General features: G+C 48.3%; 16 protein-coding genes, 2 long non-coding RNA genes and 1 pseudogene across 49 annotated transcripts in view; 3 read left to right on the top strand and 16 right to left on the bottom strand.

Moving 5' to 3' along the window:
* The window catches only part of LOC149873984 (uncharacterized), a 38,865-nt gene extending 36,413 nt beyond the window's left edge, over nucleotides 1–2,452 (bottom strand). Inside the window, exon 1 of the long non-coding RNA XR_016443194.1 lies at nucleotides 2,416–2,452. This is a non-coding gene — a long non-coding RNA (uncharacterized LOC149873984). The remainder of the gene's footprint in view (nucleotides 1–2,415) is intronic.
* LOC149873982 (phosphofurin acidic cluster sorting protein 2-like) overlaps nucleotides 1–55,772 on the bottom strand; it is a 205,894-nt gene extending 150,122 nt beyond the window's left edge. For all 14 annotated transcript variants that reach the window (XR_016443193.1, XM_090054132.1, XM_090054125.1 and 11 more), the window contains exon 1: nucleotides 55,571–55,772. Coding sequence is in view for 13 of the 14 variants with exons in the window: in XM_090054132.1 (XP_089910258.1) it covers nucleotides 55,571–55,722 (152 nt within the window). In the remaining variant the exon portion in view is untranslated. The remainder of the gene's footprint in view (nucleotides 1–55,570) is intronic.
* Nucleotides 55,773–99,278: 43,506 nt separating this feature from the next.
* On the bottom strand, nucleotides 99,279–115,093 carry LOC149873985 (uncharacterized). The gene is made up of 3 exons (XR_016443208.1): nucleotides 114,970–115,093; nucleotides 111,962–113,644; nucleotides 99,279–106,918 (listed from the first exon to the last, which is right to left on the bottom strand). It is a non-coding gene; the product is annotated as an uncharacterized LOC149873985 (long non-coding RNA).
* LOC149873986 (transmembrane protein 121-like) lies at nucleotides 114,970–129,416 on the top strand. 3 transcript variants are annotated; one of them, XM_090054296.1, is made up of 3 exons: nucleotides 114,970–115,170; nucleotides 127,273–127,398; nucleotides 127,830–129,416. In XM_090054296.1, exons 1-3 carry the CDS (start codon nucleotides 115,085–115,087, stop codon nucleotides 128,773–128,775), a joined length of 1,158 nt encoding a protein of 385 aa, XP_089910422.1. In that variant the 5' UTR covers nucleotides 114,970–115,084; the 3' UTR covers nucleotides 128,776–129,416. The 3 variants fall into 3 exon arrangements, with proteins under 3 accessions (XP_089910422.1, XP_089910406.1, XP_089910412.1); XM_090054280.1 differs by lacking the exon at nucleotides 114,970–115,170 and adding an exon at nucleotides 115,238–115,725 and having other exon boundaries at nucleotides 127,275–127,398; XM_090054286.1 differs by lacking the exon at nucleotides 114,970–115,170 and adding an exon at nucleotides 115,710–115,725 and having other exon boundaries at nucleotides 127,275–127,387.
* Nucleotides 129,417–146,067: 16,651 nt separating this feature from the next.
* On the bottom strand, nucleotides 146,068–165,192 carry RRP36 (ribosomal RNA processing 36). Its single transcript, XM_090054310.1, has 7 exons — nucleotides 164,969–165,192; nucleotides 156,977–157,115; nucleotides 149,232–149,298; nucleotides 148,259–148,363; nucleotides 148,055–148,129; nucleotides 147,755–147,872; nucleotides 146,068–146,937 (listed from the first exon to the last, which is right to left on the bottom strand). The coding sequence occupies exons 1-7, from the start codon at nucleotides 165,027–165,029 to the stop codon at nucleotides 146,798–146,800; spliced, it is 705 nt and encodes a 234-aa protein (XP_089910436.1). The 5' UTR covers nucleotides 165,030–165,192; the 3' UTR covers nucleotides 146,068–146,797.
* Nucleotides 165,193–165,362: 170 nt separating this feature from the next.
* On the bottom strand, nucleotides 165,363–174,678 carry LOC149873988 (neuronal PAS domain-containing protein 4-like). The gene is made up of 8 exons (XM_090054203.1): nucleotides 174,578–174,678; nucleotides 172,070–172,236; nucleotides 170,612–170,766; nucleotides 169,469–169,574; nucleotides 168,100–168,346; nucleotides 167,514–167,623; nucleotides 166,502–166,637; nucleotides 165,363–165,883 (listed from the first exon to the last, which is right to left on the bottom strand). The coding sequence occupies exons 1-8, from the start codon at nucleotides 174,676–174,678 to the stop codon at nucleotides 165,382–165,384; spliced, it is 1,524 nt and encodes a 507-aa protein (XP_089910329.1). The 3' UTR covers nucleotides 165,363–165,381.
* A 6,641-nt stretch (nucleotides 174,679–181,319) lies between these two features.
* Nucleotides 181,320–235,028, bottom strand: KLHDC3 (kelch domain containing 3). Of its 7 annotated transcripts, none has more exons than XM_090054222.1 (11): nucleotides 234,918–235,028; nucleotides 219,905–220,151; nucleotides 210,974–211,150; nucleotides 208,225–208,340; nucleotides 206,097–206,168; nucleotides 205,641–205,854; nucleotides 205,221–205,307; nucleotides 203,534–203,642; nucleotides 183,367–183,440; nucleotides 182,825–182,903; nucleotides 181,320–182,224 (listed from the first exon to the last, which is right to left on the bottom strand). In XM_090054222.1, exons 2-11 carry the CDS (start codon nucleotides 220,056–220,058, stop codon nucleotides 182,158–182,160), a joined length of 1,149 nt encoding a protein of 382 aa, XP_089910348.1. In that variant the 5' UTR covers nucleotides 220,059–220,151; nucleotides 234,918–235,028; the 3' UTR covers nucleotides 181,320–182,157. The 7 variants fall into 7 exon arrangements, with proteins under 7 accessions (XP_089910348.1, XP_089910357.1, XP_089910376.1 ...); XM_090054231.1 differs by having other exon boundaries at nucleotides 234,876–235,009; XM_090054250.1 differs by lacking the exon at nucleotides 234,918–235,028 and adding an exon at nucleotides 233,526–233,600.
* A 29-nt stretch (nucleotides 235,029–235,057) lies between these two features.
* On the top strand, nucleotides 235,058–238,893 carry MEA1 (male-enhanced antigen 1). Its single transcript, XM_090054322.1, has 3 exons — nucleotides 235,058–235,476; nucleotides 237,802–237,910; nucleotides 238,112–238,893. Exons 1-3 carry the CDS (start codon nucleotides 235,183–235,185, stop codon nucleotides 238,273–238,275), a joined length of 567 nt encoding a protein of 188 aa, XP_089910448.1. The 5' UTR covers nucleotides 235,058–235,182; the 3' UTR covers nucleotides 238,276–238,893.
* PPP2R5D (protein phosphatase 2 regulatory subunit B'delta) lies at nucleotides 238,770–304,087 on the bottom strand. 6 transcript variants are annotated; one of them, XM_090054149.1, is made up of 16 exons: nucleotides 303,945–304,087; nucleotides 303,201–303,284; nucleotides 294,791–294,986; nucleotides 288,040–288,239; nucleotides 287,485–287,595; nucleotides 285,659–285,751; nucleotides 284,966–285,096; nucleotides 284,512–284,571; nucleotides 283,143–283,251; nucleotides 282,127–282,180; nucleotides 274,308–274,478; nucleotides 269,547–269,674; nucleotides 266,905–267,006; nucleotides 243,457–243,529; nucleotides 242,760–242,876; nucleotides 238,770–242,116 (listed from the first exon to the last, which is right to left on the bottom strand). In XM_090054149.1, exons 1-16 carry the CDS (start codon nucleotides 303,969–303,971, stop codon nucleotides 241,979–241,981), a joined length of 1,794 nt encoding a protein of 597 aa, XP_089910275.1. In that variant the 5' UTR covers nucleotides 303,972–304,087; the 3' UTR covers nucleotides 238,770–241,978. The 6 variants fall into 6 exon arrangements, with proteins under 6 accessions (XP_089910275.1, XP_089910291.1, XP_089910298.1 ...); XM_090054172.1 differs by lacking the exons at nucleotides 238,770–242,116; nucleotides 242,760–242,876; nucleotides 243,457–243,529 and adding exons at nucleotides 252,309–252,325; nucleotides 253,673–253,752; XM_090054165.1 differs by lacking the exons at nucleotides 238,770–242,116; nucleotides 242,760–242,876; nucleotides 243,457–243,529 and adding an exon at nucleotides 243,537–252,325.
* Nucleotides 304,088–321,715: 17,628 nt separating this feature from the next.
* On the bottom strand, nucleotides 321,716–328,532 carry LOC149873992 (endogenous retrovirus group FC1 Env polyprotein-like). The gene is given in 2 exon segments (XM_090054384.1): nucleotides 321,716–322,605; nucleotides 322,607–328,532. Coding segments are annotated over 2 exon segments (1,224 nt in total). The 5' UTR covers nucleotides 323,500–328,532; the 3' UTR covers nucleotides 321,716–322,274.
* LOC149873993 (uncharacterized) lies at nucleotides 326,988–327,939 on the bottom strand (annotated as a pseudogene).
* A 22-nt stretch (nucleotides 328,533–328,554) lies between the features above and the next one.
* On the bottom strand, nucleotides 328,555–346,089 carry LOC149873994 (uncharacterized). 2 transcript variants are annotated; one of them, XM_090054424.1, is made up of 3 exons: nucleotides 346,013–346,089; nucleotides 342,919–343,036; nucleotides 328,555–329,449 (listed from the first exon to the last, which is right to left on the bottom strand). In XM_090054424.1, the coding sequence occupies exon 3, from the start codon at nucleotides 329,313–329,315 to the stop codon at nucleotides 328,572–328,574; it is 744 nt and encodes a 247-aa protein (XP_089910550.1). In that variant the 5' UTR covers nucleotides 329,316–329,449; nucleotides 342,919–343,036; nucleotides 346,013–346,089; the 3' UTR covers nucleotides 328,555–328,571. The 2 variants fall into 2 exon arrangements, with proteins under 2 accessions (XP_089910550.1, XP_089910557.1); XM_090054431.1 differs by lacking the exon at nucleotides 346,013–346,089 and having other exon boundaries at nucleotides 342,919–343,105.
* A 28-nt stretch (nucleotides 346,090–346,117) lies between these two features.
* Nucleotides 346,118–377,049, top strand: PEX6 (peroxisomal biogenesis factor 6). 3 transcript variants are annotated; one of them, XM_090054358.1, is made up of 17 exons: nucleotides 346,121–347,088; nucleotides 347,984–348,147; nucleotides 351,016–351,099; nucleotides 354,552–354,654; nucleotides 354,856–354,992; nucleotides 355,309–355,420; nucleotides 359,073–359,281; nucleotides 360,040–360,232; nucleotides 361,466–361,542; nucleotides 361,969–362,101; nucleotides 366,972–367,177; nucleotides 367,345–367,406; nucleotides 368,360–368,468; nucleotides 369,945–370,061; nucleotides 371,915–371,992; nucleotides 374,512–374,651; nucleotides 376,012–377,049. In XM_090054358.1, the coding sequence occupies exons 1-17, from the start codon at nucleotides 346,225–346,227 to the stop codon at nucleotides 376,146–376,148; spliced, it is 2,925 nt and encodes a 974-aa protein (XP_089910484.1). In that variant the 5' UTR covers nucleotides 346,121–346,224; the 3' UTR covers nucleotides 376,149–377,049. The 3 variants fall into 3 exon arrangements, with proteins under 3 accessions (XP_089910492.1, XP_089910501.1, XP_089910484.1); XM_090054375.1 differs by lacking the exons at nucleotides 374,512–374,651; nucleotides 376,012–377,049 and adding an exon at nucleotides 374,245–374,464 and having other exon boundaries at nucleotides 346,119–347,088; XM_090054366.1 differs by lacking the exons at nucleotides 374,512–374,651; nucleotides 376,012–377,049 and having other exon boundaries at nucleotides 346,118–347,088; nucleotides 369,945–370,147; nucleotides 371,915–371,978.
* Nucleotides 377,050–378,687: 1,638 nt separating this feature from the next.
* GNMT (glycine N-methyltransferase) lies at nucleotides 378,688–382,963 on the bottom strand. The gene is made up of 6 exons (XM_090054398.1): nucleotides 382,719–382,963; nucleotides 382,468–382,595; nucleotides 381,045–381,158; nucleotides 380,382–380,524; nucleotides 379,460–379,581; nucleotides 378,688–379,185 (listed from the first exon to the last, which is right to left on the bottom strand). Exons 1-6 carry the CDS (start codon nucleotides 382,922–382,924, stop codon nucleotides 379,014–379,016), a joined length of 885 nt encoding a protein of 294 aa, XP_089910524.1. The 5' UTR covers nucleotides 382,925–382,963; the 3' UTR covers nucleotides 378,688–379,013.
* A 4,771-nt stretch (nucleotides 382,964–387,734) lies between these two features.
* CNPY3 (canopy FGF signaling regulator 3) lies at nucleotides 387,735–402,370 on the bottom strand. The gene is made up of 6 exons (XM_090054410.1): nucleotides 402,194–402,370; nucleotides 393,071–393,194; nucleotides 391,093–391,189; nucleotides 389,956–390,078; nucleotides 389,553–389,670; nucleotides 387,735–389,314 (listed from the first exon to the last, which is right to left on the bottom strand). The coding sequence occupies exons 1-6, from the start codon at nucleotides 402,306–402,308 to the stop codon at nucleotides 389,079–389,081; spliced, it is 813 nt and encodes a 270-aa protein (XP_089910536.1). The 5' UTR covers nucleotides 402,309–402,370; the 3' UTR covers nucleotides 387,735–389,078.
* A 2,395-nt stretch (nucleotides 402,371–404,765) lies between these two features.
* Nucleotides 404,766–412,454, bottom strand: PTCRA (pre T cell antigen receptor alpha). 3 transcript variants are annotated; one of them, XM_090054444.1, is made up of 5 exons: nucleotides 412,239–412,454; nucleotides 410,029–410,349; nucleotides 408,359–408,400; nucleotides 407,738–407,843; nucleotides 404,766–406,411 (listed from the first exon to the last, which is right to left on the bottom strand). In XM_090054444.1, exons 1-5 carry the CDS (start codon nucleotides 412,306–412,308, stop codon nucleotides 406,363–406,365), a joined length of 588 nt encoding a protein of 195 aa, XP_089910570.1. In that variant the 5' UTR covers nucleotides 412,309–412,454; the 3' UTR covers nucleotides 404,766–406,362. The 3 variants fall into 3 exon arrangements, with proteins under 3 accessions (XP_089910570.1, XP_089910588.1, XP_089910578.1); XM_090054462.1 differs by lacking the exon at nucleotides 412,239–412,454 and adding an exon at nucleotides 411,777–411,997 and having other exon boundaries at nucleotides 410,029–410,346; XM_090054452.1 differs by lacking the exon at nucleotides 412,239–412,454 and adding an exon at nucleotides 411,777–411,996.
* Nucleotides 412,455–421,756: 9,302 nt separating this feature from the next.
* On the bottom strand, nucleotides 421,757–457,476 carry POLR1B (RNA polymerase I subunit B). The gene is made up of 15 exons (XM_090054345.1): nucleotides 457,249–457,476; nucleotides 456,985–457,152; nucleotides 453,927–454,073; nucleotides 451,399–451,531; nucleotides 449,653–449,789; nucleotides 443,858–444,081; nucleotides 441,528–441,699; nucleotides 437,949–438,120; nucleotides 436,301–436,582; nucleotides 431,829–431,962; nucleotides 430,901–431,071; nucleotides 428,580–428,736; nucleotides 427,804–428,000; nucleotides 426,567–426,820; nucleotides 421,757–424,946 (listed from the first exon to the last, which is right to left on the bottom strand). Exons 1-15 carry the CDS (start codon nucleotides 457,423–457,425, stop codon nucleotides 424,064–424,066), a joined length of 3,408 nt encoding a protein of 1,135 aa, XP_089910471.1. The 5' UTR covers nucleotides 457,426–457,476; the 3' UTR covers nucleotides 421,757–424,063.
* An 18,075-nt stretch (nucleotides 457,477–475,551) lies between these two features.
* BLOC1S3 (biogenesis of lysosomal organelles complex 1 subunit 3) lies at nucleotides 475,552–478,787 on the bottom strand. Its single transcript, XM_090054476.1, has one exon. It carries the CDS (start codon nucleotides 478,681–478,683, stop codon nucleotides 478,105–478,107), a length of 579 nt encoding a protein of 192 aa, XP_089910602.1. The 5' UTR covers nucleotides 478,684–478,787; the 3' UTR covers nucleotides 475,552–478,104.
* Nucleotides 478,788–499,914: 21,127 nt separating this feature from the next.
* TTL (tubulin tyrosine ligase) lies at nucleotides 499,915–537,878 on the bottom strand. Its single transcript, XM_090054488.1, has 7 exons — nucleotides 537,439–537,878; nucleotides 526,975–527,053; nucleotides 525,069–525,301; nucleotides 523,103–523,238; nucleotides 522,660–522,929; nucleotides 512,181–512,324; nucleotides 499,915–503,020 (listed from the first exon to the last, which is right to left on the bottom strand). The coding sequence occupies exons 1-7, from the start codon at nucleotides 537,593–537,595 to the stop codon at nucleotides 502,906–502,908; spliced, it is 1,134 nt and encodes a 377-aa protein (XP_089910614.1). The 5' UTR covers nucleotides 537,596–537,878; the 3' UTR covers nucleotides 499,915–502,905.
* Nucleotides 537,879–550,929: the final 13,051 nt, after the last annotated feature.

The raw sequence follows: 550,929 nt of genomic DNA on the forward strand, positions 1-550,929 counted from the left end.
CTGTAATTAGCCGGATCCACTCTCCTCCCTTTCTTGAAGATGGGCACCACATTGGCCTTCTTCCAGTCTTCGGGCACTACACCAGAGCGCCAGGAGTTTTCAAAGATCCGTGCCAGGGGCTGGGCTATGACGCTCGCCAGCTCCTTGAGTACCCTGGGGTGCAGATTGTCAGGGCCGGCTGACTTGAAGGTGTCCAGCTTCTCAAGGTGTTCCTTCACGAGGTCAGCATTTATGGAGGGTAGGGGATCCCCATCACCCGGATCTCCCTGTCCCATAGCAGGCATGGGCGTCCCACGCCAATAGGATAACAAATGACACGTGCAATGCACAGCCGCACACATGTGCAAATAATGACTGTGTGTAGGGTTGCTAGATGGGGTGAAATATGCTTATATTCCTTTTCCTTCTCAGCTACCCATACAGCAGAAGACAAGAGGGAGAGCTGTGCTAACCACGTGCACCCCTCGAGTCAATATGGCCAGATCCAGAGTGCTGACAAGAACGCAATTCTAAGAAGGAGCAGTGAAGCGGAGTTGTAATGCACACACAGAATACTCCTGTATTCACACTGCCAGTGACCATCTTTCATGGGGCAGAGTGAATACCTGAACACTGGCAGGGGCATGAAGAGAAAACTCACTTGCACTCATTTTTCAGATGTTTAAGGTTAGCTACATTCTGAAGGGGCCTGAGGCAGCATTAGGCCAGAGTTAAAGAGCTAATGTGCTATTGTGGGCTCAGTCCGTCCCACACTGCTACATCTACAACAGGTACAGAGATGGGAGGGAATCACGGAAAAAAAGACAGCACGGTTCAGTTCTCAGACTGAGAAAGAGAAGGGGGCCCCAGTTCTCACTCCAACAGAGAAGCTCGCTTGTGGGATCAGGAAGTCACTGGAGTTTGCTGCCTATAAGAGCCTCCATGAAGAAAAACAGGCCTGGCACAGGCTATGGTGGCTGGCCAGTTGTTGCTCAACTAGAATGCTGCAGGTGGTTCCCAGCCTAGAGGACAGCAACCAAAGGAAAACTACTCGTCTTCCCCATTCAAGCTGTGGCTCAGCAGTGGTCTGTCATAAAAAGAAATCCTGGTTTTCCCTATTTAAAAATCCCAAAATGTCAGATTAAAAAAAAAAAAAATTATCCCAAGTCCCCCATCCATGTTTTTCTGCAATTAATACGAAATGTCACTATATATAGGTACCAGTTGAACACAGTGTTTTATTGATATATTTACAATTTTAAAGCAATTTGGAAGCCTACCAGTACCTAAATCAATGTAATAAAATAAATTCTAAATTCCTATATATTTTGGCATTTGATTTTGGTTTTATCATGGAAAATCAGAGCTCCCCCTGCCCCCTTCACTCATCAGGATGCAGGCCTAGCTACAGTTGCAACCCTGCTCCCCTGCTGCTGCTCTGTCACTGAGCAGCCCTGGTATTTTGCTGGGGTATTTTGACCGCAGCTGACTTCCTGCCCCTTAGGCAGGGGGCTGAACCCGATGATCTTGTGAGGTCCCTTCTAGCTCTAACGTCTAAGAAATCTATGAATCTATGATATGCCTGTGCCCTGCTGGTGCCCATGCTATTGTCCCTCACTCTTAAGTCACAGCTCCCCAAGCCCTGCCAGTGGCCCCTCACTCCAGACCCACGGCCCCCTAGCCCTGCTAGTTCCCCTCCCTTCAGACTCATAGTCCCTTGCCCCTAGTGTGTGCAGAATAGGGTATGTGTGTGGACATAGGTGATGGGGTGGGGGGCACATGCCCCCCCCAATTTCTGTGACCACAGCAGGGCACAGGGCTGTGCAACCAGGCCAAACCAGCTCTAAGCAGGGCCCAGCTCTATGGCCCAGAGGGCAGGACCCAGTAGGGGAGGGAGCGCCACGCTGCCAAGGTGATACACCCCCTGTGGCAGGCCGGTAGGGGGCACTCCTGCCCTGAGCCACCCGCCTCACTGTGCCTGACCAAAAACCAAGCCTCGAGTGCTTCCCCTGGGGCGCCTACATCTGGTGGATCCCCTTCCTGCAGCACACCCACAAGCCTGGGGTAACCGCTATCATCACCTGGGGACTTGTGTTTGTCTGGACTCTGTGCCCCCCAGGGTACACAGGCCTTGAGGGTGTTTAACTCACTGTGAGATCCTGGGGTGAAGCATAGAAAGTAGCCTCCCTTAGTCAGCCGAACAAAGGGAGCAAAAAGGCCTACCCAATCCCTCCCAAGCATTTTCTGCCAGCCCTGCTATGATAGATAGTTTTATTGACTGGAGAAGGAGTACATAGGGAAGGAATACAAACCGAAAGGAATTCTGAAAGAAAACAGCCTTAAGCAAAAGAGTATAAGGGGCTCGTTGGCCCTTTCAATATGGATCTAGAACACTTAGGTCTAAGTTACTGGCTACCATTCAGATAAGTTACTCACAGCAATGTCCAGAGGATTCTGGAAGTACACAGCTTGATTCAGTGATCAGAAGATGTCTCTCTGTCCCAAGATGGAAGGATCCTTTCTGACCTCACCACCTGGAACCAGCCAACATCAGGTATTTTCTGAGCATCACTGATGCTGACCAGTGAGTCTGAGTAATGTCAGCCCTCACCTTGACGATGGACCTTTGGACTGCCCTCCCAGGCCAAAGCAGGAAGTTTAACAATAGCCTGGCCACAGGGAGAGGGAATCTCTCCCTCCCAAGGTGATGCCCTTGGCAACCAGATAGTTGCTTAGCAACCAGGTTGATAGACTCATGGGCAGAGAGAGTGAGAGAAGGGGAAAACAGACAATCCAAAAAGAGGGGGGTTAGGATGGAGGTTTTTTTCATACCCCCTGCCCACCTGGCAACAGCAGGGGGCACAAGTCTGTGCCACTGCCATTGCCACTCCTCACCTTGGCAGTCATAACAGTGCAGCGCTTCTTCCCACGCCAGATCCTGCCCACTGGTTGGCAGAAGTAGCTCCTGCTCAGAGCTGGTCCAGGCCGGCTGCAGCCCTGTGCCCCATATCCCACTGTAAGTGCAGAAATCTCAGGGAGCACATGCCCCCCACCTCATGGTCTGTACCATCCTCCTGCTCCCAGATTTACCTGGATGGAGCTGCAGAAGCTACTCTCCACCATGCTGCCTGGCTGCCACGTGCATGTTTATGTGTGCACACATACATGTGGCGTCCCCCCAGCCCAAGGAGTCCCTGGAACTCTGTCAACCTGCAAGGGGAAACCTGTGGTTTCCTGCATTTTTCTCCTTTAAAGGAGAAAATCCACATTTTTCCACAGCAAATGGAAATCAGCAAACAGATCCCTGGTCATAAGTCAAGAGTAGTGGCATCACAGCCAAACTGAATACCAAAAACAGCTTCTCTCAGAATTTCAACTGAACAGAACAGTTAATTACATGCAACAGGCTTTTAAAAAATGCTCCCAAACTGTTCTGAATGCCCCTCTAGTCAAGGAGATGTGGAGGAAAATGACAAAGCAGTCAGTTTGTGTGTCAAGTCTCTGTGCTACTGGCTGACCCAAACAAAACACTCATCAGATTTACACAGAAGAAGAGGAACACTCTTTATAGTAGTGTTAAAGGGGGTATTGAAGACAGAGGCTAGAGAATGCCAAGGATACTCTAAGGCTAAGGGCTATCTCTTAGGAGAACATGGATTGTGGTTTCAAGATTTTTATTTAATTCATTCTTAGACTGTCTAATGAAGCGATACTTGAGGTCAAAATGAAATGCAGGATGACAGCAAAATTCCTTCTATAGGAGGCCACTGCAGTGCAGCTACTCTCCCTTCTCCCCATGGAACACTTAGTAGTGGGGCACATGGTTAGCACCAAGACCATGGTTAGCAAACATCACTGCTATAGTTTTCTGACATCTGTCACCACTCCTCTTCCTGGACACACCTACTCGCATTAGAGTTAGGCTAAGAACTGCTGTCATACTGCTGAATCCTGCTAAAGATATGCAGGCACTGTTTCCAGTATTCAGCTTCCTGAACCATACTGAAATGCCTGTTGTTCTTTCTGAGCTTGGACTTTATCTTTTTCAATCCAGGTAGTTCTTTTGTTCTATTGACAATCAGCCTGTGCTGGGAGGATGCAAGAACAGAACAAAATCACGATAAACAGCAAAGCTGAGGAACGCCTGCTGTGAACGTTTCACTCACACCCTGCTTGCTTGCCCCCAACTCCCTTCCAATATGCAGCTCCAGGGCTGAGGACCCAACTGTGCTACTTCAAATAGAAGAAAATCTAAGAGGAACCTGGATTATAGATAAGGAGGCCTATTAAGTCACTAGTCCACCCCCTGCCAATGAGGGCTGCTTCTCATTCATGGAGCATCCCGGGCATTTACTGCAACTTAAGTGCTAAGGCAAGTGGAACGCCTTATTAAAGGCAACTGAAAGTAGTTTGGCTCTCCTGTTCTAGGCAGGCCGAACAGGGGCAGGTCGTCTATTCCAAAGAAATGCTTTTTGGCAAACTTTCATAAACACTGTCCCTGCTCCAAGGAGCTTCCAGTCTACCAGGAGGAAATAGTAACATGAGCCAAGCCCATAGGGTTGGCCAAGACATTACGGTATTTCTTGCGAGGCACCTATAAGGGTCCTGTATTGAAAAAGAAAGAGAGAGAGAGAGAGACTACAGCAGCTAAGCCTCCTTTAAGTGAGGCTTGGGAAGGTAAGGAGAAAAGTTATGAGTGCAAAGGGCTGCATAGAAAAGGACACAGGGTTGTTGTGGGGCAACAGGTGACCTGGCTGGGCTCTGTTATAGGGGTGGCTTGTTGTTTTGGTGGGGGCACCAAATGATAAGCTGTCTTGTCTCTGAGAGGACTGCTCAGGATAACCATAGGTGTCTGTGACTGTGCCTGGATACTGTAGTAATGTGTCCTTGCAGTACAAAATAGAGGGGTTTGTGGGCTACGCTGCTGCATCTGGAATGCCCACCTCACCTTCTTTTGTTTCCCTGAGGTTAATGAAAGTATATATTGTTGCTGATTCTTTTGTTTTCCTTTTTACATCCAGGATCTGTTTTCTCTAACCCTCCAGAATGTAGCCCTGGGTCTCCTGGGGTTCAAGGATTTGTGGTGTGACAGCAATAGCCTTTCATATTGCCTAACCATTTGCACCACAGAGAGTAGATTTGGTTCATCTAACTAGGAAGGGTTCCAGCATCCCAGGGACAGAAGAAAGCAGTAGCTGCTCTGTAGTGCTGACGGAAGTAGCAGATTTACCTGAATCCAAGATAACTGCAAATTTAAAGATGATCCCTCCTCCAATAATTAGATTCCATACATGGAAAATTATATTTTTGTATAATTACCCATGTCCAGAATCTAATTAATGGAAGGTTATCTTAAATCTGTCCTCCCCACTACTATAGTGGAAAAAGTGGCAGCATGGGGTGAAGGGACCCCGACCCTTGTCACCCTGTGTCTGCCCTCTCTGCTGTCTGCCCCCTGCTATGCATCCCCCTGCCAAGTGCTCCCCCGCCCCTTCCCCCATGCCTTGCTTGCCCCTCTACCTCCTGCCTCCCCCATACCCTGCCACCTGCCCCCCCATTCCTACTTCCCTTTACCTTCTTCTGAAGCTTCCATCACCCTGATCCCATGGTCTCCCCCATGCTCCTCCAAGGTGCATGCTGTCTCCCCAACCCAACAAGCCTTCATGGCACAGGGCAGGCAATGGCCCAGCTCCAGCTTCAGGCCTGAACCTACAGTCAAAGTCAGAACTGAGCCACTGCCTGCCCATGGCCAGTAATTGAGTCCAAGATGAGGCTTCCTCCCCATATTGACTGGGGAAAAGAACCTCATCTTGGATTTGAGTAAATATAGTATGTTCTTTTATATTAATGGCACCCAAAATGTTAATGCCACTGCACAGACAGAAACAGTGCCTGAAACAGCTTTCATCTTACAGAGACAAAGGGTCAGGAAAAGGAATACAGAGTATGAGCAAAGCAGTCAGAAACCTGCCAGATACAGGGCTTGTTAATTCAAAGTTGGCAGGACCTTTTCAGAGCAGACAGACAGGAGAGGGAAGAAATGTGCTTGATAGAGCAGAGGAAAGGAGGTAGTAACTGAACAAGACTGTGTGAAACAAGAGCTTCCAGGGTAAAAGCCTTTTCAAAATATATCATGGAAGCACCCCTCAGAAGGCAGAAGACCCCAACATACAAAATATAATAGGCAGTCTCCCCCTTACAAGAACATCAGTATAACAATTTTCCATCAAGATGTGCAAGAAGAGAGTGGGACACAAGAAACCTTAAAGGGGACTCCAAGGGCACCCTACGTAGAACACGGATAACAGGGAAGATGGCACTGGGGAAGGCAGCTTGTTACAGGGTGCTTAGACTCCTGCTGCACCCAGCGGGGGGAAAAAAGGGATGAAGCAATGGTTTCGACAGTCACTGAAAGCTATAAGTTACCCTACAAATATGCCCTCTGGGGGTTCTGCTGAGACAGTAAGCACAAGATCAGGGCATGTGCCAGTCCCCAGATGGCCTGCCTTAGGTCACACTATGGATTCAATTCTAGCCAGACACCAGCACAGATTGCCATACTCTGCAAAGCCACCGGGTGGGGAAAGGGGAGGAAGTCCAGGAGCACATGGACATCTCACTTGTACTCGCAAGCCAGTCCAGACTAATTTATCTGTAATTTTCTTGAGGAAAAGACAAACAAGTGAAGTAAGTGGCCTGGGAGGTAATGTCAGTTTGGCTCCTCAAAATACTGATTAGTTGGAAGGATGGGGAGGAAAAGATTGTTCCCCCCCACCTCCCTCAGTTCAAACTTCACATAAAATCTGTTTCAGAAAAAGTTCAGTAAGTTGTTTTTTTGGGGGATTTTTTTTGTGTTTTACTGTTATCCATACTTTTGCCTTTAAGTTTAGTTGCCCTGGTTACCAAGTTCATCGTATCCAAGGCAATCTTTTTTCTCAAGCAAAGGACAAGACAGTAAATTTAAAGCCAAACACTTCTAAAAGGCTTTCAGATACAGAGAGACAGAAATAGGAGACAGCATGCAGCTACTTCTCTCTCATATATCAGCACCTTTAGCTCAGAACTGTACATACTCTGTACCATTCTTTTGGCTATTTACCACAGAAAACACAAATCTTCACATGTCCCCAAGGGAATCGAAAAGAGGTACACACGTCATACACCTGACTCTGAGACCCAACAGTCTGGTTAAACACATGGCCTAGACAGACCCCATCTGGTCACACACACACAAACGCACACATATGCACGCTGTCTGTAGGAAAATGAGGTATGCACAGCAGGATTTTTCAAAGTTAGAAACATGCATTTAATCAAGAGATGTTCTGTCAACCTACGGTAATTTGCAATGTCTACCTCCCAAAACTATAACATGTCTCTAAAGATCTCTCACGATGCATCAGACAAATGAGCCCACCTGTCAAATCAACACAAATCTCTACTACTGTGGTTTCCAGGGGCGATGTGTAGGGGGCGATGTGTAGGGAGTGCATGTGCACCCCGAGAGCACTGGTACACCCCCTTTCAGGCCATGCTCCCTGTGTAGCCAGCAGGCAGGGGGGCAAGTGGGAGCACCAGTGCCCCCCCACGAGTGCTGGCCGGGGAGTGGGGTCACTAGGAAAAGTGGCCGCAGAGCTCCAGAAGCAGCACAGCTGCTTTTACTGCGAGTGAGATTGGCAACCCTGCAGCCAGCAGGATCCACCGCCAGGGGGACTCCCTCCCCAACAACTTCCCTGGCCAGCAGGGTCGGCTACCAGGGGGCCCCCCCTGACTCAAGAGGCACCAGACACCCATGGTGGTTTCTGAAATCATGAGAAGCTCTGAAGGAATCCTTGCCCTGACTTGCATATTTGCTTCACTGTTATTTTTATTATATACATAAAATGCCCCATTGTTTAAGGCTTCAAGCCAGAAACAGTTCTAAGTCAAATAACTTGTACTATCAAAGTGATCAGTGGTGGGGAAACTGCTGTGGCCAACTGCTGGAATCATACTCCAAAAAGGGGGTCATGGCAGCTTGCCTAGTCTCAAAGAACGAGCTCTAGGAGAAGAGGCTTTTCTTCCCCAAGTATCAAGCTAACAGACCTAGAGAGATCATTTGGATACACTCATTAACTTCATTTCTAAATTTGGTAAAAGTATAAAATAGCTAAAGACCTGCCATGTACTGGTGTTGCTACTGGTACTAAAGCAGGGGAGGGCAATTATTTTGGGTGGAGGGCTGCTTACCAAGTTTTGGCCCCACCCCTCAGAAGTGGTTGCATAATAGCTCAAAATGCAGTCTTACTTATATGGTGTGCAGAGGTGTCAGTGGGGTGTGTGTGCATGCACGCACGCCACATGGTGCAGAGTGGCTGGAGGGTAGGCAGGGAAGTGGGGAAAGCGGTGGCGGGGAGCACAGGAAAGTGAGAGTGAGTGGCATGTGGGAGTGCAGGGCCTGTGCCAGTGTCCTAGGGCCAGCGCCCACAGGACCCAGAGCGGGGTGGCAGGAGTGAGTGGTGCAGACTGGCAGGGGTCTGTGGAACCAGACTGGGCTGTGCCAGCAGGGAGAGAGGGAAGCTGGCCCGATTCCACAGAGCCTCTACTGGCCTGGACCCTGCACTCCTGCTGCCCTGCTCTAGGCCCAGGACACCAGCATGGACTTTGTGCTCCTGCTCGGCTGTCGCTGGTTCCTGCTCAGTCCCAGTCCCACGGTAAAGGTGGGGACAAGCACGCACAGCCCCAACCCTGTGCTCACCCATCTCAGCAAAGGAAAGCAGTCACCAGACAGCATTTGCTGTGGCCACTGGGAGCCCAAACCATCCTAGGCTGGGGTGTGGCTCCTTCACTGCCACTTCTGTGCTGCTCAGCGTGCCAGCAAGCTGCAATTAAGAAGCTGCACCCCAGCCTAGGGGTGCAGCGCAGGTTCACAGCAGCTACAGCAAACACTGCCTGGGGGCTGGGAGTAAGCAGGCACATGGAAGCCAGCAACAGTTGGGTGGGAGTGCGGGATCCACATCGGTGTCCTGGGTTCAGTGCCAGTGGGGCATGGGCTGGCAGGACCCCGCACTCCTGCTGCCCTGCTCTGGGCACTGCCAGCACTCGCCCCAGGGCACCAGAGTGGGCCCTGCGCTCCCACCCAGCTGATGCTGGCTCCTGTGTGCCTGCTCACTCCCAGTCCCCCCCACCCCAGCCCTACAGTACAGGCAGGGACAAGTGCACACAGCCCCAACCCTGCGCTCGCCCATATGGGGGAAAAGCCCCCCCCGGGACTCCGTGCTGCAACCCAGATGCGGCAGAGACACAGGCAGCCCCACACGGGCTGTGAGCTGCTAGAGCACTGAGCCCTGGCAGTGAAATGGGGAGGGGCTGCTTTTCTCCAGCCTGGGGTCTTGGGCAACAGGGGCTCTATGGAGCCGGGCCAGGTTCCTTCTTTCCCTGCTGACACAGCCCAGCCTGGCTCTACAGACCCCTGCCAGCCTGTGCCCCACACTCCTGCCACCCTGCTATAAGCCCCGTGGGCCCTGGCCCTGGGACACCACCACAGACCCCATGCTCCCACATGCCACTTGCTTCCACTGTTCCCTACCCCACCGCCACTGCTTTCACAACTTCCCTGCCCACCTGCCAGCCACTCTGTACCATGTGGCTCCTGGCTGCATGGCCAGATCACAGGATTCAGTCGTAGCTGGCCTGGCCCCAAGGATTGGGGCAATCATTGGTGCCTCTCTGCAGCCCTCCCCTGCCTCCCCACTCCCCTTCTTATCTGAATTTCCTGCTCCAGGGAAGCCAGGAACAGCCCCAGGGTTCCAAGTCTGGCTGTGGGGGGGCAGGGCCAGGGGGGGCCTTGCTGTTGCAGGAGCCTGCCATGGCTTCCCCCAGGTCCTACTGCCTCTGGCTCCAGTGACCTTTTACAAGCAGATGGGCCTATAAATATTAATTTTCTAAATTTAAAAAAAAAAGAGGCCCTTCAGGTTGGGTAGAATGGCTGTATCTTGCCCACCCCTGCACTGAAGGATGTAATCAGCTACACATTTGACCTTGGGCTGCAGAACACCAAAAAACACAGCAGCTTTCTGGTGGGCTGTCAAGAAAAGAAAGTGCAATTCAATAGTTGGATGGTCAATAAGTTCCTGGGAAGCCTCTGACTTACTGAGAAAAGCAACCCCTACTTCAGGCTGCAAGAAACCATTTAGCAACAATTCACAGACCTTTCATCCAAGCAGCCAGAATCTCTTGAAAAACAGCATTATTCAGGGATCTTGCTTTTCCATTTGCTGTGGAAAAACCTGGTAAAATGCAGATTTGCTCCTTTTAAAGAAGAAGAACCTGGGAAACTACAGACTTCCCCTTACAGGCTGCCAAAGTTACAGCCTGCAAGGGGCTGCTTGGGACTGGGGAGAGTAGGACGCAGGGGGCACCATGTGCATGTGCCTGTGCACACATGCACGTGGCAGCCAGGCAGTGTGGTGGAGAACAGCTTCCTCCAGGTAAGTCTATGGGGTTGGGGATGGGCAAGGCACAGGCAACATGTTCGGGGGACACGGGCAATGTGTCAGGGGTCCGCAGGCAATTCATCAAGGGGGCAGTTGGGCATGTGTCCACCCCAGACTTCTGCACCCATAGCAAGGCACGGGGCTGCAGCCTGGCCAGGCCAGCTCTGGGCAGGAGCTGCCTCTGCAAGTCAGTGGGCAGGACCTGGCAAGGGAGAGATCACCACGCTGCCAAAGCCAAGGCAAGTCATCTCCTGCCCACCTTGGGCACAACGGGGGACACAATTCTGCACTGCCACCACTGCAATTCACCTTGGTAGTCATAGTGGCATGGAGCTCCCTACTGTACTGGAACCCATTATTCCCATTTTACAACTGAGACACAGCTGGGTTAAATGCACAATGAAACAGTACCTCAGGGAGACAGAGGAATTAAACCCCAGCTTCCTAACCACCAATCCAGACCCCTTACCACTAGAGATGCACCAATATATTGGTCCATATCAGATCGGCACTGATAAAAGGAAAATTGACATTGCTGGCAATCAGCTTTTTTTGGCCAGTGTAGTCAATAATGTCATTGATAAATGCCACGTGCATACGCACAGCCACAGCAAACATGCCACCAGGAATGCAGCCCGGCAGCTTGGAGAGTAGTCTCTGCCTAATAAGTCTGTGGGGGGGGGGGCGGGAAGGGGAGTGAGGGGGAAGAGGAATAGGGAAGGACAGAACAAGGTCCCCACAGTGAGGGATGGTGTGGGGCAGGTGCTGCCCAGCTGGGGTAGAGCAGGGAGGAGCTGCAGGCAGCTCATCTGGAGGCCGCAGGGAGAGGGGGCAGCTCCCCACCCTGTACACACCCCTGGGGGAAGCATGGGGGGCATGTGACACCCCCACCAGATTTGTTTGTGGGGTGAGGGTGGGCCGCTTGTTGTGGCTGCGTCAGCCTCTTCCAGCAGGGGCCTGGGCTGGGGCTGCACTCAGGGCAGGTGGGAACAGGGCGAGGTGGTGGTGCTGGGAGGGCTACAGCCACCCCAAAATTCACCGTAGCTACCTGCTCAGCCCCTCAACTGAGGAGAGGCTGGCGCAACCCCTGGCCCTGAGCTTCAAGTAGGCAGCCTGCCCTTTCCCCATGGACCAACCCAGGGGGCACATGCCCTCTGGGGGTGCATGCAGCAGTGGGGAGCTGCCCCCCTCCCTGCCCCCCACACCTCCTAGACAAGCCACCTGCAGCTCCTTCCCACACCCTACCCCGCTCTAGCAGCACCTGCCCCTGGCTCAGGCCCCTCCCGCTCCCTCTCTCACCATGGAGGCCTCAATATGCTCCCCCCATGCCCTTCCCCCCCCACCTCAGACTTACCAGCTCCCCAAGCTGCTGGGCTGCATATTGGCCATCAGATCGGTATTTGCCAAAATGGCTGGTTAATAATTGGCCATCAGTATTAGGCAAAAAAATTGTTATCGGTGCCTCTCTGCTTACCACTGTACTGTCGTCTCTCCTTCATCCATTAGTGGCTCACTCTTACTTGCAAGGATAGAACAATTAGGAACAACTTCACCAGCTTACTCTCTGTGAATAAGGATGCTGAGAAGGAGGAAGAACAATTTCAAAGCTAAAGAAACAACTTGCTGGTAACACCCAAGACTCCAAAAGAGAGACCTCACAAAGGCCACATTCAATAAGGATGACTGAAACACCACAGGCATATAAAGAGATAAAGTGATCCACATCCTCGTGATTGACACTACGTAGTACTCCTGTTCACCAAGAAAAGGGCATTGAGACAAAGCATTATTCACGCCTCAAAGCCTAACTGACAAATGTCCAGTATGAGCCCCTAAATAATGTTTCAGGATTTAAAAAAGTCTGGCGATTCAACTAAGAACAGATGCACCTGGGACTTCTCCACTGACAGGCACGAAAGTAGGGGGGAGGGGACAGCCAGGATGAGGAGGAGCCAATACATCTCTCTGCACTTGACAGATTGCATCCATCAGCTTTAAATGAGTGAAAGCATGACCCCATCAGCATATTTAACACGAGGCCTCTTAATAGGTACACAAATCTAGACAACATGACATGGGACTCTGTGTGGCACTCTCTTGATGCATTACAATAAAGCATAAGAAACCCTGCAGCTGCTGCCCTGCCGAAGTACACAACACAAAGGATCCATTTTCCCCCACTCCCCAAAGTACCAATGTAAGATGAACAGAATACAGAGTCCCTTTAAGGATGAATAATAAAATGGGAAAGCAACTTTTCATGGTCATTACACATTCAGTTTGCTGTAAAAGTTAAGTACATACAAGTACTAGGCATCTCATAAAGGGACTACAAAAACAAAAATACTGTATGTGAAGAGTGACTGCCCTAATAGTTCAGCCAGCGAACTCAGAACTTGGGAAGGTAAAAATCACACAAGAATTAAGCAAAAACCCATGGTGAATACAAAAGGACTTTTATCTAGGAACTTTTCATAGACTCATAAAATCACAGAGAATGAGGGTTGGAAGGGACCTCAGAAGGTCATTTAGTCCAACCCCCTGGCTCCAAGCAGGGCCATCCCCCAACTACATCATCCCAGCCAAGGTTTCATTTAGCTAGGTCTTAAAAACCTCCAAGAATTGTAAACTCCATAACCACTGGGAACACAGTCCTGCTTCGTCCTCCTTGGACCCACCCCTCAGGTAGTTGAAGGCTGCTATTAAATCCCCTCAGTTTTCTCTTCTCCAGACTAATTTTTATTTATAAAATTTTATGAGTTCTTTACACTGCCAGTTCTTTACTCCTTTACATTCCATACTCAAATTTCTGAGTGGAGGTTTTACTCTGATTTCCCATTTGTTGAGATTTCACTCCCTTCTTCATCAAGGTTTCACACTTTAAGTGATCATCTCTACTGAAAGGTAAGCCTACAGCCTCATTAGCATTTTTACTGTGAAAACACTGTTTTCACAGTAAAACAACTCAAACAAACTGATAAGAAAATAGCCTACGTTATATTTACAAACACCACCATCTTGTCATATACTGAACCTGCATCAGGTAAGAAAACCAGAGTGCTTTCCTGGGCTATATTCTTCCATCAGGGACTGCAGGTTTGAATTCACTCGCACTCAGTCATCACCAAGTTGCTTTTCAAAAGTCCATCTCTGGAGGCCTAGATTTAGGCTCTTATTGTTTAAAAATCTGCCATGTACCTACAAAAAGTTATCAATAACTTTGGGGCTGAATCAAAATTCTGAACAACTGCTTACTGCCACCCACAAATCAAAAGTCTAGAAGTGATAAAGATTTAGCCCCTTAGATAAAAGTTTGATAAAAATTCAAATTATAGTTTCAAATGTCACAATCATTCACATACACATATTTCACTTTAGGACTATTCATATAAATTACATACCGACTTTTGTGCTGGCATAATCATTTTCAACGTTTTCCTTTTGGCCTACAGGTTTCGTAAAACTTCTAATGAGAGCCCTTACCCATAGTGCCATTTTAAAAAAAAAGTATTTACAGTCTAATTATAAAATTTAATCTAAATTTAAATAGCACACATTTTTCAAATTAGCTTTCCAAAGTGTGACCTGATCTAAATTATGATGATTTAGTTCACTTTCCCCTAAGTCCCAGCATCCTGTGAAATTATGAAAACTCAAACACAGTAACATCAGAGAAATGAGTCAGCAGGTACTGTGCAGGGCTGTGGCTGTGGCTAACCTGCAGGTTCTAAGCAAGATGGGCAAAAGGCAATGGAATCCTTCTTACAGGTGAGGCACACTCTGCCCATCCTTAGCAGTGCCAGCAAATCATTCCAGCAAGGCTGGAAATATGCCTTACCATTAGTCCACTTCCCCTGCCCCCATCATATTATCCCTGTGATAAATGGTAAAGCTGATAGGATATTCAGTAACAGGGATAAGGTGCCTGAGGGAAAGTATTCTGGTTGCCACAGCAACTCAGCAAATCCATGTCACCAGAGACCACCATATTCTGTAAAAAGAACCGTCTGACAGCAAAGGCCTTTCTAGCAGCACCTGGATGGCAGCTGGTTACCCTGTCTGCCTGAAGTGGGTTCACACAAAGCAAAACAAAATTGAGGCAAGTTAATAGATGGATACGAAACTGCCAAGGAACAGCAAAACAGCTGCAGAAAAATAGTTCATTTGGTGACTTTCTGCTCCAGACAAATACAGAGCCAAATGCTTCAGCAAGGTGAGAAGTAGAACTCATTGCCCAAGGAGCTGGGGTGGAGAAGTCTATAACTCTTGTCTTTAAGAACCCTCGCTATTTATCACAACTCACAGAGAAGATGGAAACTTGCTTCTGTGTCATGAATAAGTTCACTTCAGAGCAGCATGTATGCAGTCAAACACAAAGTACATTTTACCAAAGAATCACCTGTGCTTTTTGATGCGGGGAGTATACTTCTGATCAATACATAAAGTGCTTTGGGACCTTTCAGGTAGAAAAGTGCTATTAAAAGGTAAACGGCTAGCTAGGCTCTGGTTTCAGGCAGTGCACACTGCCACCATGTACACCATCCTACTTTTTTCCATTGGGTTTTCTTGACACCAGGATCTCTCAGTGTCAAAACCCCCACCATGCATAGCATGGGAAATGCCTGCATGTACGGCACCACATACCACATATGTGTACTCGTCTGGACACGCCACTTGAGGCCTAGCTCATCCTGAAGCCCTCACATCCTGAAGTTGCAGCTAATGCTAGCACGTATCAGCTACATTTAGGTTAATGACTCCCACTGAATTCTCACACTTCTTGTAGCCAGCACACAGAACCTGCTAATTATTGCAGCAATACTAAGTAAACCTCACAACCTGGACCTTTCCAACATGCTTGTGTTTATGCTAGAAGAGCTTCAGCCATCCTATAATGTCCCAAGCTGTTTTAGTACCAGCTCCAGCTCTGTCTGTCCTCTTGTACTGCAGTGTCAGGAAAGCAGGAATCTTGCACCTGAGAGCCTGCAAAAAACACATCTTGATGGACAGAACACAAAATACTTGCCTTGCAAGAAGGCAAGGTTTGAAACTGAAACATCTCTTCAATATCAAACGTTAGCAAAAGGCAAACTCAAAAATGTGCAGATAATTCACCACATGACTGCCATCACTAGGGGCTGGGAAACTGGACACTTCTATGTTTTGTGAAGTAGCACACTTGGGGGACAGATAGACATAGCACTAGAACTGTTCCAAGAACATCACTGATTGGGAACTGTTTCACACATACTGTGCTAAGGTTTCTAAGTACAACCCTCACCTTTTAGGGAGTGCATTACTGCCAAAATGCCACCAGGAAGCGCCCCCCAGTTGTGTGGCCTCCAGTTGGGGTTCCCAGGAGGCTGGGTGCTCTGGGCACCCCCACTCCTACCAAGAACTCCCCAGCTTTTCCAATCACAAGTACTTTGCATTGCTAGCAACTACAGAGATGTGTGTGCAGGGTGGAACCTGTACAGTAGGGCTGACTACAAGAGTGAGGAATAGTTAGCAGTTAATGGGCTAAATCACTTCACATTGGGCACAGAATTGAGAGTTATTCTGTTCTACTAAATCAATGGCTCTGTTTCCCCACCACTACCACTCAGCAATTGACAGGGGTTTACTGTTACAGGTACAACCCCACCCTGTGCGCACGCACATGTGCGCGCACACACACACCAGCTCCCTTCCAGAACCTGGCTACCCCCCTACCTCAACCCCAATAAGTCAGGGATCCCTGCCCAAGGTCCCTAATATGGAAGTGAAACAGACACAGAGGTTTTCTGCTTCCCCACCCCTACAGACCATCTCTGTAGGCCATAGATTTAGGGACAGTAGAGTCCTAATTGCATCCCAGAGCAGTCCCATTGCCCTGCATGGGTTTGGGAAAATGAAGAAGGAGCTGTGCAGTTTGGGATACCTGGAGAACTGAACAGACACTAGGCATAGAATGCTCTATACAGTAAACTGGTTCAAGGAGAACCAGCACAAAATAGTACTTAACACTAAAATAAGACAATCACCTGGAATCAAATTTGAGGGTTTTCTCTCAAAGCAAGACCTTTCAGATGGACAAACCCACTGTCCCACATTAAGTACTGGTGAAGTATATGAATTAACACTTTGCCTCTGAATAATCACAGTTACTTTTAAGTAGTTGCCATTTAAGCCTTTGCCACTCAGGCTTGTGACTTTTCAAGTGTGAAACTCACTTGATGGAGACAAGCTACTGGAGGAAGAGGGGACAGAGGAGACGTGTTCATCATAGTGGGCAACTCTCTACTGAGAGGAGCAGAGGGAAACATCTGCTGCCCAGATCCCATGGTGCATGAGGTGTGTTGCCTGCCAGGGGCCAAGATCCAGGATGTCACGACGAGGATTCCTGACTTGATCTGGCCTTCGAACTACTAGCCCATGGTCCTCATCCATGTGGGAACCAATGACACAGCCAGCAGTAGTCCTGACCATGTCATGGGAGACTACAGGGCTCTGGGGGCCAGGCTTAGGGAGACGGGGGCACAGATGGTCTTCTTGTCCATCCTCCCAGTCAGAGGTCGCAGCAGGCATCACAGCACCTGCATCAGAGAGGTCAATCTGCAGCTCAGGAGTTGGTGCCATCGTGCAGGATTTGGCTTCCTGGACCATGACCCACACTTCCTGGCAAGGGACTTCCTAGGATGCAATGGACTTCACCTTTCAGCAAAAGGTAAAAGTTTTTTTTCCAACAGGTTGGCTGATCTTCTACCCTGGGTTTTAAACTAGCTCAAACGGGGAATGGGGAGGCAGAAGAAAGAGAACATCAGGAACCTGCAATCCAAGGGACATCCAGCAGTACAGCACAGCTAAGCAATAAGCAGGTAAGCAACAAGGGGCCCATTGGGCATCAGAGCCGGGGGGCAACAAAGGTGCCAGTCACAGGGCTCACGTGCCTATACACTAATGCTAGGAGCATGGGGAACAAGCAGTATGAACTAGTACTTACAGAAAACACGTACGACTTAGTGAAGTTAACAGAAACCTGGTGGGACTCTACCCATGACCGGGCACACATTGAGGGCCATAACCTGTACAGAAGGATAGAGTAGGAGGAGAGGGGGAAGGGTTGCGCTCTATGTCAAGGAGCATTATACATCGACCCTTATCAAAATGGAATTGGAGGAGGAGAAAGTAGAAGGAATGTGGGTTAGGCTACATGGAGGTCAAGGGGAAGGGGATTTGGTGGTAGAGATCTGCTACAGACCCCCACACCAAGGCAAAGAACTAGATTTGGAACTCTACCTGACTGACTTCAGCGAGCTCAGGTGTTTAGTCAATGATGCACTGCAGGGTAAGAGATTTGGCAAGATGGGAGCCCAGGAAGGGTGGTTGTGCCTTAAGGAAGCAATCCTTCAGTGACAGAAGGAGACAATTCTGATAAGAGGGGAAAGGGGCCAAGAGGCTTCCTTGGCTGACCAGAGAAATCCAGAGGAACTTAAGGGCAAAAAGGGAGGCATAAGCAATGGAAACAGGGAGAAATTACTAAAGAGGAGTATGCCTCCTCAGCTTGCAGGTGTGGGGAGGCAGTTTGAAAGGCTAAAGCTACCATGGACCCGAGGATGGCATCCCAAGTGAAGGATAACAAAAAATTGTTTTTCAGATATATGGGAAGTAAAAGGAAGGCCCAGGGTGGTATAGGACCACTACTGAAGAAGCAAAAGCAATTGGTGACAGGCAGGGGAGACAAGGCTGAACTCCTCAATGAGTTCTTTGCCTCAGTGTTCCTAAATGAGAGGCAAGACAAATCTCACAATGGGATCGTAGAGAGACAACAGCAGGGCGCCAGACTACCAAGCGCTGACCCTGAGATGGTGCAGAGTCATTTGGAAGGACTGGATGCGTTTAAGTCAGCAGGCCTGGACAAGCTCCATCCAAGGGTACTGAAGACACTGGCTGATGTCACTGCACAGCCACTGGCAAGAATATTTGAGCACTCGTGGCACACTGGACAGGTCCCGGAGGACTGGAAAAGGGCCAGTGTGGTCTCTATTTTCAAGAAGGAGAGGAAGGAGGATCCAAGCAACTACAGACCAGTCAGTCTCACCTCCATCCTTGGTAAAGTCTTTGAAAAGATTATTAAGGCTCATATATATGACAGCCCAGCAGGAAAAATTATGCTGAGGGGAAACTGGCATAGGTTCATAGCAGGTAGATCATACCTGACTAATCTAGTCTCTTTTTATGAACAGGTTACAAAACACCTGGATGCAGGAGTAGGGGTAGATATCGTTTACTTAGACTTCAGGAAGGCCTTCGATATGGTATCCCACCCCATACTGGTGAACAAATTAAGAAGCTGTGGCTTGGATGATTACACAGTCCAGCGGGTGGCAAAGTGACTAGAGGATTGTACCCAGAATGGTGGTGGACGGGTCAGTATCGACATGGAAGGATGTGGGCAGTGGGGTCCCGCAGGGCTTGGTCTTTGGACCGATACTCTTCAGTGTCTTCATCAGTGACTTGGACGAGGGAGTGACACGTACTCGGTCCAAGTTTGCAGATAATACAAAGCTGTGGGGAGAAGTGGACACACCGGAGGGCAGGGAACAACTACAGGCAGACCCAGACAGGTTGGACAAATGGGCAGAAAACAAAAGAATGCGATTTAACAAGGAGAAATGCAAAGTGCTGCACCTAGGGAGGAAATATGTCCAGCACACCTACTGCCTAGGAAATGACCTGCTCGGCAGCACAGAAGCGGAAAGGGATCTCAGAAACCTAGTGGACTCTAAGATGAACATGAGTCGCCAGTGTGACAAAGTCATCAGCAAAGCTAACTGCACTTTATCATGCACCAGCAGATGCATGACAAACAAAACCAAGGAGGTGATACTTCCTCTCTATCGGGTGCTGGTCAGACCGCATCCAGTTTTGGGCGCTGCACTTCAAGATGGATGTGGATAACCTGGAGAGGGTCCAGAGAAGGGCCACTCGTACAGTTAAGGGCTTGCAGGCCAAGCCCTACAAGGAGAGACTAGGACACCTGGACCTCTTCAGCCTCTGCAAGAAAAGGTCGAGAGGTGACTTTGTGGCTGCCTATAAATTCATCATGGGGGCGCAGAAGGGAATTGGTGAGGCTCTACTCATCAAGGCTCCCCTGGGGGTCACAAGAAATAATGGCCATAAGCTAGCAGAGAGCAGATTTAGACTGGACATTAACTGTGAAGAAGTTCCTCCTAGAGTGGCCAAGGGAGGTGGTGCTCTCCCCTACCCTGGGGGTCTTCAAGAGGAGGTTAGATGGGCATCTGGCTGGGGTCATCTGAACCCAGCACTCTTTCCTGCCTATGCAGGGGGTCGGACTCAATGATCTATTGAGGTCCCTTCTGACCCTAACATCTATGAATCTATGAGACTGATGTGAGAGTACTTGTTAAAATGGTACCTCAAACCAAATATATCAAAGACTGTCTCAGGTGTTTTTCATCTGCATAATGCCAAAATGCCAGTGCTAATCATGAACTCACATCACTTTAAACAGTCAGCCTCTCAAATTCGAAACCCACCCAGCTTATCTTAGAGTCACTCTCAACGAGACTAACTCACATCTCCAGAAAACCACTTTAAAAAAAAAAAAAATCAAAACAAGGAATAACCTACTTGCCAAACTTGCAGGCTCCACTTGGGATACCAATGCCTCTACACTACATTCATCTGCTCTCAAACCGTGTTATTCTGTGGCAGAATAGTGTGCCTCTATGGGTTTGTTCATCACACAGCAAAGTAGCAGACACCCAACTATATGCTACAATGCATCTTGTGTCAGGCACACTGCACCCCACTCCACTCCCATGGTTACCAGTCCTCAGTAACATTGCTCCCACTCATCTCCGCCGCACAAAAGGCAAAGCAAACCTACTAGCTAGACTCTGTGATAATCCTATGCTGCCAGCACACTAGGACATATTCCACCCACCAATAGCTCAGTACCCCTCAAGATGCTCCCTGTGGTCCACCCTTTCAAAAATCCTTTGACTTTTCCTTGCTTGCCCAATGGCACAAAGAACCACCAATCAATCACCACATCATCTCTCACCCTACTGTTAGTCAACCAGGATTTAACTGGCCACGCCATTATTGGGCACTTCTCAACCATTTTTGAACTGGACAGGGTCACCACTGTGCCTCAAACATAAACCAATGAGACCTTCACAATGACAACAAATACCCTTGTGGACAAATTCAAACCATGTCCCACCCTGCTGACTCATGTCCATTTACAATGCTACCTGGTAGCCTTTAGGCTCTTCACGCTAATGATGACATTGCCTTAAAATAGCAGAAACAATATGCCAAAACCACATACAATAAATAAACGCATTTAAGCTTCATGTATAAACAACTGTGGCACATCTGTTTTGATGCAAGTCAGATCCCAGACCAATCAGCACCTCACTAAATCGGTTATCTGTTTTCAGTCTGCATTTCCCCTTTGTGCTTTTGAAACATATCAGGAATTTTAAATCGGTCTAAAGTGGCTTGCATATCTAGATTCTTGGGGTTTAAAGTGTATTTAAAACATTCAAAGTTTACATCTGTCCACACCCTCGGGATTCTATAAGCAATACACTACACATTTAGAAGTTCTAGTCAAGAATGCAGCAGTTTACATGCCTAAGAGATTAATGGTGCCTGCAGCTCCACTCAAGGATGACAGACAGTCTCCCACACTAGCACTTACTCATTGCTAACCCTCCCTCCCTGCCTCTCCTCTACTCTTCTACTCTAACTCTTCTGAAACAGCCTTTTATTGGAACAGTCATTCACTGAGCAGTATTTGTACAAATGACCTGTAATAAATGTTATGTTCTTGGAGTCATGACAAATTCCTCTACTTGAAAAAGATGTAAAAGGGAAAGAGGATTCTACAGTCTCAGTGGTGAAGCAAGGAGCTGTTTATTTTAGAAAGGTATACATTTCATACTTCTAATGATTTATTTCTGCTTTTGCAGTGCTTCTGTTTAAATCTGTTATCAATATACTAGTTGACAGCTTTTAAGCTAACATCTCTGATGCTAACTCTATGGTTCAGATGAAGCAAGAACTATCTGAACAATAGGGGTATAGGCTGTAGCTCTGTTGGTCTAAGGACATAGGCAGACAAGGTTCTTTGGGTAAATCTGATATCTTTTATTAGACCAACTCAAATAGTTGGAAAAATTCTTCTTTGCAAGCTTTGGGGCACAAACACACTTCGTCAGGCTGAGGTCTGTGCTCTTTCTGGATGGAATGAATAGTAAAGAAGTCAGAGGCTGGTATCCATGAAAGAAAAGCAGTCAGTGAAGATTTAAATGGAAGAGTCAGTGGGTGAGAGTCAGTTTGGGGGAAGGAGGAAATGAATGTAGCTGGTAAATAGTGGAGAGGTACCTGGGGAGTCCGATGTTAAGCAAGTTGTACTGAGTCATAAATCCAATGTCTATATTTAGTCCATGATTTTTTATATCCAGTAGATTGATGAAGTGAAGTTCAGAGGCTCATCTGTGAAAGGTGTTTTATAAATTCCCTTTGAAGATTAGAACTGAGAGACTGGAGAGAGAGTGGTTTTCTTGTGAGAAATGTGCCTCCATAGGTAACTGGGTATTCTTGTCTTTGACAGCTTTCCGGTGTGCATTCATTCTGGTAAGCAAACTTCCTACAGCCTAAAACATATTGTGGCAGTACACCTTTGGGTGCCTGCCATTTAAGGGAAGTCAGGCAGCTAGCAGGTGCCTGATGGCAGCAGCCATTTTGGAAACCAGATATAAAGAAGCTGCAGTTTGCTACTGCAAGCCTGGGCAGAAACCCTGCTGTAGTGCAGCCAGGCAGTAACATCCAGAAGGTAAGAGCAGGAGGCTCTCAGTCCTGGGCGTGACCTAAAACTGCACCCCTGGGGAAGGGTGCCCTGGTGGGACTCCTAGCGGTGTGGGAGCCCCCAAGAAATGCCAGGCTAGTTACCTCTCTGCTGAAAGGTGAGGAGGGGCATCTTAGCCCCAGCCCCCATCTTTGGGAGGCGGTAGTGGGGCTAGGCATGGCTGCAGCCACCTGACCCCGTGAGGGGGGTGCAAGACCCTGGGGGAGTGAGTGTGGTGGGCCAGGCATGGAAAGTGGAGTGCCACCTGAGCCTACAGGGGTGAATGACCCTAAGGCCCTGAGAGAGGGTGGTGTAGTGAGGCCCTACGGAAGAGAGCAGACTTGTGTTGCCCTGCACGGAGTAAGGCTGAAGGGGAGTAGGCCTGAACAACTGTGCATGAGGGGGGCTGAGTAGGGCCGAACTGGGAGTCAGCCTGAAGGGCAACGCATAGGCCAGCCCCATGAGTAGCTGATCATGAAGATGATGTGAAGACCCCAGGGTGGGGCATGGTATAGAGTCTCTAGAGTGGATATAGTAGAAACCCCATGTGTGGGGAAGAGGCCAAGGTATTTTGTGGATGCTTGAGGCCGTAGTTTGGGCCAGAGGCTGAGTGGGGGGGCTCAGCCAGAAAGTTAGGGTTAAGTCCTGACCCCAGTAAGTCCTCTGCTGCAAGGAGGCCAAGGGTGGGTCAAAAGAAAGACCTAAAGGTTAAGCACAATGACCTGCTACTCTAGGGAGGGAGTCCCTGTGAGACCCTGGAGCATCAGTTGTGGTGTAGGTTATGATTACATCACGTGGATGCCATCTGCAAGACATGGGCTGCAGAGTAGGGAAAGTTCAGAGCCGCAGATAGCACCCCCTGGCATCGGGGCAGGAAATGAGCAGTCTCCTGCATTATACCACCAGTTTATGGGGACAGCAAAGTGGCAGGTGAGACTGGGCAGACTGCCCCATAGAGACAGGTGGGTAGGCCAGCATGAGACCTGGTCCCAAGAGCGCCCCCTGTTACACATGCCAAATGGATCCAGACCACACCATGATAAGTAATATAAAACCTGCCAACATATCTTCACCACCCCCACCATTACTACACCCCATAACAGAACCATTACCATTCCCGGAACCTACACGTGCACCTCCAGAAATGTAATATCTCATCCAGTGCACCAAATGCCCTGATGGAAAATATGTAAGAGAGACCAAACAACAACTGCACACCAGAATGAATGCATATGGAAAATCTAGCAAAGACAAGAATACTGTACCCAATTACCTGTGGGGGCACATTTCTGACAAGAAAACCACTCTCTCCAATCTCTCAGTTTTCACTCTCTAATCTTGCATACATACCAGCCTCTGACTTCTTTACTATTCATTCTACCCAGAAAGAGCACACACCAAACTGCAGTTGCTTCCTCAGCCTGACGAAGGGTGTTTATGTCCAAAAGCCTGTAAAGAAGAATTTTTCCAACTGTATGAGTTGGTCTAATAAAAGATATCATATTTACCCAAAGAACCTTGTCCGTCTCTGAACAATAGGATTATCTTTATCTTGATGCTTTCTACCTCTGAATCTATGGCCTGAATGTACAATTTATTTGCAGGCCCATATGCTTTGCAGCAAGTTGCACTTAAATTCTGCAGCACATGGGGACTTCCACAACAGCTTTTTAGTACACTTAAAAAATGTAGTTTTTCATTGCAGTCTTAATATTCATATTTAATGCAAATAGGAAAGACACTTCTGTAGGCAGTACTTTATAGTGGGTGCAGGCTTGGGTGGGGTGGGGGAAGAGATATAAGAAGCATGTTCCTTAGACAGAAAGAATAAGGAAGGAGATACAAGCCTCTCCTTCTACAGTTAGAAATAGGAGTAGCAAACTACAGTAAGTAATGGACTGCCTCTTGCCTCTATATGGGTGACAATCTGCTCAGATTAGATGTCACCATTCTGTTTGGGCATCCCTCCTGTCACACACCACAATGACCAGCTAATACCTTGCCAGCAGTCCTTTTCATGCCAAGGTGAGTGCTCCAATTATCTCACCTTCTGGATTGGTCCCTGGAGCTTCTGCAGTCTTTGTTTTCTTCTTTATGAAGCTTACAAAGAACAAGACTGAAATAGTAAATGTGTTTTTATAAAGAATGTGACTGGACCCTGTTTAAAACAGCAAGGGAGCACTATACATCCAGGGACTTTTTGTCTAACCAGGGGCTCAAACAGGTGAGGCACTCTGCACTGGGACAAGTCTGCTCTAGAGTTTGCAGTTTCTAGAGTTTCCTATGCAGAGGCTACGGGTTGAATAAAAAGAGAGGCCCACACCTTTAAACCTAGTAGCCAAGTTCAACTTCTGTATAATTAGGCTTAATTAGGCATAATTAGGAACATCCTCTTCCAGCTCCCACTGATTAAGAAGAATTGGCCTCTTGAGTATTTCCTGTTTCCCAGAAACCATTCCCTTTAAAGGGAAATTTTGAGTACAAAAGGTCAGGGCCCAACAGGTTCCTTTCAGGATTCTCTCTGGTCACACCCAAAGCAAAAAGTATCAGACAGCAATAGAGAACTTCATCCTCACACATACTGACTTCAAGCTCGGTGTCTCCTGTTCAGTGACTCTTTAGCCAGGCAGTTACTGGACACAACGTTTACAGAAAGCCACTTAAATCTCAGACTAGCCAGGGACACCTTTGGATTCCCAGATGTTTTAGAATGCAGCACCTGGTCTCTTAAACAGATGCCCTCAGCATGAGACAAGTATACGTGTACATCTGGGTCTGTACTGGCTGCCTCCTGCTTTCTAGGTAGAATTTCTAGTGCTGATTTTAACCAGAAAAAATCCTGAGTGGCTTTAGCCCCACAAAGCTGAATGACCTCCCTCAGTATTTCAGAGGCGATTCATCAAAATAACCTTGTCAGTATGTTTGCTCTGTTCACCTGCACAGATCCTCCAGCATGCCACTCCAACATAACACAGTGAGAGAAGGGGCTTCTTAAGCTGCCACCCACATTAATCCACTCTCCTTTTGACTGGAAAAAGGGTTATTCAAAAGAGTGAAACAATTCCTGTCAATTTAATGAGATTTCCTGCTAGGAGCATCAGTAGCTGGGGCTAGCCTAGGGATTTCTCTCAAACTCACAAATCAGCTGCACCACATGCTGCTTTCAAGCAGGCTTCTCCATCTGCGCTCCCAGGAAATTATACTGGATTTGTTTCTTTCTTAGAATCGCTCACACCCAATGCTGCATTTCCTAAAAGGTCTGTCATACATTGTGCCCCTGGAGCTATGGCACAAGGAACTATCTATATAAAGGAGCAGGATTTTAGATAACATAGTCATTCATGACTCAGAGAAAGATCTTGTTTTAAACTATGACAGGTATCTTACGGTCTTCTCACTGATTTCACCCAGAAGCTCTACTCACTGGGAGATGCACTAATGACCTAAAGGAAATCATAGGCTGCCAGTGCCCTAACATGGATCTTCGCTCAAACCCAGAGGTGCAAAGTGCTGTTAAACCTGTGATTTTACTCCAGATCTCTTCTTAACACCAACCTCTGCTGTTTCTCAGGAACAACCCTGAAGCAGTGCCCCAAGTGCACCTTAAGGCTTTGTCTATTTCTTTTGCTTTGTTTTGGGTTGCCTTCTGAAAGAGCGAGAGAACCTAACATTTTCAACACCAAGATTTTTAAACCAAATTTCAAGATTTTGGAAGGCCTGTCTCCTGGCCTAATGGACTTTCAAACACTTATTTTCCTAGCTAAATAGAAGTTTTCCATAATGAAATAAATACAGCTGGGCAGACTTACCCAAAAGGTCCTTGCTGCAAATACCATATTTACTTGTATCTAAGATGACCTGGAATTCAGGGCAACCCCTCCAGTAATTAGATTCCCTACATGGAAAACTTGTAAATAATTTTCCATGCATCAAATCTATTTATTGGAGGGTCATCTTTAATTCATCCTTCCCACCACTGTGGGGGGGCAGACAGTGGGGAGGTCAAGCACCTTGCCCCCTGCTTATGCCTGGTCCTCTGCTACCTCTGCCCCTGCCAGCTTTGGGTCCCCCTCAGCACCTACTACCCACTTCCCCCAGCCTCTGTTTGTACAAACCCAAGAAAAAGGTTATTTGGCAGAGATGGTTTAAAATTAACAAGAGAAAGGCTGGGAACACCTTGATAAGATAGTAATACCCACTTAAGAACAGCATTGCTAGCAAACAGCTTGTTTCCCGGCTACAAAACCTAGAAACAACTGTCAGAAACCTCCAAAGGGAATCCAAGTGGAGAACCCTGAACCCTCACAATAGGGTGCGATTCAGAAGGAACCTTCACAGAAGTAAACTGTCAAAGAGGTGAAAACTTATACAAAACTTATACTTGAGCCCAAAAAACCCCTAGCTAGTTTGTTTCACTGGTCTAATCACTTCAGTATTACATTCCTAGCAGCTGTTTCAGGAACAGATGGTACAAATACAGACCTCCTACTCAGTAGATAGTTTCTTCAGTAATTATTTATCTCTATGTAAGTACTGTAAGAATCACAGAATCACAAGAGTGGAAGGGACTGTGAGAACCACCTAGTCCAACACCCTGCGCAAACACAGATTGCAATGTTCCTAGATCAATGGTGCTCAACCTTTTGGCCTTGTGGGCCAAATGAATGGCATAGGCAGAATCATAGCCTGAGGTCCAGCACCACCCCCACCTGCCACCCCCACATATTGGGATTGGATCCCAGAGATCCTGCACCCAGGATCCCAGAACTACTCTCACCCATCTCCTGAGCACCAGGATTGGGTCCCAGGGGCCCAGGGCTGACTCATCCCTGCCCTGCACACCAGGTTTGGGCCTGGGGCCCAGGCACTGCACCCACCCAGCCCTGCACACTGGGATCAGGTACTGAATCCAACATCCTAGGGCCTGAGGCTTCCCACACATCTGAACATTTGGCAGCAGGGCATGGTAATGCAGCTTCCCCATCACTGAATTTACAGAGCCTCGGTGTATCCTTCAGGCCAGAAGACATGGGTGCCACAGATGAGATCCGGCTTATGGGGCAGATATTGAACACCCCTCTCCTAAATCATCTGAGGCAACGTATCTCTCCAGCCTCTCTTAGAAAACCTCTAGTGAACAAGATTCCACAACATCGCAGGACAGCTTGCTCCAGTGTCTTACTATTTAGAGTTAGGAAGTTTTTTGTAACATTTAATCTGAATCTGTTTTCCTGCAGATTACATCTATGGTTTACTGGCTTTCTGTCCTGCATTCTCTGGCAGAACTATTATTCTCCCTCATCTTTACAGCAGTCTTTCAAATATTTGAAAATAACTATCATGCCCCCCCTTAATCTCCTTTTCTACAAATTAAGGATATGTCGATCTCTCAATCTTTTCATATACACTTGCATTCCACTCCATTTACCACCTGTCATTCATCTCTGGAATCCCTTAAATTTCTCTACATTGTTCTTAAAGTTCAGAGTACAAAGTGCACACAGTTCTCCAGCTGAAACCTAACCATCATGCCTTGCATTCAATACTCTTGTTAATGCAGGCCAAAACTACATTTGCATTTTTGGCAACTGCCTTACATTGCTGGCTCATGGTAAGTCTATGATCTACCACAATGGGCACATCTACACGTTCATTAATGTGCCATAATTACAGCACATTAAGTTTCGTGCCTGAAATGACAGGTAGTAACTTAATGTGCCATAATCAGCACTACTGCATATTAGCACAGATAAATGCTTTTTAGTGACATTAGTACACATTAGACTAAATCTACTACACATGAGCATGGGTTCTACTTGCTGTGCTAACGCGCAGTAGAATTAGTCTTCTGTACAATAAGCGTCTTGTGTAGACATGTCCGCTGATTCTCAACCAGAATGCCACAGCACCCTAAGATGCCTTGAGATTTTTTAAGGGTGCCACAGGGTGCTACCACTGTTAGTTGTGCAAACATGATTCACAAGATAAATCCATAAATTCCTCAAGAACTGCACCATCAAACCCTTGTTATACTTAAAATATATCGATGACATCTTCATCATTTGGACTGAAAACCTGCAATCTCCGATCGAGTTTCATCAGAAATTCAACAATTACCATCCCTCCAGCCCACTTTCTCTAGAATACTCCAGCACCAACATCTCCTTTTTAGATATGATGATCAGTATCCAGAATGGTAAAATACAGACCACATTATACAAGACACCCACAGACCAACATACATATTTGCATAGAACCAGCAATCACCCTAAACACACCAAAAAAGCCCTCAGATACCACCGAATTTGCACTGAAGAGAACACCCGGGATTGCCACCTCACCAATCTTAAAAAGGCTTTCACCCAGCAAGGACACTTCTCCAGAGAGATAGATCGCACATTTGAAAGAGCCACCCAGATACCATGGGAAGAACTGCTGCAGTACAGAAGAAACCCGCCCCACAAATCGCACACCGCTGGTTATGACATATCACCCCTCCCTCGAACCTGTATGGAAAATCCTCAAATGATTGCAACCCATACTAGAAAGAGACCCTACTCTTAAAAAGATATTCCCAGAGCCACCCATCCTAGCCTTCAAGCAAGCACTGAACCTCGCTAACCTCATCACCAGAAGCAAACTTCTTACAGCCCAGAACACACCAAATGGATCCAGACCATGCCATGATAAGAAATGCAAAACCTGCCAGCACATCTCCACCACCCCCACAATTACTACACCCCACAATAGAGCCATCAGCATTCCTGGATCTTACAGCTGCACCTCCAGAAATGTAATATATCTCATCCAATGCACCAAATGCCCTGATGGAAAATACACAAGTGAGACCAAACACCAACTGCACACCAGAATGAACGCACACTGGAAATCTAGCAAAGACAGGAATACCAAGTTACCTGTGGGGGCACATTTCTCACAAGAAAACCACTCTCTCTCCAGTCTCTCCGTCCTGATCCTCAAAGGGAACTTACAAAACACTTCCCAGAGACGAGCCTATGAACTCCATTTCATCAACCTCCTGGATACTAAAAACCATGGACCAAATATAGACATTGGATTTATGATGCATTATAACCTGCCTGACATCTGACTCCCCAGGTATCTCTCCACTATTCATCCCCCTCCCCCCCCAGCCTGTCTCTCACCCTTTGACTCCTTAATCTACATTTTCACCAACTACCTGTCTTATATGCAGCCCAGCCTCTGGCTTCTTTACTTTTCATTCCATCCAGGAAGAGCACACACCAACTGCTGAAACTTCCTTAGCCTGACAAAGGGTTTTTGAATCCAAAAACTTGCTTAATAATTGTTTTCCAACTATTTAAGTTGGTCTAATAAAAGATATTAGATTCACCCAAAGAACCTTGTCTGCCTAAATTCCAAATAGGAATTCACAGTGTTAAAAACATTCTGATATGGTAGTGTCTTTCCGAGTTCTTTGCAACAGAAGAATTGCTCTAGTATTTTTCTGTAGTCAAAAAACAAGTGATAATTAAGATCTGGCATCTTCTGAGAGGTGTTTCGAGTCTATGAAATTGAGAACCACTGATCTAGTAAGGCTAAGAACTGCAGATCATTCTCAGCAATGGTGCTGCCTAGCCAATTATCTCCCATTCTGTAAATGGGCCCCTATTATTACTGTAAACGTGTGAAAGGTGTCAGGAAAGCCAAGAATGGCTTCTGAGGATGTGATATAAAGTACTGAATTCTGATGCTGTCAGGACCTAGGCTAGGGCTGGGAGCATTCAATATCACATCCAGTGCCAAATGTCAAAGACTAGAGTGTCTTCCAGCCAGTACACTGAACCTCTCCTTGCCAAAACACCAGTTCATTTGGAAGAACTGGCTCACAACAGCACTCCCCTTTTACCTCTCAGAACTTATTTGGGATGCGTAAGCACTGCTCCCAATTGAGTACTGGCTCAAATGATGCACTGTCTGAGAACTGGTATGACACAGTGATAAGAATTGGGACTCCCTCGCATCAAGGTCTATTGTTCCATCTTGAAGTGAAGCCAGATCCTTTTTCTTGTAGACCAAAGGGGCATTCTGGGGGGAATTTATGCTGGATCCTAATATATATATAGGAATCCTGACAGGTTGAAGAACACTTCCTCCAGTAGTGGCCATATTTCGTTTTCTTTTGCGGTAGCGCACTACTTTATGAACTATTTAAGGAAATTAGACAAATCTCATCCTTAAACTGTTACTTGATTTGTGTCAATGTGAAAACATCTAGTTAGGGTTATGGATTTTGCAGTTATAGAAGACTCGTCTGCCCATCTTTCCTCTACCCAGGGGTGGACAATTATTTTGGGCAGAGGGCCGTTTACTGAGTTTTGGCAAGCCATCGAGGGCCACATGACAGACAGCTCAGGGCAGACTAATATTAATTTTTTTAATTTGTTTTTAGGGGCCCCGCGAGCCAGATAGAATGGCCTGGCAGGTTGCATCCAGCCTCCAGGCTGCATTTTTTCCCCACCCCTGCTCTACCCCATTTCCCCCAATGTTAAAAGGGACATTCTAATGTGTCAAAGCAGCATTGGAATGGCGTAATAGCTACAATGATCCAGGAAATGTACAAGGGATGTTTTTTTTGTGATAACTTATTGGATCAATTGGACAGTTGGGGAGGAAATGTTTGACAAGCTTTCAGGCAAAAAGCACCCTCATATACATTTCCACAACACTCTAGTCCAAGGCCGGGCAATTATTTCAATTTGGGGGCTGCTTAACAAATGTTGGTGAGCTGTCAAAGGCCACAAAGACAGCCCCACCCATAACCCCCTGGCAAACCACTAGAAGCCCCTACCCTTGACCCAGAAGTACTCCTTTTGAGATGAGGTTTACTATCTTCAAACTGAAAAAACCTAAATTATATACTAAAAATCACACATCTACAATAACATATTGTATTTTAAAAAATATTTTTGTCCCAAGTTGTGTGCATTTTGTTGTGTATATAGAAGTGACTGCATAATATGTCCAAAAGAAGCCTTGATCATTTACCAATTTTGTGGGGGGTTGGGTAGGTGGGTTGCTGTGAGTGTATGCGTGTGGATGTGTATGTGGGATGTGGGTGGGGCTGTATGTGTGTCTGTGTGTAGATGCAGGGTGTGAGGGGAAGGCACCATGTGGTTCCCAGCTACAGTGTGGGGCTCATGGGACTCTGGCTATGTGACTCCATGTGCGACTCTCAGCTAGAGTGCCAGGAACCCCACAAGTTGGCCCAGCCTGATGGTGTGGGACTCCCCATAGCTCCTGGCACTAGCCTGCTATTGGGCCAGGCTGGCTTCATGCAGGTCCCAGCGTCAGGAAGGCCAAAGCACAATTGAAGTTGCAGCTAGCAAGGGACATGAAGAAGAACAAGAAGGATTTCTACAAGTAAATCAATAACAAGAGGAAGGTCAGGGAAAGTGTGGGTTCTTTACTTAATGGGGGAGGCAACCTAATGACAGAATGCAGATACGGCTGAAATACTCCATGACTTTGTCATCTCAGTCTTCACAAAAGAGGTCAATACCCAGACTACTGCCAGCATTTTGGGAAGGAGGTATGCAGCCAACAGCAGCAAAAGAACAGGGTAGGGACTACTTAGAAAGGCTGGGCATGTACAAGTCCATGTGGTAAGATGCTAGGCATCTGAGGATGCTAAAGGAGTTGGCTGATGTGACTGCAGAGCCGCTTGCCTCACCTTTGAAAACTCATGGCAATCGGAACAGGTCCCAGGTGATTGGAAGACGGCAAGCATACTGCCCATAAGAAACAAAAAAAGGAGGATCGAGGAAACTACAGGCCAGTCAGCCTCACCTCGGTCCCTGGAAAAAAAATCACAGAGCAAGCAGATCCTCAAGGAACCCATTTCTAAGCACTTGGAGGAGAAGAAGGTGATTAAGAACAGTCAGCACAGATCCACTAAGGGCAAGTCATGCCTGACCAACCAGATTGTTTTCTATGACAAAGTAACTGGCTCTGTGGATGCATGGAGACCAGTGGATGTGGTATACCTTGATTTTAGTGGGGCTTTGGACACAGTCTCCGACAACATTCTCACAGGCAAGCTAAGGAAGTATGGGCTAGATGACTGGACTGTAAGCTAGATAGAAAGACTGTCTGGAGCATCGTGGCCAGAGGTTAGTAATCAATGGCTCAATGTCTACTTGGCAGCTGGTATCCAGTGGACTGCCCCAGGGGTTAGTCCTGGGGTGTTTTGTTCAGTATCTTCACCAATGACCTGGAAGAGGTCATAGAGTGCACCCTCAGCAAGTCTGCAAATGACACCAAGCTGGAGGGTAGAGATAGGATTCCGTGACCTAGTCCTAAACAAATTGGAAGACTGGGTTAAAAGAAAACCTCATGAGGTTTAACAAGGACAAGTGCAAAGTCCTGCACTTAGGACAGAACAATACCATGCGCTGGTACAGGCTGGGGACTGACTGGCTAGGCAGCAGCTCTGCAGAAAAGGACCTGGGGGTTACAGTCGACAATAAGCTGAATATGAGCCAGCAGCATGCTCTTGTTGCTAAGAAAGCTAACAGCATATTGGGCTGCATTGGTAGACATGTTGCTAGTAGGTCAAGAGAAGTGATTATTTCCTACTACTCAGCTCCGGTAAGGCCACATCTGGAGTACTATATTCAGTTTTGGGCCCCCCACTACAGAAAGGATTTGGACAAATAGGAGTCCAGTGGAGGCAGCAAAAATGGTGAGGGGTCTAGGGCACATGACTTATAAACAGAGGCTGAAAGAACTGGGCTTGTTTCATCTAGAGAAGAGAAGGCTGAGAAGGCATTTAATAGCAGCCTTCAACAACTTGAAGGGGGGTTCGAAAGAGGATGAATCTAGGCTGTTTTCACTGGTGGCAGATGGCAGAACAAGGAGCAATGGTCTCAAGTTGCAGCAAAGGAAGTTTAGGTTAGATATTAGGAAGGATTTTCTCACTAAGGATGCACTGGAACAGGTTACCCAGAGAGGTTGTGGACTCTCCACCCTTGAAAGATTTTAAGACCCAACTAGACAAAGCCTTGGCTCTGATGATCTAGTTAGGGCTGGTCCTCCTCTGAGCAGGGGGTTGGATTAGATAACCTCCTGAGGTGTCTTCGGACCCTAATTTTCTATGAGTCTATGATTTTCTTCCATGTATTGCACTAATGGATCATGTGTATGTAGTCTTGTTGAAAAATCTGTTATGCTGTGTCCATTTATGTTACTGTTATCACTGTAAAGATTATGTTATGCTGTTTTATGTTTATCTTTAATTTTGAGCATGGAGTTTAGTTCCTAAGGAATGCAGGGATGCATCTTTAAGGAAAAATACCACCCCCAGACACAGGCAGGAGATCTTAAATTGGGCACCCAAGATATTCGTCTGACTGTAATGGGGAAATCAACTCCTCCATAGTGAAAGCATCTGTGAGGAATGGACCATCAGGTCAGAGGAATGCCAGGTGCCAGGTAACCCAGGGAGACCAAATATTTCTGAAGGATTCTGATGACTCATGAAGAAATATAATAATATGGGGGGGCGGGAGGGGGGAAGGTACGCTTGGTGGCTTTTTAGACTCTGGTTAAGATAGAACCTCCAAAGCTGATTCTAGGTCCCCAGCAGCCAGGGCTGGTAAGAATCAGCAAGAAGACTGATGTCTAAAAACATTGGCAGGTCTCTCAGGACAGCAAGAAGGTAGCCAGATGACAACATAAGAAACTCTTGTCTTTTTTTTCCTCTTTCCAACTTTATGGTCAGTTTTGCTTGTATAAAAGTCTTTTCTCCTACATAACCAAAAAATATTACCCAAAGAACCTTGTCTACCTTCTCCTACATAATATATCCTTTTGTTGTTTTGCCTCCTTATTGGTTGCCTGTGGAAAGTGATCTCTAGGCAAATGCTACTTCAGGTTAGCCCTTTCTATGGAGAGGGGTACTTAACATTTATTTCACAACCCAAAAGAGAGGCTACCTGGAGCCGACAGATCCCCTTGCTGCATCTATGAGGTCCAGTATAAGGGAAGTGGAGGTAGGGCTTGTGGGGATAAGGAGTTATCCCAGGGTAAGCCTTAGTCTATTCCTTGGGACAAACAGCTCTGGAAGTCCCCACAGACAAGTTTATTACAGGCGTTTTTTTTCTGAATTGCTGTTGAAAGTCGCTGGGTTTTGAGTTCTTAACTCACAGACATTTGGGAAAATTCTATCCCCAGCTGCCAACCTCAGGACAGTCTGGACAGATGCCCTCAACCAAAGACAATACTGAAATACTTGGACTGCTGGACCTAAAGAACAGTTCACATACCACTTAAAATACAGCAGAATCAGTCTCCCAGCTCAGAAATGATCTTTTTATGCCAATACATAGCTTGCCCAAGTGATATTTAGCTTTGACCTGGCATCCATAAAATAGCTGCAAGCTGGGAAGATGTTGCACAGTGCAGATACATAGTGGGATGAATAGGCACCCAGTGTCCCAGAGGAGATTAAAAAAGAGATACTTCTTACTCCTATATCCACAATGGAGGCCAGACACAAGCAAATCCTCAAAGCTGTCTAAAAGGAGGCTTTCATCTTCCTCATTCTTACACCCCTTAGTGTGTGCTTACTTTTGTGACTGAGCTACACAGTCCTTACCCCAGAAAACCTCTTTTATTTGTTCTCCAAAGCATCTGAGCTTGATGGTAAGTAACTGCCCATGACAAACACTAGCTGGTTTTGCATGGTCCACTGAAGCACTTTGAACTACATGGCCTGGTCTACATCAGCTTTTACTCTTCTTGGAGGCCTCCATCAGGATACAGCCCTTGGTTTTGGAGGCAATGTATCCTTAGAGTAAAAGCCTGAACACCCCTCTGCCAAGGTGTATTTTGCTGGACTGTAACAAGATGTCCAGGGAGGTGATACTTCCCTTGTATGCGGCATTGTTCCGGCCACAGTTGGAGTACTGCATCCAGTTCTGGACGCCGCACTTCAAAAGGGGTGTGGATAACCTTGAGAGGGTCCAAAGGAGGGCCACTGTTATGGTTAGGGGCCTGCAGGTAAGGCCCTACAAGGACAGACTGAAGGACCTGGATCTCTTCAGCCTCCACGAGAGAAGGCTGAGAGGGGATCTTGTGGCTGTTTACAAATTCACTGGGGGGGCGGGGGGGGGGGGGACAGCAAGAAACTGGAGATGCTCTGTTCACCAGGATGCCTCTTGGAATGACCAGAAACAATGGCCACAAACTGACAGAGAGCAGATTTAGTTGGAAATCAGGAAGAACTACTTTACGGTAAGGTTTGCCAGAATCTGGAATGGGCTTCCAAAGAAGGTGGTGCTCTCCCCTACCTTAGGGGTCTTTAAGAGGAAGTTGGACAAGCACCTGGCTGGGGACATCTGATCCCAGAGCTCTTTCCTGCCCAGGGCAGCAGGTTGGACTTGATGATCTATTGAGGTCCCTTCCAACCTCAACAACTATGAAACAAGACACAAATTGATAAAACAGACAGAAGTGGGTGAGAAAGCAACTTGACAGATATGTACAAGTCAATGGCATAACTTGATGGTCAAGATCCATTTCCTCTGAAAAGAAAGGTTCCAAAGTCACAGCAGCCTCTGGGAAGGGGAAGAAAGTTGAAAGACTCAGACCCAATCAAATTTAGCCCATCATGTTCCAGAAGCCCCTTCTACTGTTCCAGAAGCCCCTTGGGCCTGGAGGAGTTGGGAAAATAGCCTGCACTGGAGTTCAGGTTCAGATTCAGGACACAGCCTCTACTTCGCATTCTCTGGATCTAACTAGTATGGCTACACCCCTTTGCTTTCAGGGTTCACAAAGTGACTGATCAAAAAAAGAGGTGGTTAAAGTAGCAGATTAGTTGCTAGCTGTTCTTGGATGGTTATGTGTGATGTGGAGTTTCCAGAGAATGCAGGGGGACTACTCTCTTCTCCTTTCTCTTGTGCCATGGGCTCTTTATACTAACAGAAGCACAGGTCTCCAATATCCTCTTTCAACTTCCTGGCTTGCGGTTGGAGATCTCTTCTACCTCGAGTCCTTTCACAGACCTCTAACTCTTTCTGTAGGATTTTTTTTACAGCACTGGCGTCTTGTGTGGTATTGGCATAGGCAGACTAAGTCGTAGGGATGGAGCTCACTGCACATGCACACCGCACAGCAGAAGGATGGTGCGACTGCACCCACACACTCCCCCTGGCTCAGCCCCAGGATACTGGGGTTGGGTTTAGAGTGCAGTCATATTCTTCACTAAGGTACATGTCTCTCCGCTTTCTATTTTCATTGCTTCCAGTGGCACTGAGAGATTGTGTCCAAGATCACATCCACTGATTTCCTTGCATCCATACTTTGTCCAAGACAGAAGCCTGTATGCTGAGCAAAGAGAGACACTGTCTCTGCTCAAGAAGGGCTTACAGTCCGTTTAGACAAAGGGTCCTTGAAAGGAAGGTTTTTCTCTGTTTTACTTCCCAGTGAGCTCATTCTTTTGAGAATGGACCACTTTAGAATAGCAGGAGGTTTCCAGTCAGGTTCCACAATGGTCTGTTCCGAGTCCTCTGTCATTTGCAGGAAGAAAGACCTTCCATTCCTGTCAGATGCACAAATCATCTTAGGTACCTAGAAATCCTAACTCCTCTCAAACATCACTGGAATCATAATCATAGGGAAGTCAGGCTGGAACAGAACTCCAGAGGTCATCTAGTCCAACCCCCTGCCTGAGACAAGATCATCCCTATCCAAACCATTCTGTACAAACCATAATCTAAACCATGGATCAGCAACTCCCAACTGGCACGTGAGGCCAGTTTGCTCAACACACCACCGCCTGCCCGAGCTCTGGGCAGCTGCTGCCAGCCATGGAGCTCAGGCTGCTTGCAGGAGGGGTTGCAGCCTCCCAGCCACCTGCTGGGAGCAGCCCTGGCTCCATGGCTGGCAGCAGCTACCCAGAGCCTGGGCCAGCCTCAGGGGTGGCACCAGCCTCTACCTGGTGCAGGGGGAGGTAGCTGGGCTGTGGGTAGTAGTAGCCCAGGCAGTGCTGGAGAGATGGCTACAGGAGGGCTAAAGCAAATTTTGGGGTGCTAGTTTCCCCAAGCCTCCCCCTAGTGCCACCCCTCTGTCCTGGGCTCCAGAGCCTCAGTAAGGCTTTGTGCTGTTGGTTGCTGCACACACCCCTCTGGGCAAATGGCAGGGGAGGGGCCCAAGGCAACACAACCCCAGGCTCCTCCCCCACCATCCGCTCTGAAGGGCGTGGCACCAGCTCCATGCTGGTGCCAACTGCATGTGCACTTTGGGGTACAGGGCAAGAGAGGGGCCTGAGGCACCACATGCATGCATGCCTACAAGGGGACGGCGATGGAGGGGTCAAGGTTGTGCTGCCCCTGCCCCTCCCCCGCCATCCACACATAGGGGTGCATGCTGCAACCAGTGGCACAAAGTCCAGCTGGGGCTCTGGAGACCAATGCACAGGGGTGGCTCTGGCAGGATGAGAGGGGGGGCTATAGCCACCCCAAAATTCACCTTGCCCCCCCAGTCACCTCTCCAGCACCACCTGGGCCACTGCCACCCACTCCAAACAACTGACCCCACCCTGCTCCCACCCAAGTGGTTAGTGCTTTTCTCTTCTCTGCTATTTTTTCTGTCTCCTTTTCTTCTGTTTTTTTCTGTCTCCTTTCTCTCCTCTCTCTCTCTCTCATCACAACACACTTAACAAAAAGAAATACACAACAACAAAGGCAATATATGAAATTTTATTTACTGTCACCAGGTTTAGAATTTTTAGAAAATCTAGTATTTACTGTAATAAAGCATCATTTATGATTGACCATGTTAATATGCAGTGCATCCTGCCACGTACCCCCCCACCCCAGTTTTGTTTTTCTGGCATGCCAGCACTCTGGCACCTTACAAGGTAGACTTGGCAGATTTTTCAGCAAACTGGCCAAAACCACTGCCTACCCCGATCTAAACCCTACATAAGCCTACCGTCAACCCTGCCAATGCAAATATAATACCCTCACCTGCTGCAGGTAAACCAGGGGAACCTTCGTAGGCAATGTCCCATTTCTATGAAATGTTGTCAATATATGTTCAAGAGATCCTGGATAGAGGGTCATGCCCCACCACTACAGAGGAAGGCAATACCACAGTCCATACCAATCTGACCAAGGGGTACAATTCCTTTCTGACCCCAAATATATTGATTGGTCTGACCCCAAGTGGAGGGTCAAAAGCCTCTAGCCAGGAACCTCCAGCTTTGGTCCCAACAGGAACACTGGCACACCCCAGTCAAAGTCCCTAGCCTTGCCTGTAGCCAATACACAATACCTCTAGGGAGACTTAAAAACACTCTGACATGTAGTAGCAAACAGGGGCAGGGGTCAACCAGCAAAGCCCAGAATGATGGCAATCACCCATGGTAGAATATGTCTGTAACCAACTCCCTTAAGCACATTTTAAAATCCAAATTTTAGTAGCAGGTGCAGTATAAGCAAAAAAAAAAAAAAGCAAAAAAATCTGTTGAACAATTACAGTGACTGTGTTAGAAGAGACTTGCTTTACAAAATTCAAACAAGTAAAGAGAGTAGGAAACAGAATAATTATAAATCCTACAATTATAACAAAGGAGAAACAGGATGGCCCAGTGCATAAAGTACTGCCCTACAACCTATACAACCTAGATCCTACTCTTGGTTCTATCAGCATATCCTAGGCAAGTTAACTCCTCCATTTTAACTTCTCTGCCTGCATTTGTAAAGAAGCATCTGCATAAGTATTATCCATGGACCCAGGACAAATAACTCTACCCTGCACATCCTCCTTCACAGCCAGGGGGTCACTTCCACATTGCCTTGAAAAGTTCCAAATACAAATACATTAGCATGAAAAGCCTGAGGAAGACACCAAAGGTCAACAGAAGGAGACGCTATGTGGGACAACCAGGAACTGAACCAGATAAACTCCCATTCCTGTATGTAAATAGCACACATCCTAGACAAGTAACTTTTTACTGTCAAATAAGTACAAATTAAAACAGAAAAACATCAACAGAACAAATTAATGATTCCCACATAACAGCATCCCCCAAGTATTTAGGGACCAAAAGCAAGATTGACTAAAAGCTAAAAATTAAAATCTGACAATCTCTGCTGTGTTGTAATGAAATTAGATAGCTGCTAAGAATAATTCATTGCAGACACAATGTCAGTAGAGGTGCACCAATGTATCGGTCTATATAAAAGGAACCGATAAAAAATCTGACAGCTGAAAATTATGTCGGTATAGTAAAGGTTCTTGCTGAACGCTTTGTAAAGGTTAGACTAAGTGTTTTTTGTTATTTGTGTGGGCCAATTTAAAGGAAGCTGTCCACTGCTTGTACCAGTTAGCACCAACCGAAATCATTCGTGCAGCAGTTTAGACTCACAAGCCAAATGCAAAAGTCATTACAGCACCGTTATAAAAGAAGTTTTGCCAGCGAGCACTAACAAAGTGCACCTCAGCCCTGTTGGCCTTAGAGCCAAAAGCAGTAGATCACGCAGTAAGAAATACAATCCAGCAATTAGTGCAGCTTCTACCCATTTTACAGAAGCCAGGGCTTTAAGCCAACAAAAACCACCAAGGCCATGGTGATGGCCTCAATGAAACACAAACCCCCTGGCCCCCACAAATTGTTAAAAAAAGCCAGAGAAAGCCAGCCGAAGACTCCGCAAGCAACAATGTGAAAAGACTTGGTTAAAGACTTGTTAGCTGCCAGTTTCAATGAAGTGCAAATCGACAGACTGCCCAATGTCCTGCGAGGACTGTGGGCTAAACACTGTAGCAAAAGGGCACGCCTGAAAGCTGAGCCTTCTGCACCGCCAGCAGTGTCACCAGAGAGATTCTCTGCCCCAAGGGCAGAACTGTCAACACTTTCCCAAGGACATGCAGGGCTCCCAGCCTTTTCCTCCCCCGATCGTGTGGCCTAAGCAGTCCGGCCAGCCCAACCCTCAAGGAAAGGGGCCATCACCGAGCTCTTGATGGACTCCCCTGATGTAGTGGTAAGCTACTACCAAGTTCCCCCTCAGGCTTCTCTTTTTTAGGCTGACAAACCCCAAGTCCCTCACGTAGCAGGCCAGAGACCAGTATCTAAAGTTAACATTGGCCCCTTAATTCAGATACCTGTAAATATTCAATAAATAAAAGTGAGAAGTCAATCGATATGCTATTAGACACAGGTGCCCAGATTTGCATTTTAGATTCCGCAGATTAGAAAGGGGATAAAAGAACCTCTTATAAAGTAATTAAGGTCAGAGGCACTAGACTACCAAGACATCTAGTCCAAGCGACCTTTGTGCTACCTAATAGCTCTAAAGTAACGGCAGCAGCAGTAATACTTAAAGAAAGACCAAGCTTACCAAGACTTAATGTACTAAAAGGGGGGTGCAGATCAAGACACCCAAGGTGAGGGGCTGGGCCAGGCGCTGTCCAGCTGGGGCAGAGTGGGGCATGGGATGGAGCCACGGGTGGCTCATCCATAGGGCGCAGAGGGGAGAGGGACAGGTCTCCACCATTGCATGCACCCCCAGGGGAGGTATAGGGGGCATGTGCCCCCTGGATATGTGTGTGGGGCGAAGACGGGCTGCCCACTGCAGGCTCGGGGCCAGGGGCTGCACTGGCCTCTTCCCAGCAGGGGGGTTGGGCCAGGGCTGCACTAGGAGCTGGTGCTGGGAGGGGGGCTATGGGAGGGCCACAGTAAATTTTGGGGTGGTTGTAGTCCACCCCATAGCCCCTCCTCCCAACACCACCGCTGCCCACCCTGCCCCTGCACACCCCAGTCACAGTCCCAGCCCAGTCACAGTCTCTGCTGGGAAGAGACTGGTGCAGCCCCTGACCCCAAGCCTGCAGCAGGTAGCCTGCCCTCACCCCATGCACAAATCCAGGGGGCATATGCCTCCATGCCTCTCTGGGAGTACATGCAGCAACAAGGAAATGTCCCCCTCCCCCCGTGCCCCTCCAAATGACCCACCCATGGCTCCATCCCATGCCCCACCACACCCTGGCTGAGCAGCACCTGCCTCTGCCCCAACTCCACTGCCTCCACCACTGTGGGAGCCTCGATCTGCAACCCCCGCCCCACCTCTTCCCCCCTACAGACTTACCAGCCAGATGCTGCTCTCCAAGCTGCTAGGCCACATATTGGCTATCAGATCAGTATCAGCCAATATGGCTGTTTGATAATCAGCCATTGGTATCAGCCAAAAAAATCTATATCAGTGCACCGTAAATGTCAGACTTGTGTCTTTAATTGGTCATCTCTTCGCTAATGTGCTTGGGCTTTGCAGATAAGAATTTACCTGTGAGAACTCTCATAAGGGTACTCAGATTAACATTGATCCAGCCACCTATGGCCAGCAAACAGTGAAGAGCAAACCCAAGGCACAGAGGACGTGTCTAACGATTTGTACCAGTTGAGTTTAGACAAGATAGCAATATCAACTGTTATTATTGTTTTTATAAAAAAAATCAACCCAGCTAAGTCACAGCTTTCTCTGTCTAGGTTTGGGATCTGCAGCAATGTTTCTACCCTGTTTAGTCTCAAGTACGGATAAGGGCTTGTCACTCTTTACTGGCTTTCAAAATAAAGCTGGACTAGAAATGATGAGAAGGCTTCAATTTGTTAATCTTCTCTGTCAAGTTGGAACGGTTTGTAAACTCCATCACCAGAGCTACTTATAAGAAAGGCTTTCTTTTCTACTGAAATAGTCTTACTGGCATATTACACCCCAAAAAGTGGTAAACATTGTGAGTTAAAAATAAAAAGCAGTAGCATTTTATATAGATATGTTATTTCACCCCAGCATGACCCTAGTTAAACTGTTGTACCTGTACCCTCACTAGGGGGTTTGTACTGTTTTAATTGTACCAGTACTGTTAAGTCTACTCAATTCATTTATGTGCACTCTAGTTCTACATTTTCACTTAATTTTTAAAACTTTAAACCTTGCCTCCCTCCCCCAGATCTAGATATGGTCAGCACCTCCACAACTGCCTCCAAATCCATGGCTATTGGCAGGGAATTTAAAATAAGTGACTCGGCAAATGGATTCTACTTTTTCTTATTTGAGATGATAGCAATACTCTGCCTCTGGAGAATTAACATGCTAAGACACTGGGATATGGCACCTGTTATTAAATTACATGGTTACTACAGACTAAAATAAAGTGTGTTAAGGAATTAACATGACAAAACATCACAGATGGTTATAAAACTCTACCACTGGCAATCTACCAGTCTCCATTAAAAAAAGCTGGTTTTGCAACATCAGTTAAAAAAGTAATTGCGAATTGAGTGGCCATTTAGTCCAGTTGGTTACAGCAGTGGTTTCCAAACTTTTTTTGATTGCGCACCCCTTTCAGTAAAAAATTTTGACCATACACCCCCAATATATGTATATTTATAAAAATATAAATAGAAGTGCTAATATTTTCTTCCTGCACCCCAATGGATTGTTTTGCGCACCCCCTGGGGTGCGTGCACCCCACTTTGGAGACCACTGGGTTAGAGTATGGTGTTAATAACCCCAAGGGTGCAGGTTCAATCCCTGGTTGGATTAGATCAGTGGTTTTCAACCTGGGATTTGCAGACTAAGTGGCCCACAAAAGATGACTATGGTCAAAAGTACGTAAACACCCTCGCTTAAGATTCAAGTAGGTCTGCACCTCCATTTGAAACTTCCAAAGGAGTCTGCAAATGAAAAAAGGTTGAAAACCGCTGCACTAGATGATCTCCTGAGGACCTTTCCAGCTTTACTTCTCTATGCTAATTTCTATGATATTCCAAAAGCCACCTTAGCTAGGATAAGTCATATTTAAACAAACTATTCTATACAAACATCAGATTGCATATTATTTTAAAATTCCATGAATGTAGCTATGAGGTTACCAAGTAGTATTGTTAACTGATTGTCCACTAGTTAAAGTGAGTTTGGAGATGCACCTTGAGCTGTTCAATAACTTGCGTCCCTACACACACACACACACGCACTGTGGGGAAAAAAAGTTGCAGTTATCTCAAAGTTAGTTAGCTGACCCTTCCCTAAACTTGATCTATTTTTCTAATGCACATAAGCTCTAAGATTCACAACTGCCTGCAGAGTTAAGGATAATGCCAATGAGCTGTCAAGTGTCCCATCTATTTCATTCTGCTTTGCACGAGCAGCAACTACAAGAAATTTGGCTGCCCACAGACCCAACCAGGTTGTCTGTTCACAGTTTTTTTCTCAGCAACATAGCTGTGCCAGTGCAAACCTGAAATGTAAAAGCATGACACTGGTGTAGAAAATGGCTTTACCTGGTGCAATTTGCCTCAGTTTGGAAGTATAATTTTTGCACCCACAAGAAATAGAAGGGACAGAAGATTTGGGATTCTTTGGGGGGGGGGGGGGTTAATAAAAGCTTAAATTCTGCACAAGCTGATGGGTTAAGACCCTTCTCTCAGCACAGAAAGAATGCTAATTTGCCAGTGGTAAATAGGCAACTAGATATTTCCAAATCTCACTGTAATACACAGTAAGCATAAGAATCATAGTTTCATAGTTTCTAGGGTTGGAAGGGACCCGAGCAGATCATCTAGTCCGTCTAGATCATCTGTAGATCGTCTAGTCTTGCCATGGCAGAAAAGATTACTTGGGTCAAACAACCCCAGCAAGGTGTTCATCTAACCTCCTCTTAAAGACCTCCGTCTTCCTAGGAAGGGACCAGAACAGCCACCTCCCTGCTGGGCCCCCCTCGGGCCCCGGGGGAGGCACACCTGGGCCAAGGGTTAGCAAGGATTTAGTTAGGGAGCTTCTGGAGGGGCTGGACGTATTCAAGTCAGCCGGCCCGGATGATCTCCACCCTAGAGTTCTAAAGGAACCGACCGAGGTCATTGCAAGTCCCCTGGCACGGCGTTACGAGCACTCGTGGTGCTCTGGTGAGGTACTGGAGGACTGGAAGAGGGCCATTGTGGTTCCCATCTTCAAAAAAGGCAGGAGGGAGGACCCGGGAAACTATAGGCCGGTTAGTCTTACCTCGATCCTAGGCAAGCTGTTCGAGAAAATTATGCTGGCACACATCCAGGAGGGGTCAGCAGGGGACTGCATGCTTAGGGGCAACCAACACGGGTTCATCAGTGGCAGGTCCTGTCAGACCAACCTGGTGGCCTTTTACGATCAGATCACCAGATCATTAGATGCAGGGGTAGCAGTGGATATAGTCTTCCTGGACTTCCAGAAGGCTTTTGACACTGTCTCTCACCCTGTTCTCATTAAGAAACTGGGGGGCTGTGGTATAGACACCCACACAGTCAAATGGGTCGTCAACTGGCTGGAGGGCCGCACCCAGAGGGTGGTAGTGGATGGGTCCTTCTCAACCTGGAAGGACGTGGGCAGTGGGGTTGCGCAGGGCTCTGTCCTCGGGCCCGCACTGTTCAACATCTTAATCAGTGATTTGGACAAGGGGGTAAAAAGCACCCTATTCAAATTTGCTAATGACACTAAGATGTGGGGGGACGTGGGCACACTGGAAGGATGCAACAGGCTACTATCAGACCTTGACAGGTTACAAGGGTGGGTGGATGAGAACAGGATGGGTTTCAACACAGACAAGTGCAAGGTGATGCACCTGGGGAGGAACAACCGACACCATACCTACAGGTTGGGGGTGTTTAAGAGGAGGTTAGATGAACATCTTGCTGGGGTCATTTGACCCCAGTATTCTTTCCTGCCATGGCAGGGGGTCGGACTAGATGATCTGCTCAGGTCCCTTCCAACCCTAGAAACTATGAAACCCCCAGGGTAGGAGCCAGCACCACTTCTCTTGGAAGTTGGTTCCAGATCCTAGACACCCTGACCGTGAAGTAGCGCCTCCCGATATCTAGCCTAAATCTACTCTCTGCCACCTTGTGACCATTATTCCTGGTCACTCCTGGTAGTGCTCGGGGCATGTACTTCCAACATCCAAGAACAGGCTAGAACTCAAAATAAAGTTATTCCAAAATAAGCAGTTCAATAGTATTAACTTGTATCTTGGGCATTTACAGCAACATAGAAATGCACAGTACACAAGCAAAAAACATTAGAATAATGAGCAATGGACTTTATTTTTTTTACCTTAAGGCACAAACACAGGTTAGCAGGATGACAACTTTCAAACAGAAAGGTCTGCATGGAAGTGGATGATCCCAGCTTTATAAAATGGGAGAAGGGAAGTGATCACAAAGAAAGTATGTTACAATTTTAAAATAAGTCTGATAGGGAAAATTTATGGAATACCCGAAATAAAACAGAAAATAAAAAATGAACGCAGATATTTGCTGGAATTAAAGCTTCTTGCATCAACTGCTTGAACTACAGAAAGTCTTCCGTGATTATGATCTAAATTAAAAGGAGTTCAACAAGAAAGGTACCAAATTGGGGGATGGCAACATGTTTGGGCAGAGTGCCAAAAACACCCACAACATCAACTTGTTAGATGTTGGTGTGCTGGGGACAGACAGTGGGGGAGCCGTGAGGGGCCCAATTCTTGTCATGGCAGCACGGTTCCTGCCCCTTCCCTGGCATCCGCCCCAAGGGGCGCATGCACCTACTGCCAGCTACAAGCCAGGCTGGGGCTCTGTGGAATCTGGTGCAGCTGCTTGCACCCTCCTGGCTGCCTGCCACAGCCAGCTCAGGCTCTGGGCAGACCCCTGCTGCCTGCCAGGGAGCATAGACTGCTTGCAGCAGGTGTGTATGTGTGTGGGGGGGGGTGGAGGGGGCACGGGCAGGACATGACACTGCAAGCAGCTGCACTGGGGTCCACGGAGCCCTGGCCTGGCTTGATGCCAGCAATGGGTGCATGCACATGTGCCTTGAGGTGGACAGTGGGGAAGAAGCTGGGGCTGCACTACCATAACCAGGACTGGGCGCCTTGCAGCTCCCTGGCTCACCACTCCAAGGTGCAAATGCCAAGCAAAATGTCTTCATATGTCACACTCTGGTGCACATGCCAGGGGTTGCCTACCCCTGCCCTAAATTATAAAAGGGACTCATACATATGTGTTACACTGTGGAATTCTGGGACTTGTGTAGACACTCTGGATCTGCTACTTACAGACAGAGAAAGAACTAAACAAGCATAGGAGTTAAAATAGGAATGCCTGGAATCAGCAATCTGCAGGCGAATGAGGGGGGAGGGTCAAAGCCAAAGAACTGTGCAAGTATCCAGTTCAGGAGAACACAGCTGGGGTAAATCAGAAAGATTGAGTAAAGGGAAACAGGAAAAAAAATATTAAAATTCATGACCGGGGCGGGGAGGGGAGAGACTCCTAAGAAAACTCCTTGAAGTACTGCAGAACACAGATCATCAGAAAAAAAATGCAAGGAACAAAATTTGGCCAATACAGCTTCACAAAGAACTGTCAAACAGACAAAAGCAAACCCGTCTTGGAAATGTAAAAGCAGAGCCACAGGCAAATATGAGGAGTCACTCACTGAAGGCTCAAAGGGAAAGATAAGCTGGAGGGGGAAGGGGGAAGAAGATAATGGTGCCAGAGATAAAAGGAAATATAAAGGTCTTCAAATACAAGGGAAAGTAGCATTAAGAAAGTAAGTACATTAATAAATGAACTGTTCAAATGAGTTACTCAAGAAGTGATGCACTATTTTAAAACCAACAGGAAAATATGGAAAGCAATTAGCAAGAGAAGATCATGTAAGAAGTGTTTAGAGTGCAGTATGCCTATAAAAATGCCAATTTAATTCTGAATTACAGAGAGGTTGAGTCGCATCATGAAGCAGGGAATTAACTGTCTCCATGTACAGCTCTTATGAAACAGACTGTGAAATATTACTAGTATGCCCACCTAAAGCACAAGCGTGCCACAGTGCCAGAGGTATACACATAAATGGTGAGGGGTACACAATTTGCCAGTGCATACCACTGCAGAGGTCTAGTAACAACCAAGAAGGATAAGGTAATAACACAAAGTAGCAAAGTACCTAAAGCAGCAGTGCCAATTGTGGACAACCAGTTAAATATGCAACTTGGTAACCTCATAGCTACATTAAAAATAATAAGCAATCAGACATTTGTATAGAATGTTTTGTTTTGTTCAAGAACTAGAAAGCAGCCAGTATCATAGAATCAATGAGTCGGAAGGGACCTAGACAGATCATCGAGTCCGACCCCCTGCCATGGGCAGGAAGGAGCACTGGGGGGTGGCAGGGGTCATAAGACCCCAGCCAGGTGCCTATCCAGTCTCCTCTCGAAGATCTCCAGGGAAGGTGAAAGCACTATCTCTCTGGGAAGCCTATTCCAGGCTCTGGCCACCCTTACAGTGAAGCAGTTCTTCCTAATCTCTAACCTAAATCTATCCTCCCTCAGCTTGTGGCCATTGTTCCTAGTGACTCCAAGGGGGGCCCTGGTGAAGGTATATTTGAAGACTTTCCCCAAGTCCCTGCTGGTGGCCCCTGATAAGGTTGTAGGCAGCCACAAGATCCCCCCTCAGTCTCCTCTTGCGGAGACTGAAGAGATTCAGGTCCCTCAGCCTCTCCTCATAGGGCTGGCCACGGAGGCCCCCAACCATATGAGTGGCCTCCTCTGGACCCTCTCCAGGTTCTCCACGTCCCTCTTGAAGTGCAGCGCCCAGAACTGGACACAGTACTCCAGCTGCGGCCTGACCAGCACCACATAGAGGGGGGCAGGACCTCTCTGGACCTGTTACTGATGCCCCTGGTGATGTATCACAGGGTGCGGTTGGCTCTGCCTATTGCTTCGTCGCATTGGCGACTCATATTCATCCTGGAGTCAATCATGACTCCAAGATCCCGCTCTGCCTCTGTGTTGCCGAGAGGGTCAGCCCCTAACCTATGACTATAATGCTGGTTCCCTCTCCCCAGGTGCAGCACCCTGCACTTGCCCTTGTTGAAATGCATCCTGTTCAGGTCCACCCACTTCTCTAACCTATCCAGGTCTGCCTGGATGCAGTCCCTGCCTGCTGGTGTATTCACTTTACTCCACAGCTTGGTGTCATCAGCGAACTTGAACAGGGTGCTCTTCACACCCTCGTCCAGGTCACTAATGAAGATGTTGAACAGCACCGGCCCAAGGACCAAGCCCTGGGGCACTCTGTTGACCTGGGAGGGTGTAGGCAGCATCGACCCGTCCACCACCACCACCCTCTGAGTGCACCCCTGGAGCCAGTTTGCCACCCATGTGACCATGCATTCGTCAATGCCGCAGTCCCTCAGCTTGCCCACCAGAATTGGGTGGGACACTGTGTCGAAGGCCTTCTGGAAGTCCAAGAAGGTGACATCGACTTTCTCCTTCACATCTAAGCTCTTTGTTACCTGGTCACAGAAAGAGACCAGGTTAGTCAGGCAGGATCGGCCTTGCACGAACCCGTGTTGGTTACCCCTCAACATCACTTCTTCTGCAGGGCTCTCACAAATGTGGCCCTTGATAATTTTTTTTTCAGAACAAGACAGATGAAATGACTGTTCCTCTGCATGGAACTGCAACCTCTTCCCAGTCTAGAGCGACCTTAATTTGCAATAGCACCAATATGTTCCATAAAGAGAATCTGGAATCAATCAGCACTCCCAGAAGTACAACTCTGACCATCTTACTCATAGAGAGAAGCTTTCACTGATTACAACTATGGTCTGTGACCATGTCTCAGTATTTTCCTACATGTACAGTATTGAGTAACATGCAAGTGGACTTGTAGTAGCAAAGTGGCTGCTAGCAACTGTCCAGGTGAAGACTAATTAGAACAAAATGGCAGGCTGCTGCTGTCCTCTGACTTAAGGGAAGAGCAACTTCAGGCTGCCTGACATTCAGAGCATTAGCCTCTAGATAACCAGCAACGCAGCTGCAACTAAACAGGGTAGACACTGTAGTTATAGTTACAATAGTTTCTCTTCTAACCAGGTTTTGATCAGCCCCTATTTTTACAGCACACACGTTTTAGCAATATAGAACTGAAAAGCATTTCTCTGAAGATGACCCAAGCAATTCCATACCGACCACTCTCAATGGCTCTCATGCCTTTGCTAACGTCAGATATCTTTCTAGCTACCAGCAACAAATTGGAACGTCTGAGCAGAAGGGGACTTTCTAGCTCAATGCATTATCTGTAAGATTTAGTTGTATGAACACTTTCCATCTTAATTTGAACTTGCACAGCATCATTCAAGACAACATGGTTACAAAAATGTAAGTGTAGAATTTGGACCTACAACGAGAAGTCAGAAATTCTGCAAAACCAGAATTGACTCTCTTTTATGTGCAACTAGAGGAGCAATTATTTATTTATCACTACAGCAAGATTAATTATTCTTAACATTAACACAAAATAGATTTCTCAAGAAAGAAGGGGCCATTGTAAGAACAACTTTTCCCTTACCATAATCAAACCATCTTCTGAAGTTTCCTAAGAGCTTCATTTCACAGTACTAGCTTGTTACTGTTTTTTGCCCATTAAGTAGTACAGAGGTGCACCATGGCCACTGAGTTAACTTAAAAACTGGACCGATTTTTAAACTGGGACTCAACCCTCCTTTGTATAAAAGTGCTCTTGTGCATTGTGCCAAAGTCTATGACATGCAATCAGTTGGCAACATCTTGAAATTTCAACTAAATCTCACTTAGAACAAGTTAATTTTGAGTTAACCTTTTAGAAAGCTGAGGAAACTTCTTCTGAATGCCATTAACAAATGGCTCACTTCTTATTAACACTTTCCAGATGGTGAAAATTCTCCCAGCATACTGGGACAAAGCTGGAATGGGACACATCTTAAATGTGAAGATAGCCGCACACAGACGTCCACCAAAATAACTAGGAATATGAATCAATGCTGATAGGAGCCCACTGATGGAGAAATGCAGCTCTGCTCCCCAGGCTGGAGTTCTTTCTGAGCCAAACAGAGCTAGCCTAGCCCATACCAAATCCAGCAGAAGTACATTTAGAGGGTTGAGTGGCAAGTCTCACACAAACAGCCCCTGAAATCAGAAGAATTCATCTTAAGTTAGGAGTGACAGTACTTGTGCTTTGGAAAAAAATTAGCACACTACTGGTCAGTCTCAGATGAAGTCTTTTACAAATAAATTTTAAATCTATTTTAGTTTTTTAGTTGCCAACTTAGCCAATCACTCAGGGGCTTTGCAGGAAGATACCCTGCTGGGCACAGTAGCTTGTTTCCATAACTATTATTCTATGATTCAGCACAGATCTTATAATCATATTAGAAGCCTTGAGACATGGAACATTTAGTTCTATTTTTCATGGTGTCATATTTTTGCTGTTTCAGATTATAGCAATTTTAGGCTTGACGCGCCCAGGCAGGGGGTCGGACTTGAAGATCTACAAGGTCCCTTCCAACCCTACTTCTATGATTCTATGATCCTATGACGTCTTGGGCAGCTATCGGCCAAGAGGCCTTTCATTAGTGTCTCCAACCCTTTCTTGGAAATTCTGAGTTTAATGATGCTCGTTATGGCATTAAAAGCTCATTATGGCAAATACTTACCTGGCAGCTTCTTAGATCTGTGTAGCATTTGGGATATTAAAGCTGCATGTGTATAATACAGAAAAGCCCATTCTAGGATAACCTCAAACAGCAAAATGATATTATTCTTCAGTAACAATAGTGTCCAAGGCACTTTCTGCTGGGCACCCTGCCAACAAAGCAACACAGTCTCTGCCCTGAAGAGCTTACAATCTAATTTACGACATGATACAACAAGAGGATGTGACCAAAGAAAGGGAGCACAAAGGTAAGTAACAATCAAATAGGTAAAGTGGCACACACAAATACCTGCCTGAAGTCAAAGGTCTTGGGTTTTCCCCCCATTAATTTTAGGGTCTAAAAATACCTGTCTGGCCAGGTGAATGGCAAGCCCTGTACTTGGTACTTTTGGACTAGACAAAGCACTTGAAAGTATGCAAAGACCAATCCTGCACTGACCAGGAGAAACCAAGTCAGTGATTTAACATGCCTTTTTTCCTTTAGTTCCTGATTCTGCACAAGTAGGAAAAGACTTGCATCACCTGCATCCTACTTGAACCTGGGACCTGTCCTGCCAACACTTAAGCTTTATGTTAAGGACTTCTTCCTCTCAAGTGCCAGAGTAAATTATCTACTAATTATCTCTGATCTTCCTTTAGTATGTGAACAAGCCAGTGCATTAGAAAAGGAATCTCCATGCTGTGCCAATGCAAAACACCCTTGTGAACAGCCACAGGACTCCCATTCTACTGACAGCTGTGGTTAAACATGCTCTTCAAAGCAGAGGCAGGCCACATATATTCCTCTGAACCTTACAGCACAAGTTCCCCCCTCCCTAGCATTTTCTCTTTCTACATTTAATCTCATTAGAATATTTCTACTTATTCCCCTTTTACCACTCCAAAGCATTTCTTCTCTTCCCTGGCCTTCACATAATGACATACATATACACACCTCTTCACTGTCACTTAGCCTGACTATATATACAGGAGTTAGCACTTTTATTCTCTTTCAGCATAACTCAAATCTATTTGGTCCCCAATTACTCTTTTTCTTCTTTGAACTCTGATTTGTCAATGCCTAGCTGGTAGAACACTCAGAAATTAACACACTATCCCAAACCATGCCAGTCCCCAAGAAATTACCTCCCCCTCCACATGGTGATTCAGCCTCAGAGAATGAGCATTCAACCCCAAACTGAATTGGCTTTTTGTAACAATATCACATTGCAAACATCTGTTCCATCTCCTGTACCCAAAGTTTCTTTTAACATCACTGCTACAGAGGTTTCTCAGGCCGGTTTGGGGATCTACTTCCAAGCATTTTAATAGATATGTTCATTCACTTTTCTCATTGACCATAATATTATTTATTAACACTTACTTCCTTTTTAGCAATAAGCATATGCTCTGAAACCCTTATCTAAAAAATGTCATTCTCCTGACCCCAAAAAGCGGGGAGGGGAGTAGGGGGAGAGACAAACAAAACACTGTTGATCTGGATTTTAATTTGCCATGTTTTTGTGTAACACACATACACTGTTTACAAGCACAACAAAAGACGAGGATGTATGTACCATTTTTAATAGAATCCAAGACCTCTCCCCTTCATAATTAGAGTCTATACATGGGAAGTTTATAAAATTGTTATAATATTCCACTTGTGGAATATAATTATTGGAGGATCGTCTTAAGTCTGTCCCCACCCCCATGGCAGCAGGGAAGGCAGTGGTAGGGACTTCTAGCAGGCTGGGTGGGGTGGGGAAGAGAGACACAGTAAGGTGGGAAGAGCAGTGGGAACAGGCAGTAGAGGCATACAGCTTAGCCCCTGCCCCCTCCACTTACCCCTGCTTGTGCCTGCCCCCACAGCCTTACTCTTACTCCATGCTGGCAGGTTCCATCCACACTGCAGCCTGGGGCGTGAAGCAGGCAGTGCTCTTCAGTTGCAGGAGAGAAGAAGCAGAACAGGAGGGAGGGAGGCTCAAAGCTAGAGCTGAAGTTGGAGCTACAGCAGCTGCCTGCCCCCCCCCCGACTGCCTCTCACTCTATTCCAAGACAAGGGGCTCTTTTTCCTTGCCCACCCTCTCCTCCCATGTCAAGTAGGGAAAAACCCCTTGTCTTGGAATCAAGCAAAAACAGGGTTCAGGATGACTTCTCTAACTAGCTTCTGCACTTAAAATCATATCCTACAAAAAGAGAGCCACATTTTACTGGATTTGTTAATCAGATACATATTAATTAAAATCTCCAATGTCCTCCAACTTGAGGAATCTCATGAACTGACATTTTTTGTCACCCATCATAAAGATTATATATCAATTAGAGATAAGTCATCATCCAGCCCTTCAATAACAAGGTTGGCACCCAACTCCCCTTAACACACAGCCAACATACACATAAAAACCATCACCACCACTAAACAAGCAAACAAACCTTAATCTTAATACTAGTATCCTAGAAGTATTTCTTGTCAGTAACTTATCAGTATTCAAAGGTCTCTAGATGTAAATTAACCTGATATTTAATCCAAAGAGATGTTACATAAAATCCACATTTGAAAAATGAAAATGTTGGACACAGAATGGCCATATTTATCCTGGCACTAACAGGGGAGACCTGGGCCATCAGGGACCAGCAATGCAAACAACATTTCCTAATGCCAAAACTAAGACACTAATGAATTCACTGAGCTCTTTTCAGCAATTCATACTTGGGATATCCAAACTCTTCAAGACACAGTTTAAACAGCAGTTCACTTTCATTCCTTTTCTTGCTAATGACAACCAGGAATACGAAGCAGAAGAACAATAGTTTAAAGCTTCAAAAGATGCTGGTATCAATCACCACAGTAACTTGAGGAGCTCCTTTCCTTCCACAAGGACAGACAAGTATGCATATCCGAAAGCAGTGGGTTTCAACATTTTTTCTTTTGCGGACCCCTAAAAAATGTTGAAGTGTGAGTATTCACATACTTTTGATTGATCATAGTCTCCCTCAGGGGTCTGTGGACCACAAGTTCAAAACCACTGTCCTAAAGTGATATGTAGATCTTGGATAAATTGACAGAACTGAGGAAAACCATTTAAGAGTACAGTTAACAAGGCAGACAGCAGGGTAGCTGCAGTACACTCCTTTAAAGTGGCGGGGGGCACCAATGAGAAGATGAACTCTTGCTTCTAAAAAGCCAACTTTGTGATACCCAATGTTTCCATCGAAAAGCCTTTTGCAAGCATAATCTGGTCCCCAGTGGAAAAGGCTACCCATTTCTGTCAGTTTTTACACTATGGGTGTCAAACATATGGCCTGCAGCCTGGATCCAGCCCATGGATGCTTATCGGGATATTATAAGGAGTTGCTTGCCCTGATGAACATGGCAATTGATGGCAGGAAGGTGAACAGTCAGACACAGCCCTGGTCACCCTCTGACCTGATCACCTGTCACCACTACCGCATCCCTACCTCCGTAGCCACTGGCCCCTGCCATGTACCCCATACTGGAGCTGCTGCTACAACACAGCACACACGATAACAGCAAATCTGGCTCCAGCATGGGGCATGTAGCAGTAGGAGCTCCAGCTTTAACACAGGGCATGAGACAGGGGCTGGAACCACTGCAGCCAGGTATGTGCCCCAAGTTGGAAACAGAGCTGCCGCCACTGCTTTCTCATACCCTGGGTTGGATTCAGCATGCAAGGAGCCCCGTGGATACCCCTGCACTAAACTACTGTTTGTCTAGCAATTCATAATGAAGGCTATTTAAGGAAAAATTAAAGAGATAAAAAATCATGAGCATATGCCGCTTGGAGTCAGCTGTCACTGTCCTGCTGCAAAAACTCAGCTGATCCCTGTAATCCCCTTAACAGCAGCCTCTTGCCTTCCCCTTAATACAGAGCATGCCATCAGTAAGATCATCTCCGTGACCCTCACAGCAATCAGGCCACCCTCTCAATTCCCTGTTCCACCATGTAACATTCAAGCTCCTGTCCACCAGCAGCTGTACACTGCTGTGCTTCATCCACTCTTGTGTCATTCTTGCCACAGACACAGTCCCTGCCCACTGGCTAGATTCTCCCAAGCCTCTCTGTGCATCCTGTTTGACCAGAACCCCCACCCACCACCTTCACAAGGCTGCCAAGCTCTCCAGAGGCAAGTCCTGTTGGGAGCGGATCTCCAGGAGGGGCATCTGCAGGGTGCTCCAGCTGGAGGAGCCATCTGGGAGTCCCCAACAGGTCCTGCACAGAGCTGCTACTTCCGGGCTCGCCCGGGGCTCTAGGGGGCAAGAACCACCCGGCCCCACCACTGGCTGCAAAGGCCCGGGAGCAGCACCCCGGGCTCTCGAGCCTGTGCGGCTCCTGCCCAGCGCCTCCCGCGTGCGCCAGCCCGGCCTCGGACACTCGCACCCTGCTCCCACCGCCTTCTGCGTGGGCCCGAGCTGCTTCTCAGGGTCCAACCATCGCCCGCGGCCCCCCGCACCCCGCCCGCAGCTCCGCCGGGGCAAAGGGAAGGCGCCAGGTGGGGCTGCGCGAGGGCAGCGGGGAGCCGGGCGGAGGCACCTGCTGCAGGCGGGAAGGGCAGGAGGCGGGGCGGACGCTCCGGGCAGGGCGAAGGCCTGGCCGCGGGGCTGGGCGGCAGGTGCTAAGCGGGGCACGGGAGAGCCCCCAGGGACCCGCGCCCAGGGGAAGGCCGGGGGCCGGCCCGCACGCACGGACAGATGGCAGCTCGCGAGGACAGGCCCCCGCCCCCGCCCGCGGCGCTCACCGGGGCACGCAGTTTGGCGCGGAGCGGTCGATCTCCCAGGTGGCGAACAGGTTCATGGGCACCGGCACCGGCCCGGGCACCGCCGCCCCGCACGGCCCCGCCGGGGGCCCCGCCCCGGGGCCCGACCCCAGCGCGCCCGCCGCCGCCGCCATCCCGCCGCCGCCGCCGACACTGGGGAGGGGCGGCGGGACCCTCTGCTCAGCCGCGGCCTCCGCCTGGCACTGGGCGGGACTAGGAGGGGGCTGCCGGGGAGCAGCCAATCAGAGGGTAAAGGGCGGGGGTCGGCGGGACCCCCTGCCCAACTAGGAGGGCGGGGCGGGGCCAGGCTATTCGAGCAGCCAGTCAGAGCACGGAGGGGCCAGTGAGGCCGGACTAGGGGGGAGGGCCTGGGCGTGGTCACGTGAGCGGGGTGGCTGTGGCATCGGCGGGCGGCCGGGCGCTGGCCCTGTCTCGCACGGGGGTGGCCCGCGAGTCTGGCCGCTGCTGCAGCGCCCCCCGCCTGCAAGGAGCGTCAGCCCCTGCCCCTCCCTGTGGCGTCCTACACGAGGGGTGCAGTGCCCGCCCCGTCGGATTGTCCGGGGCCTGGAGGGGCAGCAGCAGGGATGGGTGGCTCTGTGGGCCCTTCCCGCGCCTGCCCCCCATCGCTGGACCGAGCTGAGCTGGCCCCGCAGCAGCCTGCCTAGGACAGAGGGCAGGCAGGCCTGTTTGTTGCATGCAGCAAACCCACCACCAACCAGAAGCCCCCCCCTTAAAAAGGAAGGCCACTGACAGCACAGCAGATTGCTTCGAGTCGAGTGGAGTCGCCCTGAGACTATTGGGGCGCCTGTATCAACTTTCCTCCACTCTGCCCCGTGTTTGGTTAGAGTGGAGGAGCATCTAAGGCTACTGAGACCATAACTGGTTGCTTGGGACAAACCAAAAAGAAACCAAGAATGGGAGTGAGGATTACAGGTGGAGAACAAGGGCTCCAGCTCTAGGTTCTGAAGCTTACCCAGACAGCAGCAGCAAGGGAGGGAAATGCCTTGGAGCAGGAGGAGAAGGGGAAGGGATTCTTATCCCTTCCCCTTAAAGGCTTTGGGGACTTTAAGCTGGCTGTGTGCTGTCTGGCCACGCTGGTTGGTGGTGGGGACCAAACCTAGGAGCAGGGTGCAGTGAGGATTTGCTTTCTGCCCCCGGCTTTGTTGATCTGCCCCTGCCCCTGTAGCATGGAAAGTGTTAGGCATGCAAAACGCTGTTCTTCCCAGACAGCATTCCTGCTAGAATTTGCTTGAGTGCGGGATCCTGCCCATAGGAGCAAACTGTGGCCCTAGCAGTTGCTGCAGATTATGTTGAATTGGACAGGACCCCAGAAGAAAGCCTGCACTTGTACATCTTCAAACAAGTACTCCATTTACACAGGAACTCTCCCAGCAGCAGCTGCAAACAAAGCTAAGAGGGCATTCCTAATCTGTGGGCAGGCAGGCTCCCGGAAGCGTGAGAGATTGTTTTCATTGCAAACTGAAATTTGGCAGACACATACCACACCTAACCTGATGCAAAATCCAGCTTCCCTAAAAAGAGCATTTTCTGAGTGAACTGTCTCTCAGTCTTTGGTCAGGGTGCATGGGAGAGTGGGGAGCATGGTTTTGAAGAGAACAGGTAGCACCTCTCTTGAACTATGGGACACGAATATTGTAATGTTTCACTTCAGAAATGTGTCTGAAGATAATTTGTCAAAGCGTCTCTGAAAAGAAGACTAGGTCTAAATATTTCAAACGTGCTTTATTCCCAATTCCTCAAAAAGATTTAGGTCACTGGATTCATAACACATGACAATTTTGAATCCCTCTGAACTTTATAAAATCTTGCTTTCAAGACCAGGAGCCTTGTGAAATTTAGAAGCAAGCTTACAGTTTCTACATTTTGTGAGACAGAGAAGAGAGTTTCCACAAAAAGCCTGATTTTTATACTTCTTGCCCACACAGAAAAAAATGCATTTGGGTATTTCTTTTATAATGTGATATTGGCTACACAGGGGCTTAGAAATTGTTTTTAAAGCAAATAAGATAAAGCATTTCTAAGATGTGAAGGTTTGGGAGGCAATGGTTTTCTGTGTTTTAGATAGTCAAGCAACAATCTTTGTAATATTGTAACTCAAAGAGAGCACAACATCTTTACAGAGGAATTGTCCAAGTGGATTGCATCATGGTCCAGCTAGGCTACTGTCCCAGCTCTGATGGCAGCCAATACCAGTTGCTTCACAGGAAGGAGGAAGAAGCCTTATAGGGAACATCTTGATGAGTGGGAACATGCACTTTGTGGCTCCTTAAAGGCTTTTGAGCTGCCACAAAACACACACGGCACACGTGAAAAGGTTCTCCCTGTTGCATATTTGCAGCACAGAGCTAAAATTAGATACTGAAAAATCCTGGTATCTAAAAAATCCTAACCAGAAAAAAGCAGGGTGGTACACGTGGTAGCAGTGTACAGTGCCCGAAACCAGAGCCTGGCTGGGCAGAGCCATGCTCCAGCTAAGCTGCCAGCCAGGTTTGGTGTGCTCAGATCAACACTGCTGCAGCCCTGGGAGGCCCCCAGGACCCCAGGTAAGGCTGGTAGGGCCAGCCCAGGTGCCAGCTTCAGCCGGCCCTATCTGACCTGGGGCGATTTGCCATGTGCCAGAATACATGTGCAGGAGTGTTCCCCAGGGACAAACAGCAGCGGCACAACTATGTGCCGCTGCTATTTGTCCCAGGGGGCATACCCATAGTGTAACAAAGTGTCTGTAGTTTGTTTTTTAACCTTATCAGCTAGTGATTGATCAGGATAACATGAGGCATGAGTGTAAATCTACTCTTACAATATCCTATGTATTAAGAATGTAAATGTTCTGAACCTGCCAAGCTGTCAGCCACAATGATCTTGTGACAATGAATTCCACAATTATGCACTGACTTAAAGAGTATTTCCACTGGTCAGTGTCAAATTTGCTGCCTTTCAAGTTGGGGGTCCCCCTTCTGGGTTTGGAGAAAGGAGAAATAAAAGCATCTTGCTTATCTTCCTTTTCTGTTTCATCATGCTGTGTCCCTCCAGCTTTGCAGCCACTGGTTTAGAAATGGGTAGTTTGTATGGACCTGCCTTTTTTTTTGGTTGAAGAGTAGTACCTCCTGCTGATTTAGTAGTAGTGCCAACTGTCGCAAAACTATTGTGAGACTCGGGATTTCTACGTCAAAATAACTCTGACTCACGATCTCCCAACCGAACCCTCAGATCTTTGGATTTTCCCAGCTGGTAACTTACCAGTGGTAAGTCTGTGGAGAGGAAGGGGCAGGGGGGAAATCAAGGCCCCCCACAGCGAGGGAGTGAATAGGGCAGGAGCAGAGGCTGGGGTGAATGGGGTCCCAGGGCTAGAACAGGATGTCCAGAGGTGGGGAGGTGGGGCGCGGGCCCTGCAGCAGCAGACACCTTCAGGGGAGGCATGGGGGGCACGTGCCCCCTGCAAAGCAGGGGCGGTCTGTTCACTGCAGGCTCAGGGCTCTGCGTTCTGTTGCCTTTGCCCCAGGAGCTCAGCCATGCAATGCCAGTGTGCTTCCTGCTGCTGGGGGGGCAGGGGATGCGCCACATGGTCAGTGTGCCCTGCACACCCTGCCTGACCAGCAGGTGGCAATGGTGTCATGCAGTTGAGTTCCTGGGGACTTCAACCCCCCCCACATACCCACAGCCCACCATACCTTCACAAATAACCTGTGCCACACGCACACACTTAAAAAATAGCATCTCATGATTTATGTGCCAATCTCTTGTTTGTTTTACATGTTTGTCTCATAATTTTTGGCACAGTGGGGTTGACCATACTGATTTAACTTAATTGGTACTATTGTCTCATGTAGATAAGGCCCATGTTATGTCCTTTTCTTCTCCTCTGCACTAAATAGTTCTTGGTTTTTCCTTCCCTCCTCACCAGGAAGACTTGCCAAGCACCCAATCATTCTTTTCCCTCCAGAACCATTTCAAACCCTCAGGCTGCTCACACTGAGCTGCATTGCCACACTCAGTGGCATTTAGGAGATTTGCTTCTTTCAGCTTTGGTTCAAGAAAAACTCATCGAATCATAGGGCTGGAAGGGACCTCCATGGTCATTTGGCCCAATTTCCTGCAGGAATGCTATGAATTATGGTTGACAAATGCTTATCCAGTTGCCTCTTGAAACTTCCAGTGAAGGGGATTCTACAACCTTACCCAGCAGTCTATTCCACTACCAAAGGCTAAAAACACATGACATGACAGATTTGATTTAGATTTGAGCATCTTGTTTTGCAGCAAACCCCAAACTTTATGGAGGAACCTGCTCATGGTCCCACATTAAGTACCTGTGAAATATCCAAATAAACACTTTGCTTCTGGCTAAATCCTCCTGTTTTTAAGCAAGTCATATCTGTTTCCTGTGTCCCACTCCCCACTGCCATTTGCCACCTAGGCTGGCCCTTCATTCCCCTTCTCTAATCAACTCCAGATTAAACCCGTTGTCTGTTTCTACCTCACTGTTCAAAATATTTCTTATGACCTCTGCTGTTACTTCTACCCTTGGGGTGTGGGCAGATATAAACAACATATTAACAAGGAGGAGGGATTTATTGTACAACATCTGCTGTGTGATAACTTTGTTGTCTGTCCGCTATACCCTGCAGTAAGTGGAAGCTAAACCATGCCATTTTACACCTGCATGAAATAACTGGTGAATCATCACAGTTTAGCTTCCATTTACTGTGGGATAGAGCAGACATACACAACAGTTACCATAGAGCAGTTTGCAGACTAACGCCTGCCACTTCTAAAATCAATGCAATTGTTTCATCTATCCATGACCTGGATAGCTTGAAAACACTCCTAGAGCACAAAAGGAAAACTGTACTATATTGTCTGTTTCTTGGGTTGTGCTTTGTCCACTGGAAGCTAGCCAGCAAAGGAGCTCAGCAAGGTCCCTGTGGAGTAGCAATGAGTACTCAGCAAGGCTATGCAGCCAATCCATACGGTGGGACGCACTGACTGGTACAAACTAGGGGTCACACACTTTGTAGCTTCTGTAGGCCAAGTACACAGCTTCTGGCATCCCACAGCTGCCCCCACAGGCACTCCCCGTGTACTATGTTCCCCCAGGCCTCTACATCAGGGACGCATGATGATTGCCTGCCCCTTTGTCCTCTTGCCAGGGACTCTTTGCTTCCTGTGTCCCACTCCCCACTACCATTTGCCACCTAGGCTGGACCTTCATTCCCTCTTCCACCCCATGCCAAGGTCTCTGTGGCCCCTATCCCTGCCCTTTGCATATGCCAGAATTTTGCAATGGCCCTGGTCACTGTGCCTATGAGCTCTCCACTCACTTCCCCTCCCTCTAGAACCCACACTGGCAATATTCCCACACTGAGTGGAGCTACTGCCTCTGGAATGTGCACACGGAAGATGCAGTAGTAGAGAGTCTTCCTGCTGGAAGAACCAGATGGTCGCAGGCCCCGATTTCCTTTCATTCAGGCTTTTCTAATGTGTTCAGAGTTGCACTACTTTCCAAAGGGGCTTGTGCCCATCCCTGCCTAGGATATCTCATGAAACTTTAGAATTCAATGGAAGGAGGTCGCTCACAGTAGCATTACAGATAGAGTGGAGCAGTTGACCTTGCTTTGCTCAGGGAGCTCTCTCAACTCCACAGGCTACAACTCATTCCCCAAGTCCTTCCTGGGAGACTTTCTAGGAAACTGTCCTGGAAAGTGTCCTGGCAGGCTGCTAGGTTTTGTAGTTCTCAGGAGTCATGTTTCAAGGCTTCCAGCGCTTGAAAGTTCTGTGTGCAAGGAGAACTCTGAACTCCTGGGATAATCCCCTCCAGATGCACAGGTCCTGTGAACTCCAGATAACACTGCTGGACTCCAGAGTCTCCATGAGACTTTCCTTTCAGGGTAAGCCAATGAAGATGGCCCTTCCATTCAGGGCTCATGCACTTTAAAAGCAGCACACCAATTGGAAGAATTTACCCCAGATTCTCTGTGATCGCTCATCCCCTTTGTGTCTTTTTAACTGTACAGAAAGAGCAACAGTCTGTATTGCTTCTGCTCTGAGGGGATTCCCTTATAAAAAAAGGAGCCCTTGGGAATTGTAGCACCACCCCCTGCTATAGAGTTCCCCCAGTGCAGAAGGCAGGTTAGAAGCAGGAAGGTGTGAGCAGAATGCTATGGTTTCCCCAAAGCCCACAGTGGTAGTGGCTAGTCCCTCGCACATCTTAAAGAAGACCCTAGGCCTGTGGAGAATATAACCCTTTGCATTCTCTGCAAGATCCTCAGATCAAGGCTCACAGATTAGTACAGCACTGGACTGTGGCTTCTCTGTATCCATTTTACTGCTTGTAGGCTCCAACAAGAGCCTGCACTGGTGGGTGTCCTGACACCCCCCAATCCTTGCTCAAAGCAGCATGTTTTATTCTGCACCTGCTCCACGAGTTTCTGTGAAATACTGAATTCATTTTTGCAGAAGTATGCTCTGAACAATGTTTGGAACATTCCAGTCTCCATGGCAACCCTGTTCCGCGCACACAGGTAGCATCTATGTGCCCAAGTTTCAGTCCTTCCCGTCTCAGGATTAGCGTCTGCACTTGTTGCTTAGTTCATCTTTTCATCTTCTGTAGACATACCTGGTTAGGTGCATGGTGTCAGCCTGCAGGCAGGCCATCCCAGCATATACCATTCCCATACTCATTCTCCTCCCAGGGTACTTTGAGCCTGAGGGGACAAACCCTGAGGGCGGGAAGGATCCTATGTATTTGGTAGGTACTCTGGATTCTTGGAGGGATAATGGACCCATAGATCCAGGGTTGGTCTGGACCACAAAGAGGGATGAGAGGTAACGTCTGGATTCCACGGATCCCCTCAACTACAGGGGTGTGAAGGTGGATACCTATGGATTTGAAAGGAAGGTAGATAGGATGCAGAAATGAATCCCATGGCATGAGAAGTCTCCTGAGACAGTCTTGCCCTAAGCTAATCTCTCCTTGTCCACCCAAAGAAATGCAGATGCTGAATCCTTTAAGTGGAGGCACAGTGACACCCAGTGACTGACTTGAGTAATGGGGGAGGTTCCATCCTTGGTGCTTATGGGCTTTTTACCTCTCAGAGTGAGGATGTCAGTCACATGACACTGAGCCCTCTGCTCCCACTAGTCTGTGCAGACCAGGATGGCTTATGACTTGATATGTATGGGGAGAATGGGGCCTGGCAGGACCAGTTGTGAGAAAGTTATGTTACTATGGGTCTCAGTAGTGTAACTGAGAAGGGCAAGTAGGGCATTTGCCCAGAGCCACTGGGAGGAAGGAGTGCTGCAAAAATACCCACGGCCATTATCAGCACGGCAGCATCAAACACTGTTATGCATATTGCAGCTGCCCTGCTACCACTCTGGCAGAGCTCAGCATCTGGCCATTTTTCTTGGAGCAACTTGAGAATCCAAGGAACTGATCAGAAAATGTGCCCAGGAGTTTTTACCTCTTCAGAACTGATTTCACTGCTTTTCTGAAAAGGAAGAAGGTTGCTTCTTTGCAGGATACAAATGCCTCTCCTACTCCTCAACAGTTTGTAGTCCAGGGTGAACTTCACAGATGTAAGGCCAGAAGGGAGCTCTGGAATTATTAAGACTGATAAAACTTACCAAGGGAAACTCACCCTGTGATTCATGCATCAAGCCTCATACTGTGTGGTTATGCTAAAAACCAACCAACCTGAAATTTCAAAAGCATCAAATTATCTTAAGAGTCTATGTGCCATTAGCTTTCAGGGGGATGTAGGCTCCTGAGTCACTTTTGAATATTTTGCTTCTAGTCTTGATTTAAAGACTCCAAAGGATGGAGAATTTATCACATCCCTAAATAAGCTGTTTCCCATACTTAACAAAAATTGTGCTTTATCTCTAGCCTGAATTTGTCTAGCTTCAGTTTCCAGCCACTGGATTTCACTCTGCTTTTGCTGGATTAAAGGCCTCTCTACTCTAGCAAATGTTCTCCCTAAGGAGGTACTTACAAACTACGATCAAATCATTTCAACCATCTCTCTAATTACATACATACCCCAAGCTTCTGTGGTCTCTTCCTATGAGACAAGTTTTCCAGACCAAGGAGCTCTTTTCTGAATCTTCTCCAATTCATTTGCATCCCTTCTGAAATGTGGACACCAATACTGGACATAGTACCCAGGACCACCTGCCTCAAAGGTTTGCATCATCTCTTTGAGTCCTGCTTGCCAAGTTAAAGTCTCCATCCTATAAATATGTTCAACATTCTTGGGTCGTTGGTGTGTGACCTTGCATTTGGCTGTTAGAATTCATGTTGTTCAACTAAGATCAGCTTCCTGTGGAATCCAGATTGCTGATACTCTAATTTTATTCAAGTTCATTAAACACAATATTGAAAAGCACTGGGTCAAGAAAAGATCCTTGTGGGACTCCACCAGAATTACCCCAGAAATGGATAAGTAACCATTTTAAGGTACTTTCTGAAATCTATCCATTAGCAACTTTTTAACCTATTTAATAGTTGCCATATTGATTTAGTGTAATTTTTTTGCTAATTTTTGCTGATGTGGTTAATTATTTAATCATAATGTTGTACAATTCAAAGCCAAGTGGCATAATTTTAAGTATATTATGTCAACACAGGCACTTGTATTAAGCAGATTTGTAATCTCAGCAAAAATTAGATTACATTTATCCTTTTTTTAAATGTTTCTACAGCAGCAGCTTTTCTTCAGTCCTCTGTATTATGAAGTTAGTTCAATATGAACAGCAGTGTTTCCCTGAGCAGATCAGCCAAATCTTTTAAAACTCTTTGATGCAAGGTAGATGGTTCAGCAGATTTTAAAAAGTCTAATTTTAGTTATTGCTGTAACATCCTTAGTAACTGTTGAAATGTTGCCTATTTCATTATCACTGTATCATAGAAAATTAGGATTGGAAGGGACCTCAGGAAGTCATCTAGTCTATCCCCCTGCTCAAAGCAGGACCATCCCCAACTAGATCATACCAGCCAGGACTTTGTCAAGCCAGGACTTAAAAACCTTCGAAGAGGGAGATTCCAAAGCCTCTCTGGGTAACCTGTACTACTGCCTCACCACCCTCCTAGTAAGAAAGTTTTTCCTAATATCCAACCTAATATGCTTCGCTGCAACTTCAGACCATTGCTTCTTGTTCTGTCATCTGTCACCACTGAGAACAGTCTAGCTTCATCTTGCTTGTAGCCATCCTTCAGGGATTTGTAACCCAAATCCCCCCTTGTTCTTCTTTTCTGCAGACTAAATAAGCCCAGTTTCCTCAGCCTCTCCTCATAAGTCATGTGTCCCAATCCTTTCACCATTTTTGTTGCCTTCTGCTGGACTCTCTCCAACTTGTCCACCTTCCTTCTATAGTGGAGGACCCAAAACTGGACTCCAGATGTGGCTTCCCTTGATCTGCTGGCATTCCCAGTCTACTGTTAACTTTTTTGGCAACAACAGCACACAGTTTACTCATATCCAGCTTATTGTCTACTGTAACCCCCAGGTGCTTAGCTAGTTGGTCCCCAGGCTGTAGCAGTGCATAGGATTCTTCTGTCCCAAGTCCAGGACTTTGCACTTGTCCTTGCTGACCCTCATAAGATTTCTTTTGACCCAATTCTTCTGTTTGTCCAGATCACTTGGAATCATAGCCCTTTCCTCTAGTGTATTTACTACACATCCCAATTTAGTGTTGTAGCAAAACCCTCAGTATTTGGTTTTTGTTTTTGTTATTTTTTAATGCATTCACTCCCCTTCCCCAACCATTTCTGACTTTTTCTCTCCCTCTCTATTCCCTATAGATAAATATAAGTAAGCTAAGATGTAGGATAAACTTTAAACATTTTTATTTTGGTAGCAAGTTTTTGGTTTTGTATCCACTGTTTTATATTGTATTATTATTAGGTTTGTATTGATTTTTACAGTTGTATATTGTATTATTACAATTTTTTATTGATTTTTATTGTTTCATATGGATATTGCATGGTTTAGGCCTGTGTTTGTAAGTGAACCAAAGTCATGTCAAGTTTCCATCTTGTGTCCTCTGCCCGGGGAATCCCCTGTGTGTCACGACTGTATGAGTCACATGTCCTTCCCATGTAAATTGGTTCCCCAATGAATGAGTGTGATTGGGAATGACTGAAATACAGTGGTAGCAGGCCTCTGTTGAATGGGCTGTAATGACTGGGCCATCATCTTACAATGATTCACCCAGGAACAGAGACAAGACCAACATTTGAAAGACAAAAGACCCTGCAAAACCAACAACTCTCACCACTACAGACACCCGAAACTGCACATCCCTGCATGGAGCACACATGCTCAGTACGCCAGGGGCTGACCCTTGCCTGGGCATGCCTCCTGTCACTAGGGTCACACAAGGTCTGCCCCTATAAAAAGGGCCAGTGAAGACAGACTCAGTGAGACACCCTCTCCATCTGAACCAGTACCATGCCACACCACCTATCCACCCAGAGGCTGTGCCGGCGACCCCCCTCTGTATAACATCTACTGGACAAGGACCCCTTTCCAGCCTGGATAGATAGATCTTACCTGCACACCTCCTCCTATAATTTGAACTCTCTCTCTCTCCTCCTGGACTTCAGTGGACTTCAGCCCATGCACCAAGCCTCTTTAACCCCTGCTGCCATTGTGTGTGCATGCGTGTGTGTCTGTGTGCATGTGTGGGTGCAAGGGAACCAATTTGGCATTGTGTCACCATCTCCCCTGTTCAATAAAACCACTGTCATTTGCAACCCCAAGTTGGGTCATGTTTTACTGAATCCCAGTCCCTTCCCCATCTCAAATTCCAGCCTCATTCTCTCTCTCTCTCTCAGCTCCAATTCTCACCCTGTCTGCTAGTTTCCCAGTTTCCTCCCAATTCCATCTCCCCTTTTCTGCCACCTCTCAGCCTCTCCTTGCTTTCCTGCTGTCTGCTGCTTTTTCTGTGATTTTCTGCTGCCCATCTCTCTGTTTTCAGGCTCTCTACCCCCAGCTCCTATTAGCTGTCCTGCAGTTCTCTCCAGCTTCCAGCACCTACTGCGGCTCTCTGCAACTTCTCAAGCTGCCCTGGAGCCATCCTCTGGATCCCCATGCCCAGAGCCCCTCTTTAACACCCACACTTTCCCTTAGTCCCATTTTTCCCCTCTCCCTACCTACCTTTTCAGCTCCCCAGTAGCTGTGCTGGCATTGCTTCCCTGTTCTGCAGGCTTTGGGTGTTGTCTTTTAATCAAGTAAGATCAATTAACCTGAAGTTACCCCCAGCCTCAGTTCTTCAGCCCAGGCCCCTATAGTCTATCGGTTCTAATCCCAGTCTTGGTAATTTTAACTCCCTACACTTCTACTTTCTTACCTTAACCTTTCCCCAGGTAGCCCAAGTACACCAAGCACATACATACATACATACATACCACAATACCCAACTTAGAAACTCACTTGTGTGTATGTATAGGTGGGTGGTATGTGTATAAATTAGTGAATACATATATATCTATATATATACACATATATAGATATCAGTGTGTGTGTGGGGGGGGGGGCGTATATGAATTAGTAATCCACGTATGTGTATTGGATGTGCAGGTGGTGGTAACTGGTAACTGATTCTGCATAAATTTCGATGTGTATGTGCCTGAGCTGGTAGTGTGAGTGTGTATGCCTAGTAGGGGTGTATGCACCTAGTGAGTGTATGTGTGCTTAAATGTTTTTTATGTGTGCATGTGCAATTGTACACCACACCCTCCTGTCTAACAGCATAATATTGAGATCCTGAGCACTGGCCTGACCCCTCAGGGCAAGTGTCATCTATGAACTTGCTTAGAGTGCAATCCATCCCATCCTCTAGAACATTCATGAAGATATTGAACAAAACCAGCCTCAGAACTGACCCCTGGGACAGTACACTTAATACCACCTGCCAATTCGACTCAAAGCCATTGAATATTGTCCATTGAGCTCAATGATCCAGCCAACTTTCCATCCACCTTGCAATCCATTCATCCAACCCACACTTCCCCAGCTTGCTTGCAAGAATGCTGTGGAACGTGATATCAAAAGCCTTCATAGAGTCAGTTATTTCATCATAGAAAGCAATCAGGTTGATCAGGCACAACCTGCCTTTCGTGAATCCATATCGACTGTACTGATTACTTCTTTCTCCTCCAGATGCTTAGAAATAGATTATTTGATGACCTCCTGCATGATTTTTCCAGGGACTGAAGTGAGGCTGAGTGATTTGTAGTTCCTTGGATCCTCCTTCTTACTTTTCTTTAACATGGGCACTTTTGCCCTTTTCCAGTCATCTGGGACTTGCCCTGATTGCCACAACTTTTCAAAGATAATGACCAGTGGCTCTGCAATCACATCAGCCAACTCCCTCAGCACCTTGGATGCATTGCATCCAGCCCCATGGACTTGTACATGCCCAGCTGGCAGTGGTTCCAGCCTGCAAGGGAGTGCTAGGAGCAGGACACAGGGGGTGCCATGTGCATATACACACCTGCATACATGCACATGGCTGGGAATACAGCCCGGCAGCCTGGAGAGCAGCTCCCTACAGCTAAGTCTATGAGAAGGAGGAGGGACAGATTGAGACCCCCTTGGTAAGGGAGGGAGTGGGGCAAGGGCTGGGGGTGCTGCTCAGCTAGGGAGGTGCATGGGGCTAGTGCAAGGAGCAGGACAGAGCCACAGGTGGCTTGTCCAGGCTGTGGGGGATGAGGAGGCATGTGTCCTCCACCCCGAGATTTGTGCACAGGGTGGGGGCAAATGTGGGCAGCCCTCTGTGGGCTCAGGGCTCCCTGCCCTGCCCCTGGGAGCCCTGGGCTGGCCACACCACCATGGCAAGGTGTCTCCTGCCCACCCAGCAGGAGTGTGGGAACGCAGCACCATGGAGTTGTGCCCCCTGCTGCTGCTGGGCAGGCAGGGGGTTCACAGCTGGCGCAGGGTTCCTAACAGAAAGGTAGCAGGGCGAGGAGCCCCAAGCCTGCAGCAGGCAGCCCACATCCACCCTGCTTCACTCGGCTCTGGTCCAGCTGTGGCCCCTTTGAAAAAGGTGGTCACTCTACTTGTTGCTCTCCCCTCTGACTCTAACCCAGAGACCTTCAAAAAGCCTATCTTCAGTTTCATACTGGACCTCTAAGCAATTGTGCAGCTTTTACATAAAATGCATCACCTCTTCTCCCCTGCGTGTACTTCCTTAACAGTTTGTGCCCATCCATGATAGTGCTGCAGTCCTGCGAGCTATCCCACCAAGTCTCTGTTATTCCAATTGCATCATAGTTCCTTGACTGTGCAAGGACTTCCAATTCTTCCTGCTTGTTTCCCAGGCACAGTGCATTCATGTACAGACACCTGAGGTAACTAGCCAATTGCCCTACTTTCTCAGGAAGAATGAGAACACCTCTCCCCTGTTGCCTCCTTCTGCTTGTGCTTCTTCCAGGTCACCCACTTCCCCACTAATCTCAGGGCTTTTTCTCCATCCCCTGGTGAACATAGTTTAAAGCTCTCTTCACTAGGTCAAGTGACAGAAATTCACCAGCACAAGATCTGCAGGCCAGTGAAAGGCTGGGGTGCAGATTGGAATGCAAAGTAGTAATTTAAATTCCTCTTCATTAAGTTAGGGAACCTGTCTGCAAGGTTGCTTTTCCTTCTCTTTATCAGGTGATCCCATTTCTTCCTAGCAATTCTTCTTGGAACAATATCCAAGATAACATAAGATGTGGATATATCATCTCTCTTCTTTCCAAATCCAGAATAGAAATATTTATTTAATACTTCATCTTTTTGCACATTCTTGACCGTTTTGCCATTCTTAATTACTAAATTTACTCAAATATAAGATTACCATGATTATAAGACACCCCCTAATAATTAGATCCTATGTATAAAACAATTATAAATTTATTATAATTTTCCAAGTATATAATCTAATTATTGGAGGTTTGTTTTGAATTTGCCTCCTTACTACTAAACCAGGGAAAATAAATCAGGTAGCCCCCTTGCCCTTTGTCTCACCACCAACTTCTTCCCCTGGCAACCCTTTCACCACTCCTACTATCAAACCCTGCTATCCCTGAGCAGATGGAAATACTGGGCAAATTTGAAAACACTGACTTGAAATAAACATACCTATAGTTACGTGCATATATAGTACTTGTAGATTTAGTTCATCCAGAATTGATGCATTTTACCTTTTTTTAAATTGCTGAAAGTTTTAGCACAGGTTCTCCATAATCACTTTGGCACCTACTTCTATATAGTACAAACTTTTATTTTTTTAAATTTGTATGAGGCCAAATTAGCCAAAACTAATTCCAAATCCAAGAGTCCAGAACCATAAGTGGCCCCACTACCAGCAAATATCCTCCACCCACACCTGAGGCTTCAGAGGTTTCCAGGTCCTTTGGCAGGCATCCTACTATGCATGATATTAGTTCAAAACCAAAAGGCTCATGATTAACCATTTAGTTCATTGGGCTGCTCCCCAGCAGAATCAATAGCATTTCAAACCATGATGACCCCACAATTCAGCACTGCTCAGTATGTGTGTGTACTTCAGATACCCTCCACAAAGGCTCCATGTGCTAGTTAGCCCCCCACTCACAACTGGAACTGGGTGTTCTTGTTGTGAGTGCTGGGATCCTCCAAAAATTTCTGTGCAGAGGAGGCATAGGGCAACCTAGTCCAGCCTCGCTTCATGGAAGGCAGGGGCACACTAATCATATGAGACAGGCTGAGAGAGGGGGGCAAAATATGGGGACCTGGTGACTGTCTATAAACTCACTAGGGGGGACCAGAAGGGTTTAGGGGGGACACTGTTTCCCCTAGCGCCCCCGGCATGACAAGGAACAATGGACACAAATTGTTAGAGAGTAGATTTAGATCAGACATCCGCAAGAACTACTTCACAGTTAGGGCAACTTCCTAGGGAAGCGGTGCTGGCTCCTACCCTGGGGATCTTTAAGAAGAGGCTTGATGACTACCTGGCTGGACTCATTTGAGTCCAGTCTTTTCTCCCACCCAGGCGGGGGAGTCAGACTTGAAGATCTACAAGGTCCCTTCCAACCCTACTTCTATGATTCTATATGATTCTGAGTGAATTGTTTGGGGCCCCATCTGGTGATGCTTGTCTGACATGTAAGACTGGTGAAACCCCCCCAGAAATGATCAGAAATGGGAAAGAAAAGCACAGCTCAGCTGTTCAAGTGAAGAGAAAGTTGAAGTGTATGCTATGTAGTGGCTCACTGACTTTAAAAAGTTGGTGCCGAGGAAGACTGTGCTCAGTGGGCACAGTTCTGATTGTTCTGATTGGCTGCACTGCTGACCCCTGGGACACTTCATTTAATACCACCTGCCAATTAGACACAAGCCATTGATTATTGTCGATTGAGCTCAATGATCCAGCCAGCTTTCTATCCACTTTGCAGTCCATTCATCCAACCCATACTTCCCCAGCTTGCTTGCAAGAATGCTGTGGGAAGCAATATCAAAAGCCTTGCTAAAGTCAGGGTATACCACATCCATTCCTTTCCCTGCATCCGCAGAGTCATGAAAGCCTGATCAGTGCCTTAAAAGACAGAGAAAGGGATCAGCAGAGCATCAGGGCAGAAAGAGTGGAGAAGGGAGGAGACCCAAACCTCAAAACCATAGCAGTGATGGCAAGTAAACAAGAGGTGGAAAAAGAGCTGAAGAGCAGAAATGAAGATCTGGAGACAGATGGAGAATGGACAAACATGGGGAAGAAAGGAAGAAAGAAGGTGACAGTGGGACCAATGGCTGAGGCAGCCATGATGAGAGTGACAACACCAGAAGGAAGACAGGAGCAGAAGAGAGCAAGAGCAGCAGGAAAAGGTACATCAGGCAAGAGGCAGAGGATGGTGGGACCATGACAGCAGGACAGACCACCAGGAGTGGCACGGCAGAAAAACATGAAAGACGCACAGAGAGAAGCTGTATAGGAGTGGAGGCTATGGATAAAGGCAAGTTTAACTGGTGACAGGAGGTAGATGGGATTGACGATGAACAAATATGATTTCCTGAAAAGGTACCGTTTGAAATTTTGGAGGTACAGGTTGAGCAGCTCACTAGCCTGATTGCTTTCTCGAACTGAATGACTTCAGAATGGTTTTACTGGGATGGAGAAGAGTATGAGAAATTTTGGAAGAAATATGTGGGAGGGAGAAATTAAGAGGTATGAAGTTCATAGCAGGGGAAAAGTCAAGAGAGAGTGATTATAGTTTGAATCATATACACATTTCCTAGAGGCAGAAGACAGAGAAAGATGGATGGAAAAGTACATTCAAAGGGTAATGTTGGCAGAGAAAGTAAGGGACAAATATTGCATCTGGATGGGGTCTGAGAGGGCATGAGTAGCATTACAAACAGATAAGCAGAGCTAAGGTGGGGTGTTGTACCTCCCATCAATGATCCAGATCGGGGCACACCAGGGTTTTATAATGTACCACAGGCAACCAAAATGGTGCAGCAGATGTGGAAAGGTGGGGCACCTGTCTACATCCTGTCCCCTCACAGTATGCTATAAGCATGAAGGAATGGGACACAGAGCAGCAGAGTGCCAGGAGTCCCTAAAGTACACTATTTGTAAGGGAGAGGAACACTTGTATCATAGGTGTCCAAAGCCTTTGCAAGTGTAGTTAGACCCCTTGAGGAACAGCAAAACCTAGAGGAGAAGAGTAGAGGAGAGGAGGGGTTGGACACTGAGAAGTGGTGGAAGAAACCCCACAGGAGGGTGAAACAGAGAAGGAGGGGGTGCAAAATTTCTGTGATTGAGGCAGCGCAGAAGATAGGAGATGGAATGGAAAGGAAGGTAGGAACAGCAAACAGCACAGACATGGAGGTATGGATGGGGAAGAAAGAAGACACCCTACAGACAGCAGAAGTACTGTAAAGATACAGGAAGAGAAAGAACCAGAGAGACAGGCTTGAAAAAGAAAGAAAATGCAGGAGCTGAAGATCAGGAAGAAGAAACCTAGTAATGGGGGAGATGACTCAGAGTTTCCTGCTGCTAATGCCTCCAGGCTCCAGCCTGAAATAGAGACCAGAAGATGGGATGCAGTTGTTAGAAATGCACAGTAAATGGAGTATTGTTAGAATATTGTTAGAAATGGAGTGTTGTTAGAACTGCACAGTTTGCATCTCGTACCTGATAAGAAAAAAACACTGCCAAGGACTTTTCTTTTTTAGCTAGCCTTGTTACAGTTTTTTCTTATGCTAAATCACTCCCTCCCCCACACTCCTTCAGCCTCCCTGGTTCTTCTCATGCAGATTACAGAAGCTGGAATTCAACTGACTGTGTCCTTGAAAGGGGGGGGCGGGGATTTAAACTCTTGGTGACCTAAAGAACTTTCTGAGCATGCGCAATTAGCTGATGCATATTCACCTCTCCACCCCGCATACTTAAGTAGTTAATTATAATATACATGCGATGGGTGAAGTGACGTGGTCACATACATGTTTGTATGAACTGGAAATGAGTTGTAAGAGTTCCTGTTTCTGCACACTTGCCCAGGAGGGAAGGGATAAAATGCCAGCTGAGAATTTCCTCAGGGGTGCGGAGTAATCTGAGTCCTTTGACTCTGCTCCGACCCTATTTGCAAATACACCTTTTGTGCTGCTAATAAGTGTGTGTCTGAGATTTCTTTGCGTGCGTGCCTCCCGAGAAACGAACCGCAATATTTTGCAACAAATCCTGGCGACCGCGGCAGGACCTTCTCGAGGACTACCCCGAAATTCAGCGACAAAATCATCTCCAGCACCACGGGGAGTGCGCAATGAGCCGACTTTTTGGGCTCGCCCGGGGGTTTGAGGCGTGAGTCGGGATATTCGGGAAGTTAAAGGCTCCTGTGCAAATTTTTAGTTTCTGAAGATGCCAGACACACACTCCGGCATTCTGATCGAGATCTCTGGGGTATCTGAGTGAGTATACGAATTCCCTTGCCCAATTTGGTCTGGATCCAGGAATAAAGATGCGTTCTATTCGGTTTAATACCGGGAAACTTTCGGCCTGGTATATAAGAGCCGTCTGTAACCAGGATCTTTTGGTATTTGGTGTGCGTTGGGCGCATTCTTGTGGGCAATGGGTGCGGGTCGCTCCCATGTAGAAAGCTCGAATACGCCCTTAGGATGTATATTATGGAACTTTAGTAAATTTGCAAAGCAGGCAGATTGTGGAGTGAAAATGAAAAAGGGTGATTTAATTAAGTTTTGTCAACTCGAGTGGCCAACATTTGGGGTCCACTGGACCCCAAAAGCATCCTTTGTAGTAAAAGAAGTGATAGATATCCATGAAATAGTTATGCAGAATGGATATTGGAATCAATTTCCTTATATTGATTGTTGGTTGTGGGTGGTTCAAAATCAGCCACCTTGGATTAAGAAATGCTTAGTAAAGTCTCATGTGATGGTTGTTAAAGGAAAGACTCGAGGAGGACCGCCTGTACTCCCTGAGTCTAATGAGGGGGGGAATTCTGTATTGACTGAGTATCGGACCCGCTCTCCGGTCGCCCTGTCAGGTAGCGAGGATGAATCAGACAGCTCCTCAGGATCCAGTCCCTCTGCACCACTGCTCCCTCCGTCAGGGAGACTACCACCGGCGTATCAAAACATACCTAATGATTCAGAGCGTGAGCCTCAGCCAAGTGCCCCATCTGAATCAGGGAATAAGGGCTATTATTTGCGCAAGACTGTAGAATCACAGCCAGTGCTGAACTGCCCGATGCGAGAGGTTATCGGAGAGGGGGGCAATGCAACTTTTGTCTACACCCCATTTAGTACTTCAGATTTATTTAACTGGAAGAATCAGAGCCCCTCTTTTCGTGAAGACCCTGAAAAGATGAGGGACCTGTTTCGATCTATTGGGCAAACTCATCGACCCACTTGGGCTGATGTCCAGATGATGCTCCAAACCCTCCTGACCCTGGAGAAAAGGAGATTAGTGTTGGGGACGGCAGAGCGCATTGCAGCAGCCAGGGTAGAAGCAGAGGGAGCTGCTGGTCGTACCTTGCGTGATACCTGCCCTGTTGAGGAACCGAGATGGGATAATCATACTGCAGAAGGAAGAGAGCTGAGTGCACGGTATCTGGGGAGTATAGTGGAAGCAATGGGGAAGGCAGTGCCTCGGGTTACTAATCTGTCTAAGTTGTATGAAGTGAGACAGGGAAGAGAAGAGGATCCCTCAGCTTTCCTCAGGAGGCTGTATGAGGCGTTCCGCAGGTTTTCGGACCTAGATCCAGAAGCCCCAGATAATCAATGCATGGTAAATCTTATGTTTATTGGTCAATCCGCTGCTGATATTTGTAAGAAGTTACAGAAAACTGAGGGAGGTGCTGGGAAACCGATTTCAGAGCTGGTGGAAATTGCATATAAGGTATATGGGAATCGTGAGCAAGTGCAGGAGCGCAAGGAGGATAAAAAGGCTCAGCGACAGTTATGGCAGCGCTGGCAGCTGCTATAACTGGAGGGAACCCTGGAAAGGCTGGGATGCAGAAGAGGAAAGGAGAAAGAGTGGGAGCAGACGTTTGTGCTTATTGTAAAGAGAAAGGACACTGGAAGAGGGAATGTCCAAAATTGAAGGAGAAGAGAGAGGGTGAAACGAAAGGTCACCTCATGCGGGCAGAGGAAAAGGGTGAGGACAAAGAATGAAGGGGACGGGGATCTAAGGCCACTACCCTTCGGGTTGGAGCCCGAGAAGATCCCATGGTAACCATTAGGGTTGGTGGCAAAAACTTTGAAGCCTTGGTGGATACTGGGGCTACATTTTCAATGATTCCAGAAACGCCCCCCTGTGCAGGAACTAGTGAACAGCATGTACTTGTGGAAGGGATTGAGGGAACGCAATCCTGACTCCCTGTTTGTAAACCACTCCTCACCAAAGTGGGGGACCATTTGCTTGAGCACTCCTTTGTGTATTCTCCAAGTTGCCCGGTTGCACTCCTTGGGCGGGACCTACTCACAAAATTGCAAGCTGAGATATTTTTCAGAGACGACCAGATGGTGGTCCAGCTACCTGTCAAGCAGAGCTCGAACTATCAGATGGCTCTCCTGGAGGACCGACGCCCTGCAGTAAGTTCTGAAGATCACATGAGTGGAGTAGACCCCTCGGTATGGGCTGATGGAACCCCTGCACGAACTAAGTCCGTCTCCCCGATAAGGATCGTACTCAAGGATGGGAAGGGGCCCGTTCGGGTAAAGCCGTACCCACTCAGCCGAGCAGCCAGAGCTGGACTCAAGCCGTTAATAGAGAAATACAAGAGGTGCGGATGGCTAGTGGAAGGGTCCTCACCCTATAACACCCCCATCCTTGGAGTGCCGAAGGCAGATGGGGTCTCATACAGACTGGTCCAAGACCTACGAGCAGTAAATAAGAAGGTCCTTTCAGACCATCCTGTAGTCCCGAACCCACACACGATTTTGACACAAGTACTGGGGGAAGCTGAAATATTTTCAGTGCTAGATTTGAAAGATGCTTTCTTCTCCATTCCCCTTCACCGAGAGAGTCAAAAATTGTTTGCTTTTGAATGGGAGGATCCAGATACTTTCCATAAAGCCCAACTCATGTGGACAGTTCTTCCACAAGGATTCATAGCAGCCCCCCATATTTTCGGACTTGCCCTTCAGAAGGACTTGGAGGAGTGGAAGGGATCACACCCCGCAGTGACTCTCCTCCAGTATGTGGATGACCTGCTAGTTGCAAGCCCAAACTTGCAACTCTGCGAGAAAGCCACCAGGTCACTGCTAAACACTCTAGGGGAAAAAGGATATAAAGTCTCTAGAGAGAAGGCCCAAATATGTCAGCCTGAAGTCACATTTTTGGGATATAAGCTCTCAAAAGGAGTCAGAGCCCTGAGTGCAGATCGCATACAGGCAATCCAAGGTCTAACCTCACCTAGGTCACCCAAGGAGTTGCGGGCATTCCTAGGGCTAACTGGGTTCTGTCGACTATGGATACCAGATTATGGTGGAAAGGCTAGACCACTGTATGACTCACTGACTAAGGAGAGTCTCACTAAATGGAAATGGAATAAAGAAATGCAGCATGCCTTTGATCTGCTTAAGGCAGCATTAATCCAGCCCCCTGCCCTGGCCATCCCAAATAGTAAAAAGCCATATCGACTGTATGTTCATGAGAATCGAGGGGTCGCATCAGGGGTGCTGACACAGCCATCAGGCCCGACCTGGAGACCCGTGGGATATTACTCAAAGGTTCTAGATCCAGTTGCACTCGGGTGGCCAGCCTGTCTTCGGGCTGTGGCAGCCACAGCAGTGGTTGTTGAAGAAGCCCAGAAGATAGTCATGGGTGCGGACATGGAAATACACACCCCTCATGGAGTTCCCCAGATTCTAGGGACTGAGGGAGGAAAGTTTCTTAACCCCTCCAGACAATCACGGTATGAGATATTTTTGCTCTCTAATCCAGGACTTACTTTCAAACATACTACAGCCGTGAACCCTGCAACCTTGCTGCCGGAGCCAGGGAAACCGACGCATGACTGCCTTGAGGTCCTGAATCAAACCACACAGGTGCGGCCTGATCTTGCTGAGGACCCAATTGAAGACCCAGATGCTGAATACTTCGTAGACGGCTCCAGCTCTGTCATCGATGGAAAAAGACGAACAGGATGTGCAGTGGTAACCTTGGATAAGGTAGTATGGAGGGAGTCATTGCCGAGCTCATGGTCGGCACAAGCCGCAGAACTCACTGCACTCACCCGAGCATTACAGCTGGGGACAGGCCAGCGGGTTAATGTATACACTGACTCTCGCTATGCTTTTTCTACAGTCCATGCGCACGGACTATTGTGGAAAGAAAGGGGTTTCATTACGGCCTCTGGGAATAAAATTGCTAATGGCCCCCAGATTATCAAGCTACTAGAGGCACTCCACCAGCCTAAAGAGGTAGCAGTCATTCATGTGCGGGCCCATGGGAAGGCTGCTGAGGAAAAGCATAAGCTTGGAAATGCAAAGGCTGATGCGGCAGCAAAGGAAGCCACATTTATTGGTGGAGAAGCGGAGGAAGTATCCAAGCAGGCTTTGTCCCATGCCATATGGCCATACGTCCAGGATTTAGTCCCGCAGTATTCCCCTGAAGAGGATAAATTTGCACAGAAAGCTTGTGCAAAAAAGAACTCCCAGGGGTGGTGGATAGTACCGGGAGGAAAGGTCATGATACCCAGGCCATTGCTTCGGGAGGTGCTGCAACAGCTCCATGCAAGAACCCATATGGGAGGCTTGGCTATGGGTGATCTAGTGATCCGTCAAGCAGTAGCCCCAGGGCTATATGTAGAAGCTCAGCGCATTGCTACCAGGTGCACCACATGCCAGAAAGTAAACCCTCGAAGGAAACTCCCTGTGCCAGTGGGAGGTAGACCCTGGGCAGCGTACCCTGGACAAGCATGGCAGATTGATTTTGCCGAGCTCCCACAGTCCGGACATCATGGGTTTTTACTTGTCATGGTAGACCAGCTCTCTGGTTGGGTCAAGGCATGGCCCACCAGGACTGCCACTGCGGCTACAGTAGTCAAGTATTTGTTGCAGGAGATCATTCCCCGGTATTCCCTGCCTGAATCCATCGAGTTGGATCGAGGACAACACTTTGTGGGAAAGGTAGTTCAAGAAGTCGCACAAGCTCTCAAGATCACTTGGAAACTACACACACCATAGATTCATAGATTCATAGATGCTAGAGTCGGAAGGGACCTCAATAGATCATCGAGTCCGACCCCCTGCATAAGCAGGAAAGAGTGCTGGGCCTACAATACCCCAGCTAGATACACATCTAGCCTTCGCTTGAAGACCCCCAGGGTAGGGGAGACCACCACCTCCCTTGGGAGCCCGTTCCAGACCTTGGCCACTCGAACTGTGAAGAAGTTCCTCCTAATATCCAATCTAAATCTGCTCTCTTCTAGCTTGTGGCCATTATTTCTTGTAACCCCCGGGGGGGCCTTGGTGAATAAATACTCACCAATTCCCTTCTGTGCCCCCCTGATGAACTTACAGGCAGCCACCAGGTCGCCTCTCAACCTTCTCTTGCGGAGGCTGAAAAGGTCCAGTTTCTCTAGTCTCTCCTCGTAGGGCTTGGCCTGTAGGCCCTTAACCATACGAGTGGCCCTTCTCTGGACCCTCTCCAGGTTATCCGCATCCTTCGTGAAGTGCGGCGCCCAGAATTGCACGCAGTACTCCAGCTGCAGTCTGACCAGCGCCCGATAGAGGGGAAGTATCACCTCCTTGGACCTATTTGTCATGCATCTGCTGATGCACGATAAAGTGCCATTGGCTTTTCTGATGGTTTCGTCACACTGCCTACTCGTGTTCATCTTGGAGTCCACTAGGACTCCAAGATCCCTTTCCACTTCCGTGCCACCCAGCAGGTCATTTCCTAGGCTGTAGGTGTGCTGGACATTTTTCCTCCCTAGATGCAGCACTTTGCATTTCTCCTTGTTGAACTGCATTCTGTTGTTTCCTGCCCACTTGTCTAACCTGTCCAGGTCTGCTTGCAGCTGCTCCCTGCCCTCCGGCGTGTCCACTTCGCCCCATAGCTTAGTGTCATCTGCAAACTTGGACAGAGTACATTTCACTCCCCCATCCAAGTCGCTGATGAAGACATTAAAGAGTATCGGTCCAAGGACCGAGCCCTGCGGGACCCCACTGCCCACACCCTTCCAGGTCGAAACCGACCCCTCCACCATGACTCTCTGGGTGCGACCCTCCAGCCAATTCTCCACCCACCGGACTGTGCAGTCATCCAAGTCACAGCCCCTTAACTTGTTCACCAGTATGGGGTGGGATACGGTATCAAAGGCCTTCCTGAAGTCCAAGTATACGACATCCACCCCTCCTCCTGCGTCGAGGCGTTTTGTAACCTGGTCATAAAAAGAGACTAGATTGGTCAGGCACGATCTGCCTGCCACGAACCCATGCTGGTTTCCCCTCAGCATAATTTGTCCTGCCGGGCTCTCACAAATGTGAGCCTTGATAATTTTTTCAAAGACTTTGCCAAGGATGGAGGTAAGACTAATTGGCCTATAGTTGCCCGGGTCCTCCTTCCTCCCCTTCTTGAAAATGGGAACCACATTGGCCCTTTTCCAGTCCTCCGGGACTTGACCCGTGCGCCACGAGCATTCAAATATTCCCGCCAGTGGCTCTGCAATGATGTCAGCCAGTGCTTTCAGTACCCTCGGATGGAGCTCATCCGGGCCTGCCGACTTAAAGGCATCCAGTTCTTCCAAGTGACCCTGCACCACCTCAGGGTCCACGCATGGAAGTCTGGTGCCTTGCTGCTGCCTCCCTACACTCCCAGTGAGAGACTTGTCGTGCCTCTTGCTTAGGAACACTGAGGCGAAGAACTCGTCGAGGAGTTCAGCCTTGTCCCCTCTGTCCGTCACCAATTGTTTCTGCCCATTTAGCAGAGGTCCTATTCCTCCCTGGGCCTTCCTTTTACTCCCTATATATCTAAAAAACAATTTCTTATTGTCTTTTACTTGGGTTGCCATCCTCAGCTCCATGGTAGCTTTGGCCTGTCTAACTGCCTCCCTACAAGCACGAGCAGAAGAGGTATATTCCTCTTTGGTGATCTCTCCCTGTTTCCACTTTTTATGTGCTCCCCTTTTGGCCCTTAGCCTGCCCTGGATTTCTCTGGTCAGCCAGGGAAGCCTCCTGGCCCCTTTCCCTCTTTTACCTCACACGGGGATCGTCTCGCTTTGTGCTCGAAGGATAGTTTCCTTAAGGCACAGCCACCCTTCTTGGGCTCCCATAATTTCAAAACTACTACTCTGCAGTGCGTCCTTCACTAATCGCCTGAGTTCACTGAAATCAGCTTTCCTAAAGTCCAGCACGTTCACCCTCGACGCCTTATGTTGAATTGTATTTTTAGGTGATCACTGTCCCCCAGATGGCTACCGATCTGTAGGTCCCCTACTATGTCATCCCCCGTTGCCAATACCAGATCCAGTAAGGCATTCCCCGTAGTGGGACCATGTACCTCCTGCGTCAGGTGGAGGTCCTGTACACAGGTTAGAAACCTGCGTGAGCGGTGGGACTTTGCTGTCTGTGTCTCCCAACAGATGTCCGGGTAGTTTAGGTCCCCCATGACCACCGCCTCTTTAGCTTTTATGGTCTCCGAGAGTTGCCTCAGGAGCCCCAAATCTATTTCTTCCCCTTGATGTGGGGGTCTGTAGCAGACCCCTACCACCAAATCCTTTTCTCCTTGCCCCCCATGTAGCCTAACCCACAGTCCTTCTACTTCCTCATCCTTTGATTCACAGAGTTCAGGACAAGTGGAACGCATGAATAGGACCTTAAAGACTACTCACCAAAATCTGTATTGAAGCACGCCTTAAGTGGCCTCAAGCATTGCCGCTAGCTCTTACTTGCATTCGAAACACTCCCCGACGGGGCATTAAATTAACCCCATATGAAATTATGTTTGGCAAGCCCCCTCGAGTCTTACCCCCTGGGATGCGAGAAAATGTAACTTTTGAATTAGGTAATAGCGAGCTTCATATGTATGTTATTGCTCTGCAGTCTGTCTTGTCTTCTCTTCACAGGTATGCAGCCTCCTTTCAGCGTCTGCCTTTAGACGTACCGGTACATGACTTCTGCCCGGGAGACTGGGTCTTGGTGCAGCAGTGGAAAAAGGAACCTTTGACTGAGAGGTGGAGTGGCCCTTTCCAGGTACTTCTAACAACCCACACGGCTGTAAAGATTGCTGGCTATGACCGTTGGATACACCATACCCGTGTGAAACGACATCCATGAGTGTCAGAGGACATCAACTCCCAAGACGAACTCACTCCGGAAGCTGAGTCGTCTTTGGAACAAGAAGCCAGCAAGTGGAGCTGTGAACCTACTGGTGATCTCCAAGTGTGCCTGAGACGGCTTAATCAAAGTTCAGAAAATTAGACAAGAAAGTAAAAAGGGAAAAGTTTAGGCTGTATTTGATCTCAAGAAAGGGAGAATATGGTGGGAATCTTAATATGCCTTGTTGTTATCTGTATAGTGAGAGAAGCAGGATTGAGCAGCCTTAGCCGCCAGCCTATACCCCCGCTTCCCCCAATTGCTCCCCCAGGGACAAATTTATATGTTGACATGATGGAAAGAATTGCAGGTACTTTCAATCTTACCAACTGCTGGGCCTGTGGGGGCTCCGAGAGGCCGGAGAACAGTGGTCTTGGAGGGCTTTTCCTTTGGCCCCAAAGTGGTTGGTAAGTGATAAGGCGGATGTTAAGAGTACTGGTCAAGAATGGGATGAGAACCGCAGCTGGGATCTTTCCCAAGTGGCATTAGGAGAGTACTGTTTCACTAGATTGATAACCACCACAGTTGAAGGGATGCAAGTTGCAGCAGTCCCCCTTAAAGCACAGACTGCAGCAAAAGTCATGGTCCTCAGAAAAATTCCTCGTAATTATCTTGATCTGCCTAAATGAAAATGGGGAGCAGAAGGCATCTTGAGGGGGGAATATTGTTAGAAATGCACAGTAAATGGAGTATTGTTAGAATATTGTTAGAAATGGAGTGTTGTTAGAACTGCACAGTTTGCATTTCATACCTGATAAGAAAAAAACACTGCCAAGGACTTTTCTTTTTTAGCTAGCCTTGTTACAGTTTTTTCTTATGCTAAATCACTCCCTCCGCCACACTCCTTCAGCCTCCCTGGTTCTTCTCATGCAGATTACAGAAGCTGGAATTCAACTGACTGTGTCCTTGAAAGGGGGCGGGATTTAAACTCTTGTGACCTAAAGAACTTTCTGAGCATGCACAATTAGCTGATGCATATTCACCTCTCCACCCCGCATACTTAAGTAGTTAATTATAATATACATGCGATGGGTGAAGTGACGCGGTCACATACATGTTTGTATGAACCGGAAATGAGTTGTAAGAGTTCCTGTTTCTGCACACTTGCCCAGGAGGGAAGGGATAAAATGCCAGCTGAGAATTTCCTCAGGGGTGCGGAGTAATCTGAGTCCTTTGACTCTGCTCCGACCCTATTTGCAAATACACCTTTTGTGCTGCTAATAAGTGTGTGTCTGAGATTTCTTTGCGTGCGTGCCTCCCGAGAAACGAACCGCAATATTTTGCAACACAGTGGAGAAGCGGGAATATGCAAGCCTTCCTAAATGTAAAAGCAATCCTGCAGCTTGCTAAGGCTACAGGAATGCAAGTGACGGAGAGAGGAGTTGACCACCCCAAGCAGTGGCAGAGATAAACCTTAAAGGGACAGGCAGACTCAGCTCAAAGCAAGCATGAACAATCCTTAAAGGGACAGGTGTACTCATTTTTAAAGTAGCATAAATGGAGTTGAAAATAGTTTTGCTTCACATCAGGAGTATCTTAACAAGGAAAAGATAGGAACCGACTGAATCAGTGTTGAACCAAGTAAGGGCATATATAATCTACCTAGAAGAATACTAGAAGAGAGAAATTATGAATGCTTTGAGAAAAGGTAGAGATGGGGACCATCTTTGTTTTCATTTGTCCCTGACTACCATGTGGCAGGGGTAGCAATATTATTCAGGAACTCAGAGCTGAGAGCAAAGCAGGTAGAAGAAGTCATTGATGGCAGATTGCAATGAATGATACTATCAGCTGGGAGAACACAATTAGAAATTTTCAGTGTTTATGCACCACTGGAGAGGGAGGGAAGGAATGTGCTGCTTAGAAATCTAGCAGTTTACGTGGCTGAAGGGAGACTATGCATAATAGCAAGAGATATCAATTGTATAATCCAAGTGGGCGACAACAGGGGAATGAAGAAATGGAGCTCATCCAGACTGTTAACAAATATAATAAAAGAAGTGTTGCTAAGAGATGTGTGGGCAGGGGAGAAAGTTTTCACTAGAACAGACCCCAGTGTCTTGAAAGAATCAAGAATTGACTTTTTATTTATATCAAAATAGGAATAAGGAAGAATTAAACTGTATATGTGGCTTTTAGTGATCACCAGATGCTGAAGGTGGAAACGAGTCTTGGTAAGAGGCCCATGACAGCGAAGGGACTGTGCAAATTAAATGTATGGCTGGTTACAAGATGAAAAAATGTTAGGCATACCTAAGACAGTATTAGGGATGACAAACACTGAAGAAATGTTTCAGGAGTCCTAGAGAATAGTGGGTGATGGTGAAGAAGAAGACAGGAGAATTCTTCAGGAAGGAATGCCGAAGTTGCATGGGAAAAAGAACGAAAGAGCTAAGAGAGTTAAAGGAATCCGCAGAGGGAAGATGGGTATGAGAAGACCTAGAAGAAACAAAGCAAGAGTTAAAAATCTGGTTTAAAAGAAAGACAAGAGAGAAAATGTTTTTAGCACAAGCACTCTGGGCAGGAGAAAATGAAGAGTGGTCCCAATACTTTTCGGGAAGAGCAAAAGTGGCAAAAGGAGAACTTAAAGCAGCGTGGGAAGAAGATGGTGTGTGGGTAGAAAAGCAGGAAGAGGTGTTGGAGGTGATGAGAATATTTTACAAAGAGCTATACCAGAAGAGCTATACCAGAAGAAGGAAACAGACAGGAAGAAGATAAAGGATTTCTTGGAAGCAAAGAAGATGGAAGAAAAGATAAGCCAAAAGAAAAGTGGAGGTGTGTTTAAAAACTTTAAAAAAGAGGGAGATCACCAGGAACAGATGGACTGCCTATGTGGAATTATGAGAAGTTTGAACTTGGCTAAGGAGGGAATATAATGGAAGTTTTCAAGCAAACAGCAAAACAGGAGAGGTAGAGAATGATTTTACAAGTGACATTGTGATCTTACTCTTCAAGAAAGGGGAGAAAAATCTCCTGAAAACTGGGGATTGATTACACTCCTTAATATGAACTGTAAGTTAATGGCCAACATTCTGGCTTTGAGGATCAGGAAAAACCTCCAGAAGATGATATGAAGACCAAGTATGCACAGTACCAGGTAGAAGGACCTCTGAAGCAATCAGAGTGATCAGAGATGCACTGTCCCACATCCAAGAGAGGGAAACAAACAGTTGTAGCAAACCTAGACTTAGAAAAAGCATATGACAGAGTAGATCATGATTATGTAATCACCGAATCAAGGTGCTAGGAAAATCTGGAGTTCCCACAGAAATGTATAGGTTGGATAAGTTTATTGTATAGAGAAGCAGAGAGTCAAGTCCAAATTAATGGGTACCTAAGAGGGGCTTTTAAAATCCATACACAGTGAGACAAGGGTGCCTCCTGTTGCCACTACTATTGTGTGCAGCATGGCGCAGCTAGCAAAAAAAAAAGAAAGAAGAAAAGACAAGATCATAACCAGAGTAGATATACCAGGAGGGGGAAGAGATAAAATATGTACTATATTTGGATGATATAAATGTAGTAGAGATAGACTGTTGATGGAAGGGTGCTAAGTCGCATAGGCGACTGGGACCGGCTGGAAGCTTCTCTCACTCTGGCTGAGTTTTTGGCCACCCTCCCCGTGATGTCTGGCAATAAGGTACCAGGCATCAACGGGCTGACCGTGGAGTTCTACCAGGCTTTCCAGGATGTCCCCAGCCCAGACCTTGGGATCCCCATGACCTGAGGAACTGGTGTCCCATGTCCCTCCTCTGCATGAACTACTAGGTGGCAATGAAGGCCATCTCACTGCACCTGTGGTCCGTGCTGATGTACATTTCATAGTTGGTAGGGTTGGAAGAGACCCGAGCAGATCAAGTTCGACCCCCTGCCGTGGCAGGAAAGAGTACTGGGGTCAAAGATGTTCATCCAGCCTCCTCTTAAAGACCCCCAGGGTAGGAGCCAGCACCACTTTGCTTGGAAGTTGGTTCCAGATCCTAACCGCCCTGACCGTGAAATAGCACCTCCTGACGTCTAGCCTGAATCTACCCTCTGCCAGCTTGTGACCATTATTTCTAGTCACTCCTGGTAGCGCTCAGGAGATCCATCCTGACCAGACATACACTGTGCCCGGACGTTCCATCTTTGACAACCTCTACCTGGTTTGGGACCTCCTAGAGCTAGTGTGCCGGGAGGGCCTGTCTTTCGCCCTCCTATCCCTGGACCAGGAGAAGCCGTTTGACAGTGGATCCCAGGTACCTCACAGGCATGCTGTGGGCCTTTGGCCTCAGGCCCTGTTTTGTGCAGGCTTTCCAGGTGCTGTACACCTCTGCAGAGTGTTTGGTCAAGCCAGCTGGACCCTGATGGAGCCCATCCTGTTCAGGAGAGGGGTGCGTCAAGGCTGCCCACTGTCAGGCCAGCTATACACCTTGGCCCTGGAGCCCTTCCTCATTCTCCTGCAGAAGCCGGTGACGAGGTTGATACTCCAGGAGCCAGCAATGCAGCTGGTCCTGTCAGCGTATGCTGATGACGTACTCCTCATAGTCCAGGACTCAGTTGACCTGCTGCAGGTGGAGGCCTGCCAGGCACTGTACTTGGCGGCTTCCTCTGCCTGGGTCAACTGGGTCAAGAGCTTTGGCTTGGTGATGGGTGGCAGGTGGGCTCACTCCCACACGCTCCATGGGATCTGCTGGAGCATGGGCTCACTGCTGTACTTAAGGGTCTACCCGTCTCCCAAGGACCCCTTCTTGTCAGAGAACTGGCACCAGCTGGAGGCAAGGATGGTGGAGCAGCTCAGGGCATGGGCAGGGCTCCTGAGATGTCTCTCCCTGTGTGGGAGAGTGCTGGTGCTGAACCAGCTGGTCCTGTCCATGCTCTGGCACCACTTATATACCCTGTTTGTGCCCCTGAGGTCCTGGTGGGACTCCACAGATGGGCGCTGGAGTTTTTCTGGCCAGGACAGCACTGGGTTGCTGCAGAGGTCCTTTTGCAGGAGGGCAGTCAGGGCCTGGCTTTCCTGCACAGCCAGGTCCTGGCATTTTGCCTTCATATAGCAGTCACTGCAGGGCCTGGTGTTGGTAGCCACATGTGGCATGGGGCCACCTGGGGTGTGTGCTTCCCTCCACCACTTCCGGGGGATCCGATATGACTGGCAGTTCCTTATCTTGTGGGGCTTCTCCCTGCAGAACCTGCAAGGGCTGCCAGATTTCTACTGGGATCCCCTCCGGGCCTGGAGGTTGCTCTCTGCCCCCAGGTCCCCCCGCCCAGAGCACCAACCTGCTCAGAGCCCTGTCCCGAACTGTAAGAGGGGCCTTGTGGCACCCTCCGGTTCGTGGCAGATTTGGATTTACAGAATGAGGAAGGCTCAGATGCGTAATGGTTTCAAATAACAACGTTTATTTACTCACGCCCCTATAGCAGTAGTTGGCAGACAATGGAGGCGAGGACACCAGAATTCGCTTGTGTTACGTGTTGTGAATCGAAGACGAGATGGTCTGGAACAAGCGGGGGTACGCCTGAGGGAACGGCGGCAGGAGACAGTTGGGGTGATCAGCCCTAAAGAACCACGAGGCCAGCTCAGGTTGCGGTGGAATGGCGGTTTCTCCGAGCAACTGCCGGGCGGGGCTTAAATACCTCGCCGTTCCGCCAGGATTTCTCTTGAGCCAATTAGAGGCCGTCATTCGAGGAACTTTCCAGGCGATCATGCATCGTTCGCATGACCAGTGCGTGATCTGATTATGTCACAGCGCATGATTGGGGGGGGTGGTCTCAGGCTTGACCATGCTCGTAACAGTGCATGCAGCACAGATGCCAATTTGATCTTTACATGGCCCCTTGCCGCATGCGCACTCAGATTTGTGCGTCTTCGTTATTCGATTCATCATCAGATAAGTCAAGCGGTAAACGAGTATATACAAAAGCAGACAATGTCATCAACCTTTTCTTTAAAAACTGTAATAAACAACAAATTACACTAAACCCTATAATAATAGCTACTAAAACTAATATTAACATTTTAAACACGTTTTTCAGCCCCCCTAGTCTGAACCAATCTAACCAACTCGTGAGCCATGAAAACCATTCTGGACTTTCTGGACCCCTTTTAGAATCATTGACTAAATTACGGGCTTTTTGTATCACCTCATAGACATCGGAGAGGTTAAAGGACCCTGGTTCAAACTCAAGACAGCAGTGCGTCGCCTTGTCGAACATATTACAAACTCCTCCTTTGGCTAATAGTCTAATGCTAGACGATTATAATACACCGCATACGGCAACGTAATTATAGCAGCTTGCATTTTCTCAAAGCCTAACTGGGTAGCGTTCATGAGGGTTTCTACAGCTTCGGTTAAGAGAACAATCTTAATCATAGCATGAGGCATCCCAATGCCGATAGGGAACCACAAAGCCAATTTGTCATACCATGTCATGAGCTTCCATGCTCGATCCCTTGGATCTTCAGTAGGGTTTACACTAAGCTTCTGGTGACTTAAATGAGTCGCTAGAGCAGTGGTTTGCAAGTGGTTATACATTAACACTTGGTTGCTATTTAATAAAGAGGTGACTACAGTGTACGTAACATTGGATTGGAGATTTAGACTGCGACTAGCAAGCGAGGTGTTGAGGTTAAGCCACAGCCAGCCTGGTGGTAAATACGACTTATCTGTCTGGATTTTGTCTATAGCTGCACTACACACATATCCACCAGTGGTACCGTTGAGAAACGGGGTTATGTGGATGGAATTAAGCAGCTGTGAGATAATGAGGTTTAAGGGCAACTTTGTTGTAGGGTTGGATGTGTTGGAATACAGAGCACCAGTGGTCGAAGTTGAGGTTGAGGCATCTGAGCACACCACACGCATGCCGGACAAGAATGAGACTAGAAAACGAATATTTTTTGGCATGCAGCCCATCATTAAAAGTCTCTAATTGTTTAAGTTTCTAAGGACGACCTTTAAGCCTTTTGTCCACCACGTACCATTTACGGTGGAGACGTTTACAGCTACGGCACGCACCAAATCTTCCAATGAGGAAGAACAATTCAGGGTATGGGGTGGACACGCGCTCCCCATACAAACATCAGGCTGGTCTTGGGTAAAATTCATAACTATGGGTAGGGGTTTCATTTTAACCTCGAGGGCAGATGGCCGGGCAACCAGACAAGAGTTTGTGCTCATAACGCCCTAGAGTGTTTCCGAGGGTACCTCAGGGCGACTTCCGGTAAACCATAATTTCAGCTCGGAGGCGTCATCTAGTTGGGGAAAACAGATGCAATAGGTAGTGTCGTTCACATTCGTCTCATTTCCTTCGGCTGTGAGACACTCACTAGTGACAATCTGTAGGAGCTGGATAAGGGTGTTGTTGTCGCCTTGAAGTGATAAAGTGGGGAAACATACCACCAACAGGAGGAAAAGTTCAACAGGAGAGTTCATGGTGGTAGTTGCTGGGTTACCTGTAACAAAACAACAACAGCAAATAACTGAAATCAAGGTAATAACGTTACTACAGCTGTTCGGAGCACCTAGCAAGCCAGTTATGATGTACTAAGCGGGGATTTGGCCGTCCATCTAAATTACAAACCTAGGTGTTAGGATAAGTTCCGGGACAAACAACAAGCCCTGGTACGGACGTCGGGCAAGATTCAGTGTGGGTTGGTATTGTCACCCAAACAAGTGTGTTGGGTTCGTACGCTGGTTTCCATGGCGGCGGCCCACTTGTATTGCGAGGTTCCCACAGCGTTTTGTCAGCGTTTAATGAACTTAACACCTGCAGGCCGTGTATGTCCCAGCCTTTGTAGGTTCCACCTCCACAGAGGCACAATTTTTCTTTTAGCACCCCAATTGCACACTCTATGACCCCATTACTCTGTGGGTGGTATGGCAAATGATGGTGCCAGTCTATGTTATTTTCTGCTGCAAAGTGGGTGACACATCAGCTGCCGAATGGTGGTCCGCCATCTGATCGTATTTGTTGTGGGAGCTTCCACCACTGTCCCACTTGGCGAAGAGTGAAAATAACATCTTGAGCATGGGTTTTTGACAGCGGTACCACGGCTAGGTGGCGTGTGCCTAGGTCAACTACGTCGAGACCCTTAGGTTTGCGGCAGGCCTCTGGGAGTGGGCCAATGAGGTCAATTTGCCACACTTGTCCGGGGGCAAAGTGCGAAGGGTCATAAGCGTGCTTTTTGTACTTGGTGCCGTGTTGTGGCTTGTCTCGGTTGCATGCAAGGCAATGGTGCGTTGCCGCGTCCCAGAATTGGGGTCGGACTTCACTGCTTTGTCCTCCTGCCTGTTTCCAACGGGCGTGTGCTTTGCGTTTTCTGGGGTGGTTCCAAAATTCATGGAGCCACTGGACCAGGTGATTACTGTCAAGTGTTGTTAGGGCGGTGGCAGCCATACAGCGAGGGCTTTGCAGATATTCGTCGATATAGGTGTGAACAGGGTCAGTGTTAGACTGGTGCGACTGAGTGTGTTTGATAAGCAGGAGCTGCCTGAATTCTTCTAATTGGGAAAAGATTACTTCCCATACCTCGGTGTTTTTGGTGGGGTTAGCAACGCCCGTTATGACCCCATATATGTATCTGCTATCAATGACTATTACTGGGCCGGGCTGAACTTCACCATGGCAGGCATAACAATGTTCTATCATGCCTTGGAATCCTAGGAGCTCCAAACATTGCACACTGTCTTCCGTGGATCCCAGCCAGGCTTCTGTCTGGGCACATGGTTGACTGTAAAAGCCGTAACAATGATCGTACTTTGTGGACCCATCTGATGCCATCCACCCGCATTCAGTGGTGCCGTATAAAATGGGTCGCTTTGGCATCGAGGCTGGCAAGGGAGCAGTGTCTTGGTGGTCCCAACCGTGCCAATCGTAGCGATATGGGAGGACCAAGCAAGTCCAGATCTTATCGTTGTCTTGGAAAGTGGGGTTGGGGCGCTCGGGGCTCAGCAGGGGCAACAGCAAGGCTCCGGGACAGCAGATTTTCTCAGTTCCTTCAGAATACATGGAAGCCAGTTGCAGAGCTAACAAGTGTTTGCCATTGACACCATACTGATGTTGGGTCGCCTGCATTGTCCTGTGGGCACCACAACGTGGTGGTACGACGGACTCCGGCTCCATCAACCACAGTTTTGGTGATGATCACCAGCATGGCCACGGGCGGGTCGAGTGGTGGATAGATCTTCTGGGGTTCCCCCTTGGCTTCCGGGTCATACGGCGGTGGCTAAGAGCATCCGGGAATGTCTCCTTGCTAAAAGGGAGGCATATACCCAATGGAGAGATGGGGTCATCGCCAAGAAGGACTATGTTACAGTCGCCCGAGGATGTAGGGGGGCAGTCAGGAGGGCCAAGGCAGAGTTGGAGATAGGACTAGCTTCCCGGATTAAGGACAATAAGAAGTCCTTCTTCAAATACATAGGGGGTAAAAAGAGGGTCCCGGGTAATGTGGGGCCCCTGCAGGACACGATGGGCAACTTAGTCATCACGCCAGATGACAAAGCTAACATATTTAACGATTTCTTTGCCTCTGTCTTCCTAAGTAGGGACCAGTTCAGCCACCTCCCTGCTGGGCCCCCCTCGGGCCCCGAGAGAGACACGCCTGGGCCAAGGGTTAGCGAGGAGTTAGTTAGGGTACTTCTGGAGAGGCTGGACGTGTTCAAGTCCACTGGTCCGGACGATCTTCACCCTAGGGTTCTACAGGAACTGGCCGAGGTCATTGCGGGACCCCTGGCGCGGCTCTATGAGCACTCGTGGTGCTCTGGCGAGGTGCCGGAGGACTGGAAGAGGGCCAATGTGGTCCCTATCTTCAAAAAGGGAAAAAAAGAGGACCCGGGAAATTACAGGCCAGTTAGTCTGACCTCAATCCCGGGTAAGCTCTTTGAAAAAATTATCCTGGCACACATCCAGGAGGGCCTTGCGGGGGAATGCATGCTCAGGGGCAACCAACATGGGTTCATCAGTGGCAGGTCTTGTCAGACCAACCTGGTGGCCTTTTACGATCAGGTCACCAAATCATTAGACGCAGGGGTTGCTGTGGATGTAGTCTTTTTGGACTTCCGGAAGGCTTTCGACACTGTCTCTCACCCTGTCCTCATCAAAAAGCTGGGAGACTGTGGTGTCGATGCCCACACGGTCAAATGGGTCGCCAACTGGTTGGAGGGCTGCACCCAGAGGGTGGTAGTGGATGGGTTCTTCTCGACCTGGAAGGATGTGGGCAGTGGGGTTCCGCAGGGCTCGGTCCTCGGGCCCGCACTGTTCAACATCTTCATCAGTGACTTGGATGAGGGGGTAGAAAGCACCCTGTTCAAGTTTGCTGATGACACTAAGATGTGGGGGGATGTGGGCGCACTAGAAGGGTGCAATAGCTACAAGCTGACCTTGACAGATTGCAACGGTGGGCGGATGAGAATAGGATGGGGTTCAACACTGATAAGTGCAAGGTGTTGCACATGGGGAGGAAGAACCGGCACCACACTTACAGGTTGGGGAACTCCCCTCTTGCCAGCACGGAGACGGAAAAGGATCTTGGAGTCGTCATTGACTCCACGATGAACATGGGCCGGCAGTGTGGGGAGGCAGTCAAGAAGGCCAATCGTACCCTGTCATGCATCCACAGATGCATCTCGAGCAGGTCCAGGGAGGTGATCCTCCCCCTCTATGCGGCACTGGTCAGGCCGCAGCTGGAGTACTGCGTCCAGTTCTGGGCGCCACACTTCAAGAGGGACGTGGACAATATGGAAAGAGTTCAGAGGAGGGCCACTCTTATGATCAGGGGTCAGCAGGGCAGGCCTTATGAGGAGAGGCTACGGGACCTGAACCTGTTTAGCCTCCACAAGAGAAGGTTAAGGGGGGACCTTGTGGCCTGCTACAAACTGGTCAGGGGGGATCAGCAGGTATTGGGAGAGTCCCTGTTCCCCCGTGCACTGCCAGGAGTGACCAGGAATAACGGTCACAAACTGGCGGAGGGTAAGTTTAGATTAGATATTAGGAGGCGCTACTTCACAGTCAGGGCGGCTAGGGCCTGGAACCGGCTTCCAGGGGAAGTGGTGCAGGCTCCTAGCCTGGGGATTTTTAAAAGGAAGTTAGATGAGCACCTTGCCGGGGTCATCTGACCCCGGTGCTCTTTCCTGCTAAGGCAGGGGGTCGGACTAGATGATCTACCTAGGTCCCTTCCGACTCTAGCTACTATGAAACTATGAAACTATGAAACTATGGCGACGGATCGAGCACCTCTGTGAGTGGGTCATCATTTGATTCGGTGGGCAAGGGCATTGCGCCCCCTCTCCTGGGAGACCGTTGTGGCACTGGTGAGCCAGTGTCTCTACTTGTGCTCCCAGGTCCGTGTTTTCACGTAGGAGGCCCACGAACTCACGGAACAGGACGTTTAACATTTTCCCTTTGTCCCACTTCGGTCCGCCCCACTTGGCGGCGGTGCGCCCATCAGACTCAAGACGCTCGCAGCACTGAGTGAGCAGCTCATGTCCACGTGACCCCTCCTTCAGGGCTGGGCAATTAAACTTATGGATGGGGGTGGTCTCCCCTCCTTCTCTTACATGGCGCATGCACTGGGCGAATTCTTGCGCCGGGGTCAGGTTGACTGTACCTGCAGGCTTAACTCTCGCGAGGCTTAGTGCACCACATGCCTCATGGGCCCGGAACATAACGTTTGGGGAGCTCATGACACACCCAAACGCAGCAGGGCTCAAGGTCATGTTCCACTCCTTTCCCCGGTCATGAGTGATAGGTAACCGGAGATTTCTTCCCTTGCTGCGGGGCCGCTGGCTTGATGATATGCTATGTGGGCCCATAAATCATCATGGTTTACTAACAGCCGTGTGCCATTCGACCACGGGCAGCAGTGGACCAGTTCACACTGTATCTTTCTATCATCCCCACCAGATCCTGTTCATGACGCCATGTCCTGCACCGTGAGAGGGGCCTTGTGGCACCCTCCAGTTCGTGGCAGATCTGGATTTACAGGATGAGGAAGGCTCGGATGTGTAATGGTTTCAGATAACAACTTTTATTTACTCACACCCCTATTGCAGTAGTTGGCAGACAACAGCGGCGAGGACACCAGAATTTGCTCGCGTTATGCGTTGTGAATCGAAGACGAGATGGTCTGGAACAAGTGGGGGTACACCTGAAGGAACGGCGGCAGGAGACAGTTGGGGTGATCAGCCCTAAAGAACCACGAGGCCAGCTCAGGTTGCGGTGGAATGGCGGTTTCTCCGAGCAACTGCCGGGCGGGGCTTAAATACCTCGCCGTTCCGCCAGGATTTCTCTTGAGCCAATTAGAGGCCGTCATTCGAGGAACTTTCCAGGCGATCATGCATCGTTCGCATGACCAGCGCATGATCAGCGCGTCTGATTACGTCACAGCGCATGATCGGGGGGGTGGTCTCAGGCTTGACCATGCTTGTAACAGTGTGTGCAGCACAGATGCCAATTTGATCTTTACAAGCCCCTTCTCTGGAGCCCCAGCTGGAGGTGTTGACGGCAGAGGCGACCTGGTTGCAACAGAGGTTGATCCTAGCCAGTGTCACCCATATGGTAGACTTCCTGGACTATAATAGGCAGGAGTGGGTAGACCCTGCTGTGCTGGCCTGGCGCACGGTTCTACCCATGACACATGCAACCTGCCATCTGATCCAGGAGGTGAAATCTGCCCTACCTCCCAATGCTTGGGCATGGGCCCAGCCTGTGACCGTGTGCCTTTGGGCAGCTCTGGGCCACTTGGGCTATCACCCAGGGTCCCGTGCCGCTTGCAGGGGTCCTGCGCTGCTCCTGCCTTCATGGAACTGGCCCAGCCTGATGGCACACAGGGGCTTGTGCATGCAGGACTTGGCCCAGTGCACTGTGCCTGTGCCTACGTGATTTGGCACAGGCTATGCTGGGTCCCAGGCAGCTGGGGCTGAGCCACACTGTGCCAGGAGGGCCCCAAGTGCCCTGATGTCCACTGTTGCTGCAGAGGACCTGTGGGCCATGTGAGGGAAAGCCAGTGCTCCTGCTCCAGTCCCCCCCCCAGTCACTACTTACCTGGGGATGGACCCAGGGTCAATGCAGCCTGTACTGCTCCTTGCTTTGGCACCAGGGCAAGGGGCAGCCATAAAGATGCTCTGGCTGGTTACCAGAGCATCTCTTTGGAGGACCTTAGCCTCCAGTTGCCTCAGGGCATGGTCCTAGACCCATGTCATGCCCTGCCCCACTTTTTTTGGGGGAAAGGGGGGTTTGAAACCTGGATTTCCAGGTATCAAATTTTGAACCCACACTGCAAGTGTGCAGCACGGGGAATGTGTTTTTTTTTGTTCTCAGTGTGCCTCTTGCAGCATCTCAATATTGCAGCTGCATGAAATTGGGTGATACACACTGCTTGCCCCTCTACCTCTGTTACTGCTTTGCATATTTCACATAGACAAACAATGTCAAGTCTGGCAGGCCCCATCCCCCCCAGTCTCTCTTGCTTTGTACAGTTTAGGTCTAGCCAACCTTTCTTTTTTGGCATTCTAGAAGAACATACATTTCCCTCTGTACTTTGCTATCTGCTGCCACACTGGTGGGAATACAATTCCCATGTATAGAATAATCAGCAGTAGCACAGCCTTAAACGCTGCCACTTTTCCAGCTCAGGACAGCGTCCTTCCCAACCCCAACCAGAAGAGGCATTGTTGAACCTAGCTTGCCCAATGTCTGTATAGATTGAGCACTTTAGTGGGATTTTTTTGATGCGTCTATCTAATAGTTGATTGAATCAGCTTTAGAGAAGTGCTAAAAAGCCCTGCTGAAGCTCCAGATCTATATAGACTTTGCACAGACAGGTCAAACTAACATGCTGCTGCTTTTTGTTTGTTTCTTTTGGTTTTTGTTGGGGGGGTTTTTTTTTTAGTATCTATAAGCAGCTTGGATGTTTAAGGGGCTGGCTTTCACTTGAAGAGAGTGCCCGAAGCTGGGGCTGCAGGAACTGAAATACAACATGGACTGGGACAAGATCAGAAAGCAGGAAGAGATTAGAGAGGAGGCAGCGGAGAAGAAGTGGAGGAAAAAGTACTGGATGCTTGATTCACTAAAGCAGAGAGGACCAATGGGAAGAACAGTGTTTCAGGTGATTACTGAGGTAACAGTATTTCATGGGGTTCTGTATGGTTTTTTGTGGCAAGTTGATGCATGTTGTTTAAGGGTTTAGTATACATGATTGTGGGTTTGATACATAGTTGTTTCTGTGACATGAAGTCTTGGTAAAACAAAGATACTCAGTGTGTGTAGCTTTGTAAGTGTAGGGCAATTAAAAATATATATATAGTTACCATCAGCATTTTAAGGTTTTGCAGTACCTCTAAGCCTTATGCCAGTTCCTTGTGGAGGGAATACCCACCTGTTTTAAGGGCCAAAAAAAAGTTTCCCCGTATGCATTTTTGGGACTAGGGGAAGTTGTCATTTCCATGCTAGCCTGGTTCCTGTACCTCCAGGCCCACTGTTCATTCCCTCCTGAGGGGAGAAACTACTTGTTTTTCATAAGGCAACTGGTGGCTTGCTAACCTGGCTGTGCACAGCTTGAAACAGTCCTTCACCCTTTAACCCACTCTGTAGCAGGGCTCCAGCTACCCTGGCTCAAATCAGTCCCTGAACCCTTTAGCCTTCTCCTTTAACCTGGTCCCAGCAGCAATCTTTCGCTGGGCCCAGCAGCACAAGCTTCGAAGCCCTGGGTTAATCTGCACCACAGGGCTCAGTTGCACATATAAAAAAATCCAAAATTAAAACTCACAAGTACGAACAATTCTCATCCTGTTGTCTTCCTTTGAGGAATCCTCCTTCTCTATACAAACATTCCCCACTTCTTCTTCCTGTCCTTTTATTTCCGGTCAGCCAGTCCATTTTCCCTCATTATTGCTAACTGCTGGAACCAGCTGAGGCCTCTCAGCTGGGTGGTTTGTTACTGTCTGGCTAGCTGATCCAGTATTACAAGCCACAAAATAAAATAAAGCCCTGCGTTTGTTCCCTTCTGAGGAGCAACTGCCTGTTTTGCTTTGGTTACACAAAAAAACAAAGATTCCTGTCAGTAGTTGCCCATTATGAGCCTTGTATTTTATATTCATGCTCAGTGTTGACTGCATTTAATTTGCTTCAGAGTTGGTTTCCATTACTAAGTACTTGTTGTTTATTAGGGCTGTGAGAAGCTTTGGTCCCTGATTCAATTCAGTGGAGGTCAGCCCAATTTGGTAGCCAAATCCCTGAATCCAAATCTAATCAGGAGACCCCTTAATCTCTCCAAATTGAATCGGAACTTCCAAATCTATTCGGACATAGACACAGCTTTAAATGTTTTTTCTATATGCCTCAAAGTACCAGGCGGCTTGTCAGTGCTGCGACACTGGGGCACGTGGAGTGTCCCACAGAAGCATGGGGGGTCAGCAGCAGACCCAGAAGTGGACCAGAAGCATTTCCAGGTCCTCAGGGGAGTGTCCCCCCCGTAACCCCCCCAGCTCGGCGACTGGTGCCTCCTGGGTCTGGGGGGGCACCTGGGGCCCCCCTATGGCTGATCGCCAAGCCAGGGGGTAAAGGAGGGCCCCCCCAACGCATTCCTCAGCAGCCCTGGAAGTGGACCAGAAGTATTTCCAGTGCAGGGAGGTCCCCCACAGTCCTGTGGGATACTCCATCCACCCCAGCATTGCATCATTCACAAGCCGTGCCTGGTACCTCAAGTTATGTAGAAAAAACATTTAAAGCTGTGTCTTTGGCCAAATCACTAATTCTCCGAATCAGCATTAAATCTTCAGATTCGGATTCCGCCAAATCGAATCGGGGACAGTGATCTGAATCAACAAATCAAATCACTGTCCCTGATTCAGGCCAAATTTGAATCAAATACAGCCCATTTCACACACCCCTACTGCTTATGGCTGCAGTTTAATGACAGGCAATGTATTTAATGAAGTTTCCTTGAATGCAAATGTAACCCTTCTGCCAGACACTGGTCAACAGCCAGAAGAGCCAGGTTCACATTTTGGGGCATCCAGTTGATTAGACCAGTGAGTCAATTCCCCACCAAGAAATCTGGAAACACTAAATTTGACCAGGGTATTCCACAGAGACAACCCCGTTCTTGCAAAGAGCCAACCAAATTTATTATCAAAACATAATGAAAACAATTAAAAAAAACCCAAACCCTTAATGTAATCTATGTAAACTACTATAGTCTGTAACAGTTCATAGGTTGAACCTCTTTAGATAGACTTTGTGACGGGCCAATAGGGGGCGCTCCTGCATTAAGCCGCCCACCTCCCTGCACCCGCCCACCTTCCAGGCTCAAGTACCTCCCTAGGGGTGCCTCACGTCCGGCTGACCCCCTTCCTGAAGCACACGCACTAGCCTGGGGGTAACGTAGCTGCCACCACCCTGAGAAGGGACTCTCTCTTGGCCCTGTGTCCTCAGGGAAACACAGGCCTAATAGTCCTGTAATACTATTACAGGACTATTAGGCCTGTGTTTCCCTGAGGACACAGGGCTGAGAGAGTCCCTTCTCAGGGTGGTGGCAGCTATGTTACCCCCAGGCTAGCAGGTGTGCTCCAGGAAGGGGGTCAGCCGGACGTGAGGCACGCAGAGCCTGGAAGGTGGGCGGGCGCAGGGAGGTGGGCAGCTCAATGCAGGAGCGCCCCCTACTGGCCCGCCACAGACTTCACTCCAGGCCAGGGCAGTCTGCGACTTGGAGTTCCCCAAAGGGTTAGTTCCTGGGTCCATGCTAGAGCGGTCTTACAATCAGGGTTCAGTGCACACCAGGAAGCTGTTTGTGGTTGGCAGTTTAGTTGGGTGCAAGGGGGCCCTCATCACTCCTAGAGAAGTGGTAGAAAGCCAATCTCTGCTCCCATAGAGAGGCTGCATATGGTGCGGGGGGAGGTGTGACTGCAGTTCCAGTCAGCATGCACACTCCCCAAAACTTCTAGGCTGGATTATACAGCCTGCTGAAATGGAAACTGTAGGACAAACCCAAAAGGGAGCCAGGTTGATTACTAGCTACAGCTGACCCCAACTGCACAGCTTGCCTGAAGCAAAGGACCATCAAAAGAAACAAAGGGGAAAAGCCAGGCTTACCCTCTAGGCCTGGGCTGCAGGTAGTTTGAGTCACACAGCTCCACTGAGAGCAGAAAGTTGTAAACCTCAACCCCAGTTCAAAGATGGCAGGATTAGAAACTCCCAAGTTTCAACCCTGTTTCAAACAATCAGGCCTAATTCCTGGCCAGCCAACCCAAGGAATCAATACCCTCCTCCCCAGTATTAATCCCTTAAAACCTCAGAAGAAGGGGAAGAAAAGGAGGAGAAGAGTTCCCAGACACTGTGACAATTCTCCCTCTCTGTCTTCTACCTGAGAGTCCTTCTCCCTTGGAAAGGACATTGCTTTTCAGCAGCCCTTAGCAACTTCTCTCTCTCAACCAATCTACCTGAAAAAGTCTTTTCTTTGCTTGCCCTGGCCAATCAGGCTAGAGGATTTTACATAGCTTACCCTGAAGACCATGTGGCCAGAACAACGGGGGACCTCTTGCCCAGTAGGCAGTGTATGTTTTCTCCTCAGCAACACGCCAGAGAAAAGGAAAGAAGACAAAAAATATACATAAAGAAAAAAACACAATACACAACAACCAAAGGGACATACTCTGTCATACACAGCACAGGTGTGTGTGGGTGTTACACAAATATAAAATGAGGGGCTTTTCCCCCATGCTGTTTGAATAAATGCAGCAGTGTAATGGACCTATGGCATTTCTAGGACTTCTTTGAATAATATATTTAAAAAAATACTTTATCCCAAACTTAATTTTATAGACTACGGGTTGCTTTAATTGAAACCTTGAGCTTCCCATATCAAGTATTTATATTTCATAAATGGCATACAATACTTTGGTTATTTATAATCATTGCTATAAACTTTCAAAGGCTTAACAACTGATCTCAGAGAGTGCATTGCAGAGACTGCTCATCAAGAAAAGTGTTTTCTGATGGTCCATGTTATTCTTTGAGGATGGATGCTTCATCTGGCTGGCTGTCATCCTCTCTCGTCTCTTGGTTATCCAGTATGTCCAGAAGCAAGGGGTTTTTCAGTATTTTTTACTGGACAAACTGTATCCTTGGGAGAGAGACTGGAAAGCTTCTAGGCACAAAGTGCCCTCCTCCATGTCTATTCAACCACACTCTCAGGCCTGCTGAGGTGTCTTAGCCCTACCTCCCTCAATCAGTTAACTGTCTTGTTATTGTTATTCAAACCACTTTCACCTCCATCCCCCTATCCTTTATATCTAAATTCCCCTCTATTTAGAAATTGTGTTTTCTGCAACTCCATTCATAGCATTTGATAAAGCAGGCTTTCACCTACAAAAACTTAGTATCATAGTACTTAGGGTCAAAAGGGACCTAAACAGATCATCAGGTCTGACCCCCTGCCCATGCAGGAACAGGTGCCAGGATCATATCACCCCAGACAAATATCTGTTCAGCCTCCTCTTGAAGACCCCCAAGGCAGGAGAGAGTACCACCTCACTTGGGAGCCCAGTCCAGAGCCTGGCAGCCCTAACAGTAATGTCTTCTGATGTCCAGCCTGAACCATCTCTCTAACAATTTTTGGCTGTTATTCCTAGTAATCCTGGGTGGTGCCTGGGGGAACAGAGCTTCCCCCAATTCTCACTAGTTCTCCCTTGTGAGTTTGTAAATGGCCATCAGATCCCCTCTTAGCCATCTCTTGTGGAGGGAGAATAGGTTCAGGCGCTTTAGCCTCTCCTCGTAGGGCCTGCCCTGCTGCCCCTTGACCATGCAAATGGCCCTTCTCCGGACCCTCTCAGTGCTAGCCACATCACTCTTGAAGTGCGGCACCCAGAACTGGATGCAGTACTCCAACTGTGGCCTGACCAATGCTGCACAGAGGGGAAGGATCACCTCTCTGGACCTGCTTATGATACTCACATTCATCCTGGAGTCAGCAATGACTCCAAGATCCCTTTCTGCCACCATGTTGACAAGAAGGGTGTTCCCCAGCCTATAGGTGTGTTACTGGTTCCTTCTCCCTAGATGCAGCACCCTGCGCTTGTCCTTGTTGAATTCCATCCTATTGTCATCCACCTACATCTGTAATTTGTCTAGATCCAGCTGGATTCTGTCCCTCCCCTCCAGTGTGCCCACCTTGCCCCAAAACTTGGTGCCGTCTGCAAATTTGGACAGTGTGCATTCCACATCCAGATCACTGATAAAGATGTTGAACAGTACTGGCCCCAAGACCAAGCCCTAGTGGACTCCACTACCCACATCCCTCCAGGTCGAAAACAACCTGTCCACCACCACTCTCTGGGTATGACCATCTAGCCAATTTGCCATCCATCAGACTGTGTAGGCATCAGTGCCAGTCACCAAGTTTTTTTAAGAAAATGTGGTGGGAAATCACGTCAAAGGCCTTCTTAAAGTCCAGGAAGACGGCATCCACCCCTACACTCTTGTCCAGGGACTTTGTGACTGGATCATAAAAAAGAAATCAAGTTAGTCAGGCAGGACCTGCCCTCAATGAACCCATGTTGGTTGGCCCTGAGCATTACCTCCCCTGCTGGCCCTTGTAGATATGCTCCTTGATAATTTTCTCAAAGGTCTTCCCAAGAACCAAGGTAAGACTGACTGGCCTATAATTGCCGGGGTCCTCCTTTCTCCCCTTCTTGTAAATGGGGACCACACTGGCCCTTTTCCAATCCTCTGGTACCAGGCCAGTGCCCCACAAGTGCTCACAGAGCTGTGCCAGGGGCCCCGTTATGACCCCTGCCAATTCCCTCGGCACCCTCAGGTGAAGGGCATCTGGACCTACTGATTTAAACACACCCAGCCCCTCCAAAAGTTCCCTAACTAGGTCATCCCTGACCCTAGGCATGGCGGTGCCTCTCCTGGGTCCGTCCGCAATTCTAGTGGGGGAGATGTCTGGGTCCCCGTTCAGGAATATGGAGGCAAAGAAGTCAGCTTTTTCATTTGCCACAATCACCAGATTGCCATGCCTATCTTGTAGGAGCCCCACATTACCTGGTCTTCCTATGTATTTGAAAAAGGACTTTTTATTATCCTTAATTCTTGTCATTAGCCCTAGCTCCAGCTGAGCTTTGGCCTTCCTAGTAGCCTCCCTGCAGTCCTGAGCAACGGAGGTGTAATCCTCCTTGGTGATAGCCCCTTGCTTCCACTGTTTGTACACCTCCTTTTTTGCCCTCAGGCACCCCTGGATGCCTTTGTCGAGCCACAGGGGCTTCTTAGCACTTCTGCCCCCCTTGGGGTGCATTGGGACTGACTCCCTGTGAGCTCAGAGGATCATCTCCTTGAGGAACAACCACCCGTCTTGGACTCTCATCTCATTGAAGCTCCGAGAGCCCAATGCTTCTCCTACTAACCTTTTTAGCTTACAGAAGTACACCCTCCTGAAGTTAAGGACCTCTGCCTTGCTGCTTTTCACCACCCTGTGCTGGATAGTAAATTTCAGCAGGCAATGATCACTGCTGCCCAGGTGGTCGAGTACCTGCAGACCCCTCACCAGGTCATCGCCTGTGGCAAGGACCAAGTCCAGCAAGACATTTCCCCTGGTGGGACTATGCACTTCCTGGGTTAGGTGGAGGCCCTGTATCCCGGCTAGGAAGCTAGGTGGGACTGTGCACTTCCTGGGTTAGGTGGAGGTCCTGTATCCTGGCTAGGAAGCTACATGAGTAGTAGGACCTGGCGGACTGCTTCTCCCAGCAGATGTCTGGGTACCTTAGGTCACCCTTAACAACCACATCCCTTGCCTATACAGCCTCCATGAGCTGACCTAAGAATTCCAGGTCCGGCTTGTCCCCCTGGTGAGGCAGTCTGTAGTAGACGCCCACTAATAGACTCTGTAGTAGAGATCCTTTCCCCATGCCCTCCCCTTGCATTCTTACCCAGAGCGCCTCATTTTGCCCCTTCTCTGACCCCATTCTGATGGAGGACGTGTATTGCTCTTTGACGTATAGCACTACACCCCCACCTCTTTTCCGCTCTGTCTCACCTGTACAGCCTGTATCCCTCAATGTCCACTGCCCAGTCATGCCTCAACTTATGCTTCTCTGAACCAGTTTGTCTCTAAGGGTAGAAACAGATGTTGTCAAATGAAGTTGATCATCTGTCACAGGATACATCCTGCCATAGCTGATTTCATTTTCTTGGGTGAAATGCATGTTGCCTATCATCCCACATCAAGCAAGGGCCCGATGTGTGACAACAGGCCATGAGTTCATGGGTGGATCTAGAATGTTGAAAAGGGTTGTACAGACAGTATGGTGCCTCAGCACAGATCCTGGGTGTGGAGGCATAGGGTGCTGGGAGTGTCCCAGGTCCTACATTATCCTGTCCTCCTTGTGAGAACTTGTACTGACCTGTGTCTCCATATGAAGCATAGGTCAATGTGGGACCAAGTGTGCATCCCAGCATGGAGGCACAGCCCTAACTTTCCCCACTTACAAAGAGGTGACCTGAGATTTCCTATGGGCACATCTCTGTAAGTGAGGAAAGCCAAACAGCTGTTCAGAGAGCTTGAGGGACCTGTTCATGCATGGGAATTCCCAGGGTGCTGAGGATCAGGCCCCTGGAGCATCTGGGGTGGCCAGAGAATGTGGCCGGATCCAGGTGGCCCACATTCTCTTGCCACAGTGCAAATAGACATATGTGGCAATAAAGTGGCCGTGTTTTACACTAGCTTGTGTTGCAGCCACTGATGCGGTACAACAAAGAGTTAGAGACATCTATTTGCTCATCATTTGGGCCATGGTAATAAATGTTATAACAGCACATATGTGACATTGAGCAACGTTTATTTCTACCCTAAGATTATGGGTTTTGGGTTGTAGCTGTGTTGATCAAAGGACACAGGCAGGCAAGGCTCTTTGGATAGATGTGATCTCTTTTATTAGAACAACTGAGTAGCTGGAAAAAAGTTCTTTGCGAGCTTTCAGGTGCAATCACCCTTCTTCAGGCATAGAAAGTCTCTGCTGTTCTGAGACTCCAAGGAATGAAAGAAGCTAAAAGTGTGACAGGATGTCAATGAAAATGTAAATAGGTAGAAATTAGGAAAACAAAAGGTAGAACAGGAAAGAGGGGAAGGGAGGGGGCGAAATGAGGGGGAGAAAAAGCCAAAGGTGAGTAAAGGAGACTACAGATTTTCAAGGTAAAAAAGAGGCTCTCTGTGAAAAAGTAAATAGCTAGAAATTAAAAAGACAAAAGGCAGAAAAGGAGGGGAGGAAGGGGGGAAACAAAAGTGCAAGAGGTCAAGTCTAGCAGGTATCTTGTGAATCAGATGACAGGCAGTTTGTAATATGTCATAAATCCAATGTCTATATTCATTCCATGATTTTTTGTATCCAGTAGATAGATCTATGAAGTGAAGTTTGTAGGCTTATCTACAAAAGGTGTTTTGTAAGTTCCCTTTGAGGATTATAACTGACAGAATGGAGAGGGAGTGATTGTCTTGTGAGAAGTGGGCCATCCTGGTAGAAAATATGAGACACAGAAACTGATAGACATGGTTATTTAGAACAGAGGCTCAGTGTTTTTGGTGGGCTCCCTGAAAAAAATATTATTGAAAATAAAATCCTGACTCCCTCCCTTGTGGCTGCTGTGGCCTGGCTGTGCAGCCTGCCAGGGAGGAAGGAAGAGGGGAGTGGGGCTGTCCATATGGCAAGATGCGTTGACCCAACTGCCTGACACAAGTACAGTGGAATTATTTACTCCACCACAATGCATGTGTAGACAATGACTAGGGCTGGCTGGGGCATAAGGGTGCTACACTGAGGGGGCTGCCTCCCAGCTGCCTCTACACTGTAGCACTCTCATGACCCAGCCAGCCCCTCTGCAGCATGTTGAGCCAGAGGAGAACAGCTCTGGGCTGGCAGACTGACCCCCTGGGCTCCCTGCCAGCTGGGGCTGTATCACCCTGGTTCAACATACTGTGGTCCTGGGTGCACATGTAAATCCTAAGCCCAGGAGAAATAAACTCCAGTGCAAATTACACTGGAGTGTATTGCATTGCATTAAAATTTTGTGTAGATGCGCCCAGGCACAAATCTCCTGTGGCTAGTCAACAAGTTGGAGAGGAAGGATTTTCCCAAGGTATTGCAGCACTTTTTAAAACTGCTCATGAGATGCTTTTGCTTTGAGTGTGCACATACAGTTGGATAAGATAGGCTGGTTGGAGCATACAGCAGTGGCTCTCATAAAGAACACCAGATTTTCCAGAATGGGATCAAGACAATCCCCCTTTCTGGAATGGAAGGGAGAGAGTTCAATCTGTTTCAGTCCTGCTTACCTCCAAATATTAAAAAACAATGAATTGCATCCCCCCCAGCAAAAAAAAAAAAAAGAGCGAGAGAGATTAACTTAAACTCAGAGAAAAATAGTAATTAACAGAAAAAATATTGAAAATAAAATCCTGACTCCTAAAAATTTCTAAAAATATAAATTAATAGAGAAAAATAGAGATTAACTTAAAGTCTACTCAGCACTGGTAAGATTGCAGCTGGAGTACTAGGTCCAGTTCTGGGCACCCTACTTTAACAAAAACATGAACAAGCTTGAGACAGTCCAAAGAAGAGCCACCCATATGATCAGAGTCTTACATGATAAGCCATGCAAGGAAAGGCTGAGGGATCTGGGACTCTTCAGCCTGAGGAAAAGAAGGCTGAGAGGGGACCTGGTATGAGCTTGCCACTGCCCTAGGGGAATACATCAAGGGTTCAGTGAGGAACTGTTTACCAGGGCACCGGAGGGGAAAACCAGGAGTAATGACCATAAACTCCTGGAAGATCTATTTAGGCTCAACATTAGGAAAAACTTCTTCATAATCAGGGTGTCCAGACTGTAGAATAAGCTCCCTCCAGGGGTGGTGCAATCACCTACCCTGGAAGCCTTCAAGAGAAGACTAGACAGTCACCTTGCTGCGGTCACCTGACCCCCAGTGGGCTGGACCCGATGATCTTCCGAGGCCCTTTCCAGCCTTACAATCTATCAATCTATGAATCTATAAACATTATGAGATTCTTAAGAGATAAAATACTTGATCTTTAGTTATTTTTAAGGCATTGCTTCAAGAAGTAACATGCTTAACCTTAGCTCAAGCTCTGCTTGCTTTTTTCCTCAGACCTGAAGAAGTGCCTTGCACTTGAAAGCTTGTCTGTCCATATCTATCCCAACCCTGCAGCTGAGCCAATAAAAAACATCACCCACCAAATTCCTTGCCTTGTGCATGCTTATTCTTTGCTTTCTGATTTCTGAACCTTTACAGTCAAATTTGCTTCACACTTCCAAGTTCTTCTCTTCTAGTCATGAGGACCGGAAATACATTTGAATAAAATTAAAATGGAAACGTTTCCAGACACTGAGGCTTTGAGACAGACACCAAATATCTCAATATTCACTACAAAAATCACCAGCTAAGCAAAACAGCTATAGCCTGAACAAAAACCCCTGCAACCCCTCCTCTGCTGTGCTTAGGTCCAGGTTTTTATGACTGAGATCAGAGGAACCCATGCTTCTCTGATAGCCATACAGGCAGTCCTCAGACTTACGACACAATTGGTTCCTGAAAACCGTGTCTTAAGTCAAAACGTTGTAACTTGGAACCAATTTTCTTATAAGAAACAATGTTATAAATGGGAGATTGGTTCCTGAACCAAGGCCTGATACCCTGTTTTCACCAAAAATACCCCAGAATTTTGTACTCGATCAATTATAGATGAGTAATATAGCTACATTAATGTATTTATATTGTAAATAGCAATCATATTGATTTGGAAGGATTTCTCTGAGGTGACTTTGCTGGACTTTTTGAAGGGCTCTTGGTTGGACTTTTTGAAGGGCTCTTGGCTGGAGTCTTCTCAGGAGTCTTGGCTGCAGGTTTTTCTGGAGTCTTGTCTGCTTTCTTAAAGAAAGTGTCCAAGGAAGTTTGGACAGATGTTCTCCAGGGAGATGGGTGACACAGCGAACCTGTTTGCTGGCATGGCATCACATTGGATCAAGAGTTGTAAAGGTGAAACTGATGTCACAAAGTTGAAACAGGGTGCCAATTTATAAACCTTGTAAATGCAAATGTTGTAACTCAAAATGTTGTAAGTCGAGGATTGCCTGTACTGTGGGTGGGAGGTAAAGGACCTGTCACCCTTGGGCAAGGGCCTTAGGTATCATTAAACTGGTGCAAAGGGCTGTGCAGACACTGATTTAATTGAAGCAAGTTATATTTTTTTACTTTAAGCTTGCTGGGTGGACCTCAGAGATAGCCACTACTTTTCTTCCCATGTTTCCAAGGATTCATGGGAAAAAGCCCTTCCAGCTGCTCTGGCTCAATGACTACCTTTACTGAAGCAGAGTGTGTGCCTTCTGTCTGGGAGGAACCAAGGCTCCTAGAAGGAGGTGTAGAACCTTTTCCTATGTCTCTGTTTCTGGCTTTGGGAGAGAAGGTGAGTCTTCCCTTGGGAGGAGGGCTTCTTTTCTTGCCTTCTGTTCCTTTAGGTATTACCTACAGATTCAAGTGCTTAAGGTTAATGTCACCATTAGATTATGTAGGCTGACTTCCTGTGTAACACATGGCATTAAATTCTACCCATCTACCCCTACACCATAACCAAAGATTTCTTTGATTGACTCAGGTCTTCCAGAAGGGCATTCAGTTATCATGCAAAGACATCAATAAGTATATACCTCTTTCCTTAAGATTTTGTTCCAGCCACTTGCACTTGTTAAATTTTTGTGCTTTATTTCTAATCCAAGTGTCTCCAGCTTCAGCTTCCACCCACTACTTCTTGTTCTGACTTCCTCTGCCTGATTAGAGAGCACTTTTTGTACCCAGATTGTTTGCTCTGTAAAGAAGCTTTCAATATTTTTGGTATATTTAACACATTAAGCTCTTTCAGTTTCGTACTCCAAGGCACTTTCCCCAACCCTTGAATCTTTTTTTTGTGGCTATTTTCATTCAGTACCCCCCTTCAGTTGTTAACATCTCTTTATAACCTGAACATTATAATCAGACACAGTGCTCCAGTACTGGTCTCATTAATAGCATATACTCCTGCCCTGGTCTGCCCCTTGCAGCACCAAAGGAGAGTTCCAGGTGAGAAGAAAATCCTTTCCCCTCACTCAGGCCCTCACTTTAGTCAAGTGACCCCTCTCCACTCCTCTTGGATCACGCTACTCAATTAGGTGACCTGGCCAGATAAAATTCCTAGGGGGGAGGAGGGAACTCTCTTTTCCTGCCAGTGGGCATCTTGAAATTACAAGCAACATACTCCAGCCAGTAGCCTGGTGATTTCTTTAAGTAGAAACCTGGTAACCTACCAGGAGTTAGGAATTATGTATAGGCAGGTTGCATCTTGAAAGGGCTACCGTATTCAATATCTGTAAAGACTCAAGTTGCTTTTGTTTGCTCAAAGTGTATTTTGACTTCCTCATCCAAACCCCCCGCCCCCAATCAATAAAGGTGTTGGGTTACATCCTGTGTTGTTGGGCACCGAGAGAGAGAGGCCTTCCACCTCGTGCATGGCCTATAAAGTTTGTCTTTTTATTTTCCCTCAGCTCTTCCAGATGCTATCTTGGGATGCTTCATGATGAAAGAAGCACCCAGAAATATAACTGTGGTCAAAGCATGCCCTAGGTTTGTGAGGTATGTGTGCCCCAGTGTGCACAGAGCCCCGCCAGAGACCAGTGCCTGGGTGGTGGCAACATTATCCTAGACTTGCAGGGATTCTCCAGGAACTGGGACAGCCGGCTGTAGGCTCCCCAAGGGAGACCGTCAAAGCGAGGTTTTGGGCCTGGCACAGTGAGGCAGGTGTGTTTGCGTAGTAGTGCCCCCTACTGTGCCACCAGGCTCCAGCTGCAGCTGCCCAGGTGCCAGCCCTGGGCTAGCAGGGGAGTGTTAGAAATATTATTAAAAATGCATTATCAATAGCAGATTTAGGGAAAAAAAAAAAAAACACAGCTGCTACCCCTCCTTGTCTCCTTAATGGGAGAGGGAAGGGGGGGGTTGGAAATTGATGGGAAAAACCACCAAAAGCCCATTGTACTAAGGTATCACTCCCTCTCTGTCCTGCAAATTTACTATCTCTTTGTTACACTAAATCACACTTTCTTTCATGACCCCACATTCCTAAGGCTAAGATAAGAGCAAATGCCATTTTTGCCTTCAGGTTGAACCTTGAGTAACCTTGGGTTCCATCCACGCACGCGTGATAGCCTAATGCATATTAAGCCTACCCGCCCCGCATACTTAAGTAGTTAATTATAATGCACATGGGACGTATGAAGCGACATGTTTACATATATGTTTGTATGAACCGGAAATGAGTTGTAAAAATTCCTCCTTCTACACACGTGGTCAGGAGAGGGGGAATAAAAGCCTGCTAATGATTGTGCTCGGGGGCAGAGTGATTGATCTTTTGTCTCTCTCTCTGACCCTATTTGCAAATATATACCTTTTGTGTTGCTAATAGAGTGTGTCTGTGAAGGTCTTTTTCCACCTCCCGAGAAACGAACCACGATTTTTATATCAGGAGCATGGGGGTCAGCCCTGGGCTCTGGCTGGTGGCAGCACTGTGGCTAGCAGGGGAAATAGGGGTTAGGCCTGGGCAGTGAGTGGCTGCGTTGGGTGGTGGAGAAGCTGGCTAGGCCACAAGGCTCCTGCAACTGCTGAGCTGTGTGGCTAGGCAGAAGGTAGGACTGTGGCCTCCTGCTGGCTGAGGTGACTAGGCACAATTTATGCACAAGTCAATGTTTACATGCATGTTGCTGTGCACTAAATAATTCCAAAGTATTTACAAGTACTAGCCTGTTTGGAGTTTTAGTTTCCTGAGGCCTAATAGCACTGTATGTGTAGATGTGAGATGTGAGATGTTTACTGCAGGTCTTGTCAGACCAACCTGGTGGCCTTTTACGATCAGGTCACCAAATCATTAGACACAGGGGTTGCTGTGGATGTAGTCTTTCTGGACTTCCGGAAGGCTTTCGACACTGTCTCTCACCCTGTCCTCATCAAAAAGCTGGGAGACTGTGGTGTTGATGCCCACACAGTCAAATGGGTCGCTAACTGGTTGGAGGGCCGCACCCAGAGGGTGGTAGTGGATGGGTTCTTCTCGACCTGGAAGGACGTGGGCAGTGGGGTTCCGCAGGGCTCGGTCCTCGGGCCCGCACTGTTCAACATCTTCATCAGTGACTTGGATGAGGGGGTAGAAAGCACCCTGTTCAAGTTTGCTGATGACACTAAGATGTGGGGGGATGTGGGTGCACTAGAAGGGTGCAATAGGCTACAAGCTGACCTTGACAGGTTGCAACGGTGGGCGGATGAGAATAGGATGGGGTTCAACACTGATAAGTGCAAGGTGTTGCACATGGGGAGGAAGAACCGGCACCACACTTACAGGTTGGGGAACTCCCCTCTTGCCAGCACGGAGACGGAAAAGGATCTTGGAGTCGTCATTGACTCCACGATGAACATGGGCCAGCAGTGTGGGGAGGCAGTCAAGAAGGCCAACCGTACCCTGTCATGCATCCACAGATGCATCTCGAGCAGGTCCAGGGAGGTGATCCTCCCCCTCTATGCGGCACTGGTCAGGCCGCAGCTGGAGTACTGCGTCCAGTTCTGGGCGCCACACTTCAAGAGGGATGTGGACGATATGGAAAGAGTCCAGAGGAGGGCCACTCGTATGATCAGGGGTCAGCAGGGCAGGCCTTATGAGGAGAGGCTACGGGACCTGAACGTGTTTAGCCTCCACAAGAGAAGGTTAAGGGGGGACCTTGTGGCCTGCTACAAACTGGTCAGGGGGGATCAGCAGGTATTGGGGGAGTCCCTGTTCCCCCGTGTGCTGCCAGGAGTGACCAGGAATAACGGTCACAAGCTGGCGGAGGGTAGGTTTAGATTAGATATTAGGAGGCGCTACTTCACAGTCAGGGCGGCTAGGGCCTGGAACCGGCTTCCAGGGGAAGTGGTGCAGGCTCCTAGCCTGGGGATTTTTAAAAGGAAGTTAGATGAGCACCTTGCCGGGGTCATCTGACCCCGGTGCTCTTTCCTGCCAAGGCAGGGGGTCGGACTAGATGATCTACCTAGGTCCCTTCCGACTCTAGCTACTATGAAACTACTATGAAACTATGAAACTAATTAGCCTACTCCACAATAAATGTCTTGTCAAGATGCACCCAGTGACTACTTTCTAGGATGTGTGGGTAAGGTCAGCATTTCTTCTTTCTTTATGTATGACCACGCATATTATTACAGTATACCTTTTTTGAATAGGCTCAGATTCCCCAGCTATCCACCATGTCAGCACACAGGAACTGCAGGTACTGCATCCCTTGACAGGATGTGAACAAGACTTCCAGGACAGAGCTGCCTGCCTCCAAAGTCAAGAAGGACCAGGATCAGGAACAGCTGAGGCTTCAGTCACCAGGCAAGTTACACACAGAGGCAGGTAAGGACCACATATGTTATTCTCTGTGATTAAAGCTTTGCCAGGGCAAGAAATGTCTCGTTGGGGCTCCCTGCAACCCCCAGCACCTCCTCCAAAGAGCCTAGGAGTTGGGAGGGTGTCTCTTGATGAAGAACCATCACTGCCTATTGGCCAGGGATGGCTGGCTACTGCTAACCTATGCTGCCTGGCACTGGCTCTGTGCCCAGTCCTAGTGTTTTGTCTATTATACTTAGAACTTTATCATTATCCTTTGCCCTACCAGCCATGCATCTTTCCTTAATGTCTTTATCATGCTTTATATACTTTGTACACTCCATAACTTCTAAACTTCTATTTTTTTATATTTGTTCTAATTGGAAATTAATTTTTTGAAGCATGAAGTGTATATAGATATTATTTGTTTGGCCTGCCCCCTGTAATCAGGTCATGATCACTGGCTTTAGGCAGGAATCAGCTTCCAGTCCAGAGAGTATTTCTTCAGTTTCCACTCTCCCCTGTTCCCATATTACTCATCCTGCTTCATGTGGTGGCTGTGGCAACCATTGCTGAATCTGGTTGTCCAAGTCCTCAGTTACTTAGATGTTAAAAAGTTTAGAAAGCAATGCTTCTGCCTCCAGACTAAAATATCTGTATATTCTCTTCCTGCCTGGCTACCAGTTTGCACTTTGTGCATCAAATTTTTTTCTATCTTTTGGCAGAAAGGATATCATAGCACATCTGAGGGCAGCCACAGTATCCCTCAACATCCATGCTTGCTACATGGCAAAGAGCCAAACTCAAGCAGAAGGAACCGCTGTCCCTCCAGAATCCTGTTTGCTGCCTGTTTGTCTCTTCAAGGTTTCTCTTGGCAACTGACTTATATACTGTATCTCACTGCGACATTTCACCCCTTCTTAGTGAGAAATTAATCACACCAAGAATTCAAAGGCTGGGTCCACAAAAAAAACAAGAACAAAAAAACCCAAAAAACAAAGATCTCTTTCACACAGTCCCCACACAAATGTGAATGGACCTCTCTCACTTGACCTGTTGAGCGGTCCAAAACTCTAGGTACAGGATGTGCCCAGATACAAACAAACAAGAAACAGATTAGAAACTCAACTCACAAAATCCACTCGTTTCCAAGCTGTTCCCTCTCAAATTCTCAGACACAGGCTCTGGGCAGCAGGCACAGGAGTTTTTCTCTTGGATACAAACCAACTTTGTGTTCAGTGTCAACAATTCTATCTGCCAGCTTTTCCTGATGCTTGGAACACCTGGGTAGTGTGTCACTCTTGCAGATACCAGAGGTGGAACCAGCTTGTTTCCAGTGCTCTGACCTTGTCCCCTTCCTTTCTTCCCTATGTTGTTTGCCTTTGGTAGTGCAAACAGATGGAAGTTCAACTTCCCCGGCTAATGCTGTTCAGTTTTTAAAGATCACCTTGGACTGAAGCGTACAGAACTTATCCCTATCATATGGGCATCTTCTCCTTTAGGGGATCCATACTGCCATAGTTTTGCCTCCCAACTACAATGATTTGGTTAGATCCTTCTTGCCCTTTGTTCATGTAAAGCTGAGAAAGCTGAAGCCAAAAGGTGCTCCATCTTCAGACTCACTCAGGAGCTACTGATGGGGTGTCTCACTACAGCATTCTGAACTCCACACTCTTACTCTCCCAGGGAAGAGACTGTACATCCTTCCACATCATCCTCAAATCCTTCAGAGACATCCCTACAAGACTGGGTCAAGTCTAAGCAAACAACAAACTAACCACCCTGCCCCAAGAGGACTCTTCAGAAGTTAAATTCAAACTTCCATCTCCATTGAGTATCACCAGGTTAAATAAAGGCATGATTTTAACTGATTTAGCTAAACAAGAGCAAAAGGCTGTGTGAACTCTCATTGTGTTTAAATAACTTACTTATTAAAGCCTTCTCTAACAGGTATGTTTTACCACTTGTACTGATACAGTTATACAGGTTGTAAGAGACCACATCCTGGGGATGTTGCGCTCATTTGCTTGCTCTCCACTGTGGAATCTCCCTTAGTTACCCACTTGTCATGCCGTTATGTTCAAATAATCAGAAGAGAGAAAAGAAGGGAGATGAGATGTCCATCACAATTAGTGGTAGGGCTCGTAGGCAAGACTTTTCTTCAAAGAGCTTCACCTTCCCTACACCTTACCCTCACCACACTTGCTCACGCCATTGGTCTAGTATTCTGGGACTTGATGAGTAACAATTCCCTGTTCACTCTGTCCACACTCTGCATGATTTTATAGGTGTCTTGTCATATCCCTCCTCAACCTTCTCCTTTCCAAAGTGGATTTTCTCTAGCTGCCAAAAGTATATCCAGGTTCCATACTGGTAAAGTAAAAGTAAGACCAATGACTTTGTAAACCTTAACTCTCATAGAGACCTTGATTCCTTGTTGCTTCCAACATGAGTCAGTTGGTCACTTTGTCAAAGGCTGCAAAAAACAGCTTCCTTGTCGATCTTAATTTGATCTGCCAGCACACTGCACAGGTAGCAGAACTCATGAGTCACAGGAAATTGCTCTCCACTAAAGCACATGCAGTAGGCCAACATTTAACTCTTGCTGGGTACCAAGAGTACCAGCTAATGCATGACCTCAGTCTTCATTAAACTAATTGTGAGCCTAAAGCATTTTGTGGATGCTGCAAAGTGGGCAACCAGGTCCTGTTCAAGATGTATCACTAATACACGGGCACCTGTGTAGGGAAACTCGTAGGGTAGGCAAGTTGTGAGTCTTGATTTCACTTGCAGTCTTGGAGCACTGGTTATTCCATCTGAAAAAGAATATTGTATTCAGAGATTATTGCATTCAAAGCATATTGTAAAGAAGATTGTATTTGTGTTGCAAGGGGCCCCTTGTTCCCTGAGCAGCTGTAGTGCTGATGTCTACTTCCACATGGTGACTTTGAGGGAGTTAACTGCAGTTTTCATCTGCATATCACCCCCCAAAGTTTCTAGTTCTAATCCCAGCTCTGCTGGGGCAGGAAACTGCAAGAGAAGTCAAACAAAAGCCAGCCAAACAGCAAACGAGCCTGTACTGCAACTAGTGCCAACCACACTGCTTGGCTGGGGCATAAACTGCAAAAGGGACAAAAGGAAGGATCCTCCTTTTCCCAGGGAATCCTCATTAATAAATAATCAAAATAATCCATAATCACAATTGTAGCTTTTTGTCTCATGATTCTAACTAATAATCATAATTAATTAGTCATCATACTAGTGTTTTTGTCTAGATCTTTTATCTCCTTTAGAAATGTTCAGCCTATTTCGCTGGACCTGGACTGGGCAGCAGAAAGCTGGCCAGGCCTACATACCACGGAGGCCTGGATAAACAACAAGTGCCAGCCAAACATATGGCTGGGGTTCAGCCCCACACAGGTGGGCTGAAATGCAACGGCTGTGAAACAGAAAAAAGGGCCCAGGCTTTTGGCTGCTCAGCTATACCACCATACTGAGAACTACAATCCCCAACACAGGGGCCAGTGACTCAATCTCACACAATCTCAAGCGTGTGTGTTACACTTGTCACCCTGGAAAGAGTGGGATTGTTACCTAGGACAGGGTGCATGATAAATGGTAATAAAATAACAAATAGCTTAAAGAAAATGCACTGGGGGCTTCTGCTCTCCCAGGATAAGAACAAGGGGCATTCAAGAAAAAGGAAATGTGGAGTGTTCAGAACCAAAAGGAAGTATTTTTTTCATGCAATGTGCAGCTAGAACTGTGGAACCCATTGCCATGAGATAACATAGACACTGCAGACAGCAAGATTAACAAAAAAGGCTGAACATTTCTAAAGGAGATGAAAGATCTAGACAAAAACACTAGTATGATGATTAATTAATTACGATTATTAGTTAGAATCATGAGACAAAAAGCTACAGTTGTGATTATGGATTATTTTGATTATTTATTAATAAAATGAGGATTGTGATCTCTGATTAGATTAACTATGATTATTAATTAGAATCTGAGGCAAAAAAAGTAGAACTCTGAGTGCTAAGAAACACTGTGGAAGTTATTTAGCATCAGTCACACCTGAGGCATTCAAGCAGCCTTCTGAAGTCAGAGAGTAGGTGGAGCCCTAATGGGGGTTTACCTTGAGGCTCTCGCATCTGCCTCGGAGGCCTCCTGGTGCTAGAGACTTTCGTGGCGGGGGGCAAGGCGGGCCTGCATGGGATTGAAGTCGGTTCCTTATTCCTGGGTCCCAGTTCATGATGCTGCCCTGCACTGTTACTACCAACTACACCTTTCTGCCAACTCCGTGGCACGTCTCAGCCACTGCTAACAACCTTTCACTGGGAAAAGATTCGCTTTGCAAAAGGCACCCGGAATAAAGAACCGCCTTCCTCCTCATGTGGACAACAGGGGAGGGGCGGACCGAGCTGGAAACCCAGCGCTCGGCCCAGCTCACGAGGGCCGGGTCGGGACGGAGACGAGCGAGGAGGCGCGGGGCGGCGGCTTCGGGCTGGACGCGGGCCTGGCCGTGCGGAGGCTGAGGCGGGCGGGCGCGCGCCTCCCCGCGGGAGTGGCCAGCCCTGCTGCTGCCCCGCGGTCCCCGGCAGCGCCCAGCCCCGCCGCCTGCCACACTGCGGCGCGGCGCGGCCCCCTCCCCGGGCGCTGCAGCGCGGCCGCCGGCTCGCGTGGGGCGCGGGCCGCGCTGACCTTCGCCTCCCGCCGCCGCGGAGCCGAGAGCCGGGGCGGCGCGGTGCGGCGCGGCGGGGCCCAGCGGCAGCGGGCGGCCGGGCGTCGCTTCAGGCGGAGCACGGGAGCGTGGCGCCGCCCGCCGGGCACATGCCGGAGGAGCCGGGCCGGGGCACGACTGGGCCCCGCGCCCCCGGCCCCGCCGGACACGGTGAGTGACTGCTGTCTGCGGCGGAGGCGGCCGTGCCCGCCGGGGAGGGCGCGCGGAGGCTTGCCCAGCGGACAGGCCTCGGCCTGGGGGCGCGCAGCGCTCCCACTGCCGGGGGCTGGAGGGCACTGAGGTGCTGCAGGCAGGGAGGCGAAGTCGGCGCCCAGGGCTGCTGGCTTGGCGGGTGCCCCTGAGCGCTGGACCCCATCCGTACGTTGGCCCTGGGAAGGAGCAGGGCAGAATGAGGCCCTAGAACCGGTCTCCTGGGAATGGACCAAGCCTGGCGCCTCGTGCCCTGGGGGGACCGTTCCCTGGGACCAAGCTGACCACCAGGAGCTCCAGCCCAAGGTCCTTTTTTGCCCCCCCCCCACTCGCTCACAGCTCCCTGTAGCAAGCTCCCCATCTCCTTCTGCTGTTAGCCTTGTGTCTCTCCCCAGCCACTGCTTAGTCAGGTTGGAGCAGGCGACTTCTAATCCTGTAGTCCCTGCTTATTCCATCACTCTTCTCCTGAATGTATTTCTGGTAAAGTGGGGTCTAGAAAGGAGCAGCCACTCCTGGCCTGGCTACCTGTAGGGTGACTCCTTGCCTGGTGGGGCATGTCTCTGTAGCTGTGCCCCAGAATGATGCCCCCGATGCACTTCAGGATGGCATCTGAGCAGTTGCACCCCTAGAGTTTCTCAGCAGTGCTGCCACTGGTTTGGCTCATCTGTGGCAGTGCTGAGGCAAGCGGTGCTGGCACTTTGGCTATGTGTTGTTTTGTGCTGCTCAAAGCAGACCTGTACTGAGTGGTGTTGCTACTGCTGGTGGAGGTGCACCAGGGCTAGGAATAAAAGGAGAGGCCCCCCTAGGGAAAGGCTCAGGTTTACTCTGTGTTTCAGCTTCTAGGTTCATTCTTCCCATTGAGTTGGGGGAAGGGAGAGGAGCCTTAGATTGACAGGTCTGAGCAGAACAGCTACATTCATCCAATTCTGACCACTTCTGTGTTTTTAATCTTACTGAATGCCTTGGTGTCATTGTTCCGTCCTCCCAGGTCCCCCTTAGCATTACCTGCAAATGCATTTAAATTGCAGGTCACCATTTCCTTCTAGATCACAAATGAAAATATTAAATACATCTGGAACAAGAAAAGATGTTCCTGGCAGAGGACTCCCCGTAGTCTATGCATTGCCCCTTTCTCTTGGGCTTTTAACTGGTTCTCTGTTCATATAACAGTGTTCCTGTCACAACTGATTTGAAGTGAATTTGCAGTTGGGAGTTCATGAGACGCAAGATCAAATGCTTCTGATAAAATCTGCCCTATCCCTGGCATGGCTCAGTGCCTCCCAAGTAAATGAAAGGAAGTAGCAATATATCAGTTTCGCTTTCCTCTACCCGAGGGATTACCCTAAAATTGATTAGTAGATGCTTCAAAAGGCAATATGCTTGTGTGTCCTTCATAAGAGATTACTGGTGGGGAGCTATGTCAAAGATAACAGTGTTGCATTTAATTCTGAAGTGTCAAAACCTAGAGCCTCTTCTCTTGCAGAAAAGAGTTCCATATGAGTCCCCCTTCTCTGACATTGCTGTCTCCAAGCACACAAATCTTCCTGGCTGCTAGTTTTGTGGTCCAGAACTGTAGGAGGCCATGGTCACAGAAGGAGAGGCCAGAGACAGTCCTGGCAAGGGCTTTGAGAATCAAGTCAGAGACCTCAACCAGGCGTGTTTGGGAGGTGATGTGGGGGCTCAGTTAAGAGAGTTAACCCTGCAGTGGTGGGCTGAGGATAACTGATGTTGTTAAGCAGCCTGGCTGCTATGTTCTGATCCAGGTAAAGACTTTGTTCCTAGATCTGCTGTGTGGCATCATGAGTGCTTGGACATTGGATGTTGGGAGGCTGGCTTGGATATTTGGGCATGTAACAGCAGTAGGAAGTCCAACAAGACCTCAAAACTGTATGCTGACTTTACAGTTTATGGGCAGGTATCGCTTGTCATGTGGGGATATTAGAGCTAAAACAAGTAGAGGTGCACCAATATATTGGTCCATAATGTATCAGCACTGATAAAAGGAAAATTGACGTTATCAGCAATTGGCTTTTTTAAGCCAATAATGTCACTGATAAATATTGCGTACATGCACTCAGCCGCAGCACGTATGCAACCAAGAATGCAGCCTGGCAGCTTGGAGAGCAGCGTCTGGCTGGTAAGTCTGTGGGGAAGTATGGTGGGGCAGATCAAGGCCCCCACAGTGAGGAAGAGAGTGGGGCAGGGGCAAGTGCTGCACAGCCAGAGTGGGTTGCCGGATGGAGCTGCGGGTGGTTCGTCCAGGGAGTGGTTCCGGCTGCTGTGTGTACCCGCAGGGGAGGCATGGGGGCATGTGCCTCTGGGCTCTGTGCTCAGGGCGAGGGCGGGCTGTCCACTGCAGGCTGGAGCCAGGGGCTGCACTGGCCTCTTCTTGGCGGAGGAGCTGGGCTAGGGCTGCGCTCAAGGCGGGTGGCAGCAGTGCTGGGGGGGGCCTTTGGGGTGGGCTACAGCCCCCCCAAAATTCACTGTAGCCCCTCCCCCAGTGCAGCTGCTGCCCATCCGGAGCGCAGCCCCAGCCCAGTCCAGCTCCCATGCTGGGAAGAGGATGGTGCAGCCCCCAACCCCAGCCTGCAGTGGGCAGCCCGCCCTCACCCTGCACACAGATCTGGGGGACACATGCCCCCATGCCTCCCCCGGGTGTGCATGGAGCAGTGGAAGCCACCCCAACCTGGCATCCCCTGGATGAGCTGCCTGCTGCTCCATCCCATGCCCCACCCTGGGTGGGCAGCCCCTGTCCACTCCCTCTCTCACCACAGGGCCTTGATCTGCCTCCCCCTACACCCCTTCACTTCCCCCTGCTCCTTCCCCCACTACAGACTTACTGGCTGCTCTCCAAGCTGCTGGGCTGCATATCGGGAATTGGATTCATGTTAGCCAATATGGCTGGTTAATAATCAGCCATCAGTATCAGCCAAAAAAATCTTTATTGGTGCACCCCTAAAAACAAGGTCTTGGAAGAACTTCCCTTATCTAGCCAGCCTCCTAGCTGTCTTGGCCAGCTTGTCTTCCAGGAGCTAGTTTTGGTTTTGCTTTGGGAAACTTGAGTGATGGTGCTGTTTTCATTTGACATATGAGAGATACAGAGTATAGACTCATTGACAAACCACTGTCACTTCACTGTTCATTGTCTCACCAGCTCCCCCAGTGACTTGTTTTCGATGGGGAATAGGATAGTGAAGATTTTTGCAGACTTCAGATATACCACATCTGCCAGTTTCTTCTTGCCTACCTCTTGGGTACATCTGTCAAAACAAAGAATCAAGATTTATGCTTCAAAACTTTCCCCTGGCCCCTCCCTGAGAGTAGCCACCGTACTGCCTAAGCATTGTATGATTTTCTTCTCTTACAGTTTATTACCGTGGAAGAGAAGTTAGAGCTATTGGAATTGTAAGTCTAGGATCCCTTCTCCTTCTCTGAAAAATCAGTACTCCATTTGATGTTCTTCCCTGTTTCAGGGCTGGCCTACATGTCTGATGATTCAGTGAATGAAGCAGTTAAAGCAGCTTCCCTTGTTACACAAGTATACAGGTTCCCCAGACAGGCTGATTCTGAGATGTTCATTCTGGGTAGCTTGTCCTTTTCCTGATCTCTCTAAGTTGTGGTTTTCAGCCTTTTTTCATTTGTGGGCCCCTAAAAAATTTCAAGTGGAGCAGACTCCCTTGGAAATTCCAAATGGAGATGCAGACCCCTTTGAATTGTAAGTGTGGGTATTTGCATACTTTTAAAAATTGATCATAGTCATCTTTTGTGGACCTCTTAGACATAGTCTGTGGACCCTGAGGGATCAGTGGACCACAGGTTGAAAACCACTAGTCTAGAGATTTCTCATTTACTAAGGTTGTTTTCTTCCTTCCTGAAGGGAGATTCTAATACCATTTCAAAGGAATTAATTTTTCTCCTTCCTTTCTGTGGTAAAATTATTCATCTCCTTGATATATTTCCCCTTAGAAGTGCCAAGAGAATGTACATGTGAAAGCAAGGCAGTGAGCATGTGCACATTTGTCTGGAAAAGGCCACTCGAGCCCTTTGTCCCTTTTGGCCCCTTTCTCAGTCTGGTCCCTTTATCTCTGGGTGCCTTGGCTTGGGCCTGCCTAGAACAGGCACCTTGTCCTTTGCACCCACGTTGTTCTTCATTTTCATGAGCTTATGGCCAGGATTGGGCCATTTTATGTAGTTTGTTAGAGGGTTATGAAGACAAACTAGTTTTTTCTTTTCTTTTTTAAATGACGTTTCTGTGGCTTCAGGGTAGGTGGAAGCTGCAGGCTTAGCACCCTAGGGACAAATTCCCCTTGTTCTCCAGGCATCAGTTGAGTGAGGTTCCTATACAGATGAGCTCACTAGCATGCCCTGTGGCAGGGGTGTCAAAATCAAACTAGTTGGCAGACCATATTCCCTGCCTGCAGCTAGGGGGGTGGGTCATATGGCCCACAGAGCCTCTTGCTGGTCAGATGACCCACCTCTGAATCCGGGATGCCTCTGCTGGTGGTGGTGGTGGGGTGTTTAACACAGCAGCTGATTACTGCCTCTAATAGGTATGGAAAACTGGCAATTCAGTGGTAGTTAAGGAGTGGGGCAGGCAGCAACATTAATCCACTAAGGGAATGGGCAGTCTGGCAACACCAGCACAGCTGCTCTGATAGCCACAGCAACAAGCCCCACCAGCTGGGTTTGGAAGTAAGTTGTCCATCCAGTGAAAAGCCCCGCAGACTGGATGACCCACTTCTGTGGGAGTGATCTGGCCTGTGGGCATTAGATGTGGGTTTTAAGTTTGACACCCCTGATCTATGGGGAAGGGGTCCTGTAGGGAGAGCAGGCCACTGTGCCCCATGTAGGTCTTAGCTACTCTGCTCTGTACTAATTAGCAGTCAGGGTGGTGTGTCTGTGTGTCGTCCCAGCCCCAGCTCCTACAGCCTCATCCCAGAGAGAGGCCATGAAAGGTCCACTGGATAGAAACATTTTTAATCCCTCTGGGGCTGTAGTTTATCAATGCAGGCTACCTGCAGTTGGCAAGCTCTGTAGCATATTAGCAATAGGCTGAGGCATCACAAGTCGCAACAAGTGCTAATTTGATAAATGAAAGACTAGTGATAAAAGAACAAGATTAAGGTTGGAAAGAGCCCACACATTTAGGAAGAGCAAGTTGTAAGGTAATCCTGCTCCTCTGGGCACATATAGTTAAAGACTATTGTGATGCAGGATCACATTCTGTTTTCTTCTTTGCTCTGGTGGTCCACACAGTTTAACTGGCATCTGCAGTGACATTTGCCAGGCAGCAGTATGATCCACTGTGCTGTGCCTGTAGCATCCCCAGTTTTACAATGCTCCAGATACCATCCATGTCATTTTGACAGGCGTTAACTGTGCTCCTCTTTCAGTCTCAGTTATGGAGCTGGCTTCTTTGCAGAGCAATGCCTAGAATCCTGTCTTTGCTCCCATTTTTTCCCTAGGCACAAGCAGTAGCAGCAGCTGCACCAGTGTTTTGTTCAAGCTAGAAGAAAGGGACAGGAGAAGTACGGACCTGGTAGGTGGTACTTACATACTGCCAAAAGTCCAGGGTGCAAAGCTAAGGCTCAGGCCACTGACCAGATCACCCTGAGTGCTAGTTTGCATTATGGCTTTTTAGGTGTTTTGCCAGGTTCTTGCACAGAGTGGAAAACTCTGAAAACAGGACACATTTATCCAACCAAAGCACTTGGATGTCACAAAACAAAGTGAAATTAGGAGACATTTTTTCAAATAACTTGAATTCATTGCTTCCAGGTCACTCATGTTAAAGACTAGGGTGTTGTACTGAGACACTTGAGACCTAAGAACAAATCAAGGAGAGACAGGTGAACATCTTTAACGTGGTCAGTAGGGGCATAGGAAACTGGGCCAAAAGAGATGCATCACAGCCAAGGAAGGGGTTAACAGTGCTTCTGTTCAAAACAGGTTTTTGTTTCCTTTCCCAAATCCATGTTAAAGTCTGGCCACCTGGAAGACTAGTTTGCCATTGGGGGTGGGGAGAGGTGGGCACAGGGCTAGAGCATTTGGTATGAAAGTCTGAGAAGATGGTCTGGGTCTCAGTGGTGTCCCAGGATGCACAGTGTCTGGGGTAAGGTGGAAAATCAACTTTTTTCTAACTTTGTTTAAAAAGAAGGAACTTTAAAGATTGAGAAGTGGCTTGATTAGTGATCAGATGCTTTCTCAAGGAGGAAATGCCTAACATAGAAAGTCAGGAGAAAAGATGGAAGTTTGTCAGACAAATTCACATTTGTCTGACAAAGGCACACATTTTTCATTGTGAGAGTGAAAATTGTTCCAATGGTCAGAGTGAGGTGATGGCATTTCTATCTCTAGATGACTTCAAATCAAAGCTGAATGTCTTTCTGGAAGATGTGATTCAACCAGACACAGATTATTGGCATTAGTGCAGGGGTAACCAGGTGGAATTCAGGGGTCTGTTACACAGGAAGTCATCCTGAGTGATCCCTGTCCCAGGGGTTTCTGTCCCAGGGCACCTTTACGGCCACAGCAGGATGCAGCACTCACCCAGCCCTTGGCTTGCAGCATTCAGGCAGCCTGTCCTACACATCAGGTTATGGGAACCTGTTTCCAGCCAAATCCAGGCAAGTCCTCTTCCTCTAGGGTTATCAGTGGTCCAAAAGAGATCAACCCCAAATAAATCTAGGCCATACTAGGAGCCATATCCCACAGTGCAGTTTCTGGAGCCCTGGCCCCAGCAGGTCTCTAGTAAAGAGAGAATCAGAGCCTCAGTTAGATTTTGTCCATTAACTTCTTGTGGGCCAATCAGAGTCTTGTGTAACCCATAAAAAGCTCCTTTTCCCATTAAAATCTGTGAAACAGTTTGACAAGAGCTGGTTTCATGTAGAACTAAGGTCACTGTTGTGCCCCTGCTGAAGTCTAATTCCCAGCACCCACAGGCTCCAAAAGAGAGGGAAGGAATGGAAGAAAAAGCCCCAAAGCTGAGCTACTGTTTGAAGCTTGGTGAAAGTCCTGCCTGGTATGTGCAGACAGCTGCACCTTGATTCCATCTGTGGGGGTGTCCTTAGTGTGACTAGTGTACCAGGGCAAGGCCTGCAGGCAGCTTCTTGCACCCAGAAGGAGTAAAACCCACTTAGTAAAACACAGTGCAACAGGTGCTGGGGGCCTTGCAATGTGGAGTTGAAACTGTGTTTTACCTGGTGTGAAGCATCACTTAAACTTTGCAGTGACTGGTTTCCATGTCTGAGCCTGGGGCTGTGCATTCCTGTGTCTCAGCAGGAGTTACTGCAGCCCCTCTCTAACCCTGTTTTCTGTAGGCCGCTCTCCTTCAAAGCCCAGGCTGTGTAGGTGGGTCAGGAGGGGCACTTGTCCTGCTTCTTTCAGGCTATATTTTCACTGTCAAAAATGAGTCTTACAGCGAGATGAGTGCTCATGCCCTCTGTAAAATCTTAATGGAGACAGGGTGCAGGCAGTCCTTACTGTGTGATGATACTGAGTGAGGTCAAAATCAGGTGCATAGTGTTGTATTCAGCTGGTGGCCTCCTTGCAAAAACTGCTTTTGGCTGGAAAGCAACCTTGCTGTGCTTATTGCATTGTAAACCCCTTGCTTTTGGGGAGAGAATTAATAGCTTCATTGTTTACCTTTAAGTTGGGTCTAAATCTCTGGCCACCTCTAGTCTCTTCCACCTGCTCCTGCTCTATCCCCTGCCTGCCAAGTGTGTGCAGGCTGAATGGATCTGTGCATCTTCTCCTGCTCTTTCTGCTCCTTCTCCCAGCTGACGTATTCCTCCCCTTCCCATGGCCCCTCTGATCTTACAGGACCTCTCTCACATCCCTGACTCAGTTTGCTTGGGGTATGCTAGCTTCTGCAGTTGCTGTTCCAGCCCCTTCTGCTCCATATAACAGCATAAAGGAAAGCAGTTAGCCCTTGGTTTCACACCAAGATGGAGACCTAGGGTTGACAACCCAAGAAATGTTTTTTTACTAACAAGCTGCAAACTTCATACTGACAAACATTTTTACTGACAGTAAAAACGTGTCAATTAAAAGAAAATTTTCCTGGATTGGCAGACCTGTGTAACCGCCACAGGGATTTAACACTTCTGATCTGCAATCACCCTGACATCTGCTGAGAGGGAAATACAACAGTGCACAGATGATCCAGGAAGCTTTTGGAAAGTATTGGGGACAACTTGCTGATGCCAGTGCAGGAGTGGCCAACCAGGGGCCATGCCCTTCTTGACCTGCTGCTCACAAACAAGGAAGAACTGGTGGGGAATATAGTAGTGGATGGCAACTTGGGCAGCAGTGACCATGAGATGGTTGAGCTCAGGATCCTGAGGAAAGGAAGGATGGAGAGCAGCAGAGTAAGGACCCTGGACGTCAGAAAAGCATGCTTCGACTCGCTCAGGAAACTCGTGGTCAGGATCCCCTGGGAAGCCAGTCTGAGGGGGAGAGAAGTCCAGGAGAGCTGGTTGTACTTTCAAGAAGTTGTACTGAGGGTGCAGGAACAAACCATCCTGATGTGCAGGAAGACTAGCAAGTATGCCATGAAGTTCAGCAAGGACAAGAGCAAAGTCCTGCACTTGGGACAGAACAATCCCATACACCAGCACAGGCTGGGCAGCAGCTCAAGACCTGGGGGTGAATATGAGCCAGCAGTGTGCCCTTGTTGCCAAGAAGGCTAATGGCGTACTGAGCTGCATTGTTAGGTGTGTTGCCAGTAGGTCAAGGGAAGTGATTATTTCCCTCTATTCAGCACTGGTGAGGCCACATTTGGAGTACTGTATTCAGTTTTGTGCCCCCCACTACAGAAAGGATGTGGACAAATTGGAGAGTCCAGCAGAGAGCAACAAAAATGGTAAGGGGGCTGAGGAACATGACTTATGAGGAAAGACTGAGGGAGCTGGGTCTAGAGAAAAGGAGACCGCAGGGACTTAATAGCAGTCTTCGGCTATCTGAAGCGGGGTCTGAAAGGATGGGTCTAGACCAGAGGCGGGCAATTAGTTTTGGCAAGCCATCGAGGGCCATGTGACAGGCAGCCAGGGGCAGATAAAAAATTTAGAAATGTAATATTTAGGGGCCCTGTGGGCTTGTTAGAATGGTCTGGTGGGCTGCATTTTGATGGCAGATGACAGAACAAGGAGCATCGGTCTCAAGTTAGAGGAAGGGAAGTTTAGGTTGGATATGAGGAAGAATTTTCTCACTAGGAGGGTAGTAAAACACTGGAACTGGTTACTCAGGTTGGTGGTGGAAGCTCCATCCTTGGACGTTTTCAAAACCTGGCTAGACAGAGCTTTGGCTGGGATCATCTAATTGGGGCTGGTCCTGCTTTGAGTTGGACTAGATGACCTCGTCAGGTTCCTTCCAACCCTCACTTTCTATGATTCTGTGACTTTACCCTCCACCCTCAAAGAAACCTTTCTGTGACCAGCAATATTACAGGATGGGAAGCAGCAGCACATGGCTAGAGGGGAAGGCGTCTACAAAGCCCTGAGAATTCTTGCAGGGTGCTGCACTCCTGCTCGGACACCAGGTGGTACTGTCTAAGTGAAGCTCCATGGGGTGTCACAAGATGCTGAAGCTTGATTGTTTTTATGGGGGGCTCAAATTTATTTACAGACAGGAAGTTTTAGCTTGAACTTTTACTGACTGTCTGTAAACTTACACAGTTGCTGCTGGTCGGCCTCATGTCCTTCCTTGGCTGTTATGTATCCCAGCTACTGCTCTTATTTTGCTGCTTACACTTGGACAGTGAGCTCTGCTCTGGCGTGACTCCCTCTGGAAGTTGCATAGGCTGTATTTCTTACCAAGCTTGTTTTTGAGAACTGTGTTTTATTCAGCTCCTCAGTCCCCCCACGACAACCTTAGCATTCAGCCTCCTCTGCTTAGAGACCTTTTCCTTAGAGCCCAGCAGATCTCTGCCATTTTCTGTGCATGTCCCTTTGCAGATGGGCTGGGGTTCTGAAGTTGAGGAGTGCCTGGGGAGCAGAGTCAACTGAGTCAGATGTGCACACACAGCACATGTGAAAGGCTGTTCCGCTCTGGGGGGTTACTTTATATGTTACTTCCTGGAGCCCAGGCGTATCGATTCCGTGGCTCAGAGCTGATTGGCTCCTTTGCAAGTGAAAATAGGATTTTTTCTGTATTCAGCCCTTCAGTCTCTGCATGACACCTTAGGGGCTGCAGTTCTGCTCTTCTCAGGGTTCAGCAACAGCAACGTCTTTGGTTTGAGGGCAGGCTTAAGTCTAATGTGACAGACTGGAGTTCTGCTCTGGGAGGACAATGTTCAGAAGGGAGAGTCAATCGGGGTGTGGGTACAGAGTGGTACTAGAATTTGGGCCTGGCAAGGGCAGGGAGAGTCTGCAGGTGGATGTTATTAGGAGTTTGGTGGAAGGAGCTTGTTCTATAGGTAGGGCAAGAAGTTACCCTGAATCCTGACATGAGGATTAGGAAGCACCAGTCTGAGTGTTTGTCTCTTATTTCCAGCTGGTCTCTGGAGCTTGTTGGTAAGGGAACTTATTGGTAGAGGAAGCCCAGCCCTACTTGCCATGTTTTAGTCAGTAGCATTAAGCTGATTGAGGCTGAAGTGCTGGGGAACCTCCACCCTCAACAGGGCCAGAACCAGGAGCTTGGAAGGGGCCTTGGCTCAGCTGTCCCAAAATGTGTAAGTACAGCAGTTAAGCAAGGCCACCTTGGTGCCAGTGCCCAGCCAGTATCAGCTCCAGAACCCAGACCCCTCTGGGAGCTCCTGCTTTTAGCTCTGGCAGTTCCAAAATCAATCTGGTAGGGGTCTGCCAGGGCTGCAGGGAGGGGGCAGCTGTAGGTCTGGGTTAGGTCTTGCTAATGGTTTTGCTGCCCAGTGGAACCTCAGTGCCCTCATCTGAGTCCTGGGAAGCTGCCAGCCCTGGCTGGAATTTACCACATGTTGGCTTGATGCTTTTCCCCACCCTCCAGCTAAGGAAACCTCTTCTCAGTGCAGGATCCCAAAGAGGCACCCCTTCTCACAGCAGGGGACTCCCAACAGGGTGGTTCCTCCCTCTATATTCAAAACCCAGATGGGCAGGAAGGGGTATCAGCGTGTAGATAACCCCATGGCCTTGCCACCCTGGTGCTCAAGCCTATGTATATATGTGAAGATGGCCAACACCTCCCAATGGGTTAACAATCTCAGGGCGGCCAGTTCAAGATACTTCACACTTCAGCACTTTGGGCACTGAGGCCTCTTTAACATGTCTCCTGTCAGACCTTGGAGTTGCATATCAGTGCTCTGCCACACCATCACAAAGGAGATGGGAGCACAGTGAGGCCCCTGCTGGCAGCTGGTATCAAGTGGAGTGTTCATCTGTGGCACAGCTAGGAGTGTACCAGGGGTCTCTGAATTGCAGTTCAGGGCTCAAGGCACAAGGCCAGCCCCTTTGCTCCTAGCAGCCCTACTTGTACTCAGAGCAGTTCTCAGCTGTCCAGCACCGTTCAGAAGCCCTGATGTTTTCACTCTTTCTCTTCAGGAATTGGCTTTTCACTGGCTCTGCTCTCTCCTCCTTGGACACAGCAGGAGGCCCAGCACCAGCCCACTGAAGGCAGAAGAAGGCGTGGCATCAACACGCTGGGGAGGCAGAAGGTTTGGCCCAGGTCTGGTGGGGGTGCAACGTGGGGCTGGCTTGGGTGTGCTGGGCGTGGGCAGCATGGGCAAAAGGGTGGGCATATCAGGGGACTGGGTGCAAGTCTGGTGGGGGGGATCTCACACAAGCACAGGTGGAGGGGCTCGTGTCCCTAGACCCCTCATCAGCCCCAATCCCATTGTCAGCCTCTCACTACACAGGAGACACTGCTGCCATGGGCAAAGATGTTGGTGCAGCCAGGGGGTTGGCACAGACCCTGATGCAAATACTGCTTTTGTTGCTGAGGGGAGGGGGATGACCATTGGTGGCTGCAACAAGGAGCTGGCAGCTGCTGTGTAACTGGCCACACCAACATCTCCTCCCCTCCCCCACAGCTTCTCAGGTGTGAAACTTACCAGTTATGCCTCTGTCTCTGACAGATCTTTGTGTCCTTCCTTACAGGATGGTTCCCCCACCCCCCATCAACAAGCCCCACGTCTGCCTCTCCACTGTACTCATCATGAGCAGCATGGTGCTGATGGATGCCTACCTGGTAGAACAGAACCAGGGCTCCAGGAAGCTGGGCATCTGCATCATGGTGTCTGTGGGTGACGTCTGCTTCCTGCTGGTGCTCTGGTATGTGGCTGTCTGGGTTGGAGCAGAGGTGAAGACAGCCAAGAGAGGCTACGCCATGATCCTATGGTTTCTGTACATCTTTGTGTTGGAGATCAAGGTCTACTTCGTCTATCAAAACTACAAGGCTGACCGCAAGAGCATGGACCTCATGGCCCATAAGGCCCTGACCCTATTGTTGTCCATCTGCATCCCAGCCCTCTACATGCTGTTGGTGGCCACAGAGCACATGGAATATGTCAGGACATTCAAAAAGAAGGAGGATCTCCGCAACCGCCTCTTCTGGGTCATTGTCGACATGCTGGATGTGCTGGATATCCAAGCCAACCTGTGGGAGCCTCAGAAGAAAGGGCTGCCACTTTGGGCCGAGGGCCTGATGTTCTTCTACTGCTATATTTTGCTCCTGATTCTCCCGTGTGTGTCCTTGTGCGAGATCAGCATGCAAGGGATCAGCATTGTGCCACACAGGATGATGCTGTACCCCATGATGAGCATGCTCACCATCAACATTGCCACCATTTTCATCAGGGGAAGCAACATGGTCTTCTTCAGAGATGCCCGGGTCTCTGGTATTTTCATGGGCAAGAACATACTGGCCATTGTACTTAAAGTCTGCATGTTTGTGCAGTACAGGAGGCAGTTGCAACACCTGCCAGCGGGACTCAGCACCGAGCCCCAGCACAACTCCATGCCCCATCCCCAGCCAGTTCTGCCTCTTTTGAAGTCCCAGAGCCAGACTCGCTGCCCCAAGGTGGTGGCCCAGGAGAACACGTGACCTGCAGCAGGGGCTGCAGACTGGGCACAGAGCAGCATTTCTGTGTGCGATTATTAGGGTCCAGCGCAAAGCATGAGGGGGTGGCTGAGTCCTGTACCCTCTGGTGGTTCCTTTAGGAAGTCTGTGAGTAACCCCTCCCTCCCTTGCACAGACAAACCAACCACCCACATTCTAGGGACATCCTAGCCCAGAGCTGGGGACAGGTCACTTTTCTGGTGGCACAGAGTAAAACAGGACTGTGGGGCCAGAGCAGAAGCAAGGCAGCTACCAGGGCCAGTAGAGCTGTTAGTGAGGACCACGCTGTGCAAGATGGTGAGGTCCCTCCCTGCTTTCTCCCCTCCATTCGTTCTTCTGTTTGGAGCGGATCTGCTGAGCTGCTGTGGCCACAGTGTGGCTTTATGGTGGGCTGCTGGTCTGATGGGAACATCCCTGGGGCCTCAGTCTGCCCTTGTTGCCCTGTGCAGCCATGCTGTCCAGTCAGAGTTGGAGTTTGGAGAGGATTGGTGGGGGAGAAAGCTAGGGTGGAGATTTTAGCGCCTTGCCCCCCATTCCCAAGGTGCTCGGAGACCCAGTGGAACTCAGTGGGTCACAGTCTTTTTTTCATAAGCATCTTCCTCTTTCCAATAAAAGAAAGCACTAGCCCTGCAGCTTCCTGGTATGTCTGTGCAGCTGCCACCTACGTGCTTGGGACTCACTTTTTTGCTGATGAGTTTGGAGGAGCTGTGTCCACAGGAGTGAGAAGAATTTGGGTGTGATGGAGGCACAGGGGAGATGTGCTGTGTAGACGGAAAGGTTGAGGTGCTGTGAACACTGGATCATTCAGATTGCTTGTCTGAATCTGACTCTTACATCCTTCGTGCAGTCTTACACAGGCCAACTGGCTTGGAAACAGGCAGGTGGATTAAGAGTTTAGCTTAGAGTTTGCAGAGCACGTGTGAGGTCAATGGATCAATGGGTTTCCAAGATGGAGGGATCCAAAATAACCTGCTTGTAAAGCCCTGGTTTCACACAACTCTGTTTTGTATGACTTGTTGGGCCAGGCACCCCATCAAGGTCTTGGTCCAGCTCTTAAAGCAGGCCCTGAACCAAATTAGCACAAAATGCTTAAGTGTAATTTTTGGTTCTGCCTCCTGGCATGAGAAGGCCATGGCCTCTCCAGGCCTCTCCCTCCTGTCCTTAGTTCTCTCCTGTGGCACAATCACAGTTTGCCCTGCTTCTTACCAAATTCTTCTTTCCCAGGTGCCTAACACAGTCACAAAGCCATGCTGCTGTTCACACAGCCCAGCAGAAGCCCCTTCAGGCCTGTGCCTGAGCAATTACTGAGATGAACTTGCTGCTGGCTGTAGCAATCACCCAGGCTCCAACCACTGTCACCATTAGCTGATGGCAGGTGTGCCAGAGAGGCTAGAGTGTGGTGTAGGCTGACAGCTCTCTTGTGGGCAGAGCGAAGGCTGCACAGTTTACGAAGCTACACCTTAACTTCTCTCCCTGGCTTTCATCATGGTGGGGGATGAATAGTCTCCAGCCCATGGAGAGGTCTACTATAGTGAGATGGTCAAGGGACAGCTCTCCCTCATCCTAGTAGAGAAATGTGCTGGTTCCCACTGCCTGGATTTCTGCCTCACATCTGACACATGTGAAACCCAATCCCTTTTTCCCCTTGCCTTGTTTGCTGCCTGCCAGGGCCTCCGGGAGCACGCTGTGCAACAGGAACTGGTCCCTGTGAACACACCCAGCTTTCTTGCTGGCTCTGTTCCTAGAGCTGGGCAGTGGAGCTGCCTGCATGAGCCAGCTGACAGGGAAGTGGATTTATGCAGCATTCTTCCTTGCATGGCTGAGGTTAATACACAGAAGTAAATTATTGCAGACACTTGCAGCTCCCCATTCTCTCCCAGTGCCGCAGCAGTCCCACTGCATTGCCCACCATGCACAGCAGAGCCCCTGGCACCTGCCTGCTCCACTGCCCCTGAGGTAGTGCCCTCTCCCAGAAAAGCCCTCTCTCACCCCTAGCAAAGGGGCCATGAGTCCCACTGCTCCCTGATGCAGCAGCTGGTGGGGTAGAAGACACTAGAGGGGCGCTCCTTTGGTTCAAACAGTACTCCTGCAGCTCTGCTCCTGAGCTAGTAGACCTTAGAGGCAGGTGGTGAGGCATGGGAGCAGCTCTGGCCATGGCAGAGGCTTGGAAACCATGAGTGTGCTCCTTTGGGGGATAAAGCTGAGGATGCTGGCTGAAGGGCAAGGAAGTAGTGGGAGGTGATGGCTGTGGAACGGTGCTGGCTTCTCTGAAGGGGGAAGCTGTAGGGGTAGTGCCCAAGAAGGCACTGCTCACAGAGATTGTGGGCCTGGGACTTGCCCTGTATCAGCTCCATTTCATCCAGCTGCCCCTTGTGGGGGTAGGGGGGTAGCTTTGAGGGGCCGATTTCCTCAAGACATTGGATCATGTACCTTTTACTGTGTCCCTGGTCCCTGGGCTCATGGCAGGTGGGGGATGGGGGACATTGCACATATAGAGCATGCTGGAGGAGAGCACTAGGCACTTCCTCTGCACCTTGGTGCAGCAAACTGCATCTCTCCTGTTGGGGGCCCTGGGCATTCACCTCTAGCCAATTCCCCACTTCCTCACACTCTGCCCTATCCCCCATATCCAGCCCCTGCTTCTTCACTGGGACTACAGTGCCCCCATGACCCTGGGTTGCCTGTTTATATTTTCCATGGAGATACAACCTGATGAATGAGACCCAATTCTCTTTTGTGCATCCATCTGAAGAGGGAGCTGGTGTCACTGGGGCTGTGCTGCAGCAGGACAAAGCCACCCTGGGGAAGAAATGGTGTGGTCCTGGGCTGCCCCTGGTGCCAGGCTGGGGAAGACCCTTCCTCCCACCAGGTGAGAAAGGAGAGGGAGAAGCAGACACTACACTCATCCATCTGCCCAATTAGCCACTTGTGCCAGACTGGAATGCAAAGTGCAGCCACCTGTCACCCCTTCCACCCCCAGTCCCCCACAGTTAGTCAATACAGTATAGGCTGACAGAGCCATGGCAGCACTCAGGAGCAGGAGCCACCCTTCTCACCACACATGCCAAAGGGTCTCACTCTACTCTCACTGCAGGCGCATATCTACTGACAAGCTGCCCTGAGTTTCCTCCCTGTCCGATCCCTCCTCCTCTCTCCTCTATGCCAGTGTGACAGTGATACACATGGTCAAGCAGGCTGAAGTATTGAGTACGGGAAAAATCAGAGTTTTCATTTTTAAAAGGTCAGGTTCTAGCCCCCTGGCTGTGGATACAAACCTTGGAACCAAAACATCCCCTGCCCTGCCACAGGCAGTGAATGAAGAACCCTTGGGTGACACGGTTGTAAATTCACCTGATTTGTAGCAGACTTCCACCTTGTGCTCAGGCACCTGAGCTGGCCCCTGGGCATGGCAGCCCTGTACAGGGATAAAGCAAAACCCAATGGGAAGCAGCAACACCCAAATCCCTGCTGCCACCAGACATCTGCTGGGAAGAGCAGTCAGCCAGGTCTGACCGCTCAAGTAGGTTCCTAGCTCAAATGCAGGACCTCTATCTAACCCAGGAGGTGCACAGCCCCACCAGGGGGGAATGCCTTGTTGGACCTGGTGCTGGCCACGGGTGACAACCTGGTGAGGGGGCTGCGGGTGCTCTACCACCTGGGCGACAGCAATCATCGCCTGCTGGAATTCACCATCCAGCGCAAGGTGGCAAAGGCCTGCAGTAAGGCAGCAGCCCTAGATCTCAGGAGGATGGACTTCAGTGAGCTAAGGAGAATAGTCAGGGAAGCACTGAGGTCCCGGAGGGGAGGGGAGCCAGGTGTCCCAGAAGAGTGGCCGCTCCTTAAGGAGACAATTCTCCAGGCCCAAAGGGAGGCAATCCCAACATGGATCAAAGGGGGCAGGAGGGCACAAAAGCCCCCATGGCTCACCAAAAGCATTTGGGAACATCTCCTAGCTAAAAGGGAGGGGTACACCCAATGGCAGGGAGGGGCCATCTTCAGGGAGGATTATACTGCGGTTGCTCAGGGCTGCAGGGGGAGTCAGGAAGGCCAAGGTGGACATGGAACTGGGACTGGCTTCCCGGATCAAGGACAACAGGAAGTCCTTTTTTAAATACAAAGGGGGCAAAAAGAAGGTACTGGGTAACGTGGGGCCCCTGCAGGACACGCTAGGAAATTTGGTTGTCACAGCAGATGACAAAGCTAACTTATTTAACGACTTCTTTGCCTCCATTTTCCTGAGCAGGCACCGGATCAGCAAGCACCAGATCACCCCCCTCAAGCCCCAGGAGAGGCACACCCAGGCCAAGGGTCAGTGAGGATCTAGTCAGGGAACTTCTGGAGGGACTGGATGTATTTAAATCAGCAGATCCAGATGATTTCCACCCCCAAGTGCTGAGGGAATAGGCTGAGGTCATTGCAGGACTCCTGGCACGGCTTTACAAGCACTCGTGGTGCTCTGGTGTGGTGCCAGAGGACTGGAAGAGGGCCAACGTGGTTCCCATTTTCAAAAAAGGGAAGAATGAGGACTCAGGAAACTATAGGCCAGTTAGTCTTACCTCGATCCTGGGTAAGCTTTTTGAGAGAATTATTCTGGCGCATGTCCACGAGGGGCCAGCAGGGGAGATCATGCTTAGGGGCAACCAACATGGGTTCATTAGTGGCAGGTCTTGTCAGACCAACCTGGTGGCCTTCTATGACCAGGTCACAAAATCCTTAGATGCAGGGGTAGCAATGGACGTAGTCTTCCTGGAGTTTCGGAAGGCCTTTGACACTGTCTCTCACCCTGTTCTCATTAAAAACTGGGGGACTGTGGTGTTGACACCCACACGGTCAAAAGAGTTGCCAACTGGCCGGAGGGCCGCACCCAGAGAGTGGTGTTAGACGTGTCACTTTTGACATGGATGGATGTGGGCAGTGGGGTCCCCCAGGGCTCAGGCCTTGGGCCCACACTGTACATCTTCATCAGTGACTTGCATGCAGGGGTAAAAAGCACCCTGCTCAAATTTGCTGATGACACTAAGATGTAGGGGGATGTGGGCACACTATAAGGAAGGAATAGGCTACAATCGGACCTAGACAGGTTACAGGGGTGGGCGGATGAGAACAGGATGGGTTTCAACACTGACAAGTACAAAGTGATGCACCTGGGAGGAAGAACTAGCACCATACCTACAGGCTGGGAACTCCCTTCTCGTCAGTGCAGAGGCAGAGAAGGATCTTGGAGTCATTACTGATGCCAAGTTGAACATGGGCCGGCAGTGTGGGGAGGCAGTTAGGAAGGCCAACCGCACCTTGTCATGCATCCACAGATGCATCTCAAGCAGGTCCAAAGAGGTGATCCTCCCCCTCTATGCGGCAGTGGTCAGGCCGCAGCTGGAGTACTGCATCCAGTTCTGGGCGCCGCACTTCAGGAGGGATGTGGACAACATGGAGAGGGTCCAGAGGAGGGCCACTTGCATGATCAGGGGGCAGCAGGACAGGCCCTGTGGGGAGAGGCTACAGGACCTGAACCTGTTCAGCCTCCAAAAGAGAAGGCTGAGGGGGGAGCTCATGGCCTGTTACAAACTAGTCAGAAGGGACCAGCAGGCACTGGGGAAGTCCCTGTTCCTCAGAGCGCTACCAGGAGTGACAAGAAATAGTGGTCATAAGCTGGCAGAGGGTAAATTCAGACCAGACATCAGGAGGTGCTACTTCACTGTCAGGGTGGCTAGGATCTGGAACCAACTTCCAAGAGAAGTGGTGCAGGCTCCTACCCTGGGGGTCTTTAAGACAAGGCTAGACAATCACCTTGCTGAGGTCGATTGACCCCAGTACTCTCTCCTGCCATGGCAGGGGGTTGGACTCGATTATCTGCTCAGGTCCCTTCCGACCCTACTTACTGTGAAACTATGAAACCACTGCAGCTCATCCCTGCACTCTTCAGCAGAGAGGCAAGTCCTGCCTGGTCATGAAGGCCTTGTGTGTGGAGGATGGATATCTCAGTGGGAGGGAACAGGCATGCACAAATGGAACTGGTCAGGACTGAAGGACACAATGCAGGGGACAGGGGTTTTCAGGATCTCCCTGAGGAGCTGAGAGGTAGGGCCATGACTAGCCTGCACGGGGACTGATCAGCTGCTTGACAATAACCAGCCTGAGCTGGCTGTGATAAGCGAGGGGCAGTTTGCATTAGTACTGCAGGTGGTGGGTGAGAGCCAGGGTTGCACACAAGCCGAAGAGGAGCAGCAAGTTGTCCAAGCTCATCTCTGGTCCTTGACTGTGTGCATAAAACAAGCTGCTTCTCCTTCCTAGAGCTCTGTTGTGACTCACCACCTTCCCTGGCTCACTCACCAAGGAGACCTCTTTTTCTTCCAGGTTTGTTCCTGGTCTCTTACCAGAGGAATTCATCCATTGCCTCTACTTTGAGAAGTGGACAAGGTCCAGCACCAGAACTGCTGAGCCCTGCCCCTGTCAATGGAATGGTTTGGGAGTGGGGATACCACTTATATTTGCAGCATGGTTGCGTGGGTGGCTCTGGTACAAACCACACTCGGGGAAATCCAGGTCACCAGAGCTTTGGACATCTGGCTTTGTTTTTTGGTTCCAAACTGAAGGAGCTAGGTATGTTCAGCTTGTGGAAAAGGCACTTAAGAGAGGACGTGATAACAGTATTCAAATACTTGAAGGGCTGCCATTAAGAGGGAAAGCACCTTTTCTCTCTTGCTGCAGAGGAGAATGTAGGTTGAGGTTGCAGCAAAATAAATTTAGATTGGATATCCAGAAAAACTTCTTCACTGTGAGAATAGTGAGGCAGTGGAATAGACAACTAGGGCAGTTGTGGACTGTCCATCACTAGAGGTGTTCAGGAAGTTGGACAGCCACTGGTTGGGGATGATCTAAGCATAGGCTATTTTCTACTGTGGGTATTTCCTATGCTTTGAGCTTTGTTGGTTGCTCCCGCCTGCCCCACGACACCCTCCCCTCCTTTTTTCTGCTACACATGTCAGGGTGTTTTTAAGTCTCCCCAGAAGCATTCACTGCTGGCTACAGCTAATGCTGGGAACTTCAACTGAGGTGTGCCAATGCTTCTGCTCAGAGCAAAGCTGGAGATTCCTGGCTAGAGGGTCTTACCCCTCTGGCTCAGGGTTAGGCTGCCGCATTTGGGGTCACGAAGGAATTGTACCCCATGGTCAGACTGGTATGGGCTGTGGGGTTTTTTTTGCCTTTCTCTATAGTTTGGGGGCATGGCCCTCAGTCAAGGATCTCTTGAGCATATATTGAAAACATTTTATAGAAGCAGGACATTAGCTGTTGTGATTTCCCTGCTTCACCTGTGGCAGGTGAGGGTGTTAGGTCTATGTTGCGTCAGGGTTGATGGTAGACTTATGTAGAATTTAGATTTTGGTAGTATGGGTTGGTTTGAATGGGGATGATCCTGCCTCAGGCAGGGGGTTGGATTAGATGACCTCTGGTGGTCCTTTCCAGCCCTACTTCTCTATGACATCTATGACTATGAACAGGAGTGACGCGTACGGGGTGCACATGCACCCTCCGCATGTGGCGGTGCACCCCCTGCAAAAAGCCGCCATTGATACTGTTGGCAGTGCCTACAGGCAGTTGCCACTCACCACCCTGCCACCGGTGGCATGTGCAGGCGGTCCACAATTTCCACTGCTGGCAGTACCTGTGGGTGGTCACCAACCCCTGGTCGGCGCTTGCTACCCCCCAGCAGCTGCCGACACTGCCAGTGACGTCTGCAGGAGCTCCCAGCTTACCACCACCTGGCTCCCACCACCACCAGCACAGCCGTGTCCCCCCAACCACTGGGGGCACGCGCCATTCATGACTATGAAGAAAGAGGCTGAGGCCTGGTGTAGTGGCAACATACTGCACAGGGAGAGAGCAGTCACGGTAGGGGGTGGGGCAGAACTAAGCTTGTCCTTTAAACATTAATCTCCCAACCTTCCGTCCACTGTGATTTAGTCCTAACTTTGCCGTGTTCAACTTTCAATGCTTTGATCATTAATGAAACATTTCAACAATGTTTTAGTTAATATCTGTATATACCCCTTCCTAGCTATTAAATGCCAGCTCCACTCCCAAAACAGACTGCTGTCCCTTCTTACTGATCAACTGGCCATATAAATTCAGAGCCAAGTTTATTCACTATTCAGCAAATCCAGAAAAGCTTTACCTTTCTCCCCATATCCATTGGGCCTGGTTTCAGATATATAGGTACTTAGGACTATTTTTTGGCTTAAGTGTCACATATAGATTTCATAGATTTTTAGGGTGGGACCTCAGCAGATCATCGAATCTGAGCCGCTTCCCTGGGCAGGAAAGAGTGCTGGGGTCAGATGACCCAGCCAGGTGCTTGTTCAATCTCCTTTTAAAGACCTCCAAGGTAGGGAAAGCACCACCTCCTTTGGGAGACCATTCCAGATCCTGGTCACCCTTATCAAAATGCTTTTTAAAAACATTTCCCATTTTCAGGGAATACTACAAACACTAACTATGCTCTGGAGGAGGGTTCCCTTCTCCATTTGGACAATTTGGCAGAGACTGGCTGAAATTTAAGGGACTTCAGGTAAGATCAGGGCATACTTAACTCTCATTCAGATCACTGGACCATTTCCTTTTAGACAGTGTGTGAAGGGTGGAGAACAAGAGTTTCAGTGGTTTTCAAGGGTCAGTGGTTTTTATATAGGTAAAGATGAACTAGGTAGCATTTAAAGGCTTGCTCCTTTAATATTTATTTCAATGGCAAAATTGAACTCTAAATCCTCTGATGAGAGAGGCTGGATTCTTAGGGATGGGAAAAATCTCAAATGTTCCCACAGACAAGGTTCAAACCAAAACCTTGGATCTAAATGAATTTGAGGCCTCTGAAGATCTGAGGTTGGAACTGTGCCATGAAGCTTCAGCTCTTCTCTGTGTGTAACATAATTTGAGCAGAGCAGGAGGGTACAGAGCAATTGGTGCATCTTTACACTGGTAACAACTAATCACCAATAGTCAGGTTTAGTTGTCTCTGCCAAAGATAAACTCCCAATAACTTCAGTGGGGGATGAACCTCATCTTTACAAAGGGAAACATTTTGTCAGCTGTTTCATTTGATTGCATTTATTACACGTTTTAATGATATGGGTTAGCCAGGTGTCATTTTCAGGGTAGGTAGTAAAAAAACAAAACAAAACTCTTTTTCTTATAAAATTAGCAGATTTGATCTAGGGAGAAGTTGAGATACAGCCATGAAAATTATTTTGTGACATTCACAAAATCAGAAGTTGGGTTGGAAGGGACCTCCAGAGGTCACCTGATCCAGCCCCCATCTGAGGATCATACCTATCCAAACCATCCCATACAAATCCATAATCTAACTAACCTCTTAGTAAAACTACTGTCAATCCTGACACAGCACAAGACATAACACTCTGAACTGCCAGAGGTAAAGCAGGAGAACTAGAGCGGTCAATATAGTCAAGATTGTTACTGGGTGCATCTACATATTCATTAATGTGCCATAATTACAGTGCATTAAAGTTTAGTACCTGTAATTACAGGTACTAACAATGCGCTGTAATTAGTGCTACTGCGCATTAGTGTAAATGAATGCTTTTTGTGTGATGCTTAATGCCCATTGGACTAATCTACTGCACACTGGCATTTTGCCAGCCATGCTACTGTGCAGTAGAATTAGTCCAATGGGCATTAAGCATCTCATGTCAACGTGCCTAACACACCCTCAAGAGATCCCAGGAAAAGGACCATGCTCCCTGCAACAGAGGAAGGCAAAAACCCCCACAGTCCACACCAGTCTGATCATGAGGTATAATTCCTTCCTGGCCCCAAATATGGTGATCATCCTCACCCTGAGATGATGAGTAAGATGCTCTAACCAGGAGCCTCCAGTTTTAAGTCCCAGTATTTAAAAAGAGCAGCATGGCACATTTTTCAGGCCTAGAATTTTGCTAGGAAGTAATCCCTGCTCTGTTCAGATATCACAGAATTACAAAACAATAGGGCTGAAAGCACCCTCAGGAGGTCACATCTAGTCCCACGTTGTGCTCAAGGCAGGTTTATCCCTGACTAAACCATACCAGTCAAGGGTTTGTCTCACTTGCTCTTAAAAACCTCCAGAGATGGAGATTCTACAACTTTTGTGGGAAGCTTGTTCCAATCCTGAACCACCTTCACCATGCTGCACATTATTATATTCAGCTTTCAAATGGACTATACTGTTATTTGCAACCACTACAGACATGTCTAACACAAACTAACATCCAAGGCAACCTGAATAGTGTGGTAAGCCCTTGAAGCAGAGCACTCATTCTAATTAGGGCTGTGCTAGTAACTGAGCATTCACTTTGACAGCTGAACTGAAAAAATTTGGGGGCGGGGAAAGGGTGTGGGGGGAAGTAAAAGTGCAGACTGAGCCAAATTTGAAACATCTTGGTTTGGTTGTCAAAATGAAAACTGAACATTGTCAGCTTGTGTCCAATGGAACGTTCCAGGACACCTGAAACCAAGTGCTTCATTTCCATGCCATTGCAAGAGGCGCAAAGGAAATGAAAGGGCTCAATTAGAAAAATCAGTGATGGTGTCAGTAGCCCAGGAGCTGGTGACTGGATTCAGCTCCCTCCTCTACCTGAGAGGATATGCCTCTGCATCTCCTGTCAGAAGACTGCCCGCACCACTAGGCAAAGAGGCACTGTGAGACTGCTCAGTCATTAGCATCCAGCTGGAGTTTATAATGCCATCTGATGCAGAACTAGGTAAACTACATTTGGAGTAAAGAAGAGGAAGGCAGTGATACAACAGCGGGTTAAAAGCTGCCATGGGGAAACAGTGTGCCTCTTGCCTAGGACTCTGACCTCCCAGGGCAGCACACTAGCCACCAATCTATGGGGGACGGGGGTTCTCAACATCTTATTGAAGCTATTCTAATCTGTATAATACTCAGATCATGGCTCTAGAGCCATAAGTGGCTTCTCAGCTCTTTGCTTGCAGCTCCTCAGGGGAAATGTTATTGGTGGTTTTCTTTTTTGGCAGCATGCACTGGGTAGGGGTTTCCTTTCCAGTCACAAATAAACAAACGCACACAGCTTGTGCTGTGCAAGTACTAGCTAATGTACTAGACTATTTTCTTTCAAATTGGAGTGTTTGCCACAAATGTCCTGAAGGGCCGGGAAAGGAGGGAGTACGTGCATTTCTGTGACACTGCTTCCTTCCTTGTTCATGTCCTCGTGGGCCAAAGTATTCAGCAGAATTTGCAGATTTATTGGAATCTGACAGAAGATGGCGAGGCCTCCAACTCTTTTCCTGTCTCTAACAGAGTACAAGGCTGTGCTCTAGGTCCTGTTTTGTTCAGTCCCTCATTTGTTCCTATGTTGATTTAGGTCTTCAGGAAGCGGATAAAGTACATGTATTTTTAAAAATGAATGGTAAATTGTACCTCCCCACCAAAACTGGAAAGCTCTGAAGAACTGATTTAATAGATTTCATAGATGTTAGGGCTGGCAGGAACCTTGGAAGATCATCAAGTACAGTCCCTTGCCCCAGGGGCAGGAAGTCAGTTGGGGTCAAAGGATCCCAGCAAGATAAACGTCCAATTGAATCTTAAAGGAGTCCACAGTAGGTGCTTGCACCACCTCTGCTGACAGTCGGTTCCAGGTCTTGGGGGCTCAGACTGTAAAGAAGTTCTTCCTTATGTCCAGCTTGAAACAGTCTTGCAGGAGTTTGTGACTGTTTGACCTTGTCATCCCATGGGGTACTCTGGTGAACAAATATTCCCCCAGATCCTGATGTACACTCCTTATATACTTATAGGCAGCCACCAGGTCCTCCCTGAGCCTGCGCTTTTCCAGGCTGAAGAGTCCCATGGCTCTCAGCCTCTCATCATAAGGTCTGTTTTCCTGCCCTCTGATCATGTGTGTGGCTCTCCTCTGCACCCTCTCAAGCTTCTCCACATCCTTTTTGAATTGTGAAGCCCAGAATTGGATGCAGTACTTCAGCTGTGGTCTCACCAAGGATGACTACAATGGGAGGATAGATCCAGAGAAGCATCTATGGATGCAAGCCAGAGTTTTGCTTGCTTTGCCAGTTGCAACATCACATTGGTGGCTCATATTCATCTTGTTGTCAATCATGACCCCCAAGTCCCTTTTGGCCGTGGTGCTAGCAAGCGTAGCACTGCTGAGCCTATAAGCATGCGGCACATTTTTCTTCCCAAGGTGAAGCACCTTGCATTTTTTGGAGTTGAAGGCCATCAGGTTTTCATCTGCCCATTTTCCGAGCCTGTCAAGGTCAGCCTGGATCACCACCATGTCCTCAGGTGTGGCTGCTGATTCAGGAGCAAGCACTTGTTCACTGACAATTGTGCTGGTTTTGGCCACATAGAGGAAGATCTCCAAGTCACTGTGGGGCTTGTTAGACTTTTGAGCCTACTATTATTCTCAAGAAGGTGAGTTACGTACCAGCCTGCTCCTTGCAAACCCTGAGTGATACAGCATTACTAATGGTGAGCACTCAATTCATCTACCAAAGTAAGCTCTTTAGACAGTGAAATAAACCAGACTGTTCAAAGTCAACTATGCTTTTGGAAGGCTTCTGGTGAGATATGGGGAGAGAGGCAGGCATTAAATTGTCAACAGAAGTTAAGATCTATAGGCCAACAGTTATACCATCACTACTTCATGCATATGAGGGCTTGACTACTTACAGTTATCCCACTGAAAAACGTAAGTCACTTCAATCTAAACTGCCTCAAAAGCCCATGCAAAAATTACCAGTGGGAGAAGTTACCACATGCCAAAATCTTAAAAAGGAGGAATTATGCTAGACATAGAGCCAATGACAGCAAAGCTGCTGTTAAGGTAGGTTGGCCACATAGTCCAAAGGCCCAGTCCACCCAAGAAAGCAGTCTATGGTGGAACGTTTACCATGTTTCATTTTCCCAGTGATCAGCTTAAAAGGCACCGAGATCTAACCAAAAAAAAAAAATTTAGAATTTCCACTGACACACTGGAGCATGATCCGAGCAACAAAAATAATGGCAAATGCTGATTTACAAGTCTAATTATTCTTGAAACAATTCAGATGTGGCTAGTGGAAGTCAGCTCAAAAGAAACTGAGGGAAGACCCAACTTTAGGGGGCCCTCTAACATTTCTTGCCCTGCATGTGGAAAGCCAGCTCTCGTGAAACCAGACACTATCCTATTTTACAATCCTGAAGACCATTTTTAGCTTTAGCTAAAAACCGTAACTCAGGTGTGTTAATATTAACTCAAGTGTAGAAATGACTGACAGTGAAGTACTGGAAGCACTGTCAAAGCACTCAGGTAGCCTAGATTTTGTTTTACAAATCTGAATAAAAGAGAGGTACATTGACTATAATGACTACAGGATTAATGAAAATTTCTTTTGACTAGTTTTGCATAGTTTGTTGTGTTTTTATGAACAATATATAATCTAGCAAATTAGTGCACATTTCAATAAACTTATGTTTGCTTTCATCTTAAGCTAAATATTATAGAGCTAGCCCCCTAGAATATTAGAGTAAAGCTTCTAGTTTCTGTTTAACTGGAGAAAAAAAGTGTGTGGCCTTATATGTGATAATGTGTCACACCATCTGCACCCCACTCTTCAAAACCCTAGATCTGCCCATGCTGGCTATGGCCTTCCCAGGACAGCAGGCACCAGGAGAACGTGGAAAAAGGGGGCTAAGTGATAGGTTCAGAATGCTGGATGGACATCCCCACCATGAGGCTTCAAGTGTTTCCTGGAAAATGTACCAGCCTCTGCCCCATGGCTCAGCAGGGCACAGCAGCCACTACAAAATCTAGTAGCTTAATGGGCAACATTGTGAATCAGCAGCAGGGACCTACCTTCCCAAGGGGCCCATACTCCAGACAGTCTGCGACCACTGCTTTGACCTGTGGCCTTTTCTTTCAAGGTACTGCCCCAAGGAAGCCTGATTAAGCAGGTGACTCCAGCTGCTAGGGGAAGTTGCTTTAGATTTTCCCAGGAGTGCAGAGAACATGCTACGATGGAAAATATGTAGGAGAATCCAAACAACAATTGTGTACCAGAATGAACACACACTAAAAATCCATCAAAGACCAAAAAAAAATCCAATTACCTGTGGGTGCCCACTTCTCACAAGACAATCAATCCCTCTCTGATCTCCAGGGATCCTGGTTTTCTCCAATTAAAAAAAAAAATAAAAAAAATTCACAAATTCTCTGACAAACCCCCCCAAATTCGTTATTAAAATGAAAATCCCCCTGCAGCACCCGCCAGCCCTGCTGGTGCCCATCACTGCCCCCCAAACAGCCCCCCACCCTACTCATACCCTCCCACCCATAGCCCCTGCCCCCCCCAGTTCAGGGGGCCTCCAGCTGCCAGGCCTATGGGGCCAGGGACTCAAGTCTGCAGCTCCCTGCCCCCAACAGCAGGCAGCTGCAGCAGCAGCATGACAGGGCTCCTCCACTGCTGCTGTCTGCTTGGGTAGAGGTGGGGACAGCTCCTGGCTCCCTCCAGCCCTGTCAGAGGGACCCCCAGCTCCCTACAAGCCCCATTTACCTCAGGCTCCAGAAGCAAAGAGTGAGGTTGACAGAGTCTCAGACTCCACCCTTCTCCTCCCCCTCTTCTCTGGGCAGGGCTGGGAGTTTCCTGCCCTGTTTGCAAACAGCTTTTGCAGACTGGAGTTCAACCAGCCTGCAGAGTTGTTTGCAAAAGCAGGGAATCTGCAGGTTTCTCTGCCAAAAGGAAAAATCCATGGTTTTCTCCCTTTTTCCATGGGAAATGGGAAGCCTGGATCCCTGCTGATCTCTCAGTTCTAACTCTCAAAGGGAATTTACAAAACACCTTTCATAGATGAGCCTACAAACTTTACTTCATAAATCTACTGGATGCAAAAAATCACGGACTTAATATTGACACTGGATTTATGACACATTACAACCTGCCTGACATCTAATACCCCAGGTAACCTGCTGCCAGCTGACCACTTGCATTCCTTCATACATTTCCCTTATTTCGCCCCCATTTCCACCCATTGTCTTACTAACTTCCACTCATTTGCATTTTCACAGACACGCTTGTTGTAAATTAGCTTCTTTTCTACTGTGGAGAACATACAACCCCAGCAGTCTCCCTATGCCTGACAAAGGGTGTTTGTGCACGAAAGCTTGCAAAGAACTTTTTTCCAACTATTTAGTTGGTCTAATAAAAGATATATCATATCTACCCAAAGAACCTTGCCTGCGAACATACTACACACCTTTCAGCCAGCCCATGCATTCATCCTTTCATTCTCTTTTGGGTTAGGAGAGATTGAGCCTGTCAGGAAGAACCTTTCTGACTTCATGGTGCAGCATTCCTTGGATCTCAAAACCTAGGTTTTATCCATTCACCACTTATCACTGCTGCCTTGTCATATGCCAAAAACTCCCATCTCTTATACAGCTGGCTAAGCCTACAGATTTCCTGCCAAAAACTCTAAATGCCCCCTATCAGCACACCATGATGAGAAAGGGAGTCGTCACCCAGCAGTTAGAAACTCCCTTCCCTGTAAGCTGCGTCACAGCCTCCTGCTCTTATGAGGTTTGTTGTTTCCTTGGGAACCACTATAGAAACTGATTCCAAACATAGCATCTTCATTCTTAAAAATCTCCAACTCTCCACTTATGAGCTTTGGTCTGTCTCCACTTAGCTAGCCTTTGAAACAAAGCCTGGATGGTACACACATATGTAACTGTGTATACATGTATACTTGAAGCCATGGGCAATCTTCAGCAAGAGCCAGGAAGTGTTAACTGCCTCCATTCATCTCAGAGAGGAGTCTGGAAGTCTGATGCTTACTTTTCCTGACAGCCGTTAACAATGTCACTGCTGCTGCTAACATCTAAGCCCTGTCACATGCCAAGAACTCCCACACCCCCTGTACAGTTGGCTAAGCCTAGAGCTTCCTGGCCAATAACTTCTCTAACTGAAAATATTTGATACGTTTTACCATGCTCCACACATTAAACATGTAGTTATAGTAAAGAAACTTTAAAAAGGGGAGACCGCTCTCCCCCCAGTTAATAGTAATACAATAAGAAACTCCATTTTTCAACTGCCTTCTGTGTGCGAGGGCTGTGGAATGCAACAGGAGGTTGGCTGCAGGATTTAAGCCAAGCTGGCTGTGGAAAAGAGGGGCTCTGGCCTGCAAATCAGGTAGAGCTAAGCTGACCTCTTTCACCCCCTAAGAGGTGTTACCCTTGGTTTTGCAATGCAATGCTTCTTCCCCTCATGCCAGTGGTTCAAGTTAGATTTTGAGCATGCATTATTACTATTGCAAAACTGAACTCTGACCACAGGAAAGCAGCACCTGTGAGGTGTGCAGGTAGTGTAGAATCAAGCAATCAACACCTTTCCTCCTCCCCATTTCCCTGAAAAGCCCTCAACAAATCTATTGGTTTTGATTGCTAAAAGGACGAGTGGTGTCTACACTGGTGTGAGTCTAAATGTGGCCTTAGAACAGGGGCAGGCAAAATGTTGCCCACAGGCCATTCTACCTGGCCTGTGGGTCCCCTAAGAAATGTAGAAAATTAATATTTATCTGCCCCTGGCTGCCTGTCATGCAGCCCTTGATGGCTTGCCAAAACTCAGTAAGCAGACCTGCACCCAAAATAAGTGTCTGCCCCTGCCTTAGAAGGTCCCTATGGCCATGTCTATGCTACGAGGCAGCTTTCTTTTTAACAATAATGGTAGTGCTGCAGCAGCTGAGCCCATCATGCAAGTATATTTCTGCTGGCAAGAGTTCTACTGCTAGAACTATGCCAGCTACCTTGAACAACAGCAGCTTCTGCCACCAGAACTGCAGTCACCCCATGGGGTTTGCTTACAGAGCTGTCAGCTCCAGGATGAGATCTTTTAACATCCTGTAGCTAACAGTGCAGCCAGCAAGACTTTGTAATGGAGAGAGGGACTAAGACCATCAGCAGAACAATTCTGGCAACCAAAGGCTAAGAGGACCTCTCTGCAGGAAAATGCTGGCTCACAGGCATAAAGGAGAATCCCCTCCCAACATGGACATACTGAATCCCTGCCCGTTCTGAGCGGCAGTGGGGAGTGTGACAGGTGCCAAAGGCCTGAAACAAACATAGAAGAGTGCTACTCAAATGTAGCAAACCTGTTCATTACACGGGAAAAGGCAATTCCTGTGGAGAGGGGAGCTTGTCATGAAAGGAGAAATTAAATCCTCAAGAAGTTAAAACTTTGTACTGAACTGTTGGATTACCAGCACAGAAGTGATGAGAGATTTATCTTTTATTACAACTTTTTTGCACAGCAACCCATGAAAATACGCTCAACATTTTTTGAGAAATAAGCTGTCAGATGGACCCAGAGCTGCCTGATGGGCTACACACGCAGGGTAATACAGAACCACAATATTGGCAAAGGGTGGTGTAGGGTCTGGAAAGGGTCCCAGTTGCATCTGCTCTTAGCTGACATCAGTTCTGAAAAGAGAGAGGACTAAACTCCATGAAGCCTAACCTGAGCCAGCCCAGGAGGTTCAGACTGCTCCTCCTACCTGCGCAAGAGCAAGAGCTCTTGCCAGAGTATGAGCAAGAGAAAACCTCTTACTCATATTCTAATGCAGGAACACAAGCTTGCTGTGCCCTGACAGCAAGTGAATGGACGCTAGGACAAAGGCATTTTGCACAAGGACAGAGATAGCTGTGACCAACCTGCACGACTCTGGACACCACATTCGAGACAATGTCTGAACTAGCCCTCTGTGCAACTTGGACCAGAACTTTATTCTGCTCAACCCCTGGCTGTCTAGGTGGATAGAAAGCCCCAACCCCACTACTGAAAGATAACTGTCATCCAGCAAAAGAGAGCAGTGATACAGAGAAGACAGCACCAAGAGCAGGATGTGGGACAGTTGGGCATGGCCAGTCAGCAGCCAGAGCTAAATCCCAGCGCTTGATATCCAGTCAGCATTGCTGCATGCATGCCCAGCCCACCCCAGCAGTCACATATCTTTACGGAAGGGCAGTCTGCGCCTGTCCTTAATGGCATTCCTCTTCCTCTTCTTACTCAGAAAGCTCTCCAGCTTCCCACTCCTCTTCAGCTCTGCATATTTCTCTGCCAACTCCAATTTCCGTTTCTCAGCTGCAAAAGCAAAGGAACAATTCATGAGGAGTGACAGTTCCTAGCACAAATGTCCAAGGAGCTGCTTCTATCTTGCCCCTCTTATCTTGTACCCTCATGCCAATCCCATTTCTCTTTCCTCTTGGTCTCCAAATCCTTCTGACAGCTCATCTCCCAAGAAGCCCCAGGAACATTCCTCTCCACCTACAGTACTGTTCAGGTCTAGGAACTCACACAAAAGGTGCTGCCTAGTTTTGTACCTCACCCACACTGTAAGGAACAGGTAGTTTTACAGCTATATTCAGATACCCCAGTTGACCTCAGGGCACTAGGTGCTGCATCAGTCACACACAGTCCCTACCCTGATGAGCTAATAATATACAAGCATTAGCCCCAATCTACTGGTAGGGAACTGAGGCATGTCAAGCCTGTCAGACCTTCGGTGTAGGGCCTGATGTCCCTTTCATTACGCTCCCCCATACCCCATGAATTCTCAGTGAGGCTCAGGCTCTCAAGTGTCTGAGTTACTTTGAAAGGTGAGTCACTTTGGCCAACTCCTGTCTAAAGTGCTCAGCATCATGGGGGTGCTGTTGGGTCCAGCTCTCATTCTGCTCTTCTGGACTCGTCTCTGTAATGGATCTGACAGACCGGCCAGCCTTGCATCTCCTGCACTTGCAGTTCCCATGTTCTTGCGTGTGAGAGCTGTTCTTGAAAGCCATTTATTTAACACAATTTTTAGAACCTGTTCATTGATATTCTGGGCATCATCCATTAATAACAAATAGGCAGCAACCATCTATTTCTGGACCCTACAGTTCTGCCCAAACCAGGAACTTACATTTCTTCAAGTAGAAAGGCTTCCTCCCCTGTTGGGCCTGTTCCCTCTGTTGTTTCTTCAGGGCCAGCTCCTTCTCTCTCCGTCTCTGCCGGTCTTTCTGAGCAACTTCCTGCTGCGTCTAGGAAGCAACAGCAGGATATTATAAACTACCAAGGCTGAGCTTGGGCCAAACCTCCTTTCTTCAGTATCACTAGCCACCTCTCAGCCTCACACTTAGGCTGGTCACTCCAGGCACCTGCCTGCTTCAGCATGCTGCCAGAAGCAGTAATTTGATGCTGGTTGCACAAGACACATACTCACCATTCTCTTTAGCAACTGCTTCAGGTTCTCTTGCTGTTCTGCATTTCGGCTTTTCTTCAGCTGCTTCTGAACGATCTATAGGAGACATCAGCAAGCACTGTGAGTCCCAACTCCCCAGGAGGCCCAACTGACAGGACTCTCTAGAAGCTGCAACTTTCAGGCAGGCTTCTTCTACCCACATGTTGGCAAAAGATACAACATCACCTCTTTCTCTCTCTCCTTGATGCTGTTCAAAAAGCTGTACATCTTCTCGAACACTTCTGGGCTGTACTCCCCAGACAGGTCATCAAAGCGTGGATCTCTATGCACCTGCAAGGAATAGCAGAGGTGAGGGCCTCTGAATGCAGCCTACCTCTTCTTCCTAAACTCAGCTTCACCGCATCTCCAGGCTTCTTGGACTCTTAGACCCTGGCTATTTAACATTTCTGCCAATGACCTAGAAGAAACACATCATAAACCACTACCAGAGTCTGAAGATGAGACAGATCAGAGGAGCTGTAAACAATGAAAAGCAATGTCACTAACACCGAGCACTGTAGATTGCCTGGTAAGTTGGATATACACAAAATGGGTTTCAGTATGACCCCATGTAAAGTTGTATACCTAGGAGCAACAGATGCCTGTCATATCTATAAGTCTGTTCTGGAAAATAACAATTTAGACATATGCTTGTGGGTTAAGGCAGACACAGCACTGCTGTGAAAATATGCACAAGAGGGGAGGTTGTGTTATCAGTCTCTAGCTGTGGTACAGCCTTTGGAAGGATACTACAGGCTTCCTGTAACTATCAATTTTTAAATCCAGACTGGAGGCTTTTTGATGGATCTGCTTTAGTTCAACCATGAACTAATTCAGTAAAATACTTTGGCACATGCTGCAGGTGGTCAGACCAGATGATGCCAGTGGACCCACAGGGCCATAAACCTTTGAACTGTAAACAGAGTGGAGCAGTATCACTTCTTCTGCAAGTCCCTTGCAGCACTCAAAGCTCCCAAGCATACATGCCTCTCTGCCTGAACCCCTCTGGATTCCATGAGTTTGTACTCTGACCTCCGTTACCATTCAAGGCTTCATTTCCTTCAATGGCCTCTGTGTTCTGTCCCTGGCAAACACAAGCCACATTTCCTGCACCAGACCCAAAGGCACCAGACCACTAACATTAGAAGAAGGCACTTACCCTTTTTTTAACAGAGACCACCTGTCGCAGAAAGGGAACTGGATTCTTGGCAGAAAACTCCAGTGGTCTGAGAAAGAAAGAAACACAGGTAAACAGGGGAGATAAAAGTGCAAAAAAGGGAGAAAGCAGGATTAACTAGATCAAACAATCATGTCAGGCGATGACCCCACAGCCCATAAATCTCCAGAGGCATCTGATCACAGCCCCTGCACAAATGCAAATCATCCCTATCCAGTGCTTATCCAGTCTCTTCCTGAACACTTCCAAAGAAGGAGATTCCACAACCTCACTGTTTGAACAAGGTAGTTTTCCCCCCAATATCCAATCCAAACCTACACTGTGGTTGTTTCAAGTCACTGTTACATATCCTACTCTCTGCAGCAAGGGAGAATAGTTGTTCTCCTTCTTTCTGGAAGCCTTTCAGATATTTGAAGACTGTATTAAGTTGGTGATGGCCTGCTAGCAGCATCTACATAAAGTCAGGCAGGATAACTGCAACTGAATGGAAGTCTTCAAAATTAAGATTCAACAGGAAGCTAGGAGGCTGTTATTTTAAGAAGAAACAAGAGCAGACTGAACTAATCAGGGAGGGCAGGCAGCCTGGAAGCAAGTTAGCTGCTAACGAACTTGCTGCCAGCAAACAGTAGGACTGGGAAGATAACCCACACACGGAGTGGAGACAGAGCAGCAAACTGCGCTGAGACAGACAGGGAGGCAGCCCACAAGCAGAGCGCTGCACGCTGCTGAGTTCAGGCCTCATAAGGCAGAGCAGAAGGGTCATCAGGAACAGGAGGAGAAAACCTGCAAGGCTGAATGGGACTGCCTGGCTGATTTGAGATGCCCTCAGCTCCACAACCTGCACACAGAAGTGGTACCCACTATGGGGATGGAGCTTGGTGGTTCTTCCAGGGAGCTTCTGTTACGCTGAAAGCCAGTGTGGGGAAGAGTTGTGTTACAGCCAGAGGGCTTTCTGACTGCACTATGGTTTATACTGTTGATGGGTGGCAGAGGTTCCAGTAGTGCTTGAGGGCATGCAGAAGTCCTAAGCCTGCCAGGGGCTAGGGGCCCAGCACACTGAGTGGGCTTTGGCACAAGAACAGGCTCATGGCCTGGCAGAGTCAGGGCCAGGGGCCCAGACAGACAAAACCAGATCAGGCTCATTGCCCAGAGCAGGGCAAGGACAGGGCCAGGAAGCCCAGTGTCTGACAAGGACTGTTACCAGGGCAAAGGGGCTTAGGAATACAATGCCAAAATAGGCTCAGCATCCAGAGCAGGGCAGAGATAGGACCAGTGGGACCCATACAGAGCCAAAGCAGGCTTATCATACTGAACAAGGCAGAGACAGGGCCAGGGGCCCACACAGACAGAGCCCGAGCAGGCTCACTGCCTAGAGCAGGACAAGTACAGGGCCAGAAGGCCCAGTGTCCAAAAAAACCTGACACGAAATTATTGGCCACATCAGGCCGATTTCCAATACAGCCAATTTTCTTTATATTGGTGCTGATCCAATATCGGACTGATGTATTGGTGCACCTCTAATTTACATCAAGGTGTGGCAAACAAGAGCGGAAGGCAGGGTACCTAGAAACAGGGTGAAACAGTAGCTATTTGACTGCTACGGGGCAGCACGGGCACCATGGGGCCCAGTCCTGTTACATTCACCTGATCCCTTCCCTCTAGAGTCATAGAAAATTATGTTTGGAAGGAACCTTAGGTCATCTAGCCCAACCCCCTGCCCAAAGCAGGACCATCTACAACTAGATCACTCCAGCCAAGTCCAGGCCTTAAACACCTCCAAGGATGGAGATTCTACCAGCACTGTAGGTAACTTGTTCCAGTGCTTCACCACCCTTCTAGCGAGCAAGTTTTTCCTAATATCTAACCTTAACCTCCCTTGCCGCAACTTGAGATGATTGTTCCTTGATTTTTCCACGGACTGAGATAGTTTCATCGTTTCTAGGGTCAGAAGGGACCTGAGCAGATAGATCATCTAGTCCGACCCCCTGCATGGCAGGAAGGCTGAGATGAGGCTGACTGATCTGTAGTTCCCTGGATCCTCCTTCTTCCCTTTCTTGAAGATGGGCACTATGTTTGCCCTTTTCCATTTGTCTGGGACCTCCCCCTATTGCCAGGTGGTTTCAAAGATAATGGTCAGTGGCTCTGCAATCACATCAGCCAACTACCTCAGCACCCTTGGATGCACTGCATCTGGCCCCATGGACTCATACATGTGCAGCTTTTCTAAATAGTCCCTAACCTGTTCTTTCACCACTGAGGGCTGCTTACCTTCTCCCTAAACTGTGTGGCCCAGTGCAGTAGTCTGGGAGCTGACTTTGTCTGTAAAGAATAAATACTGATACCCATTTATGCACTGATGTAAATGGGACTGTAAATGTTTTGGGGCAGCGACTGGGCCTAGTTGTGCACTTGTGCAGAGTACTGCATGAGGTCTTTGGGTGCTGCCAGAAAACAAATACCACCTGCAGAGTGATTAGGAACAAATCTCTCAACGTTATGGTAATTCTGACAATATGTAAATCTAGACTGCGTGTTTCCTACAAACATATATTCTACTCCAAAGAGGAATTACAATAGTTCAGGGCACAGCATGAGTCAGACTAAATTATCATGATTGTCCCTTTTGGCCTCATAATCCATGAATGTTTCTCAGGGCATCCTCACATGGTACAGTCAGCCCTGGACTCTTACCAAGGTTTTAGCCTTGAACATTTTTACTGTTCATGCAGACAAATCACCAAGCCAGCTTTCAAAACTGTATGTGGCCTAAGCTAAATAACCTTGTCTTAAGGTTACAACCAGGGTTCCCCATAAATTGGGCCAGATCTACTTTGCACTGAGAATGATTTAGCCTGCAGTCAAGTGCTGACAGTCCTCCAATAGCTTTTCACAGTCCCTCCTGAATGACATACAAGCTTTCTTTGGAAAGAATCCTAGAACACCTCTCCACAAAGAGCCATGAGATGCTTCCCCCCATGGTAGTGCAGAAGTGAAAGAACAGTAACTTGAGTATAACTGCACTAGGGATGCTCCTACCCAGCATCCCTAATCAGCCTTGGTGCTGATCACCTAAGTTAACTGAACAGTGTAGAGATAGCCACACTGTTATCCTGGCTACCATACATTGGGTCTTTGACCTGTGAACAGGAACAGAAGTTGTTAAAACCACCTCCAGGAGTTCTTCTTTCAGGCTAGCTAGAAGGTGCAATTAAGCTCCTTTAGGGAACAAGACAGTGGGAGACCTGAAAAGCTAATTCCCAAGGGCAAATGGCAAACTGAGTAAGACCCAACCATGTTGTTTCAGGGCTCTCCCTGAGACTGATTACAAATGCAGCAACCAAGAGATTACTTGGAAGCTGTGCATGTCAGAGGTGGGAAAGCCCATGAGAAGTGGAAGCAGTCATGAAACATGCTCAGAGGAGCAGAAGCACATAAAGAGCTCCTTGGACACTGAAGTGATTGCATGGCCAGGCCTGGAAATAGCAAGCAAGGAAACTTCCTCCTGCTTGCTCCTACTGCATTCAGAGAAATGGGACTGTGTGCGCATTCAGAGTCAATAAGCCTAATTAGACCACAGAAATGCCTGACTGCTGTCATCAATTTCTCTTCCTATTGGGAACAACCTGGCTAGATCCAAATAACAGGCAATCACTCTGGTAACAGGGGCAACAATATATTTAAAAATTTTAAAAAAGGAAGGCGATTGCAACAGGGCAAGATAACTCCTTCAGGGATGTTCTCTGGGGCTTTGACAAATTTTACAACTAGACAGGACAAAGTCCTGGAGCTCCTATAGCTCTCTTGGATGACTGAGTATTAAGTTATTCCACACTGTTCCAACATATTCCCTTGCTTCACTTCAGCCTATTAGTTAAAACATGCTTTTATGCACCCCATTAAAAAATCCTCCCTCTCCTTGGTGTTTTAATCCATCATGCAATATTCATCTGTTCTCAGTCCAATTATATTCAGTAGCCATAAAATGTGTAGGGAAAAACGCAAATGAGCACAGGTAAAGCTTGGAGAGGAGATACAAACTGTTGGAAAGGCAAATAGTAAGGACAGATCAGATCTACAGATCCATATGGACCAACTGGGGAGTTGGGTAACACATTTAATACAGTCAAGGAAATGTACTAAAATGCAGATCATACAAGAATCGGGTGCCTATTATGGAGAGCAATGACTGCAAAGGACTTGGGGGTCACAAAAGGAACCAACTGCATGCACACTCCCAGTGTAATTTGGCGGCCAAGAGAACTTAGACCCATTGATGGAGGAAAGAAACACAACAGAAACAGGAAAGGGTGGTATGACTACCATATTCAGCACTAGCAAGATTCCTGCCAGATAGCTTGTCCTGTGCTGGGTGTCCACAGCTCAAACAGGAAGGTGACAAAATGAAAAGGGTTCACAAGAGAGTTACCTGGATCATCTGAGGCCTGTAGAACCTGCCTTACAGCAGCTACACTAAACTAAATACATAGAGTTCCTTTACAATCTGCAGACAACCCTGAACATGTCCAATACTGAATATTTAGCAAAAGCTGAACAATGTCCAGTGGTTGGAAGATAAATTTGACTAGAACTAAAGCATCTAAAAAAAAGATGAGGATAATTAAGCACTGTAATAATGTATCTAGGGATGTACATCCTTCACAGGCAGTGTTTAAGTCAACACTGAATCTCTCTCTCAAAATAATGTCTTATCTGAAATCGTAGGCTTATATATGATGCATGAATCACTGGGTGAAGCAGTCTGTGCTATGTTGACAGTGGGATTAGATGGTCATTAGTGGTTCCTTCTGGTCTTACAACTGATAAAAGGCTTTTGGCCCCTTGGCCTTAGTCAATCAGATATTTACTCACAGACGCAGCTATTATGCTCTGTTTATAAACAAGTTCCTCCAGAAGCTCCATTTCTGTCCCAGGAATTCCCATCTTTCTGGTAAGAAGGTGATGCAAGCTGAACCTGTAATTCTGGTCACACCAGAGCTTCAAACAACTTTTGCCTCCCAGAACCTCACTCGCTTTGTGTGCCCAAGTCTGAAAGCCATACAATTTTTGCTGCATTATAGACTCAGGCCTGATAGTCCTCCGCAGATTTTCTGACTGTTACTACTTCCCAGAAATTTGGAATTAATTCCTCCATGATGTTCCTTAGCTGTATTTTCCCAAACTCAATTTCACATTGTTATTTGTTTTTTGATCACACAGCTAATTACTGTTTCTTCATAATTTCTCTCTGTGACAGTATCTACACTTCCCCACCTCCCAGTCAGTATCAGGGGTGAACCCAGGATTTGGCAAAAGGGAGGTGCAGGAGCAGCCACCCATACTGCAGGGGAGGCTGCACCTTACACTTAGCCTCCTTGCCCACAAACCACACTTAAGGAGCCTCTGGGGACTTTTTTTTTTAAACAAAACACAAAGCAGGTAAGAATCCCTTCCCCTTTCCCTCTGTGTTCAAAAGGCACATTTCCTCCCCTTCCCCCTCACTGTTGCTCTCCTTGCTATCTAGATGAAGCTTCAGAGCTGCTCCTACCTGCCCCATACAGGCTGTGTGGGGGACTGAGCTCTGCTAGGAACAGTGATGGGGTAACAGCCACAGGCAGAGGTGTTCCCCTTTCCCATGCCTGCTCCAGGGGAAATAAGCAGGGTGGGGGAGCCCACTACACCACTGATCGCCTGTTCCCAGCTGAGCCCAGCCCACAGTCTGAAAGGGGGGGGGTGTAACTGTAACAGTGCACGTTCTCTGGAACCGCCCCTAGTCCATATTAATTGACAAATGACATAACTATTGTTTACTTTCTTCCCAGATGTTTGTAAATATGACTGGACATAACTCCAGTGCTGCAAGATCCTCCCAAGAAGCCATCCTCAGCTCTATACCACCTTTTGTTTACAGTTCTTCTGCCTGTTTTCTATCCATGAAGGCCACAATTAAGTTTGAGAAATTGCATCCACTGCTTTCCTGAAATTCAAATATAAAATATCTATCCCACTTAACAGTGTAACTAACAAGTCACTTCAATTCCACTTGGCTGTAGTTCACAGGGGAACAAATCAAAGAAAGCAAAAGGCAGGACCCTAGAGCTACTGAAAACACAGGATGCAAACAATAGGGTTGTAGGAAGAACCATACAACCCTATTGTTTGCATCAGCTCCAGAGACAGCTCCAACAGCACCAGCCAGGATGCTTGTAGGTACACAAGCAAGACAGCCAAGGGAGAAAAAATATCTTTTTCCTGTCTGGCATAGAGCACCAGCACTATCCCCATCGGATTGTTACCCCAGCACTTCCTGAAGATCTCCTGCCCTTCTCTCTAATAAGCCTAGCCTCTAGTGAGCCTTTCAAACCCTGCGCAGTGCACTGTTCTTAGTCAGTGCTGAGCAGGTACGCAATGAATAAGTGTGTCAACCTTGGCTTTGTAAAGCATCAGTGACACAGGCATAGTTCTGGGGCACTTCAATTACAGTCCTTTTGAGCAGCTTCTTTTTCAAAACACAAATGTAGGAAAAGGACTTGTTCACATCATGCCTTGCACTTGAAGGTTTGTCTATCATCCCAGAAAAATCCTTGTGCACATTAGGGCTTTTGTAATGAAACTTTTTTTTTGAAATTTTGAGTGGATTTTAAGTGTTAAAAATAACTACAGCTAAAATAACTCATAACAATAGAAGAAGAGATGTCTTGTGAAGCTACTGCCTCCTTTGTAAAGCTTCCAATGAAGAAATCAAACAAAAGGACAGTGTATTGTCCTCATTATCCTTTCAAGGGACAAGAGAAATGCTTTCAGCCTGGGTTTTAGAAAAGATTAGAATGCCAGAGAAACAGAGACAGAGGAAGTCTATTCAAATCACCCTGAATATAGCACTATGTGGACTGAAAACTGGTTTAACTGCCAGGAAAAAAGGGTAATGATGTATATGTCAACATGCCCAATTGGAGGGAGATGGAGAAATGCAGTAGTCTGCAGTAGGCCCTTTTAGGATAACATGTCCATCAATATTCACATCAATGGCACTTCTGGAACACTTGCAATCAAAAGGACTTGTGAACACCAGCAAAAATAAATCAGATAAAAGAGTAATCAGATAAAAGAGCCCACACACTTGTGATAAACAAAGAGTATTACAAAGAAATGCATGGAAAACACAACCAAAGAGAGCTAGCAGGAAAAGATTATTGGAACCTGCATTACATCTACCTGGGCAAGGAGGGACACCCCACTTTGAGTACATCCTTAAGAGATACTGACAAACTGGAGGGAGTTCAGAAAACAAGAAATACAGAGGGCCAACATTTAGACTGAGAGAATGACCTACAATCCAGTTCAGAAGACACACAGGATAATTGTACACAAGCTGATTAAAACACCTTTCACTAGAACAGAAGCAGAGGAGTTGCAACATGAAAGCAAGAAATGAAGAAAGAATAAGCTTCCAAAGGAAGCACCGGCTATGAACTCGATCACTTGACAAACTCCATTGCCTATGGGTAGTTTAGGAACTGAAAGTCATGGATATAGAAAGCTCTAGAGAAGAACTGAATCATTCCCAGAGGTGATGAGATAAAGAATTACTTTTCTATGGCATGTGAGACAGGCCTGAGGCCCTTTTTCTGGCAAAGAAAACTTCAAGTGGCTGTCATTATGGTCTTACTGGATCCCTGACAGTGCACAAACACCCTCCTTGCTGCAAAAGACCTTAAGAATGCCTTTACCCCTGCTTGCTCTGCCGCTGCTTTGTCTTCACTTTGGTATGGTTTGGTGCCTTCTTCCCACAAGTCATCTGTTGATATGCTTTGGTTCCAACCCTGTTCCTCAGCTGCAGCAATTCCTCAAAAGACAGAGAGGAGAGATCTAGAGAAAAAAAGCAAGGACAACTGCATTCAGACTCACCAGCTGGACACATTCACACTGCTACACAAATCCAGCCTGCTGTGCTGGAATTCACTCAGTGTGCCATGAGTGCAGACGTAGTTACAGCATCTCTGATCACAAAAACATTTCCACCCACTACAAGCACAAGGGTAGCCATCACCTCAGCTAGTCCAGGGTTTCTCTTTCATAAACAGCTAATTACCAATGCAGACTCTGCACTGGGAGGGAATGGAAGAGACCCTTGTCTCCGTGTCTCTTTCCTGGATCAAAAGTAGGCAGAGAAAACTGTTCTAAAGTCCTTATTAGGTCACTGAAGCACATGAGAAGTGTTGGGACTTTACCCATGGACTCCTACCTATTGAGGCATAACCACTCAATCCTGACTCCTTCCATGCCCTAGTCCTTCTTGCTCTGGGCTGCTCTCAGTTCATTTCTTATTTTGCTCTGGAGTCTCCTTTATTTTGCTCTGAAGTCTCCTTTACATAAAAAAAAAAATCAAGAGATTGCTCAGAAGGGTGTGCTACTCACTGCCAGAACAGAATAGTCCCCTCCTAACCACTAGGGCTTCTCTTAGTCTGTGTTTAAACATCCCCAGTGATGGAACCTCTGTAATATTCCAGAGGGTAGGCTCCTGCATTAAGAAGTTGTTTACTCCTGAAATTCACCTCTAATTTTTGCTTTCTCAAAAGTAACATAACCTGAAATCTAACATATTTTTAAAAAATCTAGTTTCAGATCATACCCCAGCAGGGTTGATTTGATCAAATTGTCTTAAATCAAAATTTAAATCACAGGTCAGGAGACCTGGATTTAATCACTGTTTTCTACAAAAACCACATTCTTGTTGTCTGATATAAACTTCATTAAACTATTCCCAAATGGGGTCTCTTTTATGGCCTGGCTAGCCTGCTGCCATGATAGGTTTTCCCTCCTACCATACCATTCCTACACTAGATCTCAAATCAATGGAGAAGCTATACTCTGAAACTTATCCCTCAAGGCTTCTGAAATATTCTGCTCAAAATGTTGCTTTTTTGTTTCTACTGCCCATCCCTCCTTGAATTTATTGTTAGACTCCTCTTTCTTGCCCAGATGTACTCCAACCCCAACACTCATTTAACTTCCTGAAACTTTGCACTTTTAGACAGGGGTAAGGGCTTGACTCTGTGTACACATAATTTGCAGAAAGATGATAGGGCTGATCGGTAGGTAATCAGATTTGTTATCTCTCATCTCCATATACTGCTGTTAACAAGGATATTATCTATGGAGATATAAATTCACAGTTTGAGAACTAAAACTAAGCATCACAGAGATGCTCAATGGGATCTTCTAGACTAACCACTAAATCCCACTGGGTAGAGCTGTTTTCTTTAATCTTTACTAATCTATAGAGGAGCCTCTGGGAACCCCATAAGATTGGGCCCCTAATATAGTCCACGGCCTGTTGTGACCTATTTATAAAACTTTTTTAAAGAAGTTACATGAGTAGATTGTCTCAAATAGCATATAAATTAGAAATTATAATCCCTATCCCTATTCCATGATGAAATTATAATTCCTATTCCATCTACCCAAAGAACCTTGCCTGCTTACATCCTTACACGAACACGGCCAGAACCATAACCCAGATAACCCTTTTACTACCTTTATTGTTTACCTTTGGACCATCTCCAGCTTTTCTACCTCATTCTTCTGAAACCACTGCTAAAACCTGGACATTTCAGCTGAGACCTAACCAGTGTCCGATACAGTAGGACTAGGATCTCCTGTGTCTTAAATACAATGCTTATGTTACCCCGATCCAAAACTTAGTTTGGGTTTTCTGCAACAGCATTGTACTGCTGACTCACTGACAGTTTAGGATTCATCATGATTCCTTGGCAGATCCTCCTTTCTAGGCAATTCACCATTCAGCATGTATATTCTCATTCACTCTCACCTTTGAGCCCCTTTTTCAAACTGATACCTAAGTATCCAGATACTACTGGTTTTATCTTACTTTCCAGTGTTGACATGTACTCCCAGGCTGGATACTCCTCTCAACAGTATCTTGGTACAAGTCTCCAAATTCACAAGATTTGCTTGCTACACTCTGACTCCTTTTAATTTGAATTATTAACCTCCACCACTCTCTTCACCCTTCTCCTCTCATACTCTGTGTTTTTCTTATTTAGATTATAATCTTGAAAGCACTACACCGTGTTATGGCACCACAGAAAAATCAATAAATGAGACACCAACATAAGCCTTTTCAAACCTCTTTATGGCCTTTCTATCATTGATGCCCTTCTCAAATGATTTTCATTCTCAGCTAGATATTTAAGATGAGGAAACCAAAACTGAATGTGCTACCGCACATGAGAGTGGCTATAATTCTATATAGTGTCATAAATTTCGTCTTAGCTTCTGTGCACTCAGGCACCACATTGGCTTTCTGCTACCTCATAACTATCCATCATCCAGATCTTCTCTTTCACCAGTAACCTTAGTGCCTTTCAAATCTTAATACACCAGCAGCCTACCCCTCCCCCTCTACCACCAGAGAAAAGTTTCAGTATTTTCTGTACTCAGATTTAGTTTGGGGAAGGCTAGGTGGAAGACTGGGATTTAAGCTGGGATGCAGGAGATTTGCAGCTGTCCTGATCTTTAGAAGCTGTGCCATTAGCTGTTTACCAGCACTGCTAAATCTCTAAGCCTCATGACTTTCCAGGCTTTTTCCTCACAGGAACATCTGTGTTTCAAGCTCTTTTTCCCTAGATATATTAGCTGCCTTCCCCCAACCTGAGTCTCACTGTATTTTGGCCAAACTTCAAACCTCTTTAAAGCTATTTGTACCAGCTGTTGACTCTCGCTATCTTTGCATCAGCTTCTAGTTCAATGCAGTCTGAATTTTGTTAATAGGCTCTCTACTCCCCCATGAAGATGTTTTGTAAGACCCAAAATGAGACCTTGCAGAACTCATTAGACACTTTCCTCAACTCATTATGTTACTATTTACAATTAAGCTTTACTTGAAGTAAATCAGGCAATTTTAAATCCATGTGACAGTGCCATACCCTAGCCAATGTCAATTAGTTTTTCTGCAATTCCATGAGGGCTCATTATTCACACAGGAATCCTGCATCTATGCATTCAAACAGACACTTGGAAACATGACAGTCACCCAGCTGCAAATTTAAGCAGCTGCTTTAGAGAATTTGGTCATGAATCAAATGCTTTGCAAGTCTCAGATATTACATCTGTACCATTTCCGCTACCCAATAACTCAGTTAGCTTAAAAAAAATGAGAGCGCGCACTTTGGCATCATTTGTTCTCTATAAATAAATCTCCATTCAGATTTTTTGCTGACAGCTCTATTATGCACTGGATTAGAGGCTTCAAAGGCATTGCATGGATGAGACCAAATTCCATTTTTAATTGTTGCTTGGGGTACAAATTTAGGACGATGTCACACTCAATTTAGACATAACTCTCACTGATGTTAATGGAAAGCTTGTCCAGACATTAGGAGTAGGATTTGGCCTTTATGACAGAAGTACACCTAATTATCTAGTTATTACTCATTCAGGACTTACTTGCATATCTGTCACCATTCAGTAAAAATACGTTAATCTTGAGCACTGTCATGACTGCTCTGTTCTCTACCATCTGCCCTAATCCCTTTTTTCCTGTCTTTATTTTTCTATGATTTCTATGAAGACATGATGCTGAGAAATAAAGGACATCACAGGCTCATCCAGTCTAACCCTCCGATCAAGGCAGGATCATCTCTCCCCTAACAAATATTAGTCTAATAAAGGGGTGGGCAATTATTTCGGCTGGAGGGCCGCTTAGCAAGTTTTGGTGAGTTGTCAAGGGCCGCAAGGGTAGATATGACCCTTTACAGGTGCCCTGCCCCTGGTTGCCATCTTGGCACCATTAGTGTCAGTGCAGGGGGGTGGTATATGTGTGGATGGGTTATGCAGGGGGGAGGAAGTCCTCAGTCCCTGGAGCTGCACATGGTGCACAACTAGAGCCCCATAGCGTACAGCTCCCTGCACTCTCTGGTCCAGGCCCTGGAGGCCCCACCCGGCCCCACAGTGCTTCCACCCAAATCCCCGGCTGCACGCAGTGGCAGTGTGCAGGGCCAGCCTGACCCAGCCCCATAGTGTGCAGCTCCTGTGCTTCTGCAGCATGCAGGAACAGCTCAGTTTGGCCACCTGGGAGCTGTGTGCTCCCAGACCCCTTTTTCCCAGCAGGAGTCCCTAGCCCCAGCAGGTGGGGTCCTCACCTGAATTCCCAGGCTCGTAGGCAGGGAAGCTGGGAACAGCCTTGGGGTGACCTAGCAGAAGCTCTGCTAGGTAGAAGCTTCTTGTCTCTAAGACCTGCAAGCTTGGAGCTGGCCGTGGGTCAGGCTAGGCTGGGGTGGGAGGGGTTTGCTTAGCAACCAGAGCATACCTCCTGCATGGAGGCCCAGGCTTGCAGAGGGGCAGCCCAGGGCCAGGGCTTACAGAGGGGCCCTGCAAACCAGGTGGAATTGCTTGGTGGGCTGGATCCGGCCTACAAGCCATATTTTCCCTGCCCTGGTCTAATATGCACTTAAAACATCATCTAATTCTGTAACAATATACAACCCCATGTCATGGGCTTTGTACCCATCCGTCTCTCCACCCCACCTTCTATAATAAGTAGTACAACAGTTAATACTGACATTTGTAACCATTTCATTAGGATTAACACCCCAATCAAGTCAACTGAGGAAGGATAGGCCAAACAGCTTGCATGTGTCAGTTATTGTTTCAGGCCACCTCTAATCTCAAGGAGACTGGACTGCATCCATTTATTCTTGATTCCAATTTGGAAAGTGATCTCCACAACAAGCAGGCATTTTTTAACATGAAAATTTGATTTTTTTTCTTTGTTTTTTTTTTATATAAATCAAACATGCCATGCAACCACAACTACATCTTGTGGGCTGCCTGTCTGACTTCATTACATGCACAAGATACTACATGTTGTCCATGAAGTACAGACTACTTTCTCTTATTTATTCTATTTGAAGGCTAGACTGGTTTTACACGTACCAATTCAACCATTTGAGATGTTTCCTGATCATTAACTCAATTCAACTGGATTGTAGAAGTCCCACCCACTGTTCCCTGTTTTTGAAAAACTGACAGCTTCAAGCTTTTTTCATGGGGAAATTAGGGGAAATTTTCTGGGGTCTTCATTCTCTATGTTTCCCTCTACATAAAGAAACACAAAACCACATATCCATCCCAAAATTAACTCATGAGGTGTGGTAACTCTAGTGAAGAAGCATGAGTATAAGGATGCTCACACATTGCACATGACGATTGAGATGTTCATTAGATTAGCTCCAACCCATCTTCTCTGGCCAATGAAGCAAAGTTTTTCCAAAAAGATTCTTCAAGGGTTTGTCAGTGTTGGGTGACTAGTATAACAAGATTTCTCATGCTACCCCTAGGCTCTCAAGTTGTTGCCTAGGCCATTGAGATTTGTTTCCAAAAACAGTCTAAGTGCTTGCTCATTCTACAGATATAATCTAGGTATGTTTAATCTATAATCATATCTATATTTATATATGTACATGTATTTATAATTTATGTAGACGGTATGGCACATTATAACCTGCCTGTTATCTGATAGCCTCAGGTAACCTCTCCATATTACCAACTACATTCTATCACCAGGTCAGGGCAACGTCCCCTCTTTTTTCCCCCCGCCTATCTGTCTCACACCTACTGTCTCCTATCATCTCTGATCTTCCCTGCCTCACATTCAGGGGTTTTCATTATAATTGTGTTTGTCTAAGGTAATTGGGTAAATATGGTATCTTTTATTAGACCAAATAAATAGTTGGGAAAAAAATTTCTTTGCAAGCTTTCAGGTACAAACACCTTTCATCAGGCAGGAGTGCCTGCAGTTGTTTTGTGCTCTTCCTGGATCAGATAGAGCATATTTAATAGATTTCATAGATTTTTAGGGTCAAAAGGGACCTCAGTAGATTGAGTCCAACCCCCTGCCCTGGGCAGGAAAGAGAGATGGGGTCAGATGACCCCAGCTAGGTGTTTGTTGAGTCTCCTCTTAAAGACCTCCAAGGTAGGGGAGAGAACCACCTCCCTTGAAAGCCCATTCCAGACTCTCGTAACTGTTACTGTAAAGAAGTTCTTCCTAATGTTTAGTCTAAATCTGCTCTCTGTCACTTTGTGGCTGTTGTTTCTACTAACCCCAAGGGGTGCCTCAGTAAACAGAGCATCTCCTATACCAGGGGCGGGCAATTATTTTGGGTGGAGGGCCGCTTATTGAGTTTTGGCAAGCCATCGAGGGCCACATGACAGGCGGCTGAGGCAGACAAACATGAATTTTCTAAACTTGTTAGGGGCCCCGCAGGCCAGATAGAATGGCCTGGCAGGCCAAATTTTGCCCACCCCTGTCCTATACCTTGCTGCCCCCCCCAACGAATGTGTAGATGGCCACCAGATCCCCTCTCAGTCTTCTCTTACAGAAGCTGAAGAGATCCAGGTCCTTCAATCTCTTCTCGTAGGACCTTACCTGCAGGCCCCTAACCATGAGTAGCCCTCCTCTGGACCCTCTCAAGATTATCCACATCCCTCTTGAAATGCATCACCCAAAACTGGATGCAGTACTCCTGCTGTGACCTCACCAATGCCATAGAGGAGAAGTATCACCTCCTTAGACCTGTTTGTGATGCACCTGGTTTAATGCATGATAGAGCACGGTTAGCTCTATTGATCACTTTGTCACGTTGTTGACTCATGTTCATCTTTGAGTCAGCTATAATTCCAAGATCCCTTTCTGCTGCCTTGGCCCACATTTTCATTTTCACAGATCTGCATTTTGCATATTAGTGTAAGCTATTTTACCCAGGAGAGTGCACAACCAGCAGATGCTCGCTCTGCCTGAAGAAGGGTGTTTGTGCCTGAAAGCTTGCAAAGAACAGTTTTTCCAAGTATTTAGTTTGTCTAATAAAAGATATCACATTTACCCAAAGAACTCTGTCTGCCTGTGCCCATTCTACAGAGTTTTACCAAGTTTATAATCAGGCTGTCTGGTGGCTGACTCCATGTACAATGCAAACGTGTGGTTCCAAATCTAGTGGACTACAGTGGTTCTAAATCAGATACACTGACCCATTCAGGGAGGAGACCTGTAATTTGCTTGTTAGGACCCCAGCAAGAAGCTTCTCCAGTAGGCGTGATGGATCACCTAACTACTCTTATTTCCAGGTGTCCATGCTAGAGGGGGGCTTAAAGCACAATGCACCATGTGGAAACACTCACATCCTTTATACCTAGCACCATGCATCACAGAGGAGTCATTAGCCATGTTAACTCAGAAGTCAGGCAGAAGGCAGTGTGGAGGCCCACCCAGAGGCTAACTAAAGCAGAGATACAGATACAGAAGCTTTTGTAAGTAGCGGCTCCTAAATTACTGCTCAAGAAAGCTGATGCATCTCCAATTTAGTCAGTCACAAGAATGCAAGTGCCCTAAGGGGTTGCAGCAGCCCGTCTCCCACAAGGCAGCAACAGGCTCCCGACTCACTCCTCGTCCCCACTTGGATCCCTCGTTATTAACCTGCGGCCGTCGCTAACTCCCACCCCGTTTTCTTTTTGCTGGTATGTCTCGAGCAGCCTCAGTTTTCTCTTGGCGGCTTCAACCCACGCCCTTTCCAAGGCACGACCCGGCGGCCCAGCTCCGAGGGCGGACGAGGCAGACACGCACCAGGGCGCTGCAGCCCTCGCCCCCCGGCGCGCAGCCCAGGCTGCCGCTCCAGCCCCTGCTCCCCGGGTTTCCCGCCCTTTACCTCCGCCCGCCTCACTGCTCTCGCCGCCGCCCCGGGCCGCCGCTGCCCGCGGCCGCCCCATTCCGCCGCCGCCTGGAGGCTGAGCGCAGCGGGGCAGACACGAGGCAGCCGCCGCCCGCGCGCACCGCACGACCCCGCGCGCTGAGCAGGCCCCGGCCCGTCTCCCAGCGACCGCCACGCCGACAGGGTCACAGAGGTGGCGAATGTGGGGGAGGGGAGAACAAAGCGACCAGAGACCATGCGCACCCCGGCAACGTCATGCGTAGGTGGGAGGAAGCGCATGCGCAACCTTAAGCACGGGGGAGGAAGGGGTGCGTGCGCAGCTAGGGCTGACGCATGCGCGCTGTGGAGCTAGCGCTGGGGCGCGCGGCACAGACTCAAGCGCATGCGCAGAGCGAGGGGCGCTCTGGGATTTATAGGGGGTGGGTGACAGCAGCGGCCCAGGGCGAGTTAGGCGGTGTGGCCTGCAGGAAAGCGTCGAGTGTGGGCTCGGCGCCGCTGCAGTTCCACCAGGGCTCCGGCTCCGGCGCGGCGCGGGGCTGTAGGAGTTGGCTGTAGCGCGCCAGGCTGTCAGCCAGCGCCTGGATGTGCCCGGCCAATGCACTGAGCGCCCAGGGCGGTGGCAAGGAGCCCGCGGCCAGGCCGGGGACCGGGGCTGGGGCCGCGGCTTCGTAAACGCTCCCGTGGGCGGCGGCAGGGAGGTCGGGGAGGAGTGCGCCCCCCAGCGCAGGAGCCGACCCAGTCTCGGTGGCGGGCGCGGGGCTCGGCGCAGCCGCCCGCGGGGGGAAGGGGCTGAGCGTCCTCGGCAGCGGACCCTGCTCTCGGCGCCTGGCGCTGGGCCTCGGGCACGGCACAGCTGCGGGGCCGGCTCCGTGCCCCGGCTTCTGGCCCTGGAGATGCTGAGCTGCCTCTTCGCTGTGGGGGACACAAAGGGCATGTGTCAGGGACTAAAGTGAGCACCTGCTGCCGCCATGGCCATCCCGAGACTGCCTCAGAGAGGCACCATGCTCCCTGCCAGGGGCAAAAAGGGGAGCTAATGAGCCAGCACCCGTTTTCCCCCTCCAACCTACATGTGCTGCTTGCCCAAAAGGGGAACTCCTGGAGCAGACTAGAGGCCCCTGTCTCGGAATTACTTTCATCTGGCATCTGCCATTTGCAAATAGCCTGATGCAGGTGCTAAAGGGAGGCTGCTGATACATTTTGGCCTTTGGCAGTAACTGTTCCACTTACTCATTCTTGCATCCTCTGTGCTCCCCTGTTCTTTGCTCCATCTGTAATTTCCCTCCATCTGCTGCCTCTTCTGCAGCTGCACCACCCTGCCAGGCTCACCACGTGGAGGTGACACTCTCCTGGTGTTTGGGGGTGATGCCTGTCTTTTGTGATCACCTTATTTCCTCACCTTGCTCCAAGTGGCTGCTTGATCAGGCAGGGCTTAGCTCTGCTTTGTGAAGGGCTGCTGGCACTCTGAACCTTATGTAACGGGGGAGGTGTCAAGGGAGGAACAACTCTGCAGATTAGGACTAGGAGATGTACCTGAGGCTGACATTAGTGCAGGTGATGATCTCCCTTCCATGCCCCCTTGATGCTGTGATTCCCATCCAGGTCCAGCTCAGGTCCTTGCATAGCATGCGAACCATTAAGTGCTGGTGGTAGCTCCCAGGGTCACACACTGAAATCACAAGTACAGAGCAATTGGACTCAGGGCAGCAGTACTTAACAGTAACCTTTCCTGTCCCATGGCAAAAGCAGAGGCTGCACACTGTCCCCCAGTATAGGAGTGCTGTGGATCAAACCCAAGCAGCGTTTCTGATTACCTGAAAGGGAATTTGGCCTGAGCGAAGGGAGGAGCCTGTAGTGGCATACCAGTTAGGTGGCGCTGTGCTCATGGCCAGGGAACATCTGGCTGCTGGTTTGGGTTTTAACTGGAATGTATTGGAGCAGATTCAATTAACTGAGTCTGCTCCATGTTCTAATTTGAACACTCCAGCATAGGCTTACTGTCACATAAGCCCCCACACATTTTGAAATGGCTGCAGGGGCACTTTATCTAAATCTTGTTGAATGAGGTTTACATGAAGCATCCTACAGCTGTTGTTAAATGTGCAGGGGCTTAATACATGTGACAGTGAAATGTTTTAATTCAAGTGGCTTTCCAGGAATTGCTCTAATTAAAATCCACCCCCCTCCCCGATCATGTGCATAGGTAGCTGATATGGTTATGCACATTTTGTGTGAGAGGTGCAAGTGATGAGGCCTCGCTGGTAGCCTTTCCTTCCTCTTTAGGGTCACCAGGTGCTTGTCCCCACGCTGCTTGTGTTCTTGGAGGTGTATCACAGTGCAAGTGAATCTTCAGGAGGGATTTAAGGCCACTGAGCAGCAGCTTTGCTGACTAGCTTAAGGAGAGTATTTCATATGTAACAAGCAGTGTGGAAGATTAGATCAATGTTAGTTATAATGTAAAACTGGGTAAAATTCTGCTGCTGAAAAACAACATCCCTGCTCCCCCTGGACACATGGGCATTCTTGGCCCAGGTCTGGCACTTACCTAGAGTTTCATGTAAGGCTGCTGCTGCACCAATATCTTCTGGGTGTACAAGAGCATACCAAGATTGACCAATCAGCTCCTCCCTCTGATAGCCAAGGTGATAAACAACACTGAGGAGAGCAGAATAGAACATCATCTCAGTAAACATGTTTCTTAGAAATGGTGGCTCGGTACCCTCTGGGGAGGGGAAAGAGCTACACAAGAAATGAAGTGAGATCTATTCACTGGTGTCAGTAGGGGAAAAGACAAGCGCTGGGTGTGAGGATCAGGAGAAACAAGCAAAGCAAACCTTTCCATTCTCAGAAGTGTTGGGATGAAGAGGCAAGATCTGGTCTGGTCTGTGTTGCTGACAGAAGTGGGTAGTAATGGGTTTTCTTCCAGGGTACTGGGGCAGAAAAGGGGCCCTTAGGGATGGGGGAAAGACTCTGTACCTGTAATGTTTATGGGGCTTAAGAGTATGCCTCCCAGTAAGAACCAGCTTCATTATGAATGCTGGCAGTTATTCACTGGAGTGCAGTTGCTCTGTGAGTACTGGCTGCTTTCCGCAGGATGCAGTCAAGGTCATGCCAAAACCAGTTCTCCTTACCTCTCTGTAACATCAGTGACTCTCATGTTCAATGTGTGCTGGCTGTAGAATGGGACATCGTTGGATGCATCATGCCCATCTTCCAAGAATTGTGTGATGGGAGTGCAGAAAGCAATGAAAGTTAAAATGGAGGAGGTGGGCACTCTGTTCAGAGCAAGGAATCGCCCCCTCACGGCCACTGCCCGATTCCCTCCATATTTCATTCGAAAGGACCTGGATGTGCGCATTTCACTGACAAATGCAATTTCTGCAAGGAAAAACATTGTGTAGATTGTTAGCACCTTCCGTCTAGGGTGTGAGCTGTTGCCAAATGCATAGCCCATATTGTCTGATCAGGGGTCTCCCTTTGGTGAAGAAGCTGCTCTTTCCTGGCCCAGGCACAGTTAAGGGACTGACACATGGGTCAGCAATAATTATCAGTGAGGTGCTGTTGGCTGCATGGGCACAGCCTACACAGTGTGGCACACATGCCTGGTAAGGTATTTCCTGCCCTCTTTCCAAGGATGAGTTATGTGGAGCTAAGCATTCTTTCTGGCCTGCTTGTGCTATCAGTTCACAAAGAACACCAGCCTCAGGAATCTTACACCAATCTCTTGGAAATTTTCCAGTGGCAAATTAGAGGTTGACTACTGCTCTCTCCACAGTTTCCCCTGAGTTTCCCACTAAGGATCCCATAAGACCTTTCAAAACTACCAGCAAAGCACTGATACTGAGAGCTATACTTGTACCATAGGATAAGTACCCAGAAGGCAGTGCAGCCGAACTGATTTAACTTTACAGAAGCACAGTGGAAGCACAGGTTCTTTAAAAAATGATTTGCTATGAGTGTACTGAACTGCTGGGATTCGGATTCTAGGATGGACCAGCTCCATCATTCATAGGAAGTAGAATGTACCCAGAGGATTTCAATCTCCACTTGACTCTCCAAACTTGGGTGGCAGTTGCTGCAAGTGGCTTATCATTTTAAAACTTTCCTTCAGAAAGTAATTTTTGCAGATCAGGGCCTAATGCAGTGACCCATTCCTGTCACATAGCTTCATGTACATGCCTACTTTCACCCACATAGGGTGTCATGTATAGCCCTTTACCCAGGACCTCTTGAGCATATATTGACAACATTTTATAGAAGCAAGGCATTGGCTGCTGTGGTTTCCCTCCTTTACCAGTAGCAGGATAGGATATTAGGTCTATGTTGTGTCAGGTTTGATGGTAGTCTTATGTTGAATTTAGATAATGGTTTATATGGGATGGTTTGGGTAGGGATGACCCTGCCTCAGGCAGGTGGTTGGACTAGATGACCTCTGGAGGTCCCTTCCAGCCCTATATATATGGCAATGTATACCCTGTTCTGAGCCCTGTTTGGCCTTACCAGTGCCTGGCTGTTCTCGTGCAGCATGCAGCTTCTTCTGCAAAGTCTCATGTGCTCTGTTGTCTAGGAGGTCAAAGATTGAGTCTCCCTGGGCTAGCAGCTCCACCTGAAGGAGACAACAAAAAGAAGCTTTATTAATGCAGACCCAGCCTGGTTCTACAATGGACCAGAGGACCTAGAATGACTGGTGTCCAGAACAATCAGTGTCTGCAAAAGTTGGTGGGAGCTGTCTGGGAACAGGGAATGCCCACTGACAGTATGGGGCATACACCCTCAGATTCTGGATCACACAGGAATGGATGAATGGGTTCCAGATCCAGACTGGCACAAAAGACACCAGGGACTATGGTCACCAGGGGGGCAAGCACCATTGATAGCTTCAGAAATTGAGCTAGTTGGAAAATACCAACTTGTCAAACTAGTGGTTTCTTTTTGGAGCCAAGGAGACCTAAAACAGTCAGTAGCCCATTGATAAGGGCACTCACCTGGGCCATGGGAGACCTTAGGTCCACACCCTTCCTCTTTCCGATTCAGACCAGAACCTTGAGTTTGGGGCTTCCCCATCCCAGGTTAGTACCCTGAACCACTAGGCTGCTGCTAGGTGTCTCTTTAAACTCAGGATGTTTCATCCTACTATAGCATATGAACAGTCTGGCAGAACAGGGAAACAGTTTATTACCCATTAAAATTGAGCAGACCAGTGAGATGAATGGAAAATCCAGGCAGCAGCTGAGCTAGAGGCAAAGAGCAGTCCTCAGCTATGCAGCAGGTTGAGCTGTCACCTCAACACACATAGCTCATCAGAACACTTATGTGTTGCCAAAGTCAGTAGCTTCAGCTATTGACAATCTGCCTGGCTGATGGGATGGAAGGCAAACAATAGAAGCCAGAGGGAGTGATTCTGAATGTTGCAGTTGCTCCTGGGCACACGTAATCACACAGATCATTAAGACTAGGAGAACTATGCCATTATCTTGGGTCACCACTGTCCTAGGAAATCAGCTGAAGCCAGCATTGAACAAAACTCATGCCAGCTGATGCTTGGTGTAGCACTGCATTGGAAGAAGAACGAGCATTGACTTGCCATAGGGATATAGACAGAGACAGAGCTGGTGCTTTAGTTCTGCAAAAAACTGTGCTTACCACCGAGAAACCCAGGATCTGGGTTATATTTTCAGAGATGTAGGCCAGCTTGCCATCTGCAGAGACAGCAAGGATGAACCCTGGCAGCAGGGACAGCAGATCCAGGTCTGGCATCACAGCATTGGTAACGGCAGGTCCCGCCGGCATATATGGACCTGCAGAATAAAAAGAGGAGGATTGAGTTCTCACTGTATCACCTGGATTACCAAGTTTACCAAGAGCAGGAAGTCGTGTGCTGGGGAGCTTTGCATCCTTCATGCATTCTACACCCTCCAGGGCTTTCACTAGACACGTGTGATCTTTTTTGTTGCAATAGTGCTTGCAGGTGTGTGTGTACATGCATGCACATGTAGAGCTAATCTCTATCCTGTGGTTTACCATCTAGCCATGGCACAGTGAGTGAGTGCAACACAGCCAGAGAAATCAACGAGGGTAAGGGTGTCAGCAGAAATACTGATGGTGTTAATGTCCTTGCAACAGTGATGGCAGATGCAGTAGGAGCGCCACCTGAAGGAGAGGAGGGCACCAGCCCCTGGCACTAACTTAGTGGGGATGTCAAAATAGCAGTTGCCCAGGTAGTTTCTGCCATAGCAACAGCAGCTGGGTTGCATCTGGGTGCAGGGACACTGTGCTACTACTGCAGCAGCAAGAACCAGGATGGACAGAGCATACCTGCTCTGGCACTACCAACTAGGGACTCTAAATCCCCAGAGTAGGTAATACCCCTGTTCTATGCTCTGCACTTGGCACCTCCTTCCTTCCAGTGCTCAGCAGCACCTCCTTGCCTCCCCAGCCCCCCATAGCCATTCTTCAGTATAGCTTTGCTTAGGGCATAACCCCTGCTAGTTAAGCCTCTAAGCAGAAGCAGAGAGCTGTGGAAGGCTGTCCTAATGTTGTATCTGTCTATTCTTTTCCCAGCATTTCCTCCCTTTGCCCCAAGAGCCCACTCTGTCTGTGAGGTTTGTCCCATTAAAATGAGCATTGCTGTTAGGCCACCCAGGACTCACATCTTCCAGCTTGGCAGATGTTGCCTGCTAAACCAGTCCCACTACTGAGCCAGTTGCTTTCTGTTGCACTTATCTAACTCCCCTTGGTGTGCTCATGGAGCTACACAGAGCTAAACATAGTGTCCCTAGAGGAGTCATGCCAGAGACACAGAGGGACAGCAGCCCCCCTTAGCTCTACAATGTGAGGAGAAAAGGAAGAGAGCCAGAGACCTGTTTGTAGGTAAGGAGCGGTGTCTGGTGGTATCTGTCTCCCTGACAGGAGGTATATCTGCAGGGAAGTGTGGAAAGCAGCCCTTGTGCTGAATTGGTTATACCTGTGTGAAGCAGACATGAGGCCTTATGAGGTGGCAGAGGCACTGGGAGCTGGAGATCAGTCTGCAACAGGCTTGGATTATGGAGATCAGACCAGACTGTGCAAGACAGGGACTAACAGCAGCAAGACCAGATTTACCTGGAGGAAAGAGCTGTGACCCTCGGATCTGAAGACAGACCAAAGCCATGGTGTGAAGGTAGGAGAGCCGCTCCTTTTCCTGTGCAGAGAAGGGCAGCAGGGAGCGCAGTGTCTGAAGCTCGGCATTGATTAGATCCCGACGAGCCTTAGAGGCACGCTTCGTTGACCTACACCAAACCAGAGGGTTAGAATTAACAGGGAAAGGCCCCACTCCTGCAATGGGGAGTCCCACAGGGGGAAGGGGGTTGCAATTTCCTATTTGTTTCCCAGTGTAGTTGTTCCTCCTGGTGAAAAGGAAACAGCAGTGGCTTCTACTTCCCTCCTTCCACAGAAAAACTCCCAGTAACGATGAAATCTGCATCCTTGTGAGCATGGACATTTCCATCCCCTGGTCAGACACATGAAGTGCAGCTTTCTGCCTGGGTATTTCATGTAAACCAATCCAGGGAACCTCTGCCATGTTCCTATAATGATCAGTCAGTCACCTAGGGCAGACAGCTTGACAGCAAGCTGCACAAAGGAGCTGCTCCCATGGCAACCAAAGCCTTGAGCTTCCAGCCTCAGGCTTTTACAGTCTCCAGATTTACAGTGTCCTGCATCTTTCTTCCTTTTGTTCAAAGCAGATGAGGAGGAGTGCAGCCTGACAGTCACCACAGCCCTGCCCCCTGCCTGGGACACATCACCTGTAGCTTCTTCATCTCCACCAGTGCTCCCTGGCACCCCCGCCAGACACACCTTACCCAGTCACAGACCTAGAAGAGCAGTACCAGGGCATAGGGTGGCATAGCTCACTACCTCAGCCAACACGAGAGCTCAGAGGCAAGGGGACCACACAGCCTATGCCATGCAAGAAGCATGGTGGCCTGTGTAAGTTGCAGTGGGTGGGAGTGTCTGTGAGGGGTTGGGAACACTTTGCTGCTTGCAGTGCTGGTTCAGTGAATATTTGTGGGCTGAGCAAGTCTCCATGCTCATGAGCTTCTCACTCCAGGCTAGGCTGTAGTCCATATAAAGTCCTGAGCTGGCTCTTGGCAGGCAATGCAGGCATGCATGTAGCTTAGCCTAGGTATGCTCTGCCCCTGAGCATTAGACAACAGTCCTGCCCTGGCAAAGGAAGCAATCTCTTTACTGAGGTATCTGAACAGCTGTCTGACCCCTGTGATACCAATAGCACTCATTGGGCCCATGAGCCTCAGGTACTAATCCTGGTCTGATATGGTGGAGCAGAGCTCAGTACAGGGCACCCTCACAGGTTTCAGATCCCCATGCCAGCCCCTACCTCAGAGTGGTGGGCTATGGCTTAGTCTACAAAAGAAAAGCTTTGCTTATACAGCTACAGCAGCATGGGACATACTGGCTGGAAAGTGCTTTTGCAGTATGTTATGCCTGCAAAAGCACTTGAACTGGAATAACTACATCTGTACCTAGACTTTTGCCAGCACAGAAAAGTCACCAAAAGGACTTCACCCTGTAATTGCCACTGCCACATTGACAGGAGGTTCCAGTGCTGACCTAGCCACACAGCAGGATAGGTCGGAGCAAGCCTATCAAAGGAGGCCCCCAACAGATGCCTGACTGGCTACTGCTGCAGACAGAAGGACAGTACAATCAGCTTAATGTCCTGAAGCAGCAAAGTGGGGATGTGAGGTCAGGGGTGGAGAAGGGAGACACTGCCTGAATTATGGTGAGTGGGCTCTAGTTGGAGAAGCTCAGAAGGTTACTGCTGCAAAAGACTGAAGCTGCTACAAGCCTTTTGTCACTATCCTGGTCTGATGGTAGTTCCGCCTTCTCTAGTTGTTTGTGCCAGAAGAAGATCTCATTGCCATCTCAAGACAGAGGCCAATGCAAGAGACATTCCCTCCAGAAAGGCCTGAGTGATGAAGTCCAGGCACTAGAAAAAGCAACTGTTCCAGAAATGCCATGAGGTGTTTTTTTATCTGGGCAGGCTTTTAGCAAGAGAGGTTAAGTTTGTGGATCTTGGTGTTCATTACATGTTATTTTATTTTAATATTTTATCTGCTTTTTACCATGTATTTTTCTTATTATTGTAAGCCACCCTGAGCCTTTTCTAATAAACAGGAAAATGAATAAAAACATAACAAACATAGCTTAAACCTTAGCTTGCTAAGTCCTCTTTGCTCTATGGACCCAACTTACCACCACATCCACACTCTCCTCATCCCTGCTCACCCTATTCCTGGTGCCCTAGTCCTGGCAAGCTCAGACTGAGTTACAGATTCACTTTGTGGCCCCAAGCCTGTATTCAACAATTCATTGACAGTCTCCTTTCACTCCCCTCCCCACCAAATACAGTACTCCCAGATGTTTCCTTGCTAGCAGATAGCACTAAGGGAGGATAGGCTGGCAGGTTGGCCCCATTGAAAAACTTTAGAAACTCATGCCAGACAATACAGAAAAGTATAGCAGGATCCTACCCCTCAGTGTGCCAGGAAAGGTGTCCCAGTCATTTGGAAGGCAGAAACCAGAGGAGACAGCAGTGTGATCTCTGACCTGAATGGCTTTGAAGTGTTGGACACCAGCCTGGTTCTTCCCCAGGGGCAGTTCATCTCCTTCCTCAATGGCCTACTACAGCAGTCACAGAAGATGGTCATTGTCCTGCATGAAGAAACCAAAGTGTCAGAAGAGCAGGGCAGGGTATGGGTCTATGCCCTGTGGAGAGCAGCAGGTGAGCTGCTGCCAGTCTTCCTACATGGGAATCCATCACTGGCTGCCAAATGGCACAAGGCTTCCACTTAGAGATCAGCAGGAGACAGCATTCACCACCCACCAGGACTCCACCTTGGTCCAGGAGCAGCCTTCAGGGACCAGTGACACACCAGCTTCTCGCTGGGTGGAGCATGTGGTCAAGGCCTTGACAGCACCCAGAGCAGCACCTCTACACCTACACGTGGGTATTAGAGCCCCGTGGCTAGGACATCAGCCTCTGGCAAAATGCCTCTTACCTTCTTCCACTCTGGCTCAGTCTGAACTTGCTGACCCCCTCATCCTCTCTGCTTCCTTTTGTACCCCCCCCTCCTGGAGGTCTGGGGGCCCAAGCCAGGCCAAACAGGGGATACAATTACCTCTTGTGACGCAATTCTAAACAGCTTGGGGCTATTTTTAGAAAGCAGGCTTCTAAAAATAACCCTCTGCAGCCTGGCTGCAATCTGATAGGGGAAGCAATAAAAGGAAGCCTGGTTCTTTAAAACAAACTTGTCAGTTCAGCAAGGGGGCCATGCTGCTGGAGCATGGCATTCAGTTGGTCTCTCTCATACACACCATCCATTCTGGTGGCTTTGGGTGCCATTCTGTCTTGGGTTACCCCCCCCAAGTGACACCACACACGAGGCCCCACCTGGGCCCAGGTCTGCTCAATTAGCTCTTCTCCTTTGGCACCAAAGCAAAAATGCCTGTGAGAGCCAGAGTCTGGGATGTCCAGACAAATGGCACAATTATGTGCTGGGTTTTTAATCTGAGGGATCCTGTGCTGCCTGCTGTCTCCCTGCTAGGTGCCAGCTGCTCAACCCTGTTGGGGCCGTCTCTGCAGTGTCTTCCCCAGGCTGTCAGTTGGATGGATTTCCTTGTACTGCTAGCAATTAGCCACAGTTGCCGCATTACTTGCCAGAGAACTGGCCCCCATATGGACACCTCCTCTTAGCTCTTCACCTAGCTCTCCTGTGGTGAAGGAATCTGTCACTGGCAGTGGCATGGGGAGCGCCTAGTGAACGTTCATGGCACCAGACTCCAAACCAGCTCAGCAGCAGTCCCCAAGCACTGGTTGCCACAATCTATTCTGCTCTGCAGGTTCCTGCTGGGCCCTGCTTAGAGCAGAGTCATCAGGTACAGAGGCTGCCATGCATCGTGGGAACTGCAGCCCAGGCCTGGCATCTTCTGGAATCAGGGCTGATGTAAGGAGGTGACCTCAGCCATGACAAGTCTGACTTTTGGCCCCTAGGTCTGTTCTGGGCAGCCCCGGTTGTCCTACACACTCTTCTAGCTCTGTTCCCACAGCTCACTTCCAGCAGGTACTCATCTAGGTGACAGCTATGGCAGTGGTGTGGGACTTCTCTGCCTTCAGGGGGAATTGTGTAGGCTCCAGTGATAAGAGACTTTCCAAGCAGCTGAAGGGCTATGGCTTCTCATGTGTTAAAGAGCTGGAGCACTAGAACTGGCCCATGAGGAGCCTTCCTCTCCAGCACAAGCTGGGGGGCCAGGGTTGGGCAAAAGGGACTGGCAAGGCAGAGATTATGTTCCACGATGACAACACACCTGCCATTCCTACCTTATTGCTGTCACTTGCAAGGGTAGGATTTTTCCTTGGCCTCCATGTGGCCCGCTCCATTCCTCTTCCTTGGTCTCAAGTTCTGTGCTGCTTACCAGGCACCAGGTGCTGAGCCTCTTTCCCTAGCACACATTCCAGTGAAGGAGGGAGGGAGGCATGGCCATCTCCAATGGCTCACCACTCCAGCTGTGTGCATGTGGGCAGCTGCTGTGCTAGCCTTTCTGTAGGCTGTAGTCCTGGCCAGCCTGAAGTCTGAGCTAAGCTCCTACCTCTCTGACTGCAAGTGAGACCCCAGTTCCCCAACCCTCTTCTTCCTTCAGTCCCATGCTGCTGTATGTAGGGAGTGGGTCTGGAGTCCAATCAGTGCCTTGTTGGGGTGGGACAGGAATTGGGAAATGAGAGGCAGGGTAGTGTGCAGGGCCTGGTAGGACCCAAAAGCAGAATAGTGTTTGTGAGAAGCTATGGGGCTCCCAGTGGGAGATGCCGAATTCTAGGACACTGCAGAAAACCACCACAGTGAGAGAGGGGGCAGGAGGGAGCCCAGCAGCAGTTCACACGCCTTGGAACTGCCGTTGCAGGCTTTCGGCAGGCTCGGGCAGCTGTGCACCTGTAGCACTCAGGTCTGGGCTCTGAGGTTCTCTTCAGAGAGAGGGGCACTGAGCACTCCCAACCTGTCACGGTGTCCCGGCTGTGGAATCGCAGGTGTGGCCATGAGGGACAGACACAGTAGGCCTCTGTGCTCTAGGCTGGGGGATGAGGGACAGGACAGAATTGCTCTCTGGTATCAAGCTAATGCAGAAGGCCCAGGTGACAGAACCTCTCACCTTGCCAGCAGAGTCTATTTTACAGCCCAGCTCAGCTCACTCTCTCCTTCCCTCACTCTCTTCCTTTCTCTCACTGCTAGTCCTTCCTTCACCCATGCCTCTCTCCCTGGCCTTTACCGCATTCAGGTATTTAGGATTATCCCATTCCCCTTCAGTGTCAGAAGGCCCAGACCCAGCTTTCAGGACAGTACAGGCCCAGCTGTTTCCACGGGTTTATGTGGTAGGTGGGGGTGTGGACTCAGGACCCACATGTCCCAGGGACCACAGTCCTGTCTCTCTGGGCTCTGCTTCTAGTCTCTCCAGGTCCCCAAGAAGCTGCTGTTTCTCTGAACTCCTGCTGTGGCCCAGCATTTCCTACTTTCCCCACAGGAGATGTTTCCTATGGCTCTTCCTCCTTCTGTGACACACTTCCCCCACCAAAAAAACCAAGCAACATGGGACCACCAGGAAGAAGCCAGAGCTAAGCTAGTGCCACACCTCTTGCCTCGAGGGAAGGTCTTGGACTGTACTACCCTGAGATAATTAGCATCTCCAAAGCGCCTAGGCCTACGGATACAGTGCAGATCAAACAGACTGAAAGCAATAGAGAACGAGAAGCATGGCTTCCTTGTGCCACCAGCCCTCCAATAGCCTGCTATGCACTTCAGTGCAAACGCAGATGGGGTTGTGGGGACTAGCATCAGTGCCAGGGGCAAGCAAGTGGTGCATGTAGGCAGTGCAAACAGCTGACCTTAAGAAGATTGTACAGCATTCAAAAGCAGAGACCCTGACAGGAAGAAAAGGTTCTAGTAGCCTCCTTTTCTATGCTGTCCTTGCACTTTCTAGGCAGGGGAAGCATTTGATAGCAGGCACAGTCCTAGCAGACCATCCCTGGCCTGTCCCAGGGGCTGGGGGAGTCCTAATCATCTTTCTCCATTATAGAAGTGCTCTTTTGGCTGCAGAACTGTGGTGAAAGTACTCCTGGCTGTGGCAGTGGCTCCAGGCAGCAGCCAGCCAGAGGAAGGCATGAAGCTAAGGCTGGTGAAGTTTGCAGCCAGTGGAAGATGGCGGAGCAAAGCTCACACAGGGAGACAAGGGACAAGGCCTGAGTAGATAACAGGGGAAGGAAAGACAGTCAGATGTGTGGGCTGGAGTGAGGAGCAGGCAGTGGGTGTGTGCAGAAGGGATCATCTCCATTCACCAATCCTTAAGGAGGGACTCCATCAAAAAGACAAGGCAGTGGCGGGCTACTTGTGCGGGGTTAGCGGTTAGAGTAAGTACCAGTAAGGTACTTCCAAGAGTCAAAGCTTCTCTGCCTTTCTCCCACTTGCAAAGAATGCATGTGTCTCTGCCAATGATCCAGCTCTGCATGGGGCCCCTACGGTGAGAGCTCAGGGTGTTCAGCACATTAGTGCTGGCTATTCTCCTCCTGGGGGAAAGGGATGCAACTCCACATCTAATAAAAACCTGCGCCTCACCAAGCCCTGCAGCTCTGACCCCAGACAGCAAGCAGTGCAGCCTTCTTTTTCAGTAGTGACCTGCCTACTCCACAGCATTCTGTCCTGCATAACTCCATGGTTCCCACTTCCCTAGCAAGTTCCTTAGCAAAGTGGATCAAAAATCATTTTAGTAAATTACAAGGCCAGGAGGAACCATTCTGACCATCTAGTCTGCCTACACTGCAGATTCCTACCCAGTGACTCCTGTCCCAGGACCACTGCTTGTGGGTGGTGCCTCTGTGCTCTCTGCTACTCAATGTGCCTGCCCTTTTCCAGCTGTCTGCTGTATAGCGTATTTCCACCAGCTAGACTCCCTATCTCAGTTAAAGGACTGAAAGCAACAGAGAAGCTGGACAAATTACAGGATTGGACCAAAAGAAATCTCACGAGGCTCAATAAGGACACATGCAAAGTCCTGCACTTAGGACATAACAATCCCATGCACTGCTACAGGTTGGGGACTGACTGGCTGGGGAGCAGCTCTACAGAAAAGGACCTGGGAGTTACAGTGGGAAATAAGTTGAAAGGATGTGGACAAGTTGGAGAATGTCCAGTGGAAGGCAACAAAAATGGTTTGGAGTCTGGGGTACATGACTTATGAGAAGAGGCTGAGGAAACTGGGCCTATTTAGTCCAGAGAAGAAAAGACTGAAGGGGATTTAATAATAGCCTTCAACTATCTGAAGGGTGGTTCTAAAGAGAATGGAGCTGGACTGTTCTCAGTGATGGCAGATAACAGAGCAAGGAGCAATAGTCTTAAGTTGCAGCAAAGCAAATTTAGGTTAGATATTAGAAATAACTTTCTCACTAGGAGGGTAGTAAAGCACTGAACAGGTTACCCAGAAAGGTTGTGAAATCTCCATTTTCAGAGGTTTTTAACACCCAGGTAGACAAATCTGGGATGATATATTTGGGAATGGTCCTGCTTTGAACAGGGGGTTGGACTAGATGACCTGCTGAAGTCCCATCCAACCCTAATTTTCTAGGATTCTAAGATATCAAATGCCTTCACAATCTGCCCAAAGACAAATTACCTTCAAGGCCCCCCACTAGCCTTTGTCCCTAAATTCTAATCCCAACAATTACTTACTGGACCAAGTAAGCCTGACCATACAATGTCACCACCTCCTTCCTGGAGACACTTGCCATTGCCTGCATCTTCGTTGAATGTGTTTTGCTTTTCAGGTGTGCCATCCTGGTCCATTGTTCACAGGCCCTTTCTGGGTGCCAAAGGAACAAATCCCACAGAAAGCGCATATAACAGCAGCTCAGACAGATGCATCTTCTCCCTCATGAGGTTGGCACTTCAGTAGAATGCCAGGGCTGCCCTGTTAGCCATACTGTAGTCTAATTCCTCCTCCCACATATCAGCACTGTCCAGCTTCTTGACTACTTCAGTTAGGTCAGTAATGTTCCTCCACCTCTCTGTCCCCTGCACTCAGCATTCCATTCTCATCTTAACAAGACATTCAGCAGCATGCCCTTGGGAAGAAAATTTCAACTACATGACAGGGTGGAGCAGGAAGGAAAGTGCTGCTACTTTTCACCTTCATCCCCAGACAGAGGCTGCTCAGTGGCCTTCATTCCCCTCTGCCTGTGGAGGCCAAATGAGCTTGTCATGTCAGCACCTCCCCTCAGTACCTCCAGGGCTAAGAAACGTCTTCAAGTCCAGCTCCATCTCTCTTCTCTGTTCCTTCACCATCCCCACTTCTCTGGGCCATTCTCCACCCGAATTACCCTTCTCTCACTTCTCCTGGGATTATGACCAGGGAGCCAGCAAACAGGAGCTACAACAGGGTAAGCAGTTTGCATTCAATCCTAATGCAGCCTCCAAATCCCTGCTTTAGCCCACTGTGGCCCACACTCACTTGTCACTCTCTAGTATAGTGGATCCAAAGCCCCAGTGTTCTGCTGCCATCTTGTCTCATATGGCTGTGAAAACACAAACACTCCATTCCCTCTCCCAACCAACATCTTTTCCCCCCAGTCCTTTGTTGGACAATGCAGTACAAGGTCAATGGTTTAAAGTGACACTCTGCCTCATTTGTATTTTTCCCATTGGTCCAGTGCTGATATCTTTGCCTTCTCTCATGTCTTCCCTGGTAGATCAAAAGGCTCTCCCCAACTCCTACTGCCTGGATCAGCCCCTGTGCACCTCTCACTTTGACAGGGACTCATCATGTGCTTGTCCAAATGGCATAACGTTCTTGTCATTGCCGAGCAGCTCCACAAAGACCAGGCTATTATAGACCAGACACCTCTTTGGAGAATCCAGGGGTCACGTCTTCTAGCTCTAGCTTGCCTGGGAGTCCTGGATTTCGGAGGTCGGTCCTGGCTAGTTGGGGAAAATTAAAATGAGAGTTCCAGGCACAGGGTACAGACCAGCAGGGAGGTGGAGCAGCATGATGTGCCAAGCAGCTCTGCCTCCCCACCAGCCTCTGCCTGCTGGCCTCTGCCACTGTATGCAGCAGCACTGCTGACTGGGGGGAAAGAGGTAAGGGGAGGGGGGCAGCGTCCCAGGTGTCCTGGATTTCTTTTTGGTCACCTTACTAGCTCTCATCACAACTTGTCCCCTTCACACAAGAGCTGGCTCCAGCAGGGGCTTTGGTTCCCCCCTCCCCTCAGCAATGGTTCTGTACCTGCACAGACAAGACAATGCAGACTCAGGGGTTTGCTTTAAATATTTATAGAAATTCAAACTGTTGTTTACACATGGAGCTGTACAAAGGCACCTCAGCTCCTGAGCCAGCCCTCTTCCATCAGGTAGAGACGTCCCTGTTGTGTTCTGTATCCTAGACAAATGTTGGATGTAGAAGTCCCCTCTCTGTCTGCCCAGTAGGCAGGACTCTTCATCCTCATCAGGCCCTCCTCTCCAGTGAAGACCCTGGAGCTCAGGGATGCAGATACCTCCCACCATAAAGGTGCCACTCGATTACAAAGTTTTATGTGTTTCTCAGACAGCAGAGGGTAAAACCAGACAGGATCTAAAGTGTGGATGACTAGGTACAGACACCTGTGCCCAGGGAGCAGGGTGCTGTAGAAGGCTGAGCAAGAGAACTTGGCCTAGCAGCAATCTGTTCAGTCACTGGAGTGATGAAAAGGACGCTGGGGAGGCAGGAGCAGAGTTGTTGCTGTGCTGGCCAGTACTCCAGAAGGAGGTGAAGAACAGCATGGTCCTGAAGTCAGCTACCATTGAGGATGGGCTAGTTCAAGTTGGATGCTGCAGTGAGAACAGCAGCAGATGGACATAGGCCACTGCTGTCCACAGCAAGAGTGGTACTGGTTTCTTTTTCCTTACAGCATGCTGTCCCATTCTGCCTTGCAGGAGCATGGATGATAAAACTGTGGCAAGGGTGTGGTGAGGCTGGTGTGGCACAGAACAAGAGCAGAGAGCATGAATGTTTTTTTCCTGAAGGGGCTAAAAGTCTGTGCAGAAACCTAGAACAGGTCAGTCTGCAAGGAGGGGTTGGGGGGAAGGAGAGACAGAGATGGGGAAAAGGATGCAGGATTAACCCTGGGAGGAGACAATTGGACGGCTGATGGTGCTGTTTGTAGTCATTGCTGTCAGCTCCCATCTACAAGAAAAAAGATAGAGAAGAGAACTGAAAAGAGGCTTCCAGTTTTCCCATTCAGGTGCCAAAAACCACCTTGCAGCCAGAGCAGTTCCCACAGGCCTGTCCTGCTCATCACCCAGCCATCGGGCATGGAGTAGCAATAGACATAGACAAAGGCATGTGTCAACCTCATCACCTGCAGTACCTCTTCTCCCAGGCTCTGAGCTGAGGCAGGTTTGGGTGTCAATCTATGGGGACCTGTAAGAGACCCCAGATTACCACAAATGTTTTGGGAGGACAGGATTTGTTAGCAGAGAGATGGGGGCCATCACAGTGAGGTGCATGGATTCTAGAGGTATCCCCAGAAAGTGTCCAGGGGTACAGTCCAGAAGGAAGCACCTGGGGTGCTTGGACTCCCCACTCAGCTGCAGACCCATTGAGAAAGCTTCCTAATTGGGTTTAGCTTACATAGAGCTTGGGTCTGCGATCTGGTGCCCAAGAATGCTAGTACTCCTGGGAAGGCAATTCCTTCTCAAACCTTATCAAAGGCCTCCACCCAGGCTGAAGTCTGAAGGCTGGAACAAAACACTACCTGTCTTGCTATTGGAGTAGAAGTCCTACCTGATATCATGTGGGAGGCATGACTGGTCCAGGCTGTACTGAATCACTGCTAGCTTACACAGAGTCTTCAAGCTGGGGCCTATGGAGAGAAGCATGTGGTGGTTAGAGGCTGATGATAACCATGGAATACATACTAACTTCTTCCCAGGGGCAAGATCAAGCATCAGCTCAACACCCAGTGAACTGCTATGGGAGGGCACCTTGCAGAACAACCTTATGGGTTTGAGCAAGCGCCAGCTTGCTGGGTTGAACCACTTGTAACCAAAAATGCAGTGAGAAGCTGTAAACTTGCTCCACAGGGTCCATAATTTTAAGTGAAAACTCACCTTCCCAGTGTTAACACCCAGGGCAGACTTCTCAGGAACATGAAGTCGGTAGGGACTCTAATGGAACCTATGCAATTTTGGAAGATCAAACTGCTTATTTTGGTGCCAAAATATCTAAGTTGGAAGCTAGCTTTCAGAATCCAAGCTTGAGGATTCTGGTCCAGATGGCCACTATTGGCATGAGGCTGGAGCCACAGTGAAGAAGTGCTTACGTACTGAAGTCCAGGATGTAGAGGTCTGAGTGATCCATCAGGTCAAATTCATCCCCCATTCCCTCCTCTGGAGACGGGCTGCAGGAACCAAGCAAAACTGGTCAGACCGCAGCAATACCTGGTTTTGTGAGTGTAATGCTGCTCTTCCAAATCTAGGACTCCCTATGACCTACCATAAGAAGGAACTGCACAGCAGAAATGGGTTCATTTTCCTATGGACTCTAGCCCAGTGGTTTTCAGGCTTTCTAAAGTCTTGGAACCCTCTCATATAACTTCTTCCACCATGGAACCTGTACCCCTACATGGAGCCAGGTGACCCAGCTCCACAATGGCAATGCACCCCTCCTGGCCCACTCTGTCATCACCCCTCAATCTCTTTGTGGAACCCCATGACTGATTGTAGAGCTCCAGGGTCCCATGGTACACTTTGAAAACCACTGCTCCATCCCCTATGTAGCTTTCATCCTCTCTGTTCTTATGAGGTAAGCCATATCCTGTGGATTGACAAAAGCCATTTCCATGTAGTGATCCCTGGTAACATCTCTGATGGCCAAGAACTCCTAAATCAACAAAAACGCCAAAGTGCACAAAGATGTGGACCCCATTTATGTCATACGGAAGAAGACATACCCTGAGGCCTCCTTCTCAATCTCACCCTCCAGTATTGTTTCATTACTTTCACTACAACCTTTTCCTTTCTAGGCTGTGCCTGGGGTTCAATTGCTTTTCCATTCACTTATCTCAGAGGAGTTGTATTCATTAGCTCTTTCTCCACTCCATCTTGCAAATCAGGGTTCCTGAAGATTTTGGCAATGGCCCTCTTCCTCCACACCCTTCAGGTGACCACGTGGATTTCCAAGTCATTTCTGTGTTACAGTGATGGCCATGATGCCCCCTTGTGGCTGCGTGGCTCCTGCCCTACTCATCTCTAACGCAGCCCTTTCAACTGCTTGCCCACCATGCCTTGTTGTTACTGAGGTTAAATAAGGGAGGCTGCCCATGTGCCTTAGAGTGAGCCGGACCCCAATCAGATCCTCAGCGGGACCCTACTAGTCTCAATCCATCCCTTATGCTAAAGAGGCCCTCTTGGCTTAGCTGTGCCCCTGCAGGTCACCTACAGTCTTATGGGCAAGTTGTGCGGCACTGTTCCTCCTCTACACCATGCCTCACGCCTTGTGGGTGTTAGCACTTCAGACGTTAGTTTCTCTTAGCTCCTCTTGGGACTCTCAGCCTCTTTGGGTCTTTCTGCTCTCTTTCTCTGGGCCCTTAAACCCCTGGCCCCTCACACAGTCCCTCTCAGGGATTGCAGACCCCCTAATCCCCTGCTCTGACTCTCTCTGGCTGGCAGGTCATCTGTTCTGTTAACTGGCTCAGCTCCTTTTCTGGGCTGGATAGCCTCTGTAGGCCTCAAAGCTGTCTCCAGCAGGGCTCAAGGCTTGCAACTCAAACAATAGTATCAACATAAAACAAAGGCTCCTTGCTTGCATAAACCCTTTCTTCTCTGCCCCAGATAATATTCTCTGGCTCCCAGGCCTGCAGTCATTCTGTTTCCCCTGCCATATTGGGCCACTCAAGATTCCTCCTGCCCTGCTGCAGAGAACTCTCCACAGGTTCTCAGGGCTAGACTACCCGACCGGCTCAGGCCCTGGGCTTATCTAGCTCCAACCCAGAAACCTGAGCATGCTGGAGAGGGCACAGAGCTAGGCCCAGAAACATAGTCAATTTTCACAAGCATCTGCCCAAATGCCTCTCAGGCAGCTTCTCCCCTTAAAGTGGCAGATGCACCATAGTGCTCTGCTACACATGGACAAAGGACTGAGCAAAGCGCTCTCCACACTTACATATCTGCAGTCACCTACTTGTATGGCCCGTCACCAACTCTGTTAGCCAATCAAAAGCAAAGCTTGTTTCCTAGGACTCGCATCCTTTCTCATCCCAGTACTCCCTGGAGGGCAAGACTGAAGAGGGGTTTCTGCCTGCACAGGCCCCATCTCATGTCAGTTCTCTCTGGCCTGACTGGTTCCAGCTCAGAAGTCCACCTTCTTCTCCCCTTTCCATGCCCAATCATCTCCTGTAGCTTTCTCTGGCCTTTCAGTTCTCACCTTGCTCCCATTCAAATCCATGACCCAGCCTGCAGCTAAGTCCCTTTCCTCACTAACTATTCCAGCCCTATTATCCTCCAGCACACTGCATCATCCACACTCTAATTCACTTGCCTACATCTCACTAATGGTTGTTCCCTGTGATGCTATTTATGCTCCGCCCTCTGCATGCCCAGTGCTAAGACTTCCCTTCCCTCTTCAGCTTGCGTCTTGAAGGGTTAGCTTGACTCTTAAGAAAAAATTTAAAGCACATGAAAAAGTCTTTTTGGCTTCTCCCATTGGAAACCTCTGTCTCTGAACATCAATAAGGGTGCTAACAAACATGATAAAACCCCCAAACCCCCAGCACTTTACTTTTAGTTTGGAGCACCCCCACATTGAGCACAGCGCACGTCCAGAAGAGGCACTGCATTAGTTTGATGTGAGTCGCCCAAAGTCTGTATACAGATCATGAGCTTCAGCAGGGCTTTTTGGCGTTTTTTATTTAATAGATGATTCAATTAACTTTAAATAAAAGTGCCAAAGAGCCACGCTAAAGGGCCCCATCTATACAGATGCTGCGGAGCCAGGTCAAACTAATGTGCTTTCTCTTCTGGTAAACCACTGGGGCTTTTTCCCCCCAGGTCCATCAGTGCCATGACTAAGAGTAGAGACAAATGACTGAATTATACTGAGTTAAAACCAGGGAGCAGGAGAAGGGGGGAATGACCTACCACACAGTAGTAAGTGTTTTGTGTCTGCTCTCAACCTGTGGTAACTTAGCTGTATTTCATTCAGCATAGTGTTCACTTACCAAAGAACAGAAGCTACTATGGACCAGCTGATGTGCAGCAAGCCACCCCCTTAAGCACAACTTTTGATGTGGTGAATTTTGTCTCTTCATTCATACTCGAAGAGGCACCATCAGGGGCCCCATCTGTGTGGTGTGACAAGCATGTCCAGCCCTACAAATTAGCAACACCTACCTGATAGAGCTCAGAGAGGGAGGAGTTGTTGTACTGAAACAGACAACAACAGGAGCTGCCTGCAAGCTACTGGAGAAGTGACAAGCTCCTGCCGTGGGCAAGAGAAACTTGAGCATGCAGGAGAGGGCACAGAGGCAGGCCCAGAAACAGTTAATTTTCACAAGCATCTGTCCAAATGCCCAACTTCTCCTCCTCCCTGAAAACAAACAACAGTCCCTGGACTCTGACACAGCAGGAAGGGTCGGATGTCCCCATACCAGCTGGAGAACTCATTACCTTGGAAGTTCAGACACAACTAGGTAGGAACAAGGGGGAACATGCGGAGAAGAAGGGAAGTTGGGGTGGCATCAGGTTGTTCAAGGGCAGTGACTTCTCTGGGGCGTCTCTGCAGTTAGGAGGACCTCTCTGCAGGCAAGCAGCAAACAATCACGTCTTTAAAGAGATGCTGCTGTGCAAGGTAAGCTTTTACACACACACACACACACACACACACACACACACACACACACACGCACCCCTCTGCAGTAGGAGTTAAGTAGTTACACAGGCCACTCAGTCCACAGACCAAACCAGTGAACACCAGTCAGAGCTTCATTATGTAGGACAGCCTGGAGCATCTGAGTCAGCACAGGTCAGCCCAGTCAACAGAATATGTCTAGAGCAGAGAGGCAGGAGCAATAGTGGGAAAAAAATGTAATGAGAAATGGGAGAAAGGACAAAAAGTGTTGGTGCCAAAAGGCAAGAAAGAAACACTGCTCTGGGACAGGATCCCATTGCGGATCAAAGGGGGCAAGAGGGTGCAAAAGCCCCCATGGCTCACCAAAAGCATCCAGGAGCGTCTCCCAGCTAAAAAGGAGGGAATGGAAGGGAGGGGCCATCACCAGGAAGGACTATACCTCTTTTGCTTGGGACTATAGGGGGGCGGTCAGGAAGGCCAAGGAGGACATGGAACTACGACTAGCTACCCAGATCAAGGACAACAAGAAGTCCTTTTTTAAATACGTAAGGGGTAAAAAGAAGGTACCGGGTAATGTGGGTCCTCTTCAGGACCTGTCAGGAAATCTGGTCGTCGCACCAGACTGCTAAGTTAACCTATTTAACAATTTCTTTGCCTCCATTTTTCTGAGCAGGGACTGGGTCATCCCCCTCACTGGGACCCCCATAGGCCCCAGGGGAGGCGCACTCAGGCCTAGGGTCAGAGACAACCTAGTCAGGGAACTTCTGGAGGGACTGGACATATTTAAATCAGCTGGTCCTGATGAACTCCACCCCAGAGTGCTGAGGGAATTAGCTGAGGTCACTGTGGGACCCCTGGCACGACTTTACAAGCACTCATGGGGCTCTGGCAATGTGCCAGAGGACTGGAAGAGGGCCAACATGGTTCCCATTTTCCAAAAAAGGGAAGAATGAGGACTCAGGAAACTATAGGCCAGTTAGTCTTACCTCGATCCTGGGTAAGCTTTTTGAGATAATTATCCTGGCACATGTCCACAAGGGGCCAGCAGGGGAGATCATGCTTAGGTGCAACCAACATGGGTTCATTAGAGGCAGGTCCTGTCAGACCAACCTGGTGCCTTCTACGACCAGGTCAACAAAATCCTTGAACGCAGGTGTCGTGGTGGACATAGTCTTTCTGGACTTTAGGAAGGCCTTTGACACTGTCTCTTACCCCGTTCTCATTAAAAAACTAGGAGACGGTGGTGTCGACACCCACACAGTCAAATGGGTCCCTAACTGGCTGGAGGGCCGCACCCAGAGAGTGGTGGCGGACGGGTCATTTTCGACCTGGAGGAATGTGGGCAGTGGGGTCCCCCAGGGCTCAGTCCTCAGGCCTGCACTGTTCAACATCTTCATCACCAACTTGGACTAGGGGGTAAATAGCACCCTGTTCAAATTCACAGATGACACTAACTTGTGGGGGGACGTGGGCATGCTAGAAGGGAGGAATAGGCTGCAATCAGACCTGGACAGGTTACAGGGGCGGGCATATGAGAACAGGATGGGTTTCAACACTGACAAGTGCAGGGTGCTGCACCTGGGAAGGAAGAACCAGCACCATACCTACAGGCTGGGGAACTCCCTCCTCGTCAGTGTAGAGGTAGAGAAGGATCTTGGGGTCATTTGAGGCCAAGATGAACGTGGGCTGTCAGTGTGGGGATGCAGTCAGGAGGGCCAACCATACCTTGTCATGCATCCATAGATGCATCATCAAGCAGGTCCAAGGAGGTGATCCTCCCCCTCTGTGCAGCACTGGTCAGGCCACAGTTGGAGTACTGCGTCCAGTTCTGGGCGCCACACTTCAAGAGAGATGTGGACAGCATGGAGAGGGTCCAGAGGAGGGCCACTCGCATGATCAGGGGGCAGCAGGGCAGACCCTACAAGGAGAGGCTAAGGGACCTGAACCTGTTCAGCCTCCACAAGAGAAGGCTGAGGGGGGATTTAGTGGCCATTTACAAACTAGTCACGGGGGACCAGCAGGCATTGGGGGAGTCCCTGTTCCCCTGAGCGCTACCAGGAGTGACAAGAAATATCAGTCACAAGCTGGCAGAGGGTAGATTTAGGCTAGATATCAGGAGGCGCTACTTCACTGTCAGGGTGGCTAGGATCTGGAACCAACTTCCAAGAGAAAAGTGGTGCTGACTCCTACCCTGCGGGTTTTTAAGAGGAGGCTGGATGAACACCTTGCTGGGGTCGCTTGAACCCAGTACTCCTTCCTGCCATGGCAGGGGGTCGGACTTGATGATCTGCTCAAATCCCTTCCGACCCTACTTACTATGAAACTATGAAACCTTGAGCTCCACAAGGAGCAAGCAGCAGAGACCAGCCAGGAAGCATGCTGGCCCCACAGGCCCAAAGACTCCTGGAGAGAGGGAGATCCTCCCTCTATGTTACTGCTGTGAAGCCTCTGCTTCCAAGCCAGGTTCCCAGTCTTCACCAATTTATAGTTCTCTAGCAACTTCCCCTTCTTGCTTAAGAACCATATCAAGCAATTTACAGAATCAGTACTCAGCTCCCCGAGATGGCAAAGGTTGCAGAAAATGGTAAGCAACTAAGAGGAGGCCTTTAGGCTGCAAACATTTCAAGTGCTAGGATTATTGTGCACTGCAAAGATTGAAAGGAGTATGAAATCAGGAAGGTGTGCTTCAGAGACACAGACAAACAGATTAAAGGAATGGGATCTGTTGACCTGTGTCAGCTAGTTATGTCAAACTAGTTCCATCTCACTGGGATCTGAAGTTGTTCCCATCTGTGGGAAGTTCTGGTATCTGGGAGAATGAGTGCTATTTCAGGACAGTTCTTCAGGAGAGGCACCCTCATCTCAAGCAGTTCCTTCATTTACAGTTTTAATGAAGGACTCAACTGCATGAGCTAAGGGGAGCAATCCCTTCTTTCCCCACACCGATATGGGCATGAGGCTCACTGGCTGGGCTAGCGTGTGTTGCAGCCTGTACTTGTTCAACAGACAAAATTCAATCCCACTGGCTGAAAACTATTACACCACTTCTACAACTCTCTTGTTTAACGGTTTCAGTTTCCATGTCAACTTGTGATGCAGTATGAAGTGACAAGACAGCTCAGCTGTTGTATGGGTCTGTACACTTTCCCTCAGCTGTTGTCTGCATGACTCTGCAGGGAGAAGCAGGGGCAGCTTGCCTGCCCAGTCCTCAGCCCTGGCACCCAAATCCATGCAGCTGCCAGGCTGGCACAGCCAGCACTTGCTGCTCACAGATCCCATCTGTCTTAGCTCATCTACCACTGTGTTACTTTTTCATAGCAAGGATAATCTAATTTTAACTCACATCCACGTCACAGGAAACCCTAATGAATCCCTTATCTCTTAGAGGGAAAACCAACAGTTCCCATGTCTGCCACATTATCACCACATAGGGAGGGGCTAAGGGAAGAGTGAGTTCAAGGCTAGGGAGGGTTGATGGGATGGCTCCCAGAAAAGGGAGCTCAGAGCACCTCCTCTGCTATCAGCCAGACACCAGCAAAACTTCCTGCTCCAAGCCATCTCCTAACTAGGCAGCCATTTGAGCTACTTCCAGAATTCAGATGCTCCACTCCACTCCCCACTTCAAGTAAAGATGCAAAATGGATGTGGATTAAGGGAAGGCTTTGCAGCAGCAAAAGCTGACAGATGAGGCTCATGGGCTTAAAGCATGAGCAGCTGAGTTTGTCTAGAAACCCTGGCTTTTACTTCTGTCCTTAATTCCCATCTCCCCAGCCCAAATTATATGTTGTACACTCCAAGTAAGAGATCTCTTTCCTAAACTGAAGAACAGGGAAAGTTGGAGCTTAAGACAGTCCCTGCTGGGGATTCAGATGACAGAGGTTTTGTTGCAGCAGAACTTCTTTGCTACTTGAATGCAGGTAAGCCTGTGAAACATGAACATTCCAGAGGGCTCCCTCCCACTCACCTGCTTCTTTGGAGCACTGCAATAAGGTGTGCAAGCAGATCTGATCTGGCAGCAACCAGAAGCCTTCTTTAATACCTATGGTTCAGGGCAGGGATGGAATGGGATACTGCCAGAACGTGGCAGTTCTAATTATTATTGGGGCAGCCAGAATACTACACTGACAGGTTGTACTTGTTATTTCCTCTGGTTTAAAGAATACAGCATGAGCTCAAGTATGCAAAGCAGGCTGCAAGCAGACATGCCACATAAGCAGGAATATACAGAGCTGGGCTGAATTAGTCTGTAGGTTCCTGACCTGAGCACCATATTTCTTCCACCCCTCTGCTCTGGCATACAAGGGTCCCATAAGCCTAACTATGGCTAGGGCAGTCTGTCTGTGGGTAAATACATATCCAAGCTGTGGGGAGAAATAGGAAGGGGAAGTGCCTGGATGCACACAGACTGGTGGTTTCTGGACGGAGTTTAGTAACTTCCTTGGACGACACTGCAGTGTATGCATTGGTTGCTTATTCCACTTTCTAACCAGCTCCTTCAAGAGCCATTTAGTGGACAAAACAGCAGTAAGCACAGTGAAGAGGCTCTCTACAATTGGAGAGACTGTCCTGTTTTTCACAGACTGTGAAGGTAGGCAGAGCAAGAAGGGTTTCACCTCTCCTTCCCCAGGAGTTAGCAAGTAGGCAAGCCATGGCTGCTACCCAGCTGAGCCAGGACTGGCCATGGCTATTCTTTGGGGAATTCTATTTCATCCTTTGTTCTTTGTGCTGAAATGTTATCTTTACCCTTTCTCCCACCCCCACTTCCTGGTGATCTGGACCATCTGTAGACAAGGCAGGGAGTTCTCCATTTACAACAACTTCCTGGAAAACTTCTTATCAAGCCAGCCAGCTCCAGAACAGAGCTGATAAACTGTTACAGGAAGTAAACAAGACTCTCCCCACAGGTCTCCCCAGGTCTGAGTGACAGGGCAATCCCAACCTGCAGCAGTTCCTATCAGCTCCCTCTCCTTGCTCTCACTTTGCATCTGCAGAACAGCAGAGTAGTTCACTGGCTATTCAGAGCCATCCATCAAAGAACAAACACTTACCTTACCCCAAGTCTCCCCAGGCACAGCAAGAGGGAACTTTTGCCTTGCCCAGTGATGGAGACCAGTATTCCAGAAATGCAGGCTCTTAAAGATGCTAGTTTGTTACCATCTTCCTGGTATTCAGGTGTACGGTAAATTTAACAAGGGACCATCCATCCCTGCTTGGGGTCTCTAGGTGCTGCCCTAACTGCAATGCTGATTAAATGGTGCTAAAGCAACATAACAGAACAACACCTGGGAGAGATGCCAGTTTAAAAGGCAACTCCCACCAAGTCCTACTCTGTCACCTTGGGTCTTTCGCTATATGGAAGGAGCAACTATATGGGTGATTGAACAGATTTTTGAATGCTTCCAAGGGAATGTCACCTTCAAGAGGGACTCTGGATAAACTCCAACCATTTCCTTCAAAAACACTCCTGCTGTTAGTTTCTTGCTGCAGCAGCTGCAGATGAGAGTTCATTTGGAATCTTTTGAGACAAGTATGATTATACTAAGACCTACACCAAAGCCTAGGCAAAAAGGTCCTGAAATTGTGGCCTGTCCCCTTCTGCCCAGCAACACCCACATGGGTGTCATGGAGCCAGTCTCTGCTCTATAGGTGTTGGAACCACTTATGGCAGATGGGAGGATGAAAGGCATTTTGTGTGTTTACACTAACAACTGGCTAACAGTCAAAGCACATTTGCAAATGGACTCACACTATGCAACTGTAATCTGTCACTGAAGACAGAGTTCAGAGAGCAGAGGGCCTGTAATGGTACTGGGGAATTTCTTTGTTCTTAGCAGCTGCTACATTTCTTGGCCACATCAAACTGCCCTGCATCCTGATGGGGTCACATCCAGCATTCGACAGCTAAATCCCTAACTCCAGGGCCCCCATGAGTCAATGGAAACTTCAACCAGAGATGCTCCTGCAAAAACTGCACAGGAATTCTGAATCCCAGATGGGCATCACTATTCCATATATACAGACTTGTCACATACAGGGCTTCTCAAACCACTCCAGTGATCAGAATTCAGTATGCATCTCTCTGTTGCTGGGAAGCTATTCACCAACAGAACAGGAAGGTCAGCAAAGCCAAGAAGCTGTGTGCCCAAGCGAGGGGTAAGCTACTATTCCACAGTAAACTTCAAAGAACACATTGAGGCACACAGCTTTGTCAGAAGTGTACACTATTATTTTCCTTTTATGACCCCCTTTCACCCAGGGCTCTGAGCTGTTGAACACCTCCCTTGCAAGGTGCATAAACCACCTCTGTTTATTATTAAAAAACCAGCATCGAGCAGCATGTTACCCTTTGGTATGACCAGGGAGCCAGCAAACAGGAGCTACAACAAGGTAAGCAGTTTGTAGGCAGTTTGTTGAAGGCAAGAGGAGGAAGGGAGAGAGAAGCCAGGCACTAGATTCTGCCCAGGGAAGTTAAGTGATCCAGCTGCCTGTGCCTTTGGTCTGCTGAGGGTTTGTTTGGTGGGCTGTGTGTGTTTGGAGTGTGTGCTCTGAGAAACTGGGAGTGACTGCTGATTGCTGAGTGACTGCTGCCTGGGCCTGACAGAAGCTCTTATGAGGGAGCAGCCCCAGTCCAGACCCAGCAGGGTATAAGAGAAGAATCCCTAGGTGACCAGGGAGTCAGTGAACAGGGGCTGCAAACAGGGTAAGCAGTTTGCAGGACAGTTCCTAGGCCAGTTTGTAGGCCCACCCCCTTTTCTGATGAGCAAACCTTTCAGCTTGGCATGAGGAAGCAGGAAAAAAAGGAACCCTTTTGGGACAATAAGCAATAAACAGGCCAGCTTCCAGGTGAGTTTGCTAGGGAAGGTCTGCTTAGAAGAGCAGGCAGAGTAAGAGACCCAGGAGGACACTGCAATGGTAGAGCCACTGCCACTGCTTGCACCTGTGAGGTTTCTGTCAAGGCAGCACTGCTTATCAGTGATGCTTCCACTCAGGTCCAGGTTTGGCACTGTGGAGACTGAGGCTTGCAGGTTCCTTCCAGTGATGGCCAGGTTGGGGAGTGCCTGTGGTGTGAGCGGTGCTCCTTGGTGGTCTGTCTTAGGGAACAGGCAAGAGAACTACAGGAGGAGATGGTGAGACTCTGAAGCATCCTCTGCCATGAGGAGTTCATCAATTTGACGCTGAAGGAGACCTCCAGGACTGTGAAGGAAGAACTACTAGACTCAGCGCTAGAGAAGAGAGAGGACATGGACACGAAGGAGGGTGGAAGATGGAGGCCTGTGATTTCTGGCAGCCAGCAGAGATCTTCATCTCCACCTGTAGCGGTTTGTCTGGAGAACAGATATGCAGCCTGAGCAACGGAGAGGGAGGAGCATATTCCAGTGGTGGAGGAAGACGGGCCAGGCCTCACCAAGGTGGGAAGGATAAAGATGACTGCCACCAAAAAGAAGCAATAGATAGTGCTGGTTGGAGACTCCCTTCTGTGAGGGATGGAGAGAGCCATCTGACAACCTGACCTGTTGTCTCAGGAGGTCTGCTGCTTGCCTGAAGCCCAGATTTGAGATGTCATGGAGGGACTACCAAGGCTTATCCAGCCCCCTGACTACTACCACATACTGCTCATCCACATGGAAATCAATGATACTGCCAGGGGAAACCCTGACTTTATCAAAGTGACTACAGGGCTCTGGGTGCAAGGTGAAGGGGACAGGGGCTCAGGTTGTGTTCTCATCGATCCTTCTGGTCAAGGTAAAGGGCCCGGGTAGGAGCAGGTGCATCCTGTAGATCAACAACTGGCTGTGCAGGTGGTGTCACCAGCAGGACTTTGACTTCTTTGACCATGAGATTTCTTCCAAGGATTGCTGGGAAAAGATGGGATCCACCTGACTAAGAGAAGGAAGAGTGTCTTCACAGACAGGCTTGCTAACCTAGTGAGGAGGGTTTTAAACTATGTTCGCTGGGGGATGGAGACCAAACCCCTGAGGTAAGTGGGGAAGCAGAAGACCTGGAGGAACAGCAAGCAGGAGAGGGCAACAGAGAGGTGCTCTCACCTCCTGAGAAGTCAGGGGAATCAACTAGTTACCTCAGGTGCCTGTACACAAATGCACAGAGCCTGGGAAATGAGCAGAGAGCAGGAAGAATTGGAAGTCCTTGCATAGTCATGGAACATTGATGTGATTGGAATAACAGAGGGTTGGTGGGATAGTTCACAGGACTGAACCACTGTCATGGATGGGTACAAACTGTTCAGGAAGGACAGGAAGGGGAAAAGAAGAGGAGGAGTTTCACTTTATGTAGCAGAGCCGTAAGATTGCTCAGAACTCCAGTATGAAACTGGAGATGGGCCTGTTGAGAGTCTCTGGGTTAGGGTCAGAGGGGAAAGCAACAAGGATGATGTCGTGGTGGGGGTCTGCTATAGACCACCAGACCAGGGGGAAGTAGTGGATGAGGCTTTCTTCAAACAACTAGCGGAAGTTTCCCAATCACAGGCCCTGGTTCTCATGGGGAACTTCAGTCACTCTGACATCTGCTGGGAGGGCAATACAGCAGTGCACAGGCAATCCAGGAAGTTTTTGGAAAGTATTGGGGACAACATCCTGGTGCAAGTGCTGGAGCGGCCAACTAGCAGCCAGAATCATTTTGACCTGCTGCTCACAATCAGGGAAGAACTGGTGGGGAATGTAGTGAATGGCAACTTGGGAAGAAGTGACTATGAGATGACTGAGTTCACGATCTTGAGAAAAGCAAGGATGGAAAGCAGCAGAGTAAGGATCTCAGGCTTCAGAAAAGCAGACTTTGACTTACTCAGGGAACTCATGGGCAGGATCCCCTGCGGAGAAGAGTCCAGGAGAGCTGGCTGTACTTTCAAGAAGCCTTACTGAGAGTGCAGGAACAAACCATCCCAATGCACAGGAAGACTAGCAAGTATGGCAGAAGACCAGCTTGGCTTAGCAGGCAGCTCTTCAGTAAACTAAATTACAAAAAGGAAGCTTATAAGAAATGGAAATTTGGACAAATAACTAGGGAAGAATACAAGAGCATTGCTCAGGGATGCAGAGATGAAGACAAGAAGGCCAAAGTGCAACTGGTGTTGCAGCTAGCAAGGGATGTGAAAGGTAACGAGAAGGGTTTCTATGAGTATGCTGGTAGCAAGAGGAGGATTGGGGAAAGTGTAGGTGCCTGAATGAGGCAGGTAACCTTGTGGCAGAGCATGCAGAAAAGGTTGAAGTGCTCAGTGCCTTCTTTGCCTCCATCTTCACAGGCAAGGGCAGCTCCCAGACTACTGCACCTCGCAGCACAGTTTGGAGAGGAGGTGAGCAGCCAAAAGTGATGAAAGAACAGGTTAGGAACTATGTAACAGGGCCCTGCTGTGTTCCTAGGGGCTTGGGAGAGTCTGAACAGCCCCACACCCCAGAAGCACCTCTGCACACCCACCCCAGACCTGGTAGAACTCACTGGAGGCTGGGGAACCAGGTCCTGGGACACAGTGAGTCCCTCAGCAAGGGAGCTGACACAAGTGCAGTGAGTGAGAGAGGGTTAGCCACATGAGCCCAGAGCAGGAAGGATACAAGACACTGAAAGCAGCCTCAGGGAGCTGCACCTGGCCAAGGAATAGGCTGCCTTTGGCCTGGAATTGCCAGGGATTAAGCAGCAACCAGGAGAGCTTGGAGCAGGGCTCTTCTCTGTTTGTTTGTTCATTTGTTTTGCTGCACAAGCCTACAGGCTCTGCAAAGCCTCTGAAAGATAAGAGGCAACTAGGAGGTGAAGCCTGGAAGAACCACTGGAAGACAGCTAAGTGCTAACTTATTTGTTTAACTTCTTTTGTTTGTTTTGCATTGCTACCAAGCAGAGGTGGCCTCAGAGTATTATCTATTAGTCTGGCTGCATCATAGGCTAAGGCCCTGAACAGTGGGTCCTTGGCCAAAGCCAGCAACAAAAGTAAAACTGGTCAGCTCAGCTAGTGTGACCAAACATACCCTGATGTGATCTACCCAGGTTCTGCCCATAGCAGCCTACAGGCTACTTATAAAAACTGGACGTGTACAAGTCCATGGGGCCAGATGGGATGGACCTAAGAGTGCTAAGGGAGTTGGCTGATGTAACTGCAGAGCCATTGGCCACCATCTTTGAAAACTCATGGCAATCAGGACAGGTCACAGATGATTGAAAAAGAGCAAACATAGTACCCATATTTAAGAAAGGGGAAAAAAGGAGCATCCAGGGAACTACAGGCCAGTCAGCTTCACCTCAGTCCCTGGAAAAATCATGGAGCAGATCCTCAAGGAATCCATTTATAAGAACTTGGAGGAGAAAAGATGGATTAGGAACAATCAGAATGGATTTACCAAGGGCAAGTCATGCCTGGCCAACCTGACTACCTCCTGTGATGAGATGACTGGCTCTATGGATGCAGAGCCCGATGGATGTGGTATACCTTGATTTTAGCAAGGCTTTTGATATGGTCTCCCACAACGTTATCGCAGGCAAGCTAAGGAAGTATGGGCTGGATGAATGGACTATAAGGTGGACAGAAAATTGGCTGGAACATTGGGCTCAAAGTTGTAATCAATGGTTTGATGTCTAGTTGGTAGCTGGTATCAAGTGAGTCCCCCAGGGGTTGGTCCTAGGGCCAGTTTTGTTTAATGTCTTCATCAATGACCTGTAAGATGGCAGAGTGCAACCTCAACAAGCCTGCAGATGACACCAAGCTGTGGGGAGTAGCAGATGCACTGAAAGGTAGGGCTTCAATTCAGAGTGACCTAGACAAAGTGGAGGATTGGGCCAAAAGGAATCTCAAGAGGTTTAACAAGGACAAGTGCAAAGTCTGGACTTAGGACGGAACAATCCCATGCACCGGTACAGACTGGGGGCTGATTGGCTGGACAGCAGCTCTGCAGAAAAGGGCCTGGGGGTTACAGTGGACAATAAGCTGGATATGAGTCAGCAGGACTCATGTTGCCAGGAAGGCTAATGGCATAGCAGGCTGGATTGGTAGGTGTGTTGCCAGCAGGGCATGGGAAATGATTATTTTCCTCTATTCTGCGCTGGTGAAGCCACATCTGGAGTACTGTGTTCAGTTTTGCGCTCCCCACTACAGAAACAATATGGACAAATTGGAGAGAGTCCAGTGGAGGGCAACTAAAACGGTTCAGGGGCTGAGGCACATGACTTATGCGGAGAGGCTGAGGGAACTGGGTTTATTTAGTTTGGAGAAGAGAAGACTGAGGGGGGTTTAATAGCAGCTGCCAACTACCTGAAGGGGGGTTCAAACCAGGATGGAGCTAGACTGTTTTCAGTGGTGGCAGATGACAACAAGGAGCAATGGTCTCAAGTTGCAGCATGAGAAGTTTTGCTTAGATATTAGGAAGTATTTTCTCACTAGGATGGTAGTAAAACACTGGAGCAGGTTACCCAGACAAGTGGTGGTATCTCTGTCTTTGGAAGTTTTCAAAACCTGGCTAGACAAAGCCTTGGCTAGGATGACCTAGTTAGGGATAGTCCTGGCTTGAGCAAGGGGTTGGACTAGATGACCTCCTGAGGTCCCTTCTAATCCTAACTTTCTATGAAGCAGTCAGTAACAGCCTTGCACTAAGGCACAGGGTTTGAGACTTCTAGTGACCATCTGACTCCTGGGTCACATTGGGATCTTTCCATGGTTTGTTGCACCAGGGAAGAGTTGTGGCCTGTTTGCTTGGTTACTGTAGCAGGGGCTAGGATGCAGCTCCTGCTAGACTCTGAGGGAGAGGCAGTACAGGTAGTAAACTCACCTCATGGGGTCTGGGAAAGCTGTGCTGCCTGGCACACTGGAGAATGCTGTGCGGCAAGGAACTCACCCTGCGGGGTCTGGGTGAGCCAGACTTCCCCAGTGCACCAGGGATAAGCTCCAGGGGAAAAAAATACTCACCCAGCAGGGTCCAGGCAAGCCAAGCTGCCTGACATGCCAGAGAAGGATGCTGGGGGGAGAGGAACTCACTTGGCAGGGTTCAGATGGGCTGGGCTTCCCCAGCACACAAAAAAGAATGGGGCGGGGGCACCAGGGACAGATGGACTGGAGCAGCACACCGGTTCCAGAGTCCAAGGAACACATACCTTTAGAGCTGGTGCTGACTGGCTCAGAGGAAGCCCGTGGGGTTTAAAAGGATGCTGAGAGGTTCATTGTTTGGTGTCCAGGGGAACAAAGGCAGTGTAGCAGGACTGGGAAGAGGACTCCACTGCAGCAGAGACTTAGCCAGCTGAACCCTAGAGGGACACAGGGATACTGTGACCACAAAAGAATGACCAACCCAATCCACTGAACAAGGTAACTAATGCTGGATGGCGGGGTAGTTGTGGGTGTACCCCCTAAGTCAGAGGGATGGGGACACATGGAGAGAGTGTCCAAGGAAAAGGAGGAGTATACCTGCTTGACTCGCACTTGCAGGGAAGCAGTGAGGAAGTCCAAAGCTGTTACAGAACTCAAGTTGGCAACAAAGATTAAGGATAACAAAAAGTCCTTCTTTAAGTACATAGGGAGCAGGAAGAAGGCGCAAGGTAACATAGGGCTGCTACCGAATGTACTAGGGCAACTCATAACTGATAGGATGGAAAAAGCAGAGCTCTTAAACAATTTCTTTGCTTCTGTATTCCTGAACACTGATACAAATACACCTCCCAATGAGTCTTCAGTCTGGAGTGTGAGTAATAGCAATCCACCAATGGTTAGCACTGACCTAGTGAAGGGGCACTTGGAAGGGCTGGATGTATGTGGGCCCTGACGATTTTCACCCAAGGGTACTAAAGGAATGACATCAGGACCCGGATAATTATAAGCCAGTTAGCCTCACCTCTATTCTTGGCAAGACCTTAGAAAAAATCATAAAGGATCACATTTGCAGGGGGCCAGTGAGTCACACTATGGTAAGGGGCAACCAACATAAATTTATAGCAGGCAGATCCTGCCTGACCAACCTGGTCTCTTTTTATGACCAGGTCACAAAGTGCTTAGATATTATTTACCTGGATTTTAAAAAGACAGTGTTGCACCCAATTCTTCCACATCACAGCTACTCAGCTTGCTCGGATCTTTTCACAGTAAGGTGTGTGAAAAGCTGGCTCACAGGACGCACCCAGAGAGTGGTGGTGGATGGGTCAGTTTCTCCCTGGAGGGATGTGGGCAGTGGTGTCCCCCAAAGCTCTGTCCTTGGATCAGTGCTATTTAATATCTTCATCTGTGATTTGGATGAAGGTGTTGAAAGCACCTTGTCCAAATTTGCAGATGACACTAAACTATGGGGTACAGTTAACATACTAGAGGGCAGGGAGTGAATTCAGGCAGATTTGGACAGACTGGGGAAGTGGGCAGATAAGAATAGGATGCAATTTAACAAGGATAAAGGCAAGGTGCTCCTTGGGGAGAAAGAATCTCCGACACCTATAGACTGAGGGGGTACCATCCTGAGCACCACAGCAGTGGAAAGAGATCTGAGAGTCCTGGTTGATGCAAAAATGAACATGAGCCACCAGTGTGTAGTGGGACTAAGCAAGGCTAACCACACTCTTTCTGGCATTAGCAGGTGCATCACAAGCAGGTCTAGGGAAGTGATAATTCCCCTGTGTGGCACTGGTGAGGCCACAGATGGAATACTGCATCCAGTTTTGGGCGCCGTACTTCAAGAGGGATGTGGATAACCTTGAGAGGGTCCAGAGGAGGGCTGCTCGTCTGGTTGAGGGCCTGCAGTAAGACCCTATGAAGACAGACTGAGGGACCTGAATCTCTTCAGCCTCTGCAACAAAAGGCTGAGAGGCAATTTTGTGGCTGTCTACAAACTCATTGGAGGGGCCCAGCAGGGAACAGGGGGCACTCTGTTTACCAGGGCACCCCTCAGGGTTACCAGAAATAATGGCCACAAACTGAAGGAGAATAGATTTAGATTGGACATAAGGAAGAAATTCTTTACAATGAGGGTTGCCAAAATATGGAACCGGCTTCCAAGGGAGGTGATGATTTCCATTATCTTGGAGGTGTTCAAGAAGAGATTGGATAGGCTTCTGGCTGGGGTTACTTAACCCCAGCACTCTTTCCTGTCTGGAGCAGGGGGTTGGACCCGATGATCTGTCAGGTCCCTTCCGACCCTAGAAATCTATGAAATCAAACCCAATAGGAAACGGGGCATGAACTGACACCAGAGGTGGTGTTAGCCTTGAGGGACTCTCAGATCGTTCAGGCAAAGGAGGGATTTGCCTGGAGGGACTGAATAAGTGAACTGAATAGCCAGGTTCAAGCGAGCTACAGGGAGCTGAGCTGGACCTCCGAACTCAGGTTCTCAGTTTTTCTTCTTGAGAATGTAATACAAACAAGGGGGTGAGAGCCTGTTTTGTTGGCTTTTTTTTTTTTTAGCACCCCCAGGCAAGGAAAAGATAGCAGGCGGAAGTTAGATCCCCTGTGTACCTGAGTTACAGCTAATTAGGTTATAGGACATACACGTGGGATCTACAGAACCGCCTAGTTGAGGATCTTGGAGAGAGGTGGGTAGAAATCTCACCACCCACGATCTGCCAATCCCTGAGAGAAGGAAAATGGCTGCAGGTTAGGCTTGAACTTCAAAGAGAGAGATCTGTCTAGAGGGGAAGGCCACCAACACTTTGCGGATTCAACAACTGAATAGGGCCACAGAGAAGCTGAGATCCTGTGACTCTCACTCACTGTCAGAAGAGAAGGATGACTCGTCACCTGAGAGGAAAGGAACAAGGTGTAGAGGTGGTGGAGCCCTGCCCTGCAGAGGATCAATCCTCATCAGTCTGACCATTACTCTAGACACCATCCATACTCCCACAGAACAATATAATATCAAGATGTGGCAGGAGAGAGGGAGTGAAGATGAGGCAGAGGTCCTGGTGATTTGGAGCAGGACAAAAGTGAGGCGAGTGGACCCACCTGCTCACAGTTATAGATTGACCAGAGATGCTCACAGCTTTTTCCTCATTCTGGGCAGAAGACACCTTTACCTTGTTATTGTTCCTTATGGAGGCCATTAACGCGGGAGCACAATCATCACATGGCTTTGCAATGTTCGGTACTCACAAGGATAATTTAAACTCTTCATGGCCTTCAGCAACACAGTAGAAAGAACTCCCCTTCATGCCCCCCTAGGCAAAGGCTCACCCTTCTTGCACCAGTCAATGCAAGAGGAAGCAAGTAGAGCTTAGAAGCAAAGAAGGTGTAGCCCTCATGACTCCAAATTCTACACTGAAGTATGCCTAGTGCATTTGCCAAACAGCTCTGTTCTAGGGTATAGCCAGAAGACTGAACTTCTACAGCATTAGCTTCTTTCCCACTGGTCTCTGTACTGAACAGGAGAACTAGTGCTGCCTCCAGCCAGCCTATATAAAGACCTTTATTTGTGTGCACTAATCATTATGTTGGCAGGAGCTCCTCAAGGAGCCCAGTCAGCAAGAGTTGTGTGTGGAGGCTCGCATATTACAGGAAGGGAGGCAACTGGCTTGACTGGACAACTCCTTGCTTTTAAAGGATGAGGCTGACTGGTCTGTAGTTCCCTGAATCCTCCATCTTCCCTTCCTTAAATATGGGCACTATATTTGCCCTTTTCCAATCATCCAAGACCTCTTCTGATTTCCATGAGTTTTCAAAGATGATAGCCAATGGCTCTGCAATCACATCAGCCAACTCCCTCAGCACCCTTGGGTGCATCCCATCCAGCCCCATGGACTTGTACATTTCCAGTTTTTCTAAGTAGTCCCTAACCTGTTCTTTCAGCACTAGGGCTGCTCACCTCCTCCCCAAACTGTGCTGCCAGGTGCAGTAGTCTGGGAGCTGCCCTTGCCTGTGAAGACGGAAGCAAAAAACACATTGAGCAATTCAGCCTTTTCAGCATCCTCTGTAACAAGGTTGCCTGCCCCATTCAGTAAGGGACCCACACTTTTCCTGATCCTCCTCTTGCTACCGACATACTTGTAGAAACCCTTCTTGTTACCCTTTACATCCCTTGCTAGCTGCATCTCTAGCTAAGAGGTCAAACAGGATCTCCGCACCATGAGCCAGAAATGGCTTCTCAGTGGGGCTTTTCTCTGCCCAGTTTCTCTAAGGCTCCATCCTCAGTTCTTCTCCAAAAGGTACAATACTCCTTTGCCTACTCCACACACAGACTCTCCACAATCTCTTCCTTGGAAGCAAAAAATGGGGAACACTCAGTCTGATATGCACAGGGTGGAAACAAGGATACAGCTTTCTGGAGAGCAGGACAGAGCAGCTACAGGAAGGGTTTAGAAAGCCACTTACTTATGTCACGCATCCTTACCAGCCAGGTCTGTTTTCCACCCCTAGTCTTTGCTGGGCCTCCTTTCCTCTCCTTTGGGTTTCATGAACTTGGCCCCAGGAACAATTGATAATAAGCACTTCTTTTCTACACTGATTAATGTATATCCCAGCAGGAACATAGGCCCTTGTTTTTGGCCCCCTGAATTACAGGTTACCAAGCAGCATGTGCCATGCACCTGAGGACCAGGAAGAAGTAGCTTCATTTAAGGGAAGGAACTGATTAACTCAGGTGGGAGTACAGGGAGAATCAGCTCTAAAGGGAATCCGGGGGAAGGGACAAAGGAACCTTTGACTAACTCCACCCCATCCAGCAGATGCCATGCTCCCCCATCACTCACCTGGTGCCCCCAAAAAGAATAATCTTGTCCCCCACTCTGCAACAGCACTGTCTGCGGCGCGGGCATGGTCCTTTCCCCTTTGGCTCAATCTTCCTCCAGGAAAAAGAGACTGAGGAGAAACCCACAAGCCTGTCACATGAGTGGGCCCAAGCCTAAGCTCAACAAAAAGCTCAACAAAAAACCTTATCCACCTGATTACAGGTATTTATTTATACACTGTGACAAGCCTACAACTTAAGCAGGTTAGAATTTTAAAATGAGGATGTGCTGGACTGACCCTTCAATAGCCAAACCTCCTAGCATCCTACTAGACCCATTTCTTTGCAACTCGATCATCTTTCTTGGTCCACCTTTACTGTAGGGAATGGGGGGGGGGGAACTCCTTTAGTGATGGTGCATAAGGAGTGTCTATTCCAGGCACAGAGCAAGAAATTCTCGTTTGAGGTCAGACAGGATTTCTGGAGGAGCCACTTGATAAGACAGGTGTTATGGAATCTCCCTCTGAGATCCCATTTAGGTCATATGCATGCTCTCCTTAATGAGAGATCTGAGGAAGGATCCTGGAATGGGTTCACCTAGCTGGGTATGCTGCTCCTGATTGCTTATGGTAGGCAGCCAAAGTATCCAGCCCTCTCCCCTGCCTCAAAGTACTCTACCAAGACCAAGCCAGTCTGTCCACATACTTAGAACTCACTACAATCTTAGAACTGTCTACAATCAGCTGAGGTTGCTAAAGTTCATACTTTGCTAGGCAGCAGACTGCAGCTGCTTTTTTGGGAAAAGGGGCAAGACAACCATGAAATCGAGGAGCAAAAGCCCAGCTAGCCTCCCTCCTCCAGCACTTGCTGAAGCATAATTCCAGCTTCTTCTCTTAGGCAGGATGCACGTGGATCTAGTGCCCTCTTGTGGCATCTGCAGTAAGTGCAGAGCCCATCTCTCCGGAGCAGACAGATCAAACAGGTCTGCCCTTTTGAAGATGAAGGCAGGGTAGATGGCCAGGGCAGGTTCTCTTTGTTCCAGCAGTTAACTGGAGATTGAAGCCTGTGGAAAAACCACTGAATAGCATAAGGCAAGGATGAGCTGCCCTGAACAGCTGCTTTACTGAGGTTCAGGTGCTACTCAGAAAAAGAGTGACTTGCCCAGGGTGAGACTGAATTCCACTTGCTGGCTCAACTGTCTGCTTGGATCTCAGAACAGTAGTTGTCAAGAGGAACTATTTCTGATGGTCTGCAGAAAATGACCTTCAGTGCCTTTTGGGGATGCAGTGTTGGGAGGGGTCTTGTTAAGGTCCAAACTCCACTGTTTTCCCTATTGAAGCTGTGATTCCCAGCAGGCTTGTATTCTCCAGAGTTCCCCTGAGCTACCAATCACTTCAGGACCTTGTCAAGGAGAAGCACAGTATAAGGCAAGTCCCACAACTGAAGGTCATTACCCTTTTCTATTCTGAGTAGAAGGATACAGTCAGCATTATTACTTTTTCCTACGATGTCAGTTTCAGGAGGAATGGGGCTCACAAGAATATAAGCAGGTTTATATCCATTATGTAAACAGGACAATGTTTCACTGTTGAAGGGACCTCCAGATTTTTGTTGTACATGCTGGTGAATACACCCCAATATGCACATGTTTGAGGCTCTTGCATACCACCATTCAAAAAAATAATTAGAAAATGTAAGAATCTAAATACCTGGATCAAATTTCCAGAGATCGTGGAAGTGTCTATTCAGACGTGCATTGTAGCCACCAAATACATACAACTCCCCATTGTAGCAGACTGCAGGAAGTAAGGAGACACATCAGCACACTCATGACAAAACCCAGTCTGTGTCTCCCTATAGCACCAAATATAGAAGAATGGGTTCAGGTGCTTTCCCTTACTGCATGCCACCTTCATGTTCAAAGCAGAGTTTATCAGGGGTGCTCAACCCCCAGCCTATGGGTTAAATTCACTGCTTCCCTCTTGTTGCTTCCTGCTGTTAAATTTCCAGAACCCTGGGGAGCCCTGGGCTCTGCATATTGAATCAGGCACCAGATCCCAGAGTGCAGGGTGGGGCAGGACAAATATCAGAGGCCGGGCAGGACTCACATGCTGATCAGGACAACTCACATGCCGAGTGGCTCCTCCTGCCTTCAGGGAGCACTGGAGTAGGAGGGGAATCCAGCCAGGAGTTTGTCTCCGTGTCAAACACTTTTATCCGGTTACAGTAGATCTCATTGTTGGAGTGAAAGGGCCCAAAGCGATCTGCTCTGCCACCAAATACAAACATCTTTGTCCCTATGATGGTGGCTGAATGGAAGTCTCTCCAGCGAGCTGGCGTACCCTGGAATAAATAGACAAATAAATAAAAGGAGTAAAAATGCAGGCTTCCCAGAGCTATGTGAGAGTACTGAAATTTGGCCTTGGTGGCCTAGCACAGAGATGTGTAGCCAGTCCACAAAGAACTCACTCTTGCAGATTCCAACCAAGTGAGACAGAAGTTGTGGAGCAGGAATGTGCAGTATCCCTGAAGGGTAGCAGACATGAGGGGTCCTCCACAGGGCAGACTAAAAAACAAATACTGACCTTGGCTGAGATTAGAGTCCATATCATGCTATTGGTGTCCAATTTGTGGATGTCATTCGAAAAACAGTCAGCCTGGAAGACAGCAGAGCAGTCTAGTTACCAATGGATTCAACAGGCCAAGACCTAATTGACTGCAGGAAACTAGGAGGTCCTAGAGACCTGGAGCTTCTCTTTGGAGACAGAGCTTCTGTATAGGGGAATCAACAGGACCCACATCTGGAATTAAATTCATTCAGTGCACAGGATGATCAGTCCCAGGGAATAAGGCAGCTGTTCATCATTTCTTATCCCCAGTATTCTTTATGGCCCCCAACCTTGTTAACTGGACACAATCCAAATCCTACACTGGATATAGAATTAGAAAAGCCTAGGAGACTGATATTATGGAGTTCTATGCCAATGTTTCACAGTACCTGAGAGGGGTGAGCGTAATTTCCCTGAAACTCTACACATAGGAAAGTGAAGTGCAGGACTCAAGCCAAGATGTGCAAAGTCATTGCTAGTTTTAAGTGTCCTGACAATTAAGTGCCTATTCTGAAAGTTTTCAAGGATGCCAGGCCATGTACAGCCCTCAGGGAGTTCAAACTGTATCTCCAAGAGCTTGGCCCCAATCTTGGCACGCTGGGCCTCCAGGTGATAAGAAAGTACTGCACACCTATGAAATTCTTAAGAGAAGTACTGGAAAGTGTGGCTAAACCTAGTTCTTCTGAATCCCAGTGTAGTTTAACTGCACGGGTTGCCTTTTCTTTCTGCAGTTCTTTGTCTCATTCAGTAGTCATTTCAAACAGCTACAAATAAGGTAAGAGAGTTACTTTTGCAACACAACACTGCCTCATTCATTGTCTACCCTGCGCAGGGAGTGAGAAGCTTCTGTAGCAAAGACAGTATAGACAGTAGACTGTAGCATAGACAATGACTGTATAACGTTGAGCATGCATTAGAGGGAGAACTGAAGCTGCATAGGCAGCCTCATCCTGACATTATCCTGCTTAGACTATTTGAGTTTGACCTTTTTAAATAAAAAATGGACAAGCCCAAGAGTCCTGTGTATAGTCAGTCACCGCTACACGTAGGGGCTCTGAAGACCTTTCATTCAAATCCACAGCACAGTCTCTATCATTTGAGCCTGGGGTTAAGTCTCCTAGCTAGCAAGCAGTAGCAGGCTGTTATGCAAATGGACCAGTGTAGAAACAAAACAAGTTTGCTAATACTGAACACAGCTCAGGTTACAGACTTGGCACATATGTTCTGAGCCGTGTGTTTAAATGGGAAAGACTTAGGTTCACCACCGAGTCCTAGCTGCAATCTCCAACTCTGTTAGAGGCAAGTTAATGCAACCTTCCCTATAAGAAAGAGGGGGCAAAGGACAGGATTATGTACCCCTGTCCTAAAAGAGAGAACTTGTTCAACAAGGGTTTATGCACAGAAAGATCAGTTCAGATAAGACTTGAATATCTAGTCTTCTGCCCTCCAATCAGTGCAAACTGCACTTAGGCTAAAGGCATTTTAATATGGGAGGGCAAACAAGGAGATGCAAGAAAAGAGCTCACCAAGCCTTGGGTACATGTGTAGGACAGGTGAATGTTCAGCAAATTAAGCAGCATAATAGAGACTGCATCCTACTGCACATATTCAGTAACCAGGACTTCCTGTGTCTCACTTCCTGGCCAAACCTAGGTGGATTTTTTCAGGGACAGCAAGCAGGACTTTACCTTTGATGCCAGGATTTCATCTGATCTCATTTAAAGATTCTGACATTTAGATCAGATGAGCTTGCCTCGTTAAAAGTTTTTCCTTCATTTAATGTTACAAAGCTCTGAATTTTTCTTAAAACCACGTCTGAAAACTTTTTTTGCAGGGTGGCACAGGAGAGGGATGGAGATGGTGGAAGGAAAATGTTTGGCTTGAAGCAGAAGCCACATCTGGAAAGGTTCAGCCTAAAGGACAAAAGAATGGCAAAATTATAAGCAGGGATGAGAACATAAAATTTTAGTCCATCTTAAATATGGACATCCATTTGCATTTCAGTTACTAGAATGCGCTAATGAAAAGTAGGGCTCCCCAATCATCCTTCAACCTAGATTTCACCACACAGGGACACAGGTGCATCATACTGGAGTCCACCTACCAGCTGCTCATAGCCTCCAAAGATGTACATGCTCTTTCTCAAGACACAAGCTGAGTGACCATCTCTGGCTCCTGGGACCATTCCAGACACCTTCGGAGTGAACCACTTATGTGTACCTAAAATAAAGGAAGATGAACATTAAGAACAAACAAGACAATAGATCCAGAGATAGAAAACAGAATGCACACAGCTCCTGAGAAACTCCTTCAAAAAGAAGAGAAGTTAGCTTCTCTTCCCTGCAACTCAATTATGCATTACTTCTCAGTTTATCAGAGCTTTTTAGCAATCACGCCAAACTGCTCTGTAAGAGTGGCCAGGGCAGTCTGAGATTCTGGCTTTTTTACATGGTGGAAGTAAGTAGCAGTCTAGGCCCTGCTGCTCAGATCAATAAATTTACTGTTCAAAAGTAACTGGTTATGTAAATGAATCCTTACTCACTGCTCCCTACATTATTATTGCTTTTTTTCCATTACAGATTTGACCTACTGCTGTGAGAGCCTCTTCTTCCTCCTGTTCCACGATTCCCTGCTACCTTCTATCCACAGCACCCTTAAGCTCATCTGCCTCAGTCATATCCAATTCTGACAAATTCCTCTATAGTTAGCAAACTTTGGCAACTGACTCAACTCAGGGGATCTGCAGGCCTAGTTAAGTGTTCCCCATGCAGGGCCTCATGAAGCTCACTGCTGAGCTCATGCAGGCACCTGTTCTGGGAAGCACAGCACAGATAAGCCTTGAAGCAACAGGAGACCCTTTGCTGTTGCAGGCTGCCAGCAGCAATGCTTATTTGAAAAAGTGGCAAAACTGGAATGTGTTCAACATTCTCCAGGAGCAGAATGTTTCTGAACTTGGCTTGCAGCCACAACTATCTGACCAGACCTTGGCTGGAGCTGTACTTAGGGGCTTGCTGCAAGGTCAGCATGAGCCCAGGGGAGACTAGGTTTAGCAAAAGCTCTCTTTGTTCATACCAAGATTTCTGCCAAGCCTGGGGCTATTTCCAAATCCTGTCATACAGTAGCAGACAAAGCTCAGCCAAAAGCAACAGGTCATAAAAGACCTAGGACATCTAATTTGGTCCATACCTGCACCCACACCCTTGCAGGCCTCTGCTCTCCAGAGTGAATAAAGCACTGCTGAAGTGTTTCAGGCAGCGTGGTTTCTATCACTTGCCTTGAGCAGGAAAGGATTAGCAGAGTCCACTTTCTAGGGCTGGGAAGGAATGAGCACAAGTGTATATGGACAGCTGTGCAAGGGTTTGGACTAGGACTACAGTCTGTGGACTTTCAGTCAATTTTCACTTAACGCTTGTGCTAAATGGCTTCAGCTGGCAATTAGGAAAGACCAGCTGCTACCACAGGTGCTTCATAACCATCCTGGACTGATGGTAATACTGTTACTTCCAGTTGCCAGTCACAGAAAAATCTCATTGCTATCTTAAAACAAACTGGGAAACTTGCACTGAGCCTTTCACCACGCATGGAAACCCAGTCCTTAATCTAGACTCTAGGGGCTCGAACAGTAAAGAAATACTTCCTTATGTCCAGCCTGAAATGGTCTCACAGGAGTTTATAACCATTTGCCCTTGTAATCCCTTGGGGCGCTCTGGTGAACAAACGTTCCTCCAGGTCCTAGTGAACACCTTATAAACTTATAGATGGCCACCAGGCTGTCCTTGAGCCTGAGCTTTTCCAGGCTGAAAAGTCCCATGGCTCTAAGCCTCTCATCATATGGTCTATTTTCCTGACCTCTGATCATGCACGTGGCTCTCCTCTGGACTCTCTCAATCTTCTCCGCATCCTTTTTGAATTGTGGAACCCAAAACTGGACACAGTACTCCAGCTACAGCCTCACCAAGGCCTACTACAGTGGGAGGATGACATCCTGGGATTTAGTAAAGAAGCATCTATGGATGCAAGCCAGCGTTTTGTTTGCTTTACTGGCTGCAGCATCACATTGAAGGCTCATGTTCATCTTGTGGTCAATCCTGACCCCCAAGTTGCTGTCGTCCATAGTGCTAGTCAGCGCAGCACTGCCGAGCCTATAGACATCCTGCAGGTTTTTCCTCCCAAGGTGAAGAACCTTGCATTTTTTGGTGTTAAACCCCATCAGGTTCTCATCTGCCTACTTACTGAGCCTGTCAAGGTCAACCTGGATTACCACCCTGTCATCAGGTGTAGATGCTTTACCCCAAAGTTTAGTATCATTGGCGAACTTAGCCAGTCTGCTTCTGACTCTAATGTCCACATCATTAATGAAGAGGTTGAACAAAACAGGACCAAGGACAGAGCTTGAGGGACCCCACTGGTCACAGGGCACCATGACGATTGACTTCCATCAACCACCACCCTCTGGGTCCAACCACGGAGCCAATTCCCCAGCCAGCGGATCATGGTGGACCTGAGGCCTCAGTTGGCCAGTTTTGCCAAAAGGTGATCATGGGATGCCAGATCGAAGGCTTTTTTAAAGCTGGTATACAGAGAGAATCAAATGTGTAAACACATTAGCCATTCTGTTACTCTTTCAGACAGTGCTAGTCACAGACACCCTTTCAAATATGTTCCCAATAAAAGGGCTGATTCCTGGCCTTCTATACTTACTCTCGATCATCTCTTCATGGAGACAGAGTGACACAGCACAACAAAGCTGTCATTTTTACAACACCATCATAAAACCAACCAAGAGGGAGGGAAGGGCACACACATCACACAGATCACTCAGAGCAGAGAAAGGGTAAGAATCTGGCACTTACTGACATCAAAGGCATATAGCACATTGCAGGCTCCCTCGGTGTCATTACGGCCGCCCCATATGTAGATGGTGTCATCAATTAGCACTGCTGAATGTCCATATCTCATATAGGGCACCTCCCTCACGTGGTCCCGGCTATTTGTCCACACTGGTGGCAGCTTGGTCCAACGCAGAGATACTGAAAGCAGAAGCCTTGGTGTTACTTGGCTGATTTGCCCAGCTTATACAAAACATTAAGCTGCTCTGCATGCTGGATTTTAGCACAGGTTTGTGACTGAACATGCACAAGTAGAAAACTTCACAGCTCAGCTCTTCCACAATGATCTACAGTAGTAGACCATTAATCAAGGTTAAAGAGTTAACAGCACTGAACCAGAACCACCACCCAAATATGAAATCCTCTGCTGATCAGTTGGTCTACAAGCCACTCAGGAGCAAATGAAAGTAAGCAAGGAACATCATAAAAGCTGAAACAGTCAACTTCTTCAAAGTATACTGGAAAGAACCTTACCCTGGCAACTTCTAATTCACCAAACTTTGTCCACTAAACAAAACACATACATTCAATATTGAATCACTTCATTCAGCCAGTCAAAAAAGGGGAAAAGAATCAAGATAACACATAACATATAAATTGTTTCAATGGACAGAGCTTATCATTAACCGTTAACACATACCAAGCATGACAGTAATATGCTCAGTATGGGGAATATCTGTGCGTGTATAAATAATGTTCCCCAAAATTAATCATTGCATAAGTGTACAACCTGTGACAAGTAGTTTAATTCTTTCCAGCACCTATTGCTTGGCATTTTTCCCCAATAAATTAGCTGCTGCCGTGCTACCCTTTTAGTTCCTCAAACTTCTGGTCTTAATTCCATTTAAATGAATTGTCATGTGCACATATTATTATCTCAGCTGAAAACTTTGCTCCAGTATACTTTTCCTACCACCTCAAACTATAATTCAACATAAACCTCTTACCTTCAGGTCTTGTGAAAGAGAACCCAAGATGGCAAAAGGAGGAGTAAAGAAACAGTACCAAAGTTCTCGTTATACCCACTACATGTACATGCTAAAAAAGTACTTGTCAGCAGCTACAGATGCTCAATAGTAGGTAGAATGACACAGCAGTCTCTAAAAGGGGCAGTTTACTTGTATTAATAGTTGGATTTTAGTTTAGGCAGTAGGTTAATCCTGTGGTTAAAACAAGGTTAAACCACAGCTGTTAAAAATGACTGATCGCCTCTTGCTTTAGGCATGAAGTTTTTCTACTTAATGAGACTGCTGAGAAGAGTATTACTGGCAATACAGTTATGTTCTCTGACGACAGCAGAAAGAATACAGCCATGGGTGCTACTGTTTTAGATACTGAGACTGGTATCCTGGCTCTCCTATTTGGTTGCTGGTATATAGCTACAGCCATGGTTGTACATCCAGAACTGCAATCCTGTTACTAAACAGATATACTTTATGAAAGATGATCCTCTGCATCCAACTGACTCTGCAGCTAAAGTAGGAATATGGTAACATAGTTTCATAGTTACACATGGCTCAAACCTTAAGACAAAGGATACTCTCAAAATATTTCTCTACCTGCTAACTCTAAGTATTGTCATTTTGTCAGCTCCCTCCATCTGGGACAGAGGTAGCAAAAAAATACTAGCAATCAACTGATTTGGCATGCCACTAACAACATGATAACTTACAATTTATAACTGTAGCAGAGTGCCAGGTCTCAAAAAGATGGCAAAAGTTTCCCTATCGCAGGCCTAGATGTCTATTTGTGCACCCATGTGTATCTAACTCAGAGAAGGTATCCTGCATTAAGGCAAGAGACTCTTCTCCTTTCTTGTTCATAATCAGGGCAAAGGTAAAGTTCCTGAGACTCTTGGAGTTACCGAAATTATCCAGTGTTCGGGATGTGCTGTAGAATCAGTAAACAAGTGAATCGGAATGGCACAATGACACACAGCAGATTCCGAGGCTGAAAGCCACCCATTGACCCACGTGCACTTTCTTTTAAGGATACAGAGTTCACACAGAAGGAACAGATGATCCAATTCTGCTTTAGACTATGGATCCAAACACTTGGAATTAACAGTGGATCAAGAAGAATGAAGTTTGGGAGGTGAAGCAGAAGTTAATCATTTCCTTTTATCTGCCCATCTGGCAGAAGTTCTAGAAAAAGAGCTAAGAGGCTAGCCCCTTCTGGTCTTGGGGCTCCTGAATCTTTCCAGATCCAAGACAATTTTGCAACTGGAGTTAGAGAGATAAATTTGGAAACACCATGCAGATCCAGGATAGTCTGTCACCTCCATTCTTCCCAACTGCAGAGGTGAATTCTTTAGTCTTTAACTGCAACCTGGTACCTTGGTATTCAGTGCTGCCCACCATTACTTGAGTTCTTTTTCACTGAACAGCTGCCTCTGTACACCACATACTGTATTTCCTTGGAAAAAAAGTTCCTGAGTCTAAAGTTCTCATTCACAAGTTGGTTGAGAAGCCATGTTCCCACAACACCCCAAAGCCTGTTATATATTTCCCTGCCCTGGGAATGAATATGCTACAAACTAGGCATTATGAAAGCAAACACCCTGCTCTATGGTTGAGAAGGTACCAAGTGCACAGGTCTAATGCCAGAAGAGCTAGACAGGAGGAACAGCATTTGAGATCCTAGTTCTTCCTTTTGTGGCCATGAAAGTCTTGCAGAATAAAAGTAACGTGCAAAGCTTTAACACTAAAAATTCATAACATTAAATGAGCATATATCTAAGGAACTGGACCGGTTGCTACAAGCAGCTGGCAGACACTAAAGGCATTTTTTACTGGTCATTTACCATGCCAGGCAGCTCAATACTAATACTAAATACTGTACTACTCCAAACCAGTAGCAGTGTAGGTTCATTAGAACCATAGAAAATTAGGACTGGAAAGGACCTCAGGAGGTCCAACCCCCTGCTAAAAGTGGGACCATCCCCAACTAGATAATTCCAGTGAAGGCTTTATTTAGACGGGTCTTAAAAACCTCCAAGGATGGAGATTCCACAACCTCTCTGGGTAACCTGTTCCAGTGTTTTATGACCCTAACATTTTTCCTAATATCTAACCTAAACTTCCCTTGCTGCAGTTTGAGACCACAGCTCCTTCTTCTGTCATCTACCACCACTGATAACAGTCTAGCTCCATCCTCTTTCAAACCCCCTTCAGGTAATTGACAGCCGCTATTAAATCCCGCCTCAGTCTTCTCTTATCCAGACTAAATAAACCCAGTTCCCTCAGCTTCTCCTCAGAAGTCACATACCTAAGCCCCCTCACCATTTTAGTTACCCTCTGCTGGACTCTCTCCAATTTGTCCACATACTTTCTGTAGTGAGGAGCCCAAGACTGAATACAGTACTCCAGATGTGGCCTCATCAGTGCTGAATAGAGGGGAATAATCACTCCCTGTGCCCTGCTGGCAACACACCTACCAATGCAACTCAGTATGCCGTTAGCCTTCTTGACAACAACGGCACACTGCTGGCTCATACCCAGCTTACTGTCCACTGTAATCCCCAGGGCCTTTTCTGCAGAGCTGCTGTCCAGCCAATCAGCCCCCAGCCTGTACCGGTGCATGGGATTGTTCAGTCCTAAGTCTGGACTTTGCACTTATTCTTGTTGAACCTCATGAGATTTCTTTTGGCCCAATCCTCCCATTTGTCTATGTCACTCTGTATCCTAGCCCTACTCTCCAGCATATCTATTAGCTTGGTGTCAACTGCAGACTTCTTGTAGGTGCACTCTATGTTAGGGGTTCCCAACCCTCAGGCTACAGCTGCTGGACCCGGAGTATAAAAAAGGGCTGGCTGCTGCTGTGCAGTATGCTGGTCACTTCTGGTCTGCTGTTTGCCAGTCCGTGATCACTTCTGGTCTGTGGTCTAAAAAGGCTGGGAACCACTGGTCTATGCTATTGTCCACGTTGTTGAAGAAGATATAAACAAAACTGTCCCCAGGACTGACCACCTGGGGACTCCACCTTATACCCACTGCCAACTAGACATCGAGCCATTGATTACTACTCTCTGAGCCCTATGTTCCAGCCAATTTTCTATCCACCTTACAGTCCATTCATCTAGTCCATACAGCTACTCCTCGCATAACATCGTAGTTACGTTCTTGAAAAATGCAACTTTAAGCTAAATGAGATTAAGTAAATCCAATTATATCACAGTAGTTACCTACTTGTAGGTGGTGGCCAAACAATGTTATAACCGAACATCATGCAACTCTAAATGAGTATGTTCTCTAATAGATCAGGGACGTAATAATAAAACAAAGTTAACTGGGATAAGGTTAAGTAAGGAGTACCTATACTTCCTCCGGTCACCTCCAACAATGTTGTGGGAGACCATATCAAAAGCCTTGTTAAAATCAAGGTACACCACATACACCAGTCTCCCTGCATTCACAGTGCCAGTCACCTTGTGAAGGCAATCCAGTTGTTCAGGCATGACTTGCCCTTGGTGAATCCATGCTGCCTGTCACCACCTTTTTCTCCAAATGCTTAGAAATGGATTCCTTGAGGATCTAATTTATGATTTTTCCAAGGACTAAGGTGAGGCTGACTGCTCTGTAGTTCCCTGGATCCTCCTTCTTCTCTTCCTTAAATATGGGCACTAGATTTGCTCTTTTCCAATCATCCAGGACCTCTTCTGATCATGAGTTTTCTAAGCTGATAGTTGATGACTCTGCAATCACATCATCCAATACCCTCAGCACCCTCCTTTGGGTCCATCCCACCCAGCACCATAGACTTATATATGTCCACTTTTTTCTAAATAGTCCCTAACCTGTTCTTTCACCACTTTTGGCTCCTCATCTCCTCCCCAAACTGTACCGCCAGGTGCAGTAGTCTAGGAGCTGACCTTGGCTGCGAAGACTAAGGTGAAAAAGGCATTGAACACTTCAGCCTTTTCTGCATCCTCTGTCACTAGGTTGTTTCCCCCATTCAGTAAGGGACCCATACTTTCCCTGATCTTTCTCTTGTTACTCACATGAACAACTGGTGCCTCCTGACACTGGGGGGGCACCATTTGTAGTCGGCAGGCAGCGGTAAGCAGGGGCCACCTGCAGGCGCTGGTGACAGCCAATCTCGGGGGTGGGGAGGGCATGTGTCTCTGTGTCTCCCCTATGTGTTACCTATGGTTACTGACATACTTGTAGAAACCCTTCTCGTTTCCTTTCACATCCCCTGCTAACAAACTCCAGCTGTGCTTTGGCCTTCCTGACTTCATCCTTGCTTGTTCAAGCAATACTCTTATACGCCTTCCTAGTGGTTTGTCCAAGTTTCTGCTTATAAGCTTCTTTTTTGTGATTTAGTTTACTGAAGAGTTCCCTGCTAAGCCAAGCTGGTCTTCTGCCATACTTGCTAGTCTTCCTGCACATCAGAATGGTTTGTTCCTGCACTCTCAGTACGGCTTCTAGAAAGTACAACCAGCTCTCCTGGACTTCTCTCCCCCTCAGACTGGCTTCCCAGAGGATCCTGCCCCCGAGTTCCCTGAGTGAGTTGAAGTCTGTTTTTCCAAAGTCCAGGGTCCTTACTCTGCTGCTCTCCATCCTTCCCTCCCTCAGAATCCTGAACTCAATCAGCTTGTGGTTGCTGCTGCCTAAGTTGCCATCCACTAGTACATTCCCCACCAATTCTTCCCTGTTTATCAGCATCAGGTCAAGAAGAGCATGACCCCTAGTTGGCTGCTCCAACACTTGCATCAGGAAGTTGTCCCCAGTACTCTCCAAAAACTTCCTGGATTGCCTGTGCACTGCTGTATTGCCCTCTCAGGAGACGTCAGAGTTACTGAAGTCCCCCGTTAGAACCAGGGCCTGTAATTGGGAAACTCTGACTAGCTGTTTAAAGCGAGCCTCATCCACCACTTCCTCCTGGTCTGGAAGTCTGTAGCAGAGTTGTCAACTGTGGGTACACAGCGGCAGCTCAGAGAAGTGCGGGTACTTGGGAAGTAGCAGCGCGGGGGCAGGACCGCTGCCATCCATCACTCTGCATTGCCACCATGTGACATTTCCCTGCGCACAAGTATCCCTGCTTTTCTATGCCACCAGCTTTGCATCCGGCTGGCCGGGGGGGAAAGGGGCGTTGCTGACAGCTGGCTGGACGTGAAGCTGGCAGCGCGGAGAAGCGGGGGTACCTGGGAAGCAGCGGCGTGGGAGATGAGGTCGCCACCACCATCCATCACTCCATGCCACTGCTGCTGGGGAACGTATGCTGCTTTCCCACGCTCAAGTATCCACCCTTCTCCACGCTGCCGGCTTCATGTCCGCTGGCCAACAGCATCCCCTGGCACGTGGCAGCAGCACAGGGAGCTCGCATGCAGTGGCCGCCCCCACCACCATCTATACGCTCAGCACTACCGCCATGCACTGCAGGGGAAGAGGGTGCTGACAGCCGGCTGCATGTGAAGCCAGCAGCATGGAGAAGCAGGGATACTTGGGTGCAGGAAAGCAGCGCTGGGTGGGGCCACCACCACCATCCATCACTCCATGCTGCTGCCAGGCACCACTTTCCTGCACCCAAGTATCCCTGCTTCTCTGTGCCGCTGGCCGTCAGCACCCCCCCCCCGCCACTGGCACGCAGCGGTGGCGCTGTGTGTATAGATGGTGGCAGGGGTGGCTGCCATGTGTAAGCTCCCTGTGCTGCCACAGTGTGCTGGGAGGAGGGGATCCTGATGGCTGGCTGGATGCAAAACTGGCAACGCAGGAAAGCAGGGATACTTGGGCACGGGAATGCGGTGCCTGGCAGCAACAGAGAGCGTATACATGGCAGTAGCAGCCATGTGTGAGCTTCCCGTGCCGCCAGCTCCATGCCTGGCTGTCTGTCAGTCTAACATTCCCTCTTGTTCTGTGTCCAGAAGAAGTACCCACCAGGAGGGGTACTCTGCTTAAAAAAGGTTGAAAAGGTCTACAGCAAACCCTCACCACGACATCACCCTTGTTGCTCTCTCTTCTGACCCTAAACCGGCCCATTTCCAGTTTCATACGGGAGCTCTGAGCAATCCTATGGCTTTTACATAAAGTGCAACTCCTCCTCCTCTTCTCCCCTTCCTTTCCTTCCTGAACAGTTTATACCCATCCATGACAGTGCTCCAGTCCTGTGAGCTATCCCACCAAGCCTCTGTTATTCCAATCACATCAATGTTCCATGACTATGCAAGGACTTCCAATTCTTCCTGCTCTCTGCTCGTTTCCCAGGTGCATTTGTGTACAGGCACCTGAGGTAACTAGTTGATTGCCCTGAGTTCTCAGAAAGTACAAGAGCGCCTCCCCTGTTGCCCCACTTTCAGGTAAACCACTTCCCCACTTACCTCAGGGTTTTCCTTAATGTAGCACTGTGAAAGACAGCCATTTATTCTGTCCTCAGAACCTCACTAGGGTGGCTACATTTTTGGCTTCACGTTGGCACACACAGAGCAGTACGGTGTCTTTCCACACAGTGCAGTGCCACCTAGTATTGTAAGTGATTAGCACAGGCATGGCCCAAGATCGCTGCAGCACCACACCCCTTTGATGTTTAGGAATTGAAAGAGAGATAGGAAGGTAAGAGAACTCCAGTGAGCTCTGCTAGTAAAGTTTCCATCATAAAAGCTGTACTCTGTTGGTGCATCCCATAAGCAGCACTGTGTAGAGAGTGTTCTGAGGATAACTTGCAAGACATGATTAACAGGAAGCCAAGAGCCTGGGATCATTCCCAGGTTCACATGGCTTTTACCTCTTGCAAGCCACTGATCTCCTAGTTCCCTAAGTGCAAGTGACAGGATTTATGGAGGTATAAAAAAGAATTGTTCATTATTCAAAGGATGTCAACCACCCTTGAACAAAGCTTATCATGATGACAACTCTCTCAGACTGCTTCTCTATTAGAAGAGGACTGGTGACATGCTACTAGTCCACTCTCCATTGACAAATCAAGTGCTCTACAGAGTGATGAAGGAACCTCTTAAGGCAATGACTTCAACCTTTTTAGATTCAAGGCTCTCTTCTAAAACGTTGCTGAATTCGGCAGCATCCCATTAGAATACTAACATAAATATACTATGAATATTATAATATAAATAGTATATGTGTATTATTAATGAATATGTTATTAATTGATTGGATCATCATATTATATTCATCCCACTGCTACCACCGCTAAAGCCACACAGCTCCTTTAGAGCCAGACTGGGAAGTGTCTGTGGCCAGAGCACATGCTCTTGTCACAGCCTTTTCCAGTCTGAACCTGCATGGTGTCTCCTAGAAACAGAGGCACATGGGGCAGGGGGAACTGTCCTGCACACCTCTGTTTTCAAGAGGCAAGTCAGAACAGAACCAGGAAGAGTCTGTGTAATGTAGGCAGGCATGCCTTTATTACAGCTCCAATGTACTTCCCAAAAACAGGCACACAGGGCAATTTCACCCCACAGTGGCAGCACCAGTATTGGGATCACAGCACCCCGGCAGGTTTTGCAGCACCCTGGTTAAGAAACACCACAAAGACTTTTGAGATCTATGGGTATCAAGCTACAGCTTTCTCTCAATGCCCACCTGTTATTCCATCTTGGATTCCTGGTACACCCAGCCACCTCCACCCTCCAAAGAAGTCTAGTTTCAGTCACTTTGTCCTCACAACAGCACCATCCTCCATTATGCATAACCCTTAAGCTGGAGATAAAGCTTTGTACCTATAGGTGCATCACATAACAGAAGAGATTCCATCCCCAAGAATCAGTGCTTTCAAAGCTCCATGAGAGCTAGAAGGCTGCTTTGGTTTGGTGCCTTCTTAAGCAGCAGCAGGCACAGTAAGCAGACCAGCCAGAAAACTTGGTTTAAGAGAAATGGCAGTTTGACAGAATGACCAAACAGTTGTGACTTGCAAATCCCAATCTGTGCTTAGTGCTCTTACCTGCATTAAACACATGGACATCAATCTGCCGCAGAGTCTCGTAGTCTTCACCAGAGCAGTACCCACCAAAGGAATACACTTTGTGTCCAACAGCCACAGCAGCATGGTTCACTCTTCGGGGCCCACCTTCCAAGTGCACTGTCCACCGTAACATTCCTTTCTGTGAATGATCCGTCCTTCAAAGCTGGGGACACTCCAGCTTCATATCCAAAAGGCTGCCTCCATGCTGTCCAAGAGCCACCTAGTTCTGTGACAAACAGAATGTAATGCTCAGTAGAAGCATCCCAAACCCTCAGAATCTCCCAATGATCCCCATGTGCTACATTAGTGGCACTCAACCTCTGGGCTGAAGGCCAGATCTAGCCTGGGAAGCCATGTCATCCAGCCTGCGAGATTCACCATGAGTCTGGAAATTTGGTGGCAGGAGAGTTGTGGCAGCATTAATTGCTGTGGGGAGCCCCACAGGCTTGATGATATAGCCCTGCATGCTAGATCACTGGTCTGTCATAGGGTTGGCTCCCGCATGCAGGGCCAGCTCCAGCACACAGGTCCAGGCCTGCAAACCAGTCCATGCCACTCATCAGGCCCACAAGGCCAGATGCAAAGGAAGCCTTCCTTTCCCCTGAACCAACAACTTTCTCTTCAGATTTTATTTCCCATCTGGATAGAGGTGCCTATAAAAATCTTCACAACCTTGTTTGAAAGGAAGGCCAGCATAGGAGGAAGCTTCTTTAAGCACTATAGAATGGAGTAAAGATACAGTTCAACCCACATCAGTCTCAGTGAAGAAGGGGATCTGAACTGCTCAGGAAACAGTAGTATGAGTTACTGTGCAGTGATTAACTTAATGTGCAGTAAGTACAGTGCATTAATGAACATGTAGATGCACCCAGTATGTACTTATCTGAAATTAAAATTCACAGAGATAGTTACACGTTAGTCTGAAGTCAGGCATATGGCACAGCAGGGTAGCACTTTACAGACTAAGTTGTTCAGAGAGGCATGAGCTTTTCTAGGCTACAACCTATTTTGTCAGATGCTGTGAATGGTCCATAAACTATACCAGTGGTTCCCCTCCCCATGCCTCTAATTAGCCACCAAGGGCCCCACCACTTACCTCTGTTTGGCTATAAAGGATACCAGTCATATCACCCCCGCCACTGACTGGTTGTGAGGACTATCATGTGGCTCCGCCCTTCACTGGCAATTGGTGGAGAGGAGTAGGACCACATGACAGGCAGCCCTCCCAGCCAGTCAGCAGTGAGGGGCATGGTTGGCAGCCATTTTGCTGGCAGCTCTTTCAGTAGGTAAAGCCTCATCTTCTCTTCCCTGCCCAGCTGCCACAGCTTGCTCTGGAGAGCCAGAATTTTCTTTTCAATAATTTTTTTCCCCCTGTGAATTTTGCAGGCAATGCCAGATTTTGCAAAATCACGACTTTGGTAGGTCTCTACTAATATGTAGTGCAGTTAAAAAAACAAGTTATGGGAGGACTAGAACTTCAACAAGCCTGGAAAAGGGAAGTCAGTATAGCCAATGCACACTGTTTATGGCAGTTGCAATGAGATTCTGGGTCTTGGAGCCTTGCTTGGTCTCACACAAAATATTCAGAGCCACAAGGAAGATGGGGTTGCACATTTTGAAGATGGCTCCAGGAGTTCTGCAACTAAAGCATATTCCCCCCCATGGTATGGCAACCATCAGTCCTACTGGGTCATGGTGTATGCAAGAGAGGTCACCCAGACCTTCAATACATATGCCTAGGCAGGAATATGGAGGAGTGGAGGCTGTCCAGACCTTCCATTCCCCCTTTAGGCCTTTGAGAACAGAATCCAAAGGTCCCGACTGAGTCCAGATCTTAGGTGCCTCCATGGCTGCAGTTGTATAAGTGTTAGAGGTGTACCAATACATTGGTCCAATATAAAGAAAATTGATTGTATTGGAAAAATTGGCCTAACATGGCCAATAATTTGGCCAATAAATGCCTGCATGTGCGCACAGTCGCAGCACAGCATGCAGGCAGCGAGAAGCACAGCCCAGCAGCTTGGAGACCAGCATGCAGCTGGTAAGTCTGTTGTGGTGAAAAGGGAGAGGGGATAGAAGGGGCATGGGGAGGCAGATTAATGCCCCCTCCAGTGAGGGGGAGGGAGTGGGGCAGGGACTGGGGTAGGCAATGCTAAGCTGGGGTGGGTCACAGGATGGAGCCACAGCTCATCTGGAGGGTGCAAGGAGGTGGGCACTGCCACTGCGCGCACCCCGGGAGAACACGGGGCGGGGGGACTCATGAGCCGCAGGTCTACACGGGGAAGGTGGGGAGGGCTGCAGCTATGGGCTGGGGCCAGGGCTGTGCCAGGCTCTTCCCAGTGCAGAGTGGGCCTTGAGCTGGGGCTGTGCTCAGGGCAAGCAGCGGCAGCGCTGGAAGGGGGGCTATGGCAAAATTTGGGGTGGCCAGACCCCCCTAAGTTGCCCCCTTCCAATGCCACCACCATCTGCCCTGAGCACAGCCCCGGCCCAGCCCCCACCAGGAAGAGCCCAGTGCTGCCTCAGCCCCACTCTGCAGCTGCAGCCTGCCTTGCCCTGTGCAGATCTGGGGACACATCTGCCTGCCCCCGCCCCCCCCCCGGATGTAAGGAGGGGCAGGAGCTGCTCCCTACAGCCTGCACACCCTGGATTAGCTGTAGCTCTGTCGCATGCCCTGCCCTGCCCCAGCCCCACTCCTCCCTCACCTCAGGAGACATTGATCTACACCCCCCCCACTCCTGCCCTCCCCCCTCCCCTTCCACCACAACAGACTTACCAGCTGTATCGGAAATTGGATCAGTATCGACCCCCAAAATCTCTCCTGGTGCACCCTTAATAAGCATCCAGGAATCAAGCCCAGATCTCCTGTGGGGCAGGCAAGAATTCTACCACTGAACCACAGGCAACTCCAAGGCACAGTCCCACAAAGAAGCAATTTTAGAATTTGACAACTGTTGGTCCTTCCAGATAGCAGTGTATACATGAGAAGTCACCCAGACCTTCGATGCATATGCCTATGTAGGAGTTTTGGAGGAGGGAAGGATGCCTAGACTTTCCAACCCCCCTTTAGGTCACCAGAACCAAATCCAAAGGCTAGATTGGGTCCAAACATTTGGTGCCTCCATGGCTGTATTTGTATAAGTATCTGGGAACTGAACCCAAGTCTCTTATGTAGTAAGCAAGGATTGTACCAGTGAACTACAGGGACTCCAAGCCACAATCCCAGAGCAATTCTCAATGAAGAACAACACTAATTATTTTTTTAAAATGTTTGCATTAAAAATGCACCAAAACTTTCAGATGCCCTAAAAATCTTAGCTATGGGATGTTTGCCCACATACTTTTCTCATATCCTTTGATTATCAGAGGCTGATAACAAGGGATCCAGGTTTTCCATTCACCATGGAAAAACACAATAAAACATGGATTTTCTCTTTTTAAGGACAGAAACATGCATTTTCTCTTTTTATGATAAGAATTTCTTTAAAGGAGAAAAACATGGAAAATGGTGGGTTTTCCCTTGCAGGCTGGCAAAGTTCCATCCTGCAAGGAGCCAGGGGGAGTAAAAGGAGAGTGACCAGGCAGAAGGCACCACATGCACGTGTATGCAGGCAGCATGGAGCAGCTCCTTGCAAGGTAAGTTGGGGGGGGAGGGAAATGAGGCCCTCATAGGGAGCGAGGCAGGGCTGGGAGTGGTGCCCAGCTGACACAGTGTGTGGACCTTGGGGCCCAAGGCTGGAGCAGGAATATGTGGCTGTAAGGTCTAGATGGAGAGGGGGATGGAGCTGTGCGTGGCTTGTCATGGGGGGGAGGGGTGGCAGGGGGTTGGCTCCCCACTACTATGCATACTCCCAGGGGAGGGCATAGGGGGGCACATGACCCCCAGATTTGTCATGTGTGGGGGACAGATACAGGCTGGAGGTTGTGGGTTTAGGGCTCCCTGCCCTGTTGCCTTCCCCGCAGAGGCCTCCATGGCTCAGCATGGGAAACCCAGCGTGGTAGGGTGGGTCAGGAAGGGGAGGCTTGGTGCCATCACCAGGAGCCCTGTATGCTATGCTGAGGCGTCTCCTGCCTGCCTGGCACCAGAGGGGATGACAGTGTGGAGTTGTCACCCACTGCTGCCAGGTGGGCAGGGAACGCTTCACCATAGTGGTGCAAGGCTCCTGATGGCAGCTCCACGCTTCCTCATCCTGCCCTGCCACACTGGGTCCTACCCACTGGGCCGCAGAGGCCGCCAGGAGCAGGGTGGGGAGCCCCAAGCCCACAGCCACCAACCCACATCTGCCCCTACTCATGAGCTCCACTCCAGCCATGCCACCCATGGCAGGGGGGGAGGAGCCAGGCTCCATGCTGTGCTCGGGGTGCGGCAGCTGCCGCTTTCCATGGGCAGCGGCCAGGGCTCAGGCACTGTGGACCTGGGCCCCTGACCCCATAGCCGTGGCAGCTGTGGGCCCCCTCCAGCAGGGCTTGGGGAGTGGTGGGCTCCAGGTAGGGATTTAGGGGCACCAGCAGGGTCAGGGGGACTGTAGGTTGGGAGTGAGGGGCAGCAGCAGTGAGGGGTGCTGGCAGGGCCAGAGGGCTGTGGATCAGGAGTGAGGGGCAATGCTATGGGCAGGGCATCAGTATATCAGGTCTGATCAGCACCACGGAGTGAGATGTGGGGCGAGGAATGATATATTTAAATTTTTAAATATATCAATAAAAATTGTGTTTGACTGATACCTATAGAGAGGGAGAGGCATTTCATTTTAATTGCAGAAAAATGTGGATCTTGGGGTTTTAAAATCAGAGAATTTGCATTTTTTTAATCAAAGAATTTGTGATTTTTTTAAACAGAAAATCAGGATCCCTGATGATAACTGTCCTCCTAGATGCTCTTCAGCTACTCGAGTCATTAGCAACCCATAACCTGTTCAAGTCAAGCAAGAGATGCATATCTGAATAACATATCAAGAAATAATTAGCAAATGTTCAAGAAGCATGTTTTCCCCCTTCAGTTCTGACCATCACACTTTACTAGTTTACCTCCATACCAGCCTCTCCAAGTAGAAAAAAGGGAGGAAGGAAGACCCAGGAAACTATAGGCCAGTTAGTCTTACCTCGATCCTAGACAAGCTGTTCGAGAAAATTATGCTGGCACACACCCAGAAGGGGCCAGCAGGGGACTGCATGCTTAGGGGCAACCAACACGGGTTCATCAGTGGCAGGTCCTGTCAGACCAACCTGGTGGCCTTCTATGATCAGATCATTAGATGCAGGGGTAGCAGTGGATATAGTCTTCCTGGACTTCCAGAAGGCTTTTGACACTGTCTCTCACCCCGTTCTCATTAAGAAACTGGGGGACTGTTGTGTCGACACCCACACAGTCAAATGGGTTGCCAACTGGGTGAAGGGCCGCACCCAGAGGGTGGTGGTGGATGGGTCCTTCTCAACCTGGAAGGACGTGGGCAGTGGGGTCCCCCAGGGCTCGGTCCTCGGGCCTGTGCTGTTCAACATCTTCATCAGTGATTTGGACAGGGGGGTAAGTAGCACCCTGTTCAACTTTGCTGATGACACTAAGATGTGGGGGGACGTGGGCACACTGGAAGGATGCAACAGGCTACAATCAGACCTAGACAGGTTACAAGGGTGGGCAGACGTTAATAGGATGGGTTTCAACACAGACAAGTGCAAGGTGATGCACCTGGGGAGGAACAACCGGCACCATACCTACAGGTTGGGGAACTCCCCTCTTGTCAGCACGGAGGCGGAAAAGGATCTGGGGGTCATCATTGACTCCAAGATGAACATGGGCCGGCAGTGTGGGGAGGCAGTTAGGAAGGCCAACCGCACCTTGTCATGCATCCACAGATGCATCTCGAGCAGGTCCAAGGAGGTGATCCTCCCCCGCTATGCAGCACTGGTCAGGCCGCAGTTGGAGTACTACGTCCAGTTCTGGGCGCCGCACTTCAAGAGGGATGTCAACAGCATGGAGAGGGTCCAGAGGAGGGCCACTCGCATGATCAAGGGACAGCAGGGCAGGCCCTATGAGGAGAGGCTACGGGACCTGAACCTGTTCAGCCTCCAAAAGAGAAGGCTGAGGGGGGATCTCGTGGCCATCTACAAACTAGTCAGAGGGGACCAGCAGGCATTGGGGGAGTCCCTGTTCCTTGGAGCGCTACCAGGAATGACAAGAAATAACGGTCACAAGCTGGCAGAAGGTAAATTCAGACTAGACATCAAGAGGCGCTACTTCACTGTCAGGGCGGCTAGGATCTGGAACCAACTTCCAAGAGAAGTGGTGCTGGCTCCTACTCTGGGGGTCTTTAAGACAAGGCTAGACAATCACCTTGCTGCGGTCATTTGACCCCAGTGCTCTTTCCTGCCATGGCAGGGGGTCGGACTAGGTGACCTGCTCAGGTCCCTTCTGACCCTAGAAACTATGAAACTATGAATCACTAAACCCAGTTTAGAATGGACAAGCTTTCACAATGATTCCACAGGCAATGACGAAAGCTACCAAGTTAAAAAAAATAATTTGTTTTCATATGGGTTGTTCTCGTTATTGGGGCACTTACAACACTACTCTTTTGAACTAAGGTCCTTGCCTTCTTATCGGTATCCATTCTACATTTTCTGCCCAGTTTGTAACAACCCTTTTTACATCCTCCTTTGAATTACTGGTGCATTCAGACAGAAAGCCACGCTCAGTTGTGCAAAAAGACCACCACACAAATTACAACTATTTTCCCATTTTGATATATGGATAGTAAATCTATCTGGAGTGAAAACAGCAAGAGTAAAGTACGAAACTTTGGAGTATCAGGGTTTAAACTAAACTTCATAAGTGCCAGGAGTTAACCAGCTTATTCTATAACTACCATTGCAGAGTTCCTTGTCCCTTGTCCTGAAGTGCCTAGTACTAGCCAATCCTGGAGACTCAAGAAGTTTGGCCATTTAACCATTTCAGTGTGAGCTTAAGCTCTCCTTAGCCCTTTTTCCAGATCCTTGCAAGACACAAGAAGATTCATTCAGAAGCGTTAATAGGAAATTATTAAACTTTTAGCAGCAATGCACAAAATCCTTCTTAGTCCACAGATGACAATCATGAAACAGGGGTTTTACCTACCATATTTTCACTCACATAACTTGCACCTTTCTCCCCCAAATGAGCTGTAGAAAATTGCAGTGCATATTAACATGAGGAAAATGGATTTCCACTGCTCTAGGAATTTGTGGGGGAGGGGAGGTTGGGGAGACATAGCAGTAGCAGCATTAATTGCAGCAGCTCTAGAAGCCATGGCAATTAACGCCACCACCACGCACTTTTCAGACCCATGGGTTGCTCCCCTTCCCAATCACACACCAGATTGGCACGCAACTGGCCTCAGCATGCCAGATCCAACCCAGCGCATGGCTCTGGACCTGGCATGCCAGGTCTGACAGTTTACACTGGCTCCAGAGCCACATGCCAAGTCAGACCCAGTGCACTGAGTCTGGGACTGTATGTCAGGTCTGCAGGTATGTGCTGGTTCCAGGGCAGAGATGCCAACTATCACTAAATTTACTAACTGTCAGTTTAAAAAAAAATCAGGCCAAAAATGGTTGTCAGTAAAGTCTATTAAAAAAAACATTAACCACCAGTAAAAACACTAATCAACAGCAATGTGACTCAAGCTCTTGACAGACAGCACAGCAGTACTACCTGGTATCTTAATGGCAGCAAAGCACCCTGCAGCGAGCATTCTTTCAGCCATGTACTGCTTCTGTATTTGAAGCTACTTATAATATCTCTAGATCAGAGATAGGCTTCTTTGGGGGTCCATTCTGGGATAAGTGAAGTGAGGCTGGCAGAAATATGGCTGGGAGGTGGACTGGGGATGGGGCAGCATGGTGGAGGGTGCAGCCAGGGAGATCAGTATGTCAGGGTGAGTAAGGGGCTCCTGGTGGGAAGGGAAGGCAGACTAACCATACTATTTTACTATGGTTAGTGTTCAACACCTAAATTTGAATACAGTTCTTCTAACTGGGGTCTGGCAAGAGTTACATTTACATTACATAAAACATATCTATAGATCAGTAAAAACATATCAAAAAAAAGTCTTGCTGTCCATATAAAGCTTGCAGAATGTCAGTAAGAAAAATTTTCTTGGATTGGCAACCCTGCTCTAGAGCCACATGCTGGTTCCTACCCCATGAGCTGCCTCCAGGGGCTGCATTCTGCACCTAGGACCTCATGGTAAGTCTGAGATTGTGAGGTGAGCCTGGGACTGTGGCACTGGCTCTGGAGCCACATGCTGGATCCAGCCTGGTCTTGGTGCATAATCTTGGACTTGGTGTGCAGCTTCTGAGGCAGTGCATAAGGTTGCACCCAGCGTGTGGCTCCAGAGCTAGTGTGCAGTGCCAAGTCTGATGCACAGCCCCACGAGCAGCACATAGGGTCCGTCCCAGCAAATGGCTCTGGAGCCAAGACAGAGCTCCAGATTTGACATGTGGTCCCAGTCTTGATACACTGGGTCCAATCCAGCACATGGTTTTAGAGCCAGAATGCAGGGTTGGATTTACTGCACAGCCTTAGATCCAGCACATCCAGTCAAACTATGGGCCCAACTGATGCACAGGCCTGGCAGCAATGTAGGGAGCAGGCTCAGCTCCCTAGCTGTTGCCATTCACTTATCTCAATTGAAGATTTATTTTTCTTAGAGTCAGAGGGATAGGGCTAGAAGGGACCTTCAGAGGTCATCTAGCCCAAACCTCTGCCTGAAGCAGGATCATCCCTACTCAAACTATCCCATGCAACCATAATCTAAACTCTACATTAGACTACCCTCACGCCTGACACAACATAGACCCAACACCCTCACCTGCCACAGGTCAAGCAGGGGGACCATAGCAGCTAATGTCTTGCTTCTATAAAATGTTGTCAATATACACTCAAGGGGTCCCATGGAAGAGGCCCAGGCCCCCACTACAGAGGAAGGCAAAAACTCCCACAGCCCATACCAATCTGACCATGGGGAAAGATTCCTTCCTGACCCCAAATACGGTGATTGGTCTGACCTTTAAAAGCCTCTTTTCTTCAAAATCAAGGTGAATAATACATATGGGTACATGCTATATGCAAAAAACATGGTACTATAATTGCTGAAGAGATGCAAGTGCCACTTATGGAATGCAAGAGCAGCAAACAGCATATGCACAACATGCCTAAAGAGCCTCTCTTCCTTCACCCTCAGTGTCACAAGCAGGCATTGTATCCAATCATAATTGAATTTTTTACTATGACAGTTACCAAAAAAAGAAAACAGGAGACAGCTGGGTTTTAAGGTCTCCATTGCTCTTTCAGCATTAGCATCCTGCTGAGATTAATGGAATAGCTCAATTCTGAGAGCCAGTCACATTTAGAGGTTAGCTTCCAATCAGGACAGCAAACCTGATTTCAGAATACAAAAACTGAGAGCTGCAAAAGACAGGTTCTTAGTCTAAGAGTGCAGCATTTTTGTGAAGAATTCCTGAACACTTCCTGACCATAAAGTTATTTACAGTATGAGTATAGCTCTGGGAAACTACCTTTATTCCCTTCAAGGAAGTCAGCACGCAACCAGGTGGCTTTCCATCTTTGCCATAAAGAAACAGACCCAGAACCCTTCCTAACAGGTGTTTTGGTCTATCCAACTGTGCATCCTCAATTCTCTCCTTTAATTTTCAGGCTAAATGGGAAAACCCAGGAGGAAACCACTCCATTCCCCACAAGCCAGGCTTCTGTTATACCCTGGCAATACAGAAAGTAGATTCCTCAAACAGCAGAGCAAGCCTGCACTCATGGTTTCTGTGAAAGTGCATGAAGAGCAAAAGTCCCTACCATGCTGCTGTCTCAGTCCTCAGGGATCTGTATCCCTACAGAGGACAGCCACGAGGTTTACTTGCATTAAAAATAGCTCCAGCCAGCTTGAAGCAGTCCATATAGACTGTTCTATTTTGAGCACGCACAACTTAATGTTAGATCCAAGAACAGAACAACCCAGGTTTTTTACTCATGCCTGATATGAGTCATTACTTTGGCTATTTTTTCCAAGACAGTAGGATAGTACTGTCACCTCAAGCCTATATAATGGCTTTTTACTGCCAAATACTCTAATACTACCATCTCCTCAATGCCAGCACAGAGCAGATGATGAAAGCCACTGTACCTCCTAGCAGAGATACGACCCTTGAGGCTTGTTCAGAACACCAGGTACTATCTACAACTCACAGCCCAAGGAGGGAGAAGCTACATGTTCCTCTATGCAGTTATCAAAACTGCCCCCATTTACCAGATTTTCCAGGGTATAAGGCTGGATATTTCCCTGAAAAAGCAAGTCCTTAACTTAAAGATGTGTTTTACATACTGAAGGCATGCCATATATAAAAAAAATAAAGTTACTGTATTAAAGTATTGATCAAAATTCAAGTGAAATTTATGTTAACAAGCTCTCCCTGATCTCAATTTTATCTCTTTATTGGGGGGGGGGGTGATGTATTTTACACACTGGAAAATATGGCTGATCAATTCTTACTTCCTGCTGCTACGCTGCTTAGATTCCATGTCTACTAAATTAACTTTCCATCCTGCTTCTTTCTTAACCATTTCTTGTGAATTCCTTTGAACATTCTTCTGGGATACCCAAGTGAAAGAAACACTTGTGTGCCCACCCAAGATGTGGGTCAGCAAGCCTCAAAAAGGGAATGCAAAGGGTACCTAAAGTGCCCAAATTCATACCGCAGTTCTGACAACCGTGTCTCTGGGCCAGAACTTCCACTGACTCCATTTTGGCTTCTGCAAAGTAGCATAGCCCAGACCTCTCATGGAATGGTGCCTGAAAGTCAACTGGCTAGAAAGCACTTCATAAATACCAAGTTGCTGCTACTAGAATTGCCTGCAGGAAGGCTAATGATATAATACCCTTATTCTCCTGAATAGTTACTAATATCTGCTGCACAAATAAAGCTACATCTCAATTCCAGTATATCCCACACTTTCCCATTACAAATAGCCATACGTTGCCCCTTCCTTTTGCCAGACTCTGTAGCATGCGGATCACTACGCAAAGCTCAGGAGTCCCCTCCTCCAGATTCTCAGGACAACCGATGGAGCAACGTTGCCAGCTATCTGTAAATTTACGGACAGCCAGTAAAAAAGTCAGGCTAAAAACACCTGTTTTTAAAATCTGTAAACAACTGAGCTGTCCATAAAAAACACTAAGCAACCAAGCTTGACTGAAGCCCACTGGTTGGAAAGGAGCTGGAGATAAACTGATGAACAAACAAAACAGCAGTACCATCTGGTGTCTGAACAGGAGCACTTCATCCTGCAGGGTGCCTTCTCTCAGGACTTGGTAGATTCTCCCTCTCCAGTCATATGCAGCTGCTGCTGTTACTGCCATAGCTGTCTGTAATACTGCTGGGTCACAAGTAGGCTTCTTGAGGGTCTGCACTGGGATGGGAGGAGCAAGGCTGGCAGGGGTAAGGCTGGGGGCTGAAGCAGCATGGTATGGGTGTGGTTGGGAGCACCAGGGTATGGGGGCGACTAGGGGACTCTTGTAGTATGTAGCACAGTGTAAAACCCTTGCTGCAGCAAGCAAGGTTGCCAACCCAGTAAGTTCTTTTTACTGCAAACTTTTTACTGATAACCAAACTTTTTTTTTTTTTAAGCTATGGTTGGTGCTAAACCCCCAAATTTGGATCCAACCCTTCGAACAGGGGCCTGGCAACAGAAGAGTTACATTTACATGACATAAAACATACATCAGTGTCAGAAAAAGTTTTCAAACTGCCAGTAAAAAAAAAAATCTTGACACCCTTCCCTGAAGCATGTCATTTGCTATGTAAGAAGAGATCCCAGGGAGTCTGAGGGCAGCTATGACAGGCATGAGATGCTCATGGCAATAACAGAAACCTACTATAAACAGAAGTCATGAAGGCAGCCAGGAATTTCCTAAGCACTACTAGGCCTATGAACCACTCAGGAAAGGAAAACTGCCTCTCCCAGACCAAGCACATGTCTTTCCAGGATGACTGGCAAGCTCTCACTTCCAAACACCTGTTCAACCTCACTGTATCCCATTCACCTCCAAGGACCTCACTAAATCCTTAATTAGAACTCATACCCCATCCTGGTATCCATACATAATAGCAAGCAAGAGAGGATCAGCAGAACGCCAAGCTAGGTCTACTTGGTGGAAGTGCTTCTTTCCCAATTTAGCCCAGAAGACAGTATATCTAACAGAAAGGTCAATCTCAGAACCCCACCAAAAACTTCTGGGTATATGCAAGGGGAAAACACTTCACATTTCAATCTTCATCAGAACTTAACCGCCCGCCCCACGCCCAAAACAAACAAACAAACCACCCAACAACCTAGAACTTGATGTATTATCCCTTTTAAAACCTTATTAGAAACGTGCCTGTTTGGGGTGGGGAGGGGCACACCAGGATAAGAAGGACATAGGAAGTTTATCAGAAAGGGCAGTTTTCCTTTATTGTTCCTATAAAGAGTATCAATTTTGCTAGAATCTCAGAAGCACAAAGTACTAGCCTGTCACCTAAAAAAGCAGCTAGAAATGGTCAAGCAGAATAGAACTTTGGCAGAGGTTTGGTCATTAAAAACCTGGCACAGGTCAAAAGTTGGGGAGGGGGAGATGTCATCCTGCAAGATGGGTGCAAACACAGACATTCACAGAGCATAAAGTAAATCAGCCAGCAGTGCCCAATCCCTGCATGCTCCAGAAGTCCATGCTAAGCGGCAGGGAAACCTGAGTGATCTCATAATGTGCCTTCTGCACAGGTACAGGACACTGTTTTGGAGAAGTCTGGAACCTGATGCCAGTGGGGTTTCCCCCATCTAAACTGGGAACCAGGGTGGGACTATTCCCAACAGGGCACATCTAAGCACTGAGTCCAGTCTAATTTTAAACCCCAGGGCTTCCACCTCTTCTTTTGGACACTGCACAGCAGCCAGACACATCTCACATTCTAGAATACTTTTCTGAGGCTCAACTCCTGCCCTACTTCTTGAGTGAGGAGAGGGAACGGCGGGGGTTCAGCGAGGCTACAGCCAGGCCAGACCAAAAGCTCCCGATCCTGCCCGATCTCAGAAGCTAAAGGCCTGGGTCAGTCCCTGATTTCTGGGCAGCTCACCGACAGCTGCAGCAAAAGCCACCTGTCCTCTAGCCTGCGGTCAGGCCCCCGCACGTGCTCGCCCGCTGCTCCGGCTGCCTCAGGCCTCTGGGGAGAAGGAGGGAGGGAGCGGCGGCCCCTGACGGGGCACCAGAGCGCGTCTGGGGGCGGCAGGCCCCGGCCTCGGCCCCTCCTCCTGCCCCGGCCCCGGTCCCGCGGCACCTACCGACCCGGCGCGCGCACGGGGCGGCCGCCTGCCTGGGCCCCGCGCCGCTCCGGCGAACCCGCGCCAGCGGCAGTCTGGGACTTGTAGTCCGGGCCGTGCGCGCCACCCCGCCGCGGGGCAGCCCTGCCTGCCCCAGCCCGCAGCAGCCCCGCGGCGGGGGTCGCACCGCTGGACGCAGCCCCCCGCTCCGGGCCGTGCCCATCCCTGCCAGCTCCCTGCAGAGCGAGAGAGTAGAAAACTCACCCGGCCCCGGGAGGCCGCGAAAGAGCTCCTCCCCAAGCAGGCGGGAAGTCTCTCGCCTGGTGACGTTTGGAGGAGGGGAGGGGGGCAAATTTAGGAGAGAGGCAACAAAGCAGTGCGGCAGCAGGCAGAGGGAGGCCATTAGCCCCTACGCACAACATCGTGGGGCTCATCCCAGCCAGGGACAATTGCCCTGTGGCACTCGGGGCCCCAAGACTCTTTGGAGGCCCAAGCAAGGCTGCATTGTTGCCAGCAAAGCAGGGCTACTCGGGAACTCAGACTTCTCCCTCTTGGCTTTGTCCTGGGAAGAGGGGAGGAGAGACAGAAACCAAAGGGCAAGAAATCTTGCCCCAGACCGACTGAGAAGCATCAAAGGACCCCTTCAAAAAGGCCAAGAGAAGCCCTTGGAAGAAGGGACTAAAGGAACTCAGGTCGAGAGCGGTCTCTGGATGTTGAAGCAGCACTTCCTATAGTCTTGTAATCAGTCAGGATTACTGTGCAAGTAACTGCATGCCGGTAAAGCGAGCAAGGCAAGGTTGAACGAATACGGGCATCCATGTGCACCCACACACGGACAAGCAAATCACACAGGCTTAAGGCAAGGGGCTTTTTGCGTTATCTTGTATTGAACCAACTGTATATTGAGAGACACTGGAAAAGTTTTGGCCATGAAATGCCCTTCTTTGAAGCCAAAAAGGTTGTCTGGTTATAGGGCTGGTTCCATAAAACATACCACCAAAACCCTTACCTCTTGTATGTTTCCTGGACCAGCAACAACTACACCAGCGCTCCAAGCCTTCTGCCGCATGGGCGTAACCTAGTCACTGGCCTCTGAGGGCTATCTGGCACAAGCGGTGTCATAGGGATGCAGACTGCAACAGGTGCGTAAACAGGGCACCTAGAGCAGCAAGGATGCTTGGGAGCAGTAGTGACTCCCAGCTGCCTGTGGTGCAACTGTGTGGCTGCAGCACCAGTTGCTATTTTTCCAGTCCCCTCCCCATCCCAAACTGGGGCCTGGGGTTGGTGCCCTGGTCACCCTGCACTTTAGAAGTGCCCTCACTAAAGTTTAATTGTGACTTCTAATCCCAGCCTTAGTTACACTCCTGTACCACAGGCTGGCCTAGCCCAGCATCCACTCTCTCACAGCCAAGAGTTCTGCTTTGTGTCCTCTCGTGACACCCTGGTTATGAATCTACACCCTACACTCCTATTCCTTTGGTCACCTCCTGCTGTCCCAAGACATCCACTACCACGCTTTTAGTGGTCCCCTCCTGGCCATTGAGGGCGGCTGGTAGCTCAGATGGGCCTCGCCCCAGTGTTATGATGATACAAAAATACACCTGTTTTTCGCACCGTAAGGAAGACCGTCTTCCTGTTCCGCAGACGGCCACTCACCCCTGCAGGCAGCCGCGGCGCGGAACGCGGACGTGATCTCTGACACCGAGCTCGGGCGCACGACTACAAGACCCAAAGCCCCCCTCTGTGACACCACCCACATGGGATAATGATGCCCTTCCGCTTCCGGTACGGAACAGGAAGTCTTTTCCAGTTCCGGGAAGGACTCGCGGCAGGTGGGCGTTCCCTTCCTCTCCTCGCGGGCGGAGGCTGCGGGTTGTAACGCGGTGCCTCCCCCGCTTCCCCCCGGCCCGCGCGCTGGCGCATGGACGTGGCGCTGGGGCTTGCTCAGGGAATGGGGCCGGAGCGCGTCTGCCCGAACCAGCACGAGGACGCGGGGCCGCAGGAGGCCCCCGAGGGCGTCCCGGACCCCGTCGGGGACTGGAGCGGCGAGGAGCCGGAGGAGGAGGAGGAGGAGGAGGAGGAGGAGAGCGGTGACTACTTGTACCAGCCTCTGAACCAGGATCCGGAGCAGGGGCCCTGGGAGCAGAGCCCGCCCGCGGCTGAGGAGGCGACGGGCAGCACGGAGCCAACCCCCGGCATCCAGGAGCGGCTGCAGGTAGCGCGGAGCCGTCGGGGGCGGGGGTACAGGTGCATCCAAGGGAGGGGCACTTATCTGGTGGGATGGGACTTCAGCTGCCTCAGGCGACAACGATGACATGCGAAAGGCGTTGGGAGGAAGCAAAAATCGGAGAAACCAGCGCCTCCACGTGAGGCTTGCATGCTTTGGGAAGGTGTCCCCGAAGGCTGCAGCAGGGTCTGAGCCCTCCCACTGCTCCTTGGGAACACTTCCTGAATCACATAACTCGACCTGTGTAGCCCAGGCCTCAGCACATTGTATTTGCAGACTTATGTCATTCTTTTCACAGATAACATGAGTTTCTGCAGCACTTGTTTCTGGTGCAGCCAGGAGCAAATGCAATGTCTTCACAACTTAGCTCTGTTGCTTGCTTTGCCCCCTGCAGCTGTTCAGAGAGAGTGATGGAAACCAGACTGTTCTGTAGCCTGTGCTAAGAAAATGTGTGTTCTGTTGCTTTTAGCAGCCAGACACTATCTAAACTGTAGGGTTGTGCTAGCAATTCTGTGCTGAGAGCTTCTTCCTCCTCTCAAGAGGTAGAGACTCCTACTTCAGAATATATGCAGCCAGGCACCAGCTCCTGGAGATGATCCAAAGGGGAGAAGGGGCCCAGAGGCAGTGTTTCAGAAAGTGTAGCCAGTAGACTGCAGACAGTTCCTGGATTGGTTCCTCTGGAAAGACTGCTCTGTAAACAACAAGTGAGCATGCATTGCTGGTTGGACTGGACTAGGAAGACTCTGGGTTCAAGCCCTACTAATGTTTTGTGATGAAGAGAGGAGGGGGCAAAGGAAAATAGCATTAGGACCCTGGATTGACTGTTGGAATGACTCCATGATGCAAATAACTTGAATCTTGTGTTAGCCAAAAATGCAACAGTGCAGTATTAACTGTAGCTTTCTTTACAAAAGCAAGAGTAGACTTGAGGTGCAGGTGACTGACATGATGAGCAGAGCGGGCAGATACTTGTCAACTTCTGATCCTTTTGAAGCTTGCTAAGCCAGGGCTGACCAAGCTCTGGCCTAGAGCTGTGTCATCCAGCCTGCAGGGCTCCCCATGGGTCTAGACCCTTGGTGGTAGGGTAGTGGTGGAAGCATCAATGCATTGCTGCCATTGCCTGTCCTGCTGCCAAACTTCTAGACCCATAGGGAGCTCTTCAGGTCAGATGGTGATGTGGCTCTGAGTGCCAAATTGGGCCAGTGTACCGGGGTAGGGAGTCAGATGAGTTCGACACCACTGGACTAAACCAGTACTCCTAGGAGAAAATTCTCATCCATAAAGGTATAACACTTGCTTGCAGGGGTTGAATGCTTTAAGATGCAGCTAATGACTTGTAGGCCCTTTGGGTGAGACAGATGCTACACTTTTTAAATATTAAAGGCTTGAAAATGTTTCAGAAACTTAGCATTTCAGCTGTTGAACAGGCATCTCATCCCTGCTGGAGTGCTTCAAAATAGCTCCTTGGCTGCATGCAAGCAACACCTTCTCCAGCAAGGGGACTGTGGTGATTTGCAGTATGGAGGGTGGAGCACTGTGGTTCCCCCCGTCCCCTGCTACATCACCATAAGGATGACAAAGTATGCAGTATACAAGAAGTAATGCTCTCTTAAGTAGTTCCTCATTCCAAGAGATTTTTGGAGTACTTGAAAGGCACTTGAAATTATTCAAATATGATGTCTGCTTACACTTTTTCACCAGCTTTAACCCCTGCTGAGCTGGGGAAGCGTTAAAATTTTCCTATGTGGTAAATATTTAGATTTGGCCTCTAAATAAGATGACATAGTTCTGGATTCCATGTCACAAATGCAATGTGATGCTCTCCATTAGACTATATGCTCTTTAGAGCAGGGCCTGTCTCTTCTTGTATGTTTGTACCACTTCTGGCATAAACAGACATGCTTGCATTGGGCTCTCTAGTGGCAGGTGCTGCAACAGTAGTTAATTGCACTATCATCCTGAGGGCTAATAGTGGTGACAGCAACATGCAAGGGGAGGTGGAGAAAGAACCAAGCTGAAAGAGCTGCAAATCATGACTTTTCTTTAAGAAAAGAAAAATCTACAATCTGTGAGTTTGGAGCCACGAAGTGGTGGTTTTGTGTTGTTGAATTCTGGGATTGGAAGTATTGGGAAGAGTACTGAGGCAGGGAGGTGTTTCAGGAGAGTGTGCACTGAGGAGCTTGGTGCCTGAGATGTGCCATAGTGAGAATGCCAAAGGGGTGAGGGCAGGAGGAGATGCTAGGGGAGAATGCAGCAGGGAATCTTTGTTTCTATCCTGGTCTTTGAAACTTACAAAGATTTTGTGTGCTGCAGATGATGAGGCTGCACCTGCCAGATCCTCCAGTGGATAGCGAGGATGAGGAGGAGGCAGTGGCAGGAGCTGGAGCTCGGGGCAATCAGAGCTCCATACCTATGGATCCAGGTAATAGAACCTCATTTTTTTTCCCCTTCATTCCACACTGGAACCAAGCTTTTGAGGGGGCTGGAGAAAATCAGCTCCCTCCTTGTGGGTGGTATATCAAAATAGAGCTGAGCTCCCAGCCTTCTGTATGAAGGCTTTGAGGTTGCATGCTACTCACTACTGGGATGGCTAGTTTCATGCTGTGACTCTGTTTGGTTTTAGAACATGTGGAATTGGTGAAAAGAACAATGGCCAGTGTGAAACTCCCTAGCTTGGGAATCCCAGCGTGGGCCAGTGAAATCTCAGATGAGCAGTGGAAGGACATGGTACAGCGCACCCTGCAAGCCAGACAGAATCGTAGCATCTCTGCGCCTGAATGGAAGTGAAGTGCAGAGCCAGTGCCAGGAGCCTGGCTGGAAAGCCCACAGTGCTGAGTAAATAGCACTACCTATCTCCCCACTTCCACATCCAGTTAAGTGTGGGAGGCAGATGACAGCCTCTTCTTATTCTCCAAACTGGTCAACAACATGGGTTAGTTACCCACAAGCACAAGAGTGCTAATTTCTCTTTGGACTGTTTAACACTAAACCCATTGCTTTCCTTCTTCCCCTCTTCAGCCTCTGGGTGACTTTGTTGGTTCTTGTGGTGTCCTTGCATCGGCTCTGTAGTAGTGCTCTGGCTCTGCTTTCCTCAGTCCACAGGCTCTAGCCAGGTCAGCCAGTGAGGAATGCTGGACTCATACTAGATCCTCTATGATCCTTCTTTGTGGAGGGGGGAAAAGTAGTTGTTTTTGTTTTTCCCAGCCATGTATGTGCTGACCCTGTCCGCAGAGGACAGACATCTGTACAGTGCCATGTCACATGCCCTGGAGTCTAGTGTGCTGTCTTTTCAAGAGATCCATTTTTATTTAGTTCTGTACATATAGGGACATCTGTACAAAATTCAACACTTTCATACTATGTAATGCTCTACTGAAAATAAAGTACACCATATGTACATATGAACTGTAAGCAGCTTAATACTTGTGTCCAGGGGGTAAATGCATTGTTTAGTTTTGCTTTGCCCTCCCGAGGAGAGAGCTATGTGATAAGTGGAAGAGGCAGCTCCAACTCTGTCCATGTGGCTGAGAGGTGGGGAGGGCATGGGGAGAAGTCAGTGCTAATGGCAGGGAACAAATGTACAAAAACAAGCTATGGTGTGGCAGACAATGCCCAAGAGCTGCATGTGTCACAACAGTTCTATAGAGGTGTCAAATGCATTTAAACCTTTCTCACACCACCCCCACCACTCAGCTTTCCCGGACAGTGAAATTAATAGGCAAACTAAATGTCATGTGATAGTGCTAAGCATAAAAGACTCCCTGACCCAAAACAAGATTTAGAGAAGTGGAAATAAGCCAGACAGCTGCAGTACAAAACTCAAATGGAAAAGGTAGTGGTGCTCTACTCTTTACAAATAGGGTGGGGTAACTTCTTTTTCCCTGTCTTTCCCCCAGTGAATCTAGCAGGAACTAGAGTCCAGCCAGAGACCAAATCTAGCCTGGAATGCAGCAACTGCCAACTCCATCTCTTCCATTGTCAAAGTGCTTCCCTGCTGTGGGCCCAGGCCTCCAACTTGCACTGCCTGCTTCTCAGTCAGGGCAGCTAGTGGCACCTTCCATAGCACAGCAGAGATGAGTTGACAGATAGCTTGGGCAAGTGCTCTTGTCAATATAGTGATACCACACCAAGGCCCACCAGGCATATTAGTTCCTCCATGGTTGTAGGTTCCTTTTGTAAGTTGCAAGAGGGAAGGAGGAGGAGAGGATTGTTGGGATTTAGCAAGTCCTCTGCACCCCTTCCCCACCACTTTCTTTGTAGCAAAGTGAAAGCCACACCGTTATAAGCAGCCATATGCCGAACACCATGCCAGGCACAGGGCACATATTTTACAACTGGTTGTGAACTCTTATTCATGCTGAAGGTAGAAACTTCTCCAGCATGTAATTCGTGGGTCACTAGATGATTTAGCCCACAGGATAAAGCAGATGGGTGGTGCTGTTCTATTTGTACTGAGAATCTTTACTTAATGAGGGTGTCATTTTCCATCCTCTGGCCAACAAAGGCAAGTCTGGCAACGACAAAGGGATTTCAAAGGAAAAGAATGAGCTGGAGTGGAAGGAATGACTGACTTGGGAGGAAAGAGCTGACTATAGTCAGAGAGTTAGTAGTGTATGTGTGAAGGGTTTAAACAAGGAAGAAGAACTTTAACATGAGTTGTGCAGGATAGGAGTAAGAGTCCTGGTGGGGGGATTAATGAAGGGAAAAGATGGGTTGAATGTGAGCAGCAAAAGGTATGCGTTTAGGGAGAAAGCTCTCATGGGAGCACCTGTCACTAAGGAAGTAAAGCTGGAGAGTAGAATATGCCAGCAGAGGACATGATCCACAAGGATTTTTCCTTCTGTGATTTTTTTTTTCCATGATTCTGGAAGGCAACTCTTAGACCAGTAGCAACAGTGCTTCTGCTGACTCACTCAGGAGCTATGTTATAAGAAAGAAGCAAGGCAGCATTTTATTAAAAATAAGTAATGGAGAACAGTGAATTTACCCTGCCCATAAAAAACATCTTTTCCAGGCAAGGGGGACATCTGGAGCACAACGCTCAAGAGAACTGCCCAAACACTATAGCATACTAACCACTAGCCAGGATGAAGGCCCTGGGCTACTGGCAGATACAGTCCTACTTATAAAAGCTGGTCCCTGATGTGCTACATAAGAACTAGCAAGGGTCCCAGACTGCCATGGATGCCACAATAGAGTTCAGCTGAGATAGCTAACTAAGCTTGTACAGATAGGGCAAGATGAACCCTCTTTATAGCACCTGCAGAAGCAACTGATTCCTAATAATTAGGTCTATGACCCCAAAGCACAGAGACAACTGAATACTCACAAGCTTACCCTGGGCCCATAACACATGCCTGTCACTTGACTTGCAGTGAGTTACAGCAATCGGCACAAGCTTCCTGGACACCTTGGCCTGCATACAGGTAGGATGCAGATGCAATATGGCAACAAAAGGAGATCAGTTCCACTTCTGAGTTGATTCAGCAGAGGAGTAATATTCACCCTTTGGTGACTGCCTGGGAATAGCACATTAAGTTTGGGGCCCCTCATTTCCTCAGTGGTACTGACAAGCTTTCAGAAACTGAGGAGAAAAACAAAAAGTCTGAAGGAATGGACGGAATTGCTCCTTAGAATAGCCTGGATGACACGCATCTTATAGGGAACTTTCTAAAGGAAAGAGGGTGAGACTGATTGCTTTAGGGATAGGAGGAACCTATCCTTACATTTAGTAGCATTTGTGCCTACATAATGCTTTCATCTGGACATTACAAAGTACTTCATCCAGGAAAGAATTAGCCTCACATCACAGAAAGGAGAACAGAATGGAGGGACTCCATTAAGGCGGACCAAGCAAGGCTTCTGCTACATGAGACAATTGAACTTGAGGAATCATTGCCCAAAGGCAGAGGTGAAAATCCACTTCTAAAATGGGACATCTAGAATGTGACTGGAGGCAGCCTTTGAGAACCCACTTGAATTATCCTGTCCAAATGAAGAACAAGATCCAAACCACTTGAGCATCTGCTGTCTTTCAGTTCTGGGGCTCTCTGCTGTACATGTGGTACAGGGCTGTGCATGGAGGGTAATACATGGACAGGGAAGAACCACATTGTATTTTATGGCTGGAAAATTCAGTCCAGACATAGAATTCAAGAGGCTTTGGTCCCAGGCTGTGGTTTGGTTCAGTAAGCAGCAGGAAATTATATTATTCCTGCCTGGAATGATATAGACATGGACGGGGTGAACTCCCTTTGCACGTGCACACAAAAAACAGCCTTAGAGGAAAAAGCAGGAGGATGTGACAAAGTGATGAGATACAAGGTACAACGTAAAACCAAATCTACCCTGAAGGGATGAGAATGGGGTGGAGGACAGGCACAGCTCACCATGTTCATTCCCTAGTTATACATTAGAACCAAGTGCATTTTTGTGTAACCCCTGGGGGGAGCAAAGGGGGCCAGGCCTCCCAGGGCAGTTCCCTAGCCCGTCAGAGCGCCTCCTGGCTTGAGGTGAGGAATTCTTCTGCTCTCTTGTGGGCCTCCAGGGCTTTTATAGTATAGACATCCTGAGGAAGCTCAGATTTCCGATGCAGCAAAACTTTCTCCTTCTTTATGTCTTTCAGCATCTACAGACAAACCGAAGAGTGTCAGTGACCAGTTCAGGGGGGTTAGAAGGGGGCTGGCTGGCCCCTTCATCCTGCAGAAACATGGGTGAAGAGGGAAAGGGTCACATGACCCAAGGTCCTCTCCTTTTCCCAGCCCTGAAAAGCAGCTCCAACCCAGGTGCCCCAGGCCTTACCTGGTCAGTCCCCTTCCAAAGGGAGAGACACATGATCAGTAATACTGATCCTACTCAGAGCTGCCTACGCTCATGGAGACCCTGCTTGCCAGAGTGAGATTCTGCCCTTGTTCCCCACCAGCCCCATGTCTAGCTGTAGACATGGTATACTCTCCCTAGTCTCACACATGGTCTTAGTAAAAAGCCTTGGAAAAGTCTCGGCAAGACTCCTGTCTTGGGTAGCAAAGCTATCCAGAACTCTAACAGCTAACATTAATTTCTGGAATTTCAGGGTTTAGGCCAGTCTCTAAGACTTAGGATTAGGCTGGGTGGTGGGGGTCTCACAGTTTCATGTGAAGTAGCCATGCTGGATACTGGATTACGCAGACCTGTGTCTGACCCAGTTTGGCAGTTTCTATGTTCTAAACACACCCATCTACTGTGGAGTGACCTCTTTTGAGAAAACATACCAAGAAATTGAACTCAGTCACCTGCACGGCTTCTGTCTCCATTGTTTTCTTCAGTAGCTGTATATCCTCTGCAGTTGGGGTCTCTGTCTCCATGCAGTAAACAGGAGGCAAAGGTGGAGGTGCATAAAACATGGGGTACTGCAGGAACACAAGCAGTCAGGTTCAGTATACAGCCTTACTGTGCCCAGGAACCAGAACCCATTTTCTACCCCTAAATCTGAATAGGGCCCCACTGAATATCATATACCACCACTAGAACTGCACAGCCTCCCTCTATACAAGATATGCCTAGGAAATGCACCACTAGGTCATGGTACATAGCCCACACAGGCAAGCCAGCAGGGCTGTGTATATTCCTCAGTCTGGAACACGCCTGCCCTCTGCTCCCAGGATGATGGCAGAGCAGTGGGGTAAGTGCTATGTTTTCTGTCTAAGCAGGGGCAGAACACTATGCTCAGTGACCATAAAGACACCTGGCTTTCCAGATGACCACTCTTATATCAGAGGGTGAATGCAACATCTTGGAGTCTGCCAAGTAGTGGGGATAACTTCAGTATCCTCAGGAAATTGGGGTCCATGACAACAGAAGGGGACAGGAATGCAGGTGACCATGTACTGCTCTGTGCCTGGCCAGCATTTCCTCCAGAAAGAAGCCAAGGAAGCAGGTACTGAGCTCCAACATACTTGTTGTCCATTCCATATGATTTTTCACCATTACCTGGGGATTCAGCCTGGCCAGCTCCTCAATCTTCTGCCACATCTCTACTCGCTCTTTCATCCTGAACCTCCCTCTGCAAAGGAAGTGAAGAAGTTAAACTGGGAGGAGTGACAAACAGATGTCAGACAGTCCTTAACTGTATGGGTTGGCTAGACCACTACCCATGGGCACAGCTGGCAGCAAGTAGATTGAATGGTGGTTGAGTTTAAATCGGAGCAGAAAAGCCTGCCAACCCTGTGCTAATACCAGTTTGAACTTATTTGTCCTGATTCCCTACAGTCCCAGCACTGGTCTGTCCTGCTGTACCAACCAAGCACAAGATCCCCTTTGGCCCAGGCCTGCTCTTTCATGCTGCCCAAGACCAGCTGTTACACCAGAGCAAGGTCTGAGAAGTGCATGGGGTGGGAGGGAATATAAAAAAACATTTGTAAAGTTTAAGGCTCATCAGCTCATCTAGTCTGAATGCTACATAACCCAGAATATTCTACTTCACCTGGTTATCTCCATATTGTGATCACTGATTTCTGTTGGACTACAACCATATCTTCAAGTCATGAAGTTGTGGAAATCTTCAACAGATGGAGGAATTGATATGATCCTCAGTAGTTTGTGCCTTTGCTGCTAAAATTCTGGACTATATTTCTCATTTGAAATGATCTGACTCTAGGTTCCAGCCACGGGCTCCTGTTGCCTTCCTCTGATAAACTGAGAACATTTTTATTACCTGTTAATATTTTATTTTATTATCCTATGGAAATTGTTACATACTGCAATCAAATCACCTCTCCAACTTTTTTGTGTGTGTAAACAGTCTATGAATAAATTTAGGCTGAGAATTAGGTACCTTTTTTTAAATACAAGAGCAGTGAGGTTCTGAATTAGCTTCCCAATAAGAGTACAGGGGAGAGGAAAGGGGGAAGGGGGCAAAAAACCTAATTAGTTGCACGAAGGAGCTCAATGAGCTATGCAAGGACTTACACCATGCAGTGCCTGTGACAGCAGGAACTGAACTCAATGATCTGGGAGCTCCCTTCCGGTCCTACATTCCTAAGTTCTTTGGCTTGATCAGCCAAAGCAGATTGAGTTCCCCACTGGAAGGCATGTTTTTCAGCTCCAGAATAATTCTGGGGGCTCCTTTCCATACTTGCTATTTTGACGTTTTTAAAAAATGGGAGCATCAGACCTGTGTGCATGGACTCTGATGTTGATTTCACCAGATGCACCTACACAAGACACTTACTGTGGAGCTGCCCAATTAGCTCCACAGTAAACATTTCAATGTCTACACATGCAGCCCTATTAGGCTGCAGGAAACTAATAAAACTCTATCGCAGGGTAGTACTTGTAAATACAAGTACTATCCCGCTGCAGGTTTTTTTTGTGTGCATCAACACATATATAGAGACTGATCCAGCTAGCTGACGCATGAGGGTGCTTCAGCACGGGGGAAACTTGCTGGTTAGCCCTGTACCAGAGCATCCTCATACCCCAGCCAGCCCCCTGCAGCATTTTAAGCCAGGTCAGAGCAATCCCAAGCTAGCAGGTTGACCCCTGGGGTCCCTGCCATCTGGGGCTGCTCCAACTTGGCCCAACATGCTGTGGTTCCAAGTGCACATGGAAAGGCAGCACCCAGGAGCAATAAACTCTGGTGTGGTAAGCATCAGAGTTTGTGTCACATTAATATAGGGGTGGGCAAAATGCAGCTCAGGGGCCAGATGCAGCCCGCCAGGCCATTCTATTCAGCCTGCAGGGCCCCTAAAAAATTTAGAAAATTAATATTTATCTGCCCCTGCCTGCCTATCATGTGGCCCTCAATGGCTTGCCAAAACTCACCCTCTGGCCAAAATAATTACCCACCCCCGCATTAATATGCATGTGTAGATGTGTAATGCTGCACACAGAAGTAATATTACTTCCATGCTCCAACCTTCTACTTCCCTGTCTGTATTGCCAGAGTATACTGCCCTGTTTTGCCACAGCCTTGCATTGAGATCTCAAGTTCAGTTGTTAATGCACAAGGCCCTTACACTTTTTTTAAGTGCCCCTGCTTTCCACAAGACATTCTCTAGCTACAACCTCACATTTGAATGGGCCAGTTTACTAAGTAATCCTGATCAGTCCATATGATTGCTTCATCCTCCTCATTTATCACTCTGCCACTCTGTTCATGTGCAGTTTTTCAGCAGTGGTTTTGCCAAGAAATGCTGATAGCAGTCATAGGTGGCAGAAGGCCGGGGCTAAGCGTGCTCAGCCCCACCAAACACGGGACAGTTGGTAGAGCTGCAAGGCAGCCCGGCCACAGGCTCTGGGCGGCTGCAGCAGGGGCTGAGGTGGGGTGCACACACAGCCAGGATTGCAGCCTGTGTGTGGATCACTGGCTGCCCAGCACAGCAGGCAAGTACCAGCTTATTCTGTGAAGGGGAAGGTGCTGTGGGGCAGATCTAGGCCCCCACAGTGAGGGAGCCTTCAGGGCACAGACAGGGACAGAAGCAGGGATGAGTGGGGCCCCAGCTGGGCTGGGTGGTGGGACAATCAGAGCCCAGGCAGATTATTCAGGGGTGTGGGGGTGTTCCTGCCACTGCAAGTGCCCCATCAGAGGCCTGGGGGGCATGTGCCCTTGGATCTGTGTGCAGGGTGGAGGCTGCTGCCACTGAACACTGGGCTTTGCATTCACCTGCAGCTGCCCTAGGAGCAGCGTGACACCACATGGCTACTGCCACTGGGCTGCACCACACCCCTTGCCTGCCCGGTGGTGGGATGCACATGGCATCATGCCGCTCTTGAGGCAGTGGGGTGCAAAGCGCAGCGCCATCCACCTCTGCCCCACGCACAGATCAGGGGGCACAGCCCTCTAGGCCTCTGCCAGGGTGTCCACAGTGGCAGAAGCTTCCCCCCCGCTCCCGGATGAGCCACCCGGGGCTCCAATTGTCCCAACACCTGGCTCAGCCAGGGCCCCATTCACCCCAGGCCCTGCCTGTGTCCCACTCCCTCCCTGAGGACAGGGACTCAGCCCCCCAAGGAATTTTTTCTTCCTCTGCCTATGATAGCACTAGTCCTAGTACTGATGGCTGCAAAGCCCCTCCCTTTACCATCACTGCTGTCTGATGAGCATTGCCCACTAACGGTTATTTAACTATCAGCTCACCAGCTCTTAACCAGTGCAAGGTCTATTCTCTTTATTTCAAAAAACACTTATTTTTAACCACCATGCTGTGCATGCCTGTTGAACATATTACAAAAGTCTGATAATATTGTATCTTAGTGGTGACCCTTAACACCTAAACCTGTAGTCTCAATGCACAAATTCAGCTTTGCTTGCCCACACTGGTTTTCCATAAGGCTATGCTGAGTGGCATACATGTTATTTCTACAAACATGCAACACTGCTCCACAGGGGAAGTTTCTTCCTAACCTCAGTTAGACTGACTTTATGCCCTGAGGTAGGGTATTTTTTATTATTTTGGATGTAACAAGGTGTCACTGACGTGTTCTCATCTTCTTTCAACAACTGCCACTCCAGAGACATTGTGGGAATGTGCTGGGCAGCCAGGGAGCACAGACGTCTGACATGGCAGTACCCATAAAAGCCACAAGCTTCCCTCTCCCTTTAGACTGGAGAGAGATGCCCGCCCTTCCAGTTTCCTCTACTCCAATGTTCAGCTACAAACAGGGATTTTGGAGAGAGGGGGAAGGGTAGGGGGACTGCATGGAGGTAATGCATCTGGAGAACAAGAACTTTGTTAGGAGTTAACCCTTCCCTTTCCCTGCTGGCAGTACCTCTGCTGTAGATCATAGAAAAGTAGAGCTCGAAGGGACCTCAAAAGGCCACAGACAGTCCAACCCCCTGCTCAGGCAGAATTAACCCCAGCTAAACCATGCATTTGTGAATAATTCATTTCCACATCAGAAATACTGTAACTTTCCAGTTAAAGCAGGGAGACAAGGGCACCGTCAACATCCTGCCACTGCAGGGGCAGGAAGCAGATATTAGATACGCTCAAGAGAACTAGACCCTATTCACTGCAAAAAAGCCCAAAACTCCCATAGTCTGCACCAATCTGACTGTTGGGTAAAATTCCTTTTTGATTCTAAATGTGGTGATCAGTCTGACAAGGAGCAAGACCTTTTAGGCAGGAACCTCTGGGGGGTTTTTTGGCCCAGCAGGAACATTGACACACCCCAACAGCAACCTCTTTGGGCTTCAATCCAGGCAGATAACCTGAACTTGGCAAGGGAAGTTTAGGTTAGATATTAGGAAAAAAAACTCTCACTAGGAGGGTAGTAAAGCCTGCAACAGGTTATCCAGTGAGGTTGCTGAATCTCCATCCTTAGTGGTTTTTAAGACCTGAGCAGACAAAGCCTTGGGTGGGATGATATAGTTGGGGATGGCCCGGCTTTGAGCAGGGGGACCTTTCCAACCTTCATTTTCTATGATCTATTTTCAGTGCTATACAGAAGGAAGTAACAGGCTCAGCTCCTAGTAGCAGCCCTTAGGCTTTCACATGAAGGTAGAGAGTGACCACATGCATTTGAGCTTATCACCACTACTAAACAGAGCTTAAGATGCTGAGGCACAGACAGTCCAGAGCATGGCTGTACACACACATTCAGACTACATGGCTTGACCTTTCAACTTTTCTCTTGGGGCCTCAAAGAGTGTGATTTGCTGAACAGCTTAATCCCATATAAGGAGTAACTAACTGCTCTTTAGCCACCAAGAATGTGTCGCTTCACTGCCCCAGGTGGATCATCTAGCACTATAAAACAGTTCAGGCAATACTGGTACCCCTGATGCATAGGCTCAAGTAACAGGGCATGCCTTTTACTGCCAAGCACAAGCCAAAAAACTTCTCTGGGGGCACGTTTACATGTTCATTAATGCACTGTAGTTACTCTGCATTTAGTTTAGTACTTCCTTAAAGAATTACTAGCTGAATGTGCAGTAGCACTGGCACATGGTTTTCTGTGATGTTTACTGTGCAATAGCTTAATAAAAACTGTGCAGTAGTGTGTTAGCATGATTTTTGACTGGGACACTATTGCACAGAGTATTAGGCTACCACACAGTAAACATCTCATGTACATGCACTCTGGCTGTCTGGCTAGCAGGAGAGAGAGGGATTAGTTTTGAGAGGTGATGTCATAAAGGGGTACCAGACTATGTCATCAACTGTGGAAGGGCCTGATCTTCTTCTGAATCTGAGCCTTTTGCCTCAATAATGTCTTGTGGTTGTGAGCCTCACAGCTTAAAGAAAACTTGTGCAAAACACATTTCCTTTTAGCAGTTTGACAGCTGCTGGCTTTCATTCATTGCAAGTCCAGGATGAACAGGAGCACTCAGATGTACCTTCCCTCTCTACATGCACAGTCTGCATACCTCCTATATTTCTTCTTCTTTCTAAACTAAACAATCCTCAGCTTTTCTTTCCCAGTTCTCTTCTCCTCAATCCCACACTGAACAAGACTGGGGTCCTGTGGCAAAAACAGTCCACAATCATGCAGCTAAATACTATCACAGTGCATGTGCACATGGGTACAGGCAACCGTCACACTAGCATTTCCTGAATTCTAAGCAGTTGACTTGGTAAACTTAATAATTTTCAGGTGTCATTTTTGTAATTTCGTAAGTTTTATTCCCCTTCCTCCTCCCCAAAATAGATAAAAAGATATGCCATTATGTAACATGTTACTGATCCCCATAGGGGTCCCCAGCAGGGTTGGAACACCGAAATCTGCAGAGACGAGAGCACTTGAACTAATGGAGAAATTGGCAGCAGAAGTTGTCCTCATCCTCTGAGCTGGTCACCTCAGCTCCTACCCTTAGAGAAGGTGTGACAATTTTGCCTCAAGGATTTCACAGATATTGCCCAGCAATAAAGGAACACAGACTTGAAAATCTTGGGGGACCATCTCAGCCTCTTATGGCGAGTATTCCTAGTAGGCACAGACCTTTAGCATCCCCCACTCTGAAGCATGGCCCTCTCTCATAGAATCATAGAAAATTAGGGTTGGAAGGGACCTCAGGAGGTCATCTAGTCCAACCTACAGATGTGAAGGCTTGGAAAAACAAAAAAACAAAAAAAACAAACACACAAAAAAATTTGGAAAGGAGATGACCTAGTGTGTGGTTTGAACACTGAGGGTAGCCTAGGGTCATAAGGTTCACCGTCTGCTGCAAGGATGACAAATTAACTAGCAGGATTGAAGTCTTGGACTTAAAAATGCTGACTTCAACAAGCTCAGGATATTAGTAGGGGAGATGATGTGGAACCAAGGACAGAAGGCAAATGGGATGCACAAAGAGTGGCCATTCCTCAAGGACACGATCCTCAAAGCACAAAAGAAAACTGTTCCCATGAAGAGGAAAGGTAGCAGAAGGGCTGGCAAGGGCCCCCCGGCTCAATAGGGACATCACAATCCTCTTGAAAAAGAAAAAAAGAGGTGTACACACAGCAGAATCTAAGGACAGTCCTCAAGGACTGTGGGTCCACACTTGTAGGGAAATGATTAGGAAAGCTAAGGCAGAGACTGAGTTTAAGTTAGCCAAGGGAGTCAAGGACAACAAGAAGTTCTCCTTTAAATATGTAGGGAGCAGAAGGAAAATGGAAGTGTGGGACCCCTGCTTAACACCTTGGGACAGCTGGTAATGGACACTTAGGAAAAAAATGAACTCCTGAATGACCACTTTGCTTTGGTATTTCAGCAGACCAAGGGGAAAGACAAGCAAGATAAGGATCGCAGGGGGCATGGTGAGAATGATAGCCTTCCCACTGTGGTTGCTGAGCTGGTGCAAAACCAACTAGAAAAGCAGGACCAGATGGACTTCACCTGAGAGTACTGAAGGAGCTGGCTGAGGTCATCACAGAACCCCTGGCAAATCTATTTAAAAAATCATGGCACATGGGAGATCCCTTAGGATTGGAAGAGGGACAACACTGTGCCCATCTTCAAGAAGGGGAAGAGGGAAGACCTGGGCAACTATAGGCCAATCAGCCTAAACTCCATCCCAGGGAAAATCCTGGAACAGCTCATTAAAGAATCTGTGTGTGATACGCTCATTGAGGGTAAGATTCTGAACAACAGCCAGCATGGCTTCGTTGTGGGTAGGTCTTGTTTTACCAATCTCATGTCCTTCTACAAACAGGTCTCTTGCCACCTGAACATGGGAGAGAAAGTCAACATCATATATCTAGACTTCCAAAAGGCTTCTGATGTAGTAACCCACCATATCCTTGTGGAAAAATTGGAAGATTGTGGGCTTAACTTCTCAACAGTTCAGTGGGTGGAAAACTGGCTGCATGGTAGGATCCAGAGAGGTCTCATGAACGGATCTGTGTCATCTTGGCAAGAAGTGGCCAGTGGTGTTCCTCACGGGTCCATGCTTGGATCAGTGCTTTTCAACATCTTTATCAATGATTTGGATGTGGGGGTGAAAAGTTTGCTGGCCAAGTTTGTGGATGACACCAAGTTATGGGGGAGCGTGGCCGTGCCAGAAGATAGGTTGCAGATACAGGCGGACCTGGAGAGGCTGGAGAGCTGGGCACACTGGAACCAGATGAAGTTCACCACTCAGAAGTGTAAGGTGCTCCATTTGGGGGCAAACAATCCCCAACATGCCTATGGGCTCGGTGGCGACTACTTGACTTGCACCACAGCCAAAAGGGACCAAGAAGTAGCAATTGACCATAGCATGAACATGAGCCTGCAGTGTGATGCTGTGGCCAACAGGGCAAACAATACGCTGGCATGCATTAACCGTTGCATCTCATACAAAACTAAGGAAGTGATACTCCCACTGTACTCCGCACTGGTGAGACCACAGCTAGAGTACTGCATCCAGTTCTGGGCACTGCACTTCAAGAAGGATGTGGAAAAACTTGAGAGGGTCCAGAGAAGAGGCACCCATATGATCAGGGACTTGCAAGACAAGCCATACGAAGAGAGGCTGAGGTACTTGAGCCTCTTCAGCCTACAGAAGAGGCTGAGAGACGTGGTAGTGGATTATCGCTATATCAAGGGAGTACATCAAGAACTCGATGAACAGCTGTTTACCAGGGAACCCCTGAGAAAGACCAGGAGCAATGGATATGAACTCCTGGAAGGCCGCTTCAGGCTCAATTCCAGAAAAAACTCCTTCACAGTCAGGATGTCCAGACTGTGGAATAAACTCCCTCCAGTGGTGGGAAATCTTCAAAAGGAGACTGGACAGTCACCTCGCTGAGGTCGCTTGACCCCAGTTGTCTTTTCCTGCCTAGTGCAGGGGGCCTGGACCCAATGATCTATAAAGGTCCCTTCCACCCCCTAACAATCTATGAAAAAAATGTTTTTTTCAGGTTTTTTTTCCAAGAACATTTTTGTTTTTTCCCTGAAAAACTGAAATTGTGGAAAAATTAAAAAAAAACCCTCATATGAAATATTTTCTTTTAGAATGATGAATAAAATATTTAAGACAAGGTGATCATACACTGCTACCCTTTACTCCTCCAAAATGTTTTCTAGTAACTATGTAATAGGAAGACTATCTACAGTATCAGATCATTATAATTCCTGTTCATCGAGGACAAGCAGCACAGTTTAACTCTCAGAAGACTTTTATGTAAGACTATCTACGGTATCAGATCATTACAATTCCCATACACTGAGGACAAGCAGTGCAGTACAACTCTCAAATGCAAAAGCAAGATGCACTTCTGCCCCCAGGGGGCACTGCCATTTTTACAAGAGAAGGAAGAAGGATTCAGTGCCTTCTTTGCTTGTGGACTTCCTCTATTGTTGACTTTTGATCTAGAGGTTGATGGATCTGCTCCTGTCCTCCTGACTAGGCCTCAAAGGACTGGGAGTGGACACTTGCAGCAGCATCCATTCATTCCTGTGGAGATTAGAAACAAGGAGTTTATTGCCCTACTTGCTCAAAAGCTTCAGGAGAGGCGACAGAGCAAGTCTAAAGGTTTTGGAGTTGGAAGGAACCTGCCTCCTCCTGGCCCTGTGACCTTGAGATCCACAGAAGTACAAAAGCAGCACAAAGGAGCTAAAAGAAAATATACTTCTTTACTGAAGGTAAATGTTTAAATTTCTCTGAATTCAGTATATTAAACTATATTTTAGCTGCATTAGTATATTTTCATAACCTATATAATTCATAATTAATTCCTACTAGTCTCATGTTTTGTGACAAATGACCCAACCTTAGCAGTGAGGTAAGGCCTGCAGGGCAGGAAGCTGTTCATAGCTAACTCTAAGAAGGTCTCTCCTCCATCCATTACTAAATTAGTACATGCTGTAGCTTAGGGTTTATATATGCAAGCTAGCCACTAGATTACATTTTTCTTTTTTCTCATTCAGCAGAATGGTGCAACCAACTTCTAGCATATGGAAGCATTTCTACACTGCAAGTTATTCTGAGAAAAAAAAATGTGATTTGCAAATACTGTCAAATTAAATATGCATTTCCAAATGCTACTAGGATGACCAAACATATCCTTGTATGTAAGAAGTATCCTGCAGACATTAACAAATCCTTCATGGGTGTAAGTGAGGAGGAAGTAGATCATGATGATGAAAATGCAAGTAGCTCTTTCCAATGTTCTCGATCCAGAAGTCTTCCTCCTACTGCTGCTGCTGCTTCTGCTATAAACATCAGCATCACACAGGTTTGGCCAATCAGCATCTTCAAGTAACCAAACATTACAACCAACTGTATACAAAAGACTCTCAATAGCTTCATTTGTAGACAAGATGACACCTGAAGATCAGGAAAAAATTGACCAAGCTCTTGCAAGAGCAATCAATATATTCTTCTGGGATGCCATTATCAGTAACTGAAAATACATACTGTCAGGAAGATTTTAAATTAGTAAGACCATCATACAGTTTGCTTAGCGGACATTCTTTGAGCAACCTTCTTTTAGTCAAATTATGAGTGTGTAGTGCAATCTCCAGTCTTGCAGTACGCAGAGATGGACAAATGTGTGGAAAGAAGGAATCATAACCTTTGTGATAACTCCTCAACCAGTTTTTTTTTTTGTGGGTTTTTTTTTTTGTTTTTTTTTTTACAGAAGCACTGAAACAGGAGAGAACAGGCATAGTGCAGAGTATATCAGTAGTAAAATATGTGAAGTCCTACAGAATATTGGGAGTGGTGAAGTATTTGCTTTGCTGACTGACAATGCAAGTAACATGAAAGCAGTAGGGGAGATCATAATGGATAAATACCCACATATTACTGCAACAGGATGTGCATCCCATGGGCTAAACTTGCTTCTTAATGACATCATGAAGTTGGACACTGCAAAAGATCTAAAGAAGAGCAAAAGAAGTTATCAAGCATGTAAAAAGCTACTCATATTGTTGCTGCAGTCTTTAAGAAGAACCAGGAAGAAAAGAATGCAAAGAATAAAATAGTGACACTCAAACTCTGTAGTAAAACTAGATGAGGTGGAGTGGTGATCTCATTTGAAAGCTTACTAAAAAACAAAGAAGCTCCTCAAGAAACAGTAATAACTGAGGATCTTAAAAGTACCCAAAAGTGTAAGGAACACTATACTTGAGGAGGAGGTCTTCTGGGTTCAGCTGCAGAACTCCCTGAAGATTCTAAAGCCAGTTTCTTCAGCAATCACTGCATCTGAATGAGACAGTGCACTTTCTTCAGACGTTCCTTACCAAATAGATAGATTCTCAAGAACAACTGATTTTAAGTGCATCTCCACTTACAAATACATAAGAAAGAAAAGTGAAAGCCTTTATTAACAGACGGGAAGAATTTTGTTGCCAATCAATTCATGCTTCTGCAAATCTCTTGGATCCAAGTTTCAAAGACAGAAATGTTAGTGATGAATGATAGCACTGCTACTGCATTTGATTGGATTACAAAACAAGCAACACACTTGGGACTTGATATTGGAAAAGTACTTTCAAATGTTGCAGAATGCAGCACATCTTCAGGTATTTGGTCCAGGAATGCAGTTGGGGATTCTGCCAAGTGTATCCTTCCTGCAACATGGTGGCTAGGCCTTTGCACAACACAATCTCTGACTCCTCTTGCCTGCTTCAGATTCCTCCATCCTCTGCAGCATATGAAAGAAACTGTTTGGAAATACTCACACCAAATCAAGAAATAAACTAACAAGTAAAAGAGTAGAGAAGCTTGTCTCAATCTAGGCAAACCTTCAGTTTTCAGAAGTCCATGAAGATGATAAAAATGAAGGATCCGAAGAAGCAGAAACTGCTGATAGTGATAGCTCATAAAATTAGACTGATTAGACAAAGTTTTATATAGCAAAATTTGCATTCAGTGAGTCTTGGGGTTTTTTTCACCCTTTTTTCCTCAGCTCTTTTCTAAAAATGAGTGCTTTCTGGATTTGCTTGACACTGTGGAGGAGATGAAGTCCAGAATACAAAAAATAACTTGCTTTGTTTTACTATAATGTTGATGATTTCTTCTATTTTCAATTTTAATTTTTGCCTGCTTCTCAAACTGGCAAAAACTAAGAGATGCTAGGTTCTTTAGAGTTCAGCAGACTGTGGCTCCATTTGTAACAAAAATTTAAAACATTTTAAAGTAAATTCAATTACTACATTTGTACTTGGGGGTCTTTAAGACAAGGCTAGACAATCACCTTGCTGGGGTCGTTTGACCCCAGTACTCTTTCCTGCCATGGCAGGGGGTCGGACTTGATGATCTGCTCAGGTCCCTTCCGACCCTACCAACTATGAAACTTGTTGTCTGAGTAAACTACACTTTTAAATGTAATAAATATACCAAACATGATAATTTTATGAGCAAAACCAATAATAATGTATTATACATAATACATTTATGTTCTTAAAGTAGCAAAGTGAATTTAGATCTGTAAAGGGTGCTAAGAAAATAAGTACTGCATATATTTAAATTTTTCCCAAAATGTCTGTTTTTTTCCACAAAAAAAAAAGTTCTCTCATGGCTTCAAAATTTCCAGAAATTTTACATCCCTAGTCCAAAGCCCTGCTCAAAGCAAAACCATCCTTAACCAGATCATCCGAGCCAAAGCCTTGTCTAGATGGGTTTTGAAAGCCTCCAAGGATGGATCTTCTACCACCTCTGGATAACCTGCTCCAGTGTTTTACTACCTCCTAGTAAGAAAATTTTCCCTAATGTCTAAACTAAACTTCCCTTGCTGCAACTTGAGACAATTGCTACTTGTTTTGTCATCTGCCACCAGTGAGAACAGCCTAGACTCATCCTCTTTCAAACCCCCTTCAGGTAGTTGAAGGCTGCTGTTAAGTCCCCTCTCAGTTTCCTCATCTCTAAACTAAATAAGCCCATGTCCCTCAGCCATGTCCACCAGCCCCCTCACCATTTTATTTTCCTCTGCTGGACTCCCTCCAATTTGTCTACATTCTTTCTGCAGTGGGGGGCCCAAAACTGGACACATTACTCCAGATGTGGCCTCACAAGTGCTGAATACAGGGGAATAATCACTTCCCTTGAAATACTGGCAACACACTACCAATACAGCACTACCAATTATACCTGAGGAAAAAAGGGTGAAAAAAACCCCAAGACTCACTGAATGCAAATTTTGCTATATACCAATTACCCTTCTTGGCAACAAGGGCACACTGCTGGCTCATATTCAGCTTACTGTCCACTGTAACTCCCAGGTCCTTTTCTGCAGAGCTGCTGCCCAGCCAGTCAGCCCCCAGCCTGTACTCGTGCATGGAATCGTTCCATCCTAAGCGCAGGACTTTGCACTTGTCCTTGCTGAACCTCATGAGATTTCTTTTGGCGCAATCCTCCAATTTGTCTAGGTCCTGCTGAATCCTAGCCTTACCCTCCAGTGTATCTATTACTCCTCCCAAGTTGATGTCATCTGCAAACTTTCTGAGGGTGTACTCTATGCCATCTTTCAGGTTGTTGATGAAGACACTGAACAAAACCAGCCCCAGGACCAACCCTTGGGGCACTCCACTTGATACCAGCTGCCAACTAGACATTGAGCCATTGATTACTACTCTCTGTGCCTGATGCTCCAGCCAGCGTTCTATCCACCTTATAGTCCATTCATCCAGCCCATACTTCCTTAGCTGGCCTGCGCAAATGTTGTGGGAAACAGTATCAAAAGCCTTCATAAAATCAAGGTATATCACATCCACTGGTCTCCCTACATCCAGAGAGCCAGCCATCTCATCAAAGAAGGCAATCTGGTTGGTCAGGCATGCTGACTATTGCTAATCATCCTTTTCTCTTCCAAGTGCTTACAAATGGATTCCTTGAGGATCTACTCAGGGATTTTTCCTAAGACTGAGGAGAGGCTGACTGGTCTGTAGCTCCCTGGATCCTCCTTCTTCCGTTCCTTAACCTTCATACATTATCATGGGGTAATTTCCTACCCCAAATGCATACTTTGTGCAGTAACTTACAGTTAATAAATTCTTAAAATCTTTCTTTTTAAGACATTGTCACTGGCACCACAGTGCACAGTATCCCCAAAGAACAGCCAGCTTACATGAATGGTCTGCTCTCTGTGGTTGAAAAACTGCCCAGGGTAACATGTTACCCCAGGCGTGACTGAATTTTTCCATATAGGGTAACAACTTACACCAAGCCCACGTTAACTGAAATTTCTGTATAAATGACAGGCCTAGACCTGTTTGGCCACTTTGGGTGGATGCATCTGAAAGGTCAGCATTCATTCATACCTCATTCATGTCCACTTCAGGTATCCATGGTAACTAATAGATGGCTATCCTCCACTCTGATTTTGCAGAAGATGTGGTAAACCCTTTTTCTTGTTTGTAGGCTGCAAGGTCATCAAAGCAACCTGCCCTTTGCCAAAAAACCCGAAACTCTTTGTCACACCAAATCCACCCCTGCTCTTTTCTCATGGCAAAACTCTGCCTCACCTGCCCCTTTCATAACATACAAGCTAGTCTGCCCTGCTTTCCTGGAAGTGAAGACAAGGAGCAAAGGGATAGCAAAGAAGAATATCATACTGCAATACAGCATACACTATGGAGTCCCCTTCAATGGCAAGGGCTTGACACCCCCCACACCCCTTTTACCTGCTCTCAATAAGCCTCCATATGTGTGGTATCCAAACAGCATCCACACACATTTGGCTTGCCTGCAAAGGGTGGATGTTGGTCTCTGGCTTCTGTGCCCAGGAAAGGGTAATACCTACACTGCCATAGGGCAGGGCAGAATTGCTTCTGTTACAGCACAGGTGAAAAGGCTTGTCTTTGATTATTATTTATATGCATTCAACAGTAATCAATTTTTTTTTCTACAGTCCAGGATGAGAAGGCAGCGCATATTCAGTGCTGAAGCCTGTCTTGCACAGGTAACCAGGGATGACAGCGACACATCCACTAATGAATCTTAACCCAAGGCAGTGAGGATGCTGACTTTGTTCCAGATATGGAAGACTGTACAGAGCAAGAAGACCATGTGTCTATGGAAACTTCATCCAGCTCAGATGAGGAGTCATCACTTGGTGCCATCACTTCAGCTTGTGGCAGCCAGTTGGTGAAATGATGCCAACACTTCCAGTGGGAAAGGGAAGAGGATCAGCCTGGCTGCCATGGAAGACCAAGGAGAGCTACAGCAGGATGTGGAGCAGAACCACTGCAGCCACCCCCAGAAAACACTGCAGATGATGACAGCTTTAGAGGGAATGACAGAGTGTTGGGGAAAAAGTCCACAGCTAATACATCATCAGAGAACAGCCAAGGACATGATCCAAGAAAGTGCTGTGGCCAACAAGAGAAAGTAATAAAGACACAGTGGTAGAAACATTCCACCTGTTTCCCTCACAAGCTATCCTGACTGTTACTATAAGAGAAACAAAGAGAGAAGCAAGAAAGAAGATTTAGGGAAAATAGAAAGGAATCAAAAAAGCTGGATGAAACAGTATATTCCAGGAATACACCTGACAGCTGATGAGCAGCTTATTGTGTTCAGGGGTCACTGTCCCTTCAGATAGTATATGCCCAGCAAGCTTGCCAAATATGGCTTGAAAATTTCGTGGTGCTGTGATGCAGCAACATCTACCTGGGCAAGCAACCAGAAGCTTTATGCCAAGGTAATTTTGGTACCCAGGTCGTTGAAAACTTGGTTCATCCCTGGTACAAGATGGGAAGGAATACTGTGGATGACAACTTCTTCACAAGTACTGACCTGGCAGAAAGACTGCTACAGCAGGACTTCACCTGTGTCGGTATGATTCAGAAAAACAAGGCCAATATCCCAAATGAAATGCAAGCAAATTGAAGAAGGAAATCTTTTTCATCCATTTTTCCTTTTTATGGGGAACTCACCCTAGTTTCCCATGTCCCAAAGAAGCCCAAAGTTGTGCCGCTGCTGTCAAGCATGCACCATGACCTGTCAGTGGGTGGAGAACAAAGAAAGCTGGACATTATCCATGACTACAATAAAAACAAGGGTGGGGTGGATAACCTTGACCACTTAGTCTGTATGACCACCTGCAGATGGAAAATTAACAGGTGGCCAATAACACTATTTTTCAATATGCTGTATGTAGCTGCGATTGCCAGCCTCATCATTTGGCTAGGCCACAATACAAACTGGAAGCAACGATCACATTTAAGACGACAGTGCTTTTTTTGTTGCAGGAACTTGGAGAACAGTTGATTGATGGACAAATAAAATGGATGGATACACGTAATCTGTCTAAGTCCATCAAGTCTGGTATGACTGCCCTAAACTACAAATTGCCACAATGCACCACAGTAGAACCATCTGCAAGCATGAGTGGATGTTGTGCTTTTTGTGCAAGGAAAGATGACTGCAAAACCTGGAAACGATGCAAAGATTGCAAGCGATTTGCTTGTGTGCACCACAGTACATCACCGCTGTTTGTAAGGAATGCACTATTTAGTTAAAACAGTTAGGAAATATTTTTAGAAGCAACTGTTAGTTTGAAAACAGTGTGAAGTCTGCTAAGTGCAGACTTAGCAAACTGTTCATTCATGGTTTGAAACTCTAAAACAAGTTAAAATTTTGTTCATAGTTCTAGTTAAATAATATTTTGGGTTCAAATTATCATAAATACTCTTTCAAACAATCTGTATGTTTAATAAATATTTTTATACTGTTGTTACTGGTTCCATTTTGTTCATGTGGCTGGGGTAACAAGTTACCCCATGAGAACAACAATGGTTACAGTTTCATGAGAACAGATGAGGGTTAAATATGGCCACTATATTTGCCCTTTTCCAATCATCCAGGACCTCTCCTGATAGCCATGAGTTTTCAAAGACGATGGCCAATGGCTCTGCAATCACATCGGTCAATTCCCTCAGCACCCTCGGGTGCATCCCATCCAGCCCCATGGACCTGTACACATCCAGCTTTTCTAAGCAGTCCCTAATCCCATACAGACACTTAAAGAACAAGGTGCTTCCTGGTTCAATAAAGAATGTGTAGAACAGAAAAGATCATCAAACAGAAAAATTGGATACACTGAGAAGTTCTTCCAGAGTGAGTTTCAAAAGTTATGGAAAGCATATAAACTGCTCCTCCAGAATAAGACAAAAGAATATTATAACTAGCATTGGGATAAATTGAGGCCGGCAATTATTGTTAAAGAAAGTAAAACCTTTTGGCTACTTGTATCAAAGGGAACAGCCAATTATCATTATAAAACACTGAAAATAACATTACCACAGACATTTGGGTAGAATATTTTTCCAATCAGCTTACTCCTATGGAACAAATAAATAGTAGTCTAGAGGGTAATATACCCTTTATTGATACAACTAAGTATTGGGTAACAAATGATCAGATAGTACATCTCCTCAAAGTACAATGGAAGAATAAAGCCCCAGGCCCAGACAGAATACCAGTAGAAGCTTATATTGATAACATCAAATGGTGGACTCCAGTCTTTGAAAAGTGGTATAACTCTATAATTGAGGTGGGTCAAACCCTAGATTCTTGGAAAGGGAGTACCACTGTACCTATTTTCAAGAAAGATTTAAAAGATAAGCCAGAATTGTATCACTCTATAAGTTTAATGGAAGTTTCAGCTAAAATTTTTGGGGAGTATTTGTTATACCATCTCATAGCATGGGTAAAAGGAGACAACATATTACATGAATATCAGACCGGATTCAGGGACAGATATTCCACTATTGATAACATATTTATTCTTCAGTTTTTGAGACACAAATATATGCAAAGGTGCAAATCAGCATTGTAAGTTGCATTTGTTGATCTGTGTGGCAGGACACTGTTGGTGCCTGCCACTTTAAGAGTGGAGCTAAGCAGCCAGCAGGTGCTTGATTGCAGCAGCCATTTTAGATCCCTGGTTGCCTATATAAACAGGGCAGGTCACTGCTGACAGGTCAGGCAGTAACATTGCCTGGCTGTAAGGCTCTATAACATCCTGGAGGTAAGGGCAGGAGCTGTAAGGGATAGCTAGGAGGCTCCTGGTCCTGGGCATGACCTAAAACTGCACCCTGCCAGGAGTGGGTGGCCTGGTGGGGCTCCCAGTGGTGTGGGAGCCCCCAGGAAATGTCAAGCCAGTTACCACCCGGGGGAAAGGCGGGTAGGGGCTCCTTAACCTCAAGCCCTCACCTTCGGATGGGTTTATGTAACACTCAAGGTAGTTGGGGCCAGACATGGCTATGGCCACCTGAGCCCACTGGGGAGGGAAGCCCCGTGGCCCCAAGTGAGAGGGTGATATGAAGCCCTAAGCGAGGAGGTGAAGATAAGAAGCCCAAGTGAAGGGGGGGGTGTGGAGCTCCAAGTAAGAGAAGTAGGCCTAGGTATGTCTCCAGATGCCCGAGACTGTGGCTTGGGCCACAGGCTGAGTAAGGGGGCTCAGTCCGAGAGGGGCAAGTCCTGACCCCGGTAAGTCCTCCACCGCTGGGATGCTGAGTGTGGGTCTAAAGCAAGACCTATAGTGGAGCACAATGACATGCTGCTCTAGCAGGGGGAAATGAGAGTCCCCATGAGACCCCAGAGCACCAGTCATGGTGGGGGATAAGAATGCCCTGGTGAGGAGTAGCCCTAGAAAGGGGGTGAAGATGAGGAGCCCCAGTGAGAGGGGAAGGAAATCCAGAGGGCTGAGTGCCCAGTATGTTTATATGTATAGAGTTGCCCCTGGAAGGGGCCAGAGCAAGCTTAGACCTGGTCAGGTAATTGGCTGGTCACTACCCTGCTGAAGGTCACAGGAAAGGCCCAAAAAATGGTACATCTGCCACCCAAAGTACAAACTAACTAAGCCTATGGCCTAAGGCCTATATGCTCCGAGACAGCAAGGTAGCATAAGTTGCCGATGCATAAAAGAGACCCTGTGAGAGGGGGTGGCATATGAGAGGCCCTTGTGAGAAGAGGGCAGTATGAATGTGCGTGTGTCTGAGGCCTGAGAATGAGGCCTAGGCTTGGTCCAGCAGTAAGCCAGGAGCACTGTGTCATCTGGATGCCATCTGTGAGGCTTGGGCTACAGTGTAGGGGAGGAATGGAGCCACATATAGCACCCCCTGGCATCGAGGCAAGAATGGGCAGCCTCCCACCTTAATTAACAACAAGGAATGCCAGGCGAGTCAGGTGGGGGTCATGCCCAAAGTCAAGTGGGGAAAACTAGCATAGTGGCTAGGTGGGGAGTCCCACTTCGCCACAATCTGTTAAGAACTTTTGACAATATAGATAGAAGTAAACTTTGGGAGAAATTGTTAAATTATGGGATTGACCCCTCTCTTGCACCTGCTGACCACAAGTTAGGTGGGACTTCAGGGGCGAACTCGCACAAATTTCAGATGCAAAAAAGGGGTTAGACAAGGATGCATCTTGGCCCTCTTGTTATTTGATCTTTACATTAATGATATTATCAGAAATATGCAGGATGCTCATTTCCATCCCCCCAAATTATTAGCAACTCCGATCCCTATTTTAATGTATGCAGATGACACCGTTATACTGTCAAGAACTCCTATTGGATTACAGAGAACAATTGCAACTCTTGTGCATCTTGGTGGACAAAACAACTTAAAGATAAATTATGATAAATCCAAAATAATGTGTTGGGGAAGCCGTTTGATGAAATACCCATGGAACATAGGGGGAACAAAACTCAAAGCTGTTAAAACCTATAGGTATTTGGGTGTAATATTTACAGCTTTTCCATCACGGAAACACCACATTCAGCCAGCTAAAACTAAAGCAGCCCAATTTGCTGCAGCTATAAAGAAATGTTATGAGACCACAGAAGGACTATTAGTCCAAGCTCCTTTATCAGCATATAAAGTCCAAGTTGCATCTCAGATTCCATATGGCACTGAAGTACAGGGTTATGCCACCAGTAATGATGTAGACATACCTCAGAACAAGCTTCTTAGAGCTCTTCTTGGTTTTCTTCCTTCAACACCTGCATCTTTTTTGAGATTAGAGATGGGAATAGATTCTATTTTAATTAATATATTAGAATGGTGGGATTTTAGTTTAAAATCTTGCCTCTTCTACCATCTCATCTGCTTAAGTTGCTTCTCTTCAATCTCCCCGATTTTTAGCTTTCTTTCCCGTACTTTTGCAGTTTCTGGGATGGGATACTAATGTCAAAGACGATGAAAGATTTTTCTTCCCCATAGAAGAAGTTCAAGTTTTTCAGAGGTTACGAGATATTGCCGGGCAGAATGATTTTGCAGCGGCTAGAGCTACTTGTATTGACAGGGATTGTATATACTCTTTGGAAATTAGATTGGAGGAGAGAAAGGTATTCACAGCTGGATCTCAACAATAAATGGGGATCCTCTTTGACTAGACTTAGTACTGAACAGATGCTTTTAGCTATTCCAAAGGGCTAAAAGATGTTGCCCAGCTTGTCTAGGAGTTTTGGAAGACACTATTCATTAAGTTTTAGAATGTTCTCTATGCAACAACATAAAAAGAACCTATTTATCACTGTTCTTGCAGAAACTGATACTCTTTTTCAAACAGAGAGAAACTAATCTGGCTCTTCCAGCAAACAGATCTATATTTAGTAAACCGTCTTGCAATGTTTGCTCTTAAGGCTGAAGCAATTAAACATCCCTTACTGTTGATATAACTGATTCAATTTTAAAACTATGATTTTACTGTGTCAACTGTGGATCTATGTACAACATTTTTATAGATTCATGATCCAATTTATTACTATATTTATACTAATAATGTTTTATAATGGTTGGCTCTATTTTATTATTATATTTGTATTTCTGTTATTTTTGCTTACATTTATTTATATTATGGTCGCATGTTGTTTCCAGGAGCATGGTTTTCAGCCACAATCCTTAATAAACTGAAGTAGTCCCTAACCTATTCTTTTACAACTGAGGGCTGCTCACCTCCTCCCCAAACTGTGTGCTGCCAGGTACAGTAGTCTAGGAGCTGACCTTGCCTGTGAAAACTAAGGCAAGAAAGACATTAAGCGATTCAGCCTTTTCTGCATCCTCTGTCATAAGGTTGCCTCCCTCATTCAGAAACGGACCCACACTTTCCCTGATCTTTCTCTTGTTACTGACATACTTGCAGAAACCCTTCTTGTTTCCTTTCACACCCCTTGCTAGCTGTAACACCAATTGTGCTTTGGCCTTTCTAACTTCATCCCTGCATGCCCAAGCAATACTTGTATACTCCTCCCTAGTTGTTTGTTTAAGTTTCCATTTCTTTATGCTTGGTTTTCTGTGATTTAGTTTACTGAAGAGTTTCCTGCTAAGCCAAGCTGGTCTTCTGCCATACTTGCTAGTCTTCCTGCACATCAGGATGGTTTGTTCCTGCACTCTCAGTAAGGCTCCTTTGAAGTACAACCAGTTCTCCTGGACTCCTCTCTCCCTCAGCCTGGCTTCCCAGGGGATCCCGCCCATGAGTTCCCTGAGCAAGTCAAAGTCTGCTTTTCTGAAGTCCAGGTTCTTTACTCTGCTGTTCTCCATCCTTCCTTTTTTCAGGATCCTGAAATGAATCATCTTGTGGTCACTGCTGCCCAAGTTGCCATTCATCTGACCCATCCTGTCCTGGTTTCTGTGTTGTCTTTACCCTACTTTGCCCTGTCAAAGACTTTTTGCAAAAGCATAAAACTACTTTTTCACACTTAAGCAGTGCCCAGGCTCCAGTTGCCACATTTCCCATCTGGTCCCAATGGAATGAAATCTTAGCCTTACCCCTCTGGACTCATCCTGGTGCTGTTGCCTCCACCTCCCTGCATTCCTGGTCTTCTTAAACAGTGATTCCCAGTGCCCCCCCCTGTTTCTGAACTCTGGTCATCAGTTATCCTGCGCACATTTGCATTCTGGTTTGTCTGAGTCTCAGTCTCCTCCAGGCTGCTCATTTAGCTTCAGTACCCTCCCTCCCACAAATAATTCAGTTTCTTTGCCAAGCCAGTACCAGCCTTCCTGCCCCACCCTCCTTGACTCTTAATTCCAGTCTCTCTGCCCTTTGCTTGGGCAGTGGTGGGAAGGGAGAAGGAACAGCTAGACAAGGATGAGTCTGTGCTTACCTCCTCACACAGGGTTTGGGTAGTACATGTTTGGGCAGTGCAGCCAGGCAGAAATGAGCCTGTGCTTACCTCCCTGCACCCTGCAACACTCAAAGGATTTCACCTCTAACACCCCAGTTGAGAATCACTGGGTTAGGGGGTCTGGTTCTCATCCCCATGGCATTCAAATCAGAAAGATTCAACTTCTGTGGCATCAGAGCCCAGAAAGAAAGGGACATCATGTCAGCAGCATCACAGATAAGGCCATTGGTTTGTTGTCAGTACATGGACCTGAAAAGCTCCAACTTCAGTCCAGAGCTGCAGCATAGGAAAAGTCTGCTCAGTCTGGACCTGGGACATGCCCAGTGTTGGCACAACCTTCAGGGAACTCAGCTACAAAAACCCTAAGGTGGATTTCCCCCTCCTCTCCATAGCCTGTAACTTAAATTTAGGCAGATTTTCATGAGCTACCAAAGGCCAATCCCAGGCACAAAGGCCACCTGCTGCCCAATTTTAAATCCTTGCTCCGAAGTGTGAAGGCAACAGAACTTCCCAAAGAAAAGATGGTTACAATTTTTGTAATGTAAGCAAAAGTTGTAATTTTCCCTACCTCTTCTGGGAAACAGCTGAACTATTTAGGTTGAAGTTTTCTAAAATAATTCAGTCTGAACAGGTAGCAAGCCCTGTATGATTAAAGGGGTCTTTTAACAGGGAAAGTGTTAGACAACTTTAATAACACGTGTATTCATATCCATGTATATGTGTACACACACTACACATACACTGATGTACTTATAACCAAATATAATTAGTCCCAACGTGGACTGTAGTATGGGGAAAATCTTCACTGTTGTCAGCCTTCAAATTTGACAAATATTAATTGATTCTTACTCTTAGTTTTCCATCCCTTAACTGCTTCTTGACTTATGCTGACACATGGCTATTCAACCCACTTGGTTTCCTTCACATCCTCTTGTGGGAAACTCAAGGTTGACTGAAAGGTTAAACAAAGCTAACCTGGTCATTATTCCTTACACTATTAATATGCTGAAAAACTTTTGATGGATTTGTGAGCACATTTTTATTTTGTAGAGCCATGTTGCTTTGTTCTCATCATACCTAGTTCTTCCAGGATGTTTTATGCTATTTTTACTACTACTTTCATCCAGTTTATTAAGTACCAAAACAAGGCTTGCAGGTTAGTAATTCCCCAGATTTCCCCTTGAGCCTTTTTGAAAACAAGAATATTTGCTCCGCTCCAGTCATCAGTATAGAATAGGAGGTTGACTTTAATGAAAGTATGTATTGTTTGGCAGCCCAGCCAATTTATTCTGGAATAACTTCAGAACACTTGGCTATGGACTGCTAGAGCCTGGGGACTTGCACTGTTCTTTAACTCAGCTGGGTTTTTTTCAGTACTTCCTCTTTTGACACTTCAGTCCTTGTACTTCTTTATTAACTGTAAACAGTAAACAATTCCCCAACATCCTCTGAGGCTGTAAAGAAATCATTAAGGGCTCTTTTCAGAAAACCCCTTAAGCACAGACAATTTTTAAGCATATGTTTATGTTCCATCAAAGTTAACAGAACTTTTGTGTTTATTTTATTTTTAATGCCCTTATCCTTTTCTACTTATGTCTTTACCTCCTCATGGTCCAGCAAACTCAGCAATTCTCTTATGGACATCTTGCTCCTAATAAATCAAAAGGATTTTTCCTGTTTTTTGTTTTTGTTTTTTTTTGGGGGTGGGGGGGAGAGCTCTTCAAGTTTCACTAAGTTCTAGTTCATATTTTGTCTTGTTCCCTTCTTGCCCATGCCTGTTGGCTTCACTAGTTTCTCAAGGGCCAATATTTAACTGAGTGATGATGTTCATTAACCAAACTGTCTTTTACACTGCCTCCTTGTTTGCAGGGTTTCTGTAAGAGTTTTCCTCATGCTCAAGGAGACTCCAGGTTTAGTTAAAATCAGCTGGAGGGAGCTGTCTACCCAAGATACTCACTTCTGCTTCTCTGCCTTGTACTGCTGTGTGCAGTCATCAAACAACTTTTGGTTCATCTCCATGAACAGCTTCAATGCATTGTAGATCAGCCCATGGATGGTCCTGCAAAAGGCAGAAGAGGGACAGTGTCACATACAACATCTTGATGGTATTTCTTCCTTATCCTGCCCCTCCAGAGCAGGGGATTGCGTTAGGGGGAAGATAACAGATCTTGCTGACAGTTCAGTCAGAGCTAGAGCTCTCATTCTGAAAAGAACAGAGGCATTAGATTAACTGCAGGCCAGGGATGACAGTCTTGGCAAGGCTCCCTTTACAGTGGTTAGGACTGGAGAGCCCTGGAGCCAGAACTTGCAATTCCTCCTGGGCAGCTCCCAGCACAGAGGTCAGTACGTAACAGACATCCCAAATCCCTAGACTTTCCCCAAGAGAACCTAGAGAGGAAGGAAGGGCTGTTCCCTGAAGCATTGGTTCTCAGCTGACTCAGAAGTGCCATGGGTAGGTATGAATGGGGCTGGGGGAAGTCAGCTGAACCACTGCTGAAAGTCTGCACAGTTGCATCATGCCAAGTCCCCATCCTGCACTCTGCAAACTAACCTCCCAAACAGAAAGCAATACAGCCATCTTAGTGCAGTACCACAGAGGAGCAAATACCTCTGCCAAGATTCAGAGCTAGTGGGTGAGGTCACTGTGCCACATTAAGAAGGCTACACACATGTTCCCATCTGGGAGGCAGTGTGTGCAGAGTTCAGGTAACTGTACCATGCTGCCCCATACCAACACTGCATAACACTTACACAGCTACACTACACTGCCTCTGGTTTTCCTGGTCCTGGAGATCATTTTGCAAGTATTAAGGTGAGTGATGAGATCAGAATAGTAGAGAAGCTCTATCCTAGAGGCCTTTGTTCAACCCAGTTTACAACCTCAAAGGATGGGTCCTGCAGTGAACCAGGTATATTGTTCCATTTCCGCAAAACTAAATCACTCAATTACCTCTATCACTGTGCAGGGCCCAGCCACCTAGAATTTCCATCATCCTAAAACTTAACAGCATTTCAGTGATGGAAATTAGCACCAAGAAGGATCAGGCTACCTCCTTCTTTTTTACCAGGAATATTTGCCATGGGTCATATTGTATTTAAGCATGGTACAAACTTCTGAGGCAAAGTATGTCTTGTGTGCAAAGGGCTGTGCATGTCTGTGATGCCAGTAAATAACAACAGACTGGAATCGTGTCTGGAAGAAGCACCACTTAAAAGCAAGATGACAGGAGACTCCCAGTGTCTGTGCTAACTTGGACAAGTCCCCCTGTCTGGGCCTCCCTTCTGTTAAGTGGGAACAATGGTACTAACCTACTTTTAGAAGCAGACTGCAATAAAGGAAGAGCCACTAGATTCTTTTTTTTTTGTTATACATGGCTTCTGAGCAAATGGGCTGGAGGGGGGGGCCAAACTCACTAAGTCATTCCAAGCATTCTAGGAAAGTGAGAGGCAGAAATGCAGGGAGGGACAAGTTAGCAAAAAAAAAAGATTCCAGAAAAAATTGGAAGCAGTCATGAAAAGAGGGCAAGAACTTTCCCATGGGTCAGGAAGACAAAGTAGTGGGAGGGAGAGCATGAGAGGAGTTGAGGGCTGATGAGTTTAACACACATCCCCAGTTCTTACAATGACTGCAGATAAAACTCGGGTTTGTGTCTCTTTACAAGAAAGAGGGAAGAGGAAGCAGAACCAAGAGAAAGCGGCGTTGCAAACACATTTTATTCTGCAGTCCGTGTTTTTGGCAGGATAGAAACACACACCATCTCAGCCTTTTCAAGCCTTCCCTTAGATTTTATTATTTTCTTTCCAATGTATGGAGGAGGCCTGAAAGGGGGACAGGTGGGAAAGATGTACCTTTTTGTTTTTTCCCCCCTCAGAAATATCAGCAATGTTACCTTTGCAATGTAATTTTCCTGGGCTTTTGTTAGAGAACTCAAGAATCTCTGTTGTAGAGTATAAGCTTCCTTAGCCATTCACAGAAGGGACAAGAGTGTTTTTAAAAACAAGTGAAAGACCTTTGCTAAAGATCAAACACCTTCTTAACTTTAACAAGTAAGAACAAGAAGAAAAACTGGTAGGGAGCTGAAGGAAGGATGACCAGATGATGTGGTATCACAGAAGTAGATCTCAAATTGAAGAACAAGCAACAGCTTGCCTACCTGGTTGGTTCTGCTTTCCTTATGCACCTTCATATTCAGCAACCCATCTAACAATGCCTTTAATCAGCACTGAAGACTACAGAAGGATTTACTGGTTTGTGAGCAGCTCCAACATTGAGCTAGACTATTTCAACCCAGCTGTTAGGCAGACTTACAGGGATATCCAGCTATCAAAAAATGGGTTGGCTAAGAAGCCCCAAAGGCTTTTTTTTCCCAATAGGAGCCACCCAGAGCAGGACTCACAAGCTCAAGCTGCTGTGACCAACTCAGTTCTTTTGATTCTACCCAGGTATTAGCCCGCCTTTCAATTCAGCACCTGAGCACCACACTTCTTCTCCGCAAAGCCAGTGAGCAAACACCTCCCCAGTCCTGCAGTGGGCTGGAGCCCCCCTAGACACGAACTCCTGTATTGCCTGTGGGTCACACATGCACAGAAAATACCTACTTGTTCCAGTGACTCTTGGAATTCTTATACAGTGCTGGGAACATGATAGGGAGAATTTTGGCTGCATTGTCACTGATCAGACTCATGATGTATTCATTGTTCCAGTAGTACAGTGCCCGCTCTGCCACCTGCAGCAGGAGGGAAACATAGCACAATTCCACTCATCACCACACAGGCATGTGGTCTGGCACTGCCCTGCCAGGAAAGTGGATTCCCAAAGCTCTAAAGGAATGGCCCATTTCAGACATCTGTCACAAGCATTTTCTTTCCCTGAACCGAGAGTCACCTCTCTTGGCTTCTATTCTCTCCTACATCTCTGTTATGAGTGTCTTCACCCCAGTGGGGACCCACAGGACTCTGACCTTCTCCATCCTTGGGTAGCTTCCCTATGTCACTTGCCTGCAGCTGTGCTTTGAAACAGCTCCCTTCAACCATCTCCCTTACTCTGAACACCTCTCCCTTTTACAACTCTCTCCCATGGGCTTCCCTCACCCTAGCCCAATTTCAGGCTGTTTCCTGCCCTTCAGGTTTTTGCACCTACTGCCTTCACCTCACCTGTATGCCTTTTCTTCTGTTACCTTCCACATAGTCCCAATTCTACAGCTCCTTGACCTGTCCCACAAAGATTTTTCCTCCTCTTTTGTGGGCGGGTCAGCCAACAAGCCCACAAATTCATGCCCTCCTTTCAGGGAATGATGAAAACATCTTGCCTCTAAAAATCAAAATAAATCTGTGGCTCTATCAAATCAGGTGCTGTATGCCCCAGCCACTCAGATCTAGGATTTTAAAAAAGGGGGTGCAGGTAGTGTGGTGCATCACCCTATAACATAATGCATATTTTTCTCCAATTAAAAAAAAAAAGAAGCTTTCAATAATATGCTAGAGGCGTATGGCTTTATTATTCCAGTTATGATCTGAGCAAAAACAAATACAAGTGAGTCTGTATGGTGCTGACTGACAGTTCTAGGGTGGGGCAGGCACCTGGTCCCCAAGGTAGGGGGTACAGCTGCTACTCGTGGGCCTGGCAACAGACAGAACTGCCCCCTGCACAAGTTCCCCAGACACTCCAACCAAAGTGCCCCTCACTTTCTTTATGTATTCCCCCTGCCACCTCAAATGCCTCCTGTCTCTATCCCAGACCTATCCCATCATGCCCCAAACCCAGATCCCACCATCCCTCTCATGCCTCGCTCGAAATCATATCTTGTGCCCTCATGAATCTTTTGCACCATGAAGACTTCTTTCCATCACGCTTCAGCACCCCCAACCCTTCATCATCCCCCGTCATCCCAATGAGTCCTCCCACTACGTGTTCAGAGGAGTAAACCTTACTCCAGCCCTCCCACTGCCCTCCCCCTTACCCTCTATTTCACCCTGCCCCACTGTCTCTAAGCCTCAAATTCCAGCTGCCTCTTACACCTTCCCACCACCACAACACCCCAGCCCGTCTTCACCCCACACCCCTCTACCTCACAGGCTCCCCCCCCAAAAAAAGCTTTGTGGTGCTCATGACCCCGTATCCAGCCCTCAGGGCATCCAGGAGCTTCTTACCCTCAAAACCCCTCCCAAACAGTTCTCCCAGACCCTCGGTGTGTGGGGGCAAGACTAACTGCCTCTCTATAGAAAGAAACAACTGGGGTTGGAGGAGGACATACTTCAGCTGTTGGTAGTGCCCCTGTCCCTCTCATCCATCCATGCACAGCTTTCTGCCACCTTGGCTGTGCCACTAGTTCAGTTCTCTATCATCTGCTGTAATGAATAACTCAGGAAAGGGTCATGCAGTAACTGACCTCTACGTCTCATATTTGCAACTCCCTCCTGCCTCCAACTGCTGTGCCACTGCACAACTCAGCCTGCTTTTAGCCCTCCCCCCTCCACCCCCATCTCTGAATTGTTGTGGGTTCAAATCTCCTAAGAACAAAGCCACCCAGTACAGGTCCCTATGTTGCAGCACACCTTCACTGGGCATGCTAGGAGGTGAGCAGAGAAACATTACCTAGAAAGGTAACAGATAGGATAATTGTAGAAGAAAGGCTAGCCTGATTGGGGGATGGGAGAAAGTGGAAATAAAAAATCATCTTGCTGGGTGATCTGACCCCCACTGGCTTCCTGCCCCTTGGGCAGGGGGCTAGACCCGATTATCTCACAAGGGCCCTTCCAACCCTAAAGTCTATGAAATATTACTACTAATAATAAAAATAATACTACAAGGGTTAACACCTGTGAGGTGAAGAGATTAGCATAAATCAAGTAGAAGATAAGCCATGAAGTCAACTGACTCCCTCAACTCCACCTGAATAGAAATGTATCTGTCATTGCTGGACAGTTTGTTTTAAACATTCATAGAGGTCATAGATTTCTCAAGTCAGAAGGGACCTGGTAGATCATCAGGTCCAACCCCCTCCTCCAGACAGGAAAGAGCACTGGGGTTAAGTAACCCCAGCCAGATGCCTGTCTAATCTCCTCTTCAACACCTCCGTTGGAAGCCTATTCAACATTTTGGCAACCCTTACCATAAAGAATTTCTTCCTTATGTCCAATCTAAATCTGTTCTCCTTCAGTTTGTGGCCGCTGTTTCTAGTAACCCCAAGGGAGGTCCTGATAAACAGAGTGTCCTCTATTCCCTGCTGACACCCTTCCCCCCTCCAGTGAACCTGTAGGCAGCCACAAGGTTGCCTCTCAGTCTTCTCTTGCAGAGGCTGAAGAGATTCAGATCCCACACTATCCCTATGAATACTATCCCTATGAATCCACCCCCTGGTCCCAGGCCACTTTTAGATTTGAAGCCAGTATGTTCACTTAGTTTGACCCATACTATACGAGTCAAACTTTCATCAGCAATTTATGTAACAAGTCCCCTTCCTTGGGCTAAGATAGAGCAAAGCTTTCAGAAACATCCAATCTCCAAGGTTCCCAGTGATGGAAGAAAGGGAAGTTATTTTAGCAGTCAGTTATCATCACTTGTGAATTTAGGCTAGAAATAAGTCCCTTTTTTTTTTTTTTAAATCTAGCTTCAGTTTCCAGCAATTAGATCACATTATGCATTTACTAGATTAACAAGCAGTCTAGCATCAGAAATCTTCCCCATTAAAAGTACTTGCAGACTCTGAGGAACTCGCCTCTTAAAAGTCTATCTAATAAACCACACAGACTGATTTTTTTTCCAGTCTCCAAGGCAGGCTTCTTCCACATCTTTTCTTTTTGTAGTGGTCTTTTGAACTCTTTCCAATTTCTGAACATCTTTTTTTGAAATGTGAACACCAGAAACAGACACAATATCGAGAAGTGGTCTCACTAACAGTCCATGGACAGCGATAACACCACACTCTCCTCCTATTATGCATGAGCCTGTTTATACATCCCTATGTCACAAGAACTATTAAAATTGGATTAAAGTAGCTAATCAATCACTTAAAGTGATCAGTGACTCATGCAGGATTCAACTTGTACATTGCACTAACAGATGAGACTAAACCAAAGACCTTGCTGAAATATAAGAATTTTATAGCCACTCAGTTACTTAAAGTAAATTTAGGTCATCCAAAACCATGCTACTTTTGACAAGACATTTCCACATTAACTGGCATTCATTATTCCTTTGCATCTTGGTGCTGCCCTCCACCATGCCTGCATCTGTATGGAATTTACAAGATCTGAGAGGCAGAAATATTATTTCCCTAAGCTTCTGTGACATGCCTCTCATGTTGTTGTCCCTACAGTAGGGGTGTCAAACTCATTAGGCCCCACAAGCTGTACAAGTAGTGCAAGGCTGGTTTGCAGGCTGGATCAGGCCCACAAACTAGCTCCGCACACCAGATCCATCATGCAGAGCCAATCCAACATGGGTACTGCATGTAGCATGCATAGCTCCAGCCTCAAACGCTATGTGCCAGATCTGCCCCCATGTCATATGTGGGGCTCATCTAGTATATGCTGAACAAGGTGTGCAGGTCTAATTTGACGCCGATAGGAAGCACCCTGGGCCAACTGATAGGGCTCCAGGGGCTGGATCTGCCCCCACAGACCAGATCTTTGACACCCCAGCCCTACAGGAACAAACAACACGCAACCATGCAGAGGAGGGGGTTGCTGAAAGGCTGAAGTGCCTCCCATCACTGTAACATGGGGTTAACACCATCATCTTCTTCACTTCGGCTCACTGAAGTAGAGCCATTTAGAGTGCCTGATTTCCCCTCTCCTTCCATCACCTAACAGAATGATCCAGTATCCACAGCGCTAAGCCAATACAAGGCACCCGCTTTATCAGCACATAACACTGGGACTATTTGGGAGGTAAGGACTTTTCCTTAGTTGACTATCCTCTGGTATTGCAAACAATTAGATACTTTGATACAGTATAGGTGCAGAACTCTTCAAGAAGATGAAGCTGAATGGTACCCACCTCCATCACTGTACCTATTGGCCACCTACAACCAGAGACAATACCATGTGCTTGCACTAGCTCTGCACTGTTCTGATACTAAGAGCTGGATAATTCTGCCTAGCCAGGAAGGACTGCTTTGATAGCTTGAACAAGTCTCTCAACACTTCTTCTGGATTATATTGGCTCCCAATGCCTCTTACTTTTTTGTGGCAGGTATCCTAGTCAGAATCCCAAATATCCTAGAATTCATCAGCCATAGTTTTTGACAGAATCTCCCAACTCCCAGAGAATCATACTTCACAATTATTTGAATGTCCTCTTTCAAACCTGAGCTGAATGCAAGCGGTGTCATATTGTTTACTGAGACTGAGACCTACCTGAAAGTGTGGGCTGGAGACACACTTGGCCAGCTGCCTGAAGAGAGGCTCCATAACTTTCACAAATTCAGAGGGCTCAATCACATCCAGTATCTCCTCCAGCTCATTGAGAAACATCACTTCCTTAGGGCTGTGAGTTTTTGGCCAGAACTTCAGCAAGCCCATAATTACCTGAGAAGAGACAAAGCAGAATGCAAAATCTTGGGTAAGGTATCCCATCATCAATGGGTACAGAAATTTGGTGACAGTAGGAATCAAAAAGCAGCTGTATCCACATACCACACAGTCTCAGTATGTGTAGACTCAGTTATCCATGGAAGACACATAAACCATCAGCTCGATAACACTCCTGTCACCACAACCCATCCCCTCCCCCATCCCACTACACCCAGGGCCCCACAGACCTGGACAGAGGTACTGAACGCCTCTTTGTCCTCCCATCCCTTTCCAAGGTGCTCAAGAGAACTCTATCAAGATACTGGTGCCTTACAAATTCCAGCAACAGGACTGTCTCTTAAGCCCTAAGCTAAGGAACATGGACTGAGTGAACTCTATTCTATTCTCTCTCCCTTCTATGTGTTCTCCATCCAACTTGCCCTCAGCACCAGTAAACAGACACTCCTGAGCCTCATTCCAGAAGCTGACAGATAACTTTGCCATCCTTCCATTCCCAGGTAACTTCCTTGCAGGCAGCTTCTGCAGTAGGTGTAAACAAAGGAAGGCAGGATGCAGATATTTGCCCAACACAGGAGATCCTTGTTATAGCTCCTTTTTCCTGGGCACAGCTCTTCCTATTCTCTTCAGGTTCTTGCACAATTCTTATCATCAAGTCAGCCTTTTAGAATCAGGAAACTAAGCAAGGAGTTTTCTGTCCCTGTTTCTCTCAAAGGAAAGTTCACTGCATAGCAAATAGGGTTTCTGGGTCAATTAATAGGCAGTGTAGTATTCTAAGAAAAGACATGGTGAAGAGGGGCAATCTTGCATGCAAATAAAAAAAAATTCCTTTTAAACCTACATGGGCCTTCACATACCTAGGGAAAAAACAGAGTCCTGCATGCTCATACTGTGAAGGAAAAGATCTGCACCTATTGATTTCACCAAACCTAAGATCAAGAGGCAACTCAACATCATACACTGGTGACTGAGAACAAAGGAGATGTCCTACCTCGCAGAAAATATGGTTGCCCTGTGCATTCAGTGGCAGGAGACTCAGCCACAGGACAAACACAGCAGGTTTCTGGACAGCAACATCTATGGTCATGGATGCTAAGATACAGGACATTCAACCCAGTGTACCATGGTGTGAACTAGCTGCCTTTGAGTTGGAAAGGAAGCTCTCATCCACATGCAGGACTGTGCCAACTGGCACATAGGCACCTTACATTGTCACCTTGGATGCCAGGTAATGGCAAAGGCAGACCACTTGACCCTATGGACCAGTGACTGGGATAAAACTATTTCCTCAAGAAAGATGAGACAAATCCACTGCATACCAAACACCAGCTCTTGGTGTCATACCCCCCTCCCATACTGGGAGAGGTCCCCTGTGGCTCCTGCCTGCTTTGCCCTCCACGTAGTCCAGTACACCACTGTTTCTCCCATCTTTTCACTCCCCGATTGCCAGCCTTTTCACAGCTGCAGCTCATCAGCCGGGCAGGCTGATTCCCCTTAAGGGAAACCACCCTGTTACACATGCGTACTGGGCACTCAAGCATGGCAAAGCCCTTCCTCTTTTAAAGCAATTAAGAGTTATGTTTGTCCGCAGCTTTAGTCCCAGCTCCAAAAGAAATTTCTTCTAGAGCAAGTATTAGCAAGGATGAGTGGGAGTATGTCTCTGTTCCAGTTATTACTCACACTGTCATTCCAGAGCCCATTTACTCAGCTGACCTCAGTACTGTAGATAATGCATTAATGCAGCCTGAATTAATGGTAAATGAGGCAGAGATTAAGCAAAGAAGTGCTTTAAAATCTGGGTAAAATTTGACCACATCAAGACTTCCAGCAGTTTAGTTTTCATGACATTCCAGCCTCTTCCCAGTACAAGTAGAGCCATGCTAATCTGCAAACCTAGTAGCTCTCACTGAAACTCGGTGGTCTCAGCCACATTAATTAAAGACCTCTTGTGACCAAAGTGTCTGGATACTTTTCCATAGAATTGGATAACCTTGTGGAGTGCAACTATAGAAATGGTGTGAAGTTTTACAGAACAAAGTGTCCTGTCCTACATTTACAGAACAATATAACAAACCTTCACTGTAAAATAAGGGGTCAAAAACTGGAGGCAACAAAGGAAAGTGACCTGGGGGCATTTGCTGGCCCACAGGATGACCATGAGCTGTTAACATGATGTGGCCATGAAACAGGTTAACACAATTTAAGGCTGTGGGAGGCAGGATATTTCTAGTGTTGAAAAGGAAGTATTAGTACCATTATACCTCCCACTGGTAAGACCCAGTTTAGAATAATGTGTACACCAGGACTGTCCAACTTCTAAGTGGTGTGGAACCGCACACCACATGGGCTTCACCAGCATGGAGCACAACAGGACTCCTTGATGCACTGCACTGTACAGGCTCCTCAGCCCCAACTTCCAGCTTCCTGGTCACTGGCTCCCCTCCTGTACCATACCATACCATGCAGATTCCCCACTCCAGGCCATGCGATCCCTGTGTCATGTTGCCCTGTATCATGCGTCATGCTGCCCTGCCCCTTGGGGTAGGTTGGAAGTAGAAGCCAGAGTAGGAGCCTGGAGACCCAGCTTCTGCTGCACCCAGACCATTGGGAGGAGGGGGTGGGGGGAGCAGGTTAGGTGGATGCCTGGGGACTGCATGTTAAACCTCTGTGGACAGCTTTGGCATACACCTTTGGCTGCCTGCTTTCAAAATGATGTATTTACATGAGGACAGATACAAAGGTCTAGGAGGATGATTATAGGAGTGGAGATGAAATGAGATTGCCTTGTTTAGCATTGCAAAATATAGGCTGACAGAGTATACAATTACTCTCTTTAAACACATTTCCAGGGTGAATATCAGGGAAGGAGAAGAGCTAGTTAAGGTAAGAACACTATTGGCATGAGATCAAATGGACACAAATTGGTCACAAACAAATTTAGATTGGAAATCAGATGCAGACTTAACCATCAGCGGACCCAAATTTTGAAAAGGCCTTCTGAACAACATGATGGGATAAGGTACCTGAATTGCTTCAAAACTGAAATTTGAATAGCTTATAGAAGAAGTGACAGCATGACAGGAAACGGGTGTGCTTGGTACAGTCATCTGGGTGTGTCACATAGATACTTATGTATTTGTTACTTCCATGAAATAGCTAAAAGGAAACACTCTGTGTGTGAGGTTCCTGGAAATCCCATGCTTCAGCACTTCCCATGGTTGCTTGTAGGGGCCAAGAAGAAACCCCCTTCCTCCACACCCCTTCCCTCTCCCCCAACCTGAGACTCCTTTGCTGGCTTCTGGGGTTCCCTCCCACCCCATATTCAGTTAAAGCATTGAACACTTGACACAGCTACAGTTTAGCTGGGGTATGCTAGTGCTCCAAGGGCACTTGAGAACCTCTTCAGTGCCTATTTAGTGAGATTAGGTCACGAATTTAAAGTCAAACCACCTGTCAAATTTGGCATCAGGAAGGAACAGTTTTCCAGGTCAAAGTGGCATGGACAATGGCTCTCCTCTGTAGCACACGGCACAGTCCTTTTCCTAGAACCATCTGAGTATATATTAACCTAACTAAATGTCATGCTGTTACAGTGGAAAAGCACTGGTTGCACCCTTGTGGCAGGTGTTTCTGCTTTTCTCTTAAGGTGCTTTCTGGCTGATGTATGCAAGAGGGGTCAGAGTAGGTGTTCACAGAATCATAGAAAATTAGGGTTAGAAGGGACCTCAGAATGTCATCTAGTCCAACCCCCTGCTCAGAGCAGGGCCATCCCAGCCAGGACTTTGTTAAGACAGGCCTTAAAAACCTCCAAAGATGGGGATTCCACTACCTCTCTAAGTAACTTGTTCCAGTGCTTCACCACCCTTCTAGTGAGAAAGTTTTTCCTAATATCCAACCTAAACCTCCCTTGGTACAACTTGAGACCATTGCTCCTTGTTCTGTCATCTGTCACCACGAGCTCCATCTCTATCCAGCTCCATCCTTTGGTACTTCAGGTACTTAAAAGCTGTGTAACAGGGTTTCCTTCCCAGCCAGGTCTGTGCCTCCAGTCTTCCCCTGTCTCTGGGCAGTCCACCTGCTCCACTCACACGCCACCTCTCTCTCACCGGAGTCCCATTCACTCCACTAGCTCTCACCTGGCCTCTTTCATGCTGCCCTCTTTCCTCAGCCACATTCATACTGCCCAGCCTCACCCGGTTTTGGGCTCGTCTCTCTATCCCTCAGTCAGCCCCGGTGCAGTCTGTCAGGCATCTCCCGCTACCTGAACATTTGCTGAATGACTCTACAACTGTTAGCCTACTTCGCTCCTGGCCCCTTTCTGGGCCTCCATGCCTCCACAGGGCCTCCTCCCTACGCCCCTCTCTTCAGGCCTCTCGCTCCATCGCCCCTCTCTGTCACCACCCTCCCTTGGGGTCTCTACTCACGTCCCCAGGCTTTACCCTGCTCTCTGGGCAAGGCTCCAGGTCCCTCCTCCAGCCTGGACTCTGCCTCAGGGCTCCTAATGAGCCTGGGCTCCCCCTGCTCTGCCGGAACACCACCAGGGATGTGGGGCTGGGGTTATAAGGCACTCTGACCTGCCTTTCACCAGGGAAGTAACTGGCCTGGCATTTCCTGGAGGTTCCCACAACACTAGGAGTCCCACCAGGCCACCCTTCCCCAGCAAGGTACAGTTTCATATCATGTCCAGGACCAGGAGCCTCCACCTGCCCATAGTCCCTTTCCTTACCTCCAGGTCCCCAAGCAGGAGCTTAGTCAGCTGATGTTGCTGCCTCCCTTATTAGTAGCCAACTGTCCTCTTTACATAGTTGGCCTGCATTTGAAAATGGCTGCTGCAATCAGCCACCTGGCGGCTGCCTGCTCCAAGTCCTTGAAGTGGCAGGCACCAAAGACGCACTGCCACAAGCTATCAAATCCCCTCTCGGTCTTCTCTTCTCCAAACTAAATAATCCTAGTTCTCTCAGCTTCTCCTCAGAAGTCATGTGCCTCAGCCCCCTAAACATTTTCATTGCCCTCTGCTGGACTCTCTCTAACATGTCCACATCCTCTCTATAGTGGGAGACTCAAAACTGGACACAGTACTCCAGATGTGGCCTCACCAATGCTGAATACAAGGGAATAATCACTTCCCTCAATCTGCTGGCAATGCTCCTACTAATGCAGCCCAGTATGCTGTTAGCTTTCTTGACAACAAGGGCACACTGTAGGCTCATATCCTACAGTAATGAGGCCAGCCAGTACTGTCCACTGTAACTACCAGGTCCTTTTCTGCAGAGCTGCTGCTTAGCCAGTCAGTCACCAAGCTATAGTGGTTCATGAAATTCTTTTGTCCTAAGCACATGGCTTTGTGTGTGTCCTTATCAGACCTCAGGAGATTTCTTTTGGCCCAATTCTCCATTTTGTCTAGGTCACTCTGAATCCTAGCCATACCCCTCCAGCTTATCTACTACTCCCCCCAGTTTGGACACCATGAACTTGCTGAGGGTGCAATCCATCCCACCTTCCAGATGGTTAATGAAGATATTGGACAAAACAAGCCCCAGGACCGACCCCTGGGGGACTCCACTTGATACTGGCTGCCAACTAGACACTGAGCCATTGATTACTAACCTGTTGTTCTTTGAAAACTGGCTGCCTGCAAGTTCAAGGACTGGACTCAATGGCCTAGGAGACCACTTCCAGGCTTATATGCAGGAAATACATTCTGTGGTTAAACTGTGTCATCTTCACGTTGTCCATTTGGTCAAGGCCCAATATAATAGCCCCTTGGAGGAAGCTCTTCCACTGCCTTCCAGGGGCATTGAATCAGGCTTTCACTCACTAATTTGCAGAAGTAATAAGGGCATCCTCCACCACCTGTAACGATCTACAGCACTTGACTACAGTGCTTTGCTGTTTGAATGAAGTGCAAGCAAACACAATGAGAAGGACCCCAGAAATGTCGGAAAACAACCTATTTCTCTTCTCTCCTCCAACTCAAGAGCTTCACAGCTCCCCACCCCCAGTACATTTAACAGCAGTCTTGAGGACCACTGGGCTGGGATCAGCAAGTTATGGAATGCAATAGAGATTTCTTGTTAGGAGCAGGCATTTGAGAACATAGGAAGCAGTCTGACCAGGCAGCAAGAACCTGAACAAGGAACAAGGGGGCAAAAGGTTTCTCTCCAGAATGACCAGTTAGGGGAACCTGAAGCAGCCTACTGAAAGTGGCTGGCCAACATTAGCTGAACACAGGTCAAGCTCCTTGTCAGTGTGCAGCTGCCATTGCAGTACAAAAACCAAGCTGTAAATAATAGTTATTAACAAGATATTCTTGCATTTGTACCATCAGAGCAGGAAGCAACATACTTGGTTTTTGGCCATCTGCCACTTTTGAACCAGTGAGGAACAGAACCACACAAGATGTTTCCCATGTGCTCAACCCACTCCATGGAGCAGGTGTAGACACACAGATCATTCCTCTACTCCCTGTCAAGCCTGCAGCTAGTCTGTTTAGTGTTCCTGCTTGTCTGCATAGCCCCAGGAAACAAAATGTGCTTGAGCACTACAGCAACCTGCTTAACCATGTATGGTCTGTGAGCATAATGTCACAAAGGCAACTACACCTACTCCAGGATTTAGCATCCCGGAGATAAACTGGCAAAGCAGGATGTGACACAGATACTCCAAAAACCTCAGCAGGAACACAACGCATACACTCCACGAGAGACAGGGGCTGCTCAGCTATCATCTCCATCAGGACAGCACAAGCCTTTTGGGTCACCAGTTTCCAAATCACCTGCTATAGATTTTTGACCAGCTCTAGTTCCCAGATCAAGTTCTCACACACCTTACACTCCCTATTAACTTGTGATTATTTCTTTGCATGTATGACTCCCATGAACCTTCTCATAGCCAAAGCTGTATGGCCAGATAAGCAACTACCGAAAAGTGAAGCTATGCAAACTGAATTCCGTTACACCAGAATTTGAATCCCACAAGAATGGAGTCTTGCCCCTCCACTCAAGGTCAGACCGATCACCGTAGTTTGGGTGATCAGATTGGTCAGATTGGTACAGATCGTGGGATTTGTTTTTTTTTTGCTTTCTCTGCAGCAGGAGATGTAGCCCTCTTCCTGGGATCTTTCAGGTATATTTTAACAACCTTTGCAGCAGCAGAACATCGGCTGCCATGGTCCCCCTGTTTTACTGTGGCAGGTTAGGTTGTTCGATCTTAGGGTGTGCGTCAGGATTGACTGTGCAGTTTTGCTAAGAGACTAGGCAATGAATTCATACAGGGTGGTTTACATAGATGATCCTGCCCCAGGCAAAGGGCTGGGTTAGATGACCTCTGAAGGTTCCTTTCAGCACTACTTCTCTATGATTCTAAGAAGATTTCTTAGATCAGCTGCTCAGAAAGCATAGTCAGAATGGCCATTCCTGAGCAGGGTGTCCATCCCTACCCTATGGTTGCAACAACATCTCAAAGGTTACATAACCAATACTGTTCAGGACATCGCACTGTTCCACGGAACAAATAAATCCAGTCCATCCTCAGGTCCTCCGGAACAGAGCAAAAGCAAATTAATTGCAAAACTGTCCACAGTCAATCTTCTGGGGGAAAATTCTGGGATCTGACTGATATGACAAGGCCAAGAGAAGACACTTACTGGTTCTGTCAGGCTGCTGTCCTTTTCCAAAAACTGCACCACACAGTACGCCAACTGTCACAGGAAAAAAACAGCATGGTTAGAACTCTTCCAAGCATTAACAGGGGCAGGCAGACATCAGTGAATATATGTGAAAAGCAAGCACTTACCATACAGTGTGGTCAAAAAGCTACATTAGAGCTGATCATGGGGGAGAGAGGGGAGGGGGAGTGGCAACCAGTTGCCAACTCAAAGAAGACATTGCCTGACAACCGATGGAGGGCCTCCCTAAGTTCAATCACTAGGGCACAGGCCTTTGGGAAACACAGCTTAAATCCTCATACTGTACCAGAGTAGTTTTGTGACTGCACATTCACAAATCAGCAGCCACCAATTTAACAAATCAACATATGCATGCAGAGAGGGAACAAACAGGGCAACCCAGTGAGTCCCACCTTCTCAAGCAAGGTCAGGGAACAAGATGCTATGATGGGCCTCACCACTCAGCATCAAAGCTTTCATTACTCCATTTGCTAGAGTTCTGATCTATATAGATCAGCAACTCCCTAGGGCAGGGAGCTGGTCTCTGTATCAGTGTGAGTGCATAGCATAATGTTGATACTACATAGAGAAACAAAGACAAAAAAAAGTTGTTAATAGTAATGACCTATGCTTCCCCTACACACCCTAGGATAAGAAATGGATTTCAGGGCCCTCAGCCATCTGACCACACCAGGGCCACATGCCACCAGAGACAAAGGATGAATAAGCTTAACAGTCAAGACGAGGGAGAGCAGCAGCACCCACTCACACTGGCTAGGAGCCAGCAGCAGCAAGTTAACAGGCTGGAGTGAAGGACTACCATCTACAAGCATACCTGGGAGTGAGAGTTCTAGTCAGACAGGAGAGGGGTGACTGCGCAGAAACTTCAGAAGGCCCCACAGAAAGAGCTTTGCAGCAAGCCTAGAAAATTACTATAAATGAATCCAGGGTGCTCACACGCTGGCTTTGCGCTGCTGACAAAAAGCACTTCTCACCTGCGGGTGGTAGACGCTCAGCGATTTCACCTTGTGCAAAGGTAGCAACACTCGAATGAGGAACATCTTGTGCTCTTCCTTCAGAGGCAAAGCAAACCCATTGATTATACTGAGGGAAAGGGAGAGACGTATTGATGTTATTAGTGTAGGGACCCAGTATGAGGATCAGACTAACTGAAGCATACAACCAGTTTCTAGACCTATTCTACCACACCTACATATAGCAGTACAGAGAAAAGACCACAAGAAGAAAAGACTGAGACAATTCCAATATTATCAAAGCCTAAGTCTGTCTTGTCTGTCCATCCATTGGTCAGGCTTTATTTGCACTCTGATTGGCTGGCAGAAACAGCCAATCAAAGTGCTCCAAGAATGGGGTAGCACTGCCATGATTGCAAAGCCACAACCAGGACCAGACAGAGGGTGGGGGAACCGGGGCAGCAGCACTGGGGCCCCACTCCCTGCAAGAGCCAGAACAGTGGCAGCATGGGGCATTAGGTGGTGGCACTCCATCCCACTCCCCTCCCACCCGTCCCCCATCATTCTTGATGGGCAATTGGCTAATGGTACCATAAAGTCCACTCATACAGGACTCACAGGGCGACTACTCATAGCAGAGACTTCTCCCAAATACTGGTTTCATCTACACATGCAGAGGAGTGCGCAGTTCTTACTGCGCAGTCATTTAATACTTGCATAAGCAAGTACTAAGCAACTGAGCAGTAACCACCTTTACTGTGCAGTACCGTCGCCACACATTTTTTTCACCAAAGTTACTGCGCAGTAGCTCATTACTACTACACAATAGCATTGCAACATTGTTAGTGCCCAGTAATGCTACTAAGCAGTAGCAATGAGTGATGGCACAGTAGCTTGTTGCTACTGCATCATAGCGTCTCATGTAGATGCATCCACTGCCTCCTAGTAAAGTGATGCAGCAACCACTGGATACAAGAGGGGGGTGGTGAGAGCAAACACAATTGTAAAGGCCTAAAACTTGACCCAGAACAAGGACAGAATTGTAATAGTATCTGTCAAAAGGAAAACAAACCTCTGGGGAAAGAAGGACTGTGCCCACCACAAGACTGGTCTGGAAAACTCTCTTGGCTTTGAGTGTATGCTTGGACACAAATTACAAGAAGTGTATTCTGTGACTCAGATGAAGTATAAGTCACCTCAGCAACTGAACCGTGCTGAAGCTGAGAAGTAACGTGTGAAGTCAGCCAAAGTAGTGGACTGGTCCTGACACTAGGCCAAGTAAGTTTGTTGCCTCATACAATATCTTACGCTGTGAGGTCCCATCCAACTCAAAAGGCCCCAGTCTCCTAGAAATGTCAAAATACATATGGAAAGGGACAAAGGCCCTCACCTGCCCAGGATCTCCAGTAGCTCTGCAATCCCATTGTGATGCTCCGTTTCATAGATAAACCTGAGAAGGGGGATGGGAGAGGAAGGGTCACTGCCAAACATAAGATGCAGGTTACTAGGCAGAAAGGGAGATTTCAGAGAGCTTTACAGTAACAGGTAAGTCACAGAAGACCCAATGCTGTCCATATTGCAGGATGTGGGAAAGCACCCTGATCAACTGTGGGTACTCTTAGGGTGTGCAAAGGGGAAAAAGGAGGTCCCTCCTCAAATCAGTTGGAGGCACAGAGCATTAAGGAATCTTCACTCACATCTCCGCACAGTGAGGCAACACGGCTTGTCCCAAGTTACTTGGCTAGTCACTGGCAAGGTCAGGAGTAAAACCTCAGTCTGTTGCTCTGTTTCTACAGGTCTTCTGAGCCTGTTTGCTAGGCCAGCAGCACTGGGAAGGACCTCACCTGTAAAATATGTTGTTGATCTGCCGTCTCACATATGCTCGCAGGCCCAGGAACTTTCCATAAATCCTGTGCAAAATGGTCTTGAGAAAGTCTCGTTCTCTGGGATCTTCGCTATCAAACAAATCCAGTAACTGTGGAAATAAAGGTTCAGTCAGTCCCTGTCAGTGATGTAACTAGAGATAGCACACCAGCCCCAGGTTCTGATTTACAAGGGATGCCAGACAGATGCCCCTGTTGTGGTGGCAGCAGCAGCCCAAGCAGCAACCGGACTACGGTGAACCCATGCAATAACAGCAGCCAGGGTCTTTGAGAGTCTCTGACCCCAGCCCAGAGACATTTACCACACCCCTCCCCCAGTAGTTCCCTCAGCCAGCCCAACCCTTGTGGGGTAAGGACATCCATACCCTACCCATTCCCAGGCCCTCACGACCCATGGCCTCAGAAACAGATTCTCTCTCACATATCTCCCATAAGGCCTATGGTAAAAGTCACTGATGACAGCTTATACAGATTCTCTCTCAGCACCAAGCTCTTTCAGCAAGGCATGGAGAAATGTGAGGCACCCCGGCACTGTCTTTCCTGATGCCTTCTAACCATCCCTTTCACAAGGCTTTGGGGACTGCCTGGACAGTGACTGCTGGGGGTCCCTCCATTCAAACATGAGAAGAGGTGGTAAGAGCTGCCACCACTTACTGACAGAACAAACTTCTGGTCAATATATTTCTTGGCTACATTTGGCTGAAAATCAGGCGATTCCAGAAACCGTAGAAAGAATTCATACACCAGCTGAAGGGGGAAGGAAGAGAGCGCTTTTAAAAAAATTAAAACATTTCACTGAATTCATATACTGTATTAAATCTTTTAATTATTTCCCTTGCGTTGAATGGAGCAGTGGCTATCAATTCTGGTGGAAACATTGGATTATCAGTAGTTGGAACTGGGAAGGATGTCATCTTATTCCTCTGCCAGGAACTAAACCCTCCCCCTCCCCCACATCTCTGCCAGAAACGGCAAATGATCAAAATGATAATTCACACAAGAGAAAGGGGAACATCAAGGGACAGACGGACAAGATGGATGCTACGAGAACACAGCAGGCCAGACAGTTGTTTCTGTACACTGTGTTTGATATATGGCTTGGCCATGCTAACCTAGGGACTCTGCTGTACCTCAGCTGACTAAGTTAATTAGTTGGTTTTGGAGTGGCTGCCCCGGTGATGACCAGTCGCTTCCCTTTATGCAAAGTCCCCGGCAGGAGTCAAGGTAGTCTGGACTTACTTAGTGGGGATCACAGAGACAAATGAGGTCTCAGTGCCCAGTCTCAGCGTAGAAGGAACTAAGAGACTTGCCTTGTGGGACCAGCCACGAGGGATACTCAAGCTGTACAAAGGCAGCTCTGGGCAAAGCAAAGTTACAGACTACCTGCCATGAATATGCCAGGGGAGTCACCAGCCTTGCTCGACACAAAACAAGAACCCAGTGATTAATGTTACAGTGGATCTGCCAAACCCCACCTAGTATGAACACAAGCATCCCTAGATAAGCTGCAGCAATAGTGAGTTACCCCTTACTGCCAAAGAATGGCATCTTAGTTCCAATTTGAGTATTTTTTTGTTCAGCCCTCATTCTGGTGCTCCCCACTACAGTGAACAGCCCTTTTCTAACAGGTCTCTCTCTGAGCAGGTGCCTGCAGACCCAATAAAGCAACTGCTTTAATTTTCTCTGAACTCCATTTTTCTGGATGAACCAAGTTTACTGCTGCAATCACCAGCAAGCTGTTCAAGTACATTTTCCAGGAATTCTAGCTTAGTGAGCATTTAGAAGTGCCCCTTCCCAATTTCCCAGTTATGTTCATACTTCTGCTGCTGGACTGTTTGCTTCCATTAAGTTTTACTCATTTATTTTTGGTTTTAAAAGCAGGCCTTTTTAAAGTGCTAAGTAAAGTTGTATTAGTGGATGTCCAAGCAAAGCTCCCACTGGGACCAAATAGCCCCCCTCCAAGAAGCATCACCCTGCTGGTTAGCCAGCCAACAAGCTTAGTGCCAGAGGAAAATAGTGATGCTGATACATGATGGAGTTAACCCTCCTGTGCCAAAGGACTGAAAGATGTGCCATGGGACACGAGAGACAGAGGAAAATTCCCCAAGGGTTGTATCACCTACTACCAAAATACAATGCTCCCCAAGTGCTTTAGAACAACTGCTCATTTTCAGCCCACCTCAGCATCCCCCAGGACCGAGCAGCATTCATTTGCAGGGCACTGAAGAATTAGTTTAGAAATGGGCCAGGTAACTTACCCCAGGGAAACACAGTGAGAAATACTGGCAGGAAAAAAAGGTTTAATCCCATGCACAGCAGAATCATTATCTTCTCTATCACTCCTCACCCTGGCACCTGTCTTTTCTCAACCCTGCTCACCAGGTGGCTTCTAGCTCTCCCCTTAAAACCAAAGTTACAGCTGGCAGCCTTTTGCTATTTGGTGTGGAGAAAGGCTAATGACAGCTCCCACTTCTCCTTACCTGGAGATGTGGCCAGGCAGCCTCTAGTGTAGGTTCGTCCTCCTCAGGATCAAATTCAGCTCCTGTCGGGTTGGATGAAGGGGGCAGTGTCCGGAAGAGGTTCACTGAAAACTGATGGGTGTGAAATGCAGAGAAGAGACCCTCACACACTGCAATGGTCCTGCTGACAGCAAAGCTCTCCCAGAGCCCTCTCACTAGCAGAGCAGCGCAAAGGTAGTGCTCTTTGCAGGTGCTCCCACAAACAGCTCCCTTGCTGAAGACCAAAGAATTACTGCTCTCATGCCACCCACAAACTCCACAGGTGTTGCCTGTGCCAAGAACAAAGTCTGCCCTTGCCCTCTCCTCATACATAAATTGGATCCAGCTTCCTTTGCAAGTGCACATACCGGACACTCTCATGCTCCTCCCGACAAGTTATCTTTCCTTTCACTAGCTGCCCTCACTCACTCATCTCCACAGTTTTAATTTCTTGACATGTACAAACAGCCTCTCCCAGTCCTGATGACCCCAGCCCCTTATGGGAAAAAATCACAGAAAGCTGGCCAGGGTCCCTACCATGATGACAGCTTCAGGGTAGATGGCCTCAGTGATGACATCGCGGTTGTGTGTGATGTATTCCACCATCTCATTGAGACCTGCCCGCTTCACCTCCTTGAACTTCAAGTCACTGAGCGGGTCAGAGATGAAGTCAAAGAGAACACAGCACTGTCGCAGCTTCTGTATGAACAGCTCTTCTCGTTCATGGGGGGGAGCATCTGACAGGGACAATAAAGCATGGAAGCGTTTCTCTTCTACACCACCCACTGCTGATCGGGATGTCTGGCTAGATAAGCATTTGACATGAAGCCCTATTTTTGTATGATCCAAATATCAGACAATCTCCACTGTGTTCAGCTTCACAACATTGCCATGGGACAAAGCAGTGCTCTCATTCCTGTTACCTACAGAAGGGATAACTGACACAGAGAAATGAAGGCCCTGCCCAGACAGGAAAGTTTTGCCAGTTAGTGGGGTGTAGCTTTTTCATGCGGACATTTTCTCTTCCCATGTAACATACGAGAAGCCAATAGAGACACCCACATGTTGGAAGAAAGGTTTCCACACAAGGGATACTTATTTAAGTGATCTAGGTATATCAGCACTACATCAAACACATTTTCGCTGAGTACAGCTCCCCAGTCACATCAGGACTGGAAACTGGGTCTCCCAAGTCCTCAGCTAGCATTCTTGCCACAGGAGTGCCCCTCTCTAGCACATGCTAGTAAAGGAGACAGGTGCCAAAATGGGCCATGCCCTCACTTATATTAGGCCCTTTATTAATGAAGTTGTTTCTTTGCTATATTGCTACCAGATGTTTCATAGTCGTAGTTTCTAGGGTCGGAAGAGACCTGAGCACATCATCTAGTCCGACCCCCTGCCATGGCAGGAAAGAATACTGGGGTCAAACGACCCCAGCAAGGTGTTCATCTAGCCTCCTCTTAAACACCCCCAGGGTAGGAGCCTGCATCACTTCTCTTGGAAGTTGGTTCCAGACCCTAGCAGCCCTGACTGTGAAGTAGCGCCTCCTGATATCTAACCTAAACCTACCCTCTGCCAGCTTGTAACCGTTATTTCTGGTCACCCCTGGTGGTGCTTGGGGGAACAGGGACTCCCCCAATGCCTGCTGGTCCCCGTGACTAGTTTATAACAGGCCGCTAGATCCCCCCTCAGCCTTCTCTTTTGGAGACTGAACAGGTTCAGGTCCCATAGCCTCTCCTCATAGGGCCTGCCCTGTTGTCCCCTGATCATACGAGTGGCCCTCCTCTGGACCCTCTCCATGCTGTCGACATCCCTCTTGAAGCGTGGCGCTCAGAACTGGATGCAGTACTCCAGCTGCGGCCTGACCAGTGCCGCATAGAGGGGAAGGATCACCTCCTTGGACCTGCCTGAGATGCATCTGTGGATGCATGACAAGGTGCGGTTGGCCTTCCTAACTGCCTTCCCACACTGCCGGCCCATGTTCATCTTGGAGTCAATGATGACCCCCAGATCCTTTTCCGCCTCCGTGCTGACAAGAGGGGAGTTCCCTAACCTGTAGGTATGGTGCCAGTTGTTCCTCCCGAGGTGCATCACCTTGCACTTGTCTGTGTTGAAACCCATCCTGTTGCATCCTTCCAGTGTGCCCACATCCCCCCACATCTTAGTGTCATTAGCAAATTTGAACAGGGTGCTTTTTACCCCCTCGTCCAAATCACTGATGAAGATGTTGAACAGTGCGGGCCCGAAGACCAAGCCCTGGGGGACCCCACTGCCCATGTCCTTCCAGGTTGAGAAGGACCCATCCACTACCACCCTCTGGGTGCAGCCCTCCAGCCAGCTGGCGACCCATTTGACTGTGTAGGTGTCAACACCAGTCCCCCAGTTTCTTAATGAGAATGGGGTGAGAGACAGTGTCAAAAGCCTTCCGGAAGTCCAGGAAGACTATATCCACTGCTACCCCTGCATCTAATGATCTGGTGATCTGATCGTAAAAGGCCACCAGGTTGGTCTGACAGGACCTGCCACTGATGAACCCGTGTTGGTTGCCCCTAAGCATGCAGTCCCCTGCTGGCCCCTCCTGGATGTGTGCCAGCATAATTTTCTCAATCCTAGGCAAGCTGTTCGAGGTAAGACTAACCGGCCTATAGTTTCCCAGGTCCTCCTTCCAGCCTTTTTTGAAGATGGGAACCACATTGGCCCTCTTCCAGTCCTCCAGTATCTCACCAGAGCACCACGAGTGCTCGTAACGCCGTGCCAGGGGACTTGCAATGACCTCAGCCAGTTCCTTTAGAACCCTAGGGTGGAGATCATCCGGGCCGGCTGACTTGAATACGTCCAATCCCTCCAGAAGCTCCCTAACTAAATCCTCGCTAACCCGTGGCCCAGGTGTGCCTCCCCCGGGGCCTGAGGGGAAAACCATAGTACAAGAAGCTTCAGCCTTTTCCACTGGCTGAGTAAAAAACAGACTTCTGGTCTGCCTAACAGCTGTATTCAGCTGGTAGACAGTAGGGGTGTGCGAAACAAGCTGTATTTGATTTGGATTCAGCCCGAATCGGAGGCAGTGATTTGATTTGTTGTTGCAGATCACTGTCTCCAATTCAATTTGGCCAAATCCGAATCTGCAGATTGAATGCTGATTCGGAGAATCAGCAATTTGGACACAGACACAGCTGTAAATGTTTTTTCTACATACATCAAGGTACCAGGCACAGTTCATGAACGCTGCGATGGTGGAGTGGCTGGAGCATCCCACAGGAGCACAGGGGGGCCCCCCCCATTATCAGCAACGAACCTGGAAGCAGACCAGAAGTACTTCTGGTCCACTTCTGGGTCTGCCAGGGAGGGCGCTGGGGGCCCCCCACGTCCCACCGGCTCAGCAATCAGCTGCAGGGGGACCCTGGGTGCCCCCCCCAGACCCAGGAGGTACCAATCGCTGAGCCGGGAGGGCGCGGGGGTGGGCCCCCAGCATGCTCCCCAGTGGACCCATAAGTGAGCCAAAAGTGCTCCTGGTCCACTTCCAGCTGGCAAGTGCTTCTGTGGGACACTCCATCCACCCCACCATCACAGCATTCACAAGCCACCTGGTACTTTGAGGTATGTAGAAAAAACATTTAAAGCTGTGTCTATGTCTGAATCGCCAAATCTTTCCAAATCGATTCAGAAGAGATTAAAGGGTCCTCTGATTTGATTCGAATCTGGAAATTTGGCCACCGAATTGGGCCGAATCAAATCAGGGACCGAAGCTTCACACACCCATACTAGGCAGTAGTCTATGCTAGGGAAATTACCTCTGCCTGGCAGCAGATGTCAGTAAAAGGGGTTACCTCTGAGCCATTCCTGAAAACACTGTCCCTGCTTGGGCTTATAGCTAAACAGTGTTCACTAGCACCCATTACCAACAGTAATTACGAACACTGGGTAACAGTCATAGCAAAGCAGCAGCTAAAACAAGCCAGCCCTGTTGCAAAGGAAATACCATGACTAAGAAGATCTGGTCATCTTTCAGGAATATGACGCTGCTTAGAGTCAAGGCTCAGAACAAGTCTGCCACCAAATTCACAGCAAAATCTCTGCATTCTATCACTTTCCACTACAGCAGACTGGAGGTTTGACAGCAGGCTCTAGCAGTGGGCTGTGCTATGGTGGTGGATCTTCTGACCATGGCGTCACTGGAGCTGCCCTTGCCCCCAGCTCTTGGCCAATGCACAGGCTGTCACTGAAGGAAATGCCACCACAGTGGTGCTGGAGCTACCTGCATCCTGCCACTGCAGCAAGCCCTACACATGCAGAACTTGGGCTTTGGTCATAGTGGCGGTATTTGTCCATGATGCTACTAGGGTTGCCAGTGCCCTGGCTCTCACTAGGCTGCAGGCTGCTGAAATGGGAAGCCCTGCCTCAGCTCTGACCACAGCAAAAAGGTTTCTGCCCTCCACGCATCGTGCTGGTGCAGCTGCCTGAGCCCTGGCAAAGGCCAGGACTCTAGCTGTCACTGCAGGGAACACCACGACCATGGCCAGAGCCACAGTGACAGTGGTTTCTGTCTGCCATGGTACTCATGTTGCCATGCTCCAGATCTCACAACGGCACTGTCTCCTGCTGCAGGAAGCCTGGCTGTCATAGTGGCTGCAAAAGCCTGGGTTCTAGCTGCTGTAGCGCGCGCGCGCGCACACACACACCCATACACACATACCCACACACTGCAGGGTTGGGGTAAAGGCTGCTATCAGTGGGCCTGGGTGAGGCCTGCTACATACCCGAGGAGGGAGTCTGGTCCTCCAACCAGTTTTGACACCCCTGCGTTAAAGGTATGTTTCTGCTACAATGATCAATAGTGAAATAGGTAAGGTTGATTATAAAATCTGTCCAGATATATTCAGATATATTTCAAAAGACATCCTACTAAACCAAACAGTTCATGCCTTCATGGAGCTGCCCTCTCAGGCTGCTGGCAAATACCAACATATCACCTTGCACTCAGCCTCTCTTTGGGAGCTATTCCAAACCACAAAGGCTAAATGTTTTTTATTACTTGTTTTAATTCTGGAACCCCTTTTGTGACAAAGAATCACAACAAGTATTATGACTTGCCCATGACCAGGATGCATGTCTCTGTGCAGAATCTCTCTCTCTACTCCCATGATGAGGCAGGCTTCACAGGACACTCAGATGGCTAACGGCCACTACAGAAAGGCCATTCCATACAATGGCTTTTCTTATCAGTAAATTTAGGACAACTGGCTATGAGCAACAGCAGCTTTTCAACCACCCTCAGGTTTTTAAGCTTATTTGTCTCAGTGAAGCGAGATCCTGCAGGTGTAAGAAACACTACACACTTGACCCTGTTTTGGAGCAAGAAGGTGAGATAGGGGGCTATTCAAGTCCCTTCTAGCGTGGCATTTCTAGGATTTCTTGGAACCAGACTCAACTGGGTGTTTTGTTATCAGCAATCCTTTGATTTGAGGACGATCTCTACCATGGCTCAATAAACTTGGTGTTTATGTTGTGCCGGAAGTACACAAGGAACTTCCTAGTTCATGCACACATCTTTCCCCCACTGAAAGACTAGTATATCAGTTCAAGAGGCCTGCTTTCCATTACTACAGCCTGTAGTTATAGAAAGTCCTTGTCCCAGGGGTGGCTGCAATGCCCCCTGGTGGCCGCTCAGCCCTTGCCAACCTGACTCCCCTTAGGACCGACTCCCCTTTACTCACCTGCCACACCTTGATGTTATCAATTTCTGATGAAAGGTAGGCTGCCCCAGGGTTTCCCAAGCCAGGTCTTACTCTTAGGACCAAAGGTACTCCTAGTCATTGCCTTAAGGCAATGGCAGCTAATTGCTAGTTTTATGGACTCCATCCTCACTAATACCTACTCCCAAGCCTTGCAAGTGATCTGCTAACGTCACCCATGGGCTACAGGCTCCCAGCCCAATGCCCTGCTCTCTGGCAGGCCCAAGGCACCAGACTCTCCTGGTCCTCACCAGGCACCAAACCTTCTCCCAAGTACCTAGTCCTCCCTGGGCTCAACTGCTCTCTTTCTGGGCCCCAGGCCCTCTATTCTTCTGGCCCATCTTTCTTTCACTGGGCCAGTTGAGACCTCCATGCCTCCCCTTCAGTCCTTCCCACAACCACCAATCTCCAGCCACTGCCTCTATCCCCCAGGCCTATCTGTTTCAAGGCCTGGTCTGTTCCAGGGCTCAGTGCTACTTACCCCAGCTCAGTGGTTATCAGGAGTCCTGCTAACGGGAGTTTCTCTCACAAGGGTACTCAGGGGTAGACTACCTGGCCAGCTTAGGCCATGGACTTATGAAATTCAAGCCTGGACCCCTCCTGGGCAGGTGAATCCCTAATCAGCCCCCCTGGCCACCTGCAGGTGCTCCCCAAGCAGCCTCTCCTGTTAAAGTAACATGCACGCACCAAGCACCCTGTCATAGTAGTCTGTCCCCCCACAACCTCATCTCTGATAAAAAGTTAAAGGCAAACTTTCCAGGAAAGCAGGCAATAAAATGCAAAAGTGCTTCCTTAGTGAGAAGAAAGGCATTGGGGTTGTCTGAGGTATGAGGAGAGGAGGGTGAGGAAAGCAAGGTGGGACTTACACAGGGATTCTGAACTGAGAGGGAGTCAAGACAACAGGCAAGAGTGCAGGAAACAGCCATGGTGGAAAAAAAATCAAGTAGAATATAGAGACTGGTGTGCAAGTTACTTTGGTGCAAAGGGACCCAGGTATAGATCCTCACGCTGGAGAAGGACCCAGACTCTCTGCAGGATGCAAATTAATCTCACGATCAAGGAGATGGGTTTCCTAAATTCCTGCTGTCAAAAGGACATGCTCTTGAGAGTCCAGAGAAGATTGAAAGCTTATTCTGTAGGGAATCGGAGCTGCAGATAAATGAGGGAAGAGGACCCCCCCCACCCCAAGACAGCATTTATGACAATTTCTTTGTTCCCTCTGAAAGAGAAGGGCTTTTTAATTGGAGGCTAAGATACTCTACCATGAGAGGGAGCCAGTGGAATAATGCAATGGGACTGAAGCATATCATCTTCCAGATAGTGATGATGCAACCCTTTCATGGGCCGGTGGGAGAACCTCTTGCAGCAACTTGCTAGAAGCTCTCAGTACTTAGGCTGGTTTTGAGGCAGTGACAGATGTTCTCCCTACAGTACTGCAGATGCCAAGATTAGCACAACTGTACTGAATTATCTGTTGCTGTTCTGCTTGGAAAATGCTTCTAAGAATCCAGGTTAAGGCTTGCCAGGCACATGCACTTGCAACCCTACAGCATCCTTACCTTTAAGGGCAGGGAGTTTTTGTAACTCCCGGTTTTTGCTCAGGTTGAAGCGAGAGGAGCTGTGTCGTCGCTCCTTTTTTACAATCTGGGGTCCTCCCGAGTACTTGATCTTATTCAGCTGTGTTGGTGGGGGGGCACTATTACTGGGTCGCTTATTTGAAGTTGTTTGCTGTTGCTGCTGCTGCTGCTGCTGGACCTGATGGAGAAAAAGAGTAGGTCAACTTGCAAGCTTCAATAAGCCTGACATGCAAACAGATGTTGTTAATAACAAGAACATTTCTATCCTGTTCAACCTTCACACAGATTCATAAATTATTTACCAACCCTAAACACTGTCAGCTCTTCCTAGATTGAAGGAACTGGGCACTTTTGACCATGCCTTACCCACTCCTTCATGACTTGCATCCAGTTTCTTCGATTTGCAGCAAACTTCCCAAGTTATTTCTTTCTACTGCAGTAGCTCCCAGGGACCATGGACAGTTCATGACCCCACCACATTAGGTTACAGAATCACAGAATCAAAGGACCAGAAGGGACCTGTAAGATCATCAAGTCTGGTCCCCTGCCATGGGCAGGAGGTTACTGAGCTCAAACAAACTCAACAAGGTACTTGTCCAGCCTCCTCCTGAACACCTTGAAAGATGGCGACTGTACCATCTCTGCTGGGAGTGTGTTCCAGAATCTAGTTACCCTCATGGAAAGTAAGTTTTTCCTTATGTCCAACCTATTTTTTCCTCAATTAGCTTGTGCCCACTGGTCTGTGTCTTCCCAAGGGGTGCCTTTCTGAAGAGTTGCTCCCCTAGATCTTGGTGTTCCCCCCTGACATACTTGTAGTAGGCAGCTATCAAGTCACCTCTCAGTCTTGTCTTACTCAGACTGAACATACCCAGTTCTGCCTTCCCTTCCAACATCTGTACAGTCTTTGCTACAAAGCTCACAATCAGATCTTATGACAGATGTGGACCAGGAGAAATTTTGGCTTGCCATTCATCCGGATGCTGCCAGCTTTCTGTCTCCTTGATGGCAGAAGTGAGGTCTAGTTTCAAGGCCCTGTGTCCTGTGCTTGCCACCTCAGAATTCTGGTGTCTTCCCTTGCTTTAGCACAGCCTCATCATTCATTCTCTCTTCCACCTCTGCACCTTCTTCCATGGCATCCCATCCAGCTGAGACTCATGCTTGGAGTGAGCCAGCTGCACACCCCTCCCCCTACTCCACTCTGGTCTACAGTCAGCCCTCAATGAATGGCACCTTGCTTTCTATTGTAATTGGCTATAAACACATTCAGTAACAGAAGGATGCTCCAAAATGACACTTGAACCCAACAGACTGCCACCCCCTTTGTCCTTCTAACACACCTCCTGTGAGGATCATTCCCAAAGCCTCAGTAAGCCACCCCCTCTGTGGCCCTCTAAAGAGGTACCCAGGGTAGGGGCTCAAGGGAAATGTGTAGGGCAGGTGAGGCTTGAGACACCCACCACTTACCCTCTTTCCACACCATGTACCTTTAAGTCTCCAGGGGTAGTAAAGTAGAAAGTTCTCCTCCTTTCTGCAGTTACTGTAAAGAACACAAACCCTGGCCATGGAACCCCATCAAGAACACACTCTTGCAACCAGCCTGTCCTTGAAACACTTGTGAAATACTCTACCTAGGACAGCTATGGTGCAAACTCTGGGAAAGGAGGTCTGTGGTTCAACTGACTCAAACCGGAGTCTTTGGTTTAGCAAGGAAGATGACAAAGTTGATGGAAAAGAAAAACACCTAGCCACAGAATCCCTCACTGTTCCCAATTTCTCTGCAAAAGCACATGACAAATACCAAGAATGTCTGGGACAAAGTTGGGGAAAAGATCACTGCCATGGAGTACATATGTTTAAAGCCTGAGGCTCACAGAAAGCAGGTGGTCCAAGTATAGACACTTTCTTTCTCCTTCCAACTGCAAAATTCCTTCCTGACAGATTCCCTAGACCAGTGGTCTCCAATCTTTTTAAACAGAAGATCACCTTTGGCATTGAAAAGCAACCCAAGATCTACCGTGCACCACTGCCACCCCTCCCCTCCCCACTCAACAGGTAAGTCTGTGGGGAAGGAAGGGAGGGGCGGGGAGGGCACAGACTGAGGCAGAATGAGAAAAAAATTATTTGGGGGCATGACTTCCCAGCAGGTAAGTCCCACCTGGCCAGGGCCCCACTCAACTTACCCCTATTCCCGCCTCTGCGGCACTGTCCTTCACAGCGGGGGCCTCAGTCTAGCCTCCGCTCCTTTCCTCCCCACACAGACTGACCTGCTGGGCTGGGACAAGTGCATGCATGCACACAGCACTCAGCCCCCCACCCCAGCCTCAGATCAACTCCAAGAGGCTTCAAGATCTACCAGTGGATCAAGATCCACTGGTTGGTGACCACTGTCCTAGGCATTTGTTGTCACTGTAATAGATAGGGACCTACTGAACTCACAGTGAAATAAATGCATTATCACAGCAAGCTCACAGAAGAAAGGGCTGATTTTGTGGGCATTTCCCAGTGGCCTCACTCCATGTTGCAGATTGATGGAGACACCCTGCTATTGCTGCAGATTGGCAGAGAAGCTCCACCATTGCTGCAGACAGTAAGTCTCAAGCACGTGAGAGTGGCTGTAGGGACTGTCGAATTGTCTAAGTATAACAGTAAGGATTGAAAGATTCTAAAAGAGTGTATTATATGAATAATATACTGTTTTGGTTTTTTTGGAGTGATTTCATGAGAAATTGTGGCTTATGGAATATATCCTGGCAATCAAGAAAACAGCAGAATCATGCATTAAGTAGGTCTCAAGTCACAGATGTTCTTTGACTGCCAGAGCAAGGTAAGGTGGGCAGTCTGATGAAACTGAGATGTTCATGAGATGCTACAAGAGGTGGTCCATGCTATGAAACAATTAGAAACACCATTAAGAGTCTATCCCTGAATACTGGCCTCTCATCTAATGACACAGTCCAGAAACTAAATTTGGCAGGATTACTTCTGGATATGTTCCAGGTATCCAAAGTTCACTTCTTGTACTGAATATTCAAGTCTCGGAACATCCTTAGCAACTCACAGGTTTGTTCAAATGCTACTAAGGAACTTTAAAAGAAGGGAAACTGTAAGCCAGTTTATGCTCTTCCCACAGGGTAGAAGAAAAACAAAGTCTGTAAAGTGTGCCACCCCGAGGGAGAGATGATACAGGCACAAACAAACAAAAAAGGAATGTAGGTGGCCTTGGACCTGAAGACACCCAGGGGGAAGGAAGGACATGAAACTGTGCTTTCAAAAGACATCTGAAACAGATGGGATGTGTCCCCAACTGGGGTGGCCTCACTTGAAAAGGCTATGAGGGATACTCTCAGCTGAGGGACTGCATACTAACAGGTTCACCTCATTTGGAGTCTGGAAAAGCCCTTGCCATTTCAACTGGTGCTTGTAAAGAGCCTTGAAATAGCTGGCATGAAACCCAGTAGCAGTTATAATGGTTAAGTCTTACCAACGTAGTTAAGAAAGAAAAAAAATGGTCTTAACATAGCTAAGGAAAAAACTGTGACAGAACACAGAAACCCCTCTCCACGGGAAGGGGGTCTGCCTGCTCACAGTACAGCCCAGAGGGTAGCACATGCTGAACTTTCTTTTAATCATACATTCCCTACTGGTAGGCCTTTTCCCTGCAGTGCTCATGAGGCATCCTCTTCCACACCCACTCCTGACTTAAGCAGGTATGGTGGGAAACAGAAACTAAGATGACTCGTCATTTTTCTCTACTGCCCTAACTGATCTCAAAAGATGGTGGCTGGGCATCCACCTCCCTTCTGGAAAATGCAAAACTTAGACAACATCCTGCTGGGATTCACATTGAACACAGGCTAAAAGAGCTGCTTAGGGAGGGACTAAAATTTAGTTGAGGCTCCCAGGTTATTCACCTTGGAAAAAATCTCTCTAGAAGGAAAGTCACAAATTCAGATTCAAAGCATGTGCATAGCTTCTTGCTCTGGCTTCAGGCTTCTTGCTTTGGTCTGGAGGATATACCAGAGAATGAAGGCTGAGTTAAGGATTTCCACTCTCCCTCCTTCACACACAAATTCCATGGCTTATTACCTCTTCCACCTCTCTGGGGACTTGTCTGTGCATATAGATAAGCCCCAAGCCCTTGACCTGCTCTCTACCAGTTCCCTTCATCCTGGACTCTCAGGGCACGTCCACATATGCAGTCACGTGTACTTGCAGCAGCTCAACCAGAAGCGGCACAAATCTGAGCTGGGGCTTTTTGCCCTACTGCACGTGCCTGGACATGCATTTTGGTGTGAGGCAAATTGTGCTACTTGGGGCAAAATAACGCTGCCTGGCTCCTCCGAGATCTGCAGCCAGGGGGAACTAGAGGCTGGGGACAGCACCCCTGCCCTCCTGGAGTGCAAGCAGCAGCAGGAGCTACTTCCTCCCCCCTACCTCCCGGGCTCCAGCTTCCCTCCCCCTGTCCCCTCCCTCACTGTGTGTGGGGGGGAGGGGGCAGGAGAGGTGTTCAGCCCCCTCCACGCCCCTTTCCTCCCCTTCCACCGCACTTGACTTACCAACTGGAGGCAGCTGTATCGGAAATTGGATCAGTATTACCCAATATGCCTCCTTAAATGTCACTATTGGTATTGCCCCAAAAATTTATCAGTGCACCCCTGAGACACTGCAAGAGGTGTATGCTCATCTGGACATGCCCCTAGTGTCTGCACTGTTCTCCTACCCTTATCATCATCTTCCTTTCCCTACTTTATCCATGGTCTTGGCTCTCTGGCCACTCCCCCTTAAGGATAACTGCTCCCTGCTGCCTCAGTGCTTGGAAACCAATTCTGCCATACAGCACTCTTGAGCATCTTGAGGTAGCACTGACCTGCTCTCAGGCCTTCCTTTCCCCACTCTTGCCTCACAGTTCCTGGAGCTGACACCTGCAACAGTCTCTCCTGGTGACTTTAGCCAATTGCCCTGTTAAAATCCAGCTTCCTGTCCTTCAAGTAACCTTAGCTCACTGATCAGCTATGGACTCTTAGCACTGCTTCAGAAGTTACAGTAACATACCCCAAAAGAAACATCTCTAGAGTGAACATCACAACAGCTCATACCCAGGACATATTCATACTCTGTAAGCTGGGACTCTGATCAGCGATACTCTTGGGTTATCCTCCAGGCTACAGAGTAGTAACTCGTCTCCCACCCTCCTTCAAGGTAGTGCTAGCATTCCCACTCCTTCCAGGCCATTAACCCTCCTTTAACGAACTGTGTGAGCTATGCTTCCTGTCCCTCTCTGGTCAGGGATGAGCAACAATCCTCCTCCATCTAATAGTGGGCTGACTTTTGACAGTAATCTCCTCTTCCTCCCCGAGGTTTCATCATCATTCAGTCCCATAAGCAAACCACCACCCCATTGGCCCCTTTCTCTATCTTCCTAGACTGCTGCTCTTGTGAACATCTCTGTTAGCAAATGCAGACTCCTCAAAAGCCTGTTGCTGGCTAAGTGCTGCTGCCACTTGCTGTCTGCCCCTCAGTGACCTCCTACAAGGCAGAAATTAATATATGCTGGACAGGATATATAGTACCATTACTAGTTCTAGCCAAGGTATTGAAAAGCAGGAGAATCTCTGCACTCATATATACAACAAAAGGGTTCCTCTCCCCAGCAGAGGAGTATGGCTGGTTTTGAGGGATGTGTATCAACTCTTTCAGAACAGTTGCACTGACCAAGATTATACTGCACAGGAATTTAAAACACCAGAGCTTTTGTACTGGCTCCTAACCCTGCTGCCCAGACCCTTCCTCTCAAAAGTCCCAGTTCGTAGCACTTGGTAAGGTCTGTCAGACCAGAACTCCCCTCTATATTGCGTTAGACAGCCCATCAGCTAGACACCATTCCTTCAAAGGACAATTTGAAGCTCCCTGGAAAGGAGGCAAGTTTGGCTGTAAATCCTTCCCTACTTCCTGGGCTGTGATATGAGGGTAGAAGAAAGTCTCAGAGCTGGGCTGTCCTTCTCCTCTCCTACCCATTCTTCTTCTGGGAACCTAAACAGCCTCTACACACAGCCTTCAGCTTAGAGGAAAAGTTGCTCAGGTGTGTTTCCTATCAGTACAGGCATTTGCAACCCATGACAATTCCAGTACAGATAACAAGCACATCCTGGCCAGCTACAGTCCATAAAGCAGGGGTGGGCAAAATGCAGCCCGTGGGCCAGATGCAGCCCAATAGGCCATTCTATCCAGCCCACAGGGCCTCCCCAAAATTTAGAAAATTGATATTTATCTGCCCCTGGCTGCCTGTCACGCGGCCCTCGACGACTTGCTAAAACCCTCTGCCCAAAATAATTGCCCACCCTTGCCATAAAGCTTACCATCCAAGCTTACCCTTTCACTTCCCACACAAGAGATCACACACAGTACATGCATCTAATTCATTACAATTATACAGATTTCACCCTGACTTCTGAGGATCAAGCCAATAATACCACATTAGAGATGTCTGAAGTAAAGGGTAAGGCACGCAGTAGAGTATTATAGTTTACCATTTCTTGTTTTCTGGATAGACATAGCAATTTAATCCAAATGGAGATAAACTGTTACTTATCAAGAGAAAGGTACTTGTCCATTCTACACCAGATCAACCTGCTACAAAGAAGAAGAAAGAAAAGAAAGAAAAAAGGAAAAACAACTTTCAATGGAAGTTTAACCGAAGACCAATAGAAAGGAGCCCCATGGCAGGGAGCACACAGAGGTGGCTTCTTCCTCTTCACCTTACTACCCAAGCAGATGTGGCATTCTACCGCCATGAAGGCCTTTTTATTTTAATATTCTAGGTTTCTTTTGCATCCAGGAGCAACCAGAATTATTTGCCATTTTGGGTCATGGGAAGAAGCTTATGAGTGATGCTATTTATACCTTCACACTGCACCACTTGGTACTAGGAATGCAGCACTGCAGCTTCCCATTGATCTGGACAGGGAACTGCCCAACCTTAGTATGCTTTGTTCTAATCCTTGTTGGTTGCCCTTTATGCGTGAAGATGCTGAGACTCACATTCCTCTGCATAGCACTTTGCTATTAAGGGATGAAAAGTACCACATGAAAGGCACGTGTTACCGTGGATGTCTGGTGATAGAACTCCTTTACTATCTTACAGCCAAGGAACTCAGATGATAAACTATCTTAAGGAGTTGACACTGCACACAAACACACTAGAGGGGGATACTGCACACAACACAGAAGAGGCATGGATGCCTATGGGCTGAGATGAAGAAGGGACAGAGACCTCTAAATTGCTATCTCCCTGAGGGCCAACTACTCTAGCTCCAGACTTTCCCCCGAGGGTACCTTCATGCATTCATTCCCCTTCCTAACATTAAAAATGTCTCACGTCCAAAACCCCCTTGTTAGAGCTGCACCAAAACACATTCTGATTCATGAGACAGGTGCCAAGAAAAGATCTTGGGCACCCAATCTTCTAATAGCAATGTACCATGCTAAAGTGGCAGCAGGGCAATTTATCTGTCAAATTTATATTCCTGGAAAGAATAAACACTTCTCTTAGAGGCTGAGCCTTTTTTCCCCACAAAGTTCAAGACAACTGCACTATTTGAAAATGGAATGAAGCCAATTCCCTCCCACCTCCCCAAAAATCACACTTGCCTGGACTCCAACTTGAACTGCATGTTAACATGCAATATAGTTTATTACACTGTCCACCTGTACTGCTGCTGCCCTCAATGCATTTAGGCTTGAAACACTGGTACCAAGAGCAAAGGAAACTCTCTGTAGCTCTTACTGCAGAATGTGATTCACACCAAGATCTGCTTTCTCCTGCTGCCCCAGGGGTGTTATAACAGTGAAGAACTCCTTTTGCCTCTACTGCCTCCCCCACTGTCTGAAATCCACCACTGTTCTCTTCATTCTTAATTTAACTCTGACACCAGTTTTTCCTTTCTCTTAACTCCTTCCAACTCAGCAAATTGCTTTATAAAGTAGCACTCTTGTCCCCTCCCTCAACATCTTGGACGTACTTCACTGAGCTCCACAGTGGCCATGCCAAGGGGAGCACTCTGTTCCATCCAAGCTCTTTGTTCTCAGTGCAGCCTTCACTGCTGTACTCTGCTCCTTACTACCAAGTGGCATCTATCTGCCACAGGCTGCTCAGGGCTAACTTTTTTATTACAGAACGCAAGCAGGTTCTGGCCTCACCCTCTCTCTTTTCCAATTACCTGCCCTTCTAACTAGACATCCTCTACCTTAGCCACCATCTTCTATTTGATTCCATAAGATCCTTTTAAAAGAGATTATTCAGCGAAACACTTAGGCCAGGTGGGAAGAAAAGCCATCCATGGTCACGAAGATGGGAAGTCTAGGTACGCTGCTGCTTACAGAATTAAGTCCTTACCTCCTCTGAATTCTCTGCCCCTCCATCCTTCCCACTGGTGCCACCACTGGATTTTGTGGTGCTTTTAGCAGACTTCGGAGGCTCCTGGAACAAGGAGGAGAAAGCAGATTGAGTTTCACTGAGTCTGGAGAAAATCCCAACAGAGACCCACGTTTCTCTATCTCCTTGCACAGTGTGTCGCAGAGATGCCGTCTCTGTTCCCCCAATGAGACTTTTTCCAAGGCCTCTAGCAAGGGACACATCCAGAGATGCTCCCTTCTCCTTCCACTGGAGAACACGGCACCACCCCACCCCCCGCGGCTAGCAAAGGCTGGGATGCTCCAGCGTCCTCACAGGCCCGTCCTCTTCTGCAGAGGGCACAAGGCCCCTTCCAGCCCGGCTTTCCTATGGGCCTATGAACCCAGGGGCCCATCCTGCGGCAGGCTTCGCGCCCAGCCGAGCCAGGCAGCCGCGCCAGGGCCAGCACACGCCGGGCTGCAAGAGGCGGCGCGGGCCCGCAGGGACGCCGCCACGCGCGCCCCACGCTGAAGGGCAGCGGGAGCCGGGCCGGGCCGGGCGGCGGAGCGGGCTCCTGCAGGCGGGCGCGGCGCAGCGGGGCGCAGGCCGAGGGACTCCCCGCCTCGCCCCGCCCTGCGGCTGCGGCTCCGGCTCCACCGCGCTGCCCCGGGGTCACCGGCCGACCCGCCCGCCCGCAGCGCCCCGGCCCTGCAGGCCCCGCGCCGACTCAGAGCGCGCCGGCCGCACCTTCTCCTTTTTGAGCTTGTAGGGCATCCCGGCGGCTCGCCCCGCCGCACAGCGCCGCGCTGCCCCTGCCGCCGCCGCCGCCGCCGTCGCCCGCACCCCGGCCCGGCCGAGCCTCCCCGCTCCCCATTGGGCCCGGCCGCCAAGTCTGCCTAGCAACAGCCGGCCTGCCCCAGCCTATTGGCCGGCGCCGGCGGCACGGAATTTTCTCATTGGCCCGTGGCTGCCCCAATGACGCCAACGGTGGGTGCCGCGAATTGGCTGCAGCAGCGACGCCTGGCCCCGCCCCTCCTGCTGGCTCCCCCCTTGCCCGGGAGGGCCAGAACTGGCGCCTTCTGGCGGCCGACACGCGCCGCCACGGCCGCTGGGCGCCCGGTGGCTGCCATGCCCGGTCTCCTGGCCTGGCTGAGACACGCCCCTTTCTCCCCTAGGCAGCTGGACTTGGACCATACCAAGCCCCCTTCCCCTTGAGTGGCTGCATCGGAGCTGGCTGCTTCCGACTCCTGTGGGCTCTGCTTGGTCTGCCCAGGGCCACCAGCCACGTCTGGCCTGTGCGCAGACTGGGTATTGTCCATCCAGCAGGCCGGGGAAAAAAGGTTGAGCGCTGAAGCAGCAGCCCAAAAAGTGCAGCTGGGCATCTGGGGAGACTGCAGGGGTGGGGGGTAACAGCAATTTCCAGTTGCTGCTGTGATAGCAATTGCAGCTGCAGCAAAAGCCTTGTTTTTTACCCCTCACTCTTGCAGACCCCAAGGGCAGTTGTCCCTAGTTAGGCCATTGGCTAGGAGTGTCAAACATACAGCCCATGGGCTGGATGTAGCCCACGCTGATCAACAGTCATTGGCCTGTGGTGCTTCTTTATGGCTTAACAACCCCAATCCAAATGTGGCCCACCAGACTTCCAGAGCCCCTCTGCTGACACGGTCAGCACCCAGAGAGTTAACATTACTGAGCTACTGGCTCATCATTGAATTTCTGGTTGCCATTGCAATTTAGCATACAAATAGGAGGCAGGGTGGCCAGTGGCAGCACCATTAACCCCCCATGTACTGGCCATGCCAACACAGCAGCTCTGGCAGTTGTGGCAAGCCTTTCAGCCTGGATTCAGTTAATTTGAATTTGACATTGATCTAAACTATTCATAAAACTGCATGAAGAACCCTCACACAATCACCAGGTCCAATAACCAAAAACTTCCGAAGCATCTTAACTTGCCAGAGGTAAAGCAAGGGGACAAGAGCACTGCCAATGACCTGCCACTGCTGTTTGCTAAAATACACTTGAGAGATTCAAGGAAAAGGATTCTGCCCTCTGTTGCAAAGATGGCAAAAACTCCCACAGTCCCTGCCAATCTGACAAGGGGTAATGTCTGACCTTAAGTGCAGGAGCAAGTCCCTCTAACCAGGAATATTTGTGGGGGAGAATTGTCTCACGGGAGCATTGGCACACCCCAGTCAAACTCTCCAGCTTTGGCTGCAGCCAACCCCCAATGCTTCTGAAGAAAGTAGAAACAACTCCTGACATCTGTCAAAACAGGAGCGGGGGGGAATCCTTCCTGACCGCAAGTTGCAAGCAGCAAAGACTAGAAGCCCAGGAAAACCACAAAACCCTCTACTCTGCACTGCAACCTGGGGACAGCAAGCATAACTCCACACATCACACCCCCTCGCTGGATGGCCAGAGCTCCCTTTTCTGCATCTCCTCCATAAACTTATCCCAGCTGCTTAAATCTTCTTTCATAACTAAGCCAGTTGTGGAGCTCTGCTTCAATCTCTTGCTGCTGAACGCAGTCCTCGCCAATATCTATTTGCTTTGGGTTTCAGAGCTCTTCTTTTGATCTTCCAAGGATCTGTGTGGGTGGGAGCTAGAGAGGGTGGGAGGGAAGTGGGACTCCTGGCCTTTCAACTGTTGCTCTTCACAACTCACTCCAGGCATTACTACTTCTAGATCATCCCTGACCAAAGCTTATCTAATGTCTTCTTAAAAACTTTCAAAGGACATTCCATGACTTCCCTAGGCAGTCTATTCCACTGCCTCACTTTTCTAGCAGTGAAGAATGTATCCAATGTAAAACTACTTTGCTGCAATTTTTAGCCCATTATTATATATTACACACACTTCAAAGCAAGGCAGAAAATGTGTTCTCCCTGTTCTTTATTGCAGCCCTTCAGAAATGTGAAGACTGCTATCATGTCCCTTCTTAACTCCCTTTTCTGAAACCTGAACATGTTTAATTCTCTTAATCTCTCCTTATATGGCTTGTCTTCCAAACCCTTCATCATTTTTGCCACTGCCATTCGACCCTCTCTAACTTCTCCATGTCCTTTTTTAAATGTGGAATCCAGAACTGCACACAGTACTCTGGATGGGTCCTAACCAGTGCCAAGTGAAGTGGCACTATCACCTCCTATGTCTTATACTTAATACCCTTGTTGATGCAGCTGAACGCTGCATTTGCCTTTTTGCCAATGCATTACATTAGACTCATGTTGAATCTGTGATCTACCAAGATCCCAAGATCTTTTTCCAAAGTGCGGCCATCAAGCCAGTTGTCACCATTTGTGTACTGAATATTTTATAAGTCTTCCTGTGGTGTAATACCATGCATTTGCATCCTGTTGACTCTAGCCCAGTGTTCCAATCTGTCAAGATCCATCTGAATTGTGCTCCTTCCCTCCAGCATGTTTGCAGTCCTCCCCAGATTCATGTTATCTGCAGATTTGTTCACAAAGCCCTCTATTCTAGTATCTAAATGGTTAATAAACATGTTGAAGAGCACTGGAGCCAGGACAGATCCCTTTGGAACTCCACTCAAAACCTCCTGCCATTTCATCATAGATCCATTTATAATTAGCTTTCGCTAGTGGCTGTTGAGCCAGTTGTCTACCCACCCTGTAGTAGTTTTGCCTAGCACACACTTCTTCAATTTGCTTAGGAGAAGGTCTTGTGGGACTTTCTCAAAAGCATCACTGAAGTCCAAGTACGTTATATCCACTGCGTTCCCTTCAGCCACCCACCTTATTTTGTCAGAGAAGAAGATCACATTTGTTTGGCACAGCTTGTTCTTAGCAAATCCATGCTGGCTGCTTGTGATCAGCCTTTCCTCTTGCAGATGCTTGCAAATGGACTTACTTATAATATGCTCCAACATATTCCTGTCAGGCTAACTGTTCTATTATTCCCTGGGTGCTCCTTGTTTTGTTTTGTTGGTTTTTTTAAAGAGGGGCACTATATTGGCCCTTTTCCAGTTCTCTGGTACCTCACGTCTCCCCACAACTTAGTAAATATTATTGCCAAGGGCTCTGAGGTCTCTTCTGTCAGTTCCTTTAATATCCTAAGCTGAAGTTTCTCAGGTCTTCCTGACCTGAGTTGGTTCAAACACATAGGGGATGCAGGTGGGTGCACATGTATCCCCTGAGCATGGCAGTGCACCCCCTGCAAAAAGGCACCACCAACACTGTTGGTGGCACCTGTGGGTGGTTGCCACTCGCCACCCCGCTGACGGTATCTGCCGACAATCCACGATTGCTGCTGGCTGCCGCTGCTGGTAGTGCCTGTGAGTGGTCGCCAACCCCTGGTCAGTGCTCACCACCCCCCACTGCTAACAGTGCCAGTGGCATCTGCAGGAGCTCCCAGCTTACCATCACCGGGCTCCCGCCGCTACCAGTGCAGTCTTGCCCCCCGCCAGCTACCAGGAGCAAACACTGTTTATGGTTCAAACCAATCAAAAACTCTCTGATGGTCTCTTTTACTATCTTGCCCCTCAGCCTGTCCCCTTCCTTATCCAAATAATCCTTACTGGCTATCTGAGTGCAGCTTAATTTTTTGTGAAGATTAATGCAAATTAGCTGTTGAATATCTCCATCTTCCTTGCATCTTCTGGTAAGAACTCATCTTGATTGTTTAACAGTGGACCCACAGCTTCCTTGATTCTTTCTTTTCTGACTAGCATATTTACAGATCCTCTTCTTTTAGTCCTTAACTTCCCTTGACAAGAGTAGCTCATTATTTACTTCTGCTTCTCTGATTTTGTCCCTGCAAGTTCTTGCTGTTTCCTGGATGCACCTTCAGTGGCCTTCCAATCTTTCCATTGTTTGTATGTTTTCCCTTCAATTTCCCTTCAATTTTCAGGCATCCTAAAGGCACTGGGCACCTGATGGCTGCATTGATTTCTTGCCATTCTTCTTGTGCTTCCATTGTGTTGAATACCTTCTTGTTGAGCTACTAATATGGTCCATGTAGTAGTTGCCAGCCCTCCTTTCTTTCAGTCTGTCCTCACACGGCACCTGTTTTTCTTTAAATGGTTTAAATCTGCCCTTTTAAAACCAATGTCTTAATTCTGCTTACCTCAGATGCTCAGGATCATGAATTCTATCATATCATGATCACTTCCTCCCTAATTTCCCATCACTGTCACATGCTCAACCAATTTTTCCTTGTTGGTAAGGACAAAATCCAAAACAGATGATCCCCTCGTCACGTCCTCAGTTTTCTGGAACATAAAGGAGTTGTCCTCCACACCACAACTTGCTTGTCATTTTATATTTGGCTGTGTTGTTCTTCCAGTAGATAGCTAGGAAACTGAAGTCCCCCATAAGTACCATCTCATAACTTTTGGATAACGTTGTCATCTCTTTGAAAAATGCCTCATCCACCTCTTCTTCCTGACTTGGCAATGTATAACAAATCCTCACCATAACACTTTTCCCTTTTATTTTCACTCAGTTACAGTCAGATCTTCTGTCTTCTTCCTGAAACAGGGAACACACATGTATATTTTTGATGTTCAAGACAATTGCACTGCCTTTTCTCCCAACCCTGTTTTTTTTTAAATAGAGTGTACCCCTTGATGTTCCAGTTATATGAGTTGTCCCACCAACTCTCTGTAATACCAATGAGATCACAGTTTTCTCCATAGGCTATGATTTCCAGCGTATCCTGTTTCTTCCCCATACTCCTTGCATTTGTATACATTCATCTGAAGTATTTTTTATTTCAATCTACTTGTTTTCCTCTTGCATCCATCCCTTTTTGCTATTCTGTGGCTACCTGTCCCTTCCCTGAGTCGAGTTTCTTCTTCTGGTCCTTCTCTCTCTGTATTGTTTGTTCTGTAGCTGGAGGTTTTGTTCACCTTCTGTTCACCACCTTGCTGGGAACCTAGTTTAAAGTCCTTAGTAGGTTGGTCAACTCTTACTCTGTCCCAGATGTTCAGAGAGCTAGAAACTTTAGTGAAGTGAAAACCAAAACAGTTTAGCAAAACATAGCCTCTGAAAATAACTCTGACAGAAAAACCGATGGCAGCATCCAAGAGGACTGTAGCAACATCCAGCAAAAAAAGAAGCAACTGAAACATGATCACACAACACAACTTTGTCCTGCCCACAAGATGTTGGCCTTGAACCTTCCATGCCATTAAAGTATCCAAAATCTCCAGAGAGCAAGGACTCGGGCAAGCCAGTTTTGTGACTATCTGAAAGAAGTGCATGGTCTGCCAGGACCACAGCCCAGAGGTGGTAGCAAGTCACAGAAAGAGCCTAGACCCAGACAAAGCAGCTCACACAGAGAGCCTGGCCATGAGCTATTACCAGGAGCACCAGAACCCAATAAAGGGTAATGTCCAGTTGACAAACAGATGTAGCACAGCATACCACCCTGGTGCTTGTACTACAACCATTCAAGAACACTTTGTCCTGGAAATACTGGCATATAAGCAGGATCCCTAGCCACAGCAACTCCCTGGCTGATAGGAAGGACAGCACTTTTTAAGAGCCAAGCTACTTTGACCTCCCAGGCTTCAGTAGCATAATTGTGTAAGGCAAAAGGGGCAACTGGCCTGGGAGCTGATGGGATTGGGGAGCAAAAATTGGCTTTTGCTGGAGCTGCATGATTGTGATAGCAGCAACAGCAGCAACCGGAAGTCACCACTGCCCCTAAGTGTAGCAGCTGCCCTGGGTGCCCAGCTATATTTGTATGCTGCTGCCAAGCTGGACCTGATTCCTGGCACTCCTGCTGCCAGGATCCCAAGCTGTGCATTGGAAAAATGGGATTTTCTCTTCCATGCCTGTGAGCTCAACCCAGCTCAACAGATAGAAGAGCCCATGGCCCTGCAAAATTACACTAATGGCTTTTCCTGGACTCAGACATAGTTTGCTCATCTTCCCCATTAGTATTCAACCCCATTTGTTTTGCACATGTTGAAATCAGCTCTTTAAGGTCTACCATGTTTGCACTGTTTCATTTCACATTGTTCTCAAATTTTATTTCTATATTTCCAAAGCTTTATGATTTACTTCATCTAGCAAATAGATGACTCAGTTAATGAATGGGATTTCCAAACACATCTGCACTGCTGATAATTAAGGCCACACCTAAATAGCAGGTACAAATTTAATGAGATAGAGGACTGATAAATCCAAATCACATTTATAAAGAGAGTTAAAAAATGTAAAGGTACATTAAAAAATGTACAAGGAGTGAAGAAGGCCTCTTCAGCTATTCCAGGTAGTAGGCCTAGGCATATCAGGTGCCAAGGGAAGAAAACTGTGTCTGTATAATCCGAGGGTGGGCAATTATTTCAGCTGGAGGGCCACTGAATGGGTTTTGGGGACTTGTTGAGGGCCACATCCATGTCTCTGTTCTCTTTCTCTCCTCTCCATCTCCCTCCCCCTCCTTCCAGAACCTGCTGGAGCAGTAGTTCATCGCAGCAGGTAAGCAGGCAGTGGTGTCAGCTGTGGATCCTGCTGGTAGGTTCAGGAGCTCAGACACAGAATCTGACATCAGCGTCCACAGCTGACACTGCCACTCTCACAGCACAGCGGAAGCTCCCATCCTGAGCCCTGACCTGCAACCTGCTGGCGACATCAGCTGTGGACCTGGGCAGGAGCTGCTGCTGTGCCAGGTGGGCTGTGTCATCAGCTGTGGGTGCAGCCAGCAGGCTCCAGAGCCCCAACGTGGAACCTGCCAGCAGTGTCCAGAGCTGATTCTGACGCCCACCTGGTGGGACAGAAGCTCCTGCCTGGGTCCACAGCTGACGTCACCAGCCAGTTTCAGGCTGGGGCTCCAGGCGGGAGCTTCCACTGCATTGTGAGGGCAGCAGTGTCACCTGTGGATACCACTGGCAGGTCCTGTGTCCAGGCTCCTGGACCTACCAGCAGTGTCCACAGCTGATACTGCCACCCACCTGCTATGGCAGAAGTCCCACCCAGGTTCACAGCTGATGCCTGATAATGCTAGACGGAAGCAGTGCCACCCACCCACCTGCCCAGCACCATGTGACAGCCAGAGCTGCCAGCCAGATCCCATTATTCGGCAGCTATCCATGCATGGGCTGGATCAAATCTGTTTTTGCCCACCCCTAGTATAAGCCTTCCTTCCTCCAATAATTCCTAGAACTGAAAGAATGCAAGCATCTATCTTCATGAAAAATGCTGAGTATAAATAGTTTTTTTTTCCTGCAACAAGGTATCCAGGTATTGCTGCATGACCCCAGCAGCAGCAAGCAGGCAAGATTGTCAAGTATTAATGAAGGAGTGTTCACACTGTTGATCTCTAGCTTGCAAACAGTTTTGGCAAATCTCAATTTACTGAAAATTCAAGCATCATGCGCTTTTTCAGATCCCTATACTCTAATAAGGGTGAATCTTTCATGGTGGCTGATCAAGGCTTGCATCACAGGGAAAAAAAAGCACAAAAAAAAGATCTGAGGGAACGTGTGTTCTTCTAGTTGCTCCTAAGCAACTGGGAAACCTCATACATCTGAAGCCACTGATAATCTGCTGAGTGTCAGCAGGCTTAGGATACAATGGAACATTATCTTTTTTATAGTGACACACACTTCACACATGGGAGCACCAACAGTAAATCTGCCCTTCCCAGCTGGCTTCCAGTGGACCAGAGGCAGCTGGAGTTGGCAGCTTTCCAACTGCTACTGCCTCAGGCTTTTGCAGAGAACAGCAGAGCCTCACATTGGAGGTCTGCCTCTACAACTTTGGGGCTCACTCCATGCAGGTTTCCAGGAAAGCAGCTTCCCTCATCCTGAAATTCTCCCACTTTTGTTCATCATCCCACATCTGTAGTCCACTCTTCTTGCACCAGTCTCTTCATACTTCTCCTGCATCCATAAAAAGTGGTCCATTGATCACAGACGGTTCTGGAGCAATCCATCCCCAGTCATTACCTGGATAGCCTTGTTGATGCTGCCATCATACAAGAGCAGACCACACGGACTGTGTAATAGAATGATCCATCTCAGCCATGTAGTGCTTTTGCCAGCCTTGGCCATTTTCAAGGGGCCTAGGCTAAGCTGTAACAGTGTTGCTAAACAGAAGGCCCAAAGCCTGTTCCAAAAGTTTCAATGAAACAAAGAAATGGAAATAAAACTAGTCAGAGATTATTTATTAGACTATTAAAACCAGCCATCTATAAATATTGGGCATGGGCTAGAGGGAAATTTGGAGAACTCAGCAAATTCAAGAACACCTGCTGCCAATCTGTGTGCTACCCTCCTCCCACTTCTCCAGTCTCCCCAGCTGAGAATCTATGTCATGCTGTAGCGGGTAGCTAGATAGATTTTAGGATAAAAGTTTGTTTTCATGTTTTAAGGTGAAAGCAAATAAAATGTTGTGCTGTAGACCTCTTTCTGCCTCTTTTTTCTAGTATCTTACCCATACAATTACCTGTACTCTGGGTAACAGTGCTTTTTCTGCTAAAGTAAGATTTGCAGTTGCTCACTGCTACAGCTGAGAACTTGCAGTGAAGTGCACACTCAGCAACATGAAACGAAACTCATCTTTATGATCTGGCAATGGCTCTTGCATATCAAGTTGTGACATGCCCATACCTTTGCCCTTACAGCTTGAGATTGGTACAATGTCTGTCCTGGAAGGAGGCTGCTAAATGAATCTTGGCATTTTTTCACAGTTGGCTTCTCGGTGGCGGTAATCTGCTTCAAATGTCTCATCATGTCCTGTTGCAGTTATTTAGCATTGGACTGAGAAGGCAGCAGTGCAGAGAAGGCAGGAATACCAATCCTCATGAAATTGGTGCACCTTGTGGCAAGCACTACCCTGCATATATGCTCTGTAACCTGGGCAGTACTCCAAGAGGTACCCCCTCTCCAGTTGAAGGGATCAAAGCAGGTGTACAGGCACTGTGGGAGGTGTAGGACCCTTCTCCCCCTATAGAGCACAGCCAGACCACCAATGGGGACTTAACCATATACCTTTTAATACTGGGAACATAACAGGCATAAATCAGAGGGTATAGTGGACACAACAATACCCCAAGGGGGCAGGATTCAACGAAGGTTAGACACTTACAATCACTGACAAAACAGAGTTAACAAAATATAAAACTCAAACAGCAGAACAAACAATATGGATTGGTGAAATATAAAAGCGCACAAAATGCAAAATGTCAATGCAAAATGACAAGACCCAGGAAACTATAGGCCAGTTAGTCTTACCTCTATCCTAGGCAAGCTGTTTGAGAAAATTATGCTGGCACACATCCATGAGGGGCCAGCAGGGGACTGTATGCTTAGGGGCAACCAACACGGGTTCATCAGTGGCAGGTCCTGTCAGACCAACCTGGTGGCCTTCTATGATCAGATTACCAGATCATTAGACGCAGGGGTAGCAGTGGACATAGTCTTCCTGGACTTCCAGAAGGCCTTCGACACTGTCTCTCACCCCGTTCTCATTAAGAAACTGGGGGACTGTTGTGTTGACACCCACACAGTCAATTGGGTTGCCAACTGGCTGGAGAGCCGCACCCAGAGGGTGGTAGTGGATGGGTCCTTCTCAATCTGGAAGGACGTGGGCAGTGGGGTCCCCCAGGGCTCGGTCCTCGGGCCCGCACTGTTCAACATCTTCATCAGTGACTTGGACGAGGGGGTAAAAAGCACCCTGTTCAAATTTGCTGATGACACTAAGATGTGGGGGGATGTGGGCACACTGGAAGGAAGCATCAGGCTACAATCAGACCTAGACAGGTTACAAGGGTAGGCGGACGTGAATAGGATGGGATTCAACACAGACAAGTGCAAGGTGATGCACCTGGGGAGGAACAACCGGCACCATACCTACAGGTTGGGGAACTCCCCTCTTGTCAGCACGGAGGCGGAAAAGGATCTTGGAGTCATAATTGACTCCAAGATGAACATGGGCCGGCAGTGTGGGCAGGCAGTTAGGAAGGCCAACTGCACCTTGACATGCATCCACAGATGTATCTTGAGCAGGTCCAAAGAGGTGATCCTCCCCCTCTATGCGGCACTGGTCAGGCCACAGCTGGAGCACTCCGTCCAGTTCTGGGTGCCACACTTCAAGAGGGATGTGGACAGCATCGAGAGGGTCCAGAGGAGGGCCACTCGCATGATCAGGGGACAGCAGGGCAGGCCCTATGAGGAGAGGCTACGGGACCTGAACCTGTTCAGTCTCCAAAAGAGAAGGCTGAGGGGGGATCTAGTGGCCTGTTATAAACTAGTCAGGGGGGATCAGCAGGCATTGGGGGAGTCACTATTCCCCCGTGCACTGCCAGGAGTGACCAGGAATAACGGTCACAAGCCGGCAGACGGCAGGTTTAGGCTAGATATCAGGAAGTGCTACTTCATGGTCAGAGCGGCTAGGATCTGGAACCAACTTCCAAGAGAAGTGGTGCTAGCTCCTACCCTGGGGGTTTTTAAGAGGAGGTTGGATGAATATCTTGCTGGGGTCGTTTGACCCCAGTATTATTTTCTGCCATGGCAGGGGTCGGACTAGATGATCTACTCAAGTCTCTTCCGACCCTAGAAACTATGAAACTATGAAATGACAAGGAAACATAGGGCCTTGGTACCTGGAGGTAGAGAAAGGGGGGAAAACACAATGGCCCCTTTCCACTGCAAGAATATTTGCTTCTTGTTATCTCACTTGCCCCAAGTCACCCAGATCTCCCACATGGTAGACAGGAACACTGCCACACAGCCACCACTGGTAGCACTACTCCAGCCTGCTAGGGGTCTTGACCTTCCCCGAGCCCCAGCCTCATGTTGAGCTGCCTGGCCTCTGATTGGAGGAGCTGGAAGCAGAGCTGGGAACCTCTCAGGTTGCTGCTCAGATCCTTCCTGGAGTGGGGGAGCCTCTCCTGCCAGCCACACGCCACGCTGCTGAGGGTCCCACTGCTGCCTGCAGGTCCTGCTCTTTCAGGCTCTTTTGAAGCACTGCTCGTGCTCCGCTGGCTCAGCTCTTGCCAGCTCTGTGAAGCTCCTTCCTTATTATCCCTCACTGGTCTCTCCCCTGAGTCAGCCCACCCTGCCCCCTTTATCCCCCTCCAGGGGACCCAAGGGCCCAATCAGGACACAGCGGGGTGAGTCTCTGGGTCCTGATTGGTGCGGAAAGGGAATCCCAAGTCCTCCAATCATCTTTTGCCCTTTCAAAACCCCTGGGCTAGGTGACTGCCAGCCAGCCCGTCACACTCTTTGTCCCAGTAACTGAATACTCATTTGAGTACAGTTGTCATGATACAATTTACTTCAGGTTTGTCTCAAGTTGCATCACATTCATATGTCTGTGGTCTTATACTTTGATGCTACCCTAAAGGAGGGTTCCACTGAGCAAACAAGAAATCTGCTATTAAAAGCTGTGTCCATCAAATGTAGAAGGCAAAGATTTCTTAGGCTGATATCTTTTATTGGACCTACTGTGTAGCTGGGATATAATCAGACAAGTTTTTGAATACAAGGAATTCTTCATCAGGTCCGCAGAACAAGAGCCAATACAGTTTAGTCAAATAAAACAGTTCTAAGAGTGGGAAGAGAAATTCCCTGGGGCAGCAGACAAACTAGCAGAAAAGAAAGTTGATTACTGGGAAACTGAGGCCTATCAAAAGGGAAGAGAGTCATCTTCACTTTTCATGTGGATGGGAATTCAGGGATCAATAAGTCAAAACATGAATGACACGTGCCCCTGGAGGCTGGTGTGGTATGGCAACCACCTGCAGGCAGCGGCAGCGGTGGGGGTGTGGCAGTGGCAAACAGGGTGCTCCCACAGGCGGCCACAGCAAGGGAGGGAGGGTGGCGAGCACCAACTGGCAATTGGCGACTACGTGCAGATTGGAGGCAGCCAGCACTGATCAGTGACTGTCTGCAGATGCCAGCGGTGTTAGTGGTGACAGGCAGGGTGGTAAGCGGTGACTGCTCACAGGTGCCACCAGCAGTATTAGTGGTGCTTCTTTCAGGGGGTGCGCCGCCAATCTCAGGGGGTGCACATGCATGTGCATGTGCACCCCCTATGCATTGCCAGTGAGTCAAGAACAAATATCTGTGTTAAATCCTTGGTTCTTAGTGTCCAGCCAGCTTATGAATGTTTGTTCCCCAGCTCACCTTTTAAAAGTGTTAGGCAGATTTCCCTCGAGCACAAGGACAATCATGTCTGAGAGGGAGTGGTTGTTCTATGAGAAATGTGCTCCTAATAAAGGTGTATATATATCTCTGTCCTTTATATTAAGTTCTGTGAGAGTTCATTCTGATGTATTGTTTCTGCCTAGTTTCACCCATGCAGCTACCATGAAGGCATTTGGTGCATTGGATTAGATATATCACATTTTGGGAAAAGCATGTTTAAAGTCTATGGATTCTTATTGGTTTGTTGTAGTTTTATCAGTAGAGATCTGTTGACAGGTTTTGCATCTATTGCATAGGTGGTGGTGCAGAGGGCTGCAGGGCAGCCCAGGTGCGGGTTCCTGGCAGCTGCAGCAGGAGATGCACACAGACATGCAGTCGCATCCTGCACGCAGCCAGGATTACTGCCCACCATAGCAGGGAAGTCTGTGAAGGGGAAGGGGCATGGGGGAGGGCCCAGATCAAGACCCCCATGGTGAGGGAAGGAATGGGGTAGAGGCAGGGGCAGGGGCTGGGGTGAGTGGGGCTGTGGGGTGGATCGTGGGGTAGTCAGAGCCCGGACAGCTCATCCAGAGGCATGGGAGGGCTGTGCGCACCCCAGGGGAGTCATGGGGAGGCACATGCCCCCCGGATTAGTGCGTAGGGCAGAGGCAGGCTGCCCACTGTGCGCTGGGCTCTGCACTCTGCTGCTGCTGCTTTGGGAGCTGCACAATGCCATGTGCCTGCTATCAGGAGGTGGGCAGGGGATGCAGTGCAGCCTGGCAGCAGCGGACACATGGCATCATATGGTTCCTGAGGCAGTGGCAGCAGGGTGCAGAGTCCAGCCCACAGTGGCAGCCTGCCTCTGCTCCATGCACAAAACTGAGGGGCACATGCTCCCTGTGCCTCCCCTGGGGTGTGTACAGTGGTGGGAGTCCCTCCCCCCTTGGATGAGCCACCTGGGCTCCAACCATCCCATGACCCCTCTATGGCCCCATTCACCCCAGCTCCTGCCCCACTCCCACCCTCAATGCGAAGGCCTTAATCTGCGCTCCCTCATGCCCCTTTCCTTTCCCCCTGCCCCTTCTCCTCCGTAGACTTACCTGCTGGGCAGTGTGTGTGTGTGTGTGTGTGTGTGTGTGTGTGTGTGTGTGCATGTGCTCAGCCACCCCAAATAATATTTTCTCCCTCCATCTATGATCTATTTTTAAGGCAAGACTGTTGGGCAGTGGGGAGTTTGCTTCTGATGATAAGTTGAGTAAGGTTAGGCAGTTGTTTGAAAGCCAGGAGCACAGGGGTGGGGAATATTTCTCTCAAGGTCTGATCTTTGTTGTTTGACCAGTCTTCTGATTACTTCCAGCATGGGGTGGTCATTACTTCCTGATGGGGACCATCAGGCTGTGCAGTTACAGGGCAGTTTTTTTTGTATTGTAGCAGGTTACTTCATAGTATTTGAATAGCTCTTTCAGATGTATAATCTGTTTCTCTACTGGAGTATCCTCATCATATGTAGGAAGATTTAGGCTAGAGAGTTGGCATCATCCTCAAAGCAAATACAGTAGTATCTGAGGCCCTGGCTGTAGATCACAGCTTTTTTGGTGTGTTCAGAATGATTGCTGATCTTGTAGACATAAGTAAGGTGGTCCATCAGTTTTTTGTATGTGGTGGTTTATAGGGTGCCATCCCAGATGTGGATTGTGGTATCTAAAAAGTTGATGTCAGTGTAGGAATATTCCAGGGAAAGCTTGATTGGGTGGTGATAATAGTTAAACCTGTGGTACAAGTCAATGAGTCCAAGTGTTTAGTCTAGATTAGTGTTTCGCAACCTGTGGGTTGCGACCCAAAAGTGGGTTGCAAGAATATTTGAAAGGGTTGTGAGCAAGTCCCAGAAAAAATGCGGGAAAGCATGGACATTCCCTTGCAGGCTGGCAGCATTCCACCCTGCAAGGAGTTGCTTGAGCCGATTAGAGGCAATGCATGCCCATGTGTCTGCGCAGTCACACACATGTGGCTGGCATGCAGCCAGACAGGGTCTTGGAAGCATCCTCAGCACCTGGATTCAGGTAAGTGTATGGGGAGGGGGGTTGGAGGGCCAGGGCTTGGGGACTGTCCAGGTGTGTGTGTGCGTGTGTGGAAGGGATGGGTGCCTGTCAGCACTGGGTTAAAGTGGCAAGGTGCCAAGGCTGTATCAGGACGAGGGGTGGGGGATGGAGGGGAGATGCATGCCCCTCTGGCAGAGGCGGGTGAGGAGTCCTTTGGGGGTGACAGGGAGCTGCATGGCTGGGCTGGTGGCACCTGGGTCAGTGCCCGTACTTGCAGGGGCAGGGCACCTAGGAGACACGGGGGGGCAGGCAGGGCTGTAACCAGGCTGCCTGGAGCAGTGTGGGAGCCCCAGACCAGGGCAAGGGGGCTGCTACAGCCAACTTTCTTTACTCCTCCTTCCAGCCCATGCTGGGACTGGACTTGCTCCGATACTGCCCACATGAGCTGGAGCTGCTGGAGCTACCAGGCTCTGGCCCAGGGGCAGGCAATTATTTTGGGTGAAGGGCCGCTTACTGACTTTTGGCAAGCTGTCAAGGCCCACATGGGTAGCCCTACCCCTTGACAGGTGCCTTGCCCCCTGGTCACCATCTTGTGACCAGAAGTCCTGCCCCCTAACCCCTGACTCTTGCCCCCAGAAATACTCCTTTCAGCAAGGGGTTTTGCCATCTCAGAACCAGAAAAACACCAAATCATATTCTAAGAATCAAACATCTACAACATTAATTAATTTGATTTCAAAAAATATTTTTGTCCTGGTTTACATGTGTTTGTGTGGTGTACATAGAGGTGATTGCACAATAGCTTAAAATGAAGCCTTACTCTTGTATATTGTGGGAGGGACATGGGTATAGGCCTGGGGAGGGCTGTTACTGTGTGGGTATGTGGAGGAGGATATGGGTCTGGGGGTGTGAATGTGGGGTGATGGAGCATGTGGGTGTGTGTGGATATGTGGGATGAGGGTAGGTATAAGGTTTTTGGGGGGCTGCGTGTGGGGAAGGGTGGCTGTGGTGTGTGGGGCGTGTAGGAGTGGGGGTCTGCATGTATGGCAGTGCAAGGTGGGTGTGGGTGCATGTGTATGGTGTGGGGGGGTGGGACTTGCCCTCTGAACACACAGAGTCTCTCCCTCCCTCATTGCTCCATCTCTCTCCCCCCCTCCCTCATTGCAAGGACACACACATGCCCCCACCCCCTCCTACTTCTGACCCTGAGGTACCCACACAGGCCATGCTCCTGTGGCCCAGTCATGCAGCCGGGGACACGTGGTGATGGAGGCAGCCCTGTGCCGGGAAGCAGTGGAGCGGGCTGGGGATAGGCGGAGCTGGGCTGACTTTGTTAATGTATTTTGCCTGCCCCGGTCTACATGCTGCTCCAGGACCAGGACCAGCAGCGCCAGGCAGGGGAGGCTGGTTCACGCTGGTCATTGCTCCAGCTGGTGCTTCTCAGGATCCTGTCATTCCTCCCTGCACAGAAGGGGGCTCAGGCCGAGCCGAGCTCTGTGTTCCAAGCCCCAGTCACTGCCCTATGAACACACAGGGCAGTAATCAGAGAGGGGCTGAGGATCTGGCACCAGGGGCTACTGTTTAACCAGGATCCCCTGGACCAGGGCTGTCACTGTTCTTAACCTCCAGCCAGGGCTGTCGCTGTGCTTGGTTCACACGGAGAATGAAGGAGAACATGCCCAAAGAGTTTAGGGTCTCTACTACTCAGACAAAGTTTCCTATGCCAGACGTTTTGACAGGGGTTAAATGTGCTGTCCCCAACCCCACAAAAAATTCCTCTGGCCCAAGCAGGACAGGGGGAGCTGGGGGCCCCCTCCGACAGGGCTGGGGGAGCAGGGGGCTGTGGGCTGAGAGTAAGGGGCACCAGCATGACCTGGTGGGGGGGCAGGAGACTGTGGATCAGGAGTGAGGGCACCAGCAAGGCCAGTGATCTGTGGCTTGGGAGTGAAAGGGACTGGTGAATCCAGGGAGCTATAGGTGGGGAGTAAGTGGCACCACCAAGGCTGAAGGGGCTGTGGCCTGGGAGTGAGAGGCATCAGTAGGTCTATGAAGCTGTGGGTCAGGACTGGCCATAGATGTTTACAAGTGGGCCCTGGTACAAAAAGGGTTGAGAACCACTGGTCTAGATAATGAAAATATCATCTATGTAACACAGGTCTAGAGCAGGTTTGATGGTGCAGTTTCCTATAAATTTTTCCTCCAGCTGGCTCATGACGAGGTTGGCATTTATGCCAATAGCTGTGCCCATGGTTTGGAGGATGTGAAGATTGCTGAAAGTGAAGTTGTGGATGAGAGGGACGTGGATGATTTGTGTACTATGTGGTTGCAAATATGAATGTATTCCATGTTCTTACAAGTATTTCAGGCAGGCAGCTGTGCCTTTGAGGTATTGGATGTTAGCGTACAGACTGGTAACATCTACGGCTGCAAGAACGGCCTTCCTGGGGACGTGGTTGTTTTGGATTCTGATGAGGAAGTCTGTGCGGTGTCTTGTAGAAAACTTTGTCTCTGAGTGACAGGATATTTTCTAGGGGTATAAATTATATCCGTGTATCCGTATCCATGTATCTCAGGTGGAACAGTAGGGGGATAACTGGAAGTAATTTTTCTCAGAATCTGGAAGAATGCTTGTTCACCAGGACTCCCCAAAGGATAACTAGGTCTAACGGCCACAAACTTCTAGAAAGCCTATTCAGACTTGATATAAGGAAAAACTTCTTTACAGTCTGTGTCCAAGGTCTGGAACAGAGTCCCCCCAGAGGTGGTGTGTGCACCTACTCTGGACTCATTCAAAAGGTGTTTGGATGTTTATCTTACTGGGATCATTTGACCTCCTGCCTATGGCGAGGGGGCTGGACTCAATGCTCTCACAAGGTTCCTTCCAGCCCCTAATGTCTATGAAATCTATGAAATCTATTAATTTTTCCTGAAGCTGCCTTGCCATGCTGTCACAGAGATTGGCAACCAGATGGCTCCTATGAGTTATCTCTGTGCGTGTTTTGAAGAATGTAGTGAAAGAATGCCAATTAATCTCACAGTATCATGCATTTGTGCAGTATTATGCATATGAAAGAAAAATATGCACCTGAAAGGTGCTAATGGTGCCATCAAGCTAGCCCAGTGCAGGAACAAATCCAGGGCCAAAAAGAGGGGTTTCTTTAGAATTAAGTGCAAATGGAGGGGCTAAGAGTTTGCTTGGTAACCTGTGTATGAAAGTACAAAAAGCCAAATGAAAGCAGGTATGGCTTTGAAAGAGAATAGAGGGACAGACTCCCTGGGCACAGAAAGGCCTGGAAAGGCAGGGTTGAAGATCTCTGAGCAAGGAGACTCTCTGCTGGTGTTGGCTCCTGCTGTATTCAGGGAAAGAGGTAGTGGTATGTGTTGTGCGCTTTGCAGGGTCAGGACCTGAGGCACACTAAGGTGGTTTGTTTTGCCTTTAAGGGAGGGAGGGGTTTTTCCTGTTTGCAGATCACGGAGCCTCCTGATCGCAGAACAGGGCATGAGTTTGTAAATTGTAATCAAGAAAACTTTTATTTGTTTATTTATATGCCGATGAACGAGGTGCGTAGGTACAGAAGCTTGATTAAACGCGTTTTGTTTACAAAGCAAATTAATGACTCTCTCTTTCTCTCTACTCGCGGTTCGGTTTGCAAATCGGGTCGGTACGCAGGAAGGGGTATGCCGGGACAGACCGTAGCAGAAGGGACTGATTTGCTGGGTCCCAAAATGGCTTCTGCCGTGGTGTGGACTTGGCGCAGCTTTTAAAGACTTCCCCCTTCTCCTCCCACTGCCAGGCACTCCTACCCCTGACATCAGAAGGGTAAGATGTTTTCCCGCCTTTTCTAAGCTTGTGGGAGGGGCTGGGTGTTACACTTTGTGCTTATGGCACTCTAACTGAAGTGAAGTACAAAACATGCCCCCTTGCCTTACAGCACAAAGTTACATCTCACTTCCACTTTCTACAGATCCCAGATCTTGTGCCAGCAAGCGGGTGTACACAAAAGCGGATAGCGTTATTAATTTTTGTTTCAAAAACTGAAAAACACAACAGGCACAAGAAGTCACAACGACAATCAGAAATAAGAGGGATAACAGCGGGGTGAGTAAGTTTAACAGCCATGATGAGGCATCCCAATCCAACCACTTAAATACGCTCAACAACCACCCTTGGCCAACGCCAGAGATAGCATTGATGTCTTTGGTGATCTTGCAGATCTCGGTGATCTGGTTTTGAAGAGGAAGGGAAACGTTAGGGATGGCGATGCAACACGTCACGGGATAGGTTTAAGTATTGACAAAGGCCTCCGTGTTGGATGAGCATAGCGTCTAAAGCGAGGCGGTTCTGCATAGTCATTTGGGATGTCGCTTGTAATTGCTGGTCGAGTAAGTCGAGGCCACTTGCGATATGGTTGACAAGGAGTTCAACTTGTTCTGCCAGCTGGGCGATAGCCATGTGGGATTTTGCAATGCTCAAGCCCCAGACAAAGAAACCTTCAAAGGCCCAACTTAAACCCTGGGCTACCTTTTCACTGTATGTAAGTGAACTCCACATGGGATTATTGGAGCGAATGCGTCGGTGGAGGAGCGGACTCATGGGATGAGCAGTTGAAGCTTGCAAGCGGGGACAAAAGGACACAGAGCCTAAAAAGCATTGGAGACCTGATAGTGTGGCAGGTAAAACAGTATACAGTGGGCCGTCAGTACATGCCCAGACAAGGCCGAACGGTGCCGGTGTGGCCAATTCCGAACATGTACCGCTAAACTTGAAAAGTTTGGAGGCTCGCTCCGGAGGGCCAGACTGTTGAAAGGGGAAGGCAACGTTGTGACAGGCAGTATTTATTAACGCTGCCTGTAAAATTGGGTAATAGAACCCGAACCAGGAGTTATTTCCGAGGGGCCCTTGGTGGGTTAGGTTAACGGCCAAGGAAGCGTTCCAGTGGACCAAAGGAGCGGGCTTGGTAAAGGGGGAAAGGGTGACCTCAGATTTGGATTTGGCACCACTGGGTGTAAGTGAGAGGTACCAGGGTGGGGTAATAGAGTGGGGGTTCCAGGCAAGTGACATGTCAGGACAAGACCAGTCGATACCTTGTGGGTTTATTCCCCAGGGGATGGCGGAGCAAGCATGAGAGGCTTCTCTCTCGAAACAGGCTTCGTGTAGGGACATTGTGGTGTTAGAAAGGTTGGCAAGGGAAAAATTGGGAGGCCAGCTGTAATCTTTAAAGATAGAACCTCCGTTCTCTAGGGGTACGGAGATATTGATCGACGTCACCGAACCCTTTGAGACCTGGGAAAATCAGTCCAAAACATTGAAAACTTTAAGGTACGGGATCAAGACAGGGTCTGTAACTGACAAAGGTATCTTGAGGCATGCAGTCAGGCCTTCTCCCATCCCACCATCTCCCAAAGCGTCGGCCCACAGTGACAGTAGGCGCAGAACCATGTTGTCAGTACAGATGGGGTTGTCAGCGATGGGACTAGGGCTTGCGCATTTCATCACCGGCAGGGTGGCGAGTGAGAGTAGGGTGAAGAGTAGTCTCATGCTGGCAAAGGTGAACCTGGAAATAACATAAGAAAGGCAAGAACAGTAACTGAGTTTGGGACAGGTTAACACTCTAACTGTTTTGAGTGCCTGGAGAGCCAGTTGTGGTGAGCTAACCGGTGGCTATTAGAGTCTTTTATGTTGACTATATAGGTGTTCAGATGGTCCCCTTTTCGTACGATTTCTCCTTGAGATACTCATGGGCGTTTTTGTGTAGGATGTGGTACTGTGACGCAGACAAGTTCTCCAGGTTGAAATTTTGGAGCCCATGGGAGAAGTGTTTCTGTGTTTCATGGTTCCCATAGGGCTTTTCCAATGTTTAGATTGAGAACAACTTTGCTTAGGTGTTCGGTCCAGTTTCTGTAGGTTCCATTCCCTTTGACTCGTATTCATTCTTTTATTAACCCAATGGCACGTCCTATGGTACAGGAGGTGATGGTGCCAGGCGATATTGTGTAATGCGGTGAAAGTTGATATCGTTTTTCCCGTGAATGGTGGTCCTCCGTCAGAGTGGATTGTTTTCGGGGTCTGCCAAAATGCAAAGATTTTTGTGAGGGCTTTAGTTACATAGCTGCCACGGGTCTTACGAAGGGGTAGTACTGCAATTTGCCAGGTTCCCAGATCAACAGCGACAAGTCCCTTGGTTGCCCCCTTTGCTCCAGGCAGGGGTCCCATGAGGTCGACCCTCCAAACCTTCCCTGGGCCAAAGTATTTTGGGTCATAAGCACCTTGTTCTGCTTTGTGGGGGTGTGCTTTTTCTTTTGCACATTGTTCACATCCCATTGCCACTTGTCTCCAGAGGCGTTGTGGATCATGTTCTTAACTACCTCCCATGTGTCGCCAGCGATCGTATGCGGCCTTGGTTCCTGGGTGACTCCAGTGTTCGTTTAGCCATCTGATATATGGTTCAGAGTGTGTTGTGGATGTAGTGTAGACAGTGTCTGTGCAAAGTGGGTTTTGAAGCATCTTGTTGATGACTTCGTGAACGGGGTCTGTCTCAGGTTCGTGGGATTTGGTGTGTTTAATTAGTGGTAGTTTTTTAAATCTTTCAAGTGTTGTTAAAACGTCTTCCCACAGGTCTATGTACTTGGAGGGATCAGCTGTTCCTGTTACTATTCGGTAAATGTATTGGGAGTTGATGGCCATAACTGGAACAGGTGAAGTGTTATCGTGATCGTTGAGACAGTGTTGTAACATAAGAGCGAATCCTCGTAACTCACATAATTGTGGAGAGTCGCCAGACTCTGCATGATGTAAATCAAGTTTATGGCACGGTCTGCAGTAAAGTCCAAAGGCTCCTCCATCTTTGGATGTACCGTCAAATGCCATCCACGCTGCTTGAGTCATTCCATAAAGGGTTACTCTCTGTGGTATTTCTTCTGGTGGGGGCAGGAAATTATGGTGGCTCCAGTTGTGCCAACAGTAGTGATGTTCGAGTACTAGAGTGCCCCACATGGACACTTCTCCTCCAAAAGTAGGGTCTGGTGAGCTCGGGTCTAGAAGTGGTAATAGTATTCCTCCTGGCAGGGTGACTGACCTTTGTCCTTGGTGTAGGGGTTGTGCTAACTGAAGGGCGAGTAGTGCTTTCCCTATAATCCCATAGTGGAATTGGCAAGTCTGGAGTGTCTTGTGCGTATTAAAGATCAATTCTCCTTTGGTGTTTTTTGCGGTCACATAAACATGTGTACTGGTATATCCTGCTATAATGTGTATTGGTTCACTCGGATTATAGGCTTCAAGGCGGGTTTCTAGTGTTACTGTGAGTAGGTCTGATAGCTTTTCTGTGTCCCGAGGTGTCCAAGGGTGTTTTTTCTGCTGTTTATTTCGCAGTTGAGTTTGTATCCTGGCTAAGGCTGGCAAGTGCTGAGAGGGTATGTAGGAACGAAGCCATACTAGTTGGCCTAGTAGGGTTTGGAAGTCCTGATGTATCTGGGGTGGGTGAGTTTTCCAGTTCCGCTGGTTGGGAAGATCATGTGCCGTCTCTTGGCGGGTCAATCCATTGAAGGTGGTACCCAGGAACTGAATGCATGTTGTCGGCTCAAGGTTTGACTTCTTGTCGTTACTTGTCCACCCTTCTTGCTGTAAATGAGTGACCAATTGGTTGGCCTTTTGTTTGACCTTACTTCGATCGAAGCCCATAATAGCGAGGTCATCGACGTAGTTCCAGACCTTTACATCTTGATCTTCCTCTCCTGTCTTCATCATAAACCGTTGGAGAGTAGCATTAATTTCGGAACACGCTAGAGCTGGAGAGTTGCTATAACCCTGGGGACACACATTCCATTTATACATGCTTCCCTCAACACACATGTTGAGGAGGCCTTCTTTGTCGTTGATGGGGATCAAGAAAAACATATCTTTTAGGTCGACTGTACAGCCCACCCAATTTTTGGCTCGTACTCGTGACATTTCGTGGACAATTTGTGACAGCGTTTTGGACTGGGGTTGGGCCAAGGTATGGCACCTTATATTGACTTCTCTATAACTGATGACAAGACGCACTGCTGTTTTGTTTCCCGGTTTTGGTATTCCCCATCCTGCTGACAGGTATGTGCTTGTTGTCGTCCGCTGTATCTTACTCTCATCTAAGAGGCATTGAAGTAGTATTTCTAGAACGGCTCTATAGGTTTCTTTTGTTGGAATTGGTTTGTAACGCCAACGACTAAGGTGGGTAAGTCTGGGCATGTGTATCTGCGACACTTGAATGGGTAGTGCTTGAAGGACTTGTTCTTTCAGTTGCAGGGCTCGTATTCCCGGGATTCCAAGTAAGTTGATTGTCCCGAGTACTGCTGTCAGGCCTTTTGGGTAGTGGCTTGGAAAGAATTTGACTCGCTGTGCTTGATCGATCGAGTTAAGGCCTTGTATGAGGATTTTTCCAGAGGTTAGTATATGAGGGAGAGTCGATTGTATAACATTTACTTGGGCTCCAGTATCTAATAGGAATCGCACTGTAATTGGTTGTCTTCGGCTATCTGGGTGTCATACATCGATGCTGCAATAGGGTTGTTGATCTTCACTGCCGCCGGGGCGACTGGGAGCGGCTACTCGTTTTTTGCCTTGTCTCGGAATCCTAATGCCTCGGCCAGTTTCTCTTGTCCAGCGTCCCTGAGTGCTCAGAGCTGCGACTTGCTGAGTCCAGATTTCGCAAGTAAAAATCTGAACATGGTCCGTTCTCGTGGAGTTCTCTCGAACCGGATGGCCCACTCATGAAGTGCCCTGAGGCCCTGTCCATTCTTTATCGTTGCCTTGGGCTGGGGTACTAGCCATCATTACACTCCAGTTCCCTATGTCCGTGGTGGCAGCAGGGTGTGCTTGGGTGGTGGGTGTAGGCCTCAAGAGTGCCTGGAGTCATGGGAGTTGGCTTAGGATGTTTCCTGTGGGCTGGCTGACTAGTGGGGCTAAAAGGTGGCGGAGGGTGATGGCGTGGTCTTCTCCGTAAACTTCTACACAGGCCTCTACTGCCTCGATGGTTGTTGGTATGGCTCCCGGATTTCTTAGGAGTCGATGAGGCCATGGTACATTTCGCTGAGCTGCGGTTAATCCCAGTTGGTGTACTCTGGGATTCCAAGTACAATATGATGTCCCTATGATGCTCAGCAAAAGTTGTTTGGCAGTAGGGTTGACCGGGCATCCTTTGTGCCATAGATGGGATATATGATTGACTTGTCCCGCGACGAGGGATGGAAGCGGGATGTTCCAGTGTACGTTATTCATTACGGCCGTTAGATCAGTAACGTGTCCTCCACTCCATGAAGCTTGAAGGGTTAGGTAGGAGGACTCATCTTAATCTAGTTGCTCCGACCCATATTTTACGACGAGATGACCCAGCCAAATCATTAATATTTCATTGGATTTAATCTTTGACTCCTTGTGTAATTCTTGCATCTCCACTCGAGTGTGGGTGCGGTATGTGGTGGTGGTACGGGTCACACCCTGCCCGTTGGCCACTTGCTTAACTAGAGCGACGGGGTAAGCAGTCGTGGGTGGTGACGGCTCGGAGTCCCTGGGAGGAAGGGTTGGATAAAGACTTTCACTTTTCAGTTTTGGCAGTAACTCCTCCCTCTTCTATGTAAGGGGGTGGCATGGTCGGCGCCGTGGGCAGTTCATGCGTCAGTGGGAGTGGTGTTGCAAAAATTGCGGTTTGTTTCTCTGGAGGCACGCGAAGAAATCTCAGACACACACTTATTAGCAGCACAAAAGGTGTATTTGCAAATAGGGTCGGAGCAAAGTCAAAGGACTCAGATTACCCCGAACCCCTGAGGAACTTTTTCAGCTGGTTTTTATCCTTCTCCTCCTGGGCACGTGTGCAGAAACAGGAACTCTTACAGCTCATTTCCGTTTCATACAAACATGTATGTGGCTACGTCACTTCATCCATCGCATGTATATTATAATTAACTACTTAAGTATGCAGGGCGGATAGGTAAATATGCATCAGCTAATTGCGCATGCTCAGAAAGTTCTCTAGGTCACCAAGAGTTTAAATCCCCCCCACTTTCAAGGACACAGTTAGTTGAATTCCAGCTTCTGTAATCTGCATGAGAAAACCAGGGGCAGTGTGGGGGAGAGAGTGGTTTAGCATAAGAAAAACTGTAGCAAAGCTGGCCAAGGAAAAAAGTCCTTGGTAGTGTTTTTTGCTTATCAGGTATGAGATGCAAACTGTGCATTTCTAACAACACTCCATTTCTAACAATATTCTAACAATACTCCATTTCTAACAGTGGCTTTCCTTTCTTTTCCGCCCCGTTCTCACCATGTTCAGGTTTTGGCGCTGTCACGCTGTCGCCGCCATCTTTGAGCACTGGCCCCGTGGCTTGTTCAGCAGCCGCCTGTGCTATTGTTTTTAATTGGGATGTGAGGTCATTGTTCTCGCGTAGCAGGATGGACACCATGCAGAACAACATATTGATTATCTTCCCCTTATCCCATTTCGGACCTGACCATTTCGTGGCCGTGCAGCCATCTGATTCTAAACTTTCACGGCACTGTGTTAGTAACTCGTGCCCTCGGGACCCTTCTAGTCCCGGGCAATTGAACTTGTCGGGCAGGGTTGTTTCACCGCCTTCCTTAACATGCCGAATACACCAGGCAAACTGCTGAGCTGGGGTGGGGTTAACGGTCCTTGCCGCTTTTATTTTGGTCAGGCTTAATGTTGCAGTCGCCTCCTGTGGTCGGTAAATGACTGCAGGCGACCGCATAATACACCCAAATGCTGCAGGGCTTAAGGTTACTGCCCACTCTTTTCCCTCCGGCAATTTCAGGGAGAAGTAGCCAGTTATTTTGTTCTTCTGGCTTACTCCCTCACTCTGATGGTACACGATGTGAGCCCACAGTTCATCAGAATCAGTAATCAAGTGTGAGCCCTCCCTCCAGGGGCAGAGGTTCACCAGCGTTCCCTCCATGTTCTCTGCTCCCTTCTGGCATCCTGTTTGTGACACCATGTTGTGCGCGCTGCAGGGTCAGGACCTGAGGTACACTAAGGTGGTTCGTTTTGCCTTTAAGGGTGGGAGGGGTTTTTCCTCTGTTTGCAGATCATGGAGCCTCCTGATCGCAGAACAGGGCACGAGTTTGTAAACTGTAATCAAGAAAACTTTTATTTGTTTATTTACACACCGATGAACGAGGTGCGTAGGTACAACAGCTTGATTAAACGCGTTTTGTTTACAAAACAAATTAACGACTCTCTCTTTCTCTCTACTCGCAGTTCGGTTCGCAAATCGGGTCGGTGCGCAGGGAAGGGGTATGCTGGGACAGTCGGTGGCGGAGAAGCGCTGACGCAGTTGGCCAGACTGCGACAGAAGGGACTGATCTGCTGGGTCCCAAAATGGCTTCTGCCATGGTGTGGACTTGGCGCAGCTTTTAAAGACTTCCCCCTTCTCCTCCCACTGCTCCCCCTGACATCAGATGGGTAAGCTGTTTTCTCGCCTTTTCTAAGCTTGTGGGAGGGGCTGGGTGTTAAATTTTGTGCTTAGGGCACTCTAACTGAAGTACAAAACAGTATAATTGGGGGGTCATAAGGCCAACTGCCCCAAGTGCTGAGTTGGGGGAAGGTGGAGGAAAAAAGTGGCTGCTGCTGGCAGCTGTGCATTCACATTTGCAATCACGGCAGCAACCAGAAGTCACGGCTTCTGCTTGGTCTGGGCACCTGGCCACATCCCTGCGCTGCTGGAAAGACGACTTTGTGTACATTCTCTGTAAAAAAAACCCCAAAACCAGACTGCACTAAAGAGCAGAACTCACTTATCCCATTTATTTCTTCTAATGGAAGTAGTCCTGCCAGGCTCTGAATACTGGTTCCCCACTCAGGCCAAAGAAGCAATGCTGAAATGTAGACAAAGTTCCCCATTTATTTTAAGACATATTAATTTGTATATTTTCCCACTATTGTGAATTGGAAAAAATAGATTAAATGACTGCAGAACAATGATTAATACCCTCAGTATAGTTTTCAGTACAGACCATCTCAGAAAAGAGTGCTGGCCCAAGAGAACTCAAGTAAAGCAAGATGTAGAAAAACAACAGATACCCTTCTTCAAAAGCATGCTTGAATTTGACAAGGAAACAGTGATTGTGAATAAACATGTATCAATTTGTAGAATGGTACCCTTTGGTAATCTGATTCCATCCTATTCCCTGAAGAAGACTATTGGGAAGTCCTGAGACCTGCCAACCCCTCAGTGCTGGGTGTGTCACTACATGGACAGACTGATCCCAGAAGTGATTCAGTCTGAATCACGATTATTAGCATATGAGAGAAGGCAGATTGTAAATGAGATGCATAGGCCTGTGATCACACCAAATGCTGACAAGATGACCCCAGGAAAGAACAGTGACTCAGATAAGTACAATTAACATCATGACTCAGTTTCCCTGCTCCCTAGTTGAGTGGCCAAGAGACAGTTATCTCAGAGGAATGGCTGGGAACACAGAAACATGAAGCTGAACTGCATAAAACTCCTCAACATAAAGACATGGGTGTGGGAACCTGGAACTTGTCTTACCTATGGGGACTGATTCTGAAGGGGCATCATCATCATCACCCAGGAGTGAGTATATCTATGTATTCTATACTGTATATAGCTGGTATTAGTAATTTTTTTCTGATTGCTAGTATCCTAATAAACCTGTGTATAGTCTAAAGCAGTGGTTTCCAAACTTTTTTGATCACGCACCCCTATCAGTAACAAATTTTTGAGCATGCACCCCCAATATATGTAAATTTATATAAATAGAAATAGAAATAGAAGTTCTAATATTTTCTTCCTGCACCCCAGTGGATCGTCTTGTGCACCCCCTGGGGTGCATGCATCCCACTTTTGAGACCACTGGTCTAGAGAAACTTAATTGTTTTGTCTTGTACTTCTTCAGATGAAATAAAAGCCCTTAGAGTCATCCTGGATATAACAAGACTATCAGAAGAACACCAGTCCACCTCCAACCATATGTTACAGTATTAAACTGCAGACTATCCAGTTCAAATATGACCTAACATTATCATACAGAGAGGTATTATGCCACAATTAAATTGCCACCTATATTATCTTGTGGTTTATGTTGTTTTACATACATTCCCAATAGGTGAAGAAAGGTGGGATATTTTAGGTAAAAATAAACAGCAAGCAAAGAATCATGAGTTAATATGAAGACTACTTTTGCTTTATGAAGTACAAGGCAGGATGTAAGACGGGTGGGCAAAATGGTGGCTCTAGCCGGCAGCTGGACTCCATTTCCTAGCAGCCCCTGCCCATGTGGCTCAGGCCAGTCTCCATGGAGACCCCAGCAGCAGGTTGTGATAGTGGGAGGCTGGGGTTTCTATGGAGACCAGCCCCAACAGTACTGGCAGTGTGTGGGAAGGGCCCAGAGCTGCTCTGGAGCCCCTGGGATCTTGCATCAGTAGCTGTGTGACCCAGAGCCAGGGCGTGCAGGAAGTGGATCGTGGCTCTGCCCCAGCTCTTTGCAGTGGTGACAATATAGTTTGTAGCCAGGGGAGAGCCACGATCCACTGTCTGCATGCCCTGCCCAGAGCATGCAGGCTGCAGATTGCTGCTCTGCCTTAGCTCTGCCTAGCATAGGCCCCCCAGGGGTATGGCAGAAGGTTGGGGAGCCCCGAGCCTGCAGCAGGCAGCCTGTATTTGCCCCCACCCCACACACAAATCTGGGGGGCATGTGCCCCCCCATGCCTCCCACCCCCTGGATGAGCTGCCTGTGGCTCCATCCCACTCCTTGCCCCCTGTCCCATGTATTGCCCTGGCTAGACAGTGTGCACAGCCCCTGCCCCACTCCAACCTTCACTGTGGAGGCCTCAATCTGTCCTCAGGCTTCAAGGGAGAACTCCCTATTTTCTGTGGATCCCTGCACAAGGCTGTGAATCCAGGACAAATGCTGTCCTGGAGTCATGCAACCTGAGACTGGAACTTGAGGTGCCCATTGTGGGACTGTTCTGTCAGTTAGGTATACATATTCACCCTAGTTCAATCAAGGCTCTTCTCTTCCACTTCCCATTGCTAAGAGATTCCTGATTAGATCTGGCCAGGACAGTGATCTTTTCCACTGCCACTCTACCTCCCAGAAAGCATTTCTCTGACCACCTCTCTATCCTGCATCCTGCCTGGTGAATGGCATTCGTTGCAGGGTCCAAAGGTAGGTAGTCTGGCTTCCCCTTCCAACTCCCAGGAAGTTTTAAGATGGGGAAGCCAGCGCACATTGGCAATGTGTAGAGGGTACATGCGTGTGCACGTGCACCCTCTGAGCGTGGCAAGGCACCCCCTGTGAAAAGGCGCTGCCAAAACAGCTGGCAGTGCCTGCGTGTTGTCACCACTCACCATTCCCCACCTTGATGCCAACACCGCTAGTCTGTAATTGCCACTGGCCACCACCAGCACTGCTGCTGCTGTCTTTGGGAGGTCACCACCCCCTCCCCACCGCCACCGACAGCGCTGTGGCTGCCTGTGGGAGCTCCCCGCTTGCCCCCACCATGCTTCCGCCACCAACAGCACTGCCACTACCTGCAGGAGCTCACCATGCCCCCTTGCCTCTGGGGCCATGGGGTGTTCATGGTTGGAAACACCTCATCATTTCCCTGGGGTCAGTAGGGCCAAGTCCCCAGTGGGCATCACAAGCTGTAGGTTACCCAGGGGCAGGAGGGATCCTGGGGAAAGCTGGATGTTGGAGAAAGGGCTGGGGTCAGATCCTAATGCAGCCTTTTCTCCTCCCCTCTCCAGGGACTGGGCTGGAGTGTGCCATCTCAGGTGACTCCTGCTCAGGCCCCACAAAGCCCTACCCTCCCTGCCCACATATGTTATCTGTGGCCTCAGGCACACCAGAAGCATTATACACATGTGCAATGGGTCTGGGGTCTCCTTCCAGTGCTGAACACCTGGGTCCAAGGCTCGGTTCTGGGAGAGGTGGGGGTTTTGGGTCCAGTCCAGTGGGTTAGAGCAGGGCCACACTGGGCACCAGGACACCTGGGTTTTAGGCTGTAGGAAGGGACAGTACCAGGCACCAAGACTCCTGGGTTCTCCCCTTAGTGCTTGGAAGAATTTAGGGTCTACTGTTGAGGGGAGGGGTAGTTAGGACTCAGGTGGATTGGAGCAGGGTGTAGGTGGGGAGCTGAGAGCTAGGACTATTCAGCTGCAAGCACCTCCCCGCACCACACACACCCTCACACAGTGCCTCATAAGGAAAACATGGGCCAGGAATCATCTTTGTGAGGAAGAGGCAGACAGCACAGGGTGGAAGATGCCTGGAATCTCAGTGCCTGCCCTCTTTGCTGATGGAAACAAGATGGACAATGCTGTCAAGAGCTTACAGAGGTTGCCTTGCCACCCTTGTCCAATGCCTGCTGCAGCTGGGATGCCCGAGAAGTCACTCCTATTCCATGTATGTCACCAAGCCTCTGCTCCATCCCCTTACTTCCCTCCTGCTGCTCTGCACGCCCTGCTCCTTGGGCAACCCTCCTTTGGGCCCCTGGGAATGGACCTCCAGCCCTGAAGCAGGCCCTCCACTACCATTGTATCCCTGGAAACAGACCTTTAGGGTGGACCCTGCTGACTAGTACTGGGGATAGACCTCCAGCCCTGATGGGGGCCCTCCACTAGCACTAGGTCCCGGGGAACAGACCTCCAGGCTTTCAGGGTGTGTACTGCTGAATATCATCTGCGGATAGACCTCCAACCCTGAAGGGGGCACCCCACTGAATGGAATGGCTGGGCTCAGGCCAGTCTCTCACTCTCTCTGACTCCCCAGTGAATTGCCCCCGTGACAGGATTCGGGGCTTCCCACCACAATCTCTCCTGCTTTACCCCTTCCTCAGTACGTCCAGAGTGACAGTACCCTCTGCAGGGTTGTGGGGAGGGTCTGCCCTGTCCTCAGCTTCACCTGCCCCTAGAACCTCCTGGAGATCCCCCAGGGAGAAGTGCATTTGCCCTGCGGTCTCAGTGTCCCCCCAAGAGCAACACCCCCAGTGGGCTGAGCTGCTATGCCTGTGGCATGTGAAAATGAGATGGTCATTTGCGCTGGCTTGGAAACCCAGTGCCCAGACTTCATGGCAGAACCTGAGTCCAGTAACATCAACCTCCTGCACTGGTTTTTCCCACACAGGTTCAATATTAGCTTGGGAGATTCCCCCACCACAATTGGGTGGGTCATGGCCTGGGCAGCAGATCAGGACCTTACTGGCTTCTCCTCCCAGTTCTACTCAGTTCCAGTCCTCCTACATCCAGGCTGGGAGCATTCATCTGTGAGGTCTGTGGGGCAGGGGATATGTCTGGGTAACAGGAGGCCTGCTTAGTCACTGAGCAGCCCCTGCCTCAAAGAACTGGCAATCCAAGAAGGCCCCGAAGAAAGGGTTTTCTTTACGAGTGGGTAAAACCATTGGCAATGCATAGGGGGTGCACGCAAGTGCATGTGCACCCCCTGAGACTGGCCATGCACCCCCTGGAAGTGCCAGCCACGAAACCAGAAGAGCCGGCAGAAGTGCATTTCTGGTTTCACCACTGGTGGTTCTGGGCTCGGTGATTGGCTGCTAGGGACCCTTCCCCCCCACTGGCGATCTGGTGCCCCCCCCAGACTTGGGAGGCACCAGTCGCCCATGATTCTAGGTCTTCTTTGAAACCAGTCCCACCCTGCAAACTGTCAGCTTAGCCTGTGGGGCCTTTTGCTATAGCCCAGGCCACTTCTGAAAAGTCTTGGCTGGCCCTAGAGGCACTGTTTCATTACCACAAAATCTCATCTTAGCCTGGGGGTGCTGGTCCTGCAGCCAGGACTCCTTGCAAAATGTCTTGCTATGGCCTGAAACAAGGTATATGTCCAGACCCTGAGAGCAGGGCTGGCAGTAACATCTTGGGAGCTAGTGACGGAACATCACCCAGTAGGAAGAGTGCTGCTCCTAAATGTCAGTGAGGGGCCTGGGGAATACAGTGCAGGGCCATCAAGCGTAGTGGGACCCAAAGGGTTCAGCAGCCCAGTGCGGGGCCGGGAATAGAGTGCAGGATTAGATGGGTCAGAGGGTCTGGAGAGCGGCTGGGAAAGTGGAGAACTAAAAGGGTCCAGGACAAGGGACCAAAAGGGGCTAGCAACCCAGAGAGAGGTCAGAAGGGAGACCAAGGAGCCTGGCAGCCCAGGGAGTGGTTGTGCAAGACCAAGGGGTCTGAGGGCCCAGAGAGGGGTTGGAGGAGAGACCAAGAGGTTTGGCAGCCTAGGAAGAGGCTGTGTGGAGAGACAGAGAAGTCTGAGGGCCCAGAGGGGCTGAGAGAGGTCAAGGGGTTGGAAGGCCTAGTGAGGTGCTCCATCAGTAATTAGTAGTAAGATTGTACAGATGCCATCTGCAAGGCATGGGACATGGTGTAGGATAGGTACAGAACCATGCAATTGCCCCATAAGACCAGGACCACAATCCAGGTGGTCATTGTAATAAGACCAGGGCAGCCTCCTGTACTCTGTATAACAACTAACATCAAGGCATGGCTGGTAAAACCTGGGCAGATGGCCCATAGAGCCAGGTATCTAAAAAAAAATTTAGGGGGGGTACCCTGTGATACTGAGGAGGAGGGGAGACTGGTCACACTTCCTTGCCCTCCTCTTCCTCCACAGTCTTAGATTCATAGATTCACAGATGTTTGGATTGGAAAGGACCTTAGCAGATCATTGGGTCCGACCCCTGCCCTGGACAGGAAAGAGCGCTGGGGTCACACGAGCCAAGCCAGGTGCATGTCTAGCCTCCTCTTAAAGACCCCCAAGGTAGGGGAGAGCACCACCTCCCTTGAAAGCCAATTTCAGATCCTGGCAACCCTTACCGTGAAGAAATTCTTTCTGCTGTCTAACCTAAATCTGCTCTGTCAGTTTGTGGCCATTGTTCTTAGTTACTCCAAGGAATGCCCTGGTAAACAGAGCATCTCCTATTCCTTGCTGCCCCCACCTCCCTCGATAAATGTGTGGGGAGCCACAAGATCACCTCTCAGCCTTCTCTTGCAGAGGCTGAAGAGATCCAGGACCATCAATCTCTCCTCGTAGGGCTTTGCCTGCAGGCCCCTAACCGTACGAGCGTCCCTCCTCTGAACCCTCTCGAGCTTGTGCAAGACCAAGGGGTCTGAGGGCCCAGAGAGGGGTTGGAGGAGAGACCAAGAGGTATGGCAGCCTAGGAAGAGGCTGTGTGGAGAGACAGAGAAGTCTGAGGGCCCAGAGGGGCTGAGCATCTCCTATTCCTTGCTATCCCCACCTCCCTTGATAAATGTGTAAGCGGCCACAAGATCACCTCTCAGCCTTCTCTTGCAGAGGCTGAAGAGATCCAGGGCCCTCAATCTCTCCTCGTAGGCCAGACATTCCTCTGAAGTGTGGTGCCTAAAACTGGACACAGTATTCCACCTGCACCCTGACCAATGCCACATAGAAGGGAAGTATCAGCTCCCTGGACCCATCTGTCATGCACCTGCTAATGCATAATAAAATGTGGTTAGCTTTACTGATCGCTTTGTCACATTGACGACTCATGTTCATCTTGGTGTCAACAATGACTCCAAGATCACTTTCTGCTGCTGTGCTGCTGAGAAGGTCACCCCCCAGCCTGTAAGCATGCTGGTGATTCCTTCTCTCTAGGTGCAGCACCTTGCACTTGTCCTTGTTGAACTGCATCCTGTTCTGTTCCACCCATTTTTCCAACCTGTCCAGATGTGCCTGGATTCTTTCCCTACCCTCTAGTGTGTTAACTTTACCCCATAATTTGGTATCATCTGTGAATTTGGACAGAGTGCTTTCCACAGCCTCATGCAAGTCACTGATGAAGACATTGAACAGCACAGGTCTAATGACCAAGCCTTGTGGGACTCCACTGTCCACAGCTTTCCAGGTCAATACTAACCCATTCACCACCACTCGCTGGGTGTTACTCCTAAGCCAGTTTGCCACCCACCTGACCATGTAATCATCTACATCACAACCACTCTGTTCATCTATAAGAATATAATGAGATACCGTATCAAAGCCCTTCTTAAAATCCAAGCAGATGATATCCACCTCAATTCCTGCATCTAAGCATTTTGTGACCTGGTCATAAGAAGAAACAAGGTTAGTCAGGAAGAATCTACCTGCTATAAATCTGTGCTGGTTACCTTTCAGCATTGTTTTTCATGCTGGACACCCAGAAATGTGATCCTTAATAATTTTTTCAAAGATTTTGCCGAGGATAGAGGTGGGACTAACTGATCTATAGTTACCCAGATCCTCCTTTCTTGAAAATAGGGACCACACTGGCCCTTTTCCAGTCCTCTGGGACCTGATCTGAGCACCAAGAGTGCTCAAACATCCATGCTAGTGGCTCTGCTATGACACTGGCCAATTCCTTCAGTACCCTTGGATGAAGATCATCCTGGCCTCCTGACTTAAACACATCCAGCCCTTCTGAGTGTCCCTTCACTAAGTTGTAGCTAACAGTTAGTGGGCTGTTTTTCCTTTTGTGCCTGTCTATGATCTAACTGGGAGATTTGTCTTGATCCATGTTCAAGAATACAGAGGCAAAAAACTCATTGAATTGCTCAGCCTTGTCCCCACTATCTGTCACTAATTGCCCTAGTGGCTTGGCCTCAGGGATGGACACACAGCCTGAACCCTGTACTGCAAAGTCTCAGCTTGGCCTGGGAACATAAGCCAGCGGGTGCTTGAAGATGCCAAAAAACCCCAAACCTAAATGGTGGTTTAATTTAAACTAGACACGTTCCTACACAGAGCTCCATACATGACCAGAAGAGGCAGCAAATTGCTTCAACCTGGCTCTGCAGTGTCTGTAACAATTGGGTGTTTTAGTAGACTTTTTTGGTGCTTTTATCTAACAGCTGATTGAATCAGCTTTAGCTAAAAGAGCCAAAAAGCCCTGCTGAAGTATCCTATATTTATAGATGCTGCAGAGCCGGGTCAAAGTAATGCGCTGCTTCTTCTGGTAAAGTGCATTTTTTTAACATCTACAAGCAGTCTGCAGCTGTGGCTTGTGGGTGCTGAGTACCTGACAATTTTTTTGGGCGGGTGCTTGAGTCCTGGAGCCCCCATGGAGTTACACCTATGCCTGGGGAAGTAGTCCCCACAGCCTGTTCCTGCATCTCACAAAGTCTCAGCTAGCTTGGGGAAAGCTGAAGTCTTAGCTGCAACAATTGCCCTCCCCCACCCAAATCTTGGCTTGGTCTTAGGAGTTGGTTTACAGCCCCCCTCAGTCTTGGCTTATTCTGAGAGGTGGAGTGGCTGGCCTCAGCCTGGGCCACCCTGCAAGCAGAATCTTGGCTTGGTCTGAGGGAGTAGCAGCCCAGCTTTGATCTCCTCACCACAAAGTGTTGGCTGGCCTAGGGGGACAGCCAGGCGAAGTCTCAGCTTGGTCTAGTGCAGAGGTAGGCAATGTTTTTTGGGTGGAGTGCTGAAAAAAACACAATGTCTACCTTGGAAGGTGCTGTAGTGCCAGCATGCCAGAAAAACAAAATTGGTGGGGGGAGGGTACATGGTAGGATGCATTGCATGTTAGTATATTTAAGAATCATAAATGTTGCCTTTGTTGTTATGTATTCCTTTTTTGTTGAGCATGTTGTAATGAGAGAGAGAGAAAAAAAGAGACAAGAGGAAGAGGAGAAAGAGAGAAAGAAAAAGGAGAGCAGAGAGGGAACCAGACACACACATGTGCACACAGAGAACCATGTATACAGAGAGAACCAGAACACACCCAGAACAGACAAATGCACACACACACATCCAGAACCAGACACGTGTGCACACACAGACACACAGAACCAGACAGAGGCAGACAAACACACAGAACCAGATGCACAGGTGCATGGAGCCGGGCTCCTGGGCCACTGGACAAAGTCCAGCCCAACAATTCCCTGGTCCCTGTGCTTCCCTGGGGAACCAGGCCCGGCCCAGAGCCTGCCTATCAGCCCAACCACCCACCCTGCAAAAGGTGTGGTGCTCCTGGCAAAAGAGGCCTGTGGGTGGTATCCCTTATCCTGGTTGGGGGCTGGGCTGGGAGCGGGTGGGAGCCAGGTGGGCTCAGCTGCAAGCCCTGCTGCAAGCAGCCTGGGCTTTGTGGTTGACAGCAGCTACCAGAGCCTGAGCGGTCTGCAGCCAGGAGGCTGCAAACAGCTACTCTGGGCTCTGGCATCAGCTCCATAGTGGTGGGAGCATATGCGCTTTGGAGCAGATGATGGGGATAGGGCCTGAGGCAGCATAGCCCTCCTGCTGTCTGCTCTGGGGTGCACGTGCAGTTGCTGCCAGCATGGAGCTGATGCTGGGGCTGCGGAGCCCAGTGTCTGCTGCAGCTGCCCAGAGCCCAGACTGGCTACAAATAGCTATGCTAGGCTCCAAAGCCCAGTCATCAGCTCTGAGCTGGTAGCAGGGGAGAAGCCAGGGTTGCACTGCCTCAGGCCGCTGCCTGACTGTCCTTTCTGAGGTCTGTGTGCACCCACCAGTATGGAGCTAATGCCAGAGCCTTCTGGCTGCAACTGGCCCAGGTTCTGGGTAGCTGCTGCCAACTATGGAGCCTGCTCTGCTTGCAGCAGGGCTTACAACCACCCAGCTGCCCTCTGGGAGCAGCCTGGGCTTCATGACTGGTAGCAGCTGCCTAGAGCTCAGGCTGGCGGTGATGTGCTGACCAAAATGGCCTCGGGCACCGTGCTCAGCACACGTGCTGGGGGTTGCTGACCCTGCTGTAGTGGGTGGCCCACAGTCAGGGCCCCTCCCCAACATCTTAATTTGGTCTAAGAGGCTGGGCAAATAGCCTACCTGTTGGCCCTGCAAAGTCTGTTTGGCCTGTGGGTGGTATCCCTTTCCAAAGTATCAGCTTGGAGCTATCATCCGGGCAGGCTGGGAAGACAGCCAGAGGGAAGTTTGGCTACATGTAAAAAACAGTTGCTTTGGCCAGAGCTCCCCTCAATGGGAAGTGCAAGAGAAAAGCCTTGAATTCATAAAACTGTAACGCCCACACACACTTGGGTTGTGTATGGCATAGCGTGTGCTTGTGTATGTGTTTTTATGGGGGCAAGATGCCCCTGTGGTTCTGGCTATGTGCTCTGTACATGGAAAGCTGGGGCCCTGTAACTGTGCAAGAGACATAAAATCCTCTGGCCTGATTGGCCAGGGGGAGCACAGACTTTTCAGACAGATTGGTTCGGAGAAAGACTGGAGTGTGGCACCCCCTGACTGGACAAAGCCAAGGTGATGTCATGTTGAGGGATATAAAGTCAGCTAGGCTGAGGGATATAAAGTCAGCTAGGCTGATCTGGGGAGAAGGTGCTAGGGGAGAAGGAATCTGCAGCTAGCGAAAGGGGAAACCCAGCTTCTCTGTGGGACAAAGATAGGAGCTTTACCACTTCTCCAGGAGTAATGGAGCCCCTTGCAATGCAGAAGAACCCATGCTCTTGAGCAGCTCCCTGCAGTGTAGTGAACCCAAGGAGCAGTTCATAGGCCTCTCTGGTGTGGGCCCCCTTCTCCAGCCCATTGCTGAAGGCAGATATGGGGATTACAGGACCCTGGAACTACCCTTTGGGGAGCTCCAAGTGCCAGGCTGCCTGGGCATGGGTGAAGCCTCCCCAAGAGGGTGTCACCTATAAACTTTGCTTTGCAGTTAATAGTGTTTTAAAATTATATTTAGTGTTTTCTTTGGGGTGTTTTTTGTTTTTATTCTCTGTAATACATATTTTTTTGTGTTTACATTGCTTGATGAGGAGAGGGTTTTGTTTATACGGGATGCCCCAGCAAATTTAGTATTCCCGGATTTCTGGGTGGGGGCTTGACTGAGCCACGGGTACTCCAAAATGTGAACCCTGCCCTTTCTGTTGCTAACCAGTGCCTGCAGAAGGGTCATATAACTTACCACTCCAGAGCTAGAATTAAAGCAAGGACAAGCAGCAGGGGCTGAGAATAGGTTTGCAGCATATTCACAACTACAGAGAATAGTTAGCAGAAAAAACAGAATAAAACAAAACCAACTGGTAGGAGCCAAGTACTAGTCATAGCCTCTACGGTGGAAACAGGTCACAAACCAGGAACCTCAGCATTGACGAGCCATGGATACAACTACTGAGCTATCACCAGGGAACACTAGCTTCTTTATGCTGTCTTGCTTGGTAGGCAAGAAGAGAGTCAAAATCCTACGCTGACTGCAGCTGTAATGTCCCTTTCCTTTCTTCAGGCCAAAGCATAACTTAATGACGGAATAGTGAAAATCCTACATATTTAGTGCCTTTGAAACTCAGAAAAAGTATGGCCTGTCAAATATTACTTAGTATATTAACTTGAGGTACCCACAGTTGAAAAAATTGTTTCTATTTGTGTCAGAACTCATGGTACAGGTGATATATTTTATTAGACCAACTAGATTTTGCAAAATAAATATTTAATTGCAAACTTTAGAGCGCACACATCCTTCTTTGGGCATGGGAGAAAAGACTATAAAAGTTCTCCTGGGTTGAAATGAAAGTTAATATTTCATAGGGGAGTTGGAGGTGTGGTAAAATCTCCTATTTGGAACAGTTAATTTTATATGTAGATGAGGCCCAAAGAACAGTTGGAATAGTCCGTTTACCTCTTATTCCAACTTTTCTCTGACTAATCTACATACAAAATGAACTGTTCCAAACAGGAGCTTTTACTATACCTGCAATTCCCCTATGAAATGTGAACTTTAATTTCAACCCAGGAGAACTTTTAGTCTTTTCTCCTATGGCTGAAGAAGGATGTTTGTGTCCGAAAGCTTGCAATTAAGGACTTTTTTTTTTTTTTGCAAAAATCTAGTTGGTCTAATAAAAGATATCACCTCTATCGTGAGTCCTGATTCCTTTTGCCTCTAGACCAATATAGCTACAACCTGGATACCTTAGTATTTGTGTGGCACCAGAAAAATAGTTAAAAGTAATTGTACTTGTTAAGTACATTTATCTTATGCATGTCCATTTCAGGGTACACACCTCACAGGGAGAATCTTCAGCAGCTATAGAAATAGCAGTTGATCTGAGCAAACCATGAGGTCCAATTCTATGTCATCCTATATAGAACATTCTCATAACATTGATGAACTAGGAAAACATTGCATAGTACATAAGAGTGGGAAATGTATAGTACAAGGTGATGAGTTTTAAAAAGGAGGCATGGAGCTGAAAGTTACTGTCAGCATTTTTTAAAGTTTGCCAAGAAACAAAATTACAGCTGCATTTCCATGTTGCCTTTGACTTCACTTGGAAAATGGTATTTAATGCATATCTATTTCACATCAAACATAGGGCAATTACTATTTCAACAAGTATTAAGATAGGAGGGGTTTCCTAGCAAATTTAGCATTTACCTGACCAGCTTACATATAATAAACCTATGATGTATTATTTTCATTAGGATTGTAAAACATTAGCTAACACTTGAGTAACAAAAAGTGAAATCCTGGACAAGACAAAGACAGCTGAAATTTGAAAAAAATATCAGCAGATTCATGACAGAGGTGGGTATTCTGACTTGCCCAGGTGTTAAAATTACAATGTCTTGGCTTGGAGTTTACTATGCAGATGATCTGTGTTAACAACTCACTTTCTTCCTCGCGTCTTCTGAAGGAGGCTTTTGAGCTTCTGAGGGAGCTTTGACATCCAGGGAACGTATAAAGTTGTATTTAGCTGCATCAGGATTCTGGAGAACAGGAATAACAACCCTGCAATATTTTCAGAGACGCAGGCAACACCAAATTAAGCAGGAATTCTTAGGCATCAATAATCTTCTCTTCTGCACAAAATAGGGGTGTAGAATGCAAAACCTTAGAAATTCTTAATTATAGGTGTTGCAAATAATCAGTGACACTGAATCTGCAACAACTGTTTGAGTAATTAAAGTATCATTAAGGGAGAAGATTGCCTATTTACAATCTCAGAGTGTACAACAGCAATGGCTTTTAATTAACAGTGAGTTCTGTACTATATCCTGCAGTTAAACATGATCCCAGAAAAACAGATTTAACCCTTGACAATTTGCAGAGATTTCTGTGTATAAAAGCAAATCAACAGATGCATATAGGTTGGGTCTATTGAAGCACTAAATTATGCCTTTTCAAATACTATTCACTGGTCATTGAGAGAGAGAAAAGCCTGTACCCCAGAAAAGTTATTCATCTGCCCTCTCTATTCTCTCTGCCATGTAATTTGAATGTTATGCATAAAATATGTAAAATACATAACATGCATAAACAGAATTTTTCAGCAAAGGTCCTGTCATTGCAAGTATAAAGTTACTTCAGTAATGTACAATACTGGAAACCGTGTTATATGTTTCCACAAACCTGTCAACTGAAAACTGGCATTTTGGAAATAAACATGAAAGAAAGTGGGGATATTCCAGTTCTATATGGGGTATTCTCCGATTTTACTTTTTCAAAAGAAAACACAAGCACCATGGATTGGAGTTTGGCTGGAACATATATTTCTAAAAAGTTAAATTTACAGAGATGAATCATTTAAATAACATGGATTTTTAAATGAGGAACTCTGAATAAGGAACCAGCAGCAGCTTCATCCACTTGATAATACAATGTAACCATAGCAATGAGGGGGTCTGTGTGGGACAGAAATAAAAAAGGAATAGAGAGGTGAATGCTAGGTGAGAGAGCAGAGGGGGTGCTGGAGTTGGGACAGCCATGATGCAGCAAACAGAAGGGCATTGGTGTCTATGTGTTCACAGTCCTGGACACCTCCACTGGTTATGCATTTCCCTATTCCTCATCCATTAGTGTGTCACCTATCCCACCAGGACTACTTGAGCTGTTGTTGGAATTCACTGCTGGTCTTTTTTTGCGAATTGGTGCCCCATTTCCTATTCTTCTCTTTCAAGCCATTCCTGCAACTAGTGATTTCCATCGTTATTGATATCCATGAACATCTCCATCCCTAACAAGGCCCTATTATGATAATGACAAATTCTTATTTGTATTACTGTGCTATCATATTACCATTCTTAGGTGTCCTATTTCTGCCCCAGGAGCTCTGCATGTTAGGTCCTGTACAAATACAGAAGATGACCTTTGTTCTAAAGACCTTCCAGTCCAAGACTCAGATCTACTGAGGCAGAAAGATGGTGAAGCATGGGGAAACCAGATAACAGCATTATGAGCAGTGATATCAATGCATCAGTGACCGGTCTATATTAGCATACACAGTGCAGCATCACTGCAGGAAACTGAATGGAGGCTGTAAGTAAACCATTACACCATAGATCTGTCCAGGAATGGAGGAAACAGGCTGCAGTGGGAACCCTGTTTTATATGGTGATTGTTGGCTCTCTGTGCTTAAGACAGAATGGACTTTGGTGTGAATAAACATCTGGCCTAGGGGCCCAAGAGAGAGGCTCTTTGTTCATCACATGCCTTGTAGGCAGCAATGATGGAATGAAGGTAGCAATCACTTCAGGAGACTAATGGGATGTTGGGGCAGAGAAGAATAATCTGAATGAAGAAAAGGTGTGGATTAATAGGCCTGCCCTCCTCTCATATCTAGGCATATGATGTTTCAGGCAAATGGGTACCTCTACTGCAGGGGCAGGTGATTATTTTGGGCAGAGGGCTGCTTACTGAGTTTCGGCAAGCCATCAAGGGCTGCATCACAGGCAGCCCAGGGCAGATAAATATTAATTATTAAAAAATTTTAGGGGCCCCCGGGCCAGATAGAATGGCCTGGCAGGCCCTGGGCTGCATTTTACCCACCCCTGCTCTACTGTATCTGTTTTTGCTCACTTTTTCCAAAGCAAAGATGCTTGGGAACCACAGAACCTCCTCCTCCCTGCGCAGAAGTAGTGCACTGACTAGGAGAGCTACCTCATAGTCTCCCTTCAAATCCTCCTCTGTTGTGGTCCCTACCATGACAGCTGCTTTTCATTCTGACTGCTACTATCTTGCTATTTCTCTCCTCGCACCAGTTACAACCACCTGCTCTCTCTTTGCACATACACAAACTGCAAAGGGCAGGCACTGTTTCTTCTGCGTTGCCCAACAGCACTACTGATGTCCTGTGGCATCACTACAATACAGAAAATAGGCACCATAAAGGGTCCATTGAAGTACATATCCTTGCAAGTGAAAAAAAGTCTGTGCATTTACCCAGAGCAGGCACTTCCCCAACCTGAACGTAGAGTACTCAGCAAATACACAGCACGATCTGCAGCTCTGAGAAAGGACTCTCATTTTCAAGGCCTCTAACAGCAGGCCTGTGAGAGCTGCTTTGCTGTTAAGGTGCAAACAGAGCAGGTCTCTGCACTCGACACCTACACAGGCTGGTGACTGTATGCAGGAGAAGAACCGGGAAAAACCCTGGTCATCAGCCCCTGTCCACACCCCCTTCCAGCCCGTGTGACAGGGGATGCCGGGCAGGACGGATCAACCGTCTGACCCACTCGATGGCAGGTCTTATGTTTTTAATAGTAGGCGCGAAATAATATAATAAATATACTAGAGTACATACGAGAATAATAGTAAAATAAAACAAAACAAAAATAAATACAACATAATACATATAATATTATATACATATGGCTTGCGCCCTGCAGAAGCGCACCGAGCCCCCCGGCGCGCAGTCACTGCGGCAGCCCACACCGGCTGAAACACCCGCCGCGGCACCTCGCGCTGCCCCGAGCCCCTCTTCCCCACCTGCGCCATGCTCCCTGCGACCTCCGGCGCTAACTTTCTGCGCAGGACGCGCTGGGAGAAGCGGGAGTCGCTCTACCCGCACGCTCTATGCTCTCAGAGCAGCTGTGGTGCTGGAGGAGGAGGAGCCCTTTACCGCCGGCTTGCAGCACGCCCGGAAGCGCGGTGCTGGGGGAGCCGCTCTGCGCTGCGCGCTCTATGGTGGCGGTGCGGCGATGGCAGTGGTGGTGCTGCGGCCGCTGGAGGCGCGGACCGCTGAGCTGCCGCCCGCCGTGACAGCGCTGCTGTTGCTGGCGCCGGGGCCAGCGACCGAGGCGCTGGGCGGCGCGGGGCCGGGGCTGGTCCTGGCCGTGCGGCCCGCGGGCCGGGCCGGGGCGCAGCCCGTGCTGCTGAGCGCGGTGGCAGGGCCGGGGCGACGGCCGGAGCTGTGGGTGCGGGGGGCGCTGCTGCGGCGCCTGGGGCTAGCGGCTGGCCGGCGGGTGACCGTGTGGCCGGTGCGCCGCCCGCCGCCGTTGGTCTGGGCGCTGCTGGGCGCGGGCCGGGGCCCGGCGCTGGGGCCGGGGCCGGGGCCGGTGCTGGCGCGGCGCGGGGAGGCGCTGCCGGGGCTGGGGTCGCTGGTGCTGGAGGTGCGGCCAGCGCTGCAGGGACTGCTGGGCGCTGGGACACGGCTGGCACGGGCCGAGCTGCGGGGCGAGGCGGAGGCTGGCACTGCTTCGGGCCTTCCAGTGCCGCTGGTGTCAGGCTTTGCGCGGGGCGGGGGTGTCCGGCAGCTGTGGGCAGTGCGCGGGGAGCCGGCGCCCTGGGGGCTGCCTGAGGAGTGGGGCAAGGCGGCGAGCGCGGCGCTGTGGGTGCCCCGTGGCACTCTGTGGGGGCTTGGCCTCTTCCAGGGAGAGTGGGTGTGGGTGCAGGGCCCTGCGGGCACTCACCTGGCAGCTGTGGGGGCCCTGTATCCCCCGTGGGACTATCCCTGCCAGCTGCCAGGCAGCAGCCTGCCCAGTGGCAGTGCCGTGATCTCTGCCGCGCTCGCCTTCAACCTTGGCTATGACCCTGCCACCAGCCAGGCCCATCTCACCATCCAGGTGTGTCCCTCTGCTGTAGCTTTGGGATGGTGGCAGCAGGGGGAGGTGTCCAGGCACTGTGCCTGCTGGCTGGGTGCTGGGGTACAGGAGGTTACAAGCCCTGTGAAGGTGCTTCGTGGTTTGTGGGAGGGGTCGGGTTAGCATAGCGCGGTGGTTCTCAACTGGGTGCTGCAGCCCCCTGGGGTGCCTTATGATCCTTTCTGGGCCCATCATGTACTGTTAGCACGGTGGGTGTGCAGACACAATGCCCGAGGAAAACTCAGATTTTAAATAGGAACCCTCAGGAACCCGTCTGCCCTGCTGTGGTCTTTCTGAGTTCTCTAGTAGAAGGTGACTTTGTTACTTTTCTGTAGTCAAAAAGTGAGTGAAAACTAAGAGGTGGCATTTTCTAAGTTGTGCCTTGAGCTTAGAAAGGTAGAGAACTGCTGGTGTAGTTAGGAAGAGTGCTGGAAACCTGGGTGAAGGTGCCCTGGTGAGAGAACAGGTGATGGGAGAGTTTGATAGAGAATTAGCCAATTGGAAAGGTTGGAATGAAGGGTGCACACACTTGTTGAGAAGTCCTTTCCTGTGTGTGAGTAGAGGGCTAGGAGACCGTGCAAGTCAGTATGTGAAGTCCCAGGTGATAACTCCAGCAAAAGTTGGCAGGAAATTTGCATTTGTTGCTGATCCTGTATGCACTGGTCACATCCCTGGCTCCCTTGGTGTGAGGAGGTGTTACCTTCCTCATGCTTATGGAAAGGGAGAATAAGTTTTCAGGGAGTCTAGAATGGGGTGACATGCGGACATGAATCCGTGGGAGGCATTCACAGTATGGAAGCTGAGGACAAGTGGGTCTTAACTTCTTACTTGTGCTATACTGCATTAATGCTGAACCAAGCTGTTTTCTGCTTTGTAGAGGTACGGAGAAGCTCTGGATACCGAGGAAACAAAAGGAAGCCAGTCCTTGTTATCTGTACCACCTTTTGCCAAGGAGCTACACGTAGAGATTATATCCTCACCAGCCTACAGCACCAGAGGAGTCTATGACCATATTCTCTACCAGCACTTTGAAACCCCGAGGTTAGCCTTTCAGCATAGGAAACTCATTCTTTCTGCATCCTGAATCTGACTCGCGTTCAGGGAGGGAAGAATCAAAATACCACTCTTCACCCTTGCCTCTTAAGTGGATAGTGAGCAGTCCATGTACAAATTGCCTTTTGTGAAGTTGACTTGACCTGTTAGACTGGGGTGGACTGTTATTTGGGCCTGTTCACCACAGAGTTTTGGGGTGCTGTTGCAGGTCAGGTCAGCAGCCCCCTCCAACCCCCCATGCTCCTGTGCAACAGTTCACCAAATTTCCCTATGTAGGATAGAGTTGTGGGGAGCTGGTGTGGGCATGGGCAGCAGCTTCAGTAGGGGTAACTCAGCCTGGGCCCCTGCTGCCACTAGCACAGTCTCTGAGTCACCTTTCTACCCTGATGAGGGTCTCAGGCAAATGCCCCAATCCCCATTGGGAACTGGCTGGCTGTAGCAACAACTGATGCTGGTGCCTGCCCTTTGCTGCTTCTGGTGCGTGGGCTGGGAGCTGGTGTAAGCTATGGAGATGTGTTGTAGGTGCAGGATGGTTTGGTGTTGGCCCTGTTCACATCCTGCCCATGAGGAGTGGTGGCAACTGGTGCTGGGTGCCAGGGAAAAAGTGGGACCTGGTGGCAGGCACAATCACTGCTGCTGGGACCCTTCTGGCCGCAGCTGCCCAGAACCTGTGCTGGGGCTGCCTTGTGGCTCTTCCCTGCAGCGACCACCAGCATTATGTCTAGGTTACCCTGGGCCTGTGGGGTGGTGGCAGTGGTGAAGAGCTGCAGGGCAGCCCTGGTGTGGGTTTTGGGCAGCCACAGCCAGAAGGGCCCCAGCAGTGCAAGTGCACCCACTGCCAGGTCCCACTTTTCCCCGGTGTCCAGCACCCCTGCACTGATAGCATGTCCCCTCAGCTTGTACCAGCTCCCATACTGTGTGCTGGAAGCAGTGCTGGGTGGGGACCAGCGTCAGCTGTGAATACAGCCAGCAGGTTCCTACTGGGGATAAGGGTGTCTGCCCAGGTCCACAGGTAATGCTCCTGCATTAGCTGCAATCCTGGTTATTTGCCCTGATCCTCAGTAGGAACCTGCTGGCAGCATCCACAGCTGATGTCAGTGCCTACCTGGTGCTGCTTCTAGTACATGGTTCTGAGAGCTGGTGTAAGCTGTGGATGGGGCCACTATATGCTTGCCTGGCACAGTGCAGCAGCCAGAGTCACTGGCTCCTTGTGGGCCAGATCCCATGACTTTGCAGCTGCCTACCTGCAGGCCAGATGCAATCAGATGATGGGCGAGATCTGGCCTGCAGGCCATGTTTTGCCTACAGTGCAAGCACAGTATGTTTAGAACATCGCACTACAACATTGGCTTAAATCAGCAAAGTAACTTAATATAGGTACTGAGGACTACTTTATTTTTGGAGCGTGTTTCCAGTAAGCAGGGTCTGTCTGCTTTTTGAGCAGTCAAATACTTAAGTTCCAATGTGTATCTTGAGAACTGGTCTTAATGATGTAGCCACCTGATCTCAGGGAGTATGCCTGAGGGTAGGGCTAGGATTCAGAGTGACCTAGAGAGATTGGAAGATTGGGCCAAAAGAAATCTCATGAGGTTCAGCAAGGACAAGTGTAAAGTCCTGCCCTTAGGACAGAACAATCCCATTCACCACTATGGGCTTGGGGCCATCTGGCTAAGCAGCAGCTCTGCAGAAAAGGACCTGGGGGTTACAGTGGACGATAAGCTGAATACAAGTCAAACTTCTTCTTGTTGAGAAGAAGGTTGATGGCATACTGGGCTGCATTAGTAAAAGTGTTGTCAGCAGATCTAGGGGAATAATTATTTCCCTCTCTTCTGCATTGGTGAGGCCTCACCTGGAATACTGTGTCTAGTTTTGGGACCCCACTACAGAAAGGATGCGGACAAGTTAGAGAGTCCAGCAAAGGACAACAAAAATGGCTAGGAAGCTGGGGCACATGACTTCTGAGGAGAGGCTGAAGGAACTGGGCTTATTTAGCCTGCAGAAGAAAAGATGGGGGATTTGATAGCAGCTTTTAACTACCTGAAGGGTGGTTCCAAAGAGGATGGAGCTAAACTATTTTCAGTGATGGCTGATGATGGAACAAGGAGCAGTGGTCTCAAGTTGCAGCAAAGCAAGTTTAGGTTGGATATTAGAAAGCTTTCTCATGCAGAGGGTGGTGAAGCATTGGAACAAGTTACTAGGAGAGGTGGTGGAATCTTCTTCCTTGGAGGTTTTTAAGGCGTGGGTTGACAAAGCCCTGGCTGGGATGATCTAGTTGGGGATGGTCCTGCTTTGAGCAGGAGGTTGGACTAGATGACCTCCTAAGGTCCCTTCCAACCCTTATTTTCTGTGATTCTCCCTCACATGGGATATCATGACCCTAACCTGTGTTTAAAGAAACATTTTCAGTCTCCACCTTTGAATAATACCTTAAGGCATTTCAGAGACTGTCCACAATTCTCCATTCTCGGCTCTGTTTATAACCCACTCTTAAAGTTAACTTTTTACAAATCCAACGAGTAACCAACAGGCTGCATGTCATAACTTTGTCACAGATTCTTGCCTCCTTACGTCTTTGCCTTCCCAGTGACCTGACTTTGTCATTGTGCCTTGTTGTATTATGTCTGAAGTATACTGTATTCTCTACAGGGCATGGAGTTCCTATTTAGCTGTCTGAAAGGTGCGAGTATTAAAAAAAATCATAAAAAGCCCATGAGTGGCTTTCCCCACTCATTTAAATAGCTTAATTGTTGTTAATGGAAGGTTGTATTGCTCTTCTGTTGCTGTAATTTTTTGGAGCATCCACATAATGTGACATCATTGAAGTAGCTATTTGCCATGGCTGTTGTTTTGTTACAGGTTGGTCCAGGAGGGGGATATCCTGTGTGTTCCAGCTAATGGACATCCAGAGTTCTTGGAAGGAAACTTGGATAAATTTCTTAGGTATGTAGTGATTTCCCAGTACTTTAAGAAAAATATTTAAAGAAGAATCTTGCTCTTCTGGTTTGCTCAGTGGATTCTCTTCTGATCTGTCTTTGGAGTTCAGGGGTTTGTTTTGCTTTTTTTCATCCAGAACCGAATAAATGAATATTTTTGTTGGATTTTTAGATAACTGTACAGTCACATGTCAGTGCTACAAAGATGGTATACCACTATGGGAGAGAAACTGCTTGGAAGGAAAAAGAATGAAATAAAGGCAAAAGTGAGAGAGAAAAGGAGATGTTCTTTAGACTTTCAGTGAAAGAAAAATGGATTGAGGTGGAAGCTTGGCTTTGTCTACACAAGGAGGTTATGCTGGTTTTAATTCCCCATGGGGGCACCAATTCTGGTACAGGGAGAGTGCTTCTGGTTCAGCTTATGCTGCTTTGGGGCAAATTTAAGGTAAACTGGAAAAAGGCATGCTTATGGGCAGTTCAGTATAAGAATGTTCACATGGGGCACTATACTGATATAATTGTAGCACTATAATTATACCAGTATAACTAGTAACTAGTTATACTGTGCAGTGTGCAGTATAACTAGTAATAGCCACCTTTTGTAAATGAGCCTTGCCAGTTTATGATGTCCAGATGGTAGTGAGTTAGTATAGTTTATCTGGAAGAATGAAGAAATCCCGAAGTGAATATTTGCAAAGTTTTGGTTGATCTCTGTGCATTCGTGCTTAACAAATTTTTGCATGACATCAAGTTGGGTGGAGTTGGAGGCGTTCTGGAGGGCAGGGATCCAAAATGATGTGGATAGACTGGAGAAATAGACGTCAGTCAATCAGATGAAATTTAGCAAGGCAAGTGCAAAGTCATGTGCTTAGGGTGGAATAATTTCATGCACAAATATAGATTGGGGAATGACTGGCTAGGCTGCAGTACTGAAGAGAAGGACCTGGAGTGGACCATAAGCTGAATATGAGCTAGCAGTGTGCTCTTGTTGCAAAAAAAATAAAATAAAACTCAACACCATACTGGGTTGTATCAACAGGGGTGTCACTTGCAAATCAAAAGAAATTATTCTTTTGCTGTATTCAGCACTGGTGAGGCCTCACTTGGTATACTATGCCCAGTTTTGGAACCCACACTTCAGGAAAGATGTGGTTAGATAGGAAAGAGTTAAGTGGAGAGAGACAAAAGTGACTGGGGGCTTGGGAAGCATGATTAATCAGAAAAGGCTGAAAGTACTAGGGTATTTAACATTTTTCACAAGCGGGACAAACCTTAAAATCAGAAATGGGTTGAGGGCTGCATAGAAAATCATTCTAGTTCTATATTTTGGTGTATCCTAATTAAGTTTTTAAAATCATATTAGAAGGGAAAATATACATTTTCTGTAATTTTAAGCTTATTAGTAGAAATTGCAATGTTCAGTATTCTATAGTGTTATTTTAAATTTGATAAAAATAACTTAAAGTTTAAAATTAAAATATTGTCCTGTGCCGCAGGGATTGAGGAGCTAGGAGCAACAGCCTCAAGTTGCATCTGAGGAAATTTAGGCTGCAGATTAGGAGGAACTTTCTGACTATGAGGGTGGTCAAGCGTTGGAAGAAGCTACCTAGAGAGATTGTGGAATCTCTGTCCCTGGAAATTTTCAAGAGCAGTTTAGATGGCTGCTTGGTTGGGATTGTTTAGTCAGGGGTGATCCTCCCTTGAGCAGGGGCTGGACTAGATGATCTTGCGAGTTCCTTTCAACCCTTCTTTATGATCTTTTGATCCTGTGGAGGAGGACAGGAAGGCAGAAACAAGTCTCTCAATCAAGCCCTTAAGATTGGCAAATAAATTGGAAACAGCTGGAACTCGTAGTACCTATGGGTGTGTGCACAGAGCTTTCTTGCAACATAACAGTGCAGAGGACAGCAGTGCTGATTATATGTTGATTCTGGAATATACAGCAGTGGAAGTCTGATAAGGTCTTGTTCTTTAAATACCTGTTTCAAGGTCCTGGTACTACTGGGGGGCTGTTGTAGCAAAGAATTATAGAACTATAGACATAGTTCTCCTTGTTAGGTCTAAATCTAGCTTTAGACTTAACCTGTATAACTCAGAGGGACAGCTTGGCATACTTGCACTCCCCATAGAAGGGATCTATAGATGGTCTATCTATCTAGAAAACCTGGTTTGGGGCACACAGGAAGGAGCTGAAGTGATTAGTAACCAGCATTGTCCTTCATTACTAATGTTCCCTCAGCCTCAGGGAGCAGGTGTGAGCACTTGCTCTGTAAGGAGACTGCTGTGGCCTGCTGTGCCTGCCCAGAAGAATATTTACAGCCCACCAGAATAGTTCCTGGGTTTTCAAACAAGCTTGCCTTGGTTCTTCAGCTCCAAATAAGTGCTGTGAGTGAAGTGTTCAGGGGAAAATACATAAACATTGACATTAAAGAGAAGAAACAAATTGGATGTTATGTTTAGCTGGTCTGCCAAAAATTTAACCAACTCAACCAACTGAATGCTTTTTAGAGCAGCTAAAATGGTCCATTTTAGCATCCAGACAAGCCCAGCACAAGTTCAGTGGGTCTACTTCAGACTCCTGAAGTCCAGCGAAGTTAACGTGCACGTATCCGATGGGTGGTGGGGAGGGCATCAGGGAAAGGAAAAGGAAGCATATCACTTTGAGGGAGAGACCATACTAATGAGCCTAAAAGGAAACACTGAAAAAGCTCAGAGAGGGTGAGCAGAAGCAGATAGCAAGCCTATCTTGGTCTCAACTGTAATACTGCTGAGCCAGTGCTGTGAGAAGGGTCCCTGCTCCTGATGGGTGCTATGTACTGAAACTTTCCTCTCTAGGCTCTGGCCTGCAGATTGGGTGAGAGTTTTGTGCCATTTTAGCACAGCCTTCAAATGTCGGGTATAAGCCAGAGGGTAGATTCATGAGCCAGCATGCTTGATTCATAGTCCATGCACCTTACTTTAGTATATTTACTCAGAATATACATGAGGCTCAAAATAATACAGAGCACTTCAGGACAGAACCTCACTGGTAGTAGAAAGGAGAGTGGAGGGTCCTCTGCCCCTACTAGGTGTCTGTGGAGAACTCTTGGATCCATCCGTTGCCCCCAGGTCTCTCTTCCAAGTTAGCTGTTTAGGTTTATTCTGGGCCTGGCCACACATCTGGGTCACAGGCTCTTACCATTCAGTCCCCTCAATCTGAAGGGACTGAGCCTTTGCAGGGGGTTCAGGCATGTGTGGATATAATCCTGTTGCACATCAGGAGAAAATTAACATTAAACTGTCTATCCAGACAAAAAAAGCAGCTGGTGCAGCTGTCAGGCCTGTGTCTCCTCCTGTTATGGTTTATTATTTGTGTAATGAAAAAATTTAAGGGCCCAACTGCTTTCCAAGGACAAAGGATTCCATCCTGCCTCTTGAGGTCTTGGCTGTAGGAATTTAGACTACTTGCTCTTCCTTTAGATGGCCAGAGCTCTACTTCAAAGTGAAGAAGATATTAGGAATGGTGGAAGGAGAGCAGTCTATGGGGTTCCTAGCTGACACCCGGAACACTTCCCTCTACCTGGTAAGATGTCTGTGAGAAGGCTGTAAAGAAAATGTGCAAGGCTGAGATTGCACTGTTGGGATGGTAAAGAAGCCTTTGACTGATGGAGGAGACCTGTGGTTCCATTAGTTTTAGGGTGGATGCTCAAGGGGTTGTTCTGTGACTTGAGAATGTCCCTCACCCTGGTGGTTTTGGAAGGAGTGTTATTTGTCTGTTTTATAGACGGGTTCAACCAACAGTGCTATCCCATCTTACCCATGCTGTGCTGGCCATGAATTTTGGAGCAGTTTGTCTCCCCCTGGACTCTCTGATATTGTGAAGTGGCTCTGTGATGCCCTGCGACCTCACCTGCACAATGGGTAAGTTCACACACCTCTTGGTGAGTTCTGTTTAATGTACCTCATGAGGTGTCCCACTGCATGGGGCTCTTTGTGTTGTGGCCTGGTTTGCTCTGTCATGCATTGTAGGATATTGGTTGTTTTTAGCTAGAATTGCACTTGTTGGAACCCTTGGATCCATGACTTACTTGTTTTTGCTTATAGAGATCCTGGGAATTGGAAAGCATGGTCTGTCTGATGCGAGAGCTTGTTATTGTCCTGGTTAGGTACTCCTAGCATGAGTTGGGCCTGGCACACTTACTTCTTGGTGACAAGGATGGCTGCTTTTGTGTTCCAGGGGGATAGCGCTAAATGGAGCAGGCAGCGTTCTCCTTTCAGGACCCAGTGGTGTGGGGAAAATGACAGCTGTCAGAGCTGCGTGTAGCTGCCTTGATCTCCATCTGTTCAAGGTAATTCTTCTAGTAGCATCACATTTCGGTGTTTGGTTGCTTAGGAGTCTTTCCTTGTGTAGAGAGTTCCAGGAATATTTCCTTTCTACCCTGCCTGTCATTCCACATACATGTGCATGTCAGTGTAGCCCTGCTTTCTCTGCAGAATTAAGATTGTAATGAGGACTCTGTTCTAATAGGACTGAATTTTGTATACCCCCTCATTTTTATTGGATTTTAATTTAGTAAAAGTTGCTGTTTCAAGTTCTGGATCCAGGATGTTTTGTTAACATACAGATTTCTTTCTTTCTCTTTGTCTTGCTTCTGCCATCCTTTTCCCCAAGTTCTTACGGCTCAGGTACAGTGGTGATGGAGGCTTAGTCAGATAGGACTCCTGGACTGCATTAAAACAAGGCACTGTCAAAGTTACCTACTGATGAGGCATTATGGGTATCAGGAAGTATTTCTCTTATAAGGCCCTGAGTTTCCCAAACTGCATCTCCTGTCTGCATTAGAAGAGAATTGATTTGGTCGGGGTGGATTTGATTTAAATCAAATTGATTTTAAATTACTGGTCAAGAAACCTTGATTTAATCATTGTTTTCTACAAAAAAGTGCATTTCTGTTCTTTGATATCCTTTATTCATTTAACTTCTTGAAACTTTGCACTTTTAGAGAGAGGTTAGGGCTTGACTGTGTATATACAAACTTGCAGAGAGACAGTAGGGCTAATGGGTGGTTAATCGGGTCTGTTATCTCTCATCTCCGTATACTGCTGTTAACAAGGATGTTAGCTTTGGAGACAACAAACTCTCCCTATGCCTGAAGAAGGGCATTTGTGCCCTAAAGCTTGCAAAGAACAATTTTTCCAACTATTTAGTTGATTTTCTTTAATCATAGAATCATAGAAAATGAAGGTTGGAAGGGACTTCAGGAGGTCATCTAGTCCAATCCCCTGCTTAAAGCAGGACCAGCTGCAACTAGATTATCCCAGCCCAAGCTTTGTCTAGCCAGGTCTTAGAAGCTCCATCTTTGGAGGTTTTTACCACCTCTCTGGGTAACCTGTTCCAGTATTTTACTACTCTCCTAGTGAGAAAATTCTTCCTAATATCTAACCTAAACTTCCCTTGCTGCAGCTTGAGACCATTGCTCCTTGTTCTGTCATATGTCACCACTGAGAACAGTCTAGCTCCATTTTCTTGTGAACCCCCCTTCAGGTAGTTGAAGGCTGTTATTAAATCCCCTCTCAGTCTTCTCTAGACTAAATAAGCCCAGTTCCCTTAGCCTGTCCTCAAAAGTTATGTCCCCCAGCCCCCTCACCATTTTTGTTGTCCTCTGCTGGACTCTCTTCAATTTGTCCATATCCATTCTGTAGGGGGGGCCCAAAACTGAACACTACTCCAGATGTGACCTCACCAGTGCTGAATAGAGGGGAATAATCACATCCCTGGACCTAGTGGCAACATATCTACCAGTGCAGCATAGTGTATCATTAGCCTTCTTGGCAACAAGGGAATATTTTGTCATGAGGAGGGTTTGTGGGATTTTAGTGGTTGTTGGTTTTGTAAACACCTGCCGCTTGAAAATGTTACTGGCTGTGGTCAGTGTCTTTGTTAAAGATATACCAAGAAGTGAGTTCAAAAAACCTGGGCTCTAAGACTACCTATGGGAACCGCCAGAAAACCAGGGAAGAGCAGAGTTTGTTCCTGAGACATTATGGTAAAAGCAAGCAGGATAGTTTTCTACAATCCTTCCAGGCTGCCTTCTTTCATCAGAAAGAGGTAGAAAGAGGGTACCAGTCTCTTCTTATTTTGAAGAATAATCTTTGAAAGTCCTCTTTAAAATTCCCTTCAGAGTCAAGTCTCCCAAAGCCTGGCTAGAGGAGATGCAGGACACCAGTCTAAGCCTACCTCAGTCTTTACTTCTGCTATTTAGCCCATCTTTCAGGCCTGATGATTGGCGTGCTGAGCTCCAGTTGTCTTGCAAGTTCACAGTGCCCCTTAGAGTCAGGTTTACGGTACTGATACAAGGGTACAAGCTTACTTTCACCTTCTGGTGGTGCACTTAGGGAAAGTTTGTAGGAGCTGAACTGTGATACAGATGTGTGACCGCTGGTTCTCAGGTTCTAACTCAGCTTGCATGGCACACATCTGGGCCTGGCTTTGATTCCTGGTTTCATCTTTGCATTTTAAAAGCTAGTGCCTTGACAGCTGGTGCAAAGCGAGTCTCCCCTCTCAGCTTTCTACCTCTATTGTCACCCTGGCTAGATTATCCTCCCATTCTCACTGTTACAGTTCTCAGTGCCCTCTAGGCCATGAGTTTTCAACCAGGGGTATACATATCCCTGGGGGTACTTTGGAACAGTGTTTCTCAACCTGTGGTATGTATACCCCTGGGGGCACGTGAGACATGGACAGGGGGTACACAAGTGCTGTGTTTTGGTCTTTGCCTGGTCAGGCCAGAACTCCTGGCCGCTGCCCCTCCTGCCGTGTCTGGTGTGCTGGAGCTTTCACTCCGTAGTGTCAGTGTGCCGGACGATAGGGAGGGAGCCCCGCGCAGGCTGCTTTGCCCCAAGCTGCTATGGAAGAAGTGGGACTTGGCTTGCAGCAGCAAAACCAGAAGTGCCACAGTGGGACTTCCAGTTTCGCTCTTGCCGCATCGCTTGGCAGGGGGTATGTAAGGTACCAACGGTTGAGAACCACTGCTTTGGGAGGCATGGAGAAGCCAGCGGCACTTCTGGTCTTGCTGCTGTACAGGGGACCCCTCCCCCCAGCTTGTTGACAGGGCACCAGGATCCCCCTCACCCCACTGCTTCTTGACTGCACGTTTGGGGACCCCTCTTCTCCTGCTTGTTGACTGGCCACCAGGGGACTTCCACTCCTGAGTATAAAAGCTCTTTCTGCCCTCTCCCCACCCCCCGATAGGTAGCCTCATCTGTGATAGTGGGAATTGCTGAAGTATCCTCTACTGTTCTGCACATCCATTTGATGCTGTGGGAGGGAGTGGACATCAGCATCTTTGTTCCACCCACTCTTGGCCTTTTCCCAGGTCAGCAAAGGACCATTGACCTTCCCTCACTCACAGAGATGAGAGGTTTTCAGGCTATCATATGCATCCTGCAATGTCTTCTCTAGGTGACTGCAATGTCTTCTCATTTGAAGCTGCATTTCTCCCTGGGAGTTGCTTGTATAGATTACTAGTTGCTTCTCTCTGGGTGTCTCCTTTCAGTTTGGGCCTGGGCTTCTAGCTACTCCAGCTGTGCCCCTGTTTGTCACGGATGTGTAGGCTGAATGGTTCCATGTGCCTTCTTCTCTACTCTTTCTGTTGCTTCTCCCAGCGTGTACATTCCTCCCCTTTCCACTGCCTTCCTGGGCCTCTCTCTCACCCCCCCGACTTTGCTTGGAGTGAGTCACCTCCTGTAGCTGCTATTCCAGCCCCTCTTCCTCCATCTGGAGCAAAAGGGAATGCAGTTTGTTCCTGAGACATTATGGTGAAAGCAAGCAGGATAGTTTTCTACAATCCTTTCAAACTGCCTTCTTTCATCAGAAAGAGGTAAAGAGAGGGTACCAGTCTCTTCTTATTTTGAAGAATAATCTTTGAAAGTCTGTACTTGGTTCTTCTCATTACTGCAGCTCAGCCTGCTATGTGTTCTGTCTTCTCATGACTTCTGCAGGTGGACTGTGTCAGTCTCTGTGGAGACACTAGTGGAGCTACAGAGGTGAAGCTACAGTCTGCTTTTGCACAAGCTGAGCTCTATCACCCATGCATCCTCCTGCTGAAGGACATTGAATTGCTGGGCAGAGACCGAGATGGGGTGGGAGAGGACTCCAGAGTGATCTCCACTCTGAGGCATCTCCTCCTGGACAGAGACCCTGTACTAAGGTATGAACTCTACCTGGACATCCAAGACACTTCTGTATGCTGTCTGTGTGTCTGCAGAGCAACAATCATGGCAAACATTTAAATACTAACTGACAGGATATTCACTTTGGCTTTGAAACCAGTGGAGGAATCTCCCAGAGTTGCTTGGTTTATTTCCAAGGGCCTTTAAAGCTCCCTGGGGAATGGCTGTATGGCTTGGGGAATGATGGGACTTCGTCTAAAGCAAATATATTTTATTTGTTTGGATCGGTTCAGATAAGATACTGAAGAAAATATAGCGTATGTGGTATGGGGCAAAGCCAGGCCTGGGAGATATGAAAGGTCTGAGCTAGGACAGTGCTGAAGCCCTGGCATGGTAGAAACAGTGGAGCATAGTGCAGGAGCAGGTGGGAGGGAGATATAGAGTGGGAAGGATGGAGTGTCACTGCAGGGGTGTCAGTGGCTTGGGAGAAAGAGGTAACATAAGCTTTGGAACAGGGTGCTAGAGGTTTAGCCTGGGTGAGGAGAATAATGATACTTGTCACAGTCACACTCCAAAATAAACCCTACTTGCAAAGTAAGTTGTGCCTATTTAAAGTAATAGAGCAGGGCATTTTTATAGGAGAGGGGACTGCTGTCCAGAACATGGCCACAGTTTTCAGTGGGGTTCTGAGGTGGGCTGATGGCAGTGGAAAGTGGTGTAGTTACAGAGTTATTGTTTCTAGTTCCCTGTTGTGTAACAGACACCACTTGTTTCTCTCCTGTTCCTGTGTGGGCAGCAAGCCTGTCCTGGTAATTGGCACTACATGCAGATCCCAGGATGTCCCTGCAGATGTACAGACAGCTTTCCTTCACGAGGTGGCAATTACAGCCCCTTCAGAAGAGCAGAGGAAGGCCATTCTGAGCACGCTTACTGCCAGCCTGCCGCTGGGGAAAGAAGTGAGCCTGGCCAAGCTGGCACGCAGAAGTGCGGTAAGTGCTGCGGAGAAGGGCAGCTCTGCTTGAGTGGCCAGCCTGAGAATGTGTTGGTTGTCTCTGCCTAAGTTTGTTGCAACTCAGAAGAGACTCCATACTGCCACTGTGCCAGTGAGGTCAGGCTCATCACTTTGTCAGCAGACTTCTGTTTGCAGAGGGAAGTTTTCTTGTTCCAGTCTGCCTGGTAATACTGACTCCCACATGCCATCTTCCTAGGAGGATAATACTAACTTGTGACTTCGGCTGCAGGTTTCCTGTGCCTGGTTCTCTGCACAGCTTTTCATGTAGGAACTTCTATTCAGCAATACATTGCGTAAGGGACTTGAAACTGTTAGGATTGCAAAACCTTGTTTTGTTATGACCCCTCTTCTTGCATTCTTAGGTTGGCAAAGCATGTGCCCTTTGGCAGGAGTACCCAGCCCTGGGCTTTGCTTGAAGTTACCTTTTTTGAGAAGATGAGCAGCAATCCTTCAGGCTGTAAAGTTATAGGATTGGATGTGGTGGGGGAATGGAGGCATACACAATTGCCATTGTCAGAAAAGTCTAACCTGCGCTTTTGCAAGCACACCACAGAATAAGTGGCTGAAGCTTGAGCCTTGAAAGCTAGTGTGGATGTTGTCCTTCCAGATGTCTGGTTTAGCTGTGGAAGGCCTCTGCAAAGAGCCTTCTTACTATCTCACGTGGCTCTGGCAAGGGCTGCTGTCAGGCACTGCTTGTCCCTCCTTCTCCTAGATAGTAAACAGCCAAAAAAAGAGCAGGAGCAGTTGGGGAAGAGACAGGACCCGCTTGCACTGTGGATTAAAACAATATGTCCATCTAACATACAGGCTGTCAGCATGGTTGTGTTCTGGTCCCTCTTGTTGGTTCATGTATGTGATATTTTTTCAGCCTTTCAGCTGTATTGTTGCATTGATATTTCTGTTTTTTGCATTAAATCTTTATTAGATGGGTCCAAAATGGGATGTCTGTGGGTCCCTGTGCTAGAATGCACTGAGAAGCATGTATGTACATCTGCCTTTGCATTTGCAGATGTGCACTCGTGTAGCTGGCTGGGTATGCCAGCTGGACTTACCAGTGCCAGAAGCTCTGATTGCACACATTCTGTTCCAGTTCTCGCCTACCTTTCCACAAACACGATGCTGTCTGAGGAGGTGGCTCCCTTGATTCAGGTGTGTATGCTGCACTGAAGCTGTTCTCTGCTGGACACATTGTTTGTTTCTGCATCCACAGGGCTTTGTGTTGGGAGATTTCTGTGCCTTGTTGTCCCACAGCAGCCGTGCCACCTGCTCCAGGATTCAAACCTCAAGGTGATGTAAATGTGTTCTCTGAGTAATCTGGTGTGAGCTTGTGGTCAGATAATTTCACTCCTATGAATGAAAATCTCTGCTTCTGCTCCTTAAAAGATTTATTTTGTCATCCTGTTTCCTCTGAGAGGTTGAAATAGAGGGGTGTATTGTGGGGGAGCATGTTTAGCTGATGGAGAGAAACCTTGGTAAAGATGTGGTCGAGGCCACATGGCAGCTGAGGCAGAGAATGGTGAGAACGATGCAGTACCTCTGTGGTCATATCAGCCATGGGGCAATGATGGAGACTGCAGTGAGAGATGTTCAGCAGTGAGGCTGGGTCATGCAGTAATGAGGGCTGCTGCTGGGCAGTGGCAGATGTGCTCTGTAAGGTAAATTGAGTGTGCTAAGGCGGAGTGACTTAGATGTTTTCCTCTTCTCTCTTGCCAGTTTTCCAGGGGGGCTGAGTGAGGAAGAGGAGAGAGATTTTTGTGCTGCTGGGTTCCCAGTTCTAGAGGAGGATTTTAATGTTGCGTTGGATCAGTTGCATGATGCCCATTCCCATGCTGTGGGAGCCCCAAAGGTATGAGCTCTCAGACCCTTCCCATGTTGAGGGGTTTCTTCAGTTAGCGAGTGGTATGCAATGGCAAGGGACAGGAATCACCAGGCACAGGTCGGGGACACGGCTGAAAGGCACCTTCACTCATTTTCCTCATTGATCATTCTGGCTAGGAAAGCTGGCATGGGAGCCTCTTATGTTGTGTGAAGTATTAACACAAAGCCTTTAGACTAGTCGCTCTGCTGGGACTTCTATTCCTTGACTTCAGAGCATTTGATGTGGGGCCATGAGACCCAGAGAGTGCTTTGGACTGTGTCTGGAGTCCTGTCCTTTGGGCAGTTCCTCATCCAAGAGCTACCAGGCTATGATAGCATAAGGGTAGGGAAAGTAGCTACTTTTGTGGCCTGTGCAGGACCAGGTATGTTGCAGCTAAACTATTATGTGATGGCTTATTGGCCTGCCAGGTTTGATTGAAGGCAGAGGGTAACTCTTTTTCAGGGAAAATGTTCTGCTCATGGGGCAGTAAGTTATCCAGAAAGGGGCAGAACCTCACCAACTTAAGGTGATTGCATGTTTGCATTTGACATCAAATGTTGACTCTAGGGACAAGATACTCAGCCCCTCTCACCTCCAGCTGCTTTACACTTCTGAGTAAACATGAAGCACCAGAAAAGATGTGAAAAGATGTCCAGGGATTTTCCTGGTAAAAGAAATCCTCAGGAGGTGTAAAGCTGGCATGGCTAGCTCTATGCTGCCAACTCCCACCCCTCCCTAGAGCAGGGCAAGACCAGACTGGTGATTCTCAGGCTAGGGAACATCTGGGGACGCATTCCTGTTTGGGTAGTTCAGTGCCAGAGTCAGAATAGGGAAAGCAGGAGGACTGTGTAGAGCTGTCTCGTCTCCCAGTCCTACTCCTGCCCCAAGCACAGGTCGGGGACACGGCTGAAAGGCACCTTCACTCATTTTCCTCATTGATCATTCTGGCTAGGAAAGCAAGCAGGCTTGCCTGGCACAATTTTTTTTTCATTTTATTGCGCCAGCTTCTGTTGTCCTGGAAAGCTTGCACATTTCTCACCTGCTGATTGGTTTCAGTATTTTATTAGGGCTTGAAATTGGACCTCCTTTGGTTTGTTGAAATACTGTACATGTAAAAATGCACACATTAATATAAATGTTGTAGTGTGCCTTGTTCTTCCAAAGTCCCTTATAGATAATAAGTAATTCTGTGTGTATTTATAAATATCTGACCAATTTTCTGGCAATTGGCACAGGTTCCGAATATTCTGACCTTTAACTTTGAATATACTCCATTCTACTGAAAGAATTTTTGCATAGGGCTTTATCTACTTTTTGTTGAAGGGATGCTTTTAGTTTTTGTTTTCTAGAATTAAAATATTTGTATAAGATTTATAAATAAGTTAATCTTCAGTTTCTGGCTGAGCCTGTAGTAAATAGGAAAGAGACTTTGGAATTATTTTAGGTAAATTCATGAAAACATCAGCCCAGAGTTCAGGAGCCATCAAAAAGGTGATTACGATGTTAGGAATGCTTGAGTAGGGAACTGAAAAGAAAACAGGAAATGTCCATTATATCACTGTGTAAATCCATAGTGCAACCACACTTGGATATTGCGTCAAGTTCTGGTGGTCCCCCCTTTCCTTTAGGATGTAGTAGAACTAGAAAAGGTATAGAGAAGGGGCAGCAAGGATAATCGGGGACATGGATAAGCTTCTGTATGAGCAGACACTAAATAGGCTAGTGGTTGGCAACTTTTCAGAGCCCTGGAGCAGAACAACCAAGCTTTTCCTGATGCCGCTTTGTCTTGATGTCTAGCCCTGGTGCCAGAACATCTCCAACATAGCCAAAACTCCATGCCACTGATGCCCCTTGTCCTGGGGTGTTGTAGAGGCTGATAATTTAACCAGGCTGAAGAGAGGAATGGAACAATTCACGGAGGATAGATCCATCAGTGGGTGTTACACATGATAGCTTGTAGTGCAGCCTCAAAATGAGCACTTCCTAGGCCTCTGAATACTGGAAGCTGGAGAGGGGAGAGGGGCAGGGGATGGATCAGTCTGGATTGGCCTTATTTAAATTCTCCTCCCTTTCACATCCACTCTGTGCCACTGAGAGCTAAGAGGATGCTGGACTAGATGGACATATGATACAACTCAGTGTGGCACTTCTGAGTTTTTAGGTAATCTGTTAAAACCAATGGACACACAGGGCTGCTACAGGCCCAAAAGAAACAACTTAGACAAACCTTATTTTGCCTTATTTTTTTTCAACACAACCATAGCATGTTAAATCACAGTACTTGTAAATCTAGGAGGTATAAATTGCATTCAGACAGAGGCATGTGTTTTCCCAGTAGATGAGATTTGAGGCTGCTTCATTGTCTGAATTTTTGTTCTCTCTTTCTTAAGGAAGACCATTTTCAAATGTAGTTCAGTGTCTCATTGGATAACATGGAAAAGAAGTTGTTACCCAGTCTAGCCATCTCTGTTTATAAATGATCACTGCAGCAGGCTTTCTTTCCTGAGGGTGTTTGTTGCTGAAAACCCTTCAGTTTCTTTGCTTTCCTCTGGCCTAATTTGCACTCCTCCAGCATCCTGGCTGTTTTTGTATTCTGTTGCAGTTTTAAAAATGAACTGCAGAAGGATGGAGTGGTTGTTTCATGGCTCTTGCATCATGGGAGAAAGGAAGCTGAGGAACTTTTTGTTTTAAGGGCAGCTTTGCTTTTTTCACAATAGACATTTAGATGTTTTTAGACCTGATTTAAAACTAGCTAGAGAACTGGAGCAGTAGTAGGACGAGGTCAACACAAGGAGCAAAGGAGTGGAAGTGGATTGGCCAAGAGGGAAAGAGATTCTATACTGGACTTGTTTTAAACTCAGTTTTGTCTGCTCCTTTCAGTGTTGGCCCCAGGGAGCTTTCTTCCTGTTCTTTGGTCTCCTAAAAAAGATCTAGCTTGTCAAAGGCAAGACTTGATATTCCTGATGCTTCTAGGAGAAAACTCTTTCAGTAAAACCACAGAGCTGTTTTATGCATCCCCAGTTAGCAGAAATGGCTGAGCCATCCACTCCTATTCTTATTACCCCTTCTCCCCTGGGCAAGTTCCTCCTCAGTGGACCTTATTTCTTGTCATCTGATTGGCTCCTTCCCCAATGCAGCACACTCACAGCTTGGGTCTTGAAGCTACATGTGTTTGTTTCTTGTCCCTTGCGTTTTTCTTTCAGAGAAATGTACCATAATCACAGTGTCTTCTAAGACTCCATGTGCCCTCCACACAGGTGGATTTTAGTCCTTCCATACAAATTATTTCCTGCTAGCATTTCTAATTGCCTGTACTTTGTTCTAAATTGGAGTGCAGTCTCCATGCGTCAGCCCTCTCCTGTGAGGTATGTTGCTTCCAGACAGCATGCATGCACTTATTCCCTCTTCAATTTTTTGCATGAATTTGGGGCTCCTTGTGTAGTTGTAGATTGCATTTGCAGATCTTGTCAGCCTTTCTGCACCAACAAATGACCTAAAAGTGCAATGACAGTTTGTGACTGGTCACCTGATGGCAAGTGCAGGTTGCTTTGTTAGAGGCATGAGTGCTCTGAATTACACTGTGTTCCAGAGTGACAGTGACTTGGGCAATGGAGTAAGCTAAGTAGCGATGATGGGAAGAGTGGCAGTTCTATGAATAGTGTCCTGTCAGACCCACAATGCTTGGGGTCCCTGTGGCAGCCTTCTCAAGGAGCCGTTTGTGCATAGATGCTGGTTGTTCCTTGACACAAATCACGTTTCAGATGGATTGGAGCAAGAGTCTCGGCAGTGTAGGTAGGAAGGAGGTATGGCAGGGTAGGATGGCTGCAGGGTGTTTCTTAGCAGTGATCCATTGACCAGTGGCCAGTTAACCAACTAGCTCCCTGCTGAATTCACCCCTTTGTTGATCGATATTTTACTATGAAGCTGTACAGGTACCCTAGATGGACTTAGGTAACAAATTAACAGGTGGAAGGAGTGTAAGGAAGTGCAGGGTATAAGTTCTTACCATGCTTCCTCTGTGACTTCCCTTGTGTGCTGCAGAGCACAGGGTTGAATGGGATTCGACTTCACAAAACAAGCATGTGAGAATCTGGCTTTCATAGGGGAGGTGTTAAAGGCTAGAAACACCAAGAAACCTTTTTTTGTCTTGGAGGGGGTGGGGGTGTTCTCTGCAAACTGGTCCAAGCCCACTTCTTCCTGGTTCTTGGGCAGTGTTATTTAGGCACTGGATAAATCTCACAAGGAAGTCTTCCTTACTGCTGGCATGGGACTGAACTTATCAATGGTTGGGGCTTCCCCAGTAGAATAGCACTCACTGACCTATGAAATACCAGCAGAGGCTTCAGGGCAGCTGAATCTAGGCCTGAGCATAACCATGCCCTGAGTGTACAGTACATGAGCCTCACATGGCACATCAGAAACACAACTTGTTACCATGCATTTTGGTTGCCTGTTCTCTCTCTCTAAGAGGAGTGGGTAGAGTCAGGAGTACAAAATGGTGTTGTAGGCCAGTGAAAGGGATGCAGGGTGAGAGCAGGCATGGGGCTGGCTGAAAGACTGGCAGGAGAGGCTGGATTTTGCAAAGGTGGGTATATGAGAGCTGGGCCAGGAGGTGGTAGAATAGCACAGCAAGAGAAGAGGCTTGCCTGTGAAGGGGGAGATGAGGAGACTGTGATACGGAGGAGCCTAGGATGATCAGCTGGAATCTAGGGGTCTGGGAGGGTCTGAGAAGGTGGTTTCCCCCATATGCAGTGCTGAGATCACCCTGTGCAGAGCTGTCCATGTGCCAGCCAGGATGCTGGACTGGGAGCTGAACAAAGTCTGGAGCAGAAGGATGATGTGGCTGTCCTCCCTGCAGATCCCTTCAGTCTCCTGGCAGGATGTGGGTGGGCTCCAGGAGGTGAAGAAAGAGATCCTGGACACCATACAGCTGCCCCTGGAACACCCTGAGTTGCTCTCATTTGGGCTGCGCCGCTCTGGTCTCCTACTGTATGGGCCTCCGGGGACAGGAAAGACCTTGCTGGCCAAAGCTGTGGCAACTGAGTGCACCATGACTTTCCTCAGGTGAAGGGCAGGGATCTGTAAAAGGGCATTGGGGCATGCTTTCCTTGGAGCCTGAGGGGGAAGGCTCACCTAGTGATCCATGGGAGGGCCTGACCTGTACAGCAATGGGAGGCAGCTGGGGTTAGAGAGGTGCCAGCATGGCCTGATCCTTACTCTCTTCCCTGCAGTGTGAAAGGACCGGAGCTAATTAACATGTATGTGGGGCAGAGTGAAGAGAACGTTCGTGAAGGTGAGTGGCTGCCCTAGCCTGGGGTTTGGTGTACACTGACCTGGGGGAGCTGAGCCTATCTGGCATACCCAGACATGTGCCTGGGGAGATGGTTCTCCCCTCAGGAAGGAGTGGAAATTAGGCCCCTAGCTCATCCCTCTGTAGTTGGTCTGCTCTAAAGAGGACTCACACCTCACCAATCTTCCAGCCCCTCTTAATCCTTTCTGTAACCCCCAGCCTTGCCTGTTCCTCCTCACCATCCCAGCTCTCAACATCTTGCCTGTCACGTGCCTTGTTGTCTGCAGTGCTGCTCATCCAGACCTCCCTATTTGTAACCATTGCAATCCTTTTCCGCTCCTCTGCTACAACCAGCACGAACCACTTAAGGTTTCCTACCACCTCTCCCTAATCCTGCTTTGAATTTTAGCTCCTTAATATCCTTTTTGCAGCCCTTGGTAATCGCTCTCATCTGGTTTCCAGTGCCATTTTCTTCCAGCCTGGTGTGCCTTGTCAGTGCCTTCTCCATACCACTCTTCATTGTTTGCATTGGTGTTCCCTAGAGACCACAGGCAATGTTCAGGACTTCATGGTGGTGGGTGCTATACAGGCATATACAGGAGGGCTATGTTGTGTACAGCCCCCAGCCTTGGCTCATGATGGGAAATAACATGACCTAGGGGTGCTGGGAGAGGTTTCCTTTGTGGTGGTAGACAGCAGTCCCAGCATATCCCTAGGCCGCTATGGCCTGCCCCTTCCTCCTACGCTCTACCTTAGGAATGGGAGGCCTGGAGCAGCATCCTGCTCCTATTGCTGACATTGCTTTCTTCCCCAGAGAGCCACATTCCTGGGTAGGTTGGGCAGATAGTTTCCAGGGTGATGGTTCTCCACTCAGGGCTGTCTTCTCCCCATGGGCTGGATGCCTTTCTGTGACCTGTTCTATGGCATCCACACTCTGCATGTCTGTCTCCTCCCAGTGTTTGCCAGAGCCAGGGCAGCTGCTCCCTGTGTTATCTTCTTTGATGAACTGGATTCATTGGCACCCAGCCGTGGGCACAGTGGGGATTCAGGAGGTGTCATGGATCGGTAAGTACTCACCAGGCCTTTCTTTGGCAGATGTGGTTGGACAAGGTATGAATCTATGAGCTAGGTGTGCATGAAAACTCCTGGTTGGGCAGAGCACGTGCAGCCTGAGCCTCAGCCCAGCACTGTCCTCATAGCCTCTAGCCTCAGCTCCTTTTCCATGCTGGATCTGATGTGCTGTTGCGCTGACCCAGGCATGGGATGGTGAGAATGTTCAGTATTTGCTCTGTACTAAGTCACTGTGGGCTCCAGTCTGGGATCAGTCCCGTAGTGCTGGGTACAGCGCAGACATAAAAAGGCAGACCCACCTTCTCTGCAGCGTAGAGAAGCTCCCTGTGTGCCCCTTGACACCATCCTGTCCTTCCCCTTCCCACTCGTTGCCCATGTTTGCATTGAGAAAGCCACTCTAGAAGCATCCCTTGGGGTCAGAGCACAGGGTTCTGAACAAACCTGTGCAAATGCAGTCCTTGTCCATAGAAGCTCCAGGGCTGGGCTGCTGGTGCAAGTCTAGCCTGCCCCTTCTTTAGGCCCAGAAGCTCTTCAGGGTAGGGCATTCTTGGGAAGCAGCACATTCCTCTCAAATGGTCCATTGTCATGTGCAGCTCCATGGCTCTGGCAGTGGCACTTTTCAGCACATGAGTACAGAGGTGGAGCAGCTGAGCATAAGGATGCTCTGAGCCTGAGTGCAGTGCTGGGTTGGCAAGGGAGCTGCAGGACTAGGATAAACTCATGTCAGCTGGGCATGACTGCCAACTGATGGAGGGGACCCCCAGCTCTGACAGACAGTAGGGCCTTGCAGTTGAGCTCATTGCTTAAGGGCTTCAGCTGTGATTAGCAAATCACCATCTATGTGTGGAATGCAGTCAGTAGACATGGGTGACTGCCTGTCCATATATGGTCCCTCTCACCCAGGCAGTTGAATATTTAACCAGCCCTGGTGGATGCAGCTTTACTCTCTTCCTGAGGAAGAACAAGGGAAGGGATTTGCCTGAGATCAGAGTCATTCTGGCAGGGCATGAATTGGTGTCATCTCTGTTGTCTGAGGGTGTGGCACATGGTGCCTGGGTGATGCCATTGGGCCCTGGCAGGGTTGTTCATCATGTCAGTGGCTGTGCTTGTGCAAAGCCCTTTAGGTGTGCGAGTGTTGTGGGGGCTTGGGCAGCACAGTCCAGTCAGTAGGGTACAGGACCAGAGGTTGAGCAGCTCAGGTTCTGTTCCCAGCTCTGTTGACCAGTTGCTGTTCTGTATGAGGCCTTTTTAGTCTGTGCACTCGAGAGGAGTGGCTGTCTCCCAGTGTGTATATGCATAGCACCGTGTACAATGGGGCTTGGCTTTGGAGGGGGGCATCCAGGTGCTGCTGTAATACAAATGAGTACAAGCAGTGGTGGTAAGCAGCCCTGGATTTAGGAGGTGCATTCATGTTCTACACTGGGTTTGCCGGTAACTCCTGGGTGTCCCTTCCCCCACTCTGCCTGGTAGAGTTGTCTCCCAGCTGCTGGCGGAGCTCGATGGCCTTCATTCCACCCAGGAAGTTTTCGTGATTGGAGCCACAAACAGACCTGACTTGCTGGACCCTGCACTGCTGCGGCCTGGCAGGTACATGGCACGCTGCTCTCTGCACCTTTCTTCATGTAGGTGTTTCCCTTCCACAGATAATGTTCAGCTCCCCACATGGCTGTCAGGTGAGTCATTTCTTGAGCAGCACCTTGGCTTCTGGGACCTGTGAGTGACTGTGGCAGATGCCAGTGTTTATATTTGAAAAAAAAAACCCAAATCCAGCACCTTTTAAGGCACTGCAGAAAGCTCTAGGTCCCTATTGCTGCTGTTTCCCTGCCTACCACTTGCTCCTGCATGCCACTGTACTTACATGCCTCCTCTTGAAGGCTGATTTGGGATTGCAGACTCCAAGAACAGGGTCTGACTTCTCTGCTTGTGCAGTGCCCAGCACACCAGGGCCCCAGGCCATGTGGTGAAAATAATAGGGCTATGTAAATGCCAGTATTCCCAGCCCCTTTAGAAAAAGAGCAGAGAAGCCCTGAGGGAATAGCATTGTGTAGGGGCTGCTGCAGAAGCAGAGTACTGGCTTCCATCTCAGCCCCCTCATAGGAGACATGTTAAGGTGGGAATAAGCTAGGATTGTACAACAGGGCTGGAAGAGACTTCTATGGTCCAACTCCCTACTGAAGGCATGGTCATGCCTGTCTGAACCACCCCATACAAAATGTCTAACGTATGCCTAAAACTATGCAATCAGTCTTGCTCTACAACTACAAGGCACATTGCCCAAAGGCAGCAAAAGCACCCAAACTTGCCACGGGCAAAAGTAGGGGATGAGGGCTATCAGGGTTGTTAAAATACACTTGAGGGATCCAAGGAAGAGGGCCATCAGCTACAGAAGAAGGCAACATTCCCCACAGTCGGTACCAGTTTCACCATGGTGTAAAATTTCTTTCTGACCCCAAATGTGGTGATCACTCAGAACCTTAGAAGGAGAGGGGCAAGACCCTCTAGCCAGGAGCCTCCAGCTTTCAGTCCCAGCAGGACCACTGACACCCCCCAATCTAAAATCCCCAGCCTTAGCTGCAGCCAGCACCCAGTGCTTCTGAGAGGCAACCCCCTACCTTCCAACGCCTGTAGCAACAGGAGGGGAGAAAAAAATTCCTTCCCAGTCCCATGTGGCAATTATCAAAACCCGGAAGCGTGGTGGGGGTGAAAATCAAACACCACTCTACAACCTGGGAACAGCAAGCATATCTCCATGCTCCTCTGACTGGACAGTCAGAATTCCTCTTTCTGTATCCCCTCCATGAATAATGCATGCCCCCAGAGGCTGGGGTGATACAGTGACCGCCCATAGGTGGCGGTGGCAGGGGTGTGATGGTGGGGAGCTCTGGCAGGCAGCTGCAGCCATGTCGGTGGCGGGAGGTGGGGTTGTGAGTGCCAATCAGCAGTTGGCAACCACTCACAGACGCTGCCAGCAGCAATTGGCGACTGCCTGCAGACGCGGAAGGGGAGGGTTGTTAGTGACCACAGCCTGCAGGTGCCGCTGGCAGCATCGGCAGCACTTCTGTCAGGGGGTGCACGTGCACTCCCTACACATGGCCAATGATCCCCTCCATTAACTTATCCTAGGTATTTTAATCTTCTCTCATGACAGAGAGAGCCTTTGCAGCCAGGAAATAGGTTAGAACAGCCCAGCAGCTGCCCTTACTTGGACTGGAGGTGGGATGTGGTGAGGGTTCCCTGGTTTATAGCCACTGTGGTCTCTCTGCTCCCAGCTTCTGCACTCCTTGTGAATGCAGACTGCCCCTGCTATGAGGAAGCAGCCCCATGGGCAGAGGGTGTGCTATTGGGGGGTATCCTAGCCCTGGATGCACGGGACCAGTCAGGAGAAACAGGCTTGCCCTGAGGTTTCTCTGCCCTTGACTCCCTCTCTCCCTCCTGGGCAGGTTTGACAAGCGGGTCTATGTGGGTGTGAATGAAGACCGGGAATCTCAGCTGAGAGTGTTGATTGCCATCACAAGAAAGTGAGTGCCTGCCAGGCTGCCTCAACCAGCAAGGAGCCATCTCCAACTTCCCCCTAGGGCATATGCCCTGCAGCAGGGCTGGGGCTGGATTCAGGAGGGAGTGGTATGGGAGGGGGGCAGATTGGCAAGCAATCGAAGCAGCACATATGGACTGTGGGACTCTAGAGGGTCCCTTGCTTAAGTTGTAGTGAACCAGCAGTTGGTGGGGGGGTAGTTGCTGTAGAGTTAGTCAGCATCTTCCTCCCTGTTGCCGTCCAGCCACTGCTCCAATCTGGGAGACTGCTTTTGGCTTTGGCCTTATTTGGGAGGGACATGCAGGGTGCAGTGCAGGCCAACCCAGCTCTCCCCACTCCTTCTAGTCAGGAGTCAAAGGGATCTGCAGACCTGTAGCAGAGCCAGGGCTTCACCTCAGGTCAGATCCTCAGCAGGAAGCATCTGAATTTTTATAAGTTGGTGCCACTTGACACCATTTGGATACCTGCCACTGTGGGGTCAAGTCTCCATCGCTTTGCTCCACAGGAAAAAGATTGGAAACAGTCACGATCCAGCAGTGACTTAGTTCCATTGTGGAGAGACTTAAGGCAGCAGGGCAGCAGTGAGTGATGGCCCATTGCTTTCTAGAGGGGATGTTCTGTGGATTGTTGTGCTTCCTTCAGTGCTCTAGTCCAGGGTTCTCAACTTCTTTTGTACCAGTACCCACTTGTAAATATTGATGGCCATTCCTGACCCAGTAAATAGTTTAAGTAGAAAACATCCCCCTGGCCTTGCTGGTGCTCCTTACTCCTGACCTGCTGCCCCCTACCCCCAGGCCCCAGCCCCACAGTGTGTGGGGCGTGGAGGGGACACATGCCTGCCTCAGATTTGTGTGCCTGCAGCTGGCAATTGGCTGGAGCGTGGCATCAGCATGGGCAGGAGCCACTTTCACAGCTCAGCAGGCAGGACTCAGCCCACGGGGGGTGGTGTGAGGCAGCAAGACTCATTGCTGCTACTACTAGGACCCCTGCACTGCAAGCAGTGCAAAGAGTTACAAACTGGGGGTGGGGTGCAGTGCCTCACCTCCTGCCAGCCTCTTGCCCACCAGGCCTCAGCTCTACACCACTGCCATGGTCTGGCCATCACTCCCTTCAGGTTGCCCATGCTGCCCGCTGCCCCACCTACCCTCGGGTCTAAAGTGGGCAGTGATGGCAGCAGTAGCTGGGCCATGGCAGCAGGGTAGAGCCACAGCCTGGTGCGCGAGTGGCTGGAGGTGAGGGGAAGTTAGAGCAGCATGGGTCCTGGTGGTGGCAGCACCAATGAGTCTTGCTGCCCTACTCTGCCCTCCCACACTGAGTCCTGCCTGCTGGGCTGTGGAGGTGGCTCCTGCCTGTGCCAGTCTTGTCAGGCTGCAGCCTCATGCCCACTGTGAGTGCATAAATCTAGGAAGGCAAATGCCCCCTCATGCCTCCTGAAGCATTGCCTGTGCTCCCTTCAATGCATCATTGAGGTTTTTTTGCACCCTTGCCATGCCCCATAAACTTTCCTGCAGGGAGCTATGGGAGCTGCTCTCCATGCTGCCTGGCTGCCACATGCATGCGTGCGTGCACACATGCATGTGGCATCCCCTGCCTGATCACCCTCCTCCTGCTTCCCCAGTCCTAAGCACCCCCTTGGAGGCTGAAACTCTGCCAGCCTGCAACGGGAAACCCAGTTTCCCATATTTTTTTTCTCCTTTAAAGGAGAAAATCTGTGTTTTTTCCATGGCAAATGGAAAACCGGAATCCGTATTTATTAGTATTCGCAGTGCTAACACATGGTGAAGAACAAACAGCATCTATTTTGTCAAAAATGTATGGAAAATATGATCCATTTTTTAAGTTTGTTCACAACCTTTTCATATATTCTTGCAACTCACTTCTGGGTCACAACCCATGGGTTGAGAAATGCTGCTGTAGCCTTTTCCCATAGGTTTTATCCCCTGCCCTGCTTTGAGGTGGTTGCTGCTCACCTCTTAATTCTCAGGAGGGTGGCCAGGCATGTTCTGGTAGAAGAAAAGCTGTTTTCATTGCTAATTTTCATTTTGCAAGGTTATGTTTGGCAGCTTAGCACTCTCCTGTGCTGCAGGGGTGACAGCTTCTGCTGTGTGGGGTTTGGACAGGATTTTCTAGTGCTGACTTGACTGGTTTTACTTTGGTACTGGTAGTTCTTGTTTGGGAGGAGTGTGGAGCTTAGGGGTCAGGTCTCCAGACCCTCCTTTTTTTTTTTTTTTTTTCCAGATCAACAGCTCTAAATTGCCCCTGGGTCTAGGGAGCAAGCACAAGGGCCCACATGTGAGCACTGCCTGATGTGATCCCCTGGGGGGTAGGTGAGCAGGTAAACCCAGTTTAGTTTGGAGCAGCTGGTGCAGAGCATAGAAAGTGCTAAACAGGGAGAGGAGCTATTGTGGGATGCAATTACTCCTGCCCCAGACCTTCTGGCTGCCTTGTTTCTCTGAGTCTCCATCTTTCTGTGATCCAAGCACTGGGTATTTCCTTCCCTGGTAGGTTTAAATTGGACCCTTCAGTGAGTCTCACCAGTATCCTAGACAAGTGCCCTGCCCAGCTGACTGGAGCAGATCTGTATGCGCTCTGTTCGGACGCCATGATGCATGTCATTAAACGGAAAGTGGAGTGCATTGAAGAAGGTAGGAGACCATGCCTGCCACTTTCGCTGCTGGGAGTAACTAACACGTATGCAGTTGGGAGGCCTGTTCAGTGTTTTTTTTGCTCCAGCCATGTGTTTTTTGTCAGGAAAGAGGCAAGCAAGTGCTTTTGTGCTGGTCTCTGAAATGCAGAGATCTTGAACATCATGTGAAGGTCAAGGAATGGGTTCTCATCTGGCCATCCTGGGGTCAACCCCAGCTTACTGGAGGTGCTGGCTGGACTTTCCCCTTTCTTGGTGTCTGTCTGTGGGCAATGGTGATGAGGCAGCTGCATGATAGTGGGTTTGATGCCAGGCTGTGAGGATGACTGAGTGAGGGGGAGCATGGCCAGGATTAGTGTGACTGACTCAGAAGAGAGGACCCCCACAGTTGCATATGTACAGCTTCAAATGCCATAATGCCTCATGCATGGAGTAGCCATCTGCCCATAGGGCACGCAAGACCTCCTGGGCCTCAATCATGCCATTCTCATAAACCCATCCTTTCCACTTGGGCTGCTGGCAGAAGGAACGTGTACAATAGTTGGTGACTGGGAAGGCCTTCAGTTCAGGGTCTGTGCAGCCCTGCATTGGACCTGGCCACCAAGATATCTGAGGGGACACGTTCTCCCTTTGTCACTACAGGAAATGAGGTGTCCACGAAGGGTCACCAGTCACCCTTCCTTGTTCTCGGTCTCTGTCCAGCTGTACCTTCCTTCTTCTGGAAGTTGAAGTGCATGGGACCTGCTACAAGAAGGGCATACCCAGAGCCTGGGGCTGGCAGCAGTTTGCATAAGTGAATTGGTGTCTGCACTATGGCCTACCTGCTCAGGCTCCTAAAATTGGGACTTGTCTAGGATTCGTCTCTTTTGCCTCCTGCTCTTTGAGCTCTTGGGGCACATGAGTTGCAGCTCTACGCCTTTTTCCACGGCCCTGGCTGTAGGAATATCCTTAAAATTAATTCCCACCCTGCAGGGGGTGGGAGGGCTGCTCCGAGGGCCCAGCCCTTCTGCCTGGATGAAGTTCAAGGACCTCTGCTTTCCTGGGAAGCAGGTTCTGAATTGCTCAGACTGCAGCAGCCTCTTTTACACAGGAAAGATTTTGAACATGGCATAATCTGTTAAAGGCTACACCCATGTGGGGTAGGAGGAGGAGAGGACAATTGACAGGCTGCAAGCTGCAGGGGTTGGAACCAGCTGAAAGAAAGCACTTGGCCCAAGGGGAAGGAGTACCTCCCAGTGCTCTTTAACAGTTTGGCATAATTAAACCAGAGTCCCTGTTGGGGCTTGTTCAGCTGCACTCTGCATGTGTACGTGTGCATTCTGAACCAGGGATTGGGGATGACCATGTGCTCTGCTTTGCAGGGCTGGACACAGAGAGCTCTGATCTTGTCCTGACCATGGAGGACTTCCTGCAAGCTGTTGCTGGGCTGCAGCCATCTGTTTCTGACCAGGAGCTGCTTAGATACAAGCTGATCCAGCAGAAGTTTGTGGCATGTTAGCATCTAACAGGAATCTAAAGGAAGGCATGGAGCATGTGGGACCACATGGCTGGCACTAATGCAGCAGGGTCTGGGAGACCACTCAGACCCAGGACAGAACCCTTAGAAGCAGGGGAGTTCCCTTAGAAGCAGGGGAGTTGTCTGTTGATTCATGACTGACTATGGCACCCAACTGGGTTAACACGGAAGGATTTTTGCCATGGAGCTGAGGCTGCTGTCAGCATTGTGAGAGGGTGGGAGCAGCTTGGCTCTTAACCAAGCTGCTTCCTGCTTTCTGCTTCCAGCCTTTCCCTCCTCAGCCTTGTAAATCTCTGCAGGCACCCTCCTACCTGTGTGTTTGTCTGATGTATCCCACAGCCCACTCTGTATCTTTTGAGTACAGTGAGAGCTGGCAGTGAGAGGCAGGCCTTGAATTTATCTGTGGATCACTGTGGAAAGAGATGCCACTCCAGCTCCTGGGAGACTCAGGATGTTATGGAGAGTGCCAGGGCTGCCCTTGCATCTAGGGCACAGCAAGGAGTGATGTCACAGCTGAATGTCTGGGAAGGGGGTGGGACAGTAGCAGTGGGCATGTGTGGGTGTTTGCCAAGGCTTTGACACTTCCCATTTTCCAAGCCAACCATCTAGAGAGGAGTATTGCTCCTCAAGACCGAGCCTCTACAGCTGTGGGCATGTGAGAAGAAAGGTGCAGTGCTCACCCATTCCAGGGGCTTGGCTGGTATTTAGAAGATTTTGTAGACAGCCATGCACCTGTCTCAAGGGCCTGCACTATGAGGAGGGTAGCATCCATATCGTGTTGAGCCAGGCAGGGAGAATTGTGCTGCAGTAGATGTGCAGACTGTACAAGTGCTGTGTAAATAAAAAGGACCTGCTCCAATTCTCTACCAGGGCAGTTCTCTTTACTGTTCCATGGCCTCTCCTGGCCCTGTGCAGAGGTGATCCTGCTAAGCCAGCTAGCTTTGTCAAGAATCTGAGGTGCAGGCTTGGCTGTCTGCTCCTTAGGGGACTATTTAATTGCCCATGTCTGCCTCTCAGTCTGATCTAGGCATAGGCAGTTCTGCAGGGTGTTTGGGGAGGGTGGAGGGAGTGTTAATGGTCATCACTAGCCTCTGACTGGGGGTGGGGGGTGCGCACGCACGCACACACACACCAAGGCTCAAGAGAGTCTTTGGGAGTGTGGCTACCCAGGCCAGTTAGGTCATAACCAGAATCGGTGATGGGACCTGAATCAGTACTTGGGCAACTGCCTGTTCTTGCCAGGGCAGCAGCAGATGCCCCAAACCACGAGCAGCACAGCTGGGGACTATGCAGGGGAGGAGATACTTGTACTCTGTGCCCTTGGTTTTGACTCCTCACCAGCTTAGCCCAGACCCATGAGATGCCATCTGTTTGCCTCTGTTCTGTGAAGTTCTTCAGGGTGAGGTGTGGTGTTGAGAGTTTCAGTGAGATCAGCCTTGCTGTAAATATCCAGCATGGTCAAAGCTGAAAGTGGTTTTGTGAGTGCTGTATTCACCCACGGCCATAACCAGACTTCGCTGCATTCTCAGTCAGGAGGAGCCAAAACACGTTGTGGTATGCTTCAGAGCGCCTAAAACCCACAAAACCCAGCTGAGGCAGTGCAAACATCTGAGTACATTATGTAGCCAGCTTATTGGGCAAGGCAGGAGAAAATGAGACACACCCCTGGCCACTGTGCCCCCAGGGGCACGTGGCATTCATGGCTGCTGCCACCTTAACCAAAATGTTAACCAAAATGTATGGGCAAGTGCCCATCTCATGGGTGGGTGTGTCAGGGGTCATGGGCCTCAGCTATGCAGTTCTAGGTGATGAGCAGGCATGTGTGTTCTATAAGCCCTAGAGCAGGCCCTCCCCATGCTGAAGGGGGAAGGTACATCCCAGCCCCACTACTACCCCTTGGAGTATCTTCCAGCTGAGTTGGGCCACCTACAGAGTGAGGGGCTATCTGGCAACTAAGAGGAGCTCACAGCTGAGCCCTGCATAGACCCAGGCAGCCTTGCTCCCTCTGCCCCTGGGATGGAGCTGTGCAGTCATGCAGCTGTGCAGCTATGCTCTGTGGGGTGAGGAGTGGAAGAGGGGAGCCAAGCCCCTGCTGCTGATGCAGTCCCAGGCTATCTTCTCCTAGCCCCTGTGCCCACAGCAGTAGAACGCAGGCTGATGAAGGATTAGGCACTTGTCTGTACAACCAGAGACCCCAAGGCAGCAGCATCCAGCTCTGCCACCCCCTGTGTGCCTTGGCTAGCAGTTTAGTGCCTCACTCCTGGTCCATGTGGAAATACCACACTGCCTGCCCTTAACCCGTGTCACAGGAAGGCATCATGGGAAAAGCCACAGGGCAACTGACACCCCAGTGATGTACAGGGCAGGACCCAGACTCCAGCAGCTCCACTCACAAGGCAGTCCCCAGCAATGCTAGCTGCCATGGCCTCCAGGCTTCCCCCCGACCCCAGTAAGTTCATGGCCCCTGCCCTAACTCTCCCCCTCCCCTGCTTGCCCAAGGACAGACGCACAGAACTACATGCAACTTCCATGAGCATTGTTACTGTTTCCCTTCAGCACTTTCTTGAGAATCCTTGGCAGCCCTGAGACTTGGACAAGTGCACACCCAGCATGGCTGGCAAGTGACAAATGCAAGCAGTAGAGAGGGAGGAGTAGCAGTGCACTGTCAGAGCCTGCTCGTGACAGACACGGCCCCTGGGGGCTCCCCCATGTGGCCAAGCTTATCTGTCACCAAAGCAGAGCCCTGGCTGGCTGCTCAGACACCAGAAGATAGAGAAGGGTCCCTTCTCATCCTCCATGCTAGTCAACTGGTGTGGGCAGTAGTAGCCAGCCAGGGAGCCCTGGCTGTCAGCCGGTCTTCTTCACTACGTGGATGAAGTAGCAGGGGATGTACTCCTGGCCAGGCATGTAAGGCTTGAAGTCACCCAGGATGCTGTGCTGGCACCTCCCCTGGAAAGTATTCTTCAGCAGCTCCGAGAAGGCCTCCAGGCAGTGAGGGTAGTAGGAAAGCCGGAACTTGCTAGAATGCAGGAGCAGAGAGCCAGCAGTGAGGCGCTGGCGGGAGACCGGGGCTGGCCTCTGCACCCACCTGATTTCCAGGACCCCTTGTGAGCAAGAGTAGCCTGCTCACAGGGATGCAGATGAGCTGCCAAAGACCTGTGCATTTCTTCATGTTTGTTTCAGGAAACAAGAGTCTGCACTGGGCATAGTGGGACATGCCTGGGGAGGTATACTAATATCTACCCCCGCTCCCACTCCACAGGCCTGTCACTTGGTTATGCATGCCTACCCACCTCAGTTCTGGGCTTCCTTCCATTTCCTGGGCTGGAACTTGCACAGTATAGTCCAGGGTCACCATGTGGGCCTTGTTGTTCACAAAGAGCACAGATGTAGTGATGTCCTTTGTCAGATCACTCTGGGAGGGAGACAAGGCTGAGAACTGCCTGTTACCACCTTCCTGTCTGGCCCTGGCCCTGCCTACCCCAGAGGCATAATGCTGATGTTTGCTGGGGAGGGAAGGGCCAGGCTCACCCCATGTCTCCTCCCACACCACTAGCTTGTGATGTACAGGCAGGTCGGCTCATTCTCCGTAAGTATTCAAGGATGGGGCTGCCTGTGCAAGGGGATTCATTAGTGATCCGGTATCAATTCCACTCCTGAAAGCTAAACGCAGCCCACACACCCCGCTGCTCTGTACAGTGCAGAGCACCCCCGCCAGTGGGAGGTGAGCCTAAAGCCATTGAGAAAGCTGAGCATTCTCCCTTCAAGGCCTTTGTTCGGGCTGCTTGCAGCCCATACTCTCTGCCCTTTCCTTTAGTCTATCATGACCTATGCCTGTCTGCTAGAGGCTCTACCTCATCCCTTGCCTGTTCTAACTCCCAGAGCCTCCCCACCCCTTTCTCCTGCACATTCAGCCACATTGTTAGCTGGACCTGCCCCCTGCCTGCCAACTAGATGCCAGCTGCAGGGACTCACTCCACTGGCTTGGGTGAATGGTCTTGCCAGGATGCCAGAGAGGGCAGAAAGCAGGTCAAGGCCACTGGATGCCCGCCCAGCAGCAGGAGGTGGCAGCAGTTGGAGGGAGGAGTCCCTCCCACCCAGCCTGCACACACCTTCTGATCCCCAGAGGACCAGCCAGGGCACAGCCCTGTCTGGCCAGCCAATAGAGGGACATCCTCCTCTTCCCCTCCCAACAGGGCCTTCCAGGGCAATTACCTTGTAATAGATATTCTTCCCTGGAGGCGCGCACCCCGTGGCTAGGATATGGTCGTAGTTGCGATGGTCAATGACCATGACACCGCCTGGGCGCACCATGCTTGCAATATTCTTAAGTGCCATCTTATGATCGCTTTGGTCACCTATGAGATGGGGCAGAGTTCAGCTATACTGCTATGAGCTATGTCTGAAAGCACCTCCCTCCCTGGTGCCTGCACCCCCTCTCCCAGGGTACTCTGCTCCAAAGTACAGCAAGCTGCACTCCAAAGATTTCCTGGCAAGACATGTGGGCCTCGCTTCCAACCTCTTGCTGGGCCCTCTGTGCTGCCTCAGCTGGTTTAAAGGGGCCCTCCAGGAACAGCATGGGCATAGTGGGCTATGCCTGCATTGCACTCAAGGTGAGAATGTAGCATGTGCAGCTGTGCCAGAGTCAGTGCACAGCTGACAGCAGCAGGGGCTACACAAACCCAGTCAGGACTGTGGGTATGTTGGTGACAGCGGCTGTCCCTGCTGTGCACAAGCCAACTACATGAAAACTTTCCTGTACTGTAGGATGCAAGACAGATGGGCCCTGGGGAGGTGGGGGCTGCTCTATGCAGTTGAGGTGCTATGTACCTGTCTCCAGACAGGCCAATCAACCAAGCCTTGGGCTGTTGAGCTCACCTTTGAAGTCAGGTAGATGTGCGAAGGAGTTCCCTAGGCAGATGACAGCATCAAACCCATCTCCAGGCTTCTTCATGTCCCTCTCCAGGGTAAGCCAGTTGGCCTCCTCAATGACTGCCCCCAACAAGAGCTAGTTAGGTATGCAGAGGCCCTGCTGGCTCTGAGTTGGTCTCAACATGCTCATTCCCTGCTGCCCACAAACACCATTCCCTTGCCCCCCAGCACAACTCAAGGAAGGGCATCCCCTTCGCACGACTCATGCCCTTGCTGTGCCAGAGAGAACATTCACTGGCAGACCCCCCCAAACCCCCTGCACTAATCTTCTTGAAACTTGGCAGGCTTCATCCTTCCTTCAGAGTCTACCATCCCTGAAAGTTTCATCCAAATCAGACAAAAAACAACAAAGTTATAGATATTTTATTGTTTCCCCATTACACCCTATGGCCTGATCTCCGAGGAGGCTCCAAACCGCTTTGGGAAACCTAACGAGGCCAGCGCTTTGACCTGGCTGTGCTGCTTCAGACCCCGAGGTGTCTGAAGCTTCTCCAAATTTGAAGCTCTGTCCAAAGCCTCGCACAGCCCTATCAATTAGCATCTGTTCAGCTCTGAGCGCCCTACCCTCCATAGCAGGTTTCCAGCTGCACTGCATGTCTGAAGCTATGCCCAACTAACTCCCCAGAGCCAGAGGGGCAGACAAACCATGCATCATGAATGGAGAAGCCTCCAGAACCCCACCAGCTCTCTGGCATGTCAAAAGAGCAAAGCCACACACACCCCATTCTGCTGCATGTGTGCAGTGTCTACAGCATGGTGGCTGGCCAAGACACATGACTCAGAGGCCCAGCGGTCAGGGCACCAGCCTAGGTTGGACTTAGGTGTGACCTCGATGGTTTTCCTGCATCCTCCTGGCCCAGTCCCTCTGTGATCAGTGCTCATTTGTATAATAGGGGCAAGGAGGAGGTTGGCGGAGTGCACATTTAGCAGATTACGGCTGAGGGTGTCAGATCCTAACTTACTACAGAGAGGCCTCTCAGACCTCCAGCAGGCGGAAAGAGGGCCAGCTGCGCTGATGACACCAGGGCTCACAACCTGCTTGCTGTAGACAGCTGGCAACAGCCAGACTCTGCCACTTGCTATTAAGGATTGACTCTTCCCCTCTGCTGGGGGTGTCAGGAGGTGCCGGCAGCCAGTGGGAGAAGCTTGATCATTCATGCCTGACACACTGGGGGCCTCGGGCCAAGCTTAACATGACCTGGAGCCCTCAGCACCAGCAGCACAAACACGAAGGGGGAGAAGCTGACCGGCAGGCCGTTCCCCAGAGCCCCTGCTGCCAGGGATGGGAGGAGACCCGAGGGCTAGATGGGCCCAGAGAGGGGGTGGGCAGATCCGGCTGGCAGCCCCGCGGGGCAGGGTGCGGGCCTACCCCATTTGTCGAAGGGCTCCTCCTTGCGCCGCTCCCACCGCTCCTTCAGGGCGTACTTGAGCATCTTGTCGCTGGCGTCCACGCTGGTCACGCTGAAGCCCTCCTCCAGCAGCATGATGGAGTCCACCCTGCAGGGCACGGGGGCGTGAGAGGCGCTCGGGGAGGGGCCGGCCCGGGGCACGGAGGCGTGCCGGCAGGGCCTCGCGTGGGGGGCCAGGGCCGGGGCCGCGCGGGGCAGGGGCGGGGCTCACCCGGTGCCGCAGGCCACGTCGAGCACGGAGCGGCAGCCGTGCTGGCGCAGCAGCGCCACGAGCCAGCTCTTGTACTCGTCCGTGCGGCTCCGCGTGTCGCCGATGTAGAGCTGCCAGACCCGCGCCGCCCGCCCGTCCGCGTACTGGTCCGGCAGCCCCTCGGCCGCCACCCCCAGCGACCGCGTCCGGAACACGCTGTCCACCATCCCGCCCCGCCGCCGCCGGCCGCAGCACTGCCGCCAGCCAGTCCGCCCGGCCCCGCCCCGGCCCCGCCCCCGCCGCCCGGCCAATAGGTCGCGCCGCCTCGCGCACACCCCCGCCCGCCGGCCTGCCCGGCAGCCGCCCCGGGGCCCCCTCCCGTCGTGGGCAATGAGGGCTGGAAGGGCCCTCGGGAGCCCAGCCGGGCCCCTGCTCAGGTGTGCTCTGGCCTGTGCTGGGGAGCTGCAGAGGCTGGTCCTGCTTGGAGCAGGGCGTGGGACTAGGTGACCTCCCCGGGGCCCTTCCTTTCCTACGAGTCTATGAGAGCACCAGTCCCCCCAGATCAAGGCCCAGTCGGGCAGGGAGGTTGGGGCAAGCAGGCAGCAGACCCCGTGCTAGCCCTCACGGGCTTTGTGAGGGTCACTTCATCCTCCCCCCAGTAGTTTTCCGTTTGTGTCCTGAGGATCACGGACCTTTGTCCTCTTGGCACCGTGGCTGCAGTTTAATATTTGAGAGAAAGGTGGACCTAAGGTTCACCTCCAGTAGGAAGCGGAGGAGGGAGAGGACAAGCAAGCCTGAAGGGGCCAGGAGGGTGGTGAAGGAAGGGCCCAGAGAAATGCCATGCGAAACCAAGTGACTGTTCAGCAGATTTGTGGAGGATCGAAGGTCCCTGAGCCCCCAGTGTCTGAAGGGGATGGGGACCCCAATACTTAACAATGGCTAGTCCAAAGCCTTGCCCACTTGGAGAGGAATATGGTGCCATGAGAGGTGTCTCTAAGGAAGAACTTTCCAGCTACTGTTCTGACCCCCTGATTCTGTGTCCTCACAGAAAAAGGACTTTGCTATCTTCCTGCCTACAGGTGTTTTTGGCTCCACACCCCTTTGTTCTCAGCTGATTGTTCTGCATAGGGTAGAACATAATGAGATCCACAGCCCTGCCTGTGCATGGGCCCAAGCAGCCCCTCTCTGTTCAGTAGCCCTCTCAGTGCTATGCCAAGGGAGGAACAGGGCTGCCAAAGCATGGAAGAGGCACCTGGTGGGTCGCTCTTGGGAGACAGATATGGCCTGAAAAGGCTTCATGTTGAATGGGCAGAGAGCATCCTATGTTGTGAAGTTCTCTCATCCCTGCAGGGTCAGGCACAGCTCACCCTCCCTGCTTTCAGTAACTCCTGAGATCTCCTGCACTTCTATTTCAGGATGGGAACAGAGCACCTGCAAGTTGGTCTCCCCTATCTGCCATTACACGGTCACTCCTCTCACAGTTTGGTTTTGGCTTTCCATTCCCCAGTGTCTACGTCTTGCTCACGGTCACTCATCTGGCAGGTGGTGAGAGCGTCTTTTCGTAGGGATATGGTGGTTGGTGCACAACCCTTACAGGAAGCTATCAACTGCAGTTATGCAAACACACACTCCACATACCTCTATGTGTTAGGAACCACATAGCTGCAGAGCAGAACCAACCCATCCCCATATTAGCCGGTCAAGAGAGCACATGACTTCTGCTGCACTCTGGCAATGCAACAGGTAGTCCTTCCTCTCCCACATCATGCCCCACCCCCTGCCACAAAATACTAGGGAGGCAGATGCTACCTCCAAATGCAGAAATACCCACCATGTCATATGTAACATCCAGGCTAAATCTGCACTAGAGACACTCACATATAAGCCATGAGAACAAGACTGGATTCTAGGGGTAGGAGGTTTTGGCAGTAGCTGCAATAGAGAGTTGGATATAGTGTAGCTTTCCCTTTTCCCCTTTCTTCATGAGCTGTTTCCTGTGGAGGGTGCACCTTACAGACTTGCACCGTTCCTGGAAGGAAAAGAGTTGGGAGCGTGTGTATATGTCAGGGAAGGGGGGAGACTGCTTACCCCTTTCCTTAGCCTGTGTGCACAGCAAGGAGAGGATGTGGGTAGGCAGGCAAGCATTCTGCCATGTTTTCTGCCCTGGGAGCAAATTTACAAGGTCTCTTGCATGATTTCCCACTGGTATTAGGAGGCCAATGGCTTGTAGTGTGCTGGCACTTGACACTACCCTGTAAGCCTGCTTGGACAAAGTCTACTCAATGCCTGAGGCAGCTTTTAGCTCACCAACACCTGCACCAACACTAGGGGAGCTGAGGCTGGTTTTAGCAACAGTAGCACATGTGTATAACAGTGTCTGTAGTGCAGCTGGGGCAGGAGTGGGAGTGAGACAGCATGGTATGGAGATGATACTGGTGCCAGACACCCAGCAGAATGGAAAGCTGGGGCTATACTCAGACAAGAGCTTGCTGTTGGTCACAGAGTGCCAGCGCCACTTTCAGCAAGCTTGTGGGTGGTCCCAGCAGATGCCCCAAGAGCCACCTGCAGCATTTAGCTAAGGTACCTGTGACTAGTTATGATGTGCTGCATTCAAGTTGCCGGGAAAGTTTATCCAGAGCAGGCGTTGCGTGTCACTGTCACAGACCACTAGTGCATTGCTATAAATTAATCCTGTGTTTGACACTGGAGAAAGCAGTTTCCGGAACAGGGCAGAGCAGTGACTGCTCAGACACTGGCACATCAGCAGTGTCAGCTGGACAGGCATGCAGAAGAGATGTTTCTGAAATTCTGCACGGTGAAAGGCCATATAAGTAGGCAGTCAGACTCCCTGAACATGCAGGACCTAGGGCAAACACTGTAATGGGGACACAAATTCAAAAGGTAGTTACTCAGCTGCAGAGCCCAGCTGTGGCTGTCACAGGAACCACAGCCCAGAATCCAGTTTGCAGTCCTTAAACTGCAGCTCAATCCTTAAACTAGTCAGGTTCTGTCCTAGAAGTTCCCCACAGCTAGCTGTGATTGCCTAGTGAATGAAAACTATGCTGCAAATTTAAACCCTCCACAAAGCTACAGCTGAAAGGCTGAAAACTTAAATTGAGTTGGGAGACAGTCAACAGCTGAGTCTCTGAGCAACCTTAAGTTGGCTCCACGGGATATCATTGAACAGAAACTTGCAAGGCATATGACAGCAGACAAGTCTGAGGTATAGTATTTCATAGTAGGCAGTTCCTGCCCAGCCAGAACCTAGAACACTCTGTTCCTTTCTGGACACCTCAGTACTAGAAAAATAAATTGAGATAAGGTGAAGAAAAAAAAGCAGCAACATGCTGAAAGGAGAACTCTGTCAAACTGAATAAATAGCAGCACAGTTCCCTGCTGGCATTAGGTACAGAAACACGAGGCATGGGTGTGCAGGGTGTTGTGTGCGCCAACACAGAGGGATAAAATTTAGAATATCCAGGAGCAAGGCAAGAGATGGATGAACTGCATCTTCTGCATCTGCAATAATCCCATCACCCGAGAACAGGGAGAAGTCAAAATGCAAGAAAATATCTGAGAGAAACTGGAAACCTCCCAACACCAACTGGTCAGGAAATCCCAGTGTTATGGCTTTTCTATGGCTCTGATGCACTGCAGTTGGTGCCAGTGCCAGGGCCCCAGCTGGGAACCTCCGTCAGATATACTTGTTACAAGCGGAGCTTAGCTTCTAACTTAATTTGTTTCTCTCTAAGGTGGCAGAGGCTGGAGTGGCCTCACGACTGTGATGAAGACACAGTCTCCTGCCCCCTAGCAGGGCTCTTGAATGGACCCCAAGGCTTAGACATAAGGAGTCAGAGGGGTGATTGTCCAGGGCTGCCACTTGGGCAGGGGCTACTGAATTCCCCTTTACATAGGATTCGCCCATGGCAGGGCATCCCCCATGGGAGGCACCTCAACATTTTGTCCCATTTTAAAAACCTACTTATGCTTCTGAATGGATCCCGTCTCAGGCAGCATGCTAGTTGATGGAGAGGGTCTGCAGCTGGGGTCCCCACTGTACAGCTCTGATATCCCAGGCAGCTGAGGGCAGAAGGGTGCACCTCCTCCCAGTACGAGGCCTACAGATGCTTCAGAGGGAACAGCAGCTGCCAGCAAATTGACAACTGTGAAACAATCTCCTCTTACACAGATGTCAGCAACCCCACATACACCACCGGAAGCCATGACAGCTCTCCACCAGTGTCAAGGGGCTCCCTTCCCTTCTTGGTGATTTCCAGGCCCAGGCCCTTTCTGGTCTCCCAGTGGTGGGAGATAAGAATGCACAAAGCACACACTTCTCCAAGCATGAAAGCTCAGTGCAACATCCTCACGTCATTGGGTGCCCAAGGCCATCCTAGTTACAGCCCCATCAGGGGACTGGAGTATACAGGTATACATGGGGGATGCCCTGCCATGGGCAAATCCTATGTAGATAGGAATTCAGCAGGAAAAAGGGGAGAGAAAAATCAGAGGAAGGGAGAGCTCTCTGGGGAAGGGAAATTATGAGACCTGTGGCAGGTGATCATTTTCAGATCTAGTTACTAGATGACAGATGCCAAATCCAGCTTCCAGGGTAAACAAGCTGTAATTGCTGGGGCTGCCTTTGTTCACTTAGTCCCCTGCTGCCTTGGGTCATGGCAAAGCTCATTTGCCCCTGTTCCCTTGCCAGCTGCATTGCCCAATGCATTTTGGGAGTCACTCTGTAGGTCACAGCATATTCCAGAGAAGAGGGGTCCCTGGGGAAGGCAGCCTTGCTACAAGTGGTACACTCTTCAGCTAGCTAGTGCCTCTTGGGGGTGTCTATATCCCTGTGCACAGGCAGCCCCCAGCCCTCATGATGTTCAAGCTGATTTTTGAGATCTTAAGAAAACATGTCTGGGATTTCATCTGCTTTCTGTTTTTTAGAGTAAACTCCCGGTCACATTTCAAACTCTTCCCTTCCATGGTGAAGGCCAGCAACAGCCCTCATTTAACAAAAAACAAACCCGAGACTCACAATTGCACAACAGCAGGAGTGGAAGCTTTAAAGAAAACACCAGATATCATGAGACTCGTGATAATATGGCAAAAGATTGCCCTAGGAGACAGGTGAAGTCCACAGTTGCCCTCTGGCTGAAAAGCAAAGACTTGCTGCATCCTCCAGTGCCAGGAAATATTCTGCCACAGGTCTTATGGCTGGTGAGAGTAGAGAGCACTTTGGAACATGCCCATTCCTACCAAAACAGCCATCTCAATAGGCCAAAGGGTGAGTTGGTGACCTGCGACAGGGCTTGCAGGTGAGTCCAGCTGGACTGAGTCAGGCCTGATCCCACTCCCACTCCGGGTCCAACACATCTGACAGGACAGAGCTCTGATGAGTCTTTGTGCTGGCACACAAACTGGATCCTCTTGCAACAAGGGAAAGTCTTCATGGAAAGAGTTAATTTTGCTGCCAGCATCCACCTTAGCATTTTGTGGGCTGTTGCAGGCTCCCACTCCCTCAGCACTTGCTGTCCCTTTACTTAAGAGGAGGTAAAGCCCAGCAGGCAGGAAGACCTGCATAATATAAGAAAACCTCTTCCTGGGAAGTGAGGAGCTGTTGTCTGCAGTGCAGCAGGGGAGGGGTGTTGAGAGCCAGTATAAAGACTAACCCAATATGTAAGGTCACTATCGATTGCAGGTGTCTGGCAGCAGGGTGAAGGGCGCTCTCTGTAGTAGCAGGAGGGATCAAGAACTGCTACATTGCTGGGGCACCGTTCTGAATGGGATGGTGACTGCAGCTGTTCTTAAGGCAAGGCTCTCGCAGAGTAGGTAGTTCTCTACCCTGTGCCACCCTAGTAGACTCTCTAGGCCTGGCTGGTGCAAGGGAGGGCAGGGTTAGCTCTGCTTCCATGAAGTGCAAAGCATGAGCCCACCTGCAGGCTGCTCACCTGCCAAGCTGCTGGTAAGCCACCTTGGAGCAGGCAAGGGATGTGACCAAACCAACCCTCCTTTCTCCTGACTCCAGAACCATTTCAGTATGGCAAGGCTAGGCAAAGGGAGGCAGAGGGGAAAGAAAAGAGGGTAGCAGGTCTCAGCTGCTGAAGGTCTATGGAGTATGTGGGCAACTTAATATGGTCCCATGAGGAAGCTACTTCCTGCCTGCCCTCTCTTTACACCACAACTAGTATTCAGATGATGAGCTGACCAGTGGCAACATAACTTAATTGGCTGAGATCTCAGCCCATCAGGAGCAGATTGCTACCCACAGAAGAACCCATTAGATCCCTATTTAATTCACTGTTTTGTAATAGAGGGGTGGCCATCCTGCAAGATGCCTGGCTGTTGCAGTCCCTACAGTGCGGAGCCCCAGCTGTGGAAAGCCTACAGTTCATCAGCTGAGCTGTGTGAAAGAGGAGCTTTCTCCTGGATGCCCCCGTCCTTGGGGTTCCCATGGGTGTCTGGTTCCAGGTGGCGGTCTGCCCCCGTGGGCTCCTCCTTCCTGTTCCTCTTTTTCTTCTCTGCAGTTTCCTTGTTTTTGCCACCTTTCTTCTTGGTCTTCTTCTGCCCTGCATTTGCTGTGTCCCCCTTCTTGTCAGTCCACTGTTCTGTCAGACAACCTGCAGGGATGGTGTGAATGAGAGAAGGGAGCAGTGAGACCATGGGGCTCCCCCTCCCCACACTGATCCCCTAACCCCTGCTGGTTCTTTGTCCATCTCACCAACTGCCTCAACATGCCAGGCTAAGAGGCAGCACCTTCCATTCACTCTTCTCTCACACGTTACCCCAATGCTGAGGAACTCAGTCTGCCCCACTGGAAAGCCAACACTCCCTTGCATCTACCAAAGTCAAACTCACTTGTATCTTTCCCTTTCAGCACATGGTCTGCACAGAGAAACTGGGAGAGGTCTTCTTTCTGGTGATGTTTGTACCAATCTTCAATCACATCTTCATACTCCTCTACTAGCACATCACACTGGAGCAGAGAGAGAGAGCAAAGTCCAGTTCCAAGGACAATCCCAGACATGTACATGCTAAGAGAACACAGGGCCCCAGAATGGACAAGCTTTACAAAAATGGACAGTTTGTGCACTGTGGCAAACACTTTGAACAGGACACCATTCTCCAGTTTGAGGGAGCTTTCTCTGATCTCTTAGCTCAGCATCAGAAGTGCTGGGTCACGCTGAACTCCACACCTATTGGCCATTGCTGCACTCCACCCCAAACAAGCAGTGACTGGTTGCTAGCATTCACACAGTACCTGTTTCTTGAGGTCAGCTACTTCTGCAGAGGTCTCATTCCACAGCTCATAGGGAATGTCCATCACCACCTTTACCCCTTTATGTACCAGGTTGTGCAGTGTTTCAAAGGTTTCTGACATTCCCTGAAGGGAAAGAGTAACTAAGATGAAGAGCTTTTAGATGAGCAAGAAGAGGGGGTGTACAGGCTCTGTGATCAAGCAGTGTCCAGTGCTGCTGAGAGTGCCCATGAGAGTCAGGTCAGCAAGCAGTGCTACCTGCACTATCAGTAGGCTTCTAGGCCATCTGCAAGGATCTCCTCAGTGCCTAAGACCCTTGGGCTCCACAGTGTTGGTGGTTATCTATTGCCAAGCACCTGCCCTTTGCAAGGCCCAGTACTGTAGTAAAGAATGGCACAGGAAGCAGTATGTCCCCCTGGCACTTACATGCATGCCAGCAAAGTGCTCTTTTTGTGAGCACGTTTACTGCTTGAGCACACTGCTGAATCCAAACTTGGCCAGTCCCAGCTCTCAGAAACACATCCCCCTCTGCTGTGTACGCAATGCAAGAGCTGAGCCATGGCCCTCTCCAGAGGGAGATCTGTTTTCTCAGAAGCTGCATAAGCTGCCAGGAGACTACACACATGGGTCAGTGCAGATTCTGAGCTCACCTTTGATGAAGTAAAGATTTAACTGGGCTGGGAATACTCCCAGCTGTATTTTTAGGACAATTACCTGCTTGCCCCCAATCCCAATAAGAGCACAAGAACCGTTCTGCATGGGCCTCTTACACAAGCCCACTGCTAAATGGTGGTTGGGGGTGGGGGGAGGGAGGATTGCCCCTCTACTCCGAGCACCTCTGCCACAGCTCCTCCACGATGGCTTCCCACTATGCAGATGGTTGGGTGTGAAGTGCTCTTGTCTGGAGAGCCTTTGACCAAGGAGAGGGATGGAGGGAAGATTCAACTAAGGATGTGAGTGAAGGAGAGGAACAAGGCAGCCTCAGCTGGACCCAAGTCCTGTACCTGGGGAAACTTATTTCTCAGCAGAAGGCCAGGGACACAAGCTCAGATGTCCTCTGTTAATCAAGTGCTGGGAGAAGAAGTGATGTTTCTTCCATGCAAACACTAGGGAGGGGAGGGGATGAGAAATGTGGCAAACCTTTGCAAATCGATTGCTTCCACTTCTCTCTTTGTGCAAGTTGTAGTCCAGCAACCGTTTACAGATGTTCTCTGTCACTTCGATTAGCCGGACATCCCTGCACACATAAAAGGAAACCAGTGAAAAGAGCTACAGGCCTTTGGATTAGAAAAATACTAGCTGGAGGACAAAACCAGTAGGTTAGAAATCAACATACAAAATGAAAGGCTTGGGGCAGTGTCCTTCTCCCCACTGCTCACATTTCTGACATGGTACTGGGCCTGACTCCAATCTTCCTCAGCAGGGGTCCCGTTAAGGTGGGACTCTCTTCCTCCAAATGCTGCTATCACCTCCACAGCTCTGCCCACCATATTACCCCATCCCCTATACAGGTACTGCAAACGAACAGTTGTCTTTCTCAAAGCCTCCTAGGACCTGCAAAGGTTTGTCACTACCTTACGTGAGGTTCCTGGGAACAACAAAGGAGGTGCTCCACAGAGGTGCTCCCACCACAGCCTCCATTTTCTGGGTTCCTATGTCCTGCAGGCAGCACCAGTCACTTGGGACTTTCCGCAGCAGCAACAGACACTGCGTACAAGTAGTTCTATTCTTGCCTCAACATTTGGAACCACAGGAGTCAACCTGTGCATTCCCTGTCCACTTCACTGTGCTGCTTCTTGGGAAAGCACCAAGCAGAAGTGTGAAACTGCCTGCCTGAAGCCCCAGAGCGCAAATTGCCTCAGTTGCTTTGCTCAGGCTTGAATGATCATCTTTGCAACCAAAATGCTTACATTTCAAAGACATGCAGCAGTCTTATACTCTAGGTCTTTCCACTAAGTTAAGGGACCAAATATCACCCTTCTGTCTAAAGCCATTCACCTGCTCTTGCTGCTTGTAACACAGGGCAAGTGCAAAGAAAAAGTAGGTGTACTTTGTGTATGCTGAACATACTGTGTATGTAAGGCAGCATTGCTGCTCTGCTGCACTCAGTATCATCTCTTTGGATCAGCATTTTCTCACACCAGCAGTGGAGTAAAACATGTAAAGGAATTAACTGTATGGTAGTACAACTACAGAAGTGGCCAGGGGGGTGTCAGGGGCAGGCAACATTCCTGAAATTCAAGTGATTAGATTTGAATTGACTGGGTCTCTGGAAAAAACACAACATTTAGAACAAAACTACAGTACTGAATTAATTGAAGTGTCTACTCTGCCTGGAACACATGTTGCCTTGTGATCATGAAGTTATAGCTGCCTAGGTGCTATCCACTGGTTTACCCAGATGTTGCTTCCCAAAAGGCTGCAGAAAGAGATAGCTTTGGCAGTGTGAGTAGGAGCTCAAAACCAGGGTCTGGCACACCATGGATGGGGGCAGTTAATTCCGAAGCCGAGCAGTTCTCAGAGAATGCCTTGGCAAGTCTCCTTTTCTGTTTGTGTGTCAAGGGCTCCACCTTGAATCCTGAGATTTTTCTAGCCTTCCTTGTTAGCCTGAGAGCTGCAGTTGAAACCTCATGGATTCTTCAAGTCAAACTCACCATGGAGCCATGCTTCAGAATCTCAGCTCTGGTTTTAGAAAACTCTTCCTCTACAACTGTGTGGGCCTGAAAATATGAACTAAATGGAACAGAATCAGTGTCATCTGCTGCAACTGCTTCCTCCTTCACTAACAGAACCCCCTACAGTCTAACAGCTTCCACAATGGCATGACAAGTTATCAATGCAAATCTAGCATGCACTAAGATTTGCACTTCATTGTTTAGCATGCACTAAGCAATGGAGCAGCAGCATCTGACAGAGAGACCACTCCAGTCCTCTCATTGGCCACATGTCAAACACATCTTACCAGCAATAGTAACTCTGGAAAAGGGGAGGAAGCCTTTGTTGCCAAAAACAAGGGGAAGACCTCACTCCTCTGGAAGTGAGCTCTGTGAAGCAATTTAATAGCCCAAGGGAGCAGCAAGGCAACCAGTGGACAGCTGTCAGAAGCTGTTTCACTTACGATTGTGTATACTTGACTGCAGACCCTCTTCCATCCAGGAAGCCGTACTTTGTGTCAATCACTTCCTTTGTTTTCCCAGTTTCCTCAAAAGCAGATTTCAACTCTACTGCCACATACTTACATACTGGGGAAGAGAAGAGAAAACACAGGTAGATTAGTGGACCTGGATGGATTTCACTTGAGGACCAAGTGTGACCCTTTCACCAAAGGACCATGTGTGTTTAAGGCAGGATGAGGGCATTGTGTAGGCAGGTGATTGTGTTAAGCACACTGGTAATTAAATCAACTTTATGCAGTTTGGTTTCTGAGAATATATCTTCTATTTAATAGGCAAAAAACCTCCATGGAAAACCAAAGACAGAGTTCCTTTGGAGCACAAACACTGGATTAGAAATTGCTTTTACACAACTACATCCAAACACACAGCCAGCTCTTACCTCAACACAGGGAGAATCCCCCAAATTATGTACCACCACCTGTTGGATGGATATCCCATAATCCTTTGCTTCTCCCCAGGCATTCTAATATTATAAAAGCCTAAGCCTGTCTGTCTGTAATGCTTTATTCAGTCTGACTGGCTGACGAACAGCCAATCAGAGTGCGAACAAGTGTTTGAACAGGAGCTGGTAGCAGTGGAGTGCCACCATGATGGCAGGGACACAGGGGATGGAGGGGGGGAAGCTGGCCTTGCCTCCCCCCACCCTGCTCCCTGGAGCTGGTGGCAATGAAGCAGACGGAACAGGCAGGGTGAGGCCAAATGATGGAGTGGGAAGACGGGGGTGTGAGGCCACCAGAGCTGGCCTTGCCCTCCCCCCCTTACTTCTTGCAGGTGATGGTGGAAGTGGTGCAGTGGGGAGCAGGGTCAGCATGCCATGGGGAGTGCAGGTCACTGGCTCTGGCCTTGGCCTGCCCCTCCCCACTTCCATTGTTGCTACTACCTGCAGGGCCCAATGCAGGATGACGCAGCGGTGGTGGGGGGAATAGCAGGCACACCGTGACAGTGGCAAGTGTGGGGAGGGGAGGAATGGGCCTGGACTCGATGCAGGGGAGGACCAGGCCTGAGGATGGGAAGAAGCTGGGCTGCTGTGGTGGGGGAAACAGGGGGCCCAGGCTGACCCAGCAGTGGCGGGGAGGATGGGAGGAGTGAGCTTGGGGGCTGATGTGGGGGGGGAGCAGTAAGCCTGGCCCCATGTGGTAGCAGTGGAGGTAGGGAAGGAGTGGGCCTCCTCCCTCTCAGCCTGGTCCCACTCCTCCTCCCCACATCAGCCCCAAGCCCAGTCCTCCCACCCCCCTGCTTCCCCTCCCACCACTCCGCTGCAGTGGCCTGGCTGCTCTCCACTTTTGGGCCCAGTCTTCACTCACATTTGGCCCATGCCTGCTCCTCCCTTCCCCACTGCCGCTGGGGTGTGTGTGGGGGGGGTGTCTGTGCACCAGGCTCCATCCCCACCCGCTCCCCACCCCCCTTCCCCCTCATTCTTGACAGGCAATTGGCTAGTTGTGAGATAAATGTCATGATGTACCACTATGCACAGCAAAAGGTAGCTAAAGTCTGCACTCTACCCACGTAGCCTGCCTCTAAGAAACAGACATGCAACAACAAAAGTAGAGAACACATGAGAACACTGGCCTATGAATAAAGAGCATGGCATACATCAACCTGGCCTGAGCCAGTAAAGAAGGAGAAGGTGACCAATATTTAACCTGTAGTTGTAAGACTGGCTGTAAGTGGTGAATACATGGTTAGGATGGCACGGTAAACTACATGTGCACAAAATAAGTACATTTCTTAAGATTTGGAATGTGGGGAAAAGTAAAAGCATTAACTGTTGTAATCTTCCAAAGACAGTTTAACTGCATTTTTCATAGCAACATGCCAACATTGACAGGATATTACTGCAAATTAACAGCGTCATAAGTGAAGAACCTATCAGATATGTATACCCTGAAATCTGGGGAGGGGGGAAGGGAAAGGGGGAGGGGTTGGATGTATTCAAGTCAGCCGGCCCGGATGATCTCCACCCTAGAGTTCTAAAGGAACTGGCCGAGGTCATTGCAAGTCCCCCGGCACAACTTTACGAGCACTCATGGTGCTCTGGTGAGCTACCGGAGGACTGGAACAGGGCCAACGTGGTCCCCATCTTCAAAAAAGGCAGGAAGGAAGACCCGGGAAACTATAGGCCGGTTAGTCTCACCTCGATCCTAGGCAAACTGTTCGAAAAAATTATGCTGGCACACATCCAGGAGGGGCCAGCAGGGGACTGCATGCTTAGGGGCAACCAACATGGGTTCATCAGTGGCAGGTCCTGTCAGACCAACCTGGTGGCCTTTTACGATCAGATCACCAGATCATTAGATGCAGGGGTAGCAGTGGATATAGTCTTCCTGGACTTCCGGGAGGCTTTTGACACTGTCTCTCACCCCGTTTTCATTAAGAAACTGGGGGGCTGTGGTGTAGACACCCACACAGTCAAATGGGTCGTCAACTGGCTGGAGGGCCGCACCCAGAGGGTGGTAGTAGATGGGTCCTTCTCAACCTGGAAGGACGTGGGCAGTGGGGTTCCGCAGGGCTCGGTCCTTGGGCCCGCACTGTTCAACATCTTCATCAGCGATTTGGACGAGGGGGTAAAAAGCACCCTGTTCAAATCTGCTGATGACACTAAGATGTGGGGGGACGTGGGCACGCTAGAAGGGAGGAATAGGCTGCAATCGGACCTAGACAGGTTACAGGGGTGGGCGGATGAGAATAGGATGGGTTTCAACACCAACAAGTGCAAGGTGATACACCTGGGGAGGAAGAACCAGCACCATACCTACAGGCTGGGAACTCCCTTCTTGTCAGTGCAGAGGCAGAAAAGGATCTTGGAGTCATTACTGATGCCAAGTTGAACATGGGGCGGCAGTGTGGGGAGGCAGTTAGGAAGGCCAACCGCACCCTGACATGCATCCACAGATGCATCTTGAGCAGGTCCAAGGAGGTAATCCTTCCCCTCTGTGCGGCATTGGTCAGGCCACAGCTGGAGTATTGCGTCCAGTTCTGGGTGCCGCACTTCAAGAGGGATGTCGACGGCATCGAGAGGGTCCAGAGGAGGGCCACTCGTATGATCAGGGGACAACAGGGCAGGCCCTATGAGGACAGGCTGCGGGACCTGAACCTGTTCAGCCTCCAAAAGAGAAGGCTGAGGGGGGATCTTGTGGCCTGTTATAAACTAGTCAGGGGGGATCAGCAGGCATTGGGGAAGTCACTGTTTCCCCGAGCACCGCCAGGAGTGACCAGGAATAACGGTCATAAGCTGGCAGAGGGTAGGTTTAGGTTAGATATCAGAAGGCGCTACTTCACAGTCAGGGGGGCTAGGGTCTGGAACCAGCTTCCAAGAGAAGTGGTGCAGGCTCCTACCCTGGGGGTGTTTAAGAGGAGGTTAGATGAACATCTTGCTGGGGTCATTTGACCCCAGTACTCTTTCCTGCTATGGCAGGGGGTCGGACTAGATGATCTGCTCAGGTCCCTTCCGACCCTACAAACTAGGAAACTATGAAACACACACAGCATTTGCGTATGCAACACTAGTGGTATACAGGGTACATCTGACCACCAGCAAGCTTCCAGCTGGAGTGGAGCTAAACTACTGAACTGTTTAACTTCAGCCAACTCTGAGCCAAAACCAAGACCACCCTGACCTCAATCACTGAGGTCCAGTATGCTGATGATGCTGTAGTGAGGTGTGTGCTTACTCAGAAGCAAACCTTCAGGCAATCATTGATGTCTTTACTAAGGCCTACAAGAAAACGGGACTGACACTTAACTTTAAGATGACTAAGGTCCTTCACCAACAAGTTCCTAATGAACAGTGCCCAGCTCGGGTAATCCAGATATATGGTGACACTCTGGAGAATGCTGATTTCCTGTACCTCAGAAGCCATCGCTCCCAGAAGGCTGACACGACAAAGAAATCCAACGTCACCTCACAGTGCAAGTGCAGCCTTTGGACATCTGAAGAAATGGGTGTTTGAAGACTGAGACATCAGATCTGAGACCAAGCTCATGGTTTATATCAAGCAGTCGTGATCTCCACTTGCTGAACAGAGCTGAGACAAGGACAATGTACAGGAGACGTCTAAAGTTGTTGAAGTACCATCAACACTGCCTGCAGAAGTTCCTCTGAATCCAGTGGGAAGAGAGATGCACCAACATGAGTGTCCTACTGTAAGCAAACACCATGAGTACTGAAGTGATGATCAATCAATATCAACTTTGTTGGGCTGGCCATATCATCCAGATGTCCGACTTCAGACTCTTGAAGCAAGTTTTATTCTCCCTGCTCAGCTAAGGTGTATGCTCAAGAGGAGGGCAGAGAAAGTACTTCAGGGACACCCTCAAGGCCAACTTAAGAAAATGGAACATTGATGTCAACTTGTGGGAGACTATCATCCAGGAGTGCCCCAAATGGAGGAAGAGTCTGCCTCAGGGATCTTGGTACTTTGCAACCTCATGACAACAACAGGTGGAAAAGTGAGAATGGCAGAAACAATGCATCACAGAGCAAATCAAGAATCCAGCGCCACCCAGCCCACACAGAAACACACGTCCGAGCTGCAGCGGTGTCTGTCAATTCCGGATAGGCCTCATCAGCCATCTTTGGACATGCATATAAAACAATCACGGAAGACAATCACTCTCAACTGCGAGGGATTGTTGAAGACAGGATGCATGATGGGCAGCCTTCAGAACTGAGAGTGGGGAAAAGGCGACTGCTATCCAGACTGTTGCCTGCTCCAAGGACTTCCAGAGTATTTCTGAGCAGATATGGGACAGGCCTTATTCACTGGAAGACAGGAGAGAAATACGATCCAATACATTATTTATCTTTGGAACTCTAAGTAAGGTTTGCATTCAAATCCACGGTGCCTGCTAACTACCCTGTAAGCTGCTGTAAAATGTAATATTCCTGTAATTCCTAGAACAGAAACACAAGAATTTTTCAGATTTACACCTACAAGACACCAAGAAGTCAGCTGCCAAGAGTCCCAGGATTCCTTTCCTCCCATTCCACAAACTCTCTCTTCTAGAAATGGCATTGCACACTTGCCAGCTATAGCAACCCCCACATGGATGAGTTGCATCTCCAGTGCACAGATGCTGATAAGTGGAAACACTCAACAGAAGTGTTTTTGGTACCCCACTGTTGGGTACATACCACATCAGAATCCCTCTACTGCACTAGTTCTGTCACAATTGCATGCTAATCTTATATTGTGGGGCAGCAACAGCTCATGAAAACAGGTACTAGTTGTTACATGGTAGTTTACTTGGCATCTTAGGGAACTTAAAAGCCAGATGACTAAAGCTTGCTTTAAGACCAGGTAACCAAGCAGCTTGAACCGCAAACTTTGACAATAGACTGTCTAATATGGAACTTCTGCAAAAAGAAAGGATGAAGGTTTTGATGCAGGTTTGGAGGCACAGAGATTTGTCCATCATTTGAGGAGTTCAACAGATTGCTTTCTCCTAAATGACAACTGCTGGGGCACAGTCAGGATGGCCTTGTGCATCTACATGAGGGAAGAACAAATGGGATTTTGGCTAAAGGATCCTGGTTTTGGGAACCCATCAGTCATGAATGTATAAGCAGAACAGTGCCTCAAACAGGCATAGATGACCTGTCAGGGGGAGCAGGGAGGGGCACAGGTCATGCTGCCTGCCACCCCACCTCCTCTCCAGGGTACAGCCATTGCCTAAGGGGAGCAGCAGAGGCAGCTGGGCCATGCTGGCAGGGTAGAGCTGCGGCCTGGTGCACAAGTGGCTGGTGGCAGGAAAAGGCAAGGGAAGTGCGGCCCCTCTCATCCATTACTCCTCATGCTGCTGGCACCATGGCTGGCATGGGGATTCTAGCAGCAATGAGTCTCACTGCCCTGCCAGGCCCTCCTGCAAAGAGTCCTTCCTACTGGGCCATGGAGGCGGCTCCTGCCTGTGCTGGTCCAGCCAGGTTGCAGCCCCGTGGCAGCTGTGGGTTCACACATCTGGGGTGCACATGCCCCCCCCCCCCATATTGAGGGCCTGTGGTTGGGAGTGAGGGGCACCAGCAGGACCACAGGGCTGTTTTCTACTTAGACTATTTACTAGGTTGAGACTGGGCATTGATGTTTACAAATGGGTCCTGGCACAAAAAAGGTTGAGAACTGCCGGTTTAGACTTGGAGGTTGCCTGCCGCTTTGTCAGGCACATTTAGCCCTGGGATGCCTGAGAGGTTCTTGGGGTATGATTCCACCTCTAGCCTACTGTGGCCTGCCTTGGGACTTTCACATGGCTCTGGTGACTTGGCTTGCTATATGCTCAGCACTAATTCCTCCAGGCTTGGAGCAGTCTCTGCAAAAGATAATGTTCCTCTCCTGTATGATGAAACAGCAAAGAAAATACCTGCTTTGGGAGATGAATGGAAATTCTACTAGATATGCCTTACTGTTAGCAAGAAGGGTAGTGCCTGGAGAGGGGGTGGGAGCAGGGAAATAAAAAGAGTATAAGTGCCAGAGCAGAGCAACATATTCATGAAATATGGAGATGGCAGGGCTGTCCTCCAGTGTCAGGGCTTGACTGAAGCACTTCTTTTTACCTCCAAAAGGTGCTGAAAGTGTGATGCACTATTAATGCCAATTTTTAGCAACAGTATTTATGCAGGAGTATCAGAGTTTGTAGCTTTTCATTCATGAGATTATTCAGAATGGTTTTTAACTGTTTTTAAATTTTTGGGGAGGCATGGCTCTGCCAGAGAAACCAAAACTACTTATGTGAAAATTACTTACAGAGCTAGAGAAAAAATAAAGGAAAATGTCTTTTCTGGGTTGACAAATTTGACAATGCTGATCCAGTTTCCCACTGCAACCATGCCAGAGGGTTTAGTGCTCAAGCAAGCACTGTAAACAAACATCTTTTTGACTACACAGACTACTGCCAATAAAAAAAATGATAGTTGACCACATTTAGATGTGTAGTATGAGCTAATGCAAACGCAAGTGTGTTTACCGTGCTCTTCCTACTTGAAGTTTGAATATCCTTGGTGGCAGCAGGCTGGCTACTGAAGACTTTTGTAGAGAAGTGAGTCTGTAGGTTTGCTGCATGGGTACCTAGCTTAGCCTTTGGGAGACAGATTGTTGGGGACTTTTCCATGCAAGGACACCTCTAATCCATGAGCTCAAATTTACCTAGTTCCTTCCTGACATCGGTCGCAAAGCATGGCTCAATTTTGGCATCTTCCGCCATGACCCAGCCCAGCTCCTTGCAGTATGAGGCAGCTCATCCAGGGCCCAGCCAGAATCCAGGGCCCAGCTCATCCAGGGCCTCATCCAGGACCCATCCCGTATGCTTGTAGACCTGCTTTAAGTCCTTCACCTCTGCATGGTACTACACAAAATCCTAGTGGTCCCTATACTGCCATATACCTCTCGGTTGCAGGTGTTTTGGGGGAGTTTAAGTTGCAACTTCGCTTCAGCCATAGTTTTAGAAGATCTAGGATCTCAGCATGGCTCCAACTGCAGGCACAATGAGAAAGCAACTGAAAGGCTAGTGGGTAACACTCACTTGAACAGAAAGCAGGACCTGTCAAAGTGCTGTTCCATGGCACATCTGAGTGCAAAGAGGATGCCACAGGCCAGCATTTAAATAGGGAGCCAACATCCAGTTGCCATGATCCCAGGGCAGCAGAAACCATACAAGTAAACAGAACTGCCAGGAAAAGGGAGGATGTAAAAGCATCATGGGGCTGTGTTTTGCAGACCAGCACAATACATCAGGATGGGCAGATGTATGCAGAACTCCTGCTCCAGAATTGTGACCCCAAATAAAGTTCTACTGATACAGGGGAGGGGCTTTCACATTTGCGTCAGTTCAAAGGGTTGTCGTATATGAGAAGTCACTGAATTCTTGTGCAACTGCTCATCAGTCAACACAGACTCTTGAGAGCTCAGGGTCTGCTTTAGCACCCATAGCAAGCAGTTCACCTACCTTTATATCACTGAGCCTCATGTTTGGACTTTCTCCTCTCCTGATGCCCCTTCTCTGATCAACCAAGTCCCTTATCCCCATGTTCCCCATCCTTGTCAGGCTCAGTCATTTTTTTCAGGCACCAGGTTTTCCAGACATCAATTTCTCCCCCTGGCTCCTCTCTTAGTTCCTACTGTCAGACAGCATCAGACAGGCTCACTGGAGCCAGCAGTAGCAGTTCCCTTTTTTTACTCTGCCCTCCCCCCACACTGCACCACAAGAAGTGCAGCTGGTGCAGCACAGGGATAGGCACTAGGGGAAGGAAGAGGGCCAGAAGGCCCAAGATGAAGGAGATCAGTGCTCTCCAGACACATGCTCCTGGGTGCAGGGGGAAAAGGGGCAAGGCTGGATCTCAATCCCCAGCTGCCCCTCTAAATCAGGGGTTCTCAAGCTTTTTTAGACCCAAGGTGTTACCCCAAATCAGGGAACCAGTGAGTTGTTGAGAGAAAGAATCCTTGAGATGCAGAAATTTCCCATCCACTAACGTTTATTCACAGCACAGCACACACTCTTATCCTAGTTACCATGCAAGCAAGGTCTTACTCCCTGTCCTGTTGGTCAGACAGCTCAGGGTCTGGCCAGGGCATTCAAAGGTGTAGCCCAATAATTCAGTTCTCCAGCAGTCCAACTCCAAGCTATTTCATACCTTTTGGTTTCCTGCATATTCATGACTTTTACTTCTGCTCTTACTACTTGCAGACTATTGATAGCATCGACTTCTTACTACTGGGTCTTCTCCCAAAAGTCTTACCTACATGAACACACCTGTTCCATAGCGGACCACGCCCACAGGCCTTCCTTAGGCACGGCCTCCCTGTCCACTCATCCCCGCACTGGCACCACCGGTGTCGGTGCTTTGCTGTGATCCGCAGGGGCTTGCTCCCCCGCAGGGGCTCGCACCCCTGCAGCCTTGCCTAGAGCCCCCAGGAGGTTGCCCCCGCCCCTCGCACAGCAGCGCCAGGGGCCCCTCTGCTGCCCGCAGCTCAGGCTGGGGCCCCGTAAAGCCTCCGGGTCCGGCTTGTGGTCCGGAATCGCGTCCCCGCCTGTTTCGGCCCCCGGGCGAAAGCCCGGCCCCTGCTCCCCGCGCTCACCCTCGCATTTGCTGGGCAGCCGGACCCAGTCGGTGTCGTCGGCGGCCGCGCGGCCCCCCAGGGCCCGGCTCAGCGCCAGCAGCAGCGCAAGAACAGGTGCGACCAGCGCAGCCATGGCAGCAGGAGGATGCTAAAAGCAGGCGCCCCGCTCCTCTCGCTTCACTTCCGGGCACGTACTTCCGGCACTCGCCCCACCCTCATCGCCAGCGGAACTGTAGCAACGCACAGCCGCGCCCAAACCAAGCGGCGCGCGTGGCCGGGGGAGCCCGCCGCGGCGGCCCAGCTGGCCAATGGGCGCGCCTCTCACGTGCGGGTGTTTTGACTCTTCCGCACTGCCGTAGGCTGCGGCGCGCCACGACCCTTCTTGGCCACGTGGCAGGAGCGGCCGCGGGTGCCGCTCCGGCTTTCTCTCGCCAGCTGTCTGGTCCCTGCCCAAAGCAACCGCCGGGCAGGAGGGTGCGGAGACCCATCCCCACGTGTTAGCCTGAGGCTGGGAAACCTCGGGGTGGGTCTCGCTGCGGCCGGCTCCGCTTTCATTGGAGAAAACGGGATTAGGAGCCTGCTAGTGCTGGGCCGTGCTCTCCCACTGCCCATGGAGCCCTTCAGTAGAGACCTAAGCGGTGGGACTTAGGTCCTGGGTCGTGAGACCTGCCCTGGGCCAAGTGATCGAAGCAGAAACTCCCCGGAGCGGGTGAGCCTCCAAGGCCCAGGCGATTGGTTAACAGAGGGCTTAGGACTTGCCCATCTTACCCCTGCCCCCGTTACTTGGCTTATTAACGGTTTTCCCATGTTAAGCAGTTAATAGAAGCAAAGATGTCTTCTGTTGAATTCTCTCTCCCTACCCCGGGGGCGGGCAGTTATTTTGGGCAGAGGGCCGCTTACTGAGTTTTGGCAAGCCATTGAGGGCAGCACAATTGGCAGCCAGGGGCAGATAAATATTAATTTTCTAAATTTTTTAGGTACCCCACAGGCTGGATAGAATGGCCTGGTGGGCCACATTTTGTCCACTCCTGCCCTACCCTATTGTCTGAAGTGAATTCATTACAGAAGCAGCAGCATCCTTTCTTACCTCATCTCTGTAGGTTTGTATATACCAAAAGGCTTTTTTAGATGAAAAATCTTAGCAGAGTCTGGGGCAGGGGTGGATGTTATCTAGGCAGGCTCTGAGGGTACAGGGAAGCCCTGGGTGACATTCAGTGCAGTTATTTTGCAGATATAGTGTTATTTATGCAAATTTCATTAATAAAATACACCATCACACTGGTGTTTCATTTATGTAAAATCTCCATCTTTCCTTAGGTGTAGCATTTTCAAACTGTAGGTGGTTTCTGAGTGGTTGAAGGTCTTGAGGCTCTGCCATTTATGCCCCCCCCATCCTTTCTCATTTCCACCCTTCATCTTTTGCTTTTGCCCTAAGTATGCCCTGCCCACATCTCACTTCACATATGCTCACTTGGCATACCACAAGCATACGCTAGCCACCAATTCTCTCACCATGAGCAGGTGTGCTATTTGAAGTGTTCCAAGTGCCTTTGAAGTGATACAAACGGCAAGGATGCAGATGTTCATGCCTAATGAAGCATTTCAAATATATCCAAAGCACTTTCTGAAATGTCTACACCGTCCACCACAGTGCAGTAAGGGATTCAGTCCTTTTATCCCACAGTGCTCTGCTTTCCCTTCCTTTGAGGTGGACAGCAAACATGCTCTTCTCCACAGCACTTGGATGCACTCAGGAGGCCAAGAGGCATGCAGGAAGATCTGAAGAGCACTGGTACTGTATGCCTTTGTGGGTATTTTGAAGCACTTGGAGGGGGAGGCAAGGGGTATCTTCCATATTTGCTCAAAACTGAAGCATTCTAGTTGAAGCTTTCAAAATGGGAGCAGGATTTGCAGCATTGAAAATTAACGTCTGAACTTCAGTCAGGACCCAACAAATACCTGAGAACATAGGCACAAGAACGGCCATTTACTAAGTCAAACTGTAGGTCCACCTTGTCCAGTATCCTGTGTTTATACAGGAGCCAGGCTAGCCATCTATCTTAACAGGAAGGAGGCTCTGGCCAAGAGGGGCCCCAGGAACTGCTGGGCAACTTTCCTTTCACTTATGAGATCCCGTCTCCAGGCATTTCACTAGGCAGTATCCACTGGCTCCTTGGACTTGTTTGAGAGTCAGCAGGCGCTATCCAGTGTGCTGTGCTCAGTTCCCCATACCCCCAATTTGGTGCACTTGTTTTAAAGCTATGACCTCAGTCTCATCCCTGTTATTTTGATTAGTATCAAGGAATAAGTTGCTGCTTACCCAGTGGCCTCCCTTCTAAGGGAGGCTTAAAGCATTTCTGAGTGAGCATTGTCCCTTAAACAATAAATAGGCCTGTGTTACACAGGGGCAGACAGTGGATCCTGAAAGGGAGAGTGAACAGCATAACCAGGGCTTTCTCCACTGTTCCTCTCCCATTTGCAGCACTAGCGTGAAAATGCAGTCAACAAGTGAGGGGCAGAAAAAGGCACTTTAGGACATGAAGTCACTGAAGCACATTCATGGACAGAAGATTCACCAGATACACAAGAGCACACTCCACAGTTTTGATTTATTATAGAGATGTATCAAATAATTGGATGCTTTTTTTCATCCTGAGGAAATCCCTTTGTGACCAGTAATCACCAAAACATCAAAAGCTTTTTCCCATGCTCTCGTTTCCCTTGCAAACACACAGTGCACACTTGAGGGGGAACCCATAATTCAGAGGAGCAGTTCCCTCAGGTGATGGATGCCATGACAACAGCAATCCATTGTTAAAAGCACAGTTAGATATAGTTTACAATGCACAAGTTTGCTGGAAGAACTCAAGTTCTGCTGGCAAAAGTTGCAGGTACATCCAAACCCACAATTCCCCTATGACACCAGAACCTCTTCTCCTTGCAGGTAGAAGGAGGCCTTGCAGGCCTGTTCTGAGAGGGACACAAGGATTCTGCTGCTGCCTAGGAGCAGGCACAAGTAGATTCACCCACCCTTTCTACTACTTGCCATAGCCCCCTTAATATTGGTTGCCCCCAGGGTGCACTGCCCAGCATGCCAGCACAGATGACAGAGTTCCACTAGAGCCACAAGAATGTGTCCACACTGGTGACTTTCCACTCATGGCTCCTGTCTGGCAGCAGGACTAAGGGGGGCAGAAGCCTTGAAAAGTAGACAAGAACACAGTATATCTACACTAAAGTCTGCAGCTTGTGCACACAGCTGAACTCACTTTAAACTAGCTAGCACAGGTTTTGCAAGCAGCATGGCTACAGCAGCACCAAGCTCAGCATGGTCTAATCACCCATTATTACACACTTTAAGTGGTGTTCACAGTCTGCACTGAGTTCCACACTGCTGCACTTACTCTGTTATCAAAGCATGCATATGCCTAACACAGTTATCGCAGTGCAGACACACTCATAAGAGGAGGAGGATGTTGCTGAAGAGAGAAACACCTCTCCACTCTCCAGTGGGAGAGTACCAGACTACACATACTCCTGCTTGTGACTCAGTAGTTGTTCAGAAGGCAGAAAATTCCTTCTGGAAAGTTTTCCTAGCTGGTGGCTTCTGGCTCCAAGGATAAACTCATTGACTGTTCCCTGATGTTTGTGTTTAGGGTACAAGAGCTAGATTCTGCAGCACTGCTCCAAGTAAACAGAGCATACTGAATTCCATGATCCTCTGCAATTAGTCAGGGTAACTGATCTGATACAGTCAACAAATTAAACAAGAAACAAAAAATGAGACAACACTGCTGGCCAAGAAGCACAGCTGAGGCCAGGGCCTAGGCTCAACTCAACTCCTAGGGCCAGCAAGCCTTGAATATAGGTATTCCTTACCACCCCAGGGTAAACATTGTCTTCTGTGATGCGCTAAGCCCAGTTAGGGAATGCCTGCTTTATACCCACCAAGAGATGACAGCAGACTAGTTGGAGGAGGGGGCAGTAAACCAAGCACAGCTCTGGTGGTCCCTTTTGGTTTTGTTCCAACTCAGCCATGAGGCATAAAGAAATGATGTGAGGAGCATTGTTCCTGCTAGCCAGGTGGTGGCCTTCTCTGGTTGTCAGCTCTGTTGGGCTAAAGCTTGTCCTTAGTCCATGCTCTCCATGATGACAAACAAGACTGCCTCTCCTTTGAAGAACCACACCTAAGCAGGTGAACCATTTAGAGATTTCAGCTGGGCTGATCCATGTTCCCTGCAAGGACAGGAAACACTGTGATACACAGGAAGTTAGTACATGGCAGAGAACACTTTCTACCTTGTCTCCCATTGACAGGCTTTTTACTAGCTTATCATTCTGCTGCTATTTTGTGGAACTTTGTTTTGCCTGAACAGAGGAGGTGCTGCAGAGGCACAGCAAACCCCTGGTAGCTTGCGGTTGAAGTCCTGCTAAACCACAACATTCAGAAGACAGCTCATACCCCCAGCTTGTAGGTCATATACAGCATGGCCTGGCCTTCAGAGGAAATCAGTGGAAAACGACACTTGTTGGTTACAGGGCCCAAAACATTTACTTCCAATGGGGACTGGCTGAATGCGAAAGTGAACTCTCATAATTTCTAGAGACCCCTGCAAGCAGAAGAGAACTTTTGCTATTTGAGTTTGCTGTTCTGCTGAACAGGAAAAAACTGTCAGCATACACTACCTCTTTGCTTGGGGGCCCTGCCAATATAGCTACATCAGCACATCACTAGCAGGAGGGGCTCCATAGCAGTGCAGATAAGGCCCCGGAGAGTGCAGCTCCCTTTTGAATTCAGTGAAAGATACACACAAAAATGAAAGAAAGTTAAAACAGTACCTTGGGCTCAGCAGCAAACTGTTTCTAAATGCATAAACCCAAATCATAGCTTTAGGCCTTCCCACTCCCTCCCCTATACTTATATGCGAACTGCCTCCCCAGAGCCATATTCTACAAAATGGCAGCATCCTAAATGACTGAACTATTTTGTTCACTGCAGGTGCATCTACACATGAAATTAAGTCAGTGTAATAAACTCTGGTGCAGTCCACGCTGGAGTTTATTGCTCCCAGATGCAGTGTTTACATGTGTTTCTGGGACTGCAGTGGTGCAGCTCTGGCTGACAGGGGGCCCTGAAAGTCAGCCTGCCAGCCTGAGGCTGCTCCAGCCTGGCTCAATGTGCTGCAGAGGAGCTGGCTGGAAGATGAGAATACTAGCTGGCAGGCAGCCCTGCTGTAGCACCCTTGTGCCCAGCTGGCTCTGATCAATGTCTACATGTGTTGCAGTGGTGCAAATAACTCCACTGGAGGATAGTACTTGTGTTAGGCACTACTATCCTACAGCAAAGTTAATAAATTCCTTCTGGCCTAATAGTACTGCATGTGTAGATGCTGATGCTTTACTGTGGAGCTAATTAGTCAGCTCCGCAATAAATGTCTCATGTAGATGCACCCTGTTATTAGTACTTTAGCAGCTTCTTGGGCTGTTTCAAGTTCTTAGTGATCAGATGCCATGCTTAAGAGTTCAACTGTATCTTACAGATTTCCTTTATTACAGTCTTACCCTCTGAAGAGGAAGCTACAGGTGACAAGCACATCAAGCAGAAGGAACTTTAGCAACAAAACTCTGATGGCCAGGAGAAGTAGAGTGTAGGACTGGAAATGCAGAGCTGAAACAGAGATCACTGTATTAGCAGGCCTTGGGGTACCACATCAAGAAATTAATAATGGACCTCAGGGGTTGTGGACAGAATCTAATACAGTGTCAGTAGGAATCTGGCACACATGGCTAAGATAGGTCCTAGAGCTATAGACAACAACATGGGCATATAACAACATGGGCATTCCCTTGGTCTGGTTAGGACAAGGATGCAAGCAGGCTGCATCCACATGCTTCCTGCTCCAAATGGAAAGCTATCACAGGATTGGCTGAGTTCAGACATATGCTGCAAATAAGAGGCACAAGCCAGGGTAGTTTTGCATCTTACAGACTAACTACAGAGATGAATAGCATAAGCTTTTCATAAGCAGAGGGCTTACTTCATTAGATGGTGATGAAAATATTAAAATATGGAAAAACACAAATATGTCCAGACAACTTTTGGGGTTGGGAGCAATATATTACTAAATAATATATATTAAATATATATTATTATATATTATATTTATATTGCTTATTACTTACCACCTTGGTCTTCATCTGGACACGTCTCTCCCGTGCTCTCTTCTACAACACAGAGTTAAAACAATTAGGAGGAGTAATTACAGCAACTGCAAGAGTACCAGGTACCAGCACAGTTCCTTCCACAAGCGTGCACTTTTGCTCCTTTAAAATTCCCAAAGCATTCCCTTTTTGGTTGACTTCTTTCTTTATACGTTTCTGTGTAAAAATCAAGGTTTCTGGAAAGTTCAACAACATTTCTTGCAACTGAGACAGCTGTGTCTAATATATATTTTCTGTTTTAAAACTAACAGCTGCACTTCTTTTGTTTGTTTTGCTGAGATAACTGAAACAGTTGAACTTTAAAACTCACATTTAACATGGCAATGCCCCATGCAGAAAAATCTCTATTTTGCTGAAATTTAAAACAGTAGAGGTAGGAGTTTTTGAAGCAGTAGGATTGACCACAGTTACTAAATTCTTTTAAGTAATTAATTTAAATCTCTTTAACAGCTCACACATGCAAAGAACCTCTAAATCAATAATTTCACAAGCTCCAAAAGGGACAGAGCTTTTAAAAGCCATGTGTTGACATCCGAGTGCTGGCTGAACGCCCATGCCACCCCAGGCCAGGTCAGACCCAATGCATTTGCTGGCTAGATTTGGCCCCTGGGCCACAGGCTGACAACACTTCTCTTAAGCCATCTATCAGGCTTCTAACTCCTCTTAGTGTCTTTGAAAACCTCCCTTTTGTGCCAAAACATACAAAGAAACTTACAGAGTGGGCACGATGTCACAGTTAGTGGTGTGGGTAGAAGCAGGTCATTTAATTAAAGGCTTCCTGATTTTTAACAGGATGTCATAACACTGCTTCTGTGCACTCCCCCTTTACCTTAGTTAAAAACATGCTATATAGAAACATCTCTGAACAAAAAGATTCCCCAGTCCATCTCAGCCTAGGGGTCTGATTTCATTCCTCTATATAAAAGTGACCAGTTACAGCTACATACCTACTGTATTAGTCCCAAACAAAACAAATATTAAGCTGTAGTAAAATACTTGATAGCAAAATGTTTAAGGAAAAAAATCCTCTTACAATGCAATCACATTTTCCTTTGTTTTGAGAGGGAAGAGATGTATGGATATTAAATCAGGCTTATCATGGAAGACTAGCTTCAAACAACTATGGAGAATTACCCTGGAGAGAGCTCTATTAAATGCAACAGTTTGAAGTCTCTATGCTTTCCAGATGCATCACCATTCTCTACATCTCAGCCCTACTGTTGCACAGATAGCATAATCCCCTCCAAGCCAACTGACTTAATACTTCTGTACCATATTTGCCATTACTTAAACTCCTTCTGGGGACCAGCATCTGGCAAAGGGTGGAATCCTTCTACTGAATTAACTGTCAGGGCATCTAGACTTTGATTGCATTTTAATATAGTACACAGTGCAACCCCAGCTGCTGTTAGACCCTTGCCTTCTGGCCCAGGGTTCAGAGATATCACCAGCCAGAAGATGTACCTGAGGAGAGGAAGGAGTCACAATCAAAGGGACAACACTTGAGTGTAGGTACTCAGGATTTGCAAAGGATTGGAGGGAGGGGTGAGGTCACAGAGATGTGGGCACTGAAGGTGAAAGACACAAGGCAGGTGGCTCTGGTGATGTCTGTTCTTTGTTGTGATACATACCAGAGATTGGCAGCAGGATGGCACTCCACACTTGCGTGGTTTTGTTCAGCTGCACATGGCAGGCAAGCGAAGCCCATGACTCCAGCTCTGTGGTGAGGACGGAGAGGTGAGAGACTGTGCTGAAGGTGCCGTCCTCTGCCTGAGAAAACCCATATGTGAAGGAATCCAAGGCACTCCCATTCTCATTTGAAAACCAGATGGCATCCGCTGTGCCCTCAGGGAGATCGTCCACCATGCACATCACCAGCGTCTTCCTCTCGCCATTCACCACCATGGTGAGGGGGGGTGCCAATGTGGGGGAAGGGCTTGCACCGTTGCCTTCTAGGAGAACAAGCAGCCAGTGAACAGTACACAAGGCATGTCCCTGTCACAAAGCCTCTATGCTCAGAGCCTGATCAAACAGGAGTGACAAGGCCAGAAGTCACTCCACAACTCTTAAGAAGGATTCCTAACTCTTACCCAGCTGGTGCCTCTGCTAGATATCCACTAATGCCTGAGCAGGGCCTGGGCCCTGCATAACCTATGACAGCCAAAGGTGGGTGGTCCCATAAGCAAATAAGACACTACTAGATCATTTTGAAAGGAAGATTTTACCCAAAATCTTTGGTGTGCAGCATGATCCCGTAACACAAGAACCAGTCATGAGTTATATCAGTTGATTCCAACATCAAGGGAACTTGCAGCTCCCGGGGTATCAGAGATGCCATCACCTGCCTGCAGTGCCCCTCTGTGGTTTAGGTTGGGCATGGTGATCCCTCTGCGACAATGAATGAGCACGGCTCTGATGGCAGCTGGTGGGACAGGCAGGCTTGTGGCAAGACATCACCCCTTGGGCTGCCCAACGCTGCCCACAGCATGGCTGCTCTTAGGCAGCATGGTTCAGTGTTGCCAGGTGTATGATAATGATCATATTTGTGCATGACAACCTGCCTGACATCCAATACCCCAGTTAACCTCCCTCCAGCTGACCACTTGCATTCCTTCACACATTTCCCTCACTCCCATCTCTACCCATTGTCTTCCTAACTTCCACTTGCATTTGCACAAGCCTGCTGGTTGTAAGTTAGCTTCTTTTCTACCTTGGAGAACACATAGCACCAGCAGTCCCCCTGTGCCTGATGGGGGGAAAAAGGTTCTTGGAAAGCTTTTGGGCCCCCAACTATTTAGTTGGCCTAATAAAAGATATCACATCTACCCAAAGAACCCTGCCTGCATATTTGTACAGTAATTTTAACCTTAGTACAGACTGTGATCAATAATAATAGAAGTGTGCAAAATGTAAGTTAACTTTTGAGGCAGGTAACTGAGGCAGCATAGGCAAAACCCAAGTCACTCTCAGAAAGCTTCAACTGACTTTCAGACTACTGTCAGCACTTCCTCATGAAGCTTGCCTTGGGGTCATCCAGTTGGACAGATTTCTTTATTTCATCCCCACTCACTCACTGGCAAGTTGCAGCGAGTAGTATGAAGTAAATGAGAGGGCCTCTTTGCAGACAGACTTATTTGTATATTTTCCAGTGCACGAACGTTTTTCAGCAAATACAGTAACTTCGATCAGTTCATATTTAAGACCTGGCAAAGCTGGTGCTGCAACAGACGGAACAAGACCCCGGCCGCGCCTGAGGGAGCCCTCGCCCTAGAGGAGCACCGCGTCCCCGCCCCCACGCCCCGGCACAGCTGCTCAGTGCGTCCGTGCGCTTGGCTCCGCCGGCGGTCAGCGCTCCCACACTGCCTCCGCCCGCACTCACCGGGCACGAGCTGCAGCGCGGCGGCGGCCAGGAGGTGCCCGAGCAGCCGCATGGCGACCCCGGCCGGGCTGGGGAAGTGGAGGGGGAGGTGGGGCGGGGACTGGCCCGCGCCCCCTCCGCCCAGTAACTGCCGCGCGCACCTGCCGCCCCAGCTGCGCCCCCCCGTTCGGCTGCCACACCCCCAGGGTAACCCTCCCGCGGCTGCCTGCAGTGGTACCTCCCACTCCCTCCATCCCTCCCCCGCCTGGCGGAAGTGGTAGCGCCCACGCCTAAGTGTTGCAATGGTATCGCCGCCCCCTATGCTCGATGCAGTGGTATCTCCAGCCTCCCTCCCCTCCATGCCCAGTGGAGCGTTATCTCCCCTCACTTTTCCGCTCCTTTCTCAGTGTAGTGGTATTCCCACCCTCCCTCCCCTTATGCCCAGTGTGGTAGTATCTCCACTCCCTCCCAGTGCAGTGGTACCTCCCGCTGCCTCCGCACAGGCTGCGTGACTGTTGCGCATGCGTACTCGAGGAGGGCCAAGGCCGGCCATGGAATCGGCGGTTGAACAGTGCACGGACCCGGGCCCCGCGGCGCTGCCGTTCTCGGAGCTGTTGCGCCTGGTGCGCGCGGGGCGCGACGTTCCCGGCCTGCGGCGGCTCCACGTGGCTGCCACGCTGGAAACCCCCACTGCCTCCCGCCTGCCGCGCCCGCCCAAGCCCTGGGAGCGGGCACAAGTGGAGGGAGCCGCGCAGCCTGGCTCCCCGCCGAGCCGGCCCTGAGGGGTAGCGGCCTTCAGCAGGGCTGGGGTCGCGTCAGTCAGACGTCTCCAAAAAAAAAAAAAAAAGGCGGTTCTGGGCCGCTGGCACTGCGGGTGGAAGCAACACCGGGAAAAGCAGGTCCCACTTGTGTCAAGTAGTGATTCCAGACTGGGGAGCCTCAGCCCTGGGGCTGCCTCGAGATCCTTCCGAAGGTGCCTGGCCACCTTGGTGCCAGGAGGGAGACTTCCTTCCATATGTGAGTCGCCAGATAAAGGCCAAGACTTAGGACCGAAAGCCGAAGTTGTCATAATTGTGAGTTCTCCACAGCAGAATGCACTGCTCTTACTGTTTTTTTTCCCTAAATGCAGAAAAAGGAGTGTGAAAATGAAGAGCTGGCTTGCATGGAGGGGTGCATCAAGTCTGAAAAGGCTGAGACCCACTGCTCCATACCAAGGTTTCCAGAGATCCGCTGGAGGGTGCTTCAGGGTGCCAGGCCGCCTTGGCACTGACAGGTGTGATTCACCGGATGAAGCCCGAGGTTTCAGGCAGAAACCCATAATCATCGTCTGTCTGAATTCTCTGCAGCAAAACAAACTGGTCTTACCATTTTTCATAAAAGCCAGAAAAAACCCATGAAAACTAAGAGTTTGTACATACCAAGGGGTGCACTGAATTAAGTCTGAAGAAGCTGAGAACTGCTGCTCCAAACCGGGGTTCTGTGAGATCCTTTTGAGGGTGCTGCGGGGTGCCAAGCTGCCATAGCGCTCTGAGAGTTACAGGTGTGATTCACCACAGAAATGCATAGTCAGCCTTTCTGAGATCTCTATAACAAAACACACTGCTCTTGTCCTTTTTTCTAAAGGCAAAAAAAAAAAAAACTAAAAGCTGGTCTGTACTGAGGGGTGTGCAGAGTCTGAAAAGGCTGAGAATCACTGATGTAAACCAAGATCTTTTCAAGGGTATTCATAGTTTCATAGTTTCTAGGGTTGGAAGGGACCTGAGCAGATCATCTAGACCGCCTGCCTGCCATGGCAGGAAAGAATACTGGGGTCAAATGACCCCAGCAAGATGTTCCTCTAACCTCCTCTTAAACACCCCCAGGGTAGGAGCCTGCACCACTTCTCTTGGAAGTTGGTTCCAGACCCTAGCCACCCTGACCATGAAGTAGCGCCTCCTGATATCTAACCTAAATCTACCCTCTGCCAGCTTGTGACCGTTATTCCTGGTCACTCCTGGCGGTGCTCGGGGGAACAGTGACTCCCCCAATGCCTGCTGATCCCCCCTGACTAGTTTATAACAGGCCACTAGATCCCCCCTCAGCCTTCTCTTTTGGAGACTGAGCAGGTTGAGGTCCCATAGCCTCTCCTCATAGGGCCTGCCCTGTTGTCCCCTGATCATGCGAGTGGCCCTCCTCTGGACCTCTCCATGCTGTCGACATCCCTCTTGAAGTGCGGCGCCCAGAACTGGACGCAGTACTCCAAATGCGGCCTGACCAGTGCCACGTAGAGGGGGAGGATCACCTCTTTGGACCTGCTCGAGATGCATCTGTGGATGCATGACAAGGTGCGGTTGGCTTTCCTAACTGCCTCCCCACACTGCCGGCCCATGTTCATCTTGGAGTCAGTGATGACCCAAAGGTCCTTTTCCGCCTCCGTGCTGACAAGAGGGGAGTTCCCCAACCTGTAGGTATGGTGCCGGTTGTTCCTCCCCAGGTGCATCACCTTGCACTTGTCTGTGTTGAAACCCATCCTATTCTCATCTGCCCACCCTTGTAACCTGTCTAGGTCTGATTGTAGTCTGTTGCATCCTTCCAGTGTGCCCACGTCCCCCCACATCTTAGTGTCATCAGCAGATTTGAACAGGGTGCTTTTTACCTCCTCGTCCAAATCATTGATGAAGATGTTGAATAGTGTGGGACCGAGCCCTGGGGGACCCCACTGCCCACACCCTTCCAGGTTGAGAAGGACCCATCCACAACCACCCTCTGGGTGCGGCCCTCCAGCCAGTGGGCGACCCATTTGACACTGTGGGTGTCAACACCACAGTCCCCCAGTTTCTTAATGAGAACGGGGTGAGAGACGGTGTCAAAAGTCTTCCGGAAGTCCAGGAAGACTATATCCACTACTACCCCTGCATCTAATGATCTGGTGATCTGACTGTGAAAGGCCACTGGGTTGGTCTGACAGGACCTGCCACTGATGAACCCATGTTGGTTGCCCCAAGCATGCAGTCCCCTGCTGGCCCCTCCTGGATGTGTGCCAGCATAATTTTCTCAAACAGCTTGCCTAGGATCGAGGTAAGACTAACTGGCCTATAGTTTCCTGGGTCCTCCTTCCTGCCTTTTTTGAAGATGGGGACCACGTTGGCCCTCTTCCAGTCCTCCAGTACTTCACCAAAGGACCACAAGTGCTTGTAAAGCCGTGCCAGGGGACTTGCAATGACCTCGGCCAGTTCCTTTAGAACTCTAGGGTGGAGATCATCCGGGCTGGCTGACCTGAATACGTCCAACCCTTCCAGAAGCTCCCTAACTAAATCCTCGCTAACCCGTGGCCCAGGTGTGCCTCCCCCCGGGGCCCGAGGGGGGCCCAGTAGGGAGGTGGCTGTTCTGATTCCTACTTAGGAAGACGGAGGCAAAGAAATCGTTAAACATGTTAGCTTTGCCATCTGGTGTGACGACCAAATTTCCCAACGTGTCCTGCAAGGGCCTCACATTACCTGGGACCTTCTTTTTACCCCCTATGTATTGAAAAAAGGACTTCTTATTGTCCTTAATCTGGGAAGCTAGTCCCAGTTCCATCTCTCCCTTGGCCTTCCTAATTACCCCCCTACATCCCCGAGCAACTACAGAATAGTCCTCCCTGGTGATGACCCCTTCTTTCCATTGGGTGTAAGCCTCCTTTTTAGCAAGGAGACATTCCCGGATGCTTTTGGTGAGCCATGGAGGCTTGTGTGCCCTCCTGCTCCCTTTGATCCTCGTTGGGATTACCTTCCTTTGGGCTTGGAGGATCGTCTCCTTAAGGAGCAACCACTCTCCTTGGACACCTGGCTCCCCTCCCCTCTGGGACCTCAGCGCTTCCCCAACTATCCTCCTTAGCTCATTGAAGTTTCCCCTCTTGAAATCTAGGCTGCTGCCTTACTGCAGGCCTTTGCCACCTTGCGCTGGATGGTGAATTCCAGCAGGCGATGATTGCTGGTGCCCAGGTGGTCAAGCACCCGCAGCCCTCTCACCAGGTCATCACCCATGGCCAGCACTAGGTCTAACAAAGGATCTCCCCTGGTGGGGCTGTGCACCTCCTGGGTTAGATGGAGGTCCTGCGCTCTGGCCAAGAACCTGCGTGAGCGTTCAGACCTGGCTGACTGCTCTTCCCAGCAGATGTCCGGGAAGTTCAGGTCCCCCATGACTACCACATCCTTAGACTTCACTACCTCCATGAGCTGACCCAAGAATTCCTGGTCAAGCTCTTCCCCTTGGTTGGGAGGTCTGTAGTAGACTCCCACCGTTAAGTCTGTTTCCCCTCGACTGCCTTGTACTCTAACCCAAAGCACTTCAGAGTGCCCCTCCCCTGACTCCTTGCTAATTGGCGAGGATGTGTATTCCTCCTTAATATAGAGTGCCACTCCCCCACCTCTCCTTCCTGTCCTGTCCCTTCTGTACAGCCTATAGCCCTTGACATTCACCACCCAATCATGTGTTGCGTCCCACCACGTTTCCGTAATCCCCACTATGTCCGGGCTGATGTCAGCCAGCAGGAGGGTAAGTTCCTCCTGCTTGTTACCCATACTACGAGCGTTTGTGTAGAGGCATTTGAGGCCTCCTGTGGATGTGTGTACTGACCCCCAAGTCCCAGCGTTACCCTGGCCCCTATCTCTTACCTGTTTATTTGCTTTGCTCGTTGGTCTGGGCTGGCCTGTAGTTGTGGGTGCTGTTTGGTCTGGCAGCCTGATGTTTCCTCCACCCTCATCTTTCCCTTCCCCCGACGAGCCTAGTTTAAAGCCTGCCGGAGAAGGTCCACCAACCTAGAAGAGAACACATGCTTACCTTTAGGGGAAAGGTGGAGCCCATCCCATCCCAGCATGTCTCTCGTCATGATGTGCCGGTCGTGGTTGAGGAAGCCAAAGCCCTCCTCGAAGCACCATTCCTGCAGCCACCAGTTGGTCTCTGCGATGCACGTTTCAGGCCATCTGCCTCGTCCACTCACTGGCAGGATAGAAGAGAAAACCACCTGTGCACCCGTCTCCTTCAGCATGCACCCCAGAGCGTGGTAGTTCTCCATCAGGTGATCAGGGCTCCTCCTGGCCACATCGTTAGTGCTCACATGGACTAGGACCACGGGGTAATAATCGGTGCGCTGGATTACGGTCTGGAGCATCCCTTTCACATCCTGAATCCTTGCTCCAGGTAGGCAGTATACCTCGCGTGCCGAGGGGTCCTGATGACAGATGGGGCCCTCCGTACCTCTCAGGATGGAGTCACCAATGACAATCACGCGACGCTTCTTCCTCCTGGCCTTCTTGCCTCCTTCAGCTTGCATGGGACGTGGTGAGCGTGGAGTTGCCTCCTCCCCGGTTTCGTCCTCTCCTTCCTCCTCCCCCTGGGCTGCCAGGGCTTTGTACCTGTTCTTCAGCTGGACTGGAGGAACTGGTGCTGCCGTGTCTCGAGCAGCCCTGGCACAGGAGGTGACCGTCTGCCACTTAGCAGTGGAGGGCTCATCTTGAGGTGCATCCTCCTTGGTCGTACAACCCTGCAGGGAAAGAAAATATCTGTCAATTTCCTCCTCTGCCTCCCTGATTCCCCTCAGCCTGCTAACCTCCTCCTGGAGCTCCCTCACCTGCGCCTCCAGGGCCCTAAGGCGGGCACCTGCAGGACAGGTGTGGGGGTTTCCAGTCCCTGCCCCCCCAGGCCTTGCTGGGCAGCTCCCACAGGCCAGGGGGTTGGGGGACACCAGCCCCTCCGTGGGCTCCGTCTGGGTGGAGGCCTCAGACAAGCTCCGGGAAGGCCGCGCCCCCCGGGCAGGGGCCCTGGCAGCACTCCGTGTCCACACCATCATAGGAGGCGCTGAGTTTCTAGCTGAGTTCGGGTCCTCTGCCCCGCGCTAACACGAGTCAGCCTCTGGGCCCCTCCTGCTCCCCCTGTAGCGCAAATGTCGGCGCAAACGCCGGCACGCTCTTACAGACTGTGCCTGTTTGCGCGCTCAGTGAGCGCGGCTCCCTACCGGCTCAGCTAAGAGGGATCCGGGGGGCTGTAAACCAAGATCCTTTCAAGGGTATTGTGGAGTGCCAGGCTACATCAGTGCTGTTAGCGTTCCAAATGTGATTTGCTAAGCCCAAAATTTCAAATGGAAACCTATAGTTGTGCTCTTTCTGAGTTCCCTGCAGCAGAGCACAGTGCTCTTATTTTTTTGGAGGCAAAAAAACCCAAAAAACTGAAAGTTGGCATGTATGGAAGGGGAGGGGTACCTCAAGTCTATCCCGGGGTGTCTCAACCCTGAAAAGATTTAGAAACCACTGCTCCAAACCAAGGTTCTCTGAGATCCTTTTAGGGGTGCTGCAGAGTACTGAACAGTATTAGCAGTGTTAGGTATGCAGATATGATTCTTGAAATAAACCTAAAGATTTCAGATAGGAATCATTAAGATCAAAAAACTTTTCAGATCTCTTGTGGTCTTAGTTCTTTGCAATGGAAAAATTGCTCTGATATTTTCATCTAATAAACCCCCCCCTGAAAACTGGCATTTTCTGAGGGGTGCCAAGTTTATAAAGGTTGAGAACCACTGCTGTAAGGGGTCCATCCTAATAACTGACTCCAAAGCAACAGTTCCAGCTGGCTCACTAACATATACCTGAAGCACAATTACTTTTTACTGTATCTGATCATCAGCCAGCTTGTGGGATGAAGTGACATGTAATTGGGCTACAGGGCCAGAGCTGAAGGAGCCATGCTCTGGCTGTAATGGCCACTGAGCACTTTTTTAAGGAGAGTACCCCTTCTGGTGGGTACCCCCTTCCAGACGTGGAGAGGGGGGTGGTTTCCTGGTGGCCAAAAGTGAAGTGGCAACAGCGCAGCAACACACAGGCTTCCCAAGTACCCCCACTTCTCCATGCTGCTGCTGCATATCCCCTGGGGCCTTCCCAAGTACCCCCAGGGGTACTTGGGTTGCTTCCCATGTAATTCCTTAAATGGCAAAGCATGTGGCCTATACTGGGAAACTCCTATCAGCGCCTCCACATTTTTGAGCTTCCAGCTTACTCCCTCCATTAGTGATGAACGAGGAGAGAAGCAGTGCAGCAAAATGGGAACCTTTTTACCCAGTAATTTCCAGTTAGAAGCTTCTCTGTGCACTTAATCCACCTGAATAATATGGTAACAGCCAGAATCCAATGCTAGCTTCTGACATCTCTAAAGACAGACTTAATAGTTACCTTATGGTACTACAGTTTTCTTATTTGCTGGAGTGTTGCTACAGCTGTGGAGCTGGCTGGAACAGTGTGCCACCAGGTAGTAGCACCTGTGGAGGCCACAAGCACCCCAAGGGGCCATGCACCCTGGGGGGAGGGGAGTATATGCAGGGATCCCCTACCTTCCATCATACCCCACAAATCCACACCTTGCCCACCCAAGCTCCCTGCTGCTGTTGTCCCCCTGGGCACAGGCTTCACGTTCCCACTCAGCTGCAGCCCCACCGGTTGCTTCCCTACGTGCTTCCAGGAGCCAGTGCTGCAGCAGGGACAGGAGGAGGAGCTGCTGGAGAACAGGGAAGGCAAGCAGGTCCCCTGGCTGCTGCAGCAGTAGCAGCAGCAGCCCCACCTGGAAGCTGTGTGCTGGCTTGGCTGGGTGAGGGTGGGAATGAGGCACACAGCTTGGGTGGGGTAGTTAACTGGTAGAAATCTGTGGGCTGGATTAAATTTCCAGGTAGGCCAGATAGAATAGCTTTTTGCCTGTCCCTGGTTTAAGCTGAAGGGGATTATGTAGCTCTGCCACCCCCATATACAACACTGGATGGTCTCTGAATTTCACAGGTGAAAGTTAGGACCCACTAGCAAGGAATGAATAGTCAAAGGTATCACATAAGAAATTTCCCACTTTGGTCTCTGTAACACTTTAACTCTTTGGTGTCTGCCACTTTAAGAGCATGAGGCAAGTGTTGCCCCAGCTCTGAATGGCCATTGTAGATCCAGGCCAGCAGAGCTGGAGGCAGCAGTTGCTGCCTGGCACTGAGGGAAGCAACATCTCCAGGAGGAGCTGCTGCTTTGAGAACAACTAGGAGGTAATGGCAGGAGGTTATGGGGATGGCTAGGAGGCTCCTAGTCCTGGACATGATATAAAACTGCACCCTGCTAGGGAAGGGTGGCTTGGTAGGGCTCCTAGTGGTATGGGAACCCCCAGGAAATGCCAGGCCAGTTACTTCCCCAGTGAAAGGCGGGTAGAGGTGCCTTAACCCCAGCCCCCACCTTTGGGTGGGTTGTCATCGGTGGCAGTTGGGGGCCAGGCGCACCCTGGTGTGGCACATGAGCCCATGTAGGGTGTAAGACCCTGGAGAGTGGAGCCAGGCATGGCTGCAGCCACCTAAGCCCATGTAGGGTGCAAAACCCCAGAGTGAGAATGGTGAGCCAGGCCTGCCAATGAGTGGCACCTGAGCCTGCAGGGGTGTTCAACCCCAGCAGCATAGGAGGTATAGTATGTGCCTCAGAGGCGGCGGAGGTGCAGAGCAGGGTACAGAGGGGCACCTATTGGCAGGCACAAGAGTGGAGAGCTCCTGAGAGCAAGGAGGCGAGAGAGGCAAGGACCTGAGGACAGGGTTTGCAAGGTCCAGATAAGCCTCTGGGCGCCTGAGGCCAAAAAGGAATGCTCAGGTAGGAAGCTGAACCCAATAAGTCCTCAGCTGAGGGAAGGCCAAGTGGGGGTCAAAAATTAGAGCAAAGGAGAGCACAATGACCCGCTGCGCTCTAGGAATGGAATGAGAGTCCCCGAGACCCAGGATCACCAGGGTGGGGTGGGGGTGTGTGTATGCGTGTGTGTGTGCGCGTGCGTGTCACCTGTGAGGCTTGGGACGCAGTACAGGTGTGATTGGAGCTGTATACATAGGCCCAGGAAAACAGGGCATTCAAAGGGCAGCCTCCTGCTGAGTTAAGACCCTAATCATTTAAAAAGGTCAGGCAGGAGAGGCAGGTGGGAGACTAGCACTGTGGCTGCTCAGGGAGTTCCCCCCCTTCCCACAGTCTCCTCTGCACAATGAAGACAAGAGGACAGAGGGCCAAATGGGAGGACAACCAGTCCCTAATAGCTTGGACTATGTCAGGGGTGGGTAAAATGCAGCCCGTGGGCCACATGCGACCTGAAGGGCCCCTAAAAATTTAGAAAATGAATACTTATCTTCCCCAGCTGCCTGTTATGTGGCCCTTGATGGCTTGCTAAAACTCAGTAAGCAGCCCTCTGCCCAAAATAATTGCCCGCCCCTGGACTAGGCAGTCACATTAAGTGCAGGGCTTAGTCACTCCTTTGTCAAAGGAAAGGCACTGGAAACAGCTTGGATACTGCCAGCCTAAGTATGCACACCAAGGGGCCTTCAGGCTCAGTTTCCTCCCATTGCAGCCCCCTCTATAGCAGATATCCCTCTACCCCATAGTGGGTCTAGTCATGTCACAGGCTGAGGACAGTAGGGTAAAGGAATACAAACTTACCAGCCCAAGTAAATCCCATGGAATAGCAAGGCAGAGCTTCTGTGTCCACCCTGTGAGCTCTAGATTAGTATTTTCCTGGAAACCCAGAGGGGGCACCCAAGGAGGAAGGGCTCAGATTCTGTGGCAGGAAGACCACTAGCTACTTGAAATACTACCAGAGCATCTCGCAGAGCTCAAATTCTCCCTCACCCTGGACCAGGTTTATTAGGACAAACTTCCTTCTGCTTCCCTTACTCAGCATCACAGCAAGACAGATCAGAGCACAGTGCTGGATCCACACAGATTCCAGTTATGCTGCTGCACCATTCCATTGTATTAGAAGGGGATCATGCAGCTTTGCCATAGTTCAGTTTGAAGCTGCTTGTTAATGTTTGACACAAGTCTCAGCAAAGGATTCAAGTGCTCGGTACCACTGAACCAGTTCCATTAACCCTCCAAACTCTGGACAAAACACAGCCATATAAATCAGTTTTATAAACAGACTCTGAACGAGGAGGTAGTGAGCATTTTAGGATGCTTTTCTTTCATTAAGTATTCTTCCACATCCATCATACACACCCCTTTGGATACAGTGTATTTATTTCCCATCCCATCCAACTCATATGAAGATACTGGAGAGGATGGAAGTTTCAACTGTAGACAGAAACTATTTTACAACCACAAGCAATGATTTTTTCTATTTGGAAATTTACTTGTCATAATAATTACTAGAAAATACAATATATTTGCAAGTTAATAACCTCTTGAGGTAGCGTTCACAGATTTTAGCATAATTTGTTTAGTTTTATATGAATTCTGCAAGCTAGTTTTGTATTTTTCTAATACATAAATGTTTCTAACATTAAAAAGAAAAAATATTTATTCTCATGTCAGCAAGAGTAATTGAAACTCCGGCAGCAAAGTAAGCAGTAAGCAAAGTAAGCAGTCTCCACTGTCCTTGTATGACTTTAATGATTCAAAACATTCTCTCAGATCTTAATTTGTTTTAAATAATGTTTAAATAAAGCTCTTTAATTGGGGCATTTATATTATACTGGCTTGTGGAGCAAACAAAGATTTTTTTAAAAATAAGTATTTTTTTCATACTGTCAATAATATTTGGCAAATAATTCGACTCTCGGATGCTGAATACAAATTGTGGACCTGTTCCTGTAGTAACTACGTAGGCCTTGATCCTGTAAAGAGTCACATGGGCTACCCACAAGTGAAATTACAGGTGCACACAGGCATGTATAGATTGAGACCTCTTACTTAACACTTAACTGATTTGTTATTCTATTTGAGACTGGCAACCATGGGCCCCATGTCAGGTAGCATGGTGCCAGGTCATATTCTGCCACAAATTTTAAACAAGCTAAAAATGATATATTTTTACAGCATAACATTGCCATGGATATAACAACAAATTGATAAAAAAGCTTTAAGAAAAATGATTCTTCACAGCACTTTGCCCTCATGTATAGCAGGATTACACCAGCTACAACCTGAAAACCAGGAAGGGACACACCAACTAGGACAGAGATGACAAATATATAGCTGGTCTGCAGAACCTTAATCATCTGGCCCCCCCCGGGTCTGAATGACTCTCAGGCAGCACGTGGGGTGTACTGGATGGGTCTGTGCATGCCACAGGATGCCTGGCTTTAGTTTACATCCTAGAGGGGTAGAGCAGCTGCTGCAAGCAACACAGCTACTCCAGGGCCATGCTGCATGTAAACGCTGCTCTGGCACCATGCTGAACAGTCCCAGAGCAGTGCCTCCAGGGCTGGGCAGAACAATGGTTGGATCGGGACTATACCACATGCAGTGCCCACTCCCGATCTGGAATATGGGGCTGGTCTGTGGGTCCAGTCCAGCCTCAAAGGCTGGATGAGTTTGACACTCCTGAACTAGAACCTGACTAATCCTGCATGAAAAGAACTAGCCTGCTTAAAAAAATCAGCCTGTAGTGAGAAAAGCAGAAGAGGCAGGAAGCAGCTGGCCTTAGGCTGCTTGCTGTCTTTGGCTGCAGCAAGAAACCTGCTCTCTCCATTCTTAGTGCCTGTGTAGGAGCATAAGGTAATGGCCATCCCTGTACTGCCAGAATGCTGAGGGTGGCACTGCCCTTTTTTACTGGCAAGCGGAGCAAGACAGACACAGCACAGGCAGCAATTTGCTCCACTCCAATGATCAGAACTGATGTCTCTCTCTGCCATGCCTAAAGAAGTAGCCCCAATGCGGCTGCCTCTCTGAGGCACTCTCTCCAATACAGAGTAGCTTTACAATGCCCCTGCTCTGGGACTGGGACTTCATCACCAGAGTACAGCCACAAGCATATCTCTACTGCCCTCTCACTCACTCCTGTCAGGAGTGCACCCCGGGCCCAGCACTGCCTCTGCCAACCCCCATGCACTGGGGTTGGACACCCAATCCAGCATGTAGGGCCCAGGGCTCCCCACTGGTCTGGAAATTTTGAAGTAGGGAAGTGGTGCTACCAATCTCCCATCGCCAAATTTCCAAACCCATGGGGAGCCCCATGGGCTGCATAAGATCTATGGGCTGGGGGTTGAGCACCCCTGGACTGGCCCAATAAATACGAGGCAAGTAGTGTGGAGCGCTCTGACTTTCCAAAAAGACTTTTGGCCAGTCTGAAAGGCAAGCACAAGGGACTGCGTGATAGAAATTACTAATAAGGGGGATGCACATCTTTTCTCTTTTCTAAATCATTTAGCAGATTGTCTTTCCAGTTTAAGCATATAGATTTACTAAGCCTTAGAGATGTTGGAAGATTTCAAGTAATGAATCCTTTAAAATTCTCCAAATAAAAGGTCTGTATATTTAAATTCAGCTTTCCCCATGGCACATGAATTGTCACTTATGTCCAGAGTGTTATTTCACATCAAGTTTCACTTTTATGTTCATGGCTGCCAACTCGGCCACAAAATATCGGAAGACATAAGGCACTGATACTGTGTCAATTGTGTCACTCTCGTTGCAAACAGTACAGCAGTATTTCCTATTGCGTGTGGCAGACCAGGATGGGGGAGGCTTCTCCAACAAAGGTGAAAGCAAGCTCCCACACTTCACACAGACATGAGCTACTGAACGATCAGAGCAGTTGAACAGACGGTCATGCAACAAGAAGGACGTGCCATGAGCCAACAGAGCATCACGTTCCATCTCTCCAAAACGAATCCCACCCTGAACGTTTCTCCCACCTATGGGCTGGTTGGTGACTTTATCTCTGGCTCCTGTTGTCCTCACTTGGAACTTGTCAGAAACCATGTGGCGCAAGCGTTGATAGTACACAACTCCAATGAAAATGTCTGCCTCTAGCTCCACCCCGCTGATCCCACTATACATTCTCTCCGTGCCATAGTAGTTGTAGCCAGCAGCCTTTAACATCCTGCCAAAATATTCCAAGGCAGAGTTTTTCTCTGAAAATGTGAAGGGTGTGGCATCATGACAAAGGCCATGCAGCGCTGCAGACTTCCCTGCCATGCTCTCAATTAACATTCCAATGGTCATTCGGGATGGAAAGCCATGAGGATTGAAGAGAATATCAGGAACCATTCCACTCTCTGTAAATGGCATATCCTCAACAGGCCAGAGTCTGCTCAAAATACCTTTCTGCCCATGTCGGCTGGCAAATTTGTCTCCGATAGTCGGATTACGAGGGATTCTCACAGTGATGCAAATAGTTTTAAATTTTCCACTTCCGCTGTCATTGCTGCACACTTTGATGTTATCCACAATGCAGCTTTCCTTACTCCTGGAAAGGAGAAGGGGAAAATTAGGTCAGCAAAACTTTCAGAACAGTTCACTATACAGTTTTGTTCCAGGCACTTTTGCCTGAAGAAAAAGTAAATCTCAAACTGCTTTCAGAAAGGGACTATAAATATTGCAGCCAAGACACAGGAAACCATCTGGGAGTTGGGTAAGAAGGCACTTCCTCAGGGAAAGAAGCTGTTTTGAAGGCAGAGAGATCAGATAATATTAGGGTTGGTTTTAGAAAACATCTCCTGTGCTTTCACTTGATCCCTCTTCTCTCCTCTGCCCTTGCTGGCACCCATGTGATCTGAACAGAGAAAAGAGGGTAAAAAGGAACTTGACTGGGAGCTAGATATGATGAAAGATGTGTGCACATGCACATTTGGCGGTGGGGTGGGGTGGGGGAAGGGGTTTGGGAGTGGCCAGGCAAACTGCCAGGGATTGGCACTAGGAAGAGGAGGCTGAGAAGAGATTGGCACTAGGAACTACAAGTGATGGGGAACAAGCCAGAAACAAGGCAACAATCCTAGAGAGGGAGACTAGGACTAAAGCCTGTGGTGTGGCATGGGAGGGGGCAGATCATACAATTAGCTAGGAGATTGGGCCTTGTGCAGAAAACCTGAAGAAGGAGACTAGGACCAGGGAGGCAAGCAGACTGAGACTGGGAAAATAAGTAGAGATGGGGACGTGACAGGCTTAATGGGATGATGCAGACCAGTTTGTAGCCATGAAGGCACACCCTTGTCCCAAGCCTGGAAGGAAACTTGGGACCACTGCACCTCTCCAATTGTAAACACACAGTGCAGTTGTCCAATTCCCTGGGTTTTCACACACCTGCTCACTCTCAACTATATTTAAAAGATTAAGCCCACAAAGCACTTAATACTAACCATAATTTATTTCACAAGGGTGTTGTGAAGATGAGTGGGTATTATCCCTCTCTTGCAACATTATGGTCAAAAGTACTGATTTAGGGTGCCAATTGCAGACACTTGGGACACAGTTCTTTGCATACTTTACACAGCACATCTTTAGAAGTACAACTCTTACTCAGTTTGATTGCAGCTACAAGTGTGTAGAACTTCTGCAAAAAGCAGACCCCAGGATCTGCTGAAATATCAAAAAAAAAAAAAAAAAAAAAAAATCACTTAAACCCCCCCCTTCCCCCCCCCAAAATCAAGAAGCGCCTACTTAGTGGCCATTTGGGAAGAATCTGGTTTAAGTAACTTGTCCAGCAACATGTAAGAACTCTGTTGCAAAGGCAAAAATAGAAACAGTTTCTCCAAGGCAGCATTCACCTGCCTCAACCATGAGATCATTTCTCCTTTCGTTTCCCTGCCTCATTCACTACATGCCTTCTAATTTCTGTAATCAATGAGGCACGGTCCTATCGACAAGAGCATCTTGTGCCATAAAACACCCAATTAATTTCCAGACAAAGCCCACTGTGTACTGCAAACAAAGCAAGGATCATGGTGGAGAAGAACATGCATGCCCATTCCTTCCAAAGGCAAGGAAATGTACAAAGGACTCTTCAAGCCCGACGGCACTGTCTGTTGTTAAAATGGTTCTCAAATTTGCATTTGAGATTGTCACTGAAACTACCGAGGTTCAAACTCACTTATAATAAACGACGAAGCTCTCCCCTGTGTTGAGGTTAAGGTAGCTGTAGTAAGGATCCCCGTACTGAAGAATGGATCCAATGTATGGCAGCCCATCTGCATCCAACTTCTGCATAACCTTTGGATTATCGGCCTTGATTCCAAACACCAGAGTGTCATCTCCCTGTTTGATTTTTTCAGCGAGGTCTATGCTCTCTGTCTTGTAAACACTTCCATGTGCAAATCCTCTCTCCCATGAAGCCTTACTCACGATCTGAAAAACATCCATTGTTAAACAAGAATCCAAGAAAAGTCCTTCCAACAAGCCTTTTGCAAACCCTGATTTTTAAACATTACAGCCAGCACCCTACATTGATTGAACAGTCTCCCCATTTTACAAACACCCTTTTCTCATGCTATTTCCTGTATTTCTGCCCCTCTGACCCTGAGTTAGACACTTTGGCTGATGAGATATTTATATTTCAACTTAAAACTAGTCCGTTTATAAAGATCTTGTTTAAAACACAGCTCCCACTGACTCTAGACTTGACCCCCTCATATTCACAAACACACATATCTCAGACATGAGCTACTTTTCAACTGGTGGACATGCAGCACCCAAAATAAATGTTACAGTTAATGATCACCAGCTCACCATGCTACCACACCATATACAATAAGTATTACAACCGTTTTTAAGCCCACCATATTCCCCCTTCTTCTTCATAGCTGCAAGTCTATGCCCCAGCAGAAGCCAGTGAAGTAATGCTCATCAGCGTCCAACTTTTATCCTCCAATACAGCACCATCTGCTCCATTTAGCCTCTCCCAAAGCACCCTGGGCTAACAAGACAGGCAGGGAGGGGGAAGCTTGCACATGGTGGCTGCTGCTGCCATCCACCACCCTGTGCTGCTCTTCCATGTGCGGTTGCTGCTCCAGGACTGGCAGCCGCTTCCCTCCCTCACATCCCCCACTCCGTGAACAGCTGCTCTGGTTTCAAATATCTGGCATTTTAAAATATCCAGCAGGTGCTCAGTCCCCAGCGTGCCCAATTTATGAGGTTATACTGTATATGATTTTATTTTGCCAGCTTTGCTGAAGTAGTAAAATGATTTTCAGGTCATGCCTTTACATCTAGAGAATCTTACATCTAGAGATTTGAGAATTTATGTTCACAGACTGGAAAGGGCCTCTTGAGCTATTGACTCCTGTCCCCATGAGACAAGATAGCATTACATTTCCTTTTCAATGACTTACCATTGCATCTTCCATGTCATAGCCTGTGTAGGAAATGACAGCAACGACTGCATTGGTACCAACTGGATAGCTGTCCATGTCATAGTAATCATACATGTACGGCCGTACCAAAGGGCTTTGAGGGGTCTGAAGCCGGTATAGCTTATTATCCGAGCGGTCCCGATAAGTAAGAAGTGGAAATCCCATAGTTTGCTTCCCTAAAAAAAAAAAGTGAGATTCATCAAGTGACAAAAAGACATTAAGTTCCACTGTGGCTGTTAGTGATAAAACCGATTCAACCCCACAGGTTTCCATATTTACTGATAAAAATTGGTATTTTCTCCAAGTCCAAAGTTTGTCTAAACTCTCCCTTTAAGATAGTGTTACTCAAGTTACCATTTTCTCTCTTGCCCCTGGGTCAAATTCCAGACAGTTTCTTAAAATTCCTGTAGTAATATATTTCCCTTCCTATTGTTTGAAAAGAAATATTTTTTAAATCTTCTATTTCTTACTATTACAATTTTAAAAGGAACATCCCTGTCCAACAGTTTTGTACTGTAAAATGTTCATTGCTCCTGATAAAAACATATCAGAGATGCAAGTTTTGAATATGTTCAGTTTACTACGTACAGAAAAAAAATTAAGCTGCAAATTTGTTTTTCCAATACCACTCTGACAAGAAGATGCCACAAAAGGGGGACTGAAGGAATTAAGAACTTGATTCCTCCTTTCCTCCTGAAGCGGATGCTTGGTTCAACCTTTAAATGTAGGGTGACATTATTTAATGCAATACTTACCCATCTGACATTGATACATGTTTCTTGGACTCTGGTTATGGTCTGAGAAAGGAATGAAGTTGGCAACTACACTCAGCATGCTGTGAGGAAAGAGCTCTTGATGGGTAGTTACTCCAGGAATAATCTCATCCTCAAGGACAGCAATGTTCATGAAGACCTAAGAGAAGCAGAGACCAACTTGGTCATCAACCTGATCTTTTTAAAGGGAAAGACAGTAAATAAATGCCGTCTGCAATGGGAGGAATGAAAGCCATTGAAGACAGGACAGGATAACACCTTAGAGAAGTGATTCTCAAGCTTTTTAGACTCAAGGGACCCTTTGGAAAATGCCAGCTTTTAGTTTTCACTCATTTTTGGACTACAGAAAAATACTAAAGCAATTCTTCTATTGCAAAGGACTCAGAAAGATCACGGCAGGTCAGAATTTTTTTTAATGCTATGGATTCCTAGCTGAAATTTTTCATTTTTTCCTGAGAATTATGTTTGCATACCTAACAGTGCTAATACTTTGTGGCACCCCAGGGTGCTGTGGCACTGTTGCCTACAAAAACTTATGGACTCTCTGAACTAGTTAGTCTCTAAAAGGTGCCAACAAGCACAGCCTTCTGCTACTAGCTTCCACTCATCCCTTCAGTTGTTACTGAACACAACCAACTATACGTGCAAGTAGGATTTATGCAAAATACAAGATGACTGAATGAGACTACCCATCTCAGATGGGACATTCACAAACCTAATGAAGGAAAGGAGAGTTTGAAAGTATGAAAGTGGGTAGATAGAAGGGTAGAAGGTTATTCCAGCTTTCCAGCCTTAGGTATTTTGGATTTTATAGTGTCCGAGTTGGATTCTTTCTGAAAACACCAGAGGACAGATGCACATAAGATATTAATTCCACCCAGAAAAGTTAACAGCAAAATTTATAGAATCATAGAAAATTAGGGTTGGAAGGGATGTCAGGAGGTCATTTAGTCCAACCCCACTGCTCAAAGCAGGACCATCCGCAACTAGATCATCCCAGCCAAGGCTTTGTCTAGCTGGGTCTTAAAAACCTTCAAGGACAGAGTCCAGAATCTCTGTGGGAAACTTGTTCCAGTGTTTTATTACCCTCCTAGTAAGAAAGTTTTTCCTGATATCTAACCTAAACTTCCTTTGCTGCAACTTGAGGCCATTCCTCCTTGTTCTGTCATTTGCCACCACTGAGAACAGTCTAGCTCCATCCTCCTTGGAACCATACCTCAGATAGTTAAAGGCTGTTATTAAATCCCTTCTCAGTCTTCTCTTCTCTTCTCCAAATTAAATAAAACCAGATTCCTCAGCCTCTCCTTATAAGTCATGTTCCCAAATCCTCTAAACATTTTTGTTGCCCTCTGTTAGACTCTCTCCAACTTGTCCACATCCTTTGTATAGTGGCGGGCCCAACACTCAACACAGTACTCCAGATGTGGCTTCACCACTGCAGAGCAGGAATGGAATAATTACTTCCCTCAATCTGCTGGCAAGACTCCTGCAAATGCAGCCCAGTATGGTGTTAGCCTTCCTGGAAACAAAGTCACACTGCTGGCTCATATTCAGGTTACTGCCCACTGTAACCCCCAGGTCCTTTTCTGCAGAGCTGATGCTTTGCCAGTTGGTCCCCAACCCGTACTGGTGCATGGGATTCTTCCATTCCAAGTGCAGGACTTTGCACTTGTCCCAATTAAAACTCATGAGATTTCTTTTAGTCCAATCATCCAATTCATTGAGATCTCTTTAAATCCTAGCCCTATACTTCAGCATATCTACTACTCCCCCCAGCTTGGTGCCATCTACAAACCTGTTGGCAGTGCACTCTATCCCAGCTTCCAGATCACTGATGAAAATATTGAACAAAACTGGCCTCAGGAACAACCCCTGGGTCACTCCACGATACCAGCTGCTAAACAGACATTGAGCCATTGACTACTACCCTCTGAGCTCAATAATCCAGCCAGGTTTCTACCTGCTTTACAATCCATTCATCCAACCTCTACTTCCTTAGCATGCTTGTGAGAATGTTGGAGGAGATTGTATCAACAGCCTTCTGTAAGAGTAACTTAAAAGGTTTTAAAAAATCCTTATAAATACACTGTAGTTACCAGAAAAACAAATCAAGAAGATAGGTTTGCATGACTGATCTTTGAAAGTCCTAATTAATCTGTGGGCACCATCACCTTGTTTTTACTCTTCAAAAATGTTCTGTCAAGTGTTATTTTTGGTTGAAGGAGAACTCACTACTGGCCAGTGCTTTGTAAAAATAAAATAAAAAAAAATATACATGCATTATAGGGACACTTGCACAATACCTGTTCCAGAGTACCAATCAATTCTTCCTTTCCCAAGGCCACGTTTCTCACAGGCCGTACCATCCTGCAAGGGGTAGTAAAGATGAATAATCCTGGATATAGACTTGGTTTTCCTGTCATTGGAACAAGAACCACTTCTGTCCATGCTGGAATTTTCTTTTCTTGCAACACCTGTTCCCAGAAAGAAATAACTATTTAGAAATCTGAATAACTTTTTTTTGCATTACATAGGCTAGTTTTCTGCCAAATTAAAATCTTAGCCACATAAATAGCTCCACCATGAATGCAGCAGGTGGCAGAAGCGCTGTCAACGGCAAGCAGGGAGCTCCTGCAGGTGGCCGTGGTACTGCTGGTGGTGGGGGTGAGTGCCAACCAGTGGTTGGCGACCACCCACAAATGCTGCTGGCAGTAGCCAGTGGCAATTGCGGACTGCCCACAGACACGGCTGGCAGTGTTGGCAGCAAAGGGAGGGGCAGGGCAGGGGGGCAAGCAGCAACTGCCCGCAAGCACCACCAGCAGTGTCAGCAGTACCTTTTTGCAGGGGGTGCACCGCCACACTCAGGGGATACATGTGCACCCATATGCACCCCTATGCATGGCCAATGAGCTCCACAAATAAAAACAAGAGAAATTTAAAAATCTGCAGCCAACTGCTATAAAACTCAAAGCCGCATACATTTTTAATTCTATGATGCCTTTATATCAATTTTATAAAACATTAGGATTATGTAATCATAATATAAAATGTAATAAACATATAATCAAATTCAAACTCAAATAAAACCAAATTAATGGGCCAGATACAAAAATTAAACAGGAAAAAAAATTAAAAGGAAATGCTAAAAATTTCAGATCCTGAAGACACATGGTGCACTACACTGCATTTCCCAGTGCTAGATTCAGAGTTCTTTTGGTAAAGTCATGCTACCTTAAAGCGCCGAAGGATATCTGCAATTTCAGGAGCCAAATCTTTCTCTACCCAGCCCATCAAGGAACCATCCAGTACAACTGGGTAACACTCTGCATAAGTTTGGCTTGGAGTCCCATCAACTGGGGTAACACCTAGGAGAAAAAAAACAAGGACATGAATAATGCATTGGCAGGGACAGTCTCCAATTTCTGAGGCTAGTGAAAATTAAAATGAGTGTCCTGGGTGCGGAGTTGGGAGGCAAAGTGGCAAGAAAAGCAAAACAGGAAGCCCTAGCAGACAGCAAAATATATCTAATAGGTTAGCTTGATTAGTGGAATAACCATTAAAAAGGGGATTGGTTAACATCTGTGAAGAAAACAATGGGTCATTAAGACAGTGGGTCATTGACTCATTATCTGCCTGAATACCAGTGGTGTCCCGCCCCCTGCAGCACTGAAGGGGTAGGGGCAGTGTCCCAGATTTCACATCTCCGTTATAAATAGAGTAACTGTATCTGACATTCCCAAACACATATATACACATTAAAGAATCTAAAAGACAGACTATATTCTTCATGTTCTGCATGCCTTGTACCCAAATTTAAAGAATGAAGTCATTCAATGATCAAAAGAAAATTATATTCTTAGATGAACTAAGAATTCTTGTAACTAAATAAACATTCTAAATATTAACACACTTAGTAAAGACCTTTCCACTCATTCATCTTTCTGTATACAAGCACACATTTATTTTACAGTATGCAGCTTCTAGTGCTTACCATACCAATGAACAATTTGCTTCTTTTGGCAGTGTTTACCTGTCAAAAATATCACTGCTTCAAGAGCAATGCATTATTCGTCATTAACCAAATTTCAACAAAACCAGGCTGTGGAGAAACAGAACTTTTGAAGCACTTTAAATGCCTCTGAAATGGTGTCAAAAGGCCAGGCATAAATGCCATTTGTAGCATTCCAAAACAGAACCTCTTCAAATGAGGTACTATTTAGAGTATTATTTAGATGCATTTAACTTCCTGTAACGTTTGCAGGGGTTTGGGAACTCACAGGTTCCCCAGACCAGTGCTGTGCTCCCTCCGTCCCCCTACTCCACAGAAAAGGGAAGGAAGGTGAACAGCTCAACAGCTTGCCCACTCCCCTGCCACCAGGTTCCTACTGCCCTCAGTACTCTGGGTGCTTCTAGGGACCCTATCATGGGGCAGGACACCTGAAACACTACACTACAGGCTGGCTGACCTGCTCCACCGGGCTTTAAACTAAGCCCGCTGGGGGATGGGGGGGACTACTGCCCCTGCTGGCCCGCTGAACGGCCCTTGCAAAGTCAGTGGACCAAGGCACACTTAAAGGGGCACTTAAGGGAGCCCACCCCTGCCCCAGCCCTGGCACAATCTGTGGGCAAGGCAAGAGCCCCCAAGGGGACACTTGCCTGCCTGTACACTAATGCCAGGAGCCTGGGCAAAAAGCAGGACGAGCTCGTCCTCCTGCTCAGTGCAAAGAAATATGACGTCATTGGGATAACGGAGACCTGGTGGGACTCCACCCATGACTGGACCACGGGTATAGAGGGCTATACCCTGTACAGGAGGAATCGTGTTGACAAAAGGGGCGGGGGTGTAGCTCTCTATGTGAAGGAAAGCTACATGTCCCTGCAAGCTGATGTTGGCGACCGGCATGGACAGCTAGAGACCCTCTGGGTAAAAATTCGTGGGGAATTCGGCACAGGGGACACAACGGTGGGAGTCTACTACAGACCTCCCATTCAAAGTCCCGAGCTTGACCAGGAGTTCGCCCGGGAACTGACTGAGGCCGCTTGCTCCAGGACCTTGGTTGTCATGGGTGACTTCAATTACCCGGACATCTCGTGGAAAGATCACTCAGCTAAATCTGAGCGGGCGCAAAGCTTTCTCTCATGCGTGGATGACCTCTACCTGACTCAAGAAGTCTATGGGCCAACGAGAGGCAAAGCGCTGCTTGACCTGGTACTGGCTACGGGGGACGACCTAATCGGCGACCTAGTGATTGATGGGAAGCTGGGTGACAGTGACCACGAGCTGATCACCTTCACCATCCGCCGTAAAGCTGGCAAGTCAGTCAGCAACACAGAAGTCCTTGACTTCAGAAAAGCCGACTTTGACAAGCTCAAGAGGCTGGTCAGTCAGGCCCTCAGGGACCATGACCCCAGGGAGTTGGGAGTTCAAGAAGAGTGGTTGCTTCTCAAGGAAGCGATCCTCAGTGCACAAGCTAAATCTATTCCAACACGGAGGAAAGGCAGCAAGAAGGCACAGCAGCCCCCCTGGCTCTCCAGGCACCTAGCGGACCTACTGTGGCTAAAAAGGAAAGCCTACAAAGGATGGAGGACGGGATTCACCTCCAAGGAGGATTACTCCGCGCTGGTCCGGTCCTGCAGGGAGCAAACCAGGAAAGCCAAGGTTGCAACTGAACTCCAACTAGCTTTAGGCATCAAGGACAACAAAAAGTCCTTTTTCAGATATGTGGGGAGCCGGAGGAAAAGCAAGGGCAATGTTGGACCCCTGCTAAACCAGATGGGGCAACTGACAACTGACGCCCAGGAAAAAGCCAACCTATTAAATAGGTACTTTGCGTCAGTCTTTCATCAGTCACACGGGATGCCCATGCCTGCTATGGGACAGGGAAATCTGGGTGAGGGGGATCCCCTACCCTCCATCAATGCTGACCTCGTGAAGGAACACCTTGAGAAGCTGGATACCTTCAAGTCAGCTGGCCCTGACAATCTGCACCCCAGGGTACTCAAGGAGCTGGCGAGCGTCATAGCCCAGCCCCTGGCACGGATCTTTGAAAACTCCTGGCGCTCTGGTGTAGTGCCCGAAGACTGGAAGAAGGCCAATGTGGTGCCGATCTTCAAGAAAGGGAGGAGAGTGGATCTGGCTAACTACAGGCCCATTAGCCTGACTTCTATCCTGGGGAAGATCTTAGAAAAGTTTATTAAGGAGGCCATCCTTGAGGGACTGGCCTAGGCTAACATCCTAAGGGATAGCCAGCATGGGTTTGTTGCGGGTAGGTCTTGTTTGACCAATCTCATTTCCTTCTATGACCAGGTGACCTATCACCTGGACAAGGGAGAAGAGATTGATGTCATATATCTTGACTTCAAAAAAGCTTTTGATCTGGTATCCCATGATCACCTCATGGCCAAAATGCCCAGTTGTGGCTTTGGCTCCACCATGATCCGCTGGCTGGGAAATTGGCTTCGTGGTCGGACCCAGAGGGTTGTGATTGATGGCAGTCACTCATTATGGTGCCCTGTGACCAGTGGGGTCCCTCAAGGCTCTATCCTGGGACCCATACTGTTCAACATCTTCATTAATGATGTGGACATTGGAGTCAGGTGTGGACTGGCCAAGTTTGCCCATGACACCAAACTTTGGGGCAAAGCACCCACGCCAGAAGATAGGCAGACGAGAACCTGATGGTGTTTAACACCGAAAAATGCAAGGTTCTCCACCTTGGGAGGAAAAACCTGCAGCTTCCTTATAGGCTCGGCAGTGCTACGTTGGTTAGCACTACAGAAGAAAAAGACTTGGGGGTCATCATTGACCACAAGATGAACATGAGCCTGCAATGCGATGCTGCGGCTAGTAAAGCGACCAAAATGCTTGCGTGCATCCATAGATGTTTCTCGAGCAAATCCTGGGACGTCATTCTCCCCTTGTACTCGGCCTTAGTGAGGCCGCAGCTGGAGTACTGCGTCCAGTTTTGGGCTCCACAATTCAAAAAGGATGTGGAGAAGCTTGAGAGAGTCCAGAGGAGAGCCACGCGCATGATCAGAGGTCAGGAAAACAGATCTTACGATGACAGGCTGAGAGCCATGGGACTCTTTAGCCTGGAAAAGCGCAGGCTCAGGGGTGATCTGATGGCCACCTATAAGTTTATCAGGGGTGACCACCAGGATCTGGGGGAACATCTGTTCACCAGAGCGCCCCAAGGGATGACGAGGTCGAACGGTCACAAACTCCTGCAAGACCGTTTCAGGCTGGACATAAGGAAGAATTTCTTTACTGTCCGAGCCCCCAAGGTCTGGAACAGTCTGCCAGTGGAGGTGGTTCAAGCGCCTACATTGAACACCTTCAAGAGTAAATTGGATGCTTATCTTGCTGGGATCCTATGACCCCAGCTGACTTCCTGCCCTTTGGGCAGGGGGCTGGACTCGATGATCTCCCGAGGTCCCTTCCAGCCCTAATGTCTATGAAATCTATGAAATTCAGCAGCTGAAACACTATTTTTTGAAACACTTCCAAGTCTGTTAAGCTTGGAAATTATGTCAGTCCACACCCATGGGTTCAGATGTTACAGTGCTTTTCTTTCAATGCTATATAACAAAAGACATTTAAGATGCGTATTCCTGCAGAGACAGATTTGTGAGGTCTACAACAGAAGACTATGCATCTTTTCTTAAATAATAAATTCTCTTAGTGTTAATTCAATAAAACCTACCCAAAGAGCACAGCAAAGGTGGCAGGGACAGTGTAGAGGCTGACTGTGTCACTATTTCACAGGCAGCTGTCATATGGTTCATCAGGCCGCAGGGCTCTCCATCAGGTGTGTGCACAGGGCACAGGAATCCCCAGGACTCTGGCAGCAGTTTGCGCACCGTGGTAGTTCTCATCTTGGCAAATGCAGCACCTCTATGTACGCAGCGGAAGTGGGAGAGGTAGCGAATAAAATTCAGTTTGTCTGCTACAACGCACAGACCTGAATCTTGTAGCAGGCCTAGACCTTTAAAAAGAAAGGAAAAAAAAAAAAAAAACACCACACAAAAAGTCCAGTTTTCATGTTCACTGATCCAGCTCTTGACGAGGTACGTCTATATAGTATAATTTCAACCATCAGCTTCACTGTGCTCATGGACAGAATACTAAAAGATTCAGAGAAGGGTCTTAGCTAAAAGGCATACCTACATTTGGGCTGTTTAGCGAACTGGAAAAAGGCTACAGAACATTTACACTATAGATCAGGACTGTCCAACTGGGAACCTGTGACCCACAAAGGGGTTAGGCATGAGACCTGCAGGCTCTTGTTAGCTGAGGGCTCCAGGCTCTCTCTGCCTCTCCAGTTTTTGTTTCCTGTCCCTGGATACAGTACAGCATAGCACAAATGGCTACAAGAAAAGGTGTCACTGCTCCATGCATGGGAGCAGGAGGGACAGGGCTGTCTGCCCTGCCAACATGACATCCAGAGGGAGCTGCAATCTGTATGCAGCAAGGAGGGCGGGAAGACAGGTGCTGGGGCATGTGCAGCCCTGTGGTGTGCAGTTCAGTGTCCTACAGACCACGTACGGCTTCTCGCTGGTCACAAGTTGGACAGCTCTGCCCTACGACATTAGATCAAATTCAGGTCAAACTGGTAACACTAAATCCCATCTATCTGTTCAGCAATATATCTGGAAAGAATGAATGATTTCCAAACTGACAATTTTCTTTTCAAAAAGATATGAACATTTGTTCCATTATTCATATTGAAGTTTTGCTTCATCTAGAAATTTTCTGGCCTCTAAAGCCTCACTCCAATTCTTATAAGACAAAACAGCATTTAATACTTGCTAGCTCAACACAGGCAGCATGGACTCAGTGAGCACTGAAATGAACCATCCATGTGAAGTACTGCTTCCAGGTAGCAGCTGACATACAATGTTCAGGCAGTACAAACAAAAAATAGTTAGCACCTTTACATCTTGTGATGGACAGTTTAAAAGCACTTAGTGCTGCTTCTTTTTAGCACAGTTATACTAAAGTTAATATTTTATTTATACATACATACAAACATACATACATATATAAAAAATAAAAATTTTACAGCTAGCACCCAAAAATTAAAAAAAATATGACTGTAGCATATATACAATACAAAGTTTGAGGAAAAAAATAAATAGTCTTGTTAAAAACAAACAAACAAAAAAGCACCTTTCCTGTCATTCTGAACTTAATGAATTCAACTGATTTTGCAGGAACTTTCAGTTGAGAAGGTATTTAAAATAACATTTGTCAGAAAAGTCATTGTTTCCATCAGAATTTCTCTGTGGAGAGCTAAAACTGTACCACATTTCACTCTATTTCTGAAAAGATTTCCTTATCTTAAGATTTACCTGTTTTAGATCGTAGGTTACCAGTAGCAAGGAGATACTCAAATGGCCTTGTTACATCTATTCCCATACTGAATATCTTCATCAAATTTTCTGAATTTACAGTTACATTGGTCTTCTGAGCTCTCTTGTTTAAGGCAAATTTAATAGAAAGCAACCATGCTTCCATCCTCTCCTATGGAGCAAAAATAAAAGATGTAAAAATTAAGCTAAGAAAGTAAAAGTATGAAAACACCTCTGACATTTACAGCCTAGAATGTGCAGACTAACACTGGAGAGAGCCTTCTTCATTGGCAGGAAAAAAAAAAAGTACTCCATCTTTGGAGGTGGAAAAATGATCCAATCTTTAATTTCTAGGATACCAGATGTCCTAAGTATGAGTGTCTTGCATTTGAAAGCTTGTCTAACTTTATTCCAACCATACAGCTGGTCTAATAAAAGGTATTGTTCACAAAAATCCTGGTGTTTAAGTATTTTCAGAAATTTCTCCTGGCACGTGCAAAGGTGAATGCCTACATCATCTCCTACAACTTACACCTCTCAGTCCACAACACCAAACACTCTAAAATAATCACAAATGCAATAGCCACTGTTGGTTTTTCTCATAACTAAACTGCTCTCTAAAAGGCTTTAGAAATCACCTTAAACATAATGAAGTAAAATAAAACCTAACCTTTTTTGTATCTTCAGTGAAACTACAGTTACCGTTAATATTGGTGCTGAAATGAGTGCCTAGAGCAGTGGTCCTTGCCCTTTTAGTTTCAAAGCTCCTAGACTCAAGGCACATCTTGTAAAATTCCAGTCTTAGTTTTCACTTATTTTTCAACTACAGAAAAATAATAGTGCAACTCTTCTGTCACAAAGAACTCAGAAAGACCACAATAGGTCATAATGTTTTTGACACCATGGATTCCTGTTTGAAATTTCTGGGTTTACCTAGTGCATCACATATAGGTGTTTGCAAGCTGAACAGTGCTAATAGTGTGAGGCCACTCATGGCACCCTTAAAAGGATCTCATGACACCCTGGTTGAAAATCACTGGCCTAGGTAGTGGAAACGAAGAGTGGAGCTCACATCTATACAGTGCAAGGCAGTGTTGTGTTATGGTGACCTGTGCTACCTCCTCAGCTTGAAGCAGTGGGACCTGCTGGAGGTCATTGTTGTTAGTGGGTCAACTACCTTTATTCTTAGTGGTGTTTATTGGTCCTTGTAGAGTGCCACATCAACACAGCTTTTACTACTTCTGGTTCAGGAAATTGAGTGTAGCAGAGAGGGTGGTGAGGGAAAGTACAGCCCTTTCAATAAGCACTGGCGGCTACACTTTGCCATCCTCAGCTGTTATAAGTATTGAGCAAATACACCTATAGCTTCCACTGCCTGCAAAAAAAAGTCACAGGACTGGCTTAAAGCATTTCAGCTCAGATATCACTGAACACACAGGACAAGAACAGCCAGCCTTACCTAGATTCAAGTAAGAACTTTGGTGCTGTTTGACCACAGGTTCTTAAAACAGACTCATGATGGCTACGCAATGCACCACTGCGACAGGCAGCAATTCAAAATAGTAAGGAGATTTAAGGAAATGATGATAAACAACTCTAAAATTAGACAGACTGCAAGATCCTTAAAAGCTGTCAGGCAATTTAAATATAGGGGTTGTTCCCAGAATGCTGTACAGTAAAAAAACAAGCTGAAATAAGAACAAAGTATTTAAGTCTTCCCTCTAGCTTCACTCCTAGTATATTCTTCAGACTTTTTTTTCCACTAAGGAGATTTATTTACTTGTAATTCTACTTCTTTAAAGACCTCCCCACACAAGCTGTTTACTCTTGGTTTCCTGGTCATCAGCCTGGACAGAACAGAACATCCTAAGCCAGGGGTGTCAAACTCATCCTGCTCCCCCACCCCAAGTCTGGATGGCAGGACTCCTTGCAGGCTAGATCCAGATATGGCAGCAGAAGGCCAAGTGGAGTTGTGTCAGTACAACCCTTGCTTGCCCTCCTGCTGCCAATATCCACACCCAACGGGGCCTCATAGCCACAGACTCTGAGGCAAGTCATCCCCGTCCTCCTCCTGGCATTCCCTGACTTTCTGAGCGCTCCACGGACTTGAGGGAACAGCTCAATAGACTGGATCTGGTCTGGAGACCACAGGGTTTGGCACCCCTGTCCTAAGCCATAGCCCCAGTGAACATCCTGTGCCACAGATGAAGCTCCCTAGTACTGCTTCTATTTATACAAGGCCCGTTTTTCCTCTACCATGCTGGAGAAAGGTGATCCCTGCGGACCAGCTCAATATGTATTCTTGTGGAGATTTCTAAGCCTTCCTGAGTACCTTAACAGGTTTTTAAGAGGCAAGTTTTGCCTCAATTCTGATGCTGTGAAACTCAATTCTGATACTTCCTGCACCCATTCCTGGTGTTTTGGTTTGTTTGAATCTTGACAGAAAGCACTGCACCTAGCAGAAAAATTCCCCTAGGCTCAGACACCAAGGTATCCCCTCGGTGCTTGCTCTGAGAACCCCATGATTGGGGCTCTGGTGCCCTGTTACCTGCTGTGGCATACTTTGCTGTGTTTTCCTGAAACCCTGATGCAAGTTCTCTCTCAAGCTGTGCTTGTTGGGTCAGCTTTGCAATACTCAGAAAGCTAAAGATCCTCTGGGGAATGGCCCCTCATAGTCCAAGCTTTCTTGAGGCTTTGAGATTCTTCCATGAAGATTTAGTGGACAAAGAAGTTTGCCTTCCTTTCTAGAGATGGTTTTGAAGGAAGATGGAAGTGAAGTCCTCTAGCTTCATTGCATGGACCCCAACAGACAGATGCTCCATGCTATGGTCATACAGACAGTCTATACTTCAAGAGCCTCACGTGATGAATAAGTGTGAAATCTGCTAGAGAGATGTGTCTTGAGCATTTCAAGAGCCAAGCATATCTGCAGGCAGTCCTTGAGGTACCCATAAAAGACTCCTGTAAGCTTGGCACAAGGTGGTTCCGAAATAATGCAATAGTGAAGTTGGAGTTTAAGCATGAACTGGCTTGAATGGAAAACTTCCAACATGTGCCAATCTAGGAAGCTGCATCAGCTTAGGGTTGGGCAGCTGATGGAGGGATGAGAATCCTGTGTTAGTATCATTAGGAGGATACTATTTGTCCACTTGTGTATGCGCGCGCACACATACACACACACAGTTCTTTAGGTAAACATGATATATTTTATTAGGCCAACTAAATATTTATTAGACCAAATAAATATTTAGTTGGTTTAATAAAAGATATCACATTTACCCAAGGAACCTTGTCTGCCTATGTCCTTAGACCAACATGGCTACAACCAACACCCTCCTCACACACACGCATTCATTCCACTTATGATGGAGGGAGAGATTTCTCCCTGTACATCAGTCCTTCACACAAGCATAATCAGTCCCATTTCAAATGGAGATAGAGCTTGGCACTCACCATAATATACCAGAGATTCATCTGCCTTTTCAGTCGCAGGAGGAAATCCACCATACCATAGAAATACACTCTGACTTCAACATCTTTATTGATCCTACCAATTCTCATACTCTCTTAAGGTCTTACCTTTAGGAACATGAGGTAAAGCTGTCCAGGTGTGATCACCTCCTGATTCATGAGGCTGTCTGGATTCTCCTCCATGCATTCTTCTTTAGCAAAAGCAAACAGCTTGCGGGTCATAAGACAAAGTAAATAGAACTTGTCAACTTTGGTTTTTAAGTGTATGCAGATGCATTGACTGCAGAACAGAAAAGAAAGGGATACTTGATTACATTTCTAACACAATCCATTTTCTAAGCTAAAACTAAAATAGCTGTCTATCAAATTCGAGGCATTAACTAAAAACCTAAACTGGTTGACAGTTTTCCACATAGTTACCAACTCAGTGGATTTGGTAACTTACCTCTGACTGCTAAGATGCACCATTCTCCAGGACAAAACTGAAGCACTTTAGCAGGGGAACCTGTACTGCTGCCATCAATTCCCCTACTCAGATAAAGAGGCTCTGGGTTTGTTAATTTTTAAACTCAGTTCACTGTTTATACGTACAAAACTAATGTTGCTATAGAGGCAAGGCTTTTCTGTGTTATCTTTTATTGGATCAACTGTATATTTGGGGAGAACTGCTGGACAAGTTTTCAGGCATGGCACATGCTCTCCCAGTTGGTCCAATAGAAGAAATCAAAAAACCCCTTGCTTCTCAGATTCTTCCTGGACCATCATGGCTACAACAACACTACAAACCCTACTGTAGCCATGGACTAATGAGTCAGGTCCACACAATACCTGAATTTTGTACATGGACCTCATACAACTTGTGGTGTGATTTACAGGGTTGCACTGATAGAGATTTTTTGGGCCAATACCAATGGCCGATTTTTAACAAGTCATATCAGGCAATATCGATCCGATTGCCAATATGTGGCCTGGCAGCATGGAGGCTGGTAAATCCATTGTGGGGGAAGGAAGGGCTTAGAGCAGGGCAAGGCCCCCCACAGTGAGGGAGGGACTGGGGCAGGGATAGGCACTGGGGCTGAGGCAGGCACTGCCCAGCCAGGACAAGGTGGGGTGTGGGACAGAGCCACGGCCTGTACTGGGGGCAGAGAGTAGGAAGCAGCTCCCGCCGCTGCACACCCCCTGGGAGGGCACGGGGGCCCGTGCCCCTGGATCTGTGCATGGGGCGAGGGCAGACTGCTGCTGTGGGCCAGAGGCACCCAGCAGGGAGGCTGAAACAGGCTGTGCTCATGGTGGGTGGTGGCGGTGCTGGGAGAGGGGCAACAGTGAATTTTGGGGTGGCTGCAACCCCCTGCCCCCATAGCTCCCCCCCAGCACAACTGCTGCCCACCCTGAGTGCAGCCCCAACCCTCGCTGAGAAAACCTGGGCACTGCCCCTGACCCCAGCCCAGTGGCAGCCTGCCCAGTGCACAGATCTGGGTGGCACACGCCCTTGTGCCCTCCTGGGGTGTGTTCAGTGGTGGGAGTTGCCCACCCAGATGAGCCACAGCTGTCCCATGCCCCGTCCTGCCCCAGCCCCACTCCCTCCCTCACCATAGGGTCCTCAGTCTGCCCCCCTCATGCCCCTTTTTCCCCCCCTCGTCCCTTTCCCCACAACTGACTTACCAGCCAGATGCTGCTCTCCACACTGCCAGGCGGTGCTCCTGGTCACCTGCATGCTACGCTGTTGCTGCACACAGGCAGGAAGCATTTAAAACTGGGGACATTATTGGCCACATCAGCCAAAAAAAGCCAACTGCTGATGATGTTAATTTTTCTTTTATCAGTGCCAATATGATATGGCACTGATGTATTGGTGCACCTCTAGTTATTTATTTAGACACACCATTAACTCTATCCACAAATAAATGGTAAATACAAGAACAGACCCATACACACACTCTGGAACTGCTACTGCTAAGCAACATTAAATCTAACCTCCTCTGCTATCAGACTGCTCCAAATGTTGGTTTTCAATACTGTTTCATGTGGACCTAAAATAATAGCATTCCTAGTTTGCCAGAGCAGCATCTAAAACATTTACTTTCCCAAAAGCAAGTACTATGATCTCTAGCAACTATTGACCTTTTATAGCCGTAGCATTTATAGGACTGGTATGCATACAGTTTCCATTGTATGGTGCTCTATACTTAAGCCTGTATGGATTTTTATAACCAAATTGGTCATAGCCAAACATTTGCAAGGAAATTCTTTTGAAAAGTTATAATGCCCAAACTGAGAAAGACAGGCACTCCAATCAGGCACTTCGTGCCTTCACTTTCATGTGCACAAAGATAGAGCTAGCCTCAGAAATCATGCCCACGTGTTGTGGATACTTCTGTTGTAATTAGTCCTTTCTGTAGCTCAATCATTCAGTGAAATGCTCCTGCATGAATACATACCTCAAAAGAAATTCTGCAGCCTGTTCATTTGAATACCACTCAGGAAGGTTAAGTTTTACTCTGAAGCATTTCCCCAGATAGCTGAGGACCTGTTTCTGTGTGATACAGCCTTCTTCCATCACCATTCTCAGCATCTGAGAAATGCAGCTCTCATAGAAGGAGTTGCCTTCTCGACCTTTAATCAGCTCCTGAAAAATCTGGAAATCTGAGAAACCAACTAATGCCTGGAAGAGAGAAAGGAAAAAGATTAAAAAGTGTAGCAAACTGCTAGGTCAAAATGATTAGATTATTGTGACTACTTAGGTTCTATGACAGCATATCTGGATGCACAGTCTTTTGAACTTAAATTACTTTTCCACCAGGATAATCAGATCTTTGGATTTTTAATAAAAGAAAATACTTGCTAAGTTTCTTGAAGGGTCTGGTCTTGCCTAATCACTGATGGTTAAGCAATCAGTTAGTGTGTACATCTGCTCAGCTCCCAACCTCTCCCCTCCTCCTTCCAAATCATCACTGGGGAACACACAATTCTCCCAGAAAACAGCCCAGCAGTGCATGTAAAATCTGAGACAGCCAAACAGGAAGGTTTTAAGGACAGCCAGATCCTATAGCCCCCAAGAGCCCTTTCATAAGGGTGGTGAGCAATCAGGGTATCACTGTTACACTTGTTGGAATTTCCAAATAGAACATTTAGATATTAACCCCTATAGGGCAAAGCTTGTCAATGATCTTTGCATTCCATGTAATACTGAACATCTTTAGATTTTCTCTTTTTTAAAGATGGGACACATTTATGCATCCACTTTCCACTTTGAAAATTATTTACTTGGGAAGAGCTGGCAAAAACAGCATTTAGGTTTTATTTATTTATTTTTAAAAGTAAAAATCTGTTCTTATACTCAATTTTCAACAGACCTGATTAGAATGAATGATAGACTACAAACATTCTGCCAATATTGTCCTTAATTTTTTCTGCACAACCTTTCAGTTTGTTTTAAAAAAATACATTTATAAGGACAAAGTTCTAGCTTTACTTCAATGTCAGAGTTTACCAACAACCCTCCTTCTCTCCTAACAGGCAAAAGGGATGTAAATCTTACGCAAACTCTTAGTCACAGAGTCATAGAGAAGTTAGGCTGTAAAGAATCTCCAGAGGTCATCTAATCCAACCCCCTGTCTGAGGCAGGATCACCTCTATCCAAACAATCCCATACAACCATAATTTAAAGTCTACATAAGACTACCTTCAACCCTGACACAACATAACACTCTCACCTGCACAGGTAAAGCAGGGGAACCACAGCAGCTATTGTCCTGCTTCTATAAAATGTTGTCAATATACACTCGAGAGCCTGGGCAGAGGGCCAAGCTTTCCACTGCAGAGGAAAGCAAAAACTCCCACAGTCCATACCAATCTGACTGGGGTAAAATTCCTTCCTGACCCCAAATATGGCAATTGGTCTAACCCCGAGCAAAGGGGCAACAGGCTCTAGCCCGGAACCTCCAGCTTTGCTCCTAGCAGGAGAATCAGCACACCCCAGTTGAAGTTCCCAGCCTTAGCTGTAGCCAACAGCTCTGGGGAGGCTTAAAATCACCCTGACACAGCAGAAAAGCAGGGGTTGGGGGAGGATACCCATGGTAGAAAATAGGAATAGCTACACCTAGGTTGTCCCTGACCAGTGGCTATCCAACCTCTTCTTCAATATCCCCAATGATGAAGAATCTACAACTTCCCTACACTGCCTTACTATTCTGGATATCCAAATCTAAATTCTTTGCTGCAACTTCAAGACATTGGCTCACGTCCTCTCTGCGGCAAGAGAAAAAACGTGTTTTCTCTTTTTATGGCAGCCCTTCAAGTATTTGAAGGCAGCTATCACATCCCCTCTAACTTGCCTTTTCCACATGCTTAGCTCCTTCAGCCTCTCCTCACGACTTGCCTTCCAAACCCTTGATCATCTTTGCTGCCCACCCCTAGACCCCCTCTAACTTCTTCACATCCTTTTGAAAAGGTGGAACCAAGAACTGTACACAGCACTCCAGATGAGGCCTAACCAGTGCTGAGTAGAGAGGCACTATTACCTCATGCAGCCAGGTGTCACCCATTTTATATTTATGTTTTTGATTATTCCTTCTGAGGTGTAGGATCTTACAATTGTCTGCATTGAACTTCATCCTGCTGGCTCTAGTCCAGCTTTCCAATCTGTCAAAATTCTTCTAAATTGTGCTCACATCCTCCAACACGTTCCCAATGCTTTGCAGTTTTGTTTTGTCTCCAAACTTGCTCAAGAAACTTTCTATACCAGTATCCAAATCATAAAACAAAAATACTATGAGCAGCACTGGGCCAAGGCCAGACCCCTGTATTCAAAATCTCCTGCCATTCTGACATGGACCCATTACTAATAACCCTTTGCTTGTGAATATTGAGCTAGTTATCTATCCACCTTGTAGCAGTTTTATCTAGTTCATATTTCTCCAAATTCTTTATGAGAAGGTCATGTAGGACCTTGTTAAAAGCTTTACTGAACTCCAGATACACTATATTAACAAGATCCCCTACATCCACTTAACTAGTTACTTTGTCAAAGAAGGAGATGAGGTTTGACATGATTTGTTTTTTCATAAATCCATGCTAGCTGCTTGCAATCCCTCTTCCAGATGCTTGCTGGCCTTAGGATATGTTCCAGTAACTTTCCTAACCAATCTGTAGTTCCCTAGGTCCTCCATCTTGCCTTTTTTAAAGAGAGGCACTATGCTGGCTCTTTTCCAGACCTCTGGTACTTGGCCCATCTCCCACAGCTTCTTTGGTTCTTCTTTTCTGGCCCACATACTTATAGAACCTCTTCTTGTGGTCCTTAACCTCCTTTGCCAAGTGCAGCTCATTCTTTATCTTTGCCTTTCTGATTCTGTTGCTGCAGATTCTTGCTATTTCCTAGTGTGCATCCTTGGTGACTTGACCATTTTTCCATCGCCTGTATGCTTCCCTTTTGTACTTGAGGCATTTTAGAAGCTCCTTGCACAGCCACATTGGTCTCTTGTCATTCTTCTTGTGCTTCCATTGTGTCAGGACAGTTTCTTGTTAGACTTCCAAATACTGTGTGCTTTAGAAGTTCCCAGGCACCATTATCTTTCAATCTATCCTCCTATGATACCATGCCTATTAGCTCCTTGAGTGGGCAAAAACTGCCTTTTTTAAATTTAGCATCCTAATTTAGCTGACCTCATCCTTTCCCAGTCTCAGGATCTGGAATTCTAGCACACTGTGATTGCTTCCTCTTAAGTTACCCATCACTTTCACATCCTCCACCAGTTTTTTCCTGTTGGTCAGAACAAGATCCAACTTAGTTGATCCCCTAGTAGTGTCCTCCACTTTCTGGAAGAGAAAGTTGTGTTCCACACCAGTTAGGAACTGGCATGACATTTTATGGAAAATCAAAGTCTCCCATTAGTACTATCCCATCATTTTTGGACAGATTTGTAGAGGTGAATGAAGCTCTTGAATAGTGCTTCATCCCCCTCTTCTTCCTGATCAAGTGGCCTGTAATGAATCCCCACCATTATATCAGTGCCATGTCTTTCACCTTTTATCTTCACCCAAATGCCTTCTGCGTTTGCTGTCTTCCTTCTCCTGAACCAGAGAACAAGTGTATATGTTTTTTACATACAAGTCAACAACACCACCTTTTCATGTCCACATTCCAGTCATAAGACCTGTTCCACCAGGTCTCAGTGATGCCCATCAGGTTAGTTTCTTTCACAGCTATAGCTTCCAACTTATCTTGTTTATTTCCCATACTTCTTGTATTTGTATACATGTATCAGATGTATTTTGCATTTTGACATTCTTGCTTCTTTTTTTGTGCCACTTGCTGCAGTCTTGTATTTCTCTGGCTCTTTCCCAGAATTGAGTTGCTTCTTTGAGTTTTTTCCCCTCTGGACCACATGTGCCGATGCTGGAGGGTCTTGATCACCAACCCCCATGAAACCTAATTTAAAGCCCCCCTTACTAGATTGGCCAGACAACACTCAAAGATACTCTTCCGCATTCTTGTCAGATGGATCCCATCTCCTGATAGCAGCCTTCTTCCCAAGATACCATCATCTTAGCCACATGTTCACTTCCAGGATATGACAGTGTCTGGACCCCTGCCTTCCATGGGAAGGATCGATGAGAACACCACTTGTTCTCCAAGCTCCTTAAATCTTCCTGCCAAGAGCATCACAGTCACCTCTGATATGGTGTAATTTTTGGTAGTACTGTTGATACCTATGTCGACAAGAAGGAAGGGGTAGTGGTCCAAAGGATGGCTGAGCTTTGGCAGACTCTGACGTCCTGAATCTGAGCTCCAGGCAGGCAGCACACCTCCCTGGCTTCCAAACCTGGATGATAAATTGATGTCTCTGTCCCCTGCAGAAGGCAGTCATCAACCCCACCATTCTTCTCTTCCTTCTTGGTGCAGTGGTCCTAATGCCCCTGTCCTTGAGGCCTTTCACTTTCTGCTCTCTAGGCTGCTGTTTACTCTGGCTCATGCCTGCAGATGTCCTCTTCTCTGCCTCTTCCTTAGCAGTTTCCCTGCAGAGTGCCTGAAAGTGGTTGCTGACTTCAGTCTGTTCCTCTTCAATTCTGGGGGCCCTCCCTCTTCGAGCAGTTACATGCTGTCACTTCTCCTCATTTCCCTTTGGCCCCTCCAGTACCAGCCTCTTGTAACTTTTGTCCAAGTAATCTTCCTGGTCCTGGATCCACTGCAGTATGCCTACCTGTGAATCTTCTTCTCCAGGGCAGACACCTGCTTACACTTGGTGCAGATCAAGTACTCCTGACTGTCTGGAAGGAACACAAATATAGCACATCTTACACAGGTCACAACAGCTGACCCAGACTCCATTTATGCTTCCTTTGCTCTTTGGAGCACACCTATATGGTAAGCTTTAAAAAGAGGGGAAAAGGGGAGGAAGAAGAGGAAAAAAAAAAGAGAGAGACACCACACGAACCTGCACACCAAGTACCCATACCAGGGTCCTTGCTCATGCTCCTACCCACCCGCATGCAATCTCATCCTCCCTCCTAAGGTAACCTCCCTAGGCAAACTCCTTCTCTATTTGCGGCTCCTACAGTTTCCTAGGGGCTGCCTTTTTATCAGGACGCCTATCTTAGCTCCACCCCTCAATTACCTAAACCAGTCCCACCCAGAGCCAGCCCTATCACTCTAGAAAAGAAAGAAGAAAAGAAAAACGAAGATTAAAAAAGAAAGCAAATCACACACCACAGGAGGTAAGGGGACCCCCAACACACACACCAGGCACTAGGTAAACACTTTAGCAGCAATCAGCCACTCCAAGCTACTAGCACTGAGAAAAGCCTCTTCAAGGCAGTCTTACACCTGATCTCCTTATACCAGTCACTGCTTTGGTTGCTGCTCAACCCTCTCTTCCCATCAGTGCTGCTTTTTATAAGGCTACCTAGCTTCGCTCCACCCTTCAGTTACCTAAAACAGACCTACCCAGAGCAAGACCTGTCACTCACTCACTCACCCCAAAAGGGGGAAGAAAAGAAAAGAAAAGAAAGAGAAGAAATGTGCACATACTGCATCTAAATGTTATACTACCTACACAGACAGGTTGTTTTAGACTGCAGTCCTTACTAATCAACGACGGCAAGTGCAACTCAATGGATATTTTACATGGAACTAATTACTAAACCATTTTTCCAAGCAATGATAATACTACTATAGTTTATGTAGTAAAACTACCTCTTTGTTCACTGCAGAACATACAAACAGACTGATATTTACCTTCAGAGCAAATCCCAAAGGTAAGAAGAACAGCTCTTTCTGAAAAATGAAGTTCAGCATGACCGTACCATTTTCTAGATAGTGAAGGTTCATATTTATTGCAGTGTGCTCGTCTCTGACACAATGCATAGATATACCTGGCAAAATGAACACAAAGTCCAGTGTAAACTAGTCAGAAAAAGAGAAGCATGGGTAAGGCAAATAGATTTACAACTGCCCTTTTCAATACTGCCCTTAAATTGCACTGGATAGCATTTAGGTTTTCTTGGATAGCGCATTTTATGCCTCCAAAATCGTAAGTGCTTTCTACTGAGACAGTGCTTTTCGCTTGCAGGTCATCAGGTGAAACACAAACCAAGTTTTAGAGGGTCATTGCTATTCACTGAATTTTCAGTATCCCATTTGAAATGAATTTTCAGTTTTAAGAAAATCTTGCTGGCAGCTTGAGAAGATATTATAAAGACAAATTCATTGACAGTACATCTAGTAACTGCTATGAAACAAACAGCTGGAGATGTTTCCTGTAGCATATCTAAGCCAATGATAGGGAATGCCAGGGAGGATAATAAATAGGGGGTAAATTACTTTAGAACTACTAAGTTCAATGGTGTTCTTCTAAAGTAGTGATCAATAACCTTTTCAGGCAGGTGTGCCACAAATTAAACTTTGTACCTTCCCAGCCCCATCTGCCACTGTGTATCCTGCTTCCTTCTTGATCTGCTGCATACTACACAGAGGCTGTCCATGACACTTGAGATGCATGTGCCATGGGTTGGCCATCCCTGCTCTAAAGAATCAATTTTTCCCACTGTCTGACAGACCTGTTTGTTGCCTAGAGACCCTGGGCCAATGCTCACAAGGAAACACTATAAGCCTCCCTTAGAGAAGAAGGCCACTAGGTAGGCAACAACTGAATGCTTGGGACAATTATAGACTTAGCAGGGACAGGAATGATGATTGGAGGTTTAAAACTAGTGTGTCAAGGGGTGACGCCAAGCAGACCCCACTGGACAGTGCCCCCTGGTCCTCAAATGAGTCCAAGGAGTCAGCAGACACTGCATGTCAGATAGGCTTATTTGTTGCCTCACAGGATCGTGGTCCTAGGCCCAGCAGGTAAACTATTAGCCTGGCTTAAAAAGGGAGGCAACTGAGAAGGCAACGAGTGGTTCCTTGGGACAAATGATAAAAAAAGCAGGGACAAGAGTGAGGCTCAAAGGTTAATAACTAGTGTGCCAAGAGCTGACACCAGGCAGAGCATACCAGACAGTGCCCCCACTGGTCCTCACGAGTCCAAAGGAGCCAGTGGACACTGCCCATCAGACACAGGATACCAGGCAAGATGAAAAACTGATCTGACTCAGTATGGCATTTATGTTCGTGGATGTCAAGGATTAAGAAAGATAGGGTCCAGATTCTTTGTTGCCTTCTACCTGCTTTAGGGAGACATTTTGGGTAGCCCCACTGATCCCATTGATACAATTTAAGGAATTTAAAGTTAGGCATGTGCTTAAATACTTTGCCAAATGGGGGCTGGTCCCTGCTATAGTCACAGTGACTAAATTATCCATCACCAGATAGAACACACTGTTTGGGCTAAATGAGGAAAGCATGAACTATAGTCCCTGAACTGTCACATTTCTAAGTAAGACAGTCTTCAGAGCAGGGGCTATTTGCATCTTTGAGATCATATTAGGCATTTCTTTGTTCTCTGTAAAAATATAATGCATAGCAAATCAATATACTTACCATACTGTGTATAACCAGGGCCTCTGCTCTTCCATTTGGGCCTTACCATTGCAATAGGAAAGTTTCGCCTAGGCACAATCAGCAGTCTAATAACTTTTTCTATACCATTTATTATAAAATAGCCTCCCATCTCCTGGCAAAAGAAAGAAAGTGTGTTTAAAATTAATACAATAATATTAGCGTTGCACCAATAAAGATTTTCTTGGCCGATACCAATAGCCAGCAATTAACCAACTATATCAGCTAATGCCAATCCAATAACTGCTATTTAGTAATAATGCAAGGCATTTTAAACTACTGACATAAATAAATCTTTTTTTGTTTGTTTTGTATTTAACACACACACACCTCCTGCCTGCTCCGACCCTCAATGAGGAAAGCAATGACGACCTTATTCCCATGGTTCCTATCCGCACCCCTGCTCCCTACGCAGCCCGTGCTGCTGTCCCAGGCAGATGGGGCGGACCCTCATATGGACAGCAGTGTCAGGCATGTTCAGAGGCCCAGGGCACACTGCTGCCTCAGTGCTGGCAGGCCCCACACACCTGAGCTCCTGTGGCTGCTGGGGAGAAGCTGTATTTGCAAAAGTGCCTGGTGGAGCAGAATATCCCTTGTATGGCACTGTATCTCACCCATATGGAGCCCAATGTTTTTGTGGCAGCCTCACGATTCAGGCTCTTGTTGCACACAGCACTGTCATGGCAGAATGGCTACAGCAGCAAGACCCAGTAACAGTTCCCCAGTTGCTGAATGTGGCACTCTGTGACCACTCCCCGGTCCCCCCTTCCCACTGCTTGCTGGGACCTGTAGTCTGCTGTGGGCTTGGGCTGGTGGCAGGGTGCAGGGATCAGACTATGCTCACCAGGCTGCTCCAGGCATGGAGCTAAATTATTGGCTATAGCAAGCAAAAAAGCCGGTAGCTAATAATATAAATTTCTCCTTTTATTGGTGCCAGTCTGATAGCCAACTGATATATTGGTGGACCTCTAAACAATATTTAAAAAACTGACTCCACAAACCAATTATACATAAAACAGAAGCAAAGTGCGACAAAATAATAATTCTGGATTGATGAGGTTATACTGTACTACAAGCATAGTTTCATAGTTGGTAAGGTCAGAAAGGACCCGAGTAGATCATCTAGTCCAACCCTCTACCATGGCAGGAAAAAGTACTAGGGTCAAACAACCCCAGCAAGGTGTACATCTAGCCTTGTCTTAAAGACCCCCAGGGTAGGAGCCTGCACCACTTCTCTTGGAAGTTGGTTCCAGACCCTAGCCGCCCTGACTGTGAAGTAGCGTCTCCTGATATCTAGCCTAACTCTACCCTCTGCCAGCTTGTGACCGTTATTCCTGGTCACTCCTGGCGGTGCTTGGGGGAACAGGGACTTCCCCAGTGCCTGCTGGTCCCCCAACTAGTTTGTAACAGGCCACAAGATCCCCCCTCAGCTTTCTCTTCTGGAGGCTGAACAGGTTCAGGTCCCGTAGCCTCTCCCCGTAGGGCCTGACCTGCTGCCCCCTGATCATGAGAGTGGCCCTCCTCTGGACCCTCTCCATGCTGTCGACATCCCTCTTGAAGTGTGGCGCCCAGAACTGGATGCAGTATTCCAGCTGCGGCCTGACCAGTGCCGCATAGAGGGGAAGGATCACCTCCTTGGACCCGCTCGAGATGCATCTGTGGATGCATGACAAGGTGCGGTTGGCCTCCCTGACTGCATCCCCACACTGCTGGCCCATGTTCATCTTGGCATCAATGATGACTCCAAGATCCTTTTCCACCTCTGTACTGACAAGAAGGGAGTTCCCCAACCTGTAGGTATGGTGCTGGTTGTTCCTCCCCAGGTGCATCACTTTGCACTTGTTGGTGTTAATAAGCATCAAGTTATTATTTTAAATAAATGATTGTAATGAGTAATTCTGTAGCCATATATTCTATCTATTACTAGACAGAGCAGAAGAAAAACAGTAAGCACAAAAAGGGAACCAACCCCTCAAAGTAATGCAAAAGTAATAACAACAGATAAGTCACCTTCACTAACCCTTATTCTCCAAATCTTTGCTTGCCCAGAGCCTCACTGTAAGAATGACCCTCAGCCACGAGGCATGAGTGTACATGGCAACTAGAGATGAAGTGCATGCTCCTGAGGTCTACACTAACAGTGCAGACAAAAGGACACAAGCTGTCCTGTGTTTCCAGAAAGGGAGGAACAATGTCTTGTCAAGGCTGCTGCACACTAAGCTAGTAAAATTTCACATCGACAGTGGGTTTTGCTTGCCTCAACCTGTGATTTTGCCTTACTGAGATGAGGACTGTACGTGCTCTGAAGGTCAAGTGACCTGAAGCAGTTCTGAAGCCAGGATTTGATTCTGTTAGGGAAAAGATGGAATTTTTACCACTAGCATATTCTCATAAAGTGTGCCAGATCACTTCTACAAAGATGAGCTGAAATCCTTTAAGCCAACTCAAAACTAATTCCCTTTAAAAACTGCTTATAGACATTTTTTCCAGACTCATCAAAATCCACTTACCTCTTCTTCCTCATGATGTTCAATCAAGGCTCTGGGAGGAAGATTATACAAATTGCAAAGTTTAGACTTCACCATAATTGGAACATATCCCAGAGGCTGCTTAATAATCCCTTTTGGAATGCCATTCACTGACCAGCTGATGTCAGCCTAAGAAGAAATGCAGCAAATTATTAATAGAGTAAAAACACAAACATGTCAGAACAAAGCAACAGTGCACACTCTTGAGAGGACCAGCTGGGAGCACACACTGCACATTCAGTATAGAAACAATGAGCAAAGTTACATTTCTCACAAAGAAACACTATGCTAGCTATAACACCTTATACAAAACTACAGAGCCTGATGTGCACACAACATGTATTACTTACTGCAGGGGAATGGAACAGCTGGATATTTTTTGGAAACATTGTAAGAACATCCTATTTGGGCAAGCATTCACCAAGCAAAACTAGGATGTAATGTTGTGCTGAACAGTCTCTTATCTTGATTTTCTAGTTCTCTTCTGAGCTGTTTTGGCCCTGTTGTTGCTTTCTTGTTTTTAAATTATTCTGTCTTCTTACTGTAAGCTGCCCCAAGTCTTTGCTGGGAAGGGCACACTAAAATTAACAGCTGTAAGAATTAAAGTTGAAATACGGGTATTGATCTGCCAACATGTTTTTACTCTGGCAGGGTGCGCACCAACAAACTTCATACAGCCTGAGTGTTGCTTACAGTTATGGTAGACTGTACCCTGTTGTATAACACTTCACAATAGTTGCACAAACAATAACAAAAAAAACTATTTGTTCTTAATACCAGAGAGACTGGTGTACTGCTGCTGTGGTCAAGAAATTACTAATATCACAACCAAGAGGAACAAATAACAGGCCAATAAAGTGGAGACAACGTGAAACTCCAGTTAGGCAAAGAGATGGGCAAGTTTTTAGGGAAGAAAAATTATGCATCTGGGAAACTCTATAAACTACAACTACTTTATGCTATAAGAGAGACAAACAGATTAAGAAGTGATCCGACTAGAATGTAGGATGCATGGGATGATGGTATAAATTTAATGCAGTTAGGCAAGGGAAAAAAAGAAAAGAAAAAGAGCTTTCCTGCATTCTGCTGACAACAGATACCACTAGTCAAAAATACAACAACACGTATTTAATGTTCAATCTCCTTAAATAAAAAGTTGGTTACAAAGAAAATATCTCATATGCTGTTAGAAAGATGGAGAGTCTCCTCATTTTTTCATGAAATGCTCTGCACACCTGTTTATAAAATACGCATAAATGGTACAATTTATGCATACAAATGATCACTGATCCCACCAGGTATAGAAGGGCCAAGACTATTGGAAAACCAGGAAGGTCAGCCTTCCAGTACCACAAGGCAGAAGTCCTAACTTTGTAATTCTGTAAGAGAAAGATCTTCTCATGGATGTACCTCCTCTATACCTCACCTTTATCCCAGAGTGAACCAGAAAAGAGCCTGAAAATGCCTGGCCTAAGGCATGTTTTTGAGCTAATGATTTAGGGCAGTGGTTCTCAACCTTTTTTGTACTGGGACCCATTTGCCAAGATGGATGGCTTGTCCAGACCCATACCACCCTTGCCCTTCCGGTGCCTGACCTATAGTCCCTTGCCCACCTGGCCCAGCTAGTGCCCCTCACACCCAAGCCACAGCCCCCTGTCCCCCCAGGCCATGCTGCTGCCCTTCACTCCCCTCCCAATCTGCAGTCCCCTGCCCCACCAGCCCTGCCTGAGGGGGTCCCCAGCTACCCCCATCCCGCCTGGGCCAGAGTGTGAGCAGCAAGTGCAGGCTCCTGCATGTATGGGCATTAGCCCTGTGCTGCTGGCCCAGCCACACAGCTTCCTGCTGTGAAGGAGCGTCCCTGCCTCCTCCTCCCACTGAAGGGCCAGGTGCCTTCTTCCCCCACTCCCCGTGCCCTGCTGCAGTGCTGTCCCCAGTGCCAGCAGGCAAACACACACCCACAGACATACATGCCTACCCCGCCCAGCCTTCCCTCCCCAACTTTCCAGACAGTCCCCTGGACTTCCATCCCTTGCTTCCCATACATTTACCTGCATCCAGCAGCTGGGGCTGCTCCCACAACCCTGCCTTGCTGTATGCCAGCCATGTGCATCCACATGCACAGATCCAAATGCACCCAACTGCCTCCAACTGTCCCAAGCAGCTGCTTGTAGGCTGGAACACTGCCAGCTTGCAAGGGGAAACCTGTGCTTTTGCAGGTTTTTTCTGAGACTTCCTCACATTTTCAGATATTCTTGCGACCCACTTTTGGGTTGCAACCCACCAGCTGAGAAACACTGATTTAGGGAACACTGGACCATAAACACCTAAAGCATCACTTTGTTCATACTAATTCAAGTAGTAATACAGAATCTACTAGACCAGTGGTCTCTGAACTTTTTAAGTTGGAGATTACCTTTGGTGTTTAAAAACAACCCAAGATCTACCCTGTGCCACTGCCACCTCTCCTCTCCTCCTGGCCCAGCAGGTAAGTCTGTGGGGAGGGAAGGTGGTGGGCCAGATCAAGGCAGAGGGAGAAAAAATGATTTGGGGGCATGCCTTCCCAGCAGGCAAGTCCCACCTGGCCAGGGCCTCACTCAACTTACTCCTACTCCTGCCTCTGTGGCACTGTCCCTCACAGCGCAGGCCTTGATCTAGCCCTGCCCCTTCCCTCCTACAGGGACTGACCTGCTGGGCTGGGGTGTGGGGGTGCATGCACACAGGCACTCAGCCCCCAACCCCAGCCTCTGACTGACTGCAAGAGGCTCCAAGATCTACAGGTGGATCAAGATCCACTGGCTGGTGACTACAGTACCAGACTGTGGAGCAGCATGGTTTTTAACCCTTAAAAGTACTATCTAAAATAATGGGGGGGCAACCTTTTTGGGCAGGTGTTCCACAAAATAGCCTTGCACCTCCCTGAACACCACTCTGATTCCCCCTCCCTCGACCTGCTGCTCTGCTTTCTGCTCCTTGCCCTGCCCCCCGCTCCAAGCCCCTTCCCCAGCCTGGTGCGTGCCACGTGGTGCAGGCGGGCACTTACAGTCAGCTTGCCGCGGTAGGTGCTCCGGCGCCCCCTGCACTCGGCCGGGTACACCTTCAGCTCCTTGCAGATGCTGGTCTTGGGCACCATGGGGGGGCTGATGACAGCACTCACGATGGCCAGCGTGATGCGCTCCTCCTTGAAGGCGAACTCCAGCGGCTGGATGGCCTGCGCCGGGGACACAACATGCGCGCTGCACAGCCCGGTCGAGCCCGCCGAGGGGCCCCGCGCTGCGCCGGCCCCCGCCCCGGCCCGCCCCGGTACCTGCACGGCGCGGTGCAGCCCCTCGGCCACGGCGCGGTCGAAGGAGTCGAGGTGGGCGCGCGTCAGCCCCTGCAGCGCCGCGTGCTGCTGCTCCCGCGGCCGCCCGTAGCCTGGTGCCGTGAGCGCCGCCAAGCTGGGCCCTCCCGGCAGCGCCCGCCACGCGCCTGCCCCCTCCATGCTGCCGCTGCCGCCGCCGCCAGGCCCGGGCGCGCTCCCAGCCTGCACCGCGCCCGGGCGCCGCCTCCTCGCGGGCGGGGGACAGGCAGCCCGGGTACGAGCTACTGCTCCGCGAGCCAGAAGGCAGCTCCTTGCTCCCAGGCCCTTTTCAAAGCGAATCGGGCTTGCCTCAGTGCTAGGGACGCGCCGCACTGCGCAGCTCGCCTTTCTGCGGGCCCTGCCGTCACTGAAAGGACGGCGCCCGGTGCCCAGCCCGGAGTAAGGAGCTGAGATGAGGATGGGCGTAGAGAGCAAAATCCTCCTCGGGGCCCTCCAGCCACACGTCTCCACCGGGCGGGGGGATACTAATAAGCCAGCCCAGCCCGCGCCAGCCTGCCTCCTGGCAGGCCCGGGAAATATTTCAGGCCTCCCGGGAGTAAGGACCTGGGAATACAGAGCTGGAAATGAGGACCCAGCGTCAGCCACTTGCCCTCATGGCCACTGGTAAGCAGGGTGCTCAGTCACGGTGGGAGAAAGCTGAACCTCAGCTGCTCGGTGCAGGCGGGGACTGACTCAGCAGCATTCAGGTGGCTTTACAGTGCCCAGAAGCTGGGCACTGCCTCAGGCCTGGGCCCACTCTGCTGTGAGGCATGGTCTTTATGTAAGGGCCTACCTACAATACAGCAGGTCACAGCACCTGAGTGCCTTGAATCTTGCTCTTTTTGCCAGGTGCCCTCCCCACCCCCAGCAGTACCCAAGAAGCAATGGATGCTTCAGTTTTTGCCTCAGCCACTCAGTGGTGTGGGGGAAGGAGGGGTGGGGCACTGCAGCACCACAAACCACCCATCTCATTTCTAGGTAGAGCCCTACCTGCATCTGGAGTTAGTGCAGCTGGGCCACATGGGGATTTACTGGGGGAATTACCAAGGCATTGCCAGCAACCAGCTCAGCCCCCAGAGACTCTTCCAAACCCCCAGTGAGATTCTGGCCATCACCCTGAGAGGTGAGGCCTGGGGCTGACTGAGGGGCCTTGAGAGAGGACCTGGTCAGGTGGTGGATCCAGATCCAACATCCCACATGGGATGGGACTCTGAGTTGGCCAAAATTTAAGCATGTGCAATATTTATTTTCTTATCTATCAATATTTAATATTTACATTTTTAAAGTAATAAAATACATATAACTTATTTAGTACATCACATTGTAATGTTTGGTATATTTATGACATTTAAGAGTATAAATGCCTTATTATTATTTGAATAAAGGTAAGGCATTTAAAATAATTATTTGCAATTATAGTTATAGGTGGAGCTAGAACCTGCTGCACCCTAAGGTACTTAAGCATATCTTAGTTTTTGCCAGTTCATGAGAAATAGGGGGGAAAAAGTCAAAGATAGAAACCATCAACATTGTAGTAAACCAAAGGAGGTTTTTATTATCCAGACTTAGAAAGTGTCCTCAATACAGTCAGAACTCTCCAGAAACAGAAGAAACTCATATTTTTAGAAAAAGAGCTCAGAAAAACACATCCATCTAAGGCTGGAGGCAAAATTTGGCACAGGAAACCAATGTGTCATTTAAACAATTAAATATATCCCTGAAAAAGATTAGCATAGCAATCTTCTTTGTCTAGTATTAGTCAGACTCAGTTTCTTGAAATATCAATATTTTTTATTCTGAATCTGAACCTTCATTTTTATTTTCATGGACTTCAGAAAACTGAAGGTCTGCACAAATTGAAACAAGCATCTTCTCTACTCTTTCACATGTTAATTTATTTTTTGATTTGGTGTGCATATTTCCAAACATAGACTAGTTTCTTTCACATGCTGCAGAAGATAGAGGAATCTGAAGCAAGCGAGAAGCAAGTGGAGTCAGAAGCTGTGTTGTACAAAGGCCTTGCCACGATGTTGCAGGAGGAATATGTTAGAGTCCGAGATTCCACTCCTGGACCAAATACCTGACCATGTTCTAGATTGTGCAGCATTTGAAAGTAGCTTGCCAACATCAAGTCCTAACATTTCTACTTTTCCATAGAGGTGCACCAATATATTGGTCCATACTGTATTGGCATGGACAAAAGGAAAATTGACATTAATTGGCTTTTTTTTTTGGATGATACGGCCAATAGTGTCACTGATAAATGCCATATGCATGCACATAGCTGCAGCAGATATGCAGCCAGGAATGCAGCCTGGGAGCTTCGAGACCAGTGTCTGACTGGTAAGTCTTTGGGGGGGAAAAGGGGTGTGGGGGAGGGAAGGGGTATGAGGGGAGCAGATTGAGGCCCCCATGGTGAGGGAGGGAGTGAGGACGGAGCCATGGGTGGCTCCTGCTGCTGCATGCACCCTGGGGGAGGCATTGGGGGCATGTGCCCCTGGATCTCTGTGTGGAGCAAGGGCGGACTGCCTGCTGCAATCTCAGGATTAGGGGCTGTACCTGCTGCAATCTTGGGGTTGGGGAGAGGAGGAGTGTTGGGCCAGGGCTGTGCTTGGGGCAGATGGCAGCAGTGCTGGAAGGGGGGCTATGTGGAATTTGGCTGTAGCCCTTCCCCAGCCAACACCACTGTTGCCTGTCCCACCTGGCTCAAGTGCAGCCCCAGCTCAGCCTGCCAGGAAAAGGCTAGCACAGCCCCTAGCCCACAGCAGCAACCTGCCCATACCCTACACACAGATCCAGGGGGCACGTGACCTCCATAGCTGCTCCAGGGTGTGCGCAGCAGTGGGAGTCCCCTGCCACCTCATACCTCTGCCGGATGAGCCACCCATGGTTCCATCCCACACCCTGCCCCACCTCAGATGTGCAATGCCTGCCCCAACCCCAGCCTCACTGCCTCCCCAACCACCGGGGCCTCAGTCTGCCCTCTCCCCAGGCCCCCCTCCTCCCCCACAACAGGCTTACCTGCTGGACACTGCTCTCCAAGCTGCCCAGCTGCATATAAGCAATCAGATTGGTATCGGCTAATATGGCTGGTTAATAATCGGCCATCAGTATTGGCCCAAAAACTCTTTTATCATTCCACCCCTACCTTTGAATCTTGGATCCAAAAGATTTGTAGCAATGTGAATTGACTGGCAACAAAATTCCTCCCACCTGTGAATGAGGTCTTTCACTTTTCCTTCTTCTGTACTTGTAAGTGGAGATATATTGTCAAACAGTTGATTTTATCTAGGTCATTAGGTAAAGAATGTCTAACAAAAGCACGCTGTCTGATTCAGATGCAGTGATTGCTGAACAAATTGGCTTTAGAATCTTCAAGGAGTTCTGCAGCTGGACCCAGAAGACGTCCTCATCAAATATAGTGTTCTTTACTCTCCGGACTACTTTAAAGATCTTCAGTTATCACTGTTTCTTGAACAGCTTCTTTGTTTTTTAGTCAGTTTTCAAATGAGATCACCACTCCGCCCCATGTAGTTTTACTACAATGTATGAGTATCACCATTTTATTTTTCCCATTCTGTTCTTCCTTTTTAAAGATTGCAGCTGCAACAGGAGTAAATTTTACATATTTTATAACTTCTTTTGCTCTATTATAGATCTTTTGCAGTGCATACAACTTCATGAAATGATTAAGAAGCAAGTTTAGGCTATGAGAAGCACATCCTATTGCAGTAATATGTGGATGTGTCCATTATGATGCAGGTAACAAAATTTAATTCAAGTCAGCATAAGTTGCCATATTTACTATGCGGTACGTGTGCACGTGTAGATGTGAGCTTGTACTGCACAGTAATTTTGATAACTGCAGTAAATGTTCACATGTAGATAGATGCACCCTGACTCTAGAAGAGGCTTGCTCAAAGAATGTCTGCTAGGCAACTGGTGCTGTCATCATGATCTACCTCACTCATGCTCATTAAGTTAATGTTATAAAAGCCTAAGTCTGTCTGTCTGTCTGTCTGTCTCTCTGTCTGTCTGTCCGTAATGCTTTATTTGCACTCTGATTGGCCAACAGAAACAGCCAGAGTGCTCCAAGCATGGGGGAGCGCCACCATGATTCCGAAGTTGTGCCAAGAACTCTATAGCACTGCTGGCCCCAGCTCCCCCACCCTGCTCCCTGCAAGAGGCAGAACAGTTGCAGCATGGGGCGTTAAGTGATGGCACTCCATCCCAGCCTTCCACCCCCATCATTCTTGACAGGCAATTGGCTAGTTGTTTTTTTTTTATGTCTGCAGGACACTGTACATGCAAAGATGTGTTTGGTCATCCTGGTAGCATTTGGAAATGCATATTTAAATTCAACAGTATTTGCAAAACAGGTTTTTTTCAGAATGACTTGCAGTTACAATGTGGAAATGCTGCCATATGTTAGAAGATCATCGCATCATGTTGCTGAGGGGGAAAAAATAAGTAATGTAGTAGCTAGGTTACATATATAAACAGTAAGTTACAGCATGTGAAAAATTTAGTAATATGTTGGAGGGGGGTGGGAGGGAAGAGGCCCTCCTCAGCAAGATAACTATGAGCCACACTTTCGACTCAGAACTAACCTCACTGCTAAGGTAAGAGTAGAAAGTGATTTGCTCAGAAAGCAGATAAGTAGGAACTCCATAATGAATTACATAAATTATGAAAATATACTAAGTGAAAATATAGTTTAATGTACTGTACTCAGAGACACTGAAACTTACCTTTTGGTAAACAAGAAGTGTACTTTCAGTTGCTTTGTGTTGCTAGATGCAGTTTGTTAGGTACTTCTGTGGATCTCAGGGTCCAGGAGGAGGCAGGTTCCATTCCACTGCCAAAAGCTTTAGGTTTCTTTTTACCCTAAGGCTTTGTTACCTGCAACAGAACTTCAGCAGTTTCTTCACACAAGCAAGAAGGGCAGTGAGCTTCTTATTTCCCTGTAGCAGGGAGCTGCCAGTGTCCACCTCCAGTCCTTTGAGGGGAGCGGTGACCAGGTTGAGGGGCCTAGTCAAGACTCAGGAGGAACATATCTCTACCAAACTCTAGATCAAAGGTCACCAGAGGAAGGAAAGCAGTGCAGAAATACACAAGCAAAGGTGGCTCTGGATCCTTCCTTCCTCCTCCTGTGCAGATGGCAGCACACTTTGGAGGAAGAAATGCATCTTGAATTTGAGAGTTGTATCATATCTACTATATAAAGGAATTGTAATGATCTGATACTGTAGGTTGTCTTACATAAAGCATCCTTATATAGTTATTAGAAATCATTTGGAGGGAGTAAAGGGCAGCTGTAATAAACAGTACTTGAAAACCTTGTCTTCAAAAGCATTTCATTCATAAAGCTAAAAGAAAATATTTCATAAGAGGTTTTTTTCAGTTTTTCCACAAATTTCCTTTTCTCCAATAGGAAGAAGAAAAAGGGGGGGGGGCAGGGGAACCAAACAAACAGAAAAAAGGTTGGTTTTTTTTCCCTGAATTCTATTCCCCACCCGCAAGCCTTCATATCTGTAGTCACCACGTGTGTGGGGCATAGAATCATTCCTTCGTTATGCGGACCATTGGTAACTTGACTGTACATTTTCCCAGGCCCCTACACAATCCAGATGCTGCCACAGCTAAATCCTCTGAATTCCCTCCACAGTCCCCACCAGCTGTGCTGGTGGTACGTGGGCTCCTGGGGTCATCCCTGCTATGTGGCAGCAGGAAAGCGGGCCTTTGGGGCTGCTAGTTGAACAACCCTGCTGTAATCCAAATGATTTTCAGTGGCACTGGCCAATTCACAAATCTGTATGAGAATTGCACCTCCCATGAATTGCAGCTGCTTTCTTAGTACCTGGAGCATGCAAACCACAGAACACGATACTAATGGTATTGCTAATGATCTCAAGCTTCTGTGCACCTACATTCTCCATCCCTCCCTGAGCTGTACCCATGCATCTCTCTTTTTGGGGGATGAGGACATTCCTACTGCCCACTCAGATCCTTCCCCCAAGAGGGGTTTCACTGAACTCCACCCAGTGTTAGCTCAACTCTCATCTATGGCCACTGTGTGCAACTAGCTGATCCCTTCATGTCATGGGCATTGCTTACCACTACCCATGGGGATGGTTCTCACTACTTGAGGCTGGATTTCCAATGTGTTGGAGGGAGGCAGCAGCTGTAAGTGCTTTGGGGACAGCAACTCAGCAACCCATGGTCTCCCTGATGGAAATTTCTGACTCTTGGGACTCTGCTGATAATAGTCTGAACCAACGTCTAGCCAACCCAAGAGAACTGATGGAGAGAAAAGACAACGGGAAAGCAACAGGCCCTACAACTCCCATCTGGAACCATGCCAGTGCTATCACTTGCCCTGGTCCCTCAGTGCCAGAGAAGGCAAACTTGAGATATGAGATCAAACCTTTTTGTATTGTTGGAAGCAGAGGTTTACGCCCCAACCTCCCCCAGGGTCACAATGCAGGAACTTTGGGTATGAATCTCCTTTGCAGCTGCTTTGCCTCTCAGATGTTCCCACTGAAGGCTCAGGTTGTATAGACAAGACAGAGTGGGGAGGAAAAGTGGGGGTGTAGCTCTCTATGTTAAGGAGCAGTACACATCTTCCATCATCAAGGCAGAAATGGAGGAGGGGAATACCAAGGCATTGTGGGTCAGGATCCAGGGCGGGGCAGGGGAAAAGAGTAGAAAGTGGTAGTGGGGGTCTACTACAGACCTCCTCACCAGGATGACGAGCTATTCTCCAAGCAGCTCTTAGATACCATACAGGTGAGGGAGGCAATGGTCATGGGAGACCTAAATTACCTGGATGTCTGCTGGGAGGAACAGGCGGCTAAAACAAGCCGCTCACGGAGGTTCTTACATTGTGTGCAGGACCTCCACCTAACCCAAGTGGTGTCCAGTCCCACCAGGGGTAGTGCCTTGCTAGACCTGGTCTTAGCAACAGGGGATGATCTCATGGCGAACCAGCGAGTACACAGTGACCTGGGTGATAGTGACCATCGCTTGGTACAATTCACTATCCAGTGAAGGGTGAGAAAAATATCCAGTGATGCTAAAGTTTTAAACTTCAGATGGGCCAACTTTAGTAAACGTAGAAACCTAGTTAGTGAGGTGGCAGAACTCAAGAGCATTGAGCTAATGGGGGTCCAAGAGGGTTGGAAGTTTCTCAAGGGAGTGATCCTTGGGGCACAAAAGGAGTCTATCCCCTTGTGCAGGGAAGGGGCTAAGGGGATAAAGCCCCCTTGGCTGAACAGGGAGTTCCAGGAAAGACTGAGGGCAAAAATATAGGGAGTGGAAGCAAGGGGCAGCCACCAAGGAGACATACCTGGCACGCTATTGCAGGGAGTCAGGGAGGCCAAGGAAGGACTGGAGCTTAGGCTGGCTTCAACAATTAAGGACAATAAAAAGTCCTTCTACAGATACATAGTGAGCAAAAGGAAAGCACAGAGTAACATAGGGCCCTTGCAGAACAAATCAGGTCATTTGGTGGTTGACGCAGAGAAAAAGGCAGAGCTCTTCAATAAGTTCTTTGCTTCAGTATTCCTTAGTACTGACCAAGACAATTCTCCCACCTTGGGCATAGACAGATGTCCAAAAGGCACTAGACCACCAAAGGTTAGTGCTGAGTTAGTTAAGCACTTGGGAAGGGCTGGATGGGTACAAGCTCAGATGACCTCCATCCATGGGTGCTGAAGGAATTGGCCAGTGTCATAGGTGAGCCACTGGGACGGCTGTTTGAGCTCTCATGGTGCTCCAGCCAGGTCCCTGGGGACTGGAAAAAGGCCAATGTGGTGCCCATTTTTAAGAAGGGGAGAAGGGATGAGCCGGGTAACTTTAGGCCAGTCAATCTTATCTCTATCCCTGGGAAAATACTGGGAAAAAATCAAAGAGCATATTTTTGAAGGCCCAGCAGGGGAAACAACACTGAAAGGAAACCAGCATGGGTTCATCACAGATAGATCCTGCTTGACAAACCTTATAGCCTTTTATGACCAGGTCACACACTGCCTTGACACAGGAGCTGAGGCCGATGTCATCTACCTGGATTTTAGGAAGGCCTTCGACACAGTTTCACCTCCTATTCTCACAGGGAAGCTAAAGGGCTGTGGTGTGGATGCCTACACAGTCAGGTGGGTGGCTAACTGGCTTAGGGACTGTACCCAGAGAGTGGTGGTGGACAGGTTGTTCTCAACCTGGAAGGAGGTGAGCAGTGGGGGTCCCGCAGGGTTTGGTCCTTGGGCCAGTGTTATTTAATATTTTCATCAGCAATTTGGATGAGGGTGTGGAGAGCACCCTCTCCAAGTTCACAGATGATACCAAGTTATGGGGCAAATACACTGGAGGGCAGGGAGCAGATACAGTCTGACCTGGACAGGTTGGTTCAATGGGCGGAATGAAACAGGATGCAGTTCAACAAAGATAAATGTAAAGTACTCCACCTAGGAAAGAGGAGTCCCTAGCACAGTTACAGGTTGGGGAATGTCCTCCTCAGCAGCTCAGAGGCTGAGAGAGATCTTAGAGTCACAGCTGACTCCAAGATGAACATGAGCTGGCAGTGTAACAAAGCCATCAACAAAGCCAATCACACCTTGTCTGGTCATGCATATGCTAATGCACAACCAAGGGAGGTGATGCTCCCCCTCTGTGCAGCATTGGTCAGGCTGCAGTTGGAGTTCTGCATTCACTTTTGGGCATTGTACTTCAAGAGGGACATAGAATCTGGAGAGGGTTCAGAGGAGGGCCACTTGCATGATTAGTGGTCTCTGTGAAAGACCTTACAAGGGGGGGTTGAGAGATCTGGATCTTTTCAGCCTTTACAAAAGACAGCTGAGGGGTGACCTTGTAGCTGCCTATAAGTTTATCAAGGGAGGACATCAGGGAAATAGGGATGTGCTGTTTACCAGAATGCCCCATGGAGTAACTAGGAATAATGGGTGCAAACTAGTGGAGAGCAGATTTAGGTTAGACACTAGGAAGACATTTTTTACAGCAAGGGTGGCCAGAGTCTGGAATGGGCTTCCAAGAAAGGTGGTGCTGCCACCTAACTTGGAGGTCTTCAAGAGAAGGCTTGACAGTCACCTTGCTGGGGTCATCTGACCTCAGTCCTCTTTCCTGCCAGGGGCAGGAGTTGGACACAATGATCCATTGGGTCCCTTCTGACTCCAGAATCTATGAAAGATTCATGTTCTATACAGATGTGTAGAAAACCCCATCTTGCCTAGGGACTATTGGTCAACATCTGTAAGCCTGGAACCTGGAAACTCAGGTGGTAGACCCTGGTGGCCTTAGTGGGTGGGTGAAACTCCTGAGCAACTCAGAGGCTTTTGTGGGCTGGCAAGAGCCATAGTTGTGGCTTGAATTGTTGTCTGTGATCCCCTCAATTTAGTAGTGGCACAATCTCACCAGGAGCAGATGTGGAGCCATTCCTGCAGTGAGCATGTTTTGGAAACTGCATGACCAGATACAATTCCCCCCAAGGGAAACAATTGTGCAAGTGTGCTGTTCCCATGGAAGAGTTTCCTAGGAAGGACTGGCATCCGCCTGAGCCCCGCTCCCTACCGCCAGGTCTTGCCCTTTTCTACTTACTGAGCAGACACAGCTGACTGTCACTGCCTTTGCTTCAGTTTCTATACATTATTTACTGTTGTGCTGTGTTTTTCTCACGCTTATTTTTGGCTGGGGCACTGAACCTTTGGAAGACTGTCCAACTACTTGTGTTTTCCTTTTTCATATTCCAGCCAAACAAAAGCTTGCTTTGAAGGATGGCCACACAGTGCATTGAACTCCTTCCCAGGTGCTGTGGTCATACCCAGGCCACTTTCCCTTTCAGCATCTGCTCTCTGCTCCTGCATGACATGGAAGACTGGGCAAGATGGACCTGTGGTCTGACCCAGTGAATGGCCTTTCTTCCATTCCAAACCCTGTAGATTCCTATTCTGAGGCGCTTAGGCCCTAAGCCAGTGGCATCCAGCTCATGAATCCCAAGTAAGATGCTGCCCGTGAAACCATTGGAAGTGGGGCATGGCCCCAGGACATAAAAGACCAACTGAAGTGGAGCAGCAGGGCAAAGGATGAGGTTGCCCAGAGCCCAGTGCTCCCTTACTCAACTTTGCCTCCCTCCCCTACACCTTCCCTACCTTTTGTTTTCCTAATTTCTACCTATTTACACCCTCACTGACATCCTACCACACTTCTAGCTTCTCTCATTCCTTGCAGTCTCAGAACAGCAGAAGGGCAATTCTATGTTCTATGGCTGAAGAAGGGTGACTGCACCTGAAAGCTTGCTAAGAACTGTTTTCCAACTACTCAGTTGGTCTAATAAAAGATATCACATCTACTCAAAGAACCTTACCTTCCTATGTCCTTAGACCAACATGGCTACTACCAAAAACCTAGCATCAGGTATTGTTGCTTTTGGGCTAGTGAATGCTGGGGACCATAGGCTGAGGCAATTCTAGGCTTTTTAAAACCTCACGTGGAAACAAGATCTATATTAAAATAAGTCTAAACATACTTTCTAATGGCTGAGTGGACACCTGTGCCCAGCATCATAGTTGAAATATCCTTACAAGATTATTTGATTAACACCCTGTTCACTGAATTCTGTCCCTTGCTTTTTCTTGCTGGCCTCTGCAAGACCAGATCTAAACTCCACGGAAGTTGATGAAGAGACTCATTGACTTCCTTGGGCTTTGGTTCTGTTCTTCCCCTGGTTTCAAATGCTCTCCCTTCAGTAAATGCCCCCTGGCTCTTTTCCTGCCTGTGAGAAGTGTACCTCTCCAGGCATAAGGAGAATCCATAGTGTAGTGAGTTCTGCTTTGAAGAATGCTCCCCCTCCAAGCACTTGTGGATAAGGGTGTGAAATGTAGCCCCTTGTTTCCCAACGTTTTCTGCCCCACCCTGGGTTGTTCTCTGTCTCTCCAGATTTGGCCTTTTCCTTTGTGAATGGGTCCTGGAAAGGAAGCTGAGCAGCAGTTGTACTGGTTTAGGGAGACCTTGAGATGGAGGAGACCGAAATGTGATGGGACTGAAACATGGTGGGACCCAAAGCATGACTGGGCAGTGAATATCAAGGGCTATAGGCTGTACAGAAGGGACAGGACAAGGAGGAAAGGCGGGGGGGGGGTGTGGCACTCTACATTAAGGAGGAATACACCCTCACCAAGTAGCACAGAGGAAGGGAGTTCCCAGCCTGTAGGTATGGTGCCGGTTCTTCCTCCCCAGGTGCATCACCTTGCACTTGTTGGTGTTGAAACCCATGCTGTTCTCATCCGCCCACCCCTGTAAGCTGTCCAGGTCCAATTGCAGCCTATTCCTTCCTTCTAGCATGCCCACGTCCCCCCACATCTTAGTGTCATCAGCAAATTTGAACAGGGTGCTTTTTACGCCCTCGTCCAAGTGACCGATGAAGATGTTGAACAGTGCAGGCCTGAGGACCGAGCCCTGGGGGACCCCACTGCCCACATCCCTCCAGGTCGAAAATGACCCGTCCACCACCACTCTCTGGGTGCGGCCCTCCAGCCAGTTGGTGACCCATTTGACCGTGTGGGTGTCAACACCACATTCCCCCAGTTTTTAATGAGAATGGGGTGAGAGACAGTGTCGAGGGGCACACGGAAGTGCTCTGGGTTAGAATACAAGGCAGTCGAGGGGAAAGAGACTTAACGGTGGGGGTCTACTACAGACCTCCCAACCAAGGGGAAGAGCTAGACCAGGAATTCTTAAGTCAGCTCACGCAGGTAGTTAGGTCAAAGGACGTGGTCATCATGGGGGACCTGAACTTCCCAGACATCTGCTAGGAAGAGCAGTCAGCCAGGTCTGACCGCTCACATAGGTTCCTAACCCAAATGCAGGACCTCCATCTAACCCAGGAGGTGCACAGCCCCACCGGGGGGGGAATGCCTTGTTGGACCTGGTGCTGGCCACGAGTGACAACCTGGTGAGGGGGCTGTGGGTGCTCGACCACCTGGGCGACAGTGATCATCGCCTGCTGGAATTCACCATCCAGCGCAAGGTGGCAAAGGCCTGCAGCAAGGCAGCAGCCCTAGATCTCAGGAGGACAGACTTCAATGAGCTAAGGAGAATAGTCAGGGAAGCACTGAGGTCCCGGAGGGGAGGGGAGCCAGGTGACCTAGAAGAGTGGTCGCTCCTTAAGGAGACGATCCTCCAAGCCCAAAGGGAGATAATCCCAACATGGATCAAAGGGGGCAGGAGGGTGCAAAAGCCCCCATGGCTCACCAAAAGCATCTGGGAACGTCTCCTAGCTAAAAGGGAGGGGTACACCCAATGGCAGGGAGGGGCCATCACCAGGGAGGATTATACTGCGGTTGCTCAGGGCTTCAGGGGGAGTCAGGAAGGCCAAGGTGGACATGGAACTGGGACTGGCTTCCCGGATCAAGGACAACAGGAAGTCCTTTTTTAAATACGAAGGGGGCAAAAAGAAGATTCCAGGTAACGTGCGGCCCCTGCAGGACATGCTAGGAAATTTGGTTGTCACACAGGACAAACCTAACCTATTTAATGACTTCTTTGCCTCCATTTTCCTGAGCAGGGACCACATCAGCCCCCCCACCGGGCCCCCCTCAGGCCCCAGGGGAAGCACACCCAGGCCAAGGGTCAGTAAGGATCTAGTCAGGGAACTTCTGGAGGGACTGGACGTATTTAAATCAGCAGGTCCAGACAATCTCCACCCCTGAGTGCTGAGGGAATTAGCAGAGGTCATGGCGGGAGCCCTGGCACGGCTTTACGAGCACTCATGGTACTCTGGTGTGGTGCCAGAGGACTGGAAGAGGGCCAATGTAGTTCCCATCTTCAAAAAAGGGAGGAAGGAGGACCCAGGAAACTATAAGCCAGTTAGTCTTACCTCAGTTCTGGGTAAGCTTTTTGAGATAATTATCCTGGCACATGCCCATGAGGGGCCAGCAGGGGAAGTCAGGCTTAAGGGCAACCAACACGGGTTCATCAGAGGCAGGTCCTGTCAGACCAACCTGGTGCCTTCTACAACCAGGTCACCAAATCCTTAGATGCAGGGGTAGCAGTAGACATAGTCTTTCTGGACTTCGGAAGGACTTCGACACTGTCTCTCACCCCATTCTCATTAAAAACTGGGGGAATGTGGTGTTGACACCCACACGGTCAAATGGGTCACCAACTGGCTGGAGGGCCGCACCCAGAGAGTGGTGGTGGACGGGTCATTTTCGACCTGGAGGGATGTGGGCAGTGGGGTCCCCCAGGGCTCGGTCCTCAGGCCTGCACTGTTCAACATCTTCATCGGTCACTTGGACGAGGGCGTAAAAAGCACCCTGTTCAAATTTGCTGATGACACTAAGATGTGGGGGGACGTGGGCATGCTAGAAGGAAGGAATAGGCTGCAATTGGACCTGGACAGCTTACAGGGGTGGGCGGATGAGAACAGCATGGGTTTCAACACCAACAAGTGCAAGGTGATGCACCTGGGGAGGAAGAACCAGCACCATACCTACAGGCCGGGGAACTCCCTTCCTGTCAGTAGAGAGGCCAAAAAGGATCCTGGAGTCATCATTGATGCCAAGATGAACATGGGCCGGCAGTGTGGGGAGGCAGTTAGGAAGGGCAACCGCACCTTGTCATGCATCCATAGATGCATCTCAAGCAGGCCCAAGGAGGTGATCCTCTCTCTCTATGCGGCACTGATCAGGCCGCAGCTGGAGTACTGAACCTAGTCCTGGATGCTGCACTTCAGGAGGGATGTGAACAACCTGAAGAGGGTCCAGAGGAGGGCCACTTGCATGATCGGGGCAGCAGCGCAGGCCCTACAGGGAGAGGCTACAGGACCTGAACCTGTTCAGCCTCCACAAGAGAAGGCTGATGGAGGAGTGCTACTTCACGGTCAGGGCAGCTAGGATCTGGAACCAACTTCCAAGAGAAGTGGTGCTGGCTCCTACCCTGGGGGTCTTTAAGACAAGGCTAGACAATCACCTTGCTGGGGTCATTTGACCCCAGTACTCTTTCTTGCCATGGCAGGGGGTCGGACTTGATGATCTGCTCAGGTCTCTTCCGACCCTGCTAACCATGAAACTATGAGACTGCTGTCAGGTTTGGCCTGAGAAGGAAGCATCCTCATGTCAGTTCTGTTCTGAAGCTTTTTGTCGCAGACTTCTGCTGGGAGAGGTCCCATGATTTTGCTGCCTGCCTGTTTTGTGCCTTGGAAAATCTTTGCTGTTGCACTGAACTCATTTGCTTCTCTCTGCTTTGAGAGTGAAACATCCCAAGGTCCAATCTGTAACACAGTTTTTGCCTTGTGTCTAACAGCATCCAGCAGGGCCAACCCACTGCTGAGAAGTGTGGTAGGAAGGGGGAGGAATGAGCTTTTGGACCCAATTGTAATATGGGCAGCGGTGGCAGCAAGAAACATCAGCACCAATAAGCTCTTGTCCTCCCACCCACATTTGAAAGGGCTGGTGCATGGTGATCCTCGAGTCTGCCCTCAGACTAGGCCATGTACCTCTTAAGCCACATCTTTTGGTGCTTAGCAGCCCCACTGCTTGCAGTGAAGGTGCCCTGTAGTGGGTAGTCTTTGAGCCCTTTAATTTTCTGAGCTGAGGTTAGTCCTTCCTCCAAATGGGGTCCCTCTGGTGGGTTGGTGAGAGGATCATGAACCTCTGAAGTGATTGTCTTCCAGTCCAGGGCTGTCAGACAAGCTTCATGGGCAGCCCAGGGGTTTAAAAGATACACCTGTGACTTGCAACAAGTCAGTGTTACTCAGTCTCCAGGCTGATATATGGCACCTGAATGATAAATTTATAAAGTTTCTGAGTTACATATAATGAATGCCCATTAGCCAGTTTGGGATAGAATCAAAACCTAATTAGACTTGTTAAATGATAAAAGTTATAGAATTCCGAGAACTTGAAGCCCAAGGATTTTATACAACAGATAAGATACTGAGGGCACTAAAGGGTTGTCATGGTGGTATGGAAAGTCCCAGAAGGTGAGGGCACTAGAAGTTCGCCGTGGGGAAAATTCCACTTGGTGGGTAAAACTTTCAGTGTGCTTATTGACCATTTGGATGCTGGCATAGAAAGCTTCTTGGGCAAGTTTGCAGATGACACAAAACTGGGAAGCATCGGGAATACTTTGGAGGTTCTGAGCACAATTCAGAAGGATCTTGACAGACTGGAAAGCTGGCTAGAGCCAACAGGAGACAACTGGGCAACAGTTCATTGCAGACAAATGCAAGGTGCCACACCTGAGCAAGAATAATCAAAAACACAATTATAAAATGGGTGACACTTAGCTGGATGATAGCACTATGGTAAAGGACTTGGGAACCTCAGTGAGTCTGCAGGGTGATGCAGCCATGCAAAACGTGAATGTGATTTTCAAATGCATCAATAGAAGCATTAGGTACAACACACACAGGAGGTGATAGTGTCTCTCTACTTAGTACTGGTTAGGCCTCATCTGGAGTAGTGTGTGCAGCTCTGGGCTCCACATTTTCAGAAGGACATGGAGAAGTTAGATGATCAAGCATTTGGAAAGCAGGTCATGTGAGGAGGTAGGTATGTTCAGCATGTGGAAAAAGTGCTTAAGAGAGGACATGATAGCAGCCTTCAAATACTTGAAGGGCTGTCATAAAGAAGAGGGAAAACAGAGAGGAGGAAGTGGACCATTGGCTTGAAAATAAATTTAGATTGGAAATTAGGAAAAACGTCTTCACTGTTAGAATAGCAGGATGCTGGAATAGATGGCTAAGGAAGTTGTGGACTCTCCATCACTGGAGGTGTCCAGGAAGAGGCTGGATAGTCACTGGTCAGGGATGACCTAGGTATAGCTATGCCTGCATTCCAGTATGGGGATTTCCCATATTTCTAGGCTTTGTGGGTTGCTCCCACCCCCGCTTTCTGCTACATGTCAAGGTGTTTTTAAACCATCCTCAGAGACATCAGTTGTTGGCTACAGCCAAGGCTGGGGACTTTGCCTGGCCTGTGCCAATGCTCCTGCTAGGACCAAAGCTGGAAGTTCTCAGCTAGAAGGTCTTGCCTCTTTGCTCAGGGCCAGACAGATGACATATTTAGGGTCAGGAAGGCATTTTACCCCCTGGTCAGATTGGTATGGGCTGTGGGGGTTTTTGCTTTCCTTTGTAGCAGGCGACCATGGTCTGTACCTGGGATCTCTGGAGCATATATTGAAAACGTTTCCTAGAACATTAAGTGCTGTGGCTCCTTTGCTTTACCCTTGGCAGGTTAGGGTGTTAGGTCTGTGTTGTATCAGGGTTGAGGGATGTAGAGTTTAGATTACGGATTGTATGGGACGGTTTGGACAGGGATATTCCTGCCTCAGGCTGGGGGTTTGGCTCGCTGCAACTTCTGGAGGTCCCTTCCAGCCTGACTTCTCTATGATTCTATGATATCATCATAGAATCATAGAAGTCAGGTTGGAAGGGACCTTGCAGATCTTCAAGTCTGACCCCCTGCCTGGGCAGGAGAAAAACTGGGCTCAAATGACTCCAGCCAGGTAGGCATCCAGCCTCTTCTTAAAGACCCCCAGGGTAGGAGCCTGTAAAACAACATGTTTTATGTTGTTCATTTTAAGTTACTTGTGAATGTTTCTCTTCACTGGAGGAACTGAGAGGAGGTCTGAAATACTTTTTTAATGTTGTCTCTGTTTAATTTCCAGACTCCAGGCAAGAACTATGGCTGTATGCAGCACTGCAAAACTCCTGGCTTTGATTAGTCTTCTCTTCAGCTACCCAAGTGCCCCTTACAATTGCATTGTGCAGCCTGTGATCTGTGCAAAAATTGTCTCCAGTCGTACATGCATTGGTGGCTTTCAAGCACTGGGTTAATTTACAGGGATGGGAACTTTGGAAAATGAAAAGAGAAGTGGCTGTCCTCACACAAGCTGGATGAGCTTTGGAGGCAGCTCCATCACCTCTGACTTCAGATTAGGCTTGTGTTACTTGCCAGCAATGTCTCTTGGTGCTTGGGAAATCCACAGCTGGGATTTACAGGTCTTGGGAACATGGTCAAGGAAGGGGCCCTGGGCAAGAACTGATAGCAACTGCATGAGTTTTGGTAGGCCTCATGCTGGAATAGGGACCAGGAATTGAATGGTTGGATGCAAGTGTTGGTTAGCAATGGAGTTAGCAGCTTTGCAGAGCCAGCACATGCACAGGCATTGCCAGCGGTGCCGGTCAGTGGGTACTGGGTTGTGGCTATGGCATTCTGTTGGTTTTAATCTAATAAATGCTTGTCTCTCTTGCTCACACCATATCATGATGGCTTTCACTGCAGACACTGAAGAAAATCCTTGGGGCTGTACACCAGCAGTTCCTGTGCCCCCCACAAAGAATGGGATCCACAACTCCCAGCTCCCTTCCCAGTAAGACATGAGAACGGTAGAAGCCTAATGGTGGCAGAGAGGGTCTTGCTGGGAGAGGTCTGCCTCCTCTCTGTGCCTTGGGAAATCTTCCCCATTGCATTAGGGCATTCTGTGGGCATTGCTTACCCCTACCCATGGGGACAATTCGCACTGCTTGAGGCTGAATTTCCAACATGTCCCCCAAACATGCAGCAGCTGTCAGAGCTGTGGGGCCCACGTGGTTTCCCTGATGGAAGTTTTTGGAGACTGTTCTGGTATTAGTCAGGGCCAACTTCTAGCCAGCTGGGGAGTCTGTGGCAGGGAGAGGAGCTGGGCCAAAGGCTGCACTCTTGCAGGGGTGAAGGGGGAAGTGTTGGCAGTTTTTATGCTCATCCCCAGGGCTGCATCTGTAACCCTCTTGCATTGAGAAGGGCATGACTGAAAATGGGTCCATCTCAGGAAGGTCAGGGAGACCCTCTTCAGCATGCTGGGCTGGGGCAGGTTAGCAAGGTTGGTAGAAATTGCAGTGGCTGGTGGCCATGCTGCATGTACCGCACTGGGGCTATGGGGGGTTGCTGTGAGGGACTGCTCTGTGAAGAGGGGCAGGGGTTGGGAGATGGTAGTGGACTGTCCTGTGGAAAACAAGCTGATTGGGGCTGCATGAGCTCTGTCTCTTACTATCAGAGGAAGAATGAATCTGCCCAGTGTCCCAGGAGCTGAAGTAAGTTGAGGGGAGATTTGCATGACTTTTCCCTCAGCCAGAGGGACATCCTGCTCTGGATACCTGCTGGAAAAAAAAAAGAAAGAAGACAAACGCATTGAATCCCTGCAGAGGCTCCAAAGGAGGTGGATTCAATCTGCTGCTCGCCAGACTGACTAGAAGAACCATCAGGAATGGGGAAACTGGTTGCAGCTTATTCTTTACTGAGAAGCAGTATAACATGTGCATGTGCATAGTGTGATTCTGAACATTTTCTTTGTAAGGTTTTAATTTATTGCTATTTACCAATGTAGTAAAAATACATTTGGAAATTTTGCTTTGGGGGTTGAGGTCACTGCAGCAGCCAGCCACTTGGCATTTTCCTATTCACTTAGGGAGTCCCTGGCTCATTGGGAGGCCTGCCGTGCTGGGTGCTCGTGTCCCCGGGGACAAGGAGCAGCTCTTCATGCCTGAAAGACAACTGATCTCTCTGGAATGCTCAGTGCTCTACATGTTGACAATGCTGACCTGTAACAACTGCAAACTGGTTCCCAGGGGGTTATGACATGGGGAGGAAGTGCATTTCCAGTAGCACAAGGTTCACAGGGAGCCCCACTCTACCAGGATTGAGTTGACATCCCAGCAGCAGGACACATGCTAGGTTCCCTTTCTGGGAAGCCACACACTCTCAGCTGCTCTTCCTGCAGAAGCACAACTTGGGCTCCTTGTGGAAACAGCAGGGGCAGAACAGAAGCAGCAGCATAAGGATCTAGGGACCAGTTCCCTTTCTAGGACCAAGTCACTTTCTCCCAACCATGGGAGGGAAGTTAGAGGGCACCTACATATGTGCAGTCCTATAAATCGAGTCTGCTGGAGCATGGAAATAAATGCACTCCAGCAGACTCTGGCATCATGTATATTAGTGCCCCCATGCTGAAAAATGGCAGCAGGGTGCTTCGAACTAAAGCTCATTCAACGAGCATTAGTTCAAAGCACCCCACCACTGTTTTTCAGTGCAGGGAACACTGATGCATGTAATTCTCAAATGCTTTTAATTAAAAGCGCTCACTAATTAAAGTACTCCCACCTTCCCCTCCCAGAGCACATGTAAAAATGTGCAGAGATCAAGCTAGCAATGCCTCCTTGCCAACTATCTGATTCCTTGTACCTGGTGGACAAGCTGCTGGGGAGCTCAGCCCCTAGAGTCCGGCTTGCAGGCAGTCTCCCAGGCTTACCACAGCTCATGGGGCAGGTGCTGGAGAGCTGTAGCTGCTCAGGTTCCCTGATTGCCCCCTCCCTGGCTGCTCAGCTGGTGGGAACAGAGCAATCCACCCATTCTCCTATGGCTAGTGCCATGGGCAATGTCCGGTACCCATGGTAATGACCAACAGCACGAGCTGTCCCCCTAGCGCAAGGGATGGGAGGCTCCTCCCTCACCCCCAACTTCCCAGCTGGGAAGGGTGCTGGCAGCCTTCACCCCAGCACATGCTGCAGATAATGAAGCTTTGCAACAACACAGTTATTAAAGACCCATCATTTGTCTATAGCTTCTTTTCAAATAGGCAAGCCATGCCCATGGTCAAAAGGGAGGAGGATGGGGATAGGCTTCCTAGACTTGGCAAAGTGAGGGGGCAAAGAACCTTAGACGTAGGTATGCCAAGTGCTCCTGTGCCTCAGGGCAAGGCTTACTCCCTGGACTCTGCACAGGAAAGCAGACACCCTGGTCAGGATTAAATGCCTAGCTTCTAGCAAGCTGGACAAAAGGAAGTGACAAAGATGGAGGCAGGGCTGCATGTCCCCCTTCAAACTGGCCTAAGTGCAGTGGGACTCAACCTAAGCCCCCTACCTGGACTCCTGCATTTGTAAGTCTCCTGTGTCCAGGCAGCTGACTCACTCTCCCTTCAGAGGGGAAGTGGTCCTAGTGCCACTCCCTTTTGATAGAACAGCCTACCTGTTTGAGGCCTTGCCCAGAAACCAGGAGGCCTGGGGATGAAGGTTGCCTGCCTCAGCACATGAAGTTGTCTGACCTGCATTTCCCTTCCCTAGGAGAGTGCAATAAGCAACACAGTCCAGGCCAGGCTGTGACAGGGCCCCCTTTCCCTCCTCCTTCTGCAACTGCTCCAACATGGAGCCAGAAGGGTGCCTCCCAGATGGAGAAGTGGGAGCAGAGAAACATAGGCAGAGCTGCCAGGATATTTATCTGTATTGCCAAGGCGCAGTCCACTTCACAGGAGCCCAAGGAACAGATGGGGTTAGAGCCAGGCCTGGCAAGATACAGCTTGAAGTTCTCTGGGCTACAGAGATGAGCCAGTGGCCACATGACAAGCAGCCCCCACACCTTGGCACATCCCCTGACTGTCCATTCTCTCTGTCCTGGTCCAGCCCAAGTCTAAATGGCCTCACTCCAGCCCTGCTAAGCAGCATGCTGGGGCTTGGGGGTCACAGCCGGGTGATGAGAGCGCCAAACACGGCACACCCATGGTTGCTTCTATTCCATCAGCTCAGCACAGGCAGCTCCCCTGCAGCCCAGCAACGTCCGGGGAAGGGTCTGCTCTCAGCTTGCAAACATCCTAGGCGGATGACAAGGGGGACATGCGTCCCCAAACTCCTGGCCTCACTTCCTGGCTCTGGTCCCCTCAGTAGGACTCTGCTGCTCTGCCAATGGTGCTACGCGCCTGCGGGCAGAACCAGTGGAGGCCAGAGACAGGGCCCAGGCTGCTTTGGAGGTCGCAGCAACCCACAGGGCACATGTGGGGTCAGGCGGGCGGCAGGCCGGGGCGCAGGTCCGGCAGCAGGCTGCAGCTGGTGACGATGTCGATGCGGGCGGCGAGGGCGCGCAGGTCGTCGAGGGCCAGCCGCACGCTGTGCGAGGCGTCGATGATGCCGCTCTGAGCCGCGCCCAGCTGGGCCGTGAGGCTGCCGATGCGGGCCGCGGCCGCGCCGTAGCCCTGCCGCACGGCGCCGCCCACGTGGCCGCAGAGCCGGGCGTTGCTGTCTGCCAGGCGCTGCTGCAGCAGGGAGCTGTAGCGTCCGCGGGGCCGGGCCGGGCCGCCCAGCGCCGGCTTCTCCTCCGCGCCCGGCCGCGCCCGCGGCTCCTCGCCCCGCACCACCACGAGGGGCGGCAGAGCCGGGCCCGGCAGCGCCGCCACCCTGCGCTCGCCTTCGCCCTCGTCCTCGTCCTCGTCGTCCGTCTCCGAGGCCTCCCCGGGCACCTTCACCCCACGCAGGCAGGGCCGGGCGGCCCGGGGCGCCGCCAGCTCCAGCTCCAGCTCCGCCTCCGAGTCCGTCTCCGAAGCCTCGCCCGGGACCAGCGCGCCACCCCAGGGAGCGGCCATCACCGCCGGGCCGGGCCGGGCACTCGGGCAGCGCCTACAAGCGGGCGAACCAAGAAGCAGCTCCTGCCCCCACAGGCGGGCTTGCGTCACGTGATTGAGGACAACTCTGTCACGTGGGCGGTTATGTGACACCACCCCGGAAGTGCTAGGACCGGGGCGGGGTTGTTTGGGTCCTTCCGTCGCCGCCGCCGGTCTCGCTTTTGGGGGTGCTGCTGCATTCGGCTCCTAGCTCCTGAAGCTGGAGTCGCCTTTGCTAAGTTGGAAGGCCCTTGGGCTGGGGCTGAGCCTTTGGCCTGCTCTGGGGGGCAGCCGGGAATCCTTGTGTTGCTGCAGTGCAGTAAGTGAAACTGCCTGTGCTCCCCGCGGGAGCCTGGAGCAGGGAGAGCAGGCCAAAGCCCCTGGTGAGGTCAGGCCCTGCTGCACTCGCAACTTGGCTCTGGAAGAAGTAACAAATGCACATGCAAGTATCCAGTGTGTTTTGGCTCAGTAGGGGCAGGAGGTGGGTGTCATGTATTCCCAGCGCTGGTGAGACCAGGGTTTGGACACTGCATCTAGTATCAGTGTCCATGTTTAAAAAGGATGCTGAAAACCTGGGGAAGATGTGGCAGGAATCACAGATTGCTTTGGGAGCTGGAAGAAGCTGGCTCCAAGAGGGCACTTCAGGGTCGTCATTTCTTTAAGTTGTTGAAGATTCAGAGGTAACATAAGTACTTTTGTGGATTTCAAATCCTGGTGAATCCTCTTTCATGTGGAGGAGAAGGTTATGGAGGAGAGTGGATCCAGCTAACTACAGGCCCATTAGCCTGACTTCTATCCTGGGGAAGATCTTAGAAAAGTTTATTAAGGAGGCCATCCTTGAGGGACTGGCCCAGGCTAACATCCTAAGGGACAGCCAGCATGGGTTTGTTGCGGGTAGGTCTTGTTTGACCAATCTCATTTCCTTCTATGACCAGGTGACTTATCACCTGGACCAGGGAGAAGAGATTGATGTCATATATCTTGACTTCAAAAAAGCTTTTGATCTGGTATCCCATGATCACCTCTTGGCCAAACTGCCCAGTTGTGCCCTTGGCTCCACCACGATCCGCTGGCTGGGAAATTGGCTTCGTGGTCGGACCCAGAGGATTGTGATTGATGGCAGTCACTCATCATGGTGCCCTGTAACCAGTGGGGTCCCTCAAGGCTCTGTCCTGGGACCCATACTGTTCAACATCTTCATTAATGATGTGGACATTGGAGTTAGGAGTGGACTGGCCAAGTTCGCCGATGACACCAAACTTTGGGGCAAAGCATCCACGCCAGAAGATAGGCGGGTGATCCAGGCTGACCTGGACAAGCTCAGCAAATGGGCAGACGAGAACCTCCTGGTGTTTAACACCGAAAAATGCAAGGTTCTCCACCTTGGGAGGAAAAACCTGCAGCACCCTTATAGGCTCGGCAGTGCTACGTTGGTTAGCACTACAGAAGAAAGAGACTTGGGGGTCATCATTGACCACAAGATGAACATGAGCCTGCAATGCGATGCTGTGGCTAGTAAAGCGACCAAAATGCTGGCGTGCATCCATAGATGCTTCTCGAGCAAATCCCGGGACGTCATTCTCCCCTTGTACTCGGCCTTGGTGAGGCCGCAGCTGGAGTACTGCATCCAGTTTTGGGCTCCACAATTCAAAAAGGATGTGGAGAAGCTTGAGAGAGTCCAGAGGAGAGCCACACACGTGATCAGAGGTCAGGAAAACAGATCTTACGATGACAGGCTGAGAGCCATGGGACTCTTTAGCCTGGAAAAGCGTAGGCTCAGGGGTGATCTGATGGCCACCTATAAGTTTATCAGGGGTGACCACCAGGATCTGGGGGAACGTCTGTTCACCAGAGCGCCCCAAGGGATGACGAGGTCGAACGGTCACAAACTCCTGCAAGACCGTTTCAGGCTGGACATAAGGAAGAATTTCTTTACTGTCCGAACCCCCAAGGTCTAGAACAGTCTGCCAGCGGAGGTGGTTCAAGCGCCTACATTGAACACCTTCAAGAGTAAATTGGATGCTTATCTTGCTGGGATCCTATGACCCCAGCTGACTTCCTGCCCTTTGGGCAGGGGGCTGGACTCGATGATCTCCCGAGGTCCCTTCCAGCCCTAATGTCTATGAAATCTATGAAAATCTATGAAATTACAGGTACCAGTGGGCTGGAAGCTGACATCAGGCATGCGTAACCAGTGGGGCTGATTAACCACTGGATCTCACTCCCAGGGATCTGGTGGATTCTCCATCTCTGGGTGTCTTCAAGTTAACACTTGCTGCCTTTATGGAAAACGTTTCGGCTCAGTGGTCCCCATCCTTTTGGCTCAACACGACAGACATGTTGCAGGATCAGTCTGTGGTCTGGATCACATCATCCAGCATATGGGCTTGGCCTGTAATGTGACTCCAGGCACAGAGCCACAGGGCTTAGAAATGTAGTGCCAGGGGAGCAGTGGCAGTGTTAGTTCCCACTGCTCCCATGCCATCAAGATCTGGACCCAGGAGCAGCCCAGTTGGATCTGGCTCTCGGAAGTTGAGCATGGCTGCTCCAGCCAAACCCAGTTCAATATGAGGGCAGGCACAGGGACATGATTGCAGCACAGTCCCCCCTATACCTCCCTGCCCCCCAGGTGTCTGATAACAGGACCTTTCTGCCTGTGAGTCAGCAAATGTGGGGATAATCCCATTTGTAGCTGGCCCAGGATAGGCTCCCTAGCAGACAAGTCCTGGTGTAAAGCCCTAGGCAGGGCCCTGTCCAGGCCTCAGCCAGTTCCTGTTTCCCTGTGTTCCTCACACTGACTAGCTCTCTGCTCTTGTCTACTTTCTCACTTCATGTATCACTTTATGAAAGGAGCCTTCTCCAGCTTGGGCATCAGTGACATTGTGATTGCCATCCTGTGAGTAATGGGGAGGCAGGCACCAGGAACTGAGACCAAGTCAGATGCAAAGTGCTGCTGATGCAGCAGTGCCTGGAGCCAGTGAAAAGGGCTCATGAGCCTGGGTATGAGCTATTGGCCCAGTTGGGTGGGACCTGGTGAACACCCTGTTCTGCATTCCCTGCTACTCAGCAGGCCTCTGTCCCAGTGCAGTGGGCTAGGGATCGCTTGGATCTATTGTTACGTGAAGGCTGTTCTGTGGAACAAAGGTGGGAGGTGTAAGATCCCAGGCCAGTTCTTGGCAAATGGGGCCCTGGTCACAGAGCTGTTGCTGTCATTGGTGTTAATGGAGCCTTCTGGCTGGCAGCACCAGGAGGGAAGTCAGGAATGAGCTGGGCTACACATCTGAGATATGTCTGGTGCATGGTCCTTGCTGGGGCATTGCAACATGGGAGTGTTGCCCCTTCTCATCCTTAGCTTTGGGGACAGACTGTAGCACGCCTTTCCTGCTTTCTCTTTCTGCCAGGCAAGTTTCAGGTGGTGACCCAGAAGTCCAGAGCTGCTCTTGCTGTGGGCTGGGACTGGATGGGGGAGAGACTAGCAAACAAGCTCTCCTTTGCTAGTGCTGACTCCTGTGGGTCAGAGCCCTGGATGTTCTAGGTTTGCTGTAAATTGCCTTTTTTTCCATTGAGCCCACTTGCCTAAGTGTCCAGCTTCCTGTGGACTGAGTTGGGTTCATGGGGCTGAAGAGGGGGAAAATCCTGGTCCACCTTCCTAGGGCTACTCTTGTGTTCAATGTGAGTCATTGATTAAAAGCCAAAATAACCCTGGCCTGGGGGTTAGAACACAGGACTTTCCCTCTGAGGTACTGTTGTCATGCACACACTGTTGTTCTTCCCCTAGCTTCATGAATCTTGGTCTCATGGCTGCCCAGGAGTCTAACTTGGATCAGGGGTGAAAAGCCCCCTTCCCCTTTCACCAGTCCTGAACAGGAGGGATGGGCACTGTGTTGCTGTGTTGGACATTCTGATGTTCTTTTTTCCTGTTGCTCTTTTCCTCTTCTGCCTGTCAGTGAGCTGTTTCAAAGTGTTGAGATCCTTCCCAAAGAGCCTTTCTTCATTTTGGTTGCTCCCGAGCAAGGGTCTCCCAAGTGCTGATGTTGATGTTGCACCTCTTCATGTTTGCCTTCAGGGTGTCTTTGAAGTGCTTTCTTTGTCTTCCACTACTTCACTGACCTTCTTTCAGCAGTGAGAAAAAAATTCTCTTTGGAAGGCGGGAATCAGGCATGCGAACAACATGACCTGTCCAGCAAAGTTGGTTTTGGATGATCATGGCCTAAATTTGCTTCAGCCAAGACGCTGATGTTTGTATGTCTATCTTCCCAGCTAATCCAAAGGACCTTGTGAAGGCACTGTTGTTGGTACTTTTCCAGGCTCTTGAGATGTCTTCTGTACATGGTCCAACTTTCTGAGCCATACATCAGAGTTGGAATGACAATAACTTGATAAACCAAGAGCTTTGTTTCAGCAAGGATGTCATGATTTAAAAAGACTCTCTTACTCAGATGTCCAAAGGCTGCACTCACGCATTTCATGGTGTTGTATTTCTGTGTCAATGTCTGCCTTTGAGGAAAGATGGTTTCCAAGATGGGCAAAGTGATCCACATTCTTCAGCAATACTCTGTTGATTGAATGGAGGGGGGTTTGTTTCTCCATTTGGAGCAGGTTGGTAAAGGACTTGCGTTTTCTTGATGTTTGGAGTTAGGCCAATACTGTCATAGCCTTCCGAGACTACATTAAGAATGGTTTGGAGGGCTGTTTCAGATTGAACAACAACAGCATTGTCATCCACATAGTGGAGCTCTATTATGGATGTTGTCATGGTCTTCCTTTTGGACTTGAGTCTGTTGAGGTTGACGAGTCTTCTGTCCATCCTATACCCACTTTCAATTCCAGGTGAGAGTTTTCTGTTGACATGGTACATTATGGAGATGAAGACGGAAAACAAAGTTGGAGCAATGATGCAACCTTGCTTCACTCCGGTTTTCACCTCAAATGGTTCTGTTTGATTCCCGTTACTGAAAAACCTTGCTGACATGTTGTCATACAGAAGTCTCAGAACACTGATAAACTTCTTTGGGCAGCCAATGTTGGACAGGGTTTTCTATATGGCTTTGCAGTTTACAGAATTGAAGGCATTAGAGAGGTTAGTGAAGGCCAAATAGAGAGGTTGATTTTGCTCATGACACTTCTCCTGGATTTGATGTGCTGTAAAGAACATGTCCGCAGTTCCTTGAGATGGTCTGAAGCTGCTTTGAGATTCTGGAAGAATTTCTTCCACAAGTAGGAGAAGGTGGTTAGCGAGGATACAGGTGATGACTCTCCCAGCAGTGGCCAACAATGAGATGCCTTGGTAGTTTCTGCAATCAGCTCTGTCCCCTTTCTTGAAGATGGGAACAGTCAAGGCATCCCTAGGTTGGCTGGGATTTCTTCCTTGTTCCAGATTTTAAGGATGAGGTCATGAAGCTGACACGTTAAGTTGTTCTCCTCCTCCTTTGAAAATCTCTGCAGGTATTTCGTCAACACTGGCTGCCTTGTTATTCTACATTTTCCCAGTGGCACTCCCAACCTCTGCCAAGATAGGCAGCAAATCAAGGTCTTTTCTGATTGCTTTTTGCAGAAAGTTGTTAATCTTCTCTTCAGCAACAGTTGACTCATGATTCAGAACATCCTGGAAATGTTTTTTTTTCCAGTGAGCATTGATGGATTTGCTGTCTTGCAGGAGTTTTGTTCCATCCTTTGATCTTGGAGGATTAAGGCCTTGAGTGCTAGGGCCATAGACAGCTTTGGTAGCACTGAAGAAACCATGGGTGTCATGGATGTCAGCAAAATATTGGATTTCTTTTGATTTCTGAATCCACCACTCATTCTTCAGTTCTCGTGTTCTCTGCACCTCTCATTTTGTTTGTTGGTATGCATTTTTCTTGATGGCAGAGTTGATGTCATTCTGCCAGGCAAGGAAAGTTTTCTGTTTCCTGTCGATAAGACCTTGAATTTTAGTGTCATTTTCATCAAACCAGTCTTGACATTTCCTTGTCTTGTATCCTATGGTATTTTCACAGGAGGAGAGAACAGCTGACTTTGACCAGCTCAGGAGGCTTGCTGGCGAGGCCCTAAGGGGCCATGACCCGAAGGGGAGGGGAGTTCAGGATGAGTGGTTGCTCCTCAAGGGAGCAATCGTGGAAGCCACAAGCAATCTCTATCACATCTCAGAGGAAAGGCAGCAAAAGGGCACAGCAGCCTCCTTGGCTCTGCAGGGAGCTAGTGGACCTCCTGCATCTAAAAAGAAAGACCTCTAAAGGAATTATTACCCTTCATCAATGTAGACCATTTGAAGGAACATCTTGAGAGGCTGGACACTTTCAAGTCAGCCAGCCCAGACAGTTTACACCCCAGGGTACTTAAGGAGCTGGCAAGCATCATAGCTCAGCCACTGGCACAGATCTTCAAGAACCTGTGGCGCTCAAGCAATTTTTCCTCCCCTCTCAAGCTCCACCTCTGTTTACTGTTTGCTTCCGTAGCATGGTTTTGCCTATGTATTTCATTCCTTTACATGCTTTTCTGCTAAGAACACATGCATAAGATTTTAACCTCCATTTTTTTTCAGTCACTTGCAGTTTCTCGCTGGTTCTTTTTAGTTTTCTTGCTGACTTGAGCACCATCTCCAAGGCCGTACTTCTGTTTTGTTCCCTAATGATAGCTATTGGTCTGTATCCTATTTTTACATAGCACATTATGCACGCTATCTTTTTGTTAAGAATCTGCTTACTTAAGCTTTAGCAAAGTTAGTTGCTTTAAATATATCATCCAGCTTCGTGACTAGTGACTTTTGGTGAAACACAGGAAAAAGCCTTCATTCAGCTGCATACCCAGTACTCCCCAAAATCCATATCGTTACCCTAACAACTATTTAGGGAGTTGTTTTAATAGTGTGGCAGAACCTGAAATATCCTTGACCGGTGGGGAGCTATAGAGACAAATCAAAACCCCACATAGACATTCTTTGTCTGCTCCAAGAAATATGAATTCATAAGGGAAAGACTTGTCAATAAGGAAGAGATGATCACCTATGGAGGGGCAGTTATCCATAAATGGTTTAGCATAGCTAAACATTGGGTGCATCTGAAGCCAGCATGGGAGATGAGATCAGCTGTGATTGATTCGTTTCAGATGGCCCCAGTCACACTCTTAAGGCATTTATACATGTACCTCTGTCTGCTCTGATGTGCCAGAAATCTGGTGCGTCAGAGCAGACTCAATTAATCAAGTCTGCTGAGCACAGAAACTGATGTGCCCAGTGCTGTGTCACATACATTTCTATAAATGGCGAAATGTGTCAGTGCTGAGAAAATGGTGGCAGTGTGCTTTTGAACTAAAACACCTTCAATGTGTTCTGGTACAAAACCGTGCTGCCACCATTCTCAGTGCTGACGTGCATTTCTCCATTTATACAAATAAATGCATGTGCCACAGCATTGGGCACTTATAAAAGTGCCCGGTGCTGTGGTGCATGCATGTGTACAAATGCCCCTACATTCTTGTGCAAGATGCAACTGTTAGAGTTTGGTAATTTAAATTTTATATGTAGGTCCAGCCAAGCTTCATAGCTAGCAAGATGGAGCATCACTTCCCCAAGAACATGTCCTGGGAAAGGAGGTCTGGCCAGGATGCAGGAATTGTGTGGGGTTTGCTGCCTTGGGCTGTACCAGCAGGCAGAAGAGAGGATCACAGCGGGTCCTTCTGACTTTACTGGCTCTTAGAGTAGAAACTGGCAGCGCCTTTTGTCACCTTTATGCTACCATAGAAGTTTTTTTGGTGGCACAAAGCAAAAGCGAATAGACATCCATACCTTTTGTCATGCCACAAATGACCAAATATGTGGCTGTGACAGTAAGTAGTCATACATTGTGCTGCTTTATTGCAGTCAACATCTATTCATCTATGCAGGAGAGTGCAAGCAATCTGGAGCTGCCCACACTCTCCAGCCCTTGCCTACACCAGGACCTGGTCCTGCACACCCTAGGCATTCCCATCCCTAGGGCACTCAGGATTGGTTCCCCTCAAGCGTCCAGAGCTTCTGCTCAGGCTCCCCCCTTGCAGATGCCTGCCCAGGGAATTTCCCAGCAGGGGTTTCCTCAGATGTGTGGGTCCTGGTGTGTAGGCTTGGGGCACTGGGATTCCTTGGTCCCTTATCTCCATGATGGGACCTGTGCTGACTGTGTCCCCACGTGTAGGCATGGGGCCATGCTGGTCCATGTTGTGGTGCAACAGAGGGTGTGGATGTGTTTGCTTTCACTTAGTGAAACCATAAAAGTGTTTATGGCACAAAGGTGATATCTGTTTCCACTCACAAAGAGCCTTGTTCCCAGGCAAGAGCACAGTGTCTGACATAAGTCACATGTTTCCACAAACAAACACATGGATGATGATCCCAAAATGCCTTGGATCTGAGATGAATTACACTCCCCGATTCAACCCAGGAGTTAGCAATGATGTTGCTTTAGGGCTTTAGTAGCCAAATTCCCTCTGACGTCTGAATTCTGGGTCGCTGCTTGCCCAGTATGGTACATATACAGAGCACATGTACACAAGCATAAAGTGAATTAGGTCAGCTGTGCCTGAGCACTGCTCTCAGTTTGTAGGCAGGTCAGTGCAATGGAGCCCAGAGAAGCAGCGACTTTTCCTGGCAGCCTGTGTTTCCTGCCTGATTATCCTCTGGGAATGGAAACAGCAGCACTGAAGGGGCAGTCTGCCCCCAAGACCAACACTTCTGCAACTGGTGGGCCACTTGCTGGAGCTGAGGGCAAATGGGAGTCTCAAACTGCTGCTGATGAGTTGTGTTTTCCCCCTGAGTCCAGGTCTGTGTGTTAGTGCAGGGGTGGGCAAAATTTGGCCTGTGGGCTGGATGTGGCCCACCAAGCCATTCTATCCAGCCTGCAAGGCCCCTAAAAATTTAGAAAATTAATATTGATCTGCCCTGGGCTGCCTATCATGTGGCCCTCGATGGCTTGCTATGCCTTAGTATGTGGCCCCTCCACCCAAAATAATTGCCCACCCCTGTGTTAGTGTGACACAGAATTTTTCCATTTCCTGCCCAGGGTCGTCTTCCTTCCTGAACCAACCCTCACAGCCTGCTGAGAAGCTGGATTAGAAACTTGGTCCCTATTTCATGGAGAAAAAAATGTGGCACAGCAAGGGAGCTCTCATCCTGCTCTGTAGTTGAGAATCACTGATGTAGACTTTAGACCAGGGGTGGGCAAAATATAGCCTATGGGCCAGATCTATCCCACCAAGGCATTTTATCCAGCTTGTGGATGGTCCCTCATCCCCGGCTGGCCCAGGTGTGGAGGGTGGCCCAGGCTGTGGCACGTGCTGCTGGTTTCATTGACCCCAGGTGCTTGGCAGGGTGTGGGGTGGTGCAGTGGCCAAACTCTGCTTCCCTGCAGCCCCCATGGGGGCATCTTCTGGTTGCCACTGCTAGTGTCTCTGCTGCTACTGGACCCAGCCCCTTTACCCAGGTACTTTGGCCCATTCACCCTGCACCCACCACCAGGGGCCCTGTAAGGACTGGACAGACAGGGTCTCCATGGAGACTGGCTGGGACCCCATGGATAGGGCATGCTCAGTCAGGGGGATGGGATGCGGCTGCAGGTGAAAGAGGAGTGGCATCCAAGGAGTGGTGTCCAGGAGCAGCATCCAGGAGTGGGATAGGTGGGCAGAGGCTGGGCCAGGATCCCAGGGCGGTGACAGAATGGGGCTGGGGCTGGGGAAGAGCTGTGACCCGCTTCCTGCATGGCAGGGAGAGATTGTGGCTCTACCCTGGGCCCATGCTGTTATTGCCCTGTGATCCTGGCCCCAGCCCTGACCCCTCTCCTCCCCCACCTCCCACTCCTGAATACTTGCTCCCTGCCCACCCATGGCACCATCCCATCTGCTTGGCTGTGCGTGTCCTGCCCATAGGGGTGCCAGCCAGTATCCATGGAGACCCCCACCTGCCTTCTTTGTCTTGCACCCCTGGCAGTGGGTGCAAGGCAGGGCCAAGGCCAGTTGCTGCCCTCACCCTCCTCCAGCCTGCAACAGCTCACCTAAGTTCCTAAAGTAGTCCTCCAGCCAAAATCATTGCCTCACCCCTGCTGTAGACCATATTGATATGTGGGATTCAGTGGCAGCAGGATGACAGAAAGAGAGAATGAATCTTTAGCTGGACAGACCACACTGGTAGATATGGGGCAGGCAGCATCTTTTGGACTGGAGGTACCCCTACCTGGTCTTGAGGACCCTCCATAACTTTTATGAATCAAGTGGCTTCCAATTTCAAAAATGAATGTACATGTCATAGTGCTTTACATCTTTGCAGAGGGGCTCCTGTAATGGAGTTTCACCCCTGTTACTGGGGAAGACTTTAGGACAGGGGTGAAGGACTAGTTCCCTTTGAGCAGAAGGGGTAAGAAACCTATGAAAGAGGGCAAAGAGACACAGCTGGGGTCAAGTAGCTGACCCACCTCTCCTAGAATTGGCAAGCTTTTAATGAGGGCCTCTTGTGCTAGCCTGAAGGAGCAGGGTCAGATGACCAGCAAGGCGGAAGGGCATGGAGATACAAAGTGGTCCCAGGCAACCAGCAGAGAGGAAGGAGAATCCTGGCTGGGAAACTAAGATAGGTTACCCTCAAGAGGGAGCAGGGAGACATCCCAGCAGCAGGAAAGAAGGGTCCTGGGGCACACAGGGAATGGACCCAACAATGCAGGGATTGCAGTGGCAGTAAGCTGAATGATATTTTTCTTTACTACCTTTTTGGGCCAGGAGGGCAAAGTTTTATGTCCTGTGCTTTGTTTGCAACTCAGAGGGGAAAGACAGTTCCATCAAGTATCAATTGATAACTGGACTGTACATGGCTACGAGGGGAGATGAGAAGGCTGCATGGAACTCTGCAGCAAGTGACCCTGAGAGGGCTGGGAGTGCTTGTCATGAGGCCTGGGCTCTTCCAGGGTGGCAATTTATTGGCCAGTGGTGCCAAGGGCTCTCTGGCTTTGAGATCCAGGAGGGACTGAAGGAGGACTTGGCCGGGGCAGGGAGAGACCTGTGGGTCAGAGAAGCCAAGCTGGAGGAGGGTCCTGGGTTTAACTCTTTAATAGCAGTGACATAGATAGGGAAAGTACAACCTGGCCTTAACTCCATGTCCCCCACCCTCCCAGGGGATGAGGCAACCTCTCCCAGTTAATTACAAGGTGTGGCAGGACAGTGGAAGAGGGAGAGTGTGGGGTCAGTGGTGGACTGAACCCCAGTCAGGGCTGGCCTGCCCTATCCTGTGAAACTTGTGGCTGCAGGGAGCCCTGCGGCCGCGAACACTCCGCCACTCCGTGTTCCTGCTGTGGCTGTGGCTGGCTTCACATCCGGCTGCTCACCACCCCTCCCCCCCGCTGTCACGGCCGCTGCTGGCTTCTTCAGCCACTCCCCTTCCCCTGCGCCCCCCAATCCTCCCTCCCTGCTGCTGCCAGCTTCTTTGTGTCAGGGGGCCCCAAAACTGTATCTCGCAGGGGGTCAGCCCTGTCAGTGGCACCCTGCGGCAGCTGGACAGGGACAAGCGCAGGCCTGAGCTGTTCTGCTTATGTCTTTATGGTCTCATACCTTACAGCACCCATCTTAAAGATCTGTGTTACAGTGTGGCCAGGGCCAGGCCACCCCACTGTCCCCCCAGTGTGTCACGGTCCTGGTTGAGAATCATTGCACTAGACCCTCCTCCCCTCCTCCAGGCAGCAAAAGAATTCCTAGTGCCCAGCCCTGCACATCTGGGACTAGGTCTAAGGAGAAGAGCTACAGCTGTGGGATTGTGTGCAGTATTCCCAGATCAGGCTGGGACATGGCGGGAGGAAACCACATAATTCCCCCTGAAAATATTTTCCATCTGCTCCCATTGGAGGCCCAGGCTCCTGTTTAGTCTGACCACCCCCTCCCCCTGAAGAGCCAGAAACAGCACCCAGGGACCTTAGTGACACTCAGCAATTGCTGTAATACACAGACCTGACACTGCAGGTATAAATCACTGGGGCTGTTCGCAGAGCCATGTGATCAACTCCCAGAGTGGTGCATGCTTTTTAATTTAGGCCAGGGGTGGGCAATTAGTTTGGCTAGAGGGCTGCTTAATGAGTTTTGGTGAGCTGTCAAGGGTCACAAAGGTAGCCTCGCTCCTTGACCAGTACCCCACTCTCTTGTCGCCACCTTGGGACTGGAAGTCATGCCTCCTAACCCCGGATCTTTGCCACCATAAGTCCCTTCCCTTGCCCCTGGAAGTACTCCTTGGGGGGGGGGGGGATTTGCCACCTTGAAACTGGGGAAAAAAGAACAAATCATATACTAAAAGTCAAACATCTACTGTAATGTATTTTAATTTTATTTAAAAAAAATATTGTCCTGATTTATGTGTATTTGTATAGTGTATATAGAGGCAATTGCATAATAGCTCAAAATAAAGTCTTACTCTTGTATATTGTGTGTGGGGGGTGTAAGGGGTATGAGGGAGGCTGGACCCCCCACATGGCACATAGTCCCTACCGCTGCCAGCAGGCGGTGGACCCTTGGAGGCACAGTTGCCCAGCAGTATGCAGCTCCAGCCAGTTTTGGGAGCTGCATGCAGCAGCAAGAAGTGGAGCCAGGCAGGCCCGCCTCTATCATGCAGGGGTCCCCACCGCTCACATGCAGCTCCCAGGACTGGCACACCACCAGGGGGAAGCTCTGTGCAATTGAGCTAGCTGCCTTCCCTGCTCCCTGCTTCCCAGCAGAGACCCAGGACCTGCATATGGTGGCAGGGAGCAGGAACAGACTGCTGGCTGCATTGTGTAGGGCTCTCCATTTGTGGCACGCAGCTCTGGCTGTGTCCTGAGAACTGCACATGAGATGCGGGGAGCCCTGTGTGATGGAGGCAGGCCAGCCTGACCCTGCTCCTTCTGCCACATGCAGCTCCTAGAAGTGGCTGGAGCTGTGCACCACTGGGCAGCTGTGCCTGTGCAGGCCGTGAGCACCCTGAAGGCTTGCTGCCTGCAGCTGCTGTGAGCCATTCAGGGGAGGCAGGTTGGGAGGGTACCCACACCCCCGCACCCTCCCTCACACCCCATAAACCCCATACACCCACACCCTGACCACTAGAGATCCATGTTCCTGCCACCCCACTGGATGCGGGCCCTGGGCTCTGCACTCCACCCAGCCCTGGCCCCACACTCCCGCCCAGCTGCTGCTTCCCCATGCCTGCTGCCACTTCCCTGCCTGCTGCCCAGAGTGAGTGCTGCATCAGGGACATAAGAAGGAGCTGTTGGAGGTTGGGGAAGCTGAGCAGGTCCCCTGGCAGCTGCAGCAGTGGCACCAGCTGCCCCACCTGGAAACTGTGCATGCTGGCCAGAGCCAGGGCCAGGGCCCTCCCATGCATGATGGTGGGAGTGAAGCATGCAGGCTAAGCAGGCTACAATTAATTGGTGGGCATGCATGGGCTGGGTGAAATTGCCTGGTGGGCTGGATTTGGCTTGCAGGCTGTATTTTGCCTGCCCCTGATCCAGTCTGTCCTGGGTTAAAAATAGATACAAACCTAGCAAACAGGGACAGAACCTGTGCATTGCTGGAAGCAGTGTTAACAGGGGTCTCCTTGGTGGGTGCTCTACAGCCAGGAGGGGCACCTCAGCCTCAAAGACTGTGGGAGTTCAGATGTGTCCTGCTTCTTGCCCTGCCTGTTAGCTGGCTCCAGGTAGCTCTCTGCTCAGGGCTTCTCCTTGTCATAGGAGCTTGACTTATCCACAAACCAGACTTTCACTTTTGTTTCTTTCATTTCTAAATACTGTTTTCCCTTTTCAAACAACTTCCCCTTGTTGTCTGTTTCAGAAACTACTGGAAGAAGGACACTAATTTGTTGTTTTAAAATCTTGGACTGGGGAACAAGTGGGTTGTTGAGAAAAAGGCTACTCGAGACACAGAAGTTTCCATTCTGCCCATAGAGATTTATTCAGCAAACAGCACGCACTACCACACCTAGAAATGCACTATCTATCCTTGCAAGTGAGTCTTGTTCCCTATTCAGTTGAACAACTCAGCATGCCTGAATCCCAGAGCATCCTTAGAGTCTGATCAACTCTCAGGACTTGCTCTGACACCAAGGCTATGTAAGTGTGATTTCTTTAGTAGATTGTATTGCTTATTTATGTATTCAGTGAATTCAGTACCCTAAACAGGCTGTGCCTATATCATGAATCTTTTTCACCTACCATCCAAAACAACATTTGGGGCAAGAGGTGAACCGAGTTTAAAACTCTCCTCACTAGGTTAGTAAGTCGGTATGCAAAGATACTCTTCTTTCTCTTCATCAGATGGACCTCATTTCTTTCCAAGAAGATCTCTTTCCACATCTTCCTAGAATACCACCCCATGGTCAAAGCAGCCAAAACCCTGCTGGTGACACCATGCTATACAGCCATCCATTGATTTCCATGACATGTCTGCTTCTCACTGGTCCTTTACCCTCGACTAGAAGGATCAATGAGAACCCCACCTGGGGTCCCATCAGATGAGCAGCATGGGATAGTAGTCAGAGGGCTGGATGCATCTAGGCAAGACAAGATGCGTCTCATCTTCAACCTGCCATAGGTAAAGCAGGGAAACCATGGCAACCAATGCCTTGCTCTGTAAAAGGTTGTTAATACATGCTCGAGAGATCTCAGGTAGAGGCCATGCCCCTTGCTAGAGAGGAAAGCAAAACCACCTCACAGTCCATACCAATCTGGCCATGGAGGAAAATTCCTTCCTGACCTCAAATATGGTGATTGGTTTGATCCTGAGTGGCGGGACAAGATCCTTTAGCCAGGAACCTCTGGTTTCAAGTCCCAGTAAGTAGGAACACTGACACACCCTAGTTAAAATCTCCATCCTTGGCTACAGCCAACACACAATGCCACTGCTTTGCTGAGGCCTGGGCTGTTTGGTCTGTGAATGGCCACAGGGTCCGCTTGCTGAGCAGAAGCCTGGTAAGGAGCTCACTGCCCCCTGCCTTGGAGTGTACACTGGGGGCTGTGGGTTGGGACAGGGCAGGCCTGCTGGGGAGGGGAGCGGCTGCCTGGCCACTAGAGCCAGGATTGCTGCTGCTGCAGTTGGCTACAGTACAGCAGGTATGCAAAGGGGAGTGAGCTCTGCTGCAGTCAGTCAGCAGGTGATACCTCAGTGTCCATGATGCTGGGGAGCATGTTTGTGCTAGTGAAACAGCCACCCTGAATGTAAAGAAGACAGACTCTCCACCCATCTTTGCTCACCTCATTGTACAGCCATCAATAAGGAAAAGAACAACAGTAATTTTTTTCTTTTTAATAATTAAGACAGATTTGAATACAAATGTCAGAGAACCATGCACTGCTCACAGATCCTGTTAGACACATACGTACGCACTCACACTATAGTATTTTGAAAACACAAACTGAAGATCAATAGGACGTAACTTCCAGGAGCTCTGTACGTATGCTAGTGATTGTTTCAGATCCTTTCAATGTTACTGCTTTCCACAGGCTATTGTAGCTGACATGATACCAGTACAGTATTGTTAAGCTGCTTATTGCACAGTGTTTCTCTCTTAGCAGAGAACAGTGCATAAAGAACAAGAAATGCATTGACTGCAGACACGCATGCAGTCCTGAAGGACTTTTGATTATAATGCAAGGCTTCAGCCATCTTCACAAAACTGCTTTCAAGTCAAAGCAGCATTAGGATTTTCTTAACTGTTGTGATCAGCCTCTGAAATCCAGTAGGAACACATTACAGTTTTAGCATAGTATTGACAATGAATTTGAAAGAGGATTTTTTTTCTAACTTGGTATGAGACATGCCATATACAACTGAAATCAGGATTCCAGTGGCCATCAAACTCTCTCTGAAAACTTATCTAGAGAGCCTGTGTCTGAAATCCTTAATGACTGACACAAAAGATACAAGGTATCAGACTAGACACCCATGACATTCTGTGGTGTGGTATGGTATGTCTTATTGAAACCCAACACCATCCTTTTCGAGAGTTTACAAGTAGTAAGGCTATTTTAATACTAGGTTTTTATCTGGTATAAGTTAAAAAATGATTTTTACATTTTCTTAAAAAAAATCCCAGTGTGTAACAAGTTATTACCAAGCATACAGTGTTTAGTTCTTCAAAACAAGTTCCTTCCTGTTCAAGGCATTTTAATCAGGCAGAATGGGGAATGGCCAACTTGCAGGATGCCTGCCACAGGTGGCATGCACAATCACTTTGTATGGCACATGGCATACCTGGCAGGGAGAACAGAAGCAGATAGGGCAGGGAAGAGAGAGAAGAGTGACAGAAGAGGCAAGGGAAGGGGAGTGGAGTGTACTTTGTAGCATGCCTGCCGGAAAGGTTGGCCCCCCACTGATGCAGACAGAATACATTTCCTTTGTAAAAGTGACCAGGATCGGTATTACTGGAACCACAGATAGTTTTCTGTTGCTTTATCATGGTATTGATTAGTTTCACTTTCTATAGTTTACTTTGGAAAGTACATTTCAAAAATACAAAATATTTTTCAAAGTAGATTAGGAAAAGTACAGTAATCAGATTGTCACTAAACATAATTTAATTATGGGATACAGTGAAACCCCTTTTTGTTAACAACCAGAAGTAGTAAACAGAAGGTCTGTTTTAATTATTCTCAGGGTCAAACAAATGTACACCTGAAAGTACATGGGGATACCTTGAACTGGTTGCTTAAAACAAAAGAGGTTTGTTGGCAAAATTTTACTGTAAATTCAGGGCTCCCCTTTTTGATTGGCAAGAAGCAACTGTTACTTTAACATGACACACTGCTAGACAGCTGTCACCATTTTTCCACATAGCAAGGGAGCTACACAAAAAGTCAACAGCAAGAAGTACGGTAGGTAAAAAAGAAACCAGGACTTTTTTCCCCTCCCATAGCATTAAAGGGATTTTTACAAATTGTGAAATGTTTTGTCGTTTTCCCACATGCAACAATTACTAAGAGCACAAATACCTTCAGAGAGAGCTATCCATTCAAACTAAGGGATTGAAACAGTTGCCATGGTTTTACAGTGATGACATCCTCCAGAGTTATCATCTGACATGTATACTCTCTGAGAATACAGTATCTTCTGAGAATAGTGCATTGTCTGGCAGTATTTTCAGATTTTCCCCATTAACCAGGTGCTCCAGAGGTCTTTCTGCACTGTGCCACATATTCCAATCTCCCTGATCTCAAATAATTTAAACTTCAACCCGGAAAACTCCATGCTAATGTTCAAGGCAAAACATTTAAGTTAGTAGGCAATTATGCATGGAAATACCATCAAAGAATATCAACTAGTCATCTTCCAATTTTCTACAGGAAATCTGCTCACCACGAAAGAAAAGTAGAGAACTGCCTGGGAAGACAGAAAACCTAACAGGAAACAGATGGAAAGAATCCTAGTTTATATGGGCAAAGACTGATCGTGCAATCTGGTTCTCTCTTATTTTATTTCCCAGCCCTTCTTAGCATGAAGGAACAAAAAGGCCAAACCACTGGGTTCAGTTGAAATCTGTTTGGTGCAGGATTTCCCCTCCCCTAGATTCTGGGGCCTAGTTAACTCCTGGCATAGCCCTTGAGACTAGGCTCCAGGTTCATTCCAGCTACCATCAAGGGCTTTCACAGAACAGCACTCTAACCTTGCCCCCTACATAGCAGGTACAAGGGCTCACAGAGGACAGGCTTCGCTCTGCTGGAGGATTTTCCCAATCAAAAGGGAGCTGACTGAGATACAGTGAAATCTGTCACCACTTAAGACAGATCTCCTTTAAATTAAGTAGTGCAATGAAGTCTCAGTAAGGCTACTTTGGGCTAAGTGATGGTCATCACTCAACACTTAAAAGATTACCAAATGACACAGTAATGGGGTCCAGAACACTGCAATATAATCCTACAGCAAAACTACTACAAGTGTAGGATCAGACCATTCCTGTAGTTTAAATAAGGAAGTGTTTCCTGATTTGCTTTTTTAAACATGCAGATTTAGTCCTTCTCTCTCACAAACATGGTGCCATCAAGGACAGAGATTACCTACACCTATTCCCAGCTGACTGCTCAAGGACTGATGTGGCAGTACAGTTTCTGTATATCTTCTCATCTACCACAAGATAAAAATATTGGGGGTTAAAGATCTGTCCCTTGGTGCTCAGTGGGTAACCCCAGCAAAACTGCCCATCTTAGGAGTAAGGTCCCTCCTCCCATTTCCCCATAACATAATCTCTCTGATTACTAGGATCATGACACCCTGGGAGCAGGTGGTAAGACAGCTCCATTGCTACTTGGGGACACTGCAGTCACAACAGGTCTCACACACTGCACATGGCATGCTTTATTTTGTCCATCTCATTTTCCTTAGGAGAACAGGACACAGTGGCACAAGAGACAAACAAGATACTTACTGGGTTTCTATTTAGAGCAAAGTTCTCCAGCTATCTGTACTCACAACCAAGCAGTCATCTCCCTTTAAGTATATATTGTACTATATAAATAGGCGGCCTGTTATAATGCAAGTTATTGAGCCATCATCTTATCAGCACCTAAATGATTTGGCAAAAAAGAAAAGGTTAAATATGCCAGTGCCTTTGTCCTTTTCATACTTCCTTATGCAAGGAAGTCTGAAAGTGTTACTATGTGCCTTACTTTCTTTAAGCAGTCAGACTGCCAGTCTAGTCTAACCTGAATATTCTACAACAGTGGTTCCTAGCCTTTTTTTTTTTTCACTGTGGCCTGGCAGGAGCAGGATGGGGCACACGGAGCCAGCTGCTAGGGCTGTGTGAAATTTCCCTGGCAGTTTAATTTCAACATTGTTTCAACTCGAAACAGAGAGCTTCAAAACAGCCTCAAAACGAAACGAGGCAAGTCGCAACATTTTGAAATGTTTAAAGCATTTTGAGTTTCGAAGCTCAAGCTGGTTTTGCCTGCAGGGAAACAGAAACTAAAGTAAGGAGAGGGAGAGGGGTAAAGGGTGGGGGCGGGGAGGGAGGAGTGCTCTCATTATTGACTGTGTAGCTGGCCAGTGACTTTTCCTGAGGTCCCTTCCAATCCCAGTGCTCTGGGGGAGGGATAGAAAAACCGCAAAGAAGGCAGCATTGTTTGAACTGCCCTGCTTTCTGCCTGGGTGTCAGTTGGGTGAGGGCATACCTTAACACCCCCCTCCCATGTCATGAGTTTTTCCTGTCAGCAGCTAGAAGTGCAGAGGTCCAGAACCCAGACTCCCCCTGCACTTATGTCCTTGACAGCTGGCAGGCTTCGTGGCTGCAGCAGGGGCTAGCATGCCTGCAGTTTTGACCCTGCTGTAGCTTAACACATACAGGTGACATAATTTTTTTGCTTTCAAGACTTTGAGGTGCAGTTTCCCTGAAACTCTTGCACCTATCTTCTTGAAATTTGACTGGCTTCATGCCCTGAGCAAGGGCTATCATTTCTGCAAGTTTCATCCAAATCCAGCCAGAAATGACAAAGTTATAGGCTGTTTTGAGCTTCCCCATTATATGTTATGGGTGAAACATCAAAACAGTGTCGAAACACCAAAACTGTTTTGACAAAATGAAACAGAACAGCAGTTTCAAATTGAAATGAAATGCTGTTCCGTTGAAACGCAAGTCAAAATGGAACGGTGCTGTTTCGCATAGCCCTACCAGCTGTCTCCCTCCCGGGCCAGCTTTAACCCCAGAAGCTCAGCTCTGACCCTGGAAGCCACCTGTCCAGGCAGACAGATGGGGGTCCGAGTGGGGGAGGGGGGGCTCATGCCACAGCCTGGCAGCCAACCCTGGTACCAGCCTGGTGGTTGGGAACCTTTGTTCTACAATCACTGAAGAGGTAGTGAAATGTTTTAGGACAAACAAAATCTTTTGTTTTAATTTAGAGCATCTTAATTTCTTTCATTTTCATTAAAATGTTTTCATTGTTTCATAGTTGTTAGGGTTGGAAGAGACCTTAGCAGATCAAGTCCAGCCCCCTACCCAAGGCATGAAGGGATCAAATGACCTTGGCCAGGTGATTGTCTACCCTCCTTTTGAAGACCCCCAGGGTAGGAGCGAGCACCACTTCCCTTAGAAGTTGGTTCCAGATCCTAGCTGCCCTGACAGTGAAGTAGCGCCTCCTGATGTCTAGCCTGAACCTACTCTCAGTCAACCTGTGGCCAATATTCCTAGTTACTCCCGGTAGTGCTCAGGGGAACAGGGCCTCTTCCATTCCCTGCTGGTCCCCCCCGGTAAGTTTATGAATGGCCACCAGATCCCCTCTCAGCCTTCTCTTGTGGAGGCTGAACAGGTTCAGGTCCCGTAGCCTCTCCTCGTAGGCCCCGATCATGCAGGTGGCCCTCCTCTGGACCCTCTCAATGCTGTCCACATTCCTCCTGAAGTGCGGCGCCCAGAACTGGACACAGTACTCTGGTTGCGGCCTGACCAATGTTTTGAAACAAAATATTTTAATGTTTCTGAGTCCTGCTTTCCACCAATCTGAAAAATTCCATAAAACAATTCACTGGCAAATGTGCATTTTCTTGCCAATGTTTGTTTGGCTGAAAATTTGTCTAATCCTAAGCCGGGGGCTGGACTCAATGATTTACCAAGGTCCCTTCCAGCCCTAATGTCTCTGAAAAGAACCAAGAATGAAAGTTACAGTAATTGAGAAGCGATGGAGGTTTAATTATTGTTTCAAATCTATTTTTTTTTCTTTTTGGTTAATACCCACCTACTTAGCTGCAAATTTTTAGTTAACATTCTGAAGAAAGGAGATCTTTCATAGAACCATGGAAACCTTGTTCGGTCTCATCATCCTTAGGAAAAATTGTTTTTTAAGCTTATGCTAGCTAATGTGAAAATTTCTATATAGACAGGGCAAGCAGTAGCTTTAAAGCATATTATCAGCTCAGTAAGTTAGACCCCAGTATTTCTTAAAATTTATCATCTAGAAAATGTGTATAAAGATTCAACACCACTTTCCCTCCTCAGTTAAATGAGTTTAGAGTTTACAGTACACATCCTCCAACATCCACAAGGTTCTTTATGAAATCCAGGAAAAAACACATAAACATAAAAACAGGAGTCACAATTTTGCACATTATATAGAAGTACAAAAGGGAAAGCCCTGTTTTAAAAAAAATCCTTTTTGAGTTGCTTTTAATTTAGATTTCCCTGATTGTGGTGTTGACCAGACAGCTTATCTTGCATTTCACTATTTAGTTCACATCAGTTAGTGAAATATAAATTCCAAGGTGACCCACAAAGATTTTTAAGCATTTAAAAGCTTATTTATTTCCTTTTTTTTTTTTTTTTTGCAGCTTTGAGAAAATGAATAGGAGCTGTTTGGGGCTCAGCTTTACCGGAAATTAAGCAGCTTATTTTGGAACATAGATACAGACACAAAAAAAAAAATTTAAACATTCATTTTTTGGAAATCTCATTCGTTTACATAACCAAACAAACTCATTTTATCCATGTTATAGCAGTCATCTTTCTTAATTACTGGTATATAATATTGCAAACTCTTTATAGTTCTAATGTACATTAATTTTGCCACCAATAGAGGTATTTATACACTTAAAACTTGAGTTCATTTCACACTTACTGCTTAAGAGAAGCTTATGCAGCTTACCTTTTATGTTATCTTTAACATTTCATGTCATGGTGGAAATCTGAAAGTCCCTGGACTTTGCACATTCTATATATACAAATTTCAATACCTTTGAATTGCTGACATTTCTGTGAACACTCATTCAGTGGCAGTGTAAATCCAAAGACATGAGCACCGAAACAGGAATATACTTTTATAACGATTAGTGTTTTATTGACAAAGCCTCTGGCCTTATTAATCATCATCATATGAACTAGGAATATCTCATACGCTTCACTGATACACTTTCTTGGGTCTATTTTAATATCAGTATCAAAACCATATTTTGCAATGGAGCCAAGTACCAATTCTTCATAATAATTGAAAAAAAAAAGTTTCCTTTCCTTTCTGCAGCTATGAAAACCCAGCTGACAACTCCTGACTACAACTCTTTGCAAAACAAATTCCTTCCCTTACACTCTCCCCTGCTAAACAGCAGGAGTGGGATTAGATCTGTCCTTTGTCATTTGCTATCAGGAAAATAATGCCATGCAACCAAGGAATATTAACTGCTTTCCTAATGCTAAATGCCACCCCTCCTACTGTGGGCTGAAGTATCAAATGATGTTCAAAGGACATTTCAGAAGAAAAGCATGCCCAACAGAACTATCTCCATAGCCTCAAGGCTAGAGTTAGGGATCTGCAGTGAAGTGGCAAAGCCATAAAGAGGTATTTATTTACACTAAAAGCAGTGAAAGCCAGCAAGGGCAATGGGTGATGATCTGATAATCATGTGGCCAAAGTTTTCAGAAACAAGAACTAAAAATGAGCTATTGAGCTCATTCCAAACCTGTTGTTGGTGTAAATCATGAAATATATAAGAGAAATTAATGAACATCAATGATTTTGCACAGTAAGGAAGGCTGCCAGGATTAGTAATTTGATGAGTTCTACACTGGCACTGTAGAAAAGCTCAGCTTTAAATAGAGTATAAGAGTGCTCAAGCCTGTCCTTGGAGGCAAAAACTATACAACTTGATCCATTTTTTTAAACGTAGACAACCAGAAACGCGTAGCGTCTAAATGCATTTTCAGTGACAGGGACCTATTTTATTTTGCTCAGATCACTATCATTAATGTAGTTAACTATGAACTGACTTTGTGATGTCATTGTCAGAGACAACAGAGCAAAGTTCTGACCTGAAGTAGCGTTCTACAAAAAGACAAAGCTCAGCGGGAAGATGGCTAACCTGCTTAGACTGAAAATTTAAACAGACTTACAGAAACTGTTTATGATGAAGTGGGGAAAACTGTAAGGATTCCATACATTAAGTTTGGCTACATTTAAAAATGTGTGCAGGTTTCTAAATTCAATGACCTTAAGAAACTTAAAAAGGACTGCATAATCATGCAACAAAACAAATGTGCAGTTAACATTTCCCTACTATTTTTCATACAAAAAAATCTCCTTAGGTCTGGGGGTATTTGTGACTGATAATGCCTGGGGCACAAAGTAGAGTCATTTTTGGTGCTGGCCTATAAATGCAGAAAAATTCAGTGTTTGTCAAATGGAGAAAAACACAATCAGTTGGGCTGAAAAGTTTTTAGTGTCAAGTGCATTAAGGTAACACGAAGAGTTTTTTAAAGAAATGAATAAGCAATAACATCTGTAAAGAATTGGTCCTTTAACATAAGACTCTTTTGTTTAATAAAAATGAAGCATTATAAATGGAAAAGCTGGAAGGAGAGTGGAATTAAAATAATTTGGAAACCTCTGAGCCAGTTTTCCAAGAAAACTGGAACCTCTGTTTTATAAGCATTCTCCACAGAAGAGTCAGGAAGGATTCCTTGACAATTGCAGGTCAGCACAAGAGGTCTCAGTGTTTGTTTTCTGGCTATATCAGACTTTGACAGACAACTGATCCAAATCTCATTAGAAAAGAGGATAAAATTAAATAAAACCTCTTTCACTTGGTAGGCTAAATTACCGCAGTACATACGTTATCCTGTCAATAGCCTCTTTGCCATTCTGTTATTTAGAATAAATGGTGTTTAGCTAGCTGGTTAAAGAAAAAAAACAAAAATGGGTTATATTTTCTTGCTTTACACATCCAACAAAGCAAGAGACCTTTTTACCTCTACATAAAGGAGCAAGAACAAAAAGGAATCACCTACTGGAACTGAGCTAAGGCACTAAAACTGCATCAGGTGAGGAAACAAGAAAATACACACCAAGAGATGACAAAACTTTCAAGCATGAAGTCCTGGAAGATTACTGATACTGTTCACTAAATTGCCTTATCAATTAAAACAAAAAGGAAAAAAGTTTGTTTCTTTTTTTAAAAGAAAGAATGAAGTAATACAATATTATTGTATCCCAGTTTAATAAACATTATTTTGCTGTTCTCCCAGAGAGATCTGCTTCAGTTAAAGTCTAAAGTTATCAAAGAGCTGTTCTTAATGTAAAGCTTGGTAAAACACAGGCAGAGTTGTCTGAACAACTTTGGCTTGTCCTCAGCTCTCCTTGGAGACTTATTTTTTTCCTTCTGACTTTTTCTTTGTGGATATCCCTTTTTGGCATGATACTAATATAAATGATCAAACAGGCTTTCCTTTCACTCAACAGATGGCAGTTCACCCATGTATGTAGCTGAGATGGCCTTTCATCACAGCTTGACAAATATTGATGGCTGGGTCTGCTTTTGTGCTGTCTCACTGAGGGGAAAGACGCTGGAGATGGCTACATCCACTATACCTTGGCAAAGCTCCACATAGAGTTTCCTAACAGAAACAAGACAAAATGAGATTGAGATATTTTAGCTGGAAAAAGCATCAACATTCCAAACATTGTTTACCCTCATTCATTTTTCTTCGGCAGCAGTTATAACATCTTCCTGTTGGCTCGGACAGTCCCTTCACAGTAAAGAGATCTACTCGGTCCCCTTCTCTTCTCTCTAACATGGAGACTGCCTTCTCTTACCCCTCCCTCCAAACAAAGATGGGATTACATATCCATGCCTTTTAATTGCTGTTGCAGGGTCCCTTTAGTGGATCATTTTAAACTTATTTTCAGAACAGTTTATTGAACAAAAGTAGCAAAGATGTATGGTTTTAGCCTGAAACATGAACTGAAGTTCAAGATATTTCAGGAAAAGAAGCCACTAATCTTCACAACTGCATGAAACTCAAATGACCATACACTGGACCAAATCAATCCTATTTACAATAGAATACATTCTTCTCAAATAATTTCTTATGTAGATATTATTGGTTTCCACGTGGGCAGCTCTGCAAAAGGCATGCTTCATGCTCATTTGAGGGCAGAATTTTACCCTAAATTCTGAAATACATATAGATTCCATTAATTCCACAGCTAAAGGAAACAAAAGTACCAGGCCATGTACACTAGTCACCTTCTCATGATATAAAAGACAAATAAGAGCTAAAAGAAGCCTCAGCAGAGACAGTTAACAATAACAAAGAACCCCAATTATGGATCAGTCTAGTGGTACAGCAGGTATCTTGTGAATATGGATGAAGAGTCCACATCATATCAGTTTGATGCTTCAACATTTTAAAGAAACAGTGCAGCAGTGAAGGCCAATTTATGACCAATTCTACATAATCTGTCCTTAGGTATTTCTCTGTAGTATAAATTTTATGAAGCTGGAATTCATCAAAACATATTCATCAGTGCCAAGCAAAGTAGAGGACAGAAAACTATGAAAAAACAAATATATTTAAAGGTAATTCCAAATAACAAATTTGTATTTTCTTTCTTGGGAGAGACCCACATGAAATACAGAACTGTAGAAACCCTCAGGTGGTCACCTAGTCCAATCCTCTGCTCAGAATAGGAATATGTCTAAACAATTCCAAACAAACACTTGTCTATCCTGCACTGACAAGCTTTCAGGGCTAGAGATTCCACCATCCTCTCTGTTAATGTGTCCCAGTGCTTAATCACCCTCATAATAGGAAAACTATTTCTAACAACCACTCTGACTCTTCCCTTGTTGCAACTGAAGTCCATTACTTCTTGTCCTCTCCCCTCTGGCAAGAAAGAAGTTGATCATCTTCCTCTTTACAACAACTCTTTTTGTATTTGAAGACTCATCAAATCCTTCCTCAGTCTTCTTTCTTTCAGACTAAATAATCCCAGTTCATCCAGCCCTTCCAAACAGGTCATGTTTTCTAAACTTATTTTTTTGCCCTCCTCTGGATTGTTTCCAAATTATCCATATCTTGGTTGAAGTGCAGTGCCCAATCAGTTTGACCCTAAGTGGAGGGGCAAAACCTTCTAGCTAGGAACCAAACCTTTGATTTGGAAACTGCCACTAGTTGTTTACAAAGCTTTATTTACCATATCTTCTTGTAGTGGTTGGTTGGTTTTTAGTAGGCAGCCACAATGATATCTTCCCTTGTTATTTTTTCCCTTTTATCTTAACCCAGAGACTTTCAACAGATCACCAGAAAAAGAAACTTATGCATCTTTAATATATATGACACTACCTCCCTTTTCTCCTCTGCCTGTCTTTCCCAAACAAGTTATGCCTATTCATATCAATATTCCAATCATGTGAACTATCTCACCAAGTCCCAATTAAATCGTAATTGTATACATGCTAGGACTCCTAGGTCCTCCTGTTTATACTTCTTGTATTAGTATATAAGCATTGGAGATGGCATCTACTAATTTTCCTCTTATGACCTTGTTAAGATGCTCCATATTGCCTCCTCTTCCTAGGCCTTAATCCAGGTTTCATTGGTCTTTACTTACACATGGACATTCATCTCTGTTGAACTTGCTTTAAAGCCCTCCTCATTAGGATTAGCAAACTTATATGAAAAGGTGCTCTTCGTCCTTGTTGTTAGCTGTCCCTAATTTTCCTAATTTCAGATTTAAAGCCAATGGTATAAGCAAAATGTTACTGTTTTTACTCCAAAATCTTAAAAATGAAAGAACCACAGACGTTAGTGGAGTTAAATGAGGCCTAGCATGTTTGAGAGCTGGATAAACAGTAATTCTGATTTCTGGATTAATGAAACAAAGGGCAATCAGTCTGGTAAGGAGCAGCAATATTTGATAAAGATTTGAATTTAGCATGAATTGCATACAAAGGTTGTTCAGATGAAAGTTTTAGATCTACCAATATTCACTGGTTATAGTCTTGTGAAACTTCTAATTCAGGTTGTCCATTGCTTCCAGTACTTGTCTAGACAAAGACTTTGAGGAATGAGTGCTAAGCTGAGTAAACATCCATCTGTTTCAGTGCTGCAGAATTTTTTTTTATCCATGGTGCCTCTCAATAGCTAAAAGAAATTAAGCAACTTCTGTAGAGCAGGGGTGTCAAACATATGGCCTTCAGGTTGGATTTGACTCATGGAGCTGGCTACTGGTGGACTAGAGAAGTTGAGAGGCACGGCTAGGGTGGGGGTGTGGCCTGCCGCAGAACCCAGGACTCTCTGGTTGTGGGTAGACATGTTCCTCAGTAGGAAGGTGAAAAAGGGCTGTGCCAACACAGCCTCACTCACTGCAGCTGGCTCCATGCTGGATCCACTGCTGGCCCCACATGGAATCTAGCTTGCAAGGATTCCCATGACCTGGGTTTGGCTCAGAGCGCAGAATGAGGTTGACACCCCTGCTGCAGAGGAAGTAAATATGATCTGATTGGATTTAACAGATTTTGGAAGTGAAAGGATCTGATGTATTTGCTCTTAGAAAAACTTCTTTATCATAATTATCTTTTAATTTTCACAAAAGGGTCCACACATCAAATAAAATACAACTTCAGCATTTTTCTTTTGAACAGTTTAGTGACAGTTTATAAGTGACTGTTGTCTGCCAACCATGGTTTTAGGTGGATCTCTGGTGAGCAGAGGGTTTACTCATGACATGTCCTCCATTATTTTTGGTTCCAGTTATTAAAAGGATGCTGGGAACATGCAATCCTTCTACATTTTAAGTAATGGTGGTAGTTCTAATTTAATCCACATGCACAAATCTGGCTCTCAAATAATTTAGTTCTGTAATGAAACACTTATGCCCTTGTTGTTGATTTCCTCAAATAATTCAATAATGGCTTCCTGCAGCTCTACCTGTGCGATTAGGCTTCATTTAGCACTGTTTGCAGAAACAAAACCCCATAGTAGCACGGCTGACACAGCAAAGCCCTTCTTTGGTACTTATATACATCTTTGAGGAACTTCCCTTGAAAGAAAAGAGATGCACTCTTCTGGACAGGTATGGCAACAAGGTGCTATGATGCATAAAGTTTCTAAGAGGCTCATGTTTTGAACACACACCCTTTTCCAGGTCTTTTCTAGTTCTTACTTTAGGGCTTTCAGATTAATTTGGAACAACACCAACATGCAATAAGGGCTTGGACGGACTTCACAGCAGGACTTCAGTTAAGTAGACCCTAAATGGAGAGCCCCCCTGCCCTGGCCTTGGCCAACACAATCTCTTTTCCTCTTTTTTCCTTTCAGGGAAGGGCTTGAGCCTAAACAGTCTTGTTTGGACAGAACTAGCTCAATTGGAACACACTTCCTTGAGTTTCCTCCAAATCCTGGCCAGGATTTTACACCCAAAGCCACAGGCTGTTCATTGACTCAGCAAGGTTTCCTTTGAGGTTCCACAAGGCCAAGGAGCTGAGCACCATGCTTTTTTTTTAAGACTCATGGAGTCAGAAGCCTCTCCAGACTCTTCTGCTCCTCTGTCACCATTTCTAGACCATCACGACTACGACATTACTCTTCTACTATCATAATTCTACTACCTTTCTAATGCAGTGGATGTGCCTGTTTTTTTGAGCAAAGTTCTAGGAAGTCAGGTGTAACACTTGCCAGCTTTAGCCTTAGGTCACCTTTCTGCAGACCACCTGAATGGAGCTTCCAGACCAGTGGTGGCACATGGACCACAGTTTGAGAACCTCTGATTTAGACCAAAACACATTTCCATGGTGACAGCAAGAGTGCAGGCTGCCTGTTGTGTGTCATGTCTCTCCAAAAATACCTACAATAGCATTTGCAATTTGAAGGTCTATTTGCAGGTTCCTGTGGTGTAAGAATCAGCACACTTGCTTCCAAGCTTCAGTGCTTTTAGTTGTTGGATGTAAATGCAAAGAGATGATCATCCTGAGTTTCACTGTTGGCTCATCCATTCTTCTTTTTTCATCCAACCATGGGGTGGATGCTAGCTGTGAATGAAATATTCACAAGGTGTGCTTGGACTGTGTTAGGTCTTTACTTATGTCACTGAGGTTTAAATGGTCTGCTGCATAACTATCGTATCCAGGAAGTCTAGGATGATTGCACTTTCAAAGTTCTCTCCCTTTTTTTCTCATTAAAGTAATTGCCTGAGCAAGCAGCAAAAAACATGCCTCCTACATTTCTCTCCTTGCCTTTCTAGATGGCTCTTTCAGTCACTTGAGCACAACAGTCTTAGTTTTTCTTTCAGATACAGTCAAGAGGGGAAATTTCCAGTACCCAACACTAATCAGTCTGAAACTGGAGCTGCATATCTACATCCCCAAAGCAGCACTAAATAAGAATTCACTTTCTCTGCTGCCCATTTTCTCTAGTTCATCCAACCACCTTGCATTAAGTCATTGCTGACTTTCTGAGTTATGGCTTTAATGGTATCTTTGTTTCTTCACTGGCAGTATCTACTACTGGCTAGCATTACTTTCTGGATGGATGGCTGCACATTCTGGCTGAATTGCTTTGATCATTTCCTTAAAGTGCTCATGCTGTACACCACTGAAGGTGATGCTATTATTAGCATGAAAGAAACAGTGTATTTATTTGTGTATCATACACCCCTGAACAAGATATGCACCTTGTTTTGGGAAGGCAGAATGATAGGGAAACAAAAAAAAGATCCGTTTGACAGCAGCTGTGAAAAGATTAAGCCTGTCTGTAGCTATCGGCCCTACAGTAAGGTAAGTGATAGGATTCTGCCCCTGCTCCATGTGCCCAGAGGGTTCAGCCATGGGTGCGCTGGTGCTGAACATAGCTCCCTGCCACCATTCCAGCAACTCCAACCTCCTTCCCAATACAGAAACCAATTTCCTTGATCAAGGCATGCCCCCCAATTTTGGATGGCTATTTTTAGGGGAAATGGTGTGTTAGGTATGTGAATAAATGTACTATTTGACTTTCTTGTCCAGGTACATGATTAGCATTCTAGGTTGTTTTTAAACATCAATTCCTATTTGCTATTTTTTGGTTTGCAAAGAAACAACGAACTGTACCTGGATGCAGCCCACATTGAAGAGCTACTGAAATGCCTGAAACAGGGAACTTAAACTGCCATAAAATGTAGCTTCAATAGTAATCTCATATCTACAGTTGAAAGCAGTAAATAAAAGCTTTATGGGGACAGCGTATCAGTAAGGTATATGTGGAGTATATATCCTCTGTCATAATCTTCCTGGCATATACCATCATTGGTTTAGGGATATTAGAGGATACATCCCTGACTTCTTTACTTAATAGCTATTAATGGATTTGTCATCCATGAATGTATCTAGTCCCTTTTTGAACCTGGCTATGCTATCTGCCTCTACAATCTCCTATGGCAATGACTTTTAACAGACTATGTAAAGAAGTACTTTACAGAATAAGAGTTCCCTGTTCACTCTCTCCACACCAATTGTGATTTTATAGACATCTACCATGTCCCCCCTCAGCATTCTCCTTTCCAAACTGAAGAGTCCTAGCCTTTTTAGCATCTCCTGGCATACAGCTGCTCCATATACCCCTAACCATCTTGGCTGTCCTTCTCTGTACTTTTTCTAATCTTTTCTGAGGTGAAAAGCCCAGAACTGCACACAGTCTTCAAGATGTGGGCACAATGTGGATTTACATAGTGGCGTGATGATGTGTTTTGTTTCATTTTCAATTCCATTCTTAATGATACACCCCTGGAAAAGGGCCAACATAGTGCCTCTCTTTTTTTGTTTTTTTAAAGGCAAGGAGGACCCAGGGAATTACAGACAGGAAACCTGACCTCAATACCTAGTAAACTACTGGAGCATATTATAAGGAAGTCCATTTGTTAGCATTTGGAGAAGGAAAGGCTGGTCTTGAGCAGTCAGCATAGTTTTGTCAAGAACAAATTGTGCCAAACAAATCTGATGTCCTTCTTCAACAAAGTAACTAGCCAAGCAGATGAAGGGAATGCAGTGAGTATAGGGTAACTGGACTTCAGTACGGCCTTTGATAAAATCCCACATGACATTCTCATAACCAAATTGGAGAAACATGTGCTAGACAATATAAATGGATCCATATCAGAAAGGTAGGAGGTTTCAAGTGGAGTCCCACAAGAATCTGTCCTGGGGCCAGTGCTATTCAACACGTTTAGTAGTAACCTGGATACTGGAATAGAAAGCTTCCTCAGCAAATCTGAAGAGAGCACAAAGCTGGGAAAGACTACAAACTCAACGAAGGATGGGGGCACAATGCACAAGGTTCTGGATAGATTGGAAAGATGGGCTAGAACCAATAGGAAGATGTTCAATACTGATAAGTGCAAGGTGTTACACCGTGGGAAGAATAATCAAAAACAAATACAAGATAGCTGATAACTGGCTGCAAGGTAGCATGTATGAAGAAGTATTTAGGAGTCTTGATGGATCACAAACTTAGTATGACTTTGCAATGTGATGCAGCTGCAAAAAAAGGGCATATGTAGTTTTGGGCTTCATCAGCAGAAGTACTAGGTCTAAGACATGGGAGGTGACAGTGCCTCTTCACTCAGTACTGTTTAGGTCTCATCTAAATTACTGTGTGCAGTTTTGGCTTCTTCATTTTAAAAAGGATATGGAAAAGTTAGAGAGCGCCCAGAAGTAGGTGACAAATTGTAAAGGGCTTAGAGGCTACCCAAGGGGAAAAGCCGAAAGAAATAGCCACGTTCACCTTGCAGAAAAGGAGCTTAAGAGGGCACATGATAGCAGTCTTCAAATATCTGAAGGGCTGTCATAAAGAACACCAGTAATCCATCACTGCAGAGAGTAGGATGCATAGCAATCGTCTGAAAGCACAGCAAGATAAGGTTTAATTGGATATCTGGAAAAGCTTGTTTGCTCTTAGGCAATGGAACAGATTGCCTAGGTAAGTTGTGGAATCTCTTTCATTGAAGACTTTAAAAAAGGTTAGACAAGCATTGTTCAGAGTGGCAATGCCTTGAGTGTCTTGTGAAGTGTAACAATTGACAACCCAGAACCCCCTACACAGATCACTGGGAGATCACAAGAAATGCTCTGCAGGCCAGAACAGATGGTCATTGGAGAGGATAATGCACAGCAGTAGGAGAAAAAAGCAGAGCTCCACAACTGGCTTAGCTATGAAAGATTCAAGGGGCTGGATAAGTTTATGGAAAGGACAGAATGACAAAAAGGGGCATTCTGGCACTCTAGTTATGAAGTGTGATATGTGGAGTTGTTTGCTGTCCCCAGATTATGGAGAAGAGTGGAGGGTGTTTGGTTTTTTTCATGCTTCTGGGCTTTGCTGGTTGCCACTTGGAGCCAGGAAGGAAATTTCCCTTCCTGTTGCTAAAGATGTCAAGGGTTTTTCCCCACTTCCTCAGCTGTAGGTGTTGGCTGCAGCCAAGGCTGGGGCTTTTGACAGGGGTGTACTGATTCTCCTGGAGGAACTAAAACTTGGGAGCTTCTTGGTTAGAGGTTCATGCTCCTCTGTTCACGGTCAGAATGATTATCATATTTGGGATTAAAAAGGAATTTTACCTCATGGTCAGGTTGGCATGGACTATGGGTTTTTTGTATTCCTCTGTAGTGAGGAGCATGGTTCTCTTCCTTGAATATCCTGAGTGTAGGATATTTGCAACAACAGGACACTGACACTACCCTCATCTCCCTGTTTTACCTGCGGTAGGTTAGAGGGCTGTTGGCATTTTGGGTCAATGTGCTTTTTAGTTGTGCAACAGGGTTGTTGCAAAGAAGTTGGTTAGACAGGCACTTGTCTAGGATGGCTTAGATAAGGATGATTCTGCCTCGAGCAGGGGGTGCAGACTGGAAGACCTTCTGAGGTCCCTTCTAGAATTACTTTTCTAAGATTCTGAGGGGCTTTTTGGTTGCTGCTGCTCATTGGGCTGATGTTTTTAGAGAACTATCTACAATTTCTCCAGGGTCTCTTTCCTGAATTCCCAGATTTCATTAATGCATGAATTATCTTTTAAAAATGCTGTAAGGGCCTTGATGGAGGACTGAACTCACATCCCAAAGTTTGGAAAGCCCTGCAAACAAATCCTATACATGTCTTATTATTTTCTCCAGTAGAATTAGAGGAACCCAACAGTCATAGATTCCGTTTACATTTTTCATTTGTCTCATGTGGGCTCAGTACTGGGGCAGAAGCAAAAGCCTTTGATCTTCTGTGGTAGGGAGGAGGGGAAGGAAGTGACTCTACCCACTCCTTTTAACTTTGGTGTGGGGAAAATGCACATGCACAAACATGTACACACCTAACCTTCTTCACTGAAGTCTTTACCCCGGGCTGCTGCTTTGCTTGGGGAGATGAACAGCAACAACGAATTCTGACTGAAGACATTTGGAAATTAAATTAATAGAGTTGAGCTCAGAGCAACCTGCCTTCCTACACAGAGGCAAGATTCACCCACGTGGCTGCAGTTACTGCACTACTGCAGTGGGAGGAGCTCTTTATCAGATCCCCACAAAATCCCCTTCCCCACAGAGTAAGGAGCCCACTTCTAGAGGTAATTTGGAAAGGCAAGCACCGGGAGCAGCAGGTTACATACTGGAGTAAAACATCTGGTCTCAGCTACAGGTACCAGAGCCGTTCATCATGTAGAAAGGAAAGTGAAAGCCTTCTCCAGAACTACAAACACAAAAGACCGAGAGCTGTACCATTTTATACATGGGACAATACTATCATACTACAGAAATAAAACGCTTACTGGGCACAAGCTGGAGCCCCATTGACCTCGATTAGCCAGACCTTCAGTTCCTCATCAACCATGAAGTCAAAGCCGAAGAGCTGGAAACTCTGGTAGTGAAGGTGTTTAGTGCTGATTGCAGGCTCTATACACATAAGGCAGCTTCTGTGAAGAGAGAGGTACAAACCCAAGTATAAATACAGCAGTAGTTTAGAAACCTGGAGTATACATACAGCATAGGAATTAGGTATACCGCCTGACAGGGAGAAGCTAATGGAAATCACGTCTCCTGTGCTGACTAGCGACAGCCATGTTCCTTCCATAGTTGTTAGTTTTTCTATAGCATGCAGCCAAAAAGAGTTGGCTTATTTAAGAAAATCTGACTTCTTTTAAAGCATATCTCTGTATTTGCTAAGTAAAGTTCTAATCCCAATCCTGCTGAAGTCTTTCCATCTGTTGGACCAGGCCCAAATGTGGCTGTGACACTTCAGAACAACACAGGCTTAAAAAAAGAAATGCTCATGAGGACAAAGCAGGTTGGAAACCAAACCTTGTCCAAGTGTATCCCTAAACATAACCCTGCAGCTGCTCTTAGTGTTGCTGTGATACTTGGCAAGTGTTTTTTATGTTATCTGATACAAATGAAATGGCATTTAAGGCCAAACCCCTGTCAGAGGAATGCACAACAGAATGCTAACCATGCTGTCCACAAAAGCACTTTCCCATTGAGAACAACAAAACTACCATGTAACCCAATTGTGCAAGTGACTGCTCAACTCCAAATTAATGCTCACTATCCATTATAAGACGATTTATTTCTCTTTTTCTCTCTCTCTCTCTCTCTCTCTCTCTCAAACAGACAGTCTTGCTTGTTATTCACTGGCTGTGGTGCTTTAATGAAAAGGTGTAGAGAATATATGTCTACTTATACTACATGTACATGCAAAATATAAGAATATATATGTGGATCTACCGACAAACTCTTTGTACGTGTTAGCCTGGGTTTTCATCATGGCAAAACAAGCACATATTTAATTGGCACCTGGGTCATTTTTCAGCAATGCAGGGGCTTTAGCTACTACTGCTCATGATACTGTTATCAGTATATAACCATTAATCTTAGATTTCATAGACATTAGGGCTGGAAGGGACCTTGGAAGATCGAGTCCAGCCTCCTGCCCCAGGGGCAGGAAGTCAGCAGGAGTCATAGGATCCCAGCAAGATAAACATCCAAATTTCTCTTGAAGGTGTTCAAAGTAGGAGCTTGAATCACCTCCAGTGGCAGTCTATTTCAGATCTTGGGGGCTCAGACTGTAAAGAAATTCTTCTTTATGTCCAGCCTGAAACAGTCCTAAAGGAGTTTGTGACCATTTGACCTTGTCATCCTCTGGGGTGCTCTGGTGAACGGATGTTCCCCTAGATCCTGGTGAACACCCCTGATAAACTTATAGGTGGCCACCAGATCACCCGAGCCTGTGCTTTTCCAGGCTGAAGAGTCCTGTAGTTCTCAGCCTCTCATCATCAGGTCAGTTTTCCTGACCTCTGATCATGCGTGTGACTCTCTTCTGGACTCTCTCAAGCTTCTCCATATCCTTTTTGAATTGCGGAGCCCAAAACTGGCTGTGATTTAGCCGCTCACTGCTATGCTGATCCTCAGAGACAACTTGAGCAGGGCAAGGGGCCCAGGGCAAATCAGCCTGTGCAGGGCCCTAATCACAAGGAAGCTGATGGTGGATTCAGTGGCGGGAGGTGGTGGGGGTGGTTTGCTGAATGACCAGAGGTGGTGGATTTGGTGGAGGAGATAGGTGCTGAGCAGCCAGACGTGAAGGCAGCAGCAGTGTGGAGTCACTGCAACTGCTCTCCAGCTTTGCAGGGACCTCGAGGTGCAGGGCTTGGGGCAGTCGCCCCAATTTGCCCCCTTCCTAGGGACGGCTCTGCTGATCCCACAAAAAACATGTAAGAAACAGGGCTTTCTGAGACAAAATTAAATGAAGGAAAGACTGGAGGGAGAGCCCTCGTGTCAGAAATACAGCCACTTATTAGAACCCCATTTGAACCCTTCAACTAGCACCCAGCTATGTCAACTCTTACTAGATATAATGCTGCACTTTGGTTGTTCTATACCAGAGAGGTTTGCTGTCATAAGAAGCCTGCCAGTGAGTGAATCCTGTAATCTGAGAAAGAAGTGAGGGACCAGAGTCAAACAAGCAGTTATAACCAAGTCAAGTGGCACCCTTAGTTCTCTTCATTCCTGCAAAGATTGTGGCACAATGTGGATTGTTGTTTATATTACAAAACAAATATAAACAACAGATCATGCTACAGCCTCCTGTCTGCAGTCTGAATAGCTTTTGTTCCCATTCATAACATTACCTACACCCTTTCATCATGTTACAACCTTTCCCTACTCTTACAATATGCACACTCAAAACACTGCCAAACAGCAGTCTTACCTAGTTCAGGGTCTCAACTCTAATCACGGTCAGCACCAGTTACTTAAGAGGGAGAGACAAGAAGCCACAGTGAAGTGGGCCAGTTGTGGAATGGCCCGTGAACAGCGACCTACCAGATTAGGGTCCAGGACTCCTTTCAGGGCCTAGAGTTGAATGGGCTCTGAGGGTTAAGACCCTTCTGTTCTTACCTACTCCTCAACCTCACCTTTTACCCCATACCCGCCAACCTGTGCCACTACTGTCTCCTCATTTGCATCCATGCAAGACTTTGCATCCTAGTCTTCCTTTTTCAAAGAGCACTAGTCTCCCGCCTCCAGGCTCATCATCCAATCTCAGTCTTCCTTACCTTTTCCCATCCAATCCCAGTCCCCAACATCGTCCACATGACTAGTAGAAACTAACTCCATAAGCAACACATGGAATGTCTCAGTATTGCACTAATTTAATAACAACTAAATAAACAAAAAGCAATAAGTTGTGAAGGTAAGCACTTGCACTCCTTCCACACAGGAGCCCTACCCATTTTGTGCACAATGGAGAGGACTGGGTGAATGAAGCGACTCTTTTACATGTCTGGGTATCACATGGGCAGATCTAGAATATTGAAGGGGGGAGGGCACATGCTATGGCACATAATTACATATAAGACATTTTTCTCTAGTTAAAGAGAAGCTAGAAGCTTTACTAATAAAAAGGGTGATAGTGCTATATTATCCAGTTTAATATCAAAGGAAAATAACTATTGAAATGTGCTAGATTATATAATTAAGCTTAAAAAAAACAGAACAAACTAGGCAAAAACAGTCAAAAGCTATTGTGTCATTAGCCCTGTAGCCATTATAGTTAAGTGTATGTCTCTTACTCAGACTGAGCATCTTTACATACTTTAATGTCCTTCCTACATTTGAGTTAATATTACCACACCTGAGTTATGGTTTTTAGCTAAATTTAAAACAGTCTGCTGGGCTGTGAAATGGAAGAGACAGGTTACCAGGAATGACTAACAGACAGCTAAATTGCAGAAGAAATGACAGTTTGATTAGTGGAACATCAAGACCCTTAAAAACAGGAGAGGGTCATTACCACCTGTGGAGTGGAGATATTAGCAGGAATCATGGACATGATAATGAGCCATGAAGTCAACTAACTTTCTCAGCACTGCCTGATAGAAATGTTGCTGCCCCCCACCCTCCCCCCCAGGCAGCTGGTTTTAAAGTTTGGGTGGAACAGGAATCAAGGGAGGAATCAAAGTGGGGTGCAACTGCACCACTGTCCCTGGTGCATCATCAGCAATTAATACTGGTGCTGAGACCCTTCAATTCTCACTGCATTTAGTCTGAACTGTAAATATACAGCACCTTGGAAAATCAGGCTCCAGTTGTCTCGTGTCCACATAAGTAGTTATTAGGTGCTCAAATTAGTGGAAACCTCAGAAAAAACATTGGCACAAATTTCTGTCAGTTTGCATCTATCAAATTAAAAAAAATAAGGAAAAAAGTGAGAAGGAAACAAAAGTCAAATCCATTTGCTCTGCAGAAATTCTTTGAAGAGCAGTGGAAAAAACTCTGGGAAAAATTCTCCTGAGCCTTAACAACAGAAAAAAACATGCTTGCCTGGAAGACGACCCTGAGCACCACTAGCCACAAATCACTTATTTTCATATAAAGTTACATACAGACCACAATATTAAAAGGGTTTTATAGTGGCACAGTCACTTAGAAAATGACAGAATTGAGGTTTCTAGTGTGCAATAAATAAGGCCTGAGGTCACTCTTGGAACAGTGAAGAGAAAACAAAATATTGAGCAAGTACTGATTTGTGGAGCATGGCCTGCCCTTGCTACCAGATTAGGGTCCAGGGCTCCTTTCAGGGCCTAGAGTTGAATGGGCTCTGAGGGTTAAGACCCTTCTGTTCTTACCTACTCCTCAACCTCACCTTTTACCCCATACCCTCCAACCTGTGCCACTACTGTCTCCTCATTTGGATCCATGCAAGACTTTGCATTCTAGTCTTCCTTTTTCAAAGAGCACTAGTCTCCCGCCTCCAGGCTCATCATCCAATCTCAGTCTTCCTTACCTTTTCCCATCCAATCCCAGTCCCCAACATCCTCCATATTCCAGGCTGCTTGTCCAGACCATCTTAATTTCACTTCCTAGGGCTTCTCAACTGATCCTCCTGTTCCCTTCAAGTCCAAGTCCCAGTCCCAGCAATGGCCGTGAAAGCTTGGATATGAAATACGAAATAACAGTTCCTCTTGCACAAAAATGCCAGACAGTGACTGAGGCAAGACTGGGTTGTGGTAACAAGTCTGTCATAAAGAAAATCAAACTCTGCTGATGGCTGCAACCATAGAATCACAGAAAGTGAGGGCTGGATGGGACCTCAGGAAGTCATCTAGTCCAACCCCATGCTCAAAGAAGGACCATCCCCAACTAGACTGTCCCAACCAAAACTCTGTCTAGCCAGGTTTTGAAAACCTCCAAGGATAGAGCTTCCACCACCTCTCTAGGTAACCGGTTCCAGTGTTTTACTACCCTCCTAGTGAGAAAATTCTTCCTAATATCTAACCTAAAATTCCCTTGCTGCAACTTGAGACTACTGCTCCCTGTCCTGCCATCTGCCACCATTGAGAACAGTTCAGTTCCATCCTCTTTCAAACCCCTTCAGGTAGTTGAAGGTTGCTATTAAATCCCTCCTCAGTCTTCTCTTCTCTAGACCAGGGGTTTTCAACTTTTTTAACAAATGTACCTCTTCTGTATCAAATTTTCACCTCATGTACCCCTTTATATTTTTTTCTCGTTTTTAAGGTGGGGGTGCAGATTGAGGCCCTGTGGTGAGGGAGGGAGTGGGGCAGGGGCAAACACTGCTTAGCTGGGGCAGAGCAGGGTGTGGGGCAGAGCTGCAGGGATGGTGGGTGGCTTCCACTGCTGTGTGCACCCCGGGAAGCCATGGAGGGTGTGCCCCCAGATCTACGCTGGGTGGGGGGGGCAGGCAGGCAGGCTGGTGCAGCAGGCTGGGAGCTGAGCTCTTCCTGGTGGGGTGCCGAGCCCGGTTGTGCTTGGGGTAGGCAGCGCTAGGAGTGGGGTTCAAGGGGCTATATTGAATTCTGGAGTGGTTGCAGCCTTCCCCATAGCTCTGCTCCTGTAGGCCCCCCATGGTGAGGGAGGCAGTGGGGCTGGGGCTGCAGCTGTGACAGGTGCTGCCCAGCTGGGGCAGAGCATGGAACAGAGCCGCAAGCGGCTTGTCCAAGCTGTGGGGGGTGGCAGCTCTTGCTGCTGCACACACCCTGGGAGGTCATGTAGGAGGCGTGCCTCTGGATCGGGGCATGGGGCGTAGGTGGGTTGGGGCTGTGCTGGGCTCTTCCCAGAGGGGGCCCAGCCAGGCTGTGCTGGGAGTAGGGCTAAGGGAGGGGCTGCAGCCACCCCAGAATTCACTGTAGCCCCCTCCCCCCCCGCTAACACCCCCTCCCAGTGTAGCTCAGCCCAACACACCCGCCAGAAACAGCCCGGTGCTGCCTTGGCTCCAGCATGCAGATCTGGGGGCATGCACTGCCCCCCCGACCTCCCTCCAGGGATGTGTGTAGAGGCTTGAGCTGCCACCCACCATGATCCCTGGACAAACCGCTCGTGGTTCTGTCCCATGCTCTGCCTTGGCTGTGCAGCTCCTGCCCCACTCCATCCCTCACCATGGGGACCTATGGGAGCAGGGTTATTGGGGGGGTGGGGTCACAGTCACTCCAGAATTCGCTGTAGCCCCTCCAGACCCCACCCAATGCCGCCTGCTCCAGTCCTCTGCTGAGAAGAGCCCAGTATGACCCCAGCCCTAGCCTACCCTGTGCACAGATCCGGGGGCACATTCCCCCCATGCCCTCCCAGGGTGTGCATAGTGGCGGAAGCCAACCACACACTTTGCTGCACACAGCTCAGTTCCATGCCTTGCCCTGCCTGGGTAGCTGCTGCCCCAACCCCTCTTCCTCCCCCCACAACAAACTCACCACATGGACCTAGCTGCTCTCCACGTGGCTGCGCTATATTCCTGGCTGCCCATGTGCTGTGCTGTGGCTGCATGTGCATACTCACACGGTATTCTGTGTACCCCCTGCGACCCTTTTAAGTACCTCTAGGGGTATGGGTACCCCTGGTTGACAACCACTACTCTAGACTAAATACGCCCAGTTTCCTCAGTCATAAGTCATGTCCCCCAGCCCCATCACCATTTTTGTTGCCCTCCTCTGGACTTTGCCACTTTGTCCAAATCCTTTCTGAAGTGGGGGCCCAAACCTGAACACAGTACTCCAGATGTGGCCTCACCAGTGCTGAATAGAGGGGAATAATCACTTGCCTTGATCTACTGGCAACACACCTCCCATGCAGCCCAGTATGCTGTTAGCCTTCTTGGCAACAAGGGTACACTGTTGACTAATATTCAGCTTATTGTCCACTGTAACCCCCAGGTCCTTTTCTGCAGAGCTGCTGCCTAGCCAGTCAGCCCCCAACTTGTACTGGTGCATGAGATTCTTCTGTCGTAAGTGCAGGACTTTGCACTTGTCCTTGCTGAACCTCATGAGAGTCCTTCTGGCCCAATCCTCCAATTTGTCTAAGTCAGGGGTTGTCAACTGGGGGCATGCGTACCCCTAGAGGTACCTAGAAAGATTGTAGGGAGTATGTGTGGGCAGGTGGGCAGGGCTGGAGCACATCCTGCAGCATGGCAGCAGTATCTCCCATGGTGCGTTCCCACACTTTGCCTCTTACCAAGGGGAGGGATGTGCCAGGCCCCACACAGCACATCATGGCACCTCCTCACCCCTCCACCCCAGCCTGCTCTCATGATTGGCTGCTGGGCTGCCACCCTCAGCCAACAGGCTACAGTGAAGAGGCGCTGCAGCCAACCTCTTCCTGCAGAGCCGTGAGGATCTGAATGGCGGGGCAGGGGGAGTGCGTTCTGTGCTTCTGCTGCTGCATGCACCCCGGGAGGGTATGAGGGATGGGGAGCAAGTGCCTCCGAATCTGTGTGCAAGTGGGCTGCCACTGTGGGCTGGGGCCGGGACAGCTCCGGGCTCTTCCCAGAGTGGGTGTTGGAACAGGCGGCACTAGGAGGGAGATAGGGGGGCTGTGCCAAATTCTGAGGTGGCTGCAGCAACTCCCATAGCCTCCCAGTGCCGCTACTGCCCACCCTGAGTACAGCCTGGCTTGGCCCCCTGCTCGGAACAGCCTAGTGCCATCCCAGCCTCAGCCCATAGAGGCAGCCTGCCCTGCTCTGTGTGCAGATCTGGGGGCACACAACCCCTATGACCTCCCAGAGCCATTCATGTCATCACAGAAGGCAGTCAGGTTGGTCAGGCATGACTTGCCTTGATGAATCCATGCTGACTGTTCTTAATAACCCTTTTCTTTTCCCAGTGCTTAGAAATGGATTCCTTGAGGATCTGCTCCATTATTTTTCCAGGGACTGATGTGTGGCTGACTGGTCTGCAATTCCCTGGATCCTCCTTTTTCTCTTTCTTAAATATGGGCACTATGGTTGCCTTTTTCTAATCCTCCGGGACCTGTCCTGATCACCATGAGTTTTCAAAGATGGTGGCAAATGCACCCTTAAAATCCGTTTTTTAACTGCAACACCAGTTCCACTCTCTTTGCCAGCCATATTGAGTCTCTCTTGCTCTACTCCTTGTTTGATCTCAGGTCTTCCTCATTTCCTTCATATAGAAGCCTTATCCAAGTTTCCTCGCCCAGTTCCCCCAACCTTCCTTTGCATGTACCAAGGCTCCTTGGAGGCAGAGGGGGATGGCAGGGACAGACTGGGATGGCAGAGCAAGGTGCTGACAGCACAGCGCTGGCCTTGCTGGCGCTGGCCTGCCCCACTCTGGTGCATAGGGCCAGAGGTGGAGTGGTGGCACAGTGGGGCACTGGGTGGCGGCGCTGCATCTCTACCTGCTCTCCCCATCATTCATGACAGGCAATTTGCTAGTTTTAAACATAAAATTCTAATATTATAAAAGCCTAAGTCTGTCTGTCCGTAATGCTTTATTCATGCTCCGATTGGCTGACGGAAACAGCCAATCAGAGAGCAAAGAAGCATTCTGACAGAAGGCAACAGCAATAGAGTGGATGGGGGGCGGGGGAGGTGGTCAGGCCAGCCCTGATCCCTGCAGGTAATGTGAGGGGCGGTGGGAAACAGATCCGGGCCCAATGTGTGTGTGTGTGGGGAGTGGGCCCGGGCGGTAGGGGGTGGCCGCAGGCCTGGCCCAACCCGGCAGCTGTGGGGCAAGTGGAGGAGCGAGCCTCCTGCCCATTGGGTCAAGGTCCACTCCTCCCCCAACCCCCTGCATTGGTCCCAAGCCCACTCCTCCCATCCCCCTGCTATGGCAGCCTGGCTTCTCCCCACCCTTGGACCCAGGCCTACTCCACCCTTTTCCCCGTGGCTGCAGTGGGGGGGGAGGAAGGAGTGGGCCCAGACCCCAAGTAGCAGGAGGGAAGGGGGAATGGGCCCGGACAGGGGGGACCCAGGGCTCTATCCCCACCCCCCCTCTCCAATCATTCTTGACAGGAATTGAATAGTGTATTTATAAACACAGGAGTGTAACAGTGATATTGTAGTCATGATGGTCCAGAAATTATGCAGCAGGCAAGGATTTCTCAGGGTGATATCACCTTTATAAACAAACACACACGTGCACACACACACATTCTGTGTACATATGCTTATGTGTGTGTGTGCATGTGCGCACATATGTGTGTGCATGTGTGTGTGAGAGAGAGCATGCGAGCATATTCTTGTGTTGTCTGTACAAGCAGCAGTTTATCTAATGTTTTCGGACAGACTTTTCTTTAAAAAAAAAAAAGAAAAAGAAATTGAAACTGCCTATGAAAACAGGTGTTAATACTATGAATCAGCAAAGCGTTATAAAACACATAATCCCTGTACAGAAACCCTATGCAGTGGCATTCATTCCACATGAAATACAGACACACAGGTATCATTGTTTTCTATTTCGTTTTGAATTGAAATTATGTAGCTATCAAAAAAACTGTTTGTCCCACTATCCACAGAAAACTCATAAATCAAAACGAGATCAGATATTTCACTTCACCAGACTGTGTTAAAGTGACTGTTTTCTCCCCTCTGCCCATTGTATGTGGCACAAGGAACGAGACTGATCCTGTAAGGCCTTAATCAAGGGAACTGGTTTCACTGACTTCAGTGACCAGGCTCAGGGAGCATAGGCTACTGAGAAGAGGAGTAACAACCTTGAGATCAGAGCTTTTCTGAGCAGAATCCATATCTTTCCCAGAGCTTGTAAACACCTCACGCTCTTTTAAACTGAAAACAGCAGCAACTTCTGAATGATCTCCTACAATTCATATTCTAATAAACCCCAGAAAACACAAAGACTCACATAATCTAACATAAAAGTAGAGTGAAATTAAATTATCGACCCCCAAATACAAAATATTCCCCCCCTGACTATTAATTCACACAGACTTTCTGAGTCCCAGGAGCCAGACATTCAAGAGAGCAACACTGAGGCCACGTCCATACCACATATTTATTGTCCCAGGCAGCAGCACACTCACAGGTGCCATTCTACTCCACAAGCGCTACTGCTCACATCAGCAGTGTAGCCACATCTGTATGGCTCTCTAGGTGGACTAATTAGCACTGATCAGAAGGACAGCCAGTTGACACATCCACCCATCCTGTTACATGGCTGCTTTGCCTTCTGCTTGGGAGATGGCACACAAGCAAAACAATGTAGCATATGTCTGAGAGCATCAGACATGTATTTGAAGTGCAGACACACCCTTTGGCACTGGTCTGAGACCCTACAGATCTTGGATCAAATTCCTGTGTATAGCTGCATCCTGTGATACCTCAAGCAATCACTTAATCCCCATGCCTCATCCTACATTTAGGAAACAGGGACAGTTCTTTTGTTTCCAGGGTCTACTGAGACTGCATGGAATGTATTACCTGTACTGCAATGGGATCCTGGCTGTACCTCTGAACATGATCATAACACAAGCAAACAGCAGCAGCAAGAAGTTACCTTATTATGTTTTTGATTTGTGATAAAATACTACTCTCCAACGTAGTGTTCAAAGAACTCATCAGATACTGATTAAATTCCTCAAAGAACATTTCATTCCCTTCTTCATATTTTCCATAGTTTTTAGAATATTCCTTCTGGATGCAGTGATTGGTCAAATGGCAGGTTTTGTCTTGGAAATTAGCACTATTGTATGGTTCTGAAGAGGTCCGGAGGACACCCTCTCTGTAGAGGTAGATATTATACTGGTGATCCACTAGAACCCAGCTTCTAAAAATTAGGAGGAAAAAAAACAATAACATTAAGTTATTTTTTTAAATTAGATAAAATGCATTTGAACCGTTACGCTTTTTTCCAGCTACATTATACTCCTCCACCTCCCCTCCTCCACATGCATCTTTTGGGCTCAGGAAAGCAATCAAAATGAAAGTAGAAAAGGTTACCTAATATCAAATTTGCGATGACCTGGCTCTAAGAGTAAAGGCGTTTCAAGGTATTTCTGAATCACATGCACTTGTCCTTGTTCATCTATAAAGTCCAAAAGTTCAGTAGCCTCTGAAGAAATTAGAATTCCTTCACCTAACATAAAAACAAAAATGTAAATTAAAGCAAATTTTAATGGCTGATACACATGTCCTTCAAGGTTCCCAGTGATAACCAGGTTCCCAGACAAGAGATTATATTTGTAAGAGTGACAGTCTATCATGCACATTGAGACTTTGAAACATCCATGCACATAGAGTTCTCAGGGTCTTCCTGGCTAAATCTTCTCAAAAACTTGTGCTTTTTAGCCTCCATTTTCTCCTCCCTCCACCCCTGCCCCCACCCCCCAAAGTTGTTCAAACTACTGCACAGAAATATTGTAAGAGACAATTAGCAAACATCGTTGCATTATTTATCACTGTTGTGTTACAGAACAATACAAAAAGAGACAAAATCTGTTGTTTCCAAAGTATAGCCAGGATCAAAGGGATCTCTGTGGAACACAGACTTGGGAGCTAGGACCCTACAAACCACACAGTAAGGAAACATTCAGTACACAGGCCTTTCCCACATTAGTCAGTTTGGTAGAAACACACATCATCACCACCACAACTCTGTGCTTGAAGTGGCCCCCAGGATCACTTAGTTCAGCCCCCGCATTGCTTCTAGCTTGTAATCCTGCTCCCAAGGTTGTTTATGCATTTTACTCAATGACTGTTTAATGCAAAATGGAAAGACAGCCTTGGAAGCAGGCACCAGAAACCAAGCTCCCCTCTGTCTCAGGGTAGTCCCCTCTCCATGAGCTTCACTCAGAATCCCATGTTTGCTCTCTTTCTGGTCCACGACTCTTGCATTCCCTTTCATCCAGTGGTTCAGTTTCAACAGGAAGGATGGAAGATAGTCTTAGGCCTGCTTACTCACAGTGTGGCAGCCAGGGCACTCTCCTTGAAAATGGAAGATGTGGGTTCAAATCCCCTGTCGCTGAGGAGCCTAGATTCCAGGTCTTCTGGGACAATGCCCTTACCAATAGACAGAAAAGAGGTAGCCAGTGGTTCTTCCTTCTCCCCCACCCAGGGCAGAGTAGGGTTCCAAGATAGAAGCATGTACTGTGCTGCCCTGAGGCAGATACCTGGTGAGTTGGCACTCAACCTCTTACCTTCCCTTACACCACATACCTGGCTTTTCCTTTTGACTGTTAGTAGATAACCTCCAGCTGTACACTAACATGCTCTGGAGACACACTAGGCTGCAAGAATGGAAGAGCTGTGCACAGATATTCAGCAGGCAGAACAGACCTGGACCTGTGCTTTTTTAAATGTTTATAGTGATCAGCAACCTTTTAGTCTGTGAGCTGAATTGATTCTCTCCGAGTTAGAAGCAGGGGGAGGGCAGGTGGTAGGACCCAGCTGCTGCCACTGCTTTTCCCAGCAGCATAATGGGAACAGCAGTGGATGCCAAACCCCACCACCACTCAATGGTGCTGAAGTCCATGGGCCAAAAAAAATGGCTCTATGGGCTGGAACTGGCCTGTAGAGTGCTGACCTCTTATGCGGAGGGTTAACCTAACCAATACACTTTGTTTATTGTCAGAAATGGTTCAAATAGGCCTCCTGGACTTTTCCAGACAATTCAGACTGCATTCTACATTCCTTTCCAATTTTCTCCCTTAGCTTCTGTTTCTCTGTGCTGAATACTGCAGTTCCTTTCACTTCACCAACTGACACAGACTCATGTTTGAAGTCAGGAAAATGTATCATATTTAAGTAAAAAGCGTTACAATTTTGCTGCCACAGCTGCTATACAGATACAGAACTAGGTACATGGCTACTCTGAGTGGGTGAAAGCTGGGTGATGGATCATCCACATACTGGTTTTTTTAAACAACAGGAACAAAGCAAAGTTGGGGTATTGCAACAGAAAACGAACCTTTGGCACCTGCAGAGGACTTGGCTATCCACACATTGCCCTCCCCGCTCTCCTTTCTCCTGCTGTAGGATGCTAGGAACACTTCTCTTTCATCTGTCCTGGTGTTGTTTATAAGATGGTGAATTCCATTTTGAGCAGGGGCCACTGGAGTCTTTAGATCAGTTGGGTATATCACATAAGACTCTGGGAACCATGTGCAAGATTCTGATAACTCAGGACTGGTCTTGATGAGCCTGGTTGGAGGAGGCAGTCTGTTAGACTGGTTAAACCCATAGCAAATCAGCATATGTGACAACAAAATTACAATAAATATAGTTACAATTACATTTTTAAGCCTTTTTCTGCTGGTGAGGATTGGTTAATGTAGCCCCTGACCACTCAGAAGTTGGACAGCCCTGGGTTTAAACACAGTCTATACTAAATATGTTTATGATGCATATTTTTGATGAAGTTTCTTAAAAACTGGAGGGAAAAATAATTGAAATATAATATTTAAAAATGATCAATGACAGTGATACTGCAAGATTAATATTCATATAAATGCCTCTCTCCTATTGGTGTTTTTGATCACTCCTCTTTCTAATAAAGATGTTACCAAATCACATTTTTTCCAAGAGGGTGCGAAGGACTGGAACCCATACCCACCAGCATCAGTGGAAAATTTTCCACCATCTTTGGCAGGGCTTTGGATCAGGTCCATTAGGAACCAAAGGAGACGAGGGAATATAGCAAGGTTCGCCTTCCATTCTGAGATTTCCCCCCATACCAAGTCTCTTGCTCTTGGCTGTGGGGGCTGCCTGATATGATTCCAGGCACATGGGACCAGGTGCATGGCCACCTCCCCTTGCTAGGTTTGCTCCACTTTGGAGTCTCTGGGGCACCAGATAGAAGAGCTCCAGACCACAGTTGAGAGACTGCATGCCGTCAGGGATGGTAAGCAGGAGATAGACTCCTACTGCCAGGCCCTTCACCCCGTGAAGGCTGAAGGTAAACTACGGTAACTTTTTTGGACAAGGGAGAACTTGAGGATTTCTCACTGTCCAGCCAGGGGGTTGGACAAAGGTAGTCAATGGCCCAAAGGCCAGGTGCACCAGGGTCCCCTCCCTTCTGGAGGTTTGCTACAGGTATGAACCTCTTGCAGCCCCAGTAGAGCCTGCAGAGCTGCCAGCTCCTGCAGGCAAGGGGGGACCACTCACAGCTACCATTCCCACTCTCCCTAAAGCCACACATAGAGTGGTCATTGTAGGAGACTCTCTCCTGAGAGGTATTGAGGGGGTACTCTGCCACTCTGACCCCTTAGCCCAGGAGGTCTGCTGCCTCCTGGGAGCCCGTATCCGGGACATAGCAGAGAGGATCCCAGAGCTCATCCAGCCCACTTACCACTACCCTATGCTCCTTGCCCATGTGGGCATGAATGACACAGCTCAGAGCAATCCCAGCTGGGTCACGAGAGGCTACAGGGCTCCGGGAGCAGGGCTTAGGGGGCTGGGGCCGCAGGTGGTGTTTTCCTGGATCCTCCCAGTTTCAGGTTATGGGCTGAGGAGGGAGAGGAGGATTGAGGTGGTGAACCAAAAACTGTGGCGCTAGTTTCATCGTGAAGGCTTCGGCTTCCACGATCACAGTCCGCTCTTTGGTGAGAGAGGCAGTGGTCTGCTGGGAAGAGACGACCTCTACCTCACTGCACTGGGGAGAATGCTCTTCTCAGCCAGAATGGCTGACCTGCTGGACTGGGCTCTAAACTAAGCCTGCCAGGGGATGGGGGGAAACTACCGTCACAGCAAGCCCACTGGGCAACTTTTGCAAACCCAGCAGGCTAAGACACTCAAGGGAACCCACCCCTACCCCAGCCCCAGAACAATACATAGGGAAGACCACAACTACTTAACAACTTAAACAAAGCTCTTACTTTACTAAAGAAGCTTTGCGGCAAAGTTTGTCAGCTCCCCTGTAGTAATTTACCATCTGTACAAGTCCAGGCTCATGACCTAAAAAGAAAAGAACAGAGTTAAGAAACAAATCTTTTTGATGAGAAAGACAAAAAAAAATTGTCAATTGCAAATTGAAATCTGGGAATGTAGGGAAAGGAAACTGCATTCAGCAGAGCTCACCCAGGTAGGGTTCAGATGCAGGTGCAGTCAGTCATCCCCATCCCCCCTCAGCCCATGACTGCCCCCGAGTCCTACCTGCTCCTGCCCATGACACACTCACACTCACCCAATGCCTGCCAGACAGCACTGCCCCAGCCCTGGCCAGAGCACACAGCTTCCTGGTGGGGCTTTAGCTGCCTGGGCACTGCTCTGCTCCCTCCCCTTCAGTGGCTCCTCCTGCCCCCCTGTGCAGCAGAAAGCATAGGGAAATGTGCTGGGCAGCATATGTGTGGCCGGTTTGACTGTTTTGCCCTGTCTAAGCAGTTTCTCTTTTGATTAAGAGACCCTTCATAGATATTTATAAGGAAGCTTTTAAGTTACTTTAATAATTTTAAAACATCCCTTTAAAACAACAGCAACAACAAAATTCAGGTCAGAGCACATAAGAAAGGGAACTACAGTGAAAACAGGAATTTTAAAAAATGAGTATTTTGTTTGTTTTTTAATCAAGTAGTTTGTGCAAGTCCTGCACATTTGTGAAAGAGGCAGCAAAGCCCAGACAATCAGAAAGAAGACAGCAAGGAACCACTAGATGCAGTCCAACCAAGCACCAGGAGGTTGGGAAAAGGTCTGAAGAAAGCTGTAAGAGCTTCCACTCTGAATTCCAGCTGAAAGCATTTTGAAGCTATGAGCAAAGAAAGAAACCGTCTCATATTGCTTGATTCCTGTATGTTCAGAAAGACAGAACTTTCAACATTTTTTGTAAACAACCAGGACAGCATCAAAGAAACACCTGACTCCAACATCAATTTCTCCTCTTGTCTGGAGCAACTACAAGACACTAAAGTTTTTGGCAACCGCTTAGTCAGATGGTAATAACGCTGGTATCAGACTCAGGGTTATAGGGCATTTTTACATGTACTCTAGTGGTGGGTGGGGAGCTTCAATTAGAGCACCTGCACAGTCTCATATATCAGTGTCCCCTGTGCTTCAAAAGTGACAGGGGTGCTTTAGCTAAAGCTCAAATGAGCTTTAAAGTTCCCCACTGCCATTTTGAAGTGCAGGAACGCTGATACACAAGACGCAGACTCGATTAACGGTGTCTGCTCTGATGCACTGTATAGTGCGTCAGCTTCCCCACACGCCTACAGGTGCCCACAGTTTTCAGAGAGAATTTGAAATCTGGTATCCCTGTTGAATGAAGATGAAGGAAATGTCTGTGCTCACAGAAATTGAAGATGACATAAAGGGAATTAGAAGGAGACTTAAACCAGGAGTTAGAGGCTTTACAAAAAGAATTTAAGCATCATCTGGAAGTTCCCCAGGAACATCTGAGCAGTAATTTGGAGTCAGAGATTAAATCTTTGTTGCGACAGCAGCTTAAAAAGCATCCCAGGGCAGGTTGGGAAGTCCACATACAACACTCTACTCTGGACTGGCAAGACAGGTGGACCAGGAACGTAGTTTCCATATACTGACGGGGGACATGGAAAACCAGTTTGGAACTTGCTAATGGAGGTAAACTGCAGCAAGGACCGATTAATCTGAACATAAAAGACCAGCTCCAGACAGAAAGTGCCACTATCAAGAGCTTGGAAATCAAGCTCTTGATGGTGGAATCAGGCCAGACAGAGAACTTGGGCATGGCAGAGAATTTATTAGTTTTCTGCATCATTTAGAACCATGGGTAGGCCACAAGGGAGAAGCAATAATCTCCCAGCTCAAGTGGGAAAAAAACCCATGTTTGAGGGAAAAATCTCCCTGAGAGGCTTTATCGCTACAGTCAAAAAGAATAGCTGGGAGAATGGAGGGCAAATCTTGCACCCAGTTTGAATGCTGTGACAATGTGACAGAAGTAAGCTATCAATCAGCAGGGGCTAGGACACAGCCAAAAAAAGCATGCTGCGTGTCAGGGTATGCCAAGGAGGACTCCTAGGCTAAATTAGAATTGAACTGATCAACAAATCTGCACCTGAACTTGCATCTGCAGACCACAAAGGGTGAGTAAAGAGGACCCACCCACACCCAAAGAATGTCATGCAGCTCCAGTGTCTTGTCTCTCTCTCTCCAGAGCCCCAAGAGAGGAAGAAGCCACTGGTAAGGAATGTGAAGACTGATGGCCAGGGGCCCTGGTGGCATAGCTCTGTGTTGGACACAAGAGAAGGGTGGATTCCAGTCTGATTCAGGACTTCATGAATGATTAGGAAGTGGTAAGTTTGGTTTGCAGAACATTAGAAATTGGTGATAATACAAAACTTCAGGAAAGCACTGTAGTTAAATACAGTCACTGAGAAAAAGCTGTTTTTTAAAGGAAAGAATTGGTATCCCACATCACTGACAAGTGCCTGGGAAATGCATGCCCACCCAAGAATAGGGAAATTTGATCTTTGGAAGTGGAGCAAGTCTGAATAACTGAGAGAGCAGATGACAGCCAATAACTGGTTGGGTTTCATGACAGCTGCTTGCTGCATAAAGACATCAGAAGCAGCTTGCTGCAATTTCAGCCTGTGGAGGTTCCATTCAAAGATGTGGCCCAAGGGGAGCTAATGGCTTGCGGCAACTAGTCTGTAGTGAACAAGTTTTCCCACCTCCAGGTTCAGAGATCATAAAGACAGCTAGGCAGCATCCACATGACCAGGGACACGTTTGCAGCAGCACAAACAGTAGTGGTACAAATTTGTGCCACTTTTTGCTGCAGCTCACACCCCTGCCCATGCGGTTTGCAGCAGGACACATTGTCCTCCTGATTCATGTATTGCAGGGGGAGCTGGCTGGGCCACAGGGTGCCTCAGGGTGCTACTAACTGGCAGGCAGCCCACATGCTCAAGCACCCTGTGCCCCAGCCAGCTGGGGAGCAGCACGTGAAGACAGGGAAGCAACCAGCCCAGGGCTGCCTGTTCCTCCATCTCTGCATGCTGCAAAGCCCCCATGCTGAGGCACCCTGTGCCCCAGGCAGCAGCTCTTCGGCTGGCTGGGGCCATGTGCCTCAAGCCGGGGAAGCAGGCAGCTCTGGGCTGGCTACTCCCCTTTCTCCACATGCCTCAGCACAAAGGTTCTGCTGTGGGGCCCCCACACTGAGGCACATGGAGCCCGTCTCCAGGCACACTGCACCCCAGCCAACCATGAGGCAGCTGGCTGGAGTAGAGCGTGCCTTGAAATGGGAGAGCAGGCAGCTCAGGGAGCCCTGCGCTGGCTGCTCCCCTGTCTCTGTGCGTCTCAGCATCAGGGCTCTGCTGTGGAGCCCCTGCACTGAGGTACGTGGAGCCCCATCTCCAGGCACACTGCACTACCAGGGTGCCTGGAGATGGGGGCTCCATCTGCTTCAGCGCAGGGGCTCCGCTGCGGACCCTGCACTGAGGCACATGGAGACAAGGGAGCAGCCATCCCAGTGCTGCCATATCAAGGCACATTGTGCCCCAGCCAGCTGCTCCCCAGCTAGCTGGGATGCAGGGTGCCTCAGCACAGAGGCTCTACAGTGCAGGGACAGGGAAGCAGGCAGCCCTGGGGTGCCTGTGCCCCCCATTTCCACGTGCTGCTCCCTGGCTGGCTAGGGCATAGGGTGCCTCAGTGCAGGAGCTCTGCAGCATGTGGAAATGGGGAAAATAATATAAAAATAATAATGCAGCTAATCCTATTCCTCATGATGGTGACAGGGGTCAACACCATGATCAGAGAGGTGGTGTTGTACAGGCACTTGATCAAGCAGCAGGGGACCCTGATGACTTATTTCGACCAGTTTGTCTCCTGCTTCAGGAACATCCTGTGGAAGACCAGGAAACAGTTCATGTACAGGCACACAAACTTTTCAGTCGAGGATTGTGGCAGGATGGGAATGAGTGAGATGCAGCTGTACTACAAGAAGTCAGTAGAGGACAATGGGGAGGAGAGGTGGACGTCATATAGAAGAGAAGGGACTGGCATGGACTGTTCAGGGGCAGGGCACCCAAAGAAGACAACAACAATGATGAGGACAAAGACAAGGACAGTGACAAAAAGGGGGTGAGCAACAAGGACAATGAAGGAGGAGGAGGACAATGAAGCTGATGTGGATTAAGGACTGGGGAAGAGACCAGAGGGGGTGGAAGTGGGGTGTGGGGAGGTAGAGCAACTGTAATGGGTAAAAAGATGGCAGCGGGCATGCAGGTGCAGTTACTCTAATGGAAATGGATGGTTTCATAGTTTCAAGGGTCGGAAGGGACCTGAGCAGATCATCTAGTCTGACCCCCTGCCATGGCAGGAAAGAATACTGGGGTCAAATGACCCCAGCAAGATGTTCATCTAACCTCCTCTTAAACACCCCCAGGGTAGGAGCCTGCACCACTTCTCTTGGAAGTTGGTTCCAAACCCTAGCCGCCCTGACCGTGAAGTAGCGCTTCCTGATATCTAACCTAAACCTACCCTCTGACAGTTTGTGACCGTTATTCCTGGTCACTCCGGGGAACAGTGACCCCCCAATGCCTGCTGATCCCCCCTGACTAGTTTATAACAGACCACTAGATCCCCCCTCAGCCTTCTCTTTTGGAGGCTGAACAGGTTCAGGTCCCGTAGCCTCTCCTCATAGGGCCTGCCCTGTTGTCCCTATACAGTCATGTATAGAGCTAAGTACAAGCATGATTATGCTAATTTTTTAAGACACCTTTGTTCACAGTTTATAAAACCACTGTGACCATTTCCAACCTTTTAGATTCAAGGCATCCCTCAGAAAATTCCAGTTCTTAGCTTTCACTTGTTTTTTGACTATGGAAAAAATACAAAACAATTCTCCTGTTGCAAAGAACTCAGAAAGACCACAACAGGACAGAACATTTTTGACACTATGAATTCCTGTTTGAAATAGTTTCATAGTTTCATAGTAGCTAGAGTCGGAAGGGACCTAGGTAGATCATCTAGTCCGACCCCCTGCCTTGGCAGGAAAGAGCACCGGGGTCAGATGACCCCGGCAAGGTGCTCATCTAACTTCCTTTTAAAAATCCCCAGGCTAGGAGCCTGCACCACTTCCCCTGGAAGCCGGTTCCAGGCCCTAGCCGCCCTGACTGTGAAGTAGCGCCTCCTAATATCTAATCTAAACCTACCCTCCGCCAGCTTGTGACCGTTATTCCTGGTCACTCCTAGCAGCACACGGGGGAACAGGGACTCCCCCAATACCTGCTGATCCCCCCTGACCAGTTTGTAGCAGGCCACAAGGTCCCCCCTTAACCTTCTCTTGTGGAGGCTAAACAGGTTCAGGTCCCGTAGCCTCTCCTCATAAGGCCTGCCCTGCTGACCCCTGATCATACGAGTGGCCCTCCTCTGGACTCTTTCCATATCGTCCACGTCCCTCTTGAAGTGTGGCGCCCAGAACTGGACGCAGTACTCCAGCTGCGGCCTGACCAGGGCCGCATAGAGGGGGAGGATCACCTCCCTGGACCTGCTCGAGATGCATCTGTGGATGCATGACAGGGTACGGTTGGCCTTCTTGACTGCCTCCCCACACTGCTGGCCCATGTTCATCGTGGAGTCAATGACGACTCCAAGATCCTTTTCCGTCTCCGTGCTGGCAAGAGGGGAGTTCCCCAACCTGTAAGTGTGGTGCCGGTTCTTCCTCCCCATGTGCAACACCTTGCACTTATCAGTGTTAAACCCCATCCTATTCTCATCCGCCCACTGTTGCAACCTGTCAAGGTCAGCTTGTAGCCTATTGCACCCTTCTAGTGCACCCACATCCCCCCATATCTTAGTGTCATCAGCAAACTTGAACAGGGTGCTTTCTACCCCCTCATCCAAGTCACTGATGAAGATGTTGAACAGTGCGGGCCCGAGGACCGAGCCCTGCGGAACCCCACTGCCCACGTCCTTCCAGGTCAAGAAGAACCCATCCACTACCACCCTCTGGGTGCGGCCCTCCAACCAGTTAGCGACCCATTTGATTGTGTGGGCATCGACACCACAGTCTCCCAGCTTTTTGATGAGGACAGGGTGAGAGACAGTGTCGAAAGCCTTCCGGAAGTCCAGAAAGACTACATCCACAGCAACCCCTGCGTCTAATGATTTGGTGACCTGATCGTAAAAGGCCACCAGGTTGGTCTGACAAGACCTGCCACTGATGAACCCATGTTGGTTGCCCCTGAGCATGCATTCCCCCGCAAGGCCCTCCTGGATGTGTGCCAGGATAATTTTTTCAAAGAGCTTACCCAGGATTGAGGTAAGACTAACTGGCCTGTAATTTCCTGGGTCCTCTTTTTTTCCCTTTTTGAAGATAGGGACCACATTGGCCCTCTTCCAGTCCTCCGGCACCTCACCAGAGCACCACGAGTGCTCATAGAGCCGCGCCAGGGGTCCCGCAATGACCTTGGCCAGTTCCTGTAGAACCCTAGGGTGAAGATCGTCCGGACCAGTGGACTTGAACACGTAATCTCTGGGTTTATCTTGTGAATCATGTATGTGTTCGCCAAATTAAAAGTACTAATACTGTGTTGCACCCCACGGCACCCTTAAAAGGATTTCCTGGCACCCTGGTTGAACATCACCGATCTACTCTGAGCTTTGGCGTAACACAGGCCAAAGGGCTTCTAGGAATTAATTCCTTTGAGCCAAAGTATGTATTCTGGAAAAAAAATCCTGTCTTGATTTAAAAATTACCAGAAATGGAGGAAAGTAAATACACAAAATGCTGGAGGGAATATCACAGCAAAGGGAACCATTCCTGGTGCAGGAGTTATTTCAGGAATACATACCCACATTCTTATTACGGGGTTAGTAAACTCCCAAATTACCAATACTGGAGAGACAGACAACACCTATTTGGAAACATCCCTGCAGGGACAGCCAGCAAACAACAGGACAGATCATTCATCACCAAATGCATGCAGCTCCCCCACCCATGACCACTGATTTCCCATGCAGAAGGCTTCCTGCAGCAATGGGTGTGTGCTGGGGGTGGGGGGAGGAAGGAAAACAAGACTGTTTCTTCTCAACCTTCCTTTTCCCCTACCCCAAGGGAGCTATAGAAAATTGCAACCTGGTGTGTCATCACTTTGCCCCACCACGCACAGATCTGGGGGATAGAGGCGACACTTAAGACCATCTATGGCCCATAACTTGAAGCTGAGCTACAGTGTACTTTTTAGACAGGTGTCCTGGTCTTAATTTCAAGACTGCAAGTGGTGGAGAAGCACCATACACCTAGACCAGTTACCAGCATGCCAAAAATGTGCACCTTATTTTTAATCTAGATCTGTCTGGCTTCACCCTGTCTGTTAGTTTGGAGATGCCCGATTGTCTAAGATAGTCTCCCCATGCAGAAAGTTGCTGCATTTCAACTGGACCCCTTGTGTGTGTGTAGTAATTTGACTAGCAAAAAAAGGGAATCCAGAGGAAAGCAGCAATGTAATGGTAGCACTGCAGTAACAGCTGAACTCTTGGAGGAAAGGCAAGTTGATTAGAAACGAACCCTGCATGCAAGGTTGTGTGGTACCCTATATCCCGAGTCAACTGGGTAGGCTTTCTTACTCAGAGTTCTGGGGCTACGCAAAGATTTCTTCTCTCAAATATTTTGGGAGTTGTTTTCAAATCTAACTGTACTTCAGATGATCAGTCTAGGGGCTTGAGCATTAGTGAAGAACAGTAACATCCTGTTAGATGTGGACAGCTCAACCAAAGCAGCCCCCGTGCCATCTTAGGGCTGTCATCAAATTATGAAACCTATTTTGGTAAAATACATTTTTTCATCTCTGCTACTGAACCCACTTAGATCTGCTTGACAAAATTCTACTAGCCACCAGTTTCAGGTGAGCAACTATAATTAGCTGCCTCTTTGCCACAGCTATAAGGGCATGTAAGGGCTGCCTCTTTGCCAGAACTATAAGGGGGAGCGGTGTGGGCCCACCTTGTCCCAGAGCTGGTAAAATTTCTTCCAGCTGTCATGTAAGATGGCTATAAAAGTGATTTGTTCCAGGGATACTTTCTCCTACTCTTATGGTAGGAACATTATACCCTCTCAGACAGTAACAGCTGCAAAGGAAGGGTTACACAGTCAAACCACAACATGTCTTCAAATCAATTAAAATATAAAGAGTTCTCTTGAACCTGAGAATGACACCTTCTCTTTCCATGCCACTTCCCAGACCTAGCCTACATGGACATGGGGCGAATGCAAGTTGGTCACACAACTACCATGTGAAGAGGCTAATTTTTGACACATGCATCTCTGCCACTTATGACAGCAGGTAGAATACAAAGCCCTGGACACTAAATAGACCACACAAAACTTCCCTGCAAGAACCACTCTGTTCTCTACTTGTTCAGCTGACACCTCATAACAATCTGTTCCGGATGACAAGAATTTTGGGGCCATTGATCTATTGGGTTCACACCCAAGTGAACTGTTTAGTTCACACCATTTCCCCACCATTTTCACTGTCCTATGTTAGCTGTGTTCACAGTGGGTCAACCCCTGCATCTCACCCAGAGAAAACCAGTCTTCACTCTCATTGTTCACAAGCTGGGGGCTCCAAAATGTCAGCTGACCCAAAGGAACCACTTCCTTGAAGTGTAAGAAACTTACTTGCAGTCTATCAAATGTACCTTGGCTTACTCTGTGACTATATTAATTCTGATCATCTCCTGAAGAGAAGAAGATAATCATGCCAAATGAAAGAGAAGTTTTACAATGAGTCATCTCAGTTCACTGGAATCTGGGCCGATTTCAAAATAAATGAATGCAGAATCTTTAGGGAGATGACAAAGGGGAAAAGGCTATTATTTCCATGTAACAAGCTGTTTTTATAAGATGGGTCTAAAAACCGGATCTTAAGAATATCATTGGTTTGCCAACCAAAATTTTAAAAGACTCCTTGAAGTAATTCCCTCTCCAAAAAATTCCCAGCATCATGCCTTGCCAGTGACTCATCTGTTTCACACAGTATCAAAAAACAGCAACAACAAAATCCATTGCAGATTCAATCCTGATCATAACAAACCTATATCGAATTACTTCTCTTGCAAAAAATTTGCCTTCTTATCAACATTCAGTCACATAAAGAGATGTATGTTGGATTCATGTTCTTCTTGAGCAACGGCTGAGATTTTAGAAATGCCCACCAAATGATCCCAAAAAAGGGAAGTCAAGAAAGGGGAAAGGCACAGCAAGATAAAGCGGAATTAGTTAGCCATTAAGGGAGCTCGGACATGTGGCAGTTGTCATGATGTACATGTGACAAAAATGTCATTTGTGGGACTTAATGGCATCACACCTGCACCAGTTCTGGGGGTTTTAGATGAGTTTGTATCATGGCAAATTACAATGATGCAACTCATCCCCTGGCCAAGGGGGAGGTGGGCAGGTTCAGCAGAGGAAAAAAAGAAAAAAGATCAGGCTCCTTCAGCAGGCACAAGTGGTGAGGGGGACAATCCCTCTTCCCCCCCCCCATATAGCCTGCCCACCTCTCTTGTGGCTGGGGGTCAAGTGGCACCTGAGCTGCAGGGGGCCCCAGTCTCTCTTTCCATGGTGGTGGCACCCCATGGGCAGGCTGCTAGCAGGATGGGTGCTGCCCCATCTTGGAAGCAGCACTCAGCCTGATCCAACTGTTTGCTGTGCACTGCTCCCTGGGTGGGCTTGGGCGCCAGGTACTGCCCTGGAGGCACCCAGCACTGTGGAGAAAAGGACTGGGGGCCCCCAGCAACTCGGGGGCTGCTCAGTCCACTGGCAGCTAGCCCCCAACAAAAAAAGATCAGGCCCACCACCATAACGTGATGGAAAAATTGAAATGGTGGGTTTCATTTAAAACCCCACCATTTCAATCTAGGGGGCATAGAATAAAACCCTGAGGACTAAGGCCGGTCACATGTCCAAGCTCCCTAAAGGATGGGAGGGGTTCCAGCTTTCAGCCGGCTAGCCCTGAAATCAGTCCGGAAACGCAGTGCAAACACGGCTGGCCTTGCCTTCTCTTGCTGTAGTTACAGAATCGGGTCCACTATGCAACAGTTCAATAGCCACCCCCCAACAAAAAGCCAAAGCACGCCTGTCCCTCCCCGCCCAAAATCCCCTCTCAAGCCCGCGGCTCACGGCAGCCGCAGCCGCGCGGCACAGGGCTCTCAAGTCCTTTGTTCGGGCCCGCCCGGCTAAGAGGCGGCGGCTGCCGGGCCAAGGCCCCTTGAGGGCTGACGCGAGAGGAGCAGCGGCCCCCAAACGTGCTCCCCGCAGGCGCCGCATCCCACCGCGCATCCTTCCGCGGCGCCGCCTCCTGGGGCCCCGCTCACTCCCCAGCAGCTCGCGTCCCGTCCCGCCCCGCCGGGCCCGCGCTCACCCAGGCGGCCGAAGGGCAGGCGGTTGCGCTCGCCCAGCATGAGGTTGAAGCGGGGGTTGTCCTTGCGCAGCCGCCTCCACTGCCCGCTGGCCAGCAGCAGCCGGGACACCTCGGCGTACACGCTGCTGTTCTCATCCCGCACCACGAACGTGTACATGGCGCCCGCCAGCCAGCCTCGCGCTAGTCCGGCCCGGCCACGCCCGCTCTCACAGCCGGCACCGGCAGCAGCTTCATGTCCCCGGGCGGCGGCGGGGCCCGAGCCCTCCGCAGGCCCATAGGGCAGCGCCCGCGCCCCGGCCCGGCCCGGCCCCTCCTACGCGGCGCGGGCGGCCCCGCCCGAGCCCGGTGCGCAAAGCGGGGGGGCGGCGGCGCAGCGCCCGGCACCCGCCGCAGCCTCAGCATGGCCCCGCGCCGCCGCCAGCCCGCCCGCTGTGGGGGCGGGGCCGCTCCTCCAGCTCCCGCGCCCGCCCCCGGGCAGCCTCAGCTAGTGCAGCTGCGGGGTGGGGGTGGAGAAACGGAGCTGCTCCCCAGGCAGCACCCACGCGCGGGCAGCTGCAGACGCCGGGGGAAGCTGTGGCGCCCCCTCACTGACGGGGAGCCCGCGCAGGCCTTGCCCGCCCCGATCTAGGTTGGGACTTCCCCGGCTTCTGGGCTTTGCTGCTGGCCCCTGCCCCCACTCCCTTTTCTACTACATGAGCCGGGGCGTTTAAAAGCCTCCCTCCGAGGAGCTGGGTGTTGGCTGCAAAGGCTGGAGACTTTGACTGAGCTGTGCCAATGTTTCTGCTGGACCAAAGCCAGAGGCTCCTGGCTAGGGGTCTTGCCCCCCAACTCAGGGTCTCACCTGTTGCCATATTTGGGATCAGGAAGGAATTGTACCCCACGATCAGATTGGTTCAGTCTGTGGGGGTTTTGCCTTCCTCTGTAGAGGTGGGGGCAGGCCTCTACCCCAGATTTCTTGAACATATATTGACAACATTTCATAGAAGCAGGACAGTTGCTGCTGTGGTCCCTCACGTTTGCCTGTAGCAGGTTAAGGTATTAGATCTCTGTTGTGTCAAGGTTGATCATAGGCTTGTGTAGAGTTTAGATTTTGATTTGTATTGGATGATTTGGATAGAAATGTTCCTGTCTCAGGCAGCAGGTTGGACTAGATGACCTCTGGAGGTGGCTTCCAGCCCTGCTACGTTATTATTCTATGACTGAAGTCACCAGGACTCTGGGGGCTGGACTCAAGGGGTCGGGGGCCCTCTGTGCTCCCAGTTGCAGGCCACGGTCTCAGGAGGGAAGGATGCGTCAAGGAAGTTTCATAGACATTAGGGCTGGAAGGGACCTCAGAAGATTATTGGGTCCAGCCCCCTGCCCAAAGGGCAGGAAGTCAGGTAGGATCAAAGGATCCCAGCAAGATGAGCATCCAAATGTTTCTTAAAAGTACCCAGTGTAGGTGCTTGCACCAGCACTGGGGGAAAGTCTATTCCATGCTTTTGGGGCTCAGACAGTAAAGAAGTTTTTCCTTATGTCCAGCCTAAAACAGTCTTGCAGGAGTTTGTGGCCATTGGACCATGTCATCCCTTGGGGTGCTCTGGTGAACAGGCATTCCCCCAGATCCTGATGCACACCCCTTATGTACTTATAGGCTGCCACCAAGTCACCCCTGAGCTTACGCTTCTCCAGGCTGAAGCGTCCCATGACTCTCAGTCTGTCTTCATAAGGCCTGTTGTCTTGCCCTCTGATCATGCGCGTGGCTCTCCTCTGGCCTCTTTCAAACTTCTCCACGTTCTCCCTAAGTTGTGGAGCCCAGAATTGGATGCTGTACTCCAGCTGTGTCTTCACCAAGCCAAGTACAGTGGGAGGATGACATCCTGAATCTTGCTTGAGATGCATCGGTAGATGCAAGCCAGAGTTTTGTTCACTTTGCCAGCTGCATTAGTGGCTCATGTTCATCTTGTGGTCAGCTGTGACCCTGAAGTCTCTTTCAGTCATGGTGATAGCAAGTGTAGCATTGCCAACCCTGTAAGTGTGATGTGCGTTTTTTCCCCTGAGGTAGAGCACCTTGCATTTCTCCATGTTGAATGCCATCAGGTTTTCACTCACCCACCTTGCAAGCCTGATAAGGTCGGCCTGAATCACCAGCCTATCCTTAAGTGTAGACCCTTTCCCCTCAAGTTTGGTGGTGTCAGTGAATTTAGCCAGTCCTCTTCTGACACCAGAGTTCAGATCATTTATGAAGACAATAAAGGGTACAGGTCCAAGAACAGAGCCTTGGGGGACTGTGACAGGAGTATCACTACTGGAGTCTTTCTAGTGGTGACTCCGCCCTCCTGTTATGGGCCAGCTGCCTGCTTACTTGCCTGCCATGCCTTGATCTTAATTGATTGAGTGATGTAATTAGCAGGAGGCTGCCCACTTATATGCCCCAGTGCCAGGTGGCACTAATCTGCGGCTCCTTTCCCTTCCCTACACTACAGCCCAAGCCTCGCAGATGGTACTGACGGGATTTTGACCTGGGCCCTGCTGTGATTTGGCCCTCTCTTTTACCTCCCTGGGGCTTCCCACTGCCCCCCCCTTTGCTCCGGGCTTCCCACAACTGCCCGCTCAGAGCTGGGGTCAGTGCACCCCAAAATGGGACCCTCTGGTGCCAGGGTCCCCATGCCACCATGGAGCCCCTATGAGGCCTCCTCCAACCCCTCATAGCCTCACCTGGTCCTTCGGTCAAAACAGTAAACACAAGAACACAAAGCCCCTGGGCTACAACATAAAAGCTAGACCATCCGGTCAAACAACATTCAATCCCTACCAGCAAGCACTCTAACCCCAGCAACGACCAGGGGATGATGCCACCGCCGCCACCAGAGTTCTCCCCTCCATCTGTACTAGCCCGCTCCTCCTCCCTTGGTCACCAGAGGGGAACTGCCCTCCTGGCCTCCTGCCTGGGCTTAAGAAGGGCTAAGCCCTGCCCCTTCCTCTCAGCTGGTTTAACTGGTTGCCCTAGCAACCAGCACCTGTGCTGCCCTGGTGACTGGCAGCTGTGCCTCCCCCTTCTCACCACTAGGGGTCTCTCCTGAGCCATTTCTGTTTTCAGGCGCAGGGCACTTAAGTGCTCTGTGACAGGGACACCTCTGGTTACTAAGTGCCATATTGATTTGCTTCCGTCAACTACGACTCTCTGGGTCCGACCTCAGACCCAGTTCCTCAGCCATCAAACTGTAGTATAGTCAAGGCCTCAGTTGCCCAATTTTCCCATGAGGACATTGTGAGACACCAGGTCAAAGGCTTTTTTGAAGTCTAAATAAATTATATCAACCTCTTGCCCTTTGTCCAGGTGATACGTCACCTGGTCATAGAAAGAAATGAGATTTGTCAGGCAAGACCTACCTGCGACAAAACCATGCTGGCTGTCGCTCAGAACATTGCCTTCTGTTAGCCTGTTGAGACTGGTTTCTTTGATAATTTTTTCCAAGACCTTTCCATGGATTGAGGTCAAACTGATAGACCTGTATTTTCCCAGATCTTCTTTCCTCCCTTTCTTGAAGATAGGCACCACATTGACCCTCTTCCAATCTTCAGGTACTTCGCCTGAGCGCCATGAATTGTCCAACATCCTTGCCAGTGGCCACACTCTGATATCTGCTAGTTCCTTTAGCACTCTTGGGTGCAATCTGTCCAGACCAGCTGATTTGCGGGTGTCCAGCCTCTCAAGGTACTCCCTCACAAGAACTATACCAATGGTAGATTGGCATAGATCCAGTGAACTGATGACTCCAACACTGGTGCAACTGAGAGGCCTTCAGCTTCCTTGACCACAACACACACTTCAGGGAGTGAGGAGTCCTGGGAAGGGATGGCATCCACCTCACACAGAGAGGTAAGTCCTTGTTCTCAGCCAGGGTGGCCGATCTTCTAGATAGGGCTTTAAACTAAGATTGCTGAGGGACGGTGAAACACTGACTGGACCATGCCCAGGGACCAACATACAAGAAAGCTCCATAGATAGGGACACTAGGAGAACCACTCTTGCAGGAATGGAGGGAATAGTTCCCCTTCAGCATGGCAGGAAACCCAGGGTCTCAATAGGAGAACTCAGGTGCCTGTACACTAATGCCAGGAGCATTGGGAACAAGCAGGAGGAGCTAGCCCTCCTGCTCTCCAGTGGGCATTACGATCTAGTAGGGATTATGGAGACCTGGTGGGACTCCTCACATGATTAAAGCATAGCTATAGAGGACTACACCCTACATAGAAGGGGCTGGGGAGGGAAGAAAGGTGGAGGTGTAGCCCTGTATGTGAAGGAGCAGTACACTTCCTTGGAGGCCAACATCAGCTCCAAAGAAGAATGTTTTGAAACCCTCTAGATCAAGCTACAATGGGGGGCATGGCAAGAGAGGCTTAACTGTAGGTGTATACTGCAGACCACCAAACCAGAGGGAGGAACTCTATCTAGAGTTCACCTGAGAACTGACAGAGGCTGCACATGCACGGGACATGGTTGTCATGGGCGACTTCAATTATCTAGACATCTCTTGGGAGCAACACTTGGGCAAGTTGGATTGAGCAAGTTCCTTCCTGACCTGCACTGAAGAGCTCTTCCTGACTCAGTAGGTACATGGGCCAACCAGAAGTAATGCTTTCCTAGACTTGGTTCTGGCCAAAGGAGATGACCTGGTGACTGACTTAAATATAGATGGTAGCCTGGGCACCAGTGACCATGAAACCATCATGTTCACTGTCCGTCACAAGGCAGACAAATCAGATAGCAGGGCTGAAGTTTTGGACTTCAAAAATGCAAATTTGAGCAAGCTCAGGTCACTAGTAAGGGTAGTGCTGTGGGATCAGGGACCAAAGGTGAAAGGAGTGCATAAAGAGTGGTCCTTCCTTAAGGACACAATCCTTGAAGCACAAGGGAAGCCCATTTCCATGTGGAGGAAAGGTACCAGAAGGGCTGGAAAGCCTTCTTGGCTAAACAGGGAAATTACGGTCCTCCTAAGAAAGAAGACAGAAGCGTACGAACCATGGAAACTTGGGACAGGCCCCAAGGAAGAGTATACAACAATGGCCCACACTTGTAGGGAACAGATTAGAAAAGCTAAGGCGGTGACTGAACTTAAATTACCAATGGGAATCAAGGAGAACAAGAAGTCTTTCTTTAGGTATGTAGGGAACAGGAGGAAAACTAATGGGAGTGTGGGCCCATTGCTCAACAACTCAGGACACCCGGTTACCAGCACTCAGGAGAAAAATGAACTCCTAAATGACTACTTTGCTTCGGTCTTTCACCGGGCCAAGGGGAAATTCATGCCAGATAGGGTACAGAATGAGCAGGGCAGGAATGAAAGCCTTCCTACTATTGCCATAGAACTGGTATGTGATCACTTAAAAAAATTAAACATATGTAAGACAGCAGGACCGGATGAACTCCATCTGAGAGTGCTGAAGGAGCTGGCCAAAGTCATCACAGAACCCCTGGTGAAACTCTTCCAAAACTCGTGGCACTCTGTGGAGGTCTCTGAGGACTGGAAGAGGTCCAATGTTGTGCCCATCTTCATAGATTCATAGATTCATAGACATTAGGGCTGGAAGGGACCTTGGAAGATCATGAGTCCAGCCCCCCACCTGAAGTGCAGGAAGTTAGTTGGGGTCATAGGATCCCAGCAAGATAAGCATCCAATTTACTCTTGAAGGTGTTCAATGTAGGTGCTTGAACCACCTCCGATGGCAGGCTGTTCCAGACCTTGGGGGCTCGGACAGTAAAGAAATTCTTCCTTCTGTCCAGCCTGAAATGGTCTCGCAGTAGTTTATAACCATTCAACCTCGTCATCCCTTGGGGCGCTCTGGTGAACAAACGTTCCCCCAGATACTGGTGGTCACCCCTGATAAACGAATAGGTGGCCATCAGGTCACCCCTGACCCTGCACTTTTCCAAGCTAAAGAGCCCCATGGCTCTCAGCCTGTCGTCGTAAGATCTGTTTCCCTGACCTCTGATCATGCGCACGGGTCTTTTCTGGACTCTCTCAAGCTTCTCCACATCATTTGTGAATTGTGGGGCCCAAAACTGGACACAGTACTCCAGCTGCAGCTTCACCCAGGCCGAGTACAACAGAAGAATGACGTCCCAGGATTTGCTTGAGAAGGGGAATAGGGAGGACCTGGGTAACTATAGGCCAATTAGCTTAACTTCTAACCCAGGGAAAATCCTGAAAAAATTCATTAAGGAGTCTATGTGCAATAGGCTTCCAGAAGGTAGGATTCTGAATGACAGCCAGCATGGCTTCATCACAGGCAGGTCTTGTCTTGCCAACCTCATCTTTTATGATCAGGTAACTCACCACCTGGATAAGAGAGAGGATGTTGACATTTGTGCCGCCGGGCTGTCTCTAGCCACCAGGTGGTGGCTCGGACCTGTCTTCGGATCTTATGCCTCTTCTGGACCCTCAGCAACCTTGAGGTAGTTCCGTCCTCCCACGCAGTAGACCCCGCGCTTTCCTGCCATGTCTTGATGTTCCACAATGGGCGGGGTGCCTGGCGGGTTCCTCGATGCCCGGGTCCGGCCTAGCGGTTGTTCACGGGGCTCCACCACCCCTACACCCCGCCCTCACGCCACCTTGCTGGTCACCTTGATGACATCCTCCGACGGATCACGCCCTCCCAACTTGCACACTGACGTGACGTTGGGTGAGGCTGAGCCCCCAGCCTGGTCTCCCTCCTAATCCTGCCCCACGGGACGCTTACTCCCAGGAACTGCCTCCTACCTTCCCTAAGCCCGTATCCTAAGTGCCCTTACCCTAGGCTCCCCCACCTTGGGGAATTTCGCCTGCGGCTGCCAAGACTCAGTGCTCCTTCACCACACCCCATGAATCTCCTTTTGCTTGGCCTTGGAGTTCAGGCCGGTTCTGCTAGCCCTCCTGGGCCTCATTGATGACCCTGTCTCACCCCAACCAGCCCACCACTGCACCCTCATCTTGAGGCTTCTGCGTAGATGCCTCCCGCTCCTCCCCCTTCACCTCAGTACTCACTTCAGCAGTGCCTGGTAAGGGGTCTCAATGGGGCGCCTCTCTCTCCCACAGCCCAGGTTCCAGCTCACCAGCCTCCTCTGGTTCCTCTTCTGAGGCTCGCTCCTCCAGTGGCATCGGCTGCAGCACGGCTTGTTCCTCAGACAGTGTTTGCAGCCGCACTGCTCACTTCCCCAACGGTGTCTGCGGCAGCCCTGCTCGCTCCTCTGGCGGTGGATGTAGCAACACGGCTTGCTCCTCCAGCGGTGTTAGCCGCAGCGGAGCTTGCCCTTCAGGAGCTGCTTGCTGGAGCTCTCTCTCCGGGCTATCCATCTCCTCTGCTGCGGCGGCCTCCATTTTTAACTTTGCCAGCCGGTGTCTGGTGCTGATGTCACTGGCCGGCCACAGCTGTACATAGAGGCGGCTCATGAGCCATGTGGGTTCCTCCTGCTGTTCTCCGCATGAGTCATTTGGGGCTGCCGGTAAGTACCCTTTGTTACCCTGCTTCCCAGGACAACACTGTATACCTTGATTTCCAAAAAGCCTCTGATCTGGTATCCCACAATATTCTTGTGAGAAAATTGGAAGATTGTGGGCTTAACTGTGATACATTTAAGTGTGTACAAAGCTGGCTGTGGGTGAGGACCCAGACAGTCCTAATGAACAGATCTGTTGTTCTGGTGAGAAATGGCCAGTGATGTCCCACAGGGATCGGTGCTTGGTCCAGTACTCTTCAACATCTTTATCAATGATTTGGATGGTGGAGCAAAGAGCTCACTGGCCAAGTTCACGGACGACACCAAATTATGGGGTAGCATGGTCACGGTTGAAGATAGACTACAGATACAGGCAGATCTAGGCAGGCTAGCAAGTCGGGCAGATTGGAACCAGATGAAATTCAGCACTGAGAAATGTGAAGTGCTCCACCTGGGGACGAACAATCCTCAACACACCTACAGGCTTGGCAGTGCCAAACTGACCAGCATCATGAATGAAAGGGACCTGGGGGTAATAACAAACCACAGTATGAATATAAGCCGGCAGTAGGACACTGTAGCCAACTGGGCAAATAATACTCTGGCATTCATGAATCGATGCATCTCCAGCAAAACCACGGAAGTGATTCTTCCACTCTACTCAGCATTGGTGAGACTGCAGCTGGAGTACTGCATCCAGTTCTGGGCCCCGCCTTTCAACAAGGACATGGTAAAGCTTGAAAGAGTCCAGAGAAAGGCCACCCTTATGATCACGGCAAGCCATATGAGGAAAGGCTGAGGGACCTGGATCTCTTCAGCCTGGAAAAGAGAAGGCTGAGAGGGGACTTGGTAGCAGCTTACTGCTACATCAGAGGAGTACATCAAGGGCTTGGTGAACAACTGTTTACCAGGGCACACTTGGGGAAAACCAGGAGTAGTAGCCACTAAGTCCTGGAAGACTGTTTCAGGCTCAACATTAGGAAAAACTTCATAGTTAGGGTGCCCAGGCTGTCTCTCCAGAGGTGGTGGAGTTGCCTATCCTGGAAATCTTCAAAAGGAGACTGGATGGTCATCTTGCTGGGGTCACCTGACCCCAGTTGTCTTTCCTGCCTGGTGCAGGGGGCTAGATCCAATGATCTTCCGAGGTCCCTTCCAGCTTTACAGTCTATGAATCTATGAACCACTGTCTCCATGCATCCTGCTGCATTGGGCACCCAGCTTTACTACGTCTCTAAGGTTAAGGTGATGGTGTGTTACAGGAATAGCTGGGCCAAAGGATTTTCAGGGCTTTCAGCAGGGTGCAATAGAGTCATGCTTAGCCACATAAGCCCACTGAGGCCCTTAATAGATAGATTAGGATCCAGCTCTAAGTGTTGAATTGGAACAGAATGGCCTTGGAGGTGTGCTGTTTGTCTCACAATTGTCAGAGGTAGTTAGCCCTGGTTAGCGTGACATTAAGCAGGAGGCAGGATAGACTTGCACCTTTATAGACTAAGTCATAGATGTATAGCATAAGCTTTTGTAAGCAGAGGGCCTACTTCAGGTGCTGTAACGGGACTGTAGGAAGCAGAGCAGCTAAATAGTGATTAGAATACAAAGGCTAGGGGGTGTGGGGGGAACGAAAATAGAGAGGGCACCGCTGGGAGATGCCAAGGTGAGTAGAAGAAAGAAAGCAGGGTAGATATACACTTTTATAGACTAAATAAGATAGAGAAGAGCACAAGCTTTTGTGGACCCAAATTTACTTTATCAGATGCTGTGAAAGGACATGCAGAAAACTGTGAATAAAAAGGAGAGAAATTAGAATACAAAAGACAAGGTTGGGGAGGGAGAGAGAGAGAGAAAACAAAACAAAGCAGTTAACCCACTGAAGGACATATGGCTTATGAAAGCTAATCCAAGTAATGGGATAAGAATCCATAGTCTCCATTTAGATCATACTTCAACATCGTCCTGTCTGTGGTTCATTTCTTGTTCTATAATTTCTCATTCAAGTTCATCAAAATCAAAACAGCCAGTGGCTGAAAATTGAATCTAGATAAAATAAAAGTGGTAGAAAGTGGAAGGAGAGTGTTCACTACTGAAACCACTTATGTGGATGTGTTGGATTATCTGTAAAAATCTTAAAAACCTAGTCTGTGTCAACTCAATGTCCTGGCCTGATTGCAGAAATTGTTGGCTGAGGTCCTATCACCTGTGTTGCTTAGGAAGTCAAACTAAGTGAGTCTATGGGTCCCTTCTGGCATTAAAGTCTTTGAATCTGTGAAAAGTGTTATTAACTCCAGCCCATCAGTATAACTTTGTCCATTTGACCATCGTAGTTCATTGCAGAGCAAATTCTTTACCTTGCTGCAAAATAATGTTGACTACAGTGATATACCTTGCTCTCAGGCAAGGGTGACTGGTGCCTCTTGCATCTGGGGAGGAGCACAATTTGTCGGCGGACCCAGAGTGAGCCAAAAGCCCCATATCTGCTGCTATACTTCTGTGCCAGAGCTTCGTGCCACCCACCCCCCAAACACACACACACCACTGTCCTGCACAACAAAACAACTGTCCCATCCTGAGCAGTGCCGCATTAGGGGCCAATCCCAGATGGAGGGGGACACATGTCCTCCCTCCGTGCACCTCCTACCAGTCATCTTCGCTCTCAGGCATCCATAATCGCTAAGCCAAAAGATTTTGGTTTTTATGCAGCTGAGAGGCCATTCTTTGAGTCCTTTTCTAATCAGGGGCTTTCTGTGGCCGAGGGTTGAGAGAAGTGGCACATTTCATAGCTTGCAGAGTTTTGTTATACAGGTAGGACCAACCTCATCCTGCTCCCATTGACTTCAGTAGGATCTGCGCTTAATTTTAGTGGATGTCTAGTTGGCTGCCCCAAGAAGAAACAGTCAGAACTGAAGATGCTGTAAAGCAGGGCTGTCCCACTTCTAGGAAGCTGGGAGCCATGCACTGCACAGATCACAGTCCCAGGAGCTTCACAAGGCATGAACTACAGAGCTGGGGCTGCTTACTGTGTAGTTAGTCCCCTAGGCTCTCCCCAACATATGGGCAGCCCAGGACATCCCTACCAATTCTCTGCCATATTCCCAGTGTAAGCAGCCTGACTCCCTCCACCTCCCAGCCACACACGCCACGCAAGCAGCCCCTCCACAGTGCAGGCAGCCTGGCTCCTCCTTGCTGCATTACAGCAGAGGCCTCGCCTCCCGGCCAGACATCATGCACCTGCTGTTGGGGCAGCCCAGTTTCTTCCTGTGCTCAGTGTAAAGCAGCCTGGCCCCCTCCTCTGCTGTGTGTGCAGTATGGGCATCCTTCCTGGCCCCCTGCTATGCATGCAGCTCAGGCACCCTGGCCCCATCTCATGCCACCCTGCCCTCCTGGAGTGGAGGCAGTAAATAGAAGTTGGAAGAAGGAGAGGGAGCCTGAAGAACCCAGCTGCTATGACAGGAACAATGGATGCAGGTGAGTGGAAGCTCTGCATGAGCCCTTGGGTCTCATACTAACCCTTTGGGGGACCACATGGTGCACATGGGCTGCCAGCTGGATATCCATCTGCCATGGTGCATTGAAATTTCATGGGAGGAAGGGGTGGTCCATCCATGGGTATGGATGAAGATTCACATGCTGTGGTATAATTTACCTCAAGATCAGGAACAGAAAGACTTACCCAAGGTGCCACTACAGTGCTTTACCCCTAGGAGATTTTCATAGATTTCATAGACATTAGGGCTGGAAGGGACCTTGGAAGATCATCGAGTCCCACCCCCTGCCCAAATTGCAGGAAGTCAGCTGGAATCATGGAATCCCAGCAAGATAAGCATCCAAATTTCTCTTGAAGGTGTTCAATGTAGGTGCATGAACCACCTCCGGTGGCAGGCTATTCCAGACCTTGGGGGCTCGGAGTGTGAAGAAATTCTTCCTTATGTCCAGCCTGAAATGGTCTTGTAGTAGTTCATGACCGTTCGACCTTGTTATCCTTTGGGGCGCTCTGGTGAACAAACATTCCCCCAGGTACTGGTGGTCACCCCTGATAAACTAATAGGTGGCCATCGGATCACCCCTGAGCCTGCGTTTTTCCAGGCTGAAGAGTCCCATGTCTCTCAGCCTGTCATCGTAAGGTCTGTTTTCCTGACCTCTGATCATGCGCGTGGCTCTTCTCTGGACTCTCTCAAGCTTCTCCATATCCTTTTTGAATTGTGGAGCCCAAAACTGGACTCAGTACTCCAGCTGCGGCCTCACTGAGGGCAAGTACAAGGGGAGAATGACGTCCCGGGATTTGCTTGAGAAGCATCTATGGATGCAAGCCAGCTTTTTGCTCGCTTTACTAGCTGCAGCATCACATTGAAGGCTCATATTCATCTTGTGGTCAATCATGACCCCTAAGTCCCTTTCATCCATAACCAGCGTAGCACTGCTGAACCTATAGGGATGCTGCAGGTTTTTCCTCCCAAGGCGGAGAACCTTGCATTTTTCAGTGTTAAACACCATCAGGTTCTTGTCCACCCATTTCTTGGGCCTGTCAAGGTCAGCCTGGATCGCCCTCCTGTCCTCAGGTGTGGATGCTTTACCCCAAAGTTTGGTGTCATCAGTGAACTTGGCCAGTCCACTTCTGACTCCTATGTCCACATAATTAATTAAGATGTTGAACAATATGGGTCCAAGGATAGAGCCTTGGGGGACCCCACTGGTCACAGGGCACCATGACGTTTAACTTCCGTCAACCACCACCCTCTGTGTCCGTGCACAGAGCCAATTCCCCAGCCAACGGATCATGGTGGACCCAAGGCCACAGTTGGCCAGTTTTGCCAAGAGGTGATCATGGGATACCAGATCAAAGGCTTTTTTGAAGTCAAGATATATGATGTCAATCTCCTTTCCCTTGTCCAGGTGATAAGTCACCTGATCATAAAGGGAGATAAGATTGGTAAAGCAAGACCTACCCACAACAAACCTGTCCGGGCTATCCCTCAGGATGTTGCTGTTGGCCAGTCTGTTGATAATCTTTTCCAAGACATTCCCCAGGATAGAGGTCAGGCTGATGGGCCTGTAGTTTGCTGGATCCACTTTCCTCCCTTTCTTGAAGATAGGCACCACATTGGCTTTCTTCCAGTCTTCGGGCACTTCACCAGAGCGCCAGGAGTTCTCAAAGATCCGTGCCAGGGGCTGGGCTATGAAGCTCGGCAGCTCCTTGAGTACCCTGGGGTGCAGATTGTCAGGGCCAGCTGACTTGAAGGTGTCCAGCTTCTCAAGGTGTTCCTTCATGAGGTCAGCATTGATGGAGGGCAGGGAATCTCCCTCACCCAGGCCTCACTCACCCAGGCCCCTCTGTCCCATAGTGGGCAGGGGCATCCCATGGGGCTGATGAAAGACTGACGCAAAGTACCCATTTAATAGGTTGGCTTTTTCCTGGGCGTCAGTTGTCAGTTGTCCCATCTGGTTTAGCAGGGGTCCAATGTTGCACTTGCTTTTCCTCTGGCTCCCCACATATTTAAAAAAGGACTTTTTATTGTCCTTGATACTTGTAGCTAGCTGGAGTTCCGTCACAGCCTTGGCTTTCCTGGTTTGCTCCCTGCAGGACTGGACCAGTGCAGAATATTCCTCCTTGGAGGTGGAGCCCATCATCCATCCTTTGTAGGCCTTTCTTTTTAGCCGCAGGAGGTTTGCTAGTTCCCTGGAGAGCCAAGGGGGCTGCTGTGCCCTTTTGCTGCCTTTCCTCTGAGACAGAATAGCATTAGCTTGTGTATCGAGGATCGCTCCCTTGAGGAGCAACCACTCTTCCTGAGCTCCCCTACCCTTGGGGTCATGGGGGGAGATGGGGGAGCAAGTCATAACCTTTCTGCACTTAGCAAGTGCCTATCCTGGTTTGGAGATGAACAGATGAAGAATTATCAGAGTAAATTACCCCTTGTTGAGTTTCACCCTGATTTTTCCAGAAGTAATTCTCCACTGGATTGGTTTAGGGATTTGCAATTTTTCTTCAGTACTTGGTTATGCTGGTATAAAGCTGATTAGATGATTAGGTACGGTAGGCT

Source organism: Crocodylus siamensis, chromosome 1 (assembly GCF_052110815.1).
Source record: "Crocodylus siamensis isolate JL-2025a chromosome 1, ASM5211081v1, whole genome shotgun sequence".
Taxonomy (NCBI): Eukaryota; Metazoa; Chordata; order Crocodylia; family Crocodylidae; genus Crocodylus; species Crocodylus siamensis.

What these genes read in the sequence shown, in the direction of transcription:
- LOC149873986 (XM_090054296.1), top strand. Translation starts at nt 115,085, where the DNA reads ATGATGCTGCCCTGCACTGTTACTACCAACTACACCTTTCTGCCAACT. An exon ending in ACTGCTAACAACCTTTCACT is followed by an intron (nt 115,171 to 127,272) that starts GGGAAAAGATTC and finishes CTCTTTCTCTTC; the next exon opens with AGGAATTGGCTTTTCACTGG. An exon ending in AGGCAGAAGGTTTGGCCCAG is followed by an intron (nt 127,399 to 127,829) that starts GTCTGGTGGGGG and finishes CCTTCCTTACAG; the next exon opens with GATGGTTCCCCCACCCCCCA.
- RRP36 (XM_090054310.1), bottom strand. Translation starts at nt 165,029, where the DNA reads ATGGGGCGGCCGCGGGCAGCGGCGGCCCGGGGCGGCGGCGAGAGCAGT. An exon ending in AGCAGTTGCTAAAGAGAATG is followed by an intron (nt 147,873 to 148,054) that starts GTGAGTATGTGT and finishes GTTGCTTCCTAG; the next exon opens with ACGCAGCAGGAAGTTGCTCA. An exon ending in GCCTTTCTACTTGAAGAAAT is followed by an intron (nt 146,938 to 147,754) that starts GTAAGTTCCTGG and finishes TTGCTTTTGCAG; the next exon opens with CTGAGAAACGGAAATTGGAG.
- LOC149873988 (XM_090054203.1), bottom strand. Translation starts at nt 174,678, where the DNA reads ATGACCATCTTCTGTGACTGCTGTAGTAGGCCATTGAGGAAGGAGATG. An exon ending in GTCACAGCTCTTTCCTCCAG is followed by an intron (nt 170,767 to 172,069) that starts GTAAATCTGGTC and finishes TTTATTCTGCAG; the next exon opens with GTCCATATATGCCGGCGGGA. An exon ending in AGATCCTGGGTTTCTCGGTG is followed by an intron (nt 169,575 to 170,611) that starts GTAAGCACAGTT and finishes TGTCTCCTTCAG; the next exon opens with GTGGAGCTGCTAGCCCAGGG.
- KLHDC3 (XM_090054222.1), bottom strand. Translation starts at nt 220,058, where the DNA reads ATGTTACGGTGGACAGTGCACTTGGAAGGTGGGCCCCGAAGAGTGAAC. An exon ending in GGACTCTAATCTCAGCCAAG is followed by an intron (nt 205,855 to 206,096) that starts GTCAGTATTTGT and finishes TATTTATTCCAG; the next exon opens with GGTACGCCAGCTCGCTGGAG. An exon ending in ATTCTTTTTGGGGGCACCAG is followed by an intron (nt 183,441 to 203,533) that starts GTGAGTGATGGG and finishes TGGTTCCTGCAG; the next exon opens with CCCGTCTCCAGAGGAGGGAA.
- MEA1 (XM_090054322.1), top strand. Translation starts at nt 235,183, where the DNA reads ATGGACGTGGCGCTGGGGCTTGCTCAGGGAATGGGGCCGGAGCGCGTC. An exon ending in GCATCCAGGAGCGGCTGCAG is followed by an intron (nt 235,477 to 237,801) that starts GTAGCGCGGAGC and finishes TGTGTGCTGCAG; the next exon opens with ATGATGAGGCTGCACCTGCC. An exon ending in CTCCATACCTATGGATCCAG is followed by an intron (nt 237,911 to 238,111) that starts GTAATAGAACCT and finishes GTTTGGTTTTAG; the next exon opens with AACATGTGGAATTGGTGAAA.
- PPP2R5D (XM_090054149.1), bottom strand. Translation starts at nt 303,971, where the DNA reads ATGCCCTACAAGCTCAAAAAGGAGAAG. An exon ending in ACCAGAAGTTTGTTCTGTCA is followed by an intron (nt 285,097 to 285,658) that starts GTAAGTGGTGGC and finishes TTATTTCCACAG; the next exon opens with TTACTGGATTTGTTTGATAG. An exon ending in TCTCCAGCCCACACTTTCAG is followed by an intron (nt 269,675 to 274,307) that starts GTAGGTCTCAGT and finishes CTCCTGCTGCAG; the next exon opens with GTGGCAGAGCGGGCACTGTA.
- LOC149873994 (XM_090054424.1), bottom strand. Translation starts at nt 329,315, where the DNA reads ATGGTGTCACAAACAGGATGCCAGAAGGGAGCAGAGAACATGGAGGGA.
- PEX6 (XM_090054358.1), top strand. Translation starts at nt 346,225, where the DNA reads ATGGCAGTGGTGGTGCTGCGGCCGCTGGAGGCGCGGACCGCTGAGCTG. An exon ending in GACAGAGACCCTGTACTAAG is followed by an intron (nt 359,282 to 360,039) that starts GTATGAACTCTA and finishes CTGTGTGGGCAG; the next exon opens with CAAGCCTGTCCTGGTAATTG. An exon ending in TCAGGAGGTGTCATGGATCG is followed by an intron (nt 368,469 to 369,944) that starts GTAAGTACTCAC and finishes TCTGCCTGGTAG; the next exon opens with AGTTGTCTCCCAGCTGCTGG.
- GNMT (XM_090054398.1), bottom strand. Translation starts at nt 382,924, where the DNA reads ATGGTGGACAGCGTGTTCCGGACGCGGTCGCTGGGGGTGGCGGCCGAG. An exon ending in GACGTGGCCTGCGGCACCGG is followed by an intron (nt 382,596 to 382,718) that starts GTGAGCCCCGCC and finishes CGTGCCCTGCAG; the next exon opens with GGTGGACTCCATCATGCTGC. An exon ending in GAAGGAAGCCCAGAACTGAG is followed by an intron (nt 379,186 to 379,459) that starts GTGGGTAGGCAT and finishes CCTGCATTCTAG; the next exon opens with CAAGTTCCGGCTTTCCTACT.
- CNPY3 (XM_090054410.1), bottom strand. Translation starts at nt 402,308, where the DNA reads ATGGCTGCGCTGGTCGCACCTGTTCTTGCGCTGCTGCTGGCGCTGAGC. An exon ending in GCTGCCCAGCAAATGCGAGG is followed by an intron (nt 393,195 to 402,193) that starts GTGAGCGCGGGG and finishes TCTCTTCCCCAG; the next exon opens with TATGTAAGTATGTGGCAGTA. An exon ending in GAAGCAATCGATTTGCAAAG is followed by an intron (nt 390,079 to 391,092) that starts GTTTGCCACATT and finishes CTTTCCCTTCAG; the next exon opens with GGAATGTCAGAAACCTTTGA.
- PTCRA (XM_090054444.1), bottom strand. Translation starts at nt 412,308, where the DNA reads ATGGCCGGCCTTGGCCCTCCTCGAGTACGCATGCGCAACAGTCACGCA. An exon ending in TCCAGATGAAGACCAAGGTG is followed by an intron (nt 407,844 to 408,358) that starts GTAAGTAATAAG and finishes TCTCTGTTTCAG; the next exon opens with CTCTGCATTTCCAGTCCTAC. An exon ending in TGTAGCTTCCTCTTCAGAGG is followed by an intron (nt 406,412 to 407,737) that starts GTAAGACTGTAA and finishes CTGTCCTTGCAG; the next exon opens with GGAACATGGATCAGCCCAGC.
- POLR1B (XM_090054345.1), bottom strand. Translation starts at nt 457,425, where the DNA reads ATGGAGGGGGCAGGCGCGTGGCGGGCGCTGCCGGGAGGGCCCAGCTTG. An exon ending in TGATTGGTACTCTGGAACAG is followed by an intron (nt 428,737 to 430,900) that starts GTATTGTGCAAG and finishes TGCTTCTCTTAG; the next exon opens with GTCTTCATGAACATTGCTGT. An exon ending in AGCTTCGTCGTTTATTATAA is followed by an intron (nt 424,947 to 426,566) that starts GTGAGTTTGAAC and finishes TCTCCTTTCCAG; the next exon opens with GAGTAAGGAAAGCTGCATTG.
- BLOC1S3 (XM_090054476.1), bottom strand. Translation starts at nt 478,683, where the DNA reads ATGGCCGCTCCCTGGGGTGGCGCGCTGGTCCCGGGCGAGGCTTCGGAG.
- TTL (XM_090054488.1), bottom strand. Translation starts at nt 537,595, where the DNA reads ATGTACACGTTCGTGGTGCGGGATGAGAACAGCAGCGTGTACGCCGAG. An exon ending in CCTGCCCTTCGGCCGCCTGG is followed by an intron (nt 527,054 to 537,438) that starts GTGAGCGCGGGC and finishes TTTTCTTTTTAG; the next exon opens with GTCATGAGCCTGGACTTGTA. An exon ending in GTCCTCTGCAGGTGCCAAAG is followed by an intron (nt 523,239 to 525,068) that starts GTTCGTTTTCTG and finishes TTTTTATGTTAG; the next exon opens with GTGAAGGAATTCTAATTTCT.